The sequence below is a fragment of the Manis pentadactyla genome, chromosome 6, assembly GCF_030020395.1.
Source record: "Manis pentadactyla isolate mManPen7 chromosome 6, mManPen7.hap1, whole genome shotgun sequence".
NCBI lineage: Eukaryota > Metazoa > Chordata > Mammalia > Pholidota > Manidae > Manis > Manis pentadactyla.
Window position 1 is genome coordinate 142,613,057 of NC_080024.1, and position 524,190 is coordinate 143,137,246.

The 524,190-nt window shown below is 43.2% G+C and overlaps 1 protein-coding gene and 1 long non-coding RNA gene across 12 annotated transcripts; both read left to right on the plus strand.

The window, feature by feature from the left end:
- Positions 1-145,476: 145,476 nt before the first annotated feature.
- Positions 145,477-467,480, plus strand: NEDD4L (NEDD4 like E3 ubiquitin protein ligase). 11 transcript variants are annotated; one of them, XM_036876834.2, is made up of 32 exons: positions 145,477-145,813; positions 244,019-244,092; positions 329,686-329,767; positions 332,271-332,309; positions 334,677-334,730; positions 393,753-393,803; positions 401,814-401,875; positions 402,039-402,141; positions 403,770-403,936; positions 409,660-409,792; positions 410,905-411,081; positions 413,336-413,410; positions 415,034-415,093; positions 419,805-419,936; positions 420,444-420,563; positions 421,669-421,866; positions 427,495-427,572; positions 429,015-429,069; positions 429,177-429,230; positions 434,233-434,291; positions 438,113-438,178; positions 440,237-440,466; positions 442,002-442,123; positions 444,561-444,631; positions 446,253-446,348; positions 454,486-454,559; positions 456,684-456,744; positions 458,240-458,299; positions 459,759-459,866; positions 461,127-461,223; positions 461,903-461,975; positions 466,257-467,480. In XM_036876834.2, exons 1-32 carry the CDS (start codon positions 145,766-145,768, stop codon positions 466,357-466,359), a joined length of 2,982 nt encoding a protein of 993 aa, XP_036732729.1. In that variant the 5' UTR covers positions 145,477-145,765; the 3' UTR covers positions 466,360-467,480. The 11 variants fall into 11 exon arrangements, with proteins under 11 accessions (XP_036732729.1, XP_036732732.1, XP_036732733.1 ...); XM_036876837.2 differs by lacking the exon at positions 429,177-429,230 and having other exon boundaries at positions 145,478-145,813; XM_036876835.2 differs by lacking the exons at positions 145,477-145,813; positions 244,019-244,092 and adding an exon at positions 304,624-304,849.
- Positions 467,481-499,175: 31,695 nt separating this feature from the next.
- LOC118907813 (uncharacterized) lies at positions 499,176-505,273 on the plus strand. The gene is made up of 2 exons (XR_005022969.2): positions 499,176-499,707; positions 502,616-505,273. It is a non-coding gene; the product is annotated as an uncharacterized LOC118907813 (long non-coding RNA).
- The last annotated feature ends 18,917 nt before the right edge of the window (positions 505,274-524,190 follow it).

A 524,190-nucleotide genomic window follows, 5' to 3' on the forward strand; every position in this document is an offset into this window, starting at 1 on the left:
GCATTAGCAGGAACAGCAGAGTCAGAAGGAGAGAGACCGCTGAGGGCATGGCCCTGCCATGGCAATTGCTAGTAAACCTAGGAATCAAGAGATGACTCTAGACTAAAGGAGGGATCTTTTCCTTCTTGCAGATTCCCCACAATGCTCAATCTGTCCAAGAAAACATTGCACAGAAGAGAGACTACAGTAAGACGCAGCCAATCCACACCCACAGCCAGATCTGATAAATACCATTCCTGCGGCTGCATTTAACACCCTTGTGTAGACACAAAGGCCTCAAGCTAGGTTGCTTCTCTTACAGACCACATGGGGTGGAAGGAAGCAGGGTGGGGGGTAAGGTGTGGACAAGGAGCCACACTTGGCTATTGCTTCAAAGATTCATTCATTCAACAAATGTTTATTGAGTGCCTACTATGTGCGAGACACTCTTCTAGTTGTTTGGATACATCAGTGTACCAATTAAGCAAATTGGATCTTAAAAGGCAACAAATGCTTTGAAAAAATGAAATAAGACTGGCTGGAGGGGACCCCCGAGGGGAGCTGTAAAAGTTATATTATGTCTCGATCTGGGTGGTGACTAGGTGACCGTATACATATGGAAGAGTTCACCAACCTGTACAAGTACGATTTGCACACTGAAATACAAAAATAGAGCAAGTTAAAAAATCAGGAGTGGAAGAATGAGTTGCAATTTTAAATAATGTGGTCAGGGTAGGCTTCATAAAGAGTCACCTTTGAAAAAGACTTGCAAGGAGGTAAAGTTTCATCTCAGTTCTTTGAAAACTCCTGTAACCCTTGAGTTAGGGGCATGTTCAAACCTTGTCTTAGTGAGTTTCCCTCACGTAGCCTTCTGCTTGCCTGGTCATTGGGAAGGAGGCTCTCAGAGCATGTGGCTGATGTTGCTGATGGAGGAAGTAGCTACCTGGATGCCCTGACCCTTGTCCTCTCTGAGAGAACCATGCCAAATTTCAGGGTGCCTTGCCAGGTCAATGACTGAAAGTGTCTCATGCACGCAACAAGGATTAATTTTGAAATGTGTTTTACATGAGTCATTTGAGAAATGGCTTCTTCATCCTGGTGGCAGCCCTGATCCCACTAGCCTAGGTGATTCCTCCTCAGCGTCCCCAGATCAGATTAAATAAGCACTCCGGTTTTATTTAGAAGCCACTCCATTCAGCCACCAACACCTTTACCTTGAGAGCTGCTGGGGGAAATAATTAAATCTAACAGAAACAGTCATTTCTAAAAAAGGATGATAATGCTTTCAGCTCTTGTAGTTCGTAATATCCTCCGTTTGCTTTTCTGTCCCTTTTCTTGGCAATGTTCCTTTGCATTTCCATGATGTGGGTAGAAAGGCTGGGGACGATGCCAAGAGAATTAGCTCAATTTTACTGAAAATTCATTTCCTTGACTTTTTTTTCTACAAGATAAGAGCTAAGGGATAAAAGATACGTGTAAAGGGAGGTGATACTGCCTTGTTCAGGTCTTTGCAAAGCTCAGGGTCATTTAAGCCAAAGCATTTACTGCCAATGGAAAGGTATACAAGAGCACTGGCTGCTATTGTAACCCGAGTTTGGCAGTCAAGATTAACTCAGTTGGAAGGTGAATTCTTCACAGCCATTGTCTAAACGAGCTCCAGAATTTTAAACGTGATAAGAAGGTACCTCTTATGTTAACCTGCCTTTGCAATAAGTGAAATTAGAAGCTTCAGTCTGTCCCACTTTCTTTTCTTCTTATTTAAAACAACAGACACAGATGAAATATTCTGTTGTCTCTGCACAAATAATTTTCCAAATTCCTTTTAACTTATATGCTTCCCACCTCCTTCACTACTTGGTGACTTCTTTCTTCTGCCCAACAGCTTAAATAAAAAATTGGATTGCAAAAGAATCATTAAACATCAGGTAAGTAAACATGTCTCAGTTAATTATTATCACCCATCCTCAACATGCAAAAGATGTTGGGAGATATTATTCCTGGATGTATTTTTAAAATTCACATTTTCTTTTATATTTATGAGTATATAAATATATGGGATTAGTCTACAGTTTTTCTTTTCTATGAGAAGGAGATTTTAATAATCTAGTGTCTATGTGGAAATATAATAACCATTCCATTGACCTGGAGTGAATAACACCAGTTAAACTTAATTCACATAATTAATTTAGATTTTAATCAATAGTTTTCCAAAATGCTTTGTGATTGTGGTTAGTATATGTAGCGACGTTTTTATGTAATTGTAAGAAGTCCATATGTATTATCAGATGCTATGTTTTCATAATTTATGATTATTGTGTTAGGAAAACATATTGGCCTCCTTTACTTCATTCTAGAAAAGAGTAACTAACCTTATAAATTAATTCACAAAGAGGTGTCAAGACTTAAAATACTTTCATACACTTTCCTTACAAAACATATAGGCCTTCGTAGTTTTCAATATTTTGTAACCAAACGAATAAGTTAAAAAGATGGAAATTTCACAATAGCAAATGATGATTAGGAAGTCTGTATTTTTTACTGTTCAAATCATATTTCTTAGTCAGCTGCTAACCTCTTTTTCTTTTTCTTTTTTCTTTTGTTTACATTTAGATTCCTGATACATGTGGAATTTATGTCTTTGGTATGACATAAAATGTTAGTCTAATTTTATTTTTTCAAATGGCTCACCAGACATCTCAGCATCATTTATTTAAAAGCCCACATTTGCTTCAGTGATTTGAGATGGCACTTTCATCATATCCTAATCAGACACTTGCATCTGTTTCTATTCTGGTCTGTTTCCTCTGTGTGCCCCAGTCCCAAACTGTGTTCATGAGAAAGGCTTGCTAGTTTTAGTTAATGTCTCCTTGCTCATAGCTTTTCTTTTTTCCCAGGCTTACTGAGATATAATCGACATATAATACTGAGCAAGTTTAAAGTATTCAATGTGATGATATGATACACATATATATCCCAAAATGTTTACCATGTAAGTTTAGTGACCACAACTTTCCCCTCTTTTTCTTACAGATTAGAGCTGTGTGTCAAGAGAGGGTTGAAAAACGTTATATACCTTTCAAAGGTATTACAAATGGGGGCAATAGAAAACAGGTGCTCTTTTTTCTTGCTGCACAAACAGTTGCCAGGACATATTCATTGGACATTTAATGCTCATTTGTACTCCCGGCGCCTCCGATTCATCCTGTAGCTTTAAATACCCAAGCTCCTGCGAGTTCCCAGAGGTTGTTTACTGAAAGGCCCTCTGGGGGCTCTGCCCCCTGATTAGTACAGAACAAATGCTTTTTTGGGCAGTGTTTCCTTTCATGTTTCTCTTTGGAATGGAACTTGACAAGTGCTGTGTAAATTGAATCTGAGATGACAGAAAAATCTATGTTTCCCCAGTCTGACCCTCACCTGCTGGCCCAGAGTCCCACAAATCCCTCAAAGAGTCAGGCAGTTTCCCAGAGGCCAGCTTCCGAGGACTCGCAGGCAGTTCTGGCTGGCTACGTAGCAGGCACCCTCCGTTTCTCTCCTGTCACCCTGGCACTAAAGTGCTGCATCAGCCAGGAGCCACTGTCCTCTCTTGGGCGCTGCCATGCCCAACTCCCTGGAGTCTCCAAGCGAAGCAACCTGTCCCTGGGTCTGTGGGAGAAGAAATGTAGAGGACTTGCCTCTCCTCCACTCTCAGTAGGGTCCAGGGCACTGACATGTGGATTCCAATATCTTACCACAGCCCTGGAACCCAAGAACAACCCATAAGGACAAGGGAGAGCTAACCTATAAAACCTGTCCTACATTCACGGCAACCATGTCCTCTAAACTGATAGGGATTTGATAGCGCTCAAAGCGTATTGCTCCCATCTCCCTCTTTCCTTAGCACAAAGACATTCCGTGATGTTCCTCACATTCTTGTGCATGGAGAGTTCTAGCTGACTTGTCTTCCTCCATCCTAATGGAACTAAATGACAATATTTAAAAAGACATGCCGAAAACTTTTGGCTTTTTAAGGGATGCTTCATTAGAAAGTAATTCTTGAATCCATATGTATTAAAATCTAAACAATCTATGGCATCTGATTGTGGGTTGCCTGATCAAGAATTACTCAAATTCCGTCTTGTGAGACGAAGGTTAGCGTGCTTCCCTGAGTCCCAGCACTTAAGTCCTATACAAGCATATGTCCTATGACTTGCTAAAATAATTCAATTTCTCAAAAATGTTGACACTGAAGTGCTGGCAGGTCATACGTCTGCTGTGCTGACTAGTCTTCAGCAATGCTGAGGGACAGCAAGTGCAGAGCAGTGATTTTTAAACTTTTTTGCAAAGTTTTTTTTTTAACTGAAATACCTTAAAGCAGGAGAGTCTCAACAAAGAGAGGCCGGAGGAGCTGACCTCTTTGACCCCAGTGGCAGGTTTACCAGGGAGCTAATAGCACCTCAACTTCTGGGACCCTCCGAGTCCTTGTGCCTAATTTTGTTTATTAACTTTGTAGTTGTGTTTTCTAAAGGTCCTACCCCTCCAGTTGTATACACTTCGGGCCTCATGAAACCTGTTTCCATGCCTGGAAAAGCTCCATAGCCTGAGCCCTTTCCTTCTCCTCTTCAGCCCCTCTCCAAGGAACCCTAATCCCCTGTGGAACAAAATGAAAAATAACTCGTACGGTGGTACAATTCCCGGACTAGGAACCAGCAGCAAGGCTCTGAAGCCTCTGCCCACTATCAGCCATTTGTGCGCCTCAGTCCGGTCACTCGACCTTTCTCAGATTTCGCTCCATCATCTGAAAATGGTTGTGTGTGGCTGATGATCACCAAGCCCTTTCAAAGCTAAAAGTCTTTGACCCAAAGTCCCCTAGGGCCGCTTCTATTGTCTCACAAGAGCTTCTGTTCCCGAGCTTCTCCTTCCGCCTGACGTGCTGGCCTCACGCTGCCCCTCTGATGTCCAGGCCCTGCCCAGGCCCATCTTCTTCAAGCAAGGACTTCAGTGATCATGGTGGGATCTCTTGCCCCCATGACTCAATACACCCTCGCCTGCTAGACATCAGTTGCAAAAGAGAAATGATGGGTGATAGCCATATGTTAACCCTTCCAAGGGTATCTTCATGTTAAATAGAAATTAATGTTTTATCTCAAGGGCGGAACTCTTTACTGGTGAAATTTTCAGCAGTGGCTACAGTCGAGTGCGAAGAGAAGAGACCCTTCCTGAGCTCTTGAGCATGCATCCTCTCAGAAACCCTCATGCCATGAAGTGCCACTGCCCATTGTCCTAGAGGCGAGAGACCACCCAGGCTGGCAGGATGCAAGTGTTCTGCACAAGTCCCAACAGCATGGGCAAAGGGCAACTTCACCTCACTCAGGGGGTCATTTACACTAACACAATTGTCCAGGATAAACAGGAGTGTGGTGGAGATCTCAACTGCCCAACCCAACATCCATCTCCACGTCCTCTGTAGTCACAGACCCTGTCGTTATTTGGAGCAGCAGTGTGTCTGGCCAAAGGACCGCATATCCCAGTCTCCTTGCAGAGAGATGTGGCCATAGGACAAAGTTCTGGCCAATGAGGTATAGGCAGGATGTTGGATGGGACTTCCAGGAATGCTCTAAAAGGCAGAACACCCTTTTCCTTAGTCTTCTTATCTGCAAGGTGGTCATGATGGCTGCTGAGATGATCAACATCTAGGATCTGAAGGGACATTTAAGATGGACACTATTTGCTGAGGAAGGTAGATGGAATTGTATTCTGTCACTCATAGCTGAATACAGTTCCTCATTGTGGTAAGATAGGAATAAAGTTTCCACCTTTTTAAGAAAGAAGTCAGCAAGAAAAAATAAGATATATCCTGCAAGAAACACAAACCATCTAAACACTCCCAACCAACCACCCATTTTATGCAGAGGGAAAATGAGGCCCTGAGGGGAGGGTGTGGCAGTCCTAAGCAAAATTTTTAATACTTTCTTGGGCCCTGGCACTGCCCACTTTGCCCTTTTAAAGTAGAGGTAGGTGCGACTTGTTCAAGTTAAATGTAAACGCTTTTTAGCTATTAAAAATACCAAATGACATTTTGTCACAAATGGTGGGCATTTTGAACATTAGCAGATTAAAAGAAACCAAAATAGGTTAGTATTTATCTGTTTTCCTAGATTATGTTTTATGGGGACACACCTAAGGACACATTCATTTACACCCTGAATCCCAGAAATTCAGACTGTGTGCTGAAAGGAAAAAGAAGAAATGGAAACACCTTCTTATCAGGATTGGTGGCTTATCGCTCCTTCCCCCAGGGTGGAAGATGAGATGTTGGTCAGTCCAGTGTCACCTGTGTGGCAACCTGTAGTCATTTTGGAAGGCAGAGATTCCTAATGCTTGAGCCATGCGAAAGTGAGCCCTGCTTTGGGGAAGCTTGAAGTCACCTGCATGCGCTGATTCATGTTCTCTGTGCCCCTCCCGGACCAGGCTCCCCAGCACCAGCCTTGGACCAATCTGTTTTGGCTGCTGTGCCTGCAGAATCTTTCATGGGCCTAAGACTTTGAGAGCCATCCTTGGCAAGCTGGGTTTTCATCCTCTAAGTGAATGGATTCAGGACTGTGTTTGTTTCATTTATTTGCTAAAGACTCACTGAACACATCCTATGCACAATCCCCTGATGTAGACCTGGGGACACCACTAGCGAACAAGCCACCAGGCTGGCCCTGAAGGGGGTGTCAGCTCAGTGGGAACAGGGGTCAGTCGTCAAGCAATCAAAATCTAGGCGGTAAGTGTCCTCAGGAGGAAGGCAGGTAGGAAGATGGGAGGGGCCCCTGACTCATTCTTCGAAGTCACAGAGGCTTTTTGTAAAAGGTATCATCTACATAGAGACCCACAGGATGAGTAGGAGTTTCTGTCCCCACCTTAGTCACTGCTCCGTGGCTGCTGCTGGCACGTGATGGTTCTTTACTCCAGATACACAGAGTGACACAGTGAGTAGCAATGAGACGGTTAGATAAGTAAGATGCTTTCGCTCTTCCTTCTCTTGAAGTCTGCAGACAGCGCCATCTCCCTAGCGCTGGAAGGAGCGTGAAGCTGGGTTACGGGCTATGCTTCCCTCCCCTGAGGACTGGGTCAGGAAGTGCTGACCCTGGCACCCCAGAGTCCCTGCCCACTGGGTCATCCAGTCAAGGTGGTAGCATTCACGACGGTGCGCTCCTTCGCCCCCCCCACCCCTCCCAAATATACACAACCAAGGATGTAACAACTTCACTGAAATACAATTCACAAACCACGTCATTCAGCCATTTAAAGTATATGATGTAATGGGTTTTAGAAGACTCAGAGAGTTATTCAATCACCTCCACGACCAATTTTAGAACATTTCATAGCCTGTACATTTCAGCTGTAACTTCTCCATTGCCCCATTTCCTGCAGTCCTAGGCATCCACTAATCTATTCTGTCTCTAAAGGTTTTGCTATTCATAACATTTCCTATATACGGAATTCTGTAATATGTGGTCTTTGGTGACTGGCTTCTGTACTTAGAATAATGTCTTCAAGGTTGATCTCTGTTGTGCTAAGCACATCACTCCTTTTCACAACCAAATTATACACACTTATCATTTTGCATGTGCTTCGGGTTGGCTTCTGGGCCAACAATCAATCAGTCCTATACATTAAAAAATGCAGATTCGCTGTGATGTTCTACAAACACATATAGGGCAAACACCACACGGTGCCTAGGGTTTGTGTCCCCATAGCTTTCCAGTTCATCCCCATCACCACCATCCTAGGCTACCATTATCTGCCTCCTAACCAGGGAACTTTCCCACAGTGAAATGTTGGCCTTCAACAGTGGCCCCCTCACCCTTGGTGGCTTCCCTTTGTCTCAGAATAAGATAAAGGTAACGATAAACTCCTGGGTATGGCCAACAGGACTCCCCTCTCTGATCTCCTGCTCTGTCATCTCAGCTTCTCCCCTTGGGCTCCAGGTGTCCTGAGCTTCTCTCAAGCCCCTTTACTTGCCAAAGTACCCCCATCTGGAGGCCTCCGCCTGGAACAGTCTTCCATCTCTTTCCCTGGACCACCTGCTTGTGCTTGCTCCTAAGCCAGTCATCTCTTCCAAGAGAAACCCTTCCTGACAGACACACCCACACCCCTCACGATTCCCCTGGCACTCTGTATCTTTCCTTTGTCACAGCACTTAACCTGGGTTCTACCAGACATTCATGGTTGTTCGACTGTCTGCCTCCCATCTGGACCATAACCTCATTGAGGGAGGGTCATGGTCTAGTTTTGCTCAGCACTGGATCTTTGCTACCTGACAATGCCTGGATTATAAATGCAGAAAGGATGTAGGTACCAACATATAGAGTGCTGCCTACAGCTGGACACTTTACAAACACTGTCTCATGCAACCCTTATAATAATCCTAGGTGGAGGGTGCTGTTGGCTTCATTTTTCCAATGAAGTCAATCAAGCTAAGACAGTATAAATAAATAACTTGCCCAAGACTGCTAAGTGGCAAAGGATTCCACCTTAGGCCTATTGAATTCTCAGTTCTAATCTTTCCACTAATACCAGGCTGTTTCTGGAATCAAGAGCACAAATCCCTTCCGTTTAAGAGTTACTAGATAAGCCCCTGTTCACAAATGTCAATTTTACACACAGAAAAAGAGCAAAAGAGCAAACGTTATGCTCCAAGGAAAGCATAAACCAAGGGTTGCGGAAATCACAGTGAGATTTTATCAGGATTGGGCCTTTATGAAAAGCTTCCTGATATTTGAGATTCACAGAAAGAACCTCCTCACCGTTTGTCATTTTGGTTCTTATTGGCTTGCTGGAATGAAGGCCTCACATTTCTAAACGGAGACAGAGTATTTCCTTTGGAATTTTCTTACATTGTTTTATTTTTGGGTGTTAACCTTTTCATTTGAGTGTGGCAAGGAATTCACTGTTCATTTCCTTTAGGGGATTTTTTTTTCCTTTTTTAGGCAGGTGTTACTTCTACCCAGAAAAACTGGTTACCACAGCTGTCCCCAAAGGTCAGCTGCTTCTGCATAGCTGTCACTGAGGCGTTTCCACCTAAAGCTCCTCCGTCACTTTGAGGTGGCCTCAGAGCTCATGAGCCAAATCTCATCGATGACCTCACCCTTCTGGACCTGGCCCAGCAGCGGCAAGCTTTGCCATCACAGTGCTGGTGGCTGGCTTTTATCTAACATAGTTATGTTATTAATAATTGTTTTTCAAACCAGGAATTTCCCAATTAATATTAACTGGGAAAAGAGGGCTTCTGTGGTAGGTCACTTCCAGGTGACAAAGGACAGCTCATTTAGGGGAGTGACTTTTTCCTTACTAAATGGATTCTTTCTGCTCTAAAGCTCTCCAGGCATGTTCTTCTGTGATCAAAACAGTAAGTCCTTGTCCATTTCCTACAGAGATACATTTACATAAAAAATCATGTGTCTACACAGATAATGGAATATCATTCAGCGCTGAAAAGGAAGGGAATTCTGACAGATGCTACAGCATGGATGAACCTTGAGGACATTACGCTAAGTGACATATACCGGTCACAAAAGGCTAAACATTGTATGATTCTACTTACAGAAGTTTCCAAAGTAGTCAAAATCATAGAGACAAAAAGTGGAATGGTGGTTTCCAGATGCTAAGGGGAGGAGAGGAAAAAGGGAAGTTAGTGTTCAATAGGTACAGAGTTTCAGTTTGGGAAGATAAAAACGTTCTAGAGATGGATGGTGTGATAGTTGCAAAACCAGTGGGAATATACTTAGTGCCACTGAACTATACACTTAACACATTTTATGAAATTTTATGTTAACAATAAAAAATCATTCTTCCTTATAAAATCATTCTTCCCATCATGTTCAAATGTGCATATACTTAAAAATTACCTTTAACAATATCTGTTCATTTTTTAAGTTGCAATGAAAATGCTAGATTTATTTAATCAGTTGATTGATCTGTATCATTAGTCATTTCCTGAAAATACACAAGAGCTATGGTGTCCCGGAAAAATGGTACTCAAGCTCTCTTCTTTGCCACAAATCCACCCATTTCCAAGAAAGCCTCTTTGATTCAGTCTTTTACTAATGTCTCAGCAATTGAATTTTTTAACCTTAGCAGTCCAAAGCACTGTTTCATAAAACATCTACAAAGTTCTAATATTTGAAAGTGAAGTATGGAACAGTTACTCTCATCAGCCTTTTTGATTCATTACACTTTCCTTAAAAGGATTAATTTGGTTTTGAAATTCTTCACGTTTTATATGTGAGTGTTGCTCAAGTTTTGGTGGCTTCATGGCTTCATCAGCCAGGTCATCTCTACAAATAACACATCACAGTCTTAGCATTCTGCCACCACTGATGCCTACAAAATAAAAATCAGTATATGAAGGCACATTTATCTGGGTACAAGTAGTATATGTTATTATGGTTTTAATTTCTTTGGAATAACTTCTATTTTCATCACTTGGTTTTCTACTTCTGCCACTTTTGGGAAAAGAATGTCTTTCTTTGAGAAAAACAGCCCAGTAAAGCTCATCTCAACATTGTAAATGGGAGTTACAAAGAAATAGTACCTTCCACACCAAGATCCCTAACTTATTCTCATCTGCAAAGTCCCTTTTACCATTTCCCAGGTTCTGGGGATTAGAACACAGATGTCTTTGAGGTGCCATTATTCTGTCTACTGCAAGAAAACTATGTGTTTGGACTGATTACAAGCCAGCTTCTATGTTATCATTTTCATGCATAACAATCAACACACATAAACGAAATTTCCCGTCACTTCTGATCTAGAGTTGAAGCGATTGGTAATTGTTGAGTTTAGGAAACCAGACCTTCAGGAGTTCAAGGATTTTTCTTCCAAATGCCTGTTGATCATGTATTGGTATTGCTGTGCAGCACATTAGTGAGGCAGGGAAAGGTGGAAGGTTTGTAAGTCTATTTCAAGATGGTTTGTATCAGATTTATGTCTACATCTTAGCAAACTATTTTCTGTAGTACATCAAGATGTTTTAATCATTTCTTAGGGAGTCGAAAATGTGTAACTATACTAAACTTGACTTTTCATCTATTTAAAACAAAGATTATTTGCATTTTCAGTGTCAGATTAGAAGAGAACTGTTTTCAAAGAATATCCTGTAAGTGTCTCTTTTAGATGGTCATTTAGGAACAAATCACAAAGAGTGTTCTTAGAACAAGAAAAAAATGTTCAAGCATGAAAAATGAGCAATACAAAGTTTTCTTCCCAAGTATGACTAATAATATTAAACTATAAATTTTAATTCAGGCTTGATTAAAAATCAAAATGATTATAAAGTTATGTGTTATAAAAAAGTAAACCCATGCTTATATTTTCTATGAAAGTTTTAATATTTTGGGTTGACAAACTAACCTTAAAATACCACAGTGTATCATGTGGCCCTATGGGCATTTAGCTCACCCCATCTGTGATTCAACAACTGAATTCAATGACACTCGAACTAATCTATACTCTGATCAGTGAGACAAATCCTCTGATCAGTTTTGGATTTTGCACACCCTCTCCATTTCTGTGTTTAACTCAGCAAACTGGTAACAAACAGTTCACAGACCAACTGCGGTCTGTGTTAACCCCACTTTGAGTAGCATCATTTTAAATAGTGGTCAGGGATTGCCTTTGAAAGGGGTAACATTTGAGCAGAAACTTGAAAGATGGGAAGAAGCCAGCCTCGTACATATGTGCAGGGAGAACATAACAGACAGAGGGAACAGCAACTGCAAAGTCCCTGAAGCAGAAACACGCTTGGGGGCCTTTAGAAACAGCGAAGAGAGCAATGTAGATGTCACACAGTGACATCCTTTGCTCTCAAGAAGGTCGTGCAAAGTTGTCTCAGAATGAAACTCCTTTAGGAATCCCCACTAGAACCTGATTTTGTCTGTTGACTCCTTGACTGACCACAGATGGACACAAGACCCACCCCCTACTCAGGTGAGTGGAGGTTGACCCTTGTCTCTGGGAAAAGGCCCAGCAGCCTAGTACAGCCGTGTGTGCACCTTTGCTCAAGCCTATCACTCTTGTTGCATGGTGTCACTGAATCGAGCAGTGTGTGTGTGTGTGTGTGTGTGTGTGTGTGTGTGTGTGTGTGTGTGTGTCTATGTCTCTGTGTCTGTATGTGTGCAGTGAGGTGGATGGGAAAGTGCAAATACCTTCTTGCAACCACTAAACCTTCAGAGGACTGCCCTCTGGAGTCTGGCATCATCATTTTTGTTCTCAAGAACAACTTCAGTCAAAAATGATAATCTTCCCTCTGCCTACCTCAAGTTATACTACTTCTTGATGCAAAATCATTGACAGAAGGTCATTCTTTGTGCCACTGTCTCATAATTCCACTATATTAAAAATAAATGGGCTTCCTGAGCCCCAGGTTATGGTATGATTGAAGGTACAAGCATTTGAAAACACGAAGTGTAATGTAGACACCAAGGAAGTGATTGGAAACAGCTCATACCTGAAAACAGTTGCATTCTTTAGAGAAACTCAATAGCCAAAAAAAAAAAAATTACCCAACAAATAAATTAAGGGATTTTGTTTTATGAAATGATTCAATTTATGCATCATTTAAAGAGCGCACACTCTTTGGGCATTTTAAACATGCTTATGCCTTTTGAAAAGTCGTTTCATTCAGGTCATCTTCAGGGACCTTTGCCTGCCTGGGGGCAAGGGGCCTCTCTTGTCACTGTTTGGCCCAGGGTGATCTGTGTGGGCAGCTTCTTTTACAGGGTAAGTGATAACGAAAAATGTTGACCTGTGCTCTTTTATCTAGGTCCAAGGAGCATCTTTGTGGTGTGGGATAGAAAAGCAAGTTGTTGTACCTTCCCCTTCTCCCTGAATCCCACAGGGAAGAAGAGAAGAACCACATTTTTTAGAGGCCTGGCTAAGACCCAGGGAAAAAAGTCTCCCTGACAGAAATCAAGTTCAAAGGCGAGCACGCTTCTCATGGTGCCACACAGTGCCACTCCATTTCATTGACTACAATGAACTCAATCCTGAAAATAAAGGCATAACATTTTTCACATTAATGACCATTTAAAGAATCCAGCCACTCACTCTCTGTTCCACTCTGGCTGTCTCTGCTTCCTCAGGTGGGTCACACTGGAGGGGGGACAGGCAGTTGGCTGTCTAGTCACCCTTCCTCCTCCTGAACTCAAGCAAACATCAATTGGCTCTGAGCTGAGACCTAACCAGTGGTTCTGCTCAACACTGTGATCCAGGAAGCCACCACTGTCACCCTGACTTGCTGCAAATATTTCATATTTCATTTTTCATTTGATATGCATAGTATCTTCTTTGTTCCAGATATAAAATGAAACATGGCCACCCCCAGGGGTCATCTCCATCTCTGACATCTCATGGTTTTATGACAAGAAGGCAACAACTGGAATCAGGGAGTGAGCACAGGGTTGGGAGTTGGTGGCTGATGGCGAGGGTCACGTCACCTGCCTCAGGTCCCCTCACTCCCTCCAGGTTCTAATGTCACTTCCCAGTGCAGGTCCCCTAACCACCCTGTTTGACACTTTAGCTGTTGCTGCCCCCTTCTTGGGCTCCCCACCCCATTTGCTGTTTTATTTTCAATCCGTAGCACTCACCACCACCTGTCATTCTGTATATTTCTTTGTCTTTCTACTGTCTGTGCCCCCAGCTTGAATGTAAACTCCACGAGGACAGGATTTTTGTCTGCGTGTTCCCTGCTATGTCCCAGTGCCTAGAACCATGCCTGGTCCGTATGAAGAGCATATGTTGAATTCACCCACAAAATCTAGATGATAATAATTCCTACTTCATAGAGTTGTAGTAACAATTCTAGAGAGATACTGTATATATAGGGCCAGACACTGTACAATTTATTTTATATGCAGTAAAAGGAGAGCATGTGAAAGCTCTATGTAATATTACGCATGATTGAAGGTATATGTATCTATGATGGATGTGCTACCATGCAGGTGAGGAGAAGGTTCTGGAAGATACTGAGAAAGATGATAGTCAACAGTGTGGGCTTTGGGGGGAGTCAAAGACACCTGGATTTGAATGCTGACCCCCTCCGCTGACTTACTGGGTGACACTGGTAAGCTTATGTAGCCTTCCCACACTTTGGTTTCCTTATCTATAAAATAGGAACAGCACCTATTTTGTGGGTAGCACCCGCGGAGATGGTAGAGTGCAGTGTTTAGAACATGGGCCCTGCCAGCTGGGTTTTTATGGAGGTTCCATTACGTGGACATGATTGATTAAATCATTGACCAATGGTGATTCAGTCGATCTCTAGCTCCAGCTTGGCCACCTCCCAGCTGAGTGAACGTGGTCAAGTTACTCAGCCTTTCTATAGTTAAGATTCCTCATCTGTAAGATGGGGATGATAATAATAGCATTTATAAGGTGGTGATAAAGGACATATATATGCAACATATATATACTATGTAACATACATGTGTAACACATGTATACATATGAACTCAGAGAATATTTGGCACATAGTCAATACTATGTAAGTGCTAAAGTGGTAGCTATTTTTAGTATGTCATAGAATCCTGAAGAGGCAATGAGTGAATACAGAGAGAGTGCTTAGTCCAGTGCCTGAAATGTGACAATCAGTCAATAAATGATAGCTAAAAATTGGAGATGTCCCATTCTTAGGATCGGATTAAGTACAAGACAGAAAGATTTAGATGAAAAAGCCTTTTAAAAATAAATAAATAGTAATATCCTTAAAGGCTGAGGAAGCTAAATGAGGACCCCTCAAGGAGTTTGGATTTGTACACTCAGGTATCCCATCTGCCCCCCACTCCACAAGTACAACATCTCTTTGAAGTTTGGAATGCCATTTTTAAAGTGCGGTTGGCTTTAGCTGTATCCTCTATAATTAGCCAAACTTATCTTAAATTCTCATACTTCAAACGCTTGATACTCTAAAACATGCTTCATGATTGTCATGTCTCCACGGACTCTCTGGCAGTCTGGGGGGTTACGATCAATTACCCAGCAATGGCATTTGTACTTCCTTTTGGGGTTTGAACATCAGCTTATTTTGGTTGATTATAGGGAGGATGTTTTCCCCATTCTCTATCATTCTCTTACTTTGCACAATCTCCAGTTATGAGTGCTCTTATTTCCTCTTCCCAGAGGAGCAAACAACAAAAACTCTAAGCAGTGAACCCTGGGCAGAGTCTCTCCTGTTTAGAACTTTGAAACAATGACTATTCATCTCAAGCTACTTTTTAATCCTTCAGCAAAGAGTCAGTCCTCTGCCTCACTGAGCCGCAGCCCCGAGCACCCCTGCGGCTTCATCGTTTTTACAGACGGCAATGTTTCAGTACCAGGGACGAAGGGGCTGTGTGGCTGGACGGTGGTGGGCTCTGTATATGGTGCTAAAGTATTTGAACTTCAATATGCCATGTTAGTCTAAACATTTAGAAAACAAAAATAGGAGGAAATCTATGGAACCCAGGACTAGGTGAAGAGTTTTTAAACTTGACACCAAATGCACAATCCATACAAGGAAAAACGGATAAATTGGGAGTTGTCAAAATTAGGAACTGTTTTGTGAAAGAGGATGAAAAGGCAAGGAATGGGCTGGGAGGAAATATTTGCAAACCACACATCTGACAAATGACTCGTATCCAGAATGTATTTAAAAAATCCAAACAATCCAATTAGAAAATAAACAGACATTTCACTGGAAAGCATATCCAAATGACAAAAGCACACAGAAAGATGTTCAATACCATTAGCTATATGGAAATGCAAATTAAAACAGCAATGAGACACCACAACAAACCTACCAGAATGGCTGACATGAAAGTGTGGTGACACAAAATGTTTGCAAGGATATAAAACTCACTGGATCTTTCGTGCATTGTTGGGGGGAGGGTAAAATGGTATAGCCACTCTAGAAAACAGCGTTCAGTTTCTTGAACTAAACATACACTACCCATCTGGCCTAGCCATTGGGCTCTTTGACATTTATCCCAAGGAATAAAAACCTATGATCACGCAACACCTGTTCACAAATGTTCATAGCAGCTTTATTCATAACAACCCCAAACTGAAAATAACCCAGATTGCAGTACATTGGTGTCATGGAACACTACCCAACAGCAAGAAGGAATGAGTGACTGATAATGCCCCAATGTACAATGGAAGTAGAGTGAAAAAAGAATCTCAAAGGTTGCATACTATATGATCTCATTTATATAATATTTCTGAAATAGCAAAGTTGTAGATACAGAGAACAGATTAGTGATTGACAGGTTAAGGATGGGAGTTGGGAGGATATAACAAGGCAACATGAGGCAGCCTTGTAGTAATGGAACAGTTTTGTATCTTAATTGCATTGGTGGCTACATATGTGATAAAATTGCCTACACACACACACACACACACACACACACACGCATATGCACATGAGTGCTTGTAAAACTGCTGAAATCTGGATAAGCTCCATGGATCTAATCAATGTCAGTTTCCTGGTTTGTTATTGTACTATTGATGTTACCATGGCGGAGCCTGGACAAAGGGTACACTGGACTTGCCTGTGCATTTTATTTTTCCCTGCAACTTCTTGTCAATCTATTATTATTTCAAAATAAAAAGTTAAACTCAAAACTGCAGTTGGGCATAAAACAATCTTTTAATTTAATATTACCTCAGGATATACACATTTATAGAACTGATCTTTTGCACATAATGCTAATTTGCTTTGGTGAATGTAGGTACTTATAAATCTATCCTGCCATTCAGTTTCCTGTGTTCTGTTTTACTTAGTGTTAAACAGCATTACAGATATGACAGTCATGGACTCTTCTACGATTTTCTTGTTTTTTGCTAGCATTATCTAGAAATGATATGTGGGTCATAACTGGACCAAGAGGTTTGAACACTGTGGTTACTTTCGTAAACATCTCACGGTAAATCTTGGAGCACATACAGATTCTATGATTCCACATGGTGGTACTAAACTTGCTCAGCCAGCAGGTAAAGGGTTATGAGCATTTTTCATGACTATCACTTCCTGAAATCGACCTGTATTGTACTTTCTGTATTTGCTAATACATCTGATATACTTGTGGTGTGCCTTTAAAATACTCTAACTTTTTAAAAGCACACAGTACCATCTGTTCTCCTCTTATATGCCAGCTCTTTTGCATGTATTATCTTATTCAGGACTCATACTAATCCAATGAAAATATTTTCTTCCTTTCTTAAACATAAACATGAGAAGTTATTTATTTGCATAAATGGTCCTTGAACATTGTTCCAGCAAAAGCATTGTTATTAGCAAAAGCACTGTTAAAACTCTTCTCTGGGGATTTTTTTTTAATACTCTGTGAAATATTCTTTTGATTGCTTTCAGGGAAATTTTCACCTCTTAAAGTTTAGAACTTATCTATCCATCTACTTACCTACCTAACTACCTATGTATCTATTTGCCATTCAGCACAAATTAAAACAGCGAGGTAGAATTCTCCACTTGCTGGGTTATGGAAATTGTCTCCAGGGTAGGCTAGGATCCTGAGAAGCAGGAGCCCTCTGCATTGCTGGGACAGATGAATTGCTCCAACTTTTTGGAAAGCAATTTGGTAATATGTATGTCCAAATCCTTTACAAATATTTATACATTTTTTTTGAGGAACATTATGTTTACTAGACTCCCCCCATCACCAACTTTCCCCCACATACCCCATTGCAGTCCCTGTCCATCAGCATAGTAAGTTGCTGTAGATTCAAATATTTATACATTTTAATGAGGCATTCTGATTCTGAGCATGTATTCTATGTTTTAAAGTTTATCCACAGTATCCACTGCAGCAAATAACTGATGTAGGGAAATGGAAACCCAGTCCATTGCCTAAAGAATATATTCCAACCCCCAATTTACTGAAATGTTGTTCTGTTCTAACCTGGAAAGTCATGATGGGGCCATTGAATGAACCAATTAAGCCATTCTGCAGAGAGCAGCTAGAGGTGGCTGGGAAAACTACACCCACCCACCCCACTGCCCGTGGGATAGAGTTCCAGCTAATTTTATTTGCATCTCAAAGTACGATGTGTTTTAGTCTTCTAATTTGCATGTGTAAAGAGACTCGCACACACCCTGCAGTAAAGGTTCACTACATTCTGTATTTTCAATACATTCTGATTTATATTAATCATAAATGCAGACCTCCCAGGATTACCATTTTGATGGAAAAAATATTTAAATGTGTATTCTATCATAGGCTTTATTGCAAATTAATCTTTTTCTAAGGCTTTTCTTCAATGCCATTGTTAGTTTTTGCCTTTCCTTCTCATCTCTCCCTTGTTTGTTTTCTTTGCTGCTGTTTTCATGTTCTCTTCCATCTCCCCCCTCAGTTTAGCTTTCTGTTTCAAAGGCCTGAAAGCATTTATCAATAGTCTCAGTTTGGAGTACAAAGTAATTATTGCAATTAATACAGGATGCAGCTAATCCTTACTGCCCCCTATACAAGGCCCAGCGTAGTTCCTTTACTATTTTTTTTTAGATATGTGAAATCATTGCTCCCCATCCACAGTCCCTCCTTAGAAATGCTCCCCTTCCCACAGGCCAGACGGAGCCACCCCTATTTGCCATGTAACTGCAAAGAGGATCCCAATGAACGTAACCTAAATTGGGACAAGTGGAATCTCTCCCAGGAATTTGGAGTTGGGATTAAAAGATTATCTCTTCAGAATTTGGATGTAGGGACTGAGTAAATAATCTGTGAAGGACCAGAGTAGAAACCAACAAGATTTGGGATTAAACCACCATTTGGGAATAGCAGCAAAGATGAGATGCTAGGAAGGTGGTAGTGAGGGGGAAAAAGGAGGAGAGAGACGGAGACAGAGAGAAACTGCGGAGCTATTCCCAGGCCTGAAGCTGAGTTCCCTGAGTCCCATTTCTTAATAATAAATCTCCCCTGACATGAACCAGCATGAGTGGGTTTTAGTCAATTGTACCAAATAATACTTGAATCAGATTCTCAGAGTAGGGCTTCAAAACAAAGATTACGAAAATCAATGAATAAATATTAACCATGTTAGGAACTAATCCCATTCATTTTTCTTCTTTTTCCTCCCTTTTTAAAAAAAAAAATGTGAAATATACCATCCATACAGAAGAATGTATACAATTTATATGCCTGGTTGAAACCATTCATATATGTTTTATGTATTTTTGTGGGGCAGATAGTAAATATTTTTGGCCTTGCAGGACATGCAGTTTCTGTCAGAACTACTCGAGTCTGCTGTTTGTAGCACTGAAGCAGCTACACAATGTGCATAATGAATGAATGTGGCTGGATTCTGACAAATCAAAAACTCTAGAGACTGAGAGATTTCTGAAATAAAAGGGTTTACTGAACCTTTACAGATGCTCGCCAGAGAAAGGACTGAGCCCAGGACGGGAAGTTTCTGCTTCATCAGTGGCAAGACCAGTTAAGAGAAACTACTCTGCAGATTCTAGAAACAGAAAACCTGGGGTAAACGTGCCAAAGGAGAACCACAGATCTTGGCCAAAGTTAGCTGACCAAGACTGGTCCCCAGCAGCCTATGGCATGGAGTCTGCTCATCGGCCTGTGTTCACATGCTACACTTGAATTTTACTCCCTACCTCCTGGCCCCCCATCTTGGAATACTTGGGAGTGAATTGTTAACACCACTAGTTATGATATTACAGAGTTTATGGTAAATTACTTACGGTAGGGAAAAAGCACTCCTCACCTCATTTTATGAGACTGGTGTAAATTTAATACCACCATTTGACAGGTCCTATGAGAAAGGGTAATTCCAAGCTACTCTCAATCATGAACAGTAGATGTAAAAATTCTATGCAAAATAACTACAGATTCCAGGAATATGCAAAAGGATAAATGTACATACTGATCAAATTGGGATTTTTCTCCAGGAAACCAAGATGTATTAATATTCAAAAATCAACCATTGTAACTTGATAATATGGGTCAGTGTAGTAACCCAATGTTTTTCATGTGAAACCTTCATAAGAGTGTATATCAATGATATCTTAATTTTAAAAAATCAACCATTGTAGTTCTGTATTAACCAGAGCAGAAAAAAACTGCATAAAATCATCTCAACAGGTGCAGAAAGTTTTTAGATTAAATTCAGCATCCATTCATGAGAAAATTTTTAGCAATTCAGGAATTAAAAGAACCTTCTTTAATCCACAAAAAGTTTAGAGTAGACCCTGTAATTAGTAGTTAAATGTTGAAGATTTTTTTTCTTTTAATTTTGGGAATAAGGCAAGCGCATTAGCTCATGTCTGAGAAGCAGATACCAAGGTGGGTCTGCAAGGGCATCTGTTTATCTGCAGCGATACTTGGCAAAGACCGAGAGGGAACGGGATTGGACAGGGAGTGACGCAGGCCTCCAGGTGGACCTGACACCTGCGAGAGGAGCAGGGAGGGAAGGGCATGAGGTAGGAAAAGCCTCAGACTGCAGTGTAGCACTGAGATCAGACCAGCCCCGTGGGGAGCTGTGGCTCAAAGACCTCCCATAGATGGGACCCAGGCTGGCCAGATAAGCAGGGTCCTACCACTGCCATGCTGGAGGCTGCTCAGGAAGTGCATGGCCTCCGCTCAAAAGCTGAAGGAGATCCTGAAGCCACCTGCAGTTAGAAGCTAGGAGTCAACCATACCCTAAGTCAGGTTCTTCTTTTTTTTGAAAGGACATCTCAGAGGCATACCTCCATGCCTGCCACAAGGATCTCCATTATGACCAGTTATGTCTAACACTGTACTGGAGGTGCTTGTCAGACCATAAAGACTAAGAAATATGGAAAAAAGGTTAGGAAAGAAAAATGCTGACATTATTGAAGATTATACGAATATGTGCATACAAAATGCCAAAGAAATACACAAATAAATACTTAGAATAACTGAGGTAAGCAAGTTTGTTGCATACAATGTCTATTTTAAAAGTTAATTGCATTTCTACATACCAATAACATAAAAATCAATTACGTAGGAATACAATTAACAAATGATGTGCAAATTAACAAATGATACTCTCTTTGTACAAAGAACGGTAATACATTATCGAAAAAAGCACACACACACATAGACATACAAAAAGACCTAAATATATGGGAAGATAAACCGTATTCATAGATTGGTAAATATAAATATTTCACTTCTGATGATGATGTATGGATTCAATGCAATTCTGAGCAAAACTCCAACAAATTTTTCCTTCTTTTATTTTGTGGAATTTAACAAACTAATTCTAAATTTTTTAATGGAAATGCAGATGACCAAGAATAGCCAAGGTATAACTGAAGAATAGGGTGGAATCACACATTTTACTATCAAGACTAGTGATAAAATGGCACTAATAAGGTAGAACATTGGTGCAACAACACGTAATGAGGCTAACGGAGGAGACAGGAGACTCTAGGAATAGACCACGCAAACACAGACATTTGATTTACAACAAGGATGGCCCTTCAAAGTGCTAAGGCAGCTGTGGATGGTCTTTTCAGTGAATGGTGCTGGCAGATTAGACCTTCACATGAAGAAGATCAAACTTGACCTTTCTCACACCATCTGCTAAAGTTAATAACAGGCTGATCATAGATTTATCCAAGGTGAATTGATAAAGTTTATAGAGGATAATAACAGATAATAGGGAGAGATACCTTAAAGCAGGCCATGTAATGCCTTAGACATAAAGAAAAGGTTTAATACATTTCCTTAAGAGAGCGAAAGCAAGCCAGAACATCGAAGAAAATATTTATAGCCACACATAATAAGAAGGGCTTCTACTTGGAATATGCACAGAATGCCACAAATTCAATGGGGAAAGTCAGACAATAAAGGGAAAAAATGGGCAAGAGATTGGAATATGCACTTTACAAAAGGTGATATCCAAGTAGCTAAGAAACATGAAAATATGTACAATCTCATTAGTTATAAGAAATGCCACTTAAAACTGTGCTGTGAAATGATGAATGTCCCAGAAAAGCAAAAACTAAAATAACTAAAACGGGCACAGCATCAGTTACACAGTATTCCTCTCATTTTCTCACAACCTGAACTTAATCATGAAGAAACCTTAGATGAACACATATTGGGAGACATTCTACAAAATTACTATTTTCTTCAAAAAGGCCAGTATGGTGAAAGACAAACAAAAGCTGAGGAATGGGTCCATTATAAAGAAAACTAAAGAGACATGAAAACTAAATGCACTGAGTGGCCCTGGACTGGACTTCATACTAGGAAAATAATTGCTATATAGGACACTTTGGACATAAATTGGTAAACACTTGAATAAAGCCCACAAACAAGATAATGGTATTGTTTTTATGTAAGATTATTTATTTCGGTAATTGTATAGTGATTATGTTAATGAAATCCCTTCTTCTTAGGCAATAAACACATTTAATCTTTTAGGATGAAAGGGCCTCACATCTGCAATTCAGAGAAAAAATATGCATAACATGTAATATATACATTATATATGATAAAATAGAGACATAATAAAACAAAATGAGCCAAATGCTTTCCATTGATTAGACTGATGAAGGATACTGGACAAAGCTTTTAAAATATACCCTGAAAGTTAATGTGGATTTATGCAAAACAATGCCATGAAGTCCTGTTCTTATAAACTAGTGGCCTCAAACATATGTACAGAAACAGGGCAGACTGCCATTGCTTCCTTAACAAATTCCCATAGATCTTTTCTATGGCTGGTTACAAACTACCTTTTTAGACATTTTAGATGTCCAGAGGTCTCTCCCAACTCTCATCTCACTCTGGATGGCAGAAAGCACATTGCCAAGGTTCAATAAACTTTGGCTGGTGGTAGTGACATTTACAAGCAATAAAAGAAGGTTGGTTGATGAGTTCATTATAGACATTATATCTGATAGCAATATCTTGCTTTGCAAATCTGGTTAAATAATTTTGAGCCACAATTTAGGACTACTCATTTACCATTAAAAGAAGATTAGAAGATGCCATAGTCCACGTAAAGGTAATCATTAGTATCTTCTTTTTGCCCAGGAGCTTGTACTTTCAGAGCACCAGGCACATCCAGGTCCCTATGTTGCCTTCACAGTCATAGATGCATATTCTCCTCAGCTGAAGCCCAAAGAAGCTATAGTTCAGAGTTAATTTTTAAACGAATGGCTCATCTATTGATGCCTAGCCCAGCACTGGCCCATCTCTGTCTACTATTGCTGGAAAATTTAGCCATATAAGGTTCACTATAATAATTTTTCTTGTACCCCAAAGGAAAAAAATACTGAAAGAAAATCATTTCCACTAGATATGGTGTTTTCTTTATTTTTTAATTGAAGGACAGTTGATATATAATAGTATATTGCTTTCAGGTGTACAACATAGTGATTTGACAATTACATACATCACAAAATGCTCACCACAATTAAGTGTAGTTACCATCTATCAGATATGGTGTTCTTTAAATGATGCACAGGTTAAGATATACATGAGGTCATATACTCTTCTATTTGCCTAAAGAAATTCTGGAAATTTGTCTAAAGAAATGTTCCTGAAACTAATAAAAGTAATCACTGACCTACCATGCCTCAGATACAAAACCTGCACAAAAGACCCCAAAATGTTTTCACTGTAAAGCATTCATGTATTTAAATTCATGAACTATGTGAATTACTTATTACTGAGAAGAAGAAAAGGAAAAATTCATAGCTATCTGGGTGAACTCAAAAATGCAACTTTGACTTTGGAATTGTGTAACCTTAGAGTTTGCTGCCCCTGAATGCCTCTTTTGTTATCTCCAGCCCATTGTGCAGGTGTTGTTGATAACAGGTGGCAAAGAAGAAGTTGAAGTTTATGAGGTTAAGTGCAAATAAAAGACACATGCCCTCCTCACTGTGTTTTCACAATCTCTATCCAAAGATTAACTTAGAACATTACAAAGGAAATTTATGACATTGCTCTAAACAGACAGAATCAAATGGAATCTTCTCAGTGCCAAATGGAATTTTGCAACTGTAATGATTTTTTAAAAATCAAATGAAAGGAAACTGCAGAGTCTCTCTCTCTCTCTCTTAACAGTATTTGTTATATTGCTTTTCTGTTTGCAAAAATGAAATATGTTGTGTAAAATTTGGAATACACAAAAATTAAAAAGGAAAGTTCACTAGTACATAAGTCAGAGTTTAATAAGGGCAACGTTAGCGTTCTGTATCTAGAACATATTTGCAAGGCAGGGAATGAACTTCAACTCTGTTTTGATAGGACAGTTAATTTTTTCCTCATACAGGATGTGATATACCAATCTGAGTGTTGGCAGGCACCATAGCCTCTTTTAAAACTGGAGGTCAGCTTGTCCAATTTACAAACATTTTGTAATACAAAACTCATTTGGAATTTTACTTGGAATGCAAAACACAATTTTCCCTGAGAATGATATAAAAATGATGGCAAGATTCCGAGATAAACAGAAGTTACCATAATCCATAGTGACTCAGAGGTCAGTGGTGCTTTAATACACTGAAAGGATGGAGGACAGACCTTTCTTTTGTCTCAAAAAAAAAAGTTTGTATAGAAAGCATTTTGTTACACTGATATAATATATATTAATTATTTTCCTATAGCTATTTTATCCCTTCGTGTTTGCTTTATTACAGTTAGCTTTAGAGGCTTTCCCTCTCACCGTTTTTTTTAAATTCCCATCTTGTCTTTACCATTTTTTAACCTTTGCCCCATTTTTATTATCTTCATTGTTGTCAACCATGACTTTGAATTCAATCAAATCACCTTTAATTCCATCCATGGAATTTCAAGATTAAATAAATCTTGTGTGGGACTACATCAAAGTAAAATGCTTCTGCTCAGCAAAGGAAGCCATCAACAAAATGAAAGACAACTTAATGAATAGGAAAGAATAGTTGTAAATCATGTATCTGATAAGGGGATAATATCTGAAATACATGAAAACTCATACAACTCAACACAAAACAATCTGATTTAAAAAATGGCCAGAGGATCTGAATAGACATTTTCCCAAAGAAAACAAAGGGCCAACAGGTACGTGAAGAGGTCTCAATATCACTAATCATCAGGGAAGTGCCAATCAAAACCACAGGCAGATACCACTTCACACCCATCAGAATTGCTGTTGTCAAAAGGATATGAAGTGACTGTTGGCAAGGATGTGGACAAAGGGGACCCTTGTGCTGTGTTGGTGGGAATGTAAATTGGTGCAGCCATGATGGAAAACAGTATGGAGGCACCTCAAGAAATTAAAAATAGAACTACTGTTGGATCCAGCAATTCCATTTCTAGATGTTTCTCTCAGTAAAACCAAAACACTAATTCAAAAGGATTTCTGCACCGCCATGTTCACTGCAGCATTATTTTCAACAGCCAAGACATGGAGACAACCTAACTATCCACTGAGAGATGAATGGATAAAGAAGTTGTGGTGTGTGTGTGTGTGTGTGTATTACTCAGCCACAGAAAAAGATGGAAATCCTGCCACTTGTGACAACATGGATGGACCTTGAGGGCATTATGTAGGAGAAATAATTCAGACAGAGAAAGACAAATACTGTATGATATCACTTACATGTGGAATCTAAAAACAAAAACAAACCAAAACCGCTGAGCTCATAGGTACAAAGAATAGATCGGTGGTTGTCAGAGGCAAGGGGTAAGGAGTTGAAAAAAATGGGTGATGAGGGTCAGAAGGTACAAACTCCCAGTTATAAAATAAATAAAAGAAGTCCTGGGGGTGTAATGCACAGCATGGTGACTATAGTTAATAACCTGTACTACATATTTGAAAGTTGCTAGGAGAGTAGATCTTAAAAGTTCTCATCACAAGATAAAAACTTATGTAACTAAGTATGGTGACCTGTTAACTAGACTTACTGTGGTAATCATTTCACAGTGCACGTAAATGTTGAATCATTATATTGTGCACCCGAAACCAGTATAGTGTTCTATGTCAGTTATGCTTCAATAAAACCTTGTGTGTAAAAAACACAATCGTTACTTTTGCCTTTATCTTGAGGGTCTCTGAACCTTCTAAGCCACAGAATGGTCGGAGTCTCCCCCTTCTTTCAAGAATGAACATACCAGCAACAGCCAAGGACAACCACCAGCAACAACCAACCAGGGAAAATCGCCAGCAACAGCCAGTGACGACCAACCAAGGACAACCACCAGCAACAAAAACAACAGCAGTGGAAACAACAATAACAAAATGACCACTACCCATTCCGGCTCACCTACCCTGTTCCAGGCACTGTATTTAAAAGGAGACTTTTTCTGTCTGTTTAGATCATGAGACTCACTCTTTCCCAGGATGAGGACCAGTAACTGTCCTTGGGTAGTGTATTTCTTTGTTTGAGCCGTCATACAAAGGACCACCCATCGGGGGCTAAACAACATTTATTTCTCACGGTTCTGGAGGCTGGCAGTCTGACATAAGGTGCCCGCAGGTTTCATTTCTCTGGAGGCCTCTCTCCTTGGCTTGCTGATGGCCTCCTTCTGCCTGGGTCCCCACATAGTCTTTCCTCCATCTGCTCATCCCTGGCGTTTCTTCCTCTTCGTCTAAGGACACCAATCTTAATGAATTAGAGCCCCACCTAGATGACTTCATTTCATCTTAATCACCTCCTCAGAGGCTCAATCTCCAAATAGAGTCATATGAGAGGTGATTCCTTTTTTCCTTTAATTCCCCTCCTCCTGCAAAAGCATCGAGCCAGGGGAGAGGCAGCAGCAAGGCTTGGGGATGCAGCCTTTACCATGACCCCCCCACCCCTGAAATGAAGGGGTGCACTTGGAGAGGAAGGTGGGGAGCACCCCACGGGCAGTTGAGAGACATGGATTTTATTCCCGATGCTCCTGCGCTCCGTCTGCTTGAGCAGGTCTCAACAGCTCCTCGTGCTCAGTTTCCTCTGCAGTAAAGCGAGAGGCTATGTTAAAATCCTGTAACCTGTAAGCTAGATTTCAGAACAGCATTTTCAGAAAAGAAAGTCTTTCAGAAGCTGTGTTTACTTTGGGGTTTGATATAAGAACATAAAAGGCTCTGATTGGTGCTATTTAAATATTTGTTCCAGGACTGATATTTGCATTTAGGGTGAAATGAATTGATGCACGTTATTTATGATTAACTCTGAAGCTCAGGAGAAGGGGAATAATATACTGTGTTAGAGGGTAGTTAAATCAGCCTGATCATGAGTAAAACAAAGCCCTTGCTATCAACTCTTCCTCCTACTCACTAACTCTATCTCCATCTTGCATGTACATTTTCATGTAGCTTTAAAAAACGATCCTCAATGCTTCTAATGGTTTTACAACCTCTGGGAAAAAATGCATGCAATGAACTACACAATAAACAGTAAACACCAATTGCCTCCCAAAGAAAAGCTAATGGTCTCTGAGAATAGTCTACAATAGATTCCACTTAGCAGCTAATATTCTACTGCTAATGGTCAATTCACTTTGAGCAATAAGGATCCAGGCAAATGACCTAAAATTTTTTAAACAACAAAGGGTATAATAAATGGACTGCAAATTGCTCCTTTCCCTATAAGCAGCACCCTCAGGGGGTGAGATTTCAAATTGCTAATGGCCAGAATATTGGACAAGTGAGGATTTGCCTACTAAGAAACCCCAGAAGCTGACAAAAGATAATGGCTTTCACAAAGAGAGGGCCGGAAGCTGGGAAAATTAAGTTGTTGGGTCTGTGGCAAGATTGAGCTGTGAAAATAGGATCAGCAAATTGCCTAGCCCTCTTTGCATTACCCTGGGAAGATTCTGATGGCTTGTTGCTTACTTTTATGGTATGTTGAGGCCAAAATCAGATATACCTCTGAACCAAAAATCCTGATAAATTTAACAAAATCCACCAATCTTGCAAGAAAAATACAGAAAATCATCTTTTTTGCACTTTGATCTTTATGGGTACTTTTGAAATACCACCTGAATCGTGATGGTAAAAGCCAAAACAAATTTAACAACGTCTGAATTGATTAAATCCTATATAAAAAGGAACAACTAGAATGGGAAGTCAAACTATCATGGAACCATTATAGTGTTAGAAACAGCTGTGAGACCCTGTATGGACAAAGTTGTGTCCTGCAGTTTCCCTCCTATTCTCCTTTGAATCATTAATTCCTCCTTCCTACTGGATTTCTTTGATCTTAGGTAAAAAAAAATCTCCCTTTTCCTGACATCTTACTCCAGCTATGTCATATTTTTCTGTTCTCTGTTCCACTGAAACTTCTCCAAAGACTGGTTAGATTTCCTGTCCTGACTTGCTGTCCCCCCATTCTCTCTCTCATGCATTTGACCCCACTACTCCCTAGATGTGTTCTCATCAAATCCGTTAGGCAACCCTCAGTCCTCATCTTAGCGACAAGTCAGGAGCATTTCAAACAGTTGATCGCTGTCTCCCTGATCTGCTGTCTTCACCTGCCTTTCATGATACCCGCTGCAGAGTAGGATAGATGTCCACCACACTCGTGGCTTCCTTTTCCATTCAGAACTGCTTCGGGATGCAGCTGCTCAGCGAGGCACTTTTCTTATCCAGGCAGGGGCACAAACTAGTTCTTGCAATGGAATACAAACTGAAGTGATAAGCGTTGCTTTCCAGCCAAGGTTGCTGAGAAGTGACCTCTTCACCCTGCTTTTCCCCATCTGGCTGTGGGCAGATGCCCAGGGTGACCTTGGAAGCCACTTGTGGAGGGTGAGAAAGCCTCTGTCAGCCTGGGTCCCTGAATAACTGTGTGGAGCACAGCCTCTCTGAGGCCAGTCAGGAGCACTGCTTAGGATTTGATGTGTAGGAGACATAAACGTTTGAGCTGGAAACAGTAATGTGAAGTTACGACTCACTAGTCACTCCTCCCCAACATCCATTATGTTCTTCCACTTCCTCCAGACCTCTAATATTAGGGTGCCCCAGGACTCAGTCCACGGACCTCTGCTCTTCTCTGTCTGCACTCACTCCCTTGGTGATTTCATTTAGTCCCACAACTTTAAATACCATTTCTAAACTGACAGCTCTTACCTTTAAATCTCAAACCTTGGATTTCCCCTGAACTCCAGTCTCTTATCAATATAAGAATATCTGAATTGAATCCCTTGAATCCCCTAAACTCTTATGAATAACATGCTGAATATATCTCTACTTGGATATCTAATGGACCACTCAAATTTAACATGTCTAAAATTTATGTCTTGATTCTGTTCCCCCAAACTGATTCCACCTCCAGTGTTCCCCAACTTAGTAAATGGAACCAACATTTCCTCATTTTACTCAGGCCAAAAACTTAGGAATCATTCTAGATTCCTTTCTCATATCATCCCTTCATTCCATCAAGATTAAAATCCTGTCAGTTCAAGCATTTAAGTGTTTCTCACTTCTACCCATTTATTAGTACCATTATCACTCTAGTCTAAACCACCATCACCTTCCTCCTGGACTTCTCCAAGAGCCTCCTTGCCTGTCTGCCTACTTATGTCCACCTCAATATTCTATTCTTCTGAAATTAGCCATGGTGATCTTCTGAAATCATAAGTCAGATCATCTGAAAAACCCTGTATTAGTTTTTCATCACGTATAAAATAAAGCGTATAATTCTTTATTATGGTCTCTAAGAACCTACATGATGTGGCCCTTACAAAACTTGGACCGCATCCCTACCAATCCACCATCCATCCCTTTGTTCAGCTCCCATCACCCTGGCTTCTTGCTGATCCTCACCCCAACAGCCATACACTTGCCTTGGAGACTTTGTGCTACTGTTCCCTCTGTCTGGAACATCATTCTTGTGCTCAGTTTCCCTCAACACACTTGTTTTTGGTTTCACTTTGTTTTCTCCTCATCAAGACTCAGTCTTCCTTCCTGTTATGGGCTGGATTGTGTCTCTGCCCCCAAATTCATGTGTTGATGCTCTCACTCCCAATGTGATTCTATTTGGAGTCAGGGCCTTTAAGGAGGTAATTGAGGTTAGATGAGGTTAAATGAGGCCATAGGGTAGGGCTCTAATCCTACAGAACATGTGTCCTAAGAAGAAAAGGAAGAGACCAGGGATGGGCAGACAGAGGCAGGCCATATGAGGACACAGCGAAAAGGCAGCCATCTGCAAGCCAAGAAGAGAGGCCTCAGGGGGAAACAACCTTGCCAGCAACTTGATTTTGGACGTCCAACCTCCAAAATAGTGAGAAACAAATATCTTTGGTTTAAGCCCTCAGGCGGTGGTGTTTGTATCGGCTTCCCCTGCTGACTGATTTACCTCCCCTCTGCTTTCTCCCATGTGTCAGCTTTCTCTAATCTTGGCTTCCTTCCTTACCCAGGTCCCATTCTAGGGAAGTCATTTCAACTGCTTTCTTTTCAGTGTCTTCAACTCCCCTTCCCCCATGTTCTCTCATTTCATCAGTTTTGAAAAACCCTCAAATCTGGATGAATTCAACAAGCTGCCCTCTTCTTACCAACCCCCCAAATCAAGATTTTAGAGCAGAATTCCTGTGCTTAGAATCCCTCAGAGGCTCTCCAAGGCCTCACAATAATGTTCCAGTTCAACATGGCCACAAGGCTCCTTGAGATCAGCCTCTGTTTACTGTGCCAGCTCTGTCGTTCACTGTTTCCTCTACTCCACCTCTATGGCCACCCACCTCCCATGCCCAGATCTTCGCACATTCTTTTATACCCACCTGGAAGTCTTTTCTCCTGGTTAATGCTTCCTCTTCCTGACACACACATCATGTCCTCCTCTGTTTCTCTCCTGGAGGTTCTGCATTCTTCCCCCAAATCTATCCCCACTTCCAGCTTCTGCATCATAGACATTGTCACTTTTAGGCAATAGTTTGCCTCTTTCATTAGCTCTCAGAACAAAAATGGGCAGGTGCCCAAAGGAAAGTTTCCTAGAAATAATGGGACCAGAGCTTAGTCTTGAGGGAGGAACAGGAATTATGGAAGGGAAGTAGGGTGGTTGGGGGCACTCCCACCAAAAACCCAGAGGAGAACAGGAAAGTGAGCAGTTCACCACGTTTGGAGAGTAGGATGTGAGTTTCAGAGAGGAAGCTGGTTGTTAGCTGGGTTCATGCCATACCCAACAGGCATATTACCTTAAGGTTAGAATTTATCTAGAAGGCAATACTGAGCCAGTGGGAAATTTAACTAAGAGTTTATTATGTGATGCTTCTTAACAAAGCAAAACTTATTAAACAAACTTGAAAGAAAAAGTTGAAGATGAAAATTAATTCCCTACATCCCTGCCATCCAAGTCAAGCACGTTTACATTTTGATTTAATTCCTTTATGAAACTGTGTTTGTTTACAGAGTTGCCATCACAGGTTATTTTCATATTTGTATCCTGATTTTTTTACTTAAGCAAACTTAAGCCACACTATTTCAAGCTCTTTCTTAATATCCTTTTAAATGGTTACATAATATTTCATCGAGTTGATTTGTCATCGTTTTCTTAACAATTCTCCAATTACTTAACCATTCTTTTGTTAGGCTGCTTTGTGTTTTTTCTCCATTAAGAATAATGGCACAATAAGCATCTTTGTTTATAAAGGATTTCTTTTTTAAAAGATTTCAGATTATCTTCTTAGGATGGGATCCCAGAAGTGAAATTATTGGGTCAACGTGCACAGACATCTCTAGGGCATTTTGCCAAATTGCTTCATTGAAGGAGGGGAATGTCTAGATTTCAATATTTATAAGATGGTTGTTAGTGACTTATTTGGAGAGGTGTAAATGCTTCTAAACAACTATCAAGCATGGCTAAACTGCAGTGGAAGAGAAATATTTTTCAACGGTGGAGATTAGCTTCAGGTGCTTTCTAGCTCTCTGCCACTGGAAGTATTTAAACCTTCCTCCCCCATTTTCATGGGCTCCTGACTGCGTGAGAAGTGACTGCCACCCTAGGCGGAAGGGTGGTCCACATCAGTGTTTGCCAAACCAGCCTGCCCATCAGAACCGCTAAAGGGCTTTTAAAAGTTAGACTCCAGAATCTGGGGCTCTGCCCCAGACCTGCCTGCTTAGATCTGCACACTGGCTCTTGGGAAGCAGGGAGCTGCATGCCCCTCCAGTCGTGATTCCAACATCACTCCCCAGCTATACTTCATGGCGTTGTAAGCTGATCAGACACAGTTGACGGTTTGAGAGAATGAAGTTCCTGACATTTCCTTTCATCTACCACCTGCCACATGCCCTGAAGGGAACCCAGGAAAGGTTGCACAAAGATACACTGCCTCCATTACAGATCCTGTCCCTGTGTAGGCATCTCGCCTTGTCTAAACCCTGTTTTCTTGTCTAAATAAAGTGAGATCTTGCATCAGGTGTGTGTGTGTGCACAGCCTCTTCTTCAGCTCCCACTCCAATTAGAATATACCCGTCATGCTACAGAGGTCCAGCATGTAGCATCCCAGATTGCTCACCATTGCCTTTTTTCATTACTCCCCCCCAACTCCCCTCCTTGGCTTCAGTCTCCAGTCAGGGAAGTCAGATTAACTCGGTTCTCATGGAAAGCTTCAAAAGCAGCACACAGGGAAGGAGCCTCAGGTGAGGAATGAGCATGTTCTGACTTCAGCTTCATCAAGTGTAAGATAAGACATTTGGCCAAAGCTATCTAAGGAAATTTCGGGAGCTAAACTCTGTGGGTCAGTGTTGGTTTTTTTCGATGATGCTATCTGGTCACATTGTGCAGCTATCAAAAACAAAACACTTGTACACCCTGCACACCTTAGAAGAGTACTTGCAAGAATAAACTACAGTTAAATATAACGTTAACTATAAAATATCACAAAATTGTACACACACACTGATGACAGTTATGTAAAACTATGTATTACCATTCAAGATGATAAAGGTACAGGAAGGTATGGAAAGTTTTTATGTTAGGCCATAAATGAGGATGAAAATAATTTAAATTACTTAATTTGTTCTAAAGTTTGTTTTAACAAGAAACATTTAAATTAAAATGATGGTGGTTTAGATGGACAATGCTAACCCGGGAGTTTTTTCCTGGACATGCTGTGTATGAGGGAAGAGACCAAGCAGTGTGCAAGTTCTGTGTCTCATTAATACGGTTGGAGCCCAACACCGTCTGGGCCACAGGAGAAAAGAGTTTTCTGAAACATCGATGTCCATTATAATTCTCTTTCTGTCTTAAACTGAATTTCTTATTCTAGGGCCCCTTTTCCAAGGCAAAAATAAGATTTCTCTTCATAGAGTCAAGGATTTATCCAGGTTCATTTGAGAGGCATTTGGATCCTTTACATTCTCCTCAGGGTACCTGATTTTGCAAAACTAGGATATTTTGAAATGGGCTAGTAATCAATCAGGACGATACCTGTCCATGAGCTTTACTTGACATCTTTTTGTGTTTTCAGTATTAAGGAGAGCAAACAGCTCAGTAAATATGTGTTGAATGAATGAGTGAGTACAAGGACTGCGCACATGAAGATGCACGAATGAATATATGGAAGCATATTGAAAACTTCTATAGGAATGTATTTATCCAGTGCCTGGCAGACCTTCATGAACTTTGTGATCATTGGCAAGATATTCACTTTTTTCCTAATCTCACTTTTCATCTGTAAAATGAGGATGATGGAACATAACGCAGAGGGTTGTCATGCAGTTCAGGAGGGTGCAGTACTAGGCACATTGATCGACGTGGAGCTGTGACTGTAGGAGCTGAAACAGAGTTCCTTTGCCTTCCCGTTCAAGATTTAAAACTACATTTTTGTTTGTTTGTTTTTAATAAGAGAAGGGATCTAAACTTCTATTTGCTCCTAACTCTCTCACATTAACTTCTATAAATATTGGAGTTGCAGACATTTTGGTAAATTATTTTTAATTCTGTAATTAATGCAGATCTCACAGTAATGCAGAACTTTCTTGTAAGCCCAGTATATGCTAAAAACTTGATTATCTTGAATCATGAAGAATGAATTGCTCCAGAATTGTGCTAAGCTTTCTGTATTAAATCGGAATTTGGGAGGTTCAGAGGAGAGGCCTGGTTTTCCCATAGCTCCCCAGGAAATCGGGAGGTACAGCTGTGTTTGACGACTTCTGGCCCAGCCTCTCATTTCACACGTGAGGGCCAGGAAAGACATGTCCGCAGATGATCAAGGGTTCAGAGTGGTTTCTTCTTGACCTTTGGTCTTCTACCAGATTCACTAGATCATTCATTCAGTTTATCACTGTAATACAAATTTTAACCCTGTCTGTTATACTTTCTTCATATTTTGACCCTGGGGCTATTGCAGAAAATCTATCAAGGAGAAGAGACAATCCTCCTGCTCTGAGGGGCACCAGCGGCACTCACCTGGGGCTGGTCCCTGAGCTGTGCAAATTCAACTACTGGCTCTGGGCCAGCAGGTAAATTCTATGAAAATCAGCCAACTTCTATGCATTGGCAGAGGAAGTTGGCAAGAACTCTTTCTCCACCTATTCAAACAGGTGACCTTAGAACTCCTGAGCCCCAAGGCATTGTTGAGAGCTGCTGGTGATACTGAGGTAGCCCAGGGTGGTGGCCCAGAGCCTGGGCTCTAGGTCCAGAGTGCTGAGCCCATGTGCCAGCTCCCCCCTTACTCTGGCCATGTTGGGCAAGTTTGGTCTTCTGTAAAATGGAAATAATAGTACTACCCACCTCTTAGGATTGTTTTGAGGATTAAATGGGCTAATGCTTATAATGAGCCTAGGAGAGTGCGGCATTTAGTAAGCACTAGGTAAGTGTTTTATTAGATGCTTGTCAAAGCACTTTCCACCTGTCCTGATAAGGGGTCCCCGATGCCTCTAAGACGGACACAGCATTGGATCCTGTCAAAACATGCCACTCGGCATTACGATTAGCATGTATAGTGCGTGGGGGGCACAGGGAGGGCTGTGCAAAACAGAGAAGACAAGTAGTGATTTTACAGCATCTTACTACGCAGATGGACAGTGACTGTGAAGGGGTATTTGGGGGGGATTTGGTGAAGGGGGGAGCCTAGTAAACATAATGTTCTTCATGTAATTGTAGATTAGTGATACCAAAAAAGAAAATCAGTAAGAAACTAATATAGTGGCTAGATGCAGAGTTAATATACAAAAGATAATGATCAAGAAGAATATGTAGTTGAAGGAAAATACATTCACAATAACAACAGAAATGTAGTTAACCTTTAAGTAAATTCACCAAACAGGAGTGAAACATGTAAGAAGGAAACCTCAAACATTTACCTTGAAATATTAAAAAAAGAGAGAAAATTAAATAAATGAGGATTTCTACCATGTTTCTGGATGTATTGAGTAAATATAAATTTATCATTTCATATCAAATAAATTTATCAATTTAATGAAAAATAAAATAATGATAACATCACACACACACACAAAAAACATGCCACTCGGAAGTGTGGCTTTCTTTATTGGGCCATTAGATGGTCTGTTGCTCTTCCACCCACAGAGACTCCCTGACCAAGTGAGACAAGATGGGACCCCCCTCCTTTGAGGACACCTAGGCTGTTATATTAAATCACACCCACCCCTTTCTGCTCTCAGTATGTACCAAACCCTGCTAGACTAATGAAAAACTTAAACTCCAATGCCCTGTTTACCAGACACCCTCCATCTCTGACCCTCTGGGTCCCAAGATGGCAAGAGGTAGCAATGAAACATATTCTGTGAGTCAGTGTCACTGAGTAAAGTCCTCACATCCACAGAGAAAAGAACCGAATTCAGGCTCCACCTCTGGAGCTAGAAAATTAATGTTTAAACAGATCAACACGTCATCAGTTATATCATCTGAATTTCCTTAAAGTCCTATAAAACAATGAGGACAATTGTCATGGGGAAACAGAAACCCTAAATTGTCCTGGCTTTTTACTTCTTATTTTTAAAAATAGTATCCACTGTTCTGAATTTTATGCTAATCACTCTGACTTTTCATTTTAGTTTTATCATCTATAGTATACCCTAACATATACTTTTAGTTTTCTGGTTTGTCCTTAAATTTTCTATAAATGGTATCATATCGTATGTCCTCTTTTGTTTCCAGCTTCTTTAGCCGGATGTGTTTCTTAGACTCAGTAGCACAGTTGAGTGTAGTGATGTGTTCACTCCTGAGAAGCATTCGGTTGTGTGGCTATATCACTATTTATCTACTCTGCTGTCAATAGAAATTTGGACTGTCCCTATATATATTGTGTGCTTGCTATTACAAATCATGGTGCATTCCTATAGATCTTGCCTGTTGCCCTTGTGTAAATCTAATAATTGTAATTTTTGTGATGACTGTAGAATCTATCAAGCGACTGCACTTATATTTCTTCATTTGGACCTAAAAATACCTCTGTGTGATGGTTCTTTGCCCAATGAGGATGTTGAAAGCTGGGCAGAGCATTGCTCTTATCCTGACAATAAGAGAAAGCTGGGTCAACTGCTACACCATAGCTGTTCTTGAGTACTTCACTCAGCAGATGTTGCCAGGCAACTAAGTAGCTGGAATTCCAAGGGAGGGAAAGATGGGTGCACGAACTGTCTCACCTGTGGCAGAGCCGGGCCGAAGAGGCACTAACTGCCATATGAACAAGAAAGAAGAAATCAGCTAAAATTTTGACAAATTGCTAAAGGTTGAGAATGGACCAGCATGACCGCACAGAACCCTGGAGAAACCAGACCCAGGGAAACTGACACTCACGTACAGCCCTTTTCCAGGGGTCCCCCTGGGTGCTCACAAGAATACTGGAGGCAGGGTGGGAGACCAGAGAGGCACCCTCAGGGGTGAAGGCCTGTGGTAGAGGCTTGGCCGCTGCTGTGAAAAAAAACGCACTTCCCTGCCTGGACTCTTCCTACAAACACAACAAAAGTTCCAAGCCATTGGGGAAGGGGAAACCAATCCTTAGCTCCAAGACCCAGAGGAAGATTTATTGCTTCCGGGAAAGGACAGAAGAAACCTTCTACCCCTGCAGAGGAGCAGGAGAAAGCCCTGGGTCCAAGACCCTACACCAGTGTCATTAGATGGCTACTCTCTCCTCTACTCCCCCGTCAGTCCCCCACCTACTCAGACACAGAGGAAAGGCCATGTCATCTCATGGAGGCCACGGTGAGAATGCAGCTGTTCGTGAGCTGGAAACTGGCTGTGAGCCTGCTCTGTGGTCCACCAGGTGGATCCTGAGATAACACATGTGAGCTACTCTGAAAACACACAAGTACTCACTACAACTCAACCTCACTTTGGCTACATGCACCCAAGGGAAGGAGCGACTGTGTTCTAACATACACAGCGCTCCCACACTAAAGGGAATGTCCGGTCTCTTTTAGATTCTTACCCTGGAATCCAGGGCTGGCGGAAGATGTTCAGGGAGACTGAACTCCTGGAGTTGTGTGTGTACTTTGTTTACATGTGTGTGTGTGTGTATGTGCATTTTGGGGGCACAGAAGGGAGTTGGGTCCATAGCTTTAATTAATACCCAAGAATGTGTGACCTCAAAAGTATTAAGAGTAAGCTACTTCTTTTCAAGAGAAAAATATTCAAATATACCTTAGAGAGTAAGGGTGTGGATTGTGAAAACTTTGCCTTCAAAGCAGATCTGCGGTTGTAAATCTCCACTCTTAGGTTACAAGGCAGTGCCCCTTAGCTTTGGGGTAATACATGAAATATCATGGACCTCTGTGGGGTAATAATGAAAGGGGGGTGGTTTATGGGACAAATGAGAACTAACTTTGCTCCTTAATAAATCCAATGTCATAAGAGGATTTTTACCTCCATAAAAACACTGTCTTGGGAAATGAGAAAAGCAAGTATTATAGGTTTCCTTTTTTTGGGTGGTTAATCTAAGTAAATAAAACTTCGAATTCCTAGATGTTACACGAAGGTTTTCATTAGAATGTTATAGGAACACAGATAACTGTTGGAAATTGCATGAGAAAAACTTGTTTGGAAAATGCCAAATACAGACGCCAAGTTTTCAAAACCTGTTTTTCTGACCTTTTTCCGTGTCAGACACTAGAGGGAGCTACACACCACAGAGACGGCTCCTTTCGCTCAGAATCGGCTATGGGTCTGGTCGGCTCTCTTGTGGATATTTTGCATTAATTGTACAGAGATAAGCAAAAACACAGAAGAGGGGTACCTTGTTCCATTTGTGTAGCTGTCACGAGGGACCGACAGATGCCTCCAGGTGTCTGCTCAGGTCCCGAGGCTGCCGCCGACTCCAGAGGGAACTGCTGAGCGTGCGGAGTGGGCAGCTTGGAAGCTGCTCCCGAGCCGGTCCTGCCGCCTTCCGCCAGCGGTTCTTTTTTTAGAATGAAAAGCCAATCCCAGTTCCTTTTGTGATCAGTGACTAGGCTGGTAGGTTAATAGATATACTAACAGATTAGTGAATACGCTAAAGCATTTGTGAGCTCTGTTATGATTTCGTCAATGAAAGGAAAATGGTGATGTAGGTGGGAGATTGACATCAGGTTCATTTACTTATTTGTATTTACATTCTGTCACCTGCTCTACCTTACAGACAATGATTACGTTAGAGGTGAACTGACTCAGGCATTGATGCTAACTGGAGGGAGGTCTTTAGAGGATGGTATTCAGGCTGTTTTAGTTTATTTTTTGTGGTAAAATAGAAATAACACAGTATTTACTGCTTTAACCACTTTTAAGTAAACAGTTTAGTAGCATTAAGTATATTCATATTACTGTGCAACCATGACCACCATCCATTTCCAGAATTTTTTCATCCTCCCAAACTGAAACTCTGTACCCATTAAAAAAACACCCCCATTCCCCCCAGACCCTGGTAACTTCTGTTCTACTTTCTTTTTGAAATTGCTGACTCTAGGTACCCCCTGTAAGTGGAATCATACAATATTTGTCTTTAAGTGTCTGGCTTATTTCACTTAGTATAATGTCTTCAGGGTTCATCCATGTAGCAAGTGTGAGAATTCCCTTCCTTTTCAAGGCTGAATAATATTCCATGGTATGTACAGACCACATGTTGCTTATCCATTTGTCCACTGTTGGGCACTTGGGTGTTTCCATGTTTTAGCTATTGTGAAGGGTGCTGCCATGGACATGGGTGTACATATATCTGTTTAAGTGACTACTTTCAATTCTTTGGGGTATATATCTAGGAGTGGAATTGCTGGTCCTATTATAATTCTATGTTTAGCTTTTTGAGGAACTGTCATATAATTTTCCACCAACAGGCACACCATTTCACATTTTCACCAGCAAATTCACAAAGTTTCAATGTTCTCTGCATCCTCACCAACACTTGTTTTCTGTTGTCTGCTAATAGCTATCCTGATGGGTATGAAGTGGTGTCTCACCATAGTTCTCAACAGGCTCTGATGTGAACTAGTTTCATTCACAATTTTGTCAGTGTTTTAGATGGAATCAAAGAAAAGATGCTTTACTGACTTGTTAATCAAAGGAAGGTGGCTTATGGCTTATGGCTGATGTGTTAATATGACAGAATTGGGAACCAAAATAAAAGTGTCATTTATAGAGAGGTTGGCAAACTATGGAGAGATAGCCTACTGCCTCTTTTTGTAAATAAAGTTTAATTGGAACACAGCCACATAAATTGTGTACTATTGTCTATGGCTACCTTCATACTACAATGGTAGAACTGATTAGTTGCAAGAGATGTCGTAGGATTGCAAAGCCTAAAATAGTTACTGTTTGACCCTTTACAGGAAAGGTTTGCTGACTTTAGGTTATACAAAAGAGACAATTTAACTAGAAAAGACTTCATCTGTATGAAGCTATATAAAGTATTTGCACTTGAGTAATGAAAATATCAAGTGCACAATAAAGAATTGGGGATCCATGTCTTAGTAGAAAAAGACGTGATTTTCCTTAATAATTGATGAAATATGACTTAACATTGTGATGAATGAGACTAGCAAAAAATCATTGTGATATGAGACATTAACAGGAACAAGCATCTAGAACAGTGCTTCTCAGTCTTGGCTGCACACAGGAATCAATTAGAAGGTTGAAAAATATTCATGTCAAATTCTCCAGGAAGCTGACGTAAGTGGTCTGAGATGCAGCCTGGTCATTGGGATTTTTAAATCTTTCCAGGTGATTCCAACATGCAGTCCAGGTTGAGACCCTGAGACATTCCTATTCTATTGGGCTCAGGCCCAGTCCCATCTGAGGTTTCTCTCCATATGCCTTGCTTAAGGGAAATAAAGGCAAGCTCCTTCCTATTCAGGGAGGAGTCAGAATTGTGCAAGAACAAGAGTTCATTTTTATAAGAGGAACATTTGAGAAGCACAAACATGAGGACTTGGAGATCATTGGCAGCAATGTCACAGAGCAATTCCTGGAGAGGAATGGGTGACAGGTACAGTCAAAATAACCCAGTCCTAGTGGGAGCATTGACTGGGGCTTTCTGGTACCAGGCATTGTGCTAAGTTACTGCTTTCCCTTATTTTTGATTCACACCATTCCTACGGGAGGACATTATTACTTTCCAGTCCATACCTGAGGAAGGGGAGGCTCCTGGCCAGTGTCACATGTGACTCACAAGCCCCCTGATGGATGGTCTTCCGGCCTGGGCTCCTCTGATTCTAGAACATATAATGTAGGAATAACCAGCAATACAGGCTGATTTTTAGCAATAATGAGGCTCTATTTAAAACAAACCCTCTGGCACTGGCCTATGCAGATGAGAAGTGGCATTTGAAAGCTTTATCCTCAGAATCCCAAATGTCAGAGCTTCAAAGAAGGGAAGAGGTGATCTAATCTATACCCTCCCTCCTTAATTTACAGATGAGAAAACTGAGGCCCAGAGAAGGTCCCAAGTCTTGTCCTGGGTCACACACTTAGCATTCAGACCCACCCACACCAGGAAGAACAGCTTTCTGTGAAATGCTCCTGTACCTGAATCAAACAGTCCTACCCTGCCCAGAACACTCTGGGACCTCCGATCTCTCAGGGCATTGCTTTCAGGGCCAATTTAGCAGGCACACAGGAGGATCAGTCTCTTTATTGATGCATTTTGACTTTGACTCAAAACAGCATTAGTGAGCCTCCGTTTGATGCTCCAGACTTGACTCTGAATTACTCACGACTAATTTGCGAGAATTCAATCAGCCCACAAAGAATGCATATTGCCACCATTGAGGGATTTACAAGGAAAGTTCTTTTGTTCCCAAACTGCTTTAAAGTAGTTTCCTTAAAGGGTTGCCAAAGATACACTGAACAGTATCAGCTTACTGACGGGCATACCTGCCTCGGGAAACTCCACTGGAGGGTCCAGCAGTCCCCAGGGGGCACATTCTGTCATACTGGTCACAAATGAGCCCTGATAGCCACACCCAAGAGAGGAGCTCTCCTCTGGGAAGAGGCTGCCAGGCTAGGGTGATGTTGCTCAGCACCTCTACGTACCTGCCTCAGACCTTGCATCTAGGTCTTGGACGAAGCGAGAGAGGTGATGTGTGTCATTTCTGAGCAAAGGTGACTGGGAGAAAGATGTGTCTTTTCTATTCTGGCTCATTTCCCATCAGGCAGCTGAGTATAAATGACTCCCATACCCCAAGAGAGGGTGGAGCCATGAGAGGGAAAGAACCTGGGTCAGAACCGGGTCTACTTTATCTCCACAAGAAATAAATGTTTATCTGTTAAGCAATTAAAGTATGGAGATTTCCAGGTTTCCCCTGCTGTATGACAGTAGAGTGTAAGAACACTTTTGTAAGCCAGCAGGGCTTAAAGTGATGAAGCAGTTACTATTAATTTATATGGAAAAAAAGTTTAGCATTCCCAAAAATAACCTCTCTTAGGGTTTTATGATACCTTCACACATGTTAACAGATGCACAAAATAAGTACAGATAAAGCACAGATGCTCGCAGACACAGCTCAAAGCTCTGGTGGCCTGATGCTGAGATGCTGGGCGTGGTCCCGGGGAAGGGGCTGGGCAGCTCTCGCGGCTCGGGGTGTGTGCTGTCTCTACACCAGCTCACTGCAAAACAAATGCTGAAGGCTGTTTTCGCTTTTTGCCATTTTTGTATAAGCGAACATCCTCTTCCGATTTCTTTCGGTTAGCAAAAACGGGTACTCCTGTGGGGTTTTTGTAAAAAAAAAAAAGTGGCACTGAGGGAGGGCAGGGACATAGGACATAGGACAAGCATCCTGATTAACTTTTCGCAACTATGGTTAAAAATGCAGAGATATAAATAGTATAGTAAGAACAGGAGGGACTCTATCTTAAGGCTAAGGTTCCATTTTAAAAACCAGCGAGTTAGGAGATGAGATTCCTAACATATTTTATGGTAATCAGACAATAACTGACCATATCTTAAGGCAGGGCAAGCAGTCCTATATGATATGTCCCCACTGCCTGAGGGTAACTACTATCTTGGAGAAGAACAGAATCAAGAAATTCCTTGTGTTCAGTGTATCTTACAGAATATTTAGAGGACAGACTATGGATGGTGACATAATGTCTCTCACTGGAGGTAGACATCATGAGACGACATGTCAAGCCTATGGCCAGCTGCACCCCCCACTCCCAAACCTTTGCCCCATCCTTGAAGCCTTAAATAACAGAAGGCTAAGCCCTTAGGCCCACTTCCTCTCTGAGGTTGCCCACACCCCCCTTTCTTAGAGTGTATACTTTTTGCCTTAAATAAAGACTTCTCACTGCTCAACTTCTTGTGTTATGGCTCTGCTCTCTTCCAGTGGTAAGCATCTCTGTTACTTTGCTATTTCATTCTATTTTCTAGGCTTAAGCACAAATCTTCACTCTCTCTGTTCCAGTTAGGGAGGGGCTACTGAGATCTCTGATTTGGGCTTGTAAGTTCCCATCATCTGGGTGACCCAGACAGGACTGCAGCTCTAAGACCATGCTCTTTAGTAGCCTGCCCCAAAATCTCCATTCTTTGCCTTTGGGAAGTTCTCAAAACATAATCTCACTCCATCCAGTGCTCTGCAGCTCCCCCCGGGCTTCAGGAGTTGGCAAGGGATGTGCCCTCTGCCAAGCAGGAGTTTGGCGAGCTTCCCTTTCCTCCCCCTGTTCTTCCTTGTTCTCTGCTGCCTGTATGCCTGCTGCATGCCTGCTGACATTCGCGGCTACTCTCACTTTCATGAATTTCTTCCTTACCTACACTCGTCCGACCTGTTGGAAAATTCTTTCTTGTTCAAAGTCAAGAACCCTACCCCATCCAGTTTCCCCTAGTGTACAGGGAGAGACCCCCCTCAGACACAGCTGCCCGACAACAGCATGACACAAACTTTTGAAAAGCAGGGGATAACTGTGTCTGTTACAGTAGCTAGCATAACTAATATAGCTGCCAAAATCGGATTTCACCAAAATGCAAACATATAAACAGAGCCTATCACATTCCCTGGCAAATTATAGGCACTCACTCAAATGAGTGAATGAATAACTAAGTGTAAAGTGTATGAGTAACAGTGTATTTCACCAAAGGAAGTTAGGGAATACTAATAAATAACATGTAGGCGGCTGTTTTAATGCATGCAGACCTCTAGTTCTGCAGTTGCACATAGGAGTAAGTGAGGCAAATGGGTTGTAGCTAGCACAGAGACAGCCAGCCGTACCGTGGAATGGATTTCCGAGTCTATCAAACAAGGTCATTTTCATGCTCCGGGAGTTCTATAAACAGACTGAAGAGTGCCTCCTTCTGGATGAACTGAGGGTTCCTGTCTGACTCATGGGTGGGATTAGAGCCTCATGTGGACACAGCATCACCAGTAAATGCTGTCTCCTGGCACCTCAGAGGAGGAAGCGGCAGAGTACCTGACGGCCCTTCATTTCACAGATGCAGAAGCCACAGCCCAGGGAGGCAAACAACTCACCCTCCGCCATCACCAGGTCTACAACTCAAGGCAGGATAGTGTGGCTTATGCATGGGGACAATAGAGCTCAGTTGCCCAGATTTCAGTCCTAGCCCCTCTCCTTGCAAATTACATAACTTCCCCATATCTCTGTTTCCTCATTTTAAAATGAGGAAAATCAGAACATTACCTACCTTACAGGGTTACTATGAGGATTGAATGTGTTTCTCTATTGAAAATGCTCAGGATGGGACCTGGTGCACAGTAAGTACTAGGTAAGTAGTATCGGTTGTTATATTATTACTACGGAATTCAGACTGCCCTTTTCTTATATGGGTGTTCTCAGGTCTTCAGAGTTAAAAATGATGGAAAATGGAGAAGTATAATGATGCACAGAATGCCAGGAAATTCTTGTTCCAGATTCTCCTGAGAAACCAAACACTTGTTTTAGAAGAAAGTGTATGAATTGATATTTGGCACACATGGCATCATTCATTAAAGGAATGGAGAATTCAGGCTTTATTCATGTCTTAGGAATGCTCTAATGAGAGTATAAGTATGCTATTGTTTCTCAGTGTATAAAGGAAAAGAAAATGCAGTAAGTGTAAAATTAGTCCTAAATGAAAGAGAAAACATAATATGAAAAGCAGCCCAGAAAATGAACATGGTCAGATACTGCTTTTCTCTGTTTTTCATGGTAAGATTCAGAAGGCATTGATTGTTGTGGATCTAATTCTGCAAGGGGTTTTTAGGCTGTGGGACTCACGGAATGCCAGGCTCTTGTAGAGCTGCTTAGATTCAGTTAGTGCTTCATTGAACAAACCATGTGCATGTTCTCATCAAGTTCCCCCGGCCCAACCCTCCGTCTAGGGCAGAATTCTTCATATATTCATGGCAAATGGTCATCTGACTTCTGTCTGGATGCTCCAAGGTCGGGGGCCCAGGGAGCTGCGTGGCTGCCCACTCATTAACGGGAAGCTCAGACTGTTAGAGCTCCTCCTTGACTGAGCCAACAATCTGCCTCCCTGGAATGCTGGCCTTTTGTTCCTACATTTATCTTCTGGTGTGAAACGTAATAAATCTCTCATGCTTTCTCCCTCTTGATGGTGACAGAGTGGAGTTAGATCTTCTGTGGTGGAATGTTGGCCTTGACATTAACTTAGCTATTGAGCTGCAAGTAAGTGGCTTAAGCTCTCATTGCCTTGACTTATTTATCTTTAAAGAGGGGTGTTGAATTTTCCAAAGGTTCTTGTGAAGGTTGAAGTAAATGAGCATAATGTAGATAAAGCATGGAGAATAGAGCCTGAAACGGAGTATTTCTCCAATAGATGGTATGATTACCATTATTTGGGTTCAGCCTTTGGGAACCCCAGAGTCTTCATTAAGTTAAATACACCCATGTCCCCCTACTGTTCTTACCTGGCCTTGGGTAGGCTTCCACCCATTCCGGTTGTGCCTAGAATGCTTACCTACAGGCTTCGCTTCTCCCCCAGTTTGCTGCACCTTCACTGGTCCTTGCCCTGCAAAGACCCTTAGTAAAGAGGGGCTCAAGCCAGAAGGGTGCAGCTGGGTCCCGGAGTAGGAGTGAAAGGATTATAACAGGCTGGGCCATTCTGGTGGGAGGAGGACTTTGGGACACCCCAGAAGGAAGTCAGGGTCAAGGCCTGGAGCCCAGAGGTGGCTGCTCCAGAGTCTTGGTGGAAGGAGAGAGAACTAAAGGGGGAGATTCAAGCTTTGTGCCAGAATGTTCAAGCTTTCTCCAAGGAAGAAGAAGCCAGACAGGATTCAGTGGAGATATTCTGCCCACAAATAAGACACTGTGACATTGGAAAGTACTTTCTTTACCTTGTGTCCCTCAAGATCCTGAGCTCAGTTAATGGGTTGCAAGAAAGAGCTTTTGCTAAATTGAGTATATTTTCCACCCTTGATCTGCGCAGCGACATGAAGACAGCCTAAATTTGTTCCTTCCTTTTACAGCCATACAGGGTGATGATGTTTCTCATTGACTAAGCTTGTGGTCAACTAAGACCTTTAGATTTTTTCATGAGAACTACATTTAAATACATTTTCCCCATCCTGAACATGTATGGTTGATTTTGGAAATCAAATGCGGAAATTTGTAAGAAACTAGCATGGTGCCTAGCCACTTGTAAGCACTAAATAAATGACAGTGTATTACTAGTAACATTACTTTTATCCTTATTAGGTTTAATTTTCCCAGTTTCAGCAACCTAGCTTTTTGAGGTTGAATACTAATTCTGTTTTACTATACACACACACACACACACAATCACACATACATAAAACCTTCCAGCCTCAAGCTAGACATACATTTGACCAGTGTGCTTTCTGAGTCTATCCCAGAAACTAATGTAATGATAGAATCTGATCAAGCCTGGTAAACAAAGTATGCACCCATTGGGAGGAATTCTGCCATTCTGCTTCCCTCTTCCCACTGAGAAATATATCCCTTACCAGTGTCCAATATTTCACAAGGAGAACATATTTCCACTGGGGTTAGCATGGTCCTCTCTATTATTCAAATTTAAACTGAAAATACCTGTGGAGGAGTCGTGTATTAACCCACGAAGACCTTAGACTGACCTAGTCCATGAGCTTGGGTATCCCGGGCTGTGGAAAGAAGGCAGGTGCAAAGAGGCCGAGAGCAGACAAACCGGTGAAGAAAGGGGCACTCAGGTGGAACACAAGCTTCCCTCACATCCCACACTTGTCTTGGGGAGAAGTTTTCACGACACTGCACAGAGGGAGTATAGCGAATTGAATGGTGGCTCCCCAAAGGAGACAGCTACATCCCAACCCCTGGAAATTGTGGATGTGACCTTATTTGGAAAAAGGGTCTTTGTGGATGTAAGTAAGGATCCTGAGATGGAGATCACCCTGGATTATCCAAGAGGGTCCTAAATCCAATGACGAATGTTCTTGTGAGAAACAGGCAGAGGGAGATTTGAGACTCCAGAGAAGATCATGTGAAGATACAGGAAGAGATGGAGTGACACGGCCAAGGAAGCCAAGAGATGCCAGAAGCTACCAGAAGCTGGAAGAGGCAAGGAAAGATTCTCTTCTAGAACTCTCAAAGGACATGTGACCCTGCCAACACCTTGATTTAGGACTTCCGGCCCCCAGAACTGTGAAAGAATATGTTTCTCTTATTTTAAGTCACCAAGTTTGTGGTAATTTTTACAGCCACCACAGGAAACTAATACAGAGGGTATTTTCCTTCCCCAGGGAGCCCCTCTTAGAGTCTGGAGGACCTTTCCTGGAGAATTGAACCACCTCTTAGTTCTCTGACAGTCTCATAGCCATGAGGAAATAGGACATGAGGCTCAAGAGTAAGTGGGAAAACTTGAACAGGTGATGAAGGAATTCATCTGTCACAAGTCAGATGATAACATCTAGGTGAGCAAGAGGCATCCCTAGTTCACAACCATCAGGAGGCCTGACAGGCCCTGGGAAATCACTGACAGGTCTGGCCTGAGGGGAAGAAATGTTGCCTGGATGACTGGCATAGCTCCCTGGGATCCCAGTGAGGCAGGAAGGTGGCCCAGTCGGCTGGAATGTGCACATGACTGGGAGTCATCAGGGTGCTCCGACTTTCCTGTGGGCCAAAAACAGACTGCAGGCAGACTGTTTTCCTTCTCTTGCCTCAGTGTTGTAAAGTGGAAAAAAATATTACCTCCAAGAATACTGCTGTGGGCTAATGCATGCCTGGCTACAATACACGTAACCTTTTAAAAAATAAGGCCCTTGGTATGGTTTTTAACAGGGCCCTGAAGACCCACTGACAGCTCAGATAAGCTGTTGTTTTAAGTCTGCATGTGACTGTTCCTTTGTATCAGTCAGGGTTGTCTGGGTTATGCTGTGGTAACAGACAACCCCCAAATCTCAATAGCTTCAAACAATCAAGGTTTTAAAGTGTGTTGCCCCAAACTTTCATATGTTGAAGTCTTAACCCCCAGTACCTCAAAATGTGAGCGTATTTGAAGATAGGGTCTCTAAGAGGTAATGAAAAAGCTTCCGCGAGGTCATGAAGTCCTTAGGGAGGGCTCTAATCCGGTATGACTGGTATTCTCACAGGAAGAGAAAATTTGGACACAGACATACACCTGGGGAAGTTAATGCACAGGTAGAGAGACAAGACGGGGAGAGGCTGGGGCCAGATGCTTCCCTTGCAGTCCTCAGGGGGAACCAACACTGCTGACCCTTTGCTTTCAGACTTGTAGCTTCCACAGCTGTGGGAAAATAAGTATCTGTTGTTTATGCCATCCCATCTGTGGTCCACTGATCGCACAGACCTGGCAAACTAACACAAAGGTCTGTTTCTCGCTCATGCTAAGTATCCATTGCAGATTGGCGAGAAATCTCTGCTAACTGTGGTCACTCAGGAGGCCAGGGTTGATAAGGCAGCCACCGTCTTGAATGTCACTGGTCGTGTTGGAAAGAGAGAGCTCAGGAGGGTCTTGCATTGATAATTAAATGCTCTGGCTCAGAAGAGTACACCTCACTTCTGCTCTTTGCTCTTTGACCAGATTGAGTCACACAGCCCTTTCTACCACAAGGGGTGTAGGAAATACAGTCCTGTATGTGTTGGCAGTCGGCATTACAGGAGATGGAAATGGGTTTTGGTCTAAATGTGGGTGTGTGCCTGCTGTATATGAAGAGCTGCTCACAACCCTCAGAGCTGGTAAGTCCATTCAATTTACAAATTCCTCAAAAGAGAAAGAAACCCTTTGCTTTGCTCTGCCTTTCAAAGTCACTAAGATACTCAAAGTGTGCATTGCCCATAAATAACTTTTGAACTGTTTCTCAAATTGGTATTCAAGAGCCCTGCATTCTCTATGAAAAACTATGTGTTCTCATCCTGATGACAGTTTATACAAATAATATGAGCACCATTTGTTCTGTCTAGGTTAAGAGCCATCAAACTTATGTAAAGGGCCAGTAAATATTGTAGTTTGTGGGGTGTCATGGGGCTTCTGCTGAAACTATATAATGCAGCCCCATAGTGCAAAAGCCACCATTGACAATACGTAAGCAACATACATGAGTGGTGTAGCTGTGTTCCAATCAAACTTTTGTTACAAAATCAGGCACCAGGCAGGATTTGGCTCGTGGTTCATAGTTTGTCAATCCCTGACTTATGGGATTTTAGTGCCGGAATTTGCAATCACCTTTTCAAAAAAATCTGTTCTAGCCCAATAGAGGTCAAATGACATAAAGATCTGATGGGTAAATGGATGTTTCTCAGTTGTACCAAGAGAGAAAACTGGTGACGGAATGGAGTCATGACACGGCACCCAGTATAATCATCATGACGGTATAAAGAACCTGCACTGTGGTGGTTAGCAGTGCCTTCAATAGCAGTGTCATGGGAGATGTAGACTAGTCTCTCCAGCCAGACTGGCCTGGGTTCAAATTCCAGCACTGTCATTTACTTTGGGGCTGACTGTGGGCAAGTTACCTAACCTTCCTGTGTCTCTATTTCCCTTCATCTGCACAGTGAGACCAGCAGAAGTACCTGTTTTGAAATGTTGTTGGAGGCTTGGTTGACTTGATTCCCCAAGAGCATTTAGAACAAACAGTTCCTGGTACTTACTACATATTAACAAGCATCATAATTGCAGGTAAAGATGCTTGTCAGTTATCAAACAGTTTATTAGGAATAAGTGTGGTAGTAATTAGGAAAAGAGAAAATGGTTCTGTGGTTAGTACTAGCAATATGTGGCATAGCTACCGATTCAATGCTTAATTTAGTAATTCAAGTTGGCTAGCATTATCTTTAGATAAATAAGGTTGCTTTACAGAATAATCAGGTGAGCCAGGACTAGAACCAGCATTTGAAGAAGATTTGGTGTTATGAAGGCTTATATCTTAAACTAGCAGAGTCTTGAACATATTTATGCCACCCTTTATGATGCACTTAATCATTAGCATCACTAAGGTTAAAACACAGAAAAAGATGAAGTATAGAATCAGACTGTAAGCTCTATCTTTCTACAATTAAACCCAAGGGGAAGCAATTTAATTTTAGCACAATAATAACATTTGCCACATGAAATCGTGCTGTTAATTTGAATTTGATATTTTTATAGTTTTTTAAAAATTTGTAAATGCATTTGGTTTTGCGGTTTATAGAAGAGCTAAAAGCAAAAGGAGATAAAAGAGATTGTAATAGATATGATTTATACATAGTCAAGTTTATTTATCCCCAATTGGAGTGGGGAATAGAGGTTTCTGTCTTCCTAGGCCATTGTCTGTCTCAGGTTCCTAGAACAGGATTATGTTCTAGATACTTATGAGGTGCTTAAGAAATATTTGCTCAATTATGTTGAATTAATATTGTAATAAAAATAATTAAGGCCATCATTTGGTATTTGTGAGATATTAATTTGAATAATTTCTCTGAAACAATAATTACTGAAATGGGAGGCAGCTCAGCCATGCCCCTGAGTGTCTGGTGCCATTTCCTGGATCTCTGTGTGGGTCCCGGCCTTGTCTCTTGCCCTGCAGCAGGTAATCTGGGCCTTGCCAGGACTCTTAAGGATACTAAGTAACAAAACCCCAACCAATCCAGCTTAAAGAGAGGAAGGATTTTTTTTCTTTAAAGACATTGAGCAATCAAGGCATAGTAAGAATAGAGGGTTTCCTTCTGGGTCTCAGGACTGCCTAGAGCCAGGGATTTGAATGACCCCAGGACTAATCACTCCATCTCTCTCTCAGGTGGATCTGTGCTGCTTTTTTCCTCACAACTTTCTTCTCTCCTTTTCCCCCCTGCAGACTGGGGAAACCTGTGCAGGCTTCTCCCACACAGTTGGAGTCCGACTTGGGATCTTTTCCTCAGCTCCAACTTGGAAAACCCTGGAGAAACATCCTGGGTGGTCCACCTTGGGATGGGCCCGATCAATACGGCCAGAAAACGGAGCACTCCAGGGGTTCGCTTTGTCTCATTAGCTGTAGCTCTATGAGCTGCTGTCAGGGGACAGAGGGTACAGCACAGGAGCGGCCACTGGCCACCATCTTGACAGTACTTGTGAAACCGGTAACCTACCGCCAATAACATTCACACAGGCCTTTCCTTCCTTAGCTTCCTGTTCCTGCTTCATAGCTGATTCCTGGATCACCCATCACAGCCTGCTCTCAGTCATGAACCTCCTTGTGCCTTACGCTGATCCCTGTCCAGAAATCTCCTGACCTCCCAGAAGAGCCTGATCCTAGTACAAAGCCCATGCCTACCACAGAGCAGGCAGCATCCAGGACTGGCGAGGCCCACAGTTGGGAGAAGAGCCACATCATGTGCCAGCCCTCTGGGGACCTCATTCATGGCGTTTAATGAAAGGGTCAGACCAAGAGCCATGGGGCAGGTCCCTGGGCAAGAATGGTCACCAGCTCTCTCCTCTTCAGGTGGGACCTGAGATCAAGATCAGCCCCATCATGTCCCTTGGAGAATTTCCTCACCACACCCCACTCTTTCCTTTGGTGCCCTTACCATGGTGGAACTCTGTCGAGTGTGGGTTGTTATGTATGGTTTGCCATCCCCCCCCACTCCCTGAAGGTGGCGTTCTTCTTTCCATGCTGCATGGCCAGCACATAGCACATTGCGGGGCATACAGTAGGTACTCATGAATGAACAGATGAACGGGGTGATGGGTGATTAGGGCCTGGGGGAATGTAACAGGAGAATCCACATGGGACTCAGGGGCAGGAAAGACATCCCTGAAGGAACGACAGGAACGCTGGGATGAATGAGTATTCAGGTAGAACAGTCTCAAATGACAGTGAAGCACAAAGCTCGAGGCAGAGAAAACAGCTGGGGTTAAGTCCCATGGGCAGAGAAGTCACACAGTAAATTAGTGCCAGAGCCAGGCCTAGAATTTGGCTCTGTACTCTCTCTGACAGTGAGGAATGCTCAGTGGTTCTGGTGGTTTAGTTCTATAAGGATTGTAGTATTCACTGCTCTTTCAGGTCCAACATGATTAAAATCATTATCCAAACACTTGCACCCAGAGGACCCTTAGTATCTAGTATAAAGAGGGGACTGTAGTTGCCTACCAGTCGTACTGCAGCTGGCACCACATTATGGGGGATAGCATACTGTGTGTGTGTGTGTGCATGTACGTGTGCACACATGTGTATGAGAAGTAGTAGATAAGAAAATGCAAAGTGAAAAGGTTGAGAAAATAAATAATTAAAAAGATGACTAAAGAAGAAAAGCATTGAGTCATTTATATGAATTATTTGATTGACTCAGGATAGACTGAACACTTCAAAACAATAGACATGATGCTCTTAATATCCAAAAGGAAACCCTTTTTCCACTGTCAGTGTCAGTTCAAAAGAGTTCAGCACTAATCCAAACACAATGCTAAGTTGCCTGGGGTAGAGCACTTCGGGCACCAAATGCCCGGATAGAATCCACCACCTACCCGAAGTCAAAAGTGCCTCGCACAGCTGAAGCCCTTTTTTCTCAAGTGGAAACACCAACACGTTAATAAATATTTAATGGGGCTTACCATTTGCAGGTACGTTTTCAAAAATAGGTACCATTTTCATGGCTGTTCTGAAAGACACTGAATAATTGCACCTCAGATCCACTTGTTGATTAGAAGCACCACATAGAAGTAGGTTCTCCATCAAGATTTTGCAAACAGTCTCTCTGCAACAGCATCCAAAAATGGAGCATGGGCTCAGTTCTCCTCTGCTTTTCCCCTCTTTTATTCCTACTCTTCAGGGTGTTGTGGTGGGTTTTGGAGACATGGCTAGAGATTGTCCTGGCCCACTGGGCCCCTTTGAGCTGTCCTTTGGCTGAGATAATCATGCCACTTCTATACAGAACCCCTTAAGGACACCTAGGCTTCCAGGAGTGGAGCAGTATTTGATGAATGAGTCCCTTTTTCTCCCCTGGGGGCCCACACCATTCCTTCCCAGACCAATTTCTGGAACCCACTGCCTATTTCCATCCATACCTCCTCCCTTTAGTATCAAGTGTCTGAAACATTTCCCTCCAGATTCCTACCTCAGGTCGACACCTGGAGTGTGAGAGGCCATCAGGTTGAGTGTTATTGGTGGTTCGAGGTGGCGCTATACATTGAGGAACCCAGAGGCCAAGCCCACGAGGGAACACTGTGACCAGGGGCCACACAGTGGGTAAATTTCATTTGCGGATGGACAGCTTATCACATGCTGGGTAATGTCACCTTACAGGTGTGGTAGACTACATAACGGCTCTCAACGATACCAGGTCCTACTTCCTGACACCTCTAAATGTTTCATTATTTGTATAAAGGGTCTTTGCAGATGTGAATGGTCAGGATGCGAATGTCGAGGATCTTGAGATGGGAAGATTGTCCTGCGTTATTTGTGCCCTACAGGCAATCAAAATTATCCTTATAAAAGGAGGCCGAGGGAGACTTGACACACACAAAGGAGAAGGATATGAAGATGGAGGTAGGGATTGGAATGATGCAGGAAAAGTAAAATCGTATGCGAAATGCATATTGCAGTGAGCTAGATGAGAGTGTGTGTGTTTTTTCCAATGAGCTTATGCATTTTGGGTTTAGCAACAACTGTATTCTTATCCTTCATTTTATAATTCAAGGGCTGGCAAACCCTGGTTTACAATTGGAGTCACTTGTTTTTCTCACTCTCTAGGAAGTATACCAAAACATTTTACCAAGTTTACCAAGTGACTCAGTTATACAGTTACTCTTGCTTTAGAAGCATATTTTCATTCCTGATATACTCAGAAAAGAGTGGGAAACTGAAATATCATAAAATTCCATTCTTGTTTGTCAATGTAATTAAAACTATAATTTGAAAATTATGTGCTTAAATGTGTTTTTTCCCCCAAATCTGGGAGTTGCAGTTTAGCTCTTTTAATATCTAGAAAATGCCTGCCATGTAATCCAAAGGCCAGTCCTCAACAAGTCAGCCAGATCAGACTTACATTCTGTCACAAAAAAAGTCCAGCTTTGTTTCTTAATTCAAGTAACCCCACTGACATGTGTCCTCCCTGAAGGCAACCTGCGCTCGGGAGATGGAGAGCTGAGGTGCAGAGCTTGCGGTGAACACCGACACGGGTGCGGTGTGGCTCAGCTGCCGCCAGGGGGCTCCCTCTAAGGAGCAGAGCAGTCTGACAACTAGGGTGGAAGGTGGACACAGTGGGAGAAGTGAGGTGTGTCAGCAGGGATTCTCCTACGTGCAGATGGTAGATGGGTTCAATGTGCAAAGACTTTGAGGAAAATAGGGTGAAAGAAAATGGAGGCAGGGGAAGACAGGGAGACCTCTCAGACATGATACAAGCCCGGGGCTGTACATGAAAGAGCGTGGAAACGTCCTAGGCTGCGTTGCAGTCTAAGGAAGGCTCAGCAAGGCCGTCACAGAGCTCTGCAGCCAAAGCGGGCCGTCAGAGGGGTCCTGAGCCTCCCGGGACTGGGTCTACTTATCCTGGCCACATGCAGCTGCAGGTTGAGTGCGGCCCATGGGAGGTGTGGTGATGGATTTCAGAGGGCAGTAACTGGACCCGTAATCAGCCACGCTCCCCGTGGTTGGAGGTCCGTGAGGGGCCTTCTCATTGCCCCTCAGGACTATGTAAGTGAAGATTGTCATCACTTCGGCTACCGCTGTCTCCAGTGGGTTTGAAACAAGGACATGACAACATGCGCCATCACACCCCATTGATTATGCCAAGGATTGACCCTTAACAGCAGTATACTTAAGGCCGGACCAATCTCGAGTTTGTAGTGATGGAGTTCAGGATACGCTACCTCAAGATACATATTGAATATTTCAAGCTGAAGGCCTTTGAGAATTTGAGAAACGGTAGGTGCAGGAAGGCCTCTCTGACCCTCAAGCAGGTCATAGACCCTCAAGGGAGAGGCGCCCTCCCTACAGCAGAGGAACCGGAACAAACAGGCCCTGCTGAGTTTCCCAGTTGATTGCCTTTACCTCAGACTCCGCCCTCTCACTTCTTTCTGTGACTGTCCACTCCTCATCAGACCATGCATAAAACCACTCAGGTTTAATCATTTATTTGGGTCTTCATTGCCCTGTGGAGCCTCCCACATCATGGTAAACTCTGATTCGGTAAGTTTGTATGCTTTTCTCCTGTTAATCTGTCTCTGTCAGTTTAATTTTCAGGCCCAGCCAGGGACCCTAAGAAGCTCAAGGGAAACTCCCCCCACAGTAGTGTCTTGATTAAAAGAGGTCAGTGCTGATATTTCACACTGTCCTTTTGCTTGTCACCTGGCGTGTTTGTAATACCCCCAGTGTGATGTTCTTAGTAAGATTCTGGATGGGTTGAGGCATCTTTTTATTTTGCACAAGGGGGGAGGGTGATTTTGGAAGAGCAAGTGCGAAGGAGCCCCTACATGTACCCTGGGCAGCCTCCACAGGCAGCCCCTGGGACACTCCAGGAGGTCTGTGCCAGTTTGGGTCCTTCCAGAAGCAGACACCAAGGTGGAAGGAGACATGCAGGAGGCTTACCAGGGACACATCTACAAATGATAAAGGGGACAAACGATGGAAGTAGACGGGGCTAGCCTTCAGAGAAGGACTCTGATCTGCCCCCCACTCCCCAAAGGAGAGAGGGAAGGAAGGAGGGTTAGGTAGGAGGGAGCCCACCGCACAGGAGGCCTGTGCCAGGGGGAGTCACTGGCTGCAGCAGCCTGGGAAGGTGGGAGGGAGGCAGCTCAGAAGATTAGGTTCCCTGGAAGGGAGATGGGGGCGGTTCACGTGTGTGGGGCCAGGGTCCCTCACGGGTACACTTGGCTCCTGTCACTCTGTCACCCCTCTCCCCACACTGTGTGGATCCTTTAATATAAGACCTTCTCTCCTTGAGGTCCCAGGAGCCCTCTCTTGGGCCACCCTGCTACCCCCGCCCAGCCCCCTGGTGCGGGGGTCACAACTGCTGAGCGGAGGGGGAGAGGAAGCCTCAAGTCTGAGTATGAAGGAAGGGAGAAAGAACAATGGGACAGTCCTGATACCAAGTGACAGTTCATTGTTCTTTTCTCTGTCTGATTTTCCTTTGTCATGCCTGGACATCTAAAAATGAACGGGTCCTCTGACTGTGAGGGTCCATCTCTGCCACAAGCCCTCCCCAGGCCTGAAGAGCTATGTTCTTCCTGTGGGTAGAACTTTGGGTCGACACGCTTCTAGTAGACCGTGTCATCAACAACCTGAGTTGCTTTACAAAACTATGTTCTGGTCATTTAACCTTGGAAACTGCTGTGCTCACTGCTGGGTATTTTTCCCTTGCATGTAGTAGGTATCATGGGGAGGGCTGTCTAGACCCTCAGTAGCTCCTGGAAACCTTTATCTTCCATTCAGAAGGCTGACTTTGCTTCCCTCTAACACTGTGTCTTTTCACACTTTCCCAATCCTAATCCAAAATAGATTTAATACAAAAGAAACCTACCCATAATTTAAATATTATACTATTTGAGCCTTATAGGAGACTTCTATAAGTTTTAATAATCCCCATATCTGATTCTAAAAACTTAAACTAGAGTTAAACTTGCAAAAAACATCCATTGACCATCCTTCTTAGCTAATGATCACGACAGCCCTCTATGAAACATTAAGTTTATGGCATGTATTATTGAAAACTTAAAAATGAGGTATCTAGAGCCAAGAGTGGTTAATTGAATCACCCGAAGTCACATAGCAAGCAATGAAATACTGTAACTACAACTCTAGTCTTTGGACTTCTAGATCTGACTTCTGTGCTGAAGAGGAATCCCAAGTTTCAAGTCTGGAAGATCAAGGAGGAATCAGTATTTGGAGCAGATTGTGACTTCCATAGCTCAGGGTGAAATTCTGGTCTAGGAAAACCCTCAGATTTTTTGAATATCAAGATTTGATTACATGTCAATGACCAGTGAAAGTTTATTGTTTGCAGTATCAGATTCTGGCCCAAGGGCTTAATCATTCTAATTATATGTTCTGTCCATTATTCAAAAGAGAAAGGTCCAAAAGAGCATATGTAAAGACTTAAATATTCCAAGTAGCAAAAAGTAGACTAGGTAAAGGAAAACTTTGAAGACTCCTCCTGGAGGTGGTGGAAATGGCTGTTAGATGCCATGGGGAGAGGAAGATGGCCCAAGAGGGCAATGACGCTCCAGACCTCGGAAAGAAGTCACTTAGCCAATGGAGCAGAAGCTAGCTGCATGTTAGAATCACCGGGGGAGCTTCTAAAAATCCTGATACACAAGTCATAGCCAGGACCAGTTATATCAGAATCTTCTGGAAGTGGAAGCCCAGCACTGGGAGTTTTTAAAGCTCTCCAGGTAATTCCAATATGCAGCCAAGGTTGAGAACCACTAGGCTAGTGCCTAATACATAACCACTTAATAAATATAGGTGGATATTAAATTTCTCACTGGGGCAAACTGCCTTTTTTTGTCAGAGAAAGTCTCTCACTGAGGGTAAAGCAAACACAGAGCTGGTGGTGCACAGACCTCTTTTGGGGAGAAAAGTTGGGCCAGGCAAAGTGATTCAAGTAGATTTCTCAGCCTGAAAGGTATTTCTTGGTTTTGTAAACTGTCATTTTTGGGCGGAGATTTGTTGTTTTCTTAGAGGAAATTTTCTTTTTCTCAGCAGTTAGATGCATTTATGATATTGCCTGATCTTGGGAGCTACATGTTATTGAACAAGCAGGAGATCCAGATCTGAGTTTCCATGGGAACAGGAGGACTCTGCAGACTTGAACTTGACCTTGTACAAAAGGAAAGCTGGTGCAAAGAAAATAGACATATCTTGGAAAAAGGGTCGTTTAAGTCTGAATACCCTAGTACATAGGGATGTTGGGTTCCCCCTCCCTGGTTTTCATTTGTCCTGCTCAAGGACATGATGCAACTTTTGTTGGGGGTGGGGAGGGACTTCCCTGAAATGAGCGGCCATTCCCACTGTCAAGCCTACTAGCCCAACATTAGGTCAGGAAATGAGAACCTGGATGGTGAGCTTTAGACAAAGGGAAAGGAAAAATCCATTCTTTCCCTGCTCTTTCATGTCAGTTTTTCTGGACCTCATGTACAACAGCGTGGCAACTGGCACTTATATTTTGTAAGTAGGTTGAGAATTGTCTCACCTGAGGGGGATTGCCCCTGGGCAAGTTCACCCTGGATTTGTTGAGACCAAATAACAACAACAGAATATTGGGGGTAAAAGGGTTTATACCAAGCTTTATTTTCGTGGTGGCAGGTTGAGTGCTGGAATCCCATCTGCCTCGGACAAGTTCACAATCCATCTCCATCTCAGCCTCAGGACACAGCGCTGGGTGGAGCTCTTTATACAGCAACACTGGCAATAATGGCTCATTGCCAATGGGTGTGGAAGCATTAGCCTACACAGGCCAGTTACAGCATCAAGTGGATTACAGTCAGGTGAGGATCCTGGCCACGGGAACTTCCATTTTCCCTAATTATAGTTAGGAACTGACAGTGGGTCCAGACTGGAAGATCAGTGTGTAGCTACATCCACTTGAACTTACCAGCTGTTCTTTGGGTTGTGTATGTTTTTTCTGTCCCTTGAGCAACATCTCAGTAAAAGTTGGTTGCAAGTGACCATCTGGCCCCCTGAGATGCTTTAGGGAGAGTAGGGAAGGAGGGTGGCCAGAGAGGTGCTATGAGGGGTCACCAGCAGAGGGAAGAGCTGTTCAGTGGAGCAGTGAGCTCCCCAGGTGGTTATTGGGAAAGGGAGAGGTGGGGTGACATCCCATCTAGGCTAAGTGGAGGCTTAGTGGGGACCCACACTTGGACAAGTGGGAAGCACGGGACCTCACAGAACTCTCTGCAGGACACACTACAGACTGCTCATTCCTGACAATTACCAAGACAGGTTTCGACCCAATATAACTTGAGTATTTGGTGGAAACAATCTCTAATTATAAACTGTTTGGCTTAAACATTTGGGAAACACTTGGAATCAAACAATAAGACCTGTGTTCAAAAATATATCCACTACTTCCTAACTGAGTGATGTCCGGCAACCCACCCAAAGGTACCCAGTCTCAGATTCCTCATGTGACAAGCGGAGAACCTAATGTTCATCATCCAGACCTCTTAAGGTTGTTCTAAGGATCAAAGAAGTCAAACTCAGATACATTTTGTAAATGATAAAATAGTATGCAGTATTGTTTCATTTTTAAAAATTTCCTAAACTAAAATGATGAAATGTTAAAACTTTTTTGCTTTTACGGATCATTTATGTCTCTAACAAGTACTCTGGGGGATTCTATCTGGCAGGTGTGGGAAACACAGGCGGCATCTGTCCCCAGTTATTAATTCTGTTCTCCCCCTGTCTAGGACCACCCCTAGGAGGCAGCACATGGAGGGACGAAGAGGCAGAGCAATGGAATACACTCATCCCTGACTTAAGGGAAATAGAAGCCGCCTCTAAACCCAAGAAGCCCAATGCAAAAGAAGCATTTCAGCGTACACCCAAGATAACCAAGCAGAGAAGAAAATGTTTCTTAAGTCATGCTTAAATGACAGTTTAAAAAATAGTAACATTTGGAGTAAAAATTCATGGGACTAAATAAGGCAATCAATGAATCAATAAGCTCTTATTCGACTAACTTTAGTTCACCAGTATTTGACAAGCAGCCCTTTGAGCCAGGTACTACGGCAGTGACAATTTTAAATAGACGTCTGCCTTGTCTGTAAGTAGCTGCAATCTTAAAGAGAAAATACACATGAGCAAAAGCAGTGTTAGGTCAAGCATGAGCAGTGAGGGTCCATATCTACGCTGTCTAGTATGGTAGCCAGCCATGAGCCCTACGTGACTACTGAGCACTTGAAATGCAATCCACGTTGAGAGATGCTGTGCTGGTAAAATACACACTGGATTCCAAAGTCTTGGTACAAAAAAAAAGAAGAATGTAAAAACACATGATTAATAAATTTTATACTGATTACATGTTAGAATGATATATTTTTAGGTGTATTGAGTTAAATAAAATGTATTATTAGATTTTTAAACTTGCTTTTAAATAGATAACAGTTACCTGATTAATCTATTTACGTGGGAGCCCTCACACCCCAATGATGAGATGTAATCACGTGTCACTGTGTCCCATGGTTATTTCACACCATTGTGTCAATACCAAAGTCAAGAGCCTCCCTCCTTAGCACATCTCTTCCTCTGCCACTTGGCAGCAGTCCTTAAAATGCAGTTAAAAGGCAGGGACTCTATTTACACCTGAATTGAATCTCAATCAGATTTTAATTGGGATCCAAAAAAGACGTTTGTTCCTTATCCCAGCGGTTTCCCAGCCTCAGCGAGCAACACAAAACACTTGGCTAACAACATCAGACTTCTAATGCTTCCATGCTCTGGGCTAGGGGCACTTCTGTCCCTGTGATTTCTTCATACAGCATGCAGCGAGAACTCCTTCTCTTTAGCTACTCTCTATGGATGGGCAATGAATTCGATGAAAAACAGCCTGTTAAGAGTCTTTCAAGCTCCCCGATTATGTGTACCATGGAGCTGTGCCTTTACCATGCTTATAGCAGTAGGTACTCAATAAGTAGTTGCATTGACGAATTATAAACATTGTTACTCTTTAGGGAACCTAGAGTCTGGTCACATGAAGGAAGCATTGAAGCTCTGTTTTCACTTTTAAATGGTTAGTGATGAAAGGTAAGCCTTTTGGAGATTTTGATTTTATTCTGCTTTTAAAACTTACCCCAAGCCTGTACTTCACAAAGGAAGAAAATTATCCTGGTATTGATAGAGCCCTTTTGCATTTGTCACTGCTTTCTCCCCCTGCTCCCCCTGTAGCCCACATGCCACTCCCTTCTTCCCCCATATATGGCCTGAGGCTGCAGACTCTGAGGTTTTTTATTTGGCAGCCCTGAACCTCACAAAGGAGGGCGCTGGCAGCTGCAGGCCCGATCACCTCAGCAATTCTAGGATCTGCTTCGTAATTCATAAGTGGAGATCATGCAGACCGAGGGGGCTGGAGGATGAAGTCTTCAAATACCCAGTGCACTTCTGCTTAGCATTTTATATCTAGTTCTTCCAGTGTAATAGTGGGAATGAGAAAATCTTTGGATGACTGACCAAATGAATTTTTGAAAACTGGATGACTAAAGATGTTGAGCACTTTTTTGTGAATTTATTGGCCATTTGTGCATCTCTTCTGAAGTGTTCATGTTTTCTGCCATTTTAAATTGGGTTCTCTTATTGTTGACTTATAGCCGTTCTTTATATAATTTGAATACAAGTCCTTTGTCAAATGTAGGTGGTGCAAAGTACTTTTGCCCGGTCTCTGGTTTGCTTACTCACTTTTTTAATGGTATCTTTTCCTGAACTGAAATTTTAAATTTTGTTGTAGTCCAACTTACTTTTTTAATGGTTAGTGCTTTTTGTATTCTGTCTGAGGACTCTGCCCGCCCCAAGGTCATGAAGTTACTGTGCTTCATTCTAGCAGCTCTGTGCCTGTGGGTGTTACATGTAGGCCTATGATCCATTTGGAATTAGATTTGTAAATGGAGTGAGCTAGGGATAGAGGTTCAATTTTTCTCCACACATATATCCAGTAGTTCAGCAATTTTATTAAAAAGACTTTCCTTTCCTAGTTGAATCAGAGCCAAAACTGGAAACAATCCAAATGTCCATCCAGAGATAAATGGATAAACAAATTGTAGTATATTCATACAATGACATATGACTTGGTAGTTTCAGAAAAGAGCAAGCTGTGAATATATACAACAACCGGAATCAATCATTTTAAAACATTATGTTAAATGAAAGAGGCTAAACTCAGAACAACCTATTACTGTATGATTCTACTTCTATGACTTTCTAGAACAGACGAAACTAATTCTACAGTGATAGAAAGCCAATCAGTGGTTGCCTGGTTGGGCAGAGGGTTGGAAACTTCTAGAATGATGAACATGTTCGATATTGTTTTGGGAGTTTAGCCAAATGTGAGCATATACAATTGTCAAATTTCGTCCACCTGAACATCGGAGGGTTGGGTATTTCACTGTATGTTACTTACACCTCAATTTAAAATATGTGAAAGAAAAAGAAAGAATTAGAGTGTTAACCTCCCTGGACCATACCCAGGGGACAGCAGAGTTCCTCCCTCAGTGCTGATGGCTGGCTGCGGAGGCCTGGGAAAAAGAGAGGCATCCAGGCAGTGCTCTTCACCTCTCCTTCCTGAGACTGTGGGATAGACCTTTCCAAACATTGTTTAGACTTTCATTCAAAACCAGCTGAGTAAATAATGGGACTTTGGTGAGCTGTTTTTTCCCCTCTGTGTTTGGAAATTTGAGCCTAGTATATCTTTCTCAAGCATATTTCATTTAGAAGATAATTTACATTCGCAAGGAATCACAGCAGCAGCGGCCCATGCGCCTAATGGTTACGTAAGATCCAGCACTCATCAGAATGTGCCGTGCATCGATCTTGGTGAGCAGGCAAACTTGAGTGCTTGAAATTCAAATTCTTTTAAAATAACCCTAGCAATGTCCACCTACTATAGCCCACCATTTCTGAAATTTTCGTTCGAACATTGCAGTTAATATCCATTTTAGGGCAGCTGAATCATTGGAAGGCTTTAAATTCCCAGTCCCTACACCAAAGTGAGATTGTGTTGGCAGTTGTGGAGGGGTGTGGGCTAGAAGGGGGGTTACTTGGTTATTTATACCTGATGGCTTTATCGCTGAAGATGATTTGTAACAATGAAACAGCTGGAGCGGTAATATGATTCATATTAATGTATGAGTATTGATGGGTTAGGAATGGAATTAACATAATTTCTGTGCTTTGATTTTTCCCTCAGAAGTTAAGGCTACAGGTTTATTTACAGTCTGCAATGTGCACAGCCAGGCACACAGATGGCGGGGAAGGGAAGGCCATGTGCTATGACCAATGGGTGAATGTTAACATTGCAGGGCATTGGTACAGCTCTTCAAAAGGGCCAGAGCCCGAGGGAGAAGGCAGATAGCAACAATCGCTCCTTTCACCTTCCAGAGTTCTTAACCCTTCCATTCAACCCCGTTGGTCTCCTTTTGCTGGCCAGGACTTAGGAAGGAGTGGGGTGGGGAGGCCCAGTGAGATGCCAGGACCAGGGTTGCCAAGGCAGAACCTTGTGGAAGGCAGTAACCAGGGAAGCAGCCACAGCCACCAGACTCAAGGGCATTAGCGGGAAGTAGGGGGTGTGACCCCATGGGAAGGTGGGCTCTGAGGTACCGGAGCCACAGGACAGGACAGAGAATGGTTGACAGGCCTGCCAGACTGAAAGCTGGCATGAAAGGACATAGTGGCACAGGAAGCACCCTGCTCTCAGAGCAGAAATGTGGCCAGAGAGACAGGAGGTGTCTCTGCTGCTAAGCAGAAGTCCTAGGCCATTCAGGAAAGAGCAGAATTCAGTCTCTGTGCAGACAGGCCTGTGGGTGGAAAGTGGGTGTCTCCAGGAAGTAGGCCTAGGGAAGCAGCCATTAGGAAGTCTTCTGCATTTCCCCCTCTCTTCAACCAAGTTCACTTCCACAGCTGGAGAGGTGAGCTGCCTGGTACACAAGGGAAAGGTTGCCATGTCCCCTGCTCAGTTTCTCTCTTGATTATGTGTGTATGCATGTGTGTATGTGTATGTGTGTGTGCATGCATGTGTGTGTCCTGGGGAAAAGTGAGTGGTAGAAAGATACTAGAAGTCAGAAGTCTGCTGGTTGTCATTGCAGGGGAGAAAAAATTTTCTCTAACCCTCTTGATGCTTGCGCTGGGTTTGAAAATTTAACTAGCAAAGACGTATTAACAGGAGAAATGCATACAAACTTCTTTAACATAAATTTTATGTGACATGGGAGACTTTGTAAGGAGTGAAGACCCCAAGAAGTGGGTAAACCTGAGTCGTTTAATGCTACATCTGATGCGGAGTGGACAGTGGGAGGAATATGGAAGGACGAAGGGCATGAGGTACGTGCAGTGGACTGGGGGACACTCAACAGGGCCTGTTCGCGTCTTCAGAGGTGAGGAGGCTCCTTTCCTCTGGGTGCAATGGGGGTGCCTCTCACATGAGGGTCTAGGACCTGCTTCAGGGGACGGTCAGGGAGGCCTTCTTACACCTGCCATTTCTCAAATTCCTTCAGCTTGAAATCTTCAATAGCCAGGATTCCATATTTTGGGGTAGCATTTCCTGAACCTCATCATCTCTCATATGGAAACATGAAGCCAGGGGGAAGTAGTCTGAACCCTATCCAAGAGTAGGGTCTCAACATAGGGATTTGAATGAATGAATAATTCAGAGGCATTTGGTATCTAGTAGGTTTCCATCCTCTGAAGGACGGTCTTTATAGCTATGTTTTACTGATTTGTGATCTTGCATTACTTGGGAAAGCCTCTGTTGGCTCCGCCCTCTGAGCCATTGTGAAATACACATGCCTTAACTTCCTTCACAGAATCTTACATTGCCTTTTTTTTTTCCAATAAAGTTAACTGAATTGGAAACTTTAGGGTCTTGAAAACTGGCTGGCTCTTCCTACCAGCTGAAGGTGAAAGAATGGAGGCACTGGCCCAATTCTGAGTCTAAAAAGGCAGATTGTGTGCGAGCATCCACACTCAGTGTAACCATCTCCAGAAATGGCCTCAGCATCATACTGCTGGCCTCTCCTCTCTGGTCCCCAAGCTCTGTTAGGGATGCCTGGTCCTAATTGTCCCAAGGTACCTGCTTCGGGCAGTGACCAAGCACATTGAACCATGTAGCTGCTCTCTTCTGAGTATAGTAACATCATAGCTGCGACCCTATAACGACTTCCATTTACTGAACATCTATGGGTACTGGCCAGAGTGCTGTGAGATTTAAAAATATGACCCCCTTTTGTACCCACACTGACTCTAGAAAGTAAACATTATCCCCATTTTCAGATGTAGAAACTGAGACTCAGAAAGTAAGACACTTGCTGGAAATCAGAGTTGAAATTCACATTCAAGGCTGCCCTATTCCAAAGCCTGTTCTTTTTTCATTACATTGTTCAGATTTCTCTATCATAAAAGCTTTTCAGTTCTCAGTAGTTTCCTATTAAAATGAAATATTCTGGAACAGTATGAACCCCTAATAGCTAATATCTTGCTTAAGCCAAGTGACATTCAGTTTGGCAGCAAACAGAGATTCAGTATAGACAATTATCAGGGGACACCCGAGGGGTAAGTAATAGTCAGGAAAATGAAGAGAAACTGTGATTAAGATTGTTTTGTTCCAGTCTGCAGAAGTTCAGGAAAAGCCACAGAATAAATATGATGCTGTTGGAATCATTTGCCATTCTCTAGTGGTTGAGCAGCCGATCCATCCTGTGTTTGGGGTTCCTCACTTGTGAGTTCTGTGGTCTAACTTCCATGATGCAAGATTTTAATACTCACTTTTTCAGCCTGCCTTGCTGCCAGGCATAAGCACATAGCCTAGAATCTTCTAAGACATTTCACCCAAGACTTTGAATTGTGAAAACTTTGCAGTGATGGCAAATTTAACTTCCTGGAACAAAGGCGGCGGTGTGTTCAAGGCATTGCTGCATACAGCCTCTAGGACACAGTGGCCTAGACAGGATGCCCTTGGCAGACCCAATTCTACAGCAGATTCCCAGCTATTTCTCCCTAAGTATGCTTCCTCAGCAACTCCAATAATTCTGAGAACTATCCAGTTTCTCTCTTCTTAAAATAATAGCTACATGAAATGACCTTCTTGTCATAAACATTCATTCTTTTAAGGTATACAATTGGGTGGTTTTAGTACAGTCTCAGAGTTGTGCAACCATCAAAACTGTCTAATTACAGAAGATTTTAATCATCTTCCTCACCAAAAATCCTTATCCATTAGCAATCACTCCCCATCACCCCTTCCCAGAGCCCTTGGCAACCACCAATTTGCTCTCTACCTCTATGAATTTACCTATCTGGACATTTCATATAAACGGAATCATACAATATGTGGCCTTTTGCTTCTGGATTCTTATATTTAGCATGATGTTTTCTAGGTTCATCCATGTTGGTATACGGGTCACTCCTTTATGACCAACTGATATTCCATTTTATGGAAATAATATAATTTGTTTATTCATCCATTGATAGACACTTGCATTATTTTCACTTTTTGGCTATTATAAATAATGCCACTGAGAATGTTCATGTGCGAGTTCTCATGTGGACATACATTTTTAATTCTCTTGGGTATATACCTAAGGTGGAGCTGCAGAATCATGTAATTACTATGTATTTAACTGTTTGAGGATCTGCCAAACTGTTTCCTTGTGGTTGCACCATTTTTCTTTCCCACTAGCACTGTATAAGAATTCCAGTTTGTTAATTATGTGAAACAAATACTAACAGAATTCAAGGGGGAAATAGAATGCAGTGCATTCATTTTAGGAGACTTCAATACACCACTCACTCCAAAGGACAGATCAACCAGACAGAAAATAAATAAAGAGACAGAGGTGCTGAACAATGTATTACAACAGATGGACCTAATGGACACTTACAGAACACTCCATCCAAAAGCAACAGGATACACATTCTTCTCAAGTGCACATGGAACATTTTCAAGAATAGATCATACAGTAGGCTACAAAAAGAACCTCAGTAAATTCAAAAAGATTGAAATTGTACCAACCAGCTTCTCAGATCAAAAAGGTATGAAATTAGAAATAAATTATGCAAAGAAAACAAAAAGGCCCACAAACACATGGAGGCTTAGCAACATGATCCTAAATAATTAATGGATCAATGACCAAATAAAAACAGAGATCAAGCAATATATGGAGACAAATGAAAACAAGAACTCAACAACTGCAAAAAAATCTGTGGGACGTGGTGAAGGCCGTGCTAAGAGGGAAGTATATTGCAATACAGGCCTACCTCAGGAAAGGAGAACAATCCCAAATGAATAGTCTAAGCTCACAATTAATGAAACTAGAAAAAGAAGAACAAAGGAAGCTCAAAGTCAGTAGAAGGAGGGACACAATAAAGATCAGAGCAAAAATAAATATAATAAAGAAGAATAAAACAATAGAAAGAATCAGTGAAACCAGGATCTGGTTCTTTGAGAAAATAAACAAAATAACTAACCCCCTAGCCAGACTTATCAAGAAAAAAAGAGAGTCAACACACATAAACAGAATCAGAAATGAGAAAGGAAAAATCACTACGAACACCACAGATATTCAAAGAATTATTAGAGAACACTATGAAAAATTATATGCTAACAAATTGGATAACCTACAAAAAATGGACAACTTTCTAGAAAAATACAACCTTCCAAGACTGACCCAGGAAGAAACAGAAAATCTGAACAGACCAATTACCAGCAATGAAATTGAATTGGTAAACAAAAAACTAAGAGCAAAACTCCTGGACCAGATGGCTTCACTGCTGAATTTTATCAAACATTTAGTGAAGACCTAATACCCATCCTCCTTAAAGTCTTCCAAAAATTAGAAGAGGAGAGAATACTTCCAAAGTCATTCTATGAGGCCAGCATCATTCTAATACCAAAGCCAGGCAAAGACACCTCAATAAAAGAAAACTACAGACCAATATCCCTGATGAATACACATGCAAAAACATTCAACAAAATATTAGCAAACTGAATTAAAAAATACATCAAAATGATCATCCATAATGATCAAGTAGAATTTATTCCAGGGATGCAAGGATGGTACAATATTCAAAAATCCATCAACATTATGCACCACATCAACAAAAAGAAGGACAAAAATCCACATGATAATCTCCTAGATGCTGAAAAAGCATTCAACAAAATTCAACATCCCTTCATGATAAAAACTCTCAACAAAATGGATATGGAGGCCAAGTACCTCAACATAATAAAGGCCATATATGAAAAATCCACAGCCAACATCATACTTAACAGAGAAAGGTTGAAAGATTTTCCTCTAAGACAAGGATGCCCACTCTCTCCACTTTTATTCAACATAGTTCTGGAGGTCTAGCCACAGCAATCAGAGAGCACAAAGAAATAAATGGCATCCAGATTGGTAAGGAAGAAGTTAAACTGTCACTGTTTGCAGATGACATGATATTGTATATAAAAAACCCTAAAGAATCCACTCCAAAAACCCTAGAACTAATATCTGAATTAAGCAAGGTTGCAGGATACAAAATTAATATACAGAGATCTGTTGCATTCCTATACATTAATGATGAATTAGCAGAAAGAAAAATCAGGAAAACAATTCCATTCACAATTGCATCAAAAAGAATAAAATACCCTAGGAATAAACCTAACCAAGGAAGTGAAAGACCTATACCCTGAAAACTACCAGACACTCTTGAGAGAAATTAAAGAGGACACTAATAAATGGAAATTCATCCCATGCTCTTGGGTAGGAAGAATTAATATTATCAAAATGGCCATCCTGCCTAAAGCAATCTACAGATTCAATGCAATCCCTATCAAAATACCAACAGCATTCTACAATGAATGGGAACAAATAGTTGTAAAATTCATATGGAACCACAAAAGACCCCGAATAGTCAAAGCAATCCTGAGAAAGAAGAATAAAGCAGGGGGGATTATGCTCCCCAACTTCAAGCTCTACTACAAAGCCACAATAATCAAGACAATTTGGTACTGGCATAAGAACAGACCCATAGCCCTATGGAACAGAATAGAGAGCCCAGATATAAACCCACACATATATGGCCAATTAATATATGATAAAGGAGCCATGGACATACAATGGGGAAATGACGGCCTCTTCAACAGCTGGTGTTGGCAAAACTGGACAGCTACATGTAAGAGAATGAAACTGGATTACTGTCTAACTCCATACCCAAAAGTAAACTTGAAATGGATCAAAGACCTGAATGTAAGTCATGAAACCATAAAACTCTTAGAAGAAAACATAGGCAAAACTCTCTTGAATATAAACATGAGTAACTTTTTCATGAACATATCTCCTCGGACAAGGGAAACAAAAGCAAACATGAGCAGGTGGGACTGTATCAAACTAAGAAGTTTCTGTACAGCAAATGACACCATCATTAGAAGAAAAAGGCATCCTACAGTATAGGAGAATATATTCATAAATGACATATCCAAACAGGGGTTGACATCCAAAATATATAAAGAGCTCACGCACCTTAACAACCAAAAAGCAAATAACCCGATTAAAAATTGGCAGAGGATCTGAACAGAGACTTCTCCAAAGAAGAAATTCAGGTGGCCAACAGGCATATGAAAAGATGCTCCACATCATTAATCATCAGAGAAATGCAAATTAAAACCACAATGAGATATCACCTCACACCAGTTATGATGGTCAACATCCAAAAGATAAACAACAAAAATGCTGGTGAGGATGTGGAGAAAGGAAACCCTCCTACACTGCTGTGGGAATGTAAACTAGTTCAACCATTGTGGAAAGCAGTATGGAGGTTCCTCAAAGAACTCAAAATAAGAATACCATTTGACCCAGGATTCTACTCCTAGGAATTTATCCTAAGAAAACAGGATCACAGATTCAAAAAGACATATGCACCCCTATATTTATCACAGCACTATTTATAATAGCCAAGATATGGAAGCAACCTAAGTGTCCATCAGTAGATGAATGGATAAAGAAGATGTGGTACATATACACAATGGAATATTATTCAGCCATAAGAAGAAAACAAATTGTACCATTTGCAACAACATGGATGGAGCTAGAGGGTATTATGCTCAGTGAAATAAGCCAGGTGGAGAAAGACAAATACCAAATGATTTCACTCATGTGTGGAGTATAACAACAAAGCAAAAAACTGAAGGAACAAAACAGCAGCAGAACCACAGAACCCAAGAATGGACTAACAGTTACCAAAGGGAAAGGGACTGGGGAGGGTGGGTGGGAAGGGAGGGATAAGGGGATTAAGGGGCATTATGATTAGCACACATAATATAGGTAGGTCATGGGGAAGGTAGTATAGCACCGAGAAGACAAGTAGTGACTCTATAGCTTCTTACTACACTGATGGACAGTGACTGTGATGAGATATGTGGTCAGGACTTGATAATAGGGGGAATGTAGTAACCACAATGTTGCTCAAGTGAAACCTGAGCATAAAATTGTATATCAATGATACTTAATAAAAATAAAAGAAAAGAAAAAAGAAAAAGAAATACCATTTGACCCAGGAATTCCACTTCTGGGAATTTACCCTAAGAAAACAGGATCACAGATTCAAAAAGCATATGCACTCCCATGTTCATCGCAGCACTATTTATAATAGCCAAGATATGGAAGCAACCTAAGTGTCCATCAGTAGATGAATGGATAAAGAAGATGTGGTACATATACACAATGGAATATTATTCAGCCATAAGAAGAAAACAAATCCTACCATTTGCAACAGCATGGATGGAACTAGAGAGTATTATGCTCAGTGAAATAAGTCAGGCAGAGAAAGACAAATACCAGATGATTTCACTCATTTGTGGGGTATAACAACAAAGCAGAACTGAAGGAACAAAATAGGAGCAGACTCACAGACTCCAAGAAGGGTCTAGCAGTCACCAAAGGGAAGGAGGTATGGAGGGTGAGTGGGGTGGGAGGGAGAAGGGGATTAAGGGACATTATGATTAGCACACAATGTAGGGGGGGTCACAGGGAAGGTAGTATAGCACAGAGAAAACAAGTAGTGACTCTATAACATCTTACTAGGCTGATGGACAGTGACTGCAATGGGGTGCGGCAGGGGGACTTAATAATATGGGAGAATGTAGTAACCACAATGTTGCTCATGTGAAACCTTCATAAAATTATGTATCAATGATACCTTAATAAAAAAAATAGTAATAATAAAAGAGAATTCCAGTTTCTCCACATCCTCGCTAATGCTTTTATTCCTGTCCTTTTTTATTTTAGCCATCTTAGTGAGTGGAAAATTACAGATCTGGTGTGCATTTCCTGAGTGACTGAAGATGCTGAGTATCTTTCTGTGTACTCATTGACCATTTGTTTGTCTGATTTGGAGAAATGTCTGTTTAAATCCTTTGCCCATTTTAAAATTAGTTTATTATCTTTTTATTGTGTTATATGTTTTCTTTATATATTCTTGATACAAGTCCCTTATCAGATAAATGATTTGCAAACATTTGCTCCCATTTTTTCAGGTTGTCTTTTTACGTTCTTGATAGTATCCTTTGAAGCACATGTTTTTTAATTTTAATGAAGTCCAACTTATCAACTTTTTTCTCCAGTTGCCTGTGCTTTAGGTGTCATAGCTAAGAAACCCTTGCTTACTCCAAGCCCACAAAGATACTATGTTCTCTTCTAAGAATACTATAGTTTCATCTTTTACATTTAGGTCTGATACACTTTTAATTAATTCTTATATATGGTGTGAGATAGGGGTCAAAATCCAGTCTTTTGCTTGAAGATATCCTGTTTTGCCAGCACCATTTGTTGAAAAAACTATTCTTTTCCCATTGAATTGTCTGTGTAACCTTGTAAAAAATCAATTAATCATAAATTTAAGTGTTTGTTTCTGGACTCGCAGTCCTATTCCATTGATCTAGATGTCTCTCCTATGCCAGTGTCTCCTGTCAAAAGCAGGATAAGCAGAGTGAAGGGAGTAGTGCAGAGGGGTTCTTAGCAATGAGAATCCCTGAAAAGTCCACCCTGCAACCCACAGAGAGAACCTCAGAGAGCACAAAGCTAGCTTACCTTGACACCATTTCTAGACCCTAACAGGTACTAGAGGATGTCTGGATGCATTATGGGAAGGGGACAAGGGACTTGGAGGGGCATAAACCAACTTCTTTTATACTCCTGTTACCAAAAAGGGGACAAGCAAGTATTTGTACTTAACAATCAATTTGGGTTCATTAGTTGCACCCTAAACAGTATAGAGGGGCATTCTCGTTACATATAGAATGTGTATAGGACCTGGTTACAGTTTTGCTTTGACTTTGGCTGCCAGATATGTTTCTGGATACATCCTACCTCACGTGCCCTCTCCACTCTGCCCAGCAGGTCTCAGGCCCTCAATCCCAGCCTCTCTCTGGCCCCATGTTGCGGTGGAGTCCACAATCCAGCTTTGCCAGAACATGTGATGGCTAACTCTTCTCACGCCGTGGGCCTGCTCTTGGCCATCCTCAGTCATATTCCCAGGTGTTAGTTTCCTAGGGCTGCTATCACAAATTACCACAAGCTTAAAAAAACACAAATGTATTCCCCTATAGTTCTGGAGGGCAGAAGTCCAAAATTAGCTTCACTGGTCGAAAGCCAAAATGTTGGTAGGACTGGTTCCTTCTGGGGAGAATATGTTCCCTTGCCTCTTCTGCCTCTAGATGCTGCCTACATCCCTGTGTTCCTTTCCTCCACCTTCAGAGTCAGTGGGGTAGCCTCATGCTTCCATGGTTACACTGCACTCTCTCTTCTGTATCAAATCGCCCTCTGCCTCTCTTGTGATTACAACACTTGTGATTACATTTAGGGACTAAACCAGATAGTCCAAGATAATCTATCTCAAGATCCTTAATCACATCTGCAAAATCCCCTTTTCCTATAAGGTAACCTTCAGAGGTTCTGGGATTAGGACATAGACATCGTTGGGGCACCGTTACCCAGCCTACAGTCCAGGCTGGGCCGTGTATGGGCTGCACTGCCTGATTGGAGCCGAGTCTCCTCTGATGGGTGGGGTCTCTGCCATTGTCTGTATTTGGACCATATTTTGATGCTGACCAGTTGTCAATTATTCTACCACCCACATTATCAGCCCTCTTTGTTAGGAGGCTGAAATAGATTACTAGTGAACTAAGAAATCTATGAAACTGTTCATTACACAGCTCTAAGAAAATCAAGTGTGAGTCAGGAAAAGGAAAACAATACACAAGAAAAAAACAGGCATTGATCCATGATACAAATCTGAAATATCAGACAGTAAGAGAAAAGTCACGGAAAACTAAAGAGCAGCTTCTTGACCTGCTGAGCAGGTAATAAGTGGCTTGATAGAAAGCTTTTTGATGTCTTAATTTGATCTGATCCCAAGCAGGGAGACAGCCTGGGGAACCCACCTTTTAGGGCATGTTTCTGTGCAAGAAAGATGAGGCAGAGTCCAGGCCAGGCTGGGAAGCAGAACCCGAAGGGACCAAATGGGAACCACCCAGAGCTGAGCATGCGAATATGGAACATGGGTTTCCCACACAGGTCCCCGAACTCTCGCTGTGAGCCCATGACTTGCGTCCTTCCTTCAGAGGCAGCGCCTCCCAGAGGGTAATCACCTGCTCAGCTGCGTGAGAATCACTTGGTACCACACAGGACGGGGACCTATTCCCATAATAATCAGAATTTCTGGGGTATGTCCTGGAATCTGCATTTTAATAAGGAGACCATTCTGAAGTGCTGAAGCTCCCAGGTGGGGACACTATGACAGCGTATTTGAAGAGGTTCAGTAACACTATACTTTCATAGGATTTTGCACAGATTGTTCTGAGTCATAACGAAAGTCATAATGATCATCACGGGAAGAGACCCCAGAATCATAGATGATCTGAGAAGGCAGATAGGTTTCTACTTCCTAACTAACAGTAATTGTTCGGTTGTGGCTGCCTGGATCGTGGTGTGGAGATAAATTATGAGGCCTTGCCTGGGCTTAGATGGTAAGAGAGCAATAATTAATTAGTAATATCTGCCAGGGCTAGGAGTGGGAGAAGGGAGTTACGAATGTGTGTCTCTTGTTTGCCAATTTCTCCTAGAAAGACCTAGCTCTTCTCATTTTATCATGAGGTAGAGTGTATGCACAAAAGACTGGATGGAAACATGTATGTACATACTAAAGAACAAAAATAAAACACATCCTTTTAAACATTTCTCTAGATAGCAGCTTCCTAAATCTTCTTGGGTAACACGTGGCATTGTCTCACAACTTTTTAAATGTCTAATTTAAATAAATCCCTTTTGGTACAATTTAAGTCCAGCCCTGTTCATTCTATCCTCAGAGAAAAACAGGACAGCTGCTCCTGCTCTTATTCAATATGCCTCCTATTTTAAAGAATTCAATCCTCCAGAAAAAAGTTAATGAGACTCTTCTATTTTAATGAGTTACTTGTTTGATGGATTGGCAGTTTTCCTCCCCAAGCTCAAAATTCTTGGTTACAAAGACAAATTAGAATAGAACATTGAGAATAGAAAGGATTTAGAACTCACCCAGTCTCACTTTTCACAGATGGTGCAAGCAGCCCACAGAAATAGCAGACCTGGCTTGCCCACACAGCAGAATCAGAACTAAGACCCAAGTAGCCTACTTCTTAGCTCAGTTACTTCTATAAGACCACGGTATTTCAAAAATCAGTGTGTTCTGAAGTGAAACAGTAAGCCCCGGACCAAATGCATCGAGCTCATTTTCCACACACATCAACGGCTTCCAATCTCAAGCCCCTCGGTCTTTTTGCCAAAGGGCTTCAGACACAGCTGGGGCAGACCAGAAGAGCTGAGGGAATTAATTTCCCAGAAGCAGCCCAGAATAGGGGTTCTGAGGCCAATTCCAGTGTGTGTATGTGGTGGGGGTGGGGTGTGGATGGGATCAGTCCTCCTCCCCACTGCCAAGCAATTCGGGAGTACCAGCAGGGTGTCCAAGATTTCAACTCAATTCTGACACTCTCTATGCAGAAATAGCATCGGATTCCACGGTGCACAGTCCTACGAGACTGCCTCCCACCCCCACCCCCTATCTCAGATGCCAGTGAAAGCCCTGGGCTATTCACTGTGCTTCTGACCAACTATAGCTGGCACCAGCTGTATCCACTATGGTAAGCAGAATAATTGTGCCCCAAAGGTTCTGCAGACCTCCTCTGTGGGTTCAGTTAATTTGCCAGACAGGATCATGGAGCATGGGGAAATACATAGGTTTACCAACCTAGTAAAGGATATGTTAAAGGACACAAATCCACAGCCAGAAGAGCAGTATAGGGTGAGGTATTAGGGAAGGGCAGGCTAGGGACTTGCATTCTCTCCGGGTACACCATTCTCCCCTGTCTCCGTGTATTTACCAACCGAGATGCTCTCCAAACCCCATCCTTTTAGGGTTTTATGGAGGCTTCATCACATGGGCGTGATTGAGTAAATCCCTGGCCATTGGTGACTGATGCAACCTCCAGCCCCTCTCCCCTCTGGGAGGTCAGCGGGTGGGACTGAAAGTTCCACCCCTCTAATCATATGGTGGTTCCACTGGCAACCAGCCCTCCCTTAAATGCCTTCTTCATTAATATAACAAGAGACACCTTTAGCCTCTCAACACTTAGGAAATTCCAAAGGTTAGGAGCCCTGAACCAAAGACTGGGGTGAAGACCAAATATACATTTCTTACAATAAACCATATCACAAACTCTTAACCACTGAGGGATCGGAATGGAGGGATAGACACCCCTGATCCCTCACCCATTCCTTTAAAGGACAATTCTGAGATCTTTCTTACCTGTGTCCCAGAGCCTCCTCAGGACCCTTCTCCACCAGTGACCCTCTCACTATTGTGCCTTTTATTGCTTTCCTCTTACCTTCTCCCTCTGCTCTACCCCTCACCGTACTTTGAGATCATCTCCCAGATAAACTATTTGCACCCAAATCCTTATTTCAGGATCTTCTTTTTGGGGAAATCAAACTAAGACCGTGCTTTACAAGAAGAGAGCTTTATAAGAAGCTCAGGAGGAGCTGTGAATTGAAGAAATTGCCTATAAATGGATTTCCAATAAGTATTCTTCAGGACCAGCTTTATCATTGATGGAGTCCAATGCAAAATGAAAATGTGATGTCCTGTGTTGCAAAAGAATTTGCATACTAAGAATATTAAGATGGTGACAGTAGAGCATTAAATGAAAGACAGACCTCTTCTGAGAGTGGGCCTGTGGGACCGTGCAGGTTGTGCACCCATGAACCTGGCCCCAGCGGTCTTTCTGTTCAAGAATTACTACTCACAGCAACGGCACCATTTGATAGGCCCCTACTGTGTGCCAGGCAATGTGCTAAACCCTTTAGACTGCATTGTGCCATGTATCCCTCAAGACAACTCCAGGGAATAGATATCATTTACTGGAAATCTCTTGTCATGGAGGAGGAATATATGATGAGATGCTAAGTGGGAATATTTCTGTGGCCCCTGAATCATGACTAAGGATGAAAGTTACCAAAAAAAAAAAAAAATAGGGTACCAACTGTATCCCCCATGGTAGGCAGAATAATGATCCCCCAAAGATGTCTTCAGCCCAATCCCCTGAACCTGTGAATGTTTATCTAACATGGAAAAAGGACTTTGCTGATATAATTAAGAATAAAGACCTTGAAATAGGGAGATGTTCCTTGGTTATCCAGCTGAGTCCGACTTCATCACATGAGTACCTAACCTTTCTCGCTGAGGTCGGTCAGGGAGATGTGACTGCGGGAGAAGGGTCACAAAGACGCGACACCGCTGGCCTCGAGGGTGGAAGAAGGGGTCCGTGAGCCAAAGAATGTGGGTGGCCTCACGAAGCTGGAAAAGACAAGGAAACAGATTTTCTCCTAGAGCATCCAGGAAAGAGGCTCTCAGTCCTCTCTGTAGGAAAATACATTTGTTATTTTAAGGGATTGAGTTCGTGGTAATTTGTTGCACCTGCCACAAGAAACTAATATATCCATATTCTAAAGAAAGACTAACATGCAGCTGGATACCTGCTGGCAGAGCTCAGGAGATGCTGTGGAGTGGGCGGAGTGACCAGTCCCAGGCCGAGGGCCGAGGTGCCCCCTATCAAGGTGGGTGGGGGAAGACAGGCCATGGCCAGCAGGCTCATGGGGCATACAGGGCCCCTCATAAGTGAGGGGCTTCTCCTTCCTTTCCCAAAAGGATGCTTTCCCTTCTCCAAATAGGTGAGGGGAAGTGTCTTGCCTGAGGGTTTCAGCCCCAGGCAAGTTCACTATGGATTCAGTGAGACCAAGAAATGACAATGGAATGTTCTTGGGAAAAGGGTTTATACCTGGCTTTGTTCTCCCTGCAGTAGGTCAAGCTCTAGAATCACAGGTCCATCATCCACCTCTGTCTCTGCCTCTGCCCAGAGCACTGGGCAGAGCTCTTTATATGTTGTGACTCGGGCAATAATAGCTCATTGCCTAAGGTGTGGAAGCAGTAGCCTAGCAGTAGGCCAATTACATCATCTTAGTTTAGGGTCAGGTGAGGATCCTGGCCATAGGAACTTCGTTTTCCCCACAGGAAGCCTCCAGGGGAGTCCCCCTGCCTGCACTGGACTCCCAGGACGCTTCCTGCTGCTCCTGCCTGAGCCTGTCCAGGCCCTCTTGGGATCTTCACAGCCCTGCTGCCTGGTATCTCTCTGCTCCTGGCTGGCACCGGGGCCTTAGGAGTCACACCAGAGGGCAGAGACAGAATTACACTGAGTAAAATGAAGGAAGGCTGGAGGGAGCAAAGGCAGAGTGCTCTGGGAGCAGACAGCAATAAAACCTATCTTCAAGAAAATTAAACTCATAATATGAATTGTTTCCATTTCAAAAAAACATGTTTGCCTTCATAAAACTAACTCTTGTTCACTTATGTTCTCCAAAATGTTTTTAGAGCATAATAAAGAAAATAAAATTTGCCACTCCCCAGCAGCATTCACTGTCAATATTATGTTGTTTCCTTCTAATCTTTAATTTACCATATGCTCTTATACAGCTATTTTAATCAAAACCAAGACTGTATGCAACCTTCTTCATTAAACCATAATGTTAAGTTAGTATTTTCCTAAATTAGTAAAGATTTTTGGAAGACTTTTTTGAACAACAGCATATTATTATCCAACATGTGGACAGTAACTTGACAATTCCCCTATTTATAGATGTGTAAATTTGTTGGGTTTTTTTGTAATCAATAATATTGTGGTGAGGAGCCTTGCCATCCCACTGCAATACAGAGAATACCCAACCTTATCTTCTCCTTTCTTCCATTTGCGCTGGGTTGTCTATAGACATACTTATTTATCTTTGTTATCAAATCTGCCCTACGTACAGAAAAATGCATATGTGTGTTAGTGGATAAAGTGAAGGTTCTTGTGGCCAGGATTCTCACCTGGCCCTGGTCTGCTAAATCACTACATATGTGTGAGCAATACACTGTTATTGACTCTATATAAAGAGCTCTGCCCAGTGCTCTGGGCAACATGGTGGCATGGCTGCAAGGCTGCAGGAGAGGAGAGATGAGACTGGAGTGGTGGCAGCACCGAGGAAAGAGACTGAGATGGTTGTGGGGACAGAGAGGCCCAGAGGCAGAGATGGGCTTGCTGCATGCAGACTCGCTCTGAGTTTTTGGGATTCTAGTGATTGACCTGCCATCGTGGGAATAAAGTTGGGTATAAACCCTTTCACCCCAAGAACATTCAATTGTTATTTCTTTGGTCTCACTGACTCCATAGTGAATTTGTCTGGGAATGTAACCCATTGGCAAGACAGTGTTTAAAGGGTGATAGTGAAGTGACTGTCTAAACTCTCACATCTCAGATTAAATGTGATGTCAATATGGTAGAATGACAATATTTCTATCATTTAGAAACTCCCTTTGTGTCTCTCTCTGACCATATTCTTTCCCCCAACTCCTTTAGAGGAAACCATTATTGTGAATATTCTTTTAGTATTCTTGATCATTTTATCACATCTGCATATTGGACTAAACTATGTATCATCTGCATGTCCATGATTTTTTCCTCTTTTTAATTGGAATTATAGTGTTTTGTGTTCTTCTGCAACTTGCTTGTTTTTGCCAACATGACATTTCTGAGGTCCACTAATGTTGATATATGTCATTGTGGAACATTCTTATTCATTGCTGTCTGCACAGGCCAGCAACCTGCCTTATCTTTTCAACACTGGTATTAAACATTTAAAAAATTCTGGATCAGTTTTATGGGTGATTGTTTAAAGACATGCCTAAGAAAGGAGTGTTGCATAGTGGCCCTAAGCATCATAATAAGAGGATAGCTCCACAAGGTGGCTGTTGAAAAGGAAACCACAGGCATTTGGATGTGGGAAACTTGATAAATGTATTTTTGAAAACCTATCTTAATATTTTATCACCACATCTGTACTTAATACTGTAAGTTGATACCATACAACCCAGTAATTCTACTTCTGGGTGGTGAGCATTTTTTATATAATTATTGAATCCCTCTATTGTACACCTGAGTCTAACATAATTTATCTATCAATTATACCTCAATAAAAAAATTTTTTAAATAAAAAATTATAAACTGATAAAAGGAGAAAGCACAGTGTTATCAGTGGTTATCTTCAGCTTTCAGGGAAACCTGTAGGATGGATGACTCAGTTGAATTGCTGCAGAATGAGATTGATTCTGTGCAGTTTGAAAATGCCTTATGTTAAGTCGAATGTAAGGTTTGCGTACTGTTCTGCCTCCTTTTGCTGGTTTAACACAGCTTTAGAAAGCTTGGTACTACAGAGGAGTGTACAGATTGATTGATTTTCAAGCAGATTTATTTTGTGATTTCTGTTGCCAAGGACTTTTTTGTTGTTGTCCCTGGATTTGGTTTTGGTTATGTTGCATCTGAGCACCTTTCCTGATTGGCAGTGATGTTACACTGTGATCCAAGGAGGTCCCGCTCCCCATTATGGGAGGCAGAGAATGACAGACAGTCTCTCTCATTGCTACCAGTGACAGGAGCGCCAGCATGTACTTGGCCCACCGTGTTCTGGGAGCTGAGCCTCTGATTCTCAAGGAGTGAAGCAAAGACGCAGGAACGATGGTCACTGGCTGAGGCAGGAGGAGTCCTGCAGCCGCTGGGGAGCGTCCAGGCTTCTGGGGCCCACAAGGCCGCGGCCTAAGCAGACAGGCCCTCTCAGCAGCTCCTGGCAGTGTGCCAGCTGCTGGGCACTCCTTTTGTTCCAACCTGTTTCCCAAGCCTTGTTCCCTAATATTTCCATTAATTCTATGGACCACTCATTATCTTTTCAATACATTGTTTTTACACTTATATTTGCCGGAGTTGACTTCTGTTCAATGTTACCAAGAAACTCAAACTGTCACACTGATCAATTATGACGTTTACAATGATTTGTTTTTAACATTGAGCATCAGACATTGATTGGGCCGCTATTTTCTGTTTTGTGGGGAAGTAAAATGGGCCTACAGCACTGTGTGAAGGATCATAATACAGCATACATATAGCCTAGTTGTGAACTGGAAGTTTTAGCTTCACTGCCTTTTGTAAATACAAAATCCCATTCTGTTAGGGATGACTTAAAGTCTTTTGCACAGACTGCATTTTGAGATTTATCCTTTTTAAAAAAATAAACCTTATGTCTTAGGCTTTGTGATACCCCTATACCCACATCCTTGGCCGAGAACCCCAGTGGGTGTTTCCAACTTCTATAAACTTTGCTTCCTGATTCTCCTGTCTGGTCCCAGGACTTTGACCATAGAACTTCTGTTCTTTCTAGACAATGATGATTTCTCTGAATTTGATCTTCTTCTACTATGTGTCCCCCACCTCCAAGCCAGGTCCAAGCCGGATCCGCCCCCCCATACAGACCTGCTTCTGCCCAGGCCTAGCACTGCACCATTGACCAAGAACCCTCTGTGGCCAAGTGCTTATGAGTTAATTGCCAACGAAACATGGATGCATTGTGAGCGCTCTATCAGAAAGGGTCTCCAAAGTATCGGGTTTACGGTAGGTACATCTGTAAGAACAAACATGCAGGAAAAGGATGTTCAGGAATTTTCTGAAAGAAAAGTAATGGAAGGGACTTGCCCTACCAGCAACTACAATATATGAGAAAGCAAACGAATGTACAAATGGGGAGGTTGCAATAATAAACAGGACAATGGACTAGAACTTGCAAATGAGAATTAGAATCTGGAGGGAAAGATGCATTACTCAATGGATGGGATATATGGACAACAGGCCAGTCACCGGGCAAAACTTTCAGCAGGATCCAACACGGGAGGGTAATGTGCTTGATGGAAAGATGCCAACGAATATAGCCAAGGATATAAAGTTTCTTTGATGGCGGGTGATACAGAAATCTGTCTGAAAATGAGGGCCACACTATGCAGATGATATGAAAATAATTCAAAGAGAGAAAAATACAATGGTAAAAACATGTATGGAAAGATGCTGTGATTCTCAAGAACTTAAATAAATGCATTTCCAAACAATGAATCATCATGTTTTAATTGGCAAAGGTTGTTGATTAAAGATTTATCAGACTAAAAGCATTGATAATCAACAATGCTGGTGAGCATGTGGTAAATAGACTTACTTGAATTTGGACAAGTGTGTGCAAACTTATCTCAGAGAGGATTTTGGTAATAACTCTGAAGTTTAAGAGTACTTGGCTAGTAGAAATGAAAAATGGTACAAGCACACTGGAAACTAGCTACTTTCCTATAAAGTTAAACATATAGTCACCATATGACCCAATTATTATACCCCTAGGTACCCAAGCGATGTGAAAACGTGTCCACACAATGCCATGTACAAAAATATTCATAGCAGCTTTACTCATTTTAGCTCAGAACTGGAAATAGCGCAGACATCTGCAAACAGATAAACACATAATCAACTGTGATATGCCCATACCTTCCTTTCCATCTACTGGAATGCTATTCTTCAATAAAGGGGAAGGAATATGAATACGTGCAACAACATGGTTGACTCTCAAAGGAAGCAGACACGAGAGTACATAGTATATAATTCCATTTCTTTTTAAATCTAGAAAAATTTAGGCCAATCTATAGTGGCAAAAAGCAGATCAGTGCTTATGTGGAGTGGGGAATGGAAGAAGGGACAAACTGCAAATAGAAAAGGAGAACATTTTGGGTGATGGAAATATTCTGAATATTATTATCCTTGTGGTATCACAGATATAGGTGTTTCAGGTGTGTTTGTATATATTATATATATTATTTATACAGTACATATATTTATATTTTATTATATATGTAATATATTAATTAAAAATAACAAATATATAAATATATATAATATACTATAAATGTATATGTATAAATATGTAAAAATATATAATGTGATATATATTTACGTTATGATATATGTAATCTGCTAAAACTCATTACGTTGTACATTTTAATGGGTCGGTGTAGTATATGTAAATTATCTCAACAAAACTGATTGTAAAAGTTTTGGAATGCATTCCATTTGACTTAGCAATTCTCCTTCAGGAATTTACTGTACAGAAACACTCACAGAACTGTGCGAAGATGTATGTATAAGGATATGCGTTGCAGGACAGTTTGTAGCCATGAAAACATTGAAAACAGTCAAAATACCCATTAATGGGGCAGCAGAAAAAGAATCAAAGGCTGAGTAGCTGTTATAACCTCAGTAAACTCCAAGAGGTTGTACCTCCAGGCCTTGGCCCAGTGCCTGGCACACAGTGTATGTACAGACATGGGAGGAAGTCCAGGATACAGTAAGCAAAAATAAGTCAACTTCCAGGACTAGATGATCCCTCCTAGAGTGGAACTACTTGTGCCAGAGGCAGAATTAGTTTGATGTCTCTTTCTGACATCCCACTACAGTCTGCTGTGAGGAAGACAAAGGAAGAGCCACATGCAGAGCTGTAAGGACCAGCTCTGCCCCCAGCATGGGGCTAGGCAGGTGGGGTGCCATCAGCATCCCTCTGGAGCCATGGCTTGCTCGGTGTTGGCCTCCCAGTCCCAGGAGGTAATGGTGTGTCCTCGGGGACCACGACTGAGGTGCTCTGGGACACGAGGCTCCTTGGAATCACAGTGACCCAGGGCTGGTGACAAGGGAAAAAGATCCCGTGCCCCCTCTCTGAGACATGTGCTGGTGGACCCTCACTAGGTACAGAAATTGGTGCTGGCGAAGGCAGCAAGATGCACCACAGGGAGCTCAGGGCCATGGAGAGCTTGGTTGCAGTCCAAGTGTCAGGAGCTCCTGCAGGTCCATCCTGGGGGTGGAACAGGAAAAGCAGGCAGCTGTCCCATGTGGAAATTGGCAGAACAGGGCTTGGCATGAGGAGACCTGGCTCTGGCTGCAGTGAGGAGACAGGACGTGGGGTCCAGAGGACCCTGGGGCACTCAGCAGGGTTGCTGGAAGCACTACAGAGGGAGGAAGGTAGGCCCAGGCCCAGATATATGGCAGAGTCTCCTGAATGAGGCTGGGGAAGGCTGCAGGGGCAACCAGGGGTAAATATCCTGGGCTCAGACTGTGTCTTGCTTGAGAAGACTTGGCAATGTGATCTGGATTCCCGGCTTTAGGAACACAGTGTAAACTCAGCTCTTTCAGGTGTGACTGAAGTTCCTGATAGAATTTCTTTCCAGCCACATCTGGTTCAGAAGCTGGGGCAGAACTAAGCCTCCAAATCAGGGATGTGAGCATTTGAGCAGGGAGAAGCCCAGGTCAGAAAGAGCAGAGGAAACAAGGCAGGGAAGCACCAGGGCAGAGCCCATTCCTATGTGTCCCCAGGGGGGGTCACTGTCTTGTTCTTTCATTGAGGGATAGATTGCTGGCAGCAGAAATCTGATTGTGGATGGACACTACCTCGCCTCTCTCTAAGGATCCTCTGTGGATGGCAAAGGCCCAGGTTGAGTGCAGAGCCAGCAATAAAATGCTGAATGATGGGGACAGATGGAGTAGCCCATCTGAGGACTGTTCCTCTGGACGGTGCCCTTTCCACTCCATGAGGCACTGGAGTGGCCTCAGCTGGGGAACAGGTCTGTCTTTCAAACTCCTCTGTGTTCTTCATTTGCATGGAAGGTGTTGGTTTGTGTTGTTGGGATTAGATCATCCTCACTCAGAAGGTATAAACATTATGGAGAAGCAATAATACATGTCACTAGATCAAAAGCCTTAGTGCTACGAGAGAGTCCAGGAACTTTTTGCAAAGAGACGTAGCATAGAGATACCCTTGGTCCATCACTTTCACAGGTTTCCAGAGGCTACTGTTTGTTGATTTGAACTCTGGAGGCTGCTTTGACCTACAGGAAGGACGGACACTGAAATTTGGCCCTTGAGCCTGTGGAATACTCCTAAAAGTAGTTGTGCTCCAGTGCATGGCTGTAGTGCTGATCGGGCTGCAAGAAAGCTGGAAAACCTCTGCAAGAGAGAAGAGTGTTATCCTCAAATGCACATTCATCTGGAACTCAGAGCATGACCTTATTTAGACACAGGACCTTTGCAGATGTAATCAAGTTAAGGTGAGGCCATGCTGGCTCAGGTGAGCTCTAAATCCAGCTGGAATCCTGATAAGGAGAGATTTGGAAACACAGAAAGAGATATACAGGCACACAGGGAAGGTCGCGTCACTTTCTTCAGCCATGAAGATGGAGATTGGAGTGTGCAGCTGCAACCCAAGAGTGCCAATGACCGCTGGCCACCACCAAAAGCTGGGAGAGGCAAGGGAGGACTCTTCCCTGCAGCCTTCAGAAGGAGCGCGCCCTGCCATCACCTTGGTTTCAGACTTCTGGCCTCCAGCACTGAGAGAATGCATTTCTGTTGTTTCAAGCCACCTCGTTTATTACTGCAGCCCTAGGAAACTAATATACAATACACAGTAATACTAATACCTAATAAAAAACATAGTTCTCGTGGAAGGAGACATGAAGGCGTAAGTAATATTATTTGCAAGGGCAAGCAGTAGTAAAAAGAACTTGAGTTTTAAGTTACTAAATTTAAAGAATAAATAGGAATTTGTGTCACTCTAGGGTGTGTTTTAGTCTCAGATCCACAATTAGAGCAGTGGTGTGGGTCTGAGGGGCCAGGGGACAGGTCCCAGCTCTGTCACTTACTTTCTGGAAGACCTTGGAGACATGTCTTAACTTCTCGGGGGTTCAGGCTCTTCATCTTTAAGTCTAGAATGATAATAGTTATTATCCAAAAGGTTGTTGTGAGAAATTAGTAAAATCTAGTCTGTGGAGACTGTATAGGTTCTGGCCACTTGAAAGTGCTCATAAATAGTAGTTCCTACTTCTGTTAAATTTTGGAATAATGATTTTTCTTAGTAACGTTGCTTCAGTTGCCACAGGGCAGAAAAAATATCTTGTCCAGGCCAGCAAATCTCCTGGCAAACACAATCTTTCTAGAATCCCTGTGATGCCCAGACTCCTTGTTGTTGGCAAAAGCAATAAAACGTTCTGTGGGACTCAAATGTCTGTATGGACTTTATAGTACAGAATATTGGGTATGTTAGTATTATTTGTAAACTCTGTGCTACACATCCTTTATATCAGTAAAATTTATAAAACACACACTTTCCCAGAGAGCCAGTTGTTAGACATTTACCAGCACACCATGGCTCTTCAACCACCTCCACCCTATGTTGACTGCGCCCCCACCTCAGTAGGTCTGAGTTTCTGCATAGTGTCCCTCTCCTCAGTTCTGATCATGCTTCACACTGCAGGCCGCTGCCTTGAGACCAACACCTGATGCCAATGCTGTCTTACTTGGCAGAGGGCCATGTGCCTGTCTTGGCTCGGCCCAGCACCCTCCTCTGGGTTGGACTTGGCCTCAGTGTCCCTTAGGTCTCTAGGTGGGTTCCTGTCAATGCAGAGAGCTCGTCCAAGACTCATTCATTGCTCCCAAATGTTGGGCTCTGCAATCCTTGACTTACTTTTAAAATTGTTAGAAATATGTCATATGACATTTTTTTCTCCAGAAGGAGTGTTTTAACTTGTGGTTTTGACAATGTTGAGTTCTAAACAGTTTATGATGAATTTGCCTTATTTGTGTGTTTGTGGGATCAAGTAGGGTCTACATAACCTCACATTCATACATGTGCTGGTGTGAAAAGATAATTAATATGAACATTGCTTTCACTGAGCCAATATAATTTGGTCTATTTACTCCAACAGCGAAGTCTCACAGGGCTTGGTAATAAATTCTCTGCTGACCACTATTGAGAAACTCAAGAAATGAAGAAGGCAGGAATAATTGGTCTTTATTTCAATAACCTATTCTTTTGTATTAAATTTACCCATGATCATTGCCTTAGACCAACACCATGCTCTTTATTTTTTTCACATGGATTTATTTCCAGGATTGCACACATCCCCATGCAAAGTGTTAGTGTTTTCAGAATTAATCTGTGGGCCTCTGAGGGCCCTCAACGTGGTCTCCTTTGGCCAGGTAACCCAGGAACTGGCTGAGATTTTGTACCAGACAGCTGTTGTCTGGAACATAAAACAAAATGTCTGTGCAGCAAAACAAACACGAGGTCTGAACAAACAGAACAAACCCATTGTTTCACCATATAAACAACAGATGGAGGATGGGGAGGGGTGGAGCAGAATTCATTTAGTTCCTGGACCATAAGCATTTTATTTTTGCTTAAATGATGACATTAGCTCAGAATCATTTAATTTTTAAAACCAGTGTGTATGAACCATCTTAGAGATCAACTTGGGGGCATACTATGCATCCTGAATGTATACCCCTTAGAGATAGATAGCTGGAGATAAAAATTCAACACCACCCCATCTCCCCTGTATCTACAATGCCATAGAGAATTTGAAAGACTGCAAGTATAAAGTGTGGCTCATTTTGACCTGGTCTTAGTACTGGAGTTAAAGTAAACAAAATCTCAAACTACATGGCAAGCTCTGCAGAGATAAACAGCCAGGAGAAGAGTTTCAAAGAGGGAACTTTTACAGCAATTTCATTAAGAAAATTAGTCTGGTTGTAAATATTACCTATTGAATCCTTCCTTATGTAACTCTGCTGTTCACACAAAAACTGCACATTCATATTCAGAAGCTGAAAAGTGAAAACAACATGTGGCTGACAAAAGGCACGTATCCAGAGTAAAATTTTTCAGAGAGAGCGTTCCCAATGAACACAATGTCCTGAGGGCAGTTCCAATAGCCTTAAAATAATAGGTGCCCTCAGGGCCAGGGCCAGCAAGCTGCAGGGGTTGGTGGCCCACCTTCCCAGGGTCTAAAGGTGGGGCAGGGCACTGGTTTCTTTCCCACTTGCTCTGAAATCTCTCCTTCTCTGCCTGTTATAATAAAAAAGTCACTGCTGATGATCAGTGTTCATAAGGGAGAAACTTCCAGCACTTACTGTTGGTGGGGGAAGCTAATAACCCAGCAGGTAAATGAACCTGCTGATGACATGCTCAAATCAAGCTTGTGTGTCCTCTTCTTCAATTTCTCATCATATATTGCCACTAATAGTGTGTGAAGGGTATGTGAAGACATGCATGCACACGCACGCACACACACACACACACACACACACGTTTGGGGGGTCCTGAAATCAGGAGATTGAGCTTTTTTGCTACTTCTCTGCCACAAACTGTATGACTTAGAACACCCTCATATATTTGAGACCTCAGTTTCCTGTTTTGTAAAATGATAGGTGAGATTAGACAGTCACTGGGGGACTGCCTAACTCTGACAACTCAGTACCCAGGACTGCACCATACACCTTTTAGAGGAGAATTCTTTCAGGGGGGTAAAAACAGCACATGCATACAGTGTCCCCCTCATGCAGTGGGGACAATTAAGGGCCTTGTTCCACAGCCTACCCACTCCGTGGATGAACAGTCACCCTCCTAACAGGGGCCGGAGGACACTCCTATCAGCACTGGGGATCGCTCTGGCCTTTTCATCTGGCTCCTTCCTCTTCAGGGCCCATTCCTGCCTGGTTCAAAGGCCTGTGATTAATATCTAAGTTCCAGTAAAGTGATTTAAGGAGTGAGCAGTTAGACACTGTGGAAGGAAGGCATGAAGTCTTCCTGCAAGAACTTTTTAAGGGGGTGATTTAAGAGAATGAAGCCTGTGAAAATTAGAATTATTCTTACTGGAATTTCCCAGTCGGGGAGCCTATGTAGCCCCCAGGAGCCTCCCCATGAGTCCTAGAGATGCCAAAAGGAAATTCACCAAGAAAGAAACTCACCAGCTCCTTTTCTACCCAAATAGAGAGCAGCTCATGCAAGAATAGACACACCCCACTGTCCAGTTATCTACTGATGGATTAAAAGCTAACCCAAATGTACTGGCTTAAAACAGCAACCATTTTATTTTATTTCCCAATTACGTGGATCAGGAATGTGAACAGGTAAGGCTGGGTGAATCTCACATTTCACACATTATCTGCACAGGTCATTTAGTAATTGCTGGATGGGCTGGTCTGGGGGTCCAGGATGGCTTCTCTTTCATGTCTGTTGCCTTGCTAAGCATGGCTAGAAGGCTGGCCTCAGCCGGACTGTTGAGTGGAGCACCTACATGAGATCTCTCCAGCAGAAGGGTCTCAGGGTACTTGAACTTCCTACTCAGTTGCTCAGGGCTCCTATAGAGAGTATACAAAGAGGCCAGGTACAAAGTACGGCTTCTTATGATTTAGCCTTGCAGGGTCCAGAACATTTCTTCCACTGTGTTTTGTTGATGTAGGAAGTCACTAAGGCCAACTCAGATTCAAAGGGTGGTGAATTAAATTCCATCTCTCAGTGGGAAGAGTAGCAAAGAATTTGTAGCCATCTTAACTCTACCAGACCCACCCTACCCCTTAAAAGAAAATTACCTATAGCCGGTCCGGTGGGTTTTCAGCTACCTTATAGGTTTGACTGCCTCAGAGTTCAAGGACACAGAGCTTTCACCTCTGCACCCATAACGCTAAGCCCAAATGCTGGTGACTTAACTCTCATAGCCAAACTCTGTGGCGTTCACTTTGCTACTTGACCTGATCTCTTCCTCTTTCCCAGTCTTCTTTTTGTCTTAATCATAAATAATTTTTGTATTAATAATAAATAATATGGTGTTTGTCTTAGTCCATTCTGGCTGAGTGGCTTAAACAACAAATATTTATTTCTCCTAGTTCTGGAGGCTGGGATGTCCGAGGTCAAGGCACCTACACGCCCAGCAGATCTGATTAGGATACGCCCCCTGACTTGCAGACAGCTGCCTTCCTGCTGTGTCTTTACACGATGGAGAGAAAGAGATCATCTCTCCCATGTCTCTTCTTCTAAGAGCACTCACCCTATTCATAAAGGTTCCACCCCATTGTCACAATTACTGCCAAAAACTCTACCTCAAATATCATCACACTGGGGTTAGGCTTCGACATATGAATTTAGGGGGAAGACAGGCACTCAGTTGATAGCAGAGTTCTCATTAATCACAAAGTAACACATGCTCCTTATAGAAGATAAAAGGATGAAAATGACTCATATTGCCACAATCTGGAGATAACCACAAGTACACATATCCTTTTATTCTTTCTCCTGTGCATACATATGTATGTCCATAGTTTATATTATATGTCACATTACATATAGTTCATATCTTGCTTTTCCAATAAATAACTCATAACCATTTTTCTTAAGTATTCAAATACTCCTTGCATTATATTTTACGCTCACATACTATTTCATTACATGAAGTACCACAATTTATTTAACAATTTCCTAATTGTAGTTTCATTTAGCTGTTTGCAGATTTTGATTTGGTAAACAATATTCTGAACATCCTCACACATCAAATTTTGTCCACATCTTAAAATTATTTCTTTAAGGGAGAGTTTGAGAAGTGGAATTCCTGGGTCCAATCTCCACACCTTGAAATTCTTCCTTCCTTTGACTTCTGGGTCACTGTTTCCTTCAGGATCCCATTAAATCTTATATAATTGGTCTGGAGCATAAGGCTTCATCTTTTCCTCTGCATACAGCTGGTGATTAAAGCCATGGGACCTGGTTAGACGGGACTACAAGAGTTCAAATTCAGAGAAAAAGAAATAAAAAGATTATTTCCAATTTCCAAAAATGCATTCCTAATAAACCCAAAGAAGTAAACACAAGTATTAATAAAGACTATTTAAAAAGTTTAAGAAAAAGTCTGGTTATGAGAGTCAACTCTAAATCTTAGTATTATGCATAAAAAAGAAAATATAATTAAAATAGTATAATGTTTTTAAAAGTAGGCAAGAAAATAAAATGGTTGAGAATCATCTAATGCAATTGGAGCAAAATACCATGTTCCTTAAAGGAGATAAAAAATATGGCGAAGATAATAATTCTTCCCCATTGTGTATTAGAATTTTGACACTATTCAATAAAAATTTTAATTGTATCCCCTACAGGCCTTACTATAATAAACCTAAAATCCATCTGAGAAAATAAAGAGAATATGGATAAAAAGAACTGTGAGAGACAGCTAGCTTTACCTGAAAATTGGTTTTATTATAATATTGAAATTGTTAAAATGGTATTTTTAGGATTCACTCTAAAACATAAGCATAGACCCACAAAACAAAGCAGAAATGGAATAGGTTCTAATATATGTACAAATTTAATATGCAATGGATCAAACAAAACAAATGAACAGATAATAGAATCATTATTCTTAAAATAATATGTGGCTAAATAACAGTAAGTATAAAAATTAATTTGAACCCACACTTCTCATCAGTCATATTAAAGAATCAAAAAAAATATTTCAAAATTGTGAAGACTAACTAAAATAGGATACAGAAAGAGATTATTAGAGAAAGGGATTAATGAACATTTTTTAAGCAATAGAAGTACTTGCCCCCACAAAAGACATTTTAAACAGACTCTTAATCAATCAGAGGAGAAGTCTATTCTATATGTCATTTTGAAATGAGAGAACTTCTTATTTCATGATCTGAAAAGTTCTGGAAATTATCATAGTTACGGCTCCCAGGGAGCCCTAGCTGCCTACTTGGAGGTGTAGACAGAAGGGATAAAACTGCCCATCAACCTTCCCACTGGTGGCAGGGAACCTGCCCAGCCTCAGGTACCAGACTGTGAAACAGTCTTGGTGACCAGCCAGTGCTCCTGGAGGAGGGGGTCCCCGCTCTGGACAAGTCCATTATGAATTTGATGAGACCAAATAAAGACAAGCGCAAGTCAGGGGTTAAAAGGGGCTCATGCCACGCTTATTCTCATGGTGGTCGCAGACAGCTCAGTCTCTGCTGGCTCCGACCCTGCTCCCTTCTGCTCCCCAGCATCGGGCTTTCCCAGCGCCTAGCACTGGGGCTTCAGGGTTTCTCTCTCCTGCTTCCTCTCTCTACCCTCCAAGGCTTCCCACCTCTCCGTCCGCCCCTAGCATCGGGAGGAACCCTGTGGGCACGTCTCTGCGGTACTGGTGGACTCCCAACCAGTTTTGTCCAGGCGCTTGTGTTTCCCCTCTGCCTCTGCCCTGGCCCAGAACTCCCGTGACTGACCCGGGGCTCTGGTGCCCACAGGTATGGGAAGCAGGCTCCTGTATGTATCCAATGGGCGATATTAAAGCCAAGTGAGAATTCTGGTCATAAATTTCCATTTTCTCTACACCAGCTCAGTGTCTAAAGCTTTCAAATCCAAGATAAAATGGCTACTCTCCTGGAAAGGGTAGAGACCAGCAGAGGTCTGTGGAGCAGCATTTCTGAGGAGGTCTTGGGGTAGAGAGCAATGGAGGGGTCTGTCTGTGGGTAACAGGGAGGACCTTGGAGGAAACTTACACAACTGGAATTCAGGTTCAGTTTCTCCATTATGCCTCTGTGACATTGCAGGGACAACGCTGGGCCTCAGGGGCAGCTCAGCAGAAATGTTATAGTAGGTGGATAGCCAGACGTGAGCAGGGAAGAGGGAGGGGGCCAGTGGCCCCTGTTTACATTCGGCTAGGTATTGTTTACTTCTACAAACTCCATGTAAGCTGTTCTCATGGGATGTGGTGTGAGACTTCAGATAACAGACCGGCCATAATTGGCTAGTTCCAACACGGTAGAGAAGTTGACTGTGACTTCACGTCCAAATACAGTAAAGACTCACTAACATAGCAAAAATCACACCTCCCTGAGCCATGACAGTTCCGAGGACAACCAAATATAGTCAAAACCTCCCCAATCTGGGGTGTGGTTGCAAGAAGCCCCAACTCCGGGAAGACTCCACTGTTGCCTTTAAAACCTAATCCCACTTAGTGAGTATTCATCTCCCTTCATGTAAAAAAAACTCTTCCTACTGTCTTCTCAGCCCAGCCCCCTCTGTGTCTGCCTGTACCCCAACTCTCGAGAGTGTGCCCTTGTCTTTTTCTGAACTCTAAATCTCCAAACAAACTTTTAATGCTCAATGGCTTTTCTGTATCCATTGTTGAGTTCTTTCTCACTGCAAGACCAGTGACCCATTTCCAGTAAGAGAAGGGCCATGGCTAGAAGAGGAACCCATCCTTAACCAGGACTGTCATGGAAGCTTTGTGTTTACTGATTGTCTTCCTAGCAAATTCAAGGGCAGAGGAGCTAGCTGTGCTGTGAACCAGGCTGGGTCATGTCCAGGTTGGTCTGACAATAATCTTGTGCCTACCAGAGGGCAGAACGTGAACTTTTATCTATTTCTTTTCAAGTTTGTTAAGGGAGAGAACAGTGGAGAAAATACATCCTGTACCATTTCCCATCTCAACAGACATCTTTAAAAATGCAACAGTTTCCCCTGTAAGAACAGCACATGTTTTAGGAAGCCTACCTTTCTCTATGTATCAGATATATCGGATACATTCTCAACATTGTGCCTTACAAGAGGGGATTCTATTTTAAATACACATAGGAGACTCTACAGGGGAACCCTATGGTGAGACCATTTGTAAAGCAAATAAATAATCACTCCCTGGATAAATCTGTCTCTAAATCTGGATTTCCATATTCTATGTCATATTTGCCTGAAGAAAGTGTTCTCTACAAATGTATCTTTTGTTCAAATTAGAATTCATTCATATCCATGCAACCTTTAAAATATGACTCCCAAAACAAGGCACCGAATGCATATGTTGTAACAGTCCAACTCCCTCCAAAACGTTAGCTCAGCCTTTGCCTTTTGTCCATACTTAAGAAAATATATTTAAAAAAAAAAGAAAATATAGACATCTTGTTGAACAGATGTATGTTCTGTTTCTCTGAAAAACCTTAGGGCTTAATCCACAAAGAGGGATACAAACAGTAATTAACATGTGAAAAGCAGCTCAGTCTCACCAGCATTCAGAGAAATGCAAGTTAGTGTCTCCTGGACACCTGTGCCTTCCAGGTTTCAGTTTGGGGCAAGGTGGCTGACAAGTCTGAGAAGAGAGGCCTCAGGGCACCCCATGCCCTCTTTTTGAGCAGAACCATGCTTACATACCTCAGCAGCAGACAGGACAAGCCTCTGTTGAAACAAACGCAGAGTAGTTTTAATTTGTGAAAAGCAACTGTTATTTGGAAAAATTAAGTTCTTGGTGCTTTTACACTGTAGAGCTCAGAGTGCTGGAGAAAGCACTTTGAGATTAGAAATCGAGCCACATTATTAGTAATTTATTTGCCTTAGCACATATGGGAGATAATGCGTTCCTTGGCCATGTGGTCCTGGTGGTCAGCTCTGCCAGCAATGATTTGGAAGCACTTCTGAGCCGAGTGCCACGTGGGCTGCCACAGGGCGGTGAGCAGGCTGCCCTTCTGCTGCAGCTGCTAGAGCAGCTGGGATGGAGGCTGCTCCTTTTGTCTGGTTAAAGCAAATTTCCAGGTTGAGCTGACAATAGTGTATTCTGCAGCCTAGACCCACTGAATGCATATGGGAATGCTCCCAGAGGCCCAGTGAGCCCCTCTTGCTACCACAGTGGATTTTTGTTCTCAATGTTAAGACCTGACTGAGCTCGGTTCTCACATTATCTAAAGGTCATATGGTGTTAGGGCCATAGGGTTAGGTGGGGAGTAAAAGTCACTTATTAAATCTAGAGTGGATTCCTGTGCATTTTCAGCATATTCTGTGCCAGGTTATGAAAATGAGCCCTCTAAAGGAGAAGACAGTAATGCTTAGTAAATTTACATGAAGCAGGAATCTTCCTTATTAATCTAACTTAATTGGATGAATCAGGTAACCTATCAATAAGCCAGTGGTAATGGAGGAGAACAACACTATAACTGATTTTGGATACATGGATATTCAACAGATACTTTTTATTGACTGAATTATTATACAATTCAGTGGCTGATTAAAAAACAAATACTTTTTTGTTGGTTGATTGTCAGTCAGGTCAGTGGCTGCTGAACCCCCTAGTTCATCTGCAGAGTAGGATCACGAATGACACTCTCTCACAGTTGCTGGGCCCTTCTTTTCACTGTTTTGCACAGCTGGTGCTGAAATGAGCCTGCATTTCACAGTATGTGCCAATTAATACTACGGAGAAGTGGCCAGGAAGTGTGCTGTGGGAGAAGAGGGACTGAGTTTGGGACTGGTATTTGCAGGAAATACAAATGTCTTTTGTATTTGCTGGGAGAGGGCAGAGGCAGCTGGTTTTTTCACCCATGCACTCTGCTTGGCTCACATAATCAGACCACCTTGATTCCAACATGCAAAACAGGACATTTCTTTTTAAAATGAGCTCCGCTAAGAGGAAAGTGAAAGATGTGATGTCACCAGTGAGATACCATTCAGATGGTCACCGATTAATGGATCAGCAGGGACCAGTACTATCCAAAGGCTCACACATCCCCCCTGTCGAAGGGCAGGATTGAACTCATGCTCATCCAATTTCTAGCCAGAGGAGAGGAGGGAAGAATCTGGAATCTTGACATGTCAACTCAGGATGCACCAGGGTAAGTCCAAGCCCTTCAGTGAAGCTTCCCTCGCGCATCTGCCTCTCTGATGTCCCTGCTCTGTGATCACTCACTGCACCACTGCTTTGCAACATCTCTCAATGTTTACCATCCTGTGATGGTTTCACGAGCGTTGTCTTCACTTGTTCATTCGGTAGTGGGATCCGACCTCAGATTGGATGGGTCAGGCCTGCGGAGAGAGGTGATACTGGGCTGATACGTCAGTGATGAGTGTTACAGGTCGGGTTCCTCAAGAAATAGACTCTAAGAAGGAGATGAGCATGCACGGTGTTGATTAGGGCGTGTGCCTGCGATCAACACCCGTGGAACGCAGAGGAAGGAAGCAGCACCGGCAGAGGGAGAAGCTGAGCCACATGCAGTCCCGAGGGAGGCCTCGGCCAACCCCACAGGGAACTCTGGAGCTGAGATGGCCTTTCAGAGTTGCCCCAGATCGGGGGAAGGAGGACAGGCATTTATGCCTCTGTGATAATCCGTCATTAGATGTGGGCTGCTCCAGAAAGGGAACATGACCTCGGGAGAGGCAGCTCTCCTCAGCAGAGGCGACTCCTAAGGGAGGCGGCACCTGGAGGCTGTCCGCCCGCAGCACTTTCAGCAGCTGGAGAGCAAGTCCTTCCGTCTAAGGCGGAATCTCAGCAGTGCGGTACAGCATCCACAGCGTGAATATACGCATACGGGGGAAGAACATCCCAGGTAGAGGAAACTGCAAAAACCAAAGCCCGAGAGAAGAGTTGGCCTGGTGTGTGCAAAGAACAGGAAGGAGGAATATAAATACAATAAAAAGAAAGTGGTAGAAGACGGGGGAGTGGAAAGGCAGACAGGAGCTTCTGGGCCTTGAGTTTTGTATTTATCCGGGTAGCAATGGGAGCCATTTGAGGATTTTAGCAGGAAAGCAACAGAATCGATTTACACTTTTACACTCTGGCTGCCGGCTGTCCGTGGGCTCTAGGACTAAGAGTGGGAGCTGGGAGGCCAGAAGGAGCAGCTGGAACAGGTGAGGAATGAGGTGACAGCAACCTGGGTTAGGTCTGGCAGCGCAGCTGACGAGATTGGGATTTGTCTTGCCGGTAGAGCCAGTGGTCTTCTTGACTGCTTGCATACTGGGTGCGAGGGGAAAAGAGAACTAAAGATATTCCCAGGTTTGTAGTCTGCCCAACTGTGGAGGTGGTGGGAGCACTGGGTGGGGGAAGACGGAGGGAGAAATAGTTTGGGTGTGAGTGTGCGTGAGTGGAAGGTAGAGGAGCAAAGGAGAGTCAAGATGGGCCTGGAGGTGGCAAGTTTGAGATTCCTGTCCTAGTCCTGGTTCCCTAGAAACAAATTCTGAGACAAGAGCTCAAGTGCAATAGTTTAACCAGGAGGCTACCCAAGGACACACAAGTAGAGAGGTGGGGACGTGAGATAGGGAAGAGGAAGCAGCCAAAAGGATGTACTTCATTAAGCAAGTTGTCAGTGTATAGACGACTGGAGTTTACATGTCTGGTGCAATCTGGTAAACTGTACAGAGCATGTGTTTCAGAGTGGTCCCACCCAAAAGGTAAGGGTGCTGGAATCTTTATCAACCAGTCCTATCTGTGCTCCTGTGTTATTAATTCCTTAGCACTTCTGGCTTGCTGTGGAGCAGGTTCTGACAGCCAGAGAAAGCCCCCAGGTGAAGAGGCAGCTGCAGGCAGCTGGTGGGCACTGAAATGGCAAGGGCTGAAGGGACACCGGTTAAAAAGAGATTCAGAGTCAAGGCCTAGCTAAGACCCCAGATAACACAGGAGAGGCGCTAGTGTCCAGGGAGCTGGATATAAGGGCCAATTTCGTAGTTCAGTCTAGAGTCACAAAGAAAAGACAAGCAGCCAGATGAAGCAGTGGTCTGATCACAGTGGTGCCCACAGAGTGTATTGGCGCTGCCCCATCTTTTGAAGAACCCAAGTCAACCTCAATAGCAGCTACCTAGAGTTCCAGAACCTCAATGGATCAACTGAGATTGAGTGGATCATCAAAAGAAGTCAGAGCTATTTCTCGGGGGGAACTTGCTTAAAGACTGATCAGGTGACTTTTCAAGGTCATCTCTAGAACTGAGATTCTATAAATGTTCTGCTTCTACAAATGCAGAAACTGATGGTCAAGAACTATAGGGGTTTTTCTTAGACTCCAAAAGTTTGCTGGCTTTCCAAGCTAGAGAACATTGCACACATAAAAGCTCATCGCAGTAGTTGTTTCAAGGAAGGGGGCTTTGATAATTTTATTAATATTCATTAAAAATGATTTTTTGAAGATAATAAGCATGTCAAAACATCTGAAATCTGATGGTCACATTATTCAGAATTTTTTTCTTCTCACATCGTGCTTTAATTGTGTCATCTTTCTATGTCAGTCCAGCATAAGATCCCCAGGGAATAGTAATTATTCCATTACTTATTCGAGGTTCTAATTAATGAAGATCTATTGTCAAGTGTAATCAATTATTTATTGTTATTGGGATCTCTTCTTTTCACTAAAGCCACAGTGATTGAAGTGTTGGGGTTTTCCTAAAAGAATAGCTGAATTTGACCTCCCATTTTGTTTCCTTTCCCAGCCCAGGTCACCTTAAGCTCTGGTACTGGTAACTAAATGTCAAGGCTCAGGATCTTTCTTAACCAGAAATAGCAAAAGCTTTGCAATTTAGATATAAACAGCCTCCAGTCTGTGAGATCCTCCCTAAGCATCTCCATGACCCACTGGAATAGCTCCTATTTTCCTCTGGGCTACAGTTCCTGCTCTTAGCAATGTCTACTTCTGTCCTTGATGTTTATTTGGCTTAACTGTGCTCTTACAAAGTGTTTATGATCCTGCCCAAATAAATTCAATCTTTTCAGTTCTCAAAACTCCCAGTCAGGGGTTCCTAACCTGAAACTCACAGAGCCCTAAGAATTTACAGATCAGTTTCAAGGATTCCATGAACCATTTCAAATCATACAAAATCTGGCTCTACATTTTGGCTTCTCCAAGGCAAAGATCTCAATATAACTTCTCAAAGAAATAGCTGAACTAAAACAAGGCTAAAAACGACTTTTTTTTTCTTTTCCAGCTCTATCAATTTTTTTAATTGACACACAATCTTATATTAGTTTCAAATAGACAACACAGTGGTTCAACAGTTACCCATATTATTATATAATCACCCCCAGTAGTACAACTACTATCTGTCAACATAGGAAGATATTACAGAATCATTGGCAATTCTCCACGCTATACTACCATCCCCATGACCAACCTATATTATGATTAAGAGGTTCTGTGCCCTGTTATCCTCCTCACTCACCCACCGCAATCCCTCCCAACTGGTAACCACCAGTCCCTTCTCAAGTATCTGAGTCTACTGCTCTTTTGTGCCTTCTGTTTTGCTTTGTTTTTATATTCCACAAATAAGTGAAATCATATGGTATTTGTCTTTCTCTGCCTGGCCTATTTCACTGAGCATTATACCCTTTGGATCTAAAGGTTGCAATGTTGTTGCAAATGGTAGGATTTCTTTTCTTTTTACGGCTGAATATATATGTACGACATCTTCTTTATCCATTCAACTGTTGGTAGACACTTAGGTTGCTTCCATATCTTGGCTATTGTAAATAATATAGCAATAAACATATATCTTTTCAGATAGGGGTTTTGTTTTCTTTGGGTAAATTCCTAGAAGTGGAATTACTGGGTCAAATGGTGTTTCTATTTTTGATCTTTTGAGGAATCTCCATACTGCTTTCCTCAGGGGCCACACCAACTGACATTCCCACCAACAGCATAGGCAGGTTGCCCTTTCTCCACATCCTCACCAACACTTGTTATTTCTTGTCTTTTGGATAGTGGCCATTCTGACTGGTGCGAGGTGATATCTCATTGTGGTTTTGATGTGCATTTTCTTGATGATTAGTGATGTGGAGCATCTTTTCATGTGCCTGTTGGCCATCTGTATTTCTTCTTTGGGGAAAAATGTCTGTTCAGGTCCCCCCACTAATTTTTGATCAGGTTATTTGTTTTTCTGGTGCTGAAGCACATGAGCTCTTTATATATTTTGGATGTTAACCCCTTACAGATAAATCATTTAGAATTTATTCTCCCACACTGTAGATTGCCTTTGTGTTCTATTGATGGTATCCTTTGATGTACAGAAGCTTTTTAATTTGATGTAGTTCCACTTGTTCATTTTATATTTTATTTCCCCTGCCCAAGGAGATGTGTCCAGGAAAAAATTGCTCATACTTATGTTTAAGAAATTTTTCTCTATGTTTTCTTTTAAGAGTTTTTGCTTTATTTTTCTTATCCCCATTTTAAAGAAGGTTTCATGCAAATAATTTTCCTTTGTTCAGTATTTTCTCTTTAAACCAGCTCTTCAGGGTATCAGCCAGGTTGCTTCCCTTCCCTGAGATATCCCAAACCTGCTTCTATAAATCCTTTTGCATTCATATGAGATTGTTCACTGGTATCTTATACTCCAAACCCATATAGGGATGTAGAAAATGATTCCTCACCCTCTGATTCTTAAGGTGGTGAATTTTTTTCTTGGAATGGAAATTATTAAGGTTTTGCCTTTTTCCTCATTTCTTTACAAACTGGAACCTTGGACTCTGCTTAAATAAAGATGTTCCAGTGAGTTAATCATGCTAGGGAACAGAAAAATTCAAGGAGCTGGAAGGAGGTTAACCCTCCCACACCAGACCTGAGAATACCATTTTGGACCCTCCCCCCTGAGCTCTAGGCTTTGTATTTCCAATTGTCTATGGGACATTTTTTCTTCTACAATTTGTAGGCACCTCAAAATCAACACGTCCAAAATTGAGTTCCTCATCTCTCTTTCTTCCCCAGTAACCTAAACTGCTCTTTCTCTACATTTCCTACCTCAGTGATTGGCACCATCATCTACCCCTGACCCAATCCAGAAGGAAAGAAGTAATCTTTGATTCCTTTCTTAACTCCTCTCCCCTCCACAGTGAGTCACTCACTTCCTATCTCCTAAGCATCCTTATATCGGACCAATTCTCTCCAGCCTCACCACATCCAGTCCAGAACAGACCCAGCCTTTTCTCACCTGAAATACAGCCTCCTGACTGGTTCCTCTGACTCCAAATCTTACGCCTCCCTCATTTATTCTCCAAAATGGTACTTCTCAAATGCAAATCTGATAGTTACTTTTTTCTACTTGAAACCTTTCATGGTTTTCCACTGCGGTTGGCATAGTATCCAAACTTGGCATGGCTCCTCTGGACCAACAATGAGCCCATTTCCAGACCATGCTCGAACGATCAAACACCCACATGATGACATCCAACACTTCTTTCCTGGGTCAGGAGAAGAGCAGAGAAGACAAATTCTGGGAACTATGATCCCACCTCTTTCAGGCAGCAGCAAACACAATAACCAATTAGCAAACAGACACTGGTAAAGTTGACTCATGACCCTTGTGAGCAGACAGCATGGTGCCAAGCAGCACCCCATGTGGAATATGGCGGCTGCACGTGCAGGTGAAGTCTAACAGGGAGAGGAGAGTCTGGGGCACGATGTGAGAAGGACTGCCTCCTTCCGGCTCTGATTCTGGCATAAAGCTTGGAGTCAGAGAAGGCAGCCAGGAGGCTGTATTTCACGCTAGAAGAGTGTTGGTCTGTTCTGGACTGGATGCCGTGGGAGAGTAAAGAACCGGTCAGAGATAAAGATTCTCAAGAGACAGGAAGTGAGTGATTTCACTGTACTAGAATATCCGCAGGTGAGCTGTGAACCACTGCTCCAAGTCTACTAGCTGGCCCCCAACTCCCCCCAACTTCCATACCCAAAACCCCATCTTACACTAGAAGTTTCTCTGTAGCCTGAGTTCATGTTTTCTTATACTTTATGCTCATTCGTTAGTCTACATAACATTTCTGGAGGGCAAGTCAGTACTGTTTGCCAATTTTTGATATAGGAGAGCCAAACTCTGAGAACACACATATTTATGTTTGGGGTTTTTATAAAGTGCTTTTCTTCTATGGACATTATTTTGATGGTTAAAGTGAAAATGTTCCTTCTGCCTATTCTTTGAGGACAGAGCAAGAAGATAAGGATTTGAGCCAAGCGCAAAAGGATATGGAGAACGTGGGAATGAACTCTTGACAATTGGGATTGTTAAACATTGAAAGTGTTGTCTTAGGGAGTGTGGATCTTACTTTATAGGGACCTTTATTTTAGTTTAAGATACTCATATTTAGGGCAAGAGAATGGGCCAAACAATCTCTCATAGATTTTTCCAGCTCCCTGACTCTAAGAATGCTATTGTTTCTTGTGTTTCTCTCCATAATACTGTTAGCCTGTGGGAGTTACACACACGTGTTTGTGTATCTGTGGGTCTGGATGTGTGTGAATGCTCTTTTAATCCAGCACTTACAGCCATCTACAACAGAATCTCAACATACTTTCCCCAAATTATGCCTTTTTATCACTGGATGTCAAATCTCTTTTTTAAAGAAGCAGATTAACAAAATCTTGCACAAAGAGCATAAGACATTAATTTTATTATAAATTGGTCATTTTTATGTATAACAAAGGCAACCAATGAGAAGATTAAGCATAGCTTGATAAACACAAAACACTTTACTATTTTATTGGGAAATGATGTTAAACTTTAAAAAGTTAAAAAATAAAGGTATCACAGAGAATACTGGCATATTCTTTATTCATACTCACTTACTGCAAGCATTTTACACTACTTGCTTCATCATTTGATCTCGCTCTGCCCTTCCTCTCTCTTTCTCTCTACACACACACACACACACACACACACACACACACACACACACACAATTTTTTTCTGAAGAATTTGAGAACATGTTCCATATGTCATGACCCTTAGCCCCTCAATACTTCGGTGTATATTTCCTAAGGACAAGCACATCCCATTATGTAATCATACTACAGTTTTCAACTCGATATATTTATATTGATTCAACACGCTACCATCCTTGCTCCAATTTTGCCAGTTAACTTAATAACAGCCTTAATGACATTTCCTGCCTGCTACAGAATCCAGTCTGGGGTCAGTTATCTCATTTGAATCTCTTTTAGGCTGGAGCATTTGTTTGTTTTCTTTGTCTTTTAGGCCATTAACATTTATAAAGAATACAGTTCCCCCTCTGTCTTTTTTTTTCTTTCCATAGGACATTTCTCATTTTGGGCTTCTCTGATATTTCTTCAGAATTAGATCGGGGTTATGGGCCCTTGGCTGGGACCCTACACAGATGATGGGTGTGCTCAGAGCATCATGTTTGCGTGTACATCACGCCCACCTGCTCCTCATTAGTGATGTTGGTTTGATCACTCAAACTAGGGTTGTGTGACGCTTTCACTGTATCTTAACTTCTTTCTTCCTTCCTTGCAACTAGACACCTTCTCTGGGGAGACCCTTAAGATTATACAAATACTCTGCTCCTCATCAAAAGGTCCCCCTAGATATAGCATTCATTCCATATTCTTGCGTGTTCGAGTCTTTACCCTGACACTTGCAAAATGATGATTTTTGGAAGGCAAGTGCAACTCCTTCCACACTTATCAGTCAGTCCATAGCCCTGATGAACAAAATAGAGTTTTCTCTTCTCTTCTTTCTCTCTCTCTCTTTTTCTTTCTTTTTTATTTACTAGTCAGCTGTATGAATACATGAATCCATGTTTTTTCAATGATTAATAAATTATTACTGGGCTTACTCATTTTGGTGCTCAGACTGGGAATCCACTCAAGCTGGCTCCTGTGTCCCCGTGATATGCCATCACTGTTTGGAGCACTTCTTTACTTTTTGGAGTAAAAACGGGTTTCTGGCCTGTCCTACCTTAGGCCTAGGCAAGGTGTGGGCCAGGGCCTCAAGAGGCTGTGTATTTTGAGGGTGCCATCTTCAGACTTTTCCGGGTCCTCCCCTGGCACCTGGGGCCTACCAGGGCCAGCAGGTTTGCCTGGGTGGGGCACCTGGTCTCACTTCTTCCCCTCAGTGCCCTCTCCGGACCTCAGCCTGCCCTCTGCTTATTTCCTTCATGGTATTATTCAAGGAGGAGCCACCAGCCTGATGCTGCTGTGCTGATTGGGGGTGACTCTCGCTTACTGGACAGGATGGATTCGGAGGCGTGGGCTACATTCTGCTCCCTGAAGGCCCTTGGGCATGAGGCTAGTGTGTGGGCCTGGGCATCAGCTCCCACCCACCCATGCTCTGATCTGCAGCCTGTGGGCCCTGCCTATCCCCGCTGAGGGTCTTTGAGACCCTTGCTCTGTAACAAGAGTCAGCCAAGCTGCAAGGTCCGAGGCAACAATCCCCACCAGACAGCCCTCACGTCTGACGCCAATTGCAAGTTTGAGGAGCTTCCCTAAACCACTCTCAGGTTTGTAATTTGATAGAAGGCCTCACAGAATTCACAGGAAAATGTTATGTTCATGGATATAGTTTATGACAGAGAAAGGATACAAACTCAAGTCAGTGGAGGGCAGAAGCATAGGGCCCTGACTGGGTGCAGAGGCAAAGCTCTGCTCATTCTCTTCCTGCAGAGTCATAACAGCTGGACTCCCTTCCAGCCCTGATGTGTGACAATAAATACAGACATTGCCAACCTGGGCGGCTAACCTGAGTCCTTGGTGCCCAGATATTTCACTGGGGCCCAATCACATACTGCTCATATGACTGACCTTTAGTCTCCAGCCCTACCCAGAGGCTGGGCTAATACCTTTAGTCTCCAGCTCCTCTAGATGCCAGAGCTGATACGGAATGGCCCAAAGCCTCCATCACAGATCACTTTGTTAGACTGTCCGACAGCCAGGGCTCCCAGGCAAACAAAGACACTCCCATCAAGAAGGACATTCCAGGGGGGCAGATCACCTTCCAGTAGCTGAGAAAAAAGGCCAGACCTCCTTTTGGGTAAGATGAAGTATTCACCACACATCAACCTTTCCGTTCTAAGTATTTCCTCACTGTCAAGGTGTCTTAAGCTATACCAGAAGGGGTAAACATTTTTGCATGAAAGGTACTGCTCTTCTCACCCCAGCCAGGAGCCTGAGTACCCTCCCTCTGCTGGTGTCTGCAGGGTAGGGGTGTGGTCAACACTGAAGAGAGCAAATTCTAGGAATGCAGTGGTTAAGGCCTGAGCAGTTCAAGAGGTGATATGATTGAAAGACATGTTATTCTACATTTAGGCTGTAACATTCAACATGATGAGAACACAAATAGTAGTTTATATTTTCTCACACACTTCAGGCATTGTGCACTTCATCAACAAAACACAGCAACAACCTTTGATGGGATCACTGCGAGTCAGCACCCACAGGCTGCCCCATGGGTCATGCAGATCCCTAGCAAATGGTATTGGAGAACCCCAGAGGTGGAAAATCTGCTGTTTCAGTAAGTACAGATTGTAAAGAGCCATGGCATTGTGAGCAGGTACAGTGTTGCTCCCTTTTGTCTTGTGGTGAGACCGCAGGAAATTAGCCAAGGAGAGCCCTTTGGGCAAACAGAAAGACATGTGCCTGGAGTCTAGGAAGGATCATGTGTACTTTGAATAGCCAGCACATACGTAACAACCTCTTTTCTATCAGTCTAAATCTTCACTGATAAATCACCAAATGTACATGGTCTCTTGAATTTTGTAATATGTATTTTAATCACAAATTTTATATAGACAGAGAGCCTGCAGAAAATATTGGCCTGGTATCCCACACATGCAGCGGCAGCCCTGCTTCTGGCCCATCTTGTACCTATTCTGCTCCATCCCTGGAATCTGATTTTCTCCCTGGAACCTGGGTCATGGAATCAGAAACAAAGATCTAGGTGTTAGTGAGGTGAGCTTGAGAAAAACAGAACTTTGAACTTGGGAGTCACAGTTAACAGTTCCCAGTCTTTTATCAGACTCTCTCTGTGTAGTGGTTAATTGTCATTTTGGGCAGTTCAGCATACAACCCTCTCTTCCTCCTATGGTACCCCATCTCCCATAGGGTGTTTCTGCTGTGTGTAGGTGGTGGCATGTGGTGATTTTATCACTGTAGAAACAAGTGGGGCCGTATGCTCTTTCTCCTTACTCCAGCAGAACCACAGGACTTAGCCTCAGCCCCTTGGTTTTAATATGGGAATTTAATTCTGGAGCAATTTAAATCTTAAATCACAGAGAAGTAGACAGCTGGAGGTGATCACAGTGGCAATGATGTGCTGTGGAATCTCTGCTTGGGTTCCGGTTGTCCCATAGTCCAGTAACCCCCTGGTTTTTTACCATTTCCCAAGATAATTTTCATCATCTCATCTACCTGTTGATTTTCTGAGTCTCCAGTTTTCTTGCAATAAGTACTCCCTTTTCCTTTTGTTTAAGGTGGTCAGGATTGGTTTATTTCTTTAAAAAATGAATCCTGATTGAATGAGATGATTTATCTCTGGTTTTTTTATTGCTGTTATTATTTGGTATCAAGATTTCAATTCAGTTAAGTATTTGCAAAGAGCAATAACTGAACAGCCCATCTTGCCATCTCAGTACACACCTAAGTCCTCCAGAAGCTGAGAGCAGAGTTACAGGAAATTTCCGTTTCAAAATGAAGCATGTAGTATATCTAAGAACAGTTTATGATCCTTAATTGGTGATTGTTTAATTTTGAAGGTGCTAACTAACAGCTTTCTCAACCACTTAAAATTTTCGCTGTTTGTAGAAAATACTTTCCAAATTTATCTTAAAACATTATGAAATGTTCAGCAATAGAAATCAAAAGAAACAAATATCTCAGTGCCCATTTCTGACAGTCAGCATTTCAAAAGAACCAAATTTACTTTGTTTTGCATAATAGGGATAAGCTATTTCATTTTTGTCCTTGGATCATCATTTACATTTATGAGCATATTTATAAGGGACTGAAGTCAGCACAAAATAGGCTGGCCTCTTGGCCAAGTTAACAAACACATTGGTCATCTCCATTATACTTAAATTCTTATCTATCACATTGGCATATACGCAGATGTGTACTTTTGCACTTCTAAAACCATAGTAAAAAAAATCCATTGTGAAAAATAAAATGTGGTTTATAGACTTCTATATAGAATCCTTAAAAATCTGCTGGAAACCAGTTTGCATGGGAGTACTCTGCCTCTCCTGTTTAATTTTTTAAAGAGTACTTTTCTAGACTTGGATAAAGTCCTACTTCTTTCCTGACATCTTCCCTATGCTCATCCCAAAGGGAGTCTCTCTTCCATGCGCTTAAAGCAACTCTTTTCCTCCCATGGCACAAAAAACAGGCAAGACGTGGCCTCCCCTTACTGCTCATTAGAACTTGAGATGTATCTATCTCGTTTTTCATATGTATACACCTTGTTTTCTCAAATATATTTTAAGCTCCTTACAAGCATTAGCCAGTTCTTTCACAAGTATTTGTGACTTTATTGGTATTAAACTCTGTAACTCCAGGGGAAAGTACGTTCCCAGCCCGGGGCAAATAACCTTTGAAGCCAAAGTCAGTCAAAGGGAGAAATAAAGTGGGAGAAACCCATTTATTGTTTACAAGAAGTCCTCTGCTTCTGCTCACAGATGTCTCTCGTGACCCGCAAACGGACCCCACCAAACCTCTCTGGTCCTGGTGCTCACCTGCTCTCCACCCACTTTGCAATCACCTACTGATATGGAGATAGACTACTTCTGTCCATCCCTTGGAAACACCTATTGATTTGGAGATGCACTAAGGCCAGGAGAGAGATTTTGGAAATACTGCAATTTTACCCACAAACTCCATTTTCTTCAGACCCATTTTTGTATACTTAGCTCAGTGTTTCCTCAACAGGGTCATTGGCCCCCTTTTCAATTTTGCCTCATCTTCATGCCCCATGTCCTAATTTGACTCCAAGATTTCTGTGAATAAACTCACTTTTAAAATCTAAATTAATTTATTTTTAAAGGAAACAACATATATCGAAAACCAAATGTTGCTAGCCACAAGTGGAAGGTAATACAAAAACAAATACTTTTTTTTTAAACAACACTATTATTTATTAAATTCTAGCTAGCTACTGTTGCCTTGGGGCTTTGAGCCTAAGGAAAAAAGGGAGATCAGAAAGTGAGCCATTTCTCCTTACTGACCAGACGGATATGGAAAGGGCATTGGAAAGGGACTACCATTCTTTCTCACCATGAGATTCAATATTACTTACGTCATACACATCAACCAAGACCACCACTCGTCCCCCGGGAGGCAGACAGCCACTAAGCTGAGAAACACTAATGTAAGGTGAGCCAGCTGGAACTGAGACACCTGTCTTCCAGTTCTGGCTTTGTGTGTCTCCACACCTCACCGTACAAGCTCTTCTCCATTCCCCCTTGTATTATGGGACCACATGATGCATTTCTTATCATTGTCTGAGCCTTACTTTCCTTATCTATAAAGTCAGAGAATTCTACCAGATACTCTTTCTGGATGCTTCCAGCCCTGACTTTACCAGAGTCTATAATCACAAAATCCTAAGGTTAAAGTGTTCACGGAACCTGGGACACGCACTCCTGTTTACCATCCCCACTCAGCAACTGATCACGATTATGAACTGCCCAGCACCAGCTCACTCATCTTCTCCATGAAGGAGAATGACTGCCTTTGGACATCCCCACCCCTCACAGAGGACCGGTGTTAAACAGAGGAGAGAAACTTTCTCCCTGTAGGGCGAAGTGCTCAGGGGATACAGAAAGGTGTGAGCTTAGTTCTACCCCTCAAAGTTTCCATTGTTCCATGACTCTTGATTCACATTTATTTCTAAAAAGGGAAGGGAATCATAGACACTAAATATATGTTAGCGTGTAATCCCACCTTAAGTTAGCTAAAGAGCAACTGAGCTATAAAATTATGCTAAAATCACCCAGAAATCATTTTTTTTTTTTTTTTTTTTTCAGAAATCATTTTTAAAAACAGATTGTGAGGCCAAGTGGAGTTGGTGGCAGTCAGAAGGTACAATTATAAAGTTGGCCCTCCCCTCTCCTGGCAGTGTGAACTTCTGGACGCCCCACCCAGCTTCCTCAACCATTAGCTGAGGGATGTGGGTTCCACTAGGCCGTCTTCATATCTCCTAGCAATCATCCTAAGCATTTGTGAAAACTCCTAATTTTGAGAAAAACTTCAGGAATCAAATTCATAATTGGTCCTAAAACCACTAAAATAATTAAAATGCAAATAGGAGTTAAGATTGGAAATTGGCCTTCATATAGTACTGTTGACCCTTGAACAACACAAAACAACACAGGGGTGACCTGCATGGGCCATTCATACACAATATTTTTCAATAAATACACTGCAACAATTCTTGGAGATTTGCAGCAATTTGAAAAAACATTTTCCGTTATTGTAAAAATACAGTATATAATGCATATAATGACATACAAAATATGTTGATTGACCATTTATGTTATTGGTAAGGCTTCCAGTCAACAGTACGGTATTAGTAGTTAAGTTTTAAGGGAGTCAAAAGTTATGTGCAGATTTTCAGCTGCACAATGCAGTGAGTAGGTGGCAGCCCTAATACCCATGTTGTTTAAGGGTCAACTGTGGTTAAAAAAAAATCCTAGGTAAAAAAATAAATGGGAATTCCTTATAAAATTCAAAGAGAAAATGTACTTCTCCATTATGGTTCATATTAATATATAAAGTCATCACTTCATATAATGTATTTTTGAATGAACACCTCACATTTCATTCAGAGAAATACTAGTGGTAAAAATATTGCCTGCAAATATATGTTGGAAAACTTGGCAGTCTGCCAAAACGTTGGCAACACTCAACACGTAAACCTACAAGTCTGTTTGGGAATATGTCATATTTCAATACTAAATGCTGAGGCAACTCACCTGCCTTGCCATTTGCTGACAGCAAAGATACGGGGACAGCCTGCTATTGGGTCAGCAAGGGTTACATATAGAATTTAGAGTTAACTACTATAGGAGAGGGAAAATTATTTTCCTTCTCCGTTCTAGGTTCTCAGCCAGGGCTCTGTAACAGGAGACGGATTAACAAGAGCAAAGCATACAAATTTAGTTACCGTAAGTTTTATGTGACACGGGAGTCTTCACGAGGAATGAAGCCCCAAATGGTTAAACTGGCATGTTTTTATACAAGGTAAGATGTAGGGTGAACAGGTGTGGGAAAATGTGATAGGCCCTATGGGTGTGAGCTAACTGTAGAGAACTGGGGAAACTTAGCAACACGTGTTTAGATTCTTCTGGGTGATCCTCCTTCTTGGAGATAAGGATGTTCCTTTCCTCCGGGTATAGGGAGGGCATCTCTCACATGAGCATCTTATGACCTGCTTCAGGGGGAAGGTCAGAGAGTCCTTCCCACACCTTCGCTTATCAGATGCCTTCGGTTTATAACACTCAATACATCAAGCACCATATTTTGGGGTAGCCTGTGTTCTGAAAGCTTATATACTCAGCATCCTAGGGACATTGGGGGGTGTTAGCTAAGAGCAAGCTTCTGGATCTCTTATGCTAAACAAACTTCAGAGTGAGGAATGAAGCTTTTTAGCCACTGCTACCATTATGGGAAATGAGAGTCCAGGCTTTTATTACTGACTCTCACGTTACAATCCCTGTTGGAGAAAGCATTTAGAAAGAGCAGAGAGCACAGCTTTATCTCAGTAAAATTTGTCACTGTGCAGAAGCAAGTTCAAGTCCATTTGCGAAATGAAGAAATCATTCTCTGATTTTTCTTTCAGTCCCAGTGTTCCTAATGTTATCCAGCTGAAAAACTGGTTGAATTGTATGTACTCTCTCTCTACTTTAAGAAAACCTGACCAAAAATGCATATAACCTCATTTGCTCAGACCAGAGCTGGGTAGAAATTTCTCTGGCAAGTTTTGCTAAGCAAGCGAATTAGGTAAACAGCACAGGGAGACAGGGGGAGGAGGGCAGGAATTGTAATTACCAAAAAGAAGCAAGCTTTCACCACTTTAAAGAGCTTTAGAAGCATCTACTTCGTTTAAAGTCATTGATACACTGACTTTTGTTGTTGTTCATTAAAGTAGATAAATTATAGGATAATTATTCTAATTAATAAAGATTTATGCAGAATTCCTAGCAATTATGTGCCATGTGAAGGGAATTGAAGTTACTAAGTCTGAGTCTAGGTGCTGAGGGAGGGTCTCATGCATTTACGGTGAGATAACAAACTGCCATAGGGGATGTTAAAAAGCTTCCAGAAATGGTATGATGTCTGGAATTTCCTTAAAAGTAATTGGAGGCAGGTGGGAAAATGGGGATACAGATGAAACGAGATTGGCCAAGAGTCCATCATTATTGAAGCTGGAGATGAGGGCATGGGAGTTCATTATGCTATACTGGACACTTGTTTGAAATTGTCCATAATGAAATGTTTAAAAGTCTGTTTTTTTTAAAGAGCTCATGGAAGGCAAGTGGTCAGGAAACCAAAGAGGGACAGCAAAGACATAGAGAACAATGTGGCCCAAGAGAAAGCTTGGGTTAGAGGGAGTCGGCAGGTGAGTTGGGCGAGTATGGACAGCGAATTGGCTGGGGTTGCAGCTGGTGTTTTGCTCCTGCACAGCAGGGAGCGGGGACCAGACCATGTCTGCCAGTGCCTGCCCCAGACCCGACTGACGAAAGCTCCCGAAGCCTTCAGTGCTCCCTGAAATGCAGAGTCTTTGATTCTCCCTTCTTCCGATCAATGTCTGTCCTGCTTCCCACACTCCCCAGGCTCACCTCCTTCTCAAATCCCATCTAGGTGAATATTCTGAGTTCATATCATTAATGTCTTAAAAACTGTGATGGTGCTTTCCTCGTGTGCATGGTCGTGTCTGTGACCTTCTCCCTACCTGTCCACACCTGTATCTGGGGCAGTGGGAGGTGGGATTCTAACCAGGGAATGGGGAGTTAGAACAGGAGTGCCCAGAGAAAAAGAGCTGCTGCTCAGTTCTGACATCTAAAATAGGAGTTTTGCCCAAAGATACAGTGTTACAAGCCACGATTTGTGGAGAAATGCAATTTACATTTTCTTATACCTTCTCTGAGAGAATGCCAGGAGCCTGGCCCAGGCACGGTAGAGTTTTAGGTCAGAGAGGTCCCATCGGAATGTAAAGGGGAGAGGAGAAAGCCTGTCCCTTCCACCCCTGGAGACTGTGGGGAGAAGAAAGGGGACAGGAAAAGGTAGAGGGGAAGGCGGGTGCTAAGGTCCTCATTTTCTCTCCCTGTCTCCTCAAAGGGTGGGTTGGAGGCAGCCTTAGAAATATCTTGGAAGTGTGGAAAAGCAGAAAGGCTGTGGGGCATGTGTCCTGCCTCCTGTTGATGGCTCCAGGCTGCCTGCTTGTACCAATTAGGGTGTAGTGACGTCAAAGTGGACTCAGGAGCACAGCAGGGTTAAGCAGATGGGGGGATGTAGTACCATGTGGGGCTCCTGGGACCCCAAGGGTTCACGGCGTGGCCAGCTGGAGAACACAGAAACTCCGCCAGACCCATGGGGTCAGTCAAAGCAGAAGTTAGGCTGGGCTGGGAGGTAAGGACCGCGCAGCCGGCCTGGAGCAAGCTGGGAGGGCAGATGGTCGGTCAGCAGCGCCACGGCAGCCAGCAGGGCCACGGCAACCTTGCGGCCTGGAGGGTCGGAAGATTCCCAGACATCTGCCCTCCTCTCCCTGGTGCCTCAGGGCTTCCAATCCCAGTACAGAGCTGGGGCTCAGAGGAGAGGGGAGGGGTGAAAGGGCGGGAGCCGGGAGGAGAGGAAGTGCTGCTGAGATGCCCACTGTTTTTACGTAAAGAAGCTAACATTATTCCATCATACTTGGATTACCAGTTCAGACTGAAAGTTCATTAATTTTGTGTTACGCAGTCAGTAGGGCTCTTGAGGAAGACCTAACATTTCATCTGAACATCTGAGTGCATCCCTAGTGACTCTGTGGCCTTGCTTGTATTTTCTGTGAATTTTGTTTCAGTTGTTGCCCTTGGGGAAGTACCAGCTTCATCTCTCTAACTGCAGGGGGAAAGGCTGTGGGCACTGGGGCCCTAGACACCCTGCTCCTGCCTCTTCTGGAATGCTGAGTCCTGCATCCCATGCCTGTAGCCTCCTGTGAGTAGACGAACATGCCAGTGATGTGATCCCAGCCACCACCTTTGTCCAGGTCCCTCCCTCTGTCCCTCCATCCTCCATGGATTTGAATGCTGGCCCTTATGAATGACAATAGGAGCATATTGTAGCTAGCATGGACTGACACAGTGTGCCAGGCGCTGGACCAAATGCTTTGTATATCATCACTTTTAATCCTCATGGTTACCTTGTGAGGTATTAACAATAGCACCACTTCCCAGGTGGGAAAATTGAAATGTAGAGAGTTTAAATAACTCGACCCCAAACAGTAAGTGGCAGCGTTGGACTTTCAGCCTTTAGCTCTTAAGCCCCACACAGCTTCCTGGGGAACAAGGCAGGGTTTGCTGTGGTGGTTGCCATGTCTGCCTGTGCTTGGACCCTGGGCTCGGTAGCGGACAGCCGGGCTTCTCCCCTGCTGTGTCTCCCAGCCGCCTCCCTCATTCCGCAGCAGTGGTACTAAGGTCCCTGCATGTCTTGCATCCTTTGTCTTATACCCCTTCCCTCAAATTCATGACTCACATTGTTAACATCACCTCCTGATTTGCAGAGCCTTCCATGACTCTCCATGGTAGTGAGTCGTTCTCTCCTGTGTGTTTCCATGGCACCCGGCATGTGGATAGCATGCCTCACATGAAAACATAATTACATATTTATAGGATAATCACTGAGCTGGGCCGGGAGCTCCTTGGTGGCGGGGTTAATCCCATATCCATCTCTGGGTTTCTGTTACTGAAAGTGCATGGCAGACTGGGGGCTTCCTTGCGTAAGTCTCTTCCAACCCTCAACAGTGTGTCTTCTGGTACAGCAGAGGCCAGAGAGCAGAAAACAACATTTGAAGCAAGGCTTCCATGATGAATTTAGGTCCTGACAATCAGATGCATTCAGGTGAGACTCTGATTCAAGACGGAGCTGTGTTTGGCGAAAGGCAAGGGGCAGGGCATTCATTTTGTTGGAATGGAGTTGTGAGGGCAGCTCCTTGACCCAGACAGCTCTATACAGTACGCAGTCCACACATATCTGTCATGGGGAAAAGAGAATAAATGCAATGAAACTGCCCTCTTGCAGGCTGCCCACAGCCTCTGAGGGTCTGTATCAGTCCCCACCCCTCTGCCCTGTTAACCATGACTTTCTCACCTGTCTTTTCAGAGAAAGCAGGCTTTGTATCGTGTTTGATTTAGAGCTATTAGACATTCTCTTAAATTTTTCAGAGATTCTAGTTGTTGGGCAGAGAGTGGGAAACAGAAACACAGAAAGACAATATAACCAGATGGAAGGATTATTGCTGGGCCCCAAAGTCCACAAATGTCCATTGACTCCCTGAGATCACAGCACGGAGGCAGGAAGGCTGCTTTGACCATTTGCTCTTGTAAATCATGAGGAAATACCCCCATAACTCGAATAATATGACATGACCCATGTCTTGACTTATTTCTTTAAATAGCATCTCTTGACTTATCACCGTGAAAATAAGGACTTTACTTTTGTCTTCTCCCTTTTCCCTCTTTCACCAAAGTCCTGTTTATTACATTTTTATCTTTTAGTCCTTCGATGAGTCAATGGTCAAACAAAATAAAGACCAACAAAATGGGACAAGCAAAGGCTATTTATTCTGAGCTTGCTCTGGCAAGGGAGTCAGCCACCATCACTTGCTTTTTGGCAGAGACTCAGAGGCAGGCAGAGGAGTGGCAAAGCTTTAAAGTGGAAAAAAGACGGCGTCCAGGGACTGGGGCTGTTGGCCATTAATGTGATTGTTCACTGGTGCCTTTGGCTTCCTCTCATTGGTCTCAAGTTGAAGTGGGGACAAAAATTAGGCGAGCTCTCAGTTATCAGTCAAGTTCTGGTCATCTGGGGATGCCTGTTGCAGAAGTTGTTTAGCATCCTGGATTGTCACTAGAGATAGGAATCTGGCTTCCTGTTGTTATTGTGTAAGGGGTTGGGTTCCTGGGTAGGGTGCTTCAGGTTGTGGATCACATTTCTATTTCTTTATATATATTTGTATATTCAGTCTCTCACAACTTAATAACTTTAAATAATAGAATTGAACCTCTGTTTCTTGATCTCTCAACTGCGAACACTATCTTTCTCCTCCTCCTTGTGTAAGATCCTCCCACCATCTTCTAATCTCCTGCCCTCCACCTCCCAGCTTCTGCCAGCTACAGCTGATGCCGGGGTTCTTGTTTGCAGAGTCAAAGAATGAACTTAGGAAACACCCATTGTAGGAGAGCCAGGGAGAGGCTTTTATGGAGAGATACAGTGAGAGGACAGAGCTCCTGGTTCTTGCCAGGAGGGGACAAGAGAGCCCATAGTTGTGCATTGTCTAGGGGTTTTATAGGCAGTTGAGGATTTTTGGGAACTGGATAAAGGCTGAGGGGTGTGGACTTGTTAAGTGGTCCCTGAATATTTAGAATTAACTTAACACAAGAAATTTACTGCTCTGATTTCTCCCTGAGATACTGTCTGTCTTGGTCTGGGAGCATATCAAACAAGGCCGCCTGCCTGGCCCCCAAGGTGGGCTGAGGTATTGTCTGTTTGCTAAAGAGTAAGAATCTTACTTCTTAACTTCCTGGGTATTAAAATGCAATCTTATCTTTAAGGTGGAACCCTTCCTGCCTTTTACTATGTTGCTTATGGCTGGGCTTACTTGCCACTATTAAGTGCCCAGATTGCAAATCACCTCATCCATCAGGTTTCAAGGAAAAACAGAATATAGACCTGGGCCTTTTAGCATGCTAAAGTGAATCTTCTTTATCTGGGGAAATAACTGATCTCACTGAAGAATGACTCTAGAGCTTAATGTTTAACACAGAGTTTTGGTAGGGGGTTTCCTTGCATGTAGTTTACATTACTCTTACTAAATATCCTACCTTGCTTTTTCCAGAGGCCCTCATCCTATTCTGTCTAAATCCATGGTCCCTGTCTCACAGTGTTATTTTCATGATATGAAGATTTGTAATATTATTATCCCTTTCAGTAAGTATAAATGTTCTATGATTTTTCTGTAGGTCAATTTTGAAAGTCAAGAGCCAATCATCAGCATTTACAATGTTATATAATGTAAATATAAGTAATAACATGATTAGATAATATAAATGTACTTTACTACTTGAAAAAATAGTGGGATTCCATCCACAGAGAAGGAATAATGATTTTGTGTCTCTAAACCTGTGCTGTTCGAACAGTAACATTTAAGCATTCATAGAAAACTGGCTCTCTTTTATTATACTTACAAATATTTTTTCTCCCAAAGGAATACATGTCAGGTAACTGATAGTCTGGCTGGGTACTTAATTCTAGGTTCTAAGCGTAGGACTTTGAAGGCAAAGAGTTATAAGAGATCTTTACATATTCTAAATACAAGTCTTTTATCAGATATATGATTTGCGAGTATTTTCTGCCAGTCACTAGCTTGTCCTCATTTTCTTCATGGTATCTTCTGAAGAACAAACTTTTTAAATTTAATAAACTTTAACTCATCAATTTTTTTCTTTTATGGCTCATGATGTTAGTGCTGTATCTAAGAAAGCCAGGCACCTTGTCTAAAGCCAGCTCACAAACATTTTCTCCTATGCTTTTATCTAGAAGTTTTGTTCCTTTAACTTTTACATTTGGTCTATGAGCCTTTGTGTATGATGGAGATACAGGTCTAAACTTACTTTTTCTTTTTATACAAACTTTTTAAAAACTAAAATATCACTGATATACATCCTTATGAAGGTTTCACATGAACAACATTGTGGCTTCAACATTCACACATGCTATCAAGTCCTCACCACCACCATTGCAGTCACTGTCTATCAGCTAAACTTACTTTTCTTTTTAACATATGGACACACAATTTTCCTAGTGCCAGCTACTGAAAAGAAATCTCATTGAAATGTTTTGGCACCTTTGTTAAAAATCAATTGACCATAAATGCCATTAATATAAGGGTTTATTTCTGGACTCTATTCTGTTCCTTGATTTATATGTCTCTCTACGTAAATGCCACACAGTCTTAATTCATTGTAACTTAATTATAATAACTTTTGAAATTGGGTAGTGTAAGTCCTCTGCCATTGTTTTTCTTTTTCAAAATTACTGTTGTGATAAAGCAATTATTAATACCAGGTTACTCCTATTTCAACTTGTTTTTAAAATTTGAGATCAAACCACACTGTAATCAAGCTTCATCATGGATTAATTTCTCTGACATAGAGATGTTTATTTATTCATCCACCATACGTCTGGTGGGCACCTTCTCTGGGGCAAGCGCTGAATTCACTGTGATTGAGATGCAGTTTCTGACCTGGAGGGGTCCATGGCTTCAGACACGGGTGTGCATATTTCAAGTGCATACAAATCATGCATCCAAGGTGCCATGGCACACGGAGCATAGAACAGCTCGCTCTGCTGGATGGGGTCCCAGAATGATTTACACAGGAGGTGACAATTGAGAGAGGTTTTGTCAAGTGGGTTGATTTTACTAAGATGGGAAGAAGCCCATCTGGGGCAGGGTAGGGCACGCGTAGAGGTAGAGGGACTTGAAGGCAGATCAGAAAGGGGGCATTTGGGAGAAGGGGCTAGGGACAGAACCCAAGGCTGGAAAAGCAGAGCTGCTCTTTAGGCTCAGGAGCTCAGGCAGCCTTTGGCTTGACTGAGGGAAGCAGGAACCTAGGAAGACTGCAAGGAGGCAGGCCTCTGGTGGCTTCATGCGAAGACACGGTCTGCCCCTAACCTGTTCAATCCTCTCAGAGAACATTCGCTTCTTGTAGAAGGGCACAGGAAGAGAGTGAACCATTCCTATAGGAAAAATAATTAGAAGATTCTCTGCTGATGTGAGTCACCACTACCGTCTTCAGACGTAAATGACAACACAAATTTATTATTGTTTTCCATCTGCACGCTTGATACTTGGAAGGTCTGAGGTTACTTGGTTCCCCACCTTTTCATATGCCAGTTGGAAATTCAGTTTCCTCTCTTCCTCCTCCTTCCCCAAAGCTGGCTTGTTCCAAAGCTCAGTGCCTTTAATTACACAAACATTAATGGAGCAGCTACTATGGCACAGTCCTGTGCTTGCCTCTAATCAGGGCCACCCAGAATGAAGAGCCTCTGAGGAAAGGTTTGCTGTGTCACAATGAAGCAAAGCAGAGTCCTAAAGCAAGAGACCTGGGCTGGCTGCCAGGGGTCTCCCAGCCTCTGAGTCCGGCCTGCCTCTTGCCCACGCCCCATGGTGGCCATGGGTAGTGCTTCAGGGCCTTTCTGGGTTCTGGGTTACATCCGATAATGCACAGGAGAGCCCCACAATGAAAAAGTATCCAGGACAAATGTCAGTAATGCTGAGAATGAGAGCCTGCTGGGACGTGCTGGTCACTGACTTATTTGGCCAATATAACGTCACCAGAAGCAAAGTGTGTCGCAAAACCTTTCAAAGCCAGTGCATGACACCACGTTTCTTTCTTTCTGCTTTGGTCACCTTAGAAATCTTGGAAATCTAGCCTGTGTCCTTATGTGAGGATAAAGCGGAACAGAGCCCTTCGTATGACCCATGACAGGTAAGAAACCTGAGCCACCAATACTCTTTGTAGTTTTAAGCCCAAGACTCAGAGTTGTTTCCACACGATAACGCAGATTACCCTGACTGATCAGTTGCCACCCTAACATAAGCACCTGTGTCTCTGTCTCATGCAATCTGGTGCAGGTCCTTCTACTGAATTCCCAGGTTCTTCCTCCAGGGAAGGGCTTCCTGCCCTCATACCATGGGGCCTGATCACTCTTCTTATGTTAGTTTTGCTTTGTCCCTGGGCTGAATGTCTAGGTTCCATGATGATGGACTGGTTTCCCTTTTGATGTCACGGCACCTCTGACATAAGTTATATAGTTGCCATAATAGCCATGCAGCTCTAATTTTCTAAGGTCACACACACACCTGGCTATTCTCACTACACCTCAACCAGCCCTGCTGAGGTCAGAGTTATTAACATAAAAATATCTAGGATTACGTGAACTTTAGATTTCAAGAGGTGTGGCAGGTCTGCTATTTGACTGTACTCATAAATCTCAATGCTTAAGAAATCTAAATGTTCTGGCTTTACAATTTGTAGGCCTTTCTTCATGTGTCAAATTAATCCACTCAGTGATGAATTTGGAGTTTCACCCAGTATGGACTGAGGTGGAATGAATTTATGGCACTCTAGCAATGTAGATTAGTAGATAATCCACATAATAGTTTATCATTTCTGCTAATGAAAAATCTGGAAATTCAATGTAAAATATGTCTAGATGATAGAGTTGAAGTTAAGCAAATAAACAGGTGTCTGTGAAATCTCATAACTGTGAAAAGACAGTAAAGCAACAGGCTGTACTATTTCTCCCCAGCGAAGAGCTTCTGCCAGAGGCATCTCTTTGAGGTTCTGTCTCCCCACCCAAATAATTTGTCATGCTGTTCTCCCAGTGTGAGATGCCTGCCTGTCTCCTCTCCTCTCACCCAAACCCTACAAATCCCTTCTTAATGTCAAGTTCAAGTTTCCCCTCTTCTATGAAGCCTTCCAAACCAATACTACTCTCTTTCCTTTCATGGTCCAATTTATAACTTGGACCATGTATTTTAGCACTGGACTACATGTTCATTAAGGGCAAAGATCTTACTATATAGATCTTGAATTTCCACAATGCAAAATGACTTAGATCCATGCATTCATTCATTCGCTCAGCAGATTAAGCATCTATATCTTGAGTGAGATCCAGAATTACAAAGGTGCTGCTGATCTGGAGGAGCTCTTGGTCTGATGGCGCTAATAGAGGGAAATCGGTAAATACATTATGATAAATATGTGGAAGAGGTAAGGCTGGGTGTTGTGGGCTGTCTGAATCTTACCTGTGCTCTAAGAATTGTTCTGTTGGGTCAGAGTGGGAATAGCACGCAAGGCGTGGGATGCACAGGGCAGCTGCTAGGCTGGTTACCAAGGTCAGGAAGCCAGAAGGCAAGCTCTGGTGGGTGTTTGATACCAAGAAGTTAAAAGCCATTATCCAAAACTTATTGTAAGTCAAAGACACACACCAAGAAAGGCAGGTGAAGGTAAGTGGGGAGCCAAGCTGGGAAATTAGTTATATCTGTTCTGATTACTGTACAACAAATGACCCCCAAATGTAGTGGCTTTAAACAATAACAACTTTAATTCTGTTTATGAATCTACAATTTGGACATGGCTCAGAGGGGATATCTTGTCTCTGTTCAACTCAGCATCATCTGAGGGCAAACAAGTCTGGGAGCCGGAATCATCTGAAGACGTGTTTCCATGTCTGGTGGTTGGTGCGGGGAAGACTCAATGGCTGGGGGCTGAAAGAGCCGGGGCCTCTCGGGCAGTCTCTCATCACCTCTGTGTGGCCTCTTTCCCGCTGGTGAATCCAGTACGGCAGAGCCAGGCATCGGGGTTTCCTATTGCTGCACAGCAAATGACCTCAAACTCAGCGACTTAAACAGCGCACCCACACTGAACTCACAGTTCTGCAGGTCTGGATGTGGCTTCACTGGGTCCTCCGTTTAGGGTCTCTCAAGGCTGCAGTTAAGGTGTTGGCTGCGCTGTGCTCACATCTGGAGGCTCAGGGGAATGTGCTTGTAAACTCATTCAGGTATTTGGCAGAATTCATTTCCTTGTGCTGTAAACCTAGAGGCCTGGCTTCTGGCTGGTAGTCAGCTGGAGGCCATCCCCAGCTCCTGCCCAGAATCAGGGGGAAGGAACACAGACCCTGCATCTCAGGAGAGGAGAATCTGTCACGTTATGAGAAAAGCATGTGGGAATGGCTATCTTTTGGCGTGGTCATGTGTAAAAGATATCATCTGCCACTGTTTGCCCTCTGGCCACAACAATTCACATGCCTCCCACGTGCAAAATACACTTCCTTCCTCTCCTGCAGTCTTGCGGTTGTGTACCTAGATACGGCACAAGGGAGCACTGCTCCGTGTTAGAGCCAAGTGGAAAAAATTACAAATAGAATCTGGGAGAAAACCTGTTAAACATGGAATGTTACATCTGAGCTGAATCCTGGAATGGGAATTGGTTAATGCTACAAGGGAGCTTAAGTGAATATTCCCTTACACCTAGCATGTAGGATCTGGTGCTGCTTTCTGCTGTGGGTGTGTCTGTTTTTTCTCCCCCACAAGTCTAAAATCTATTAGAGAATAGAGACATTGTATTTTGTGTCATCTCTATTTCTTGAACAGTGCTAGTCCTGAGGGAGGGACTCGGCTCATTCCTACTAAATGCACGAATTCTTCAATTCTCTTGAGGCCCCTGTGTGTAAATTACTGCAAACTCTTGGAAAAGTCTAATCTGAAAAGGTGTCTGTTTATCAGCCCTGCTATCACAACAGCCCTTGACATCAAGAAACACAGTGTGATTTTTTTGAGAAGGCGGCTGGATGCCGGATGAAATGTCTTCTTTTTAGGAATCTGTCCTCTTAAAGAGTGGGAGGAAAAGGGAAAGAGAAACAGGCGGAAGCACTTGGCTGTCTCAAGATACATGGAGAGCTCAATGGAAGGTTTGATCTCAGAAAATGTCTTCAAGGGCCTCCTTTCCACCTCACCCCCAGGTAAAGAAATTTCTAGCTGGAGGAGCTGAGCTGGTAAGATGGCTTAAATGTCAGCTCCATTTCCTCATTGTTTGGAAATATCTTTAAAGGGATGTTTTGATTCTGAGCTATTTAAAAAATTTTTTTCTAAACCATAGTTAACCTTTGATAAAAAGGTTTTTCCTAATGCATACTATCTTCTCTTTGATGCTGTTTTTTCAAAATTTACCCCTGCCTAGACCATTACAAAATTCCCTCCTATATGTAACATAGGTTCTTCTCCTTCGTTCTCTTAAATAAATACAATTGGCAGTAAGGGAAGAAATTGCAATCTAATCACCTGACTGTATGAATGACTAATTGCTCAAAGATGCATTCGCAAACTTGACAGTATGTGAGAATCACACAGGCACCTTGGTAAAATATATATGTATATTTCTGTCTCTGTGTGTGTGTGTGTGTGTGTGTGTGTGTGTGTACAGCAGCTTCCTGTGCTCCTATAGAGACTTTTCTTTTCCTTTTTCCACATCCCAAATTTGCCTTCAAGGAGAACAGCAAACAAAGGGCTAGGACTAACTGATGAGGATCTTTCCTGCTCTAACATCTATGAGTCTATGAATTATATCTGCCCACAATTCCTGAAAGTTCATAGCTTCCCTGCAAGATTGGATTTTTCTGTTGAAACCAAGCAGGGCAGTTACATATGTGTTCTAATTTCTGTTCCCTGTGGAAACACTTCTGATTAAACCCAATTCCCAATTCAAATTAAAATTTAGCGTTAGGGATTGAAATTAGAAGTAAAGAGGATCTCAAATTTGCTAATTTTTCTTCCTTCTTGGGGTTCTAAGCATCATTGCAGCTTTGCTAATAACATCTCTTCTTGATTTGTCTTAAATCCAGAGTGATCTGGGCACTTTAAGAATTCAGGGGCTGAACATGCCATTCACTGCCTGTCTGAGCAATGGCTCCTGTGTCATCAGCTGTAGACCTGCCTTCCAGCTGCTGGAGAATCTCTGTGGCAGCCTTGACTTCAGTGTGTTTGATTATTTCCCGCTGTCCTGTGGTAGCAAACACTACCTCATTCATTCATTCATTGCACCAACTATTCAAAGGACAATGGAGGGAAGGGCAAAATAAAAGACAGATCTTTGTTCTTCAGGAGTTTATACTTGCTCCATCCCTAAGGATAGAGGGTGTGGTGTGATCAGGGACCTGCTCCCTTCAGTGTGAGTAAAGATGGAGGATCAATGAGAATGGAAATCTTGGTTCAAGAATTTTGTAATTTCTATTTATTACATGGATCAGTAGCACCAAAATGGACGTTGAGCAAGAGTCCCATCATTCTGCAGATGATGAACCTGACAGCCAAAAGGTAAAGTGACTTACTCGGTGTCACATAGCCTGTCTATCGTCTCCAAAGCCACAACTCTTTCTGCTTTAAGCATGCTGAGAGAAGCCAATACTCAGCTTACATTTGCCAGTCTTCTTTATTACAATCTTCCTGGTTATCCAAATGGAAAAATGACTTTCTGGTTTCTTGGTAAAAGTTGCCATCATATTTTTGGGTAGGCAATGTAGGCAAAAAAGGGCTTATCATCACCAACCCCAAAACTTTAGAAAGTAAAAGCCCTTCCAGATCATTCCTTCCAACACTCCCTTTGCAGGTCTAGAACATGCAGCTTGGAGCCAGAGCCCGGGCTCACAAGGCTACCTGGGAAAGGCAGAGGGACACTAGAATCCAAGATCATGAGTCCAAGTTCACAACCACTTTTGCTCTGCATCATCTCTAAAAATTGTATTTGGGCATTAAGGTAAAATGCATTTCAGAGACTTTGTCACATTTTCTTCCTAACCTTTGTGTGTTTGCACCAGGACAGTGTTGCATTTATCTGCCGAATTTTGGTCCGTAGTCCTGGTACATGAAAACATCTCAACAGTGGGCAGAAATGATATTAAAAGGGAAATACCCTAAGATACTGTAGAAATCTCCCTAAGAGTATGGTCTATAAGTGAATCTCTTAAGCATGATCTCAGAACCCGTGAGCTTGCAGTAGATACTTGATACACAATCACAACTAGTTAAAAATCCATGAACAATGACATAGAAAAAGGCACCCTTGCCGAAGACAATAATGAGCTGGAGAGAGCACTGTAGGGCCTGGCTTGTCATCATCTTCAGCCTTATCCCTCAATATGGTCGTGGACCAATAGCACCTGCAATGCCAGCAGCTTGTTAAGAAATGCAAAACAAAAATGCTCACACCTGCCAAATCCAATCTTCATTTTCGCAAGATCCCCAGAGGCTGTGCATGCAGGTCAAGTCTGAGAAACATTGGTCTACACTATTTCCCCTTTAATGACCAGAGCAGTAAGGATTATACAATAGAGTACATGGAGTCTCAGCCGCTCAGGGTTCTACTGTCCCTCACATGGCCCTTGCAAATTTCACCTAACCTGTCTGAGTACCAGCTTTCTCGTGTTTAAACTGAGGCTTTGGTTAACCGACTGTTGTGATGAGCTTCTGGCAGAAAGCTTTTTGCAGGCCCAATGGTGTAGGACAGTTTGTGTGATGAGAGCTGAGTGATAAGCATGTCCCACATTTGGTATGCTCAGTGAATGTTACTAATACAAATGGGAACCACAAATTCTACTCCCATTTACTTCCCATCAAGGGGAGGAAACTGTGAGCGTTGCACAACACATTGAATCAGGCAGCCAAAGTCTAATTTCCCTTCTGAAAAAAATCCTGAGAGTCAGACCAGTATTGACTTCCCCAGGAATCCTGATTCAGGTTTCCAAAGCAAAATTGTGGCAGTGAAAAGTCGACATGTGATTTTTCTGTTTCCTCATGATGTTGCTTCAGTTCCTCCCTGTCTGAAGCTTCTTTAATCTGTGGGCTTTCGAGCTCCACCTTTATGTTTTAACTCACATTATTGATCCCAAGGTAAATACTGACTAAGGTGGTGGCAAAGTCAACATGTTCTTTGAAAGGCAATTAACCTGGATGTTGAATAAAATTAGATGTCAGCCACATACCATTGTTGCTACGATTGTATAGTACAATGGGGCTGAGGAGAACTCCTTGCCCCGGGTAGGAACTACCGAATACCAGTTATTCCGGGTGAGGACTGGCATCTGTGTTTGGCAAGGGCCAAGGAAAATCTGACTTCACAAATCAATAACTATTCTCAAAGCTGCTACTGACCTCTGATCAGCAAATTGCACAGCAAGGAGAAGTTATGGCAACAGTGCCTCTGGTAAATGCAAACCTGTTGGTTAAACATTGGCTGAAAGCCCTTCCGGTGACGTCTGATAGAAGGGAACCTAAGTTGGCCATGTGTCCTTGAAGTGCTCTGGAACAGCAGGAGAACGATCACTACCGACTCAGCACATCCGAGCTCCTGGGGTAAGAGATTTCTCTGGGCCACAGACATTGGCAGAGATAATCCTTTCCTCAGTTTCTCTCATTTACTGCTGGGCCCAAGGCAGTGGGATCTGTTAGGAGGTTTTTAAATAATGATGGTTACTGTTGTTAAGTCTTCCTAAGAGCCTCAAGAAAAATTTCTTCTCAAGCTTCCTCCTACCTCTACACAGAGAAAGGATGCAAGAATTCTTCTTAGTCCTTTATCTCCCTCAATGTCTAACATAGTGTTTTACATACAATAGGTACTTAATAAATACTTTTTAAAAATTAATTATTCTTTTTTTTTTAAAGGCTATTTTGTAAAGCAGTTACAGGTGCACAGCAAAACTGAGAGGAAGGTACAGAGATTTCCCATATGCCCACTGAACACACACACACACACACACACACACACACACACACACTGCCTCTCCCTTTACCAACATCCCCCACCAGAATGGGACATTTGTTACGTTTGATGAACTAAGTGACATATCATTGTCACCCAAAGTCCATAGTTTGTCTTAAGGTTCATTCTTTTTTTTTTTTTTTTTTTTTTATTGAAGGGTAGTTGACAACAGCATTGCATTACATTAGTTTCAGGTGTACAACACAGTGATTCAACATTTATATACATGATAATTCTAGCTACCAGCTATCACCATACCAAGTTGTTACAATATTTTGACTATATTCCTTATGCTATACATTACATCCCGGTTACTTATTTATTTTACAATTGGAAGTGTGTTTATATATATATATATATTTTTGTGTGTGTGTGTGTGAGGGCATCTCTCATATTTATTGATCAAATAGTTGTTAACCACAATAAATTTCTGTATAGGGGGGTCAATACTCAATGCACAATCATTAATCCACCCCAAGCCTAATTTTCGTCAGTCTCCAATCTTCTGATGCATAACGAACAAATTCTTACATGGAGTACAAATTCTTACATAGTGAATAAGTTACATGGTGAACAGTGCAAGGGCAGTCATCACAGAAACTTTCGGTTTTGTTCATGCATTATGAACTATAAACAGTCAGTTCAAATATGAATATTCATTTGATTTTTAAACTTGATTTATATGTGGATACCACATTTCTCTATTACTATTATTTTTAATAAAATGCTGAAGTGGTAGGTAGATACAAGATAAAGGTAGAAAACAGAGTTTAGTGTTGTAAGAGAGCAAATGTAGATGATCAGGTGTGTGCCTGTAGACTATGTGTTAATCCGAGCTAGATGAGGGCAATAAACATCCATGTATGCCAAAGATTTCTCTCAGAACATGAGGGGGGAGGTTCTAAGCCTCACCTCTGCTGCTCCCCATTTTCTCACCAGATGGCCCCCTGCGACTGTGCCTGTCTTAGGTTGTTCCTCCCTTGAGGAATCTTACCCGTCTCTGGCTAACCAGTCATCTTCCGGGGCCATACAGGGAAATGTGAAGTTGGTAAGTGAGAGAGAAGCCTTATTGTTTGAAAAGGTTAGCTTTTTACTTCTTTGCATATTTATGCCCTGTGGCTTCTATGCCCAGCATTTGTCTTGAGGTGTCTTTACCACTTGGAAGAATTATGATAAATTCGACATGTGGCACGAGTTCTATTTAAAGGTTGTGATTAGGTAGGAAGAAGAAAAGCTATAGAAGTAGCAGGCAGAAGAAAACCTGGGAAGATTGATTATTTCTTTGACATATCTTCTTGTAGAGTAACTTCAGCATGTATAGGTTTTAAGCTACTACTTAAATTGCGCACACACATTAACATAATAGGAGTATAGTTACATAACCAAAGCATATCTGTAATTACCAGCCATCTCCAGTGAAACCAAGAAAACCAGTTAGGCACCTTAGGCATTTGTGAAAGCTTATCTATGATATGGTGGATATTGTTTAAGGTTCATTCTTGATGTGGAACATTTTATGGGTTTGAATAAGCTTATAATGGTATGTATCTACCATTATATTATCATACAGAGTAGTTTCACTGCCCTAAAAATCCTTTGTGCTCTGCTATTCATCCCTCCCACATACCCCTAGCCCCTGGCAACCACTGATCTTTGAATTTTCTCCATAGTTTTGACCTTCCCTGAATGTCATACAGTTGGAATCATACAGTCTGTAGCCTTTTCAGATTGGCTTCTTTACATTGGCGCTATGCATTTAAGGTTCCTCCGTGTCTTTTGATGGCTCGATAGCTTGTTTCTTTATTGCTGGATAATATTCCATTGTCTGGATATACCACAGTTTATCCATTCTACTTCCTGAAGGACACCTTGGTTGCTTCCAAGTTTTGGTAAGTCTGAATAAAGCTGCCATTTGTTATGTGCAAATAAATACTTTAAAGAAATGAATAAATTACTCTTTTCCTCTGTGCTTCAGCTATATACCCTTATCTATTTGAACAGTTACTGTATTGAATTACATTACTTATGTAGATGTCTACTTCCCTGTCAGTGCTGTATCTTTTTAATGAAAGGACTCTGTGCCTTTTTCACTATTGTTTCCCTTGGCACAGACCCCATGGATTATAGGTTTGGCTCACCGTTTTGTTGTTTCTGGGGAAGTGGGATGGCAGATGATAACAGAATAACCCTGCTTACAAATATCTTATTGATAAATGAGCTCTTCTTTAAACATATAAATATAATAACACTTCAACTATAAGTGTATAAGATTCATGATTTCTCCATTAAAGTAAAATTAGGACGTTAAACACTTTCAGCTATGTGGTAAAAGAACTGGATTCCAATGTTTAAAGTGACCCTATAAAAGCCTTTATTAATATTTTCTGTGTTCATAGAAAGAAAATGAGCAGCTGAGAGCATTCTATATAAGAAAATACTATTGATGCCTTACATGTCTTTAATTATACTAATGGGTGCTGTGTAATTAATTCAATTTACCATCCTTTTTTCAGTATATGTATTTCCCTTCCCTCAGTCTCCACAAGATGCTATAAATTTCTCCTAATTCACTGCAAATAAGATGCTTTCTCTTCCTAATGCTGTTCTTTGGTATGCAAACACTTGCTGTCTTTCTGATCTTCTGAGTAGGAGCTGGCTTCTGGATCTTTTAGAGGAGAGAGACACAAATGATTTGGGTGTTGGAGATATCTTTGGTTTCATCTAGTTGGCCTAGCTCAGTAGACATTTCTCCAACCCCTTCCCCAGGACTGTGCAGATCTAACACGGTTTCTGCTAATTTCAACCACAGAGACTCATTCCTTACCTAGATCTCAGCTTCTTTCTCCTAACAGACACCAGAGCAAGCTCTGACTTCCAGCTTTACTTCCCCTCAGTATAATTAGCACTATATTAATGTCTTTATTTTCTACCACTGATTCCTCTTCTGGTTATAATCTCAACCCTAATAGCTCCTCTTCTGTCATATTTCAAGTTGAGCCATTAACCACCATCCCTAATTCACTAAAACATATGTAATATAATGTATCAGCTGATGAAATACCAAACCGCCCTTTTGATCAGAGACTTCAGAGAATGCACAGGATCATGAAGAGTGACTATCTTTTGTATATTGTAGTTAAAAAAATAGCTTATGTGTTTCAGAATGCAAAGTGTTGCCTTTATTGCATAATACTCCACCAAGGTGGAAAAAGAAAGATTAAATTCCTTTTTCCATTCCAAAGTGTATGCCAGAGGGATGAAAAGAGAAAGAAAATAGCTTTGGAAGAAAACAATAGCAGAGCTCTGTATCAGGCGGAGTCCAGATCAAGGACTCAGATGGATTTTATCATCAATTTCACTTGAAACAAATAAGCATGATGTGCTCTGTTTCTTAATAGTGTGATCTTCTGGCTGCATATGGAGAAGAGAGGTCTGGGAACCTGACCTTTGCAGAAATGACAGAAAAACCGATCTGATACCACTTTTCTTTGGGAAAACCCATTTTCCATACTACATCCAAAGAAGAGAACTTGAAACCCATTATGCCAGCTTCAGGGCTGTGATTATCCAGATAGTGTCTCTGCGGGAAACAGAAAAATGTTCCCCTGTTTCCAGGCAGATGCAACCCCTCATCAGTGTCCTGACAAATAGAACATAGGCTAATTGTACCTTCTGCATAATTTCTCCACACCTATCTTCCAGTTCATTAATTCTCCCTTCAGCCAGACCTAATATAAAGTTTAATATGTCCATTGAGCTTTTAATTTCAATCACTGAATTTTTATTTCTTTAAGTTCTAATTTTAAAAATCTGCTATGGTAATTATTCCCACCATGAGAAGAAATCATATTTTTTTGACAATAGATAGTGTTAGCTAACACTATAAATGGCAGTTGTATTATAAAATAAACACATCACATCAATATGTTGTATACCTAACTGATACCTACACAATATAATATGTCAATCGCATCTCAACAAAAAAAAATCTGGTGGGTCACTTTTTTGTGTTGTTTCCTGTTCCTTGAAGATATATTCAGGTTTGTCTGTTTTTGATCTAGTAAGTCCAGTCTTTTTAAAAATAATTTCTTTTGTATAATTTCAACATTTGAAATTTTATAGGCCAATTTTGCCCTCTTGTTTTTTCTACTGGTTCTCACTCACAATACCTAGTTTACTTGAATGTTTATTCATTCATTTGTTTATTGCTGTGAGCTATGTATTTTCCTTAAGAAATTATTTGAGGAAATTGCTTGAGGCCTAGGTTCTCTGGGTTCTCTGAGATTTACATTTACTTCTGCCAGATTTCTGATATTACCAGTCTGGGACAACTTTAAGATAAAATCATAGCATGAAGTCTTTTGGACTACCCAGGTGATGTGAATTTGGTCCACAAGTCCATGGGAAGACTTGTGTTCTATAATAGCTTTTCTGGGACAGGGATTTCATTTTCCCTGACTTGCTCAGGTCTAAGAAGACTTTCCTTGGGGTTGAGGGTGGGAGTGTTAGGTTACTTCTGGTTCATCATTAGACGTTAAAGAGTATAGCTCTTTAGGATCACAACTGTATATGTGGAAGATCATCTTCTAGACTCCTGGGCTTTGCCTTTTGTGCCTCTTTATCTAGGACAATTGAAGTTCAAGTTCAGGAAATGCTCTCAATGAAAAAGCATCCTTAGTGTTCTTAATTATCTGGGCTTCTGACTTTATTCAGATTTTAGACTAGTAGTTATTTATTGTTGTGTTAGCTGTTAAAGGCTTTCAAGAAGATTTTTCTTTTGAGCTCTTTTTAAAATTTTTTTATTTTGCTGTCATTAATGTACAATTACATGAACAACATTATAGTTACTAGACTCCCCTTATTATCAAGTCCCCACCACATACCCCACCCATTACAGTCACGGTCCATTAGAATAGTAAAATGCTATAGAGTCACTACTTGTCTTCTCTGTGTTATACTGCCTTCCCTGTGTCCCCCCCCTGACATTATACGTGCTAATCGTAATGACCCTTTTTCCCTCTTATCCTTCCCTTCCCACCCATCCTCCCCAGTCCCCTTCCCTTTGGTAACCGTTAGTCCATTCTTAGGTTCTGTGAGACTGCTGCTGTTGTTCCTTCAGCTTTTCTTTGTTCTTATACTCCACAGGTGAGTGCAATCATTTGATACTTGTCTTTTTCTGCCTGGCTTATTTCACTGAGCATAATACCCTCTAGCTCCATCCATGTTGTTGCAAATGGTAGGATTTGCTTAAAAATATATTTTATCCTGGCTATGTTTCATTATTTCCTGCAGGAGGACCAGTCAAAACTTCTAGATAGTGGATGAGTGAAATAGGTGAAGGGGATAAAGAGGCACAGAATCTCAGTTATAATATAAATTAGTCACAGGGATGAAGATACAGCATAGAATATGTAGTCAATAATTCTGTAATATCATTCTATGTTGATAGATAGTAACTACCCTAATTGGGGTGAGCATTTAATAATGTAGATAACTGTGAAATCACTATATTGTTTACTTGAATCCAGTATAATAGTGTATATCAACTATACTTTAACTAAAAAAAAAAACGAACTTCTAGTTCACCTTGGTACTGGCAGTGAAAGTCTTGGCTCAGTCCTTGGGCAGCTTAACCTATCCATGCTCAGTTTACTTCTCTGTAAAATGGAGACAAAGAATGGTGTGAGACATACATAAAGTAACAAATATGGGGTGCTTAGAACAACACCTAGCATATACAAACACTCATCGCATGCTGACCCCTGCCCTCCCAACCTCCAGGAAGCCCTGCCTCCCACTGTCAGCTCCTCTTAGTTCTCACTCTACTTCCCTTCTCAGCTTTTTTGTCACAGTTGAACTTAAATATGGTTTCTGGAGCTGTTATGTAACATCTGTTCCCCCCACCCCCCACTAGACTACTCTCTGGGAAGGAGGGGCTATGTCAGTCTTAACTCTACATTCCTAGTTTCTCGTATATGACAGGACATGCATTAGGCACTCATCAAACATTTGTTGAATGCATGGATGTGTATTTGTACATTTTTAAGGAACACAAGCAGAACGTGGACTCTCTCCAGGTAGAGAGGACTTAATGGGTCATTCCTACCTCCAGTTAAGCACATGAACTCTGACACTGGGCCAAGTGCAAAGATACTAACCTTTTGTATCGTGGTTTCCTTTTCTGTGAAATGGGGATAACAGCAGCATCTACCTTGCAGGTTAAGTAAAGCACTTAGTAGGGAGCACAGCATGTGGTAAGACCTCAATAAATGCTAGCTGCCATTATTGCCACTGTCCTTATTTTGGTTACTCGCAAAAACAGTATAGGCTAACTACATAGGAGCTAGCGGTCATCTGGAAAGGTATGTCGATGTTTTAGCTTTACTTGTCTCCCGAAGTGTGTGACATGGTGTTTAGATGAAAAGCAGAAAAGTCCTCCTCGCTGAGCCTGTGCTGTTCTTCTCTTCATTCCCCAGGGTGTTACTTTAGCACTTACCTAGAGAAAATGCACATATATTTATGGAAAGAGCTTGGGGCTCCTCATTCCCCATTAGGCTTCACTATTTGATTTACACTCAGTAAAATGGATTATACACTTTTATAAAAGTCACCAGAGCAAAGTAATGGAGTGTCCTGAGGAATAGGAAGAAGGGAATTGATTTCTTAGGTTGGGAATGCATGCCTCCTGGGCCTGTGGGAATAAAACCCAAGTCACTCTAAATGCTGGCTGGAAACACTGTGGCTGTTTGTGTATCTGCCTTCAGAGATGTCATACGAACTTACAGATGTAGGTTCTAGTTGATTTTCATTTGTGCAGACCTTATTCATCATCATTTCAAATGTTGTCATCACTATATATTACCACCTCCCACTGAGGTTTATGCATCATTTGTCTGGTTCAAAGATGTGACGGAAGTAAGTTTGGTTCTCAGGTGTATTTCAGGCCAGCTTTTCTTATCTCCTGGTCCAAGGGAGAAAGGTGAAATAATGTTATAAAATGGGAACACTCTCCTAGATAGAAGCTGGTGTGTGGTAGTTATTTGAATTGAAACAAACTGCAACAAAGCCAAAAAAACTAATGACAGCATGTCTTGTTCTTACTGGAATAATGCCCCTTCACACTCTGTCAGCCGGCCCGTGGCAGCCATCACAATGGCCAACGTGCTGTCAATCACAGCTCAAGTGTGCTGGTGCTTATGTGCATAACTTCTTAAAAATGCTGATTTAAATGAAGGTATCATGTCACCCAAATCAACTGAGAACTAAGTTTCCTTCAGAATAGCTGACAGTGCTTCTCAACTTCACTGCACATTGAAGTCTCATGAGGGTTTTGTAAATGTTCTGATGCCTGGGCCCCACCCCACTGACTAAAACCCAGGTTCTGGAGGTAGGGCCTTGATGTTGGTATTTTAAAGTTTCCCCAGGTTATTGTAACATGCTGCCATGTCTGAGAACTGTTGACCTTGCTTCTTGTTACGGTGGAAAATCCTAATAGAACTTATTCTTGACAAGCGCTTCTTTCAGCTGATGGTAGGAGAGCTGTTATTATCCCCAATTTACAGGTGGGAAAACAAAGTTCCAAATTATTTAAAGGTTATTTGAGCTTTAGAGGTTTAGATGTATCACTGCTCAAGTATCAGAATGCAATAAATACCAATAAGCAGAACACACCTCCTTAAGTTTTCTTTCCTTAAGTAAACGACCCTTGAATCGAAACCATTTATAATTGCGAAGGACCTCACTTGAAATGAGGAAACTGGAAATCAGAGAAAAGCGTGAGCTTATGTAACCCAACTTCATGTTCCCTGCCCGCCCTAGTGCCGTATACATGTTCTAAACACACATTTGATAAATTTGGTGAAATGAGGTGGTCGAGGTTACACAGGCCCCACACCTGGCCTCTAGTCACCAATGGCACAATACCCACTCCACCACTTGGAGGCTGCACGTCCCATGTGAGTAGAGGGACCACATCTCCTGCACTGTGTGGGTGAGTCAAGGTTGTAAATGGCTTGTCTCATGCTTCCCCAAGTACATTTGTTTTATTTTTCAAGCATACAATGATTTTTTAAATTTCAAAAATACAGTAGCTATTTACAGAACAGAAATGTTTATTACTGTGTTGGGGGTCCAGATTCCCCTCCCCTCTGGTTCTCCCTCAGCTTCCATTTATTACTTTTTAAAAGTGTAGGAAAAGCAAGTTCATGAATGGCTTGTCTTTGTGTGGGAATTGTTCACTCAGTGCAGCAAGACCTGCCTCTGCCCCAGTGACAAAGAACCACCGCGGTCAGTACCTGCAGGGTTTGCTCAGGCGCCGTCAGCATCCTGCTTTCCACAGCTGTGCTTACCCCCAGCTCCCCACATTTGATTCATTTTCCCCCTGCGTGTCTGTGGGCAGCCTCCTCTCTGCTTCGCACTGTTTGGAGCTCTGATGCTGGCAGAGGCCCTGCTCCCTAGGCTGCGTCTGCCTAGTTCCTCTCCCAGGGGGGACTGAGGCTGTGCCTGTGCTGTGTGACAGTGACAAACTGGGGGCGTCTGGACCCTGGGCTCTGGACAGGCAGGGCTGTGTACAGGTGTGATCAAGGGGTGCTGCCTGGGTCCTGGGAATATTAATGGGCCTGGAACATGTTGCTGGCATTGAGCATGGGACCCTACATGAAGGAGCTGGGGTGAGGTTAGCAGTCTGGACGACAACATCACAATCAGTTAGAGGAGAACCAGCCTGTGGAGGAACCTAAAGGGCAGTGAGAGTCATTTCCTGAGTAGACAAACCCAGCTTCAGGGAGCTGGGGACCTTGCAACAGTGAGATGCTCCTCACAGACTGTGCGTGTGTGTTACTCATCCTCCAACAGAGACTCCTAGAGGGCAGGCACTGCCTTGGCGCCGGGATACAAGCTCAGTGAATCTTGGAGAAAGTGTGTATCACTGAATGCAGTCTCTTTACTACAAACACGGAGGCAGACACTGGCATGGCATACAGAGGTGGTACCGTCAGACTCATCTGGGTTCTAATCCTGGCTGTATGACCTTAAGTTACCTCCTCAATTTATCTGGGCCTCAGTTTCCTTATCTGTAAAAAACTTCTTACTATATAGGGTAGAATATGAAGTAATTAATATTAATTATGACCCCTGAGAGTACCTTCTGTACTGTCAATATAAGGGTAATATATTAGGATAGTTTGTGAACTGTTACATTTCTACTCAATTCTCATTGTTCGAAAATTAATAATCCAAGTATGGTTTATGATGCTTTCTGCTTATTTAAATATTTAATTAACCAGAAAGTCAATATTTGGAACTGTGCTGAAGAAGTCATAGTCGCCAGTGTTGGTCCCATGTCCTAAATCAGAGAAAAATGGAGTAGATACAAGAAACAGAATCAGAGCAGGGACCCTGGTCATCTTCCTGGAAGGCACAGGAGCTTGTATGTTGTGTCTTTGTGGCTGACAGGGCATATGTGTGTGTGTGTGTTTCTTACCTAGGATTCAGGAGATACTAATAAAATCATTTCATATTTATTCACTAAAACAAAAAATTGTAGAAATAAGAGCTAAAACCCATAAACTGCAGACACAAAGGGGGGCAAAGTACATTAGATTTTTATTTCTTACAAACCTGTGATGATGACATTATAAAATCTTACAGTATTTTTCATTTTTACTACCTCAAAACATACTTAATAATCACAAACTAATTAATCTTAAACCTACCCCTACAAGACACTATTATTATGATCTCTATTTCCTGCTGGGAGAATGGGAGCTAGAGGGATTAAATAATATATTTAATTAGGAGCCAGGAGTCTTGAATATTAGTCTTCAATTTTAAATAACCACTGGAACATTATTTGGGTAAAAAATGCTTGGAAAACCTTTTTTGGCCAATTATTTACTTCAGTCTGGTCATAAAAAAGAATTCTGGCATTTTCTCTGTTTAACAAAAAAATCGTTGTCATGGAAATATTTCAGTTCTCTATGTCCTTCAATTGCCTGCATCTGAACAGGTCATAAATAAGCAGATTAACTGAGGTCCAGCAAAGTCTCTTCTGATGGAAGTAAGGTTTGTAACGGCCTACATTACAAGGTTTTCCGAAGTCCATTTCCCCAAATGAGAAAATAAACAACACTTCAAGGCTTGGTTTATGCTCTATAACCAGGGTTTAGACCTCTCCCTTCTTCTAAATGGAATATTCTTAATTCATTACTATTTCCCACGCAGAAGTCTTATTTTATTTTGATTGGCTAATAAATGTGAAGTTCTGTTTACTAGAAATGGCATGGTATCTCTCAGAGACTACTTACCCCAAACATTGGGAATTGATTATGTTTTCCAGGTAGTTCAGGCCATTGTTTGCTTCTTAATCAAACGATTTTGTTAACTGATACAATCATTCACTTCATTCCAGCTGGGGAACCTAACCTGTGTATGATTTTATATTCACAACAAAAACATTCTTTTTACTTGCCTTAGTGTAGGAGCTGTTTATCACATTCCATGAATGTGGTGAATCACAGTGGATGTAAGGGTGACCAACAGTTTAATTCAGAGCAGGAATGTTTTATATCCTGATTGACTAAGAAGAGGGAGATTGACCGTGCTGTCTTAATTCGTGCCTGGACCCACAATTCCTATATGCTGTTTCATTTCATTCTGATAACGGTATTCTCCCCAGCTCCTAAGCTCTACTTGGCATGTAATTTTTTGCAAAAGCTAGAGAAGACAAGAAATGAGTTTTGTTTTGAGATTTTTCTGAGCCACACTAGAACTGGGTGACATCTCGGAGGGGTCAGCATGGAACCTGCACAATTGGCTTTGAGACCGAGAATCTAGGAAATGTATCAGGCTGCTACCTGTAACTGCATAGTTACTAGTATAGTATAGCTACTAGTGTGCATTGTATAGCTACTAGTATAGCTACTAGTGTGCATTGTATAGCTACTATACTAGTGTGCATTGTTACTAGTTACTATGTAAGAGGCATATACCAGTAGGCACACATGCAAATGTATGCTTACGATGTTGGTGTAGAGGGCTTAGACAAAATAGTAAAAAGTTTGTGCTTATTCTTCATGAGAAAGACAAGGATGGCCTGTCTAAACTTAAGCATTCATGATATGATAAATCACTCGTGTTCTGTCCCTTGGGAAGCTAGAGCTGAAGGACAAGAACAAATAGCTCACCCCAGTAGGTCCGATAGCTAACAAGCAAACCAGTATTCTGATGGTGGCAGGAGGTGGTTGTGTCATGGGACATTGTAATGGCCTTCACATCATGAACTTCATAGGGGCTAAGGGTGAGATCCCCAGCAGTTTGTGCCCTCAAAAAGTGTTTGCTGTGATGATAAATGATGCAAAACTTCTCCAAGTCTGTTGTCCCCTGACTCAACTAAACATTTTCTTGAACATATTTTCATTCCGAGGCTGACTCACCTCCAGGGCTGAGATCACTGTCCATGGTGTAAAACATGACACGACCTCTTTAGGCTTGCATGTGTTCTCTTACTTGGGTGTTCCAGAATTTAATGAACAGACTGAGCGTGTCTCTCATGTGTTTCATGATTTCTTCCTTTTAACCCGACCCTTCATTTTTCCAGGCTGGAGACTGACCATTTTTGAGGGTTAGTTTCATGTGGACACACATTTATGTCAAGCGTTACATAATGTAGTTACCACATTTGGGGGAAAGTGGTTGGATGTCTATTATAATAAGCACATCCTGAGCTCTACAGAGTATTCAGAATGTATTAATATGGTTCAGCCTTCAGAACTACCATCTAATGTATTCACATAGCCTCTTTGTGAGGCAGGCAAGGATAGGTTTATGTTTAAGTAGTTGCTTAAAATATTTTACTTCCCTCTCTTTTATCTTTTCCCAACATGTGCACCCTCATAGACCACTCACCACTATTACAGCTTTTCCACCCTCTATTCCTGATCATACTGCTTGTTCTATCTGGAGTTTGTTTTTGGGGTGGGTGGGTGGGAATGAGATGATAGGTTTAATTTAGAGCATACTGAATTTGTGACATTCATGAGTGGCTATGTGGTCAGTCAGAGAGACACAAACAGTCAGGTTTGGAGCTCAGAAGGGAGGCCTGGGACAGAGATGTGTATGATTCAGAGGCTTTGATGAAGAGGCAGTATTTAAAAGCAGAGGAGAAAACAAGACCACAGGGGACATAATGAAAGGTAAGAAGAGGAAAGGGCCCAGCAACGAGTCCTCCGGGAGCTCACTCGCTAGAGGAGGAAGAGCCTGTGATGGAAGCCGAAGAGGTGAGGCTCAGAGGAAGGGAGACCAGGCAAGCGGGGTGTCAACGAGCCCAGGAAGTGGACAGAATACTGTCTTCACTCACCTGTGTGTGCGGTTGGAGGGGGTCTGAATATGGCAGCAACAAGAGGGAAGAGCGATACAATGCACACTTCAAAACAGTACTTTACTGTATTAAGCTTAAACTTTAATAGTAAACTAAAAAAATGGAATGGAATGTATTTTTAGTGTGCTACAGTTTTAACATAGGATAGTCAATGCTATAAAATAACAAGATTTCAGATTTTTGTTAAATAAAGAACTGGAGTTTACATGATTATGAGTAATTTCTGTCATTATAAAAGCATTGGGGTTTTGTTTGTTTTATACTTGGTGTTGAGGCTTCCCTGAGCAGTTTTGGGGACCATGAAGAGTGAGTGGTCGTTAGCTAGCAGGGATCACTGGAATTATCAAAAGGTGAGAAGGCCATTTCCCCAGGCTCAGTTTCCACCATGGGAAGCAGATTTCTCTACTCATATCCCAAACATGTTTGGTCTTAGGGGAAAAGAAAAGAGAGCAGGAGAAATTGTTTTTTGAAAAATTCCATAAGAGTAGTTCCTAAGAATGGTCTTAGAAGTCTCCCTGCTGAAACAGGGGTGGGGGTGGGAGGGGAGACCCCAGGTAATCTGAGCTTCTCAGCCATCACAGCATTTGGATGCCCAGAAATTTTGCTTTCACTCGGATGCTTTGCCAGTCTCTGTAAATGCTAACACTGGGCGGGCAGCCTGTGTGTACAAGGTTCTCTGGAGGCTCTCGGCTCACCCCAAAGTGCTTCTGAGGTCGTTAGCCTTCTTCCAATAAGTGACACCTCCCCTTTCCTGGCAGCTCTCCACTGTGGCGGGCCCCAGAGAATTCCAGAGGTGCTCATGCCCGGAAGCAGAGGGAGCGCTCTCTGGCTATAAAACAGAACACCCAAAGCTGTTTTGTCCTTGTACAGGCACAACCTAGTACTGGTGTGTTTATTCCACCGTAACAGTGCAGAATTCACTTTCTAAAACTCCTGCTTGGTTTCTAGGCACTAGGTTTCAGACTCCCTCAAAAATCCTGTGGGTGAAGTGCAGAAACCCGAAGCAAACTCAATGCAACCCCAAACTTAATCAATAAATTGCTATAAGCTCTTGGATATGAATTTGAATAAATGTTTACAGCTGCCTCCTTCTGATACTCTGAGAGAAGAAGGCTCACATACATCATGGAATTTTGAAATCTGAATGAACTTCTAGATCCTCTCCTCCCATCCTTTTATTCCTATAGGACTGAACCTGTAGTGGGCTTCTCTTGTCCTTCTGCACCCAGTGGCCTCATTTCGTCTGGGGACCTTCCTGGCCTGCATGTCTTATGGTCCTGGTGGGGCTGCCAACTCCACTCTGACCTCTTCCCCCATTGCCCTGTGACCAGGCTGGACCTTCCTTCCTTTGATAGAACAGCCTGGGCTACAAGCGGTCTTCTCATTTGTTGTATGGAAAGAACCAGACTGTAGAATAAATCCGAGCACAGACAAGCAGAGGCAAGAGCCAGAGCCCCAATGATATCATCAGTACTTCCTGACTCAGGCATATTTTCCTATTTGCATACAAATGGTAGCCCAGGATAAACACTATTCTGCACTTGGCTTTTTTTTTCTTTTGACTAAACAATATATTCTTGAGATCACCTCATATCAGTATAAGGAGAATATCCTCATTTACTTTTTTAAGCACATATACTTCATTATGTGGGTGTGTCAACAACAGACTCAACCACTTCTCTGTTGATGGACATCTGGGGTTATTTACAATCTTTCAATATTTCAAATGCATGTTACTTCATATTTGGCCGATGCTGTTGTTCTTAGACATGGGATTACTGGATTATGCAGGCATGTAATTTTTGCTAGACATGGACAAATTGTTCTCCACAGGGATTGTTTTGCACTCTTCCCGACAACATGTGAGAGTGTTTCTCCACAATCTTATCAACAGAGTATGTTGTCAAATTGTTGGCTCTTTTCTGTCCAGTATTTTAATCCTGGTTTCTCAAGTCCTGCCCTCCTTGGAAAGGCAAAGAAGCTTCTCACCAACATCAATCGTGCTGACTTGAGACGGTGAGCACGCACTGCGGTCATGTTCCTGAGATGCGGGCAAACAGAATCTCCAGCAGGTGGAGGAGCCTTCTGTGTGTGGGATCAAATTATGACATAACCAGTGATAGTGAAAGACTAGTCCAGAACACTGGGAGGAGGCGGGAGTGGAGGGTAGGGAACTAGTGGCAGCGAGCCCAGTGTGGGGTTGTGTCTGGAGGTGAGAGGTGGGAAAACTTGCAGAGAAAACCATGGGATGTCTGCCCCCTGCTCTTATCTGTGCGAGGTGGTTTGGTTTATCTTGAGCGCTAACTCATAAAGTGTGAAGCTACTGGTAATTAAAGAGGATCTCTAGTATATGAACTCATCTTTCTCTTTTCCAGTCTTTTGGGAATAATCCCAAATGCCCCTCCTCCTTCCTCTGCCATCATCCTTCTTCCAGCACAGGGCAGAAAGCGATTTCAACATTGTTAGGGAAGCCTTTGGAACTGGTAGTTGAGTTGTTCAGTGACTTTCCTTCAGTCTTCCTTTTTTTAATGCAAATAAAAAATATAGAGAAAGTAATTTTAGAAGCATACTTTAAAAAATTTTATTAGTAAAGCAAAGGAGTTCTGAAATGAAAAGACATTTCACCTTTTAAATTAAGTAGTGAGTTTTAGATGACTTAGATTGTGTTATTAAAAAATACAGAATCAATGGACTTGTTAAATTTGTTAATTAAAGCAGCTGATTTAGATCTTCTACCACAGAGTTGAAGGAAATAATTTATTTTGCTGCTGGCAAATGCAAAGGCAATGTAAGGAGGGGAAAAAAATCGTTCAATTTTCTACCAGAAAATTGGACAGAATAATCGAGCATTTGTGGTATACAGAAAAGTATAGACTTAAACCACACTCCTTGCGGTTGGCTAAATAACAGTCTCCAAAAATGTCTAGGTCCTAATCCCTGGAACCAGTGAATGCTACCTAACTGGCAAGAAACTTTGTACATTGGATTAAATTAAGGATTTCGAGATGAGGGGATTATTCAGGATTATCTGGGTGGGCTCTAAATGTAATCACGTGTGTCCTTATGAGAGGGAGACAGCCGGAGACTTGACCTACAGAGGAAGGCCATATGGTGACCTCAGCAAAGAGAGAGCCAGACTGGAAGGCGGAGGGAGGGGCGGTGGGCAGAGGAAGGCAGGGAATTAGATGCAGCAAGAGGCCAGGAACCCACGCTCCCTGAGAGCCTCTGGAAAGGGTGTGGCCTGGCTGCCACCTGATTTCAGCCCAGGAAAACTGATTTCAGACTTCTTGCCTCCAGAACCATAACAGAACACATTTCTGTTGTTTTAAACCACCAAGTATGTGCTCATTTATTACAGTGGCCATAGAAAACTAATTAATACTCTTCCCCATTTCTAGGAAGTAAGAATTTTGTTGCTTGATTTTAAAGTTTACTAAATCAGTTAATGTGGAAGAACAGGAATGCAAAGGCATTATTTAAAAGAATAAACTTGCCTGCCTCTTTTAGGCAGGAAAACATAACTGTGTTAAATTTCAAATGCTTCATTTGTAAATAAGGTCAACAGAGCTTTCTCTGTTGCTACCTCTTCAGCTAGCATTACTGTGGGCTAGCTACTCTGAAGCGTCTCCCTGCTATAAATTAGCTTGACTTTTTAAATGTGTTGTTGGACTTGCAGTAAGTAACAGAAATTAATCCCAGGAGGTTCCATGTATTAGTCAGCTTTGGCTGTGATAATGATGTGCAGCAAAAATCTCAAAGCCTCGGTGGCTACAATAATAAATATTTATCTTTTATTCACACAGCATGTTGGGTGACCCTGCTCTAAGCTTCAGGTCAGGTTCATGTCTGTTCCCGTGTGTCATTATATGACCCAGGCTTAAGGTCTCACCATGGTGGAAGGCAGGAGCAAAACAGAGGTGGTACAGACTTGTAAAGCCTCTTACAATCTCTGTTTTGAACTGGCCACCTGCTACTTCTGCTCATATCCCATTGGACAAAGTAAGTTACACAGTCAAGTGCAATATTACTGGGGCAGGAAAATTTATCCCTCTTGGAGATGAGGAACTGAATATTTGCTGAAAAGTAAAAGAGTATACATACTATGCTCGTCCACCCTGAAAAAGTTAGCTAGAACCAAAGAATGATGCAGTAAGCTTCAAGCAGATGCTCTATCAGCACTGCAATTGAGGGGAGACTGATTTGGGGGTAGTGGCTGAACTTGAGACTTCTGTATGAAACCAAGACTCTAAAATGCGGTGAAAGTGGTCGCTGGGTGGTAATGTGCCCAGGTCTGAGCAGGGACAAATCCTGAACCAGTCCCATAGATTAAGATTAACCAAGTAAAGTTGCAACCAAATTAATTTACAAAAAACATACGTGGAATTAAGTCACTATGAGGGAGAGTCAGCAGACACAACAGAAGACACATTCCAAACTTTTAGGTATCAGAATTAGCAAAACTCAAAAGAGTTATAACATGTTTAATGAAGCAAAATTTGGAAACATAAAACAAGAAAGTAGCAAGAATGACAAGTTTGATTAGAAAAAATTTAAGTAGAAATTTTAGATATGAAAAATACGATTGTTGAATAAAAAACTCAACTGATGGTAAAACAAAAGATTAGACTCAACTAAATAGTTACTTAGCAAAGTGGAGGAGAGATATAAAGAAATCACTCAATGCTGCATAGAAAGACAAGGAGATGGAATATATTAAGGTGGTTAAGAAATATAGGTAATAGAATGAGCAGGTCTACATCTGGCTAACTGACATCCCAGAAGAACAGATATGGAGAATGGAGAAAGGGCAATATTTGGAGAGAGGAGAGCTGAGCATTTGCCAGAAATGATAAAAGATTTAAATCCACAATAAAGTGCAAAGTATCCTAGGCAGGACAAATAAAAAGCAAGCCACATATAGACAAATCATAGAAAATTAAGAACACCAAGAACAAAAAGCAGCTAAAGATAAGGGAAATGAACTACAAAGAAACAGTGATGAGGCTAAGAGCTGCCCATTCATCATCAACAATGGAAACCCCAAATCAGAGGAATAGCATGTTCAAAGCGCTGAGAATGGCAGAAACATTTTACCTTGGATTGGACTATTGAGTAGTATTTCTTAAGAACTGGTAGTCCTGTCCTCCAGATAAACTGGTTTATAAACTCAAGACTTCAGAGTGGTAGGGGTAGGTAAAATCAAAGACACACTTGCTACATTAAGAACATTCATTTACATTTTTCTACATTCCACAATGGCTTTGAGTCTGCTTCTAAAATCAAATTTTCACCATCCTACACAGATGATAGTACACATTTTCAGATAAATAGAAGCTGAGAGTTTACCACCAATGGGCCTTTACTAAAGGAATGTTAACGTATGCCCCTCAGGAGGAAGGAAAATTCCCAAAGGAATGTCTAAGAAGTAATAAGGAATCCTTACAGATGAAACCACAAAATGTATTGCTAAAGCTATAACAACTGTATAACATAAGTATTGTGCAGATAGGGGCTTAAGGTATTAACTTTTGATTTGTGAAGTTAGACGTTCATGTAAAATGTCAAAGTAACAGGACAGAAATGCAGTGATTAACATCCCCACCTGGAGATGGAAAAAAACATATGAAAACAATGAAAACAGCAGCACAACTCCATAAAAGCTCATTTAAAAGTAAGAAAATACAGTGAAAATGTAGAAGCCAATCCAGATATGTTAGAAATATTGACTGAAAAATGGAAATAGCTAATACAGTTAAAAGGCAGGTAATTTGTCAGATTGGGAAAGAATAGGTATCATATGTCTATATCTCAGATAATTTCTTTTTTGAGTGTTAGAATGAATAGCACATAGGTGTTCAAAATGTGTTTCTTAAAAAGCTTGGCTATTTTTATACAAAAAGATTAGCTATTTACAGTCATTCTTTGCTACCCACCTCTATACTTGCCCAAAGTTTGAAGCATGGTTTTTTCCTTACATAATCATAAACACCTTAAATTTGTGAGATTTCTCTATGTGTCAATGAATTCTGCCAAGTTCCAAGATGACACCAGTTTTTGCAGGTACATGGCCATCTTCAAAAAGTCTGTTTCATGGGCTTTCTTTTTAAAGAACACAGGTCACCAAAAATGGAAGAGAAAAATCTAGTGTTACTTAGAAGAAATGTATGCAAATGTGACACTATGTGTTCAGCTTTAGGTACTTCACAGATTTGATTAAGATATGCATAGTTTGCTAAGATGACTTAATAATTTGTAGAGAGGCTTAGCATTAAAACGTTCCTTGTGATCACCCCAGTGTGCTTGAAAATTGTTCTTGCTGATTTTTCATTTCTGATGATCTGATGAAGAGCATTTACCAAACACCCATCGTGCCAAATCTTAGATGTTAAAGGCAGCCTCCAAAGGGAACAGCATGCATGGAACAGCTTCCAGAGAACAATCTACAAGTTAGGTTCTATGTAATTGTTGGATATATGTGAAACTGATTGGAGGATGAAACAAGGAATTGCTTTGGATCAGACTGCTGAATAGTTCCTCTTAAGAGCTGTCCTCCCAGAACCACTCCTACCTCCAAGAAAACTGGATTACTAATCTGAGACTTCAGAGGGGTGGGGTGGGTATAAGTGATGGATGATACTAGTCACTTTAAGTATATTTGTTTACATCCTACATCATTCCACAAAGGATGTGAGTATTTTTATAATATGTCATTTCCTGTAAACTGAAATATAAAGAAATATATAAATCAAGATCATGGAAAATATGTAAAAAATAGGAATGTAAGTGCAGGTTGGGGAGCCCTACATTTTGCTCTGCATTAGAATCATCTGGGGAGCTTCTGAAAGTCCTGATGTCCACGTGTCCCCCGCCCCAATTAAATCAGTGAATAGGGGAGTTTGATAGAGAACAGTAGTTTTAAAGATTCCCAGGTGTTCCTACATGCAGCAAACTTTGGGAACCACTGGCCAAGGCTGTCATTCTCAACCATACATGCACATTAACATCACCTGGGAGGCCATTGAAACTATTGATGACTGTGCTCTGACCCTGAACCAATGAAACCATAATCTCGCCTATGCTGACAGCTGGCTATGCGGTCGTTTCAAAGCTCCCCAGATAATAACAATTTGCTTACAGGATAGAGAACCACAGCGTTGGGGCAAAGTAGGCACGTAATTACAAAGAAAACTGATTTTGTTTTTATGGGTTCTTTTGTGGCTTAAAATTTGTGCTGGGTTTCCTGGTGGCCAAAGTAAATAGAAAAACAATCAGTTGAAATAATTATTGTCATTCATAACACAAAAGCTTACCAGTTCCTTGCAAGAAAGAAAGCCTTTTTAAAAGTCTTGAGTCCTCTTATAAGGACCATTGAATGATGTTATGAATCATGATTTTACAAACACCCCTACAGTAAATGACTTTGGCAAGTTTCATATTGTGGTTTCTAATAATCATCTCTCAGGGAAAGCAAGGGACAGGACCCCAGAGTGCAGGTGGGCGCAGGCTGTTAGGTGGAGGTGTGGGAGCAGGAACGAAGGAGACAGGAAGTGTGACACACCTCTGCAATTCCCAGAAGATACGGCCTTACCTAAGATAAAGCCTGGACCGTGCACCTCCAGGATGGAGGAGGGGAGTTCTATGTAATTAGAAGTTATAATTTCCTATTAGAAAATTTTAAAGTTGATCACTTTTCCCCCATAATATAAAATCCACAAAGCTTGACAAAGGTCTGGCTAGTAGAAGTAAGGAAGTAGTGACTTTAGGAGTCACAGGCATGGTGAAGGGCATATTAGAATTGGTGTGTATGTGTGTGTGTGTGTGTGTGTGTGTGAGAGAGAGAGAGACAGACAGAGACAGAGAGAGAGAGAGGATTTTTTATCAAAAATAAAAAGAATTTAGGTCTGAAAAGTTTGAAAAACTTTAGCCTGGAAAGAATGAGCAGCCACCTGTCTTTTTAAAAGTTCCTCCATAAAGATGAGGGTTTTTTCTCAGTTGGGCTTTTGTGGCATCTAAGTACTGTTGATTTAATAGCTAAGGATTTGTAGAGAAGGCTTTGAAGTAGGGTGTTGACTCCATGAGGCCAAGTCTTGAAAGGAACCCCTTTATACCTATGCTGCACGTTTTAAATCACAGTAATGTCATAAGCAAAGGAGAGTTTAAATTAGGATGGGTGCGCCCCCTTTTCTTTTCCAAAGCCATGTAGCAGGGCATACAGCAGATATTTAGCAAAGCATCTGGGAATGGGCATAAAGATTCTCTTGGAAAACGCTGAGTTCTCCTTTCTTAAACTGAAATGAAAATCCCCTAAAAGCACCCTATTAATACCCAGGCAGGCACTTTGATGTTTTCTTTTCAAAGGCAAATGACATGTTCTGCTTCTGTTTTCTTTTTAAACTCACAACTGCACTTAACATCTAAATTTAAGGAAAGCCTTCCTGAAAAAGTAACGAATTTCTTTCCCTTCAAGTACTCTCTGGCATTCCCGTAAATCTGAAGGATTAAATGAACTGCTTGCTAGATAAACAGTAGCTGCTATGTGGGAAGAATCCTACGGTGGCTAATAAGACGTGTTAATGGATTGCATATGCAGAGGATAACCTTAAACTTGAATTTGATATTTCATGTTGCGGCTCACAAATGAGCTGCCTTTTATTCAGAGAATCACGCTGTCCGTTTCCGAGTGGGTGGGTGTGTACTCAGAGCTGGCGCTGTGCTGGTTTTGTTCCCTGTGAGGTTGACACAGCCAAGTGGCTCCCCGCGGCCACACCGGGGCAGCCTCTCCCCTGCTGGAGGCCGGGCCAGGCAGATCGGCTCCGGGGAGCTGACAGTGTAGCCAAGTCTGGCTTGCTTAGGGTTGCCAAGAATTTAAAGGGGTTTCGGAACATCCGTATTTCTCCCTTTAACAATTAAGGCGAGCTCCGGGCTCTTGGCAAAAAGACCATAAAGAAGAGGAATGGAATGAGTGATGCTTTTTTTTGAAAATGCCTCCAGTGTTCCTAAATGTCCAGCCGGACCCCTCCCCAAAGCAGAGGGAAAGCTGGAGGGGGGGGGGGGTCAGCTCCGAAGGCCAAGCCCGCTGGGGTTCTGCGGCGCGAACCCGCCCGCCTGCCGGGTGAGCCCAGGACAGCACCTCCGCAGGCTCGGGGGGTGGGTGGGCTTGGGGGGCAGCACCCCGCCCCCCGCCCGGCCTGCGATTGGCTTGGGGGGCTCGTGTGCCCGCCCCGGCGAGGAGGGAGGGTCCCTCTGGGCGCCGGGTGGGAGGAGGCGGAGGAGGGGCGGGGAGAGCGGGGGCCGGCCGGGAGCGAGCAGGGGGCGGGCGAGCCGGGTTGCCGCGATCCGAGAGCCGGCTCCGAGAGGGGCGGGGAGGGAGGGAAAGCCCGGCGGGCTGTGCGCCGCCTCCGCGCGTAGAGAGAGGCGCCGGGGCGGCCGCCCGCTGCACGGCGTGCTCCTGGGACCGCCGGCCCGTGCGGTCCCGCAGCCTTTCCGGAGGAAGAGCGCCGGCAGCGGCCCCGACTCGCGTTCGGGCCCCCTCACCTGCCGGCCCCCGGTCCCCCTCGGCGGGACGCGCACAGGGCCGGGCGCGGGGCCAGCCAGACCCGGAGCAGTGAGGACTCGGCCGGCCGTGCCGCAGCCCAGCCGCCCGGGAGTGCCTCCGGCCCCGCGCGGGGCGCCGGCTCCATGGCGACCGGGCTCGGGGAGCCGGTTTACGGACTTTCGGAAGACGAGGTGAGCGGCGCCGCCGCCTTCCCGCCCGGACGCCCAGGGGAGTTCCTGCCTCGTGCCCGCAGGGGTGGGGACTGGGGCGACCCCCCGGGGTGCGCTTCCCCCGCGCCTGCCGGGGAACCCCAAACGCGGGAGCGCCCCGGAGTGGGGTCCCTGCTGGGGGAGGTGCTCGGGCCCTTCCGCCAGGCTCCTGCACCCCCTACCCCAGCGCATTGTTAGTAAATAAAGCGGCGCGAGGTCCTTGGAGCCCGGGGTGCACGCTGCTCGCGCCTCGGGGTGGGCGGGCGGAGGGCGCGCGTGCCTCTGCCCGCGTGTTCTTCCTCTCGCAGCCGCGTTTCCCGGGGCTGTTGGGGCAACTTTCCGCCCCGCGGCCCGGGGGCCCCGAGTGTGTGGGCCCCGAGTGTGTGTGTCACGTCTGGGTCTCGGCTGAGACCTGCGCCGTGTGGGGAGCCCGGGGCCCGGGAGGAACCTGAATTGTTTCTCCCTGGAACTTTCTACTGGTTGTGTCAGCAAGTGCTCTGATGTGTGTGTGCTTATCACGGTGGACTGGGGGAACCGCTCGGAGCTGTGTGTGCCTGTCCCTCAGTCTTGCGGAGTCTGAAGCCTGGAGTGTGGATTTCGGGGTCTTTCTGGTAGGGGAGCAGGTCTGGCATAGTGGCAGGTGCTGCTGGAAACTTACAGGGAGCTTGCAGCCCTGCCATATTTTTCCTCCCAAGGATTCAAAGGCCAGCACCTTTGGGGTGGGTGGATAGACAAAAGCTCAATTGACCCCTTTTATTAATAAAGCAAATTAAGCAAGCCACGCCCCCAAGGCTGTCGGTTCGACTGTAATGAGCTTTGTTTTTGTCCGCACTCCTCGCGGTTTCTCAGCCCCCCTTAGGAAACGATCCTGCTTCAGCTGCTTAGCCCTTTCTCCACCAGCCTCGCTCGGCTCTTGTTGGTATGTTGCTCGGCCAAAGTGGGGGGGGTTGGGGGTGTGAGAGGCCTGTCGCTGGCGCGGCGTGACCGGCTGGCTGGCTAGAGCAGGTAGGAGGGGTTTGCCATCTGGTGGGGTGCGCGCCCAGGTCTGGCTCCCCTTTCGAGAGGTGAATTTACAACCCATGAAGCATTACTCAGCAGGGAGGTATTTCCTATCCTGGTAGTGCATTTCATAAAAAGTCGATGCCTGGAAATTCAAGGATTTCTGGGTTTCTCTTTCTTCCCATTGTTTGTTTTCTGAGGTCCCATCTTCCTATGGTGACTGAGGGTAGGGTATGGAGACGCTGTTATCTGAGACATGCCCACGTTATGGCTTCTCTCTCACCAGCTTTCCTACTCTGGCATGGTGTGTGTGTGTCTGTGTGTACGCGCGATGTAAGTGTAATCAAATAGGTATCTTGGGGTGGAGAGGGTGTTCGGGGCTTGACTTTTTTCCTTAACCGTGCCAAGTAAAGCTTGCCCTGGTATTTTATAAAAGAATGATCACAATGCAAATGATGTGATTTGCATTTTCGATTATTTTGCCCTTCTGTGCTTGAGTAATTTCTCTTTTTTGTGCAGTTACTTGGGGGATGGGTGAAAAGTAGCATTGTTTCATTTACCCAGGGGTTTTCCTTTCCCTGAGTTCTCTCCTCTTTGAGGAGCTTTCTCTTTCATTCGCTACTTCTCCATTTCATTGGCAGTAGAGGGCAGGCGGTGAGCTTTTTGCAAAGGTGTTAAGATAACAGACATTCCTAAACAAAGGGCTTGAGGTTTTGGGAATGAAGCCAGCCACGTTTAATCTTAGGTCTTTAAAAAAAAAAAGCATGATTATTTTTAAAAGTTCCCTGAAAAAGATATTCTGAGTGTTTTGAGAAATTCAACCCGATGAATGAATCACGTGCATGTCCCTGTTTGTGCTTTGTATACATTTACAGCTAGTGTCAGAATCTACCTAGAGTGCATCCTGCCACTTTTGTCTAAATGAGTTAATACTGATTTTAATTGGTGTCTTGTGTGTGAGTGGGGGATGGAATATAAACAGGGTGTGTGTATGACTGGGTTCACTCCTGCTTGTTGCTAGATGGGTATTTGGGATGTATGGGGAATTTATTGATTGAGTGATGGCCATGTTGCTGGTACTGCTCAGTTCCACACACGTTGTATTACAAAAGAGAAGTCACATCTGTCTTCCTTTTTCAGCGGCTTCTACCAGTGAAAAAATAAGGCAGGGCTGTTTCAATGACTTCACGTTTCTATGGTACTTGCTTTTTATGGTAGGCTTCATGTTGTCAGGTTGCCCTTTGGAAAATCAGGGAATGCCTTCGTAGAATATTAACAACAAATTGTTGAATTTGCCCAGCTTGCTTTGTCTCCCTGAATTAGTTTGTGTAAGGAAACTGAAGATTTTAACAGGCTCTTGAAGTAGAATGCCCGCCGGAAGAGACAAACGGCTGGGTGGTTTTTCCAAGCCATGTTAAATGGGGGTGCATGTCAGTTCCCCCTCGTGGTGTGCTGCACAACATCCACACATGAAGATATGTGATTGCTGCGTAGAAGAGTCACCTCATAAACCAACTCCTTAGCAAAACAGGCATCCATACCTAGCAAATTTCTTAAAAGCAAGTTTGTCTTTCCCTTGAAGGTTGATGAAAAGCATTGTATGTTTGGAATGCACTTAGAGCCCATCTCAAAAAGACTTTGTAGCTGTTAAGTACTGCTGGTGGTGAAGCATTGCATTAGCCTAGAAAAGAGCAGGATGCCAGGACAGAGGACATGGTTTCTGGATCTGTCCTGAGAGCAGAATAAAAGGAGTTGAATGTGCGCTTCTGTGGGTGCATGTACTATTGTTCGTTGTCTTTTTGGCTGAGTTTCCTCGGGTGAGTTACAGTTCACAGTCACCCTGATTTAAGTCAGGTCAGTTCAGGTAACCAAATTTGAAATTGCTATCAGCTGAAGGCCTTTTGGTGTGGGAGGGATTAGTGAATTAGCAAAACTTCTGATTCAGGGCCCAGGATCAGATTTAGTTTGGAATTGGAACAGTCTGGACTAGTTTCTGCGTTTGGCTTGGTTCCTTAGCAGTTTTTTGTTTTTATTTGGTTTTTTTTTGGCACTCTGTAGCACACTTTGGTACTGTTTACTCGGGAATATTACTGTTAACCTTCTGAAATCTTCTATTGCATGTTAGAAAGGTATCCTTTATTGAAAAGATTTTCCGCTGGGCGAAATACTAGAGTTTGAATGACAGCTTTCTCCTAAGTTGTGGCATTAATTTTTTTCTGGTGGTTGGAAAGAGGCAAATGGCATAGATATGAAGGCCAAGTTTACATGTTATGGTACTTGGACACCTTCTTCCTTATTTTATACAAACAAGGATAGATAGCTGATGTTTCATATGCTTTCTCTGTACCTAGCACTGGGAGAAGCCTTTAGGCACTTCTATCTCATGTAATCCTCATCCGAACCCTGTGAGCTATGCTGTGATTTTCAGATGAGGAATGAAGGCTCAGAGAGGCTAAGTGACCTGCCTAAGGACACACAGTGAGTAAGTTATGGAGCTAGGATGTAAACCCAGTTCTGTTGATTACACAGCGTTAGTTTTGAATGTGGTTCCTCTCTTCCAGGGATTTTGAAAGGTCTTCATAGCCAGATTATTCAGGGTATCTTAAGATGAAGATGTACAGCAGGGGTTATAAACTCATGGTTTCTAGTCAGAACTGACCAGGAGCCCTGCTTATTAGAATGGTCTCCATAGTGTTTTAAAGCTTGGGGATTTTCATAGAAAATGGTAAAACTCTGACTTCACTGGCACTACATTCTCAGCTGGCAGCAGTTAGTGGATCTGAGCTGTGGCCCTTGAGATGTGGCAGCCAATGTCTCCACTGCTCCTATTGTTTTAGGAATTTCTTATTTGCGTATAATTACCCACTTCATAACACATTTAAACTAACCTTTGGCATAGACACCATTTTCTTTAAGATGCTGTCCATTTTTAAGATGCACCATTATTTTATGAACCACTAAGAAAGAAAGAAAAAACTGTCATCCTGGGCTTATCATTAGTTTTATGAAGCATCCTTGTTTCAGAGATGGTATGAAAAATGAAAACAAGGATGTTTTAGAATTCATGACTTACTCTCATTAGAAACCTGGGATAATCTGGGCCATCAGTCTCAATACCTCATTCATTCAACACTTAAGTCAACTGCTAGTCAGATTTCTGCTTTTCTGTTTCTGTGAAAATTCCTCAAATAAGGTAAGTGCCTTTCAGTGGGTATTGGCAGGGGAGAAGTAGGGAGCCTAAATGGATGCCACCTGAATAGCCATCTGTAAGTAACTAAGAATAATCATTAATTTAAAAAAACTGGTCCATGTTTTTAAGAGATTACTTGAGAACCACTGCACCCAGTCTTTGCAGCTGTGCAAAATGGTCACAAGATTGCTTTTGGAAATTACAGTTTAGATACTGCCTGGAGCTAAAGGTGGATGCAGAAAGGCAGTTCTCAGGACGACAATACAGCTTGCCTGCTTGTTCCAACCCCAGATTCAGAGTGAGGCCTCGCACAGCTGCTGGGTGTGCCGTGTGCCCAAGACATGGGCTCCCCCATGGCCCTCCTCATGATTAAAATTGGCGAAACAGACCCTGAATGAAAGGGCCAGGGTTTTATGGTGACATTCAAAGGCAGTTTAAAAGTTGGTGGGGTTGGGAGGGGAAGAGGGGGAATACAGGGTATTGTTTAACTTCTACTCTCATTAGACATTTTTCTTCTCCACAGATTCTGTGGAATTGGTAGAAATGGACAGTTTGTATTCCAATTTTATTAAGTCCCAATATTCATTTGAATTGTTTATCTTGTTTCTGAAAGGTAGTTTCCTTAAGGAAGAAAAATCATGTTCAAAGGGCTGAGGACAGTGGCCAGGTGGGAATCCTGAGAAGATTGCTGTGTCTTTACTGCACAGAACAATTTTAAGGGCAGTGATCGAATGGTATTCTTCAGTGCAGTCAGTGAGTGCCCACATCCCCAGAAAATTTCCTTGGGAAGTCAGTTTTGCGATTCTGGGAGCATCAGTATGCTTCAGTATATATTCAGGAGAAATATGAATAATTTCAAGGAAGAAATCCCTGATATTAAGAATTATGTTGCATCATCGCAAGATACTTTCAAGTTCCTGCTAAATTACTTCTACCCTCACCAGGATGGTGAGAATCTTTGTGTTCATTGCTAATCTAATCACCGATCTGCATTGTACAGTTATTTAAATAACATAAAACATGATGGTGTGTGACTGGTGAAAGAAATTCGTTTCCCTTTGATAGCACATTAAAATTTTCGTTTTTACTTAAAAGATCTGTTTAAACAGATTTTTACTGCTGCCCTTGAACTTTGGGTCCTAGACAACTAGCAGCAGTAAAACTTGATCCTAATTTAAGAGCTTTCAGATTTTTGATGTTGTAGGGTTTTGGATAATTGTTTTTGTCTTAATATATTTGTTCATAATAAAGCAAATTACATATTAATCTTTTGACAACCCATGTTAAAGATGATCAAAATAATATATGAATAATACAATGATGAAAAGAAAAGGGTAGTAGGTTTGATGAAAGGTTTGAGAATTGTGGCAGAATGTTACTTTCTGTTTATTTGTATTTCTCTTCCAGGGCACAGTATACGCATATTTCATTTTCTGACTATAGGTGGCAATGTTTGTACTGTTTACTGTTTAATGATGTTACTGTTGGTTGGGAGATGCTTGGTGGAGTTGTGGAAATGAGAGCTTATTTAGAGATGAGGAAAAAGAAACTATATTTTGAAAACATTTTCCTACAAACTAAAAAAGTTAGTTCTTGAAAAAAACACCTAAAGCAATGTTTGTCAATGTGGGCATTATCAAGAATCCTCATTTTTTCCAAGGTTCCCCTTAACTGGGGCGTTTTAAAATTTGGAAGAAGCACAAGTGTTTGGATTTGGGCTCCCATAACATACAGACATACAGAAAAGTTCCTGTATGAACCACTGTCATCTGCTTTCTTCTTGGATGCATAGGGACTTCTAAATAATTTTATTTCTGCTGTGCACACTCTTTCATAATTGCTGTTATTGGCTTTGAGAAGGAACTAATAATATCATTACTTCTGGGTATTTGACTGCTGGAGATATTCTTGATTCCTGAAGCAAGACGTGGCTCAGGTTCAAGCAGAGAGAAAAAGCAGTGGCGTAAAGATCTGGGACACTTATTTCATGAATATATAGGATCTCATTCTAGTTGTAATGTTTTTTTCTGAACTGGAGAGGCCTGAATGCTGACTATTACTGTAATACCTTCAGGTGAGAAAAGCTATGTTACATAAGCATATCTGGAGTAACTAGCTTATGTTTGACACTTCAGTCAACTTTTTGTCGTTGACTCTGAAGTCCTGCATTGATTCAGAACTGGCCAGGTTTAATGGTGAGGCTATCAGATTCCCTCGCTGTCATCAAACGCAGCATTTGATGACTTCTTGGCAAGCAAGAAGCTCCTAAGAGATTCTGTATTCTTTTTATACCTCCTTTTCACCAAGAGAAAAGAGCCATTCAAAAGAGAGGTTTTTTTAGTGTAAAATGCCCTGATGTGAAATCTGCCCTGTGTAAGGTGGAACTTGGAAGGGCTAGTAGGGGTGGGAGTTCCATGTAGGGGATGAATAAGCAGAGGAATCTGCCCCAATGCTAGTGAGGGTCATGTCCCGTCACCTGTGACTTGTCCAATCGCTGGCAGACCCTGGCTTCCTAGGCACACTGAAGTGGGGTTTTGGTGGATCGCAGAAGCGGCTTAGGCACGTGTCCCCCTCCCTCTACCAGGGAAAGGCCGTGTGCCGGGGTCCCTCCAGAGGTGGTTGCAGGCCCAGAAGACCCCATATGCAGTGACAGGGTTCTGAAATGTGCCTCTTCTTAGTCTCGCCTATGTTCACACAGTGTTCACGTTTTATTTTCCATTTCCAGCCTCGTTCAAGGCCTGGCTCCTCTTGGTCTCCTTGGATGCAGCTCTGGGTCACGTTTTGTAATGTGTCTTTGTAAAGTTGGACTTCTGTTGCAGAGAAAGGGTTGCAGTTGTGACAGCAGTGGAAGAGAATTGCAGTTTGGAAAGGTGGCCGGCATTTCCACACCTGGCGGGAGGGCACACTGACCTGGTGCTGTGCAACATCTGTTAGGAACTAATGCTTCAAAATGCAAACAACAGTATTTTCAGTGATCTATATGATTTTAAGTTTTCTAAGTACACTTTGGCTATGTGGCTATCCTCAGTGTGAGGACAGTACTGAAGACAGGCTTAGCTAGAGTTAGTGTACAATGTGAAGGCCTCTGTATTAATTTTTCCTGTTCAACTGAATTTGTGAGTAAAACTAACCTATTCAATACAAACCAGTTATGTATTGACTGGAAGTCATTTTGGTCTTTTTTTTTTTTCCAGAACACAAAGCAAGCCTAATTATTTAGAGAATTGCTTAGCTTAGTAAGCACTCAATATTAACTGTTACTGAAAAAAAATATGTGTGTGTATCCCACTGAATTCCAAGTGCCACGTATACTTAACTCATGAATCTCCCACCTACCTTTAGAACCTAAGTCTGTTGAAAATCCTGTGCTTGTTTTTCTAAGTCCCATTTTTTTCTCCCTCAGTAAGTGACTTGTCTTTGGGTATCATCAGAGTGCCATCCTCATCTTTGGAGTCTGGCTTTGGAAAGTAGTGTGAGGTTTAAAGGAAAAGTGAAAGTGAGACTCAGTTTGCTTTTTTTCCCCTTTTCCCTCCCCTGCAGTTCCCTTTGTGCTTTGCATTACGTGTGTGATAAATTGGACACAAGCCATAATCACAGTCTGTTAGTTTTTAGTTTCTAAACTTTGAACCAGCTGTATTTCCTCCCTACTTGTTAACCCCAGAGGATAAGTAAATGTGGCTTGAAAGCTCCATTTAGAGGGAGCTGAACTCTGTTGATTTTGAGTTCTAGAAGATGTTTATGCTGGTAATTGAGAAATTGGTATGTGCCATGCTGCCTGCCTTTGGAATAGATGTGTTAATTTCAGGAAATGTTGTTAGTGAAAGAGAACACTTTAATCTGGGTGTAGGAGCTTTTCCTCCCTTGCTGGAAAAGTGAGGTAGAGAGGAGAATTGTGTAGCCATGGGGGTGGCCGGGTGGGATGGGAAAAGATATTGGAGAATATTTAATAATAGGGAGATGTCAGTAATAGGAAAAATGGAAAAGTAGGTTACAAAAGAGTGAGAGCAGTGGAACCCTATTGTGGTTTAAAGTATTTATGCGTAGGAAAAACTGGCCGGGAGTGTATCCCAGAATGTCAGTCAGTGGTAGTTATCTTTGAGCAAAGGGATTATAGGTCATTTTTATCATCTTGTTTTACTTACATTTTCTGTGTTTCTTTAGTGAGCTCTTTTTTCGTTAATATGAAAGTTTGAAAGTGAGAATGAAAGAAACCTCCTGAATGCATATAGTACTTCAAGCTTTGGGTAAAAAATTAGAGCACTTGCTTCAGTACAAATATTGATAGTGTGTGTTCAGTTGAGCACATGGGTTTCAAGGGCCCACGTTGTGCTCGGTGTCTAAGGATATCAAAGCTATTGCATTGCTTCGTTTGCCTTTTAGGAGCTCCCCACCAAGGAGGAAAGTGGAGGAATAGGTAAACGATTGGTAATTTTTCAGAAAAGAGTGACTGGTAAGTTAGATTTTTTTTTCACTTGCAGTTTGCAAAAATAGATGTTTCTTTTCTCCACTATGGGCATTTAAACTCTGTATTTTCATCCTTCCGTGCATTACAGTTTCATAAAAGTAAGTCTGTTGTCATGTTTGGTGTTCTCTGAAATTATTTTGTGTATACTATGAAAATGGTGGCCTGTGTGTGCCATGAAAATGAAGCTGAAACCTGTTTCTCTTTGGTTTGGTTTCCTTGGATTTGGACTTAGCAGTCTCCTTGTTGCCTAATTGCGGTACTGAATAGTGTAGATGTCACCGTGGTGGCTCTGCACAGCTGTAGTCATCAGAACAAATGTCCAAGTGGCCGGGAGCTGCTCCTCCTCCTGTTTCGGGATGTAGTGTCCATCCGGCGGGTGTTTCCCAGAGTGTGTCATGGTGGTCCCCTCCCGATCAGGAGTGGAGGTGGCAAATGCCGTGTGACATCTGATCTGACCCTTGTTTTTGTCTCCCCCTGCTCCTTTTAATAATAAATAAAAAAAGAACGCATCTTATACTTGAGATACGTGTTTAATGTGGTGGTGGGTTCCTTGCACTCACACCACACTCCCCCATGTGCACCGTCCCCCAAAAGTTACAGTTTAGAGCTGTGGCACTTGACCAATTGTAATTTGTATGTTATGACGGCCCATGTATTATGGTAGATTACTGGTAGTTGTCATGGAGACTATAACTTTATCTGTCTTGTTCAGCTATGGTGTGTCTATTAAGAAGTGCCCACCTGGACAATAAGGACAATGATGCCATCAGGGAATGAAGTTTGTTCTTTACTCTGCCATCTAAAGTCTGGCCCTTTTCAGAGACCTTATTGGTCTGATGGTGGCTGCCAGTGGCAGTCAGAGCTATGGTGTTTGTCTTTTTTTCCTACCTGCAGAGGAAAGAGAATGGCCTCCAGTGGCTTTCACTTAAGACTAAGGAAATCTTGTTCCCAGAATCACCCAGGAAATCTCTTGTTGTGTCTCATTGGCCCACAGAGGCTTAGATCTACTTGTCCTTCAACCAGCCAGTGTCAGGGAGGGGGTGGAATTACCTTTATTGTCGTACAGGTCCACCCCTTGAGTTGGGATGAAGTCCACCCATTGGATAATTCACACGCCTTCAGATAAATCCACTTTCAGATATGCCCATGGCTTCAGAGACTCATCGCATATTCCCTTTCTCCAAGGAGGCAGTCCACATCTTCATCTATATACTGCAAGGACCTATGGGTACTATAGTGTCCTTTCTCTTACACCCGAAAGGAGGGTTTTTTTTGTTTTTTGTTTTTAATAGTCTGGTAACTTAAGACTAAATAGGTTAGGTCTCCCAAGACCTCAACCTACAGTGGTGAAGACTTAGGCTACTGTCATAAACCTTCCACTTGGAGAGGGGGAAGGTAAGAACACACAGGGTGGTAGCTGGCCGGTCAGGAACAGCAAGGAGTTGCTGCCTTGGGCAGCTGGTCTGGCAGCTTCCGGCTCTACTGGATTATGTCCAGTGGGAGAATGTCCCTTGGTTCTTGTCCTCTGAAGCTGCACCTGGATGGGGCAGGTGAAGTGCCCCTTCTGGGCCCTGCGTGGATGTGAGTTTGGGGCTTCAGGGTGGTTTGGGTGTTGAGCAGTCATAGGCTGGTGTCAGCTGAGTACTTGGCAGTAAGCGCCCATGAGAACTTAGGTTTCAGGTTTGCTTGCTTCCAGTTGATTCCTGAGGCTGGTAATGACAGCCACTGACCTTACCTAGATGGAGTCTCTGATTCTGGGAATTCTGTGCCTTTGTGCCTTAGGGGCAGGTCTCTATCCCCTGTTCATCCCCATTGCTTCTGCCTCAGGGCAATTTAAAAATATTTTCGAATGAAGAGGCACAGTTTGGACCCAACAGGGCTCTTAAACCCACTCTATCTTTGTTCTGCCTGTTCAGAATGACCAACTTACCTGCGATTGTGGGACTCACGAACTCCTCTACCTGCCCCTTGACTCAGCCAATCCAATTTTATTTATAGCACTTCTTTCTGTACAAAATCTGTGATAGTTAGGACTCCTGATTGCAATCAGAAGCGACCAATTCTGACAAATTTAAGCAGAAAGGGATTTACTGAAGGCATTTTGGATAGCATGGAAGTACCTGTAAAGCTGGAGAGCCAGGCCTGGACAATGTTGAGGGGCCAGGGTGGCTGGGCCCCCCAACTTGCAGCCGGAGAACCCACAGGAATCACCCCGTGGGGGCCCCGGGATCCCTGACACTGCGTGCCACCTCTGGCACCCTTCTGCAGCTCCATCAGCCCTCCTGGACCTCCTCACCGGTTGAGACTCCTCACAACCTTTCTCAGCCCAAAGGTCAATAGAGGAACTCTCAAGACCCAGAAATTATTATTCTCTGATATGGTTTATTACAGCAAAAAGATACAAAGAACAATCAACAAAGGGAAAAGATGCATGGAGCAAAGTCCAGAAGAAGCCAGGTGTGAGCATCCTAGAGGCCTCTTCCAGTGGAGACACCCAGGATGCACTTAATTTCCTCCAACAGTTGTGACAACGTGTATGAAATGCCATCTACCAGGCATCCCTCTCCCCAGAAGAAAACCCCTCTAAGTGCAAATGAGGCCCAGTGTCAATGTTGAATGAATGGTTGTAATGGTAGGCTAGCTGCTGTGTGTTTTGAGCATTTGCCGTTCCTGCATCAGGGAGAGGCTGTGACGTCTTTTTGCAAATTTCACGTCCTTGGAGGGGCAGAGGGCACCCCCAGGGGCTGTAGAGGTGCAGGTTCTCCGGGAACCCACAGTATAAGGGGGATATGGCAGTTCAGCTGAGACTGCATGGGGTGTTGTCAGCTACTCACGGTTTGGGGACAGAATGTTTGATGGAAACAGCAAACACAAAGGCCCTGAGATGGGAGCGAGCTCGAGGAACAGAAGGGAGCAGTGGCTGGAGCATGGGGAGGACTGGCACGCAGGTCAGAGACGGAGACAGAGGACAGATCACCAGGGCCTTGAGGGCCACCACGGAGGGCTAGGGCTTCACAGCACAGTGAGAAGCCTTTGGAGGGCTTGGCGCAGAGGAACAGCAGGATCTGATTTGTGACTTGAAGTGACTGTGGAGAAAGGATTGCTGGGGCAGGACAAGCATGAAAGCAGGAAGACCGTGCAAAAAACTGTGGTCCTAGGTTGTTGGGAGCTGGTGGTAGGGGAATTTGAGGAAGGGCACAGTTGGTGAATAGTATGGATTTGGCATAGATCTTAGAGGACTCACCTGGGACTCTACAGACCAGATGGGGGGCGTTCACCTAGGATTTTGTATGAGCCAGTAGGGGAAATGTCAATTACTGAGAGGAGGACTGGGGTGGGGAGCACCGTGCTGCTCCATCAGGAGTGACTTCTCAGTTTACCAGTCTTGTGGTGGTTTGAACACCTGGGCAACACGGACATTGCCCTTCTTTGCCCAATAGCCTTAATTCTGGAGTCTGCAGAATGATGGTCTCAAGCAGATGCTCTCGAACTGACAATGACAGTTTCAGCACTTTCTTTGTCCTTTTAAGAATCTGTGGAAAATCCAGTAAAACAATCAAAGATGAGTCTATGCCCTTTTTCTGTTGTGTGTATTTGCCTCTTTGGGGGCTTGGAGAGGCAGGAGGTCTTTCACTTAGAAGATAGTGGAAACCCTAAATAATGGTTCTGGACTAGAAAAAAGGGGTACTCTGTATTGTATGAATAAATTAGCAGTCAAAAAGACCTTATGAATTATTATTTTTCGGCCTGCTTATCTGATTGTCTAATCTGAGACTGTGGCTTGACTGGAGCCAGCACTCGCGGGGCCTGATCATTGATCCAAGGGCCTGCAGCTCTCGCCCAGAGGAGGAGGCTGAGCTGTCAGAGAGGGACACATAAGCTGTGATAATTCATCGTGGGCAGGGAAGTTGTGGAAGTAACGACACAGGACGGTGCAGTTGAGTCTGAGACGTGAAGGTGGGTGAAAAAGGCAATGTCCAGTTTGGAGCAGTGACTGCTGAGCTGAGTTTCAGATACAAATAAAATGAGCTAACAGCTAAAATTTGAGCACTTTCCTTATGCTAGGTGCTGATGTAAATGCCTTACAAAAACTCATATAATCTTCAGAGCCCTATGAGGTGGGTATTTTTTTCTCCATTGACATTGGAAACTGAGGCACAAAGATGTCTAGGGTCACAGAGCTGGTAAGTGGCAGAGCCAGGACTTGAACCAAAGCATCCTGGCTCCGGAGCCCGTGGGTGGAATCACAGTGCCGCGGTGTCTCCGGGGAGCTCTCCAGGGAGGCCAGCCGGGGTGGCCAGACTGGAAGTCCAAGGAGGAAGTGGCTGAGAGTGAACAGCCGTGTGGACCTTGTCAAGGAGCTCAGGCTTCTCCCCGGGGGCGTTTGAGAAGCCCGCTGGGAGCTGTGCATGTCTACTGCCCACCACGCAGCAAGGGGAGAGCGGGTTTGAGGTGGGTGACAGCAGGAGTTCACGCAGCTGGCCAGTGGGGTGGGGTGGGGGCGGTGGAACCGAGAAGGGGGGACAAATGCAGGCGAGTTGAGGCGGGCAGCTTTGGAGTTGGTTGGTGATTGGTTAGGTGACAGAAAGGGAGGAGTCTAGGATAATCCCCTGGCTTGTTTCAGAGGGCTGCATGGGTGAGATGAGGAGAGAAACCCACCTTTGTTAAATACGTACTATGTTGGTTCCAACTGGGGGGTAGGTATCCCCACCTAAACATTTGGCCATACCTGGACACACTTCTGGTTGTCACCACTGAAGAGGTGTCACTGACACCCCACGGGTAGAGGGCCAGGCTGTTGCTAACATCCCACAAGGCACATGGCAGGCCCCCCACTCCCCCAAACATCTGGTCCCAAATGCTGCTAGTGCCCAGCTTGAGGAGGCCGGCTTCAGTGCCTGTCAGTTTCACGTAGTTACCTGGTTGAACCCATTAACCAACCAGGTGAGATGATAAATACTATTTTTCACGTTTTTCAGATGAGAAAACCGAGGCTTAGATATGACAGGTCACCTTGGCCAAAGTCACACAGCTGGCAAGTGCCAGAGCTGGAATGGGAACCCATGTCTTCCCTGTGTCAGAATCCACACTTTCGCCCCTTTCAGGCCTGCCTGCTGCTTTTATCCCACACCGTGCTGCAGAGGAAGAGCCATGTTAGATTGTAGGGTTCTTTTTCTGTAGTGCTGGCTCCAGTCTGGAGGAGGCAGGAAGGAAGGTGGTTATTTATACTCAGCCCTGCATAGGATCGAATTTTCCAATCCTGAAGGTCTTAGAGAGGGGAGTTCACAGAAATGTCATTGAGATGTTGCAAATAAAAATATGTAAATGCATACTGTCTTCCCTTTCAAAATATTACTGTTAAGATAAAATGCAAAAAATGATAACTCAAATCCCTGTTTATTCCCTGTGCACATGAACTATTGAAGGCTTCTCCCAGTGATTTAATTACTAAATATCCTTTTGGGAAGGGACAAGACCGAAAGAATTAGGAGAATCATATATAGGACTGTTCTGGATTTGGAGATAGTTCAGCTATTAAAAATACCTTGATTTGCTAAAGGTAAGGAGCCTGTTTGAGAATTGTTTTGTTTTAATGTGGATGATGAGAGGGCTTTTGGTAGCTCAATATGGCATGGGGTTTGTAATTTTGTCAGCTGCTGCCCACTTGGGTTATTATCCAGTCCCCAGGCAGATTTTAGATATATTTAGTAGCCCATTGGTGGCCCATGACATTAGAGCTTTAGGGACAAGAGTTTTTAGAGTTCAGCTTCATGATACCATACTACTGATCTTTCCAAGGTTGTGTATTTTGGGATATGGATTCTTTGGGTGGTGATCTGAGTGGGGCTGCCCTGCTGAGATAGCTGCTTCTGTGGGCATGAATTCTCTGTGTAAGATGGTCTGTGTTGGCCTCAAGTCTTAATTTTTGCTGGCTACACAGATGCCCTGGTGTGTGGGTTGCTGGGACCATTTGGTGAGCATGAAGTTTCTGCACTTCACCCTTTGGATCTGTTGTCCTGAAACAGGTGGGTCTGCAATCCAGAAAAGTCTTCTTTGGGGGAAACCTGATTGCTGTACTTTTCAAGCTGATGCCAATTCTGCTAGAAGGTAGATGCTTAGGAGGGCATGGAGGGGTGTTCCCATCATGGAGTTTGGGGAGCAGATAGCAGGGCCTCAAGCTTTATGTTGGGAGAGTTCAGATTTTCATTATGGCACAGATTGGGACCAACTCAGAGGAAAAATACGGAAAAGGAGGTCTTAAAACTTGGTTACTGCTGTTTGAATGTAAGTGGCTTCTAGCCTGCATTATACTACATACAACATGGACCTCAAGTGTGGTTGTTTCTTTTCAAATTCCTTGTTTAGAGTCACATGTATAAGTCAAAAGTAGTAATATTAAGTTTTGGCAAAGAAATTGAAAGGGTGCTCAGTTAAAAGAACATTTCTAAATTTAGCCCAGTATTGGGGAATAGCCATAAAAATAACAAATGCTTATTCATTTTATTGTTAATATTACTCAGCGCTTAACTGATTGGGCTTAGGTATTTTCTGTTCTGAGATTTCCGAGTGAGGCATGCCTTACCTAATAGTGCTTGCCTTGGGAAGAACAATTAATCATGTGTTTCTTTTTCTGCAGTGGGAAGACAGCAGGCAAAATAATATGCTATATTATGTTTTTTTAAGCTTGAATAAGCTAGAACCCCCTTTAGAGAGAAACATCAGTGAGGACTCCATGTGTTGCCTTAAATTATTTTTATTACAATGTTTCTTAAAATATATCCAAACATAGGAGGAATAAACTGCTTATAGTGGATATATCACTGTAACTATCACTATAACCAGCATCTGGATTCATTACAAATACAACTCCCAACCTAATCTAATTACTGTATGATTTTTAATGCGACAGGTAATGCTGTTCTGTTAAAACTACAGCTGTTATCTGTGCTCAGGAAGTACTGGCTGCTAAGTAAGACAAGTTTTCCAGTTGTGACTAATGTGCTGGGTGGTCAGCACTTATTCTATGACTTACTCTTCAGTATTCTACCTTACTGTGTTCTGGAGCATGAAGACATCACTGACCTGTGGTCATATTAGCTGGAGACAGAGTAGAACTACTGTTGTCTTGATCATGAATATAGGGCTGATGGCAGCTCCAGGAGTGTGCTGTTACATACGGTGGCCACGTAGATGATCTAGAATGTGTTTGTATTGATAGAGTATGATCAGTACTGCCTGAGGCGTCCTGTGCCAGATGTGGTCCTTGCTCTCAGGTTGCATGTAAGGAGGGAAGGGAATTCCTATCATGGATAGTGGAACCTCTTTGGAAATATGACATATATTTGGCTGTTGTCTCTGTCAGTACACAGCTGGGCCGTGACCCATTGTAATATGGATGATACCCTGTCCCAGTAGTGTACCTACCTTGACATTGTCAATTAGATCTAATCGTGTGTGTTGCTGTTTGATCTTGCACCGATCTTGTCCTTACTTTTAAAGACAGTTCAGTACTGAAAATTTCCCTGGTAAAATAACACAACTCATTTAGTTTCTCAACTTTCCGTTCCTTTGCCTCCCTTTTTCCATTGTCACCATCAGATGACTTTGCTGATTTTCCAAATAGTAAATGCATTTTTATTTTTATAATTGATTCAAAAATCAATTACTGGCTCTGGAGTCCCTGTCCAGATGCAGCTTACATCTTTGTGTTGTGCTCAGTGTTTAACTGGTGCCTTGGCTATCTATGCACTTCTGGCTGTGTGTTTCCTGAGTAGCCTTGGTTTCTTGCCTTAAAATAATTCCTTTCTCCCTTTGCTTTTCTTAGCCACAGGTGATAATAAAATAAGAACAATTAATTTTTTTAACAGATATGCTGGGCATTGCCCATCCTTGGGAGCATTGCCATTCAAGGTGGCTTTTTGGGAGGCCTTGCGTTTACTCTTAACAGGGTAATTGTAGGTTGGTGAATTTCTTGATAATCCTTACTCTACCCAAACTGACTCTCAGCCAGGTTACTAGCCATATTAGCCTCATTACCTTACAAAAACACCTCATTAAAATGGTCTTAACACTCATCTTAGTCACTGTGGTTGGCTTTGAAGCTGTTTATAGAAGTTAAATTTATCCCCTGGGAAAGTCCATGTGCCCACCACTCAGGGTGTTGGATGTAATAGGATATGAGCTTCAATGGCAGCTCCTCGCCCAGAGCAGGTATAAGAAGGTGTTGAGTGATGACTTAGCACTGAATACGTGTGCTGAGACCCACGGTGGCTGTAATGGCATGCCCGAGTTCTTAGTGTTACATCAGAAAAGAATCGGCCACGTTCTTTAATATTCATCTCTTGTAGAGTTAGTATCAGGAAAGAACCTTGGAAAATCTTACTGTAACAAAAGTAAAATGGCAGAAATTATTGGAGGATTTTTATACAGTAGAAATATGTACACATTTTATTTTCCCCCCATGGTCACTTCAGTTGTTTGTTTCCTGTTACATGTCATGATATTTTTGGAAACCTTTTGTAAATCCTTTTTTTTTGAAGCCTTAGGTGGCTCTGGGTTTGCTTTTGACACCAATTTCTTGGCACTAGGGAATTAAATAATGGGCTGAGAGATTTTTCTCACTGAACACTGTACCTTGCTTGGGAATTGGGTTTATTTTTATGATGTCTGTAAACTTAGATCCCTTCATGCACACCCCCAGTGTAATTCAGAATTTGTCTTCTTCAAATGCTTTTTAACATGCTAATCAATATAAGCATTTTATATTGCTTATAATATATTAATATATTAATCAATATAAGCATTCATATGTATATTTTATGTAAGCCCATTCTTTAAAAGTGAACCTCAATGCATTTTGGAATTTGCCAAGAAAGAACAGTAGAACAGGTGAGAATTTGGCATAACAAAACATAACTCCACAGAAGCAAACTGATAGGAGACCTGCAAGGGACACATGTCAAAGGTTCTCACCTACTATTTCACTTCTTTTTCCCATTACTCATTGAAGAGAGATGGAAGCTTAAGAGACAGCAAGGTGGACAGCCGTGGACCAGGCTATTGGTAGGCGATGGAATGAGCCTCTGAGAGCACTGGGTCTTTAATTCTCTGTTCGAAAAGGATGTGTTCCCTGTGGCTCCTTACTTCATACTCTTCTCTAGAATGGTTTGTAAGAAAATAATGAGTATTTCTTTATGACCTCCTTCAGCAAGTGTAACAGCATGATGAGCACAGTATTAAGCCTTTATGTCCACACCTTTTCAAGTAGCTGAGCACTAGCAATGTTAGAGTTGAAATTGGGGCCATCGCAACCATGAACCAACTTTTTGATGTTGAAGTCAATATAAACTTAGTAATGTGGGAAACATTGTTAAAAGTACTCCAGATTCTAATCAGTTCTATCTTGTAAGTGCAGTTTTAGGAAGCAGTCCTAGGAATTCCCCTGCAAGAGGGTTGACTGTCTAGATGGATGTGATTGTGAACGTTTGGGATTTTTCTTGTGTTTGCGGTTAAAGCAGCAGCAGTTTCTTAGGTCGTGAATAGAAGTGTTAATGTTGGAATGCTGAGTGACACAGTAATACTTGGTTTAAAATGATGATAAATACCCCACTAAGGTTTCACCCAAAAACACAGATAAGTGCCTTAGAATTGCAGAATGGTGGAGTAAAGACCTTTGAAAATTTACTCCATAAAGGCATTGTGAACACTGGTGAATCTATCAGTATCAATGTCTTCAGAACTCTGGAAATTAGCTAGACTTGAAACAATCCAAAGAATATTTGTTCAAGAAGAACAATGTGATCTCAGTAGGAACAGTGACCTGTGGTGTTTTAACTTGTGCTAATCCCATCCCTCCTTGCCTCATCTCCATTGTGGCCTTGAAAGCCGACAGATTTGCAAGTATGGTAGCTGTGAAAACCAGAAGCTTCATAGCCACTTAATGTGAGCAGAACAGAATTGAAGTTCCCTAAAATGCCCACTTCCTAAAAAATGTTATTGTTTGACCTATCTGGTAGCTTGCTTAAAAGTGCCCTTCTTAGGGCTTATCTTTATTTGGCCTCAGAACTCACTTTGTGTAAAGGGCTCTGCATGTTGAAAACAGTCAGTCACAATTATTTAATCAAAGCTGCCTGAGATGGTCTGCTAGTTGGGGCCAAGAATTAACTGATCAAAATATAGTAAGAGAAAATGAAATGAATGAAATGTCCTTGAGGGGCTTTGAAAAGCTGCAACATATTCCTGGGAATCTACAAGGTTTTGCCCCAGAAAAGATCTGAAGAAACCCTAATTTCTCACCTCTGGTTGACCTTGATGTTCTTTACAAGATGAAGTGAAGACTAAGAGTTGTAAACTGTTTGGCAGGGCACTGAAGGCATGCGCCATGTCTAAAGAACTAAAGGAAAGTATGGAATGATGTATCTCCAAATAGAGAATGCAAATAAAGAGGTAGAGATTATTAAAAAAAAAAAATTTTGGAGTTGAAAAATATAGTAACTGAAAAAGAAAAATTCATTGAGGGACTCGGCATCATTTGAGCTGGTACAAGAATGAATCAGTGAACTTGAAGGCAGATCAATTGACATTATCCAGTTGGAGGAACAAAAAGAAAAGAAATAAGCACAGAACCTTGAAGTCCTGTGGGACATAATGAACTATTCCAATCTACCTGTAGGTGTGTAGAAACATCAGAGAGATAAAGGGGGCAGAAAGAAAGTATTCTTTGAATGATAATATGCCAACAAATTAGATAACCTAGATGAAATTAAAACGTTCTCATGAAGACATAAGTTACCATAATTGCAGGAAGAATTAGAAAATCTGAATAGACCAGTAAGAGACTGAACTAGTAAACTTTCAACAAAGAAAATCCCAGGCCCAGGTGGCTTGTTGGGTGAACTGACTGGATGAATTTTACCAAATATTTAAGGAAGAGTTGATATGAATTATCATAAAGTCTTCAAAGAAACAGAAGAGGCAACACTTCCCAATTCATTCTGTAAAGCCACTATTAACCCTATGCCAAAACCAGACAAAGATATCACAAGAAAACAATAACCTTTCTGAATATAGATGCACAAATCCTCAGTGTAATACTAGCAAATTGAATCCAGCAACACATAAAAAGGATTGTACATGATGACCAAGTAGAATTTTCTCCAGGAATGAAAACTTGGTTTACCATACAAAAATCAGTATAATATAGCATTTAATAAAATACAGAAACTACACAGTCATCTTACTAGATGTGGAAAAAGCATTTGACAGAAGCAAACACCCTTTCATAATAAAAACAATCAACAAATTCAGGAGTAGAAAGAAACTTCCATAATTTGATAAGAGCTATCTAAGAAAACCCACAGCTAACAGTGTACTTAATGGTAAAAAATTGGATGTTTTCAGAACAAATAATTAAACAGAATGGCATTAAAAAAAAATTGAGTTCTGTTCTGAAATGCTTATGATTGCCCTTTATCTCCACAGTAAGCAAGCACAGTCATTTTACAACCTGTACCTGCTAATTCTGTCTGGAGTACCAAGAAACTGTTTTTGCTTAAAATTTTGTGTGTTGGTCTCTATTAAGATGTCATGTATCCTTATGCCCCTAGATATCATAGATTGTGTGCTGCATACATTAGTTGAAATGTTAATATTTTTAATAAATAGAAATACGTGTCAAGGAAAAAAAAATTGGATGTTTCTCTTTAGATAATGAGCAAGACAAGGATGACCATTCTCACTATTTTAATTCAACATTGTGCTGGAGATTCCCACAGGACAATTAGTCAAGAAAAAAAGAATTGAGATTTGAAATGAAGCAAAGCTATCTGTAGTCACAGATGGCAAGGTTTTATATATATAGAAAATCCTAAGGCAACCACAAACAAACAAAAACTCGACCTAATAAATCCAGCAAGGTTTCAGAATGGAAAGACATCCCATGTTCATGGATTGGAAAACTTTTATTGTGAAATGACAGTGCTCCCCCAAATTGATTTATGGATTTAGTGCAATACCTGTAAAATCCCGTCTGGCTTTGTAGAAATTGTCAGTCTGATCCTAAGGTTGACATGGAAATGCCAGGGACTCAGAACAGCCAACACAGTCTTGCAAAACTACCTAGAGGCCTCACAACTCTTACCTTTATTGCCTTTTGTTTTTCAACAAGAGTGCTAGGCTGAGAATGGATTTAAAAAAATGTGGTGTATCCATACAGTGGAATATTATTTTTTCAGTAAAGAATAAAGATGAAGTAAATGTTATAACATGGATGAGCATCGAAAACATAGAAGGTAAAAGAAGCCAGGCACAAAAGGCCACACATTTATTTGAAATGTTCAGGCAAATCCATAGAGACTGAAGATGGCTTGCTGGATGGAGGCTGGTAAAAGGAGGGAATAGGCTGTAACTATATTGGGTATAGTTTTTTTGGAGTGGTAGAAATTTTGAGGGATTATCTAAGGGTGATAGATGCACATCTTTGTGATTGTATTAAAAAATCAATCAATGAATTAAATACTTTAAAAGGGTAAATTTTATGATACATGAATTAAGTTTCAATAAAGCTGTAACTTAGAAATAATATGTAGATAAGGGCATATCCAGAGGCAACTAAAGGTATTAAGAGACCAATGAAATAGGCTTCAATATCTGGCTTGTGCAAACTTCAGACATTTTGTTCCTTGTGTAGAATTTTTAAATTTTCATCTTGTTTTCCCTACACACCCTACCGCTGTTGGTAGGGTCTCAATCCATGTCACTGGATTGAGAGAACAGCAGGGCAGTGGTCTTCCTCCTTAGTTAAGAGGTTGATAATGGCCATGGGGCCACTAGTACACCTCTGCCTAATACAGGAGTCTAAGCTTTCATCAGTGGTGGACATGGTGATATTTCTCCCCCTTCTCACTACTTGCACCTCATCATTTTGCTCTTATCCTCCCAATGTCATGCTAGGAGAAAAATTGTTTAAGTAGCACAATGAGGAAAAAAGCCATAGTGATGATCTTGGGCAATTTGAGGCCATAATAAAGCATCTGCTTGATGGATGCTATGAGACACCAACTTTGAGCAAATCATTGCGAAGTAAGCAACAATAATTTTCTTTTTTGGTATCGTTAATCTACAATTACATGAGGAACATTATGTTTACTAGACTCCCCCCATCACCAAGTCCACCCCCCACATACCCCATTACAGTCTCTGTCCATCAAATAATTTGTTTTAAAGACTAAAACAAATTCTAGTCCTCTGCTAGTTGACAGAAGAAATGGTGTTGCATATTAAGACGAGATAAAGCCCAGATGACAAGGACATAGGCAACAGAGAAATCGTCAGCCAGTGTGGGCTGTGCACATTTCAATATGTAACAAATGATTGGCTCAGAGTTAGGAGGATGCAGGCAACTATGAAAAGGGGAGGGGGAGGTGATGGGGGAGACTTCTTCCTAGGTGAAGCATTGAATGGACAAGCAGTTGTTAGGACATAATAATAGTAATAAACCTGCATGCATTTCAAATGTTTTCTGTGTGTACTTGAAAAGGAGGTATTCTTTTGCATTTGGATGGCATGTTCTGTATGTATCTGTTAAGTCCATCTGATCTAAATGCCATTTAAAAAATCAACCTTATTGGTTATTCTATCCAGGTGATCTATCCATTGATGCAAGTGGGGTATTAAAGTCTCCACTTTTACTGCATGTTTTTTTTTTCTCTTAAGTTGTTATTTGCTTTATATATTTAGGTGTTCCTGTGTTGGACACATAAAGTATTTGCAAATGTTATATCATCTTGTCAAACTGACCCCTTTTATCATTGTGTCATAACCTTCTTTGTCTCTCAAATACTTCCTCTTATGGACTCGTCTGTCATTCTCTTAGGGAGTATGCTTTGCTTCCATCCGATTCATGAACAGTTTTAGAACTGGAGACCATCACAGTAGTAAGGATTTTCCGTATTAGAGAGCAAACGGGAAGCAAAAGGTGTGAGACTCCAGGAGGTAGTCGTAAGAACTTTCTTCTGAGGTTGCTGGAGGTCATGTATTTTGTTACTGATTTTCCTCTGGTCTAACCACACAAAGTCATCATTAGGTTGGCACAAAGCACTATGGAAAATAACCATTGCTGACATCAAGAGAAAGGATTCTGCCATTTGATAAACATGGTACGCCAGATTACTGAGGCACGTTTCCCTTCATTACTTGAACTGTGGTTCAGTGGAACCGTTACCTGTCCACTTTTTTGTTGTCAGGATTTTTCGGTAAGTTGAGAAGCCCACAAATATGTGAGCTGAAGGTTATGTTTTGGGATAAAGCCAGACTGGCATGGTGTGAGTAATTCGAGTTGTATAAACTGCAGTGTGGGGAAGCAGAGCTGGTGGTGCAAGTGTCTGTGAAGAGCAAACCCTTAACATTTTATTTATGATTAAAGTATTATTAATATACAATCTTATGTTGGTTTCAAATGTATATCACAGTGGTTCAACAGTCCCTGTCATCAACTTATATTGTGATTGTGAATTATTGTGCCCCTTTATCCTCCTACCCCTGCCCGTTTGCCTCCCCCTTGGTAACCACTGCTGACTTCTCAGTTCTAGGAGTCAACTGCTGCAAACCCTCAAACTTTTATTCTTGATATATAATGGGGCGTCCTTCTTTCTAAAACGGCATGGTAAAGGATAGGAAGGGATAGGAAAGTAGCTTATGAAGAACTGTGCCTTAGGATTGAAACTTTTCATGAGAAAAACTGAAAAATAAAGTTAGGCAAAGTGTGGTACATTTTTTTTTTGTTTTATTTTAATAGGATATTAGGATATAAAGTAAGAGGTGGCAGGGCCACAGAGGGACCAAAGGCCAGTGGACTTAAAAAAAAATCCTGTTTAAGTTTGGATCCATTCTTTCTTGTTACCTTTCGGCTTGTTGCATACTAGACAAAGGGAGAAGTTGCACCCACTCTGTCAGTGGTTTTTAAATCCTACTGGTTATCAGAGGTGCTTTAGTCCCCCTCCCCAACCCTGAACATTTCATTATGAAAAATTTCAAGTCTGCAGAAGAGCTGGAGTGATGTGCGGTGAGCGCTCATGCACTCAGTCTCAGATTCTACAGTTAGCGTTTTGCTGTCTTGCTGTGTTGCCTGTCCCCCCATCCCTCAGTCTGTCTGTCTGTCTTACGGGTGTATTTTAAAGTACAGGATGAGCGTCAATGCTTATCTCGTGTAGGACTTAAACACTGAACATGCAGGTCCTGAAGTACAGTTCATTCTTTGCTTGTGGATTTCTCGCAGGACATTTTTTAAAGATTAAATCCCCAGGCATCACCACAGAGCTTCTGATTTACAAGGGTGGGGTCAGGGCCACACACCTGTACTCGGGAAGCCCTCTCAGATGCTTCTGATGGTGAATGAAGCTTGGGGTCTTCTGGTCAAGGGGGTGCTTCCTGGATACTTCTTGGCTACTAACCTTCATGTAAAACACGGTGCTGGATTATTGCCCTTATCCTGACCACGGAGCTCCATTTTGGGCTTCCCTGGAATCTTGTGCTTAGAACAGTGGTTCTCAGTTGGAGGTTTTGCTTGTCATACATGAAGAGGAGGGGTTCCTGGTATCTGTTAGGCAGAGGACAGGGATTCTGCTAAAAATACTACATCTGACAGCCCCCTACAATGAGGCGTTATCTGGATTCAAATGTCAGTAGGGCTGAAGTTAAGAGATGTTTGTGTTTTTTTTGCCTTAAAGACAATTAAGCCATGAAACAGATTTTTAAGAGCTGGATGGTGCCATGAGAGATCGTGTTGTATCAGTATTTACCAGGTTTCCACCCAATACAGATTTATGCTCCAGAAAGTTCCTGATTAAAATAAGCTCATTTCCAAAAGTTTATTGAAAGGTCTGTTATCTCAGAATTTGAATCTGCCTGAAACAGTAGTGTTTCTTGTGGTCTTAGTTTCTTGCAGTGTATACAACGGAGAAAAATAGGAAACAGGACTTTGGACTGGCACTAATTAATGCAAAACAAGACTTTTGCACGTAGCTGCATTCCAGGGCCTGTCCTGCCATTAGACAGGGATGTGTGGAGGTGGGTGAAGGAATTTACTAATTGTTTCAGGTTTTAGAAGTTGGTGGTTTAGGGGCTGTTCACAAAGTCTAATGTGATTCCACAGTGAATGGCTCGTTTCTGTCTCTTGATAAAGGCACATTTCTATTACTGCTCTGACTACTCATCCAAATTTGGTCTTTGAGAAAATAGAATGTAAAATAAGACAAAGAGGGCAAAAAAAGGAGGGAGGTCTTTTCTTGAGGTGAGACTGGCTGGATCAGGTGGAAGACAGGGCTTGCCCTGGCCCTGTGAAAGTGGGGGAAGAGGAAAGCCTAAAGGAGAGACTGGGTCAGACAGTTCCTCGGTTGGTCGGCGTCAGGGACCTGAGGCACTATGGTGCAGATAGAAAGGTGATGGGGTTGGGTGGAACGGGAGTCAGTCTCTGGATGGGTCGGTTCATTTTACCACTTCACATCTATGTTGAGGAAAAATAATAACCTTATGTGGCAGTTAGAAGATTAAATGAGATCATGAAACGGGAAAGTGTTCATTAAATTTATGGTGCAGTCCCAACCACTAGAAGGCATTCCTGTTGCCCTGGCAGGGAGGAGACAGCTGGGGCTGAGTGTGGCAGTGTGGGCGGGACACTCCTACCCCTGCAGGGCGTGTGGGAGGTATTGTGGGGTGACTCAAGGTGAACAGCCTGCTGGTTCTGCTGAAGGTAGCGCCGTTAACCTGGGAGGCTTGGCTTAGCTCTGGGGTTGAATGAGGCTGTATCCTCGGGCAAGGCAGGGTACTTCATGTCTCTCATCAGTTTCGTTCATTTCTTCACATCTGAAGTGGAGGTACTCGGATGATCCTGACAGTCCATTGATCTTCAGTGTTCTCTGGTGTTGGGTTTTCTGGAAGAAAGCCTTCTGGGAATGGAATGGCAGCAATGATAAGGGTGATAATGGATGGCAGCGTGCCTCACTTTCTCATTTGCTTAACAAGCACGGTGCACTTACTGTGTTCCAGACTCTGTCTTCAGTACTTCAAAAATAGTCATTTTGAATTTTCATAACACCCTATACATAGGTAGTACTATTAACTCCATCATACTGATTAGGGAATGGAGGCTCAGAGGTGTGTGATCTGCCCCTGCTCTCAGCCAGGCAGTGGCAGGCCTTGATGGGATGAACGGGCTGCCTCTGGGATGGTGAACACTTGGCCGCCCCTCTTGCCCGAGGTCCTCGAAACTGTGGAGCCGGGGGCCCCTGTGAGCCTCAGCGATGAGTGCTGAGGGGTTGTGCGCAGGCACGCTTGTATAGAATTTGAGGAGCTGTTTTGCTGTGGTGGCGTCTTAGAAGTTGTTTTTTCCTATTTTAAACTGGGTTAGGTGTATGTAACACTGAGAGAAGATGTCAGTGGAGAGGGAGGGGGCGATGGGGGCGTGGGAGGGAGGGGACCCACTGCCCTCGGGAAAGGATCCGTGTAGGTGGGGATCCGCTTAGACACCTCGCTCCATAGACACCTCGCTCCAGCGTGTGCACAGCTGTTTCCGATGAGCAGCATTTCACTCAAGTTTCAAAGTTCTGGTAAAAGCTTTAGGTTTGACCTATAACCTTTGAGGCGTTTGTCTCTCTTATGTTGGGTAAATGGAACCTTGTGGGTTTGCTGTGGAGAGCAAAGTGGGATTATTTTCTGTTAGGTATCCTTATTGCCCTGGAGACGCTTTTCGGTCTAGAAAGGTGAGAAGCAGTATACTCATTTGTTTGAGCCACTTCATGGGTAATTTGTGGAAGAAAGACTTACAGGGAGGGCGTCTGTCGCTCTGTAGAGCAGAGGCAGGCTCAGGGGATGCTCGTCATTCCTGTACCTGCTGCTATTTGGAAAGGATCCCCATGTGTTAACAGCAGGAGCCACACTCGGTAGCTGTAAATAGAGAGGAGTTTTGTTTGGTTTGTTTACGCAAGTGTAAGCAAGCAAGCAAGAAAAGTCATTCACTAACTGAGGGACTGAGGCCTGGGGCTTGGGGACTGCCCAGGCTGGCTAGTGTGTGTGGGTGTGACAGAAATTTTGGTGAGTAGCTGGCTTGCCCTGTCAGTGGAGACCAGAGGCAACTGTTTTTAACCTGCCTTTGTCCAGCCTCTGCCAGGAAGAGGGAGCAGTAGTTCCAAAGAGTGATCTTCTCAAGCTTTTAAGGAAAAAAATTAGGCTTGGTGGTGGGTGGGGGCAGGGGGAGCCCTGTCAGAAACGTGAGCGACCAAACTGCTAAGCATCAGGGCTCCGGGAATAAAAAGTTGACTGGGCCTTTATAGCTACGGCGTGATCATTAATATTGCTGTGACACTGTTTTCTGCTCCTCTCAGTGAATAAAAAGCTTGTGGTAGTTCAGCGACATTGCAAGTTAAATATATGGGTTGTGGATTAGCTTTGGAAACTCATTTGTGTTGGGAAAAAGGCTTCCAAGTTTCACATATCTAGCTAAAAATGAAATTTTGAAACACAACCATGTTTTTAAGCAGGGGATTTATTGTTATTTGTGCAAAAGGACGCTTAAACACATGTGGAAATCTGGATGCTGAAATGAACTGAATCAAAATAAAACACATAAATAAACCATCATATTTTCCCTTACCTGGATGTGAACTTCCGGCCTTTGGTTATTTTCATTTTCCCACTCAGGCTTTGGAACCTGTGTGGTACAGGTTGAACGCTTGTACCTGCCTCAGAGTATTTACCTTAGTTATTAGAGAAAGAAGAGTTGGCTGACTGTGTGCTGAACTTCCTGCTTTATCTGGGCAATTCCTCCCTTGCAGATGTGTTTTGCATAGAATTCAGATTGCCTGTTTCCCCGCTATACCTTGCTTGTATTTGGTAGTCACTAACAATCTCTCCTTGTATTTGACAGGCTATTTGTCTTTTAGAGTGAAATACACCCCTTTCATTTTAGAAAGGAATGGTACAGAAAATGATGGCAACTCAGGACTAGATAAACAACTCAAAATCTCAGCTCTTTGTTTATCTGAAAATAGGGTTTTGGCTTTGAAAAATGGTTTTGGCCTTAGCACAGGAAATGTACTGAACTTGTAATTTATTGGTTTCCTTCCTTGGTATTTGTACATTCCATTTCTTACTCCTGTACATTCTGTATCTCTTACTTTTTGTATATTTGCTCCGCTATTTGGTGATGTATCTTTTGGGGGATATGTGACTTTTCCAAGAGTCGGTAATGCAAATTCATCTTTAAATTGGAGAGGCAAGAGACACTTTATAAAATACTGGGTGGTGTTTTCATGAAAGGGGGAAGCATGTCACCTGGAATTTTTGCCCATGTCTAAAAGCCCTTAATGTCACCGCAGAAACAGTAACAGAGTCATAGAAATGCAAGTGGGATAATTTTTCAGTTTTAAGAATTGGTCATTAATGCATTATTAATTGCATATAGTAAGTATATATTAGGTGTATAAAATAATTACTTAGTAGTAGTATGTGCAAAGGATGTGGGAAATGTAATGATTTAGGTCGTGATGATTCCTGCCTTCAAGGAGCATCTCTTAAACATTTTTGGACTTACCATGAAATACAGTACATAGAAACGTGCACAAAACAAAAATCCTCAACTCGGATGTACGACAGTAACCACACTCCCATCATTGCCCTCCCCTTGACTCCTTTCAGATTTTGATATAAATTCCCATTCTTAAACAGTCTGAAGTTTTCAAAGGACATGTGCTGATAGCTGGAGATGTGAGGGAAAAAGACAAATCATAACCCAAACAGCCAATGGATGATGAAATTTTTAATGCTGCTAGTAGGTTTCTAATGAATACTCTTTTACACATGGAGATGGTACTATTGATAGATTTTTATATTGTCCTTTTCATTTATAAAGTCAGCATTTCCTTTAAAAAAGCTTTTGTAAACGTTATCATAAATGATTATAAAAACATTCCTTATTGTGTTACATAATCTTGGATTCTGGTTGTTTCTTATATTCCCCATATTACAAATAAGGCTTTGGGAAACATTTTTATTCAAGATATTTCCTTTTAAATGTCCTTTATTATCAGTTTCTCTCAATAAGTCAAGAAAAATAGATATATAAATTTTTTTTTAGGAGGAACTTAAATTCCAAATGAAAAATAAGCATGCAATAGTTTCAAAATGATAAGGATAGAGAAGTTAGGTTTTTTTAAGTGAATATGTAGATCTAGTTTGGTGCCTTAATAGCGTGGATGCTTAATAAATGTTTGAATGAATATAAAAAAACAATGCTCATAAAGAAGGGTCCAGTTAGTGGTATGTACAGGAGGTGCTGCAGTGGGTCATAATAATTAAGATAATAGCTAATACTTATTGGATAGCAGTTTGGCATGGGGATATTGATCTAAGTGATTTACGGGTTGTCCATGGGACTTGGGAGTGAAGGGGTCCCACTTCACTAATGCTCGTTCCTGCTCTGGGGAGGAAGTAAGACTTTAGAAATGGGTGGGCTTAAAAAAATGGGGACAGCCCAAATGTCCATCAGCTGACGAATGTATAAACAAAAGATGGCATATCCATGCGATAGACTATTACCCAGCAATAAAAAGGAGTGAAGTACTGATATCTGTTATAGCATAGCTGGACCTTGAGAACATTATACTAAGTGAAAAAAGCTAATAACACAAGGCCACACATTATATTATTCTCTTCATATGAAAGTAGGTGCATCCATAGAGACAGAAAGTAGATTAATGGTGGCTTAGGTCTAGGAGAGGGGGGAAATGTTTGTTTTCAGGTGATGAGAGGTTCTAAAATTAGATGGTTCTGATGGTTGCATAACTGTGAATATACCAAAATCCATTGCATTATACAACTCAGCCCCTAGCAGTAGTTACCAGGTTGAGATGAGGAACCTCTGTGAGTGGAGATAGAAGAATAGGCACATTATCTGGGGGATTCTTTCTAGGGCCAAAGGATTCACAGCAGCGGGAGATATGCATGGAAGTGTGGGGCAGGCCAGTTAGGAAGGGCTGTGTGCTGCACTCGGCAGGGTGACTTGGTCCTTCAGGCAGTGGGCGGCCATTAGGGGATGGACTGAGGGTGACACAGTCACAGAATGCTTTGAGAACGTTAATCCGTGTGCTGCAGAGAGCAGAGCCTGGAAGGATGGAGATGAGTATGTAAGATGGTGAGGCAAACAGACAAAGTATGAGGACTGGAGACCTTGCAAAGGTGCAAAGGTCATCACCTGAAAACAAACAAACATTTCCCCCCTCTCCTAGACCTAAGCAACCATCAATCTACTTTCTGTCTCTATGGATGCACCTACTTTCATATGAACAGAATAATATAATGTGTGGCCTAGTATTATTAGCTCCTCAGAACTGAGGAGTCTGAGATGCCTTCACAGTTTTGAACTTGACATTTGTAAACACAAAAATTGGGGATTAGTGAAATTAGGTAAATGAAAATAGAGGTCCCATTGCTATGTAAAATAGTATTGGTGCTTTATTTAAGGTGTTTATTTTAGTAAAAGCAAAAAAGTATAACAGCTTTCGTAGCTTTCTTCTAAGCTGCATCTTTGTGATGATCTTTTTTTTTATCCTATAAAAAGGGAATTTCTTACTTTGTGCTAATTAATCACAGATTCTCCTAAGGGAGTTTTCAGGAACCTAACTCTAGGGGGTTAGAGAGAGACAAGTGTGTTTGTTAGTTATTTGCATTAGTTTATGTTGTACAGTTTAACCAGATTTTTACAGCTGGTCCCTTGGCAAGGGATGGTTAGAATTAGGATAGCTAATTATTATTTTGGATTCTAACTTGTTTATAACCAGCAGAGCATGGGAGTGTACTCCTTGGTTTGGGTAAATTTTGTTGAAGTTTGAGCTGTTGAATCTCATATGTATTTTATTTTGACCTTTAATCCTTTAAAACATTTGACTGTAACTTCACTGAGCACTGTAGAGCATTAATCTGAGCACTGTAGAGTATTAGTCAACCAGCCCCTCAAGACAAGACCCTGGAATGGACAGCTCTCCAGCTAATTTAAAACTCCCTGAGATGCAGAGCAGTATGCAGATATATTACCTGTTGTGACAGAAGGGGGAAAATACGATTTTCGAATTGCTTGTATCTGCAAAAAGAAACTTTGGAAGGATTCACAAGAACCCTAGCAACAGTGGTTCCCTGTGGTGTTTTGTGTGTTTATGGGGTGGAGGGCTGGTCAAGCTGATAGGATGGGGGTCAGGGTGAGGGGAAAAACTTCATCCTTGATTTCTATCTCTACTGCCATCGTCCCCACCCCCACTTTCTGCCATCTCACAGGACTGATATATTTTAAGTGTAACCAGACTTTCTACAGATTGGCTGACTTGAGTTTTCTCTACTTGTTTCTAATCAAAAGAACATTTTGGATCTAAGGGGATTTGAGGAATAACCTTCACTCCATGTTTTTTTTTGGGAAAAAAAAGTATATTATTAGCATAATAGTTACCTAATACTAAGTAACCTCAAAATGTAGCATCTTAAAACAATTATGTCACACAGACGTCCTTCCTTTTCTGTGAAAATTGGACTCTGTTTCTAGCTGAGTGGATTTCTCAGCTTCTTGCCAAAAGAATTTCATTCTATGTTGCCTCTGTGCCTTTCAGTCTAAGTTGATGTTTCTGCTAATATAATTCTTTTAAAAACATTGTGGATGTCTTATGACTCTTACTGGGGTTCACTTTATTAGAGAAAAGCTACACTGATAGATCTCGAGACAGCTGTTCTGTAGTTTGGGCTTTCCCTGAGACTGCCGAGGGGCAGCCCTCAGTTCTTAGAAGCCTTTGTGTAGCCAGAATGGTTTTGTGAGTCTCTGCGGTAGTTTTTCTGGGTTCCTACAAAGACTTTTTAGGTGGCACCTTTGACTTTGCCTGTATATCTCCTTAGCTAGGTCACCTGTTTTATTAGATACATTTTTTGAAGTATAATCTATATATAATATATTGGTTTCAGGTGTACAATATAGTGATTCAACAATTAATTATGTACCTTATGAAATAACACTGTTGTTACCAACTGTCATTACATTTTTATCTTCCACATAACAGTAGGCAACCATGTTGCTGAACTTTCTGTCACTAAATAACAAAGATTTCCTTTATTCCAGCTTCTGATAACACTTCTTTCCTTTCAGACCTTCACCCACAGCCTCCATGAAGACCACCATCAGGCTCTCTCAGGATGCTCCAGGCTTTTGCTGATATCCTTTAAAGTCGTTACGACCTCTCCCCACTGCCATGTTCCAAAGCCACTCAGACATTTTTGGTTTTTATTATAGCGGCACACCAGTTATAAGTACAAATGATAAAACTCAGTGGTTAAAACGATGAATAATATTTCACACAGTTTATGCAGGTCAGGGGACCCTAGATTGGCTCAGCTGGCTGAATTATGGCTCAGGGCCTCTCCTGAGGTGTAGTTAGTGCATTGGCCATGGCTACAGTCATCGGAAGGTATGAATGGGGCTGCGTTACCTGCTTCCAGGCGCCTCACTCATATGCCTGCCGTGCTAGTGCTTGGTGGGAAGCCTTAGCTTCTTGCGCTGTGGACCTCTCTGAAGGACTGTGGACCTCTCTGTAGGACTGTGGACCTCTCTGTAGGACTGTGGACCTCGCTGTAGGACTGTGGCCCTTGCTGTAGGACTGTGGCCCTCTCTGTAGGACCGTGGACCTCTCTGTAGGACCGTGGCCCTCTCTGTAGGACCGTGGACCTCTCTGAAGGACCGTGGACCTCTCTGAAGGACCGTGGACCTCTCTGTAGGACTGTGGACCTCTCTGTAGGACCGCGGACCTCTCTGTAGGACCGCGGACCTCTCTGAAGGACCGCGGACCTCTCTGTAGGACTGTGGCCCTCGCTGTAGGACTGTGGCCCTCGCTGTAGGACTGTGGCCCTCTCTGTAGGACTGTGGACCTCTCTGTAGGACTGTGGACCTCGCTGTAGGACTGTGGACCTCTCTGTAGGACTGCTTGAATGTCTGCAGGGCATGGCAGCTCAGCTCTCCTCCAAAAGTGTGATTCAAGAGAGCCAGCTGAAAGCTGTAGTGTTTATGACCTAATCCCAGAAGTCACACTGTCATTTCCACAATATCCTTAGTGCTACTTGTTGTGGAAGGTGACCACACAAGGTTGTGAATCAGGAGGAGAGATTTCACCTGCTTTCAAGGAGCCCCTTGTTGGGGAGTCCTCATAGAGGCTGGCTAACAGTTTTTATGGAATTCAGTGACTTACCTGAACTGATTGTGGCAAGTGGGTGAGAATGGCTTGCCTGAAACATAGGCTATCTCCTTTCTATTATGTTAACTACATTGCTATTTTGTTACCATTTGACCCTTGTTTGCAAAGTCCCTCCTGGAATAGGTCTTACCAGGTTGAAGTCTAATGTCATCTCTATGCCCTCAGCCTTTATTAGTGGGTGTCATGTGAAAAAAAATCACGTGAACTTCATTATATTTTTGTATGAATGCAGCTGGATGCATTATTTTATTACTTGGTGTCCATTTGATGATTTCTTGGAGAACTGTTTTTCCCCAGAAATCAGCAGAAGCCAAAGCTTGGTTTCCATTGTTGCCCTGGCTGCAGAGAAACTTAAAATGAAATTGGTGTGTGTGGCAATTATGTTGATCCTACTAAGTGGCTGGGGATAAAATGGAAGTTCCTGTGGCCAGGATTCTCCCCTGGCCCTGGTTGGCTAGCCCACTACACATGTGTGGGCGATACGTTGTTATTGACTCTATATAAAGAGCTCTGCCCAGTGCTCTGGGTGACATGGCATGGCTACAAGGCTGCAGGAGAGCAGAGCAGAGGCTGGAGTGGTGGCAGCGCCGAAGACAGAGAGAGGCCCAGAGGATGGCTGTGTGGGACGACTGTGCAGGCCGAGAGGCCCAGAGGCAGAGATTGGCTTGCTGCATGCAGACTTGCTCTGAATGAATAGGATTTTAGTGATTGACCTGCTACTGTGGAAATAAAGTTGGGTATAACCCTTTCACTCCAAGAACGTTCTACTGTCATTTCTTTGGTCACATTGAATCTAGTGAACTTGCCCGGGGCTGAAACCCATTGGCAAGACAATTGGCGACAGTCTGCAGGGTTCATTGGTGACCAAGGAAAAAGACAGGCTGCCCTCATGGAAGGAGTGTTTCAGCAGCTGCACCTATAACCGGGAGACATCCAGGTGTCCCCTGTGGACATGCACTGTGAAGGGGTGGAGGGCTGGGCTCCACCCCAAGAGAAAGCTGATTGAAATGGCGTCATTATGAAGTGCTGTGGCCCGAGAGGAAGCAGCACGAGAAGGAGCTGCGGCCCGGGAAGGAGCAGCATGGGAGTGCAGGCTGCTGGGTGCCGTGGGGCAGGTGAGGGAAGAGGCCCAAGAAGGGGCAGCCTGAGAAGCAGCAGCACACAGGCTGCCAGGTGCCGTGGGGCAGGTGAGGGAAGAGGCCCGAGCAGCAGCAGCACGCAGGCTGCCGGGTGCTGTGGGGCAGGTCAGGGATGTAGGGGAGCCGTCAGCCCCGGAAATGGAGGAGTGGAGGTGTGATGAACAGGTGGGGGTGGAGGTCTTGCTAGTGCGGAGGCATCGGCCCCTCCTCGGTTCTTCCAGGAGAGGTGCAGCCCCTCCTCAGGCTGTGGAGCGCTCCATGCTCTGCTGCTGTCCTCAGGCTCAAGCACAAAAGGAAATACTGTCTGCCTCTTGAGAAAGTATTTAAAGGACCCCGTGAAGGTTGTGAGGACCCAGATGTGGGTTGGTTTGAAAAGGCAGGAGCAGACAGAGAGAAATTGGACTGCAGCTGTGGCAGCAACTGAGACCGGAGCAGCGGTTCTGGCTGCTGGGACGAGGAGGGCAGAGATGAAGCAGCAGGATTGGCCTGTGTGTCTGCAGGACTTCTTGCTGGGGAGGCTGGAGAAGGTGGGTACTGTAAGGCCCACCCATGGTCCTTTTGGTTAACGCCTTTGAGTAGAACTGGTTTGAATACAGCCAGGATGACCACTTGGTGGCAATGGATCTCCTCAGGCTTGAGGGTTATTATAATTTGTTAGAACTGGTTTGAATACTGCCAGGACACAATGGGTTTCCTCCAGGTTTGAGGGTTATTATAATTTGTTGTAATTTTTGTTTTTTGTGTATTGTCATAGTCTCTTGTTGTTGTTACGGAATTTGGTTACAATGCTCCGGCTTTCTCGGAAAGGAACTGTTGCAGAGGACTGAGTGCACATAGATTGAGAGGAGAGAATCCTGGAGGGGTGGAGTGTGGATAAAATGAAGGTTCCTGTGGCCAGGATTCTCGCCTGACCCTGGTTGGCTAGCTCACTACACACATGTGGGCAATGCATTGCTACTGACTCTATATAAAGAGCCCTGCCCAGTGCTCTGGGTGATACGGTGGCAGGGCTGCCAGGCTGCAGGAGAGCAGAGCTGAGGATAGAGGCCCAGAGGACAGTATGTGGGACGACTGTGCAGGCAGAGGGGCCCAGAGGGAGAGACTGTCTTGCATGCAGACTTGCTCTGAGTGAACAAGATTTTAGTGACTGACCTGCCACTGTGGAAATAAACAGTTGGGTATAACCCTTTCACCCCAATAACGTTTTATTGTTATTTTCTTTGGTCACACTGAATCCACAGTGAACTTGCCCAGGGGCTGAAACCCATTGGCAAGACAGTGGTGTATTTCTATTATGTGTTATTTTGCTATGAAAGGTTTCAATTTATTTGTAGGTATAAAAATCAGATATTCTTGAATTCAGCAAATATTTATTGAATTCTCATTTGCTGGATGGTGTTCCTGGGGCTGTGGATACACAAGTGTGCAAACAGATGAGGTGTCATAGTTGTCCAGCTCACAGTCTGGCAATAAGAAAACGTGTTACCCTTTGCTCCACTGGGCAAAAGATTTTTCCTCAGAGAAAGCTTGATTTATATATATTTCTTTCTTATACATTCAGGCTTTATTTCATAATTCTATAAATTATGGAGAAAAATGGCTGGAGAAAATGTAACTAACACAGTTATTGATTTGGGGAAAGCTTTTGAAAGTGGCTGGTGGGTGTTGAATAAAACGGTATGATGTTTAAAGTAATGATGTTGAATCTTTGGAGGCCTCAGATTCAAATGGTTTGAAATGCATCTCAAGAAGGTAAAAGGTGCCATAATGTTGCTCATGTAATTGTAGATTAATGATACCAAAATAAAAACAAAAAAAGAGGGTAAAAGGTGAATGGGAGACACTGCATCCATTGAGAACAAGAGCTCCCGCTAAGAGTTACTAGCCTGTTGGACAAGACTGTAAAACCCGTGACGGCTTGTGCTGGGTTCCCGGGCGAGGACTCTGGCCGTGCCCTTAGCATCACCTTCGTTCCCCGTTTGAGGCCGTGTTTGTATTCGGTGGTCACTGCCCACAGCTGTCAAGGCAGATGGTTTGAATCCCTGTGAGTAGTAGGAGGTATCAGTTTCGCGTAAAGTGTTATACAGGAGGAGTAGGTGTATGGAGCACAGCTGGGGGGACCTCTTCCTTTCCTTTGCCCGTGGACCTCAGTCAGTTCCTCCCATTTTCTCGGGGGAAGTACCCTTTTCCATCCTGCTGATGTGATCCTGCTAACACCCGGGCCTTACTGCATGTGATCTAATTAGAACTGTCACTTGTTCTTTCTGTGGAAATTTTGTATAGAGGTATGTGGTTTAAAAACCAACCAGCTGTAAGTACATGGATTCCTAGACTCCTAGCTGTGGGGAGGGCCCACGGTCCCTCAGGCCAGCACCCAAGCAGGTCATCTCTCCTTGAAGCGGTCACCTTGCAGATGCCTAGGTGTCCTGCCAACTGGAGCTTGCTGCCTCCTGAACACCTTATTCTGTCCTTGGGACAGTAACAAGAAGGTTTTCCTTGTTTTGAAGGATGCTATAGGCCGAATTGCGTGTGTGTCATCCCCTCTGCCCCCTCCCAGTTGAAGCCCTGATTATCAGTCCCTCCAGTTATGGCTGGCTGAGATAGGGATGATTAAGTTAAAGTGAGTCCATTAGGGTGGGGCCCTACCGTGCTCCATCTGGAGACCTCCTAAGAAGAGGAAGGGACACAGGAGGTCCCACGGGGGAGAGGCCTGGGGAGGGCACAGCAGGGAGGTGGCCGTCTGCAAGCCCAGCAGCATGGCCTCAGGAGAAACCAGACCCACCAGCACCTTGAGCTTGGACTTCTAGTCTCCAGAACCTTGAGAAATAAGTTCCTTTTGTTTATGTCAACAGCCTGTGGTATTTTGTTACAGTAGCCCTAGCTGACTAATACAAGGGAAAATCTGTCATCTTGTAAACTTTACCCCGACCTTTATTCTATCATTTAACCCCAGAGAGAACTAGGTTGAGCCTGTGGCCGCACGACAGCCTTTCCATGATCTTCCTGCTTCCCCTTTGGGTACAGGGCCCTTTACCATCCTCTCCGCTCTTCACTGACTAGCTGCTGTCTTTCTACAGGTGTGGTGGTCAGAACTTGGCACAGCAAGGGAAGGTTCCAGAGTCTTCCAGTGCAGCAGGGTGAATGGAGCTCCAGCTTTGGACTCCCTTAGCTTTTGAGTTCATTTGTATTTCTTTGCCGTTGGGCAGATTCCTGGACTTCCCGTTTCCTCCTGTATAAAAGGAAGATGAAGTGAAATGAGACAGTGTGTCAGTTTTCCAATGGAGACTAGTATGCAGGTGGCGCCCAATACAGAATGACAAACTACAAACACCTGTTCTATTCATTGTCTCTGGTTTACTCCGTGCCAGGCACTGTTGCTCAGGGCTTAGCATGGATTTACTCATTTAATCTTCACTCCAGCTGGGAACGAAAGTATCAGCTGTATCACCATTTTACAGAGGCTGCATTGAGTCTCAAGGAGGCTAGTTACTTGCCCGTGATTGCACAGCCAGCATGAGGAGGAGCCAGGGTTTTCATCAAAAGAGGCCTCCAGGATCTGCGTCCTTAAACTGCTGTGCTGTGTGCTCTGCTAACACACTGTGGCACATGATTTTGTCATAATGCAAATAAGCACGTGACGTTATGAATGTTGCCTAAGACTGTAGAAGAGCCTTCGGCAACTACATACTGCTGTGGGCTCATTTCATGCAAGATCCAAGCCCCTGCATTCCCCAGGAGCTGTGTTGCTCCACCACTGCCCCTACACCATTGCTTTCTGGCTCCAAGTATGGGGTATCACATTCATCCATTGTCATCTCTGGAACTCATGATTCTGGCATTCCATGTATTAGGCTTTCTCTGTAGCCTTTGTCAGCTCAAGCATGGCATACAGGCCCTCCAAGAACCAAGCAAAAGATGTGCATAAAAGATGGGCAGGCCCAGGATAGAAGTCAGGGCAGGTGCTGGGACTTGCTACCAGCATCCACCACTCAGGATGAGATACCTCAATCTGGAGACTAGCTGGAGGGAGTTGGCAACATAGAAGATAACATGGACACACTAGCCAAATATTATGCATGTCAGAGAGATAACAGGACGATGCCTTACAGATGATTCAGATCTGTGTGTGGGGATAGGGGGGCTAAAGATGGCAGCTTGGGTGTAGAGTGCAGGGAAGATTTCCAAGCATCTCTAATTTGGCATTAGGACAGGTGGGTCAGGTAGGCTAAGGCCTAGGGCGCCCAGGGGTATAGCAGAAATCATGGTGCTGAGCAAGGCAGTTAAGGAGCATAGGAGGAGGATCCTGGTGACACTCTGATATGGGGAAGAGGATGGAGGTAAAATGTTTTATGAGAAGTGCTGCTAGGCTGCTGAGCAGGAATGGCGGTGAGTGGCATTTGCATTCCGGACTGACTCCACCAATAACCGGGCACAACAACACACCAGGAGTTAAGGGGAGGAGATGATTAAAGGAAAACTCCCTATCTAGAAGAGCTTGCAGTTAATTTAAAAGCGCAGTAGCATTTTAGGTAGATGCAGTGCAAGTTGCCGTAGCGTCAGTTTATGTGAATTTAAGAACTCACAGGTTAAAAAAAAAAAAAGGGAAAAGATCCCTATATTCCCTCTTTCAAATGGTGTGTCAGCAATATATGGACAGATTCTGTTTTAAACTAACTGGCTGGGGGTTTGTATTATGAGTGTCCTTTAGGCCAAAGAACATTTCAGTGAAACTGCGATGGTAGTAGGTTCCTCTACAGGGTGTGAGCTCTGGGGAGCGTGAACTTTGCTGAATACAGTGATTTTTAAATTTCATGGAGTCTGGTGTGGTGCTTTCCCATAGGAGTTTTTCAAGAAATGACTCATTTCATAGCGATCTTGAGCAATATCAAGATGTTTGGTAAGAAATGCATGAGTCATTGTGTTAAGCACTTGTTCTTACTCAGCTTTCAATCGATCAGACCTGGTTAGTAGTAACATTTCATAATTATCCTTGTCTCTTAGACTAACTGGTATTGCAGATTAGCAGGTTTTTCTTGAAAAACAGGAATAGCAAATAGAGTTATCTTCAGGCTGGAGAAAACCCTACTGCCTCTCCCAAAATGAAGATGCTTATAGTCAGGTCACTGTGGTTTGTATACGTACACTCACTTTTCATGGCAGGTAATTCACTTGGAGAGATGTTCTCACACAAGGAAGGGAGATACAGTTGGTGGCCTTGCCCTCCTCTGCCGGGTGCTTTCTTTTACCTTGTCTGACGATGCAGTGCAGAGGTCAAACACCGCCCAGCTTATGCTGCAGGGGAATTCTGCATGCTCTCCAAATGTAATAAACACTTTGGCACACTGAGGACATTAAGTTTGGTAGAAGTGAGATAGAAGACCTAAACCAGGTTAAAATGGGAAGAATCAAACTAGACATTATAAAAGGGAGCCATTCTTTAAAAATTGCTTCATGAGCCCCATATGATAACAAAGACAGACTCGCAGACCCAACCTAGGTGGACTTTCATAAGGTGGGACCGTGACAAGGTTTCCTGAAGCCTCACCCCCTTTTCTCATCAATCATACTGCCACAGGCAGTGACAAGTGACAGATATGGCCTGAGTCACCCTCTACCTCCTGCAGAGTAAATGCCCAGTTCCCTGGTGCAGCTTGCAGGGCCCTTCTCCTTTGTAGCCCCTCTCTCTGAGTCTGGCCCTTGCCCCTGGCCTCACTGGCCTTGCTGGACTAACACCCCCATTTGCGCACTCTAGTCTTGTGTCCCTGACGTGCTCTGGCATGTCCTCTGCCTTGCTTCCCCAGTGGACTTCTACTCATCTTTAATTGCCCTTCAAGGCCCCTTCTCCATTGACTCCATCTCTGCAGAGTTGACTTTCCTTTGTGAGCAGGTGCCAATGTAAGGAACGGTGTGCATGGCAGGGGGCCAGACCGGTCAGGGTGATGGGATCTTGGAGGGCCTTGGAAACCAGGCATAGTGGGTTTGGGTTTGAAGGCAGACCCTTTACCTTTGAAGGTGTCTTAGTTGCCTGTAGGAAACGTGTAGGCTTGTACAGCTTTATGGCCTCTACCTCTTCCATGAATACCTAAAAAGAAGATTACAGAGAAGGGATTCCTTGTTCATGGCCTGTGAGTTTAAGTTTAAAAACAAAGGCTTGGTGGTGGTTTTTCATCTGGGCTGTGTCATTAGGGCTGTCCTGACTGCTGTGTTCATAGGTTAGAAGGATCTAGTTGTGTCACTAAGATTTCAGATGCCCGTGGATCATGTATTTATGTAGACTTTCAACATTTTTCGAGAAGTTTTACAAGTTAACATTATGTTATGAGGTTCTCATTATTTTGTTTCTCATATCCCTTCCTTCTCCCCAGAGTGATGTCTCCACAGGGAGAGAATCTGCGTCGGGGGTCTGCCAGGCCCCACCTCCCCAAAGCCCTTGGGTCCTCATCTGTTTGGTGCCTGGACATTGAGGCTATAGGGCTGGAAATTCTCGAATTTGACCATCTCTGTAGTTTCCCTGGAATCATTTCCATAACTTTTTTCTGATCCCTATGAGCATTTTCTAATTATGTGAGCATAAAACAAGGTGTGCCCTATGCTTCTGCCTGAAAATGTTGACTGACATGATCTAGAGTTTTAGGCTTTAGGTTTCAGGAATGCCAGGTGTTTGCATTTTGGGGCTGTTTTATTAGGATGAACTTGGGAACTCCTTGGTAGAAACTTAACATTAGTGAGTGTCTCTATTTATGTTGTTTTCATCTGCAGGGGTACTTTACAGGCAACAGGTGTGTCTTTGAGAACGAGGGAGAATTATTTTTGGATACTCAGGGTGGTTTGATGATAAACAGCCATCCTGTGATTGTCCTCATCTAAAACTCACCCCGTGCTTTAGTGTGAATCTAGATTTCACATTGTGGTGAGTTTTGTTTAAAACAAGGAGCAGTAAGTTCAGAAACTGGGTTCTGTGCTTCCACTTGCTGTAATGGGCTTTTCCTGTATCATGGACAAAACAGTTGATGTGTTCTGAAGGCCCATAAATAATTGAATGCTGTATGTTGGGATGTGAATTCTGTTTAGCTTTGCAAAATCCTAACCTATGAGGGAAATTGACCTGTGGAGGAATAGCAAGTGGCAGTTAGATATTTGGGATTTTTTTTCTCCTTTAGATTTCACATTTGCTATTTAAGATTCTAATCTTCAGAGCCTTAAGGTCAGTACTCCATGAAATGTTGAATCAAACAAACCTTGGCATTTCAGGAGGCAAACCATTTAGAATTCTTCCTTGAATTACCCCCCCCCCCCAAAAAAACCCAAAAGGAAAGTGAATTCATGATGAATGTTTTGTTCCCAAGACTTGTGACAATAACCCTACAGCTCTCTGGCTTTTTCTTCTGATGGGAAGGAAATGAGACAACCGTAACTGTCAGGAATAACATCTTAGTGCCAGCTCTGTGCTCAGTGCTGTTCAGAGCAAGGAGGGAGCTGCTGAGCCCTTGCGCAGGCCACAGCTTGTCAGCTCTTTTACTCAGCGTCAGGCTTGCCTTGGGAGTTGCATACCATTCCCACAATGAGCAAACAGACCTGAAGCAAACGTGTGTTTAGTTGAACTAATACACCAGCAGGCCAAGTGCACTGCTTTGAGTTGGGGGAGGACGTGAAAAACAAGAGCCCAGTCGCAGGAATCCTCTGCTCTGTATCTGCAGTGAGTCTCAGCTCTTTATCTGGAGTATGTGATGTTATCTTAAGTTTCAGGCTAGTGGAGCCCAAGGACCTTAACTTCTGAATAGACATGGAAATCAGCTACGCAGAGGGTAACAGGAAGGGATGAGTGGTTGTAGATACTAACCTGGGATGTTGCACCTGGAGGACGTTTACAAGAAGCATTTAGATGCCTAAAAAAATGCCAGGTAAAAATTCTTCCCCTTAGTTTTATCCAGAAAATGGGCATAGAATAATGGGGAGGAATGTGGCAAATGGCAGGGTACAGGGCCATGAGGAGGGAGGGGAGTTCCTGTGTGAGGTCAGGCCCAGTGGAGGACTGGATGGGAGCTGAAGGGGAGCATTCAGGAGCTGGAGTCCTTTTGGGATGGCGGTGCAGCAAGGGACGGGTGAGACGGGGTCGCTCCATCCTGCAGGTGCGGGAAGAGCCAAAGCAGTGGCCGCACACGTTGCTTCCGGGACACCAGCTGCCACTCTGGTACGTCCCTTCAGGCCCTGCATTGCCTAATGAGGCTCCTGGGTCTGTAAGGGCTTGTGAGGCCTTTTGGAATCCCCACCCCCACCTCTGTGCCCCAGTTCTTGTTTATTCCTTGTCATTTCCTAACCCAACCAGCCGTTGGGCCTTTGCTCCAGGAGTGCCGTGTGAATGCCAAAACAGGCATTGTCTGGGGTGGCAGGAGTCAGGGATGCCCAGGCTAACCATCTGGGTTCTAGTCCTAGCTCTGGTAATAATAAATACATTCAAAACACTTGCCAAATGCCTACTGAGTGTAAGTACCTCCATGTCTCAGTTTCCCCACCTGTGGATTAGGAATGGTAATGGTATCTGTCTTACAGGGAGATAGATGGAACTGTGTGTTACCTGTTGCTGTTATCATCATCATCTTCATTATCTTCATTTCCTTGCATCTTTTGGGCCCACACCATGCCCTGGAATCAGAGCCACCCCTCTGGCCCAAAAGGAATTAGTATCCTTTATTCTTGATTCTTTGGCTTAGTATGTTCAGGCTGCTATAATAAACACACCATAGACTGGGTGGCTTATAAGCATATTCATCTCTGTTCTGGAGGCTGGGAAGTCCAAGGTCAAGGCATCACCAGATTCAGTGTCTTGTGAGGAAATCCTGGCTCATAGACCACTGTCTTCTCACTGTGTCCTCACACAGTGCAAGGGGCAGGGGAGCCCTCCGGGACCTCTCGTAAAAAGGCACAAACCCCATTCACCATCTAATCACCTCCCGAAGTCCCCACCTCTGGCCGCATTGGGAATTAGATCGAACATAAATGGGTGTGGGGGGGGTTGTAAACGTCAGCATTCCCTGTGGAGACATGAAAGGTGAAAGGGTCAGAAGGTTGATGGTTCACAGTCATCACACTTGACCTGCTAGGCTTGAAAACTTAACAAGTTATGTTCCTGAGCCATTTCCCCATGTGTAAAAAGAGGGAGACTCTGCCCATCTCATAGGGTTTTGTTAGCAAATGCCAAACCACACGGTAAGCACACGCTCCTGGAAGTGCCAGGTCCCTGTCAGGAGATTACTTGTCCTGCTGGTGAGGTGTGCTTCCCAGCCTGTACTGTAGTGGTGGTGATGGATTTTTTTCCCCAACCCAAGTTTCAACATGTGATGTGACATAGTCAGGTGAACTGGTTTGCAGATATTTGAAGTTGGGATTGTCTTGGACTATCGAGGGCCTATTTCTGTGCAGGTTCTAGTTATTTTGACTTAATTTCACCCCAGTAGCTTGTAAGGAGGCTTCTTCCTCTGGGTCAGCACCTGTAGTGTCTTATTCATCTTTATTCTCCTGGTAGCCCCTAGCCCAGTGCCTTACTCTCAGTAGGCATTTGGCAAGTGTTTTGAATGTATTTATTATTACTTAGTAATAAATGTTAAACAGTTTTTATTTTGGAAAACATGCTTGGTTCTCATCTATGTAAAGGATGTTTGTTGGATGTCTGCTGTGTACTAACCAGGAGCTTTCTTCCTTTAACGTTATTCTCTATAATTGAGAGATTTCACGTCACCAGGTGACCTACCAGGACAATTGTGTATTATAGAAAATTTTAATTGGTACATTAAATCAGGCCACTATATCACACAACCAGAATGGGAAGCCTGTCCACATTCTTGTAATCGGTGGGCCTGATTAATTGGTTACTTGGTATCTTGAAAGAGCTGGAGAATCCCTCCTGGGCATTTGATATAGACCCTAGGTGTGTAGGTGGCCTTTTAGCATTTTGAGATTTAGGAATGGCTGGAGTGACTACATTAGTGTCCACACACAATGGAGAAAAACTCTTTGAGGACAGGCTGCCCCAAGTTAAGAGAAGTAGTATTACATTTCTGTTGCTTGATATTCTGCTGTAGAAAATAATCGGAGACAGCTTGTAATAAAAGTGCAGGCCCAATTAGATGAAAATGATGTACAGAACCAGGAAGGAAGGGATAAAAACGGGTTCCAGGCAGCTCCGAGTCTCTTGGCAGCCAGGGTCAGAACAGCTTGCTGATGTGAAACATTGTCAGATAGTGGAGGAAGGAAGGGCCCCATACCCTGCCTGCCAGCTGCTGCAGGTCCACGGGATAGCTGCCTGCAGCTGGCAGGGGTTGGGGTGGCGGGGGCACATCCTTGAGCTAGTGGAGCCATTTGGGCCCCTTAGCATCCTGGTTGATTCTGAAATTCCTCTTGGCAAGTTGAGGATTACAGTTTTAGATTACAGCTTCCTGCAGCCAGTTCTTGAGGCCAGCGTAGTGATGAGTGTAATGAAAGTGATCTGGACCAGCTTGTGAGAGATGATTTGGGGGGGTAAGGGGCTTTCCCAAGGTGACGTTGCTTCAGTGAGCAGACCCCGAAGGATCCTTCCACACCAGCCCATCACCCTAACCCAGGCTTTGTGGGTAGGGCTGGGAAGCCTTCCCACACTAAGAACATGGCTGATACTCCAGTCTTAAGCACCTCCCTGCCCAGCCTGCCACTCTTGGCTAAAAGATTCCAAGTCTTTCTTCTTGGGGGTGGATTTTGACTCTTTGGTAAACCAGACTCTTTTTGATGGTGGGAAAGGCCTAAAATCTTGTTTTAGAGGGAACTACCTTCCTGGTGCCCTCTTTGCTGATAGGGGAGTTCTTGGAAGTGTTCCAGAGCTCCCATCGGGATGCAAAAAGGGAACAGTCGACTTTAGATCTAGGAGGTTTAGCTATACCTTCAAAAAAGGGTAGTAGGGAATGCATGGTCTTACTCCTTTGGATGAAAATTCCATTTTCAGTGTGATAGAACTGGAAAACCGAGAGAAGGAAGATTAAGGAGAAGGGCTTGGGTAAGTGGAATCGCATTTCTGGTTGTGAAAGGAGCGTGGCTTCTTGGCCTGCTCAGCGCCACCCAGCTGTCTCTCTCCCTCAGTGACGTCCTCCTTAGGGTCTATGAATGGCTGCACTTAGGAAAAAGGCTTTTGCAGTCTGTGCTTTCTGAATACGTTTTTTGTTCTGTGGGTCTAATTTGCATTTGGTGTGTGGAGTGCCTGGTCAGGGAAGAGCTGGTGCTTTGTTTGGGGTGATGATGGCTGAGGTTTCAAGTCTGTGTTTCTCAGTTTACCTCATGTCAAGTGTCATTTGAGTAACAAGTGACTGTATTGCTCATTGTACTGAGGTCCTGCAGGCCTCTGTGTGCAAATTAGTTTTTTGCATACCCCAAAATCAGTCCGTGGCAGAAAGAGAAAACCATATTGACAAAGGGAAATTCTGTCCCTGTTATATGCATGTTAATTCTAGGATCCATCATGCCCTTTGAAACCTCTTCAGATGCTTAGTTCTGTCCTTGCCAATTACTTTATAGTGAGTGTCAATGGTAGACCACAAGAAAGGGAGGAGCCAGGGTGGAAGACTTTTTTTTCCCCCTGTTTAATGGGGTTGTGTTGGGTGCTTCTTGGGAAGTGGGTGAATTATTCATGATGAAGTGAATGGGGTTATTATTTTAAATGAGTATAGAAGCACATGGTTAGCAACCCTTTTATTAAGCTGCTAATGTTGATCTGGCCGCCAGGAAGCTTTAGAAACAGAGCTTATGTGTTGTGTTCCTTGGTTGTTCGGTTTTTACATGTTGACATAACGCCGAGCCTCATTTTACCCTTTTCTCTGGTTTTCTTTCTATAAACTTTTTTAAGTCAAGCTTCCAATAATTCTTTTTGAGGTCAGGTTGGGTATGTTATTCCCTTTCTCCTCCATCACTGCCACCACCTTCATGACAGTCCTGATGTGTGACAGACAGTTCTGGTACCTGCCAGAGGGTAGAGAGCCCTTGGAGGGCTGGGGCTCACACGTCTGCAGCATCATAGGGCCTCAGAAGTCTGACTGAAGGAAAAAAGCCAACTACTGGAACAGTTCGCTTCTCTGAAACCTGTAATTTTGTAACTCCACATGTTGAAGATGTGATCAGAACCAGAAAGTGAACAAAATTGGCCATTGAAAATACAACATGATTCTGTACAGTCAATATTATGCACTTTTCTTTTTGAGAATTTTCCTCAGGGCCTTCCCTGAGGACCAATTTTGATTGTCATTTTGTTTTCCTTTTAAAAATATGCAATATAAAGTATATGTCATATTGAAGTAACATGCTGAAAGTTTGATGCTGTGGCAGTTGGGTTTCCAAGCAACTCAGCCTTTGTTCACATGGTCAAACTGGCTTGTGATTTGGTGTCTAAAATCACAGGAAATGGGAAGGTTGAGGATGCTTCCGGAAGGTAGGGCTCTGCTGACTTATCATGCAGTGCACACAGTGGGTGTTCAGTGCCTATGCGTCCAGTACAAACCAAACGGAACAGAGAGGGGGCAGGTGCCTTGCACATTTACTTCTCCACATTGCATCAGTTGGCACAGATTTGTTGCAATGCTGCTTACCCTCAAACCATTTAGTATACACAGTGATATGTGCACTGCACATATATCTGTGTGTATATATGTTTATATGTACATATATATGTTCTGATGTATATGAATGTTAGTTACCATCCTTCAAGTAATACTAGCCCATCAAGAGCACAATTCAGATTTCACCTATCTCAGTGTGTTAACTGAATTGTGAGTCATTGAATAAAGGACTCAAACTTTGCTGCGAGTGCTTCCATCCAGGAGTCAGTACATAAATAAAAGATGTGCATCATGATCAGTGGCCAGTGACCCACTTCATTCAAAATCTGTCACTGGTCAGTCACTGCACGTGTCACTCAGTTCAAGCACAAAGTGTGTGTTTGGGGTGCCTCCTTGTCTTCCAGTGACAAAGCAGTGGTGACGTTCTACAAAAATGTCAAAAATGGAGAGGGCATTGGCCAAGATAGGTGAAAATGCAGCAAAGAAGTTAAAGGTGATAAAACTGGGAGTGGAATTCAAAACCTCAGTGGAGTTACAGAAGAAAGAGCTGTTTCCTCCCTGGGAATGACGATAGTCCAGCCTTTGGAGAGCCTAGAAGGACAGACAGCCTGAGGAAGCTAATAAGGTGAACTTAACCACATGAACCAGGACAGTGGTTGTGAAGAAAAGAATAACAGTAACGTAGAGGAAGCGATGCTGGCCAAAAACAAAACAGCAACCACATGTGAGAGGAACTCCGAGATATTTTCTGACATAGAAAGTGCTGAAGGTAAATGTTGCATGCTTATTCCAACTTAGGAAGGACTCTGGCCCATACTGGCCATATTTACAACAGCCAAAAGGTGGTAGCAACCCAGACGTCCATCAGCGATGACTGGATAAACAGATTGTGGTAGGTACATACAATGCCATGTTACTTGATCATAAAAAGGAAGGAAGTACTGATATACTCTATAACATCTGTGAACCTGGAAAACAGTATGCTGAGGTGAGGAAGCCAGGCATAGACCATATAGGATTCCATTTGCATGAATATCTAGAATAGGTAAATCCATAGAAATAGAATACAGGTTGCCAGAGGCTGGGGAGGCAGGCTCGAAGGTGGAGTAACTGCTGAATGGGCTCAGGGTTTCCTTTTGGGGCGAGGAAAATGTTGTGGAACTAGATTGAGGTGGTGCTTTCGCAACATAGTGAATGTGACAAATGCTTCTGAATTGTTCACTTAAAAATGTTTAGTTTTGTGCTGTATGAATTTCACCTGAATTAACAGAGAAAAAAAAACGACAGTTCACCAGGGCATAGAAAAGATGTTTGCTTTGTATTCTAAGTTATGCTTTAGGAAGGAGGCAAGTGCTTTTAAACTGTTGATATGTTTTTCTCACAAAGAAATAAATCATTTTAATCTCAATGTTTCTATTGTTTTAAATGGCATTGTGCTAAATATTAGCTTTACTGTGTTTTTTTTTTTCATTTCCCTATATGTTTAAAATTGACAGTTTTTAGTATTTTGACAAACACTTTAAAAGGTCATGGAACAATTACAACTTTCCCCATTGATTTCTAAGATTCATTTTTATAGTCTCCTACTATGAAAACCAAGGACTGCTTATATACATATGTTTTACCATATATGTAAGTGCCAGTGATTATCGTGTATAATATCCATTACAGCACACTGTTGCAGAACAAACCCCTTACTCTGCCAGTGAGGATCCTGAGATGTGTCTTCTACAGCTTGCATATTTCTGAATGGTGCTTTTTGGAAGGAAAAAATAGAAAATCCAACCCATAAGAAATCACCTGGTGAAGGTCATGGTCTTGATGTTGAATTTTCTTATAAAAAACACTTCATATTTTCTAGGGCCCAGCCTTCCAGAGAATTTAGATTTCAGGACCTCTCCTGCAAAAAAAAAACCCTCTAGAATAGCCAGCAATGAATGACTGCAGCAGCCAGCAGCGAAGAGAGGCCATTTTGCCCTGTAGGAGGAAAACCATTCCTCGGCTGGCGGTGGTTGTGGCCAGTGAGAGGCTAGGTCTGCCTTGCCTGGAGGCCAGATCCAGGTATCAGATGGCCCTCATTTGGACACCACTCCAGTGCGGGGGCGTCCCTGCTGCAGAGGTGGCCTAGGATCCTGGGAGACTGTCCAGGTCAACTTTCAGACCTGTGGATGGAATTGATCCTGTGGCTGTGCACGTTCCTTTGTACCCACTCTGAAGTCTTTCCTCTTTTAACTCCAGCTCAGGTTTTCTTCTCCTAGAAGCCCAGTTTGTGTTAGGTATTTCAGATAATTTTGCACTTAACCACTCTGTGGGAAGATGAGAAAAAACCCTAAAAGTGACTGCTGCTCTTGGGGAGTTGCAGCCTCTCTGCAGGTTGGTCTCCTAGGTGCTGGGCACTGTGGGTTCAAGGAGAGCAAGACACAGACCCTGCGCTCTGGGGTGGCCGTCGCCAGCCCAGGCCGGGAGCCAGGCTCTCTGGCTAGAGGGCCTTTCCTTTTCCTTCTCAGATGAGATGGGAGTTTGGGCAGATCATCTTGACATGGGTTAACGAAGGACTCTTCTCTTAGGGATGTTATGAGCATTAACTAATTTAATGTATGTAAAGTGCTAGAGCAGTGCCTGGCAGATGGTAAGGTGTTGGTTTTTGTTTTTTGTTTTTAAACATTGTCACAGAGATAAAGTGCATTAAAATTCCTGATCATGTTTAGTCCTCAAAGCAATCGTGTGGAGAACGAGTTGGTCCTTTGCACTGTGAATCTCCACCACTTGGCAGAGTCACCACGCTAGAAGAGGGCTGAGAGCACCTGAGCGAGTCCCCTAAACCCTCCCCTCTGATTGGAGGATGGTTAGGAAATGTGTTATCTCAGGCTGCCATGGCAAAGGAACACAGACTGCAGGCGGGGGGGTGTTAACAGATGTGTTTTCTCACAGTTCTGGGATTAGAAGTCCAAGATCAATCAGTGTCCTGTCAGGGTTGATTTTGTCGTAGGTCTGTCTCCCTGGCTTGCAGATGGCCATCTTTTCTGTGTCTTCACAGGGGCTTCCCTCTGTGCCTGTCTGTGTCTGGAGTTCCTCTTGTAAGGACACCAGTCATGTTGGCTTAGGGCCAACCCAAATGACTTCATTCTAACGTAATCACCTCTTTCAAGCCTCTGTGTCCAAATACATTTTCTGAGTCACTTTCTGAGGTGCCAGTGTTTAGGATTTCAAGATAGGAATTTTGGGGAGACATAATTCAGCCTGTAACAGGAAATGATTGTAAAACAGGGATTGAACACTTGGGTCCAGAATGAGACTGAAGCTGCATCAGGAGCCGTGGAAGTGATGGAGGCAGTTGGTTGGATTTGGTGATTTTGGAGTTCTGATTTCAGACATGGTTTCCAAAGGAGTTGGTCACGGTCAAAGGAAGAGCACCTTTGGTGAGAAGAGCATCTCTGGGTCCCAGCGGTCTGGGATTAGCAGGCCCATTGACTTGGTTAGAGCTTGGTGAAGTAGAAGAGGTAATGATGAGTAGCTGATGGGGGTGGTAAATGTTAGCCTGAGAAAGCTGATGTGCTTCCTAGGCCTTTGAGTCATTTATGAAACACCTCATATGCTAGGTCCCAGGTCATAGTACACTTCTTATCAGGGGAGAGAGAATTCAGGGCTCATGTCAGATCCCTGCAAGTTGCTTCTGATTCCAAAATGTTTCTAGTCTGTGGTTGCAGAGAAACAGATTATGTTCAGCCTTTTAAAGTTACATTCTTAAGTATGCCTTAATTTTGTTATTAACAAATGTTATCTTAATCAGGAAATTGTGGAGTAATAGAGTTAGAGTTAAGACTATCTGGGTTTAAATCCTGGCTTGCTCACATTTACCAGATGACATAAATTGGCAGAGCTTTCGTTTTCTGGGATGTGAAAAGTGGATAATTAAACATCTCATTGGGTTGGCGGAGAATGTGCACACAGTTATGTGCATGATGGTTCTAGCACTGTGTCTTTCTCATAGCACTCATCATAATGATGGGAAGAATATAGCTAAGCAAATTAGTGACCTTTTAAAAAGATTTCTTTTTAATAGAAGAAAAGAAATGGCAGTGAATTTTGTATTCTTTCATTCCACGACAACCAACAAAGTTTGTGCACCCAGTGGTTGAGTCATAGGGATTAGGAAAGGACAAGACCCCTGCCTTCAAGGAAGCTTCCAGGCCTGGTGGGGAAGGCCAGGAGGGTACAGTAAATGCTGCCAATCAGATGTGCTCATGTTGCCAAACAGGTTTTGAAGAGAAGAGAGAGGGTTTTTGCAGGGATTTTCACAGGGGAGTGAGCACTTGTATTCAAATCTGAATTTTTGGGAGAAATTCATCACCCAGGGTTGTGGAAAAGTTGCAGACAATAACAGTCTGGGCAGAGGTCTAGAGATATATATAGCTCAGGGTGCTTGGCATGGCTGGAAAATAGTAGTTTAGGGATTAGTGTGACATATGGGGGTGATGAATGAAGAAAGACAAGACGAGATGCGAAGGCGGGAAGACCCCAAGGGGAGCTGCCAAGAGGTTATTAAGTTGGGAAGTAACAGGATGGTATTTGCAATTGAGGAACACTCAACTAATGATGGCATGGAGGAGGATTTGGAGAGGAGGCAGAGTAGGGACCGAAGAAGAGGTTTAGATTTTGCAGTGATTCAGATGAGACTGAGGTCTTGAACTTGGACTACAGCTGCAGGAGCCTCAAGAAGATGACAGATTCCAGACTGTTGGGGAGGTTGGTGGTTGGTGTCAGGGTGGATGTGGCTGGGCTGGGGATGACTCTGGGTTTCCAGCTTGGGTGTCCAGAATGGATAATGGTGCATGCATGAAGCTGGGGCAGGAGGGGAGGCAAGCAGATATTCTAATCTTAGGTTGGAGATGGAGATGCCTATGGACAGTGCACATCCTTCTTCCCCATAGGTAGCTGGCCAGCCACTGGGTCTGCAACCACATGCATCTGAGAGGACAGTGAGTGCAGGCACCTCTCTCAGGAGCAGCTTGGCCCTGAGAACTAGGACTTGAGATCTGGTGCCTAGGACTGTCGTAAAGATAGTTCACAAATGTTTGGACCTTTCTTCTTCAGGGTAGATGGTGAAATTACATCTCCCTGCCCCACTAAGCCCAGGCATGGTCATGTGACCACCTTTGATTAAAGGAAGCATGAGACTCACTGGAGCCCTCTCTGCCCAGTGCGTGGGTGTGTTCCAGAGGGCAGCTCAGTGGTGCTGTGGGCCTGGGTCCTCAGGAGAGGTCAGTGTCAGTACTGACTAGAGTCTGGTGACCCGGACTATACCTACACTGAGAAAGAAACCTTTGTTTAGGCTTTTAAGGTGTTAACACATTAGTGGTGTTTTTTTACCCAGCCCATCCTAACACAGTTGTTTTTCTAAGAGCCTGGACCTTGCTAATATTTCTTTTCTAAATTATAAATCATTTTTGAAGACTATTTGTTGATAATGTGCCTGTGCACATGTGTGAGTGCACACACAGATAAATGTAGCTGCGACCAAAAGTGTTTATTTTGTCACCATTTTCCTTTCAACCATAGGTATTTTTTAATGAATGAAATGTCAGAAAAGTCATGTCTGACTCATGCTTTTCTTTAACAACAGCCTTATGGAGATGTAGTTTACGTACCATGTAATTCACCCACTTAAAGTGTATGAGTCAATGGCTTTTAGTAGATTCACAAATTTGTGCAACCATCACCACAACTCTAAAATATATCAGTTACCCCAAAAGAAACGCCATGTCCCAATCCTCCCGCACACTCCCTCCCCAGCCATTGGAGTCACCTCCAATCTGCTTTTTATTTCTATAGGTTCTGTTCTGGACATTTCATATAAATGGAATTGTACACTATGTGGTGCTTTGTGACCAACGCCTTTCACTAGCATAATGTTTTCAAGGCTCATCCATGTTGTTGCTTGTAACAGTTCTTCGTTTATTTTTACTGTCAGGTAATTTCTCATGGCATGGAAGACAGTGTATTGTAAAACCATTGCCTAGTGGTTTTCAAGGTTGGAAGAAATGCTGATCCTTCTAGAGTTAATGTCTATCCACCCACCAGGTGATGGACATTTGGGTTGTTTCCACTTTGCTTGCCTATTATGAATAATGCTGCCATGAATACCCATGTACATTCGTCTATGGTTTTGTACTAGTTACTCTGCAAATGTTTTATTTCTTTTGGGTTTATACCTGGGGGTGGAATTGCTGAGTCAAAGGCTAACTCCGCATTGAACGGTTGGAATCCCTGCCAGACTGTTTTCCAAATCAGCTGCACAGTTTTCCATTCCCACCAGCAGTGTGTGAGGGTCTGATTTCTTCATGTCCTCACCAACACTTTATTGTCTGTCTGTGATTATTGCCATCCTAGTGGGTGTCACAGGTTGTCTTCTGTCATTTGACATACAACTTTGATACCTCAGTTCTGCTTTCCTGTCTTTGTATATGCTTTCTTTTACTTGCAACTTCTGCTTTTGTTACTTTGTATTGAGTTAGTGTTAAGGTGTATGTTTCATAGGGCAGTGCTTACTTCAGTTGCTACACCCACATTGTCAATTTAAAATGTGATACTTTCTTCATTGTTAGGTTCTTCAGTTTAACCAACTGCCAAGTCCATGGCTTTTGCTTGAGAAACTTTGAAGCTTAAGCTGAAGTGAGAATTAATCATGACTTAGCCCAAAGGTCACTTTCTATTATTTGAGGAACTTTGGTGGCAGCTCCTGTTTGTCTTCATGCTTCAGCCACTTGAGTTTGTGGTGGGTAAAATCAAATGTGTTTTCAGTATCTACCTGAATATTCATGTTAAACCACGTGGTTTCTAAAGATAGGTGCTGTCTGGAGCTCATGGAGTCAGTCAACATGCCTGATTGAGTGACTAGTCTGTGACAGGTGCTGAGCAGGGTCCCTGCCTTCATAGAGCAGCAGATGTAGTTCGGGGACAGACCTTAAAGGAATAAAGGCAGCTGTGGTTGCAGATCAGAGCAGGGCTGTTGAAAGCCAGGGGTTCTCTGCAGGACAATGATAGAGGCTCCCAAGATGAGTTTTACTTTCTTTTTGGTGGCGTGTGTGTCAGGAAAGACTGTGAGGAAGTGACACTTCATCTGAGACCCAAAGGAAAGGGAGGGGCGCTGTGACAGTAGGAGGGGCTTTTGGAGGCAGGGAATCTCTGGCAGGTCAGAGGAACTGAAATAAAATCAGTGTGGTTGCATGTATGGGGACTCTGGGAAGAGAGGAGGCCGGATTGGGCAGGGCCTTGAGGACATGCTTATCATTTGGACATCATCCAAGATGCAGTGAGAAATCATTGAAGGACTTGAAGCCAGGGAACAGCAGCACCCAATTAAGAAAAATCACCGTGGCAGCTGTGTGTCAGATGGCTTGCAATTGCAAGGTGGGGGTTGGTGGCAAGAATGGGTGCAAGGAGACAGGTCATAAATGGAGCCAGGGAAATCAGAGCCTTGCTTTCTCTTAAACAAGTATTTGAGTGACCCTTCTTAATTAAAATTCCATCATTAGAATGATGACAAAATTAGATAAGGTGTTTTCACAAGTTTCTAACACTTGGGCAAATTGGTTATTTTCTTGGGGAGCTGAGGTGTGTGGCTTCTAGTGACAGTTTTGCTTTTGGACAGTATTTGTAGGGGTAAAGGTGGGAAGCAATTGGGAAATATTTTAAAACCTTTTTTTCCTCTCTTTAAAATCCAGTATGTTTTTCTATCAGTTAACATAGATTAGAAGTAATTCTGGCACTTTGAGAAAGGAGCTGTAGACATTCCAAAGTGTCAAAGACAGGTTTCCTGTGGCTGTTTTAGAAAATCCCCACAAACTCAGTGGCTCAAAACAACACAAATTCATTATCGTGTGGTTCTGTAGACTAGAAGTCTGACAAAGGTTTCACTGGGCTAAGTCGTGGTGTCCGTGGGGCTGTGTTAATCTGGAGGCTGTGGAGCCAAGGCCCCTTGCCTTTTCCTGCATCTGTGCATAACTGACTGTCTTGCCAATGGATTTCAGCCCCGGGCAAGTTCACTATGAGTTCAGTGAGACTGAGGAATGACAATGGAATGTTCTTGGGGTGGAAGGGTTTATTGGTTGAGCACTAGAATTAAGTCTGCATCCAGCAGGTCTGTAATCCTCCTTCATCTCTGCCTCCACCCAGAGCACTGGGCGGAGCTCTTTATATAGTGATGCAGTCAATAATAGCTCATTACCTATGGGTGTGGAAGCATTAGCCTAGCAGCAGGCCAGTTACATCATCGAGTAGTTTAGGTTCAGGTGAGGATCCTGGCCATAGGAACCTTCGCTTTATCCACACCAAGGTCCCTTGCTCATGGCTTTCTTCCTTCATTTTCAAAGCCAGCATCTCTAACCCCAGTCCTCCATACTTACATCTCTGCCTCTCTTCTGCACCCCCTCTTCCACTTTTAAGAGCCCTTAAGAGCCCTCGTGATTATGTTGCACCCATCTGAATAACCCAGTGTAATCTCCGCATTTCAAAGCTGGTTGATCACTAACCTTAATTCCTCTTTTCCATTTAATTTAAGATAGTCCCAAATCCCAAGGATTAGGACAAGGACATCTTTGGGGGACATTTAGTCTGCCCACCACAGTGGCTGTCTGACATTATTAGGAAATCAGCTCATTGATTCCCACTCATATTGACCTCACCGGGATTTTTTTTTCTGTCCTGGGCACGCTGTAGGTACTTTAAAATAATGGAGGGAGGTTACCGTCGGGAACCCGTGTATCAGACCCCACCAGAATTCATTTTTAAGTTAAAACTGGAGGTTTTTAAAGCAGTCTTGGGGAAGATGGAATTAATTACCAGATTAGGTTCAGGTTTCATGAAGGTTTGTGTAGGAAACATAAAGGGTTACCTTGTGTTCTTCTCATTAATGCAGGAAATTAAATACTATAGGGGAAGCCCAGGAGTCCTCCCAAGATTAATTTAAAGGTTTATCATAATTCTCAAGTAGAGAATCTTGAGAAATAATTGTCTTCTGATTTCCCCGGGCTCGGGTGGGGGAGGGGGCTGTGACACAATTGAGAAAGTGGAATTAGGCTTTTAGGACCTTTGAAAGAATAATTTGCACTTTCCTTATTATTCTGTGTAATAGCTCTCAGATGGGGAGAGCCCATCCTAGAGGTGACATACAACAGTGCAGTTGGGACGTGAGCCAAACATTGATAAATGGCAGCACATTTGTGAGTATTATTAATACAAAGTTAGTAAGTTCAGTTTTAACTTCAGCTTTTGTGCAATCATGACTTTACAGATCTTGGAATATGATTCTTTTTCCTCTGTGAAGAGGTTAGAAAAATCAACATGGGGTGTCTCATTTGGCAGGCACTGGACAACACTCGACATTTGTTAACTTGAAATTTGTATTGGAGGTTGGGGATTGCTGGAGGAGAAACGTGTTTAGACCCAATGATCTGAGGTCTGATCACAGCCAGTACTGCCAGATTGTCTGCCAGGTCGCTATGTCCCCCCTCAGGGTCTCCGTGCCTGTGCGAGGACAGCCACCTCCACAGTGTACCTCCTTGGGGTGTGGGAGGTGTGGGCTGGCACCCGACTGGCACAGCGAGCAGCAAACTGATGTGTCCAGTGATTCCAGCACATGCAGAATTGCGTTTCTCACTTGCAGCCTTCTTGTCCTGTGAGCATTTTCTGTGGGTCACTGAGTCAACCATAAAGTGATTTCATTTTACAGAAATGGAAGATCAGATTTATTATTAATATATTGTGTTTTTTTAAGCTCGGAGGTAAGAGAGCCATGAACTTTCCCCAAGGCTTTCTCAGAATGTGGTTTTGGTTTAGCTCCGATCCACTGAGGTGCCAAAGTCTGAGCACTCCCCAGGTCTGCTTCATCGGAATTCACCGGCCTACTTCTCGGGGTTTGCATTTTCAAACAGCCTGCCCAGATGAGTCTTCGTGCTCTAAGTGTGGAGACACACTCTGGCCTGTGAACTCTTCTGCCTTGTGCAGCAACACGATGTTAGGGCGTAAGGGGGTCCAGTGATACATCCCATCAGAGAGGTAACAGAAGAGTTTGTAGGGGTCCAAAGCACTGTCTTTATTGGTGCTAGAGCCTCACCCAGGAGAATATAGCTTCTGTTCCAAGGCCAGTGGGCTTGGTAATGTGCAATTAGACAGACTTAATAGTCTCTCGTGCACACCCTGGTCAGTGACAGCATAGGCCTGGGCCGTCTCACCAAGTAGAAGGTCCATCCTTGGACCGACCTCTATATGGCGGGTAAGGTGGATGCAGAGGAGGGGATCAGCTTGGCACAACCAGTTCTCTATGCAGGGCAAGCCAAGGCTGGCATCTCTTGTTGCTTTGGGTAGAGGAGTGTGCTGGTCGGAGCTCCCTCCATCTAGAAGGGGATTCCAGGAGTGGGAAAGCAGCTTTGCTTAGCCCCGCAAATACCTAGGAGTGTGCTTAGTAAGAATTAGAGGAATGAACTAAGAATTGAGAAACTTAGATTTTCCTAGTCCAAAGCATTTGCAGAACTGCCTCTCCCTTCTCTGTGTGCTTTCTTTTTTCTGGATACAGTTAAGGTCATGGTTCCACATGCTAATTTAAATCAGCACATATATGATTGAGGATGTAGGACTATATCCAGGCTCAGTTTGCCTTTGAGAAGGGAAAACAGCCTATTTCTTATTACCATCTAGAATAATACACATTCAAGATAATATGCGATCAGTTTATTTTTATCAGGTTCAGATTTGACGTAAGCGCATTTTTGCACTTTGCTCCAGCCATGTTGCTCGTGTATATCAATCTTTATTTATATGGAGGCAGTCAGCCATTTTCACTCCTAACTGTAGGGGAGGAAATGGGAAAATTCCAAGCTAATGAGATTGGACTGTAAGTATGAAGAATCATTCTTATTATTTTACAGTTAGCTTTGAATGTATGTCTCTCGGATTTTTGGAAAGGATTTGAAGGTGGTTCTGGTTACCCGACACCTTCTGTGTATGTTCGTGTGACATACACAGAACCATTCCTCTCTCCTTGGGAAATGCTGTCTCTAGAAACCTTTTCTCTCTTTACCTCCGGGTAATGGCTGCCTCTCCTTTACTCAGGTGTCTCTCTCTCTCTCTCTTTTTTAAGAATAGCTGCTCCAAACTTAGTTCCTGTGAATGATAACCTAGGGAAAAGAATGTATTTGAGGTGCAAAGCTATACAGCCCTGCAACCTTCCGTGTCTTCCCGCATCATTAACTAGTTCACTGTGCTTCTCTTTCATTCGTGATAAATTTCCTGAAGCTCAGCAAGAATTACTAAAAAGTCCCAATAAAGCTAAAACTTGAGATGACTCACAAATGCACATCTGAGTAAATATAAACTGAATTGGTGAAGCTAACTTGGGGTTTTTCATATTTTTTTTCATGTCATTTACTTGTTTAACCAGAAGTTCTGTTTCATCAATGATTGTGCTGAAACAGCACTTTATTTATAATTAGAAAATAATTTATTCTTGTTATGACAGATTAATTTTAAATCTTCCCCCCCTTTAATTAAAAAACAAAACCAGTCCCAAGGACTGCCCTCCCCTCCCCCAGGCCTGTTCACCCATCTAAGAACTTGTATTCCTCCTGTTTTGCCTCATTGTTTTTGTCTAAATAATCTTTTTCACCAAATCTTTCAAAATTTCCAGAAATATTTATTGAGCCATAGGCCGTTAGGGCTGAAGAGAAGCCTGTCTCACTTGAGTTTTCCAGCCAAAGACGCTGCTGTTCCTTCCACCCAAAATAACCGTTAGGCCAGGACGCTGCTCCCGCCTTGCCCTGGTGAGGGCTCCCCCCCCACACACTTGGGGTGCTGGCATGCTCCTTGTTTTCCAGCACTGATTCCGATCACGTTTGGCCCCAACCTGAGCAGGGTTTCTCTTGAAGATCTGACCTTGTCTCACACCACCTGCTGCCACTCTCCCTGGGCCACACCTCCAACCCCCAACCCCCCTCACTTTTCATCCTCATCCAGGCCCCTGTGTCACCCTAAGGGCCTTGGCCTCCCTGTGGATGGGCTCTCACATGCGCCTCGTCATCTCTCATTGAAGTAAATGCAGAAGTATTTTTCCTTAATCCGAGCCACTGTCTCTGTTGAAGATGCTTTTCCTCTAAGCTCTGTACTTCTGCAGGCTTCCCTCTGTGACCTCCACTCTGTGCTTCGCCTTCCTTGTGCCTGCACCATCTTCTGTCCTAATGGTGTTAGTGGGGCAGAGGTGCCGGAAACACCTGGGGAGCCTTCCCAGGTACCAGAATATTGGGGAATGTAGAGGAAAGGTGTGACATTCATATGTACGTCTGTATGTTGAGAAGTTGTCCAGACCATTCTGACCTCTGTGCCTGCCCCCAGTCTGCTCCCTCTGCTGCCCTGGATTCTCTATCTGCCAGTTGTAATCTGGCTGAACCTGGCCTCACTTCTGTGTTCAGCCTGGACTCCTTCATCAGTTGTCACAGTGCCTTTGCACTCACTCCACTCCCTTGTACCTCTGACCCACTGACCTGCTGTCCTGGATGACCTTGCTGTGGTGTTCTTTCTGCTCCTAGCTGTAGAAATTGCTGGTGAATGTCACCAAGCTAAGACATGTGGCTTTATAACCAGGTCATGCTGCTAACTTTGGACTACTGGACTATAGAGTTGGCAGTCCTGTCCACCACCCTTTGTTACTGTTTGATTCCAGTCCTCATTGCTGTTGGCCAGGCCCAGTGGTTCTCAATTCTGGCTGCACACTAGAGTGCCTGGGGGAGGTTCTGCCCAGAGACCCTGTTTTCACTGTAGGGCAGGCCGGCCTGGGCACTGGTGTGTGTATTAAAAGCTACACAGGTGATTCTGAGAAGCAGCCAGAGCTGAGAACCAGTGTCTGTTCTCTGCTCCTCAGTCCTCCCTTCATGGGCCCTTGACCGCAGAGTGTCAACTGTTGCATCATCCAGCAGGTCACTGGACAATCGTCCTTAACCGTCTTGAAAATCCTGCCTCTACCCGCTGATCCTTTGAGGAAGAAATACTTGTCTTGCCAAGGTCAGACCCTGCCCTGACTCTGGATCCCTCCCTCACCTGCTCCTTTAGCACTCAGGCCCTTGAACCATCTTTCTGCTTGCACTGATGTCAGCCAAACTGGACTGAAATGTCATTTTTTGACAAAAATGTTAAAATCTTGTGAGGCCAGACAGCAAGGGCAGGGAGGGGTTACAGATGAATGAGGTGGCTCTCAGGAGAAGTAGCGAGGGTCCTGTGACCTGCCCGCCAAGGGCTCTGCGTAGAGAGCATGAGGATCAGGCAGACCTAGTGTGAGTCCTGGCCCTGCCGCTCATCAGCCCGCTGTTTTCCCTTCCTCTGTAAGGAAGCGCACTGTGGCTGTGGCATCAGGTTTGGGGAAGCCGAAATGCGTAACAACAAAAACTGCTCTTAGCACAATGCCCAGCCCACAGAGAGTGGTCAGCACATGTTTGCTCCTTAAAAATGGCCTTTCTTACCTTCCCTTTAGGAAATTTTCCCTTAATCCAACAGATGTAATATCTCACTCCCCGTTGAATCTCTTAACTTGTGCTGTTCTAATAAACTGCAAGTAATTTGAAGATAGGTAGATTTTTAGTGTTTATATTCTCTGATACAGTGATTATGATGTTTTTTATCAAGAGATGAAAATACTGACATTTGTTAAATTTAACCAAAGGAAGATATTCTGTTTCAGATGCACAATCCCTGTGTCCCCCCCTCTTTCTGGGAGGAGAGAGAAGGGGGTGGTATGACATTGGAGGGGTAGAGAATTGATGGCTGAGCACTAAATGCTAATGTTTTCATAGAGGACGAAGCAGAGAAAGTATTCCCGTGGACTAGGACCCTGAGTGAGAGTTGGGTGCTATTTTAATTTTGCCCCTGTTATTTGAGCGAATTCCTTAATCTCTTGGGGCGTTTTTCTCCAGGACAAAATGGAATTAGGTGAGATGGTTTTAGATCCAGCCTGATCTGCTGTTGGAGAGTCTGTAGTGAATTGTGTTTTCTGTTATTTTGTCCCTTCCTGTAGTTTTGTTCAGTGTGGCCTATTTTCTATATATTGTATCTTCTGATCTTCAGTGTATTTTTAGGTGACACAAACAATATGTGAATGCCTTCCTGAAAAATGCTCAAAAACATAGGATGTAGACCGAAAGGGAAAGTGAGTCTTTTTTGTGTGTTGTCCCCACCGCCTCCCGTCTATTTGCCAGAGTTGAGCCACTGTTAACCAGTTTGGTATAAAGCCTTCAAGACCTTTTTATGTACATGTCCGTACACACGGCCTTTTTGTATTTTATAGTATTCCATCTTCAAAAATGAGCTAAATGAAGTTTGAACTTGAAATTTGAACCTGAGGGAAATTTAAACCCACGTCTGTTCGCGCCCAAATTTTGTGGCGTTGAACTCGGTGCCTGGGAGTCGCTCGCCTTTGGGCTGTGTCGCCCTCTAGTGGCGGCTGCCTTCGGTTTGAGGCTGGCGTCCTGCTGGAGGTCCGGGGTGGAAGTGCTGGTTTCCTGCCAAGCTGATGACAGGGTTGGCCGGATTCAGTTGCTGACAAGTGTCTAAAGCACCCTGTAGTGAGCCCTGGAGTTGCTGCCACCTTTATACCCCATCTTCCCCTCTGGTAGGAGAGTGGTAACTTTGCAAATGAGGCATGCTTAGGTGCCCCTGAGCTAGGAGGCTGTCCCTGACTTGTTTACTGTCGCCACTGAGCCAGTTTTAAAGTGGTGCCCACTCCTTCCCATGGCTGTTTGCGTTGGCTGGACCATTCTCTCCCCTGTCCCCTTTCAGAGCTTCTGTCACCCTCTGCCTCCTGAACGTCCCATTGCGCCAATGGAAACCTGGCCGGCTGTCCCTGGAGGGCACTGCTTCCCCCACCATCTCCTCAAGGCATAGGTTTTCCCGATTGCCATCTCTAACCAACCTGTCTTCCCCGCCTTTTAACCTTAGCTCCTGTTGAAGCTTACACCGTTGACCTAGCAACCCTCTGCACCCCGGTTTTGTCACTGTCTCCTGGGTGGCCTCTTCCCTGCCTCACAGTCTCCACTTGCCATCTGTGGAGACCCCAGTGCCCACATCACATTGGCGACCCACCTTCCCAGCAACGTGGCCTCTCAGTTCTTGACTTCCTCGGCTCTCCCGTCTTTCTCCACCTCATTTTCATGACCCTCTTCAGATCTTCTTGTCTGATTGACCCCCAGGATCATGATTGAGAGCACCCCACTCTGTGATCTTCCATCCCCAGTCTTCCTTCTTGAGAGCCTCACATCAAAATTCAGGGTTCTGCAAACCTGGGGGCCCCCTCCTCCTCTTCACCATGCATCACCTTCTCCGGGCCTTGAGGTGACATCTCTCTGCGGCCTAGACTTTGTGGTTCCCTCCAGCCAAACACCTGAGCCTCTGTTAGTCCATTGGATTCCCTGATGGGACCCCAGCCAGCCCAGTTAGAGGCTCGGGTGAAACTCACTTTTTCTGACTATTCCAAGATGTGCCGGCCGAACTCACGTCCCGTTTGTGACCACCTTCCTCAGATGGGCATCTGTCAGGCATCTCATTACACTTTTTGAGTAATTTCACCAGTTGCCAGAAAAGATTTCACACCCTCTGATCTTGCCTGAATCCTCCCACACCCTTGTCCCCCTTTCCTCACCCGATGACTGTGCCTCTTGTTTCACTGAGGAGGAGGAGACGCCGGGCAGTCAGACCCCTCACCATCTTACCACCGATTCCAGCTTCTTGCCTCTGCCTCATGCCCTCGACAGCTGAAGTCCCGGCCCGTTCCTGTCCAAGGCCTCTCGCAGGAATCTTCTTACCTTCTCAAGGATGTCTCACTGGTGGTTAATTCTTTTATCTCCTGGATGGTTTCTTCTTTTCTTCTGGATTGTTCCAAATGGGATAAAAACAGGTCTCATAACAGTAGAAATTTATAACATGATGAACAAGTCTTGTAACATTATCAATGTTATTTTCCTTAATTTTGTGTGCCTCTCTTGCCATTACCCCCTCTGTGCTTCACTTCATAGAAAGTAACCTTTAGAGAAGAGATTCTACTCTCCATCGTCTATGTTCTTACCTTCCCTTTTCAAGCTTTTTGCTGTGTCTGTTCCTACTCTGACGATTGGGGTGACCTGAGAGTGGCTGTTACCTGATGGTATGTGACATCACTGGCCACCCACACCATCCTGGCAAGCCTGCCGGTGACCCTTTGTGCTCTGCCGCCTTCTTCTCAACCTTGAGATGAGTTCAGGACAGTTGACTATCTCCTCCTGGAAGCCCTTGCCTGTGTAGCACTTAACCAGCTTGAAATGAGCTTGTTTCCTTGTGGGTGTCTGCCTCCCCTCTCGGGGATGTCAGCCTCCTGCAGGCACTCGCTCTGCAGTCTTGCTCACACTCACCCCAGCACCTTAGGGTGGTGCCTGCCCAGCCGTCCCCATGCTAACCTTTGGTGACCGATGAGAGGCCATTTGTGTCTCTGTGTCTCTGTCCACTCCCCTTCCAGGGTCAGGGAGACCTAATGACTACTCTTCGCGGCTCAGGTGGTCTTTCTCTCTGCTCATCCCCTGATGCTGTGCTTCTAACTGATAACACCATGTACTTTGACCCTGATCACTGTCACTTCCTGCGGATAGAGCCGCACCCGCCAGTCAGGTAGCCCTGGTCATGTGAGGCTGGTCAGTTAAGATTAAAACTCACAAAAGTTAAAGTTTAGGTCTTCAGTTTCATTAACCACCTTCCACATGCTCACTAGATACCTGTGGCTAGTATAACATAGGACAGAGCAGATGTGGAACATCTCTGCTTCCGTAGAAAGTTCTGGGCTGTGCCGTTTTAGTGTTAGCAGCTTGGCTGCCTGAAGGTTCAAGATGATGCCTTTTTCATTATGATTCGTGTGTTCATTTCAACATCCCATAATATCAATAACAAAATGCATCCTAAACCGTCTTCCATTTCCCTCTCTATTGGCTACCCTTATTTTTGTCCTCAGGTTACCATTTGACCAAAGATTGGTGCAGGAGACCTGGCTTTGCCTGGCCTTTCTAGGTTTTGCAGGAGGTATGGCTAGGTAGTACTTGCAGATACCATGGTACAACGTTGGGATTCTGCAAATTTAAGACCTTTGCTGCATCATGCACTGTGGCTGAATGCCTGGAGCATAAAGTGCAGCCTCTCTGGGATGTTGAGGGCAATGTTGCTTTTGTTTTTCCTGGTTGAGTTTAGCCTTTGGAATACTGAGAGTGACCCCACTGTACTCAGTTAATGATTTCCTGCCTACAGTGACCTGGTCTGCTGTGTACATCCAATATGGTGTGGTTAGTTCCAAGCTATAAAGTGCCTGTCATGCATATATAAGATTTCTCTTATTAAAAGGGGGGAGGGGTTGGCAGGGGCTTAGATTTTCTAGCATTTGTTTTCAAAATAGTAAAAAATTCAGATTACTCAACATGAGAGTTAAAAAAATTTTTTTTTGCTTTACTGTTTTATTGAACCATGTATATATGTTCTTGGCTCAGCCCAGGTTGCTGATAAAGAATGTCTCGAGAAGGTTCTCTGGCCAGTTGCTTGTGCTTAATTACACAGAAGCCTACCTGCAGAGTTGATGATCAGCTTTGGCTGCAGCTGCTCAGCCTTTCTTAGGTTTTGTCAGTCCTCAGTTACCAACAGTAAGAGGGAGATGGAACTGTTCATAGGGAGTAATAGTCATCTGCGTTTGGCTTCAGTATGCCTGCTGCTCTGAAATTTAGTATGTGCATGATGTCTTGGGATCAGATTAAAGAACGGAAAAACATAGTTCATCTAGCTCATCGTTTTGCTTGGTTATCTTCTCCTTTTTGGAAGCTTCACTGGAGCACTCCATTAGTTTATATTTTCTGGCCCATCTGAGTTGGAGGAGTTAAGTGTTAAAGTCTTAAAATGCTGGCAGGAGAGGAGTGCAACCAGTGATTTCATTAAAGTGTGCACATATGTGTTCCTAATAAAACTCATATATGGGTCCTAACAGTCCAGGGTTCATGTGTGCATGTGCAGCTTTGCTGTAATTTGCTTGGTTGAGTGTTTGTGGAACTGTTCATGGAGAGCACATGGCCCCCGCTCTTCACGAAGCCATGCTCTTTGAATTTGTCCTATTTTACCTACAAGTGCTTCTTGGACCCTCAGGTTGATGTGTATTTGGAAAGTTGTGGGAAAAACTGCTTAGAATTTTGAACGAGTTTCTCAACATATTGTATCGTATTTTTGAGACACATTTTTATGTAAATATGTTCTGAAAAGGTGGGAGAAAACATCCGCTTTCTATTCTCAGATGGACCCGCTTCCTTCTCTCTGCCGCAGAGCCCCACTCTGGCCCTGCATCCTTTCCTGGCTCCCTCTCCTCATTTCTGGCGCGGAGGAATGAAACCTAAGTGACTGTGAGAGCACCGGGTTGACCTGGGGAGACGGAAGCTGCAGAGCCTCGGATGCCTCATCGAGTCTCCAAGCTCTGCTTGTTCCCCCTGGCTGTGCGAAAGCTGTTCATGCCGACTGGTGCGATCTTACCGCTTAAACGATTTTTGTTTTTGTTTTTATTTTTGCCATCCACTGGAAAGAGATTAGGAGAGGGAGACCTGTGGAACTTCCTTAGGATGAATTAAGTAGTGTGGCGGCCACCTAGGATGTTGTTTGTAAATGATTACTTTGCACATGTTGGATTTCCGCTAACGTACAGTACTGTGAAAGACTGAACATTTTCCTTTTGGGTTGTGACATAACAGAGGGTGCTTTAAGAACCCAGGGTCAGTATGGTTGAACCCGCTACTGTCAGGGCAGTTGTAAGGTTATGCTGTTCCAGAAGGCTCTAAGCAGGTTACTTCACCAACTCCTCCAGTGTTCTCCTCCCTAAGGCGGCGTAATAACATGACTTGGAGTTGTAACATTTAAAGAGTTAGTTAAAGTACATGGTGCTTGGTACATGGCACGTGCTCATGCTGACCCCGCATGCCTTCCTGAGCTCCAGGGGCCTCGTTGCTGCCCAGGTCTTTGAGCAGTTTGTACTGTTCTCGGGTTTTTTGGTTTTGGTTTGTTTCTCAAAGGCAATGAGAGTAGCTGTGATTTGAACTCATAAAAACTAACAACTTGTGGAAGATGTCAAAGCTGAAAGGCAGTTTGTGAAAACTAGTTTTAGTGGATGTGGTAGCTCAAGGTTTGTGATCCTTAATGTATCAAGAGATGGGACAAGTTAATTAGGAAATCATTAAATGCAAATAGCAAATGTTAGTTAACTCATATTTGGGAGGTTAACACTGGCTTTAAAAACCAAAGCGCGCATTCCAAAACCAGATGGAGGGCTCTCTTTGCAGATTTCAGTTCCCACGGTGTTCAGTGGCGTCCTCCTCTTACATGTCCGGCACGTGGTTCTCAGCAAACCTTTGCCAAATGGGCGAGTGGAGGGAAGGAGAGTAATGGCTAGAGCTGGATGTCTTTTCTAACTGACTTGGGAAATCCTGTGATTTTAACCCTAATAAAATTTTTATGGGTGTATGTGCTTAAATGTTACTGTTTATTGAACATTTTGAAGCCTTGAGGAAAGGGATAATTAGGAGAATGAGCTCCTAAAGTTTCTATGCCAGTGGTTTTCACTTCTCTAATGTTTGCCCAGCTCCGGGGTACACAGGGTTTTCTGTATTCCCACACTGACTCTTGCCCCTGGGAGGCAGCTGTCAGTTCCCTCTTATAGATGAGGTCGGAGCTTAGCGGAATGTGAAGAAACTTGTTTGCATTTGATGTGCCAGATTAAGTGGCTGCATCTTGAACTCAGATCTTCTTCCTTTAGGTCACATGTGTGTATGTGTTTACACATACATGGAAAAAAGCACATATATTTAAAGGCGTTGAACTCCTAAAATGCCGGTTGATTTTTTCTTGATACACTAATACTCCTAAGGAAGCAAACATTTCCTTTCCCTCCGCAGTAGACTGCCTGTGTGCATTTCATCGTGATTGAAAAGCTGGCATAATAAGTGCTTGCTCCACACTGTTCTGTGTTCTGAGTGCTCTACGAGTGTGAGTTCCTTTGATCCTCATAACAAGCCTAGGAGGGAGGTATTTGATCCCCTTTGGGGGCTGAGGTAGTGAGGAATAGAGAATTGAACTTCATGTTCTTAATTTTGCTGTCATTTGTCACCCACATCAGTGATTCCATTTCCTAAGTGACATTTCAGAATGACTTTCTTTTTTTTGCAACAAGGGTTGGGATGATGGGATGGTGCCCTATATCTTCAAATCAGAGGTTTCATCTACTGGAGTTGCTGGCTGTGGATGACCGTCACCTTTGAAGCCAGTGGCTTGGCCTTGTTTGTCTAATACTAGGCCCTGGTGTCATGCTCTCCAGAGTAAGCCCTCAATCAGTGTGTGATGAATGAATGAGGGGGGAAATGAATGTTGAGCCTTCCAGAGCGGGGAGGGGAGGGGTGATGGCATGGCAGATTTACCCAGAATCTTGAGATCTCTCGTGACTTTGCCCTAGTGCTGTGGTTTACTGATACTCTCTTATTCATGGAATATGCTTTTTAACTTGTAAACATGGGTGTGTGTCTTCTGAGAGACAGGGCTGAGTTGTGTTTGTGACACCTTCATTTTTAGCTGGCCATCTAACTGATTGTGGATGAACATTTGAGATGGAGGCCCTCTGATCTTGAAGTGAGAGATAAAAATCACTTCCTTCTTTTCTAGAAGCTATGTTAATACAGACCGTGAGACTCCAAGTAGTGATCTCAGGTATCTTGCAAAAACTAACCTTTGGCATACTTGGCCACAGCCAATGTCTTTCTAGTAAGTTCCTCCACTGGTTCTTGGCTTTTCTTGTGGAATTAACACATACAGAGTTTTCTTCGTTGGTATTCCTGGTGCATGGCCTGGAATGTCCTTCACCCCTTGATTTGTGGGATTGTTTTGTTTGTATTTGAGTCACACTTTTAATGAGACAGAAGCCAGAAGCCACACCGGGTATGTGAAGAACAGAAGGGTGTCTCATATGGGGAGATCTCAGGTTAACCAGACAGTTGTCCAACTTTCCCGAAGATGCTCAATTTGTTCATTGATGGAAATACCACCAGAGGGGTTGGCCGGGAAGCCAAATGCTTGCTCCCCAGGCAAACCCATTAGTCATTCACTGCACCTGCTGGGGAGTCCAGGGAAGATGATAAAAGTAAACCCGGTTTGAGACTTCTTTGAGAAGTAAAACAAGTAAATAATGAAGATAACAGCTACTGGGCTGAGGGTGTTCTGTGTGTTTTTATTGTGGGTGTTAACAACTTTGGCTCTCTGTGGGGAGGAGTTGCCTTCATTTCATCCGTTGGAGAAGTGCTTCAGGAGTGATTGTTTTGCTCAAGCAGATAAAGTGGGGTTTCAAGTAAGCCCCTTACTCCAAGTTGTGATCTGAGTCAAATCGTGTCTCCCTAAGTTCCTGACAGAGTGGTTTTAATGACAGATGCTCCGCTTGCTCCGGGACTGGTGCAAATGCTTGTTTGTTTGTTAATTTATATGCAGAAAACAAGAGGAAAATGATTGGGTGGGAACCTGGGAGCTCCTGACTGGTTACACTGGACATTCCTCAGGGAGACTTAGTACCCTTTGAAGTGGTAGGGGAAAGGTTTCTGGAATAAGAGGGAGTTAAGGAAACTTCTCAGGTGTAAGGTAGATAGAAAGTAAAGGAGCAACAGTATTCCAGAAGGATCCAGAGGCCAAGGAAGTTAGGAGCTGAGATGTTGGGATGTGAGGGGAGGCTGTGCCAGACCCAGCACTGTTCTAGTACTTCGGGCACATTTTTATGTTTCACTGACTGTCTCAAAATGTGAAATCCAAGACTGAGCATGTCATCCCCAAGTAGCCCAGTCATGTGGTGTGCACTGGCTGATAGGTTTTGCCACGAAAATGAAATCAGCCTGATTTTCCTGATTCACAGAAAGAAAAATAAAATCAAGAAATGGGTAAGATTAAAAAATTAACGAATTTCTCCTGTATACTTAAACGTGTGGTGCGTGCTCTTGTACATTTACATGAAATTCAAGGGTAATGCAGTGTCTGATCTGGCAACGTGTAATTATCTTAAGTGTAATACACATTATCTTGAGTAATACTTAATGGCTTTCAAAAAGCAGAGAGCATCTTGACTTCCATGGAAGTTCTACCTTGATGGGTGTGGCTGTGCTCTGGGATTGTCCTGTTGATAGAAATGCATCCCCCAGGATTTAGGGCCAAGTTATTCGTGTGGCTTCACTCATAATCATAGGAAATAGATAACCCCACAAATGCCATCTCAGAAGGCTCTACCCATAGGAAAGACTATAGACACGAGTCCCATTTGTTACTAAGCAGGGCCTGGAGGGTCTTCTGGCCTGGGAAGCCCTTGTGTGAACGGGAAGAGCTGAAGGCATGAATGTGATGGACAAAGGCCCTGTGAGCAGCCTGTGTGGAGGAAGAAGGTGAAGGTGGGCAACAGTGGGCACTGGGCTAGCTCCTGGGAAAGGACTTAAGTGACGGGAAGAGAGGTTTGCATTTGACAGGGTAACATGGAGAAAAAGAGCCCTACAATGTGTCTCTGTTTCCCACTTCCTAGAGGCAACCGCTTTCATCTCCTTTAACTGCTGCTTTGAGCTCTTATCTCCAAATCTAAACATGACATTGCTGCTGCCTCTTGAAGTTTCAGCCTGCATTCTGTTTTGGAAGTTAGGGACCCGCTCTTCTCACCCACACACCCGTGCCTCCCATACCCCATACCCTTCTGCGGTGATATCGGTTAGGTCGGGTTCCTGTCTTGTACTTCATGTGCTTACGTATTCCCCAGCTTCTCTAAATTCCAGGCCCATTAGGTGTTGTGTCTTATTGGTGAAATCCTTTCCCAGTGCCCTCTGACATGGTCTAAGCCGGCTGGGTGCCCTCGGCCAGCGCCCGTCCTGGCCTCTCCTGACGCTGCTCTGCAATTCCCTGTGCTGCTCCCTGACCCTGCAGCCTCTGCTGGATGGTTCCCTCACTCTTTCTTGGTTTCTGATAGCTGTGGTTTAGTGGTGCTTGTTTACTCTGCTCTAATCTATTTCATTAAATAAACAGGATGTGCTAAGTTGATTTCATAACCATGGATGTGTGACTTGCGTTTTGAAAAACACTGAGGTAGGTGGCCACTTGAAGTGGTGCTGTCGCATTGCCGGGGTGAGCTCTCTCCCTCGCTCCTTCTCCCCGCACCCTCCCCCAGTCTTCCCGAAGCTCTTCAGAAAGAACAAGCCCAGAGTCCATGGTCACGGGACCTCCAGCAGCAGTGCCACCGTGGCGGTGAGGATGCGGGGTGGACTCGAGGGCAGTGCAGGGTACCGGGCTATGTGCTGCCATGGTGGGGGGAGAGCCCTCTGAGCTGAGGACTCAGCAGTGCACAGGTGCACACCTGGTGTTTGATACTTACCTGGCCGGAGACATGAACCCTGTAGTTTAGCTTTTTTGATGAATTACTAAATAATGTGAGAAATAAGCACCTTTACCCCTTCTCACTCCTTGGCTGAGGGACAGGACTGGGCACCATGTGGCTGACACCGGGTGAGGCTGTGGTCCTGAGGGGGCCTCTTTGGCTCATTTCACAGAAGGCCCCGAATCACCATAGCCAGGCATCCGCTCATTCTCTGGATGTTCCGTGTTCTCGGTGCTCTGCCTTCAGATCGCTGGTGTAGCCCTTCATGCCAAAATGGCCGTATGTACCAACTTCCACCTAATATACTTTATCATTTAACAGTGCAAATTAAACTAGTATTATTCTGTTTGATAGGCCAGAATTTGTCTTTTTTTTATGACTGCTGCACATTTCTAGGGGTGAGCTGGGAGGAGAGGAGTGTTAGGAATGGGTATAGGGTTCCTGTTGTCTCTCCCCCACTGAACAGAAGACCCTCAGTTACTTATTCAAGGGATAATGGATCGAAAGTTTGTTTTGATGACATGGAGAGAATGGAGCTGATATGCTGAGAGGATAGTCCATTCTATCAGTTTTATAATAAGTAATACATTTAAAGTAATTCACATTTGTTTAAAAAAATCAAATCCCAAAAGAGTAGAAAGTGAAAAACTCCTAAATCTGGTTGTTGGTGGTGGTTAAGGATGAAAGATGTCTTTTGTCTAAGGTATTTGATAAAAAATAAAATCACTCTGCATTCTGCAAGAGCCATCTAGATCTGGCAGAGCAGACAGCTGTGTCTGAGGGGCTCGACTTCGCAACAGCTGTGTCCGCACATCTGCTCCCCTGCAGACCTCCAGGAGGGGGAAGCTATGGCCAGAATGCAGCGTGTGGGATAGGAGGCATGAGTGAGGTTGGCAAGTTATACAGGTGGGGACTGGGGCTTTGTAGGTTGATAGGGCCCCAGGAATTGGGATTTTCCACAGGGTGTTGACATTAGATTTGCATTTTGGTTCCATTGCCCTAGTTGGGTCTTCATTGTACTGAAAGAGGTAGGGACAGGACAGGAGTTGGCCAGGGCATCCAGGAGAGAGCAAGATGCTGGTGGCCTGGACTAGGATTGGAGCCGCTAGAAGGTGGGAGGAGCCATGAGGTATCTACACCTGGTCCCAGAGGGCTTCGGGCAAATGTGTAGTGGGGAGATTCCTTGAACAAAGATCAAGGAACTGCTCAAGTTTTGGTTGGTGGATTTTTTTACTTGACTACAATCATAATTCCCAAGACTTACAAAAGCCCACTGTTTGCCCAACAAAGGGCCATCCGTACAAGGAAATACACAGTATGTTCCCTCGTCATGTTACAAAAATGCAGATTGCTGCTTCATGCTGTAAAAATTCCTATCAGATTGGTTCCTTTGTAATCAATGGGTTCTTTTGTTCATTTCTGTGCAGAGGATTACTTTCCATTTTTAGTGGTGTGTTTCATGTGTGTTTCTCTGCAGAGGAATGCCTTCCTTGTGTCATCCATTCATTGCCCTTTTTTAGCAAAGTTGTGCTGGTGAATGAATCCATTGTGTGGCTTCCAGCCACTCGCATTTCTCCACTGGAGATAAAACAGGTGGGATTGTCTTTGCTCTTAGTCATCACTTGTTTTTCTGAGATTATCAGAAGCCTCAGAGGAAATGTGCAGGATTTCATCATGCTATGCTGACTATCGCATTGGCGATACACGATTTAGATGAGAGCGCCATGGGGAAAGCTGGTGGGTTTTGTGGGCAGACAGACCTGGGTTTGAAGCTCAGCTCCCCTACAGTGAGCTGCCCGTAGGCTTGTTGTTTCTTGCCTCTGGGCCTCAGTTTTCTCCCGGGTAGGAGAAGGACACCAACACTTGCCTGCTAGGCTGGTTGGGAAAGTGGTCTTGTGGTTGCGCGTGTCCCATTGAGGGCACCCCAGGAATAGCTGGTGCTTTGGCTACAGGGGACATGTTGGTACATCTTAGAAGCACCTTTTATTGTCTCTCAACTGAGTTGATGGGAGAAAGCAGTAGGAATTCATTGTAAACCATCCAGCGCTAGATCGCTTCATCTGGTGATGGTTTCCGCTGGGCTTGTCATTCCTGCTCTGGTTGTGGAAGCAGGTCCTGATTTCCTGACGGTGTCCACAAATGGTTGCAATTCATAAGGAAGTTACTAGTTTTCCCTCTAGACTCATGCAATGAATATATATGTGTCATGTGACTTGGGTTATGAATACATATATGTCTATTTGTGTGTGTGTGAATATATATATAAAATTTAGATTGAATGTAGCTAAATAGGAGTATTTGAAAGAAATCCCTCACCTGTCCACAGTTTCTAAAGTTTGAATTAAAAAATATGAAGTAATTGTAGAATCTGTGCCTGCGGTGAGTGAACCTGGCTCTGCCTTTGCATTCCAAGCTGCTGTCTGATGAAACTCACAGGGGCTTCGAAAACGGTGCGGCCCGGCCTCATGAAAGCAGGCATGAGGTTATGGTCACAGCCAGTGTCAGATACACATAACTCTAGCAGGCACCTGCTCTGTCCCTTTTATCCCCTGCAGACTTTTTCAGGTGAACCACCCACTTTTAAGTTCTGATTCTAATTCAAGGTCTGCAATTTGGTTCGGTTTTCAGAAGGAATATCTTGTTTTCCTGTTTGGGGAGTTGATATTGATGGAGTCTCTGCCAGGTGAGTTGGGCAAATGAATTCAGATCATTTGATGATGTCTGAGAGGCAAGAGCTTCAAATTCAAGCTATATAAAAGGAGTTTAGAGAATCTTACCTTGTACTCTTATTTTGTAGAAACAACTGCATTTCATGTACTTTTCATTACTCGCTTTACCAAGTTGTGTGTTTATTATGCAAAGTCTCTCCATCTAACCATTTTAGAGCTAGTTATTTATGGAAGTTGAGGCCCAGATAATGAATACTCTTAGAATGAGAATTTAATTTCACATCTCCTGCACAGCAACAAAAGGAGCTTGGGAATCACAAACATCACCTTAACTTATTTTTTCTTACTGTTTTAACTCTATTTAAGAGCCTTTATCTCAGGTTTTTATCGATTATCAAGTCACTGTTATTTGGATGCTGGCAGTCCTTAGGGATGGAGGTTGTGAGAGGAGAGACCAGACCTGACCGGGTCAGACTTGAAAACCGCCCAGTTGGTGGGGAACAGGCAGGATGAGGAAGCGGCAAGTCCCTGGTTAGAGTTCAGGATTCCTGGCTCCCAGTGAGGACTTGGAAATGACACACACTGATACTGTCTTGTGTGCCTGGGTGCTTGGTAAGTGTCATCTCAGCCCTCTTGGCAGCCTCTCAGGACAAAGGCTTATATCCCTGTTCACTGATAAGGAAACGGAGGCTTAATAATACGGCCCAGGTTCAGAGCCAAAAAAAGTACTCCACTCTGGGCCTCACATTAAAACACCTCCCTCCACCTCCACACATAGATCTCAGCTTCCTAATCTCTCAAAAGGGTTGGGATGCATCACTGGCAATATCTCTTGAACTCGACATTGCCGAAATTCTCATAAGTATTCTTGAAAAAAAGGCAGTTTGGTTAACTCCCATGTCTCCTCCATATCTGTGGTGATGACAGCAGGTTCTGGAAGACTTAAGATCTCCCTCCATGTCACATAAATTATAAACCCAACAGCAGGAGTGGTGCGATGCTGTGTGAAGATCGAGCTAACCAGAAAAAGGGTAGCAGTTTATTTATTTATGTTCCAGGGACTCGGGCGCACTGTGTCAGCCCATGTCCCATTCACGTCCTCAGAGGTGCTGTGGATGGTGTGGTGGACAAAGGCAGCAGAATCGGTCCTTCCTGCCGGTGGTCCTCACACCGCAGTCGCAGTGGTAGGCCGGGTGACGGGCAAGACCGAGGGTTTCCACAGCCGTCCAAGGGAGGAGATGCAGCTCTGGTTAACGGCAGAGAAGGTCCTACACCAGCTCTATGTTGTCTCACACCTAGGAAGGAGGAGTTAGTGTTACGTAGAATAGGCCTTTCCCTGTGGTCTGAGATTGCTTATCTAAGGTACTGTTCCAGGTGTTAAGTCACAGTTTCCCACTTAGAAATAACAGGTGTTTCAGTTAGTATGTTTCGATAATGGCATCTAAGAACTTTTGATTTTGTTCTCTTTGGTCAGTACAGGAAGTACTCTGCCCCGAATTCCATCTCATGACTGTTCTATGTTGAGAACAGCATCTTTTTTGTTTTCCAGCCAGTCTTAACGGTCATCTTAACCAGTCTCTTTGAAGCATTATGGAGTTCAGAGATGAGGGTAATTTGTCTATTTTATTTCGCAATTATTTATTGAATTTCTGATTATAAAGGTAAATCCTGAAAAACAAATAAGAAACCATAGAAAAGGATAAGAAGAAATAGCAATTACTCACTAGGCTGACATAATAAGTATTGTCTGAGCATAGGTGCCCTGAGAGCAGAGCTGAGCCTGCTTTTCCAGTCCCTGGCGCCTGGGAGAGTCCTTGGTGCAAGGACTACTTGGAGCCCAGGGCCCCGCATGTTCGCTTTCCCCCTCTGGAGAGGATGTGTGGAGCAGTTGGCCGGGTGGGCGCGGTCGGGGCAGGGACCCAGGAGGCCTGTGAGGGGCCTTGCTGGCCCAGGACCACCTGTGGAGCCATCCCAGCTCAGAGGTGTTAGGCGCCCCTGTGACCTTCAGCTGGACTTTTCTTGGTTAGAAATAGAATATTTTGCAGGGTGACTGATAGCTTTGACTCCAAGTTTCTTTCTTTCTCTGTATGGCTGTGTGGGTTTTAGCGACTTCAAAAGAAATATTATTTCAGACTGAGAGTAAGAGTGCAAGAATGTCGTTGTGCTGGCTTTTCCTAGACCCGGGCTTCCCTAGGGTGGCATGTGGACTCGGGCTGGGTAATTCTTTATTGTGGGGGCGCGCTGACTGTGGCGCGTCCCTGGCCTGTCCAGTAGACGTCAGTAGCAGCTCCCCCCATCATGATTCACCCCCAGCTGAGAAGCACTGCCCGAGAAAGGCCTGAGTCTCTGTCTAGGCTCTGCCTCTCACAGACGGGTGGTCTTGGTCAGGAGGCTTCTCACTTCCCTAAGTTTCGGCGCCCCTGCCTGTGCATTATCGTGGTGACGCCATTGCTCTGAATGGGCCCATTTTTGCATCAACAGCATTGATGGTAAAATTTTTAGTTTTCCTAATGTAAGAGGCATGGAGTCACATGCTTTAATTTGCATACATTGATAAGGAAGATTGGCCAATATTTCATGTGTTTGCTAATTGTGTAGTGTGGGGTTGATTCTTCTTGCCATTTGTCCAGTTAGTATCCTCTTGTCATCGTTGTTTTCTCTGCTGGGGCTTTGAATGTTGTCTTAATGCACGTGGTGTCTCCTTGCTACCCCTTATCTTCTCTGCCAAGAAATCTTATTGGTCCTGCCTGGTGGCCTCTTTGTCCACAGGGCCTCTCTGTGGTCCTCTGGCTGTGCAGTGCAGAAGGGTCAGGCTGAGAATGTGTTTTGTCAGTCAAGCTGTGTGCTCCCTGGGGAAGGACAGAGGACCCAAGGAGTTCACCCCCACCCCCTCCACCGGCCCTTGAATCACCCACCTGAAGACTGTTTTGACTAATATTTTGTCTTACCCTAGTGTTTTGCTTAATTGATCACTTGGCTCCTGTTTTTTCTTGCCAATTCTGTTAGTCTGCTCAAGGGGCCATAGCAAAATACCACCGACAGGGCAGCTCAATCAACAGGAATTTATCCCTCATAGTTCTGGAGGCTGGAAGTTCAAGATCAATGGAGTATTAGGATTGTCTCTTAGACTGCCCTGTTGGCGTGGAGATTCCTGTGTGCTCCTGAGCCCTGGCAGGCTTCCTCTGTGTGCACCCGGTGTATCTTCCAGGCTGAATTGCCTCTAAAGTGGACACCAGTCAGATTGGATTAGGGCCCACCCTAATGGCCTCAATTCAGTTTAATCAACTCTTCAAAGGCCTTATGGCCAAGGACAGTTGCATTCTGAGGAAGATTTGGGAAGTGGGGAGAAGAGGAGGACACCTGGCTGAGCCTGTAACACTGACTTGATTTTATGCTTTTTGTGAGAATAGACCAGTGTGCAGTGGATTATTAGAGCTTTCTTGGAAGAAAGGTGAATCTTCATTTTTTGGTATTTTAAGATTAATCGATTGCTCAAAGGTGTTGGGAAGACTTGAAATGTTGCCTGAGTGACACAGTATTAAGGGCCTCACACATAGAGGAGCCTAATACATTTGTCTTGATTGAAACGATGCAGATTCTTTCTGAGAAAGCGACAGCCAGCTATATAATTGTAAAACCAGAGCAGCAGAAGTTAAGAGTGTTTGCAGAGGGGCAGGATGAACAACTCAAAGGGTTACTGTAGGACAAGGATGTAAACATTGACCAAAGGTGGAGGCTTGCTGACAACTGATGTTAGCTTCCATGGAGCCTTCTGGCTGTAACTCCTGTTTCCTGAAGAGGTCACTCTGCAGTGCTCTGAGAACCTGGGCGGTGGTGTTATCTGCCTTGTGACGCGAGAAGGGGGCTTTTCTGGAGAAGCGCACACACAGCTGCACTTCCCTGGGGGTCAGGTTAAAGTGGTCACCTTTCCCCTGGTCTCCCGGCAGTGCAAAGTCACCGTTGGCGGCAGCCGAGACTTGCACATACTCGGGTTTTCTAGCTTTAGCTTCTATGTGCTGTGTTTTTGTATCTACCTAAAGGAGATGGTTTGCACTGAAGGAGCTCAAACCTCTTGGTAAGACTTTTCTTGGCCGGGGAGGGGGTTTTTAGCTTCCTGGGCATTTTCAAACTCTGCTAATTCAGTTGTAGTCCCAGCAGTTTTACATTACCTGAAATGAATGCTTGGGCCAGTAATTCATCTCCAACTTCGTTGGCCTAGTTTACTACTTTCTAAAAGGATTTTGTTCAGACCTCAGGGTTGTAAACTTTCTTAGGAGCAAGTCTCAGTAGGCCTGATTGGTTCTCTTAAATGGTGATGTTATTCTGGGGGATAAATTCAAGAAAACGAATGGATTTAAAATGTATGAACACCATGAAAGTTGTGAATTTTTCTTGAAGGAAAAAGAATTGGGCATCTCTGACTTGTCTCTTAAATTTTATAGTGAGAAATGAAGCTTTTCTGGGGGTGGTTAATTGATTTCTATGCAGTTTATCTCTGTAAGGCTTTGTTGGGTATTGAATATTGAGCAGAATTGTTAGATTATTTTATGCAAGAAAATAGATTATTTTATTTTCTTCTAGGTTTCATAATGTTTCATTGTACACCTGTTAAAAAGAATTTATGAAGATTTAAATGTAAATTGCCGAATAACACAACATGCTGTGTGAAGGGGAGGTGCTCTTTAGTTCTGGAATCAATACATCCATTTATCTGCTTTTGATCCTCCTGTTCTGTGCCATTGACCTTTTTGTTGATAAATTGTAACTAGTGGTTTGAAGTCTTTGTTTCTAGTGCTTAAAGGGAGAAAATTAAATGCATCAATTATTTGGGCCGACAAAATGCATTTTAGATCTTAGGTGGCCAGATTGCTTTGAATATTTACTTACAGAGGAGGAGGGCCAGGACCTCTCTCTCAGAGGGGACAGGTATTCCCTGCAGGTAGCCGGCCCCTTTGTGAGCTGGCTGACTGTCATTACATGGTGGCTGGGGCTGGCCGGCACGAAGGCCAGGACACTGTTCTCCATACCAGGGGAGGGGGGGGGACCTTGGTTCAGTCGGGAGTGAGGGTTGGTCAGATTGGCCCCCTGTCTACTGTGATTGCCTCAATCCTCTCCCCTGCCCCACGTAGGTCAGTGTAAATCCTTGACTCCTTCAGCTACAGAAGATCTTCAAAGTTTGTAACAGAGTTTGGCTGCCACCTCAACCAGGCAGAGATTGGAATCTAATCTACTTTTAAAAAATCGCTCCAGGGGATTTCATAACTTCCCTGAGTGTCATTTGCTGGTGACTAACAACCTTGACTTTTTGGAGTCCTTCCTTTACCAAATGTGCGTTCCTCACGTACTCTGCTAAAATGGTTCTTAAAATGATGGCTGTAAATACAGACCACAGGAAAGGGGGTTGAGGAAGAGAAATGGCTGCTTCCTGCTCTGGAGAAACATCAGGGAAGAATCCGTCTAGGGACTGCTTTCCCTGCTCAGTTCACCTTTTCTCCTCCTGTTCCTTTCTACTAAGAGTTTGTCCAGGTGCATTACTCTTACTCCATATATGTTGATGTTTTTGTATCATGGTCTGCTTGAGGAGTTGTAGTCATTCCAAAGTGAAATTTCTGGTGCATAGTAGGTGCTCAGTAGTGGTTGCTGAGTATGAGGCTGTAGAAGCAATGTGAAAATACAGAAGTCGCCATAGCGTGGTCACTTGCAGGACGGCTGTAGACTGGTGACAGGCCTCACTGCAGTGCGTGTGCATGTGTGTGTGTAGGTTGGGGGGCAGCCTGGACAAGGCTTTACTACTGGACACCCAGGGTCAAGTCTCAACAGCAATTTGACTGGACTTTGAAATAATCTGTGGGAATAGAGAGCAAAGACGAGGCTGAGAGGGGACAGTGCTCCGGGGAGCCCCATACTGGTAGTGAACCAGGCTGCCTGAGTGTCTGTGGGTCGGTGTAGAGAGAGAATGAGGTTACTGCAGTGGCAGGGTGGGTGATTTGAATATATTATTCATATATATTTGATGAAACTGAGTATCAGATAATCTATACCATAGGGTGGAAAGACAGAATTAGTGATATTTGTAAGTATTGGATGACATAAATAGAATCTGTTGAGACCTAACGTGATTATGTGCTCCTCATAAAAACAATGGAATTTCTAATGAAAGTACAAAAAATGCTCTTTGGAAAAATAAAGATAAAAATAACTCAGAGACAGAAAATTATCCTCAGAACATTTCCTACTTCCTGCCACTGTAGAGGAGCCTTTGGTAATGTTTTGGTGTGTCTTTTCCCACGGGGTGATTCTTGATGAGAGTTACTGGGATGCTGTGAGGCTTTGGAGCAGAGGAATCAGCTGCACACCGAAGATCTGGTCAGGTTTGGGTGCAGCTCCCAGGCACTCTTCCCAGCACTGCTGGCTCAGAGAGAGAGAATTCCGGGCTGGGCTGTCGGGAGGAAGGGGGTGAGGGTTGGATGGGAAGCTAGAGTCCCCTGCAGTTACAGACTGTTGGCTCTTCTCACGCGTTTCCACCCATGTTTCCCCTGGGAAGAGAGAGGGGAAGAGGGGACTGAGCTAGTCCCTGCTTATCTGGTCCAACACAGCCCAGAAGCAAGCAGGAAATCAAAAAACAGTTGCAAATTGCTTGTTTCACTCCAGCATACTTCCTTGTTTGTTTTAGTATACATTGTTTCTCAAACCTTATTGTGCTTCAGAATCACCTGGGTGCTTGTAAACACAGATTGCTGGACCCCAGCCCCGGAGATTCCCATTCTGGAGGTTTGGGTGGGGCCTGAGAAGGCCAGTTTCCACCAAGCCAGGTGATGCTGGTGCAGATAGTCAGGGGTCCTCACTTTGAGAACTGCTGTTTTACCTGTCAAGACTTGAGAAAAATTGGTACTCCAAGGAGGTGCTCTGTGTGGGTCCTATAAGTTCTTAGTACATCGTCCTGCATAGACCCATGCAGGCAACTAGCACCTGTCCAGGGTGGGAAATGCACAAACTGCAGGACAGGTGTCAGCGTGCATGTGTGTTAACAGCCACTTGAAGGGTGGCTGGTGCCCCTTCCTGCAACCTCGGGGTTTTGCAGGGAGGGGAAATGAGTAGATCCAGGCTGTGGAAGGGGCTGGCACCAGTGCCCCTGTGGGTGGCAGAGCAGTTATATCATGAGCTTTATCATCCTGTGGATGAATCGTTGGTTCCTATATTTCTAGTCTCTCATTTGATAACAATTGAAAAAAATCTCCCTCATAAATGTAACAGGCTCTTTGTAGCTGGACCTAAAGAAAAGAGGCTTTATAAAGATACAAAATGTGTCCAGAGCCTGTAGTTGAAGATATTTAAATTGAAAATGGGAAGAGGTTGATGTGTGTGTGTCTCCTGGGGTATATGATGGAAGATGCAAACGAAAAGCAAGTCTGTAAATTTCGTTTAACATCGACAGTAAAAACCAGGCACAATTGGCGTTAAAGTTAAACACCAATTTCAAATTATAGAAAGAAATAGCATTCTAGAGGTAGGTCAGCAAAAGAAAAGTGGATAAATAATAGGAAACTCTTAAAAATGAAGAAATGGACGTGTGATGTGGACCTTAAAAAAAATCCAAGAAAGTTCCCTAAAATGAAAACTGCAGGCAGTCCTTGCTCTGCATATTGCACGGTACCTGAGGTCAGCGTGCACAATGAGACTGCCTAGTAGGTGTTCTGGCCCACAGAGAGCCTTCTGCTCTTCTCTTGGGTATTATCCTGTTTCAGAGAGAGAACTGGGGGGTGAGGAGAAGATGCGGTATTGTGTGCTATAATCCCAAGGGGCCAAATGAGGTGACAATCAGGGCTCCTTTTAACATCTGCTATGACCCAGACACCATCTGGAACCGGGAAGCTTCCATTTCCCAAATGCTCAAAGCTGCTGCCAGGGTGGGACTGGTTAAACCCCAGTATTATTCACAATACCCAGCTCTTCATCAGATATTAATGAGGGCCTCCTACGTTTCAGACACTTCTGATAATGGGAAGAGGGCGTGCATATGCAGGTAGAAAATGAAAGCAGTTTTGAAGGGATGACTTCAGTATGGAATTTCTCTCCATATTCTGACAATTTAAAAGTAATCAGGCTTCATAAAATATTACTGTGAAAGGGATAAATATTTAAAATGTATTTCAGATGGCCTTTCAGAGAACTAGCTTAATCTAACATCCTGCAGCTGTCTTAAAAAATATATACCTTAACATTCTTGTTTTCTTTTTCCTCTGAAAGCATTCTGTCAGAAGTAACATATTGATAATTTTGGTTTTGGTTACTTAATTACACATCTGTTTGGAAGCAGTACTCATTCACATAGTAGATGAGATTATTTTAGCATGGGGAAAAACTGGAAAATGTGACTTTGGTAGTTTTAAGGTAAAAAGTACTGAGGTGAAATCCTTTCGTGTAATCTTTCTCTACTAGGAAACAAAAATAATTTAACAGATCTCTCTTTTGCCTTTTAAACTCATGATTCAAAACACAAGGCAAATTCTGATAAGCTGGAAAATAGAATTTTCAGAGTTGTCTTAATGAGTTGCTGATGTCTGTAATAAAATGGCATTGCTGGGTAATGAGGCTTGGCTGAAATGTTAAATCTGCTATTGCACGTGGGGACATTTTAAGGAAGTAAAGCTGTGGAAACAGTGATTCTGCCTGACATGAGATCAGTACATCTAGTATACGTGTCTCCTCTTCAGTGTGAAGCCAGGGACCCTAAACGTTTTGTCTCAGGTGTCTAGATACCTGGAAGACAGGTTAGAGACTAACATCCCTCACGGTGTGTGCTGACTTTCAGCCACGGAAGATGACAGGAGGGGAAGGAGGAATTAGGGATGGCTCAAAGTATGGGGGTGGCTTTCTGGGTCTCTGGCCGTGGACGGTCGCACAAGTCCTGTAAGCTGGTCACTCCCAGAATATGCTGTCCTGGAGCCGATGCCCACGGCCCTCCTAAGTCTGTGGCACGGGGGGCTGTGGCTTCTGGAGGTTCCTCATGGGACAGCTCAGTTCAGTTCGCAGCTTTTCCCCAGGTGAGGCTTATCCTGACTCTGGTTCCAGCTGGTGAGTTTCCTTTCCTGGTCGTTTGTTTACCTTTGTGCAGCAGGCAAGCCAGCGTGAGCCCCCTCCTTGCACCAGTGACCTCTTGCACTCTTACAGAGACCTTGTATTATCTCTTAGAATGATTCTATGACCAGCCCATTTGAGAGTTGCTATTCTTCTTAGAGGAATTTCAAGTATCTCTTATAGAGCCAGTTAGCCACCATAAATCCTTTTGGGAATAAGAAAAACAACAAACAGACCAAAAAAAGGGTCGGGGGAACGAGTGCTCTGACTTCATTTCTATTGGTTATCTCATGATGTTTTGAAACTGGTTGCAAGTAAGGAAGCATACTGATTTATGAATAATCTGTTGGGTGTTCACTGTGAGGTCAGTGGGGATTTTAATTCTTGTGTTTTGTCTTAGAGAAGTTGCATATAATACATATTGAAAGTGTTGTGTGATCTCACATAAATCTTGTGAGACTGAGTTCTTGTCCTCATGAGCAGGTCTTCTAAAATCGTAACATCAGAGCTGGGAAGGGTATCAGGAACCATCTGGTTCATTTTCTTCCTCCTCCTTGGTGATGTTTCTGGCAGGTGGCAGGCCTTTGCTCTCACTCCCACAGATCTCCGCCTTGGGACGCCACCTGCACCATGTTTGACCGCAGTTAATGACCAGAATTTCCTTCCCCCAGATAAGGCACATCTGTCTTCCTGCGACTTTCACTCCTTGGGCTGAAGTTTGTCCTCCTCTGCAGCCCCATCACTAGAATGACCAGCTTCTGCCTCCCCACCCCATTCTTGCAGAATCTTGTCTTTTTTTTTTTTTTTAACTAGGTTAAACATTCCTAAGTCTTCATGTGACATTTGTTTATTAACTATACTTAAAAACATTTTTTTAAAGTTGCTCATACATTTAAATGGTTTTAAATGAAAAATGTAAAGAAGGCTGTGCAGAGATGTCTCAGTCTTTCACACGTCTGTCCCTAGCCAACTAGTCCTTATCCTCAGAGTAAGTACTGGTTTCTTGTGTCCATGCAAACAAATATTTATGTGTGTATACACACACATCTCCTTCTCTTCCTCTTTTATAGAAAGGGTGCCATGCCCTACAAATTGTTCCCTACCTGGAGTTTTTGAATCACAGTACATCTTGGATTTCAAATCTGTCCATAGAGAGCATCCTCATTCTTACTGTTGCGCAGTGTTCTGTTGTATACATTTCATCCTATTAAACGACAAGGCAAACAACATCTTCCCTCCTATGTCCTGGCATCTTGGGTTTGAACATAATGCCGGCCCAGAACACAGTATGATGACATTCCCTGCTCTGGACTTTGAACAAGGCAAGTGTTCTATGCTGTCATAGTGTTGAGTCATATTGAGCGTGCGATAAAGTAAAACCCCAAAGATATACCCCCCATTTTTTATGCTTTTCCAGCCTGTTTCTTACCCCTTGCCCTCCAGTGTTAACTCGGGCTCTGAGCATGCACACCACTATAAACTCCATCCTGTGAGATTTGGCCTATCACCCATTCTGATGAAATCTTTTTGGATTCTGATTCAGTCATCTGACATTTTATCCCGTTGTGTGTATCAGCTACAAATTGGATTAGCCTGCCATCAATATCCTCATCCAAATTTTTCTGGCTCACAGCATTGCCTGGAATGGAGCTAATAATAGAGACCCATGACATAACCCCTTGAGACCTCCCTGGAGTTTTTAATGATTGTATTTTGGCTAGGACTTCGCAGCTGGGTACAATTAAGTCCCACCTAACTTAGTTCACCCATCCACCCCCATCATCTTGTCTAGAACCCTGAGTGTGGTTTGGCCAAAGGCGGGCCGAAGTCTTTGCTACTATGTAATATGCCAGGAGCTATTAATCTTATCAGAAAAGGAAGTAAGTTTGCTTGCCTTATTCTTCTCAAACCCTAGCTGTAGATTGTTCTCCTCTTCTAAATGCTAGCAAACTATTCAGTAATTCATTCTAGAACTTTGCTTTGGAGTGATGTCTTTATTTACCCAGTCATTTACTCCCTCTGAAACACTAGGATGCCCAGCTTTTTTGCCTAGGAAGGTAGTGCTAAGCAAGTGAAGAGATGGCTTTGTGGTTCCCTGGCCTCAAATGGCTGCACATGGACCATTATTCTTGTCACTCCCCATGATCTGCTGTGTAGTTGCTGCCCACCAAGAGCTTCCTGTTTGGGCATGATGGCTAATTTAAGAAGCAATGACAATAAAAGGTGGGAGGAGAAATACGGGGTACTGTGGGAGCTTATTGTAGGAGGACCTACCTAGTCTAGAATCCTGGAGAGGTTTTCTGAAATGTGATATTTACACTGACACCTAATAGACAAGTAGGAGATCCGAGCAAAAACAGCAGCTTGGTGGTTCTGGCAGAGGGGCACACTGTTGTAAGCCCAGTCTGTATAATTTATATTATGATTGATAACTTCTTTTCTGTCAAATCTGGGGCATTTGCCCACCGCTGATGTCTGTAATTCCTCTGAGATGACCTTTAGGTTCTGTCATACTGTGGGATACGATTTGGTAGAATGAGAACCGGGCAGAGCCTGGGCATCTTTGGCAGCACCCTGGTTCCTCTGTTTTGGGGCCTTGGTTCTCTGGGTCATTGCCCTCAACTGTCCTCTGATGCAGTTGGTGAGCATTGGTGCAGGAAGCCTTCCCACCGTAGTATAGCGTGGGCAGGAATTTTACAAGATCTTCATACCTGTCCGGGAATTAGTTGCCTTCTGAGGATTAAGCCAGAAGTGAATAAGGTCTTTGTTGGAGCAAACCAAGACATTATCTGTAACTGTGTGGCTGAAGAGTTTGGGACCCTCTGCGGTTCTAGGGAGGTGACTTGGGTGCGGCCTCCAGGAGGCAGGGCTGCAATCCAGTTGCGGAGGGGGAAGGGGAAGCCTTGCCAGCTGGGGTGCACTGTTGAGGCAGAGCCTGGGAGTGGAAGGGGCAGGTTCTGTAATGACGCAGAGAGAAGCCTAGGGGGTTTCTGTAGGGGCCGCATTTGAGGGCCTGTCCAGTGCCCCGGAGCGTGAGCATCTGTGAAGCTGTGACAGGGTCCACCTGTTGGGGAAGTGAACACTGCATGTGTGTGGATGATTGAAGTAAGCCCCTGAGTCATGCACCGCATGCCACACACACTTAGGATTGATTCTAACTCGCTTATATTCACGGGTTTTCAGAGCATAGATGCCACTCCTGAGCCTTTCTTCAGGTCCATGCAGCAGGCCATTTTCTCGCTGTAGACTTGACACTGGAATGAGTATTGTGTCTGCTTTGTTCACGTGTGTCCTCTCCACAAGGCCAGGGAATATCACCTTGGGGCCCTTGGTAGCCTCCGCCTCCTGAAACCCTTTGCAGTTCCTTCCAGTTACACGACCCATTCCACCTGGAAGCCCTGACTTCTCTTCCTTATTAGAGCTCAGAGTTATGACTGCCATGAAAAACACAGAATTTCAGATTTTGAGCTCTGATTTTTGGTTTTCAACAAAGTGCAATTGTTTATTAGGATCATTTTGAGAACTCTATGCAAGATAATTCTTGTGTTACTGATCTTAGAGGACGTTAAGAATGTTTCCTGTCTTATGATTAGAGGTTTGAAACAACCATTGATGAAGGAAAGAAAGATCTTTGAAGATCTTTTATGTGGAGCTTTACCAACTCTGCTGGTAGAAAGAGAATTTTTTAATTAGTGGGAGAGTGACTGTCCTTTAAGCAAGAACTTTTGCTAGCTCATTCATTGCATGCACACCACGCAAGGGCACCCTCGTCTCCTCTCTACTCCCCACAGTCACTGAGTTACTGTGGCTTCTTGGTAGTGGAGGGTTTAACATTTCTAACTGAGAGCCACTCTCACAGCCTATCTCCAGGTGGAAGATTTGCCTTCTGCCAAGGTGTACGATTGAGTCATGCTTGATGTGAGGCCTATGGGAATGCCGGTGTCATTTAACACATGTCTGACCCTGACCACCCTGCATTGCTAACTCCTCCACCTCTCCCCAAGCCCCTTAGCTTGCCTGCTCCCCCATCTCTGCTTCAGGGATGTATTTTCCTGGTGGAAAGATGTGGAATCATGATCTCTGCAAAAAACTCAGGGTAACCGCCTGGAAATGCCGTGCTTCTATTCAAAAGTCAGAAACAAAGACATCTTAATATTGTTACTGAAAGAAAAAAATGTAATGCCAGGACTTGAAGGCCTGGGCCAAAACAGTGGTTAGTTGTAGGGGTGGAGGGGAGAGTATGGAACAGACCTGCGTGGTTCAGTGCAGGCCGTGTGGAATTGGCAGAAATCTTAAAGATGCTCGGATTTGGTTCTGTTGGAATTTATGACCTAACCAACCTCTCTGGAGCAGGTGGGTGTGGTCACATCTGGTCTTTCCAGGTGTGATTGTTACAAGGCCTTCAGCCTTGTCTCCCTGCCGGGCACCTTGGGGTCTGGTCTGTCTCTGCTCCACAAGCCTCCCTTTGGGTAGTTTTCTGGGTGGTCAGCCTGTCACATTCCATCAGCTTTTCTCAGCTACGTGAGTTTCGGTTCCCTTTCCTATCAGCCCTTTCCCTCTGAACGTTTTCCAGTATGTCATTAGTTCTCTTGACGGGACCAAGAACCCTGACTGGGACTTTACCTCTTTTCCTGCTTCCTGAGAAGTTTTTCCATGACCACTGTGCAAGATTTAGCAGCCTTGTTAGGATACTGGCCTCATCCACTAAAACTCCCAGATCTTTGTCACACTGTCTTATTGTGTCACCATCATCACTATTCCTATTTGTGTAAATTTTTTAAATGTCTAGATGCAGGAATACTGCACTGGCATGACTTGATAGCATTGGCTTTATTAGACTTTACAGCTATTAATTTATAAGCTCTTAATTGCATGCAGGAGTTGAATGTTTCAGAGGAAATCTTGACCCTGAAAGATGTGATTATTGTAACACCTCTTATTTCCAGATAGCTGAAGTACAAAGGTCTTCTTTTTTGAAGTGTTCTAAGTCATAATTGGGTTAAGAATAGGGGCCCTTCCTCCCCCTATCCTTTCCTATCTTCCTTTGACAAGACGTTGTTCAGATCCAGCTGCATTCTTGCACTGAGTTAGTGCCCTTAAAGGGACACTGCCTAGGTGGCCTCTCTGTGGCCGTGGAGCTGTGCTCTGGCTGCACTGTCCAGCACAGGAGCCACTCAGCGTACGTGACTGTTGAGTGCTTGAAACGTGGCTAGTGTTGCCAAGGAACTGAATTTTAATTTTATTTTGATTTTACTTTTTTTATTTAATTAGCCTCATGTAGCTAGTGGCTACTATATTGGATAGTGCAGCCATAGAGTTCAGTTGAGAAAATTAGACTTGCCTGCAAAGAAAAAAAAAAACAACACTACAATGATATATTACTTAAATGCCAGAATAAATGGCCAGTCTGAAGGAAGGTTCGGAGACAGGCACCAGGCCTCCTGCCCTGTGGGGTCATTTCTGACCTCTGTGCTCTCTGGTTTCTGACTTCCAACGGCCGTTTGGACATCTCTGCCTGCACACTGGGAAGAGAACCTCAGATCAAGAAACTCACATTCTTTTGTTCCACTTAGCCTCAGACCAGTCTTCTTTCTTTTCTACCGTCTCATAGCATCAGCCCCTGTTACCACTGACACTGGAAACTTGGGTCCATGCCTTCTCCTCTGCTGTGCAGAGCCAGTCTGTCACCAAGCCATGCTGTTCCCCCCTGTCCCCCGGGAATAGCTTTGGAACCCGTCCCAGTCCTCCATCCCCAGAGCCCTGCGCTCATCTGCCAGTACCCAGACCATGTGGTGAGTGGCCCTGTCGTTCTCTGTCTGGACTCACCTCCCTTCTGCTAATCCCGTGGGCTTGTCACTCCCCTGCTACAGGTATCTGCCCTGCACAGCTCAGAGACTGAAGCCAGGCCTGGGCAACTCTCCTCTCCCTGCTTCCCTGCATGCTGACTTCTTTCCATTTTGAGGTGCCTCATGCTGCTTCCTGTGGCTGGAGGGTGGTTTTCCTCATTCTTAAAGGCCTGGCTCCAAGGTCTGCTCACCTGGGGCTTTCCCCAGCTTTCAGGCCTATTTCCTTCTCCCCACCCTTCGTGTGCACACCAATTCCTTCCTCTGGCTTCTTGCGGAATACCATCCAGTGCTGTTAGTGAGCCCAGCATGTCCTGCTATGTCATCTGGTAATGACTCGTTTGTATGTCATTCTCCTGATGCATAGAAAGTAAATTCTTGTGGGCTGGAACTTTGTCTTACGGATTCCGTATTCCTTGTATTGTTTTCAGTCAGTGAGCACTTTTGGCTGGCCGCGTGGACAGGAGCAGCCATAGAGGTTGAGCAGTGCTGGGCAGGCAGGTGCAGAGAGGAAGGGAGTCCGTCCCCGTGAAGAGCACAGGAAGCTGGGGAATAAGGCAGGTGTGGTGAGCCATTAGTGCTGTGCTGGGGAGTTTCCATTTGACCCTTTTGTCCAAGGAGCAAGGGAAAAGAGACATTTTAGAATTGGACTAGAAAGGTGACAGGTGAATTAGGAGAAAGAGAAGCTGCCACACCTCAGCACTGACCCAGAGACGGCTCATAAGAGGTGCTCTAGCTTTTGGAAGAAGGAACAATTGGGGTATTCTAGTTGGTGTGGGATGATCCTGCTGTTCGTGATTGACGGGGCTGTGGGATGAGGAGGGAAGGGGGTGAATTCAGAGTTGTTTTAAAGTCAGATTTAAGTTTCACATTTGTTCCCTAATTTCATTTTTTCCAGAATTAAAAAAAAAATTCATACACATCATCAGGTATCCTAAATTTTCAGAAGTTGTCTCCATTTCAAATATTGACTGTACTTACAGGCCATTGGCTTCCATACTTAAAAATAATGCAGCCACTGTGCTTACACTGAGCAGGTTATCAAGTTCTGTTAATTCTCCCTTTAAAATGCCACTTCTTTTTATATGATAGAAAACACTACAGTCTTTACATCTCACTGATGTCTTTTCTTGTATTGAAAAATTGTCCTGATACATAGGGAAATCTCAACTTCATAAAGAGATACATTAAACTCTAGTTATGGCATGGGATTCTCCAAACATGTATTTGTTCTCCACAGCTATTTAACAGATTAGCCCCAAAGTTAGCACCTTAAAGCAACAAACATTATCTCACAGCTTCTGTGGGTCAAGAAATCAGTAATGGCTTAGCCGAGTAGTTCTGATACATGCCTTGCAGAGTAACTAGCATATGTGTAGCAGGCAAAGAACGACTTTCTATTAGTTCACAGTCAAGATGTTAGCCAAGGATGCTATCATCTGAGGGCTTGACTGGGGGCCAGAAGACCCGCTTCTGAGATGGTTCCTATGCAGGGCTGTTACCAGGAAGCCTCAGCTGGCTTCCTGCAGAGTGGATGAGCTGAGAGAGAGGAGGAAGCCACAGTACCTTTTATGTCCAATCTTCAGTTATGCACTGTTACCTCCTCCATATTCTGTTTCTTGGAAAGAAGTCACTAAGTCCAACCCCCACTGGGGGAAGGAAATTAAGACCCACCACTTGCAGAGAGGAATTTCAAGAATTTGTGGACAGATTTTAAAACCACACAATGTAATTTCTGGCAGTTAGTCACCTTGAGCATTAAAATTATGATTTTGCTCTGGAGGGCCCATTCCTCTACTTCTCCCCATTTGTTAACATTTCCATTTGGCTTAGTAAAAGAATCTAGTAGAGGTTGAGAAATGTAGGTTGTGCAGAATCCTATGTTTCTGCAGCTTTTTTTCCTGAAACTGATATCCTTGGAACTTCCATTTGTTGAGAATGTTCAGATGGGCTGGCTGACAATGGTGAGTAACAGCTACAGTGGCTAGTCCCCCGGGCTGGGGCTGTTTGCTGTCATCAGGATTATGTGAGCTTGAGCTGCATGTGTAGTTCTGGGGTTGGGCTTATTTTCCATCCTGTGTCTTTGTTCTCAGCACACACATCTTATGCCTCATTCCACCCCTCTGTTATAGTTGTGTTATCGGTATATGTATATCTAACCTTCCTGATTGATTGTATGCCCCTGAACAGCAGAGAATGATGCACCTGGTTTCATTTTGTGCTCCTCCTTTTTGCTAGCACATGCCTTGAACGTGTTTGTCACTCAGCACATTTTTGTTGAATATATAATTAGTTGGTCAAAGTGAAGAACTGAGAGGGAAATGAAAGTTAGGAGAGGTAGCAACAGTATAAGGGAATCCACTTAGCAAAGAGGGAAAAGGGTAGGAATTGGAGTAGCAAAGGCAGAGGTAGGGAGGACAGAATAGAGCACAAATGGGTCGACAGGAATGAGGTAAGGTCAGGGGAGGAAAGGACATTGTAGAATATTGGAAAAAATGTCTGGAACAAGATCTTGTAGTTGGGGCAAGATCAGGCAGGAATGGGAAGGTTAACAATATTTACTGTGTAGCAGGCACAGTGTAGGCACTTCCATACGTTAGCTTATTTTGTAAAGCAACAGAAGTTAATTGGCATCCATAAAACTTGTAAATTTCAGTGGTCCAAAAAATATCAGTCGTCTCTTTTAATCCAGAGAGTGTTTACTTCAGGCCTGCAGGTATTATGGATAATAACTAGATCTAAATACATAAATAGGGAAAAAAGACCAAGATGTGCAAGTCCCTGACTTAGGACTTCCTTGTCCACGTGGGCAGCTGGTGTATGTGAGTCACAGAAACACTGTTGCCCAACCCAGATACCACCTTTGCTGCGTAAGTTACCTTCTCAAGACAGAGTCGTAGAAGAAAAGGTAAATTCTAGTATCCTGTTTTGAGTTGGAACTTGAGATTTATTTTACCATGGAAATAAGTTTGATAGAATGAATATTTCTGTTATTAAGGCTTTGTGAGCAGACACGAGAATCTGGTAACCACTTATACATAGTTTGTATGAGCAGGCTGCTGAGCTGCGGACAGCTATCTTACAAATGAGTATTCAGAATTCGACCTGTTTGTATAAGCTGGGACCCTCTCTATGCCACTCATTTATGGCTTGGGCACCTTGTTTTATGTCCTGCTGGAAAAATTAGAAAAGTAAGTGGAAAAGAACAACTCTTATCAGTGCAGAGATTTTTCCCTGTTATGCAATCACAGTGCACAACAATAGATTTATAGTAACAGGAAGAGACACTGAAAGTCATGAGAATACCTGTGGTTATTGGCCTTGCCTCTTCCCCACCTTTGCTTTTTCTGCATTGTAGTCCATCTCTGAATACTATTTTCATTGTCATAAGCCACCTTAGGTAAATATTTCCACTGGAGTAATAACCAGGGACCAAATGTCATGTGTAGATTTTATGAAAGGAATAAAATGCTTCAGAAAGTATAGTTGCTCAGCATGGGGCCCAATGCATCTGATAAGTTAGTCACACACTTAGTCATGTGTTTCCTTACAGAATGAGGGTGGCTGCTTATCTGTATGCAACCTTGTTATTCAGAGGAAACAAAGAAAAGTTTTTACTGTATATCTGAAAGCCATGTGTAAAAACTATTTTTATAGGGTAACATTCTCTTTCCTGCTCCCCTGCCCCTTGACTTCAGAGAAAAGTGAAATTTCCTGCAACTGCTGCTTGTAAATAGTAAGCACTCAATAAAAGCCCTCTCCCCCTTTCATCTCCCAGCTGTGGCCTACTTGTTTACCTAAGAGAAGCCTTTTCACATCTTCCAAATATACAGCTCTTTATCTTTGTGAGTTGGCTAAAATATAACATGTATGTTTGTTTTTCTTACAATAAAAGGAGGTTTATTTGTTTTAGAGTTACAGAAGCCTGGCTTCCTAAGCCTGTGATTTTAAGTTTTCTTCTTTTCTTTTGTATTTTCTGAAATTTCTACAAAAATTTAGTTTCCAAACAAAAATACTTACTGATTCAAAAGGAAAAAAATGCAGATACACAGTAAGAAATTATCCATTATCCAGAGATACTACTAACATCATCCTTTCTGGGACTTTCCCATGTGTATGTGTGTGTGTGTATATATATATATAAAATTGATAATTATTTAAAATGAGATTATATTGTATGTGCTGTATATTATTGTATATTGTAATTGCTAAAGCAGTCTTCAGTTTTCAGTGGGAATAAACAGTGCAGGCATACCTTAGAGATGTGGGTTTGTAATAAAGTGAGTCAAATGAATTTTTTGGTTTCGCAGTGCATATAAGAACTATTATTTTTTATTTTAAAAAATTACTGTAGTCTTAATAACTGTGCAATACCATTAGTCTAAAAAAACTTAAGTATCTTAATTAAATACTTTATTGCTAAAAAATGCTAACCACATCTGAGCTTTCAGTGAGTCATAAACTTTGCTGGTTGAGGGTCTCACCTGTATGTTGATGGCTACTCACTGATCAAGGTGGTGGTTACTGAAGGTTGGGGTGTCTGGCAATTTATTTTTTAAAATAAGACAACAATGAAGTTTGTCACATTGATTGACTTTTCCTTTCATGAACGATTTTTCTGTAGCATGTGATTCTGTTTGATAGCATTTTATCCACAGTAAGACTTCTTTTAAAATTGGAGTCCATCCTCTCAAATCCTGCCACTGCTTTAATCAACTAAGTCTATGTAGTGCTTTAGAACCTCTGTTGTGATTTCAACCATCTTTCCAGCATCTTCACCAGGAATAGATTCCATCTCAACAGGCCACTTTCTTTGCTCATCTGTAAGAGGCAGTTCTTCATCTGTTCTAGTCTCATCATGAGATGCAGCAGTTCAGTCACGTCTTCAGGCTCCGCTTGTAATTCTCGTTCCCTTGCTGTTTCCACCACATCTGCGGTCACTTCCTCCACTGAAGTCTTGAACTCCTCACAGTCACCCATGAGGGTTGGAATCAACTTCCTTCAAACTCTTGTTCATACTGATATTTTGACCTTCCCATGAATCATAAATGTTTTTAATGACAGGTAGAATGGTGGTGAATCCTTTCCAGAAGGTTTTCAATTTAGTTTTCCAAGATCCACAGCAGCTATAGCCATATGAAATGTGTTTCTTAAATAATAAAATTTGAAAGTCAAAATGACACCTAGATCCATGGGCTGCAGAATGGGTGTTGTGTTAGCAGGCAAGAAAACAACATTAATCTCATACGTCTCCATCAGAGCTCCTGGGTGACCAAGCGCATTGTCAAAGAACAGAAATCTTTTGAAGGGAATCTTTTTCTGAGAGTAGGTCTCAACAGTGGGCTTAAAATACTCAGTAAACCATCTTGTAAATAGATGTGTGGTCATCCAGGCTTTGTTGTTCCATTTCTAGAGCACAGACAGAGTAGACTTAACATGATTTTTTAGGGTCCTAGGGTTTCTGGAGTGGCAAATGAGCACCGGCCGCAACTTAGTCACCAGCTGCATGAGCCCCTAATTAAGTGTCAGCCTTTCCTTGGAAGCTGTGAAGCCAGGCATTGACTTCTCTCTAGCTATGGAAGTCCTGGATGGTGGCATCTTTCAACAAGAAGGCTGTTTTGTCTACATGGCAAACTTTTTGTTTAATCACTTTCATTAATTATCTTAGCTAGATCTTCTGGATAACTTTCTGTAAATTCTCCATCAGCCTTTGCTGGTTTACCTTGTACTTTTCTGTTATGGAGATGGCATCTTTCTTAAACTTCAGGAGCCAACATCTGCCAGTCTCCTACTTTTTTGTGCAGCTTGCTTACCACCTTTCAGCCTTCATATAATTGAAGAAAGTCAGGGCCTTGCTGTGTTTTAGGCTTTGGCTTAAGGGAATGCTGTGGCTGGTTTGGACAGAAACCACTAAAACTTCTCCATATCAGCAATAAGGCTGTTTTGTGTTCTTATTTTCTTATCACTCCCTGGAATAACACTTCTAATTTTCTTCAAGAACTTTTTCCTTTGCATTCACAGCTTGGCTAATTGGTGAAAGGCGCCTAGCTTCTGGCCTGTCTTGACTTTCAACTCCTCACTAAGCTGAATCATTTCTAGCTTTTGATTTAAAATGAGAGATGTGTAACACTTCCTTTCGCTTAGACACTTAGAGGCCACTATAGGGTTAATAACATCTCATTTCAGTATTGTGTCTGAGGGAATAAGGCCCAAGAAGAGGGGGAGAGATGGGGGAACAGTCATTCAATGAGGCACTTAGAACACATACAAAATTTATTAAGTTCACTGTCTGGAATTTGTGTGGTTCATGGTGCCCCAAAACAATTAATGATAGTAGTAACATCAAAGATGACTGATCACAGATCATAAAAGACACAATAATAATGAAAAAATTTGAAATATTGCGAGAATTACCAAAATGTGACACAGAAATGCTCAGTGAGCAAATGCTGTTGGGAGAATGGTGCCAATATGCCTGCTTGGTGTAGGGTTGCCACAAACCTTCAGTTTGTAAAGAACACAGTATCTGAAGGGAAGCACAATAAAATGAGGTATGCCTGTACAAGTCTGTTTCCAGCTCAGTGTTAGGCAAGGCCAGCCGGTGATGGTGGGGGATACCCTATTCGTGTTTTCCCCTTTTTGGCCTTTAGTATTGGCTCCATTGAGCAGGAGGATGGGGAAGAGTATTGGGGATGGTGAGTGGGAGGGTCTTGTGGGCCTGGTCTGGAAAACACATACATCACTCCTGTCCACATTCCATTGACCAGAATGTAGTCACATGACAGCACCTAACCACAAGGAATGCTGGAAAATGTCTAATTTTTGAGTCCAAGTGTAAAAGGGAAAGGGCGTGTTGACCAACTTGCTCATCTCTAACTCAATTGTATGAACTGTTTTGAAACTTTTTTTAAACCAAATAATTTGTTTTGACCCTGTTTCTCCACACACAATCTGGTCACCTCCATCTCTGTCCTGTGTGAAGCCCCTACCATCTCTTGGCAGATGTCTTTCTAACTGGTCTCCCTGCCATATTTTCCCACAACAGTCAAAGTGGTCTTTTAAAAGCTTACATCAAATGTTGCCACTCCCCTGCTTGACACTGTCCAGAGATGGTTGGAATAATGCCCACCTTCTTTGGAGGCTGGTCTCTGACCCTCCTGAGCCATTCCTCTTGCCTCTAGCCTGTCCCTGTCATCCCAGACTTGCAGACCCTTTCTTCCCTCCAGGCCTGGGGGCTGGCCGCCATTCCCGCATGGAACTCCCCACCCCCATCATCACCTCTTGTCTCCTTCAGGTTCTAGCTCAGATGTCTCCTTTCCATGGAGGCCTCTTCCCACCACTAGTCAGAAATACAGTATCTCCCTCCATCTACCTAGTTGCTCTTATTAGACTGTAATACGGTTGTCAAAGCACTTACCACCATCGGAAATTATCTTGTTTGTTTGCATTATTGATTTATATTCCATCTTTCTGCCTTCTAGATTGTGGATTCCATCTTGCTCTCATCTGTACCCCCAGATAAGTGCCTGGCACATCGTCAATACTTAATAAATGCTATGAAATGAATGAAGGTCATTAACAGATCTCACGTATTTTTAATGACAGTATTGTAGCCCATTGCATGGAATGCCATGAATATTTTTCCTTTTGAGAGACTTTTCCTTTAAATTGGTGACTATCCTTTTAGCTAGTGTTTTGTGTTTTGTGCACATACCTGTGTTTAAGATAGATTCCTAGATGAGAATTTGTTCGGTGAAAGGGGGTGTGTACAAAAGTTTACGTTGTTTGTTACTATTGCCGTTTGCCCTCCGGGTGCCTGCTCTGCTCCCTGTGTAGTGAGAGCCCGGGTACAGTACAGTCTCCATAACACTGGAGGGAGGGGCGGAGTGGGGCATCTTATCTGTGTTGCTGCATCCTTAGATCTGAGAACAAGTGTTCATGCTTACGAAATGAAAAAGGAATTTCCTTAACAATTCTAGTTATCCCATCACTTAAATTTATTTGTATTCACAGACATGGTCTCTAATTTTAAAGCATATAAAAAAGCATATGGAAAGTAGGTCTGCTCAGTGTTTAGAGCGTTCACTCACCTAACGTTAACGTAAACCTAAGGGAACCCGGGATTTTAGCACGTTGATCCTGTTCCTTAGAATCCAAACAAGCTTCAGTTGAGGCCCCACTGAGTTTGTGGAAGGTCCAGGACTCTCCCCTGGATTTTTGAGAATTCCTGGGCTGTGAGACAAAGAGGTGGTTGCTCACCGGAGTTCTTGTCTCCTGCTCTGTGACTTACGACCGAATGTACCTTGGTTTCCATCCTAGACACAGTCCCTTCTTTACCTCTCGTGGATCAGTCACAAGTGGAAAGACCCCAGGGGTGGGAACAGAAGTGCTTCTCTCCTGGGTTGGCCGTGGAAGCAGTTACTGCTTAGCAGACCCCCTTCCTCCTCCTCAGAGGTCCTTTCCCCTTGGCGCTGCCAGACCAGAGGCCCCTGTTAGCTGGCACCGAGGACGCATACACCCAGAAACTAGCACTTCCCTTTAATAGTATCCACCCTCCGTGCATTCGGAGCATTTGTCCTTGAGGGGATGGGCAAAGATCTGGGATGGGGGAGGCAGGGAGACAGAAAAAATGAGCTCCTCTCCAGCTGTTCCCTGTCCTCATTTCTTCTTTTGAATGATTCCTCATGTCCTCTCAGGTAATAAAGTCTTAACCCCTTAGCCCGACAGACAAGGATTTCGCCTTAACCTGTGATTCTCAGGTCGTAGGCTGTGGGCTGTAAGCTTTTTCCACATGAAACCTGAACTCTGCACAGGTGTGTTGCCAAATTCTGACCTATATGTAAAAAATTCTTCCACCGTGGCGTTCCTTGAGCTGAGTAAAGAAGTTTGAGAAGTCAGACTATTGGTGACAGTGCACAGCCTGCAGTGAGGAACAGAAAAGAGCCTTAGCCTAGACAACGCTGGGGCTGAGAAAAAATCCTTGAGGGCCGGTGGGTGAGGTGAGCGTGTGCGAGAGAGGCCAGGCCCATCAACTGCTGAAAGGAACCACAGGAAGAGCATCTAACCCGGGGGCTGAGGTGCTGGGAGACGCTATTACATTGAGGTAGGGCTGTGCTTTAATTACTCTGACTGGCCTTAATCTTTTCACGAAGGTGGCCAAACACACTAAATCCCAACGGACTTGAATGCAGGCTTCATGGGAGAGGGATCATCAGCACACCCAAGCTGAGCGACCTCTTCAGCATCTTTGTGTCCTCCTCTGTGTTTGAGTGTGGGCATCCGTGTGCACAGTAGACGGCGGGAGGGATGGTTGAATGGTTGGAGGAGTCCCAGCGTGGGTCCCGATTGCATGCCTGCATCCCTCTGGCTAGTTGACAAAGGTTCAACCTCCCGGTCTCTCCGTGTGGAATTCCACCCTGTCTTTACATAACCCACAGTCATTGAGATTTTCTTTCTCTCATGTGGGTCTTGACTGTCATAGCACTTCTAGCTTGCCCTCATGTCCCCAAGGCTTCCATCCCTTGTACTTCTCTCCCTCTCCTTGGATAACTTCATCCAGACCTCTAACTGCAGCTCCCAGCTCTATACACTGTTAACTCCCAAGTCTCAACCCACGTCTCTCCCATTTATCTATGTAGTCATCTATTTTTCCACCTGGTTATTTCACAGACACCTTGAATTACACTTAATCCTCTATTCTGATTTATGTAAACACTTAGTGACCCAAACTGAAAACTTGAGAGTCATCCTGGACTTGGGCCTGCCACCTCCTTCTAAGCCATCTCATCTGTCCTGTATGTCTTAGCCCTTTACTTGTCTTCAACTGCCCTTTGACATGATGCTGTCACTCTCAGAAGACCCTGAGCCTGTATTTCAAGGCCAAGCTCAATGCCCAGTGCATACGAACTGCCTAGAAAATACTGGAATGAATGAACGTGCAGAATGGATGGATCAATGAATGACTAATTTCTGAGATGGTTTAAGGTACTTTCCATTTAGGGTGAGGCTTTTTATTTCTTTGTAGTGGAACTGAGAAATTACTTTTGCTTCTCAGAATTTTGAGGACCTATTTTACCACATGACATTTCTTTTTATTGCAGGCCACACCCACAAATACATACACTTCACCAGAGGAATCACTTATTACATTTATGGTACTTGGTTGCATTTAGGCATTTATCTGGGTGGTTTCATATGCGTTGTGTGGTTTATCTTCTTGGTACTACTGGGAAATATTTCCTTTCAATGGCAGAAATAATGGATCAGCACGACCTAGTTTAAATTAAACTTGTGCTTAAGTAAGCTGGATGCTGTACATTTTTAGGGTCATAGAATTTTAGAGCTGGATTGTTGCTTTTGAACTTCCATGTGAGGAAAAATTGTCTATGCTTGAATGAATTTCTATATCCCGATACTGAACTGATGAAAAGTCATTGATTTTGCATGTTAGATGAAAGTGATCCGATGATGGTCTGCTTATTAAACTTTTTTTCCCCCTCCAACAGGGAGAGTCGCGTATTCTCAGAGTGAAGGTTGTTTCTGGAATTGATCTCGCCAAAAAGGACATCTTTGGAGCCAGGTATGTTGCTTTGTGGCCTCCCTCCCTCTTCTGAAGAGTCTGGCAAGCCAGGCGGCATCATAATCACCTGGAGGCCTTCTTTAAACAAAGGTGGCTGAGCCCCACCTCTGGAGTTACTGATTGAGCAGGTGATGGCAACGCGGCTGGTCCAGGGCCTGGGTTTTGTGCAGGACCTTGTATCGCAACAGTGGTTAGCCGTCTTGTTCTTCATGTGGGTTGATTTCACGAGGAAACTAGATTCTGATGTTTTGGGTTTTTAATTTAAACATTTGCATGCTGACTAGTAGATTGTGCTCTTAGGTCAAAAATGCCTGTGGCTCTCATTTACTCTTCTCAGTGAATTTTATAGTTTTGAAGAAAGAGGTTGGCTTTGGGAGATTGCAGTGGTTTTAATTTTGATTGTTTTATCTAAATCCTTCATAAAGAAATGAAATGGATTCTGCTGGTATTTCTCAGTGTGTTAAGAAGATGTGAAGTTAAAACTGACAGTGGGGTCAAACTGTAAAAAGCCGAGAATCTGAGCCTTGAATTTTTACTTTTTATATGAAAAGAGGAGGAGGGTCATTTCTTAGGGATAGGGTAAAAAGGAATTACAGGTAATACCTCAAGATGTTCATCAGAAAGGTAAGTGTTGTGGCTCATGGACTCAGCCTGCACCCTCCTCTCTGCCTGCCCCTCCTTCCCTCCCCACCTCTCTCAGGGGTCAGCTCTCTCTGAAGGGCCGTAGTTCTTTAAGGCCCCATTTGCCGATGTCTGAGCTAATCTAGGAGCAGGCAACTGCGAAGGCAGCCAGGTTGGCATTTCACTCTAGAGTGGCACTGTTTGTCACCTTTTATTTTGCCCAGTGACCTGCATCCTCCATGGCACCTTGGGCAGATCTGTTTGGATGCCCTCTGTCCCCATATGTTAGTACAAACCAAGGATAACTGTTTCCTTGGGATGGGCATGCCAGAGTCAGGAGAACCCCAGGCGACTCCGGTGCCCCCCAAGTTGTGAGGTAGCAGGCACACACCAGGGTCTGCTGGATGAGAGCCTTCTCTGGGTCCTCCTCAACCCCAGGCCAGCACGTGTCCACTCGCCCCAAGCCGGTCACTGAGTATTTCCTCCACCTCTGTCCTTGTTCTCTCATCACAGGAAGAGCTGGGGGGACCTGGAGCCCAGGTGTAGAGAGGAGAATGGGTGGAGGACGGGGGGCTGTGTTCATGAGCGGCGTCTTCAGAACTGTAGAGAGGTAGAATTGGAGCCTTGGATGTGTTGAAAGGTTGGACTTAGGGTCCCCGGAGTTACGTCCTCTTTGTTTCCAAGGGAGGCTGCCTGGGTCACCCGGCCTGAGGTGGATGAGGGCTGGTGGTTGCGGGGTAATGGCAGGGGCAGGGAGGCAGGGGCCGGGTGTGGTAGTCAGGGGGGTGGTGAGGGTGGTGACTGGGGGGTGGGCTCCTTGCGCCTCAGAGGACTGGAGTTGGTGGGGCCCTGGCACCCGGGCCTACCTCTCAGGTGGGGTGGCCAGGTCACTGTTCAGAGGCTGCACCCGAAATGCCCTTCTTTTCTGCTCTCTCTGTCCCAGTCCTGTGTCCAGAATACAAGATTGTTTTCCAGCTTCCTTCCAGCAAAGTCAAACTTTTATTAAAAGGCCCTTTGATCAAAGAAGAGCTGTTAATTGAGCTGAGGCTGCCCCTCCACATTTGAACGGTTGGTCTGTGTGGAAAACGGCAGGAGGAGAGAAGGGTGTTTTCTCCTGGACCGTACCTTCAGGTTGGAGGACAGTCATATAATCTCCCATCTAAATAAGGACGCTTTTGTCTGGAACAAATGTTAAATCAAATGAAATGTGAGGGCATAGGAATGGAGATTCTGATTATGGTCACCTAACGTCAAAGACATCCAATCTTTATGACCTATATATATTATGGAAAAAACACTATATGATTTTTTTACGTTTTAAAAAATTTTTTTATTGAAGGGTAGTTGACACACAGTATTACATTACATTAGTTTCAGGTGTACAACACAGTGATTCAACATTTATATACATGATAATTCTAGGTACCAGCTATCACCATACCAAGTTGTTACAATATTTTGACTATATTCCTTATGCTATACATTAAATCCTGGTTACTTATTTATTTTACAATTGGAAGTCTGTTTATATATATATATATATATTTTTGTGTGTGTGTGTGTGTGAGGGCATCTCTCATATTTATTGATCAAATAGTTGTTAACAACAATAAATTTCTGTATAGGGGAGTCAATGCTCAATGCACAATCATTAATCCACCCCAAGCCTAATTTTCGTCAGTCTCCAATCTTCTGATGCATAACAAACAAGTTCTTACATGGAGTACAAATTCTTACATAGTGAATAAGTTACATGGTGAACAGTACAAGGGCAGTCATCACAGAAACTTTCGGTTTTGTTCATGCATTATGAACTATAAACAGTCAGTTCAAATATGAATATTCATTTGATTTTTAAACTTGATTTATATGTGGATACCACATTTCTCTATTATTATTATTTTTAATAAAATGCTGAAGTGGTAGGTAGATACGAGATAAAGGTAGAAAACAGAGTTTAGTATTGTAAGAGAGCAAATGTAGATGATCAGGTGTGTGCCTGTAGACTATGTGTTAATCCGAGCTAGACGAGGGCAATAAAACATCCACGTATGCAGAAGATTTCTCTCAGAACATGAGGGGGGAGGTTCTAAGCCTCACCTCTGCTGCTCCCCATTTTCTCACCAGATGGCCCCCTGCGACTGTGCCTGTCTTAGGTTGTTCCTCCCTTGAGGAATCTTACCCGTCTCTGGCTAACCAGTCATCTTCCGGGGCCATACAGGGAAATGTTAAGTTGGTAAGTGAGAGAGAAGCAATATTCTTTGAAAAGGTTAGCTTTTTACTTCTTTGCATATTTATGCCCTGTGGCTTCTATGCCCAGCATTTGTCTTGAGGTGTCTTTACCACTTGGAAGAATTATGATACTCGGTAAATTCGACATGTGGCACGAGTTCTATTTTTTTTTTTTTTTTTTTTAAGCAGAGCAAAATAAAACCTCTTACAAAGTAACCATGTGTAACTGCCAACAAAACATCAAAAGAGAAGTAAAGCTATGTTAGAAACATGGCCTATGTAGAGTACCCACTTCTTCCATTTTGGAAATGGGTCGGTCATTAGTCTTCATGAGGTAAAGCGTGCGGTGGATCAAGAAGACCGTTATCTGGGAAGTTCCCCTTGCACCTGGCCTGGACAGCTGCACCTCAGTGTGTGTGGATGGCCTGTGGCATTAGCCCTCTGGAGGGAGGCACCAAGATCCCACCCTGCTCTGGCATGGTTTTGCTAAGGCACTGGCCCTTAAGTAGATAACTCTGACTTGCATGCTTTGATCTGCATTTGCCTGTGGAGTAAAGCCCCAGGCTCCTGTTAGGGTGGAGGACTGAGACCCTCTGTGAGGGGGCGTGTCAAGCCCTGGGGTCTGGTTTGCCTCCCAAACTAGCTGCACCCCTGGGCGCTGCCTGCAGCAGATACTCTCCCTGCACACAGCACGCCCTCTCTGCAGCCCCCTGTCTAGAGGATGCACCCCTGCCATAGCCTCACCAGAATCCCGGTGCCTCCTGCTCCTTGCCCTCTCACTCGCCCAGCCCAGAGTCATCAGCTCTGGAGCACAGGGGCCACCTCCCAGTCCCCAGCCCATCACCTTGTTTCTCTGATGGGAGAAGTACTGGGTAGAGCTGTCATTGTAACTATTTCTCGCAAACCAGGTTTTTAGCTTCAGATGGCTAGAATTATATATATATATTTGTTCTTCATGCTTTACCTAGCACATAGTACATTCTCAAGAGAGATTTACTGATAGACTGGATGTACCGGGTCCCAGTAATCACCGTATCTCCTTTCTTCCCCTTCAGCGTTCTCACCCTGTGCCATAGAAGGTGCTGCCTCTTGCCTTTGCTTAGTTCCCCTCTGTGTCTGCGCACATCCTTTCTGGCACTGCTCACTCATCCATCCCTCCAGGCCCAGTTCAGGGGAGCAACCCTTGTGCTGAGCTCCCCACCCCTTCTCCCATCTGCCCTGCACAGGAGGACAAACAGCTCTTGTCCCCTGTCAGGTTCCGCAAGATTCTCCCCCCAGCCCCTGTCTTAGCAGCATTGTTAAACTCTGAGGCTATGGTCCTGTCTTCCTGCTGTTTGTAAGCCCAGAGTTCTCGGCACATGGCAATTGCCCAGTAAATGGACTTGAACTCCATGAGTGGAATTTAATTACGGTATGTTGCGGCACAGGGCTGCCAGCCTGGAGGAAGCGGCACATCTTTCTAATTCTCACAGAGGTGCTATTAATTGATCAGACATCTCCCTCACCCTCACCGTGCCAACAGGGGAGGTAATTTTGCAGTTCCTACAAAGGCTCCCTGTGGACCAGCGAAGGAGGCCTGGGTAGTACCTGAGTGAGAGGGGAGCGTGAGGCGGGGTCAGGGAAGAATCTCAGGGAACCATGGAAAGGCAGGCAGGGAAGGTTTCTGTTTGATGCTGGTGTTTGTGTAACATTACTACTTCAAACCCCACCGAATGAACGTGTCTTGTGATGGTGGATCCGGAAACTTCTACTTAGGGGTGCATGAGGCCAAGCTGGGGCTGTGATGGGAGGCCAAAACCCTGTCCCAGCCCCTGAGCATTAAAGTCAGGATGGAACCAGGGACCCAAGTCACAAGCCAGGGAGCATACAGGCGCTTGTATTGGATGGCAGCAGACCAAGTTCTTAAGACTGTCAAGTGAGTATCATAGAGTGATTAGATTTACAATAGATATACTTTGCTGATAAGTAAAATCTTTGTTTTTAACTTAGAATATCTTCAAGTGTCAAAGTGTATTCTTCAGGTAAACTTTTATCTCAAGACATTACCTTGTCCTGAGCTTAAGCACAATGGCATAGGGTCATTTTAATATAAGTCTTAGATTCCCCTCTTTTTCCCCTTAATTATGATTTGAGGCTTCACTTGAGGTTACTTAGAATGCATTTGAGACTGTAATGCTGCTCCTTAAAATGGAGCAATTTGGCTAAGACTTCAAGCTTTTGTACAGAAGATTTCAGGACCTAATTTCACAGTTGCTTCTTTATTATGTGTGTTTGAACTGTTAGCTCCAAGTTATACCTATTTGGGAATTGCCTTCATTTTTTTCATTTGGCAGCTGGTGATTCACAATTTAAAACACACACATACTAGAGGGCTTTGGAGGAATGTGGAACAAAACCTTTTTATCTCCTAGTAATCGAAACTGGTAAGGACTTCATGCCACATAATGATGATTCTGTGGCACCAGCCCACCTCTCTCCTCGTTATCTAGATTTAAGTTGTTAACAATTTCTGCATTTGCTTTATCTGCTTTTTTCTATTGAAGTATTCAAAAGTAAATTACAGACATGGTGACAGTTAGCTCCTACGTACTTCAGCCTAAATCTCTAAAACACAAGAACCACAATATGTTTTTGACAAAATTAACAGTGATTGCCTAGTGGACTCAAGTACCTAGTGCCTTATCTGAGTTCCCCCAGCTGTCCTTAAAATGCCTTTTACAATTGTTAAAACCAGAATTCAGTTGAGAATCACGTAGTGCGTTTCTTTGTTAGGCCTCTTAAGACTCTGTCGATCCAGAACCATTCTCTTCTGTCCCTCTTTTTAAATGACCTTGAATTGTCAGTAGGTTGTCTGACCACATGTGATTGTTTCCTGTGGTATCACTTAATGTGTTCTTTCTCCTGGGGTGCCTGTATATTGGATGTTGGATCCAAAGGTTTATCAAATTCAGTTAAACACTGGGGGCATGAATAGAGAAGCTGTTTGCCCAGGAGGGACACAATGTCTGGTCATCTCATAACCAGTCATGCTAAAATTGATCCTAGGTTAATGTGGGGCCGGTCTGTCCCCTCCATTGTCAAATTACATTTTCCCCCAGGTGACCAGCAAGAAATAGGTAAGGTGATGTTTTGGCTATATGAGCTCTCAGGGGCAGGGATTTTAAACAATATCGTTTGGCCCAGAGGCCATTAATGTTAATGCCGTGACTCTCAGCGATGCCCAAGATCACCACGGCTGCTCCAACAGGCCTCCAGAGAGGGACAGACACTGCGCAGAGCCTGAAGCTGACGAACACTATCTGGGCAGAGGGTCAGGTACTCTGCACCTGCATAGGCATACAAATTTTAAATATTAGAAATTGTGGCCTGTTCAGGTTTTTTGTTTTTGTTTTTGAAAGTGTTGCACAAAATCAGTCTCCTCTTAGGAATGGAGGAGGCTGGAGGCTGAACAGGGTACCTTAAGAACCCCCCCACCCCACTGGCCCATAAGTGCTTCCTTGCCAGAGGCAGCAAACAGCTGGTCTCTGGACTAGACTGAACTCACAGGAATGTTCATTTGGCCTGTGGTACAATAAAGAAAGAAAAATACCCAATATTTGGGAGATTTCATATTAAAAATCTAGATCTCCAGCCTTCTAGAAAATATTGCTGATCTAGACACACTGGACTCGCATCTGTGCAAGGCTATGTGGCCAGAGGTGTCTTCTGGATATGCCCTTTGGGTGGGGCCACTGAGGACCCCACTCCTCTTATATTTACATGTAGTTGGCCTCCCCCACTGAGAGGGCCCTGAGGCCCTTTGAGGACTGGCCTGTGTTGGGCTCCTACCCCTGCACCTGGTGGTGCTTGGCCTGTTGAGCTGACTCCCTGGCCTCTCCCCCCCAGAACACTCACCTGCCTACGCAGGTGCAGAGTACCTGACCCTCTGCCCAGATAGTGTTTGTCGGCTGCAGGCTCTGCGCAGTGTCTGTCCCTCTCTGGAGGCCCGTTGGAGCAGCCGTGGTCATCTTGGGCATCGCTGAGAGTCACGGCATCAACACTAATGGCCTCTGGGCCAAACAATATTGTTTTAAAATCCCTGCCCCTGAGAGCTCATACAATTAACTCATGTGAGAGCACCCCAAGAACCTAACTCTGACTATTCTAATTGTGTTCTTCAGCCCCCAAACCCTGAAATAAAATGAAACCATCTTCCCCCAAATGAAACCTCTTCTAATTCCGTATCAGCCACACAACTCTATCTATCTATCTATCTATCTATCTATCTATCTATCTATCTATCTATCTATCTATCTATCTATCTATCTATCTTTATTTTTTTTTTTAATAATTATTTTTTATTGAAGGGTAGTTGATGCACAGTATTACATTACATTAGTTTCAAGTGTACAACACAGTGGTAGAACATTTATATACATAATTCGAGGTTCCAGCTATCACCCTACCAAGCTGTTACAATATCTTGACTATATTCCTTATGCTATACATTACATCCCGGTTACTAATTTATTTTACCATTGGAAGTCTGTCCTTTTTTTTTTTTTTTTTTTTTTTTTTTTTTTTTTTTTGTGAGGGCATCTCTCATATTTATTGATCAAATGGTTGTTAACGACAATAAAATTCTGTATAGGGGAGTCAATGCTCAATGCACAATCATTAATCCACCCCAAGCCTAATTTTCGTCAGTCTCCAATCTTCTGAGGCATAACAAACAAGTTCTTACATGTAGAACAAATTCTTACATAATGAATAAGTTACATGGTGAACAGTACAAGGGCAGTCATCACAGAAACTTTTGGTTTTGCTCATGCATTATGAACTCTAAACAGTCAGTTCAAATATGAATACTCATTTGGTTTTTATACTTGATTTATATGTGGATACCACATTTCTCTCTTTATTATTATTATTTTTAATAAAATGCTGAAGTGGTAGGTAGATACAAGATAAAGGTAGAAAACATAGTTTAGTGTTGTAAGAGAGCACATGTAGATGATCAGGTGTGTGCCTGTAGACTATGTGTTAATCCAAGCTAGACCAGGGCAATAAAACATCCACGTATGCAGAAGATTTCTCTCAAAACACAGGGGGTGAGGTTCTAAGCCTCACCTCTGTTGATCCCCAATTTCTCACCTGATGGCCCCCCTGCGACTGTGCCTGTCTTAGGTTGTTCCTCCCTTGAGGAATCTTACCCGTCTCTGGCTAACCAGTCATCTTCTGGGGCCATACAGGGAAATGTAGAGTTGGTAAGTGAGAGAGAAGCCTTATTGTTTGAAAAGGTTAGCTTTTTACTTCTTTGCATATTTATGCCCTGTGGCTTCTATGCCCAGCATTTGTCTTGAGGTATCTTTACCACTTGGAGGAGTTATGATACTCGGTAAATTTGATATGAGGCACGAATTCTATTTAAGGGTTGTAATTAGGAAGGAAGAAGAAAAGCTATAGAAGTAGCAGGCGGAAGAAAACATGGGAAGATTGATTATTTCTTTGACATATCTTCTTGTAGAGTAACTTCAGCGTATATAGGTTTTAAGCTACTACTTAAATTGCGCACACACATTAACATAATAGGAGTATAGTTACATAACCAAAGCATATCTGTAATTACCAGCCATCTCCAGTGAAACCAAGAAAACCATTAAGGCACCTTAGGCATTTGTGAAAACTTATCTATGATATGGTGGATATTGTCCAACTGAACTTGAACAGTCTGAGAGAAATCAGACAAATTAAAACAACCCATTCCTGGGGACTGTTCACATGCCATATGTTCTTTTAACAGTAAATAGTCTGTAGTTGTAAGAGTTTGGAGCGCTACAATTTGCACTTCTCCAAATTCTTGGTTGAGTTCCAACAGTATAGATCCAGTCAAATTTGTTGTTTTACTGTATGCACAGGCCAGCTTAGATATCTCCTTCCTCATTCCCATGGCAAGTCCAGGAACTGGTGGGATGAGTGCATCTACTGCTGTAGCAGTGCGTGGATCTTTGTTGGGGTTTTTTGATGATCATCTTCTGGCATGAGTCTTCCAGAGAGTGCAGATATTGGAAGTTCTTTTTCATATCGTATCTTAGTTCATTTTTGGGGTAGCCCAATTAGGCTTTGATCCTCTGTATAAACACAAACAGACCCTTTGCCTACACTTTTATATGCCCTTTATACCCTTGTGTAGAACTCGTTGGAGGTTACCACACAGGAACTGCCCTTTTTTTTTTTTTGCTTTGTTTTTGGTATCACTAATCTACACTTACATGACGAATATTATGTTTACTAGGCTCTCCCCTATACCAGGTCTCCCCTATAAACCCCTTTACAGTCACTGTCCATCAGCATAGCAAAATGTTGTAGAATCACTACTTGCCTTCTCTGTGTTGTACAGCCCTCCCTTTTCTCCTACCCCCCCATGTATGTTAACCTTAATACCCCCTACTTCTCCCCCCCTTATCCCTCCCTACCCACCCATCCTCCCCAGTCCCTTTCCCTTTGGTACCTGTTAGTCCATTCTTGAGTTCTGTGATTCTGCTGCTGTTTTGTTCCTTCAGTTTTTCCTTTGTTCTTATATTCCACAGATAACTGAAATCATTTGGTATTTCTCTTTCTCCGCTTGGCTTGTTTCACTGAGCATAATACCTTCCAGCTCCATCCATGTTGCTGCAAATGATTGGATTTGCCCTTTTCTTATGGCTGAGTAGTATTCCATTGTGTATATGTACCACATCTTCTTTATCCATTCATCTATCGATGGACATTTAGGTTGCTTCCAATTCTTGGCTATTGTAAATAGTGCTGCAATAAACATAGGGGTGCATCTGTCTTTCTCAAACTTGATTGCTGCGTTCTTAGGGTAAATTCCTAGGAGTGCAATTCCTGGGTCAAATGGTAAGTCTGTTTTGAGCATTTTGATATACCTCCATACTGCTTTCCACAATGGTTGAACTAACTTACATTCCCACCAGCAGTGTAGGAGGGTTCCCCTTTCTCCACAGCCTCGCCAACATTTGTTGTTGTTTGTGTTTTGGATGGCAGCCATCCTTACTGGTGTGAGGTGATACCTCATTGTAGTTTTAATTTGCATTTCTCTGATAATTAGCGATGTGGAGCATCTTTTCATGTGTCTGTTGGCCATCTGTATTTCTTTTTTGGAGAACTGTCTGTTCAGTTCCTCTGCCCATTTTTTAATTGGGTTATTTGTTTTTTGTTTGTTGAGGCGTGTGAGCTCTTTATATATTCTGGACGTCAAGCCTTTATCGGATGTGTCATTTTCAAATATATTCTCCCATACTGTAGGGATCCTTCTTGTTCTATTGATGGTGTCTTTTGCTGTACAGAAGCTTTTCAGCTTAATATAGTCCCACTTACTCATTTTTTGCTGTTGTTTTCCTTGCCCGGGGAGATATGTTCAAGAACAGGTCACTCATGTTTATGTCTAAGAGGTTTTCGCCTATGTTTTCTTCCAAGAGTTTAATGGTTTCATGGCTTACATTCAGGTCTTTGATCCATTTTGAGTTTACTTTTGTATATGGGGTTAGACAATGGTCCAGTTTCATTCTCCTACATGTAGCTGTCCAGTTTTGCCAGCACCACCTGTTGAAGAGACTCTCATTTCGCCATTGTATGTCCATGGCTCCTTTATCAAATATTAATTGACCATATATGTCTGGGTTAATGTCTGGATTCTCTAGTCTGTTCCATTGGTCTGTGGCTCTGCTCTTGTGCCGGTACCAAATTGTCTTGATTACTATGGCTTTATAGTAGAGCTTGAAGTTGGGGAGTGAGATCCCCCCTACTTTATTCTTCTTTCTCAGGATTGCTTTGGCTATTCGGGGTCTTTGGTGTTTCCATATGAATTTTTGAATTATTTGTTCCAGTTCATTGAAGAATGTTGCTGGTAGTTTCATAGGGATTGCATCAAATCTGTATATTGCTTTGGGCAGGATGGCCATTTTAACGATATTAATTCTTCCTAGCCACGAGCATGGGATGAGTTTCCATCTGTTAGTGTCCCCTTTAATTTCTCTTAAGAGTGACTTGTAGTTTTCAGAGTATAAGTCTTTCACTTCTTTGGTTAGGTTTATTTCTAGGTATTTTATTTTTTTTGATGCAATTGTGAATGGAGTTGTTTTCCTGATTTCTCTTTCTGTTGGTTCGTTGTTAGTATATAGGAAAGCCACAGATTTCTGTGTGTTGATTTTGTATCCTGCAACTTTGCTGTATTCCGATATCAGTTCTAGTAGTTTTGGGGTGGAGTCTTTAGGGTTTTTTATGTACAGTATCATGTCATCTGCAAATAGTGACAGTTTAACTTCTTCTTTACCAATCTGGATTCCTTGTATTTCTTTATTTTGTCTGATTGCCGTGGCTAGGACCTCCAGTACTATGTTAAGTAACAGTGGAGAGAGTGGGCATCCCTGTCTAGTTCCCGATCTCAGCGGAAATGCTTTCAGCTTCTCGCTGTTCAATATAATGTTGGCTGTGGGTTTATCATAGATGGCCTTTATTATGTTGAGGTACTTGCCCTCTATTCCCATTTTGCTGAGAGTTTTTAACATGAATGGATGTTGAACTTTGTCAAATGCTTTTTCAGCATCTATGGAGATGATCATGTGGTTTTTGTCTTTCTTTTTGTTGATGTGGTGGATGATGTTGATGGACTTTCGAATGTTGTACCATCCTTGCATCCCTGGGATGAAACCCACTTGGTCATGGTGTATGATCCTTTTGATGTATTTTTGAATTCGGTTTGCTAATATTTTGTTGAGTATTTTTGCATCTACGTTCATCAGGGATATTGGTCTGTAGTTTTCTTTTTTGGTGGAGTCTTTGCCTGGTTTTGGTATTAGGGTGATGTTAGCTTCATAGAATGAGTTTGGGAGTATCCCCTCCTCCTCTATTTTTTGGAAAACTTTAAGGAGAATGGGTATTATGTCTTCCCTGTATGTCTGATAAAATTCCGAGGTAAATCCATCTGGCCCGGGGGTTTTGTTCTTTGGTAGTTTTTTGATTACCGCTTCAATTTCGTTGCTGGTAATTGGTCTGTTTAGATTTTCTGTTTCTTCCTGGGTCAATCTTGGAAGGTTATATTTTTCTAGGAAGTTGTCCATTTCTCCTAGGTTTCCCAGCTTGTTAGCATATAGGTTTTCATAGTATTCTCCAATAATTCTTTGCATTTCCGTGGGGTCCGTCGTGATTTTTCCTTTCTCGTTTCTGATACTGTTGATTTGTGTTGACTCTCTTTTCTTCTTAATAAGTCTGGCTAGAGGCTTATCGATTTTGTTTATTTTCTCGAAGAACCAGCTCTTGGTTTCATTGATTTTTGCTATTGTTTTATTCTTCTCAATTTTATTTATTTCTTCTCTGATCTTTATTATGTCCCTCCTTCTGCTGACCTTAGGCCTCATCTGTTCTTCTTTTTCCAATTTCGATAATTGTGACATTAGACCATTCATTTGGGATTGCTCTTCCTTTTTTAAATATGCTTGGATTGCTATATACTTTCCTCTTAAGACTGCTTTTGCTGCGTCCCACAGAAGTTGGGGCTTAGTGTTGTTGTTGTCATTTGTTTCCATATATTGCTGGATCTCCATTTTGATTTGGTCATTGATCCATTGATTATTTAGGAGCGTGTTGTTAAGCCTCCATGTGTTTGTGAGCCTCTTTGCTTTCTTTGTACAGTTTATTTCTAGTTTAATGCCTTTGTGGTCTGAAAAGTTGGTTGGTAGGATTTCAATCTTTTTGAATTTTCTGAGGCTCTTTTTGTGGCCTAGTATGTGGTCTATTCTGGAGAATGTTCCATGTGCACTTGAGAAGAATGTATATCCCGGTGCTTTTGGATGTAGAGTTCTATAGATGTCTATTAGGTCCATCTGCTCTACTGTGTTGTTCAGTGCTTCCGTGTCCTTACTTATTTTCTGCCCAGTGGATCTATCCTTTGGGGTGAGTGGTGTGTTGAAGTCTCCTAGAATGAATGCCTTGCAGTCTATATCCCCCTTTAGTTCTGTTAGTATTTGTTTCACATATGCTGGTGCTCCTGTGTTGGGTGCATATATATTTAGAATGGTTATATCCTCTTGTTTGACTGAGCCCTTTATCATTATGTAGTGTCCTTCTTTATCTCTTGTTACTTTCTTTGTTTTGAAGTCTATTTTGTCTGATAGTAGTACTGCAACCCCTGCTTTCTTCTCACTGTTGTTTGCTTGAAATATGTTTTTCCATCCCTTGACTTTTAGTCTGTACATGTCTTTGGGTTTGAGGTGAGTTTCTTGTAAGCAGCATATAGATGGGTCTTGCTTTTTTATCCATTCTGTTACTCTGTGTCTTTTGATTGTTGCATTCAACCCATTAACATTTAGGGTGACTATTGAAAGATATGTACTTATTGCCATTGCCGGCTTTAAATTCATCGTTACCAAAGGTTCAAGGTTAGCCTCTTTAGTATCTTACTGCCTAACTTAGCTCGCTTATTGAGCTGTTATATACACTATCTGGAGATTCTTTTCTTCTCTCCCTTCTTGTTCCTCCTCCTCGATTCTTCATATGTTGGGTGTTTTGTGTTGTGCTCTTTCTAGGAGTGCTCCCATCTAGAGCAGTCCCTGTAAGATGTTCTGTAGAGGTGGTTTGTGGAAAGCAAATTCCCTCAGCTTTTGTTTGTCTGGGAATTGTTTAATCCCACCGTCATATTTGAATGATAGTCGTGCTGGATACAGTATCCTTGGTTCAAGGCCCTTCTGTTTCATTGTATTAAATATATCATGCCATTCTCTTCTGGCCTGTAGGGTTTCTGTTGAGAAATCTGACGTTAGCCTGATGGGTTTCCCTTTATAGGTGACCTTTTTCTCTCTAGCTGCCTTTAACACTCTTTCCTTGTCCTTGATCTTTGCCATTTTAATTATTATGTGTCTTGGTGTTGCCCTTCTTGGATCCTTTCTGTTGGGGGTTCTGTGTATTTCCGTGGTCTGTTCGATTACTTCCTCCCCCAGTGTGGGGAAGTTTTCAGCAATTATTTCTTCTAAGATACTTTCCATCTCTTTTCCTCTCTCTTCTTCTTCTGGGACCCCTATAATATGGATATTGTTCCTTTTGGATTGGTCACACAGTTCTCTTAATATTGTTTCATTCCTGGAGATCCTTTTGTCTCTCTCTGTGTCAGCTTCTATGCGTTCCTGTTCTCTGATTTCAATTCCATCAATGGCCTCTTGCATTCTATCCATTCTGCTTATAAACCCTTCCAGAGTTTGTTTCATTTCTGCGATCTCCTTTCTGGCGTCTGTGATCTCCTTCCGGACTTCATCCTATTTCTCTTGCGTATTTCTCTGCATCTCTGTCAGCATGTTTATGATTCTTATTTTGAATTCTTTTTCAGGGAGACTGGTTAGGTCTGTCTCCTTCTCTGGTGTTGTCTCTGTGATCTTTGTCTGCCTGTAGCTTTGCCTTTTCATGGTGATAGGAATAGTCTGCAGAACTGGGACGAGTGACGGCTGGAAGGACTTCCTTTCTTGTTGGTTTGTGGCCCTCCTCTCCTGGGAGAACAGCGGCCTCTAGTGGCTTGTGCTGCGCAGCTGCGCGCAGACAGGGTTTCTGCTTCCTGCCCGGCTGCTATGGAGTTAATCTCCGCTGTTGCTGTGGGCGTGGCCTGGCTCGGGCAGCTACTCCAAAATGGTGGAGTCGCGTTGGAGCAGGAGCTGCTGGGAGGCTATTTATCTCCGTAAGGGGCCTCCCTGCTCCCTGCAGCCCAGGGGTTAGGGTGCCCAGAGATCCCGGATTCCCTACCTCTGGATTAAGTGACCCGCCCTGCCCCTTTAAGACTTCCAAAAAGCACCTGCCAAAACAAAACAACGCCCACCAAAAAAAAAGAAAAAAAAATTTTTTTTTAATTAAAAAAAAAAAAAAAAAAGATGGTCGTTCGTTTTTCTTTATTCTCTGGTGCCAGCCTCAGGCCTCTGCTCACCGGTCTTTCTGCCCTGTTTCCCTAGTATTGGGGTCCCTATCCCTTTAAAACTCCCAAAAAGCGCTCGCCAAAACAAAACAGCAAAAAAGCAAAAAAAAAAATGGTCGCGCGCTTTTCTTATGTCCTCTGTCGCCCAGCCTCCAGTGCCTGCTCACTGTTCTTGCTGCCCTGTTTTCCTAGTATCGAGCGCCCTGCGCTCTGGCCCGGATGGCTGGGGCTGGGTGTTCGGCAGCCCTGGGCTCCGTCTCCCTCCCGCTCTGCCTGCTCTTCTCCCGCCGGGAGCTGGGGGGATGGGCACTTGGCTCCCGCGGGGCCGGGGCTTGTATCTTACCCCCTTCGCGAGGCGCTGGGTTCTCTCAGGTGCGGATGTGGTCTGGATATTGTCCTGTGTCCTCTGGTCTTTATTCTGGGAAGGGTTGTCTTTGTTATATTTTCATAGATATATGTTGTTTTGGGAGGAGATTTCCGCTGCTCTACTCACGCCGCCATCTTCTGCCCCTCAATCTTTATTTTTTTGCACATGGTGTGTGTGGGGTCACGGGGAAGACAGTGTAGCACAGAGAAGACAAGTAGGGACTCTGTGGCATCTTACTACACTGATGGACAGTGACTGCAATGGGGTGTGGTGGGGGGACTCGATAATAAGGGTGACTATAGAAGCCACATTGCTTTTCTTGTGAAACCTTCATAATATTGTATATCAATGATACCTGAATGAAAAATAAATAAAATCGAAAAAAATAAAACTGTTCATTTTGTGTTTACTCCCTGGTCTTCGAATGTATGAATATAAACAACCACAGATCAGTCATAGCCTGTACACCATTCAGGCCATCAGGTTTTGCAGACAGAAGTGTTGGAAGTGGCAAATGGGCACGTGCATGGGGAGGGCTCGTTCGCATTCTGTGTTAGGCCCGGGGCTCGCTCTTCTGTAGCCAGCGCCATGATAAAAGATCATCAGATGATGGTGAGTCACTAAGAAGACTGTCTATGTTCAGTGTGCACTGACCAAGAATGCAGGGAATATGTGGTCTGTTTTAAATATATCCATACAAGACTAGTCTTTGTGTCTCTCCAATTTTGGCAAGTAAAGGCGTGAACTAGAAGGTCACATTTGTCTACCATTCCCGGATGTGTGAATGAGGAGCCCTCACTGAGAATCTCCTGCTCTGCCCTGACTTCTGATACATGAGTATGTTGGTGTCGCCAAAGGGGCCTTTGCTCTGCCAAATGGTGTGACAGAGAGGAGGAAAATTGTGGGACTTTTTTTTTTAAGGGTATAATTTTTTTATTAAGGTATCATTGATATACAGTCTTAGGAAGGTTTTGCATGAGCAACATTGTGGTTATTATATTCACCCATATTATCAAGTCCCCCCAACCCCATTGCATTCACTGTCCATCAGTGTAGTAAGATGCTACAGAGTCACTAACTTGCCTTCTCTGCTGCACTGCCTTCCCCGTGACTCCCCTACATTATGTGTGTTAATCATAATGCCCTTCAATCCCCTTCTCCCTCCCTCCCTCCCCACCCACCTTCCCTACTCCCTTCCCTTCCCTTTCCTAAGGGCTAGTCCCTTCTTGGAGTCTGTGAGTCTGCTGCTGTTTTGTTCCTTCAGTTTTGCTTTGTTGTTAAACCTCACAAGTGAGTGAAATCATTTGGTACTTGTCTTTCTCCGCCTGGTTTATTTCACTGAGCATAATACCCTCTAGCTCCATCCATGTTGTTGCAAATGGTAGGATTTGTTTTCTTCTTATAGGAGAATAACATTCCACTGTATATGTGTACCATCTCTTCTTTATCCATTCATCCACTGATGGACACTTAGGTTGCTTCCATATCTTGGCTATTATAAATAGTGCTGCTATAAACATAGGGGTGCATATGTCTTTTTGAATCTTGGACCTTGTTGTCTTTGGGTAAATTCCTAGGAGTAGAATTCCTGGGTCAAATGATATTTCTATTTTTAGTTTTTTGAGGAACCTGCATATTGCTTTCCACAATGGTTGAACTAATTTACATTCCCACCAGCAGTGTAGGAAAGTTCCCCTTTCTCTGCATCCTCACCAACATTTGTTGTTCCTTGTCTTTTGGATGTTGGCCATCCTAACTGGTGTGAGGTGATACCTCATTGTGGTTTTGATTTGCATTTCCCTGCTAATTAGCAATATGGAACATCTTTTCATGTGCCTGTTGGAGATTCTTCTTTGGGAGAAGTGTCTGTTCAGATCCTCTGCCCATTTTTTAATCAGGTTATTTGTTTTTTGCCTGTTGAGGTGTGTGAGTTCTTTATATATTTTGGATGTTAACCCCTTATTGGATACATCATTTATGAATATATTCTCCCATACTGTAGGATGCCTTTTTGTTCTACTGATGTTGTCCTTTGCTGTACAGAAGCTTTTTAGTTTGATGTAGTCCCATGTGTTCATTTTTGCTTTTGTTTCCCTTGCCTGAGGAGTTGTGTTCATGAAAAAGTTGCTCGTGTTTATATTTAAGAGATTTTTGCCTATGTTTTCTTCTAAGAGTTTTATGGTTTCATGACTTACATTCAGGTCTTTGATCCATTTCAAGTTTAATTTTGTATATGGAGTTAGATAATAATCCAGTTTCATTCTCTTACATGTAGCTGTCCAGTTTTGCCAACACCAGTTGTTGAAAAGGCTGTCATTTCCCCATTTCCATAGCTTCTCTATTGTATATTAATTGACCATATATGCTTGGGTTTATATTAGGGCTCTGTATTCTGTTCCATTGACCTATGGGTCTGTTCTTGTGCCAAATTGTCTTGATTACTGTGGCTTTGTCGTAGAACTTGAAGTTGGGGAGTGTAATCCCCACAGCTTTATTCTTCCTTCTTAGGATTGCTTTGGCTGTTCAGGGTCTTTTTTGGTTCCATCTGAAGTTTACAACTATTTGTTCTAGTTTGTTGAAGAATACTGTCAGTATTTTGATAGGGATAGCATTGAGTCTGTAGATTGCTTTAGGCAGGGTGGCCATTTTGACAATATTAATTCTTCCTATCCATGAGCATGGGATGTATTTCCAGTTTTGGTGTCTTCTTTAATTTCTTTCATGAGTGTCTTGTAGTTCTCAGGGTATAGGTCTTTCACCTCCTTGGTTAGCTTTATTCCTAGGTATTTTATTCTTTCTGATGCAATTATAAATGGAATTGTTTTCCTGATTTCTCTTTCTGCTAGTTTATCATTAGTATATAGGAATGCAACAGATTTCTGTGTATTAATTTTGTATCCTGCAACTTTGCTGAATTTAGTTATTTTAGTAGTTTTGGGATGGATTCTTTAGGGTTTTTTATGTACAATGTCATGTCATCTGCAAATACTGACAGTTTAACTTCTTCCTTTCCAATCTGGATGCCTTTTATTTCTTTGTGTTGTCTAATTGCCATAGCTAGGGCCTCCAAGTACTATGCTGAATAAAAGTGGGGAGATTGGGCATCCTTGTCTTGTTCCCGATCTTAAAGGAAAAGCTTTTTGCTGTTAAGTATGATGTTGGCTGTGGGTTTGTCATATATGGCCTTTATTATGTTGAGGTACTTGGCCTTTATACCCATTTTGTTGAGAGTTTTTATCATGAATAGATGTTCAATTTTGTCGAATATTTTTTCAGCTTCTGTTGAGATGATCATATGATTTTTGTCCTTTTTGTTGATGGGGTGTATGATGGATTTTTTTTATATTGTACCATCCTTGCATCCCTGTAATAAATCCCACTTGATCATGATGGATGATCTTTTTGATGTATTTTTTAATTTGGTTTGCTAATATTTTGAGTATTTTTGCATGTATGCTTATCAGGGATATTGGTGTTATTTTCTATTTTTCTGATATCTTTGCTTGGTTTTGGTATTAGAGTGATACTGGCCTCAGAATGAGTTTGGAAGTATTCTCTTCTACTTTTTGGAAAACTTTAAGGGGTAATGGGTATTAGATCTTCTCTAAATGTTTGATAAGTTCAGCAGTGAAGCCATTTGGTCCTGGGGTTTTGTTCTTAAATAGTTTTTTGATTACCAATTCAATTTCATTGCTGGTAGTTGGTCTGTTCAGATTTTCTGTTTCTTCCTGTCTAAGTCTTGGAAGGCTATATTTTTTGAGAAAGTTGTCCATTTCTTCTAGGTTATCCAGTTTGTTACCATAAAATTTTTCATAGTATTCTCTAATAATTCTTTGTATTTCTGTGATGTCTGTAGTGATTTTTTCATTCTTATTTCTGATTCTGTTTATGTGTGTAGACTCTTTTTTCTTGATAAATCTGGCTAAGGATTTATCTATTTTGTTTATTTTCTCGAAGAACCATATCCTAGTTTCATTGATACTTTCTGTTGTATAGTTTTATTCTTCTCAATTTTATTTATTTATTTTCTGATCTTTATTATGTCCCTCCTTCTGCTGACATTGGGCTCCTTTGTTCTTCTTTTTCTAGTTTCATTAATTGAAGTTTAGACTGTTCATCTGAGATTGTTCTACTTTCATGAGGTAAGCCTGTATTGCAATATAGTTCCTTCTTAGCACAGCCTTTGCTGCATTCCACAGATTTTGGGTCATTGAGTTTTCATTTTTCTCCATATATTGCTCAATCTGTATTTTTATGTGGTCATTGATTCATTGATTATTTAGGAGCATGTTGTTAAGCTTCCATGTATTTGTGGGCTTTTTTGTTTTCTTTGCATAATTTATTTCTAGTTTCATACCTTTGTGGTCTGAGAAGCTGCTTGGTACAATTTCAATCTTTCTGAATTTACTGAGGCTCTTTTTGTGGCCTAGTATATGATCTATTCTTGAAAATGTTCCATGTGCACTTGAGAAGAATGTGTATTCTGCTGCTTTTGGGTGGAGTGTTCTGTAGATGTCTGTTAGGTCCATCTGTTCTAGTGTGTTGTTCAGTGCATCTGTCTCCTTACTTATTTTTCTTTCTGGTGGATCTGTCCTTTGGAGTGAGTGGTGTGTTGAAGTCTCCTAAAATGAATGCATTGCATTCTATTTCCTCCTTTAGTTCTGTTAGTATTTGTTTCACATATTTAGGTGCTCCTGTGTTGGGTACATAGATATTTATAATGGCTATATCCTCTTATTGTACTGACCCTTTTATTTTATGTAATGTCCTTCTTTGTCTCTTGTTGCTTTCTTTGTTTTGAAGTCTATTTTGTCGGATAGAAGTACTGCGACTTCTGCCTTTTTCTCCAAATTTTAGGACTTCTTAACCTCATTTTCTTCAGAATCTAGAACAATACTATGGTCACCAGGTCTATAGGACAGAGAATTTAATGTGTTTCCAAAAGATGAGGGTGCCTGGCATAGAGCAGATGCTTGATACATTTTGTTCATCTGGTCAGTAGACCTGAGAAAATTGGAAAACTAAAAAACAGCTGAAGAGCTGTTGGCAGTATTTTAGTCAGCTACTGTAATTGCAGAGGGCACCAGTTGGGGCAGAAATCCAAGGACCCCCCCCTGGGGATTGGTGGTGGTGTGCCATCTGCCTGAGGTGGGTGTGTCCTGTATGCAGGGCCCTCTCCCTGCAGCTGCCCACCCCTCACTGCCCACTTCCTTCATTCCTCAGCTGCCAGTCTTTGCATGTGCCCTGCCCCTTCCCCATTCTCATACCCTTGCTGTATCCAACAGCCCTCCACATTTTTCCACTGTTCCCCTTTTTGGGGGAGGTAGAAAAAAGTCTAAGAAGCTAAACTGTAAGGAGGGGAATGGTGCCAACTTGAGATGAGTCAGAAATGAAAGCATTTCTGAATGTGTAAGACAATGAAGAAAATATTTATTTTACAAAAACTGAGCTAACAACCAAGCCTTCAGGAACACAGCCAGCAGGCACTGCACAAAGAGAGGCCTGGTATCAGGATGCAGAGGACTGTGGCTCCTGGCTCATCCCTGAAGGATGAAGGCAGCCCTTTCTCTGTCCTGAGTGGTCCCCCTGAGTTTCAGGCAGCAAGGGTGGCTCAACAGCCATCCTGTGTGGTGGGGCCTCTGGGCCTGCTATGCATCTGCATGGACAGAAAGGCTGTTACTGAAGGCAAAAATACTCTGTTCTATTTAAAAGTTGTGCTTTTGAAAATGTACAATCCAGAAGCCATTTTGGATAGTATCTGGTGAACCCGCAAGTGTTACTTTTCTCAGATACAAATCTGCTACGTTGTACTATTTCATTTTCTAAGAAATACTGCCATAAAATATTTCTGTTTAATGTTTACATTTAGGGGATGGACCTGGAGAACAAGATTTTAAAGACTGCTAGTATTTTAAGCGAGCTGGCAGGTTCTTAAATAGTAAATAAAACCTTTCTAAGTACTTTGATATTTATCTAAATTGGGAGCCAGCAAACATTTTCTGTAAAGAGCTGGATAGTAAAAAGTTGAGACTTGGCAGAACGAGGGTCTCTGAGATAACACTGAAGCCACCAGCACAGTGTATAAACAAATGAATGTGGCTGTGTGCCAGTGGCCCATGGGCCACAGTTTGCTGACCCTGGAGAGTATAAGCTATTGATTCTCTAGAACATACATATGTAGAACCAGGAGTGTCAGTATTTATTTGATTGCCATTTCCAGATTAAACTGTTTGATAGAGCTGCTGGTTGGTAGTGACAGACAGGAATTCAGCCAGTATTGACTTTCTGGGTGTGGAGGAGTAAGGTTTCTAGATATTGCAGTAACTTTTTTTTTTCTTTTCTCTGCAAGGGCAGCATGCTTAAAATACAGCTTTTGAAACATTGTAGATATGCACTGTGAATTTTAAAGTCTACAAATGAATGCAGCTGTAAATGTTTGTGTCTTATCCATGAATAAAAGTCGAGTTTATATGCATACAAGTAGATGCAGACACATAATTTAGTGTATTGTAATTAAAATATTGTTTGTTTTCTCTTCTGAATATTTCTTAGACTTAAGACCTTAGTGCAAGTAATGTTTAATAAGGAATCTGCAATGTGTAACTCCCCAGTAAATTATTAAAAGAACTGGCATTCCTACCGTATAATATCAACACAAGTGATGTAAAATATGCCTTGCCTCCAAATGTGAGTGTGCTAACATTCTTTTTGGTTTATAGAGAGGAATGGTAGTAAATATGCTTCGAGGGTTGTTTGCACTTCTGTCCTTCTTTGTTATAGGTACATTTTAGGGCCTCTCCATCTGAAAAATTGTTATATGAAGTTATTGCTATTTTTAGATGCTGGAAATGAGGCATTCATGGTAGGGAAGTAGAGAAGCATTTGAGAGAAATACTGTGTTTCAAGTTTGGGGGCAGCTGGTTGGGAAATCAAAATGGGTGAATCGTAAATCTTATAACTTTATCACCATTTCTTTTTTTTTTTTTTTTTGCCAGTAAGAAAATGATGGTGTTGGCTGTATATTCTCTCTGTGTCTCATTCTGACTTGCAAACTCTAGGGAGTTCATTATGAACAGTGGCTTTCATTTTGTTGAAGTGATTTTAAATATTATTTAGATAGTCCAGACAGTAAAAGAGAAATTTGCAAATACCCTTCTTCCAGAATGGGCTACTGGCTGCCTGTAATGTGATTTCATTTTCTCTGTTATTAAATGTATATACAGTCAAACCATCATGTCCTAGAAATGAGTGACTAGTGAGACCATATAACTCAGTAACTTTTTTTTCCCTGTAACACGGTTTCTTGGCCTAGAATGTCCTAATATTTGAACCTATTCTTTGGGATGATCTGTCGCAGTTGGTGGCTCCACTGCCTCTCGAGGCATCCAGCCTGGGGGCCTGGGATGGTCCTTGGCGCCCTCCTCTCTCTGAGCCCCTGGCTGGTCTGTGTCTGTGTGGAGGACTCCCCAGGTGGTGCACATCTGCCCTCTTGTTCCTGTCCCTCCACACATACATAGAATTCTCTCTCTAAAGCGTGGGCTGCCATTCTGCTCCCGGCGGTAGTTCATTGCTATGGATTAGGTCCTGGCTCCTTAACCTCGACACAAGTGCCCTGCAAGCTGCCCTCCACTGCATGTCTTAGCCGTGGCCTCGGCTTTCTGGAGAAGCCTCATCCTGCAGTGCCCTCAGGGGCTGTGCTCTTGCCCCTCCGTGCTTTCGCTGGTGCCCAGAGTGACCACCCTCTCTTTTGCGCATCTGACTTGGTTTCCCTTCACAACTCTCCCCACCCCCTACTTCCGGTGAGATGGCCGCTAGGCAACTTTCTCTCTCTCTTCCCCCACCTTGCCTGGGTGTGGGGGCCCCAGACTTCGTTTCTCACCCCTTGCAGTTGTCTGGGTTGTACAGAGTGTTGGGATTTGCTCTGGGAGACCTTCACCTCCACACCCCAATCCCACATGGGCCCAGGGCCACCAAATCCATGACTTCTGTCACCCCTTTTACTCACCCCTTTCCTGCAAGTTTGCCGAATTTATCTTTCTGCTTTTGTACTCTCGTAGTGATTTGTACATGCCCCTATTTTCCTTACCCTCTCATTTCATTATGTATGTATTTTTAAGACCCTCTTTACAATATGCAGGTTATAAATGTTAATGACATGCTAGCAGTAAGATAATACACTACTAGCTCATACCTCATTATTTCTAACTCCTTCCTACCTTGAAATTAGGAAGTTAGTTACCGATGCCTTTAACTGTAAGGAATGCTTCACCCTTAACCGCCTTGTCCTTGTGAGTTGGCTGGGGGAGGGTAGCTGTGCAGCGACCCTAACCCCGAGGGCTCCCGCAGTGGCCTTCCTCTGTCCTCGGAGGTGGATTGAGGGAGTTACAGCTCCCTCTGGCGGCCAGATCACAGGTGCGTTTTTGTTCTGGCCTATAAAAGTAGCCTTCAGATCTAATGATCCTTTGGAGTTCTCTTTTAAATTAAATTTTTGACATTTTAAATACAAGTCTTGTTTGTTTTGGCAGGTAAATTATTTTCAAAGAGTGACACTTATACAGAGGAAAGAATGGTTTTACTTTTAAGTGATTCCTACCTTCTACATAGTTGGTTTTAGACAACACATAGTATTAAACTTTATTTACTCCTTTTTCTTTTCTTTCTCTGTCAACTTCCTAAGCTTGTAGAATCTTCAGAGTGAAATTCGGAAAAGTACAAAAGAACAGTCAGCTGATACTGGGATGGGAAGAAATGAAATGCTTCAAATGAGGGGTGCTATATTTCAGTATGGTCCCATGCATTTTAACACATTTTTAGCTTCACATTTTTATGGATTAGAACTTCAGTACTACTTAAGTTTTCTTTAATGAAGGATTTCTCGACTGACATTCTTAATATAGAAAAATAAATACTATAAATAGTTACCCAAATCCATGCTAATTATGGGAAACAGATGTGGATCATCTCAAAAATATTTGTATTTGGCTTTGGAATTTAAGACAAACTTTTGTGTATGATTCTATCTGAGATTGCAGGAATTTTTAGTACTACAGAGAAGTTAAAGAAGCAATCCATGGCATGAAAAACACTCTGAAAAGATGAGAGTTAAACAAATATCTTTTTCTCCCCATCTCTTCTTGTAGCTAAATTTGTAGTGACGCCGGTAGACAGCACTACTTTTCAGATTGATGATGGTAGTCCTCAAAGAATACCAGCAAGCAGCGATTAAAAATTTTTCTTCAAATGCAAGATTGGCTTATTTTCTTTCAGTTGTGCTTGGGTGGTTTCTCTGTTTTTGTTTTTGTGTAAAATTCTACTGCAGGCAGAGGAAGGGTCATGAAGGTGTCTTGGGCAGTTGGCCTCTGTGGTAAGTTGCAGCAAAGGACTTATTTAAACAGAGTAGGTGGTGGTATAAACACCCACATAAGAAAATGGCACGGGTCATTTATCTACTCGTTTTGCCAGAACATTCTCCCCCTTTGCCATTTCTTTTTTTTTTTTTTGAGTCACATAATGAAAAAGCAGATTTTTTTATTATGATGTTTCTCCATATTTGGCACTGCTGTAAATGGCTAACTAATATTTACTGCCAATTCAATACAAATGTGTGGTTTGGTAATACCAGAACAGCAAATTTAAATGAAAAATAAAAGTTAAACATTTCCACACAAGAGTTTACAGTCTGACATTTCACTGCGTAGGTAAAAAGACTTTTTTTTTAAACTACAGATTATTATTCAGCATGAATAAAAAACTACAACTTTTATTTTTAAACAGGAGTCACTGGTTTTAATTTTTACACATTTTAAAATTACTGTAATAAAAAATAATGAAAAAGCTTCTTAATAATGCCATACACAGTATAATATAGATTTGTCCCCATTATATAGCATTTGTTTAATATACAAAATAGAATATTGACACACTTGAATCTATATGTAGTTAAGCAAGTTATCTGAGGAGGGTATTTTCATACAGCCTTTCATCAAAAAATAAAATCCTTCTTTCAGGTGTTTTCTAGAGAGAAGCTAATCCCTTATTGAAAACGTGGTCACTAATCCTTGGTGGACCAGGCTGACTGATAATCTGGAAAATGATGAAATTTCCACTCAAAGTGGTTGAAGTGTCCTCCTTACACTCTTATTTTCCCATCCAACTCACAAACCAGGCATATAAAAACACATTCATCTACAGCTACAGTCTTTTGGGTGACCAACGAAGAGTGAAATCTCAGGGCTGCCATGGTTCTTGAATTTCGTCAGATCAAGGTATAATATTTTTCATTCCATGGTGATGTAGTTTGACTTTTTAACAGAACTAAAATGGTACGACTTAATAGGTTATATGTGTAAGCCCTTTGCCATTTCTTAAGGTCTGCAAATAAAAAACCAAAAAGCAGATACAGACAAAACCATTCACAGCTTTCAGTGGGACAGAAACATTGGGCATGCACTAGGGAGAAAAATGAGGGAGAAAAGTGTTGGCTTGAGTGATGTTAAAATAGTTTATTTTCTTTTAAGTTGAAGATAATGAGATTTTTTCTCAGGGCCGTTAGGACTAGTCTCATGAGATAATGTTTTCATGTGACAGTCCCTGATAATGCTAAAATGCTGTCAAATACAAGGTCTTACTGTTTATTTTCTCTAGACACCTCCTCCTGAAAAAAGCCAGCCTCCAAAGCAAATAGGTGAGCTATCAAAGAATCCTAGAACCCTCTCGGCTAAGAAAGTGCTATGTAAGTGGAATGGCACTTCTTCATCCCTTGTGGGTGGAGAGCAGGAAATTGTGACGGTTCCCGCGCAGGCCCCAGAGAGGGTCTGCAGCCCAGAGGGCGCTATCCACGCATGGCCGAGATGTTTGCGTCGCCGTGGTCCAAGCTTTCTCTCCCTCTGCCTTCCTCTTGCTTCATTTTATCCTCTTGTGCCCTGGTGGTGAATCTGACGCTTGAGTTGCAGAGTGTAGTTAAGTAGAAAGCAGCCCTAATGGGGAGGACATCCAAATACATGCTGCCGTCCCTCGTGAGATTATAAACACTGAAAGCAGGGCCTAAAATGGGGTTGAAATATTAACAACGTACGTATTAAAAAAAACAGTTTGAGAGCCCCTTGCAGAGAGGTGGATCAATTCTGTTCCTTTTCTCCCCCAAAAAGAAACCCAGCAGTGCCCCTAGTTTCCTAGTTTGGGAATGAGAAAGGCGATGTGGAAATGTTTTTACTTTTAAATTTACATATTTAAGTGATAGAGAAAATGATGCATGTTATTGTGGAAATCTCAGTAGATGTAAATAAAAGCAGGAAATTAAAGCCCTCTCAGCCTCCTAACCCAGGCCTACTGGGATAGACACTTTGAGAATAACCACTCCCCCCCTGCCATCTTTTGTGTGTGTGTGTGTGTATTGAGGGACATAAAAGTCACATTGTAGAGTTTTAATAACTGCACAGTACATGGTGTAAATGTTTCCAAGTCATCCTGTGCGTCTCTGTCTTAGCCTTCCCATGGCCTTGGAGTGTGGGAATCTGAAGGGCAGGTAACCAGCCCTTTAAGTCTAGAGCAACCAGGTGTCGGCTTGAACATGCGCTCGCTGTTCGGCAGAAGTGACTGCATGGCTTCATTATGGCCGCAGCTCGACACTTACGGTTACTACCTCGGTTTGTCAGATATTTTCTGAGCCCCTAGGATGTACCATGTACGGTGAAAGGCTCTGGGCAGAGAGGGTCTCACTTGCTTCAGGGCTCTAACTCTGCAGCTCTTTCATCTTCTAAGTTTTCTGCCAGTTGTTGAGGAAGCCACCTTGAAAGATGCCCCCTCCCCTCCTCTGTGGCCGCCCCCTGCCATGGGAGACCTGGCTGGAGGTAGTTTATCCCCAGCTTATCCCCAGTTGTAAAGAACTCCAGAGGTCGCCTGTTGTGTGATGGCCATCCTCAGTGTGAACATTTGCCCAGAGAGGCGTGCCTATGTGGGGCTTGGAGCCTGCCTTAGCTGGGAGCTCATGGGACGTGTCGCCCTTCACCGTGCTCTCTAGGTAGGAAGAACACCCTTACCTGCGCCCTAAGCCCCAGCTTCTCACCTGGGACGCCCCTGCCTTGCAGAGAGCTCTTACTGCAGTATCTTATTTAGCGGATGGAGGTTTCACCTTAAAGCACTGTACTGCACCCCTGGGCCTGTTTGTCTGTCTATAGCTGATGGGTTCTTGCATGTGTGGGAATCATTGGAGATTGCTCCTTCAAATTTGAATCACCTAGGCTTACTCTGTTTGCAAAAATATTTTTTAACCTAAAAATGAGAAAAGCTTTTTTTACTTCAGCTCCTTGCCCTATTTACAGTCAATTTTATTCATTTCAACTTATGATGTCAAAAGAGTTCCAAGTTCATTTACAGCAAAAAATGAATTAAGAAAGAAGAGACAGCTGCCTAAAGGAAGCAGACTTGTGTCTTGCCGCCTTTAGGGTTGGATACGTTGGTAGGAGGGACTTTTCGGAGGGTAGGTGCTCTGGTGTCACTGCTGTTCTAGAAAGTGCTGTAGTGTGGAGTCCTGTCTTGTGGGAGCAAGATCCCGTGGTTCTGGTCTACCTTTCTCACTGGGTTTTTGGGCTCTTAGTTTCCCGCCTACAGCTTTCTGGAGGTGCTTTGAAGGTTGCACTGAGGCCTTGCTGGTACTTGTTGGGCACATGGGATGGTGGCTCACAGATGTTTTCTAGAGGGGGACAATTTTTAAAGTTTCTCTAAAGGAATCATATAGGGTATTCCAGAAATGTTTTTCACAGTGTCTTGTTTTCTGGGTACAAGAATGTGCTTTTTCTAAGCTCTGCCTACCCTCTTCCCAAAACAGGAGAGAGAGAGAGGGTTGTGCCATGTTTGCCAACAGCTTAAATAGCACCAGTGATGCTAATTAATGATGGTCCTTGTTCTCAAGGCCCCTGTGCTTGTGTAAGAGGGCAGTGTAAGTGTGCAGCTGAGCAAGGAGTACACGCTCATGCTGGACATCCCAGAGATGATAGGGAGGCTGTAGTTGGGATAGAATCCTGGGGGTGAGATTACGTGAGTCTGGCCCAAATAAGGTGCACTTCTCTGTAAGTTTCTGCTGTGGAGCTTGGAGTTTGCAAGGGTTGCTTGAACCAGATTTCAAAAGGAATGGTACTTTTCCACAGTGCACACTTTCAAACTAACAATGTGCACAGACGTTAGCAATTTTTTAAAAGAAGAGGTTAATAGTTTCATCTCAGAAAAAAAAATGAGAGAAGCTATGAATGACCACACTGAGGAATATCTATTTTAAAAGTATGCATGACAAAAAATACACCATAAAGTTAAAAAAGAAAAAAGTGGGAGGGGCACCTGGAGAAAATATTGCCAGTTTCTATCCCAAAGAGATAATTTCCTTAATATATAATGAACAACTACAAATCAATAGAATGACCGATAGCCTAATTGAAAAATGACCATCAGAGAGTATAAATAGTTCAGAGAAAGGGACATAGCAGTGGCCATTAAACATATTACGATAGTTAGCCTCTCTTATAATAAAAGAAATAGCAATTGAAATTCCAATGAAATACCATTTTTAAAGATCACATTGTCCAAAATGAAAACTTTAATAGCCCAATATGTTGAGAAGAGTGTGAGGAAGCAGCTGCCCTTATGCTGTTGCTGCAGGGCATGAGAGGGGGCACTGCCTCCAGCAAGTTGGAAATATTTATCAAAGGGACAAATGCCTGTGCACTTGAGTCCGCACTCCTCTAATTCCGTCAGTTTATCTACCAGATGCACATGCCCATGTGTGAGGGGAAGGGCATACAAAAGCATGTATTCCCCTATTGGCACGATCAGAAAAGATTGGAAATTACACAAGTGTCTGTTGAAAAAACAGCTGAATCCTGTCTCTGGACTTTAGCATCGGTTCTGTGCGCCATGGCCACCCCTCCCACCCCTGCCCCCGCTGCTTTTAGTGCTGGTTTTATTCTCAGCCAGGTTTTCTCTATTCGGTGACAGCTCAGAGTATAGAGAGGGTGGCTCCAGCAACGTTTAGGGCTTGCCTTTTATTGAGTCTGACCTGTGAGCAGGAGAGAGGAATGTTCTGTAAATTGATCTATAGTGGAGCAGATTATTCATTTATATTAAAAAAGCTATCCGGCCTTGTGACTCATACCCCTCCTGTCTTCATTTCCTCTTCACGTTCCCAGTACAGTGCTCTGTCCCGTTATTGTCATTAACAGATGAAGCAGCAGCGTCTGAGACCCGTTTTTTGAGACATTCCAGTTTTATACATTTCAGTTAAATCATAATGATCACATCAGTGGTGCGAGGTAAAGGCATTATATGCATTTTCCAGGTGAGAAAAACCTGAGGATCAGAAAGGGTAAGCAGCTTGCCGAAAGTCACAGCCGGTAACACGCAGCGCTGGTGTTTGGCCAAGTTTGCACAGGCTCTTCTCATCCTCTCTGCCATCAAGCACCTGGGGTGAGGCCCCAGGTGGTTGGAGTGAGCTGCTGGATTGGGGCAACCACCAGTCACTGATGAGAGTCACTGATGATCCTCATGGGGTCCAGGGCTCGGAACCCTGTGCTCCGCTTCCAGGCTGAGAATGCTCATCACCACTGCCAAGCCTGTCTTTATGCAAGAAACTAATGTCTGGAAGAAGCAATAGATGCTTGGAAAGAATCTGAGCCGCAGAGGGTAGACAGGACTCCCAAGGAGGAAGGACTGGTCACAGTGATCTCTGCCTTGAAGGTTCTAAGAAGAACTGAGTCTCTGTCTTGGTGGCTGATGGTCTTCGTTGGTCAGTAGCTGTTGGCTCCCCACGTGGTGGCTGTAGACGGACCTGGGGAGCCCAGAGGAATTTTGGTTGAGTTGTTTGTTCTCATCTTGCAGGCACTGGCTTTCGGCTCTCATTCCTCAAAAAGTTGCTCAACCAGATTGGTCAGGGGTGGGGTGGGGTGGAGGTCAGGAAACTAGGAGAGAGGTGCAGCTTCTGAAGGGAAAATCAGCAAATAGATAAACAAAGGTTGGGGACTGGGGGAGGAGGACTAGGAAGGAAAAAAGTCATGGGGCTCTTATAAATCAGAGGAGGGATAAAGAGGAAATTTAAACTTAAAAAGCAAAATGATTAGACTTTTAAGTTTAACGAACTTCATTACACATAAACTTTTACTTACTATTTTTTGTAGTGAATGCATGTAGGAAAAGCAGGATTACTTTTGTTTTCCTTCACTCACTTCGATTTTTGTGAGTATCACTTCGATACATTTTAAGATCAATTATGAAAATCGAATTACCAGATGCTTGATAGAAATGTACATTAGTAATATTCAAAGATGTTTGCATGCTTTATTTCCTTTTCTCCTGAAAAAAAAAAAAAAAGAATCAGAGCAAACTTAGGTCCTGAAAGTAAGTGTGGAAATCACATTAAAAATCAGAAAACATTGACCACTTTCCCCCACATTGTGATTCAGTTTTCTTTGGTCTGAGTGGTAGAATATGAATGCTGCTACTTCCGGGCAGCCAGGTTGCTGCTTTCTAAGACCTGGGTATGTAGTGTGAGGCCTGTTTTCTCTCTTATGTGCATTTTTTGCTACTTTGCTTCCATTTAATCCAGAGGGAGCGTCACAGTAGGGATTTAAGCTATAGACAGTGTTCACAGTGTGAGGAGTGTGGAGCAAAGAGGCTCTCTCAGAGCAGGTGTGGTCCAGCAAGGCCAGGGCCTGCGAGTGATGGACAGGCTAGCCCAGGGCACCAGCATTATAACAAGGCTTCACTAACCTGGGGTAAAATAAATGCAAGTAAGTCAAAATATGCATACAGAACTTCAGAGCTGAGAGAGATCCTAGAGCCAGTGCTTGCTTCTCAAGCTTGGCTGTACATAAGAATCCATGGGGAGCTTCAAAAATACATTGCTTCCAGGACTCACTCCAGAGATGCGTTCAGTTGGCCTGGAGTGGTGGGTAGATGCAGGAGGAGGACTTGGGCCTCCTAACTGTGGTCCAGACTGCATTGCAGCAACCACGGGACACAGTGAATCTAGTCCCAGCGTCCTGTCCAGCACTGTTTGTCCAGGTCCCAAAGCCTCTCTGCTCTCGACCTTTTGTATGGCATCCTACTTCTGGGCAGGGCTCTGGTCCAGCCTAGAGGCCTCCTACACCTCGTTTTGAATAATGAACGTTAAGTAAATGCGTACTTGTGCCTTTATTGTGCAAACTCTTTTCTCAAGGAATCTGTATTTATTAGACTTGCCGGTGGATTGATTCATTCATTGTCTTTCTAATGAAAACAGTTGCTTGGCCCAATGCTCTTCCAACGGTCTGTGTGGCGAGATAGAATAGGGAGGGGAGTTCCTTTCTCAGCATTGCTCTCCTGATTCTATCCAAGCCCTGCCCTCCTCTCCCAGGCCCCTTTTTCATGCAGCAGGGCTGTGAACAAAAGGCTTTTTTTTCACCTGCCCAGGGCGCCAAGCAAAGAAAAGGAAGCCCTTGCCAGGCTTTGTGATCCCCCAAGCAGCTTGGAAAGCCTTTATCCTCTTCTGATATTTACTCAACACCTGACACCTCCTGGGAATCTTTAAAATTGTTCTCTAAAGAAACCATTATGCCTCAAGCGCCTATTTTTAGACACTATAAAGCCTTTCTCTGTATCTGCTAAGCCTGCTTTTAGAAAGGCAATAGGATCTTTTGTCTTTCAAAAGTTCACCATCTGGCCAGTTCCCCACCTGAACCCCCAAATCCTGGAATGCTCCCTGGTATATCTCGTCCCTCATTCAGACCAAACCTTTACAGCAGAGAAGTCGAAATAATACAACTGGGAAGAAAGCTCCTTCCCAACAGTGAGCGTTGGGTTACAATGAGCGTGAGTTGGTGTGTCTCCGAAGTCTGGACCTGCCCTGCGGCACATTTAACCTGGTCACCTGGACTGGCCTGAGCTCCGGGCCTCCAGTCAGCTGCCCGAGTTCAGGACAAGTACATCTGTTGGTTACCAGTCTTAGCAGTTCGCAGCTGTCCAGTTCAGTACGAACTATATGAAAGAGCATCAGGGTGGTGTGGTGGGTCTTGACCACACCTCAGCCAGCCTGGGGAAATCTCCTCTTTGGCTTTTTGCTGTACATGAACCCCATAGCTTGTAGCTAATGGCGTGTGTGTGTCTTTGAAGGCAGTGATCGTCTGGAGCTATACCGCAGACCCCAAGGCAGTGGTAGGCTCAGTTTTACATCTTTCCTTAGCCTATGCCCACCATTTCCTCTGCTCCCGACCTTTCTCCTGCCCTTGCTTCCTCCCGCCCTGCCTCCATTATGGGGCCATACGAGAGAACAAAAGGATCTTTTATTTCATATTTATTGAGTAAAAAGTTTTAGGATTCAGGTTACTAAATTTAAAGTTGGTAAATTGAATATTTTATATGAGATTCTTTGGGGAAACCCCCCACAAAATTCCATTAAAACCAAACAAAGTGTTCCTTTAGGCAAAATTTAAAAAAACTTTTTTTTTTGGTGGGAAATAAAGGAATACCGTACACAGAAAAGATTGGAAAGTGAACAACAAAATATTAACAACATATCAGGGTGCTAGTGAGACAGGGAGGCAGCAGGGCATAACTCCTGCCCAGTTAGAGTAGGTGTGGTCCCTGGAAAAGGACAAAGTCTTATAAAACAGGGTGCTTGAAATTGAAACAATTTATTCCCCATGGGGACCCGGTAGTGTAGAACAGCTCATTGCTCATAGTCGTGTAGGCCCATTAGCTTACAATATAGTATCCTGGAAACCTTCACAGACATGGGTTAAAATATAACTAGCATTCTGGATGAATCTATAGAAAACTCCCGCTGCAGCAAGACACCAAGACTGCAAGTGGCGACCTTGCCCCCCCCACCCCCGCACCTGCAGGGAGTTCCATACTTGCTCTTATCCTGGATAAAGCCCTCTCTCTGAATCTGAATAAAAACTCTCTGTAAATCTCCCGCCTTGTCTATTCAGGAAGTTCATTCTTTGACTCCGTGAACAAGAACCCCTGGCATCACTAGGATTATCAGTTACTTTGCTTTTTATGTTTTCTAAATTTTCTTCAATGACCATATGGTTTAATATTACCAAATATAAAAAGAAAAGTGTGCATGCCTGATAATCTAGCTAACGTACTTCAAAGGAACTCTTCCTAAGAAAATAGTGAAGAATGTCTTATAGCCTTATATCCAAAGAATCAGCTAAAAATGAGGGTGAAGCATTTTTTTATCATAAAAAAATAGTTAAAGCAACCTTAAATGTGGTACAGCTCTAGAATGGAATAGTATGAAACCCTTAAAAATGATGTAGACAAATAATGACATAGAAACATAATAAAGCTACAGATTTCTGTAATTTGATCCCGTCTTTTTTGTAAGAAACATACACATATACAGAATTATAGAAGAAGATGTGTAAGGGTATATTAACATGTTAATGTAGTATTATTGTAATCTCAGAGAAGAGGATCCCTAGGTGTTTTTCTTCTGTCGCCTGTGTCCATATAATTTTTGTGTAAAAAAATCGATCTTGCCTTCATAAAAACTGCAGAAGTTTATTTCAGTTTTAGGAAATCAAATTGCCTCTTTTTGAGTGAGAATCTGCAATTTAAACCTCATAGTAGACCTTTTACTCCCATTGTTTAAATCCACCTTCTTCTACCTTCAGGAGAATTAGAGCAATGATTAAAAGAGCTTAACATGACAAATGGATTGCTGAATCGACTATTGATAATAACAATGGCTGAGGTTTTTAATCGCCATTCGTATCAGTGAGTAGATTTCCCTTCTTTGCTGGTCCTTTGGGTTTTGCAGCACAAGTAACAGTGATCCCTTTTAACCACTGTACTGAGGATCAGACGTGCACTCTTTGTAATGGGAAGCTAAATAATGAAGCCGGCAACAGAATGATGTTAGAGTAACTGGAGCTGTGAACCTGAGGGCCTGGTGGTGCCCATTTCAGAATTCAGAAGCTATTTCTGTGTTTATTTGCAGCTAAGTTCCCTGGGCTGAGGCTGTTGGAAGGCTGGCTTCAAGATCATTGGTAAATTACTAAGGAAGACATTGGCCTTACTCTGTAGCAGCTTAAAATTTTATTGGTGAGAGGCTCATTGCAAAACAATTACTTTAAGCTAGAATTTGGTGTATAACCAAAGTGCTAAATTGTGTGCACAGATGACAAGTGTTAAGATTTCAGAAAAAATAAGCCTGGTGTGGGCAGTGACAGGCATGCCCTGACAAGCCCTTCCATTCCAGAAACCCAGTATCAACATGGTATTTACACAGTAGAAGCTTGATAAACACTTGTTGAATGTGATAGTATCTGAGTTGCTTTTCAGGCCCGGGTTCCTAAATACCTGAGTCCAGATCATGAAACTGCAGGATGAGGAGCCCTTCCATGTGAGCATTCTGAGGTCAAGAAATTAAATGAGTGGTTCAGGATCACAAATGATTCCCAGGCCTCAGCACTACCAAGTGCATGTAAGGTGCACCACTGATTTAATAACAAGAGGAGAAATGGCTGGCAAGTTCCTTTCTGACTTTCCTTTGAAGCGTCCTGATTTCAGAGAGGTTAATATGTTAAGTTGCCTTAATTTAAGTAAAGAAGGTAGTTCTTGGCATTATGGTTAGTTCTCAGGTCTCCTGATGCATGGTTTATCCAGTTTAGTGATTCATGTTGGTCCTTTGACAGTTTACCACTCACTTTAATGTTTTTTTTACTGGGCGGGCTAACAAGTTTGGAACTGTCTACACGGTTCATTTGTTTCCTGTGTAACTGAACACAAACAGTGCCGTCTGCTGGGTTAGTTTGTGGGGTGCAGCCCACAGGTACTTGTACCTGTCTTTCCGTGGAGTGTGGTAACCATCTCTTCATGCTGAAAGGTGCTGTTCTATGAGCTGGAGAACAGTGTTGCGCCTCTAGCAATTTATCATCAATTGCTAATTTGAGCCCAGCCTGGCCTTTGAGCATGGACTGTAGATTTTCCAGATCTTTAAAAAAAATAAAACAATCCATTAATGTATAGAGTTGTCTTTGTGATTGCTTGCTTATATTGATTGTTTTAAAGAATCAGGATCCAAGCTTGATATTGTCATGTTCCAACACAATACAGCAGCCTATGTGGCCGTGGGCACAGGGTGTCATTGTTAAAGAGGTTTTTAAAGTCCAAGTGATTAAGAGAGTAAGACCAATGTATTGGTGAGGATGGTATGTGTGTGTATCATGTGGATTGTATTTCTTGATACAAGCTATTTTTTTAATCAGTTTATATAAATGGGAGCATTTAGGAAAGAGTTCGTTGGAGTACTGGCAAGATGTTTTATATATGCTCTTTTCTTTGAGTTGTCATGTATGAGAGTGTACATATGATGCAAGACAATGTGCTAAAAGTTACCTCTTGAATTAGTCTTGTGTAAAATTCAGTATCAATCAGGCACTTAATTGTATAGGTGTTGCAAAATCATATATTCGTGGTAATACAGGCAAAAGAGGCATGACAGTTTATGTAGTATGACATCCTAAAAATTTGTCGTCTTCTGTAACTAAGAGAGTCATCTTCTGATATAAAGCTGGTAGCCACGCCTTTTTACAGCTGCCTGTAAAACCCACATATGTAGTCTTCTCCCTAATACTTGCTTACAAATCACAGGTATTGTTTTTAGAGGGTAGGCAGTGACACCACTTACATATGAGTTTTCCAGTTCCATTTTTCCCCATGGTCTTTGCTTCCTCTGGCATATTTTCCCTAAGATTGTTACCTGCTTTTGGAAATCTGAACCTAAAAATAGTTACCAGGGATTGATGAAGGCTTTGGAGGAGTGAAACGGTTAGGGGAAGTTTTCCAAATGTCACCTCATTAAGTAGCTCTTCGTGACCTGATTTCCAGTCAGTCTCAATTCCCAGCTGCACAGAACAGTTCTCCTGTAACCCATCCAAGCCTTGAGTACCATCAAGGCCTACCTCAAAGCCTTCCCTCCTCCCGTATGTCCTGGGTCTTCAACTGGTCTCTCTCCTTAATACAAATGCCTGCCTCCAATTTTCCCTTAGAATTGACTCTTAGCTGTGACCTTTTGGGAACATGCTGGCTCTCTGCTTCTCTTTTCTCTGTCCTGGGAATTTCATTCTTTGGAACCAAATCATCAGGCGTTGGATGTGGGATGGAGGTGATGGGGAAGAAAAGAGCTTTTATCCTTCCTCTTGTATTTAGTGGCTCAATCAGAAGTTTGTGGGAAAGAAGGAAAGTTGGAGAGAAGGTTAGGTGGGAAAGAGCAAAAGTTGTCCTTGAGCAGCCAAGCTAGCATTCAGAAAGTCAATATAATAAAACAGGAATTCAGATCGGCTGCCCCTTGGGGAATGGGGTTGATGGTGCGGGGTTCAAGACTGCAGTATGCAAACGCCACCACCAGATGGTGGTGGCTGCTTCTTGGCCCCCGTGGGACTCTGAGACGCCCCCTCCCATTGCAGGTCTCTGTAAGCATAGTTTTGAAGGGGTACTCATGCCATTGTCATTCAGTCAAAAAGTGGTATTAAATAAGAAATCATTGCCTTTTAAGAGGAAGCATTAAAGAAAAAGACCTGGCTCAGTTAAGTTTGTTCTTTTCCTCAACAGTGTTGGCTCTTAAAAAGTCAGTATGTTCTTGGCCTTAAGGTGCGTAGTTACAAGGGAATTTGGGGTGTAAACCTCCTCTAACTTGGGCTGCAACTTGATGTCTGTCCCAGGGTTTGGGCTGAGAAGCCATATGATCTGGCTTTGTCCTTTGTGTGCCAAAATGAGTTTGAAATTGACCTCCCTGACCTGTTGGAGACATTGGTTAAAGTAGAAAATGGGAGAAACATCTTTTGGTGTTGGGTATGCATCGAATCAGTTTAATTGAGGGAAGGGGTGGCTGTGGTTGCTTAGGACTGTGCTTTGAGAGCAACAAGCTACTGGAGGGCAAGTGGATGTAGGAAGGGGCAGCAGCGTGTGGACTTGGGGGCCTGTTGGTTTCGCCTGCCAGCATCTCATTGATTCTTCACAGCCCTGAAGGAAGTTTCAAGTCTCCATTTCTACAGATGAGGAAGCCAGAGGTGTGACAGGTCAAGAAACTTGCCCAATGTCCCCCAGTTGGTAAAGTGGTAGAGCTGGAAACCAAAGCTGGTTTTGTCTAATGAATATATGCACTCATTTAATATATATGAGGGCAGTAGAGCAATTATTTAAAAAATAGTATCCAGAGGGATTTCTTCATTTCCTTGAATGTCCTTCCTTTCAGCACTGGCATGAACATTTAGGGGGGGAAATGCCATTAATTTGCAAAAAGGGACATTGTGTATGCCTTGTGCTCAAGGTTCCAGGGTCACTTGGGCCAGGCATGCATACCTCTTCCTGTAAGTCGGCTGTTAACTTTCATGGTGGTGTTTTGCTGTGTGTGTGTGTGTGTTGGGGGGCGGGGGCAGTGTTGTAGAGCTGTGGTTCAGATTGCTTTTGTCTCTCTTGAGTCCACAAAGTTCTTCCACTGGTTCTCTGCCTTTGATGAGCCACTTCCCTTTTCCCCATATTTGAATTTGCTCATGATTTGAGTGAGGCAGGCATTCATTAGCTGCAGCTTCCAGCCCAGACAGGCTTCAGCACAGCACCAACCAGTATAGCTCGAGGGAGTCTGGGTGGGTGGCTGTCAGCCGGGCCCTACCTGGGTGGTGGCTAGGGCAGAACCCTCCCCTTGAAGCGCCTCCCGCAGAGCGTGGTGCCTCCGGCTCCAGGCTGTTGATCACCTGTCAGCAGGGGGAACTGGCAGAGACCAGGATTTCTCCTCCCTGCCGCTGTTGTTAGGGGAAACAGAGGACCGTCTGCATCTGCACCAGCCTCTCTGTCTCTCCTTTAAATGAGGTCTTCCTGCCTGGAATCTGGTAAGTGCCACAAAGGGTTCTGTTTTCCTTGGTTAGCATCAAGAAAATGTTCTCTTATGATGGATCCATTAGCTTTAATCTAAATGTGCCAGGATTGGGGGAACTATTTGTCTTTCTTTTTCTCTCCCCTTGCTTCCTGTCAATTAAACCTTTTTTGTGTGCTTCAAAAATCAAAATGTATACAGTGAAAAATTTTTATTTTGTGTTTAAATTATATCATCTTGTTTGAAACCTATTTTTTTCAGTGCGCTGAAAAATTATTATACAGATATTGTTCTGGTGCAACCCCCCTCCCCACCCCACCCCATGTCCTTTTATAAATAAATTACTGCAATTGGCATGACTGTGTTCCTGAAATGTCAAAAATAGACAGTGATAGGATCTGTCATGTAGAGTTTGGAAATGTGGTACAAAACCCCCCGGATATAAGGACAGATCTTTTAACACTGTTTCTTTGTAGACTTCATTGTGTGTTAACTTCAATGTAAACACAGCTAATGCGCTCAGCTAGGTGATTGTGGGACAGGTATTACATCTTTATTGTTACAGATTTACTTCCTGGGATACAAACACCTTTCTCATTTGTTTTATAACCTTTATAGGAAATGCTTGCGGATGCGTCACATGACTCCTAACTTTAGTTTTCACTTGTGTTCACGCAGATCAAACGGATTTGCTCTTACATGGGTAGATCCTCAGTTATGAACTTTTATAAATTATAAATGCGCTGCCTGATGATTAGATCATTATTCATTGTCTTTTCCCCGTGCATCTCAGCCTTCTTTAAAAGAAAATAAAACTGGCCATTAATATTTTCTTGACTGTAAGTTGAAGAGTACTTGCCTTAAACATCATTAAAAATACACATAGAAATTACTGACCAGGAATCTGTCCATTTGAGGTTAATCTTATAGGAATTAGTGTAATTTTTCTTTCTAAAAAATCCATCCATTCTTTCTTTGTTTCTTCCTTTCTTGTCACAAGGCTTATGGCAAATATCTAATTGGAGGAAAATGAACTGTGTAATGACTGGAATGGAAGACCAGGGCATTGCTTGCTCTTTTTGGGTGAGTCTATAAACAGACTCTTGGACTTCCTTAAACAAAGGATGGTGGAGGAGTTCATGACGATTTTTATGAGTTGAGGAGGAGGGAGCTTGCTGGCAACCTGAAGCATATCAATCAGAAGGAGCAGTTGTCAGAAATCTTCAAGAACTTCTGACCCTGTTTGCTTGATGGTGACTTTTTGTTTTGCTTGAGAATTGGGTGGTGTTGGTTCCCTGGATGTGGGAGAAACGGCGAAGCAGCTTAATGAATAGGGAAATGCCATCTTTTTGTGTGTGTGACTTGAAATTGTAGCCTGTAAACGATTGCCTTAAAAGGAGATAATTGCCGCTGAGAAATGGAAAATTGGAGGCACAAACTCTGCAAACCTTACTTATAATTCCTTATCTGTAAACTCCCTTGCATGTGGAGTGACAGTTATACCTCAGAAGAGACGAGGAAGAACAGAATATAAACCTGAGAGCAGTAACTGCTGCTGTGAGTGGAGGACAGATGTGGAGAAAAGAAATCCACCCCCGATCATACCCCTGATTTCTGCCCCTCCGGTACCATTGCCCTGCCCTTCTCCTGAAATGACCCAAACTGTGTGTCTGGCAATATGAGGCTGCTACTTCATCTAAATGCATTTTTTTCAGCTTATGAACTCTCATGCCGTGCCTGGGGGGGCTGAATGCCTGGGGGGCTGAATGCCTGGGGGGCTGAATGCCTGGGGGGCTGAATGCCTGGGGGGCTGAGTGCCTGGTTAGTGATCTTTAATGTAAATGCTCCTCTGCTGAGATTAACATTTAGCTTGGTTAGTACCACAGAGATGGAACTCCGTGGTCCTCCCGTGTGATTTATTCTCTGCCAGCCATCTGCCCACCTGCAGGAACTGGGCACAGCCTGTTTTACCTTTGTGTGTGATCTTTCCCAGGGCAGGGTTGGGGGGAGCCAGATGAGGTGGAACTGAAGGTGATCAGAGGGGAGTAGCTGCGGTGCCCCCTGCCTGGTGGGGGGCTCCCGGGTCAGTGTCTGGGCTCCTGACATCCAGGGGTGACCTGGAGAGCCTTCCTGCTGAGCCTGCTTTACGGAGGGCTGCTTGCTCGAGTTCTGTCCGGGTTGGTGGGGATGTTGGGTGATCAGCACCCAGCTGCAGGTGCCGACCGCCTGGGTCTCCGTCAGCTGCCGGGCAGCCACCCGCTGTGCTCACCTGCTTTCGGGTGGGACACCCGTTGGCATCCCTTCACTAGGCAAGGCGGCTCTGGGTGGCCTTGCAGTTTATAGGGTGGGTGGGGTTGGGTCTTTTCCTTCGACCCAGTTATATTGTGGTGGTATGTCTACACGTTCAGGTGACACCTAAAAATGGGTATGGAACAGCTTTCATAACCACAAAAATAAGAGGGGCCCTTTTTTATGATTTTAAGAAACTTTTACAACTGGTTTTAAAAAACCCCATGGCAACAGCCCACAGTCTCTCGGGTTTCTCTTAAAAACTTACTCATCCTGTTTAACTGTTATGATTGAAGTATTCCTCTCCATCTCACCACCAAATGAAATAGAGATGCCTAAGAAACCTTGGGAGATGAGCCTGCGGCAGTTAAAAGGCACATATTTCCATATTGCCTTTCCTCTTTCCCTGGCTTTAATTTTCTCCTGGGGGTGGGGTCTGGTTCAGTCGCCAGGGACACAATGATCTGTGGGCAACATGCCTGTGGTTCTCGGAGGCAGAGCTGGGCGCGGGTTGGGTGGCACCTCGGCACCCCGTGGTCATACGTTGTCCGTTTTGGCCTCTTTCCCAGACTAACTCCTGCCTTACACTTGTTGGTTTGGCTGCTGGCTGTAGACTCTGATGTTTACTTTAGAATCCTGGGATGGAAAGGATTAAGAATGATTTGTGACCCAAATTCCTTGTTTCTAGGGAATAATCCACTCTGTACATTACCTATTTTTTTTAAAGTACTAACTCATAATAGTTGAGGGTAAAAAAAACATGCTCTTGCTTCTTTGGTTATCAGTAGTGATTACATTTTCTGAGAAAAATACTGGTTTGTATGGTCTAATCAGATTTTTTTTAAGTCACATAATCCATGCTGAAATTGTACATTGCTCTTGAGATCATATGACATTTATTTATACATATCAACCAAGGATGATTTTGCTTCCTCCCTCCCAAGGGACGTTTGGCAATATCTGGAGACGGTTTTGTCCTTTATTGGGGATAAGCCACTGATGCCACTCAGCCTTTTATAGTGCACAGGACAGCCCTCCTCCCCATAGAGGTGTCCAAAGGGTCAGTAATGCCCCTTGCTTTAGGGGATGTACAAAGTTAGAAATGCCATGGAAAATCTGAGATCTCTGGGAAGCTTATCCACGAGGAGTAAAAGTCTTTTCTGTAAAAGTGTACAATTTGGCTTGGTTGAATTAACAGATTAGTAGAGTGTGTAGATAATGTAACATAGATTTAAGGTAGTAAAATGTATGTCTTGTGAGTTCACATGACTGAGTTCAGAAGTTTATAATATGGTAAGCGTAATTTATTTAGTATATATTTCCTTGATATTTTGCTAGTATCATCGGCCCGAGTGGAGGAGTCAGTTTCTTTGTCGGGCAGGAAACAGCTCTCTATTTGTGGTGGAAATTGCTCTGTGGCAGCTGATGGGGAGACCCGCGTGTGGTACCTTATCTCAGGGGTCCTCCATGGCCGATGTCAGAATCGGGCTATTCCTGCTGCTCACCTCCCTGTATTTAGGCAGAAATGAGAAGGGACTGGGGAATTTTTGACCCAAGAGGGGATCTCAAGAATCAGTTTAATCTAATACCTTCTCTTTTGAGATAAGCTCTGTCCTAGAAAGGTTAACTCTTCCCTTCTAATCATTCTGATGTGGTGTCTGCCTTTTTTTGGTTCCTAGGGCAGTTCTAGCCTGGGCATGCCTCCACCTTCCAGTTAATCCTGTGCTCATTTCCATCGCCTTTTGTCATCTTCCTGCCCCACTCTTCGAAATCTTCAAGGTTCACCTTTTACTGTGTTTACTATTCTTCACTCCTTAACTAACTTTGGGAACGGAGCAATGGCTCATGCACCTTTGGGTCCTGGTAGTACCCACAGAAGTATGTTGTAGCTTTCAGGCCTCAGGAAACTATTTGTAGACCTGATTTAAATGCCACACAAGTTTAGCATATCTGAACCAGTCTCTTAGTATCTAAAACTGGCTTCCAGATTGGCGTTCTTCATACACCAATGGTGGTTACTATAGCTGTAGGTCAGGGTTGGTCTGTCCAAGAGTTGACTCTTGATGGTGTTTCCATCCAGTATTTGCATTTTTCTTGGGCTTGGAATGCCTTGAGATACATTGTTTTAATCCTTTATGCTTGTATTTGTTATATTTGCTTCAATAGCCTTCCTATGGTGAATTTGAAATGGCAAGAAAACCAATATTTCATCTTGGAATGAGAAAAGGACATTAGGGAAAACAGGAAGTCTGAATAAAGTATGGATTTTAGTTAATGGTAATATTACCAACCTTAATTCCTTAGTTGTAACAAATGACCATGCTAATATAAAATGCTAATAACAGGGGAACCAGATAAGGGTTACATGGGAACTCTTTGCACTATCTTTGCAATCATTTTGTAAGTCTAAAACTGTTCTAAAATAAAAAGTTTATTTAAAAAACTGCCATTTTTTAAAGGACATTGTAGTAAATTTTCTTCTTTTTATTTACAATAGGCTGTTGCAAAGTTGAATTCCTTGTGCACTTCTTAGTTTTCTGCTCAGGATAGCCAGGACCCCTTTCCAAAATGTGCCCAAATTACTTTGAGCAGTTTCAAATCCTATTAGGTGATTGTAATTTGCTTGCCATGGCACTGACTCATTTCTAGGTAGTATATTTAAAAGCTAGACAGAATTTTCAGATTAAAAAGTTACATCAGCAGAAAGTGTATATGTAGGTGCCAATTGAATACTGCCAGCTGGGAATGCTACCAGCAATGTGCTGGTTGGACAATGGGACCTGTCCCTTTCTTTTTTGCTAGGCCTCCAAAGGCATCTGGTGACAGATGGCACTGTCTCAGTGCATCCTGGTTTAATTCAAGCCTCTGAAACTGGAAAAAGGAGTGTGGTTCCTGGGTTCTAAAAGCCATAACATGTACATGTGGGCCCATTGTATTTGATAAGTCACTAAAAATGTGATTTTTGTGTTAAACGTGGATATATTATGGGGGAAATAAAAATTCAGCATGAATTTTTAAAGTTCTCCTTGAAATTGTTGGCAGTGCCCTCAGGCTCTTGCCCCCCAACCCCACTCCTTTATTGGGGTGGTCCTGGGGAGTAGTGTGACAAGCACTGGTCTGGAGATAGAAGAGCTTGAGTCTGAATCAGTTTAAGCCAATTACCTTCGCTTAAATGGGCCTAATACCCTGAAATTGTGTTGTGAAAATGGGCTGAGCTCATATAAAATGTGCTTGAATAGTGAGATAGGGAGTTATTACAGATGCTGTTCATGTTGTGGTGTGGTGGGGTCTGATCCCAGCCCCCATCTACTGCCTAGCTGTGCAGTAGATGGTATATTAAGAATGTTGACATTCTCTTGGTGTGGACTAAGGTTGGCCTTACTGCCAACTTGTGCTATCTTTCTTGGATTTTTGCTCAGTGTGCATATGGGTTTATGTCAGATAAAGAAGGTTCCTTGGAAAGTTGATTTTTTAAAACATCATTCAAACATATACAAAATTAGAGAAAATTGCATGACAGCAAACAGTATAATGAAATCTCATCACCCAACTTCAACAGTTATTAACGCTTGGCCATTTTTATTGCTACCAAATGCAGTTTAATAGTCCTTTCCAATTCTTTTTACCTTAGCATATATCCCATTAGGGATGTACAGTAAAAATATGTTTCAAAGTCTAAATGTTTCTCTATATGATTGTATCACCAACTTGATATATTGGTAGTTTTATCTGTTCAATATTGTTTTTTTCTAAATTTTCTTTTTGGGTGAAACACTGACCAAGTTGTAACTATCTTATTAGATGTAGTAAGTCAGCCTTCCATCCCTGTGCTGCTATGGTAACCATTTTTGTTATACTTGGGGTCGTCCTTCGGGGTTGTCCTTCCATTGTCTTTTTTGGAACTACGCACAAATGTATGCATATATTTGTATTTCTTACTCATAAAGTAGCACATTATTATATACTATTCTGAACATGACTGTGGTTTTTTCCACTTTGCTTTCTATCCTGGAGCTCACTCAATATCAGTATATAGAGAACTGCCAGCCATCTGTCATAGCTGTGTAGGACACCCTCATATGGACGTACTAGAGTTCATTTGGCATATCCTCCAATGGTGGACGTTCAGGTTATTTCCAGACTTGCTCACTCTTTTGCACTAAATAGCCTTGTGTGCGTGTCATTCTGTATTTTTGTCTAGGCATTCCAGTAGGGATAACAGCATAAGGCGAGAGAGGCACGTAAGTCCTTCCTGTCCTGTCTTGGAGACATGTAAGTCCTCGGGAACGTCTCCTTCCCTCCAGCTCTGACCTCCTCTTTAATATCTGGTTCAAGAGGTGTAGCTTTTTGGGGCTGTAAATCTCCCTTCCTGCCCCATGCTTTTAAAGCTAGAAGAGACCTTAGAACTCATCCTTCTCATGTTACAGATGAAGGTCTGGACAGCAGGAGGCCAGCTCTCGGCGCCCTGCTCTGCAGGGATGGTCTTTGTGGCAGACTCTCCTCTCTGCCCACCACTGGCCCAGCTGCCCCCTAGGGCAGTGCTGCTCAAAGTGTGGCCCACGACCAGCAGCACCCCTAGAGGGCTTGTTAGACCCACAGGATCCTGGGCCCTGCCAGCCCAGATGTGCTGAAGCCAGAGTCTGCCTGTCACCTGACTCCCAGGTGGCTCAGGCACACTCAAGTTTGAGGGTGCAGGTCTGGTGGCCTCCTTCGGGGGAGGACGCAGCTGTGCCGGGGACAGTACAGGCTCCCTTCAACAAGTGGATTCGCTCCTCCTCCTGACACAACTCTCCGGTCGGTATGTCCCTGCCTGCACCCACCTCCCCCTGTAATTGATCCCTTCAGGGGCAGGTCTGTCACCCCTGGTGCTGGTCTTGCCCTTCATCCCCATCATACCCAGTCTTCCTTCTTCTAGATTTATCTCCACTGTGGTGTGTTCCTCTTTTGGGAAAGTGCTCTTGCTTTGATTTCATGACTGTATTCATGCCCATTTGTGTATCTATTTACTTTACTGTGCATTGTCTCATACTTGTTGTTGAGGGCTTTAAAATGCTTGCTACTGGTGTATACTACAACGTAAGTGTCCCATTATTACTATTATTATTCCATTTCTTTGCTGCTGCTGTGAAGGAGTGTGTGTGCACATGCACACACACACACACATACATATATAAAACTAATAATACCAGGCCTCAAGACATACATAAAAACAAAAACCTAAATGGAAATTACTCCTTCAGTTATCCACAGACTGAATTGGCAGGTTAAGTGACTCCCAAGTAGTGAAATCATTGTCAAAATAAAAATAAACTCCCTTACTGTTGGATTCAGTATCTCTAGTCTCTCTTATGTTTCAGTTTTAGAAGGTCAGTTTTTAGAAAGTAGAAGTAATAATTTATCTAGATTCATTGCTGAGGTTCACTACACTGGAGGAAGGATTTTTGTGTAAAATGTAATGTTGGTAAATGTGCAAGGATGGATTTTTTTTTTAAGGGAGCTTTTTATACCAGAAACAGATGATCTCTTTTTCTAAACTATGTAAGCTGCACCCAAATTAGTAAATGTTAAAATAACTATGACTGGAAAGAACATCTTTCAAATTCTTTTTTACTTTTTATATAATTAAATGAAATTCACCATTTGGTCAATATCTCAAGATATATTAAGTCTTGCCAGACTGTCTGAGATGATAACTAGTGAATCAGACCCTAAAAGTTGTCGCAATTGAAAAATAACAATTATGTACTATCATTTATAAGGGCATAATTAAAGGAAATATTTCAGTATTTTAAATTTTGCACTAACAAATCTTACCCTGGTTTAAATGAATTCACCTCTGAAATCAGCAGCTGTGAGAAAAGCTATTGCTTTTAGTCACAGAAAATCTGTTTCCAAGAATGATTTTTAATTGAAAAAAAAAATCAAGCTTTTTTGAATTCAAGGGTTTATTTGATCTTATTACCAGATTTGTCATGGGGTCCATCTGCACTTCACTTCTTGGGCATAAATTCATTTACAAAATAGTTCAGGATTACTCATTTCTTCACAATAAGCATTGCTTTTGGTGTGTATATGACAGGTGGTTATCTGGAATACAAAGGATTAAGTCCCTTGAGTTTGAAATGCTTACAGTCTAAAAGAAACCTTAACAATTTCCACTGGGCAGGGTTTCATGGGATTACTCTTGCCAAGTGAATGAGTAGGCATCTGGACAGATGAAAATGATTTGTTTTTGTAACTTTACAGATATTTGACAGTACATTGACTGGCGCTGGTTATGATGTGTGGATATTGCGTATGTTTCTAAGCTTTAATTAGTCATCTTAAATTAGGTTAAGAATCTCCATAATCACAGCATTAAGCATTCATAACATAAAATGTTTCTAAAGTATTGTACATCTTTCTGAGAGTCACTTGTGTAAAAGTTTAAAGAAGAAGGTGCTAAGAAAGCACTAGAAAAGAGATCAAGTAATTTGTGAGATGAAACGCTCCAACTCTGAAATCTCATAGAGGGAATGAAGAAAGAAAAGAAAAAAATAGATTACAAAATAAAGAGTACGGAAGGGAGGAGCTCAACATTATTTCAAGTAGAATGTTTGTCAGCTGCAAATATCCAGTAGGCTGTGAACCCCTCGGTACATTTGGGTTGAGAGTTAAACCAATTAAGTAAATATTACTTTACCAGTAATTGCAAGATACCAAGTGTAGTAAGTAATAGTCAATTCTAGGTCTCCTCCGTTATTATTTCTGCTATTGGATCATTCGTTCTCTTAGTTGCTGATGAACTAATGTGGCTTCTAGCCAGCACTTCCTCTGGGTCGGTGGGAGTGTGAGTGAGCACTGAGCTAACTAACACTCCTGATAATCTGTTGTGTTCACAAATGGCCAAGGGAATAACAGAGATTACAGAAAGGTAAACACAGTCACCTGGCAAAAATATTTGGCCTTTCTCAAAAATTTGGAAGTTATATTTAGGAGAAATGTTTTTGGTGAAAACATTTCAAAGTTTGGTGTATAATCAAAAGTATCTTGGATTGTTTTGACAAAAGGGAGGGGTGTGGGGAGAGGAGGGGAGCAGCAGCTGATTGGGCTGTGGAGTCTCTCAGCTGCGAGAGGGAAGTGAGATGATTGAGTTAGTTGGTGTAGAGTAAGAATAGAAACACGTAGGAAGTAAGTAAAAGCATGACATTTCAGGGTTTTCTATTAGTCATTAGCTGAAGACTTACAGGGAAATGGTGGAAACCACCGGTAATTAAGAAAGAAAATTATTATGGGAAAAAAAGCCCCACACCTTTTCCTGGTATTCAGGTAGAGTGTAGTTCTGGTCAAATCTGATTCCCCTTCGCTCCCTTTCCCACCTTGGTTCCAGCCAAGGTGAACTGCCTGAGTCCCCTGTATATGTTCTGATTTGTTTCCCCTCTTTTCCACTCTTCATGCTCTGCTCAGGTCGCACGCGCGTGCGTGCGTGCGTGTCACGGTTCTAGGGTAGTATCTCCCCCCTGAAGGATGGGTGAAGGTGGTGAGGGACACGTTCATATATCCTAGGCAGGGGCACTGTCTCTGAGATTGTGGTTCCTGGTGCTGTAGGAATATACTAAGGTACTTGGGTTGCTGGTCTTGTGCAGAACCAACCAGTAGGTTCTGAGAGACCTGAGAGCTTCTCAGCATCTGTATGCCTTCCCAGCAGTGGTACCCATGCCCAACCCCCCATTAATATTCTTGGGATACAATCCCACACTTGACCCCGCTTCTGCGTTCTTACCCATGCACTCATGTCTGACATCTGGCAGTTGATCAGGATCTGCAGATGGCTTAAACAGAATGTCACATAGGATGGAATTGTGGTCCTTTCCCCAAAAGAAGTGCACCTAGCTTAAAGGGAAGGGATGTATTATTTCCTCAGTGGTTTCATAGGTGCTTGGGAATGTTAAATAGTTCCTACCACTAAAAAGATCTGTTATAATAGGGGTTTAAGAGTAACATTTTATTTACTGGGACTCACTGGGAAAGCATTTAGGAACAAAGTAGAAAAAAAATACAGAAAACATTAAAAATTTCTTTTTGGTTTCACCTCTAAGAAGGACCTAGGGTAGCAACCCAAACACAAGTATTAGCTTTAACCAACATATAAATTATTAGCACATTGGTTGTTTACATATGAGTCAGAGCTTCTAAAATTTGTTCCCATAAGTAGGTTGAGCCTCCTTCTCTGCCTGTTGTTATAGGGTCTAAAAATGGAAACCTGAGTCCAAACTCTTCCCAGATCATAAAAATAATTCTGAATTAGTAGAGCATAAATGAATGTGATTTTATTTGAGTGTTATCTTCAAGTTCCCCAGGCCAGGTTGGGACCTTTTATGTCTGCTAAGGTAGTAAGGACTAGGGAAATTGGAGCAGCTTTACTTCTGGCCTCGGACACTTTTCTAATTTGGTCAGAGCCACTCACCCTGGGATAAGCAGACCAGACCCTCTTTCTGTCCCTTTGGCACTGATTTTTAAGAGTTGCTGTCTGAGGCACTCAAATAGACAAGGTCTTTTCCTACATGGGTGCGTTACCGAACCTGGAAATGGAGTAGGTTCTGAGTGATTCATCCTTTGGATTACCAGAGAGTTCTCTCTCCACCTGTCATGACATAAGAATGAGTCTTTCTAGTACCAAATGATTTCACTGATCTGTGGAGCATAAGAACAAAGCAAAAACTGAAGGAACAAAACAGCAGCAGACTCACAGAACCCAAGAATGGACTAACAGTTACCAAAGGGAAAGGGACTGGGGAGGGTGGGTGGGAAGGGAGGGAGAAGGGAATAAGGGGCATTATGATCAGCACACATAACATCAGGAGGGGACATGGGGAAGGAAGTATAGCACAGAGAAGACAAGTAGTGATTCTACAGCATTTTTCTACACTGATAGATAGTGACTGTAATGGGGTATGTGGTGGGGACTTGATAATGGGGGGAATCTAGTAACCACAATGTCACTCATGTAATTGTATATTAATAAAACTAAAATAAAATAAAAACAGAATGACTCTTTGTCGATTGAGGATTCAGGAGTCCTAGATTTGGAGCACTGTTCCGATTATAGAGAGATGTTTTCATATTAGGCTGGATGTGTACCGACTGCATTTATTCTGGTGGTAATTTTTTTTTAAACCCTATATGTGAATCCAGTCACTTTTCCCAGAATGCAAATGCAGAGTGAAAACCTAACAACCCAGTAAGATGATAGGATTTCATTTAAACTTGGCCTGTATGAGGGAAGTGTTGACAGGTCTTCCTCCTCCCCCTGCTGGTTTATGAATCCCTTGCTCTTAGGATGCCAACTAGGGGGTGAGTTCCACTGCTTACTTGCATTGCAACTCTTAAAATTCTCATCGTAGGTATTTTTCTCTTTTGTTATTTATGAAAAGGAAATTTCTAAGTATTGTAGAACCCATCACCTAGAAAGTGAAAGCGGCCTTCATTATTAAAGATGATGAAAAATAAAGGAATTGAGGCTACAGCATAAGCAATTAGAAAAAGAACAACCTAAAGAAAAAATAAAAAAGCAAGGAAGAGGGAATTAAGAGATAACAGATAAAAGTTAAAATTAGTAAAACAAAAATTAAAGGGTAAATGAATCAAGTAGGTAGTTACTTGAGAGGACCAGTAAAATAAACTCCCATCATCCTGAGGAAAAGGGGGAGCAAAAAGAGAAAATAGGAACGAGAGAGAGAAAATGAGGAGGGATTAGTAGACTTTATAGGAAAGTGCTACATGCAGCCCTGTGGCAACACATTTGGAAACACAGGGATGATTACTTACTAAGATACATATTACCAAAATGGTTCCAAGACACATGGAAAACCTGAAAAAGACCAATTACTGGAGAAGAGAGAGGAAATGTGATTACAAGTTCCCATCAGAAAACCAACAGGGCTCCATGGGTTTCCAGCTGAGTTTTATTTAAACGTTAAAAAAAAAAGTATGACTGTTATTTATACTATTCTAGGACATAGTAAAAAAGAAAAGGTTCCTAGTTCATTGTATAAAACCAGCATAATTTTGATGCCTGATAAATTCAAAGAGGAAAAGTATAGACTAATATTTAAGTAAATGTAGAAATTCAAAATTATTCATTAACATGACTCTTGTGTACATCAAAAGGCTCATGAACTATAATCAATCATTTATTCCAGTAACATTAGAGTGATTAGCTTATCATTATCATCCATTATTGTGCCCCCAACATGTTAAAGGAGAAAAGCCTATGAGCAAGTCAGTTGAGGCTTAAAAGCCATTTGGTAAACTTAAGCAGCCATTTCTAATATGTTACAGTCTTAAAAAGCAAAATAGGAATATACTTCAACATAAAGCTGTATGTTACCCCCCCCCCCACACACACACAAAAAAAAACCCCACATACTCCAACATACCAACAACAGATATTTCCTAAAAGGCAAAACACTGAAACTATCTTAATTAAAATTAGGAATTTTAAAAGGGTACCTGCATTTAAAATTTTATTTAACATTGTCTTAGAGGGCCTACTGAATGTAGTAGGACAATGAAATGTTGGTATGTCTAGAAAATCCAAGAGCCTTTAGTTAAAAAAACAAAATCTAAAATCAATAGGAAAAATTGTCACTGTAGCTGGATATAAAAAAAGTCTCCAGAAACAATCTTTTATCTGTTCTGAAAATGAACACCCGGGAATGGAAGCTAACTGTTCCTTTCCTCAGTAGCAGCAAATGGCCTAGGAAAAAATTGGAACAACTATGCAACCTGTATTCTGTTTCATGAAGCATATGAAATAAAAATATCTAACATAAATATGGGCTATTCCAAAATTATTGTATACATTATTGCAATCCCATTTAGAATTTTCAAAGCAGTGAGGGTGTTCTTTTTTGAACTGAATAAAATAATTGTGAGATTTAGAGAAGCATAAGTGCCTAATACCTAAGAAGAGGCTAGACACATACGGAAAGGAAAACAAGAAGACAGACATGTCTTTCAAGTGGCCATACCATTCTGAGAACATCTTTGTGGTCAAATCAATGTGTTAGTGATAAAGGATTGCTCATATAGTTAGGGGAACAGAATAGAGAGTCTGAGACTGTGTTTTCATTGAGGAAGAGAAGTTAACATATAGTAAGATAAATAGTACTGAGAAAAAATATATTTAATGGATGGTATTGGCATAACCTTCTCTTTGTGTGGGGAGCACCTCTACCTTCTATTTTAATCAGAATGAAGTCCCAGAATGTTCAAAAACATTAAACAAGCAATTCAAATTTATAAGAAAATTTAAGAAACTGCTTATATTATGTTGGAGTGAGGGAGAATTCAAGATTTGATAGCCACAAGGTGGACACATTGAGGAGGGCTATTTATAGGCCATGTCATAGACAAAGGGTTACTGTCTATAATAATAGTAACCCTTAGGAGTTGGTAAGGTGAACACGACACAAGGAAAATAGACAAAGAATATGCACTTCACAGAGCAATGCAGACAGCCAGCAAACCTGTGCCAAACAATTCACATTGCTACAGAAGCACAGATTAAAACAGCAACGAGACATTGCTTTAAACCCATCAGACTGGAAAACATAAAAGAATAAGACTTCTTGTTAGCACGGACATAGAAGTGATATTCTTATAATACTCATGGAAATGTGAGTCACTCTGCTTTATTTGGAAAGCAGATTGACAATGCGCACTAAAAAATATATAATATACTTTTCTACTAAGCAACTTTTCTCTAAATCTGTCTTTTAGAAATAAAAGTGTCAGTATACAAAGTCATATGTATAGGGTGTTTATTGTACCACTACAGTGGCAAAATACTGAAAAAATAAATGCCCATCAGTTGAAAATATGGGTAGCTTATGGAATATTTGTATTGTGTCTCATGCAGCTATTAGTCAGAATTAGAGCTATATTAGAGTTGGCTTTGGAGGGGTTTCTGTGAGAAATTGGTACAATGGAAGCAAGGTACAATGAAGTATATAACGTCCAGTTGTGAAACACGTGTTGGCCCAGGTGCATAAGTGTGTGAGCATGGAAAGATGCAAGCCCTGGCCCTCTCAGTTAATGGGTGGAGTGGGGTTAAAAATGGATGATAGGATGGGGCCAGACAAGGGATTTCCAAGCCTGTTCCTCTCTCCTTCTTAAATGTCCAAACCCACTCATGATAACTGTTGACCACATTCCACATTTTTCCTGTGGTGGAAGCCACAGAGTGGTGTGGTTTGAAATTAAAAATCCTGGTTGCTGCTTTTAGCTCTTTCTTTTTTCTTCCTTATACCAGCCTGTGCTTGTTTCAGTGCCCTGCCACCCTCTCAGATTTTATGGGGATACTAATTATGCATATTTAAAATTAGCCTTCTGTTTCAGACTCTGCGCAGTCCGTTTGTGAGCTCATGCTCCTTCCTCCCTCACGGCACTGTTTTTTTCTCACATTTGGTGATTTCTTGGCTGTCTGCTGGTTTTGTCGGGTTGAGGCTAAGCGTAGGGCTCGCTGGGATGAGCCAGCAGGTGGCCTTTTCGCTGTGGCTCCTGCATGCCCTCCTGGGTGTCTTTAACCACCTGCACTTCTAGCCTTAGGACCAGGCACACTTCTGCTTCCATCTGCAGGAAGAATGCAGAAACAGGAAAAGCCACGAGGGAGTGAAGTTTCCTGGTTAATCACCCTGGTGTTTCACTGGGGTCTCTCCAGTTCCCAGTATCACTTGACTTTTGACTTCCTGGTGCCTAGACAATCCGTCCACCAGTACAGCAGCTCTCTGCACGTGTGGGGGCTGTGTCCATCTGACCCCATTTCTATGCAACTGATGATTGTCTTTCCTCCTTGCCCAGGATTTTGTGGATGGGATACTTTGGGTGGAAGAGGGTTGGTAGAAATGTGTGTTCAGAGGGCCATCTGAATGCAAGGTTGTCTTACCTCTCTAAGCCTTGGAATTCTCTTCTGTAGAGCAAGGTTGGGAAGAGTGCCTATGTAGCAAGGCTGTGGTGAGGGGCTCAGACAGTGCCTCTCGGTAGTAAGCGTTGTGTAAAAGGTAGCTTGTGAAAGGGGTCATACTAGACATCGTAGATTACAACCTAGTTTTTTTCCTTCCTGTTCATATATGTGAGTGTCTTCCAACACATTTTAAAAACTCTGGTGTTTATTGATATATCGTTGTGCAGGTGTCTCTGTAGCTAAATCCCTACAGTTGAATTTCTGGATAAAGGACATCAACATACATGATGCTCATAGATGTTGGAGAACTGCCCTCCCAAGTGTTGTGTGGTTTACGCTGGCCCCAATAGCTGATGAGAGCGCCTGGTTTTCCCATGTTCAACATTACTCCACTTCTTCGATCTTTAATCTTTGCCATTATCGAAAGTAAAATACCTCACTGTATGTCTTTAATCAATGAGACCAAACATCTTTTCATATATTTGATTTCTTCCGTAATGAAGTGCTAATTTGCATCCTTTGGAAAGTCATGTTAATTTTTCATTGATTTTTTAAGAGTTCTCTGTAAATAGGATTTTTCTCATTTGATTTATTGTGTATTTTGTAGAGACGCTTTTAATTTTAACATTGTGCTTTAAAATGTCGCTTTTCCATGGTGCCTGAAAGCTAACAACTATGTACAGCATCATCTCTTTATGTTTGAAAATGAGGGTTTTCCCCTTCCAGTTGTGAACCTTATATCTATACATTTCCCTAAATTTGAAAAAAAGGGAAAAGCAACTGGCACCAGAAAGAATATCATCCTTAATACTTTGTCTTCGGTGGGGAATGTGTGTTTTTACATACTTAGCATCATAATGTAAGTAGACTCTCATGGCCTATTTTTTTGGTCATTTAACAGTCTGATGTGTGATATACGATATTCCATTTTCACAACATACAATATCTTCTTTAGTTATTTTTCTATTTAAATTTCCAACATTCCATATAAGAGAGAAAAGGTACAGCAACTATCTGTGCAATAACAGTTTTTCTCAAGTTGGATTATGGGCTTATGCTGTGCCCCACCCCAGAAATGGAATTGTTAAATCAAGCAATAGTAGGATTGAACTATTGTTTGTAGATGTTGCCAATTGGCTTTCCTAAAATGTGGTACCAGTTCCCGCCAGCCCAAAGATTGACCGCACCTTCAGCAGAAGACAAGAGCCAGCCTGAAGAGGATGGGGGAGAGGAGCCTGCAGAAGCCCAGCCCCGGTGGTGCAAGGCGCTCCCACGGGGAGGTTGGAGGAAGAGCAAGGAGGCCCGAGGTGCTGACAGAAGGGAGTGAAAGGGAGAGTGGTGGGGAGCAGGGGGAGGAGCGTGCAGCGGCCCTGGCTCCTGAGGGCCGTGTGGGCCGTATGAGGAACTGGCACTTTATGTGCTGCCCGTGGGAAGCCAGCAGAGTGGCCAGACAGGGCAAGGCCTGGGGTGAGTTTATTGTTGCAGGGGAGAGTGGCCCAGGGCTCTGAGGAGGCTGTAGCCCAGGTGAGAAAGGATGGTTGGAACACCTGCATGGTAACACCCAGGATGGCAGGAAGGGGATGGTTGTGTGCATGTCTTTTAGGGCCTATAGATGGAGAGGATGTGTTTGGGATACAGAGAAGAGTGGATGGAAGAAATTTCTGCTTGAACAGCTGGCTGGCTGGTAGCTGCTGAGAGGGGAAAGATTGGCTGGTAGCTGCTGAGAGGGGAAAGGTTAGCCGGGGAACAGGTGGTGTGGAGGCAGAATGAGAAATTGGTGTCAGATCTCTTAGACTCCCCAGTGAAGATGTGAAGGAGGTGATGGCTAGTGAGCATGGAGCTTCAGGGAGCAACCTGGGCTGGGTAGGGCCCAACATTTAGATGGTCTTCACAGCCAAAGGGATTGGACAGGATCACAAAGGTCAAGGTATTTCTTCTATATGAAAGTGATTCTAGATCCTGAGTGGTTGCCCCAAAATAATAAATCTTATGAGTACAACCATTTGATAAATTAGGGGACTGTCTGTAAACTGTCAGGGATACAGATCACTGGGTCTTGGCCAGTGCTATGTCATGTCTGCTGATGTTTGAAGATTCAAGAGACCTTTCCCCTTCTTGATGAGAGAGTTTCCTTTTCAGATGTTTTAATGAAATCCCTAGTGACTTGATTGTATGGTGTGACTATGAAGCTTATAAACCACACAGTAACCTTTCCTGTAAGACATTGGGAGAAAAGGCTAATACAAGTTCGGAGGATTTGATTTAAGACCTTGTGAGGAAATTCAGGACTTGGTGTTGTAATCACCAAACCTTGCCTGTGTTATGTAAAGATTTTTGCCTGTGTCACGTCATCCTTCTTTTGCTCAATTTATTCCTCCCCCTCCAAGTGTCCTAGTTTCTCTCCTACTGTAGCTGGTTTTGAACAAAACAGAGAAACTTGGGGTCCCCTTCCCCCAGGAGTTGGATTCTTCCTTTGGTTACTCATTCTTTTTCAGTGATGATAACGTTCTTAGCAATTTTAAAATAACGTTTTTTTCCCCCTGATTATGTAAAAGAATTAGGCATTGGAAAAGATAAAGTATAAAGCAGTGATCCACCTGTCATGTGAATAGCCAGAAGATAGTTACTATTTTTATTTCCTTCTAGTTCTTGGGCTCTGTTTATACACGGATATAGAGATAGTTTATGTACTTGGAGTGATGCTATAATATTGTTCAGAATAATGCTTTTTAATCAATCATTTATGATGAGCATTTTATGATAACTTGTAATTCTATTTTTTGAAGCATATTTGAAGGCTGAAACGTACAGACAAATTCTTGGTGGCTTTTAAGGTGGGGGGGGAATCTCAAGATAATCTCATTAACTGACAAATCTTCCTAATATGGAAACCAAAAGTGAACAAAATAGAAACTGAAATGTCTTTGGAATACTACTCAGAAGTTCAAATTTTGTGTTCTTAGTAAGTTTTTGGTTTAAATGAGGTTAACCTTCATACTGTCTTCGTTCCTTATGGTTATGTTAACTTAAACTTAGTTACTTTTTATACACTTCCTCTACTTGCCATTGGAACATACTGATCCAGTGTGACCCTTTGTGATATTTCATAAAATCTCACCTTATAAACCATCCCAATCTTTTTTTTTTTACTTTTTGGTAATAGGTCAATTTCTAGGAGTCACAAAAAGATATACATTTACTAGTAAGTAATACAGAATTAAAGAATCCCCATGAATTTTTAACATCATTTTGAACTTTAAATATAGGAAAAAAACCTCCAAGGGATGTAAGCAAGAAGGGAGAGCAGCTGGTCCTATCAGCTGACCTCTGGTAGACCCGCCCATGGTCATTCACAACTGTGCCTTCTGTGGCCTCTCCTTGCCAGTAAGGGCCGTGGGGTGAATTCCAAGAAAGGCTACTATCCCTTCCACTCCCTTTGCTAACTGTTTTCTGAACCACATTTTGAAACTGAAGTATCTGTCTTAAGACACTAGCAACTTCCTGTTCATCAAATTCAGAGGCCTCTATTTGTTCTGCACATTCCTCTTCAACCTTTATGTAGCCCTTGACCCTTGACTGTCTTGGCTTCTGATTCCCCTCCTTTCTTCTCTGACCACTCCTTCTGTTGTGCCTTCTTGTCGAAGACTCTAATCCCATTTCCTTCTGATGTTTGTTTTTAATTTGGAAATCACATCTGTTTACTGTTGCCTTTACTGTTGCCTAGATAGAGATTAAGACTCACGAACTACAAAAATGCATGCATGTAAATATGTAAAATTCTTAAATTGGGCTTACATTTCTTAACATTATATCATGATTATTTTCCTATGTTTTGAAATATCCCTTGTGGATGTGAACATAAAGGTCATTAAGGTTCATTACAGTTTTTTCGTTATGTTTTTATAATGAACTTACTGTCTATTTCACTTGATTATATCCCTGATTATTTCCTTAGGAAAGGTCCTTGGATTGGAATTAAATAAATCAAAGGGGATGAGGGTCTTTAGCCCTCCAGATTGTCTGCAGGCTCTTGATTCCCTCTCAGCAGTACCCCTTCTCTCAGCCTTCTTCATCTTTATTCCATCGCAACAGATCCTAGCAGGTTTCCTTGTTTTCACTTTCATTAAGTTCTGCATCCCCAGTTAACCACCTTGGAAACTAGGGCACCCTGTGTCCATACCTTTTGGGAACTCCCAGTACATGCCTCAGCCAGCCTCTGTACCTTCTTCCTGGATTCTCTGACTTACGGGGTACTGAGAGGGTGGGGGGGCCTGCAGTTTCGTGCATGCTGGGGCCCCGCCGACTTCATGGTGCTACCTCCTGTCTTCCATCAGACTTTGGTGTTGCTCGGCATCCTTGACTCAGCCCGGCTTTGTTCCTTTCATTTTCTGGTTGTTCCAGACTTTGGTATTCTTGACTCAATATCCAATCCCCTTACTCTCAGCCTATGACCACCTACATTGGAAAAAGCAAAACAAAACAATAAGACACAAAAATGTGACCCCAGTTGGGGAGATACTATAATGTGCCCTTCTCTCCACCTGGTCCTGGTCCTTCCTCCATATGGCCTCAGAAGTGGCTCCCTGCACCCATACCCCTTCTCCAAGGACACCAGCTACTTTGCACAAAGTCCTGTCCTTTTAAACCAGTGGTTCTCAACTAGAGGCAACTTTGCCTGAGGGGACACTCAGGGATATGGCTGCAGATATTTCTGATTGTTGCAGCTGGGGGAAAGCTCCTGGCCAGTAGGTAGAGGCTGGGATAACCACCCTGCAATGCACGGAACAGCTGCCCAGCACGAAGAATGACCTGCCCCAGAGGTCAGTAAAGCCCAGGTTTAGAAAGCTTGTTTTAGACTTACTCTCAGGTCCTGCAAAACTCCATCCCGTATCCAGTGTTTGCATCCTCTCCTTTCTTCCCTACAGCTGATCCATGGAACAGCAGTTTCTCTTTTTTGGGATACTGGAGAGATTTGGTAATTTCAGGCTATCCTCAGTTTAATGGTGTCGTGGGAGCAGAATAGTAACACTGGATTAGGACTGAATGTTTGGGTCGAATCTACTGCATTTATTCCTGGATCTTGGTACTGCTCTGCTTGGGCCTTAATTTCCTCCTCTGGATGGCGGGACCTGAACTAAGGCTTCTAACGTTTCCTCCATTGTTCCCGTTTCCTAATTCAGTGCTAAAGTTGTTCTTGACTAGGTTTGGTTGTATTTTAGTGGAGGTTGAATGGGCTCTGATTTCCATGGACTGGGGAGAAGGACGTGCATGTAGACCACTTGGTCATCCGTCTGTTTGGCAGCAGAATGGTAAGTTGGAAAGGTCATTTAGAGGCTTTATATTTTTCTTCCCTTCAGAATAAGGTTTTTCTGTGTTTTCAAGGCTGTATCTCAGGAGTCAGGGACAGAGCAAACATACTAAAAAGAAGAGTTTGACTAGGGGAGAATAGTTAGCAATCAGAAATCTGAATTTTGTCTTCATGTTTTATATTAATACCTGGAATGAAATGATCATGTAATTAGTGTATTAGTTTGCTAGGGCTGCCATAAGAAGTACCACAGACCAGGGGACTTAAACTACAGAAGTTAATTTTCCCACAGTTGTGGAGGCTGGAAGTCTGAGACCAAGGTGCTGGGCTTGTCTCTCCTCATTCTCCCTCCCCTCACATCTGTCTCCTTGGCTTGGGGATGCTGTCTTTTCCCTGCTTCTTCACGTGGTCGTCCCTCTGTGTACTGGTCTGTGTCCTCAGTTTCAGTTAAAAGGACACCAGTCACACTGAATTAGGTGCCTGCTCTAATGACCTCATTTTAGTCTAGTTGCCTCTTTAAAGACCTTGTCTTCAAAAACAGGCACATTCTGAGGTACAGGGGGGTTAGCACTTTAACATAAGAATTTGGGGGGACACGATTCAGCGCATTACAGCCAGGTAACCTTTGATGAAAAGTAAAGATGTGTTTACGTCTGTAGGAGAACCGGCAAATTGTTAAGTAACTTATTCAGCTTGTTCAGGTATATTTTCTTATATTGTGATCGTTTCTTTTTTAACCTTCCAGCCAGCATGTAAATGTGAAACAGCTTAATTGCAAAATTTTAGATACAAAGAGGATGGAGTTCCTGCTCTTAAACTTGGACTGTTTAGCACTTGTGTGTCCTCAGTACTGAATACTGAAAACTCGGGGCATTTCTCTGGTTTCAGAAATTCTACTGAATATGACTGGAACCATCAGCCAGTCTGTGAGGGTGTATTTGGGAACAGGGTTTCTTGTACTAACCTGGTGCCAGCTTTGCCCACCAAGCCCTCAGGGATCCTCCCAGCCATGAGGGGTCGCTGGCTCCCTTGGGGAGGTGTATTGTTTTCCCAGCACCTCTGCAAATCTAGCCTTTGGGCACCTGTGGGAACTTGAAAGACTAGAGTTTCTCAACTGACCTGGTAGGAACACTTAACAAGTGAGCACTTCACCAAATTGGAGTTGATGTAGAAAGTTAGTATTTTGCTACAAATGAGGACATTTCCAGTTTCACCCACACCTGCAGGAGTTTGTAGAGTGGGGTTGGACGTGGTACGAACAAGTCCAAAGAAAGTTTGGCCCATGGTGGACTTGGCCTCAAGTTCAGTAAAGGATGGTCAGGTCGGTGCTCTGTACCCCTCAAATGGGACAGAGCGCTGAGGAGCGCAGAGGTGAGCTCCCCGGTCCCGCTCAGTGCCAAAGGGGGCACCTGGAACACCAGTACCTCCAGGCGCCCAGCTGCTTATTCAGGAAATGGCCTTGCACACCAAAGATGGGGGGCTAATAGGGTGCTGTCTCTGTGTTTGGTGTTGTGTTTGTAGCTTAGCCATTTTTGTTCTGGCCTTTTCCTCCCTTCAAGACTTTAAGCTCTTTGGGAGCCAGCGGGCTGTGCTCTCCAGCCTGCCTTGTGTGCAGCCCTGGGAGAAGCAGACTTCCTTGTGAAGAGTAAAGGACAGACCTGCTGCGTGTCTGCCCCGAAGCTCAGATACAGCTTTAAATAAGCAAACAGCCCAGCCCAAGTTACAGTTATTAGAGGCACCTTGTACACCCGGGTTATTGCCCATCCTGTTCAGTGAGCCCCTGCTTCCTCCTTCCACCTATAAAGAACTGTCATTTGGAGAAGCCGCGCTGCAGGTAATTTAATGTTCTGGCCTGTGAGGCTGTTAAAGCTAATTGCTCAGCTGGGTGGAGTTACTTAATCCTTACGGTAGGGGGTGGAGCTTGACTCTACTCCTTTTCCACCAACAAGCTCTTCTTTCTAGCTGTCAGTGAAGTGAATCATCAGTATAAGTAGCGAGCTGAGTGCATTCCTCCTCAGTTGTGTTAAAACTTCCTGGTGGTCCCCGAGTGTCAGCAGAAGTGTGTGTGGGCAGCGCTTCGAGGAGGAAGACGAGGCCGGGAGCCCAGGGCCTTTGCGACAGCTTCCCAGCTGTGTTAGTACAACTCCAGCCCAAGCAGACGCTTTCAGGCAGCAGAACTGGCTTGTTTTCTTGAGCCTTGAGGACAATTACAGGTAAGAACAAAGACGCCACTGTACGTTTATTATATGCAGGCATAACATCTCATGGCATGGAGTTTGATTTTGGCGTGGTGCTTTTTCTATCAGGGGCAGTATTCTAGAAAATACTAAGAAATTCCATTATAAATGACTACTTTTTGGTGTTCAGGATTAGCTGTCGTTGATCAGTTTAACTTGCTTTGCTTATGTATAGACAGGATGGTAGGCAGAGAATGGAACTTGAAAAAAATTATGATCTGAATTCTGGTTCTCCTTTGCTTCCTTATCTGTGTCTTGACTATTTTAAATAATGTGTGTTTTTTGTCCAAAAATGATACTTCTCTTTTTTAAAGTAATGGAAAATGTAGACCACTTACATTTAGAAGTCACTGGTTTGGGAGGAAACAATTGTGTTTTCTTCCTGTTCTGTTTTGGTCTCTTGTTTTCCCTGAATATTTCTTAGAACTCTCACTGGAGAAAAGGGAGACACCAGCTGTACTTGGTTTCAAATGAAACAGTATCTTAGGTTGTCAAACAGTTTGCTTAGAGACTGATTTATGGTTTATATCTGAATTTTTGGTTGGTAGTGATAGAAATCTTTCTTCCCCTTAGTGTGAGACTTATATAACCTACTCCAAATACAAATTATTTTATTTTTATTATCCTTTGCAAGAACAAAAATTAAAGCCAGAGCATATTTAATCGAATTTTTCCTTTTAAGTTCTCCCATCATTTTCCCACCCTTACTACTCATACAAACTAATAATAGACTTTATGATTAACACGTGGCTTTTCTGTTTCTCTACTGTCTCAGTTGATGGTGATTCACAAACTGTTAGTTAACTGGTTAGTGTGTGTCTGTGTGTTGCCAAATCCTGAGATGAAGTTGAGTACAGGCCACACCTATATGTTAATGAGCCAGTTTACTTTCAAACATTCCTAATGCTATATGTTAAGATCAATGGAATTCAAATACAGTTCAAGGGGAAAAAAATCGTTGGAATTGTAAGACACTGAAAATGTTTCAGTGTTGTAAGGTAGGGCAAAGCCTGTAGCCAACTCTCACATTGAGAAGTATGTTGTGTACATTCGTTTGAGTTAGATTGTGGGAATCAAAACAAAGAGGGAATTTAAGAAAGCTGTGTGGTATAGCCCTTCCCCCCTTATGCCTGTGGGGGAAGACAGGTGAAACTTTAAGTCCCGTGGGAATTTGGGTGAGAAAAATGCTTTCCAGAAGAGAAGGGGAATGATTCTCACAGATGTTGTGGCTTTTTTTTTTAATTAAAATTCTTTGAGTCTTGTATTAGAACAATATGTTTATGGCAGGCTCTTGTTAGTGTGGAATATAAGGAAAAGATTACAAACAAAGGCACGAACAGAATGATAGGAATTTGCTACTTGAGGAATATAAAAATTTTATCCTGAAGTGGTTTGTTTGATGGGAGTGGTGATGGCAGGGAGCCCTGTGTACTTTTAGACAACATTTTAGAAGCAGTTGATAAAACAGAGGCGTTTGTGGTTATGACGGTTAGGCCAGGGTGCAGAGGTTGTTTTGATTTTTTTTTTGTTTCATTCCAGGCAGTGTTTGTCTATCCGTATGGACCTCTTAGGGCTTTCCCAATGATTTTCAAGTGCAGTCATTTATATTTATCTCTTTCACATTAGCACAGGTTTTTTCCTCCTCCTGATTTCCCTCCTGTTACCTCTCAAGTTCATGGTGAGTTAATGTGCTAGTAATGTAGGAGAGGACTTCCCATTCAACAGTCCGTTTGAAGCAAGCTGGCTAATCTCTCACCTTGGATCCAGGAGGCTTTCTTGAGGTTATTCACCTTCAGGGTGAGGGCAGAAGCATGTGTCCTCAGGTGTTTTGAAATTCTATCTCAGCTGTGCTCTCTGTGGCTCAGAATTCCACAGAGGGGGTCACTTGGCGCACCTTCACCTACAGTAAATATTTGTGCTCCCTCTGTGCTTGGCCTGGTTCTCTTGGTACCCAGGAGCGCGGGTAGGCACCTCCCCAGTGGAATCCCTCCCACAGGCTAGGACGTATGGGTCAGGCTTGGGTGAAATGACCAGCTGCCCTCCTGGAAACGGAAACAAAGGGGGCTTTGTTTCTGACTCCTACAGGCCTGAGGTCTAAATCTTATAGAAAATCTATCCTGCCTTGCTGTTGTCCAAACTGGATCAGCCCAAATAATCACGAGATCTTCTCAGGTAACCATGAGCTGTACTCTCTCAGCTGAGACCTATGTGAGCTATTTCTTCGTTTTAGAAGGAGTTACTGGAAGAACAATTCCAGCTCCTGATACACATCACCACTGAAAACAAAGGATTGATTTTTCTCCTAGAGAATAGAAGACTCCATAGGAATTTTTGGAACAGCACATCAGAAGTGTGACATAGCATCACCTGCCAGAGGCAGTTAGCATGTCCCTTTAGACTAAGTGGAAACACAGAGATGATCCATTCAAATGAGTTTCATAGAAATACACAGAAACGCACCGCTTGCCATGGTGTCAGTGTTGCTCATTCACTGTTACTCATCGGGTGGAAGGTCATGTGCAGTTATAAGCCACCTCTGACTCAGGCCAGTGACTGGGAGGCCTATCACGTCACACGTCACAGAGGGCATTTGGCCATGGATTCCTGAGCAGAGGCCATGTGGAGTCCTGGGGCTATGAGCATCAGAGGCCCTCTCCAGTGCAGGGGTTTCAACCTCCAGCTCAAGTAACAAGGTTGAGGAGTTTATTTTGGCCAAGATGTGCCACACTAAGCAGACAAGCTTGAGACCCAGAGAAGCCTTCTAGCTTCGGGAAAGGAAATGGTGTGGTGGGCTTCAAGGCATTTTAATATATTCCACTTTTTCATCCCTGCTCTGTTGTGTTGAGGTGTTTAAGGGTATAGTTGTATCAGTGTTCCTCGGTGAGTGAGATATCTTAGATTTGTTCTCTTTGGACACAGAAAACTAGAAACTGGCATTACATTTGTGGGACTATTTTAATGCACTGACAGTTATCAAAGATACTTGTAATGCCTTGTTCATTCCTTTAAGGTGCTTTGTCTTCTTATTTTAGTCAGTGACCAAATTGAAGTACCTTTGTGCTAGACTCGGAGGGGTTCTTCTTTTTCGCTTCAGCCTGGCAACTTTTGTTGAGCTAAAATTCTTTTAAGGTTGATTGCTTTTTTTTTTTTTTTACTTCTCTTATTCTTGTTTTCACCTGATTTTTATTTGTTAAAATTTAACAACCCTTAAGCTTTGGGCTGAGTGAGAATGGCGGTCAAAGACCATTGAGACTGAATTGGTTTGTAAGATTATTTGGACTGGGAAAAAAATGTCCCCTAGTTTTGTTAGTTGGTTGAAAAAATAATAATTTGTCAATTCTGTGTTCATTAATGGTAGGCCACACACCAAGAGTAGAGTAGTTTTCCGTGTGTGTTTTTGTGTGTATGCGTGTATGCCAGTGGGATTCTGTTTCTGAAGAAAATGAAGAATTTAATGGCCAGAAAGATTATGTAAGCTGAAAGGTATGCGTGTCAGAGCGGGGGAGAGAGGAAGAAGCAGCCGGATTGAAGGCCTGTCTCCCTGTGTGGGACTGCGAGTCCCAGGAGGGGTGCGTCAGCCCGCTGCAGGAATATTGCCATTAAAATTTGATTTTGAGCTTGACACAGGGTGAAACGCTTTGATGACAGGGTCACTCCCCTCCCACCCCCAAGGGGCAGGACCAGCCTCTTCATCGCAGCCCCGTTGCCTCCTAGGTGTTACATCATAATTCAGCTGCCCTTTTGTTTTGCTTGTGCACATCTGTATTTGGCCCTGCTTTGCTTTTTTTTTTTAAGATAGGGGAGAAGTTGGGCAGAGTACAAAATAAAAAGCAGTTTGTGAGCTTTCAAATTGAGGGTGCACCAGATAGAGTCTAATGGCCTCCCAACCTTGAGGTGACACTCATTCAAATATGCACTGAGCACCCAGTGGCCACGCTGAAGAGGAGAGGCACTGATGGGCACAGGGCTCTTTGACCACCTGCCACCCCAGCTGCAGGGAGCTTCAGCCTGGTGGGGAGACTGTAACCAGGTGGACAGATACTGTAACTGGCGGTAGTATGAGGGGCTACAAAGAAATGAAATGAGCAGGCGGCAGCAATGATTGTATAGGCGTGTGAGCTTTTTTCCTGTTGTGTGATAGCTCCTAACATTTTCTAGTACAGCTGTTTTTGGTTAGTGTGGACGTTGTGGCTGACACTAGGATAGTGGTTGGAAAATTTGCTTTAAAAAATCCTTTAAAACATCCTTCCCACAGAAAGCTATAAATTACGGTGCCTAGAAGGGTTAATGGTCATTGGTCTTAGAACAAAATGAAAAGATACTTCCTGGAAAAAATATTTCCACTTATCAAACACCTTTAAGTATCCTCTGCTCAGTATTGGAAATGAGAGTCTCCCTCGTCTGTGGAGCAGCCTCAGGATGAATGAGTTAATTATTCTGCCCTGTAAGAGATGTGGCAGCCTAGATAGAGAGGCAAAAGGGTTGACTTTGTGGCTGTACCATTGACACGACACAAGTTTTGTCATTTGCCAGATGGAGTTGTCTTAGGTTTTATGACCTCCAGTATTCCAGTTCTCAGTTTTTTTTTCCTCAAGTCAAGACTTACAGCAACTATGGAACAAACCTGGTAAATTTTTATTATTTTGAAACTGTAGGCTGACTATTGAGAAAGGGGGTGAATTGTGCATAAAATGAAGGTTCCTATGGCCACAATTCTCCCCTGGCCCTGGTCGGCTAGCTCAGTACACACATGTGGGCAATACATGGTTATTAATTATATAAAGAGCCCTGCCCAGTGCTCTGGGTGACATGGTGGCACAACTGCAAGGCTGCAGGAGAGCAGAAATGGGACTGGAGTGGTGGCAGCGCTGAGGGCAGAGACTGAGATGGCTGTGGGCAGAGAGGCCCAGAGGCAGAGACCAGCCTGCTGCACAAAGACTCGCTCTGAGTGGATGGAATTCTAGTGATTGAACTGCCACTGTGGAAATCAAGTTGGGTATAACCCTTTCACCCCAGGAACGTTCTACTGCCATTTCTTTGGTCACATTGAATCCATAGTGAACTTGCCCAGGGCTGAAACCCATTGGCAAGGCATAAATGAACCCAAGCAGAGCAGTACACTTAAGACACACAGCCCACACTCTCTGAACTTAACCCGGTGTGGATAAAATGAAAGTTCCTGTGGCCAGGATTCTCACCTGGCCCTTGTTGACTAGCTCACTACACACGTGTGGGAAATACATCATTATTTACTCTATATAAAGAGCTCTACCCAGTGCTCTAGGTGGCACAGTGGCACAGCTGCAAGGCTGAAGGAGAGCACAGCAGAGGCTGGAGTGGTGGCAGCACCAAGGTCAGAAGCCCGGAGGATGGCTGTGCAGGCAGAGAGGCCAGAGGCAGAGACCGGCTTGCTGCCTGCAGACTCACTCTGAGTGAATGAGATTTTAATGATTGACCTGCCACCATGGAAATAAAGTTGGGTATAACCCTTTTACCCCAAGAACGTTCTACTGTCATTTCTTTGGTCTCACTGAATCCATAGTGAACTTGCCCAGGGCTGAAACCCATTGGCAAGACACTGAGCCTTGCTGAGAATGAGGTAATGCCTTCTGAATTCCTCAGGTGACCAGGCTGCGTGTTCAGGGCTGTGCCTGGGGGCAGGGAAGCCCCCGGGACTTTGGTGGTGTAAGGACAAAGGACAGCAGTGGCTCACGACCTGACAAAGTTAAGGGTGTGTGCACATCTATATTTGGTTCTGCCTTTTTTCTTTTTTTTTTTAAAGGGGAGAAGTTGGACAGAGAGCAAAATGAAAAGCAATTTGCGAGCTCCGAAATTGAGGGTCCACCATTTTGAGCCCCGAGATTTAGAGTCTAAATGGCCTCCCAACCTTGAGGTGACTGACACTCATTCAGATATGCACTGAGCACCTCAGGGGCCACGCTGAAGAGGAGAGGCCCCTGTTTGAGATTAGCTTATAGAAGTCAGCTGGTGACAGGTGACATTTGATTATTTCCAGGTGCAAGTGGCAGAACTAGAAAACACACGCGGGCATAGGTTCCTCCAGAGCGCAAGCTCTCAATTCTGTTGCTACATTACCCTGAATCAAGTAAACCAAGGCAGCCATTAAAGAAGAAAAAAATTATCTTTTTGTCAAAGGAACCACTGTTAAATTTTTGTGAGGGTCTTCTCTCCAGGTAATGCCCTCTCATCTCCTTCAAGTTGCTGTTCAAAATCACCATTTCAGAAAGAGCTGTTGTTCATCCTGTTAAAATTGCAGCTGGCATCTCCTTCTGGGTAAAACCCCCAAGGCCAGTCTTCTTGGCCTGCTGTGTTTCTTTTCTTTTAAGTATTTGTCACTTTCTAAAAGTCTGTTCTTTACTAATTAACTCTGTGTCGTTTACCACCTATCTCCCCTTGTATACTCCACCAGGGTAGGGAGTTTGCAGTGTTTCTTCCCTGGTCTATCTAATGCTAGACCAGTGCCTGAGACATAGTAGGTGTTCACTGAATATGTGTTGAATGAAGGAATCAGGGGAGAATCAGGCATTGGAGCCTTGGGAGGTTCTGTGAAGGGAGCCTCCCCCATCCATTGAAGGCTGTGGCTTCTTCTGAGCTCTTAATACTTGGTGGTGAGTTGTCTGTAGCCACAGTGCATTATTAGTATAATGCAACTGGCTGGGTGGCTCTCACTACTCTGAGATGAAAGTCTAATTGCTAGACTTCCCTGTGTACTTTTTCTAAGGGTCAGAGTTTAGCCTGCAGGCTTCTGCAATACAGAGAGGTCTGTCCACAGGGGAATGGCTCTGTGAAGCTCCTTCCAGATCCTCTGCGATGCAGCAAATGTTTTACCCATTGTGGGTTTCTGACCTAATTGGCACTCGGGTTTTCAGCACTCAACATGCTGCAGTTACGTGTCCTACTGCAGTTTGATTTAGCCTTAATCCTTTATTAATTGCCTCTTGTTCAAACTCCCTAAGAGCAGATAATCCTTGACGTTCGGCTTCTGCTCCATTACTGTTGGATTTCCTTATTTCAGTCATGACGTGTGAAATAGAAACAAGTGATTGCAAGTAAGAGTGTTTTAGTTTCTATCGTGTTTACTCCTTTTTTGGGCTATTGTACTTTAAAATACTGGGGATAATCATTGCTCAGCATGTGAATTCTGTATGTTCCATTATAGGTTCAGTGACATATGGTGTCTGTCCTCAGCTTGAGATTTACCCCACCCACCTTACCCGCAAGCCTCCTATGTCTGACCAGCCCATGGTCCATCAGGGTGTCCTGTAAAGCAGTTCCTTGATGCAGACTTACTGTGTGACTGGCATGTTATATATATATGTGGCCAAGAAGTGGCCCTGTTCAAAAGGAACTTAAGAGCAGCAGCAGAAACAGACACAAGTAAACAATTGCTGTACTGATTGATTTTTGCCAACAGGAGTAGGGTTTGGGGTTAGGAAGTTATCTCAGATGACTGAGCTAGTCTTTCAGGTTGAGTGAGGGTCATGTGCTGCCAGCGGGGGCCGGGGCAGGAATTTCCAGCAGAGGAAGGATCATGGTGTGTTTGGAGAACTAAAAGTCATGCTGCTTGCTAAATGTGTAAAGCACATGGATGGTGGCATTTCAAGGGCAGGCTGAGCCAGAGCTGGGCAGAGCATGTATAGCCTGGACTCTGTCTTGTAGGTTACAAAGAACGAATTCAGAGTGGGTAATTCCCACTGGTTTGACCTGGGCGACTGGGTGCTGTTTGGCTGCATTAATAAGATGTGGAATAGAGGAGGTTGGAGCTTGTGGTGAATTTCATCCTGGAAGTGTTGTATGACTGAGGTTAGATGACCAGAAGGTTCCTTCTTTTGCTTGTCTGGAGCTCAAGCCTGAGGTCCTCAAAATTAGAGACAACAGATTATAGAGCATATATACACCTAGTTAGCCATTAATTAGCCAATAATGAGTGGTTTGTGGCTAGGTTACATAGCTGTTCCCACACATACCATTTCTCCAATTTAGATTGCATGTGTCTGGGTAAGGTTTTGTGTTCTCTTATAAAAAGGCATGCTGCAACCTGTATGATAATTGCTGAGGTCTTGAACTGCTTTTTCAGCTACTGACTGCTATCCCTGCAGAATGGGGAGGTGCATATGCACGCTCACCTTGCTTTGGGGTACTCTAACACACTTTGCCCCCCAGTGACCCAGTGAAGAGAAAGATCTGGCCTCCCTTTCTGGTGATACTTGAGGCATCTACAGGTGGCATTTATTTGATAAAATTGTGATTGCTGTGTAAAAGTATTGCAATCTATGTCAGCTGCACAAAAATTTGAGGTTAATTTCAAAGAGTGTTTTCTCAGACAGGTGCCTTGTTAGGGCTGTTTAAGAGTCTGGTGTGTGAAAATTCGCATCTCTATTGAGACTTGTGCATCTTTATTTTGAAAGCAAACCTATTCAGGGTTGGAAAAAAATCAGTGACAAACTACGGAAGCATGAAAAATGACATGGAGAATTTACACAATTGGAATAAAAATTTATAATGGTGCATAATGAGGGAGTGATCCATTTTTAATATGAACTCCATTTTCAGTTTATAAGTGATTATCAACAATCCAATCTGGGTTTCTGGAATTAACTGTTTCGATTTTTTTTCTCCCTAAGGTAGCCCTTAAAGAATTAATACTTCTTGGTGTCCTTTAGATTTGAATATTTACCTATCTCACACAGGAGTATGGCAGTTTTATAAATCAGTTAACAGTTTTTGCTTTTAGTTAATCAACAGTGGCTCATGATGTTAGTTTTTGGTGTCCAGTAATATTGCCAAAATGAGATTCACTGAAACTTCTCCCCAACCTCTTGTTGTTTCTTTGAGTATATTTGACCTTGTACAGGACACTCTAGGACATGACTCTGTGGCTCCCACACTGGAAAAGTGGAGAAAGGAAAGCCAGTTTAAGACAATGAGATTTGAATGGAAAGTGTATTCTCTATTTAGTCAGTCATTACCAGGTAAGAGATAAACTGAGAATTCCATATTTTGGCAACTCAGGCAAGAGGGTGTTTCCAAATGCATGACCCTGGGAAGAGTTACCCTGTCATAATGATGGGCAGGGAGTCAAGCAGCCAAGAAATACTTACTGAGGACTTGTACAAGGTTCTCTGGTTCATGACTAGCCTGAGACACAGACTTGCAGCTAATTTCAGAGAATTCAGATTGACTTGGTAAACGTCAAATAATGCAGAGAGCCACATGAGTCAGTGGCAAAGGAGCGTCTCCACAGGCCTGAGTGGGAATGCAGGGAGCACAGGGAGGCTGGTTATTTTAGGATGGTTTGTTCCAGGAAGATGAAGAGGTGAGCTGCCTGCCTGGAGCCTACAAGGATCAAGGATTTCCATAGGAGTGAGGGGCAAAAACAATCACCTGTAAGGGAGTATACACCTAGGGTAAGTGGACCACAAACTTTGGAATTAATAGACTGTCGTCTTTGGGGAATCAAACAGACATGGCTGTTTTTGGCATGTAGTTTAGTTGGAGTCTGCATTTAATGCCTGCCAGAAATTCTTCAGCATAGGACAGACGTAAAATAAGGATCTTGTGTTCTGTTTAAGTGTAATAGAGGTCTGACCTCCACAGTTATTACAGGAAAGTGTGTTTCAGTCTATGTAATTTTTCTTTAAGAGTCCGGGGTGTCCTCCCTCCATGATTATTTAATCCTTCTGCAGGGTCACGAGGACAGAGAGAAACACATATATCCATATGATGAAGTCATCTAGTAGCATAAACCTCTCTTTAGAAGTCCTTCAATATCTAGTCTCGTCCAACACAGTAACTTGAAGGAGGATTTTAAAATATCTGAACACAAGGAAAAATCTCCCATGTGCATCCAGCTTTGGAGATACAGTAAGGGACTCTAGGGTTCCTATTGGTGAAGAGCAGGTCAACCAAGATATTTTATGCCTGGTGAAGGCTTCATTTCTCCCGTAAACACCCTTTCCTCTTGGAAACATATGGGTCCAGGAGGTCCTAATGCACCTACCATATATTCATTTGCACAACTGGGGAAAAATGTGTGCCCTATGATACTAATATTCTCGCTAACATTGGGTGGGTGTTACTATAAATCTAGCCCTCTTTCTATTGACGATGGATTTTTCTTCCTGTTGTAATAACTGAAGCATAATTATTTTTTACCTCTCTTTTAAAATTTTAAAAAGCCTTGTGGTGATATAGTACAGAACTCAGCATAAGGAAAGGTCAAGTGACTGGTGATTTGTTTGCATACTTAATAGCCTTGAAGAGAAAACTTCTAAAACTATTTTGCAAATTAGTTTTTTAAGAATTGAGGGGATGCTTTTGTTTCCCTGAGGCACTGTGGGATTTCACATACAGTTGTGTTTTTGAGAGGTCAATATGGTGGCATGAGGAATAAATGTGTCATCCTGCAGCTTAGCACAGGTTCATAATTCCTTAATTGTAATTCCAAAACGCAAAGCTCTAAAAGTGTTTCTGCAGGCTTGTAGGAATCTCATTTGATGGCAAAACCCGACCTGAACAGACTTGAGAGGATGTCTGGTTTTTATGTAGAACACGTGATGTAGCTATTCATACATATTGCTGCACAGATATTAATATTTGGTTATGGGTCCTACCCCTCCTGGGAATGCTACATAATAGTTAGAATAGTCAGAGTCATCCTTCTAAAATGAGAAAAAAAAGGGAGAGGTCTGGAACACATTTGGCCCTAGAGGTTCTGATAAAGGCTGGATTTAACAGGGTGTTAGCTTCCTAGGGCTGCTATAATAAAGTAACACAAACTGGGTGGCTTAAAACAGAAATATGTTGCCTCACAGTTCTGGAGGCTACAAGTCTGAAGTGGCAGGGCCATGCTCTCTGAGTGCTCTGAGGAAAATTCCTTCCTTCCTTCTCCCTCCTGGTGTTTGCCGGCAGTGTTTAGTGTCCCATGGTCTCATGGCCGTCTCCTCCCTGTGTGTCTTCACATGATCTTCCTGTCTGCATGTCTGTCTCCGTGCAAACGTCCTCTGTTATAAGGACACCAGTTGTATTGGATTAGAGTCCACCATAACAACCTCATATTAACTTGATTGGACCTATAAAGACCTTATTTCCTTGTAAGGTCATATTCACTGAGGTACCAGGGTTAGGACTTTCACATATCTTTTGAGGGTGAGGGATGCGATTCAGCCCATAACACATGGGGTGGTTTGAGATGAGCAACTCCACTCGTTCTGTGTTGAGGCCAGGGCCAAGTTCCAGACCTGTTCCTCATGGCTTCCCTGGTGCCCCACACAGCTGCTGCACTGCATGGCTACCACTCACGGGACTGCCTGTTCAGACTTCAGAAACTGCCACATCTCCTGTTAACCCCATGCGAGAGAGGAATCCCCTTTTCCTCAGAGGCCCAGGGTAGAGAAGTTTCTGTGCATGGGAAATGTTTAGCGGCTTCCTGCTCCTCGCCCCCCTTCCCCTGTCTGCTCAGGAAGCCTGCCCTGGGAGGCCCACTCTCAGCTTAGCTGTTGTTTAGCAGTCTGCGTGCCATCTCCCTCTGCTAGTCCCTTGTTCCTGAGCATAAGCCTGCGGAGGTCTCTGCAGTGTCCATCATCTCTGTGATGCGGGAGGGTACTGGGCTCCCCTGGGGCCCGTCTTTAGTCCTGGTGTCCCGGGACACAGTGACAGCAGAAGCAAAGCGCAGGCTGTGCTCTGGGAACTGCTACTCTTCCAGAGTTAATTAAAAGTATCTCTTCCTCCCAGTTAATAAAGGCTGAATTCCCTGAGTAGTTCCCTACTCCAGAATTTACCCTCTTTTCTAGCTGGGCACAGCTCAGTGCTGATTCCACTTTTGCATCGAGTTCAAAGATCCTCTGCTTGGCCAACAGTGTTTCTTTTCGATCAAAAGGACTTGGGTGGTGGTAGCCAGGGAACTGGCTTCAGTGTTAGGGGAGAGTCGTGACACTGGAAGTCTGTTGCGTACTTGATCGCAGTTCTGGGTACCTGCTTTATACGCTATGAGTGTTATAAATTGGGGGTAGAAGGAGCTAACTCATAAAAAATAAAATGGAGTCAAGCAGTTAAAGATGCCTGTTTGAATTTTTGTTGATGAAAATCCGAGTTGGATTGACTTTTCTAACCATGAGAAAAGTAGATAGGTTCCATATCCCACCAGACGCCCGGAAGAACAGTTTTGAGAGGTGATCTCATCTCAGAATCTTCCCCCTTAGACCTTATTCCCTTTAGAACTGAATTCCTGACAGGCTCTTACTATTACAGGATACTTGTAATAGTTCTTTCATTAGATAATAGTGTTTTTATTAAATAGGCAAGAGTTTACTAGCTTTCATTCCACTCTTCCTTTCCCCCAATCCCACTGAAATGAACAAAAAGCGGTACCAACTGGTAAGTTACTGTTACAGGCAGGCCTTGCAGGTCGCCCTTGCTGCCCTCCTAATAAACATGGGCAGAGTCGAGTGGCCAAGGGCGCCCAGCCGGAAAGGCAAAGTACTCGACATCCAGTCGAGTCTTCTCAGAAGTGATCAGGTGGTGGGGGCACAAATTCTGAATTTAATGAACTTATTGTGCTGGATCCTGGAGAGACAAAGAGGAAAAGATCTGGAGTCTCAGTGTTTCCCAAAGTGGGGTGCCCACACAGGCAAATTGCTAGAAGTGCATATTTATCAGGTTCTGCCTCCTATCGGAACTGGAAGTCTGGGGATGGGCCCCAGCAATCTGTTTTTTTATCAGCCTTCCAGGTGATTCTGATTCCTGTCACAGTCTGAGAACCTCTGCTGTAGGAGTTTGTCATCTCCGGGACTTGGGCAGTCACCCTAGCCGTCATGGCGGTGCTAAGATTGATATGTTTTTGAGTCCTCTTAGTGAACATAAAACAGGGCATACGGAGTTAGTCTGAGTTGTTCTAGTTAATCATTACCATGGACAAACACCACTAGAGTACAAGTACTGCCAAGTGAGAGCAAGGGTGAAGCCCTCACTCAGTAGGTACCTGGGAAATGGTGACGAGTAGGCTGTTTTGAGGAGGGGCCATCTTGAGACAGGATGGGGGGCTGTGATGGGGGGAATATTAAAACGTTCCCATGATAAATATCACCAACCTCATAATTTTTCATAGGATTAGTGTTCTCTGTGTTGTAAGGCTTCTTATATGGTGACTGCCTATGCCCCACTTAGATTGCCTTCTCTGGCCTGGATACTTAATAGATCAAGCAAATTTCTATTTCTGCTTGAGTATAAAATATTGTGTTAAGTACCAGAGTTGGACTGTGTGGTTTTCAAAGAACTTCTTTGGGGATTGTTTAGCATTGAGGTCCCACAATCATTTGGGATTCCTAAGACTTATAAGATTCAAATCCATTGTCAACCAGCCCAGGATTCTCTTTGTCAGCAGGGCCCTGAGGGAAAATACCAGGAGAGAATCTGGCTGCCCCTCTGATGGTTAAATGGGAGAGCCATAAGCATCTTCCTTAAAAGCCATTTATGCACCTGCTGTTAACATGTTTGCCCTGCTCAGAGGGTTTCTGCCTGCTACCTCTTGGAATTTATGTCTGTTTATCTTCTTTGGAGTTCTAGAAGCTTATCACCCTTTGTGCAAAACAATTCATGTAAATATTTACCAGCTGATAACACCTTTGTAGGCAGGAATTCTGTGGAGCATTTGGTAAGTGAATATGCAAGTATGTTAGAGATAAGTTAATCTTTGAAAACTTAGGGCTTTGGGTTATGTTACTTATTTCAGTTAAATAAGTAGAACATCTATTTAAAAATGTAAGATCCAGAAAGGCTGGTAATGAAAGAATTCGTGTGGTAAATTTGGAAGTGTGCTGTATTTTTACTAACTCTGTTAACATCAATTTTACCTACAGGGTGTTCTTCTAAGACCTTCTTTAAATGAATTAAATGAACACAGATAATTTATTGACAAAGACCAAATTCTGTTTTAAATAATGGTGGTAGGACTTTTTTTAATGTGTAGCGCACATGCTCCTTTTAAAATAATTTTTTTACAGGTAAAATTTTGTTCATGGAACCATGTCTAGGATTGTAGGATTGTAATAGGGAAATGATTCATTAAGGAGATTTGTGTTCAGTCAGAGCTCTTAAGGAATATTTTAAGTTTATGTAAAGTGAACTTGAGCTGTACATATTTTTGGTGTGTGTGCATACTTCTGTCGTTATAGTTATCCAGACGCCTTAAATTAGGGATCCTATGGACTACTACTCTGCGCTGGGCTTGTCCTGGGAAGGTAACAAATATGACTTACCCAAGTAAGGGTTGGAGAAAATGATGAAGTCCTTCTGAACTCTCATACAGCAGTTTGAAATTAATGATATATGTAATTATATTTGATATAATGGTCTTGGCTGAAAATTTCCATAATGCTTACTGTATATTAGATAATACCACAGTGCTACTTGAGGACTGATGAAAGTGATGCTGGCGTTCTTGTTCACGAAACTGAAGAATGAACTTCACAAACACTCAAGGTAGGAGAGCAAGGTACAGGCTTTTATTTAGAGATAAAAGGACAGAGCTCCTGGCTCACGCCAGGAGGGGACAAGAGAGTCCGGGGTGGTGCGCGTTGTCTAGGGGTTTTATAGGCAGATAAGGATTTTTTGAGAACATGAAAAAAAGCTTAGGGGTGTGGACTTTTTAAGTGGTCCTAGGATATTTAGAATTAACTTGATAAAGTAACTTCCTGCTCTGTTGATTCCTCCCTGAGATACCAGCATCTTGGTCTGGGGGCCTATGAAACAAGGCCACCTGCTCAGCCCCCAAGGTGGGCTGAGGTATTGTTTGCTAAAGAGTAAGTTAAGTGCAATCTTATCTTTAAGATGGAATCTTTCTTGCCTTTTACTGTGTTATGGCTGGGCTTGCATGCTAAATTAGTTGCCCAGTTTGCAAAATCACCTCATCAGATCTGAAGGAGGAAAGACAGCACATAGGCCTGGGTCTTTTAGCATGCTAAGGTGAATCTTACACATGATTATAAATGATTAGCATAACGAAAACATGTGCTACTCTTTATCGGGGAATATTAACCGATCTCACTGAAGAATGACTCTAGAGCTGAATGTTTAACACAGAATTTTAGTAGGGGGTTTCCTTACATGGAGTTACATTGCTCTGACTGCAAATATCCTTCCTGCCTTGCTTTTCCCGGAGGCCCTCACCCTACTCTGACTACACCCACGGTCCCTGTCTCAAAAGTAGTTTTAACTTTGTACTACTACTAATATGAGAAATCCACTTCTTTTTGTCTCTAGATAGATTGTTTTTGGGAATTCACTTAAATTAGGCAGTAAAGCCCCTGAACTTCCTAATCTGCTTGTGTACATGTGGTTTGTATGTGAATGAGCTCATGTATTCTTGAATTATGTTTCCAAAAAATACATTTTTGTGCAAAGTCTCATCTAATCAATTTGGAAAATTTGGTAACTTCTGTCACAAGTGCACAGATTTGAATTGCTGCCCCCCCCTTAAATGTGCATAGGGAACAACACTTGAGGCCTCTGGAGATTTGAACTCCTCTGAAGGGATAAAAAAGGAGATGCTGTGTGCTGACTTGGGATTAACATTACCTCATGGGCAGGGGCCCCACAGACAGACTCATGCTATTAAATTGATGATGACGCGTATTTCACCAGCAGGGTATTTAACACATAGATACTAAGAAAATTGGGGCATTCCTTTTTACTCCACTTGAGTGTGTTTATATATCTAAGGCTCTTGGAGGTGTCTTAATCCAGCAACTTAAAAAGGAAGGTGGTTGTTACATCAGAGGTTGATATTACAGCTGTAAATGCCCTTTTCCCCTACCTACCTTATTGGCACAACATACGATATGTTACACTTGAATGTTCTCATTGCTGCCGTTTGGGACATTTCCAATATCTCAACATCCTAGCTAAGTAGAGACACATCTGTATCATTTGGAAAAGGAAGAGAATTGAAAGGAAGAAAAAAAATCACTCATAGTCTCATTAATGCAGTAATGAATACTAATTTGTAGTTTGATATATTTATAATGCAGTCATTTTACTTGTTTTTCTCATAGTGGTAACACACATTTTTAAAAACTCCCTTTTTAAAGCACAAGCAATACATCAAGTTCTTCATTAATACCACTTGAGTGGCTTCATAGATTTCATTTGTGCACATATGTATTAGCACATCCTCTTTTCCTCATTTATGAGGTGGGGATACTAACGTCCTCCTTGCTAGGGTTGTCCTAGGAATGAGAGAGGGCGTAGACCTAAGATACCACACAGTGCTCTGCACCCAGGAAGTGCTTCATGAATAAAAGATTCGTGGTAAATGTTCATAAGGCTTTCCCTGCATTTCATATCTTCTTAGAATAATCATAAAAATTCATGACCTTTTCTGAGTTCTTGATATATATAGCTAAGTTTCATAAAGGCAGCATCTGTTTTATATATATTCACTCTTGTCTGACTTCGGTTTTTGTGGGGGAGGGGTAGACAGCCTCTGAGGGCGACGTCTCATCCGTGTCTGTTGAATTCTACCCCCTGCCACCCACTTCTTTGGCCCTCCCCCCTTGATGCCCACCATAGTCCTTTGTACATGGTGGACACTCAGTGACTACTTAAAGAATTAAATCGATTACTAAACAGTTCCTGGAAAGGGAGCAGTTTTGTTTTCCCTTTCCCTTACAACTTTGTGAGTTGCTGTCTTTCTTGGCTCTATTAAAGCATTACTAACATAGATGAGAAAAGTGTTTTCTTAACCTCTGGTAGTTGTGCGTATATGGGGAAAATACATGATAGAGTCGCTGGAGATACAAGCAAGTCCCAACTATCACTTTCTTTGGCAGCTGTATGGACATTTCAGTAATTTATTGGTGAACCTTTGCTTTTTAGTGACTGCCACTGAATGATATTTATACAACCAGGAGATAAGAAAACTTTTTTAACCAACTTATTAGCTTAAATATTTTCATGGGCTGCTGCATATTTACCTAGATATAAACAGAACTGTGTTAGTATGTGTTGGCAATGGATGCACGGGCAGTTCCCCACCCCCTTCTTCCCTATCCCCCAACCCCGGCTCCCAGTGGTCCCTGTGACCCAAGGTTGAGACCTGCAAGTGACTGCTCATAGATGGCAGGGGACAAGGAGAGAGAGTCAGCCCTTACTAGCGATTTCAAGATCTGAATGACTAGGAATGGGGTAAATCATTAGGGATGGGGTAAACCACTAATCATGCCAAATGCCAGTATCATAACTGAAGTATCTGAAAGTGTATTTTTTTTTAGCAGCTTCACAGGATATGCCTAAAATGTAAAGTTTAATGCCTCTCTTAGCTGCCTCAGACCAACACATAAGAATGCTTGTGTCTGTAAACTGAGCCACATTTTCTTCGTTTGTCAAAAGATCCTATGTATTTGTGAGCAGGTGACTCAGTTGCTGGTGTTGGTGGTGAGTGGTGTATTTCAAAAGTATACTTCATGCCTTTTACTAAGTTTCAAGGGTTGGAATGTATGTGCATCTTCTCTCAATCTTCAGTAGTTATCCATTTAAGGCAGTTTTCTGGGTAGAAAAAAATGTTTGAAGCCTTTTGGGTTTGTGCAGACTAACCATGAAATTAAAGGTTTCAGTGCATCATTGAAAAGCTATTATAGTTGAAGCATATGTGTGACTCTTACAGGTATTTTCATAACTTTATTGTGCTGACAGAAAATTTGGAAAAAAACCACAAAGAAGAAAATAAAGTTCCTAAACATATCTAGAGAGAATAGATACTAACTTTAGCTATGTTTTTCTCAATTACTTTCATATGCATATAGAATTAGTCACATTTTTAGATACTGTTTATTCCTTTATGTTTTACCATGGTTATATTCTTCCATTCAACAATATTCTTTGAAAACATTGTAACAGTTTATTATATTCTAGTACATGATTATACCATGATTTATTTAATCACTTCTCTGTTGGATTAGAAGGTTGCTTCTAATTGTTCCTTAGTATATATGATGTAATGAGTATCTTTTGCAGGTAAGGATTTGTTTGCATCTCTGGTTATTTTTTTAGAATTAATCCTTAAAAATAGATTTGTTGAATCCAAGGCATCAACTCTTTATTCTTGATACCAACTGCCATGTTGCTTTCCAGAGAGCTTGTAGTAATTTCTGGTAGAAGAGTATTAAAATGCCTTCCTCTTTAGGAAGTGTTCACTATTTTTTTTTTGCGTCTTTGACAATGTAGTAGATAAAAGCTTCAGTTTCCATATTACTGAGTATGTTCATGTGTTTTATTCTCTCACACTTTCTGGGTAGTTTCTTACCGTTTTGTTATTTCTTTGTTACTGATATCAGAAACTTACGTGAATACTGACTATAATAGTAAAAGTGAAAAAGGGGGAAACCTTCAACCAAACAGGTTCTCCAGTGAAACTTTCTCTGGGTTAGCTAAGTCTTTGTGTGTCAAACACATCGGGTAGTCGACATAAAGTTGATCTGTAGGGCTGTGTGATATGCAGCTCTAGCCCTCTGCTCTTTGCTTATAAGGACCAAAGGCTCAATGACCCTTTTCCAGGCTGAGGCTGCCCCACTAGCATCCTTAGCAACTACATTTCCCAGGGAAGAATGACTACTTCCTTCATTATGGTTGTGGAGGGAAGATGGTTGAAAAATGAAGACCTCTCTCATTGTTCTTCTGATATCCAAGTATCTTGCAGGACACCTTTATAGCCAGTGGACAAAGCCGTGTCAGTCCAGCCTGGCTGTGGTCTGAACATATTCCACACTGGATGCTCTGCCCAGTGGCATGTATATGGATCTCACAAAGACTCTTTAGCCTGATAAAAATGAGTAAATCATCAGTGCAGAAGGACTAATCTTTGCACATTCTTGTTTGTCTTTGAACACTCCAGTGAGTCAGATGGACAGGGTCAAGTACCACCCCATTAATGACTCGTCAGGACTAACTGTCCCAGCTCAGTGTGTCTCACTCGGGAGACTGAGCAATGGGCACACCCAGTCTTATTTTCAACTCTCCTTGAGGTAATCTTGTCTGCGCTGGTTTTGCCTAATGGTAACAAAGGTAGAATGAGGCCCATCTCTGAATTCTTGAAACCTAGTTGAGATCAGTGCTGGCCAGTTGCCCTTCAGTGTCTCTGTTAGAGATAGCTGGGGCAGAAACCAGAGTTTTCAGCACAGAGCTCCATGTTGATCGATTACAAAGCTCTTTGCTTCACAGTTTTGCAAGCAGATTTTAGACCAGGTTTTCTTGGTGGCTTCGCATGAGGGCAGGCACCTATGGATTTTTTGTTGACCATGTTGGCATCTGTTAAACTCCTTGGAATTCCATCTGCCCCAGTTAAGAGGATCTGTCTTCTAGCTGTTAATTTCATTCGGAGTTCTGGGTGTGTCTATGTCCAAGATAAGGTGATAGTACCCTTCCTTTTTCTTTTTTCCCCTTAGAATTAACTTTTATGTGCTGACAAGGTGTCTTGTTTGTGAGTAAACTGCTTGAATATCCCAGGTAGTTTTTTCTTCTGGACTTTACATACTCGGTGGAAGATACAGAGGAACCTAAGACCCTTCAGGATGTATTCTGTGGTTTGCCTGACCTAGACATGTAGGTTTGGAGGCCAGTTTTAACTCAGACTTCTAGTTTAAAATTGTAAATCTATAGGATTCTCTGATTACAGACTATTACAGACATTTGATAAGCCTCAGACGCACATACAAATGCAGCATCATGAGCAGAAAGCAAAAGGTTCCAGGGCCTCCTGTGTGATGGCCTCACACGACGAGAAAGCCTTGTAAGAAGACATTGGTTCTAAAGGCAAGCCCGTAAGTGGTGCCTTAGCATTCATGGTCTTCTCTCAGAATTCTAAGGGCTGCCTGCTGGTGGGTGCATCCTGCTCGTGTGGGTGATGTTGCTGGTCCAGGAAGGGATTGAAGCCTCAGTACTATTTCATAGCTTAAGAGAGCACACATGGTCAGCAGGTGCTAGAGCTGGAGGTTGGCCTGGACTCCGATCTCCTGACCTACCACCCAGCCACCCAGTTCTTCTGAGCACGCCTTTGGGTGTGCTCCCAATTCTTCCTCTTTGCTCCTTACCACCTGTGTTTAGCCTTTCTTCACTCTTAGGTGCAGAAGCCTGCCAGCTGGTCTCCATGCCCACTGTTTCATCTCCTTGTAATGAGTCTGACCACGACCCTTCTCTTTCAAGAACCCCATGATGGTGGTGGTGGTGGTGATGGTGGCTGACATATATTGTGAGTGCTTCCTACATGTCAGGCACTATTATTATTTTAATCTTCTCAACAGCTTCCTTATAAACCCATTATATAGGTGCTGAAGCTGATGCACAAAGAGGCTACATGGGTTTTCAAAGGTCATACAACTACAAATAGGGGGAGCCAGGATTGTGCTGATAGTCAACTCTTCAGTTGCACATAAGATGTAGTATTTTGACCTGGGGCTCCCTCTGCAGCTGCCTTTTCTCTCCCTTAGTCCTCCAGACTGCTCTTAGGCCAAACACCCCAGCTCTAGCCTGTCACTGGGCCTTTGCTCATGCTCTCCCATTTGTCTGGAGAACTCTCACTATAGGTCCTTCCTTCTTGGCCTCAGATTTGCTCTTTGATAGAGGTACCCAGATGGACCAATACATAGAAATCATCTGGTACATTTGATAAATGCAGATTCCCAGATCTCAACCCTGGAGATTCTGATCTAGCAGGCTTGGGATGGAGCCAGGCATCTGATTACAAGTGACCCTGGTGTGCATAAGGTCAGGACCACAGTTGTGGCATGTTCCACAGGATCCCAGGGTGCTCGGTACACACTGGCACAATCATCTCTTTACTACTGTGTGCCCCTTTAACGGTGTCTTTTATTTTTCCAGTGCTTGTCACATGGCCTGGAATATAGTAGGCAGTCAGTAAATAGAAAGTTTGAATGTTAGCATCTACTTGTTGTCTCCTTTTAAAGGCTGACAAAAAACATGGTGCCTGAACAGCTCCATATACCGAGAAAGGGCTTGCAAAATAAGATTTCTCACCTAATACACAAAGCCCTGAGCTTCTTTGAGAGTAATGGCCAACACTAGCCCTGAGTTGTACCAATCACCAGCCACTAGGACGGTAACTAGTTGCTAAGAGTGAGTTTGGCGAGCTTTGCTGTCAGTTAAGACCACCAGTTTGAGCATCTGCACCAGAGGCCCACGGGACTGCCACACATCACAAATGAGGAAGCGTGGAGTACTCAGTGTGCTTACAGTAACCCTCTGAGTTAGGGACTGTGTCATTTCTGTTTCATTCATCAACAGTCTGAAGTTTCTGAGTGTTAAGTAACTGTCTGAAAGTCCCTCAGAGAGCTGGTGAAGCTGAGATTTGAGACTCCAGTGGGGGAGGTCAAAGGCATCAGTTGAAGAAGCATCAGGAGGAGAGGGAGGGATGGTCGTCTTCTCTCCTGCTTCCCTCCATGCCTCTCCTGTTGTGTTTCATTGTGTTTATTATAAAAGTATTACATACGAATGGTAATCAGCAACAGCAAAATCTTATGACAGCTTATGAAGGAGCACCATGAAAGCCAGAATTCCCTGCCTCTGTACCTACACCCTGTGTCCACTCCCCATAGTAGGAATGGCTCATGAGGTGCTTGTGTGTCTTTCCTAAAGGTCCTCGTGCTCTAGGAGGGGGAGGTAGGTTTTACACATAACTAGCCATTGACCTCAAGACTTGGCTGACCCTTGTAGCAAAGGTACAGAGTGTTAAGGATCTGAGAGGCAGAGCTTCAGAGGGCAAAAGTTTTCTTCCAGAACTGCAGTCTCTATCAGAGGGCTCACAGGACTCCTGTGTGAAGTGTCCAGACACTTAATTTTTCCTGGCACCACTCCTGCAGAGCATTGTGTGAAATGAAGGCCCCAAGTGTTAAAAAAAAAAAATTTTTTTTTTTAAACTGATGGTGAGGTTTGCTGTCCCTCAGCTTTGCTCTGGACTCACACCCACACTCAAGTACCCCCCCACACACACCTTTTGTTGTGTGTTGCTTGGTGACAGGTTTTTGATACCTAGTAGGTAAATTGATTAGCAGCTGGTAACATGTATAGGAAAATACCAGCCCAGTGATGATCAACAGTGGTTTTCCATAGTCAAAACAGTGAGTTTCACCCTTTGCGCCCTGAAGGAGAAAACCTGTTGGTAGCGATGAGGGTTTTATGCCCTGTCCCTTCCATACTTTTGGGAAGTCAATTGTGTGTACTTAGGATAGGCTGGGCTACTGGTATTTTGATGAGGAGGGAGTTTGAATTGTTCTGTGATCCAGAATATTTTAACTAAAAGGGATCATTGAGTCCAGTGGCTTTAGAGCATTTTAAAGTTATATAACCCTGTCCAAAAAAAATTCTAACATAGAAGTCCAGTTTGTAAAACAGATTCAGGTGGAAATGGTAGCCTACAGTTATCCTGAGAGAGTTATGCAGAACTAAGGCTTTGTTGAGTCTGCAGTTTGAAAACCACTGATGCAGTTCAGCCCCTTTATTTTAGAGAGATGAAAACTGAGGTCAAGGGCTTTCAAGGGACTTGTCCAAGGTCACACAGATGGTTTGGAATTTTGAGAAGGTCTCAAAGTGTGGCCTTTTCCAAACAGAGACAATGTTCCTCCTGTAGAAGACTACAAGAGCAAGAGTAGAAGTTAGGTCATAATGGCAGTCATGATACAAAATGTTTTCTGACTCAGAATTTTAGGACCTCCTGCCTGTTGACATTCCTTCAACTCATCCTCTGTCAGTGATCAGTGGCAGCATATTGCAGCAAGGCAACCCCCAACTGCATGTGAATATTCAGGGAGATATAAGCTGAGGTAAATAAGTGATTAGTACAAGAATGTGGATGTTCTACTAAAGTGAATGCTTAGCTCTTTATCGCAGTTATGTAATAGGCAGCAGTCATGAGAGCTGAGAGATGTGAAACGAGACAGCAGTCTGCAGAGTTGATGGTGTCTCTGTAACATGGGATTGTGTGTATGTGCATGCGTGCACCCCCATGGCATACTGGAGGCCTGTTCTTGAGATGACAGAGATATCAGGCCTTGAGCTTTTTTTAGCAATAGCTTGGTGACTGGGAATAGAAAATTAGTTTCTATAGCTAAAACTCTTCAAATGCCATCTAGAGCAGTGGTTCTCAGAGTGTGGTTCCTGGATCATGAACATCAGCATCCCTTGGAATCTGCTAGAAATGCAAATTCTAGAGTCCCATTCAGACCTACTCTATCTTTGGGGGTCTTTGGGGGTTTGTGTGTTTTAACTACCTCTTTGCCGATACAATTTTGATATGCTAAAGTTCGAGAACCACCAACGTAGAAACTGATTCCTGATTGATCACGCCACCATAGCTCTGACTGTGCTCTTGCAGTGTTTAGACCTAGATTAGGTTTTGGCTCTTGATTCATCATTATTCCGAGGTTGCCGGTGTCCAGATAAGGAGTAATAGATGCATCTGGTTAGATGTTCTTTAATCAGATAACATCTATCTATAGTGTATGGGGTAAGAAGCAAGTGATTGGCTAATACCTTTTAACCCAGAATGTTAAAAATAAAGATATTTACTGATAATAGAGTATTATTCTAAGTGAATTCTGTTGCTGTTTTTTGTTTGTTTTTGTTTTTTTCAGATGATGTAGCTTTCATTAAAATGCATTTTATAAGGAATAAATATATATAAAGACAATGTTTTTCACTGATTTATGTTTTTTTGGTATTGACTATCGTCCTATTACTTTTAAACGTTCAATTATGTCATACCTTTCTCTTTCCTTAAACGATTTCATGGCATGTTTATTGAGGCATCAATATGGTCTTAAGAATTTTATGATACTCTTTGTGGTATTTGGAAATATCCGTATCCTGGAAGTTGTCCAATAAGGGTTAATAGTCATAGTATAGCCACTAAAAGGTAATTCTCAACTTGGATAGAAATAAATCATCAGCTGTAGATAACTAGATGGAGAAAATTTGGGGATTGAATATATGAGAGAACTTTGTGTGTTTTTCAGGATCTCAGGTGTGAAATGGAAGAAACTGGATACCAAGTTTTTGTAACAGGATGGTTTGACTACATTTGAGCAATCCCAGGGTTAGCAAGACTAGAGCTTGCCAGTGGACTTCTAAAATTCTTCATAGATAGTTCACATTAAGTAATCTTTTCAATATACTTCTTGCTAAAAGTGTTCAGTTTCCCAAAGAAATAATAGGAACTTTGGGATTTGTAGTCAGGAAACCTGAAATTTAATCTAGACTTTACTGGAATCTGTAACTTTTGGCAAATCTCTCTTCACGTCCTGGGCTTTAGTTTTTGAGTTTTTGCTTTTGCTTTAATCTGTAAGGACAGTAGGTGTTGGTATAGATAAACGATGTCTGTTTTATCTCCACTAATTTTTACCTACATAGTGGAAATCAGAATATAAATAAGAAACATGAATTAGATTTTCTATCTAGATTTTGCTAGTATGAAAAAATTTTGTATGCCTTTTAATAATCTTTCTTGTAATCTTTTCAGAATCTAGAAAAAGGAGGATTCTTTTGAATCAGTAATAGTGAAGATTATCTTTAAAGATAGAATATGAGTTTCATATTTTTGCTTTTTAATAAGTGTCATTGGCTCTGGTGTATTTTACTAGGCAGATTCAAAATTTTACTGCTTAGTTTGTGGAATTTACATAAGCTGGGTCATTAACTGTTATTTGCATTTTCATTTTGGTTTTGCCTACCTTTTTTGTATTTATTAAAGAAAAGGGTAATCCTGTTAAACGTGAAACATTTTCTTACAGTGACCCGTATGTGAAACTTTCACTGTACGTCGCAGATGAGAATAGAGAACTTGCTTTGGTGCAGACAAAGACAATTAAAAAGGTAGGTGCCCATTCTTTACACTTCCTTTAAGTCATAATTTAATCCAATTAAGTTATATTCAGTTCTGTGTACATTTATATTTAAGTTTAAGATGGCAATGTTTTTACTGTAAGCATCTCCCAGTCTTAAATCTGTAAATTCAACATGGACCAAACTTTCCACTATTAACCCAAGATAGTGGTTTTGATCTTTAGTTAAATAAATGATTGTAAAAACAACATTCTTAAAATAAGTAGTATTACAAGCAGCAATTTTTTTCCCCTGCAAAGAAATGCAGCAAAAGCAAGGATTTGTTCTTGTTGTCTTATTTTTCATTAAGAAATTTAAAATACCCTTAATGAAATGGTGGAATGGCTGGTAGAATTGTTAGGCACAAAAGGAATGTTTTAACTTTAAACAAATATTACCAAAGGAATCAAAATACTTGCTTAACCACATGAAAACAAAAAATATTAATAATGAAACTATACATATGCATGGGTGTGTTTTCCTTATCGAATTTTCACATACCTAATTTCCTTATAGATATTTCCACAATCATGTCATAATTCATCTATCTCCATGTATTTATTTATACATACACATACACGTACACAAAAATACTTGGGGCATTTATTGAAGACATAATGTTTTCCACCAAAAGAATTGTTTTTTGCTATGCTTTAGTATTCTTTATGGATTACTGTTATTTTCCCTCACTACTTTGGGGGACAGTTAGTCTAACGCTATGTGATTAGCATTTCTTAGAGAGCATGGTGGCTTTAAAAATGGTCACCCTTCTGCTGCTGTGCAGACTCTGGGCCCCATGATCAGGTCATTTTGAGTAAGGAAGAGCAGTTGCAGCGTCCACCACCTGCAGTTCTGACTGGCATGGAAAATCCGTCCTGCAAACAGGAGCCAGTGTTTTGATTAGTGGGGAGGATTCCTGAGAAGGACGGAGGCCATTGTTCCGCGCTTTAGGCGCTGTCACTGGTTCAGTGTTAGTGGAGCGAAGGCCCGCCTTGCAGGGAAGGCGAGCCGCACCTGGTCGCCTGCTGCACTCCGAGGGAGCAGAGACCAAAGCCACCGGAGCTGGCGATTTGGGAAATGGAAAGGGTTTTTCTTCCCAGGGGCGGGGCCCCCCGCCAGCTCCAGCTCTACCGCCCAGTACGTAGCCCCCAGGCTGGGGCTGCCCTGCTTGCTCGGCCGCCTCCCGGTTAGTATTTCTGCGCTGCGCTCGGACTCAGGCCCGCCTTTCATCCAGCTCTCCTCGCGGCTGGGTGCCTGGTCCTTCCTGCGTTCTGTGTGTTTTCTTCCCTTGCCCGTCATCTGCCATTCCCTCTGCGTTTCTGTGAAGCTGGTCTCCAGGACTGCAGTGGCCCGTGGCAGGGCTGCCCCTGCCCGGCCTCTCCCTGCCTGCCTGCCTGCCTGCCTCCCTCTTCTCACTCATTGCTCTCCGGCTCCATTCATACCTAAAAGTCTGAAGCCCCATTATTTAGGATTACATCCACTCTTGAGTTGTGCTAATTTTTTTTTAATGCCAGTTTTTCATTCAGTGTTGTATGAATTCTGTGTCTTTTATTTTTTATGGTGCATTTGTGTTGATTTTTTTCCCCCTTCTTCCTGCACTAGTATGTTGAAGGAAATAGGTTGATAAAGGCAGACTGAAAAATATCTGTAGCCATTGGTGAGGTAGTGATTTTTCAGCCTCGTTTTTACATTCTCATTTTGAGAGATGTGTTTTAAGAGTATTATGCATGTCCAAATACACAAGCATGTATGTATCATGTATTCTTTCATAGCATCTGTTTCATCTTAGTTTCAAAGGATGTTTGGCAATCTCTCTGTTGTCCAGGCTGAGGACAAAAGTACCCTTTCCAAAGTGTCTTTGTGAGATAATGTATTTAAATAGATGGATGGGTGAATGAATGGACCAGAGAGAAGGACTGAAGGATGATAGGTAGGTGCATATTTTCAAGCCAGGCTATTTTGGAAAAACAATTCATTTCTGGTTTCTGACTGGCAGGGTTCCCCCCCCCCCCCTTCTATAATCATCGATATTCTTTATAAAACGTTCTTTTGATTTTAGCATTTATAAATAGTGAGCACTTTCACCCTTCCATCCCTGCTTCCGTGCTCTCGAAAGTGGGCTTGTAGTGGGTTGAGGGAAGGAAACAAAGTTCATTTCCTTCTCGATAGAATGATCATATCTATATTAATTCCTTGAAGGGTATCTTTATATTTTCATGATGGCTCTTTGTAGGTCCCTGACATTCCTTCTGGTTAATAAGGTGCAATTTTTGGTTTCTTATCTGTGAATCATCTGTTTCATAAAAAGATCCCTTCCCCATCTAGTTTTGTTCATTTATAGAATACTATCAAATAATTGACTAAATGCTTCAATTGCTGTTTTGGAAATCACAACTATTTCTTTTTAATCAAGAAAATCGTTTAAGCTAATGTGTGGACTGCATTGTTAATGTTTCAAAGATTAAAAGATATTAAAAGATAATTTCTCTTCCAGACGCTGAACCCAAAATGGAATGAAGAATTTTATTTTAGAGTAAGTTTTTTCATTTTTTGGAAATAATTGTTATTGATAACTAGATTGATACATTATCACAATAGCTTCAAATTGAGTGAAAGCTCTTAAATTTTATTGTGAAATTCCTTTCAGTGTGAGAAGTGGTTGAGTACCTCCTAATGTATCCTAAATGTTCAAAGACTGAACAGTGATGACAAAATCAGGACTTGTTTCAGTTCATGATGTTTTAGGGAAGTAAAAAGGAAGTTCTCCAAATAAGATTATAGCTTTTCTACTCAAATTTTTCCTAAAACATAATTAAAACAACAGCTTAATTATTTCTATGTAACGTTATGAATTACTTTAGACAGAATAAAACAATTAAGGCAACAGGATTAAAAAGAAACCTAAAAATTACTGATCATGTTCCAGTTAGGAAAATTTCTCTAATTCAAACATTTAGTGTGAGTGTGTGTGTGTAGTATAAAACACTTCTGGAGTTAAATGTGACCTAATTAGGCAAATTTTCCTCCAGTTTTTATATTTAGTATCTAGAAGAGCTGTATGTAGAAAAGATCGAATTCTGTGAATTAAGAAATTACTGTTCCTATTCAGTGAATTTTGTGGTGGTGGCTGGTATTTTTTGTGTTGAAACTTTGGAAATACTACACTGCTCAGCTATTTAATTGAAAGAAAGGGTTTTTTTTCCTCCTCAAAATGAGTATATTTTAATTGGGTAGCTGTGAAAGTAAAAACTACTTTACCTCCAGCAATGCTCCAGATGCGATCATCTGATTAGTGTAGATCCCAAAAGAACAATATTACCATTAGACCATTATAATTGGTCCCGATTTCTTCCTTTCAATCACAAAAGTCTTATATGTGCTTCAAATTTAGATCACCATATACGACATCTGTTTCCTATTATGTTCAGAACTGAAATATGGCATTGATATTTTAATACTTGGTAAGATCCCATGTGTAGTCTCTGCCAGATGTATTTTAAATTACTTCTTGAAGGACTGGAAAGCTAATGGAGGCAGATAGATGTTATTGGCCCTTAGTCACCTCTCAGGTAGAGCTTTCCACTTGTAAAACTCTTCATTACTTGACTCCTTTCAGTTTAATGCCTTGGCCACATCTGCGTACAGTTCAGCATATCCAAGATTTTTTTCAAGTTATCTTGGCTATAGACATATGTAAACTCTGTCTTGGCTTTTTAAGAAAAGGTCTTTGTTCATTGCACAGATCTTTATTGAGAGCCCACTGTGTGCTGGCTTCTGCCGCAGCCCATGGGTGCACTGGTCAGCAGCACAACTCTTCAGGATCTTATAGATGGGCAGCAATCTGCCTGTCTGCTCTCTGTGTCATGAGGCTGAGGGCAGGCTAAGGGGCCAGAAGCTCATGGCAGTGCTCCCTGTTGTACTGTCAAACACTATTTGATTCTGCTTTCCGTCATGAAGCAGCTGAGATTTAGTAACAGTAGACCTGGGTCCCATTTTCCAGCTCTACCACTTGCAGCCTTTATGTCCCTGGAAAAGCCACCTGAAGACTCTCATTCGCTGTGGGTTCCTTGTCTCCCACATAGAGGAGAGGAGTCCTCGCCTGATAGGGTCGGTCCCAGGATTTACCTATGATGATACAAATGAGTTTAATAACCACCACATCTCACATGGGGTTTATACTTACTACGTGATACTTGGGTCTGAATGAGGATTGCTGCCATTTGAGGGAGGTTTTATAAAGAGACAGGAAGAAGCAAAGGCCCAATAGCTCTGAACTTGAACCCACAATTGCTGGAAATGGGGACATGTTTTATTTATTTCTCTAGTGGTTCAAAGCATGGGCTCTAGAGACAAGCAGGGGACTGGTTGCCTGCAGTAGTAGCTGCAGGTTTTTTCACTCTAATGGTATATACATCATAGGGTTACTGCCAGGATTAAGTGAGGTTCTGTGTTTTTGATATTTATAGAGAATACCTTACAAAATAAGCACATAATAGAAGAATACTGCTGTTTACTCTTTTCTTCATTATTTTTATCATTGCTGTTGTTATTAGGCCTAAGAGCTTTCTTCAGGCATGGACCTTTGGTGAAGATGTCACCTTGGTCTACAAGCTGTTCGTAGACAACTTTAAGCTATTTAAAACTTTCAAAATATCCTTTCTTACGTTAGAAAAACTGCTGAAAGAATTTTCTTCTATTATACCTAAGTATTAGGCATAGAATAATACAGAAATCAATAATAGAAAACTTGATTTGCTAGATGCAGAATTTCCAGAAGAGTAGGTTAATTGTTCAGATTGTTTTACAATTGGGGTAAATTACAAAGCATTCTATTCTTTTGTTATTTCATCCTTTGAATTATTTCTGCCCATTTAAAAAATACTATTTATGTTCCTTATAGGTAAACCCATCTAATCACAGACTCCTGTTTGAAGTGTTTGATGAAAACAGATTGGTAAGTGGGTCACAGTTTTGATTTTTGCTTCATTTTTTAAAACCTGAATTTTTAGAGCAGCATCTTTTAAAACTCTTTGTCTATGTTGTCTGACAGAATAGACGATCCCAAAATATAAGCTTTGTTCCATCACTAATTCGTGATTCTAAAAAATATTTTTGTATGGCCAGCACAGAAAACATATTTGTATATGTATTTTTAAAGTCATAGTTAATATTGGTGAAAGGCACACTGGTGATAATGTTAAACCATATGATTAGGCTCTTCTGTTGGGAATTCAGAACAGTATGCAGATCCTCAAAGAGGCCATCACTCATGTAAACAAACCTTTCAGAGATTTTAAATATAAGCCAGGTTTACAATACTGTCAACCATTCAATAGCAAATCTGTGGTGATTCTCTTTGGGAAAACAGAAAACTAATTAACAGTATATAGCAAAAAGTGAATCTATATTTAGCAGGTAAAATTAAACTGTGTTTTGAAAGTGGTAGTTTCTCAAGGGAAATTCATAGAAAGTACCTTTAAAGAACCAAAGACATGCTTGAGGTATAAAACACAAACATTTTACATATAGGTTAAGAGGTAAATTAAAGGTCTACATCTATATTTAATAAAATAGATAGCTATAAAGTAGATATATAACTAAGATTTTATTTTTAAAATGGAATTTCAGAAGAAAATCTGGCTTGAAGCATTTTTGTCAGATTTAACGAACTAGAATGAATACATCAAGTACCTTGGGTTAAGTGTTCCTGCTATGAAAATGAACATTATTATGTGTAAACTTCTAAGGTACTCTCAGCCATGGCATTATAACTCAGTGTGCTCAGTTGTACTCAAATTTACTTTCCCTGAAACTTAAGTATATATTTTGGTTAAAAGGAATGTTGTCATGAACCCTTTTGGCTGCAGAATTCAACTGAAACTGCAAGTTTTTGATTAGCATAAATTTAATAGAATATCTGATCTGGAAGAACCTTACAATACAACTCATTTAGCTTCCTGTCTTTGCAAATGAGAGAATCTTTGCATAATTTGAAAGCTTCAGTCAGTAGTAGCACCATGGTAGAATTTCTGGTTTTCCTAAGTCTCAGACAAGTGGTGGTGAATCATCAGGCCTTGCGCCCTTATTAAAGAACTCTGGACTGTATTTAATCTCCTATGCTTGGTATTATCCTCAAAATCAGAAAGTCAACAGATTCTGGTCCTGCCATCCTGATGTCTCTTCTATTCGGGTCCTCGGTGGCTTTGCATTGAACTCAACATTTTATACGTTGGGTGACAATTAGTAGGACCAAATAACTAAGTCACTTTTGCTGTGTGTATGAAGTTGTTTTCTTATTAAACTGAATGAGAGATTCTGCTGAGGGTGCAGTTCTTGGCACTCCACCTCTCACCCAGCACATATTGTGAATTAGGCAACGTTCAGTAGAGTAAATCCCTGAAGACACAGATACATCCGCAGTCTAATCCTCATTCTCTCATTTATGGAGTAAATTAACACTGCAAAGTCAAGAAAGGGTCAGTTTGGAGGAAAAACTGCCTCTTGTCAGATGTGTTTTAAAACACGTGTGTGTGTAAAAAAATGTTTCCCATTTCCATTACCTAAAGCAAGGACTTGTTGAGAAGACCTTGCTGTGGATCCTAACCTATACTTTTCAAACCAAAAAGGGCTTTGCATGCAAAGCCCCAAGAAATGCTCTGTGAATATACACTCTGTCTGAAAAATAGTGTTTTATGATACGAATACTGGCTTTGCCCCAGGTCCATCTGCAGTGTCCTTACTATGCACTGAGGTTGTTGGTGGTGTTCTTTTTCTTTGTTGGCTATTCATGCAGCTAAGACAATACATGACTGTAGTGGTGTTTGGCAGTTTTAGCATTTAACCAACTAGCTTCTATTTCTCCTACAGGATCATTTTTGGCATTTAAAGTGTGTGCCTTTAGAAAACAGGTTTGGATGTATGTAAACACAGGGTTAATGCCCCACACCCTCAACCCCAGAGCTGTTGACAAAGTCATGCTTTGCAGATTTTAAAATAATCCTTTTGTCACTCTTCCCAGCTTGGTATTTCCCCCTCCTATTTTTCACTCCCTCCCAAATAAACGTCTTTGTTAATTGACTGATGTTTCTGGATCGTGGAAAATAATAAGTGTAAAACACACAGCATATATCCTAGTGAACTCCAAATCCGATGACATTTTTTTTGAATGTGGTCTTTTATTACTTAGGTCCTTTTTGGCCCCTCACAAAAATAGCAAAATTCCATGTTTGTGGTAATAATTGCTGACTTCTTACTGGAAAACAGTCAGCTCCTGGCAGCGTTTTTTTTCTGTATGGAATTTAAGTTAACCTACTTAAACCACACACACTCCCTTCTATTTTCCTTCTTTCCTAGGGGAGGGAGGGTGTAAGGGGGAGTGTAGTTGGGGTTTCCTTGTTTTTTTGCCCCTTTCCTCCTGTCTAGCATATAGGAGAGAAGGCTTTCTCCAGCCTAGGTTCCTTCTCTCTGGCACTTCAATGTCTGACAGCCATGCTCTGTGTACGATCAACACACACACACACACACCTTTTACATGAAAAGTGTTGTAGCAGGAGGCTGACAGTCTTGTTCCCCTCTCCACTCAGCTATTTTGTTACTTGTAGAGATCATGGTCTGATTATTTAGCATTAAAGGGACACTAGGACACTAATTCTGTGGGGTGTGTAATCGTATTTATAGTACATTTTATTAGTTTGCATTCCATCGTGGTAGTGTGGTGATATCATAAATAACAGAAACCTAATATCCGATGCTTGTGGAAGGGTTTTCCTGAAGCCAGGGCTTATTTACTTGTCGTTACTTGGCCTGGTGGGGTGGGCGGCGGTGGTTTGAATACCCTGTGCGCTTGGGAGTCGAGCGCAGGGTTTCTCGCATTGGATCCGGAGGCCGAGTGCCCCGCTCGGTTTGGAGAGAACTGTCCTGTGAATGTGACGCGGTCTAGATTTATAGCAGAGGGCTCGGGGTGTTTGCTGTCTTCGTCAGCTGTGAGAGCTCCCTGCTGGGGCCACTCCTGCCTGATGGAAAAGCAGCAGCTGGGAAGGTGCTGTTTCAGGCTCTCGCTGTTTAAAAAAAAAGAGAGAGCGAGAGGGGGGAAACTCCACTAAGTCCACAAGCTGGCATTGGAGGGGGAGACCGCGGTCATGTGCTTCTGGCCATCCTACCCTCTGTCACAGTGCGGGTGAGAGCTCTGCGCTCTTACCCAATCATGCCTGGAATGCCGCTCGCCACTGGGGTTATTTCTGCTATCTGTCGCTCTTGGTGCTGCAGTGCTAACGGTTTGGCAGATGGGACGCTTTTTCTTGGAGTTTGTGCCTTTGGTTTCTGACTTCTGGCAGAGCCGGGCCTGCTGCTGCTCGCCCTCTCCCTCCCTGCCCCCCTGGGCACCATGGCCCATCGGCTTCGGTTTCATTTTGGCTCTGGTCGCAGCAACACAGCCCCCGAATCAGAGATCCTAGACCAGGAGAGAGAAGACGACTTTTTCATGGCATTCCACACCCTGCCGCGGAGGAGCGGCCCTCACGCCTTCGCCCCAAGCGGCGCGGAGGACGGCGGCGGCCTGCGGGGAGGCGTGGGCGCGCTCAAGCGCAGCTCGTCCATGTTCATCCCCCAGCTCCTGAGCCCCGCGGACGCGCGCCCCACGCGGAGCTCGTCCGTGCAGATCTCGCTGCAGCGCAAGGCGGCCGACGGGGCCCCCGACGGCGGCGGGCCGCCCGAGGGTCCGGACGGCGATGCAGGCCCAGCGTCTCGGGGAGGCTGCCTGGACCCGCCGGAGCCCCCCACGCCCGAGAGCTCCCCTCCAAGGGCAGCCGGGGTACCCGGCCACCAGGTCAACGGCACGTGCGGCCGCCGAGCGTGCCGCCCCACCGCGTCCGACGGCCGTGAGGAGGCCGGTGGGCTCCGTGTCCAGCACCGTGCCTCCAGCGCCGACGTGCGCCAGGTGAGGCTGATGCCCTTCGGCGCTGATGGCCCCGGCAGCTCCTCGCCGCGCGAGCCGCGGCGCTGGTCCCTGCAGCACGTTCCAGATGCCTCTGGAAGTTCTGGGAAGCGGTGCTTCGTTTTCCAGTTGCAGCAGCCTCAGCCCGGCACTCCGGGGCCTGGTGGGGACTTCAATTTCGGTTTCACTGGCACGAAGGGGGACCGGTTGGTGCGGTATCCCCGCATCCGGCTGGAGAGGAGCACCTCGTACCCCACGCAGCCCCGAGCGGGGCACACCAGCCCCACGGAAGAGCGAGGCCACCCTGGGCACCCGGAGACGCTTCCTCGGGGCCGCAGGGTGGCTCCCGAAATCCACAGGACCAATTCCGTGGAAAGGATGCCACAGGGTCAGGGCTGCACGTTTAAGATTAGGCAGGATCAAAATGCGGGGCAGCAGCATTTCAGAATTCTTGTGACCCGGGGACCGGAGGAGGCTTCCCAGAGTTCCGAGGAGGAAAACTCCCCCAGCCCTGTGTCCACTGTCGCCGGTGCCCCGGTAAGTTAGCCTGCGTTTACATGTGCTGGCCGGTCAGAAGGGACGCTTCCAGCCCACAAAGTGTACTCTGCTGCGTAATTAAACTCCATCCTCCTCCCTTCTGGGAGTTTCCCTGCTTAGGGTCAGTGTAACGTCATGTTAGGCTGAGTTCTGGGACCACGGTTTGTTGTCGGTCCAGTGTTTGGTAGAGGTCTGTGAAACAACTAGTTGGCATTTCAGGAAAAGTCACATCTGTAGGTCCTCAAAGTCAAATAACTCCGTTTTTAAAATCCAAACAGCCCATCCATTCCTTCTCCCCCCACCTTCTGATAAAAGAATTTAAAGTATTTGTGACTTTAATCTGCCAGTGCCCCAACATGTTGATGTTGGAAATGCATTTAAAAGCTGCTTGCAAATGTAGCTTGTGACAAGACTTGACTTTTGAAATAGTCAGTTTTGATAAAGGTGAGAGAATATCACAAAAAAACTGGAGCCTAGTCTCTTAATAAGTAACAGGGTATAAAGTTTGACCACCTCTTCTCAGTGACCTTTTTGCTGTTGAGGGTTGGCCCTTGTTTCATAATTTATTGTCTTTATTGTTTTGTTTTGTTTTTGTCCCATTAAGTAATAGTGAACAGGAGTAGTCACACCTGTGAGATAGTAAGAAATGTGTTTTTGAAGCAGTTTAACTTACGGGCCAAGGCCAAGCAAGACTGAAGGGGAACTTGTTAATGGTCAGATTGTGTGGCCCTGCAACTTAACACTGCCCACTTGAGTGTCTAAGCTGGGATGCTGTATATAGAATAGTAAGTGCCCTGTCTCCAGCTGTGGAAACAGACGCCCTGGAACAGATTTGGGCCTTTATTCCTCCTGTGTTCTTGCTCTCTCCCTTTCGGTGAAATGGAGTACAGAAAGACAGCTGCTGCTAGATCCAGACAAATGATGACTCTGCAGCTTTCAGAGTTTACAGTGGAATGAAAACTTTGCTTCAGTTAGCTTTCTGTACTAGCAATCACTAGTCATTGAGGGCTTTTTTTTTTTTTGAAAGAAGCTCCTTGTGTTTTGACTCAGATGTTTTCCCTGAATTTCATGTGACTACCAGTTTGAAGATATGTGCGGGACTTTCTTATTTTGGTTTCAGTTGTGAATTGTGACTTTTCAAAATGGATGACTATTATTACTGTGGCATTGAATCCGCCTTTATTGATTTGTGTGGAGAAATATTTTAGGCCATTCAGGTAAACTTTTTCACTGCTCTGTCATTGATTTTCACCATTTTGAAGGGGTAGTCAGTCAGGTGTTAGATGCAAGTAGTAGTATATTTTTCTTGGTGCTCGATAACCATTTCTTCTTATCTTCCCTTCCATGAACCCTCTTCTATTATCTCTAATAGTATTAGGAAATGACCAAGTGCTCTGTCTTGATCCAAACCAATACCATTTTTATATAATGGTACAAATTTCAATAGCATTTAGATATTATAATAGCTTCTGATGTCCACCCCAAGAAAGAATCATCACGACAGTTGTAGGCTTCATTGGAAACACAATTCCATGCTGAACTTGGACCACCTATACCACATGAAGATTAACAAACAAAATACATTTCCTAAAGTTTTGATAACTTCAATAATATTACTAAAACTGAAATCATTTTGCAGTTAGATGGTGTGGACAAATGGATTTATATAAAAGTCTCATTTGGCTTGAAGTTTCTAATGTAATTAGAAAACAAGTAGAATATACTAAACATTCTGCGTGCTTTACGTACAAGCACTCTTTTTATTTGCAAGGACTATTCTAGTGGAAAACAAATTTTTTTCAAATCTGAAAAATTTAAATTCTAGAATAAAGAGCCTTTCTTGAGAAAAAGTTCTATCTAGTGCACAGTTTTCTTTTCCATATGTACATTTTTGTTTATATATATACTTTAGTAAAAATGGTCCAAAGCTTCTTTTTTTCAAGTGAAAACTTTTTCCTTGAAAAGCAAAAACAAAAGTAGTCGTATAACAAAACTACCCCATTCAACACTTTGTACGTATTTCATATGGGTAGGGGTGTTAAGTGTAAGCAGCAGCTGCCACAGCCTTTTTTATCTTGAGAGAAAACATTCACTTGGGCGTCTGCAGTCTGGCTGCCACCAAGCTTTTTTGATGTTTCAAATATCTGCTGCTTTGGTCAGAAGGGCATTTCATTATTAGTTTATGTGAAAAACTAGCAAAAATCTATTAGTCTTGTTTTTTTTGGATGATGTCACAAATCTTCCTGGATTGTGAAAAACATTCAGGATTCGTTTTACGAATGTGCCCATGATTCGTAATATGCTTTAGACCTATTACACGGTTAACTTGTTTGAATACTTTTCTCTCTGTTGTGTCTGCCTTCCACGCAGCCTCTCAGGAATAAATCTAAAACGCAATACGACTCCAAAAAACGTTAACCAGCTAGATTCCTAGAAAAAAATACACGGGAACCCCTTGTGATGGTAGATTTTTTTCCACCTGGTCTGACAGCCTCAGTAAAGCAGAATTCATTCTTACATTCATCAGTTATAATCAGTTCTAATATTTCAGGGGTCTTAGAACTTATCAGTTCAATTTGTGGCGTTATTAATAGTCACTTAATGAATAAGTTAAGTTTTTGAGTTACTTGGTTTGCTTATGAGCTGCTTAGTTTCATTAGAATTATTCCAAGAAAGTTGGGTTGCTGTTTACCGGCATTTGTGCTTCCTTTCAACAAGGTTTTGTGCATAATAACTGCTCGGCTCTGTATTTACAAGCTTCATGAGCCAGGTTTCTAACCCCATTAATGTCGTTAAGTGTTTAAGGTCTCCGTGTATATAACATTACACAAAATGCTTGGAAAGTTTCAGGGACTATCTCAGTTTCTTGCTGACAGAGTTGTAACATAAACAGAGGAAGGAGGGCCCCTGGGGGCTAAAAACACACATTCTAACACCCACGAGGTATATTAATAGGGAAGAGAGTGTTCTTTCTTTACTTCCATCTCAGGTTCTCTGAAATTTTTCCTGTGCCCTCTCAATGTAGTGAGTGGTCTTTTGTGAATTAAAAAGTCATTTTTCTGAAACTTGAACAAGGGACTATCCAAACTTTTTTATTTGGGGGGAATTAGAGTTTGAGTCTCTCTTAGGAAAGGTGATTCTACTATATAGAAAATTCTGACATTAGATGGTGCCCCTTTTTTACCCTAAAAAATAATATATGATAATATGTATAAACTGCCTTTCTATTTAAAAACAGCAACATTGTAATGGATCAGGAAAAAGCTAGTATTCCTTTCATTGACTTTGTTTCTGATTGGATTCAATAAATGTTTTTTCCCTCGGGTATAGTACTGGTCTCACTGTGCTGTGTGATAATATTCCTGTAGTATGTAACAAAATTTTAACTGATTTCAAGGGTGTTTTGAAATGTGTTAACATTGTGCAGGGTTGACACCAGTGTGTGTTTAACATGCAGACACACAGGACCTGGAGTAGTATAGCTCACGTTTCTGTAGCACTGCACCATTTGAAGAGTGCCTTCATTGATTTCACTGCATCTCTCTAACTAGCCCACTGCAGAAGCGCTGTCTCACTCAGCCTTTACCGCTATCCTGTGACGTAGTGCTGTTTTACTGTTTCAAATGAATGTACGTGATATTGTCACAAGGTGTAACAACTAGTGTACTCTCATACCCACTTCAGGTATAATGGGAATTTAAAAGTAATGTATATTTATATAGTTTAGTTAAAAAAATCTGTGTAGCCAAGAAGTAATGTGCCCTGTGAATGTGCCATTTTTGCTGAAAAGAGTTAGACTCCCTCTTGCAGCCTACTTACTCCTTCAGAAGTGAAAAATGAGGGCAAAAGTGTCCAGCTCCCAGGTTGATGGTGAGGTCTAAATGAGCCAACTTATGCGGAAACCTGACTGGTGTCCATGTTGGATTATTTTCCTTCGTAGTCAGGTATCTGTAATATATATAAATCTTTCTCTGAGGAAGGTAATTAGGTTAATGGTGAATAATCAGTTTTTTTAACCAGCACGGCATTAGACACAGGGCAGCCTTAATTCAAGAATACCTGGAACCACCCAGTGATGGCGCAGTCCTTGAAAACAAGACTTAAATTCATTGCAGAGGACTTGATTGTACTTGCTGTATTGAAGTTTGAAACAAGCATTTATTTCAGCTGGCATTTCAGACATCTTATATTTTTATGATGTCATCTTGTTAAAATGTTTCCAGTAGTTAAGTTTACCTTTTCCTTCTTATAGACTGAGGCTTTCAGGCAGAAACTAACATTCATCTTTATAAAATTTGCACATCCTGTGATTTATATGTAAATAAGGGCCCTTTGGGGACTAGAGAGGTGGGCTCAGATCTTTTAGAGGGTTTTACCCTGCTTCTCTTGGTTAAGCCTGGAGGCAGAGTTTCTAGCCATTGAAATACATCTATAATTTTATAATTCATGTTAGTATGGAAATTGTTACTGGTACATAAAAGTTTGCAATACTAGAAGAAATTTACTCAATGTAAGAATTATCTTAAAATGTGAGTAAATGGTCGGTGTCTCTGCAGTTGGTTTGAAACTAATTGAGGCTAACCTAAAGGGTAATCTGCACAACATGAAATGATCAGGCATATTATTTAATAAAAATTACTAACTGCATATTATTACTGCTGAGGCAGATACTGCCCTAAAAACACTGACTTTTTTCAGCTCTTAATGATATCACCAAACTGCTGAGGCAGATACTGCCCTAAAAACACTGACTTTTTTCAGCTCTTAATGATATCACCAAGACTTTCACAATAATGAGAAAAAGCATGAAATTCTTGGATAGTGTCAACTCTTGATCGAATGCATGAATACCAGAATATCTAATGTAAGTAGATTTTGGCCCTGTAAATGCCAAAAAAGGCTTGGGAAACCCAATCCAGAATTGGCTGGTGCTCATTGAGAGGTTTAGTAACCTGTCTGCGGTTGTCCAGGTCCTTTGATTTACACCAGGCAGCAGCATAATCCATGTCCTGCACCAGAGAGAACACCAAGACCTGTGTGTCTGTGCAGCTCTGGTTTAAAGATTAAAATGGCAGAACACTGAAAATATAAGCTAAAATATGTATGCAGCAGATTTGTGATTTTTCTGGGCAAATGGATATTATTGAGAGGCTTTAGAAATAATCTTGACTCAGTGTGCATCATGGATGCGTAATGCACTGAGTGGATTTCCCTCTTTGCATCTCTTGTTTATTATTCTGCTACCGCTTACTTGGGCAAACTGGGACAGAAGAATGTAAGAGTAACTAAGGGAAACAGGTGGCCTGACATGAGTGGGCCTGCAAGTACAATGTTGATGTCCTGGTAAGTTTTGTGCTGTGTCCTGCATTGACATATGGCTGGTCTCTAGGCATCACCATGTTTTAACAGGAAGTTTAGCTTTCAGAATGGAAGATTGAATTTTAAGAAGTCTGCTTTTTATACTCTTGTTATTTTAGAACCATGGACTGTTCTGATGGTTTTGAAAAAAGTGCTTAAATGTAAGGAGGAGGTGGTGAAATGAAATGCAAGTACCATAAATTTAGTTGCAAGGGGCTGTTTTCTCTAGTTTGACTGTTGTTGCCACACTTAGTGTTGAAGTACTTTGTATCAGCTCCTTTAAGTGCCTGCCCTATGTTTTCTTTGAAACCATTCTGTGTTTACTTTAGTGTTAAGTATTGTGCCATATACTCCTAAACAGAAAAGGAGGAAAATCCTCCAGGGAGGAAGAGGCTAGCATTTATTTCCCCCAGCAGGCCTGCTTTTTACAGGCCCCTGGAATTGACACAGCCTTGTTTTGTGACTTGATTTTTATAGACAGACGAGAGTGAGTCCAGTGGTTTTTACTTCTCCCTTTATAACTTTGAGGAATCTGCTTTCAACCTGTGATCTTTCATTATGTCACTTGCCTCATTCTGATGGCAGCTAGGGTGCAATAGGGATGTTAGTAGGCATGTTAAGTATTTGACGATCCAAATTGTTTGATTTACAGTTTCTTTTTCTTACTCTCTCTAGAGTAACTGGTAGACTTTTAAAATATATTTAATGACCCACATAACTCATATGTCATCAGTCATTCATTTCCTTGTGACTTTTTAAAGCCTCAAAATAAATCCTACTAATTGAGAATTTTTTTTCATATTCTTTTACATTACATGATTAGGTATTTAACTCTTGGAGGAAGGAAAACTGTTTTGGTCCCAATTTTTTAAGTTGAATGGAAAAGCTGAAGTGGAGCAGAAATACGGAAATGTGTATATTAAGCTCCAGCTAAAAAACCTAGCACTTCTTCAAAGCAAGGAGTTTTTCAGGCCAGTTGTTGTGTGGCTGAACTAGCAACTCTTTTTAACTTCCCTAGTGAGTTAGTCAAGTTGGCACTGCCCAGTAACAGCATAGCTCCTGGTGCTTTGTATTCTCCCCTCATGAGTGAAAACGCCTTAGGCTTAGTGTGGTTTAATATGTCCTTACTGATTGCTCTGTCCTCTTGGGAAAGAGACATACCAAACTGTAATAAAACTTGAAATATTTTAGTGCAATTTTAATACTCAAGTTGATTTAACCTCATCATAGCAGAAACCGTGCTTTTTTAACCCCCCATCCCGGTTCAGTATTCTACACATTTGCATGTATTATTAGGGTGCCCAGATGCTGTAGGAAAGGCAAAGCAATGAAAATAGTTTCACATATAAACAAGGTACCTAATGGATTGCCTGCACCCTTGAGCGAAATTACATTAGCAAGAGATGCTCCTGTATTCTGCACTGTGGCATTCTTCTCCAGCTACTGAATGCAGGAGTCATTTCTTAATTTTATATTCATAAACTTATATGGCTGAGAGTTTTCTTAGGAATCAGGTGGGCCGATTCCTTTCAGTTTAAAGATGAGGACTCAGCCCTGCTCTGTTTGCAATTACAGAGAATGTTCATTTTGTCTCACAAGTGTGAAATAGTTATTTTTGAATAATAACACGTGTACTCCTTGTATGTGCACATGTACGGTACTGCTTGATATTGGGACTGTAAGAGGTTGGGAGCCTGGCTTCCAGAGCCTTGGATTCAGCAAGTAGGATGGCCGGAAGTGAGGCAGATCCAGCGGAAGCACTGATACCCGGAAGCAGGCACAGTACCCAGCACAGGTGACAGCGTGCGTACCCATGGGATGGGACCCTGTGGGCCATGATGGACAGTGACGATGTCATGGAGGGAAGATGACCAGGCTTTATCTCAGTGGGTAGGTGGGAGCAGCCGTGTTCAGAGACTGCAGGGAGCAGTGACTGCCAGGGATGTGGTTGCTGTACTTGCTCCGGAATTTCCTTGATCGTGATTAGCAAGTTTCAGCAAATGGTTTGTAATGGGAAATGTTGAAGAATTTTTGGGTGTGGTTATTGGCATGAATGGCTCTTCTTTTTCCCATCAAATGCTGAGTTGAATGAATTCCTTGCCTGCCTTCCACAGAGCTATTCTGTGAGCACCTGCCTGGGTCAGGCTGAGGACAAAGAGATACCGTGACAGTTCCCGCCATTGAAGGGTGGTAGCAGAACTAAACAGATGCCTGTTAACCTACATTATAATAGATTTTAGGGCCGTCACTTGAACAGAGATGAGTAAGCTGGGTTTATACGGTTTGTGTCTGTTAACTGTTTCTATATGCAGTGGAGAATATATACTGAAGAAGAGCTAAATAAGTGAATATTCTAAGCTCTTCTCTTCATTTCTTTCTTGTTAAAATAACATTTTAATACAAGAAAATGCAAGTCCCTGCTCTACATTATAATATGGGAACTGTTAGATACAGCACACATACTTAATATTTTATGTGTTTTGATTTAACAAAAGCAAATCAGGAAAATAACCCACATTGCTACCATTCAAATTAGCCATATTCACTTCTATGTGGGTACAGTCATTAAATGAAATTCATACTGTTAATTGGATCTAAAGCATAAACCAAGCACTAAAATAAGTTCAAGATTTATCTAAATCTAGATCATTTCAATAATTTCATATTAAATGTTTAACACCATAGCATAGGAAGCAATTTATTAAAAGAATCAGAACTGTGAAGGATGAATAGATACATTCCTAAACTGGGAAACAAAAGGAAATCACAAAGAAAAGATGGACAGATTGAGCCTTCTAAAAGTATTACATTTCAGAACCATGAAACACAATTAACTCAGGAAAACAACAGATGTTTTTCTTAGTGACTAATATGATTTCTTCATACAGTGTATCTTTCCTTGTCTATGATCCTACTCACATTTTTGCTAACATATCTATGTTGTAGAAGTTCTAGTAAACACTAGAAAAATACTGGGGTTCCTATTCTCCCGCTCTTCCACCTCAGCTCTGGGAAATAGATAACATGTAGGTGAATCACACAAAGGGATTAACAATGAAGACACAAGTGTCTACCCCCCAGGCTGCATCTGTTTGTGCCTTGTATATTCTAAACATGGTAAATCTCTATCTATGTAAAATTGGGAGAATCTGTGGTCGAAAATAGTATCCTCAAATTGCTGGTGGTAGTATTCAGGGATATGACTTCAGAATGATTTTCATACATTTAAATGTTTTAAATGATAAAGTAAATTATAGATACTAAAATTCTTGTGTTTTGAAATATTGGAGTTAATCTAGATGATGTTAGATATCTAAGCTAAACCCTTTGTTAAGAAATTTTCATTTTCTGCTCTTTAAGTAGATTCTTTCCATACCATTAGAACAGCTGAGTGGGGAAAAGCGCTTTTAAGGTTACTGACTCCGATCAAAGTAATTTCGTGATTGTGCAGTTATACCCAGGTCTAAGCCATCAGATCTTTTAGAAAATGGATGCTCCCTCAATCTTCAGGGTATTTGTTACCCAGAATTTTAAAATGCAAAGCTTCCTTTTTAGCCAATACATAATATGAAGTAGGTAAATTGAGTTTTATAGGTCATTTTTTGCTTTTGTGTCTAGTGTTACAAGAATATGCTTCCTGAAGTTAACCTAATTAAGTAGTTTAAAATGTTCCAAATCTAATGGCTAGGTGCTAATCCCTGAGTTTAGATTGCCATTTAACTTGGAGCTTAATTTGCAATTTACAGAAAATTGTCCACATTTCATATTTTTTAATAAGTAGCCTAAAATCCCATTACACTTCATATGAAGATCTGCATGAAGATTACTTAAGAGGTAATGCTAGAGTCTGTTATTAAAATAGAACTGAGACAATTCCCGAGGAACTGGGACTTCAGTCTCCAGAGGGGCCGCTGAGTAAGGGGTGTACTCTCCTTTGGCAGGGAGATGTTTTACGTTACATATGCATTTTTAATTCCTGAAAGATGCCTGGAGTTTGGGGGATAGAGGAACTCTCTCTTTCCCCAAGGAGCTGATCCTTTTGTTAAAAAAAGGGGGGACTCAACACATAAATGAAAGATAGTTATTAAGGTCACATGAGGGTGGCCCATTTCCTTTAATAAAGGTTTCCTGCTGTCAGCTTCTGATCTAACATAAGAATGCTGAGAAAAATTAGGAAACAACAATACTGGCCTCATCTGGGGAAACCTTAGAAGGGCACAGGTATGTGGTTCAAATATATATTGATCTGGGGACCGTGACACAGCAGAAGCCCTGGGAAGACCATTCTGTGACTCTCTATAGCCAAAGGCAGGTACGACTGATGAATAAGACTCATCTTGTGGAAAGGGACCTTGGAGGAAACAAAATATTCATTGTGGAGATCAAAGTACCTGGTTGCATGCCTTAATCCAGTAGAAAAAAAGTTAAGGTGTTTTTTTTTTTTAATCAGCTACTAATTAGGGACTTTTTGGAAAAGGTTGTGTGTTTTGTTTTGTTTTTTCTGAGACAGTGAAGTGAATACCTTTCTACCCCTAATGTCTGTATCCTGGTAGTAGCACAGAGAAAAACTAGAGTGTTTTTGGTGCTGAAGATCTGTCTCAGGGCGTTATGTTGGAGAGAACTGATGTTGGGGTGACAGAGATGGTTATATGTTTCTGACTCAGGAAATCATTGTATTTATTTACACTTCTCCAAAACCTTCCAATTTCTCATAGATGGAACTTTTTTGCTGCTTGAACAAATGGGTAGAACTTCCCAGTTGGGCTGTGTGAAGACAAAAATGTCTTGAGATGTTGCCAGTAGAGAAGATAATAAACATCTATTAAACAGATTCATTGAGTACTTACTATATGTCAGACAATGCATCCCAGACAAGTTCTGGGTATACAGTGAACAAAAACAAAAACCTCTACCCTCATGCAGCGTAAATTCTGGTAACGTGGAGACAGATGAACCCAGTGAGTAAAAATATGTTGGGTAGTGAAGAGCACTGGGGAGCGCAGCAGGGAAGGCAAGTGCAGCGCAGTGCCAGTTTGGGGTTTACATGGGGAAAGTAATGAAGACCTGCAGAGGTGGTGGTGAGGAGCAAAGCCTGCTGGTAGCCAGGAGCAGATCATTCCAGAGGGAAGAGCCAGTGCCAAGGCTTTGAAGCCAGGTGTGCCTGGAGACTAGGGTGAACAGCACAGAGGTCAGTGTAGCAGAAATGGGCATACAGGGATGTCATACATAGATTTTGAAGACAGAATAGTCATGGGGTTGGGCAGATCATAGAAGGCCACGGGAGGGCCTTGTGCAAACGAGTGGTGTGATGCCATTTCTACACAGACCACACTGGCTCCTGCATGGAGACAGCTGGGTAGGAGCAGGGTAGCTGTTGGGTGAGCTGGTAAAGCCTGCGCTCCAGCCTGTATACACGCACACGCACACGCACACGCACGCACACACACACACACACACACTCACTCTCTCTCTCTCTCTCTCTCTCTCTCTCTCTCTCTCTCTCTCTCTCTCTCTCTCTCTCTCTCTTTCTCTCTTTCTCTCTCTCTCTCTCTTCTTCCAGATACTAGAAGCAGTCATTGCTTTTCTCGGGGGTTAGCCCAACCTTAGTACTTAGGCTGTCATTTTCATGTTGCAGTGCCTAGAAAATGGAGAGCTTTTATTCTCTTTAAGCAAGTTTTATTTCAAGATGCTTTCTGCTGCCTGTGTCGTGCCAGGACGTGGGTGGATTTATTTTTGCACTTTGGCACCAGGGAGTCTGCTTCTGATTTGCAGATTGCATTTATTATGAGGCATATTATCCATTGATGAATAATGCGTGGGCTACCAAGCAGATACACAGCTTTTAAAATAGCTCATTTATCCTGTAAGCCTCATCCCGAGAGAGAGGCAGGCCCTTCAGGATTGTCCAAGAGCAGGCGTTTTTGCATCTGTTTTCCCTAATATCTCAGGTCATTGTTTTTGCCTTACGGTTCCTACTGTGTTGATGGGCTGTGGACTTGAAACACACGGACACAATCTCAGTTCATGAAGAAGACATGAAATGGGGAGAGAATTTTTAAGTCACTGGTAAGGAAATAGATGCTCCTTTGCCTCGGCTACTGAACATTTTCCTTATAATGTGTGTTGAAACAAAGGGAAATACCCGATGTCATGCTTTGTACCAAGTCCTTTGGCATCCTAAAGTGAACAGCCAGTTTGTCCTTGTTTCTTTGAACTGACCAACTAAGGCTCTTGCAGAGGTTCTAGGTTTGGAGGAGCTGATACAGTCTTTGGAGAGTGGAAACTTCCGTTAGAGAGAGCGCTCCTGGGAACATTCTCTCATCTCACAGCCCTGAAAGGGTCATGGGCAGGGTATGGACAGGAAGTCATTCGGAACCCTTACCGAGTTGAGCTCTGCAATCCCAGTGATCTTTGCTCCCAGAAACCTCACTGCAGATTGCTTTTCTTTTTGAGCAGGTTTCTTATTTTGCCTAATATGTCGCAATCTTCTCTCGGTGGCCAGGTGGCATCTGTTGGAATGCTGGTGTGTGTTGCCAAGGAAAACAGATGCAGGAAGATTGCCCTGAAGTGGGGTGAAGAAGGGGAGGCAAATGGGGGGGGAAAGTGGGAGGTAGGCTGTGTTGGAGTCGGGGGTGGGACTGAATGGTATTCGTCTGTAGAACGGAGGTCCAACATTGAATAAGTCATTGCTTTACAACTCTTAGAAAATCACCCTAGGTTTGTACGAGTATTTCCAAGCCTTTTGACTGTCTTTATCATTTCCCATCCTGCATTCAGAATCATGTTGAAATGATTCAGTACAACAGAAAGAATTAACTATTAACCTTCTGCCCAGAGCAAGTCACTGGTTGGTCATCAGATCCTTTATTCTAATTTATTGCTGCTTCTGTTTGTCAGTAGGTTGACTCTTAATGGAATAGAATCTTTCAGAGATAAAGCAGACTAGATAAAAAGAACTGAACTGGTTGTGATTACCCAGCACATTAAAGGAACCTTTGGCCATGAATAGATTTATGATGGGTGGGGGGAGCATGGTGCCTGGGTGAGTCCGATGCAGTCAGGATTAAGAACAGCTAGTTTAAGAAGTTAATGCTAGTGGCAGCCTAAATCTTGATTTTCTTAACCCTTAGTGTAAGTAACTGATTTTCATTTTATTCTCACATCGTTACCCCCAGATACACATTTTGTGTTTTTACACAATGGCTGTCACTGGAGGTAGGTGTGTCCCTTTGCGGTTCAGTCCACACAATAAATTTCCATTCAAATGAGGCTGTACAATACACATTAAGAGGAACAGAGGGCTCCGATTGAGTATTTGCAGTGAATATGGAAAAAAGCTTATCTCCCAAAATAGCATAGAAATGAAAGGAATAATTTTCTCCTCAGTTTCCAACTGCAAGAAGTGAAAGTGGGATTCTAATTCTAGACTGACAAGACTAGTCTATCCTGTTACATCTTATGTGCAAATACCACTTTTTTCCAGGTAACTAAAGTATCTTCCTACTGCAAACCATTAACTGTGCATTTTTGTAGCTTTCAGAAGACCCACTTCCTGAAAGTGTTGACCATTTGCCAAATTTTCATGAATTTCAGAGAAACAGTAATAGGTGGTTTCTTCCTTAAAAGTATTTAAAACAGAATATTAAAAATACAAAGGACCCTGAAGACTACCTGGACCCCAACAGGTTACCAAAGGTTATGTAGTCTCATTTTTTTAAGCAGGGAAGTGTGGTGGCTTATCCAAGGGCACGCAGGAAGGTGGTAGCGCATTGTGGATGTGAGGTGCCTAAACCCCTGTTCTTCCTGCTACACCAGGCACAGGGGACTATTAACTGTAGCTGAATCTTGCCCATCTGGAGTCTTTTTGCAAGTAAACTGCTCAAGGACAATTTACACTGTTCTATTGCTCTCTGTCATACCTTCTTAAGTAAAACATACTAAGCACATGTCAACAATTTATTTGGACTTGTGTTAGCCTCAGAGCCATGGATTATTGTGCAATCTGTCCATCCTTTATGTAAATAAAAATTTGTGATGTCACCAGGGCCTAATAAAGTGTATAATATCCTTTCCTTCATCATTAAAGTCCTAAGGATGCTTGTGATCTTTGAAATAAGTTTGCTGCTTATAATTTCGCATTTCTCCTGCTATTCAGTTACTACTTCTTGTGACTATCTACAAGTAGATAAGAGCTCACCTCCGCCTTCTAATTTGCTGCTGCTTTTCAGCTAAAGACATAGAAGGTGTTTGGGCAAGCTTGTTAGGGCTGTTTATACAGTGAGAATAAATAAGACTTAAGTTGTTCTTTTTAAATAAAGTGCATATGGTCCTTTATCTTTCTCCACCATATGCCTTTGCCTATTATAGTCGTCTTTGTCCTCTTGGAATCAGAATGATTATTGTAAGATTGGAGTTTTAAGAATTCAAGGGCTAATATATGCCAGCTGTTGAGCATAGTTCCCAACACATACTAGTGCTTAGTAAGTGTTAGCTGTTTTTACCATTGTTCCCTCTGAAGGAGAAGATATAAATTCTTCACAGATGTTTGGGGATTAGATACCCAGCAAACCTATCAGCTGAATTTATATCAGCAAATACATTTTTAGTTTATCTTAATTTTTTATTGCTGTCTGGTTTTTGTGCTTATCCTTGAGGGTTAATGCATTTTCTGCTCTATGGAAGAACCATGAAAAAAAAGTCAATAAAAACTATTCATAAGAAAGATATTATTCACTGGACTACAAAGTGTCAGCAACTTATTTTTATAATTTTAATTTAAAAAGACTTTAAAGGCTTTGGGTTGGTCTCCTTTTTTTTTTTTTAAGGCCAAACTGAGGTCACTTTTTGATGAAGGCAGCCTTTCCCCTCCAGGTATTTCTGAAAAGCTCCTTCTGATTCACAGGTAAACCCAAACAGTTGTCATAATTTAAGTTACCCTTAAGTCTCTACAAATTTTGAGAAGCGAATTATAAACCAAGATGTGCAATTGATTGTGCAGCAGTCATTTAATCAACAATTGTATAATTACATATGCTAATTGTGTATTTTGCTACTGAGTAGGAAAAATGTCGCAATTCAGTAGTTTTGCTCATTGATCATCATTGATTATTTGATAAGAATTATATTAAAATGACTATTTTGTATATTTTCCTTAATTCATACTGAATGCAGTTGCTGTCTAGTCTCTGAATTTCAGGAGTCTATTAATAAAGTATGTGTAAAGAATTAGTTGCTAATTTTGGATGTGCTTGAAATGAGATTGTCAGCAAATTACAACTTCAGACCTAGGACTGCAGTTTCTTATGGATTGGACATGATCCCTGATGTAGGAGATAAATGCCAAACTTATGAAAAATGTTAAAATTGCATTACTTCAGATTTTTTTCCCATATGTTAGACTTCTTTTATATACAAAGTGTTATATAAGATCATGGATTGTTTTTCTTTCCAGACTCATTTGTGTTAGAATTTTATAATAGTAAATCTATTAGGAATTAGAGACCAGAAAACAAATCTTTACTGATTAAATAGTAAATAGAAATAAATACTTACTCTTAAACCACAGTTGATAATAACTGTGAAATAAGCTACGAATATTACTTAATTTAGTGTACATGCACATATGCACACCCTGAACTCATTTTGCATTCCAGATACTGTGCTAGAGATGCAAGTAGTGAATGAGAGACATGCCACCGCACCTAGGAGGTGCCCCAGCTAGTGTAGTTGCTATGAACAGTAAGAGACTAGTAAGTACACTAACGACATGTTTCTCAAAGTGTGTCAAAGAGAATAAATGGGAGGCTGGGGCAGAGAGTGTAACGGAAGCCTCCCTGAAGAAGGGTGATCAGGACAAACCCCTCTCAACTCACTGCATGCCAAGGCCTAACAGGAGAAGCAGCTGTGGGGGAACACGCTGTCCAGGAAGAAGGAACCATACGCACCGAGACCCTGCATTGGAAGAGTTGGGTGTGTTGGAGGAACTAAAAGGGCTCATGGTGAGTGTGGCTAGAATGTATTGAGGGAAGGGGATAGTGGCCCAGGAAGAGCGGAAAGACACACAGGGTCCAAGATCACTCACACCCTATAGCGTGGGTCCACCCGTCTGATCATAAATAATATGCAGGCACCTTGGTAGATAAAAAGCCTTGAAATAACTCAGCTTCTCTGGAACCTGGGAAAATAAAGTAGCTATTTTTAAAAGTATAAATCATCTGAATTTCTAGAGGGAAAACAAAAATGAGTATCTTATGCCACCTTTGAGAATTATAAAGGGTCCTTTCCTCTCATGGTTCCTCTCATAAATGATAAGAAGGCACTTCTTATTTCCTTTTCAAAATCTTTGCCTCTGCAGAGATCCCATAAAGACTGTGCAGTCAAGAATGTGTGCAAGGGCACCCGGATTTCCTTGCGTGTCTGTAGTCTCCTTCATTTGTGAAACATTCGGCAGAGAAGATGAAGCTGCTGTTTGTTCTCTGTTCATCTTCTGGACACAACTCATGTCCAGTGTGCATATCCTGTGTGGCTGCTGACACTTAGGTGTTTTAGATAGGGCTTTGCGACCACAGAACAAGTCCCACAACGTGCTTACCCATTCAGTAAGCTCTGACTTTCAAGATGCCTCACTGAGGCCAAAATGGTAGGGTGTACAACATGTGCAGATTTTAGGTCTGGTCCTACAGTCATAGTTGGTTTGCATCAGTATATCCTTCTTCGAGTAAACATGGGAAGGGGGAGTGACAGAGTCAGGATGGCCGCAGATGTTTTTATTCCTCCTCTCCCCCGCACCGCGGATGTGGGCTGGCCCAGGGAATGCAGTGGCGATGCTGCCAGGCTGGTTCTACTCTTAGCCTGGAAGAGGACTGGCAGCTTCCACTTGCTGCCTTTAGCAGAGTGAGTGCTTTTAGGATCCATTTGCCATGTGAAGAAGCTCAAATCAGCCACTGAAAAGTTCCAGCTTTCTAGCCACCAATGTGCCAGACAGGTGAGTGAAGGCTTGGACGTTCCAGCCCACTCACCACCTGGCCACAGCCCTGAAGAGACCCCAGGCTGCCCAGTCAGTCAGCAGGCTCACGGGTAACAATGGCCATTGTTGTTTTAAGCCCCTAAGCTTTGGCGTGGTCTGTTACCTATAGATGACCTAGAGAATCGGCATCCTTAATATTCAGCCCTGGGGAATGTAAGCCTTACTTGTGTAACAGCATTATCTCCTGTAGGCACGCTTGGTGGATTGTGGGCTGGTGGAGCTTGGACAGCTGTTTTCCCGGAAGCTGGAGGAGGGTAGCTGCACACAGGATGGGCAGCCTGAATAGTTCAGGGATACACTTGGCTTAGACAGCTGAGAAACAACTGCAGTGGCCCAAGTGAGTAGAAAGGGTGGGTGTTTTGCTATCAGGAATGGAATTACTCAACTTAAAGGGTGAAAATATGGGTAGTTAAAGGAAACTCATCATATTCTTAGAATTGCAGGAAGAGAAGCATTCTCACTTAGACTAGATCTGCACCAAAATCCGATTCTTTGTTAAACTCTGAATTAGTAGGTGGGTACTGAAGCACTTCCTCCAAATAATAAAGAATGGTTTAATATGATAGCCTTAATTTTCTTCCCTCTCAAATGCTAGTAAATTCCAGTGTCCAGTAAAATTTCATTTACTCTGTCTTATAAACCTTGGTAGCCATAGCAGTTGATAAATTGTTCTTACAGAGTCGGTGCTCAATAAATGGGGTCAATTTCATTTCCATAGTAATTTGATTGGTGATACATATGATTTAATTAATCTGTTGTGTTTAAAATCATAACGAACAGCATCAGTTACAAATCATACCTGTTTTAATGGATATTCTCCACATTAAGTGATTGGCCACTTTCATACTTGCGCGTGCGCATGTCCACATCTCAGAACAGAAAAATTTTTGACAAGCAAAGAATTTCATTTATATTTCCTGAGTAATATGGTAAGATACACAGTTCAAGTGAAATATCCTAAGCATGAAGGTGTGTGAAGTTGGGCGGTTTGATGCTCTGTCTTCATTCCGAGGGGAATCCCAGTCTGGCTGCTGTGTGGCTCTCCCCTGCCATGGCCTTAATCACCTACATGTGGTGTAGCTGCTGACCAGCCTCTTACCACTGTGGCCTCAACAACCTTGGGGTCACACCCCTCACCCGTTACCATACCCAGATTGTGGGTCAGAGGTATAGGAGGATGGAATGTATTTGGGCAGGAAAACTCTAAGAAGCAGAAACTCAACCCTGGCTGCATGTTTGAATCACCTTGCGCAGCGGACACCGGCAGTGATGGGGTCCCAGCTTGCCTGGCACGTTCATGTGCTGTGTGGACGGCTGCTAGCAGGACAACTTGGTAGTGTAAGTCTTTGGCCTCTTTTGACACTTCTTAATACTAATGTTTTGTTAATGTTTCTTTTTTCAATTCAGTAACAAAAAATAGTAGTGGCTTTGTTTTGCTGGGCAGTTTTAAAAATAGCCTGCTGGAGTGTATTAAATAAATAAAGCCCTTCATTTAAGGTCCTTTTTTCTGCCACTGATGGGTTCTGTGGCCCCTCATTTGACTTTTCTGGGTCCACTGCCGTGTCTGTAAAATGACAGCCCTGTGTTAGAATGTCTGTAAGGAATAAATGAGATAACTTTTAAGAGCTATATAAATGCTACCATGTTTTACAAATGTGTTTGATTATGTTAATAATAAAATGCTTACTAGAAAATGTTAATAGTTCTTTTTTTTCTCCATAAGATGACTTGAGAAGGATTTTAGGCTTAAGGAATTAAGCACAAGGTAGTGAGCAAAGTCTCCAGTTTGAGCTGCGCATATTACTAGGCTCTGGGTTTATAATTGTTGGAATGTGTTGGGTGTCCATGGTTACAAGTTTTAATACAATTGTGCTGAAGCATTTTGATCAAGCAGACCAAGTCCTGCTGTTGATCACACATGCTGTGTAGAGAGACTTGGTTTCTCCCCAGGAGAGTACTTACTGCACAGTGCTGGGCTCCATGCTGGCTGTGCTGCCCTTGGGCGTCTGCTGGCCAGACGTGCAGCTGGGTCGGAGGGGGAGTTTATGGCCGGTCAGTAAGAACCCTTGAGGAGAAGAAAAGGGAGTTGGCCATTGAAGGGGAAGGCTTCTCTGGGCCCACTTCGCCCTGGGGCTTGAATCTGAGCACTGTTGCCCCGTGGGTCCCTTCTGGGCCAGGAGAAGAGTTAAAGAGAGGAAAGAAAAGAAATGGTTTCATGAAAATATAAGCAACAAAGGAGGATGGTAATTCTGGAATAATCTCTGAGGCAGCAGAGAAAGGCAGGTGGTAGCCTGAATATCAGGAGCTCAGTTCTTTGGGGTGGGGTGGGAGGGGGCGTGTGGTGATGTGATACAGTGTCTGGGACGGGGGCATATCAAGTTGGTTAGGGGGAAACCTGGTAGCGGGGAGGAGAGAACTTGCTGCCAGGCGGTCTCATTAATGTGCTAGGTCTTGCCTTGTAACTGTGACTGTATACCCGTTGGGCGTCGCTGTGTGTCAGTTGCTGGTTAGGTCGGGTCCATTAGCATTTTTGGCTTGTTCTGTAATGGATATAAACGGAGTAATTAAAACCTGCGGTTTTCAGACTTTGCTCCCAAGGCACCTTCTAAGGTTCTGCAAATTATTTTTAAACTTGTAACAACTGTGAAGATAGGCATCATAAATTCAAACATAAAAGTGTCATAAATGTATCATGATAAAATATCCTAGGAGTGAGTATGGTTTATGTGTCATTTGAAATCCACTGGTATATTCTGCTAGCTTATTTTTAACTAATTCTTGGTTGTCATTTGTTAACTAATTGGATTGGCTAAGTGGGTAATGGTCAAAAACTTCACATATTATAAGCACCCCAAGTGACTCCAATACAGGTGGGCCACGGTCCACTTTGAGAAACCTTACTCTAAGAAATTTTGAATGATGCCTCATAAAAACTGACCACCTCAGAAATATTTTCTCCTGAGCTTAGTTATTTTCAGCTGCCACATCACTGTTTGAGAACTATCAAAGGTGCTTTCTTTTTTATGACAAAATATGGAAGTGTGTCCATAGCCCTATCCAGTTCTTTGATAGCATTTTGTGTCCACCAGTGGCCAATTCCTGACCATTCTGCTGTCCCCCCACCGCTGATCACATCCAGACTGACTCTATGAAGTACACATACCTGCTCCTGCTAATACCCCATAGCGACTGTCTATTACCACTACTTAAATCTGCTTGCATTTCTTGCCGTATAGGGTGCACCGTCCACACCTTCATTCCCATGGTCCTCTGTCTAGGGGCCTTCACTTCCTTTCCTCTTAGTCCCCTGCTAACCAGTCTTCTGCTCCCTTGACCTGCCCCACTCCTGCCTCCGTCTTACCTGTGTATGCACATCTACCCATATACATTTGCATATCTGTCTTTTCTCAAACTAGGTTGAGAAATTTTTAAATTTGAAGACAGGGCTTTTCAGAATAAAAAGCTGTTGACACAGTGATTATATATTTGGCTTCGTTTGCTTTAAAAATGTTCTAGTTATTAGTTGAGGTGAGGGAGTCCAAGGTAATAGGGACCCTGCCCTCAGAAAGCTTGAGTGTCTAGGGAGAGAGGAGGTACAGAAAAGATACATGTAAGACGGTGTGTACTAATGATGGCAGTGGAAGTTCAAACCAAGAGGACAGAAAGGAATGAAAGCAATGGATTCTCACAGTGGGGAAGCCAAAGGCAGAGGAGGAGAGGTGTGAACAGGGCTTGAGGAATGCATGGGATTTAGACATGCAGAGAGGGGGTTTTTAGCAAGAGGCATGGAGATGAGGAAGAATCTTAGTCGAATAGGCCCATGTTGAAAGTCAGGTGCAGAGCTAGGTGGAGAGGGAATGCGGCCGGGGAAGTGGGTTGGAGCTGACCTGTAGCTGGTATGTAGGTGCTGTTCTGTATGCGGTGGACTTTTTGTGGGTGAGGGCCTGGGGAACCTCTGCCTTCTGAGGGCTGGGATTTCACTGTGTTTCCCCTGATATGGGACATGGGTGATGCTCCTTGATTTGATAAGAATTTATTTTGTGCTCTAAACTAGGAGTCAGAAGACTTTTTTTCTATAAAGGGCCAGATAGTAAACATGTTCATCTCTATTTAGGGTGTTTGTAACAGCATTATACACTGTGAGTTGTGAAATAAACATTTTGAGGGGAGAGAAAGCCCTTCTGAATTTCTAAGCTAGGCTAAGTGTTCTTGGCAGGATTCCGCTCCCCCTGCCCTGAAGCGCACTCTGCAAACAGGATCCCAGTCTGATTTGGAATCGGCAGTGTTCCAGAGGTGCTGTGGGCGTTGTTATTTAAGTTCGGCCTCCACCTGGCCCTCACCCTGGCCTCTGTGTTTACAGTGTGTTGTCCCCCTGCCACCAGGGAGTGAAGAGGGGACTGCTGGGGCTGCCCTGAGTGAAAGGGCATCTCCCCGCGAGCCTCCTTACCCAGAACGACTCAGGAGACACGGCCCACGCAAGAGATTTTATTATCTGAAAGAGAAAGTGGCCGCCCCCAGAGGGAGAGAGAGAGAGGGAGCAGCAGCATGGTGCAGAGTTGTGCCTTTTATTGTGGCGGATAGGCTTGGCCTGTTGCCTTGGGGTGGGTCGGGATGTTTAGAGATAAAGTGGAGCAAGTCCAGGCAAGATTCTCACTGGCTTATGTGCTTGGGAACATGGGGTAAATGGAGGATAAATTACTATTTTCTTATATTCCTCCCTTTTCTGTTTTATAAGTGGTAGAGGATTTGGGAAGGGGTGAAGGTCAGTCTTCAGTAACTGCTTCCTGCTGATTAGGGGCGATGAAGTTCATTTTTGTATTGTTGGGGGGCGGTCCTCAGATGAGCCCTTGGTGTGCAGTGGTGATGCATGTTCCAGGTTTAATAAGTATCATCATCTTTGGAGAGGGGTTGGTAATCCTGTAATATAAGCCGGTTAAAGGTCTGGTTAGAGATTTTTTGCATTTGAGCTGATTGCTATGTTTACATAGGGTGGCTGAATTATAGCATTCTTTGGGGACATATGTGTAGGCAGAAAAGCAACCTGTAGGGCAAAGGGAATCCTTGATGGTGCAATCTTTTGGACAGTCTGAAAGAGAAGAAAGGGCTGGTGTTGGGAAGATAGGTCTGATGAGAGAATAAGTGTTGAGACCAGGGTTAACAGTCCTGAAGCATGACGCATGGCGGTAGTAAGGGAGGTCTTAGGACTCCGTGCTGGCAGGAACTTCTTCAGTGATGACTGGAAGCGGAGATGAGGGTCGCAAAATGCGGAGAGTAAGAGGGACAGGGTGGAGGAGTAGGAACCTGTGGGAGGTTTGGTGGGAGGGGAATAAGGGGAGACAAACGGTTTATGGTAGGAGTTGTATATCCAATGGGAAGACCCTGGAGTTTAACTGCAGTTGGCATGGAAAGGATTACTGTGTATGGTCCTTGCCAGTCGGGAGTTAGGGATGGTGTCTTTGTTGTTTGGAACGGGCATGGTTTGGAGAAGTTTTTTCCTGTCTATGGTAATGACCTTGTAGCCTGGGGAGAGCTGAACTCCCAGGTATATGACTTGAGCGGCAGACAGCTGAATTTTGGAGGGTGAGACCCAATAGCTGTGTTCTGAGAGAAAGTTTGAAAGAAGAATAGTATCCTGTTGAGAGGTTTGTAGGGAGGGACTGCACAGGAGGAGATCACCTACATATTGAAGGAGGGTGGAGCTCAAGAGAGTAAGGGATTTGGGGTCTTGTGCTAGAGCCTGTCAAAATTACCTCTCAGATCTAAAGGAGGAAAGAGCACATAGGCTTGGGCCTTTTAGTATACTAAAATGAATTTTATACACGATTACAAATGATTAGCAAAATAAAATATGTGCTACTCTTCTTTATTTGGGGAACATTAACTGATCTCACTGAAGAATGATTCTAGAGCTTAATGTTCAACATAGTTTTAGTAGAGGGGGGGTTCTTAGCATGTAGTTACATTGCTCTGACTGCAGATATCCTGCCTGGCTTTTTCTAGAGGCTCTCACCTTATTCTGTCTAAGCCTATGGTCCCTGTCTCATTCTCCCCTCTACAGATAGAGACCTTAGTTGCTGCTAGGGAAAAGGGGCAACAACCGCTCTGGCTGCTTCATGCTGAGAGGGGGCGCAGTACGGGGTGCAGTTAGGTCTCTATTACTGGTCAGTTGAGAGGGCCTCGGAAGATTGGCGCTTCTATTCTGGGTTCCATTTCTATTACTATTACTATTTGCAGTTCTATGGCTTCTAAGCAAGATAGAACAAATCGTGTTATTAGGTTAAGTAGCAACATCTGGAGTTGGATTTTCCATTCTGGAAGGAAAAACTTGATGAGATTAAGAATGCATGGCTGAATATGAGAACTAGAAATATGAAGATTCTAATTGAGAATCATAGCCAGATATCATGGGGAAACTAGAATTCTGGATCAAGTTTATATCTCAATGACTAGTATTAGGATTTAGTATAGATAAGACTGCATTATTGAAACAATACTTTTCTCTAAAACCACCCTCATTTTTATGAGAAGCAACCAGCTTAAGAAAATAAGTAACACTTGGCTTGAGTATTTGCATACGTGCAACAAGAAGAGCAATTGATTGCATAGGCTTTTTAAAATATGCGTTGCTGGAACTTTTTATAAGGAATTTCAGATTGAACTTTTAAAGGCTTCTTGAGGCCAGAAAGCTAAGCCAGACTTGCTATCAGGTTGTGCCTGCAGTACCTGTAGATTTGGGTGAATTCCTCTCTTCTTGAGGTCTCCGAGACATTTTGAGGTTCCTGCACCTGCCAGGAAGTGACGGCCTTCCTTATTTCTCACCTGGTAAGGCTGTGCTGGGAACCCTGTTGTAAGCAAGGTACTAGGCCAGTTATTCTAAGGGACTTTGTTGGCTTTATAAAGTCAATCTTAGTGTCTCCTGAGTCTTCCTAGGTAAAGAGGGTCGCAGCGAGATACCTTTTCACTGAGTAGGAAAGCTTTCTTGGCAGGGCTGTGGCTGGGGTACCATGTAGAGAAAAGGGGAAGGCTTGAGCTGGGCTCCAGGATTAGTAGATTGATTTGAAGCAGCAAAGATAAACTGATGGGCTCTGCAGAGGTGGGATGGCTGGGGGACCAGATCTGGCAGGAATTTGGGAGGCATCAGTAAGCGTAGGCCCGTGGGGGCTGGGAAGGTGTGTAGACTTGTCATTTCAGCAGGCTGGTCCGTGGAGCCTTTTCCAGAAAGCTGCTGGTCCGTGTCCAGTGGCAGAGATGGAGGTGCGAGCAACGGAGGGAATTGGAGAGGAGGGCTGACTCTGAGAAACAGTCCTTTTCAGTTTAGTACATGATTCTTTTTTCTGTATCTGACCACAATATATGTTCGTTGTAAAAAAAATTCAAATATAAGAAAACCAGAATTCCTCATCCCATCTCCCTGAGATAATCACTGCTCAAAAAGAAGCGGTGAAATTTGATAAAAGATGAATCTTAAAAATGACTTATTTCATAATCGCTGACTTTCCATTTAACGTGACACTTCCCCTGCTCTGCTGTACTTGCGGCTCTGTGGGTCATGGTTTGTTTTCCTCTAGAAGGAATAGCTGCAGTGGAAAGGGTGCGGCCTGTGACGGAACACATTAGTTAGCCCTACTGTGTGCTGCACAGCATTAAGCCCTTCGGAAGTGGCTTCTGTTTCTTGTGCTGTGACTCCGCACACTTGGTGGCACACTTTTCGTGATGTTCTTCCCTCAGCTTCTCCCTCCTGCCTCCCTTCCTTCTACTGTAAAATCTCTTCTAATCATTTGGTTGTTACTCCTCCTCCCAGCTCCCCCTGCCTGCAGACAGTGTTGGGATAAGCAGTGCTTTGTAAACAAGCCAATAAAAATTTTCCCTAACCTTTGAGAAGTTGTTCTGGGTGGGGGGGGGGGGGGGATGGGGGGGAAGAATGTCTTTTTTCCCTGCTTAATACACTGCAAGTAACCTATCGCAGCAATTTCTAAATCAAGTTTAAGAAATGTTTTTAATTATAACGTAAAGTAGGTTGAAGTCTTTATAAATCCAACAAAATATCTAAATGAATAGCACATCGTTTCTGCTTGCTTATTTTTCCACCTGCTCATCTCATTTCTAGCAACAAGGAATGTTTTCTAATCTGGTTAAAATGCTGTCCTTTAGGTGGTAAATCCAGCTCAGCCACCTCAGAGGAGGGGCAGAAGCGCTCCCGGAAAAGGAGGATTCAACTACTTTTCGTGATCTTGCGAGTCCCGTTGATGGTCTGATTTTAAAATGCCACTGAAATTCATACTCAAATTCAAATGATTGTAGTAATTAATTGCCAAAAAATAAAAAAAGGTTTGCAAAATATTATTTGCAGTGATTGAAATTAAATTAAAAGGCTTAAGGCAGTGCATTTTGGATCAGTCCAGTTGATTTAAGTAAAACATGTCAACCCACTGAATGAGTGAACAAGTGAATTTCACTTTGTGTGGCTTATCTCGATAAGCTGAACTGGTGGGGGTGTAGTGGTTTAAGGGAGAGGTGAATCTATTTCACTCTCATAGATTTTGATGCCTCAGTTGAAGTTGACTCCTCTCAGACAGGGCCAAGTGGCTCAGACCGGTAGAACATTCTTCATTTAGGCCTGTTACTTTATATGAGCTCATGAAATGGACTTCCCTTTTCTGATTCCATATAAAAAAGAGAGACTCAAGGGAATATAGACAGCAAGAATTCCAAGTAGGGAATTCCCGTCTGTATCAGGCTAGGTTGTGCTTCAGAAGCAAACAAAATCTAAGTGGATTAGACCACAAAGGTTTATTTTCTTGCTCATGACACACGTCCAACATTTGTTAGCAGGGTGCACTGCTCATTGTGGTTGCTAAGAGTCCCCAGGAGGATGACAGCAAATCCTAACTCATGTTCCTGCCATCACTGCTCTTGGGGAAAGGAGATGGCCAGTATAGCACATCGCTCTCGAAGGTTTCTGCCTACAAGCGGCAGATGTCACTGCCACTCCCATTTCATCGGCCAAAGCAAGTTATCTGAACTGTGTGTCACCTCAAATTGGAGAAATGCATGCCTATCATCACCCAGAAGGAGGAGAAAAGGGTATTTGAGAACAGCCTTTCTGACGATAACTCTACTCCATTATCCACCTTAATGATCATGAGGCTTTGAGGTAATAAACAATTCTTTCTCTTACAAAGGTCCTAGTAGTAGGAGTCAGGCCCCCAGCCAGCTACTGATGCTGTACATCATATGCTTGATTCATGAGGAATCCCTTTTGAGAAAGTAACTCACCTGCCCACTTCACCGTTCTTAATTATTACGAGTTGAATTGTGTTCCCCAGAAGGATATGTTGAGGTCCTAACCCCAAGAACATAGTGATGTGACCTTATTTGGAAATAGGGTCTTTGCAGACCTAGTCAAGTAAAGGTGAGGTCGTTAGGGTAGGCCCTAGTTCCGAATGCCTGGTGTCCTTACAAGAAAGGGAAATTTGGGCACGGGGAGGATGCAGTGTGGAGGTGAAGGGAGAGGTCAGGGTGATACATCAGAAGCCAAGGAATGCCGAAAATTGCCAGCAGACCTCCAGAGCCCAGGGAGGGTCAGGGAGCAGATTCTGTCTCACAGCCCTCAGGACAAGCCCTGCCGACACCTTTATGTCATACTTCCAGCCTCTGGCCCTGGGAGACAGGAAATTTCTGTTGTTCAAGCCCTCCAGTTCATGATACTTTGTTACAGCAATTGTAGCAAATGAATTCACTCATTAGTATACTTTCTATCATGTTTTCCTGGGCTTGACAAGGAGACCTACTGGGAAATCAAAACAAGAGTTCCCATGGGGAAGTTTGATGAGTCCTTGTAGAGAAGTGTAATGCTGCTTGCAGGGAAATTCTGTTTGTGTAATCTCCTTGACTTTTGATCCTTGAAAGTAGCTTTTAGCAAATGTTGCATCCCTGACAATGAAGAGTAAATAATTTTAGTGGAAACTCAGTATTAGCAAGAGGAATTTAGGAACTATAGAGCAATATGAATAATCCATCTGTATTATACTATTACAGCTAGTGATCAAGGTAGAAAAAGGCTTGGTGGGATCAAAAGCTGTGGGGATAAGAATTGTTTTTGTCACTGATGGAGAAAGGGGAGAATTGTGTATAGGTAGAAGTGCTGGTGGCATCCATCAGTGATTATCTCCATTGTGGCAACATCTGGTCTTTTGGGCAGGCTGATTTGCATCATCTTGTTATCCTCAGTAAAAATGGTTTGTCAAATAATTTTATTGCTTTGGAAAACTTACATAATTGCTTACAAATTAAATGATAAACCCTGTCTGGATGTTTTGTTTAATTGTGAACCCACTTTTCTTCCATTGCCACAGGCAATGATGCTGTAAACATTGTCGGGCATCCCGTCATTGACGTACAGGTTACATGTACCTAACCAGTACTGCTGCCTGCCTGGGCATCATGCTGGGACTTCAAGGCGCTGGTGACGTCCTGTGCTCTTCCATGCAGGCATTGTCATGGGGCATTCTTGTGCTTGCTGCATACACATACACATGCTGGCCCTTACATGCATGCTAATAATATGTTTCAGGGTCAAGCTCTACATAATCAAAAAAACTTCTGTAGATGTAAAGTAGATGCTTTAAGTAAAGATTTAATGATGATTGCTAGTGGAGGAGTTGCTAAATGGTTACCAAGCTGTCTTTTCTCCCCCAAGTGAAGTTCTCTCTCTTCTGCTTGTGAAGGTTTTGTGTGTCTGCTTTCCACATGCTTCTAGTGCTGAGGCCTGTGGATTGCTCATAAATGGTGTATGTCTCCAGTAATAGTATCTACTGGTTTGTTCATACACCCATCCTGAGACTCGGAGAAGTCAACTCACCAGTAAAATGTGCACAGGTGATGTACATCATTTTGAAGCACACAAATGTATGTGACTCTGATGTGTTCTTGATGCCCTTTTATCCACACATTGTATGCTGTGAAATTTAAAATTTCAAAGTGGTAGAATTCTTTGAGTCCAGATGTCTTCTAGTGGAGCCTTTTTATTTTGCTGGGTCTTTGTCAAAAGACAGTTGGTATCTGATTATGTTCGCATAACCATCATAACTGCTTTTTAAAGTTAGTGCTGTCCCATTAGTAGCTTCTATAACTTTTAGTAAATTGTGGTCTTTATTGTGGATACATGAGCTAACCTGAAATTATACAGTGCCTGAGCTGTTGTTAAAATACTTTTATTTGTTCTAATTGACTAAATACTTTCGACTTTACAGCCACCAGGGAAGTAGATGTTATAGTAAGGATACTTTTTGGGAAAACATTTACCCAGGGGTGAAATAGATGCTACAAGTTGGTTCATCCTTTGCTGAAACAGTGTAATAACTGGGAATTGAACCCATTGGAAGGGAACATTGTAGGCAAACATAATTATCCTGCTTTTCAAACTTAATTGCAAATCATCTCTTGGTTGTAATGTTGCAGAAAATGGCTAAAAGATTCAGTTTGAGATACAAAGTGGCAATCAATGAGCCATTTCTTTTATTTGGGAATCTTCTTTTATAGTTTCTCTTGATAGCCGAAATGAAAATTGATCTGCATGTCGACCTATGGCTAGGTAGTTTTGAACACAAAACCACAGCAAAAAGATCGATGGGCCCTTTCTCATTGTACCACTGACTTAATCAGGGTGTTGTGACATAGTCACCGAGGGTCATGGAAAGTGATGTGGAAAATGTAATTTAGGGATTCTAAAATCCCTTTGGTTTGAGAAATAAAGAACTTGGCAGCATTTCTTCAAGGTATTAGTTATAATGTTGTTTGGAATTGTATTTAGAGAGTCTGCACATAATTTTTTTTGGCACGTCGTCATGGTTGCCATTAGGCCTGTGTACAGGTCCACTACTAACCATACAAAACCACCCTCTTTGTTAAGGGGAACTTGGCCTATTGCCCCAAAGTCACTGTATCTGTTTCAACTGAGGCTGTGCATCCGCCTCACAGAGCTCCAGAGGATTATTATGTACCAAAGTCGTGGAACATTTTTTCTCTGCTTTAACAAAGATACTGCTGGGTTTATCATTGACTCGGGTTTCTATTTTTTCTTTCTTCCCATTATATAACTAGCCAGCAGAGGCATCTCCCTGTTACAGCACAGTGTGTACTTAGAGGTGAAGTTTTACTGCAGTCATAACGAGCATGTCTTTACCAGCATTCTTATTTCTCCTTTGAATGCTTTCTCAGAGAACTGTGATCTGTTCTTTAAGCTTCTTTTTCTGTATAAATTCTCACTTCACTTTTGTTTAAAGTTCTCTAAATTGGTCTGGATAGCAATATAGTAAGGAATGCAAAATATGAAACTTAAGCCAATGGAAAGGCTGTCTGGACACAGTGGATTCAAGCTTTGAGTGACTCGCTGTGCTTTTAATTTAGGAAAAATGACTAGCATTGTACTACTAAATTATAGTAAGTATTTCTAAACATCCTTTTGTGTCTGGCTCTGTTAATGGCAGGTGGGGAATTTTAAGTTGGAATAATGGATCCTGCATTCAGGTCCTGGACGTGCTCCAAAGATAAGACTAGCATTCCAAACAAAATTAGATGATAGGTCCTTTTTTTTAGAATCCCATCAAAATTAAGACTATATGAAAAGCAGTTTGTTAATATACTCTATAAATGGTTTGCCTTAACAGTGAGAGTAAGGATTGCTCTTAAATCTAGTCTCAATCCTCTTGTTTACTTAAATGAGGGGGAAAAGTATGATAACCCAATTAATAATACAGTAAACTACCCAAGCTCTACACAGGCATCCTGACAGCTACGTTTTTCTTTTCCGAGTGCATACTGATTTTTTGTGGTTTACCCTTTACAATAAGCCTGTGAACATTTCCTTATAATCTGATTATAACAGAGAGTTCCCCTGTAACTTTGGTCATGTGCAGAAATAATCTTCAAGATGTGATATCCTTGTGTGGTGGGCCTGCTAATGTATTAAGTCCCACCTGTAATTCTCATCTCATTAATTCTTCATCTGATGAAGTCCAAGAAAAGTCCTTACAGGCTGGTTTTTTAGGCCTCTTTGAATTAATTTCTAATTAGCAGAATTTCTTACTAACTTCCGTTCTTACTCTCTCACTGTCCAGAATAATTGACTTCAAAGTACATGAAATTCTTGAGATTTATCTTAATTTCATGATAGTTCTTAATAGTGCTTCATTTCCATCTAATTCTGTTCCCCTTTAAGTCTCCTTAATTCAGCTGTGATCACGTTATTGTTTTAAGATATGGCGGAGTCATTTTGGTGACTCATTTACTCAGAATTGTGTCACCTGCCATCTGGTATTAGGTATTAAAGGTAATAGACAGCAAATACTTGTTGAATGAATGAACTGTATGCCTAAAGTACCCAACAGAAGAACCCACCCACCTCTTGTTATTTGTCAGTTCCAGGAAAAATGACCTTTCTAGATGATCAGGCTTTTCTGTGAATGTCTAAACCTTGCTATGTTACAGGAGCTGATATCAGTTGTTACTTTTGTTTTCAGGAATGTTGGGGGTTGCGGTGCCTCCTTAGCTAGATGAGGTTCACTGGACTCAATTGTCTGTTCAGATTGTTTGGGGGAAAATATACAAATCTACCAAGCAAATTTACATCTATGCTTTTTAGGTTTTTCTAACATTGGGCTACTTTTCATGCCTTCAGTGGGGCTTTCCCTGAGACCAGCCTCTGGTACCACTAAGGAACAAATCATAGGCGAGACTGCCTTTAAAATCTGCAGCATGAATGCTCAGCTTCATTCAGTCACACTGACATTTCTAACTCCTATCTAAGGGAAATTCTAGGTTAGTCCAGTTAGTAAAACTGACCTCCCAACTCCTACAACACAGATACTAAAATTTGTCCTTCCTTTTCAAATGATTCTTTCCACAATCAGGTACTTTTAATCAGGCTACTTCATGAAAGCAGAGTGTGGAAATGAATGCAAATATTAGATAAGCTGTGTTTCTAGTGGGCTGTTTGCTCATTTTTTTCAATAGTGTGCTGTATAAGTCTTATTCAAAGAGCATGTTTAATGGCAGTTATCTTGCTTACACAATAAGTAGAACATTTATTAAGGTGGCAGTCTCCTCACCTCTGGAAAAAAATGTTACTTCTTTTCTAAGTAGCTATGCCTCATGTCCTGCTTTAATAAGTTCTTGGTTTTTTTTGTACATACTTCAGAAGTATTGGAGTATTTGCCCTGTAGGTACACCACACATTCTTACCTGTATAGATGATTCATAGATGGTGTTCATAGACGGTCACCATAGGGATATTTCAATCAAGATTGGTAAAGAATATACATTTGGTTCATTAAAACCTTTCCATAGCCACCTCTGAATTCTGTTTGCTAACTTAAGTATATTAAATGAACCCTACATTTACTGAATATGTGCCATGTTCTTTAAAATACAAGGAGATCCCACTCTAGTCCTCAAAGTTTCAATGAGTGGTTCAGCATGCTGCCGTAGAAGTGCCATATTTGAGATGTTAATTTGATGTGCAAAACTGTTCTATACTTTTCTGAACAATGAGTTTCATATGAATACTCTATATAAAATACCATGCTCTTTTTAATTTTGGTTACTTGTTGCACTTAATTTACTTACAAGCTTCTGTCAGTGGATGGTGTCTTAAGAAGACATTCTGTGAAAATAGTAAACCATCCTTATGTGATCGAGCTGTCTCCTGTTGGTACAGTGGCCCTTAGCAGAAAACAAGTTTTCAGGATGTGGAAGAGTGCAGCCCAGCCCATGGAGGGTTTTGTAAAATTAATGATAATCCCAGTAGCTTGGAATGTTGAATTGGTAGCTGATTCATAGCACACGATAGCGCTAATTGAGACAGGTGAGTTTGAATGGGGGATGCAGTGTGTAACACCATTAAGGTCTATGCTAGACGTGGGGCTGCTGTGCCTAAAACAAGAGCTGCTCCTCATGCATGACCTGCCTCGAGAGTTTCTTGGTAGGAGTCATGTATGGGGGCCAGTGCAGATTTTCCCAGGTGGCCAAGGATGCATGGGAACCTTTCAATTATTTTTTGACCATAATTATATTACATTTTTATTGGCCCAGATGAGCAACTGCAGGCTAACATTTACACGAAAGGAATTCAGTGTGCTGATAATATTTAATTGAGGAACTTAGAAGAGCTATTCGAAAGCACTTTTTTAACTTTTTTATTGACTCTAATGGTTTGACATGGTTTAAGTTTAACTTTGGCCTCGTTTAACTTTATCCTGTACAAATATGAAGGAACTTATTACTAAAGATCTATATGATCAAAAAGGCAGCTCTTATCCCAGCATGAAATGCCAGTCTCATTTATTTCTGCTAGCCCACTGCCAAAGAATTGAGGCAACTGCATGCTTGCCTTAGACAGACAGAAGACAAACTTTGGTCAGTGATTGTGTTTAAAATACGGATCTGAAATGAGTTCATGTAAAATAAATCCACAAAAAGAAAGTAGGCCACACCATTTCTCTTCTAGGATGTGCTTCCCCGTCATGGAGTTCTGAACATAGAATTATGGTAGGTGTCCAAGAGGGGACCATCAGCCTGCAAGGTGACATTTGTCCTCAAAATCATGAGTTCACTTCTGTACAAGACATTTATGAACAAATTGAAGTAATTCTGACTTTACATAGCAGCATCTTAACCCCCATTCACACTGCTTTTCATGTACTCAGGCTACCTGTAAATCTTTGATATATCCATCTTTTTGCGAAATGAGGTCTGAAAGAGTTCTGTAATGCATATTTCCATTCACTCCCTTATACATCTTATGTTCTGTCAAATAGAAAGCATCAAACCTGATAGACAGTTCTGTGTCATTGTGTTAGGGTTTTAATTCTGGTATCTGTTTATAAGTTGTCAGTGTGCACAATGCCTGTGTTTTGCTTAGAAGAACAACGAGTGAACTAAGGCTAGAGCTCATTCACTCTATAACACAGATGGTAGAGAGCATTCTCTTAGAACCATTAGGGGGAAAAGGCAATAATGAAAATCATGTGCCTAGTTCATACTCTAGATTCATTTACAGCTGAGCATGATCTTGAATGTTACAAGGAAATAAGCTTTAAAATCAAATTACAGTAGAACTTTGCTAATTCGTGCCTGACTAATTTGCCCACCCAGTAGTTTTCACTGAAATCTTGCTGTTCTTCTACTGGCTAAGAAAAATGTAACAGTAGTCTGTGCAGAAAGCTCACATTACTTCTTATTTCAAGGTTCATTGTGAGAAACACAGGAACACACCTTAAGTATCACAAACAAAAGAGAACACAGATCTGTCTGCCAAACCACACACGGAAAGAGACCGTCTGCTGAAAAGGACGGATTGTCTTTCTTTTGATTGCAGAATGTTTTTGTTTGTGCCTCAAATAAAAATGTGAATAATTGTGAGTACTCTAGTTGAAGGAAACCTTCCTATAAATTGTCATGCTGTAAAATAAAAGTGTAAAAGCAATAAACTGTGGAGATAGTGTCAGTTTATGGAAGGCTGTGAGGTGAGCTTCGACATAATTTAGTAATAGTTTTATGACAATTTTGTTCTTTAGGGAAGGAAAGAAAATGAGTGATTTAACTATGTTTTATACTTTAATGTGTTGTCTAAGACCTTTGATTTGCTTTTTGCAAAATACAAGAGAAGTTTTGATTAAATATTGACTTCATTTCTAAAATTTTATAGTAGATGCTGACTAAATACATACCAGCAACACCATTGAGGTTTTTTGTTTGTTTTTATTGAGGTTCCAGTGAAAATGTGTTTTAAACCTTGAACATTCACTGTATAAGTTTCTCTGCAGTCTAAATAAATAGCACTAACTTGCTACCAAAAACCTGAAATGCAGCTAACTAATGGTCTATACCCTCTCCATTTAGAAAACACAAGTAGAGAAAGTGTTGCAGTTACACCATGTTCTCAGTATAGATTCAGCTTGATTCCTCACACCACACATCCTGAGGTATAAAAGTAAGGACAGAGAGGAGAAAAGGTCTGTAATTAGGCACCCTGTCCTGGGTTTAGGTATAGTTACAATGTGAAGTGTTTGCTATTTTATTCTAAGAATTGAAACATTTCTACTGCAGTACCACTAAGTTAATCCACCTATTCATTTATCTAGTTGTACAAACGAATGAATGAATGGAATGAATGACCTACATTGGGGCAGCAAGGAGGGTCCTAGGTCAATCATGAACAGTTTTCCTGAGTAAATTTGATAACAGATTGGTAATGTTGACATACTATTACTTTGTATATAAATATATCAGACTCAGGGGTTTTGCTCCGATCATTCTCAGCGACATCTCCAAAGGTGCTGCTGAGGGGCAGCAGGAGGGAGGAATAGTCAGCTTCCTGTCTCAGCGGACTGCCAATGACCCTGGCTCTTCATGGATATTCTTGGGGTGCAGGGCCAATAAGACTCATGTCTAGATAGGAAAAAGGGTTGAGAACCAAGGAGCCAGAGCATTCCATTTATTGAATTCTTGATATTTTGATTACCAGAATCTGCTTTTTAAAGAGCTTTTAAAATAAGGTTATGAACAGAAGTGTGTGTTGTACACAGCGTGCCAAGAGCATGCCTCTCGAGGTGTAAGATGAGTCGACCGCATGCCCTCCGAGGCCCATTCCTCTAGCTGCAGTAGCTGCTGGTGATAGCAACTGAGCAAGGAAGCCTTCAGTACTAAGGGAAGGAAGCCGCCACTTGACACCTGACCACCCCAAGTATTTATTGAGTGTCTTTAGTGTCCGAGGCAGGAGAATGTCTTCTGTGGATTTTACCAGAGTTAAAAAATCCCTTGAAATCTGTCATGCTGAATATGAATATCTGTATGATTCTTTGTAAGTTTTCATATTCTACCTCAATTGCTCTCAAACCTTGAGGTTCCACCCCAGCATTGTGTACCATTGATAATTCATCCTTTCCTTAGTAAAATTAATCCCGTTGTCTTTCAGGAACTTCATTCCTTATCCAACAGGTTCCCATGTAACAAATGAAAGTGACGTATTTGATATCCACCTGTTTGTACTATTAAAACAAAATATGCATAACTGCCAGCTATCCAGTGATCAGACATTTAATAAGTGAATATTGTAGACTCAAAGCCTGTTACATATTAGCACTAAACAGTCATAATAAGTATTTATTTGTTGAGTGAATGAGTGAATGGATGAATAGGCAAAGAAATGACTAACCTACCAGCCATTTGTTGTGCAGTTTAGTAATCGGGAAGTTCAGTAGGAAAGTATAGTGACCACGTTTCTTTGGCTAATCTTATTAGTGCACAGTATTTGTTGTAAAGTAGATCCAGACTCATTGTTTCACTGGCCTTCATAAGCGCACAGGATAAAATAGATCCTTGCTGTCAGCTGCATCCTGCCCTGCTGCTGCTGACAAAACCCCACGTTGGCAGATGTGAAACCGTGATCAGCTTGGGGCTACTCCAGATGTATAGAAACAGCGTTGGCCAGGCCCAGAGCTGGGAGAACATCTAAAAATAGATAGGTAATCCCTTATCTTGTTGCATATGAAAATAGTGTTTATGTGAAGCAACATTATTAGAAATGATGTGTAAGAAAAGAATCTCAGCAATGCCTTTTATGATTTAGAGGGAGAAAATACATTAACGTGACTTTGAAGCACAGGATTAGTGCTGCTGGAAGGGGGACTAACAGGGTAGCTGGTGTCTTTGGTGAAAAGAAACTTCATTCTGTCCCATAGAGACCTGTCCTCTGCCCACAAAGTGGTACCCTGTTTTTCCACTGGATGTCCCCTTAGTAACCCCCTCACAGTGGTCATGGAAAAAGAGGAGATAGTATTAGGATACCCCCAAATCTTAATGGTTTAACACACCAAAGGTTTATTTCTCACTCCTGCTACATGCCAACTCAAGTCAGCAGGCATTCTGCTCTACTTGGTCACACAGAGACCCCGATCGGCTGACAGTTGACATGAACTTTTCACAGCCTTAACTTGGAGGTGACACTTAGCACCCCTTCTCAAAGTGCATTGGCCAAAATTAGTAATACAACTATACCTGACCGCCTGAGGGTGGGAAATCATTTTTCTCTATGTCTAGGACAGAGGGAGAACTGGAAAGTGGTGAGCCCATTTTGCAATTGGTGACTAATATTTTAATGTTGAAATTAGAGTATGGTGCACTAAATCCAGCACCAAGGTTCCATTTTTAAATGGATTTAATTTAATTTGTCTGATTCCAGGTCAATTGGCTATTTTCTGAGCCATGAGTATAACTGAGTCTAATTTCCACACTGCGCCAGTTTACTGGCATACAATGAATGAATGGATTTTTGCCTGTGGTACCCTCTAGTACAAGACAGCACTAATTTTTCTGTTGGATATTTTCCAGTAAGCCTTTCTAACATCAAGTTTTAAAACTGAAGCGTGGTTGGGTGAAACGAAGTCAGGAGAAACAGTTTGCCGTTAGTAATTGTTCCCATGTGAGACAGGTATTTTCAGGGATTTTTTCCTGTGGATACAGTGAACACTTGCTGGCAGTTGGTAGTGGCCCAGATAAAATGTACTTGATTTCTCCTTCCCTCCTCTTTTTCAGACCACACACACACACACCCCTACATCCCTGCTTATTTAGAAAGAGGCAACCCAAGTTATCTCCTCTTACCTGGGATATAATATACCAATTTAAGAAACTAGATGGAATAAGCCACCTGGCCATTACCTGTAAGCCCAGCAGTGGGAGAAGCAGCCTGAGAGAACCCAGCTCTGGGCGTTCACGAGGGGCGCTCAGTCCACATCCCTAAAGGGGAACTCACAGGGTTGGGGGCCATTCACATGGGGGAAAATTGTTGTTTTAAACAGCCTTTTAAATGGGGTCTGCAATGGAAAGGTATTTCATTTTTGCTTATGTCTTTGTGCTCGTGTATGAACACAGACCAAAAGCATGGGCAGGTTTGGGGATGTTTATTTTCTCTGCATCTCAACCTGAGTAATGAATCCGTCAGTTATAAAATAATGTTGGAGGCAGACCCTCAGACAGTGTCCTGATCTCTTTTACAGATTGAGTTTGGCTCAGGAATAACCTTCTTACACTTGGACGGTTAATCCAAGGTTTATATAGAACCTCAAAACACTGTAGGTCGGGAAGGTCTTTGAGTAAGAACAGGATGCCCCAGGCAGTTGCATCTCTGCTAGATTCACACCAAGAACATCCTGGTTGACCAACGGTGAGGCATCTCCTAGACCTCCACTTCTCTTCTTTTCCTCCTGAAACATGTTTTTTGATTGGGCTTTGCCCATGAATGAGTTTCCTATGGCTGCTGTTAACCAATTACTACAACTTGGCTTCAAAACACAGCAATTTATTCTCTTAGAATTCTGGAGGCCAGAAGTTCAAAATCAGTATTACTGGGCTGCAGTCAGGATGTCAGCTGGGCCATATTCCCTCCAGAGGCTACAGGAGAGAATCTGTCCCTTGCCTCCTGCAGCTTCTCCTGGCTGCCAGCATCCCTTAACGTGTGGCCACATCCCTCCAGTCTCTGAATCCATGGTCAGTCACATTGCTGCGTCCTCTTCTCTCCATGCCGAATCTTCTGCATTTCTCTTATAAGGATGCTTGCTATTCCATTTAGAGTTTGCCAGGATAATCTTTTCATCTCAAAATCCTTCATTTAGTCACATCTGCAAACCTTTTTCCATGTTAGGTCACATTTACAGGTTCTAGGGATTAGAACCTGACCTCTTTGTAGGCCATTATTCCACCTAGCAGTTCAACAACTGGGACGGCTTACAGAGAGCTGAAGAATTCAGGTTCTGTCCTGCAGGGGTCATTTTACTCTGAAATTAAACTGAGTGATTATTGAGAATATATCATGTGTTAGTGCTGTAAGCTAAGCACTGTGGGAGATACAAAGGTACATAAAACTGTGTCTCCCTCCAGGAAGTTTGTGATTTTGCTGGAAGAGAAATGTGCGTATAAAGTGAGTCATAAGGAAAAGGTTATGTTAGATCCTGAGAGCCAACAAGTGGCACCAGCAGCGATGGTCCGAGCCCCTGAGACTGCATGCTTGGCACGTATGGCTGTGTGTGCTGGCACATTGACCCAGGAGAGATTTAGGAGATGATCACGCCCCACCCTCCACCTAACTGTTCACCCTCCGCTGTTTCCCGCCACCTCGGGGTGTTTCCCCAGCTCTGCCTTCTGCGAGTGCACCTGCCCCTTGTGCTCTGCACTCTCCGGTTTTCTTCTTGACGAGAAACAATCAAAGATCATGCCTCCATGCTAACAAGTACTGGAAATCAGTGATACCAAGTAAAAATAAGATCAAGGAAGCTTCAGTTTAGAGTAGGATCAATCTGTTACATACAATATCATGGTATATCATTTTAGGTAATTTGTATTTATCTTAGCTCGATCTGTGTACATGAACGAACACATATCATAGTGAAAACTATGGAATTATCTCTTTAAAGGAAAAAAACTAATTTTATATTTTAAGGGAACCTGAATTTTTGTGTGTAATGCATCTTGATAGGAGTCCAGGGTTGCCTGGTGTTCAGTCGGTCTCTGGGACCCTGGTGATCTTAACTAAATCTATAGTGGCAACATAGGAAGATGAGACAAGCCTGACTTCTTGGGGCTCTCTCAGTACCTGGATCCTGGCCCTGCTTACAGAATGACTTGAGCAGGTTACTTAACCATTCTAAGCCACACTTTTCTCATCTTTAGAATTGGGCCAATAATGATCCCTACCCCAGGGTTGTTGGGATGATTAACTGAGATAATGCATGACTGTTTAGAACATTGCCTTAAGTTTGTCTTTCCCTTTTCTCTCCCCTTTTTTCCTTACAAGAAAAAAAGTCCTTGGGCTGGCTAAGTGTCCTGGCTCTTTTCAGCACACAGCCCTCTGTAATCAAGCACTGTCTGGTCCTTTCTGACAAACACATGATGACAAATTGAACATACTTTGAGATCCCATTACACCCAGGATGTAAACCAAGCTTCTAAATTACATTTTTACATGACAATGTCTCCCTATATTTTTGTTCCCTGGACTTCTTAAATTGCAGCACAGCATGTTTCCCCTGGTAAAAATCAAAAATAAATAAATAAACGGTTAAGTTGCAGACTGTAGCTAATAAGGATTTGTGCCATGACGGAGAATTTGGTGGCCATTCCACTTAATGATAATAGTCGCCTTCTGAATTCATGTTTAATGAAACCACTGGAATGCTTGCATTCCTCCACTTCTAAACTGTCATGTGCGTGTGTGCACACACACACACACACACACACACACTGTGAAAAGGCTGCAGAAAGCATGTGGTTGAACGCAGTTGGGTCTGGTTTGAACAATAACTGTTCTGGAGTTTAGGGTTCTGGTTTCTTGAAATTCTTACTTCAAGAATATAAAAGATTCCTGCTATACAGAGCTGCTCATTGTTCACATGCCACATGCATCCCATGTGGTAAGCGACTAGGAGGTGCCACGTCAGTGCCTTTGTCCAAGTGTCGTCTTTTGTCTCCCTTTGCAGGGAGGAAGGCATAGGCTGAGCCCGAATGGAAGGAATAACTGATAGATTTCTTGGCCGCTAGACAACAAGATAGATTGTTTTTTTCCAACAGATGGATGCCTAAAAAAGAAAAATATAGTACATGCTAATGAAGCAAAACAATTTTCAGCATCTTTGTTTAAATTAAAAGTGTCTTGATCAGTTTTTGAAAACCTAACTCTGAAACGAATCTCCACCACTGTGGCTTCAGAATTATTTTCTGTGGGTAAGACCCCACTGAACCATACATTGACAGCTGTGACAGATAGGGCCGGAAACAGACATAATTAGGTTACAGGTCATCAATAAATAGATCAGCAGTCTCCTCCCCTACACTGGCCCTTTTTAGAGTTAAATTGAGATTAGGGTAGTGGAGTGTTCAGAAACCCATCTGTAGTGTTCTTAAGTCTTATAGTTAACTCTCCTCAGTTTTTTTCAAGGTGGCATCCCAAGTAAGGCTCACATTTGTAATTTATTCTCAAATGTAATTAAATGGTCCATTTATAATCTGCCACATGTCCCACAGTCTAGTTCCTGAAGGAATGGTCAGGGATGTGCTAGCATTTGGATAAGATTTTATTCAGCAAAAATGAAGAGACATGAGAATTGGGGTTTTACTTTGAATATGGGCAGCCAAGCCTACGTGACTATTCAAGGACTATCTGTGTTGGGTAGGTTTTCAGACGTTGGCTGTACTACGTACCAGCTCTCTGACCCGGGACAGATGACTTAGCCCCTCTGTGCTTTGGTTTTCTCGTCTGCGTCACAGTTGTTAGGAGGATTAAGGGAGATGAGTTATGTGAAGCACTTAGAATGTGCTGGACACAGAGTGAGTGTCCCTTATATACTAATTGCTGTTGTTGATTTATGGCTTAGAATGAATTGTGTCGTGCATACATTTAGAAGGGTTACTCCCCCCCGCTTAGGTCGAAGTTGCTACTGCACATTGTATCCTTGAGAAATGCATTTGGGTTTAACAGCACGTCCCATCCCATGCTCCTGATGCATCAGATGCCCCTCCCTGAGGTTCTTTCATACAGAAGTGATTTCTCATCCTCACAACCGTCTCTCAGTGGTGGTATCATCCCTACTTCTCACATGAGGAAACTGAGGCTGAGACATGCTGTAACTGCATCAGATCACCACAATAAGGTGCAGGGCTGGGAATGGAACTAAAGGCAGACGACAAGCCACACTTGCTCAGAGCCGCCTCTCAGAGTCATCCAGGAAGGAGGAGGAAGGAATTCTGTCTGTGCACGTCATACTCTGTTGTTTTGTGGACATGGTAGTCCAAACGGCTTCTACTCTGGTCAGTGCAATGAATATGATTGAATTCCAGGACATGTCAGGCTGAGTCAGACATGGGGATCCCCACTAGTAAGTGGCTGGTCTGGTGGGCAAGGTTTGTGCAGTGTGACTGTCTCCTTCGCTAGGTTTTTCTTTCAGTTTCTAAATTGGAAGTAGGTGTGTATATAGCTTGATTTACAGATTATTATAGAAAATTTTAAGTTAATATTTTGTCCCAGATTGACACTATGGGCAAAAGCAAATTATAGGGAAGTTTTATCTCATAGTTCTGAGAATTGTACACATATAAAGAATCTTCGGGTTACTGAGTCTTAACATGCTCCCCCCCTCCCCGCCATCATATTTTATAATAAAGATAATAAGGCACAGAAAGTTTAAGTGATTCTCCTTGGTTTCCATGGTGAGTGAGGGCCCTAGTTAAGCTCAGATGGGTAAATAAAAGTGGCAATTTAAAATTCATTGAAGTGTGTACTTTGTTTAACTGAGAGTATTTGAACTCCTGGGCCGTTGTTGCAGACTAACACTAACCCCCATATTCCAGTAATTAATATTTAGCCCACGAATGTGGTCATTGCAAGTTTAAAAGAAATCAGATGCTTTGATCAGTACGGTCATTAGGAACTAGGTGGGAATGTAATGAAATTGTCATGTGCCCTTTCTGTGTAGACTTCGTACAGCTCATGGAGCAGCTCACGGGGACAGTCTCCGGTTGTGACTCTGGGGATGTACAACTGTAGGACCACAATTTAACTTACTTGTCAGGCAGCTCCTTTAGTCAGTGTCTTGTGCTAGTTTTGCCCATGCTATTTTCACAGTTCCACAATAATGCATTGGGTCATAGACAGCATTCCCTCTTTGAGATGCCCAGACCTGTTGGGGAGCTGGCTTGAGGTCAGAGAGAGAGAATGGGAGCTGCTGAACAATCCTCCAGGGTCCCTGCGGCTGATGGGGCAGCCTGTGCTTCTCAAGCTGCTGTCTGCAGATCACAAGGTGAAAACATGACGGATATTCCTGAAACCTTAGTTTCACTTAAAGATTTTTATGGGAAACTTTTAACTCTTATGTTAAAATAAGCCATGGAAATACCACGGAGGTGAATGTAGATTTCTTACTAACATTTAGGATGACCTAGAACTCCAGACCCAACTCCAGAGGTGACTCACCTCTACTGTTGGTCACTGCCCCATCCCCTGCTGTTGGCAGGTGACCCGCAGAGGTGCCAGCGGTCGTGCTGTTGGGGGGTAGCAGTGCGATGATGTCGCTGAGGAGCTGCCGTGGCCCCTTGTGGCCGCAGCTCCTCGGAGGTGTTTGCTGGGTAGCTTGGCATGGCCGTAGAGCACAGCTGAAGCTGGCATGTTGGGGCTGCTTCCCATAGATTATATTGGCTTTCGGAGTCTGGCCTAGGATTACTATTTATGATGCAGTTTTCTCCAGGATGACAGGTTTAATGTTCCAGGCAAACAGTGGATGTGAAAATGGACTCTTACATGTAACTTCTTTGTAAGTCGGTGAATAGCCTCACAACAGATTAATTTTTTTAAAAGACAGATGACAAAGAGGCCATTTCTAAGCTTCGTCCCAGCTTTTTGGTCTTACTTAAGCCTTCCATCTTGGTCTTTAACATTTCGTTTTATTTTCACGTGTTTATTTTTTAAGGGATAATTAACTTTATAATAGCCCGTTCCGCTTTTACAGCTCTTTGATGTGTTTTGCCTCAGAACTTCTCAAACTGTTCATGCTGCCCTCTTGGCAGTAGGAAGTAGAAAAATAGGAAAAGCTTTCTGATGGGAGACCAGACTGAACCACCGAGCTTCTGAAAAAAGCTGTTTGCTTTCCAGTTGGCCAGGATTGACAGGGGCCCCACTACTTCCACTTGTCAACTCTCAATTTGAAATATTCACTAATAGTAGTTCAGTAACATTCAGTAGTAGCTTACACATGCCTTCCTCCTTCACTGGTGTTGAATTGTGTGACAGTTTATGAGATAGGAGGTGCATTTCCATGTGAGGAACCTGGTCCTGGGAAGACTTAGTGCCCAAGGTCTTCCAAGCTAAGTTACCTCCTGAACAGGACTAGCACCCAGGGGGCTGGTCCCCAGGCCTCTGGGGCTTCTTTTCCAGACCCATACCTGTGATTTAGAGCACATGCACCTGGACTGTGTGCTTCTCAAAGACAGTACCCCCCACCCTTGTTTGAGTCACTCATGCTGGGAGGACAGTGCAACAAATTTGGGATTCAGGGCAGGGGCTGAGGTGGGGCAAGAGAGGCATCTAGGGTTCAGAATATAAGCACTTGCTCTCAGCATTGGGCAGCCCTGCCCTTAGGGCCTTGCCAGCCCCATCCCTGTTCCAGCACTGGTGGGTTTTATGCATGGCGGGGATATGCTCAGGCGCTTGAATGGCAGTCCCCAGTGATTCTTAGAACAAGTCCCAACTTTCTTCTGCAGGTTTAGCATCGGTAAAGACTTAAGTTTGGTGCCTGGTATGGTGGTAGTTCTGTCTTTGGTGGTTTGATTGTTCATAACTTTCGATGTGACATGAAGGGAGTATTGGGCGTTTTTCTCCTCTGTGAGTTTTGTCTGTAGTATGCTCACGTGCTGTCTCCCGTATTCCTAGGCCTTCCTGGCTTTGATGCCAGCCCCATTGTAAGTTCCCAGTTAGAGCCCTGGTTCTGGAAACAAAGCTTCAGTTCCTTCCTGATAACTCACTGCTTAGCTTTTGCTGTTAATTTTAAACACAACTCAGCCAAGGAGCTCAGCCTCAGCTTCTTGGGAATTTTTCCAGCAGCCAGATAGTGAACTATGTCACACTCCCTGTTTTACCCATTAATGAGGAAATAGGTATTAGGTGTACATAGCTTTGCTGATAGACCTATCTCTCCCTCCCTGTCTCTCTCTCTCTCTCTCTCTCTCTCTCTCTCTCTCTCTCTCTCTCTCTCTCTCTCTCCCCTCTAGTACTCTAGGAGGTATAAGAGAAACCAGCTGGAGGATAAGCACATAACAAGTTTCTTCAAATAACTGATTAATCTGTCCCATCCCTGTGCAGAGAGATTAGCCCATAAGAAATAACACAGTATCATAGAAACATATGTAAGCATTGGAATCAGAGAGACTCTGTTCCAAACCACAGCTTGCCACTTTCTAGTTTTAGAAACTTAAGTTCCTCTACCTTCCCTGGTGCTTCAACAGGGGTAAGAGTTAAAGAAAATGAACCTAGATAACCAGACCGCTCTTACAGAGGTGCCCCAGGATGGCTAGAACGCCTTAGAGTATAGGGAAGGGAAGCAGAATTGGACAGTGGTTCTCAACTAGGGGCAGTTCTGTACCCCCCCAACCCAGGACATTTGACATTTGGAGACATTTCTGGATGTCACAGTGGGGGAAGGGAATTGCCACTGCATGTTGTGGAGTAAAAGCCAGAGGTACTTCTACAAACCGTGCATGGCAGAGAATAGACAGTCCCCTACCACAAAGAATTACCTAGCCCCAAATGCCAGGGGGGCTGAGGCTGGGAAACCTTGGGTTAGGAATAACATTTATTGGATGTAATTGCCCATTTAATATCCAGTGACTATGCAAGATGAAGTTGTTTTATTCCCCATTTTACGAATGAGAAGATTAACCTTTGGTGGTGATTAAGAAACTTGCCTTTGGTTATTCAGCTACTTCTAGGTAGACGTGGGATTTTAAACTGGGTGCATATGCACCCAAAACCTATACCCTTTCTACTGACCAGGAGATAGTGAGCTCCCCGTCACTGATGTCCACAGCCAGGCAGGGGGAGCAGCCACTTGAGTGGGATGATAGAGAGAAAAGGCTCAGATGTCTGTTGCACTGAATGACTTTGAGGTCCCTCCTAAGGATCACATTCTCTGATTCTATTTTGAAATAGGAGTTGTCTTTTTAACCCCAGTATTAGAGTGGCAGGCAGATAGCCCTTGGCCATAACCAATGAATCCCTATGCTTTGTGCACCTGTGAGTCCTACTCCTATTAATATCCCAGCCCTATCAGGGCAGAGGGCAAGGGTTCCAAACAGAGGCAGCCCCACGTGCATCCCCCTTGCCCATCCCGTCCACATTCTGGGCCCAGGTAGTTATTTTTGCCCACACGTGTAAATGGGTCCTGCTAGTTCTCATTTGGAAGGACAGACACACAAGTGAGGGGATTTGGGAGGGGAGGCAGGGAGCCAACTATACTGTACTCTTGGAGTACAGTATAGTTTAATGTCAGTTTGCTAATCTGTGTAATTGTACCAGTTGAACAGGTAGTTATAGTTTCCCTTTTATGCGCAAGGAATGCTGAGAGGCTTACTCAGTGGTTGTCAGCCCTAGCCACAGAGAGTGAGGTGGAGGGCTTTTAAAGCACACTGGTGTCTGAGCCCCTCTGCCAGAAATGTCATTGTCTCAAGTGAGGCTGGGTGCCAGTGTTCCTAGAACATCCCAGGAGACTCTGCTGCCCAGCCAGTTTCTCAGAGCCCCTGGTTAAGGCCACACTTCAGGGCAGCTCATCTTGGGCAGACCTCACTCAGGTACCTGTTGATGTTACTCTGCCATGAATATACTAGAAGGAGGAAGAGTTGGGCCTTGTTCCCCAGTATGTCCTCAGATTGTAGGCCACACTTGGGCCTTCAGTTCACACCTGTTAGAATTTTAAATTAAACTACTCCTGACCCTTCAAATTCCTTATTTTAAATGAATTTACTCTTAAGGTACATGTAATCGTTTGCCTAGTTTTTCACAAAGCTTTGAAATTTTCCTTTCCACACTGTTTTTTCTCACCAACATAATGTATGAGGAAAGAAGAGTTTTCATTTTCATTGCTACCATCTAAACATCTTGTACCCTGGAGAAAGGAGCTCTAAATACTTAATGAGTTTTGAGAGAAAATTTCTAAAAGTCTAGTTAATGGCCTGTTGTCTTGATAGATTGGTATAAACTGTAGTCTCCAAACATGTTTGCTTAGTGACCATTGTAAAGATTTCTGAAGAACTGTTTCTCATGCATTTTTAAGTTAACATGCATAATTTATCAATAGCAAGTTACTAGTCTGATGGTTGCAAAAGATGTAATTTCTAGTGTATTAAGTATTGCATGTGTGCTTTATATTTCATCAAGTATCCAGTACTTTGGATTTCTTCTTGTGATTACAGATAAAGTTCATTTTATGGAAAATGGCTGCCATAAAATTAATAAAATATTTCCTTATTGTTAGAAACAGCTCTATCACACTTATTTCTTGTCATTAAAAAAATCTGACTTTGTTTTTTAAGTAAACAAGAAAATTAGGTAGATGGATGGTACATAGGCAAGATGTGGTCATTCCATGAGCCTGCTGCCTAGGTGAAGTCAAGATAGTGTCTATCCTATTCTCTCAACTCCTTTTGGTCCCTGAGAAGCTTTGCATTTTCAAACCATCCCTTCATTTTGTGCTCCAGAGGTTTTTATATCCAGCATAATGCACCATGGTAAGCTTCAGGAAGGATGAGAAGCACTCCTTTCTTTGGACTGGAAAGCAGGAGAAGGGGAGGTTGTGATTTAGCAAAGTAGAGGCAGCAAAGACGCATTCTCAGGCAGAGTGGATTTAGACAAGAGGGTATAGGAAAGGACCTAGAAAATGATTTATATAAACTGTCCATGCCCAGGTTCCCTGGAAAGTCTTTGTATATCCCTAGGGGTGCGCATGCTCCAGTTTGCAGAACTCTGCTTAGAAAGGTACAGGTGTTAGTAAAAGCATAAAAATTATTCAGCTCCATTTTGTTTCTCATCCAAACTTAAGCCTTACTCATTTCATTTTTGTGTTAAGATATAGGTAAGGAAAGGACATATGCAAGAATATGCACATAACAAATAATGCTAACATTACCTTCCTTAGGAGCTGACAGATTACAAGACTGTGTCTGGCAAGCGTAACCCTGCGGGGATGTGAGCTGCAGACTGGGGCGTAACAAACTGGCAGTTTCTGAGTGGGGGAAGGGCGCCTGCTCCTTGTTGTCCTCCGGACCCTTGTGTATATCTATGTGGAGTTGCAGGCTCCGTGTCATGGTGGCAACAGCGTGGACTCTGGAGCTGGACTGCCGGGGTTCACATTTTGGCTACTACTTACTGGCAGTGACCTTGGACAAGTTTTTTAACCAGCTAATAAGTTTCTGACACATGATAGGTGAGCTATACATTAGCTCATTATTTGTGTTTTTGAAGTTCTTTACCAAAGTATGGCTGGAGCTTTTCCCCTAGCAAACTTTGATGGAGTTCAATGGCCAGAGATGTGAGTTCAGCCAAGTGTGGCCAAAGCATCAGAGAGACTAATCAGGATCTGCTTAATATGCCAAAGCTCATTTGAAGCTGTTTTCGTGGAACCCTTACGAAAAGTCAGATATTGTCCATGTGTGAACCTAAAAAACTCTAGTTTGGAGTCACCACGTTAAAATTCCAAGAGTGAGACCACACTGAGTTACATATAATCTCTCATTGCTTGCTAGAGTATATTTCACACATTCAAACTGTTGGCCAGCCAGGCAAGGAGATAGACTGCTAGTTTCAAATGCCCTAAGATGCATGAGAGAGAGAGAGCTTTTAGCCATAAGCATGTTGATGAAATCAAACTGTAAAAATGACATGGAAAATTAATTTAAAAAAAAAATGACATGGAGCCCATGGTGTACTTAGGTTCACTTTCCTGTTATTCAAATCATTCCTTAACTTGGCAGTGTTGGCTACTAAAGGTGTCTGTTGTGAATTTTGTTAGGTTATTAAGGTCTTTCTTTGGTAGCTAAGTTCAAAGAGAAAGTACAGAATTTGTCAGTATCTTTACTTTTCTTCACTTATACATTTAATCTATTATTAAAATTGCATAAAATGTGATTTTAAAACTTCTCAAGAGAAAATTATCCTGAAATCTTGAGAAATTAAGAGTTGTACAATAAAATCCAAAGCACAAAATTAAGTAACATTGTGTCATTACATGAACCCGATGGCACAGTTTCCTTATAAATTAACTTTGAACTTCAATCTTAGGTCAGTGTGCTTTGTTACAAGTATAATATATGTGAATGTTTATGTTTAACAGGTTATACTCATTAAAAGTTTTTAGTTCATTCTGCAAATAAATTTATCATTCCTTTCACAAGGAATCACAGCAATACCTAAGGTTTTTCTGCATTTGCATTTTTTTTTTTTTTTGGCAAAGATAAAGTAGCCTTATGAGAAACCGAGTGCCATTTGTGTGGCTTTTGTGCAGCAGGACAGCTTTGAAGCAGATGTAACACATAATCATGGTGCCAGGCCCCGGACACTGTAGGGGGGTGACAAGCTATGGCTGCTTCTTCCTCTGAAAAGATCCACAGTTGTCAGGTCTCCTAGATCTGTGTTACTAAGCATGTCTGGGCTGAAGGGGAAAACTGCTTGACAAACAGGAACATAAAGGAGATGAGCACCAGGGTGACACACAGTGTGATGGCGACACCCCGTGTCCACAGGCAGCCTTTCTGGCCGGTGTGGGATAGCAGTGCCGTCCCATATGGTTTATGGCTGTACCTCCCCCCCGTGGCCCTTGTCCTCCCCGTCTTCTGCCTCCACTTTGTATCACTGTCCAGTCGGCCACGCTGCTGTCCTGCTGCCACCTTATAGGCAGCGTCTGGGCTCCTCAGTATTCCTCATGCGTCAAGGACTTCGCAAGACGTGACCTTACTCCCTCGCCACACAGTGAGCAAACGGCCGCTGAGGGGAAGAGCCTGGGAGCAGAAAGCTTTGGCCTGAGCGCCGACCTTCCATTTTCCTGCGTGGTCTGCACCATCGTGGTGCCTCAGCTGGACCAGTGAACACTCTCCTGAGCCTGCTTTCTCATCCGGAGTGTTCCCCTCTGATAAATTCTTCCCGCTATGCGGGGACCTTTCGGAAGTGCAGTCCTGGCCAGTGTTCCCTGCCTGCTGTGCTCTTCTCATCCCCTCGTTGGCCTGCCTCTCACTAACCAAGCCCCCTGGGGCCTCTCACACCTGCCTCCTTCCCTTGCACCACCCCTCCTTCCCTGCCCCTCAGCCACACTGACCTTCCACCCGGGCCCCACCAGGCCATCTCCTCTGGACCTCGTGGCTTTAGCCTAATGCTTTTGCTCACATAGCATCCCTTCCTGTCCCCATCCATCCTCCTGGCAGACTCCTACTTCGTGACCCTTGCTTGAAGATGATGTCCTTCATAAAGTCACCTCTGCCCTTGACCCTTGGCAGAATCCGTCACTTCCCCTGTGGTATTCCAGCAGCTTCTCTAAATGCCTCTGATGTGGGGCAGCTACTGTGCTCTGTGGTGACTGCCCGGAGCAGAGACATGAGCCACCTGTAGCTGCTGAGCACCTGAAATGGGGATAGTCCAAACTGAGGTGTGCTGTAAGGAGGAAACAGACACCAGATTTCAAAGACTTAGAGTGAAAAGAAGAATGTAAACATTTCAGTAAATCTGTGTATTGGTTACATGTTGGAATGATATTTTGGATATAGTGGGTCAGCTAAAATACACTGCTAGAAATAGTGTCACCTGATTTTCACTTTATAAATGTATTAGAAATTTGCAAATTCTGTACGTGGCTCGCATTGTATTTCTGTTGCCCAGGACTGGTTAGTCTCTCTCCCTGGGACATAAGGGCCCTTTGTCTCTGCGTTTGTGTCTGGTTCCCAAAGTTTCTTCCCAGTGTTTACACCCTTGGAGTTCATTGGAACTGAAGTTCAGATTATCAAGTGCCCCTATTGCAAAAAGCTGCAATTCCTGTGGCCCTCGTTTGACCCCTGGCCTGGAATATGCTTAAGTTTGAGCAGGGAGAGGACTGAGTGTTCTTGGGCCACCTCCGCCCACTAGAAGCAAGAGGGCCATCAAGCACATGTCATGGGCTGGTGTGAGCTGGGTACCCCCAGCAACTGGGACTCCCTGTGAGCCTGCAGAGGAGTGGCCTCTTGTGGCCTCATTTGTACTGGGCCAGTTCTGCTCCTGGATTAGCCAGCCTGCTATTGCTGGTTTCTTCAGTCTTTGCCAACACAGCAGTCTTTGCTTTATTTACCCGGTCTGTTTTGTCTTCTGAATTTCAAGCAAAGTGTCCCTTAAAATAGATCATCTTCATTTGGGCATCATGGTGTAATTCTGCCCTGCACGATTTTACAGGAGCCTATAAAGTCCAGGGAGTTTGCTCTGACATCTTGTTGACAAGGAGGTCATATGTGTTGTTATGAATAAGAGCCAATGTCCCCAGGTCACACCTTACTCTGGTTTAGTGAATGGGGAGGTCTCATCCCTAACCTCTAAAAATTAAATGGCAGAGGGACTCGCGGTATGAAAATGGCATGTGTTTTCACGAGAAAGTATCTTTGAGTTTCATTTGGTTTTGTGTTCTGGTGCAAATCAAGTTTGTTTGGGCAAGAACGTATGCATTCAGAGAGGATTTTATCATTGTGCCTATTTATTTTTAGTAGAATGCCACTTGACTATTTGATTAAGGTAACTTCGACAATTCAACAACTTACATTGAAACAATTCACCTTGAGAGCCAGAGGTAGCCATGGTTAAATGCTGGATCATGCAACGCACGACGTGGGTGGAGGCCAGACTCAGTTTCTGTTTCTTCATGAGCCACAGCGATTCTGTCCACATGGCAGAGGCTCATGTGTATGATAAGTGGAGGGAGAAACAAGAATAGTCTTCCTTTCTTTTGCATGTGACGACAAATCTCACTTCATGCTTTAGTGAGGAATGAGACAGCGCCTAAAACTAAATGCATCTTGACATTATGGTGATTCTCTAGAGAATAAGCTGCTGAAAAATTAACTGTATTTGTCACATTTTGTCTGAAGCTTCTATAAAAGTTTCTCGAGCTACTCAGTATTTAGGTAATTCAGAGTGCGTACTTCCGAAGTCACTCTCAAAAGAGAATGCGTTTCCCCCGTCTAGTCAGTCGTGGTGCCTGAGGGTGGGACCACATGCCTTGGAAGGAAGAAGCAGATGGGGGAGTTCCATTTAATGGTTTAGTGGGAAAGCAGAGGTTATTTTTCTGGCTTAGTGTTAAGAGTTGTGGTGAAGTTTACCTTGATTTGTAATGTACAACGACCACACAGTATCTTTACTCTTGAAATCTTTTTCTGTAGCCGATGTTCTAATTCCTCTTCGCTGCTCCATTTGTCTTGAAAAAATTCTAAATATAATTTTCTTGGAAATCCCTAATGAATACTTCCTAGGGTGAAACCTCAGGCAGTTGGTAGAACTTGGGTGGTCTTTACTTGCTATAGTTGGTTGGCTTTTGAATTTTTGATGATGGCGCCAAAAAATAGTTTAGATTACAGGTCAGTACACATATTCATGTATGTATGTAACTAAAACATGTTTCTTGAAATGGGACTTAGATATCACATGAAGCACTAATGTTTTGTAACATTTAATTCTTGGAAATGCCTCTTGTGAACTGCTAACAAGATTGCAACTCACAATTTAAAGAACACTGCCTAACACACAGCTGCAGTCTTATGTGGGGTCATTGTACCTTCCAAGAATCACCAGTCCTTTTTGAACCTTTTCCTGATGTGCCTGTCTGACCCTGGCTTCACTGTGAGCACCCTTAACTTGTTTCCAGTGCTTTTCTGCTCATGCAGTTCCCCTCCACTCCCTTTTAGCTTCCGTGGGAAACGGGCAAAGCCCTAGCGTGTTCTTGCCACAGCCTGTGGTCATCAGCATGTAGTAAGATTCAGATCACATCCTTCAAGTACAGTTCTAACTTAAGGATCAAAAGTCTGTGTTGTTGCCTGAATGGAAGTGTCGTTTGAGAAACTGAATCTCATTTTGTGAGGACAGCCAGGCCTGGTGTCCACCTCAGTGCCACACAGTTCTGGCCCAGTGTGCACACAGGGACTGTGGGAGCTGTTGTAATACTCCGCTGGCTTCGGGTTCCAGGGGCATTTACACACCATAGCAGCCTGCCTCTCCATGACCATGGCACGTTTGTCCCTCTCCTTCTTATGGAAAAGGGAGTAGTTTTCTTGGGGTGGCAAGGTGGGGGCAGGGGGACAACTCCTGAATGTAATTAAACCATCATTCAGAGAGCAAGCACTAAGACAGACAGTGTTTGGTATATTTATTTCACCTTTCCAGTAGTGGAGTATGGGGTTTTTTCCACCTTATGTGACATGTTTCAGGGGTTCCATTTTGCATTGTCATTATATTGGAAATATATTTGATGGCTTGTCAGAAGGGAACAGGTATAATTGTTACTAACCTGTACATCTTTCAGCCTCTAGAATAGTGTGATAGGTAATGGTAACTGAGGTTGAAATTGCCAGCATTTACCACTTTATAAAAATAAGCACAAGAAATGCCAGTGTTCACTGTATGAGTCGAAAGTACTTTGGTTTCTGTAGGCCCTTAACAATGAACATGATGGAGATAATTTTGTAATGGCAGCTATTAAAAATTGATTTGATTACTGTATTTTTGTAACAAGATGCCATCCTGTGGCAGTGACCTAAGGACGTTGTAATGGCTTCAGATGTTGTCTGCCCGGGGCCCACTGGTGGGTATGTTACTATGCCAGCACCCTGACATGTCCTTAAGACACTCCAGCTTCTCATCTTGACCTTAAAAAGTAGGCCCTCTGACCTCCTAGTAGAGCTCTTCTGTAGGATTGAAGACATATTTTAAAGTCAGTATAATGTCATTAACCTAAATATTTGGCATTGCCTGACATTTCTTTAGCTTTGGCAACAGTAAGATGTTCTGAAACCTGGATTTCACATATTCTGTTGATGGGTGAAACGTTTGTTTAAGCCAGTTCCTTTTGGCCATCTGCTGTTCTGCACTTGGTTGCTATTTTATTTTTAAAATAGTTCTATTATAGTCACCCCTTGATGTAGACCATAAAATAAGAGCCTTCTGCTTAATGGCAAGGTTGCTTCATCTTTAGCTGTTAAAAAATTTGTTTTTTAAATGTAATGATAAAGTGTGTTTAGATACAAGTGAAGCCCCCTATCTTGAGCATGAATGCCTCAGACTCAGTGACCTGCTTCATTTGAGGAAAGGGGAAGACTTAGAACAGGAGGTAGTGTTAAAGATGACACCCCAAATGGGCTTTTCACAGAAATCCTCCTTAAACTCCATAAAGCTGTGCTATCATCAGAGCCACTTCTTATCCACACGGGCCAGAGCCAGCATCCCATGCACAGCCAGGCTTTCCTGCCGGTTGTGGAGATGCAGGACAGTAGCCTAGCGGGGAGCCTGGACTCTAGAACCAGCCTGCCCAGATGGGAAGCTTGGGGAGGTCACACACCTCTCTGGTCTCTAGATTTCCCATTTGTAAAATGGGCATAATAACAGTGCCATTGTAGGTTGCTGTGAGGATTAGATGTGGCCTGGGCACAGTGCCTGCCTTGCTATGTAGCCTTAGTGACGGGCGCCTGTCTTTTGGTATCTGGGCAAAGCTGACCTCATTTGATTAGTTTAGGTCTCTAACATCTGCCCATAAAAACCCAGCATGGGCATGTAGCTGTTCTGTGAATTTTTGTTAAAATGCACTTAGGTTAACGATTGGTGGGTAGCCTTTCAAAGATAGCAGGTTATGAAAGAGCTTCCAGTAAGCCCATCTTCTGCTGGTTGCATCTGCATCCTTGTCCTTCACTGCATTAGCACTGGCAGCAGAAGGCAGAGGGGATGAGTGCCAACACCATACTATACTCGCATTAGGTGGACGCACGACTCATGGTCAGTAGTCAGCACATGTCTGTGGTTGTCGTAGTAGAGCTAACTGACTTTGACACTAGCTTTATAGTGACAAAGTAGCCAAGTTGAGAACAGAGAATGTTCCCTATTTCCTAGGACAGCGTAGGTGTGGCCTTTTTTGGGCTTTCTGCTGACTGCTTCTTTTGTTACAATGCACAGCATTTATTGGCTCCTTATATAGCCTTGTGTTAGGTGAGGATCTCCATGGTGGGTTGTAGCAGAGAGAGTTAAGAAAAGAAAGGAGACTTTTATCATAAGGATCTGGGGTAGTCTCCTGCTCTGTGCCCACCCAACCAGTGGTAACTTCGATTTTTCATTATCCTTCATACATCATTAAGGGGAAACAGCTTTCTAGTTAACCAAAACTTTTAAATTACCTAAAAGGAAACCCTAAGCCTGGAGCAAGTCATTTCAATAAATTTTGTTCATACTTACCTTCTACTGCTTTTTTTCATGCAAGAAGGAAGCTTTTTCAAGTACATTTGAAAAATAGTGTCGGTAAATTAGATAGCTTCATGGTAAGCCAGCAAGGAGTTAAAATAAGAGCCCAAGATTTGGAGTTAGGAGATCTGGATTCTGTTTTGGGCTCTTAAAGCTAACTGTGGGACAGGTCTAATTATATCTAAAGGACTTTGCAGCTTTTAGGCATTTTGAATATGGTAGAAGCAACTGCATGTTGTTAGGTGAGGGTAACAACTTGTGTTCCAGTTTACACCTCAAGTCATGTAAATGCCAGAGCCTATGATCCAAGCACTCCTGCAGCAGGACAGAGTACACGTGGCCTGTGAGACACCCTGCGGTCCAGGCCCCTGACCTGCATCTGAGTTACGCCTTCCTAGGGGACTCGCAGAGTCTGAAAGGACTTGGGAGCTGCTCCAAAGGAATTTCATCCAAGTCTCTTTTAAATCAGAAAGATACATGCTATGTGGTAGATAGAGGAAGAAGCACAGTGTGTCCAAAAATTAACTAGTAAAACCAATCTGTGGTCTTGGATTCTGCAGTAGTGCACCTGCTAGATTGAAAGGTTGAAGCCTTTTTTGTTTTTTTTAACAATAAGTAACTTACAAAATTAAGCAGTAACAAGACAGACTCTATATTCTTCCCCTAGACTCTCAGTTTTGAGTGAGCTCTTTAGTTTATAGCACTTGATCAATAAATATTTGTTGAAATTTTCCCAACTTTTTTTTTTTACCATCTCCTCTTTACACTGGGCCAGCTGTGCCCCCAAGCCTCCTGTGCTCCTGAGCGACCCTTGCCTTACTGCTCGCTTGCTCCCTGGGCCCAGGAGATGGTTTGTTTCTGTTACGTTGGGTAGTAGACACCCTGCAGAGTCTTAGGCAGCTGAAGATAGGTGTGTGAAGCCTTGGGCTCACCATTACCAGTCTCCCTTCTGCCTGCACCCCCTCCCCGCTGCGCTCCAGCATCAGGCCCCAGACCTTCATCTCTCTTTGTAAAGAAAACATATTTTAAGAATGCTGACATTCAGTGAATAAATGGGAATATTAACTCTTTGCTCTCTTCTCAACAGACGCGAGACGACTTCCTGGGACAGGTGGACATACCCCTCAGCCATCTCCCAGTAAGGACGGTTATCTGCTATCGTGTGTGCTGTGAGCAGTGCTTTCTGTTTGCAGTTGGGTGTTTTCTGAGCGGTATTTCCTCAACACACTAGAGGAGGCTGAAAAGAAGACTGGACCCTGGCCCTGGCCCTTTCTAGAAAATGGTCCTTCCAAGGGGCTGAGAGGAGCATAATTGAAAAAGCATGTGTAACTGATCATGCAAGGAGCTTGTTCACATTTCCAGCAATTTTCTCTTCTCTCCAGCTAGTGTACCTTTGTCACATCACAGAACAACTGCCTTCTTCTGTCACCCCTCCTCCTTGTCACTGGAATGTCTTTGTTTTTCAGATTCATCTTTGGGTATAACCAAACGTTTGTTCCCTTTGTCTAGAAGTGCACAGGCTGTTTCTCTTGGGTACCTCTATAACAACCTAGTGTTCCCCCACATGTTGGTATACGCCTTTCTTAGCATGGAGACAAACAGTGCTATTGGTTTGGAGTGAACTTGTCACTCTAAAATGCTCTGGAAATGCTCACTCTAGCTTCAGAAACATACTGATCTGGCATGTAGTGTTGTTACCATTTCTCTGCTCGCATGAGTAGCAGAACAATTGGGGCTGTTGACTAATAACTGAGGTTGAAGGTGTCTCCCACGTGCTCCAGAAGCAATATAGGTAGAATGGGAGGCAAGACCTGGAGGCCTTGGTGAAGGTGGATCCTGTCATCTCCCAGCTTTCTAGATTATTCCACCCCTGCTCCTGGCCCTTCTTCCCATGGGCAAACTGACTGAGGTGGCACCTAAGAGGGGATAAGTCAAATGTTTCTGCCTTCCAAAGGCATTTTGTTATTTTTTAATGCCTTGTGTGAGCAAACAACATAGTCTAGAGACTAAGATGACTGAAATTGTATAGTGTAAGCCTACCACTGTGGCTATTACCACATGTTAAATACCAAGAAAAACTGTCTCTTACCCAGGAAGCTTTGAAGACATATTGTGAAGGACAGTGCTAGCAAGCAATTCTGCTTAATTTACTCAAGGGAGCTATTAAGGAAGAAAAGTTTCAAGTGCATTCCCTTTCAAAAGATTGGAAGTAACATTGATATGTTCAAATATTTTGGTTTGTTTCTGTATAAAAACCTGAAGTTCCAAGGTGCCAGTGGTGGGTGCATGTGTGTGCATGAAACTTTATAAGCCATCAGAACCCCCCAGTTATTCTGTAAAGTCACATTGAGAGGATATGAAAGTCTCCCATTTGCCTGGGAAGTCTCTCCATGTATTTCTGCATCAGCAGGAGTTCTGTCTGTGGTCTTCAGGTTGAAGCTCTAATCTCCTCTCATTTTTAGGCAGTGCTGGTTGATTGGCTGGTCCGTAGTGAGTGTCCCATCCACCCTTATCCCTAATGCAAAGCTACATCTCAGTGACAGCAAATGATACAATATTCTCTAAAGGGTGTAAGTAAAATTTTTTAACAACTCGCTCCAACAATTCCTGGTTTGAGTGATTGAGTGTCAATTGGTTTTGAGAGGTTGGGTGAGACTCCTAGAGGAACAGAAGAACGTTCCTCTTCAGAAACCAAGTCCGTAGAGGGAATTGTTTAGCTTTGGATTTGGGTGGAGCCAAGAGTGAGCTTTCCAAGAAAGAAGAGGTGCCAAGGCCCAGGACTAGAATAGAAACCAGCTGGTGGGAGAGCAGACTAGCGAACGCCTGGGGAGGCCTGATGAGCACTTGTCCGTGAGCCGAGCCAGCTGACCGATGGAGCTTCCCAGGTTTGCCTCCGCCCAAAGCTTAGCTTGCACTGGAGTGCTGTGGTCTCCATACTTACACTTGACCAGCTCTGTGGAGCCAGCCACAGTCTGGGAGAGGGAGCAAAAGGAGAGGTGTGCTGGTACCTCCCTCATCCTCGGAAGTGGTGGAGGAACCCAGCTAGCATGCTCGGAATGGGCCTTTTGGCCTGGGATTTGAGGTGTACGCATGTATACGCTTGGTCACGTGTATAGGACACTCATGGGAGTATTACACAGTGTCATTACATTTTGTGTGATACCAGGAACGTGGGTGTTTAAAATGGATGTTAGCATTTGAATATATTTTGTAGAGTAAATAACGGATATTCTTTTCTTGATTGCTACATGACCATTGTCAAGGCAGATTATATGTGGCCTATATTTGTCAAAATCATCAAATTTCAGGTAAAAGAAATGAGGTAAATCATCTTACTAGGCATGAGAAGATGATGGAGAGCAGAATGTGGTGGCTGCCATTACCAACCCACTCAAGCCTCAAGGTTTAAGGAATCTGATCAGGCATTTGAGTATTAATCAGTTTTATACAGTTCCATTAGCTGATAGAGAATTTATTTCTTCGGCAGAGATTTGCCAATAGACATGATTCTGGTCTCTGAGGAAGAATCAGGGAAGCAAGCTCTGCCCTCACGTAGCTTAGCAGTGCCAGCCATTATGGAAGCCACACGTGATCCTTGAGCATTTGAAATGGGGCTCATGTGACTGAGGAACTGAATTTATCATTGTATTTCATTTTAATTAATCAAAATTTAAATTAAGCCACATGTGACAAATGGCACCATATTGAATGGTACATGTGAGGATCAGACCAGCGGTCCCTGGTTTAGATTAAAAAATGTCTAATTCTGCATTCCCTTTTCCTCAGACAATAATTCTGGCTATTGGAAGGCGCTGGGGGTGGAGGGATTCTCAAATCTGCCAGTTTAACTTGGTGATTTTTCATTCAGCTCTTTTCCTCTCCCCAAGGCTGTTTCTCTCCAGTTTCCCACAGCTAACGTACCAAGAATATTTAATCTAAGTAATAAGAAAAGGTCCGAAATTTGGAATCATAGAAATTACAGTAAAGGGAAATATTTTTGTCATTTTCTAAATGTGTGTTAGCAAAATACCTAATTGCCCTTGCCTCCACATTGACATATATATATATATACACACACTTATCTATCGGACGGCCAGAATGAGAACTTCACCTGACTGCCTCCAAGATACCATGAACCTGTTCCTTTAAAAAAAAAAAATCATCTCTGCCTTGATTCTTGTCTAAGACATTGCCAACATTTCAGTGTGGCTCTTTTCTAAATCAGGAGCTAGATAGACAAGGTTCACGAGCAGAACTAAGCTTGATGTAATCTCCTGATGGTTAGGAAATTATTTTTAATAATTTAAATATCCTGTTTTGCATATGTTTGGAAAAAGAAATATTTTAGATGTAGTAATTGATGTTTGTTAAAGACCCGTCTTCCCTTGATGAAATTCTAGAGGCCTGTTGGTGCAGTTGCCAGCGGATATTGGTGTTTGCCATGTAAAACCTTCCTTTTAAATTCTTAGGGAAGGGCTCTCGCAAGCTGTCCTCACCTGCAGCTGTGATTACCCTGCCAGAAGGACTGGAGGGTGACCCCGCCTCTCCGTTGGGCTGTGCAGGAACAGACCCTTCTGTGGATGCCCGCTGCAGAGTTGCAAGCTTCTGGTTCTCCGATGTGGTGCACACAGGCCCTCCTTGGCCCGCTGCCCTGTGTTGGGTCCCTGGATTGCTTCCATGCTCTGCTGGGCCTTGTAGGCTGCTGTGAGCGTCCAAGTTGGAGCTCTGCCAGGGACACAAACGAAGGAGGCCACTTGGAACAGAGAAGTAGGGCTGGGAGGATTGTGTGAAGCCGAGGGGCATTCCCAAGTTAAAGTCACTACCTTTTATTGACCCCAGGGGCCGAGGAGGTCAGTGTCAGCTCCATCATTGTGCCCTAAATAGAGAGTGATAATGTGGAAAGAAAAGACCTTTTTCCCCCTCTTTGGTCATGGATTCCTCAGTGCTTTATACTTACGAAATGCTTCTAGATGGAAGAAAATTCTTTGAGAATTGTGATTCACTTTCATTCTTGGCCCTTAGATTCAGTTTGCCCAGTTTTATTTGTGGAGAAAAAAAAACAGGAAATAGGACGCAAGGAGTTGATATTGGTAGGGACCTGTCTTTCCTTTGCTTCTATTCCAGATTTGCCACTTGTCTTTAGTATGTATCTTCCATTTTACTTTTGAGGTTTAGGAGTGAGTTAAAGAGGAAGAAGGAACAGGGGGAGTTGATAAGGTTAGGAGTCTGACCTCAGTGCAGATCTGAGAGTTAAGAAAATGTGAATTCATACTCACAGAAGTCTCCAAAGGTCAGGCTTTAAAAGATCTCTCAGGAATTATTGACTGCGATCTGGGAGATGAGCTTGTTGCCTTGGTAACCTTAATAAGTTGCTAATCCTCTCTGGGCCGCTGTCTTCTCACCTGTGCAATGAAGGCATTTGCATAGATGAACGCAGTTTCCCACCTAGCTCTGTGAAACGGCATCTTAGCTATTGGGTGACATTCACTGAGCAGAGGCACAGCCACATGACATATGTGTTACCTGGGAGACTTGGACAGCATGACTTCTGGAGACACGGGGGAGACAGAGGCTGTGATCTGGGAAGGTAGTTGTTGTCTACCAGCCTGAAGTCTGTACTGCAGCACAAGCAGAGCTCATCTTTTTTATTCCTTTATAGTGGGGCACAAGAGCACACCTAGATGTGACTGCACTATTATTGCTGATTTGTTTAAAAAAAAAGACAAAAAACCATCATGTTTGCATTGGTTTGTTAAATTCAGTGTGGCATTGACTAAAGCCTATACAGTATTTTATAACTAGTCTTTACTAATTATTTATAGACAAAAATAACTCCAAGCCTTGTATAACAATAGAATGACATTATCTGGCAGGTGTGCCTGTTACACGTCTGAAATTTTTCTTGCCTCGTCCATCAGTTGTGCCCCTCTGCCCTTTTGAGCCCTCAACACACCGACTCCTCCCCAGCTAAAAAAATCCCAGTATCCATACCAAATGCACTGGGGTGGAGAAAACTATTTCTCCTATTTTAGTCAAGTGCTACTCAAGGGGGTAACTTATGAATTGTAGTTTTCCTAGAGTGAGGCATTTTCAGGGTGTTCGTACTGTTTGGCACCTTAACTGTACTTGAGGGGAGCCCCTTGTTGAGCACCCCTTTTATCTTCAGCTGTTAGGAGGGTAATGGTTCCATCTCATGCACAAAACTCAGCATCATAGAGCTTGGATGACTTGAGAGACTTCATCCACTCTTGTATTCACAGGAGAGGAGGCCTAGGCCTGGAGAGGGAGGTGACTTGCGCTTGCGCGGTGATCAGGTTCCTGGCAGTGCTGGTCCAGGGGCTGGAGGGGCAGGGGGCTTAGTCTAAGGCGCAGGTACTTTTGGTGATTATGGGTCTTGGTATGGCTGTGTTCTCTTCCATTTGACCACAAAGTTATTTCTTTCACTGTATGTCATGGTGCCTGCAGTTCTGAAAGGAACTAATCTTTTTAAGATGACAGCACACAGTATCCAGAAGTTTTCTTTTGAATGCTCAATAACCTGGCACAGGAGGCAGCAGCATCCATTTGGGCCAATACTGTTAACATCAGTCTCTGAGATGGCTTTGTACCAGGAACACTTCCAGTGCTGTCCTGAGAGTCTCTACACTGGGCTTTAATCCAGGGAATAAGATCAAGTAGGAGCCAGGTTGATGTTATGAAGAATCCTGTAGTTATCCACAAGATCACCATCATGTTCACTCTAGAGAATTTCCATGAAGGTGAATTTTCATTTTTTAATGCCCTGCCTTTTATTGCCAAGCACTGAGTCAGCAAGACTCACAGTGACATGAAAATGTAGAAGATACAATGATAATAATGGCCCATGTTTGTTAAGTGTGAACTATTACAAGGACTTTACACCAAGCCAGCTGACTGGTTTAATCTCCACAGCAGCTTGGAGTAAGATCCTGTTGCCAGCCCACTTTATGGATGAGGCCACTGAGGCATGGATTAGTGAGGACCTTGCGCTTGGCTGTGTAGTGTAGCTTTGTGAGTGACAACGCCAGGGCACAGACCTAGGAGATCTGCCTCTTGATCTGTGGGGGTGTTTGCCTTTTAAACTATGGAGCATCTGACAGTTTGATTTTCAGTCCCTCTAAGCCCTGGTTTTCTGTCGCCTGTCCTCTGCGCTCTCAGCTGCCACTAGATCCCCCATGCCTGCGAATGACCCTGTAGCCATGCTCATGCCGTGGGATTCCTCAGCTTGAATTGCGCTTCCTCCCAATTATCCAACTACCCAATCTTGCCTATCATCTCCACTTGAACTGCACACCTGACAACGGTTTTGATCCTCAAGTCAGCGTCTCCTCCCTCTGCCCCAAGTCTCATGGAGCCTCTAGTGTCCGTGAATTTGTTGTGCCTTCGATACAATGGCCCCTCCTACACAGTCACAGCCCAAAGGAGAAGTACCGTGGTGTAGTCACATGCCTTTCACATGAGAATTCTAAAATTATTTGTGGGTTGAATAAATGAAAAAGGGAAGAAATGCCAGCAGTAGTACTCGTGATTAATATGTTTTTTTATTGTAAGTGATGTTTATTGGGAAACTTTTTTTTTTAATTTCCAAAATAACTTTACTACCTTAGTGAGAACTATCTAGAGACTATAACTGACTTTGTTCAGTAATGGTGAATGCTCATGGCCTTGGTAGCTTATTGTAGATCAGATGAATTAATTAGCTACTTGTACAAGTGCAGCTGTGTGCCATTCAGTGTTCTTGGCATATGAAGATTACAGTGGTGAGCGAGTCCAAGTCTGATCTCATGAGCTTGCATTCTAGAAGTGATGGATGATAAACTAGTAAATAAAGAAATGAGCAAGGTAATTTCAGATGGTAGAAAGAGGGGAGATGGGGCAGGATCTGTGATAGTGGGTGGTAGGCAGATGGTGGTGATTAGGATGCCATGTCTGAGGGTGTGGCTGGGATCTCAGACCTGGATAGAAAAGTGGAGATGGCCAGGGCCCTCCATCAGGATCTGTAAGGTAGCATCAGATGTGATGCAGGGCGTGTGAGGCCAGGACGGCTGGAGTAAGGGGTGAATGAGAGGCAGGTTCACACTGAGGTTATAGGTGACTAAGAGCAAGATGTGTTTGACCTTGTAGGCCATAAGAAAGAATTTTCAGTTTATTATAAGCAGAGTAGGAAGCCATTAAAAATGTAAAGCAGGGAGTGGCATAAAACATAATGTTTCAAGTGCGAATGCACACACACACACACACACACACACACACACACACACCCCACACACACCACCTACCACACAAACACATATACAAACACAGCACACACACACACACACAGACATACACATACACAAACACAGCACACATACACAAACATACACACACCCCTCTGATACAATAAATTGTATTGTGGTTTGTCTCTCTTGCTACAAAGGTAATGTTTTAAATAGAATTAAAGAATCTAGGTATTTGAAGTTTTACTATATACAGTATTTTTAAATTAATGAAATAGTAACATTCATTTTTCCAATTTCCTGCTTTGACCAACTGATTTTGCACAATATGAACACTGGTTTCTTCTAAAAATGAATAAATATTGCACTAATATTCATAGCTTCATGAAATAAGCACCAGCCAAAGGCTGATGTTGGAAAAGATAATCTTTCAGTTAGGCTGATGACATGATGTTTAATGTTAAAAATAAGATAACATTGCCTTCCCAGATTAGATCTCGCATATTTTCATGTTAACCTCCATCTTTAGGTTCCTTGAATCACAGGGGCCTTTATTTGGAGGGCACCAGTGACCATTGGTTCTCCGAAGCTAATCAGCAGCGTGAGATTGAGGCCAGCTCCCTGCAGTTAGAAATTACACTTGGCAGTGACGACTATAATTTTGTCATTTGTCTGAGGCTGGAGCTGCCTCCTAAAACTGAATGTTGATAGTGACATCTAGTGGATCTTGGGTACCTAAAGTTCTGTGACCTTACAAAGTCGTGTAATTGTCAAGTACAGGTGGAGGAACCAGCTCATTTTCACCATTCCTGTGTTCTAAACTACGAACATGTTTTCTCTGTAATTCATTTTGGTGTATCTAAAATACAAAACTATCAGGAGTTATTGAAACTTAATTTTTCTTCCTGTAGACAGAAGATCCAACCATGGAGCGACCCTATACCTTTAAGGATTTTCTCCTCAGACCAAGAAGGTGAGGCTTAGGGTGCAGGTGTCTTTTATGCTTTGGCTGTTGGTTTTCTCTGAAGAAGATTTTAGCTCCTTTACTGGTTTCATCTTTTAAAAAAAAGTCAACATAAATATGAAAGATGCAACCGAGTCATATCCTTTGTAACCAGTTTTCTTCCATTATGCAGTCATAAATCTCGAGTCAAGGGATTTTTGCGATTGAAAATGGCCTATATGCCCAAAAATGGAGGTCAAGATGAAGAAAACAGTGAGCAGAGGGATGACCTGGAGGTAAGCAGCAGAGCTTCAGTCTGTATTCCTTGGCTAAGATCCTATTAATATTTTACTGTAAGGCTTTATAACTTAGGGACATAAAGGTTTATAAAGCTTATGTGTGGAAAAAAATGTGTCCGTGAATCTGTCTTTAATCATCTACCAATGTGCTTGGTTTTAGTAAAAAAGATGAACTTTTCATTTTATGTTCCAACACTAATAATTGAAGAGGTTTCTCTTTATAAAATGTTATACCCGTATTCTATTAATCACCCCATCATTATATGACATTTTTCTCACATATTTAGTTGATTTTTTGGACCTTCAGCTCTTTGTAAATTCCTTTTAGCCCTTGGAATTGCTTCAGAGTGGTAAAGTGGCTGAGGAAGTCTTTTCCCAGTTTCTTACTACACTTGGCCCCCGTGATGACATGCGTTAGGAAGGCGCTCCTCTGCAAACGTCTTTTTGGAGTCAGTTGTCCAGGGGACTTCATTTTTTTCCCTCCTGACATGGCTGCCTTGTAACTTCTAGGCACATACCTCTACTGTGGATCCTGTTGTACCGTCTCAACACTCTGCAGGCAGGACTCTTCTGTTAGATTCTCATGTTGTTCTGAAAATGGCCGTGAAGCAAAGCCTCTCTGTGGCCTGTTAGCACATCTGTTTGCAGCTGTTGCGTATACGTGATACATGAACAGTGTGTTACAGGCGAATTAACAGAACCCTCTGAGACCAAGAGGCCATATTTCCAGGCAGGATTTCACTTGGGAGCTTTCATCTGTGTGTATATGCGAGGAGGAGTGAGGTGGGTGGCAGACGGTTATGAATGTTAAGATTTCATGAGCATATCAACAGATTTTTATCTCAAATCCAAGAAATTTTTTACACTCCTCTAACCTTCCATCTGCAGTAACCAGTGAATTACTTAATTTTCCAGTGATTTTGCTAGGGGATGTTAGGAAGGAATACTTAATGCCTAAAATATGTGTTGCAAAAATGTGACTTTAGCTCTGGTACCATGGAGCCCATGTCTGTGGCAGCAGCAGTGGGGAGCGCCTCACTGGAAAGCAGCGGTTCCCAGGCTGCTTGTGGCTCCCATGATTGTGCTCCATGCGGAGCGGGAGCTTCGCCTCCTCCCAAAGCCGTCCTCGGTGCCGTCCTCCTGGGGGAGGTAGAGCCCCGGGCCTCGAGGTCACTCGTGCCATGGTCTCTGCCAGCGCACCCATACAGTGCAGCTCACCTCAGCAGCTCCCTTTCCCCTTGTGAAGGTGATGAGAAGATGCCAGCGTAGCATGACCCTCGTCATTGGCCTGGCTCTCTACAGCCCTGGGGTCCTTCCGGTCAAAACAACAAACATGAAATAATAAAAGAGTATAATGTGACTTAAGCAGTGTAAGAAACTATCCCCATCTAAATCTGTGCTGCTCTGTAATCCAGTTATCTTAGAAGGCAGCACAATTGGCCATTGTTCAGAATTTTGTTGAGACTCTTCTAGAATTGATTTTCTGCCCTTTTTGGGAATTTCTCCTAATGTGGCACATGGAGAGTGCCCAGGAGCAAGGAGGAAGGACACAGAGCACACTGGCTGTCCTTCCCTCACAGCTGGAGAACCCTCCTCACCGTCTCCCATTTGATCTTACCCCACAGCACGGGTGGGAGGTTGTCGACTCGAATGACTCCTCTTCTCAGCACCAGGAGGAGCTTCCTCCCCCTCCTCTGCCTCCTGGCTGGGAAGAAAAAGTGGACAATCTAGGTCGGACTTACTACGTCAACCACAACAACCGCACCACTCAGTGGCACCGTCCGAGCTTAATGTGAGTACCGTGTGAGGGTCAGGAGAACCACCTCATGCCCTGCGGTGGGTCTGAATGGAGCAGCTTGGCAGCCGGGACAAGGTTGGGAAGTAAACCTCATGCCAATATTAGCACATGGTTGTGTAGGATTCCTCTTCATTCCGTCGGAGCCTGGGAACCTGTCAGAATCTGTGCATCGTAAATAAGAAGCTCTTGCCTTTGTATCGTGTTCTCCTGTTTTAAATATGAACTAATTTATTTTGGATGTCCTTAGGTAGATCATGAAATATAAAGCAGAGGCGGTGTTTCCTAGATCTATCGCATGTTTGGTGATGATATCACTTCCCTCTTCTTCAGCACCTCTCCTCACTAACCGGGAACAGAAAACAGCAGACAAATTGGCTATTCTATCTTCTCTTTAAGCTTTTGGATTTTTATTCCTTTTAGTTATTTGATTTGGAAACTCTCTCAAAGCCATTTTTTTCCTTTTTGGGAATTTATATATCACCCCCTTGATAGAATTAGAAACACACAGGAGAGTGGCACACTCAGAATTCATAATTACTGTTTATTCTAATCCCTCACCAGCCTCAGGGATGCAGTGAATTGATTACTGTTTTGTTCACATGGCAATTTTTGGTGTGATGATAGAAAATAAACACTGGTAAAACCTCAGCTGGTATGAAAAAAGGATTTGAAGCAGCTTGTTTTTAAATCATAGTATACAGTAAGATCTAAGACTATTAATATACACTAAAAGGCAAAAGCAAAGTATTAAAAGAAGGAAAAGGAGAAATTATCCTAGGAACATGAGCTTCCTAGCAGCCAAGACAAGGTGTAATTATCAGTAAATTATATAATTGTATAATAAAAGCACAAATATTAGGTAAGATAAATCTCTTTAACCCAGACTCAGAAATTCCCTAATGATGGTTTTTATGCAGATTACTAGCAGTGTGATGAATGGTGGTGTCCGTAACCTGTTTGTCCTCAGAAATTGCAAAGATGTGGACTGTGGTGAGGAAGGTGGCCAAGAAGGTGGTCTAGGTTGTGTTTGAATGTTTGCAGAATCTGTAGCAGGGAATCCTTCCTAAGCCTCCAAGTGGGTTCTCCCCTGTCAGCTGTCCTCAGTCAGCTTTGGACTGCCCAGCCGTGGACATCCATTGTTCCAGGACAGTGTAACTATCCAAATGTCCAGATGAGGAACGCTTCTTTGTTGTAATTTTTTCCCCTGTAGAACTATAAATGGAAACGGTTTAGTTGATTCTTTTAATATTTATTTGTTTTCCTTTTCCTTTTGATTAACGATCATAACTGTTAACACTATTATAAGCCATTTGACTACTCTAGTTATTTGTGGAAAAAAAAAAAAAACAATTAGACCCACCTTTGGCTTGGTTACCTGGAATGATCAGAAGAATCTTGGTAGCAACACCTTAAGCAAAGTGCCATTATCTACCTTGGCTGAACATGGTAGGAAACAGCTCAGTAGAGACAGAGTGTCATGTGATCTCTGTAGGAAAGTGACCAGAAAGGCAGCTCAGCAGAAGGAAGAAATACTAATAGCCGATGCATACGGGGAAGAATGTTCACCTACGTTAATGATTATCATGCAGATTAAAGCCTATGGGGGACAAATGGGGGTAATTGCTACTTTCTCTACCTCACCGAGTTGTGAAACTGAGGGAATTCATTAGAAGACACTTCACTCTTTTTAAACATACCAACCTTTGGTAGCAGTGTCCTGAAAAATGAAACCAAAACAAAAGATTCATTTGGATAAATGCAGGCTCATCAGTAGTCCAGAAGCAACATGGGAAAATACGGTTCTTAATCCAAGTTCAGGTTCACATGTATTTTCCGGAGAAGTCAGTGCCAATTGGTGAGGCGTTAGTGCCAGGAGAGGCTGGACCAGGAAGGACGTCAGCAGAGCTTAAGGAGTGCATGGCCTCTAGAAAGCAAGAGAGAAGTTAGATAAGGAAAAAGAGTCCGTCCATGATAACCTCTTCATCCTGTATGAATGGTTTTAGGTTCTTTCTCCTTAACTTTTTGGGGCTTGGCCAGAAGCCCTCAAGCCTTCCAGAATTGTTTTAAAAGTATTGTCTTAATTCAGAGAGAATTTTCTTCATAATTTACTTTTCATAGAATATTGCAGCACTCTTTGAGGAAAAATTGATATTACAATGTCTTTATCAAAAGACTGTATCTGAGGAAATCATATAGTGAAGTCATTTCCATGTGGTAAGCAAAGAATTAAGACTATCCTGGGGACTCTTCATTTCTTACACTGTTTACTCCAAATTTCAATCCCTTGAAAAATCTTCTTTGACATCTCATTGACGCTCAGGCTGTTCTTACAGGGTCCTTCTCCATCCTGTCTTTTGCCAGACTTACCACCCCTAGTCATAAATGTACGGTGCACCGAGGGCCTGGATCATGCACACCTGCTTTCTGATTACTTTCTCTTCTTCCTTGGCTCCCAGAATGTTAACCCTCCCTCCTACCCCAGGCCCCCTCCCCAAAAGAAATCCAAAACAAAACTAGAATGTGCCCTTCCCCTTCTGGGAAGACACCTTTATATGGCGCCCTGCTGTGCCTGCCTCTAAGAGAACTGGGCCTGCTCTGCTCAGCTCTCCGTGAAAGCCTTTTGCTGCCCGGTAATGGCACAGAGCCCAAAACACTCCCAAGTGCCTGTTTGAGCAGAGACTGTTTTTTTATCCACAAATTGACCCCTAGTTTCTGGCACAAAGTAGGAGCTCAGCAAAATACCTTTTAACTGAGTGAATGACTACAAATGAATCACTTCTGGAAGTGATTATATGCACGTAGTTTAGTGAACTGTCAAGGCCTCAATACAGAGCTTTAGAATGGAAGGTAGTGCCGTAGAAGACTTCCCCAGGCCTCTCAGGTGTGGGAGTGCCTTTTACAACAGTCCTAATTTCAGATTTGTCCTTACCCATTTAAATGGGAAGTGTAAATTTTTTACTATAAAAACCACAATTTTAAAAACATGGTGAAAGAATTGTATTAAAACAAGATGAACTTTTTAAACTCACTTATTTTAACTCTTTATTGCCTTTTTCTAACACTGCCTACCTTAGCCATAATTTAATCATCCAGTTAACTCAGATCTTCACAGTTACTAGTGAGTGTCAGTGACCCGCCACACTCATCATAATTGGCACTGAACTTGATAAATGTATGGTTTTTCTGATTTTTGTACATCTATATAGTTTCCATCAAGGTCAAGTGAAACATATATACATGAACTTAATAATGACTTAAGAAAACAGAAATAGCCAGCTCTTATTTTTTTCCCTGCCTCTAATAAAATTATTTTTGTTTTGTCATCTCAGATTTTTTTTTTAATAGCTATTTTTTTTTTTGTATCATTAATCTACAGTTACATGAAGAACATTATGTCTACTAGGCTCCCCTCTTCACCAAGTCCCCCCCATATATCCCTTCACAGTCACTGTCCATCAGCGTAGTAAGATGCTGTTCATCTCAGATATTTTTAAATGTTCATCTTGCCATGAGTGTTTAAACTTCTAGTCAGTTTCATTAACTCTCATTCAGTTGCTTAATTCAGTGGCAAAAGACATCCCTTATGTGAACATTTTCGTTTTATCACTAAAGATCATAAAAGTCCCTGATTGGAATTTCAGAATCGGAGTATTTTGCTTCTTTAGACTATTTAGTTGTTTCTGGTTCACAGTGATTACTAATTATTTGAGCATGCTGGTTAAGGAAGATTGGCATAATTAATTTTTAAACACCCCTTTTAAAACAAGAAGTCCTTTCAGACTAGTGGATTCTTATGTATTTCTGAGAAGTAAAAATACAGATATTGTAATATTAAAACCTGTATTTCTCAACCTCTCAGAAGTGCCTGTAACAACTTAAGTATGTGTTAGGACCTGACACATAGCATGCAAACATTGGTCACTTGGTACTGACTGAATAAATAACTGATATTTCAAGTGAAGATTCAAAATTTTGGTGGAACTCTAACATACTAAATGTAAGGCCAGTCAACATAAAGTGAAATTGCTTTCATCTCTAATAAAGTACAGGAAGATAATGTAAATTTCCCTTTGCCTCCTTAGATACTATTGAAGTATTTTATATATTTCATAAAGATATTCTGATCATTTTCCTTCTAAGATTTTTTCTGTTCTGTAATAACTTACAATTTTCATAACCATTACATCTTAAGAATTGAATGTCATATAAAAATGGCTGCAGTGACATAAAATCACAAATACAGTATTACATTTCCTAACATATCCAACAGAGTATCATTTTTTATCATTCTGTTTTGGTGGTTTCAGAAACGTGATTATTATACCTGTGTGTCCTTTTATTTTAATTATTTTCCCCTATGGGCCACCATTGTGTCAGTTTTCCTGAAGGTATCTAGATTTAATGTGATCTTTTTAGTTTAGTTATAGTTTAATAGAGCTATAAAATATGCAGGATATATATTTCTGTTAGAATTTAAAAGTTAGTGTATTGGGTGCACAGATATACAGTAAGACTTCATTAATTCAGATTTTAATAATAAGGAATTATCATTTTAATGTGGGTTAAAAGGAAGCTAACTTTCAGACTACCCCCATTTACCAGTAAAGTTAATGATATATAGATGTTTGTTGAAAATAATCTGAAACTGGTGGTAGAGTCACGTATTTATTTGCATACAGTGTTGCTAATTGCAATAGTTTGCTTATTCCAAACTAGTTACATAGCAGGTGTAAAAGGCTCTTTATTGGGGTATGGTATAAGTTAGTTTGAAACTATAAGAATATTTTAAAACCTTTGATTTAGGAAACATCATAATGAGAGCCCTTGATTAATACTCTATTTCAATTAGTCCAAAATAATGTTTTCAAATATTTTGAAATGTAACTTGCAGCATCATTTTTATTAACAAATGTGGCATCTTATTGAATGATTCTATAAGAGTTTTCTCTGAAAAACATTTTAACATCTAAACTTCTCAAAAAAACTCCAAGTAGTATATCTCGCCAAGAATGATTCCCTTAATTTATTGTAAAAGTTTTCAAAGTTGAATCAATGCTTTCAAATTTAAGAGAGTTACATGATGGAAAAAAAAAAAAAGTGAAGTTGCAGTTTTGTTCAAATCCCAGGTTAACTGCCTCATGTTTCTGTGAATTCTTCAAAGTACTTTCATGGGCAGAATTGCAGTGTCATGATTCTGAGACAGCAGATCCACAGCAGCCGGAAAAGTTCACACTGGGTCAGGAGCACTTCCCTCTGGATCCCAGCTTTGAGTTTGTGTTATTTCTGTTCTTTGGTCAATTGTTAATGACCAGATGGTACTGCCTTGTGATTGCCAGACTCCTAGATGGGTTGCCACTCCCTGGCAACAAGTGCCAGCTTACCTGTCACCTCTCCTCCAAGAAGCCTGACACGGCACTGGAACAAATGAGTGGAGACTTTGATTTCTCTTCTTCCTTCAATACTAAAGTACATTTTGCAGTATATGAGGGAAAGGTGCTCAAAATACTGATGCATTTCAACACCGTGTTTGATGGAAATGAACCTTGAACTGTAGCCAAGGTATGGTGAAAGAATTTCCATATTTAATGGCCAGCTAATTGTCAATGTGTGTGTGACGTCCGGCGCGTCACCCTCGGTGAGCTTGGTTGGGCCATTGGTGAAGGGCCAGTTACCAATATCGGTTCTCCTGTCTCATGTCCCCGCACCGGTGCTCCCAGGGATGTGTCCTCCGAGTCAGACAGTAACATCAGGCAGATCAACCAGGAGGCCGCGCACCGGCGTTTCCGCTCCCGCAGGCACATCAGCGAAGACCTGGAGCCCGAGCCCAGCGAGGGCGGAGACGGCCCTGAGGTACCACACGCTCGTCACCTCCACACCCTGCACCTCTTCTTTTCCATGTCCTCAGGCTGATCTATGTCCTCGTTTTCGCAGTCCATGCTGTCTAAAGAGTAAAGATTACAGTCTCAGAGCTAGTTGATGTCCATTAGGATATTTATTGAGAAAGTCCTTATAAAAGCCATGTTTGATGAAACCATGTATCTGTGTTACTACAGAAGGGAATGACATTAATTTTACTGTGGAAATCTTAACATATTTTCACTTTGGAATTTATTTCTCCCCACACACTGTCTAACCATATATCATTAAGTGGCAAAAGGGTTATCATGTTTAAGCAATTGAATGAGCCCTATTAACTTGTTTAGGTATCAAATACAATTTTTTTATTGAGTACTTCTGACATCATTGAAGTGATTTATTACCAAGAAAATACAAATTTGGGTGAATTTACAAATGTTTCTAATTTTCTTCTTAACTGTTCATTATTAATTACTGGGGAAAAAGATTACTTATTGAACAGCAAATTAGCAATTGCCATAGCTTCATGGATTAGAAATCCATTCTCTTTAGGCATTGTGTTATGAAGGTCATTCATAAATTGTTCCAGTGGTCACAACTGGAAAAGCAAAATTAATGATTCCATAATAAATCCAGTAAAAGTTTCTTCATACCAATGTTCATTTATAACCCTAACAGCATCTCTGCTGTTTTTACTGAATCTTCAGCAGTTAGAATAGAAGAAAATTCATGAAAATCATGAATGAATTCCTCAGAACATTTTTTAACCCATGCATATTGTAAGAAGTCCTAAAAGTAAGTCACCGCTCAGAGAGATGGTATTGTAAAGTAAAGGGCTTGGTGCCTGGGACCAGGCTCCTTCACTTGAAGTCCTGGCCCTGTCCCATCCAAGGCCTTTCACCTCTGGCAGGTTACTCTCTTTGGCTCAGTTTCTCCAACTATTAATTAGGGTAGTAGCCATATCTTCCTCACATAGTTATGGAGAATACTGTTTGCTTCCCAAGTGCTCAGTAAAAGCTAATTACAGTTATAATGGTTCCTGTCAGGGAGAGGACAAGAGGATCCCTCGGTCCTCACATTAAACCCTATGTCTCATTCCTTGATAGCCTTGGGAGACCATTTCAGAAGAAGTGAGTATCACTGGGGACTCCCTCAGTCTGGCACTGCCCCCACCACCAGCCTCCCCGGTGTCTCGGACCAGCCCCCAGGAACTCTCCGAGGAGCTCAGCAGAAGGCTTCAGATCACTCCAGACTCCAACGGGGAGCAGTTCAGTTCTTTGATTGTAAGTGACAGTCCATTTGAATGCGAAGTGGAGCAAGTATTTTATCATTTTTTGTTGCTTTAAGAGAATGTGGTATGCAAATAATGACCCAAGGGTCTTCCAGCTCCCACATAAACTGACGTTTTCCAAAGTGCCTCCTTCCCTAAGAGAGGCAGGACTACACCATGATTAGCCTGAGCAGGTGAGAATTTTTGATTTATAAAGAACTCGAGAGAGTAAGAGTTCATGACTTCTGTAATTATCAGCTTTAACCATGTACAGTTTATTTTCCCAGCCAAAGGCTCCTAAATAGTTCCTTCATCACAAAGGTGGTATTTCACACTGGGACTTAAGAGGCATGGGGCTCTTAGGTCATACTCTGCAGACTTTTATCATTCTCATTTCACAGGTGAAGCCATGATGTATAAGTGACCCATGCAAAACGAGGTTAGAATGGGAGATAGAAGACATCTCCCAAGTCCCAGAAAATGAATCCTTGAGAAAGGTTGTGAAATTATGACACATCAGGGTAGCATTTGAGCTTGGGTTTCAAACTATCAGGGAAACTTTCTAGAAGCTTCAGATGGGGCTAAGTCTCAATGAGAAGTAGTAGAATCAGCCATGAAGATGTCCGCATTTGACAGTACAAAACTGTGCAGAAAAAGCCCATACAAAATTCCTGCTTGTGTATAAAATTGAGAATAAATGCAGTCTTAATGTTTCTCAAGAACTTGAACTTAAAGATGTACCATAGTAAATGATGGTAGTCACTCCACCAAAAGTGGCATCTTGGAAAAATAGCTGTTATTACAACCCTATCAAATGTAATGGCTCACAGGACTGCATAGAGGGTAAGAGCGAGTAAGCAGCCACAAAATCGTTACTCCTTCAATTACAGTGTTTTCATTTAAAAAGGCCCCATTGGCCCATAGTGTATGAGTTGCTTGATTACTCAGTAAATGTGGTTTTGTATCAAAATTCTATGAGTGTGTTTCAGAAAGAGAATTGCCAATGAGGTGAAAATTTAGTACTAAAAGGGCAGGAAAAAAAGTTTGCATATGTGGGATATTTGAATTAGTAAAACTGTTCCTATGGAAGCAACACATGCAGTAACACCATATATTTAAATCCTGTAAAAAGAAGTGAGTCCTGCAAGAACCATAGCAATTTTACTCCTTTAGTCCATCAAGTGAAAAATGACAATTTCCTTCAGCATCAGTGTTGAGTTAGCACCTCTAATTACTTGCATAGGGAGCTCCTGCATTAGGTTATTTAAGGTGTGTAACATATCTTTCAGATCCAAGTGCAAGTGTTGGCATTAAGTTTGTATTGAGTCTGGTTCAGCCATTAAATAAGAGTGCCTAGGAAAAAGAAGAATATGGGCTTCTCCAGGTTTGCTTGTCAGAGTCACTCTACATTCAGCGACAGTAGCATAAACTTTAGTTACTAAAGAATGAATCCTTCATGCTAACCATTGTGGAAAGACAGTAACAGCCCCCAGCAGTGCCACAGTCTTTCTTTGGCTTTATCCCATTTGCAAAATATTAGACATGAGAAATTGCTAGACTCATCCAGTGGAGGAGATGCTGATTAGACCCCCTGGCTTTTGTGTGTGTGACCTGCTCTTCTGATTGGATCTGTTAGGTTTTTTTTTTGTTAACCATGTTAACCAATTAATATTCAGTGAGACAAACATTATACATTACACACAAGATTTTTTTTTATATTACCTTCACTTCAACTCCATTCAGAAGCTAAAATGATACATACCTGCCCTTCAGGAGTAGCACAAAATTGTATTTGAGTTCTTGTGGACATAGAACCCAACTGATTCTTTGTCAAAAATTATAATATTCAATAGATGTTTACTAGCCAAGTATCACTGTTTCTTCCTGTATTCACATCACCCTAGAATTTACCCAGAGGTTGCGCCCCAAAGCAGAATATACAGGACTGTCAGCCTCTCACTTCCATTCTTAGAGCAACACTAGAGTCGCTGGGGCCTGTGGAGCCCCCTTTCCTGTTGTGACCTCCTCCTCTTGTTTTTGCTGTTACATCTAAGGACCAGTCAGAATGCCATTGTGCCTGAGACTGCAGATGGAAGGCTACCTGACTCCTTAAAGGAGTGCTCTCATTACTCTGAAAAGGTGCTTTCCCTTATTACCTCCTAAAATCAAAGAGCAGTGAATAGGCTGGAGTGGTATTTTTTTTAAGCCTGTGAAACTCGTTTCTAGGCATGTGTTTTCCTGACATGTCATGTCCTTTCCTCACCCAACAGAGAGAGCCCTCCTCGAGGCTGAGGTCCTGCAGTGTCACCGACGCGGTTGCCGAGCAGGCTCATCTACCACCGGTAACCCCCACTCATTTCCAGTCTTTAGTCGGCTCTCTTGGCTTTCCTTTAAAATCATGGGCTTCTGAGGAAGAGTTTTTCCTGTGCAAATCCATTTACCACATAAATGAGACATTAAAATTTCCTCGCAAATTGCCCAAGGCGAGTGGCATTCTAATAGAGTTGTTACTGCCTGCAAAATCTGCAGGGCTGAAACCTCAGTGCCTTAGTTTTCCACCCAAATTAGTACCAATTCTGATGTGCTTATGTGACTTACACTACTTACTTGAAAGCATACATTAATAATTCCCTTTCTTTTTTTATTTTAAACTGCATTTAGTCACTAAAGCATGCTCAGGTGACCTGTATCTTAAGAACATATTGAATCCCTTTGAACAGGAACAACTCTTTTGGGTGTGCAATGAATATTTCCATTACTAATGGCCTAAACTCGTAATCCACAAAGCCCCTGTGCCTTCTCTTTAAAGGCAGCCCTACTGACTAAAGGGTTCACTGTAATTTGCTCCCATTCTCCAGTTTTCATAATGAGCAGCAAATACAGAAGCGTAAGGGGTGTTGAATAATGCAGTACATAAATAAAAATGAAATGCAAATTGGAAGAACTGCCTTTGGAGAAGTTTAGTGTACACATTAAAAATAATTTTTTTTTATCAATTTGTTTCTCCTCTGGAGGGCAAAATAATACGTGGTTTCAGCATGTTCAGTTTGATATTTGACCTGGCCAAGTTTTTTTATTACTGTGAATCCTTGATCATTTTTAGTACAAATGCTTTATTATGTTTGAAATGGAAGGTGGAAAAAAGATTCCCCTTAACAATTCTTGCACAGTCACAGTGTCTTCCCTATCGTGTACATCTTCGCTTGACTTCAAAGGATATTTTTGCCTATGTTTTAGTCTTTTTTGTTTACAGAATGAGTTGAGTACACTAGTCAACTGAGTAATCAACATAGTCAGTTCAGTTGTGGCGTACATAGAATTGGTTGGTTGATCAGAAGCTTGACAAGATCATCCTTTCTGAGATAGTTTCAATATAGGCTTTCCCCCTACCCCCCAAAAAAAACACAGAACAAAGAGCAGTGATGGACTGGTGGGAGTCCCCCTCAACCTGATGATTCTGATTTTCCTTGATGAATTAATGGCACTTTCTCTCCCTTTCAAAATCAGTGTCGATTTTATTTGCCCAAGGACCCACATCCTGGAAACTGATGATTCCTCCCTCTTTCCTTGTCCTGTATGAAGCTGCGAACTCACTGATAACCAGGGGCCTCTTACTTGAATTTTCAGTTTGGCACATTTAAGAATCTGCTAATTATTTAACAGTGAGGGCAAAACCATAGTGGGCTCCACTATTTTTCAGTTAAGACATCTCACATTATTGAGGTGGTAACTCATCGTTTACACCCACCAAGGCTGCAGCCTGCGCCTTTCAGGGAGGGGGCAATGGTGTTCCTCTTTTACCTCTGGTCATCAGTGCTTGCCCAGCTTTATTTGCACTGGGTGGATTTCAGGGACTCTGATTCATGTCACCTCCTTACTGGCTACATCAGCAATGATCCCTGATTCAGTAAGCAATGGGTGGTCTCCCTAAGTGCATTTCACTGATATAAATTATTATTTAACAGCCCAGTGCCCCAACTAGGAGAGCGCGTTCATCAACTGTCACGGGTGGTGAGGAGCCAACGGTAATGATACCCTTTATGAGACATGAATGGCAAAACTGTGGGCTGGTTTTGATTATTTTCAATCAGGGTGAACATACTCTCTTCTTTTTTGGATAAGATCAGACTTCTTTGTGCTACAGAGCTGCATGTGTTTCTCATTTTAAATCTCTGTCACATTGTTCAAAGGTACTGGGTAAAACAAAATAATTGTTTAGTCCTTATAGTTTTATTCAGAACACTGTTAACCTTTGATTGAATGCATTTAATTTGACCATTTAGAATATATTTTTGCCTCCTGATAAGGTTTTCCTGTTTGTTAGAAGGCTTGGCTAAAATACTTTGGAAGAAAGTAAGGGAAGCCACGGGAATTGCGTGGAGTTGGACACGTGGATTCGTGGTTGTGTGCAGGGCAGTCACTTCCTGTGCATTTCCTAAATCACGTTTTAAATTCTGCATTAGGTTTTCTGTATCATGAGCATGAAGCAGTGTTCATATAGTTTGGAGAGAGAGAGGAGGGAATGTAAGTTTAAAAGGTCTAGAAAAATGTGTTTCTCTAGGCCAAGTATCTGTTGTTTTTCATTATTTTAAATTTCTAGTATCCATGTTTGTGTGTATTTTAATTACCTGTTTTCTATTTGATCCATAAAGACAGGCTAACTTAGCTTATGCTTTGAGCTCCTGTAGCTATTTGAAGAATTTTCCTTAATGTTTCACCTGTGTTATGTTTGTTGTAACTGCTTATTTCTTGAGAATATCCTTAAATACATACACAGTTGCTGATTTTCTGTAGGATGTTGATTTAAAGGAACAACTTAGTTACATTTTTAGAATTTAATGCTCAGCATTGCACACAGGAAAATCAGCTGGCAGTCAGCAAAAATCAGGCCATTTTAAGGTATGGAGCTGTAATGATTTATGTCAAAGTCATGTATTGGGTGGGCCAGGCTCAGCGTCCACTAGAATTCAAGAAATTCCAAATGAACGGGCCTATTTCCTACTGTGTACTAGTAATTTCTGTGGGAGTAGAGTTGCAAGGTAGGTGAGATCATTTCATGAAATAATTTTAATAGAACTCAGTGCTAATGAGTGTCCCCAGTCATCCATTTTTGCATTTTATGGGCCTTGGAAGGTGCCGTTAGGATTGGAGTGTTGTGATAGGTGGTGATGTTAAGTGCCAGGATGAATTACGACAGTTCTGGGCTCCATGGTGAGAGTTCGCTGGCAGGACAGAGTCATCAGTCTATGCGGGTCCCTGTCGCCCTCGCATTGCCCTCTCCTTCCCCTCCTGCAGCAGCGAATTAAAAATACAATTTGGTTTTGCTTTTATTTTTAAGGCCTGGGTAGTGGGTAGTTTCTCAATGTTTTGCCTGCTCTCATGCTTTCTACATACCTAGTAAGCTTTCAGCAGTGCCAAGCCAACTTATTTTATGGCTGTGGCAGGAATTCAGATAGGCTTGAGAGCATCGCCTCTCTCTCCTCCACCCTCGCCATCCCTCATCATAAATGCCAATTCCATCTCCCACTGTGTTTTCTCCCTCTTTTACACCTTCTCCCACCCCTCCTGTGTGTGCTGAGCCACACAGAAGCCACCCCACCCCTTCCTCTCTGCTCTCACAGACATGCATGTGGATGTACATACATGCACACGTTGGGGAGTGGGCTCTCGTGTGCATATTACCTAGCTGCTTGGTATTTTCACTCACTTACGGTCATTCCTCTGGGACACGTTAATAATTACAAAATGTTCCATGGTTTGAATACACCACCATTTATATAATTTGCCCACACTGATGAGCATTCAGCCCCCACCCCACCCCTTTTGGTACCACACAGCATGTTGCATTAACCATCCTGGCGTATCTGTCTTCCCATGGTAGTGCTTTCATTTCTGTAGTAGAATGAGCAGCCCTGATTCTCTGCGTGAGACCACGACTCTTTGGTGTATGGCTGGCTAAGCAGTGAGATAAAGTGAGAAGAAGAACACAGTCTATTTGGTCTTTGCTATGTATGCCCTAAAAATACACCGAGGTAAAACAGTATGGCAGGGTTAGAGTAAGCTCGGGAGAGTCTGTCATAGTGCCAAACTGTTTACCATCCTTAAAAGCACATTGAAACTTTACAGTTTAAACACGATTGAGTTCTTCATTTTAATGAATAAATGGAGCCACTATGAATTGTGGTTAAAGGGCGATTTGGCATTGTGGAGCACAGTAGTGTATTGAGATAAAAAGCTATGCAATGTTAAGTTAAGCTGGCTAGCGGATTTTAACTTGGCTCTTGATGAACTTGTTTCGCAAGGTGGTGTGGAACGCATACCACCAGCACGCGTGTGCGCCTAAAGACTGATCTTGGCTCCAGGGCTGGGCTGCATCCATGGTCTCTTGTCTGTAGAAGCTGAGTCCTGCCCCCTCCCTTAAGTGGGGAGGGTCAGAGGCAGGCAGTATTTTGAGCCACAAATGGCATCAGTACAGGTGGCTCTCCATGGTCATTTGGGAAGAAATCTATAAAGAAACATTGTAATAACACCATCTCACATACATGGAACTAGATCACATGTTGTCAATTCAATTCTCAGAAGTTAGAATGAACATTTTCCATATGTTGGAATGAACAGTTCCATAAACTGATTGGTCCTATTCACAGGATCTGTGAAAATAACCTGGGTGCTGGAATACTCTGCTGCGAGTCCCACAGTTCTGAGATCATCCATGACACATCCAAGTCGCTTAAATTTACCAGTCTCCTCATAAATACCCTTCCCAGGGGTTTTGTAAATATAAAACTATCCTTGAGGTTTCCAGAACAGAGTTTTCTAAGGTATATAGTTACTTACCCTTCCCAAAAAAAACTTGACAGGACAGAGGAAGTGCAACAAATTCCATTTGGTCGTCATGTCAACAACAGTAGGTCAGAACTTCCCAGCACGCACTTTGCCAAAAACATGAATTGACCACTAACTTAGATTACAACTTGGGTTCTGACTCAGTTCAGCAGAGTCAGTTTTTGAGGTGCCCAGATAAGAGGTAGCCTAGAAATAGTTCATTTGTACTGGTGCCGTAGTGAGAGGAAGAGTGAGGAGAAGAGCCTCGGGCTGTGGATGAACTCATCTGTCTTTCATACTCATGGAAAGACCAGGCCTGCATGTTGATGGATCTTCCACTCCTCTGTCCCTACACCTCCGTCTAGGATGCTGTGTCGTCAGAGCCTTGAAATTACCATTATGGTGCCTTTGGGACTTGATTTGGAGAAATATCAAGAAAATTGTTGTTGCGGTTTTAGCAGAAAGTTTTCTTACAAGCAATCTTGCCTTGCCTGGTAAACATGTTTTAGAAATAACCACTGAGGCAGCTGCTTCATGGCTTCAGTGTTCTCTGGAATGTGCTGCTGAGCTTGCAAGTAGAATTTGAGCCTTGTTAACAACTGAGGTCCCTCAGTTATGTGGCAGCACCCTTGATGGTGCTTTCCAGCTCAGAGTCCTGCAGGGGACCAGGGGACCCTCGGACTGTGCCCGTCTTAGCCAAGGCCCACTGTTGGTGGTGAACATGAAAAGGAGGGATGAGCTAAGAGATTTATTACATTGTCAGCCTCATGGGAGAACCACACATGGTAAACCTCCAGGTGGTGGTTCAGAGGGTCCTAATTAAGGAAGACAGTACCCAAAAGAAGCAGCTTCCTGTTGGATTGTCACCTAAGAGTTTCTTGTGGTGGTGGCCGCTTTACTTTCCATTCCCCCCAGGAGCCTTGGTAGCCACAGTTGGCTTCTTGTTTCTGTGCCCTCCACCCTTAGACTGAGTGGCACCCTTTCCCAGTCACAGGTCCTACATGCAGCCACATTCATCTGGGAGCCCCTGGGACACACTGTCCTCAAACCTCCATCTCATCACTTCTGTGAGTCATTGAAACATCCTCGCTATTCCAATATTTCTCCACCCAGACTGCTGCTTACAAGCAGAAGTGTGTCAGGAATCCTTTTGCAATCTAATTTGGACTATAAAGTCACTCTATACTGGGCATGTCTCTAAACCCAGAAACTGCTTGTGCTTCATTCCCTGTTTAAAGAGACAAAAGCCAGATATGGGAGGGTGGGGGCAGGTACAGCCCCCCTCCCCCATATCAGGCTCCTTTGGAACTGTGACCTCAGGTGGCCAGGTGGCTTCCTGAGTGGGGTCAGGTGAGATGTCCTGGTTGGTGCTCCTGATTATGTGCCCTCGTGGGAATGCAGGCCTTCCAGAGAAGAGACTGTTTTTTACCTGAAAGCTGGATTGGAAGGGCTCTAAGCTGATGAAGAACTGAGGAATAAGTTAGGACAGCATCCCCATGGCAGCAATGATTAGGAATACCTATTCAGAGCATCCTTTTCATAGATGGTAACATTTGACAGTTTGAAACACCTTTAAGCTCTACATGGTTTGGCAGTGAAATTTAATAACTAAAATACTGTCCTATTTTGCTCCTTCCTTATGATCATCTTAACAATGACTCTATTCAGGGCTCCAGCACCTTCGGACTGAGTTCTGTAAGATTTTGGACCCTGTAACTGTTCAGGGCTCATTTCACAGTAGATTTGAAACTATTGGAAATCCATTGCCTTTTTCCAGACACTGATGTTTTTGGTACAAATAGAATTCAGTTACTTTGTCTAGAACAAATAATTCTCTGGGTGTACATTACTTTATTAGACTGATCAGAAAACAAATGTAAGATATTAAATAATGATTTCTTACACAAACAGCCATCAGTGGCCTATGTACATACCACGCCGGGCCTCCCTTCAGGCTGGGAAGAAAGAAAAGATGCTAAGGGACGCACATACTATGTCAATCATAACAATCGAACCACCACTTGGACGCGACCTATCATGCAGGTATGCACATCGCCATACAGCTTAAAATATCAGGCAACAGAAGCCAAAATGTGCATGAGCTCAGTGTTGCTGATGTTATGTATTGTTCTGAAGAACCCACGTTTCAGAAACTTTTTCTCACAGAGAACATGCATTACTTTAAGCATTGTATCTGCTAAGGGGGAATTTGGTCACCAAATCAAACTATTATTCCCTAGGTACATTTTTAAAATGTGACATGAAAGATACTTTCAGAGGAAGAGCCTATTACGACGTTAAGGTTCTCTCCCAAACCCCCATTTATTCTGAGGCTAGTTTTTTATGCTGAGCTCGTGATTCATTTCTATTTCCTTCAAATGTGTTTTCCCATCCATTTCCCTGTTATTATGTTTAATTGTTTCCTCCATGCTATAAACAGGCCAGGCTTCTTAATTTATTCTGGCTGTGTTGTTGTTTGGATCCACACTCCCAGTCACACTCATAGGGAGATCCTCCTATGAAGCTAACCTGTTTTTGCCTCCAAAATAGCTTGCAGAAGATGGTGCATCCGGATCCGCCACAAACAGTAACAACCATCTAATCGAGCCTCAGATCCGCCGGCCTCGTAGCCTCAGCTCGCCAACAGTAACCTTATCTGCCCCCCTGGAGGTGAGAAGGCTGCCTCAGCCCCCCCCGGGTCACTTCTACCCTGTGGCCCCTCTTCCTTCCCTCTTCTCTGTGACCTGGACTTCAGTTTTGCAGCTGCCTTGCTCTCTCATCAGCCACTGTGCTTGCGGGGAGGGGTGCCCTTGTGCAGCCTTATACATGCCTCTCTGTTCCTCCCAGTTCACGCCTCTGGACTCTCACCTGATTTCTGATTCTCATTTGGCTGAGGCCATGGTGACCTGTGTTGGACGTGGGCACCTCTTTTCAGAACTCTCGCCATTCTTGTTGTGTTTTGCTCTGTATTGCCTGTTCCTCATTAGACTTGCATAGTAACTCTTTCAAATATCAGTGCTTTCTGAGTTTTAAATCATAGCTGTTGCTTTGATCATTTTTTTCCTTTCAACTGTGGGATCTTCCATTGTATGGGCATATGTGTTTCTGATGCGAATTTGCATTTCTAAATCATTGCTGGGCAGCTGCTTACGCTCTCTCCTGTTCATGTGGTTTTAATGCCGTTCCTTAACATCACAAATGTCAGAGAGTTAGAGAAGCCAGAGAGTAAACGTTTGAAGTTCTCAACTTGACAGTGTCTTAGAGCCAGCTCTGGGTTTCTCTGTGCCCTGGGTTTAAGATGCTGATTAGTGGGGAAAGATGATCTCTCTCTGAAACTGTGATACAAATGTCAAGGGTAACAAGTATGTGATGCCAGGTGGTTTTGTCCATTGAGAGAGATTTTTCTTTTTGTACTCTTAAAAACGGTCAATCCTTTCTTCGTTAGACTGTGAGCTCATGAAGAGCAGGGGCACATTTCTCTCTACCCTCTGTAAAATTTCCATCCAAGGCTCAATATGGAACAATATTTTTGCTATGTATGGAGTAGCTATCAAAGGATGGGGGTTACAAATACTTAATCTCATTGTGTGTTTAACCAATAGAAAAGCTTCAAGTTAGAGTGATTTAAAAGTAAATGAATGACAGAAACAGTTTTTTTTTTTTAGGAGCTTCCCCCTTGCCCTCCAAAGAGGAGCATTCCATGATACCCAGGTACATTTTGACACACGTGGAATAGCACATGGTAAGAGTTCTAATGCTCATTATTATTCCTTAGGGTGCCAAGGATTCACCCATACGTCGGGCTGTGAAAGATACCCTTTCCAATCCACAGTCCCCACAGCCATCACCTTACAACTCCCCCAAACCACAACACAAAGTCACACAGAGCTTCCTGCCGCCCGGCTGGGAAATGAGGATAGCGCCAAACGGCCGACCCTTCTTCATTGACCATAACACAAAGACTACGACATGGGTAAGGTTGCTGCTTTTATTTGGCTCCATTTCCATTCATGAGGTCTGGCATTAATTCCTTCATTTCCTTACTCAGTACTCATAGTTCTTGTAGAGCAGTTTCACTGACACTGAAGCATGTCCCCAGAGAATCTCCTCAGCCTCCATGTAGACTGCACATGGGCTGTGGGTGTGGGTGACTTGCGGGCATGAGGCTAATGGCCATTTCAGTCTTGGCCCCAGGCGGGTGTCTGTCCTTCACAGGACTTAATGGAAAGCTCTGGTTTTGATAACTGACCATATTTGGAAAAAGATAGTGTTCCATAGTGCTAGGATTTTGGTGGTAGTGCTTCACGTCTCATGATGCTTTAATTTTATTAGGAATGCTAACCTTTTTAAAAATCATTTTAGTCTGCTGCTTTCTGCATTTTTATTGACATTACCCATCTTGATTTGATTTGTTTAAAATTTTGGTTTTGACTTGGTATGGTGATAGCTGGTACCTAGAATTATCATGTATATAAATGTTGAATCGCTGTGTTGTACACCTGAAACTAATGTAATACTGTGTGTCAACTACCCTTCAATAAAAAATAATTATCTACAAAAAAAAAAAATTTTGGTTTTGGGTGCTCAAATCAGATTGAGCTATATTTTATTCCTTCGATCGTGGGTTAGGAGAGGGAGATGTACTGAACACTTCGGTTGTGAATGTGATAGCTCTTTTTTGTGAACATTTTGTCAAAATTGATTTTTCTTATCCTGCTGCTCTTCCATGTGCCCCCGAATCATACATGAGAAAGAATCTGTGTTGTATTAACTTGAGCAAGATGAGATTAATCAAAGATGCATAAGCATACGCTTATATTCCCCTGTCAGTTCTTCATGGCTTAGGTGAATCGGTGGTGGTTTACTTAATGCAGCATATAGTTCTTTGAGAAGACAGTGGTATTTTCTTATTATGTGTTCTCTAGATCGTGGTTATACTGAAATTGGTTCTCTTGTTTCTGACTATTTCTGATGCTACAGGAGGTTTGTTTTTTCTTCTGTCCCTTGTACCCCCATTTAGTTGTCTGGGTACAGTTTAACTCCGTGCTGTCATCTCTGCTCCTTGCTCAGCACTGGTGTTACATGAAAGCTAGTTGGGTTTTGGCTCTCGTCACTGGCGCTAGCTCTTTGGTCTTGGACCAGTGGTGAACACATGCTTTAAATTCCCATTTCTAATGAAGACACCAAGTATGCCCAGTTGATAGAACAGCACTGTTGTGTTAAGGAAGAGGCCTGGTCCAGGGTGACCTGAGCAGCCACTTACACTTTGCTCATGGTGTGGTGTGAATTCTGTCCCTTAAGAATTGGACAAAATGGCCTTAGAGGGCTCTGTCCCAATAATCCGGTGGATCATGGTATAGTAAGTCTCCATGAGGACATTGTCAACACTGGAGGCAGAACTGTGCCCTTTATTACAGTTTATCTTTGTCCCCTGACATTATTTCAAATAGCCACCTTTTGCCCTCAACCGCTATCATAGTGACAACCAAAAATGCCCCCACACATTTCCAAACACCCCTTCATGAGAACTACTCTGAAAGTTCTTCTTATCATGAAATAAGGGAGTAGCCTGCCAAGAGAATTTATCATTTAGATCTGGTGGCATTCACTTGGTAAACACATAACTACTCCTAAGGCATAGAATGACATGTAGCCTTGTTTGACTCACCTTTTAGTCTGAAGATAGTATTACAGGTCGTGGGCAAGTTGAGAGTAAGAGATAGACAGTGCTTTGGAAAATGTCATAGAGTTTGGGTTTTGAGTCTTTTTGCCTCAGTGACATAGAACCTGCTACAATACTCACTTCTGCATGCTGCCACACTGCTGTTATTTGCAGTCCTCAGCCAGAAATGGGAGCTCCAGAAACAGGGGGTAAATATTGTCAAAGTAGATGGATTAGTGTATGGAGCCACTGTGGCTTGCCAACATAAGCTATGATTTTAGTAATTTGAACTCGCTTAGTAATCAAATCCCCAGCCCTTCACAGCCTTTCACGCCACAACTGCAGTGTAATTGCAGCTGGGCAGATTTTATTTTAAATAGCACCAGCCTTATTTACTGCCTGCATTATTGTTGAATGAGACCTAGTTTGAATTTCCACTTGCCCCTTTCTATGCATTCTTGTTACTGACTAATTTTCGAACTTAAAATTTTAATTTGTTAAAACAACATTTTGTTGCTCCTGTTGAAAAAATCCCTAAAGTAACAAATGGAAATCCCACGAGTCACTACCCTTCTTCACGATCCTCAGATTAGCTTCCACAGCTGCTAAACTACCCCTTAACAAAGGCCTGTATGGAATTCTCCATGCAGAGGCACCCTTTAAATTGCCTGCTTATTTTGACCAAAGATGGAGGGATAGAAGGAGCAGTAAAGGTAATTTTCAGCTTAAATACTGTTTTGAATTGGTTTGGGTTCGCTTTGATTTTTAAAAGAGAGAACAGCATAGAGTTCTTAGATTTGAGCTCTGTAATAGAAAAGGACAAAAAACTAGTTAGACAGGGTTTAGAAGAACGAAAATCGTGCTTTCCCCAGCAACCTGTCTGCTCTTGATTCCTGTGCTTAACCAGAAGCATGAAAAGATTCAGGCCAATTTTCCCTTGTGTACACTGATAGAGGAAAATGCCCTTTGACAGCTACTATTTAAATGGCTTTTTGCACACACAAGTGATGGAGGTGGTATGTCAGCAGCCTATCTGGAATAGAATTTGACCACATCAAATGAACATCACTTTGTCCCCACCCAGGTCAGGCAGGCCGTGCATGCTGGAGGCCACCAGGTGACTGAGGAGAGATTACAAGAGGCCTTCAGCTTGCATCTGCCAGGAAAGCAGCTCAAAGTGTAGAAGAATGTATTTATGTCTTGTACAGGACAAAGCATTGCTTTATTTTTGTAGCAAGAAAGAGTATACCTTAATTAACTTTGCAGTTTGTTTTCTAATCAGGTCCAAAACTCATCATAGCCCCAGCATGTTTGCTGATGTCTTCCAGAATGGAAAAAACGCAGTTGTTTTCTCAACCAGTCAGCACGCCCATATTTATATATTTTTTTAATGATTCTACAAAGAAACCTTTTTTTTTTTAACATGTTGATCTTTGCCTTCTGTTTAAAAAATCCCTTCAACTGTATTGAGGGATGCGATTGTGAGATACTGAAGTAATTATGAAATAAATGGTGAAAGAGTGCTCTTCCGGTGCTGAGAGAAGGCGGCAGAAACAGTTGGGTGTGTTGGGTGTATTTTCTGTTCATTTATGTTCGTATCATTTGAGACCACATTAGTATTCCAACGTGCTGTCATCCCTGCAGTTACCATAATTCAAGTGGGGCCTTGGCTGCCCTCACCTGCTCCATCAGCTCGGGGGGTTCCTGCCACCTGGGAGAGTGGGTTCAGTAGTGCCCGCTGGTTAGCCCCCAGAACAGGAGGGATGGCAGCTGTGGCCATTATTTTGGCTTTTGTGGGCATGATAAAGTAATAGGACCCTCAGGGCCTCTGGCCCTCACCTTCTGTGAATTCAGGGTCTCCATGCAAGGCAGTATTAGTAGTATACGTGTGAAAAACGGACCTTATTTTATTCTTCGTGCCTCAGCCCATCCCTAGCTCCTCCCCACTGGCATCTTTCTTTAATTTCAACCTTTTTTTCTTTCTTTTAATTGCCAGCTTTTTACCAACAGGGCCAGTTGTCTTTCACAGTAGCCTGGGTGTGATTCCAAGGCACGGCTGGTCTGGGGTGCAGCGTCAAGCAGCCCCACACTCCTCACATAACAGCAGCTCAGGCTCTCGAGTCCGGCATGGTCAGTGGCTCTGTGGGACCTCAAAGGGCCGCTGTGGTTGTGTCTTTACTTGGTCCAGTTTGGAGTTAGAACTGAGTGAGTAGCTTTGTGGAGTGATTCAGGGCTCTGAGTTTTCCTCTGTCCACAAATGTTTACCAGATAATCAGCTTCTTGGACCTTTTAAATCCAAAATCTATTTCTGTTCTGTGTATCTGTTTACACTGCTTGGGTTCCAGTGTAATACAGAATACTAGACCTATTTCATGCCTCTAAGTACCCTTCTAGAAGTACATTAGGTTCAGGTTCAATATTCATCATAAGCTGCTAACATGATTCATTTCTTCAATTAAAAGTTGGCTATAGTTGAGAGAAAGCAAAGATTGCTTTGATTTTTTTATTTTTATTCTTGCTAGTTCCAGAAGTTTGTTGCTTTGTTATAATTCAGTGATACTGAAGTATAATCCGGTGATAATTGAAGTACAAACATCAGTTTGTACTGTTGACTTGGGGGAAAAATTTTTAACAGCTTTATTGAGATGTAATTCACATGTTGCACAGTTCACCGTACTGGAAATACATGATTGAATGGTTTTTAGAATCATTGAGCAAAGATGTGCAGCCGTCACTGTAATAAATTACAGAACATTTTTGTCATCCCCAAGGGAAACCCTGTACCACTAGCAATCCCAAAGTGAGTTTTTTTATTTTCTCATAGCTTTATACCAATTATTTCGGGTTTTTTTGTTGACTTGGGAGAATGCTGAGGCAGAAAACCTTTTAGTAGTTTGACAACAAGAAAGCCTTTTAATATAATTGAATAAACGGTTGTGGGTTTTTTTGAGATTTCAAAAGCATGCCTTTTTTAAAATTTATTTTAGGCTTACTTGGTTGACAGTGTGCTTTTCTGAATTTTATCATTTGATTTCTAATCTTTTGAGTTTAAAGTAAAAATTCTCTAAGTTCTGTTGTGTTTTCACTGGGTCTGTGTGAGTCAGAGGCAGCTCCCAGACTCGGGGTTAGAACCTTTGGGCAAAGTCTCATTCCCTCTGAAATTGTTTCCTCATCTGAAGAAGCAGAGACAATGTGCTCAGTTTCCTAACAGGGTTGCTGCAAAATCACACATCTGAGCCTGTGTGCTTTGTAAATTATAAAGCATGACACAGGATGTCGGAGTACATGTTTCTCCTTTTTTGGCTCTCTCTGGTATCGTACGAACCATATCCCTTAAGAAAAGTCTTTTGCAAACTTCTAAGAGATGTAAATGAGAATCTAATCTGCAGAACTTGATCAAGAATCTCAGTCAAGTTCAATAGTAGGAATGTGACTTCATATAATGAGGCTGACTGTGGAGCAGGACATGACTTGACAGACCAGATTGAGACTCTCCTCTACGTCAAGAGGTGCAGAAGGAAGGGAGGCTCGCTGCCCTCACCCAGAGCTCAGGACCAGAGGGAGGCTTAAGCCATCATCCCACTCCCTTTCTAGTTTAGGGCCTTGTCTTCATTGGTACCCTCCATCTTGGTTTCCATAGTAACATCACTGCTGGGGTCTTCTTCCTCTTCACCTGCTCAAGGGCTCAGGGAAATAGTTAGCCTTTTATTTAAATACTCTTACCTGCTTTCACCAAGGACAGGAGGAGGAGTAGAATCTTAGAGAGCTGGTCAGCCAGGCTTCCTATACTAAGAGGGACCCACCCCTCACCCGTTCAGGCAGGAGTGTAGCACCATGTCACCCTGGTTGTCTTGGAATGCACAGCTCCAGAAGGCGGGGAGCTGTAACGGCACACATAGTCACTCTTAACCTCTTCTGCCTTCGACATTCTTCTTACAGGAAGACCCACGGCTGAAATTTCCAGTGCATATGCGGTCAAAGGCATCTTTAAACCCCAATGACCTGGGCCCTCTTCCTGTGAGTACTCTAGAGACACATGGACAAGTCTGAAATGTTTATTAATTCATCTGCCCAGTGTTGTAGAGAAGCCCTGGGGCTTTCTCTTTCTCCAGGCTTTTTGGGTCCCATTGGTCTGTAATTTTCTAATAGAACTGGGTGTATGGCTAGATTCTCATACACACAGTTTACATAATATCCACTACTTGTGAAAAAGGTTTCTGACTTGGTAGCTGCTGGTGGAAGGTAAGCCTGTAATGATGTAGGAGATGTTCTCTACAGGTGACAGACAGTGTGAGAGCATCACGTATTCATTTTATAACAGTGACCGCTAAGTTTGACCCCTATTGCCGGTTTGGTCATGGAACACAAATACTAAAAACAGTAGGAGAAAAAGGCATGAGTGATCACAGAAAGGTTCTGTAAGTCACTTAGTCTGCAGATATTTAAAATCTTTTTCCCTTGTTAATGATTTTTTATAAATCTAATGTTTTATAAGTTTGTTCTCTTTTGGAAAAGTTGTTCTCAACACCATTCTGAAGTGGGTGTGAACTGTTTACTCCAAATTGGATTTTGAATGAAACTTTCACCATGCATCCCCTCAACCTCCCCCCCTGCCCCACCCCACCCCTGCCATATAAAATGCTTTATAGGGATGGGGATGTGAGATACTCTAAGACTGTTTCAGAATGTTACGGGGTGGGAGTATTTTGGTGGTGGTTTTCCAAAACAAAAGAACCTTCGTGTTGCCTGGTATGTGGTATATTCAGCAGAATTTGAAGTTAGAAAGGTTAGAACTCAATCTTTATTCATCAGATTATACAAATACCCTCATTCTCTCCATCTGTTTGAATCTTGGGTTTAGACAGAAAGAGCCCAGAGAGGGTCTAGAGGTTTAGTTTGGAAAGTGACAGATTGCACGTTGGCTGGATTCCCGTAGTGAACAGGCACAGTTTACGTAAGGAGGGCATACCGGCCTTATCTTGGAAATACTATTCCAATATTTTTAGTTCCTCAGTCTGAACAGTGGGAGTTCACAGCAGAGAATATCGGTATTAAATTGTTCAACCACTAGATGATATGAGTACAGCATCTGTCTCTAATTTTTCTATTAAACTTCTCTTCTCCTTAGTACTCGGTAAATAATTTCATTAAATGAGCTTCTCAACCCTAAACTCAGTTGTTTCATGTCCACTGAGGTTCCCCTTTGAAGCTTTTGAAATAGCAACGTGTTTCCTGTCCATCACACAGTGAATGCCTCTGAGACTGTTGAACATGCGGTACAGTGTGTTACTAGATGTTGTCAAGAGGTAATTTTGTAGTTCATACTTAATGTAAAAATGTTCCCTCACAGAGAAGAGAAAGAAAATATCCTAAATATTTTACATTTTGCCTTCAATTTTGGAACTGCTCGCTGATGTCTGTATTCTCTCTCTCTCTCCCCACCCGCCTCCCCATCCTAGCCTGGTTGGGAAGAAAGAATTCACTTGGACGGCCGAACATTTTATATTGATCATAGTAAGTATGCACCGCTGTGGGCACATATGTATTGCAGGTAAAGGGAAGGGAGGAGCGGATAATACAAATATTATAGTGAAAGCTTTGTCATTTTGCTCCTTGTCTAGGCAGCCAGGTGTTATGTGGAGAGAATGATACCAGAGAATCAGTGCCCTCGTACGGTACTGTGCACTCACCCCAGTTTGCTTTAAAATAGCCCTTCGAGCTTTCACCCAATTTGATCTTGTGACCTATTAACTTTTTTTAATTCAAAAATTGGGGGGAGGTTGATAACCCCTTGACTTTGTGCTTTTAATAAATACACTCTGGTAATAGAAAATAAGATTAGAAGTGATGATTGAGTCAAAAGTCTATGTGTGAGCCGTGCTTGAAGCAGCATGTACATTTTTTGAACATTGCCTTCAACAGTCTATGGCAAGATGCCCATTCTGACTTATTTTCTATTTCATAGCATGTTTCCTTGCACCCGACTCACTAATATATACGTAGTCCTTTTCTTGAAATTGTGGTATATTTGCCCCAGCACCTATGAATAAACGTGTGGTTTCTCATTTCAACTAAAAGTTAAACTAATAAGAATTCGCTTTTAGCTGGTGTTTTTTTTTTTTCTTTTTGAGGCGACGTGTTCTCCATGGAATCATATTTGTATAGCCCTTAAAAGGTCTGAAAATGTGTATTATAAAAGATATCTTCAAGTAGGTGTAAAGTTCAGATCATGTGTGCAATTTGGTAGTATTTTGATCTTCGTTTTCATTTGGCTCATAACAGTGAAATCTGCACGATGTTTTCTGTACCAGGTTCCCCAGCGTCACATTTTCTTAACTAACCAAAAGTATAGTGATGAGCCAGTTTCTGGAAAGTCTGGCCACAGAATCCTCATAGGGCTAGTGCCTGTCCCAGGCATTACCAAGCAGCTGAGTGTGTCCTAGAGCTTGGCTCCCAGGCACAGGGGCTTGAGGGGTAGTTGTACATTGCATAAAGCAAGAAGCCTAGCAGTTCAGAATTCAACCCAAAGTACAATTCGTAAGGGAGGTGGGCTATCCTTTGACTTAAATTGGGTGTTTGCAGGTACATAGGCCTTGTTTTTGCATTTAACCAATAATACTGATTTTGCCTACTTTCTAGAATTTTACCGTGAACATAAAATTGGTGCTATAAATGCTTTAAAATATGTGTGTGCCCCCACTTTTTTCCTTACTATACGTATTTATAATTCTGTTCTTTGCATAATTTGTTAAAATAGAAGGGTCACACACCTTTTTCACACTGAAAACAACAAGTTCTTTTCAGTTCTTTATGCATTACAGTTTGTTTTCAGATTTTGCAAGGGCTCAAGAGCAAGAGAAATGCTTTTGCAAAGGCCCATGTTAGTATACAGTAGAAATAATAAAAATCATAGACTGTTTTTCTAGTGGTGTGTATAGACATAGTATAATATGTAGTAGATGCTCAATAAATGGTGACTTGACGTTGATCCATGGAGGGGAAGAGGTGAAGGTGTTGGAATCGATGTCCTTCGTTGGACAGTGTAGAGAATTGCCTTGAGAAGCAGCAGCGGTCCCTCCAGCCTCAGCCTTGCCCTGCTTCTGTCTTGGGAGGCAGGAGGGGTAGCTGCTTGCTCTGTGCCTGGACAGCTCCTTAGTCTGACCAGTCCACAAGCCCCTCCAAGCACTTCTCTCAGATGCTCTTCATCCCTCTTGTCACAACAGGAGTACATGGGAGGCTCCTCTTTGCTCTTGGCAGTGGTACCGCCCACATGCATGGCCCAGCTCATCTGAGCTATAAAATGTGATATTTGTGATCATTACATGGACCTTAAAATTTGCCCTTGTTCCACCATCCTGAAAGGTTCTCTTATCCAGATGTAGTGAAAATTAGATGAGCAAAAACTATTTGTAAGAAAAAGATCTGTTTAGGATAACCTCACTGTTGATTCATACAACATTTCTGCCATTTCTCTCTCGTTTGTCAGTTACTCAATGGAAAGCTGTAAGGGGTACATAGCAACGAACCAGAGTTCATTACCTATACCATTTCACCAAAATCCAGTCTGTGAGGAGGGCAGAATATCTGTCTTTAAGAGGCTACATCTGGCTGATAGGTGACCATTCCAAAATGGGTTTCAGTACCTACCTGGTAGGTGAGGTTTAAGAATTTCCTTACCTGCCAGATGAGCCTGTCCTTCCAAACAGTTTTCCCACATCTGATTTCTAGCAAAATTCATTTTGCTCTCTCCTTTGCTGTTTATCCTGCTGCCTGCAGGACAGAAGCCAGGTCATGCCTACGACATATGTCATTTTACTGTGAAGCAGTCATCTGGGAAGATACTCAGAGCCAGCCTGGCCGCCAGCAGCCCTGGGACGTGCGTCTGTGCACTGAGTGCCAAAAGCAGCAATCTGCTCGTCTTGTAAATAGTTAGATCATTTTCTGACTTGATTATTTTCCTACAGTCTTGAGAAGTTAAACATTTTCAAGATTACAAATATTCAACCATCTTAAGGACTTAATTTCATAAGAGATGAATGTTCAGTACTAATCTCTTCAGATTTGATTTGTTTAGTTGACATTTACCAAATAGATACCATGTCTTGAGCCTGCGTGAAAGGTTAAGGGAAGATCTTGAGCTGAATCTCTACCTCTCTCAGGAATCATGGGATGATTCTTAAAGATGAGGTACGCCTAGCAGCTGAGTTACTGGCCACAGGTGTCTTACATACAAAGCTAGAAAATAAAATTCCAGTGGTTGTATAAAACCGTGTTTCTGTCTTTTCTGCCAACAGTCTTACCAAACCTGTTAAGAGTAGCTAAGTTGCCTGAATTTCTTTCTTCTACCTCATTCTTGACCCTTTCTTTGAAATGTAATGTCCTGAAGACAAAAGGCAAGCTTAGATTTTAAAGTTCTAGAAAAAAATGGATAACTAGTCACCATATATTCGTATGTTGACAATACTTTGATGCAAAAATTATCTTGATTGTAACCATACAGAAACTTGTGGTTCTTAGGAAGCTTAGACTGTTTTAACAGGAATTTGTTTGTACCACCACCTTCTTTCAGTCGTTAAAAAATAACATATTAGGCGCCTGTTACATTCTGGGAAATGTGTTAAGTGTTGGAGAGGGGGCTGCAGAGATAGAAACACAGTCCCTGTCCTTGAGGGACTTAACATTCTAGTAGGGAATGCCTCCTGGTTTTCCACATATTGGATTAGAGGAATGAACCACCTTACTTGCCAAGTGGTTGGGCACCAGGGGTGCCTTTAGGCTTTAGGAAGACCTTATGGAATGGATTCCTTTTTAGATGGATCCCAAATGATTAGTGAGATTTATCCAGGCAAGTCCACAGAAGAGTGGCCCCAGGAGGGAGAGGCCATATGCGGATTGTGTTGAGTTCTGAGAAACGTAATGGGGCAGCAAATGGCCAGTGTGCAGGGGAGGCCAGCATGACACATAGGTCAAGTTAAAGGGTATCTGCGGGTGTGGGAGCCCGGGTCCCTTCTGCAGGCCGGAGGGAGCTCCTGAGGGATCATCCAGAGGGGAGTGAAAGGGGTCAAGTTTGTTCTGCAGAAAGACCCTGTTGCCAGGGCTGTGAAGTTTTGAACAAGACTGAGCGAGACTGAGGCCAGGGGAACCTAGAGAATAGTCCAGGGACAAGGTGAGCACTCCAGAAAGAAGTGTTGTCAGCAAGACGGAGGGACAGTTGAGGGACCACTGGAGGAGAATGGTGAGAGAGGATTGAGGGTGTGGCCAGGTTCTGAATTTGACCAGTAAATGGACTATGATGCTGCTAATTGCGGAGACAGGAACTGTTTTTGGTGTTGAAGGACTGGGTTCCGTTTCGGTAGAGCTGACTTTGAGGTCCCCGTGGTGCAGATGTCAAGGGTGGAGCCTCAAGCTCGGTTCTGGACTGAATATTCAGGAGTCATTACATGTTGGTTGTCGTTCATATATTTTCTGCTTTGGTGATGACCCCAGTCAGGAAGCTGTGGGCCAGGGCAGTTAATACTTAGCAGTACTCTATTCCTTTATTTGCTTTGCTTTTTCCCTTATTCTCCATCACTGTAGCAACTTTGACTTTCCAAAGTCTCGTGTTTTCAAGGTAAGGGACCCAAAGTACCCTTTGCTTCTATCAAGGTTCTCTAAAATAGTTGAAACATTTCATGTAGACCTTCTGCCACATGAATCTAGAACCATCCTGTGTGTTGATAGCATTAAAACTAAATGTATTAGTTACTCTTATCAGTACATGTACAGAGGATACAGGAAATAATCAATATCGTTAAATGTCCTTTTTTTTTTTTTTTTAAACAACTTATATTTCCTACTACTCCAAAGAGAACCCGTCCTCCCCCAGGCTGCCCTCCCCATCTCTTTCATGTGAGTCTGTCTCGCACCCCCATCCTCCCCCCGAAACACAGTAACCCATAGTCTTTTTAATTACAGTCACAAATCTCAAGTTATTGAGGACAGCTCGTGCATGTTGTCACCTGTCTCACTGAAGCAATTGTATAGGTGGCCTTGAACAATCTTGCTGAGATTCATTGAAAAGAAAGAAAACCACTTGCCAGCTTGGCCGAAAGAGAAACCTTTCTCTGGAATATTCCTCTGCTGTATCTGATTCTCATTTTTTGGGCAGCCTTAGCCGCTTTGATTTTTGTGTGCATATGAGTGACATATGTTATGGATTATTCATTTGTTCAGTGTAGGATTTTAATTTGAAACAGTTTTTCAACATGATAAGCAAAGAAAAAAGTATTTGAAATGAGAAAAATCGGGTGAACTTTTGGGGGATGAAGACTTTTTATGCCTTTTTTTTTTTAGTGAAAATCAGGATCAAGTTATAAATCCTTCAAAAAATAGGGATTTATGATTGAAATTTCAGCAGATTGCTTGCCAAAAACTGTGTGAATAGCTGGGTTTACCTCAGTTGTGCATTTTTGATTGTGTGCTTTAACTAAACAGTAGGTGGAGGGGCGGGGGGCTACCATATAGAGTTCTAACCCTGAAATACTAAGTTATTTATCTTTGGGAGGCTAGGATTGGGGGGACTGGGCAGCTTTTGAAAAATCCAGAAATAATTCTTTCTAAAACCTTCTTGACATAGAATAAATTTGAACTAATGTGCTGGAGTTTGTTTTTGTTTCTGTTTTTAACATTAATTTACAGATAGCAAAATCACCCAGTGGGAAGACCCAAGACTGCAGAACCCAGCTATTACCGGTCCGGTTAGTATTCTCATGTCCTGACTCTTCAATATAATATTACAGCTGAGTCTAAACACACATTTCTTGTGTAGTACTGCCTACCTCTGGGCCAAAAGCTTGGTGTCGTGAATTGAGTAGTTTAACATTGCCCCCCCCCCCCCACCTTCTCCCTGGAGTTCCCAGGTGAGGAACCCCTCAGTTGCCTTTTCACCGGGCTTTCATTATAAAGGAAAACTAAACATTTTTTCCTCCATTATAAAAAGGTGGATTAAATGTATCACAATCAAAATACCCTCTCTTCCTTTTTATGTGAAGCAAAGTTAAGCCCTATATTTATGGTTTCATCATTGCTTTAGGCCAAGAGTAGTAAATGCATACCAACAAATTTTCGCTGTGTTCTGAATCTCTTCCAGCTCTAAAAATCTGTAAAAGTTTGCGTGAGGTTGGAGCTAACCTCTGGAGCCGGCCAGGTTAACAATCTTTGTATCTGCTGACCCACTAACTTTGTCATAGTCCCCTCTTAGATGCCAGGTCTGCCTTAGGTGGAGTGTCACACACTGTGTTCATAAGGAAGAGTGAGAACCACCACCCACCGTCACTCAGCAGTTAACAGTTACTTGCCGTCAGACACCTGAGAGGAGGCTGTGAAACAGGGCCCCACTCATCAGCAGTCACACAGACTGTAGCCAGGTTCTGTGTCTGTGTGAGGGTTAAAGACCAAGCACCACGTCTGGGTCAAGTGCCCACTTCTCTGATTTTGAGTCTTTTTGCTCATTTGATTTCTCTTTTGCCCCAGTTTAAAAAATATCTACATATTAGGGGAGAGGGTCCCCCTCTGTGGCAACTCAGCTCTACATTTCTGGAAGCCAATGTGTTAGCTGTGTAACAAACATCACCACGAGAAGCACTGATAAAGTGCCGGCCATGCTGGCTGCTCTTGTGAATATTATCTCATGCTGGGTCAGGCTTCGTACTTTTCCAAGAACCTCACCATCAGCTGCTTTGAAACTCGGCAATCCCATCAGGAAGGTAGGGAAGATGTCATTATTCCCAATATTTCAGAAGCTCAGAAAGCTAATTTTGTTACCAAAAGTTCCAGCAAATGTCAGGATCAGGACTGGAGCCCCATGTGTGGGGGCCTGATCAGCATCTCCATGTCAGGCACAACCCCTTCTCTCCAGGTTCTCTGGTATCAACTGGACAGTAATGGCATGAAAACAGTTAGAAAAAACTTAGCCAATAAGTCATTTTGTTCTAAGAAAGCATAATTAATCCAGAGCAAGAGGGCTCTAATCAACAGACATGTTTTAATAGGCTTATTTTGTAAGTTAAGTTGTATGTAAGAAGGAAGACACCAGGTTTTCAAGAGAGAATAAATAATTTGGCCTGTCCAATACAAGAAGTGCACTATACTTGCAATTCTCTTCAGAGGCTGCTCTCTGTGGATGTCTTTGTCCTGGTACATTGTTAGAATTTTTTCAGGAGAACACAAAAGCCTGCTCTTTTAGTATATAAGAACTACCTCCACAGGGAGAAAAGCTAAGAATTGGAGGAGGGTAATGATTTTTTCAATTTCCATGCATCATTCCCCAGAAGAAGAAAGACCAGGAATAACTCAGCATCCTATTTCCACCCACATCTTGTCAGCACCTATCAGGTTAGAAGTCAGACACAGGAGTAGTTATTATGGGCTGGGAGTAACATTTTGAAATACATTCCTTGGGAGATTTATCATTTGAGATTATTGAGCTCGCATTCACAATGATGAATGTGGAAGCCTTTTTGCAACAAAAACAAAAAATAATTGTTGGAAATTACAGATTTTTGGAAATGGAAGTGCCTTCAAGTTTGTTTAGTCAAATCATTCCACTTAGTTCTGAAGCAGTTCACAGTAGGGAGGTCATGTCACAGAGCTGGCCGTAGAGCTGACCCTAGAAGTCAGGACTTCTAGAAGCTGGAATGAGGTAATGAAAGGAAATAACTTTCTCAGCTGCAGCTGAGTGTCCCTCCGTCGCAGTTAATCACAGCTAAGAACATCAGTCTGACATTGCCTTCTCGAGACTTGGCCCTCGCTGTTCCTCTTGTGGTCTGTTCCCTCCTGTGGCTGTGGTTTCTGCACAGACTTCCCTTTCTCAGAGTTGCCTGCCCTGACCATTCCTAAATGAACCTCTTAGGAACTCTCATCATTTTTTTCTCATAGCATTTACTGTTATTTATTCATTTATTTCTTACTGTCCGTTGCTTGCAATAGCTTGTTAGGTCTTCCTCAGCAGGGAAAGAAATCTTTGGCTGAGGTACCAGTATTTCCCTAGCACCCAAAATGCCTGGCGCAGAGTAGGTTCTCAAGAAATAGCTGTTGAGTGAATCAGCAAATGAGCCCCTAAAGAATGAATAAATAAAGTAGATAGAAAAATCTTTGTTACGGGACATAGTAGAGCAAAAAGCATGCTAACGTCTTCATTGGCTTATGTCAGAACATTGTATCCTTTTCCTTATTTTGGTGGGTGCCAAGATAAAAAATTCTTAACTTCTACAAATCAGAATTCATATATGATTTCATCAGACTAAACACGGCCCAACAGAAGTCTGATAGGTGGGCAGAACTAGTGTCCAATGGAAAGCCAAATGAAGATTGGCTCAACTCAGAACAGACGTGGGTAGTATAAATTGTCTTTAGAATGTGTTAAGATATAGGAATATGATGTCTTTCTTGCTCTTGAATTACAAAGCAAAACACTGACTCAATTACTGTTTTCCATAAGAGAAGTTCTTGTTTTGACTTAGTTATTGCTTGTGTGATTGTGTCTCAAAACTGTATGAATGAGGGAGGCTTTTTTACCTCATTTCCCCCTTTCTGCTTAGGAAGAAGCATGGTGAATATGTAAGGTTTAGTCTGGAGACACTTAATAAGGATCAGTATATTTTATTAACTTAGGCCAAGTTGATGTCAGTAGAACTGTTCTTGCCTAAATTCAAACTAAAAAGCAGTGTGTTATTCGGAGTATGATGCTGTCACAGTTATGTCTGTGTCTGTGTGTGTACAAAGCCAGTCCTTTTTCTTCCCTAGAAAAAATTACAAGCCTTTCAAGAGCCTCAAGTCAGGACTGTGGCTCTGGGATATTGTAAGCTACTTTACAACATAGCGAGTAAAGAATATTTATAACTAAAATGGTATTACTTTGTCTAAAGAGATTCCAGAACTTTTGAATACTGATAGTTCAGTTAGCGAGCCTCCGCCGGTGGTGCCACCACTCTGTGTCGTCCCAGATTTAAAGAAATTCTTGCCCGAGACCACTGAATGGTGAGGGGCGACCCTCTGACTCCTGAATTGAGGACCTTTCCAGAATGCCAGCTACCAGATTTTATATTCCTTGACAAGAGCCATCAGTTCACTTACCTTGCTGTTCATTACCTTTCCTCCCCAAGATTTTTAAAGCATGATTAGTCTTTTCACAATGACAGTACAGGTCACTTTGGGTTGTGTGTTAAAATATCATAGCAATAACTCTTAACTGGAGCTAAGGGAAAAAAAAAAAAGATTACACCATGACTCATGTTTAGACAGAAGCCATGTGGAAAGGGTATTTAATGTATCAGGTCCCTAAATGATTTTTTGGCTGTCAGTACAGATATTTCCAGCAGTAAAACCCCCCATTCAATGCTGATTAATCATTTCTAGACCTTTACCATGTGTTATGTAGACATTGTGTAAATTTTAATGATCATGCGGACTGAGAATTTTAAGGCTTATGAGTCATGAAAGTCCCTGAATGTTGGCTTATTATACATGAAATTTCAAGTGTACTGTTTACATCATCTTTATTTATAAATTTATCTTCTAGGCTGTTCCTTACTCAAGGGAATTTAAGCAGAAATACGACTACTTCAGGAAGAAATTGAAGAAACCTGTGAGTAACTACATGTCTTCCAAAAATGCTGTTTTAATTATTTGTAAGTTGCCAAAGTTACGTCAGTGAGAACCACATATTTACTTTTGTATGTATACTAAAAATATTACCTTCCTTTTTTCATTGCACTTCGATCCACCTGGATCCTCAATCTGAATTTTCTTTTTGACAAAAATAGTAAGTGAAGATTTGCTTAGTATTACATAGCAAATCACCAAAATGGTAATCCCCTGTGTAATACATGAAAAGGTAGCAGTGATTTTTATGGCATTTAAGATAATTCAAGGCCTAATCAAGAGTTCTGGAGAAGCCTGTGCAATGACTTATGGTTATCATATTTAATAAAATGGTTTATCATATTTAATAAAACCTGGATCCTAATTAGAAAAAGTTTAAGTCCTTCCCTTTAAATTCAAAAGTTTAGTTTTAATTACAATATTTATGATATACCTGTAATTTATTTATACTATTGGGCATATTAAGACCAAGTGTATCACAAAACTGAGAAACCCTGTAATGTTTTTACAGGCCGTGTTTTCAGTTACGGCGTTGTATTTTCTACTGACTCATCTTCCCAACTTCTTCCACATTCTGTCTTCTGTTTTACTCTGATGTCACTTGTTGAGTGACAGTGTTACCAGCTTTGTCCTCAGGTGCGTGCCCACTGTCACAGCACCAGTCACCATGCCTTTGCTTCTTCCCACTGGGCAAAGGAGCGTGTGGGCCACAGCTCAGGTCAGGCCAGGTACTTGTGTCCCGTCACCACTGCCCTCCGCTGATGCCTCATTTTCTGGGCATCTGAGGCATGGGGTGTAAAGATGCATGAGACACAGTCTGTGCCTAGGGAAGCTCCCCTTCATCGTGGGGGTCTGTTCTCTCTTCCAACATCCTGATTCAGGGAGCTTTTGGATGACTACTTTAGAAATGACTCCAATTTGAACACATAAAATTCCACAGTTTCTTTGTGAGACCCCTGCATTTCCCCCAGCAACAGGTGATGACTTTGTGGACATTATCCTGTCTCACTCTGTGGCACTTTCACTGTGGCATCTTCTGCCTGGAAACAGATTCCTGCAATTCCATTTTCATGGCAGGGTTGACCCCGGCCCTCATTTTTCCTGGAAGCAGTTACTCACAAATTCAGCCAAGTGCTTTTTTTTTTTTTTTTTTTTTAATTTTATTTTGGTATCATTGATCAACAATTACATGAAGAACATGTTTACTAGGCTACCTCCTTCACCAAGTCCCCCCCGACAAACCCCATTGCAGTCACTGTCCATCAGCGTAGCAAGATGCTGTAAAATCACTACTTGTCTTCTCTGTGGTGCACAGCCCTCCCCGTGCCCCACACACACACTATACATGCTAATAGTAATGACCCCTTTCTTCCCCCCCCCCTCCCCGCCCTTATCCCTCCCTTCCCACCCATCCTCCTCAGTCCCTTTCCCTTTGGTAACTGTTAGTCCATTCTTCAGCCAAGTGCTTTTTATTTTCATGTATATTAACTGTGGCCTTTGGGATGCTGTCCCACAACTCAGCGTGATAATCAGGGTCCTGCTCTCCATGGCAACATGCTTGTAGGCATCCCGGATCACATCTACCAGCTGGAGTCCCTACCAGAGTTGAGAATGCTCCCAGCCTAGCTAGGTGGGGATTATTTACGGATTTTAGTTACCTGAACTAAAGTCCCTTTTTTTAGCAGAAACAATATATATAGTGGACTGTATTTCAGTTGCCAGCGGGTGGATAAATGCCCCACAGTTCTTTATAAAAGAGGGAGTAGATGATGTGTCCTACTCAGCGCAGCGGCTTCTGCAGCAGATGGTGCTGGCTCAGTCTGCCAGCTGCTGGCGGATGCCCTGGGTGTCTCATCCTGACAGAGTGAGGCTTTCTGCTTGCATGAGGAAAAATCCACAAAGGAAAGAATCTCAGTTGGAACATTCATCACTGCTTATTTACTTGAAGGCTGCAATCATTTCTACTCATCGTCGTTTTTTCTCTATTAGAAAGGAGGTGTATATTTAATTAATGATCATGTGCTTCTTTCTTTGTGTGTAGGCTGATATTCCAAATAGGTTTGAAATGAAACTTCACAGAAATAACATTTTTGAAGAGTCTTACCGGAGAATCATGTCTGTGAAAAGACCAGATGTCCTAAAAGCTAGACTCTGGATTGAATTTGAATCAGAGAAAGGTCTTGACTATGGGGGTGTGGCCAGAGAATGGTTCTTCTTACTGTCCAAGGAGATGTTTAATCCGTACTATGGTCTCTTCGAGTACTCTGCCACGTAAGTGTGGAATGCGTTCACAACTGGTCTCCCACTGAGATGGTTTTATTCCTGATGTGCTTCAACTTAGTGAAAGAAGCATCTCCCTCATTGGAGATGAATTAACACTCCTGATTTCAGTCCCACTCCCCTACCCCCTGGCCCCCTATAAGTCTAGAGCAGGTTCTGACTCTGCATGGTGCAATAATGTACTCTGTAAAGTAAACACCTGAAATATGTGAACACCTAAAAATGATTCTTCTCTTGTTTGGCAGGTTCATGTAATAGAAATTGAAAATGTGTTGGGTACTTATCAGTAAGGAACGAGCCAGTTTTCACCTGTAATGTTATATTAATTTGGGAGAATTTGTCAGTGTCAGAATTCAGAAAATGGTCATAGTCTTAAGAATAAGAATAGTTCCTGAAGTTCCACGACATTAAAGGCAGATTCCGAGGACACTGAGGACCCCTTCTTCAGGGTCTGAAGGACCAAGCCCTGGGCTTGTAAGGGAAGATCCAGATTGCCCCTTGCATTAGGATTTCATCATTACCAAGCATGGAAACCGAGGCAGATTCGATTTTTTTTTCCCTTGGGAATCAAACACTGATGACTTACATGGCCAACCAGCTCTCCTGCAGGCTGTGCGGTCCCCAGAGGCCTAGGCTACACTGGAGCCTCTGGTGGAGTAGATGTTGACCTTACTGACAGGCAGCCTGTGCTCTGAGGGGACATCAGGTTCTCCCACACCATCCACCTGCTGCCAGCCTCCTGAGGCTGCTTTCGGAAGGCAGCCTCAGTGTCCCCCAGGTGCTCTCACCAGAATTTCCCATTTTGTTAATAACTCTCCTTTTTACCAAGTCCCATGAAAAAGCCTGCTATATAAAACCATTTGAGCGGAGAGCAGGGTAGGTGGGCAGGATCCTTACCTCCCACCTTCCCAGAGGTACCCCCCGGATTATTCTGTCAGTGGAGCCCAATTTGAAAACCACTGACCCTCAAGATGTTGAGACCAAAGAAAATTAGATGCCTATAAACATTTGGAGTTTGCATTCTTGAGACAGCCGTGTACTGCCTCCAGCGCCCTTGGGGCCTTGCAGGACAGAGCGCTGGTCAGATCAAGCGTTGGGCCCATGGGAAAAAATTTAATCCCCAAACCTCAGAAGAATTAACCCTCTTCCTAATAGAGAATCCATGCACAGCCCCTCTGTTACATGGGGTTTCTCCTCTTCGCAAAATACTCGACCCAACTCTATAAAATTGACATTTCTGTAGATCAAAAATAGTGAAATATCAATAGTTTCTTATGGTTTTAGCTTATATAGGGCACGTGCACCAGCTGTATTAGACCTCAGTTGTTGATCGCAAACGAGCTGATGACCAAAGAGGAAGTCACATTCACTAGCTTCTGCCTTTTCCCACTCGGTACTAGGTGTCTGCAAGTGCACTGTGAGCACTGTGAAAGTGTAATGACCAGTCACAATGGCAAAATCAGACTGTATTTCTTACCTAAAAGTATAATTGGACTTTTTCTCTCCTCTCTCTTCCTCCCCAAAAGGGACAACTACACACTTCAGATCAATCCAAATTCAGGCCTCTGTAATGAAGATCACTTGTCCTATTTTACTTTTATTGGAAGAGTTGCTGGTCTGGCAGTGTTTCACGGGAAACTTCTGGATGGTAAGTTACTGAAATGTTGTGATGTAAAAATACGATGGGGCTGTTCATGATTTCTTGCCAGGTGCCTTATTTTTCACATCAAGGTTTTAGGCAAAAGCTTCACTGGTTTTCTCTAATTCAATAAATTATTTTTATGTCTTGCCAATAATGGAGGTGCTTTTCCCTGATGCCATCTTAATTTGAGCATTGAAGACATAGTGTCCACATGCAGTTTAAATTTTTTTTTTTAAGTGTGAAGCACAGAACATGTTGTATTTGTGCATTTTCTGTTTTGCAGAATAACTTTTCTTTAGCGATAGCTAGATTTGGTGACAGATGGAAAAGCTAATTGAAAAGTTAATTAAAAAATGATATCATCCACCCAATATCCTGCCATTGTTCTATTTGTCCTTAAATTATTGCTCTTTTGAGTGTGAAGAGACTGTAAATAATTTCAAAGCAATGTTACAGCTCATCTAAGACCTTGGCCCTATGATCACTGCTGAAACATATGGCACAAAATAGTCTCATTATTAGCACATGTAAGTCATGGAAAAATGTCAAGTTATATTAGAAGTAAAGTCAGACTCCCTCCCAGGCTCATCAGTAGGCTTATAATGGAGACTTCATATGGATTTGGTCATTTCAAAAGTAGTGCCCTTAAGAGACAAAAATCAGAGGAAAGAGAAACACAAATATTTTTGAAGAATTTGGGGCTGAAATGGTTGAGGATGGAATCAGAGAGTAGTATTTGAGGTTGACATTGCTGGTGCTGTAGAGAGAGATTTCCAGAGGAATTATGTTAGTTGCATTTATGGAACCTAAGCTGTTCCAATAAATAATTGATGTATCCTCTCTGCTTTTTCCTTTAATTTATTTTTACTGGTAATTACTAGCTGGTTTAGATCTCTCATGTCAGAGTTTTATTTTTTGTGTGGCAAGTGAACTTTTGTTTACTGATTAGTAAACAGAACTAATTAGCAAAGTAACACTGATCAGAAGGAAATTACGCGTGCTCTTTTTATATATGTAGGTAGTGTGAATATATTTTAATTGCAGTATTGGAATCATGCCATAGATTGTTTCAGCCTGTTTGATTCATGTCAACCTTCTTAGAAGGTCAGTTTATTTACCTTCTGCTAAGTATGAAGACATTCCTAGTTGCTTCAGGGAAATACAGAGAAGTAAAAGATAAAATCTTGACCACAATGAATTTATATTCTAGTGGGAGAAAGAACAAGAAAGGGCACACATGGAGTGCTCGGGAGAAAAGGCCGGGACCGCTTCGCCAGCCCTGGCTGCACCTGAAGGCAGGGAGAGTGGGAGCATTTAGGAGCTGGGCTCATTGCAGACGAGCAGAGACTAGCCAAAAGTCACAGCCCTGGGGAGGGCCATAGACCCCATAGAAACAAGTCAGGGAACAGAGGAGACGGGGGCAAGAGGGGATGACAGGGGATGTCAGGAATTGCAAATCAAGAGCCAGAACACCCACCATTGAGTGTGGTCAGCGGTGTCTTCAGTCCCTTAAAACCGGTGAATGCCCCTGTAGGCAGACAGCACGCTCCATAAAAAGCCTGCCGCTCCCTTTCCATTGGCCCCACCCTTGTTCCCTCCCTAGACACAGAGGTAATGGAGCTGCTGCCTTAGGACCTGTGGGGGTGGGAATGTGCTGCAGAGGCTGGTGACTCATTGCGGGGTTCAGGGTGATGGGGGGAAGTGGCAGGCCTGAGGCTCCTCTGCCCCGTGTTAGGAGCTTGTGGTGCCGACCTGCCTTTGGACCAGGTGACTTGGGGACCCTGTGGGACACCTGTGCATTGCTGGACTCCTCATCGCCATCACCTCCCCCGGGCCTTACCCAGCTGCACCTGGAAGATTGCACAGCCTTGGAAGCTGTCCCCCTCATTTCCTGTTTTCCCCCCTCCCATCACTGCCCAGGCAGTGATACTGAAATGCAGGCAGGATTTCCACCTGGCCTTTCAGTGACTGCCTGTTGCCGTTGGGCAGCAGCCCAGGCTCCAGCACCCCATGGGAGCTGCATGCCTCCAGTCCCTGGCCGGGCCTCTCCAGGCCCTCTGTGCTTCTCCGCCGGTGAGCCCCTAGTCTTGTCCCCCTGCTTGGAGCACCCCTTGCTATGCCGTTCATGGGCCCCGTTTGCCCTGCAAGCTCCTGCTTGGCCTCAAAGCTCATTTGTCACCTCCCAGAAACCTTCTTGACCCCTTTAAGCCTTACCATCTCTTAACGGTATAACTGCCCTCCTGACTAACCCGTGCGCCTGACCCCTAACCCGGCCACGTGGGCACTCCTCTGCTTGGTCACAGATGGCTAAAGAAGGTCTTCAGTTATTCTGTCCGGCAGCTGGGCTTGCACCAAACCTGAGACAGGTTAATCTTTTACTTCCGGCTCAGAGGCACAGCATTATCAAAGACTTGAAACTAACCCAGTTTTCCCCATGTTTTAGGTTTCTTCATTAGACCATTTTACAAAATGATGTTGGGAAAGCAGATCACTCTGAACGACATGGAATCCGTGGTGAGTAAACAAAGATTCCCCCATGGGCGTCACCAGCCTTGCCAAAGGAGAACAGCGACCGTGTTGTAGTCACAGCGGTTTTTACAGGCATCGTCCTTCAGTGTGAGCAGCAGGGAACGTGTAATCGTTCAAGCTAGCTCCCTAATATTTCTGATGAGCAAATCGTCGTCACACTTCTAGAGTCATGTGCTTGGGGTGGGCACACCCGAACCTCGTTACCTCTGCTCACCCAGGACTGGTTTGACCAAGTTAAATCCAAGGTTATCTGGAGACCTTATTGCAGCCCCGTTCTCCATCGAAAAACACTGCTCATAGCAAGTGTTTAGAGATTCACCTGCTCTCTGTGTTTTTCTGACCTCAAAAAACGGCAGGGGCACAGGCCAAAACAGGAAATACAGTCCTCCTAGACATGGCAGTGACGGCTGCGGTGCAGGAGAGGATGGAAGCAAGTGAGGAGTGCCAGGGACGCTCCCTCAGCAGTCACAGGGGTTACACGTTCCACTTACCCTACTCCTTTTATCTCAGTGACCATCTGAATTGAAAGGACTTTCTATAAAAACAAAAAGAGATGCTCGTTTCATAATACACCTTTTGCTTCTGTTTCTCTTCTAAACACCCATACTCCCACCACCCACCGCCGATCATGTGGCTGTCACCCGAAGCGCTTCTGTCCATCCAGGGTACTTGCACCTCTGCTTTCACACTCTGTTGCTTGAGTCAGAAAGCGTCTGTGTGCCCTTGGCCTTGCTGTTGTGTTGCCTGTGTGTCCAGTGTAGTTGGATAGAAGAGCCATAGCCTCGTGACTTACCAGCCCTGATCCCTGTTTCTGCTCAACACCTCTGCATGAAAGGAGAGGAGGGTGCTAGCAGTGCACTTGAACCCACTCAGCTGGTTTTTCCACGGGCAGTTCCTATCCATATCCACAGTTCCAGCTGCAAACTGCTTTCCAGCTTTCACCTTTAACTTAGGCTTTATGCTTTTATTACTGTATAATGACAATGCTAGGAGCACAGAAATTGCCCTTTGGTGTAAATTAATTTTGTACCACGTGTTGATAATTGGTGAGCACATTCTCAGAGCCTGTCAGGTCCCCGGCAGTCCAGCACCTGACCTGCCCTGAAAGACAGAAGCCGAGGCCTTGTTGCTTGTGTCTGGACTCTGAGCAGCCATCCTGTTTGCTTGCAGTGACTTGGCAGAGAGCAGTTAAAGCTCAAGAAGGGGTGTAATTTAAAACTCTTGGTATTTAATTAGAACATTCTCTATCCTTCCTGTTTTCCTCTGTATTTTCACTCTTAAAAGATGGGAAGCATATTGATTGATCTGTACGTGTTCAGCGTCACAGTGCTGTGTCCCCCTTCCAGAGCAGGCTGCTTCCCCTCCACAAAGGACGGCTTCCAACTACAAAGCCCTGTTGGTACCAAGCATTCCTTTTTGGTTTGTATCTTAAGTTAAAGGGGAAGAGTAGGTTTGGGGTGAAGCAGAAAACATTATCTTAGTGACAAATGTCATTCTTGAGCATCCTGAATGGCATTACATTAGAAAGATTTATTAAAGAAGTCAGACAAGTTTGTATTTTGAAAAAAAAAAATACTTAATTTTAATTTCTGTGTTATTTCTGTAGGATAGTGAATATTACAACTCTTTGAAATGGATCTTAGAAAATGACCCTACTGAACTGGACCTTATGTTCTGTATCGATGAAGAAAACTTTGGACAGGTAAGTGTGTGCAAGCCCAGGAGCTCCTGTTCAACTTTCAGAGAGTCTTTGCTTCTTCACAGGCTGTAACATGACTTTGCTAGACAATTAAGAACAACTGCCAGGAGCTTTGGGTGCTCATTACCTTATCATTGTATCAGTAGCATTTTGTCACTCCTGGAAGCCAGGTCCCGATTACAACCTCTTCCAGCAGTTACAGAAACTCTAAGGCCTCTGGGACATGAAATAGCACCCTTTAATCTAAAGCAGATCTGAACGTGAATGGGCCTTTTAGAATTTAGGCACTTCAAAAAACAGAATGCTTACTTAGCAATGTAAATACATGAACAGAACCAGGTTTAGGGGGGGTGGGCCTTGGGTTTTTCTTCTCTGCTTAATGATTCTGTTGTTCATTCTGGTGAAATTTGTCTTCAAGCTCAGGTTTTTTTCCACCATTCCTTCTTGCTTTGCACTCACACTGTCAGGCTGGATTAATCAGAAAGGTGATGTTGAAAGATATAGTTGCCTGCTTGAGATTTTCATATTCTTCCTAAAGTTCTGTGGGTTATGTTTGTCTTAAATCTGAAAACCTTGGATTCATCTGTCCCCAGTGATATGATGACTTTTGGGAGGTCTTCTCAAGGTGTCACCCAACCCTGGGACCAGTCCTCCACGAAAACCCAGAGAGAGTTCCCGTCTCCCAAACCAAACCTACTGGGCCTCCAAATCCAGGAGGTCTTGGAGGCTGTTTCAAGGGTTACCATATGGAAAGTGATTTGTTCCTTATTGCTTCAGAGATCATTAAAAGTGTACTCCACTGTCAAAAACAACATGTTTACCGTGTCACTTTGTGATGCAGTGCTCAGTTTTATAGGTGAAGTTAGGAAATCAGGTCCCTGCCCTGTTGGGTTCACAGTCTTAGGGAAAAGAAACTCTTGCCGCTAGATATAAAGGAATCGAGGACAAGTGGGGGCAGAAATTGTTGAGCAAGAAAATGATCATGCAGGTACCAAAATTACTTGTTACATCTGCTTGAACCAAGGAACAGTCGTGTGTGTGTGTGTGTGTGTGTGTGTGTGTCTGTGTGTCTGTGTGTGTGTGTCTGTGTGTGTGTGTGTCTGTGTGTCTCGTCCTGGGCGAGTGGACGTGGGAACTCTGTCCCTTTTTTTCCCTGTTGCTTGGGTGAGGTTCATAGAACTTCAGGCACCAGAGATGAGAGCGACCTCATAATTTCACATAAATGATCAAGGAGTCCATTAAAAATCTCATCTTATTCCACCCTGCGCCCATTTTTGCTCCATATTTATGCCCAAAAATCTTCACAAAGGGACACAGCTCTCCTGTGTGGGAGTCTTCTCGTGGGGCTGTTGGCGGGAGGTCGTTTCTGCAGCCCCGTAGGAAGCTGTCCCCTCCAGGTTAGCGGTGGCCTCCCCGGGACCGAGTGCACTGCGCGTCTGCAGCGCTTGGCTCCTTCCTGGCTCCACCGCTTTGAGACCCCTGCTCACTGTCCCCCGGAAGAGCCTGTGAGTCACAATGCCTTGCCCTCTTCGTTCCTTCTTCCACGGCTCTTGCCACTTTGTTTTCCATCTCCTAGAAGGACTGCGTCTCCTGCTGACCCCACAGGCATGTGTCCCTCAGCCCTTCATTCTCTGCCTGCTGCTTTTCTCATCCTGCCTTCACTGGCTGGGTGGCCTCATCCCCCTGTGACCTCCGTCTTCGTGCTGCTCGCCACCAGCCTCTTCCCTCCTCCAGGCCCCAGCTCCCCGCTGGTTGGACGGCCTGCTGAGCCGCTTCTCCTGAAAGGCCCATCATCCTGGGACCGAAGCTGTGTCCCCCTCCTGCCCCTACGTCAGCTCTGGTTTCCCCATGCCCCCCAGCCTGAAACTGGGGAGCCATTCTAGACTCTTCCTTTTTCTCTTCATGCCTAGTCACCCGGGTCCAGCTGGTCACCACCCCACTGACTTGGCTGCTTCTTCACTTCCCTTCATTCAGGTTCTGCTGGTTTCTTGGTTGTGTGGTAATAGCAGTGTCCCTGGCTCCTGTATTGCCCCTCATTTCAGCACATTCTCCGATGCCCCTGCACGATGCTCCATTTGTAATAGTTCAGGAAAGCAAACCCAAATGTACCAGTCATCTGCTTAAACAGAAACTCTTCACTGGCCATCCTGCGATCTTTGTGAATTACAGCCTTTGAGCATCGCTTTTGACCCACAGCTGCCCCCACCCTTAGCCTTCTGGCGCCTTCTCTCACCTGCACAACCATACTGTGCCCCAGCAGTTTCCCAGAGACATCTGTGCCACCTCACCGGCTGTGCACTGCCAGCTCTATACCTCCACATTCTCATCCTCGTCCCGCATAGCTCGTCCCGTCCTGTCCTCTGATTGTTCTGACTTGCTGTGCCCCGTAAGCTCCTGCAGGTCTTCTTGGTGTCTCCGGTGCTCTGCATGTAGCTGATGCCTTCTCAGTGCTTACTGAGCAGATGAATGAACATGCACTAACCTAGTTTTTTTAAATGTTGTAAGTAATAGAAACCCCAAATATGAAAAAATGAAATAATTTTAATTGGAATCACCTATTAGGTGATTTCCTATTTAATATATCCACTTACAGAAAACCATGTGACTAACAACACAGTTCAGAAGACATCAGCAATGCAAAAGCTAGAAGCACATAATCTGGGACACCCTTCTTCATTACAGTTAAACAAGTCTGTTTCCACCTAATAAAATCAAATAAGATGTTAGGATTTTTAAGAAGACTTATAATATCATTATAGTTCATGTCAATTATTCCTGAAAAACAGTTCTCAAGCCTCACTTAATGCTGGGCGATTCTTCTGACTTAGATGGAATCAGGTAAGGTAATACAGTCATCAGACGGACCCACAACTGAGTAAGATAACGACTGGGTCCCCTAATCGCAAAACTACTGCCTCCCCTTTTTAGAGAACTAACCTGACAGAGAACTAATATATCAAATATTTTGCATTCTGGGGAGAAATTTAGAGTGAATTAAGAAGTCATATCCAATCTTCCCTATTCCAATCCATAGGAAGCCCTGTTCGTTTTAACTCCCAAATACTTCCCAGATCTGTGCACATCTGTTCCACCACCAGCACCCACATCTAAGCTACCATCTTCTCTCAGACTCCTAACTGATCTCTTTATATCCACCTTGACCTCCTATAATAACAAAGTGGTCTTTTCAGATCATGTAAAATGATCGTGTCGTTCTTTGCCAAAACCATTGAGACCTCCCATTACTCTCGAGATAAAGACCCAAATCGTTAATGTGCCCCCCGAGGTCCTGCATGGCCTGGTCCTCCTGCCCCATCTCCAGAGGTGTTTTGCATCATAGAGCTGCCCCTCTTGCTTTTGGGGTCTGGTGCCCCTGGACTTCTTGGACACACCATGCTCCCTCTTGCTCATGCTGCTCCTTCTGTGGGGGAACATACCTCCTGCGACCCTCAATTCAGACCACGCTTCCTTAAGGAAACTGGCCCTAACCCCAGACTAATAACCTCAGCGGTCTCCCGTTCTCCCTGTGGCCTATACCATGGATGGCTTTGCACATATCTGCATGACGGTGTGTTTAGTATCTGTCTTCCCAGCCAGGCTTGGAAGCTCGGCCCTGGATCTGCCTCTTGCTCCCCAGCGAGCGCTCACCACTTGGCACAGTGCGTCATACAGGGCAGGCACTCAGAATAGAATCGTTGAACCAGAAATGTCAACATCAAGATGCCTGTGCAAACCTCTCATGCCTTCAGCCCTCTGCAAAGTGGGGACTGTGCGTTGCAGTTACTCTACCCACAGGGAAATCCATGCCTCCCTTGTGCCCCAAGATAGTCACTTCTTCAGTGGAGAGCATTTAGCACAGGAGTGAGATGTGTGTGCAGGTGGCCTTCCTCAAGGCTTTGAGCTGGTTTTGTCATTCCACAGTTAGAAATAGCAGAGCCGGAGGTTCAGTGCTGGATGTCACGCCATCCAAAGAAACTGCAGCTGCGGGTTTTTTATTTTGCGATTTTTTTTGTTGGTGGTGGTGAGGATCTGGGGCCTACTTATAAATGTTTCAGATAAACAGACTGCAGTATTCACACAATCGTACACCAAGCAGAAAGGATACACCATACACCAGTGTACTGTGTACCCACGCACGCACACATACACCCCACCAGGGGGAGGCACCCTGTTAGAGCTGTGGTTAGTAGAAATTCTCATTGTACGTTCAGGAGAGCAGCATCTGATCTGGTTGTTTGGAAGACACCCTAGAAGGACTTGTAAAGGTCTGTGCAGTGGGAGGGAAGAGACTGGGCAGCGGCCCTGCAGGAAGATCCTTAGGACCAGGTGCTAGGTAGGCTGAGGCCCATTCTCGACTGGGGAGATTCTGCCCTTGGGGGGGGCAAAGATTGGAACTTGGAGGACAAAAAATATTGGGTTCTAACACTGGCTCAATCTCCAGTGTCCTCGTTAGCCTCTGTCCTGGGGGTCCCGGGGGTCCACCTTCCTGGGCATCAGCCACTGCCTCTGTAGCCTGATTAATGCCTGTACTTGGCCCCTAACGTCGTAGGTGGGCATGGGGCAGGTAGGGCAAAACATCTGTTAGATATACACCCCTGATTGGATGCACCCCACTTCTCCAACAAGCTGGCTGATAGCCCGCTGTGCCTCAGTGGGGCCTGCAGTGCAGCTGTGAGCCATAGTCCCTCCCCGCTGTGGCGTTGATAGCTGAAGAAAGGAAGTGTGAAGTGGGGACACAACCAGAAACAACACTGCCCTGGTTAGACATGCGCCGGCAGAGATGGAGCCAGAGAGACTTACGTGCAAGGAGTCAAGGAGATCTCACGCTAGGTGTGCGCTTTGCGGGCAGGCGAGCTGGAGCTGGACCCCAGCGCCCTCCACTTCCTGCTGAGCCTCTGTCTTGCTGAGAAAATGGAGGCCATGTCACCTACCTAATGACAGTTTGGGGATTGCCCCTGTGTCAAGCCTGCGCTCCACCTGGGCTGCAGGAAGCAGTCTGTAGTCCAGTTCCTGGCAGCCAGTTCAAAAAGTGGATTTAGACAGCAGCCTTTACTGCCCCTCCCGGAGTCAGAGTGTTTTCTGTGAGGAGCCCCACAGTGTGGAGGTTGAACACCATTCGAAGTTTGAACTTGGAGACAACAGTGGCCAGGCTTTGGGAGGCTTTACCCCTAACATAGTGGCTTAGGGAGCAGTCCTGAAAACCACCCTTCTCTGCCTGCTGTTGAGCCCCTGATCACTGCCTCCAAGAGAAACCGGAGGTGAGATTCTACCATCAGACTGGGCAGCTCCCCTGGACTAACTGCCTGCTTGGCCTCCTTACTTAGCATGGATAATATGGTCCCCTTTCTGTGTGTTTTTTGTTTGTTGTTTGTTTTTGTCTTTCAGTACAGCTTTACTTACCTGATAAGCAAATACTAGAGAAAAGTAAAGCCAGCACAATAAAAATACAGTTGGCCCTTGAACAATGTAGGTATGAACTGCACAGATTCACTTATACATTAACAGTAAAAATACTGGAAAATTTTTTGGAGATTTGCCACAATTTGAAAAACATTTTCTTTTCTCTGGCTTACTTTATTATAAGGATGCAGAGTATAATACACGTAACATGCAAAATAGGTGTTAATTGACTGTGTTATTAATAAAGCTTCCAGTCAATAACAGACTATTAACAGTTAAGTTTGGGGAATAAAAGTTATGTGCAGATTTTTGACTGTGCAGGGGTGAGGTCAGTGCCTCTAACTCCCACATTATTCAAGGGTCAACTGTATTTAAAAATTCTGCATAGTTCCTACACATGGAGAAAATTCACAATTAAAATTTTGTTTTATATCTTCCAGAATTATTCTCTGTGAACACATGCATACAAGATTTTTTTTTCATTTTTTATAGAAGTGGAATTGTATAATGCATACAGTTCTGAATTACCAATCCTGGACACCTTCTCATGTCAGTAAATGTCAACCCATATCATTTTAATAGCTGCCCTGAATTCCATTTCACAGATGATACATTTTTTTACCATGTAGGCATCTAGGCTATTTAAATATTTCACCATATAAACAGTATGATAGCTATAATTCCTAGAATATGCATTTTGTACACTTGACCAATATTTTCCCCTTGGTATAAATTCTGAGAAAGATTATTATGAAAAGGGATGTGCACATTGAAATTTTGATGTCTGTTGCTAAATTATCTTCCCAAAAGGTTAAGCCAGTTAGAGTCCCATTAACAGTGTAGGTAAGAAGCATTTCTGTACATGCAGTAATAGTGGCTGGTTTTGCTCTTTTTTATCACTAGGTGCTGCTTTTAGAAGCACAAGAGGTGTTTTTCTCTTTAACCCTGCCCACCCTCTCTCTCTCTGTGGTTGACAGGCGTGCAATGGTTTTTTGGGAATGGCAACTCCCAGAAAAGGTTCTATCTTAGTACAGCTGAATTCTACTGAAAGCCTCTCAAGAAGCAGAACTGGGCTTGGATTTGTTAACTTGTCGTTTAGGGTAGATCTGATAGAAAAATCCAGTTACTAAAGGGAACAGCAAGGCAGTCTTCGAGGAGGAATAAATGGGGGAGAAAAGAAAACCCATCACAGGCTTATTAAAAACATTACAGAGGTGTAACTGAATATGGCCCACAAACTTCCAAATACTGGTCAGAAGAATTTCTACTACAAGAAACATCCCTGCCTCACCCTATGTTAAGCAAAACTGTTTAACATCCTCATGAATTGCCATGGCCTGTACAGGACAGGAGCAGGTCACTACAGGCTAAAGCTGGGTGATATGGAGAGACAGCATGGAAAAAGGGACCTTGGATGGTAAGGAGGGATTTGAAGAAAACTAAAAACATGGTGACAATTGAAGTCCATATTGGCGACAGTAAAGAATTGACTCAGCGTTTTAGAATATGGAGGTCAGTTATATGGTAGGAGAACTAGATTCCTTCCCAAATAAAGAAGAAAACATATAAAGGGACTAGATGGGTGGTCAGTGTGCTGTGACTATCCAAGCCGTTGCATTGTGAGTAAGAACAGTCATCAAGTGCTCTGTCAGGGAAGACTTTGGAGACAAGCCAAACACATATTCAGGTCAGAGAGGTGCAGTCTGCACTCAGATGTGTGTGGCCGGGGTGGGGGGATCCCTGAAAGTGGACCATTGCCAAAGCCAAAGATTTCATCACAGATTTGAATCTGTATCCCTCAAGGTGGATGCAACCTGGAAACATGTTCTGGAAAACCCTCTCCCTTAGGCTTGGCTTACTCTGAAATATAGCTGGGTATGCATAGAAAAAACGAGCAAGAAATCGCACCAAAGTACTGATGTGGTCACCTTTGGGTAGGGGAGTTGTGGGTAGTGTTTTTTCCTTCAAATTTCTATGAGAGTGAACATTTTATTTGTAAAATGCTAGGCCTGTCCCCACCCCTTCCCTTGTACTACCTGCTGCTCTGTACACAGTGACGTAAGCCAGGGCTGGCCGGAAGCTGGGGAGGAGGCCCTGTCTTCACTTCAGCTGCGCTACACTTTCTGATCCTCCTGGGAGGCTCCAGGGGAGGGAGCCGCCAGTGTGATGAGTGGGGAGACAGCATCTGGGAAGGGGTTGGGGGGCAGGTGCACATACAAGGCTGGGTTCTCAGGATGGCAGATAAATACATCCCTCAGCCTCATTCCAGAAGTTTCTTCCTTTTTGTTTATGTCCCTCTGTTTTGATTCTTTGAAAGAAATTCCACACATCTTTGTTTATGAATGTAAAATCTAATTTTGGGGAACAAATGAAATTCATTTGGGTTTCTATAGTCTTGATGAGTATGCCCTGTCTTTTCTGTTAAACATCATTAATTTCTTGACAAACAGATAGCAGATGAAAAAATGTTGCTCTTCTGCATTGTTGGTAATGTATGAGGAATAATTAAAACTCATAAATAACCATTAAAAATTTGCCTTTAATGATAACATCTCTAAACGTGTAATATCTTAACAATTTAAAAGCCTCATTAGACGTTCTCTTATACCCAGAGCCCATTTGCTGGAAAATATTTCTGAATAAATTTTGCTTATCTTTTTATAGTAAGACATTAATACTCCGTAATAATGTGCAAAATGACTTCATGATGGTGATTGTTATTTTATCTTTGCAATTACAGACATACCAAGTGGATCTGAAGCCCAATGGGTCAGAAATAATGGTAACAAATGAAAACAAAAGGGAGTATATTGAGTACGTATACATGCACTTAAATATTTTCTGTTGTTAAGTTGAACGGCATTATTTGGTGACATCCCTTACCAGAATAGCTCATGCATGTTATGGACATGTTTTTAACAAGATGAGTTCCTTTCTGGCTTGGGCTAATAGCTGAATTATGAAATGGAAATTTTGACTTGTATCATGACTGCAGTGAGCTGCCACATAAAGGAGAAAAAGGTTTAATTATTGAGTAGTAGGGGGCAGGTTCCCTTTTGGAGTATGTGGATATCTAGTCTAAAATTGGGAATTGCAGCAATGGAACACAGTCGATGACCAGTGGGGTAAAATTAGGAATAACCAAAGATAAAATATTTCATCTCTCTCTTGACTTCTTTTCCATAATGAAAAAATAAGAAAATAGTTAAAAGCAGATAGAAAAGTTTGGTCCATGCAAACACAGTGAATTATTTCTCATATCTGCAATTTTCTTAACCAAATCTCAGCCTGTTAGTGGAACACATGTTGAGACCTTTGGAAGTCCAGCTGTAAGTAATCCTAGGGCATTCGTGCTACACAGAAGGACTTCCTCTGTCGGGCACATTACATTTTCCTCTTCGGGGTGTATGTATGCTTCAAACGCCCAGTGCTGGCATCTTCCAGGGACTACCAGGTAGCACTCACTACCCTGGCCAGGGGTGTGGGCAGGGCAGCAGAGGGGGCTCCAGGCTCCAGCTTCTGCTTGTCTGGCCCGTTGTTGCAGCTGCCTGAGCTCCTTGTTTGCATTCAGTACTCCATTTCAATAAGCTGGTTCCCTCCTCTCTTCTCAACATAACTGGTTAGACGATTTTAAACTGAGAGAATTGGCTGAGGGTCTTGGCCTCTTTTAGTGTGATCTGCAAAGAGAAACCTATTCTTCCTAATTAGGAAGAAACAGACAGTGTTGGGGTCTCTACTAGGGACCCTGACAAAGCATGGATGATAACACAGACTTCTCTCCTTGCAAGTTAAAAGCTTGCTCTGCTTAATTAAAAAAAACTACAAGTAAGATAGCACAGTTCCAACCTGTTCACGTTAGTTTGCACGTTGTTCTGAACTCAGTCTGAGCAAGCGAGATGACAGCCTGGCAGGCATGTTGTCGTCACTCAAACTTGGAATAGATTTTTTAAAATGATGCATCCCAGGGTGACTAGAGTCAGAAGTCTGAGAGTTCTGACACTGTGATATGTGTTGTATATCATTCTTTGCAGTTAATTCTCTTAGGTTTCAAATTTGGTGAGGAGTAGGCTCAGGCAGAGGCTTAGCCAGCTTGACTGAGCAAAAGGGTGAAATGAACCCCTCTGCCCCCAGCCGTGTGCCCCTGGAGCAAGCAGACAGCTGAGGCTTGGACTGATGATGGCAGCCCGGCGCAGCAAAGCAGCCATGGCTGTGTAGTGGGACTGCCCTCCAGGCTGTTGCCATGGCGCCACCTCGGCCATGAGAGCCCTTCATGACCAGGTCCTTGTGCTGTTCCATGACAACGCGCCTTACATGGAGTCCACAGTGGATTCTCCTGGCAGTACATCTGCTGTACGCTGAACATCCTCACAGAGAAAATAGTTTCAGTGGACATTTTATCCTTCAAAGTGTAGTATTATTAGTGTAAGTCATTTTGTTGATGACTTTGATGCCATTGTCGAAAAACAGTACATTGGATACTGGAATGAAATACCGTATCACAAAATATGTTGTACCGGGTACTCCCTTTAAAAACGTGTACATATTTACACATCCATGTGGGTATACGTATGAGTTTGTATACACACATTTACACACACATACATATGTATTCATACCCCATGACTCTTTTTTTCATCCCTTTTCTCCCCATAGTCCTAAAGTGACTTTGATAAACTAATGCTTGATCTCGGGGGTGGGGGGACTCAATTATTTTTTTGAAATCCTCAGTGAGATTTTAGGTGGTTTCACATCTGTTCCCGTTCACTCAAGAGAAGTCATGAGTTGCGTGTGCCACAGCACTAGAGCCTCCCTTTTCCTTTGCCATTGTAGGAGTCTCCCTCCTTTCCCCTGCCCGATGAGAAGCAGTTGCAGTTGTGAAGAAAGAAATGTGCCCTGGTGGTGATGAGGTGGTTAAACGCTGTTCGTTTTCTCCCGCAGCCTAGTCATCCAGTGGAGGTTTGTCAACAGGGTCCAGAAGCAGATGAACGCCTTCCTGGAGGTGAGCTGTGCTGCTGGGGCCCCTGCCCACACCCCTGTCCCAGGCTGAGGGGCTGGCTCCCCTCCTCGGGGCGTGGCGGTGGGACAGACCCCACACTGAGAGGCAGGTGTGGGCGCTCACGCTGTTGGCCGGCCTCCAGGATGGTAGCGGTCCAGCACTGCGCCCCCACCCTCCGTCTGTTGATTTGTGTTCTCCTGCTTTGCTTCTCTGATTTTTACATTTGCCTCGACCATTTTTAGAGAGAACTTTTTACAGACTTGATGTAGAAGAGCAGGTCCCTCCACACAGGCTGGAACCCCTGTTGGCAGATTCAGGCAGAACCCACAGGGCGCTAGGGGTGCGTCCCTGCGTTTTGCTGCGGTGACCGCTGTAAGACACACAAGGATCAGGGCCCAGCAGTGTGAAAGGCAGTTTCCAGTAGGGCCACCGCCCTGTAACAGTCAGTAGTCAAACATTTTGTTTTTTATCCCCTACCTTCTTTCAGAGCTATTGCTCACAGACTTCTCTCCTACACAGGTACATGTAAAACACTTTTTCTTCAACTGGTTTTTATCTTATACGAAGCCACCTTGTGACAGCTGTCATCCTTTTAAAGGGTGAAACGGGTACTTCGCAGATCCAAATAGTATCAGTGATGCTCCCAGGGTCCTGATGAGAGTTTAAAAATGATTCACTCTGACCAAAAGTGGAATTCCCCTTTTAAATCTTGATGATGGGCTTAGTTATGTAAAGAGAACATAAGAACAAGCCCCAGGAGCACATCAGAAATTTCCTCTGAACCAGTGCAGAGTTCTCTGCTGCCGAGGCGCTCCTAAGCTGTCCCAGCTCTGCTCTCTGCACCTGAGGAGCGAGGCCCCAGCCCAGTCAGGACACTCAAAAAAAAAATCCAGGGACTTGGAGTTAGACTCACTTGAGAGCATTTACACAAGGAACCTAGGAAGCAGATTCCTGACCCCACCCTGATGATCACCTCTCAGAATCAGCCTCACGCGAGGCCCAAGGAGGTGGAGCGCCCCGCCCCATTGAGGCCACTCCACTAGTTAGATGACCTGGGAATTACAGAGCTCAGTCTTCCCTAGACTCAGTCATAACCGTCTCCTTTTCTCTTTCATCTGTGTGCCTCCAGTACCTTATTTTTGTACATGTTCTCTTGCACATCTGTGCCTTGGGCATTTTAGGACACACTGACTCAGAACAGTGTGTCACAGTGGCTTCTGGAATCCGCCTGCCTGAAGTAACCCATATTTTCATAGGGTTTCAGAAGCTACTTAAGTACCTGAACTCTATAGATTCTACTGCTTTTCAAAATTTTTGTATTGTGACTGCTGTTTTTTTTGTTGTTGTTGTTGTTTGAGCTACATGTACTAGATACTGTCCCTGATATATCAGTTATCAGTAGAGAATGTGTTTTTCTTGGCTAACCAAAAGTTTGTTTTCCTGTAAAATTTCTCTCTTTCAAGGAAAAAGGTGTTCAAGATGACTTTTTTTCTTTCAGGGATTCACTGAACTGCTTCCTATTGATTTGATTAAAATTTTTGATGAAAATGAACTGGAGGTTTGTATTATAAACATTTTTTGTAGATTCTTTTTAAGTCTCCGCTACTACTTCATAAATGATATTTTATTCTCTGACCTGTAACGTCCTGGGAAGCTTAGCTGAATTCTACTACATGCCCCATATGGGTTTGTCTGCTTGTCAGTCTGGGAGTAGGGAATAGCAGACGTAATCTCCCATAGACTCCTTGCCCAGGAGAGGGCAGTTCTGGGACATACCGGGCAAGTAGAGGCCCGCTAGGCTGAGTGGGTTCAGGCTGGTGGCACTAGATGAGGAAAACTGCTTCTGGGAGAGTCAGAGTTGGCAGTGGCCAGTGGGGTGGTGGCATCCTGCTCAAGATTGTGCTGGCTGAGTATCTGCACCTCCCCACATCCAGCTGAATGGGGTCTTGGCCAGGAAGTGAGGGTAAGCATCTGCTAGAGGCTGGAGAGCAGATGTCTGGGTGAACTTGACCTGTTCATGTTGAGTCAGGGAAGCATCAGGAGGCCATGAGGTAGTAGCAGGAGGTCTTTTGACATTAGATAGTTTCAGCTGCTTTGGTTTGACATAGATGTAAGAACTAGCAATCCCGTGAGAATAGCCGTCTTTCACCCTTGCTGTGTGGACAGGACAGGAAGAGGAAGACTGTGTGTGTTGAGAAGCTGTTGGTGGAGCTCTGTTACCATTTGTCCGAGCTGCTTCCAGTGACGCCTTCCTCACAGACTGCCTTTCTGTTCTTTCATCTTAAAATGCAAACTGCAAGATAGACAATGTTGTCTAGCTCTTACATTGTACAGGCGGAGAAACGGAGGCAGGGAGAAGTTAGTAGTCTCATGTGTTTACCTTCAGCAAGGCTCTGGTACAATAAGGCCTAGAAATCTGGTTTTCAGACGTCTGGTTTGGTTCTTCCATTTTACTCTGGTACCTCGGCAGGAATAGCATGTTCATTTGTCTACGGGAAACCATCCCTGTGGAGCATTAGACAAACCAAGGAGCTCTGAGACCAAGTCAGAGCAGCCGCTGCGTTAGCGCAGCGCCCCCACAGTCTCTGCACAGATGAGCTCTTCACTGTCATAGACACTCAGTCTTTTGTGGGCGGAGAGAGATTTTCAAATATTGAGACAAATAACCTCAAGGGGGAACAGCCAGAGTAATGAGCAGCTGTAAATGGAGCATAAGAAAATCTATGAGCACCATGCAGAGATTAGAGGGGTAGGGAAGACGACTGATGCGGAGTTTTCATTTCCAGTGTGAAATGTTGCGGCCTGTGCAAGTGCTAGAATTGGGTCCCCCTCGTTAACCTACACTGTCTGATCTGCAGTGGCAGGGAAAATTCCCCATCACGGGTTTCAGCAGGTTGCCAGCTTACCTGCTTTGCACATGACAGAATGCTGGCATCGAGAAAAGGCCATTTCCCCATGTGTGATTTCTTCAGCTTTCACATTGCACCCTGTTTACATCTGGTCAACCTTCCTCCTAGTTGCTGATGTGCGGCCTTGGTGACGTGGACGTGAATGACTGGAGACAACATTCTATTTACAAGAATGGCTACTGCCCAAACCACCCTGTCATTCAGTGGTTCTGGAAGGTAAGTCCAGGGCCTGCAGGGCCAGTCTCTGTTCCTCTACCTGGGTCCAGCCTATGGGCTTTAGGCCACCCTCGCCGTGGTCTTGCTTTAGGCCGGTTGCTGGCAGCAGGTTCTGTTAACACCTGGACTGCTTGGGGAGAGAAGGGGCAGACTGAACGAGAAGCAGCCATCTCTGCTGGTTTTCTGTCACGCTAGTGGACAGCTGTTCCTGGAATAGTTTGATCCTTAGCAAAGCATACACTCCTTCCTTTTGTTTGAGGAAGCCGTTAAATAGGTAACTGGATTCAAGAGTTGGAACTGGTGCTCCAGAGTGTATAGGTAACAGTGGGAGGCTTGCTACCCAGGGCGGACGCATACTTTGGGGCTTTTTCCAAAATGCCATGTGGGGCTAGAATTATTTCACCAATTTTTTTGCTGTTGCTAATTCCAACAAGCATTTTGATCTTTATATCTTCCAGTCAGAGATGCAAATGGAATTTGGTTTACTCTCTTAGAGACAGTGTTTGCATTCTGTTTAGCTTAGGAGTGAAACAGGAATGAGTGGGCCCAAGAAGAGCCAGCAAATGGCCTTTAAAAGAACAGCCATGGAGGGAAAAGCTAATTTCTTAGAGAAATAAGAAATCATGTTAGTTTCTATTAATACAAAAAGCTCCAGCAGAAGTATAGAGAAATAAAAGAAAAACAATCTTCAAACCTTGTCCAAATCTTGTTTAGCTTTGATTTTGGATTTTTTTTTTTTACAGCAGTTCAAGCAACATTACCAGGAAAGCTACTCAGTTCTTGTAATAATTCAGATACGTAAGGTACACAGGTTATTTAGAGGCCTATCCTGGCCTGATTTTTTTTTTTTCTTTTTTTAAAATGTTAGCTTAGAGAATTTGTCCACAATCTGGTTAACCCACCGCATAACCTGGGTTCCCCTGGTGTTGACACTTCTTGGACACAGTCTATTTATAACTGGCTTGGGGTAACTGCCATTCCTCACACACAGAAATAAGAGTTTAGCACCATCAAAGAATTGGCTTTTTTATATCATTTATCTTGACCTGTTGGCAGAAGAAGAAAGACATTATGATCTCTTAAGATTAGAGAGGTTGGTATTGTGGTGGCCATAAAAAAGCCAAAAAACTCCATTTTCAGAGTCACCTGTGTGGGTCTTACCTTGCAATATGAATAAGATTAAGTTTGCCCGTCTGGATTACAGCAGCGCATGCCTCGTGTCACACACGGGCTGTAACGACCTTCTGCCTCCACTCATAGGCTGTGCTGCTGATGGACGCTGAAAAGCGTATCCGGTTATTGCAGTTTGTCACCGGAACGTCCCGAGTACCTATGAACGGATTTGCAGAACTTTATGGTGAGCAAGATGTCATGAGATTGAGGTCCCTGTGAATTTCTAGCTGAGCATCACTGCGGCGCACGGGAAGACTGCCTCCCAGACCTCTAGCTGTGTGTTGTACGCTCCCGGGCTGTTTGTGTAGCTACCTGATGGGGGGCCGGGGGTTGTCTTGGCTTCAAGCCACAAGGTTGGTCTTCTCCCTTTTCTTTTTTCTTTTCTTTGTTTTTTTGTTTTGTTTTCTTGTGGTCATTGTTTTGTTTTGGTTTATCTTTTAAAACGAGATTTTGCAGAATCATCCATGTGATTATAAACTGCATGTTTAAAGACCTCTCATCTTCAGAAGGCAGAATTCTTCAGTGCCTACTGTAGATTAAAAATTACTCTTCCTGCTCTGCATATTAAAAGTCATGTTTTATTTTTTTCCCCCCAAAAGTAGTTTTAAATTAAACTTCCAGGGTTTGGCAGAAAGGCAGCAGCCTTCTGCACATCAGTTTGTTGTTGGGGCTGTTAACTTGGCCGGATTCCATTCCACAGGCAGCACAGAGTCTGCGTTGTGAAGTTGTGCAGACCTCTTGCTCCCCCAACATTAAATATCACCCCTCTGCACGCCTGCCCACCTCCTTCCCTTTTAAGTCACACCTAAGCTTTGTTCTCCTGCCTGAGCACTCTTAGCATTTATTTCTCTTTTTGTGTCTAGGTTCCAATGGTCCTCAGCTGTTTACAATAGAGCAATGGGGGAGTCCTGAAAAACTGCCCAGAGCTCACACATGGTAAGTGACAAAAACACACAGGGTGTCCGTAAGCAGTATTTTAAATACTTAGCTGTGTATGATGCTGGGCTAGAGGCTATAGAATGTTCTGTCGCCTGTCCATAAGTAGAGTATGAAATGTCACTGATACAGATGAAATATAAGTGGTATAGTCATGCTGATAATACTTAAACCAAGATTTGAATGAACCCGGTATGTTTGGCACATAAAGTGTTGAACACTCCGTGCTGTGGGGGCATCCTCCTGTAAACCCCATCCTTCCCTAATTATTCTAGGAAGCAGAGATTTCACTATCTATTCACCATACATAGGTAGGATAGCTCCCCAACTCCAAATAGATTGGGTTTTTATTTCTACCTTAAATTCGTTTTTTAGAACTTGGGATAAAATTTCACATTGTTTTTAGAAGTCCTTTCATGGCCATCAATCACCCTTAAGCCTCTGGAATTCAGCAACAGTCTGATTGTGGCTGGAGGCACATGAGAGGTCTGACAAAGGACCACCTGCAGGGGGACAAGTGGGGACGCAGGAGGAGGAGCTTCCCTCAGCGAGCTCTTGCTAATCCAAGCCCCAGTGTCCCTGAGTTGGTTGCTCCCAACAGGCTTTGATTTCTTGCTCTTAGGAAGCAGGTGGCAGGGAAGTAGGTCCTCTGAACGGTGAGCCACATAGACCTCTGTCCTTGGAGTAGTGGTGGCCCCAAAGCCCACTTGGGCCCCGCTGCACCGCGCGACAATCTCAGTGCAGGAAGCGCCTCCCTAACCCCAGAGCGCCATTCAGGAGAGAAGACGTGTTTGGTAACAATTGTGAGAGGTGTTTAGCTTCTGTTTGATTCTCTCACCTCACCAAAAAGAAAGCTTTTGCCCATTTATACCATCCCTGTGATGGATGGAGTGAATGTGGGCATTGCCCATCAGAGCCTTGGAAGCAAGCAGCTCTGCTAAACTCGGCAAATATCCAAAGCAGCCATTGTCCATGATTCTCTGCCTTTAATCTAGGGGAAGAATATTTTGGTAGTTTGGAGCTTTTATTCCAAAACGCTATCAGAGTCGCATGTAGTTTTCTGGGTATGATAGCCTTCTTTTGGAAGGCAGCCAACAGAAAGCCAAGCCCCAGGACTGTCAGCACGTATGCAGAACTCCCACACCCGCAGTCCAATAATGATCAGCAGGAGTCAGCTGAAATACTGCGCACAGCTTCTTCTGTGGGTCAGTCATTATTTAATCTTTGTGGTTGTTTATAGATACTAATATTCCCCTGGGCTATCAGGAAGCTAGCCCATGATCACACAGCTCACAGATCCACAAATCACAGGATTTGGACTCAGATCTGCCAGAATTAGAATCTTCACCCTAACCACACATGCATCTACTCTGTTGAAACAGTCCACTTTCTTTTTAGACTCTTCAAAGAGAACCAAACAATAGGGTGTTCAGTCTGTGTCCCTTTGGACTCAATGGACAGATGTCTTACTCTTAAACTATTTCAGAATCCACATGTTTCAGCCCAACTGAAATATAGTGCTGCCTGGATAAAACCTCTGAAATGTGTGGCTCTCAACCTTGGCTACACATTGGAATCACCTGTAAACTTTAAACTGATGTCAGGGTCCTGCCCCTGGAGATTCGGACTTAGCTGGCCTGGCGTGTGGCCTGCGCTGTGGGATTTCCAGAGCTTCCTGGGTGGGTCTGGCAGGCAGGTAGGTTTTAAAGTCTGTGCTCTTTCCTTAAGGACAAAGTTCTCTGTACACAAGGAAAGCAACTCAAGTGGCTCTTACTGAAGCCTCTTTCTTCTCTGTGAAATAGAAATAAAGCAACCAGGCAGTCTTCCTAATGGTGCTCTCTTCAGACTCACTGCCACCTGACATGGAGGAGCGGGGGTGGCAGGCACACCGGCCGGCAGGGGCGGGACTTGCCCTTCTGTCTGCTGCGTGGCATTCCTCCCAACCTAGCCCCAGATCTTACTGTAATGTAGGGAATGGGAGCTTTGCTGGCTGCTCCACAGTGACAGTTCCACACTCCAGTTAGCCATACATACAATTAATTCCTTCCATGTTTTTTGAAAATATAAAATATACAGTCAGCTTCAAAATAAAAACCTGATTTATCAGGAGAGCAAGAGCTGGCTCTTTCTGAAGGATATGTTTCATCAACTTCTCAGGCATAATTACTGAATGTCTGGTATTTAAAGGGCTTCATTTCATTGTACTATCAAAGGTTACTGCTTGGATATTTAGGATTACACTGTGCTAAGAATGACAGACCCACCTGGTCTTAGAGGTAGACTCTAAAAATAAAATAAAAAAATCTGATTCGGGCCACACATCCTCTGCGTGAAGAAGCTGAAGCCCATTGAGCATGAGGAGGTCACATAGCTAGTGAGTGACCAGCCAGAGGCACGTACCTGCCCAGACCTCAGAAGCAGCAATAACGAACACCTAGACATTTACTGTTCCAGGCATTGCTCAAGCACTTCATGCGTATTAACTTGCAATCGTCACAACAGTACTAGGAAGTGGGTAAAATGACAAAAGGGAGTCAGTGGTCACAGATCCTTGCGAATGCATTTCCAAACCCCATAGGGGCTGCAGGTCTTGTCCTTTCAAATACCACCTTAAAGTTCAGACCAAAGGCACTTTCTGCAGCGGGCTCTTCTAAATGCAGTCTGCAAATGTGGAGTTCTGTCTTTATAACTGGTAACGTGTTCAAGATCATTATCAAAATGGAAAGTCAGAATTGAAAAGTTCTTTTAGACTTACTCTTTTAGGATTTCTGGGTTTCTGAGAACTCCAGTTTGAGAAGCACAGTGTTGTTTTCTGCTCTGTTTTTTAATGTTTAGTGAGTGTTAAATATCTGAGACCTCAATGTATCTTAAAGTTTAGGGGTTGTAAAGGGCCCACCACAGGGATGTGTCTGTTTCTTCCTAATGCTGATCATCAGCTTTTGAAACATAAGTTGTTCTCCCCATATTTGCAATGACAAATCAGTGCAAGAGGGAGTTTTAAATGGAATAGTTAGAGCTTGGCTTTGGAGCTGCCTGGGGCTGAATCCTGGTTCTGCGGCTTACTGTGTGACCTTGGGCAAGTTACTGAACATCACTACCTTGAATTCTTCCTCTAAAAACTAAAGGTAAAGCATTGCCCGCCTGACAAGGTGAGTATTAGGATTTGCTGAGGGTAGTAAAGGAAAAGCACCAAACAGTGCTGACTGGCATGGGGCAAATGCTCCAGGAACTTCGGCTCTTAGGAAGACATCACTAGCTATGGCAAGTGTGTATGGCCATTGTCATAGCAGGTGCACATGAGCAGTCCACCCCCATAGGCATGAATTCTGTGACTAGGGGCTCCAAGTCCTTGCATCCCATGCGGGTAGTCACTGAATGGGGAGGGAATTATAATAATGGTCACCATCTCTGGGCACTCACTATGTGCCTGGCCCTCTTTCCATGTGTTCTGATTTGACCTTCCCAGTACACTGTGAGCAGTTTCCCCATTTCACAGAAGAGCAGAGAGATTCCAGAGTGAGATGACGTTCCTGGAGCCACACAGCTGGCAAGTGGGAGAGCCAGGATTGGACCTGGTCTCACAGACAGTCATACTTCATTGTTCACAGAGGCCAGTGGTTAGTGAGGCCTCCAGACAATCACCAAGGTGATTTGTAATCCACCAGCTGAAGCGTCCTGGTACCTGGGGGCCTTTTATAAATGCAGGTTTTCACTCTAAATGTTGATTGCTTGCCTGACTTGCTTGGAGGAGGTAGCTTCCTGTCAGGGTTCTGGAGCTGCAGACAGCCCGGGTGCCGGGCTTCAGGACCCAGTCTGCAGAATGGAGAAAACATCACCCCCTTCATAGGCTTGTGATGAAAATGAAATTAGTTACTACATGGAAAACCCCTTGGCTTGGGGGCCGATGTAGAAGTGAGGGTGTTGGAAACAGATGCAACCTGGATGCACCTGCAGCTCTAATGCACCAGCCCTTTGTGTTTGAAGGGTTTTGAAATCTTGGCGTGTATGTCAGTTACCTCACCTTTACTATCTCCCTCCCAGCTGGATTTTTCCAGGACCCACCTCTGGCTGTAGTGGAGAGATTACAGGGACTGTTAGAAAATTCTTCCTTCTCCTCCATAGGTTATGTGGCCTGTTTGATGCAGACAGTGTCATCCCTGGAATTTATTTTTGATAATCTGTATTGCTGGTTAAGACTTTCACATCCTCTTGCTCGAACACCAAATGCTATTATAACTAAAGGGTAATACTTCATATTGACACTTCTTGTTACTTTTGCAGCTTTAATCGCCTTGACTTACCTCCATATGAAACCTTTGAAGATTTACGAGAGAAACTCCTCATGGCTGTGGAAAATGCTCAAGGATTTGAGGGGGTAGATTAAGCACCCCTTGCCTCGGGATGGTTGTTCATCAGCAAGTCCTGCTTGCACTTGCCTGACAGACTTTGCAGAGACGACGGCAGCAGTTGCACGGTGCGGCTCCTGGAGCAGAGCCTTTCCCGGGACTTGCCCAGGTTCAGCTATGGGAACCCAGGCCAGTCGTGTTCCTGCATTTCCACCACGAATTATCAACTGGGTGATGTGTACACTAATTACATTTCAGGAGGACTTAGTTCTATTTATGTTGTGCCTCTGTAGGCAAAGCCCTTAATAAATATTTTACATACTTTATAATGACAATGAATGGAATTAATCACTCTACAGGTATAGTATTACAACTCATGTTTACTTTTTAAAATGATTTAGACCGATTTTCAGATCTTATTTCATTACAATTAAAGATGTCTCGTGTACTTGGAAAAGTGAGCATATTTTTTTTGTATATGAATTTCATACCAGGTTTAATGTCAGTGACATTTTTATTTTTGAAGTCCTTTGATATCCTTACCCCCTACTTTATGAGACTTGGGAGACTGATTTTTGTCCAAAAACCTTCTACAGACAAGTACTTTGAGACTTTAAAATACAACATTAGGCATAATGATGATGATTTTTTTCCATACTCAGAATGAAAACAAACTGGATATTCCATTTTTTCATTCAAATCTAGCGTCATAGCTACAGGCTGAGAGAATTGTAACATAGTATGACAAATTTTGTGTTGACTGGAAAGAATTACACCATTATTCTTCAGAAGTAATCATGTGTGCTTTATATTACATGTTTGAGACAGGATTGGACTATCATTTCTCACAACAGAAATTACCTAACCCTTCCTGATGCTGTACAGTCATTCTTTTATTATAGTTTCCTCTTTGCTGTTCGTAATAGAGACATTTGAATGAAACTTGGCACTCCTTGATTTGAAACTGTGGAAACCAGATTTGTTCTGTCTCCTGTTTGTGTAGCATTTGCTAATGGTAGCTAAATAATCGATTTTTGTCCTAACTGCACCAATTCTGAAGGCACTTTATGTACTACATGGAGGTCATATCTGGTTTTGTTGATTTCTGTTTTTTTTTTATCATAGACATTAAATGTGATGATTATTTCTTCTCCCTGCACACATCTCTCCGGTGCAATATCAGTTGTGAATCTGGCTGCTGGTGTATAAAACTGGATGTAAAGCTGAGCCTCTGCAGACCTGTCCTCAACAGTTGTTTTGTGATTTGTACTCGACTACAAAGATTAATTTAATATACACTTAATCTAACCGGGTTTTGTTACCTATGACATGTTGCATGCTTCAATACTGTGTACTGCTGAAGTTGTGTCCAGTCTGTGCTAGATTAGAAGTGAGGGAGATGATTTGATTGGCCCACTGTGGTCAAGCTGTTAAACTGGTAGTGGCTGGGGATTGAGTGCCCAAGCAGTTTGATTGTGCTGCTTGTAAGTCCTTGCTGCCGAATTCTGTCGCATTTTGAGAGAACGCCTGAGGCACTGTGGGAGCTCAGCAGCCTGGCTGTCCTTTCTGTATCTGTTGCACCAGGCGCTGTCTTAACAGTAGGAGGACAGCAAAGCTCTTGCCAGTCAGAGATAAGACAAAAAAATCGTGGCTTCACGGCCTCATTTGTTAGAAAAGAAGGACCTTTGGGTGTAAGAAATTCGTCTTTACCCAGCTCTGGGTGGCTTGTGAGAAGCCATAACCGTTTGTGGCTGTAAATGAGTTCCCCAATGGGGTGCAGAGGTCTGAGGCATCCAAGCAAGGTGTATTTCACCAGAGGGGAGGTTGGCTCCCTTTTGATACTGATTTTAAAGTATCCTGTAGTGAACAGAAAAAAATGTGTAATTAGAAAGAACAATATTGCTCATTATTTTTACCTACAGGTGGGATTTTTTTTCCTAAAGTAATGTAACAACTGTCTCAGTGGCAAAAACCACCTTTTTGTGACCCCTCATCGTTCAGTCAGCCTTGTTTGTAAGACACTTGCCTAAGTCTGAGCGGTGTGCTTGGATGGCTGCTGCAGGTGGTGGTGTAATGATGGGGAAGAAAGCCCACAAGTCTAGTCTAAGGCCTGGGATTCTTCTGTCATTTGTAAACTGTATATTCAAAAAAATAAACAGAATATTCTCTAAATGTGTATCAGGTTAAGTACTGAAAATATGAAAGAAAAAACCATCCTAAGAGAATTCCTACTCCAGGAACAGAAAAGAGTTATCGATGTATATACCCTGGAAGGCATAGTTGTGAATGACAGTTCGGTTCATCTACCCCGTAATGTTGGATTTCAGTGACAGCTAGAGTTCTGGGTTGAGAGGTTTTGTTTTATCCAAGTAAGGTTCCCTAATTCTCAGCAGTTCTTGGTGTTTCTCTCTTTGTCCACAGTAGCCCTGTATATTTTGTTTTCTCTAAATCCCGATGACCACTCTCCATCCTCTTCACGACGTATTGCAGATGGCAGTGCGAAAAGGCGCAAGGAGCAGACTGCTGGGTCCTGGGCCCCAGCCCGCTCCGGTCAGCAGGCGTGGGGGAGGCGGGCGGGCTCACTTTTTCTAGTTGTCCTGAGCAGTTGTGCCATTCCCAAGTCCAAAGTCTCTGTAGTCCCTGTCTTCTTAGAAATTACCTGACCCTAGCATCTTTAGTTCTCTGAAGAAGGTATGGTTACTATGGGCCATTCTTCCATGAGGTTAAGAAGTTCCAGAGTTTACATACTGCATGTTGACGGTCTAATGTGAGCTATCACAGCTGCCGTGCTGGGTTCGCAAAGCCTGCTCAGTGGCAATAGCTTTAACCAGCGGTCTGCTCTTCTCCCTACTGCCTCTGGAGCAGGAGACAATGAAGCATCTGTTTTAAAGTAGAATTCAGCATCGGTGCTCTTGTTTTCCTGAAATATTTTCTATTAGCTGCTTCCCTGTAGCCAGTCCCCTAGCAAATCAAAAAGGTAAAGGATGCTTCTTTGATTTTTATTTCCAAGGCCCTTTGGTAGCTAACATCAGCTATTCCCCAAGGTGCGATGACAAGTGCCATAAAGAACCCGACCTGGGTTATTCCTCCCACAGAAAGGGACACATTCTTAGAAACAGCTTGCAAACTATTTGGACCACTTTCTTCATCTCACATTGTTAAATGGACAACACGTACCACTGCTGTTTCATCTTGCCAGATCTAAGTTGGCTCTCTTGAAAGCCAAGTTCACATGCAGCAGATTACTAATTGTTCTAAAGGTCACTAGTTGTTTAACACTTGAGTCTAGTACTTTTTCCTAAGTCTTGTTACCTCACTTCTGAAAATTTAAAATCAAAAGAGCCCAGGTTAATCAGTTCTAGAACCCCTGTCCACTGTACTAGCTCTCCTCTTTCTTTGCCTCTTTTCCACCCCGCCCTTTGTCTCTTCTCCACCCCGCCCTGACTCCGCACGCCTGTCCTGGGAGTGCAGGGAGAAGAGTGGATGCTCTGTCTGGTATCATTTTCTGCCTTGCCAGTGGGGGGTGCTGCTGTGCAGGGTAACTGCCTGGCCTGCTCCCTTCCTAATCCTCCTGGGAGATCACGCACTACCTCTGTCGCAACAGGCTTTGGGGTACATCCTGATAGGTCATGTCAAAACTGCCAATTTCGGGTCTGAGATAGGTTTTTAACAATCCTGATAAACTCCACTTTGTACTTTAGATTTTAAAACTGGTAAGAAAATGTGATATGCTTTGGACCACTATGTTTAATTTATCAAAGCCTTAATGAACAGTGTATATACACTTGCATACGCTCACCACAACCCCAGAACGTTTTCAGTGTGTCTGAGACAGTGTTACAGTGTTAGAGGATGTGAGCTTGTATGTTTTGTTGTAGGAAAGGATAACTTTCTGTTTGTATGAAATTTTCCAAGAACTCTCATTAGACATGTATCCTTCATTAAAGGTGTTATGTGCAAAGCAACGCATGTTTAAAATGCATGACTTTTGTTTGTTGGTTTTATGTGTATAAGGAGTAACAATAGGAATCTAACGACATTGGCTACAGACCTCTGTGTATTGCATTCTCAAACCTTGATTCAGTGCATTGAAAGCCTTCCTCATGACCATTACCTGAGTCTACAGACATCTTCGTTCCTATATAAGCCTGTTTGCCCTCTTACTCAGATTAATTTCACTTAGATTGTCACAGTTTCCTTCATGTTAACTTTGCATAACTTTGTTCTTTACTACTGCGTATGTTATACATATATATGTACATATGCTGTCCAAATATATATGTATATATTTGTATAGCATTTTTATGCCTTTCTTGAGTAATCTGGTTTCGAAAGGGAATGAGAGCTTAGTTCCTTCTACAGTTTTCTCCAAGCCGTGTCCTGAGAATTCTGACCCTCAGAGCCTGAGAGAACGCCAGGAAGAGGATGTTTAATGCTGTCATTTCTTAATTCAGTACTTATTATCAAATGAAACATGAAAAAAACAGTGACTTTTAAGGTGAAAGCTTCAAGCATTCCAAATGAATTCTCAATGTTTCCTAACTTTTTATTGTAAAGCCACCTCCTACTCTAAAGCCAAGTACTATTTGATATCATGATTGAAAGCCAAACTACTCGGAAATTTTTTAAAGACAACTTACAGATAATGCTCATTTTCACAATCGGAATAGCTTATAAAATATGGTTGAATTTGATACACACAGGAAAAGTTTTGTTTTAAGAACAAGTCCTTTTTGCTTTTCATTTTTCTTGAGAGAGCTAAAGAGAAACGGTAGATTGTCTTCCTGACAGCAAAAAAGTACTGTGACAAAATAAAGTCATTGTAAAGAAGTGATGCAACTTGTCAAATATTTAATAAAGATTTATGGAAGCTGGAACATTTTCTACATGTATTATGGGTGGTCTGATTTAAAGCTTCTTCGTGAATGCATCAGCTTAATTGTTTCAGAAGTTTAAGTGCCTGCAGATTTATGGTACGTTCATTTCCTTATTCTCCTTTAAAGTTCTGCACCTTTAAAGGCCTTATTAAAGTCTGCCCAAACCTCATGGCTAAAGCTTATTGGGATGCACATCTATTGTTATTCATCCATCTTTTTATTAAAGTTGATAATTTCTTTACATAACACTTAAGTAATCCAGTATGCGTCCCCTGGGAAGGCATATTTCACCTCTAGTTTTTATCCTAACCCTCAATTTATGCGAGTTAATGAGACTCCGTAGTAAAGCCCAAGGTGGTTCTCAAAAGAACGATGCCATCAAAATTCAGATCTCATGTCAATACCCTGTTAAAACTCAAGACTCAAAACTTTTTCCTTTTTCCTTAGTAAAAGCTGCCTCTTGATGGCCTTAACCTGTCCCCTAAGGGACAGCCAGGAGGTAACAGCCAAGCCGGACATCATTTAGTGCTTGGTTTCTAGCAACCTGTCTGTTGCAGTTAGAGGTAGAGGGCATCTTGCTGGAAAGGTGTCAGCATCATTGTGTGTTCCTGCTGCCTCTCCAGCCTCACAAACGTACGAGGGGAGGTATGGGCATGGAAAGTGGCCTTGCTTAGAGAAAAACAAAAAATAGAGAAAAATGATCATTCACCAGTTACACAGTTGCTAAGTTAACAAGCTGCTAACCTGCTCTGAAGTCCACGGGTGACCTCTTCTGGTAAAGCCCCTGGTAACAGTGTTGTATCCCTAGGAAGAGTGGGCATCCAGGAATTCTGATTCCCGTGAGGAATTATCTTGAGGAGCCACATTGAGAGGCCCCTGGTCGTCAGAGTGCACACCCTTGTGGTGCTTCCTCACCGAGGCGAGAACCTCCTCCGAACGGTGAGTTTCTAGAGAACTTCGGCTTTGGGACCTCTCGGCAAGTGTTTATAGGACTTGAACTGGACAGGAAAACAAGTTGATCATGACTTAAGGCCCAGATGGATTCCTCCATAGGTAGATTTCAGGACCCTGTCGCTACCTGGTGGACACCCACTGGTGAGGACTAAGCAGGGTGGGAACTTTTGTAGGGCTGACCTCAGACTGGACTGCAAGAAAGTAAGTTGGCCCCAGTCCCCTCCTGCCCAGCTCCCTTCCCAACCAGTGTCCCCATGTTGCCCATGTGCCTCCATCCCTTTTCCCTAGTGGGGCTCCCAAGTGGGGCCTGGCCACGTTGCCAACCAGACTGCGAGTCACAGGTGACAGGAGAAACTCCACTGAGTGGAGGGCAACTGCCCTGTGTCTCAGGGCAGAGTGGGTGTCCCTCAGCTGGGGCCTCCTGTACTCGGTGCTTCAGGGAGAGGCCAGAGGCCGCCCTTGTGCTGCACCCTCGCCCTGGCCCACCTGCATGCAGCATCCCACAGGAGATCGTGGCTCCCCTGTGGTCACTTACTGGGCTTGCAGCCTGAGCCGGCTGTTCTGGGTTCTGTTCGTGGCCGGGTGCTGGGCAAACTTGCCATTTCTGGGGCTCCCTTGCGGCTCATGGCTGGAGTACCGCCGCCCAGGCGCATTGCTCCCTGTGGGAATAGGGTCAGTGGGGGGGTGGGAGGGGAAGGGGCATCCAGGTTCTCTCACTGAGGGAAGGGCTAACCTGCAGACGGGTCAGCCTGGAAAGGGTGCAGGGTGTTCACCCCCTAAGTGAACAGACTGCTCAGAAGGTGCTGGGAAGTCATACAGGAAGGGTGCATCCCAATGTGACTGCAGGAAAATGATACATTTGGGCAATTTCCAGGCAAGACCCTGCCATGGGAGCTCTACATCCAGTTTCTGGCACATGGAAGTTAACCAGGTTCAGCCCTGCTTGGCCTGGCCCAGCCGAAGGAGGAGCCGAGCTAAAGAGGAATCCACACTGCATGACGCCCAGGGTGGCCGTGGCCGTGCGGGCGCAGGGCTCTCGCCCTCAATCATTCCATAGGTGCCTGTGCTGTTGTCCTAGAGAACCGGATTGCCCTCCCTTGTTACCCTCAGGAACTGCCCTTCCCTGCAGAGACCCCAAGTGGCAATGACCCTAGGTCCTCATTCCTGGGAACTGGAGGCCCACGGGGAGGTGGCAACCATCTCCTCACTGCCCTGTGGGCCCAGGGTGCTTGCCTCACCCCGTCGCCTCCTCCTAATGGCTTGTCTGTGGCAGAGGGGTGCTTGTCACTGAGCCCAGGAGAGAAAGGAGGGCAGGAGGGACACAGATGGCCCATCCTGGGACAGACACACTCAGCCTGGATGCCACCCCTGGCCCAGCCAGACCTGAAGACAGGGTCAGACCCTGCAGCTTCCTGTTTCAGACAAAACCTGGGTTTTCAAGGGAACCCTGAAAGCACATGAAGCTGGTCTCTCACTAATCACGCAGCAGGGAGGGAGAGAGCCCTGGCCCTCAGCCTCTGGTGGGGCGGTGGGGCAGTGGGCCTGTGGGAGGGAGGGCCGGGGCGCTGGGTGCACTCAGGCCCGGCACCCTAGGCACCTCTCACCTCCAGGCCCCTGAAGATCTGGGCAGAGACTCTACACCCTGAACAATGTAAAGAGCTTAAGTCAAGCTCAGGTCAGGCATCCTCCCGGCTGCAAACATCTGCAGCAAATCTTGTCTCTCCATAATAGGGGCCAGAGCCCACCACTCCTGGGTTCTGTTGTCTTCCTCAAAATGGCCAAAGCAACTAACAAGATAGATATTAGTAGGCCAAATTTACATACAAGGAAACACACTAGGAGGTTAAACTGGCAGAGGGATGATCTGAACCCAGATTATCTGGCTCAAAGACACAGTTCAACCAGAGCATTCTCCTGCCCATCCACCATCCCCTCCACCAAACCTCCCCTCAGAAGCAAGAGCCCATAAGCTCATTTACACTATGATATAAATGACTGATAAGATTCAACCCATGACCCCTTCCAGAAGTATTTTTATTTTAACAAACTCCAAAGGTGAAGCTTGGTTTAAGCCAAAAGGAATAAAGATTGAAACTGGCATGTAGGTGTATCAGCAAACAGTGCAGCAAAGTTTTTGAGGGCAGGGCCCTTCTTGAGGCCACAAAATCCATTGTGTTAAGGGACACCTTTCCTCAGGATCAGCCCCAGCTCCAGCCCTCATGGGAAGCCACGCCACGTCTCTGGCTGCCGCAGAACAGAACTCTCATCTCAAAAGCAAGTGCCTCATATTTTCCAGATACGTTCCAGGGCAATGCAAGCATCGTTGGCATTGAAGAGTTGAAGAGATGTAAAAGACTTAGAGCCTCAGGGCTGGATTCTCTACTCCCAGGAGCTATTTGATGGAGCTCCAGGATGTTATATATTTGAAAGAGCTCTGTTTGATAAATGTTAGATATTAACTTATATTTAATAGTATTTGTGCAGAGTTTGAGTTTTGGATCTGTCCTGCGGATTGCACTTCTCGAGCTCTCTTACGAGCCCTAAGAGCTCCTCTGCAGCAGGGTCTTCTCGCCCCTCTCCCCCAGCTGCACCCTCTCGCGTTTTCGGCAGTCTCTATTTACTTAGAAGAGCCTTGCTTGTTCATCAGTTGAGATTATCAGGGGGACATGCCCTCTGCAATGTGATAAGTGTTTAAACAAAAGTCAGGCCTTTGAACCCTGGTCTCCAGTTAAAAAATAACAGGCCAAAGACTGAGTCAATAGGAGACAAATATTAGCTATGGAGGCCAGAGAACCACAGCATTGGGAAATACCCATTGCTGCCTACATGGAAGGAGCAATGATCATCCCATCTCAGAGGTTTGAAAACCCCAAGGACCCCACTGAAGTTGGGCCAGTTGCTCTACAAGTTGAATTTGAAGCCACTGGCCCTTAAGTTCGCTTCCAGAACTCCCTTGGTCCAGATGGCTGCAGTATCCTAAAGGCTAGTCCTTTTTATTTCTCTTGCCTTCCCAGCATCCTACATTCCTGCTAGCTTGCCTCCACCAAAGCTCTGATCATATCACCGTGCTGTTTCCAAAACTGCCTCAAGTTCCCACTGCACACTGGCCTGGGGCTCGAGGCCACCTGGGGCATTTGGCGGTAGGACAGCAGACCCCTGGGTGGTCACATCTAACAGCCATTTCCCAGTCTTCATCGTCCCCTCTTCGTGTGGTGGTCAGTGATATCCACCATTTCTTTCAACTCTGTCTCTGGTTTCCATGACATTTCACTCTGCTGGTTTTTCACTCCCTCTCTGACTACTACTCATTTTTCTTCCTCCCCTAAATGTAGATGTTCTCCAGTAACTTGTTTTTGGTTCTCTCTCCCTCCCTTCCTCCCTCCATCTCCTCCTCCACACATTAATGTGCCATTAAATGTTGATGAGGCCAAGGAAAGCAAGCAGAAGAAGGTTAAGGAAGTGTGGGAGTGCGAATCTAGAACGGGCAGGTCAGGGCAAAGATCTCAAGATGGTGAGTGAGCCGTGTGACTGCGTGGGGAAGAGCATTTGGGGCCAGAGGAACAGCAAATAGGCCATAAGCAGGATTGAGAAATAAGGTCAAGGTCAAGGCCCTTTTGGAACGTAATAACACTGAGCCATCTGCAGTCATCTGCAGACATCCAAGAGAAGGGGTCACAAAGAAAGTTGAAGTGCAAGGAGGGGCCGGGCTGGAGTTACCAGTGTAACTGCACCAGCGTGTTGATGGCATTTAAAGCTATGAGACTGAAAAAGAGGGTCCAAGGACTGGAAGGTGAGACAGTCAGGGAAAGAGGAATGACCAGAGGTGTGGAGGAAAACCAGGCGCCTATGGGGCACCGAGGCTGGGAATAAAGAGCCTACTTATGAAGGCGGGGAGACCACATGTGTCAAACACAGTCTCTAACTTAATGGTAGTGTGTTATTGTGTTGCAAGTGCAATATGAATTCCAGTAGACACTGTACTTCAAATTTTGAATTTGTATCTTTTCCCAGGCTAGCAACATATGGGACAATTCTCTCTGATGCTGGGCAGGGCAGCAAGCTGCAGCTCCCAGGCAGCCACAAGATCATGAGGGTCAACACCCCTACACTGGCCACCATTCTGCACCCAGACAACCGTTCTGTACACTTTCAGTACAGTATTCAATAAATTACATGAGATAGTTGACACTTCATTATAAAATAGGCTTTGTGTTTAATGATTTTGCCCAACTGTTGGCTGATGTTAAGTGTTCTGAGCACAGTAAGTTAGGCCAGGCTAAGCTGTGATCGGAAGGTTAAGCATGTTAAATGCATTTTCATCCAGGACGTAACCCCATTGTAAGTCAAGGAAGTTCTGTACCACTGGCAGGTCCACGAGATGAGGACTAAGAAGTGACCACTGGAACTGGCAGTGAAGACGGTGCTGGTGATGTCAGTGGGAGAGATTTTAGTGGAATTGTGAGGGCAAACACCTGCGTTGAGTGGGCTCGGGGAGTGGAGGGGTGGGGGAGCAGGCGCATCCTTACCAGCTCAGGGTCTGAGCCCACATCTGCAGTCCCACCAGCCCTCCACCTTACTTGCCTCTAACTTCTGCCCAGGTTATGACAGTAACCTTGCTGCTCCTCTCGAGTTCTTCCTCTCTCTTCCCAATCCAGTTTGCAGACAGCTACGGGTATAGCCTAGCTCTAACCATTGCGGTCCCCTGCAGAATCCTTCAAAGGCTGCTGGTGTCCACCGATGAAGATCTGACCTCAGCCAGGCACTGCAGGCCATTCACGATCAGGCTCCTGACTCACTTTCCGTCCGTGCCTCTCTGTTCACCCGAACAGGCCATTCCCACACACACCGCTTGCTCCCACTGTTCTGCTAGGAGTGACCTTCCCACACATCCAAATCTACCCAAAAGGCAGAGTCCATCTCAGATGGCACCTCAGCCGTGAAGCTCCCTGATTCCCCTACCAAATGACATGCCTCCCCTCCTCTGAACCTACAGCCCTTTGTCCTCTCTGTCTCCTGTTGGGGTTATCTGTGTAATCGCCTCCTTCCTGCATAGCCCCGCAGCAGCCTGCAGCAGAGGTCACATCAGGCTCTCTGTACCTTCGGTGCTAGGTAAGACTGGATTCAAAGGAACTGGCCATGGGGTGAAGCTGCCGGTTACACAAGCTTGGAGGTTGTATGTAGATTTCAGTTTTGAGGATGCTGTTTCCTGCTTCTGTCTGCTCCTGAACAGTAATCATGTATTGGCCAGGCTGCTGAGCATCTCCCACCTCATGACCCAGTCAACTGTCTGTATGAAAGTCATTTGGGGTCTCTGGAGAGAATGAGAGAGAAACAAGGGCACAGTCAGCAAAGCCCCTGGAGCTGCAGAAAATGATCCGCCAGGAAAATCACGCTGCTCACCCCGGGCGTCTTGGCACCCGCCAACTCTCCTGGTTGCCTAAAAAGCCGCAAATGAACATGTTGCCTTTTTTACTCTGCTTCTCATCCTCTCAGGCACAATTTTCAAGCCTCATAGTATAAGCAACATTTTAGTTCTTCAGAGACAGCAGTTCCCCTAGAGGCCCTCAGGCATCTCAGCCATACTTGGCTGGCTGAGCAGAAGCGCCAGCAAATGACTTCTGGTGGCTGCTCAGCAGCCTCTTCTAGGTGCTGACCAAGGGTCTGGGAAAGAGGTCTTTGTGTTTGGAAACGAGGAGGTCCTGGAGGAGGTGTGCTTGCTCTGCCTCTTGGTGTGGGGGTGAGAATCTGCAAATGGGGAGGACAACCTCCACTTGGGAACATCAAGCTCAGAAACTCAAAAACCGACCTCCCTAGGGTCACATGGGTTGGGGGGGAGCAGCACCCAATATGTATGGAAACCAAAGTTGCAAAATGGTGAATGGTGATTGGCCATGACTTGACTGTCCATGAGCTTTATTTGGCCTTCTCAGGATTTTTTTAATGGAATATTTCACCTAAAAATCAACTTTCCCAATTTCTCTTGAAAAATTATTAGACCTGGCATCAATCCCTGGGAGCTGAATAGGGGCTTCCCTCCTTACATGAGGCACAAACTCTCCAGTTTGCCTCACTACCATCCTGTCCTTACTGGGTCACATCTGGCCCTCTTAACTTATCAGCCAGGCCAATGTAAACATTTGAGTTTGCAAACCTCTGCACAAGGTCATAGGCAATTTGGACCAGTTGAGATTTGGGCTTGAGTTATCTAATAACCATCCCATTTCTCTTCACTTACAATGTGACTCTTCTCCCTCACTGGCACAGCATGTCCCAAGGGCCTGGGGGCTTTAATTCCTGCCCACAGGGAGCTCAATCCCTCAAAGCTTATTTCTGAGTCTTCTCATCCCCTCCTCTCCTAAGAGCTCTGTTGGCTTATGAGCTGCTGAGGTATCTTTCCCAGTTCCTGCCCTGGAGTTTATTTACCCAGCCTGAGAGGGCTGGTCTGCCAGAGCATCCTGCCCTAGTGAAATTATAGAGGCTGAGCTGTATCCTGGTGAAGCAGAAGGAAAAGAGGATCTCATCTCCCAGTCTTGGAAAAATTGTTTCATTAAAGATTTTCCAAGGCTCCAGAAATTCTCCCTCTTTTTCAAAACTCTGCTCAGATGGAAAGTGGAAGAATCTAACTGTTTGAAACATAATCTTCCCGGGCTCTGCTCACCCCAGCTTGGGGACAGCCTGCCCAGTTGCAGTCCTGGTCCCAAGGAGCCCTGGGAAATTAATCTTACAAACCCTGCCATGAATGTCAGGAAGTGGAAGGGAATGTCACAGAGAGTAAGAGTGACAGGTGCAATTTCCTCTACACAAAAGCATTCATTCATTCATGAAATACCAATTGATCGTTATTGTGCTAGATGCTGAGGTTGCAAATGAAAATCAGGGTGTTTGCCCTTAGGATTTTCATGTAGTGGCAAGGCAGAGAAGAAAGCCAATAATCAGACCAACATGTGCTACAGACCCACAATCCAAAACTCTTGGAGCCAGACATATTTAGTATGCAGATTTTTATGTAACAACGGCCATTAGAGTCTGGCAGCATGCTGTCGTCAGGCCCATTAATATTTCCACAGCCAGTATATGAGTATCCACACAGAGTGGAATAAATAAAGACTATAAATAGCCTCAGGTCAGTTCAGGTCAGGTATTTGTGATCAGATGAGGGTTTTGCCCCCAGTGAGATTGCTTCCCATTTATAAAAACTGAATTTTGCAAAGCAGATAATGGCTTGTGCCCCACCAGAAGTCCAGGTCTGTCAAAAAGTCAGGTATATTGAAAAAAAAAAAAAAGTCAGGTATATTGGAGGAGATACTGCTCAAGCTGCAACTTGAAAAAATCAGCTGGTTGAGAAGAGGGAGAACTTTCCAGCACATCCCAGACAAAACATCTGCAAACACTGAAGCAGCCCACAGGGCAATCGGGGCCAATCCTGAGAGAAGCAGGGTCCTGCTCCCTGGGTGGGAGCTGCAGATGCAGCCAGGGACCAGGCAGCGCTGGCCACCTGTGTCTGAGTCACTCGGGGACACCTGATCAAAACCAAGAATCCCAGGCCCTCATCCAAAGCCGCTCAGGAAATGGAGCTCTGCAAACTCCACTGAGTTCTGCGATGAGCTCTGCAAACTCCACTTGAAACCCTTCTCCAGGAGATTCTTACGCTGACTTTTGAGAGCCCTTGATTTATTTGAAACACCCCAATTCTAAGCTGTTTTAGACATGTGAACACATTTAATCCCCCTAATAATCTAAGTAGGTGTATTATTTTTCCCTTTTTCAAAATTTTAAAATTGAAATACAATTTACATACAATACCCATTCCAGATGAACAATTTAGTGACTCATCAATTGTATACATCACTAAATGCTCACCATGGTAAGTGTAGTTACCATCTGTCACCATACAAAGGTGCATTATTATTCCCATTTTTCAGATGGGGAAATCAAGGTACAGAGAGGACTAAAACAAACTCGCCTAAGGTCGTGGAGCTTAAAGAGGTACAATAGGTGGTCTGGTTTCAGAGTCTCTGCTGCCTTTGCCTTGATTAGGTGTCTGTCCCAAGCTAGAGCTCCCTCCCCCTGCAGCCACAGAAACCTGGGGCTTTGGCAGCCTGCAGTGCTGAGGAGGCCTCTGAGCGTGCACATCATGCCCTGTGCCCCACCCATGGGGGCAGGACCATGCACAGGTCTCAGGGAAGGTGGGGAGCCAGCCTTTCACCTCTGGGGTCTGGAAACCACAGGGAGAAGTTGACCAGTTTGTGATATGCCTTTGGCCTTGGGATTCAAAGCCCACGTTGCTCTACTTTTTATCTGTGTTACTGATCCCTGTTTCAATAGCTTCTGTTTGAGGAGATGGAGGCAGAAAGCTGCGGCAGGGGATTGGAGCCGGCTGACCCCATGGTCAAGCCTGGAGAGCAGTTTGCCCTCTTCTTGTGTAAATTCCAAAAGGCAGCATTTGGAAATAAAGTCAACAGAGAGCTTTTTTTCATCTTCACATAAACAGCCATTCAGCAGTGTTTGGAGAGAGTTGGGCAATGCTGAAAGGAGTTAGGCCAGGGGAAAAGTCAACTTTGATTTTACGTCTCTGCAGCCGGCTTGAATTTCCGTGTTTCCATCAGCTTTCCCTACAGCTCACATCAAAAAGAAATGCTCCAGGCTTGGGTGCCCCTCCCCATCCTCCTCCACCCACCATGAATTACCATGGGCATCGGAGGATGTTCTGGAAACTTCTGCCTTCTCCCCTTACACTGGGCATCTGTCATCACTGTGCAAACTGTCACCAAGCAACCTCTTTTTTGATGGCCCCAGGGTTCTTGTTCAGGGACGACTGCTCTTCAGCTTAAGCCAATTCAGAGAGGGCTGGAGTCGCACATGTAGCGAGAAAAATGGCCAAATGCCACAGGTAGGCATGGCAACCATCTACTCAGAGAACTTTAAAAATAGAGAGGGAACATTCGAAATTACTTGTGCCAAACCCCTTGCTTTACAGATGAGAAAACTGAGGCTCAGACTGGTGAGGCTTTTTTGTCCAAAGTACCAGTGAGCAAATGGTGGCAAAAAATCAGAGCCCACTCACCCAAACCCCAGTTGATTGGATTTTTCCCACCATACGACTTGGCCTCTTATCATTTGTCTTCAAAACTTTCTGGTTCCCATTCTCAATCATCCATTCAGCCTTTTATTTATTCTCTCTGGGGTATTTTCTGTGAGCCAAGTGATGAGGTAAAGTCTGGGGTCAAACCAGTAATGAGATCCGTCCCTCCTTTAAGGGGATCCTTCACGGTGTCCCCCTCCCTTCCTTTTCCCTTCAGAATGGTGTTGGGTGTGCTGTCACCCCTAATCAATTAAAAGAGAACTTCTGGGGCTGAGGTCCAGACGTGGGTCGTTAAAAAATCTCCCCAAGTGCACTGAATTATGCAGCCAAAATTGAGACTCGCCCCTTGAGAGCAGGGCTTTGGGGAAGTCACGGACCCCAGCTACCCCTGATGTGGCTCCTCCTTGGAGCCCCTCTTCTGGCTGCAGAGGGAGGAGCGTGGAGGTGCCTGAGCACTGTCACAACTGTCCCCCTCCCTCCCCTGCCTCCTTTCGGAGGCCAGTGCATCTTCCCAGCAAAGCCTCCAGATAAAACAAAACAAAAAAACGACTTCCTGCCATAAACAGCGCTGAAGGAAAAGAAACAAATAGGCTGGGAAAGTAGCTGGAATTTGAAACTTTTGTGCACAGAGCAGATACAGCAGGGCCAGTTCACGGAGCTCACAATGGGCCAGCCAGCCACTGTTCTGTTTAATTGATCTGGCTTAATGTATGATGTGCTGTCATGCAAAATTTCAAAGAGGGTTCACTAGAGCCAAAGGTACAAAATAAATTAGTGAAGGAATGGGGTTCTGGAAAGATCCTTGCTCTCCCCCGAATGCAATCTGTCACTCCAAATGACTCAGACACCGACAAGAAACACTAAAAATATTCAAGAACGACATTTGCATCTATTAAATAGTCATTTTGTCGCACACGGCTGGAAATTGGGTTTTTTCTAAAGGTTACTAGGAATTTTCTGCCTCTGCTGCTGGATATTTGTGGCTTCAAAGTGAACTCAAGTGCGGGGGGGTGCTCATAAGGGCTCAGTGGGCCTCAGAACCATGTCGTCCTTTGTTGGTTTATTAGCATCCTGCCCTTGATCCTCCCCAGGGAGGGGAACGTGCTCCGGATGGCCAGGCATCCTGCTGTCAGAGCCCTGAGAGAGGCCACTGCCACCCAGGCTCTGGAGAGCAGCTGAGCTTTCTTTGCTTCTCCTTAAACAGGCTTTTCTTCTAGGTGATTAAGGTGAGTCAGGTTTTGCTGTAACTTCTCGGATGGTGTCACCCAGGACAGATCAGTGAATTCAGAGCCTCTCATTCTGTAAACCAAACCTGTAGAGTTTCTTACCTCGTCCGTTTCACAGGCAAAGGTTGGACCTGGCTGGCCGTCCCTCCTCTGCAGTAAGAGCCATGAAGCAACATGGGGCAGAGGAGCCAGAACTTGACCTCGAAGTGGGCCAACAGGAGGATTTCTGCCCCCAAAGCGCAGAGGGAGGAGAAAGTCCCTGAGAGGACGACCGCGAGGCAGTTGAAAGAAGTGTCCTGTCTGGATGTCCCCCAACCATCCTGGACAGACACCCACCACGCCTCATGCTGCTGCGACAGCAAAGTTCAGGTCACCAGCAACAGGGAGCAGCTGGCTTTGGGGCACACAGCTCTCGTTGCCAAAAGTTTAAGTTCTAAGACGGAACATATCTGCAGCAGGGGTCTCTGGTCCCCACTTCCGTTTGGAAGGGGTCTCTGTGGGGCCCAGTGGTCGGTCTTTGAGTGCTGCTGTGTGCAGGTTTCATGGGAATGGTGTTAAGCACCCCCCAGGCTGACCCCTCGCCTCCTCCCTGCCCGTGTTTGCCCCACGTAGACCAGGGTGGGTGGTTCCTCTGAGGAGGTGCTGGGGGGCTGGTCTGAGCTCCACTTCAAGACACGTGGGCATCTTTCTTTTACAGCTTTTGGCCCTTCCCAGGACAAAGGGAAACGTCCCACATAACATCCTGAGAAGGGAGTCAAGGGTCTGTGCACTGATACAAAATAATCCAAAAAATGTGTTGTGAAAGAAAAAAACCAAGGTTCAAAATATTAAATATCATGGCCCCAATTTGTATTTAAAAGGTGGTTATAATATACATACAAACGTCTATGTCCCTAATCTCTACAGGAAACTAATAGTGGCTGCCTTGGTGATATGGCCGAGGGTCCCACCTTTCACAGAAGGTAAGTGGTTCAGAGCGGGCACCAGTTAGAGGACACCTAGGCTGGGAAAGGACAGAGAAGGCCAAATGGAATGTACCTTTCCATCTATTTAGCAAAAGTAAGTAATGCACAAAATGAGGAGCTGGATGTCACCAAGAGGCGTGCACCAAAGAGAAGGGGCACTATTGCCAGCAAGGGAAAACCCACATGTTACTTCTATAAAAATAAATTTGCTAGTCATGCATCACCAGCTCCTGAAGAGGATGAGAGGCAGCCTACAATAACAGGTGCTAGCGATTCAATACCCTTAGAACAGAGGGAAAGGAACAAGAGCCAGTGGGGATGTAGGGAGGTGGAGAAATTATTTTATCTAGAACATTGGGCACAGATTTGATACTCAAATACTAACTACTTGTTCATGCTCTGTCTCATTTAAACATCCCAGCCACTGAGGGTGGGGTGGGGGCTGTTACAAGCCCCATGTTGTAGATGGGGACACGTGGGTCAGAAAATTGCTTTAGTCATGCCACACAGCCAGTAAGTGGCATAGGGGAACCAGACTCCATATTTTTTAAATCCCAAGCATGGTTCTTTCTCCCATACACAGTCCTAGAGGTCTCATGCCCTAAAAGGAATAATGAGTTCCATGAAAAGCCGGCACTTCTCACGCCACTGGATGCCACGTACATACATAGTAAGCCCCCCACCATGTGCATTGTCTCCATCTACCCTCTCACCAACTATGGTGTGCTCCCTTCTAATTTCAATTTTGAACTATGTTGATATAATACCAACTCCAAAAAGTAAGTGTAAGAAATCTTCCCAGATTTGCTGTGTGATTCTTTTCCATTCCATTTTATTGCTGGAACTGTGATCCATTCATCTATAGAAGAGCTAATGGATTAATGGACCACACCCCCTGCCAAGATAATGGAACTTTATCAGGGGACTTTGAAGATGAAGTCTTAGCTGAGAGATCTCTACCACTCCCAAAACCCAAGGCACCCATCTGCCGTCTCCTGGCAAATACCATGAGCTCTTTCTTGATGTCTTTCCAGATAAATAAGGGCATAGGTTACCACCCTCCCTGTTTTTACTGAAATGGAAATAGATCATAATGCTGCTGAGCATGTGTTTTCTTTACCTAAGAAAACTTTGAGTGTTCTAAGAGTTGTTAAAAAACAATAGACCTTTGAGATTAGTTAGTAGGTTTGTGGAAAAACCAACAGCCCATCTCACATTATTTTAATGGCTCCAGAATATTTTGCTCTATGAATATACCTTATGTTATTGGGCCAGGGCCGAAATATAGATATCTGGTATGTTTATAATCATTTGCTATATGAGCAATACTGCAATACTGCCACACATCTGTGGGTTAAATTCCTAAAAGTGAATTGTGTGTCAAAAGATATGGGTGCTTGTAATTTTAATAGGTGATGCTAAATTGCCCTACAGGTCATACTGATCCCTACTCTCACCAGCAGTAGATGGGTGGCTGTTCCTCGTGCTTTTGCCAACACTACTACATAAAGCTAGTAAATTTCTGCAGTGGGCGGGAGACAAGAAGACGGCCAGCATGGGAGGCTTAGGCCCTGCATGGCACCCTGGGGAGTGGTTTTGGTGTGGGAGAAACTTACAGGCTCTGGGGTTGCCCAGGAAGAGAAGTCGGGCTGCCACAAGGAAGCTGACAAGCTTGAGACCAGCTGCACGCACCTCTCAGCCCGGCCAGGGCAAAGCCAACAGAAACGCCACATATAACGTCAAGGTTAATGCCAGGATTTCTCTGCATCTTGTTGAGGGGGAGCTAAAAATATAACCATGTGACCAAATCCCAGCCGTGCAAAAGCAAGTTTGCCGACCTTCATGCAGAGGTGGCCTCTGGAGTGTCTGACAGTCGGCACATGTGGTGACCGTTGTAATTCATTCTCTGTCTACTGGCAGGCATCTGGTTTCTCCCGTAAGGTTGTGAAGTCTGAGAGAGGATGGCTCCGTCTTGCTTTCTCCTCCCTCTCACTACACCCTGCAAAGGTGGTTTGATGAATTGGAACCTCTGCTAATGGTCTTTCACCCCTGTCTTCTGGCCTTCTGCTCAGCAGAAGACACGTTCCTCTTTGGCTTCCCAAGGGCAAAACTGGCTGCTACCCTTGCTCTGCATCAGGCGGTTTCCTAGCCACAGTTCACTCCGCTGCTCTGGGCTTAGACTCCAGTGTGAAGTGTCAAGGGCTAAAACCAACCTCTTCCCTGTGGCATGCGGTTGGCCTCTCCTGAGGGACAGTTACGGATATGGTCTATCTTCCCAGCAGGGAATGACTGAAGTATCTGTCAGCAACTAAGGGACCCTGGTGCATCTTGATCTCTGTGATGAATCCCTGCTGCCCAACCTGGCCACAAATGTACAGTCACTCCTTGCGACCGATGTTCAAGGGAGGAGAAGGGAGAAAGGGAAGCTGTGAAGCGGAGGATGGGAAACTAAATACACTTGCCATGGAATAACTGAATCAGGGAACCCCAGTGTCAGAGCTCCAAGGAGGTTCTGTCAACCTGTCTCATAGTTTTACCAGTGAGAAAACTGAAGCCAAGCAGGTAGGGGAACTCATCACAAAGCAAATCCAGCATCACCCAGAGCCAGTCTCCACTGATCTGGGGTGCTTCTGCAGCAGGTGGTTTGAATTTCATGGCAATCGATCTTTCTGCCTTACAATGAATGGCTGAAACATTCTCCTTCACCTTCAAGTTGCTATGACACCAACCTGATAGATGAATACAGCACAGAAGTTTTCCCATATCCCAATCAGATCAAACTCAGCTATACCCACCTTGGCCGATGGGTCCCCAACAAGAATTTTGCAAGAACCTTCCACCATGATAAGCATTAAAGACAAAATACACTTTAAGTCAGAATGCTCTTCAGGTTGATCTCAATTTTTTTAAAGGATACTGATAATGTGAAAAAGAAAGGAAATAACTCTCTGGTGCCAACTATCCTGGTCTTTATTCCATTTCTCCTCTCTCCCTCCCACTTGGGCAACAGCACCTTGTGCATCCAGACAGCTAACTGGCCTGCCTTTTGCATCCTGTGTATTACTCCACCAGCTCTGGGCAATGGTTCTTCTCTGCATACCAACTCTTACCAGGCACTGGGTCTCAAATTCTTTTTGTTTTTTGTTTTTTGGCTTCTATTTCTATTATTGGTTATATTATCATTGGACTCTCCCTACTGTGCATGTCAGGCCTGAATTCCAAGAACTGGCTAATAACCAGAAAACAAAACAGTAGCATCTTTCCAGACCCGATACACATTTTTTGACATTTTAACAGTATTACAGACATGATTATCAGAGATATTTTTTAAATATATGAAGAGAGTCCTCCACACATGCATAGCTTATAAATCAATATCAGACATTAAGCAATAATATATTGATGATCTTGGCTATTAACATGTCTACTTTGAGCAGTATTCTATTATTTCAGCAAAGGTTATGATTTGTCTTCCAATCAAGCTATTTAAATAGTTCTCTGCAGTCTGTCAAAATATTTCCTGAAATCTTATCAGGAGAAATGCAACCCTTTGGGTTAATGCTTACCCCTCTAGGGCTCCTCTTTCAAAACATATATCCCTGAGCTTGAAGGAGTAGCATTATGTCCTTAAGAACTAAAACTCAACTGATCTCTAACAAAACTGTTTACCTTCTACTTAAAATCAACTCTTCTCCAGTGTTCCAGTCACTAACTGTCTGTTAACTGGTATCTAACTCCCAATGGACTATACATTTTTTTGAGAACAGGGACTATGTCTATTTCATTCATGAGTACTTCTAGGGCTTAGAACGGTGCCTTTCACATAGGCATGCAATAACTATTTATTGAATAATGCATCAGTCTACTATGCCAGATCCTTTGCCCTAGGCTAGTAATTCTTAAGTATAATGATCTCTTTAAAAAAAAAATCCACAGGACCCCCACTCCACATAATAGCAGATTATACTTTTAAGATCTATTGATTAAGAAAATACATAATGACCAAAAGTTATGTTGGATTCAGTAGAACACTGAAATAAACTTATATTTCATAATGGCAGCAGTACCCACATATATTCAAAGGCTTGGTGCACATGTGGGTTTTCAGATCTTGACAGCCTCTCTGAGGCACCCCTTTCCCATGTCTATAGCCTGAGGGGATAAGGCATATAAGGCGGGAAAGAACCTTAAAAATCCCAGGACCTCAGGTTCTCCTACTTAATTTTGCCAAGACATGGTCCTGTCCCTCCTCAGAATTAATGAAAAGTAGGAAGGATGCTGAACAATGTAGTCAATATGTGGAAAGTAGATTAATCTTCCCAGAACAGCACAGTTCTTATTCCAGTGGCTGGTCAGTATTAAAGTCTAATGAGGATGCAAGGAAATGATCAGCATCCTCGGCGTGGCGGGAGGCCACGCACATGAGTGGGAATGTGGGCCGCAGCCCCATGTCGTACAGGGTCTGGAGCTCCATGTCTGGTGTTCAGATCTGCAGATAACTTCATTTCTTTTTCACTTTTGGTCCCCATCCCCACCACCACCACTCTGGTGGAATGGAGGCTGTGCCAACTGGTGTGGTCCGTTTTAAGCAGAGATCACAGGAGGCACCCATAAACTTACAGCCAACTTTAGCACCAGCTCTGACATCCCCACGGTGATCTCCACATGTGGCTTTCCACAAAGCTTCTTAATTTCCTCTCCTATCATTTTGCACGCTCCTATTTTCACTGCCGACTAAACGATCCTGTCTGCACCCTTCAATAGCTTCCCAGTGCTCTTGGGATAAGGATGAAATCCCAACCGTTGCCCCCAAGTCCTATAGGAAAGCACCCTGCCTACCCGTAACCTTACCGGGTGCCTTTTCCCAGCTGTATCTGCTCCACCACCAGAGCTTACCTTCCATATCCTGTCTCAGCCCTTCATACATGCTTTTCCCTTCACCTGGTAGTTTTTCAGCCCCATCCCTTTGCCTGGGCAATTCCTACCCCACCTTCGGAGCTCAGGCCAAACATGCCTTCCTGGAGGGAATTTTCATGACAACACTCTGTCAGGCCAGGTCGTTACAGCCACCTAACAACCCAGACTCAGCCAGCCCTCTGAGCTGTCTGACTCCCTCCGAGGCTCAAGTTAAAGCTCCCCTACCTCGAACCCTGACTGGCCCCCAGACTGCCGAGAGTCAAAGCCCTCCGGTTCCAATTGGAGGTCACTTCTGTTAGCTTGCTGCTTCACTGTGACCTCTAAAGTCAAGCCAGCCGGCCTTTATCTGTATAGAAATCCTAGTCCTTTGCTGTCTCGCCGCACCTGTTCGCAGCTTTCGGACAAGAGGCTGTGTCTTCCCGCATCCATTGCCAGGTTCAGAGGCCTTGGAGCACTGCTTCTGATCACTTTTCCAAGCAATTGAAGGACAGCAAGGTAAAACCCCAAATGCAAAAGCTCCCAACCCCCCAACCATTAGCCTACTCCCCAAAGGGACCACCATCAATTATGTTCTTTGTATCCTTCAAGGAAGAAAAGAAAAAGTATGCTATTATCACCAAGTAAATACATATAAAAATACACATACATCAGTATTCATATCCTTTTTACTTGTAAATGTATCCTGATGTATTTTAGATTTGGGAGGCATGCAGTTAACCATGCTTACCCTAATTCCTGGTCTTTTTCTTTTCCTGTTTAAATATCTGCACAATATTACATTGTATGGCTATATTATTACATCCTGTAATCCTGTATTATTTACTTAACCAGTTTACCATTGATATTTACTTTGTTTTCAGTTTTTTGCTCTTACAAAGAATGCTACAATTAACATTTTTATATGCATGTCTTATTGTACTTTTGTGAATTTATCTGTCTCAGTGAATTTCCAGTCATAGGATTACTGGACCAAGAGAGATAAACTTGCAGTTTTAACAGATATTGTCAAATAATCCTTTTACAAGTAGACCATTAGCACTTCTAGCGACAGCATTTGAGAGTGGCAGATTGCCCAGGCACGACCAGTACCAAATATTGACCAGCTTTCTCAGTTTTCCTTATCTGCTCACTGATATTTGCTATCTCATCTATATTTCTGTAATTATGAATGAAGTTAATCATGTTTTCTTGTCTGTAATCTCCATGTTCATATCCTTTCCTTTCCTGATTTTCCTCTTGAATTATCCAATATCGATTTATATGAATGCCCTATAAACTGAATAAATGTGGCTATGTTCTGTGTTGCTATTTTTTTTTTTGCCTTTTGATTTTATTATTTTAATCACCTAATGTTAGAATTTCTTGATTTTAGGCTTTGTGTGCCATTCAGTGTGCAGTCTTTGGCCTGAAATTATATACATTTTTATCAATTTTAAAGAGCTAGACAATTGCCATAGGCTCTTGTAAAGATTCAGCCTAGTGTCTGCGGCTCCACAGGCCCTTGAGTTATCACCGCTGTAAAGAAATGCTGACAGCTGACCTTCCTTTTGACAGCCCTAGCTGGGATTTTCCTCCGGGCACAAATTTAGCAACATAGCCAGTATCTGTGAGGTTGATTTTTTTTCCTGGTTCCAAACTCCTGTCAGGATTATTGATTACTTTCTAATACCCTTTACACAACTTGGATGGAAGAAGACATCCCATAAACTCGGGTCTAACTAAAATCCTGCTCTTAAAACCCAAGAATCTGTTTTTAGAGAAAATGAAAATGACTTTTCTGAAAGCTTTTAGAGAAAATGAAAATGACATCTCCAGTCATCTGTGGTCTTCTGTGTGTAGCTTCCTCAGCGGAGCCATTCCTGAGAGTAGTTGGGACTTTGGGTTGGCCTGGGGCAGCTCTCTATTTAGGGGGAAAAGGAGAAATGGGGGTGAACCACACAGGTAGCTGCTGGAGGAGATCAGTGCCACATGAACCTGGGAAAATTCAACAGGTCTAGAGCTCTGGGATCTTGGAATTTTCCCCATGATGTTTCTCTTGTAATGTTCAGAATTTTGTAGTTCATAAAAGCTTTCATATAAATCAGCCCATTGCTGTTTTACCTAGCAATACAAGGAGAGTCATAATATGGTTCCTGATTTTTTGTGTAGGAAAATGGAGGCTCGGAGGGTGGAAGGTTCCACAGCTAGGAAAAGTTATGGTGGCTTGCAGGTCTCTGTCTTAGGACTCTGATCCTTCCCCAGTCTTCCTGTCCTACTCGGTTGATATTGCCTTTGTGTAATGGAAGAGCTAAGGTTAAATGCAACACTTTTATTAAAATGAGCATGTACTCCAGAAATGAAGTAACTCTAAGGAAGCTGTCCTTCAACTTTCAGAAAGAGCTGAGCCAGGTCAGCATATTAGCAACATGGGATCCATTCAGATAGGCCTGTCATCTAAAATACCGCATACCTGGTTAAATTTACGTTTCAGATAAGCAATAATATTTAGTATAAGCAGGCCCCAAATATTGTATGGGACATACTTATGCTAAAAAATTATTTATTTGAAATTAAATTCTAACTGGGCTCCTTGTGTTTTTATTTGCTACATCTGGCAGTTCTAACTGAGGAGAGACCGTCTGTCAACAGACATAACAAAATTTGTGATATGCTTGGTCTAAGGAGTTATTAGCTGAGTTGTAGCAGTAACTTTCCAAAACAGAACCAGGGGAAGTCACCTTATAACACTTAAGATCCATAGGAATACTTTCTCCCATTTTCCTTGGTGCCAAACTAAAAAATTAATAGTGCTATATGTATCAAAATCTTATTATTTATCTATAAAGATGGTCTTGCATCATTGCTAATAATGCAGAAAACAAAGGAAGCACCCAACTTATTTCAAAATAGGGTTTTGATGAATAATAAACTCAGTCAATGGAACACCATGAAATAAATTAGAATCCACAGTTATTTTTAAGAGTGCGGGTGCAGATACTCCTTGATGTGGAAGTATGTTGAGGATAGAATACTGAATGAGAACTGCAAGTTGCCAAATTATCATACTTTTGAGAGACAATTGTATTTTGTCTATATTTTGTCTATATTTTGTCTATTAAAGCACACATTTCCCCCTCATGTTTCAGTGCCTCTGCAATCAGTATGTCTTTAGGATTAACAGCATCATCACTGCTGTTGGCCAGACAGCAGACATGATGTTGTCATCTATGCACAGGTGACACTCAGTGATTGCTGGTCAGGGAGTCCCCTCAGTTGAGCTGTCTGTGCTGTTGGTGCAACATATTTTGAGTTTTCCATTTAGAATGTCTTCCAAGATTCCACTGTGATTCAGCATGGAAATGAGAAGTTACTGTCTATGCAGAAGCATGAAAACCAAGTAGAAGGGACCAAATTTGATTTTAGTGATACAAGTTTATCTTTTTGTCATGGAGAAATCATCAGTTACATATTTTCTTGCAAAGCAACAAATAACCAAGTGCTTTATAGAACCCAAGAAAAGACAGTCACAAGTCAATAAAGGGGTGCTATACTTTGTCCCTGAGAAATGTTCAAAAGGAATGCCTCTCACAGGTCAAGCAAAGCAACTGAAGACAACGGATGTGTTCTTGGGCCGGTTAACCTGGGATAGGGAAGGCTGGGAAGACCTAGGGAGGAGAGCCCAGCCCAGCCTCTGGGGACTGCAGCTGCCATGTCTGTCCTGCTGACCTCTGATCCAGTTCAGGCTGGGACCCAGGCAGCTAAAGCAAAAGGCAGGGAAAGACTGAGAAAGCACCACCTGTGCCTGGGACTCTCCAACTGTCCCTGTCTAGGGCCAAAGCAGCTATTTGAGCAGCAGGAAGAGGAATAGTCGTGAGCAAGAGGGCACAAATAGGCAGGTATGGTGCCACCACTTGATTAGCATTTTATCTTTATCTTGAACTTGCCCTGGTTGCTTGGAGACTCTGGGCTGAGGTCAATGCCTAGATTGGCCCTCTGGGCTGGCCCCAAACTTCTGACCCAAGGGTCCTTCTTCCCCAGTAAAACGAGGAAGCCAAGAACTGGGCTTTATGAGTGCCTCCCTCCCACAGAGGCTGGGCTGGGCTGGGCCTGAGACCACAGTTCTGACCCCTGAGTCCCATCTCTGCCATTCCCAGAGGGGCTTGTGTTCATACCATCTCAATTACAGGGTTAGTAACAATTTAAAGCCTGCCTCTTCAAGTCAGTCATGAGCCCCTTGAGCCCTGCCCTTTGCCTGATGTGAGCAGTCAGTAGTCGTCTGTCCACTCTGCCAAAAGTCCACTGCCAGGCCCAGGGTGGATGCTCCACTTAAACACTCCTGGACTGGATTTGTGTGCTAACCACTCAACCTGACATGTGGACCCCAGGAGTCGATGGGGAAGCTGGGTGGGGCAGCAGCAGAGGAGGAGGGAAGGGGACTGCATGGTGCCGTCTCAGGAGTCCAGGGGTGATGTTAAGACCCCTGATCAAAGAACCAGTCTGGCATGTGGCTCAGAGAATTCTGGAGTCTTGGCTCTGTAATAGAAGACAAACTACCCTGCGATTCATTCTTTGCCCAGCTCCAAAACAAAGTGAAAAAGAAAGCAGCTGCAGCCGGGACAGAAAGCAAATCAATTAACTTAATTTTTCAAAAAGTCATCACAATGAACCCTGTCTTAACTCAGAGTAATTCCTGGGTTGATTCTATCAATGTCTAAGTGAGCCAGGAAGGGGTGATTGAAGAGGAAATGATGAGAGCAGACAAAGTTTTGTTGGGAGGGGCTGGTGGCTAGACCTTGAGAGAATGCCTCCTTGGGCAAGGCACTGGGGGCAAGGCCTTGGGGGTGACAGGGGAGAGCAAGGAGACAAGAAGGGGAAGGAGAGCGGCCTGCACAGAGAGGTGGCGTGAGTGCTTCTTTAGAGAACTCCCCATCAAAGCGGGGTCTCTGAGAAATACACTCAGGGCTGGGCACAAAGCCCCAGTGCATGCGAGGAATGTAGCCAGGCTGTAGACCCAAACTTCTCAGCCTAAGTGCTGGACTTGGAAGGAGACAGAGGGAGCATTATTACACTGACCAAATGGTCCAGAATTTCCTTCCAGGTTTCATTTTCCAGGATATCATGCAAGGATGTATGTTGCTTTTTCAACTGGCCTTGGCCTTCAAGAAAATGATAGCAGAGACCGCCAGCCTGAAATGCATTTGAGATTGTCCAGAGTATGTGCCTAAGATCCTGGGCACAAGTTACAATGGGTGAGCAGTTTTCCACAGCACCAAGCATTTCTCAGACACCAGCCGAGTGTCCTACGATTCAACTCAATTCTAACACTATCTTCCTGGAAATAGTATCTGACCCTGCAGGTCAAGGGCTCAGTCTCACATGACTCCCCCACAACACACACACTTCAGATGCCAGTTACAAGGCAAGTTGTGTTCTGTGCTTCTGACAGATGGGCTGCTGATCGGAGCTTCCCATGCCCCACTCCTTGCTAGAGTGGCTCACAGAACTCAGAGAAACATTTTACCTACTAGATCACTGGTTTATGATAGAAGAATATAATTCAGGAACAGCCAGAGGGCAGAAATGCCTCTGGCAAGGCATGGAAAAAGGGGAACAGATTTTCCATGCCTGCTCAGGCACGCGCTCTCTCGGCTCCAAGTGCTCGCCAACCTGAGAGCTCTCTGAACCCTATCCTTCGGGTTCTTATGGAGGCTTCATACATAGTCATGACTGACTAATTCTTTGGCCACTGGCAGTTGATTCAACCACCACTCCTCCTCCCCTCTCCTGAGGTCCAGACGTGGGGGCAGAAACCCTCTAACCACGTGGTTAGACCCCCAGACAACCGACCCCCATCCTTTGGTTACTTAGGCCAGCATTTTCCAAAAGTAAATCATTAACACAGCAAAAGGCACCTTTATAACATTTATCATCCTTACAACATCTTTGATCATGCTTTTTCAGTTTTGAAATGAGGAAATAGCTCCAAGACACAGCTAGTACGTGTCAAGGCTAGGACTTGAAGCCCACTTTTCTGGGGAAAGTCTGCTCTCTGCAGCCCTGTTTGTCTGAGCAACAGCGTGGCTCTGCCAGAAATTCCATTCAAAGGTTTTAGGAGCTCTGTGCCAGAAATGGGGACAATAACCAAATACACATTTATTATAAATCACAATGTCAGTGCATCCATTCCTTTAGCCCTTAGAAATCTACATGACTTTGGGATTATGCACAGGAGCCTCCTAATGCCCCTGGAGAGGTGTGAGGGCAAAAGGGTAATTCTGTAAAGCTGGCCCCAGTCCAGGGAGAGAGCTGCCTAGGAGACAGCATGAACGAATGAATGTGTCAGCTAAGCCCTTTCATCACGTGGCAGCTCACGAAATAACTGCTTTTTCCAGATGAATTCCCCAATGATAGAAGAAGAGGGTGCCATCAGAAGAAGTCACCAAAGCTGAGAAGAAGAGCTGAGATTGGCCCCTCTATCTTGAGGAGCTGTGATCTGTGACTCAGCATTCGGCCTGGATGTCGGCTGTCCACAAGGACGGACTCCTTACTCCCAGTACCTTCTCAGGAAAGGAGTCCCAGAGCTTTGCTGCTGCAGAGGTCTGCCCTCTCCGTCCACATTCCTGGGCTCACTCAGAGTACAAATGCTCAAGGGGACAGGTTGGTGGTTTGTAAAACACCACAACAGAACATCTGGCTGAAGATCATAGACCAGGTCAGAAGTGATGTGACTCTAGGGTTTGTCCATAGTGTCCAGAGTTTGGAACCATTCTTGGAAAAGACAGAGCCACGCTGTTGCTCAGACAAACAGAGCTGCAGAGAGCAGACTTTCCCCAGAAAAGTGGGCTTCAAGTCCTAGCCTTGACACGTACTAGCTGTGTCTTGGAGCTCTTTCCTCATTTCAAAACTGAAAAAGCATGATCAAAGATGTTGTAAGGATTTGATAATAATAACACTAGTGTTTACCTGAGCCAGGCACTGTTCCGCACACTTTATATATATTAATTCATTTAATGCTCGAGATGCCCTAACGAAGCAGGCTCTACTACTAATACAAATCTATAAATGAGGAAACTGAGGCACAGAGAAGTTAAGTAGCTTGCTCAAGGCCATACAGCTGGTAAGTGAGAGGGGCTGAGGTCTGAACTCAGGTGGTCTAGCTCCAGGGTTAAGCTGTTAATAACTATACTATGTAAGAACAACACTGTCAAATAGAAAGGGGTGGAGAGTAAAAGGGATTGAAATGAATGTATTGCGTAGATTTTCCAACACACTATATCCCCCCACATTTGAATGTCTTGGAAATCTTAATGTGTGTTATTTGAAGAATTCTTAGAGTCAGTTAGTTAGGAAAATAATTCAAGGTGGAGCTGATTCCTGAATAATTATTCTGATTTCAATTCTAAGTTATGTCCTCTTTATTGAAAATAATCACACTTAAAAGTATTTCTTTTCAACCTGCTGTAGCTAATGTATAGCCACATACATACTGGAACTCTGAATACCAGTGTGTATGAGTCTGCAAATGGCCTGCAGCCCACATCTGCATCTGGTAACTCTCCCCCCATCAAACTGTCCCAGAGTATCGGCCTTTGTACTGTTTGGGGCCACCCCTGAGCACCCACACCTCTGCTTGGAAACGCCCCTCTGACAGTGTCCTCATGGTGGGTGCACTTCTTAAGCTCCCTCTGCTGTCTGCTCAAATCCTCCTGTAGTGGGGCTGGGCTTACCACACTATTTTAACTTGCGTCCTTCTCCAAAACTCACGACCCTCTTTTCTTTCCCCTCCTCTGCCTCCTTTTATATATTTTGTTTATTGCTTGCCTCCTTCTGAATGTAAACTCCATGAAGGAAGGTGTTTCTGTCTGGTTTTGTTGCTTAGCTGGTGGTTTTTGCAGCTGTACACCCAGGATTTAGAATAGTGCTGAGGACACTATGGTCTTCAGCAAATCTCTTGGATGGATGGATGGATGGATGGATGAATGAATGAATGAATGAATGAATGAGGAGGACTCTTTGGAGAGCCTTGTTTGATGCATAAGGAAGATTTACTTGCTCATTTTCCAAAGGAGGAGGGAAGCCAGGCAGGTGTAAAAGGGCCTCTAGGCCATCTAGGCCTTCTCTCATTAGATGTCCTACAGAAGTGGCCCCTCTCTGAGAAAACTGTGGTGGAAACCTAACATTTTGACAGGCCTTGAGAGCATCTAGATTAATTTTGTCATTTAAACAATGGGGAAAAAAGAACCAAATGCAAGGTCTGGATTTTCACTGGATCAGAGTTTAGAAAAAAAAAGAAGAAAACAGAGAGGGAGGGAGGAAGGAAGGAAGGAAGGGAGGAAGGGAGGAAGGGAGGAAGGGAGGAAGGGAGGAAGGGAGGGGGGGTGGGAGGGAGGGAAGAAAAACATCTCTAAAAGAGACCAGAGATAATTGGGATATCTGAAAATATTGGCTAAACATTAGACATTATTAGGGAAGTACTGCTAATTAAGCTCTGATAACGGTACTCAGGTTAAGTGGAATACACAATAATCTTGCTCTTCGGGGATATGTGCTGAAGTGTTCAGGGGAGAATCATGATTCTGCCCCTTGTCTTCAGCTGCCCCTGGGGAGGCATAAAGGCCTACAAGCCCCATTCATGCTGTGACCCTCCCGTGTCACCAGCAGCCAGGACCCTTCCCCCGCCACATGTCTACCAGTGTTCTGGGCCTGTTTCCACCATAACGTAGGACCTTTAGTGGGAGAAGATGGCCTGGGTGTGACTTCAGTGATGAAGCCAAGACTAGCTGCCAACATCCTATGTTTTCACCGCTGTCCTGGATGGTGACATTGGTCTGAGAGTGATTTTGATTCTCTTGGTGGCAAATCTGCGGCGACGGCAGGTCATCGTCCAGTCCCTCTGCAGGGCTCTCTCCCTCATGGTAAATCAGCCTCCTCGGGTCTTTTCCTTTACTTGCCTAAATAACCAGTTAGTCCATACGGCTCATGACCTTGCAATTTCTCAATATCCATCTTTGATTTTCTCTATTTATTCATAAAAACCAATCCATCTCCTATCTCACCTAAGGTTTCAGAGCGAATGACAAGCGAGTATGCTCAGCTTTGCTTCAAAGACAGGAAAACTAAAGTCTCAGAAATACAAAGTGTCTTGTCCAAAGGCAAACAGCCAAAATGGCAAAGAATCTCAAATGAAACCCTGGCTTCCCAGTTCCCAAGCTTCCACCTCCGTCCTGGCAGACGTTTGGCATTCTTCATTGGATCTGATCACTTTTTTTCCATTTCAGAAAGCTTGCGGCTCAGAGCAGGAAGATGAGAAAACCAGGCAGTGACCCCCCCTGGGGGCGGGGCCTGCTTCCAGCCTCAACCGGTGGAAAATTACCTGATTTTGTTTCTCACTGTTTGTGAAGCCTAATTTTGCAGGCTGTATCTGAATACAAACATTAGGGATTCAGGCACATTCTAAGGTGAACTTCAACCTTGCAGGATTCACATCTATCTTATCTTAGAAGAATGCATCCCTTTTTATTTAAAGAAAAAGTCCACGTTAAAGGTAGCCGAGGTGGGGGTTGTGTGATCTGCCAGAGACGCTTGTCAAGGATTACAAATAGGACAAGGCGTCCTTTCTTAGGCCTCCAGAATCCTTGCAAGTACCATGGCTGGGAACTTAAGGAAATCACCTGTAAGTTGAATATGTGTCTCTATCATGGTTTTTCCAAACGAAACGAAAATTGTCTCAACAAATATACATTAACTTTCATAGACCAAGAGAAGCTGATGAAAGTGACTCAATGTTCGGGGCGGTGAGGCCTGGGAGTGGGAGGGATTTGTCCTGCCCTTTGAAGGAATCTGTCCATGGGGGACTCTAGGGAGTCGGTTTGATGTTAAAGGAGAAAAACCAACAGGAATTCCAAAAAGTAATGTGATCACTGTACCCAGGAGAAGCAACTTCAAAAGAGCAAAGCAAGTTACCATAGACAGTGCCAGTAAACAGACCTTTAAAAAAATCCCGTCGCTGCTGTTATCCATGGAATAAGGCGCATTCAGGGGCCTGGCGATTTCCACGTGTCTCCTAGGAATGTTTCTCCCACTGCAGGATGAACATTTGGGCCTTTACCATATGAGTGCGCTGGCCTTTGGGAGGTCACAGCCAATCCCTCAGCCCTCCTGGGAAGGCCCTAGTCTTTCTAGGAGAGTGTTTGCAGGATGACCAAAGGTGGTCCGAGGCACCAAGGGGAGGGGTCTCCCCAGGCACATGCAGAGCCGTAGCAGGACCAAATAGCAGAGGCAACTTGGGGCTCATTTCTAGAGATCAGTTCATAGGGGAAAGCAAAGAAAGAAAAAACCATACATATACAGCTTTCCTCTTTCACCTGAGAAGAAATGCTACTACAAATAAGTGTAGGGCACAATGGCAATACCTGTGGGTTAAGGCTGCGCATTTCCTCAGATCTTCATCCTGAGCTTTAAGCAGGAGACACAGACCTCACTTGAGATTGCATGTATTACTACAGAAGGTAACTTGCAAAACTAAAGAAAGCAAAATAACAAAGTGGCCTGTGGAGGGAAAGAAATGTGGGAGACATTAAAAATAATAGCAGCTGATAGACTTCATGTAGGACCATTGGCAGCCTCCAGTGGTTGTGTATGTTATTGCTTTTGTATGGGTCTGTCCTCCATAGCAGTTTGCAAACATCAGTAGTCTTACTCATTACTGTGTTAGCAGAGCTTAGCAGATAAGGAGGAGCTTGACAAATGTTGACGTGAACAAATAAGTAGATAGTAACCACGTCAAAAATGATCAGTTCAAGAAGAGAACGAGATTGGCTTCCAAATATTGGTCAAGAGCTTAAAGTAGGATGAGCCAAGGATATATTTGGTTGACTAGGTTCATATGACCAGGTGACTTTTCTAGGTCTAGAGATCTGAGGAGGTGACAATGTAATAAGAGACAGCCTTCTTGGAAGGAATGAGTTAAATATGTTTAAACCTAGGTTCCTGAGGGGAAGAACATGTCCTCTGGGAGCCACAGCCTGCTCTACCCCATTGGCCTCCATGTCTGCCTGCGCTGTGCACCCCTCACAGCAGAGCGGGGACGCCACGCCAGGCTTTCCAGTCTTGCTTAGCGTGCTTGGCCAAAGGTGACAATGACTTAGTGGGCTAAGGTCGTGCCCTCCCTCCCTTCAAATCAATAATTTAATGTGACTTATCAGAAAGAGAAACAACTGTTTACTTTAAAACTCTGGATCCCATAAAGGGAGAGGGGAAAGGCCTAAACCCCACAGAAGCTCAGGGCTGCGCCCACAGCCGCCCGCAAAGGCAGCAGACACGCGGAGGGGAGGCACCATCCCACTGGCCAGAGGGCCTGGGCTGGGGAAGACAGAGCTGACTGCAGGTAAGTGCCTCTCTCTCCCCACGCACCTCCCATCCCCGGTGGGAATTAGGCTGTTCCGGAGGGACACTGACTGAGAAATAGGGGGCAGCTGAGACCCAGGGGTTTAAGAAGACCCCACAGAGCATCTGCACAATGTGAAGTGTCAGCCGCAGAATATTTGAATTTGTCTGCCATGATTATTGTTTCTCAGAAAGTCTGAGAGAAACGGAGACTTTCCTGGAGGTTCTTCCCAGCCCAGTGGAGGGAAAGGATGGGCTAGGGAGGAGCAGGGGGCCCAGAGGTGGCATGGCATTTTATCTCTGCCCTTGTGGTGGAGGTACATGAAGCCATTTCCTGTTCTAGGACGGTCTGATTTAACAGTAACACCAAGGCCTTCAGCAGGATCCCGCCAGCAGTGGACCTGGAAGGAGGAGGTTTACTTGGCCAGGAATCCTCCCGTCCCCTTCCCCCAGGCTTCAGGGCAGGCACAGGAGGCCCACTGTATTTCGTTCTTAAATTTCTAAAACGCCACAACAGCTGTTCCTCTGTCCAATACGTGCTGTTCCCTCAACAGCACTGGATATGGAAGGAGGTCTGTACAGAAATGAAACTGGTTTCTAGGAATCTCCAAGCCTCAGCAATTCTCTTTAAAAAGAGTCTCTTGAGACTCCCCAGCCTGGCTTAGAATTTGCCCAGTGATTCCCTGTTCATTCCTGGTTTGAGATAAATGTGGGTAATTGATGCATGCATAAGGAGCTTTCCAGATTTTCCCTTCTAGACGGATTTCAATGAAAAAAGAAATGATTCTTTGCTCCCTATTGACAAGAATGTTCTATTTTAAAATTTCCATGTATTTGCAAAATGACAAGATTCAGGCATATGATACTGACTTCCTTTGTCTTCATCTAGACTATAACAGCCAAAAGAACCAAATTGATGTGTTTAACATGTCAGTTTGAAATAACAATGTACGTGGGTTTAGAATTGAGAAAAAGGATCTCCATTCATCTTTTGCTTTTTAAGAAATCTTTTTGTTGTTGCAGATGGGTTAGGTTTGCAGCAAGGCAACACCTCACAGTGCCCAAAGCATTCTTTTCTCAGCCTGCTGAGGTTGGTCCTAGAACGTCTCGGCTCCTGGGAAACAAAATATGAAAGTAAAGACAAGTGGCTTGCGCCCAGATCTGACCTGAGAAAGAACAGGGTGTTTTGTGACATTCCTGGTACTTGTGAATCTAAGACAGCTTGCAGGGAGCTGTGATACACGCAGGAGACTTACAGGTTGATGAAATTTGCTAGAGGGTTAGGCTTTGTAAAGGCTTCTTCCTAGATGAACTCCCCCTCCTCATTTATGAAAAGAAGCCCATGACATAAAAAGAGGAGCGAACCCAGTCTGGACTGTTTTCATGCCTGAGGGCCCCACAGGCAGAGCATATTCTGAATTGGCCACAGCAACTAGCAATGTCTGGAATTCAGTCTAGGTTGGGAAGGTGAGGGAAGGGAGACTGAGACACAGCCCAGAAATTTAGTTAGTTTTAACAGGCATTTAGGAAAGCTGACTCCTTGACCTCCCTCAGGAAATCTCAGGAAGTAAGGCACAGAGGAGAGGGTGGGAGATTTCCGTGGATTAGATCAAAGTTGAGAAGCTAAATAAGATCAAGGCCTTTTCTAAGCTGTAGAAAACCATGCGGGTATTTGGACACATCACCCTGATTAATATCCAACATCTTTGCCTTAAGCATTAATTTCCTCTCAGGAAATAACAGATGTAATTATTTCCCAGTCAGCTTATAAATTTCTGTTTATTATTAACCAGTTCTATTTAATGCAGTTGTTAAATTTGAAACTACTAGAACAAAATATTTTTTAAAGCTGCGAAATAAGAAACGACTGCAAAATTTAAAAAATATTTCCAAGTAAATACTGGCATTAATCACTTACAATTTTCTTATTAGTGACATAGTATCCGGTGGCATTTGAAAAAACTGAAACATTCTACTTGCTTGTTTAAGCTGCTTAGCAAGTTAACAGAGATTAACCTCTCTTGCAAGTAATCAAAGAAGTAATAAAAGATAATGGCCATTACAGCTATGTTTAAAAACTGTTCACAAGGCTGAGAACATAATAGGCATTCAATAAATACATGTTTATTGATTGGTACAATAACACCATACAATTATTGTGCTGCATAATAAAGTATTTCCCTAATAATTTGCTGGAAAATTAGCCTGAGGCTCATCTCTCTGCACAGCTTGTTGACAAGCAGTACAGGAATGGGGTAAATTCTAGCCTCCCAATTGCAGAAGAGCATTTTGCAGGAAGGAATTTTTATTAGGGAATTCACACACACACACACACACACACACACAGACTGGTTTAAAATCATTGAAATTTGAACTATTTTCCTCATTCCAAAATTTCTATATTCATTATAGAAATTAATAAATTCAGAGAAGCAAAAGAACAAAAATGAAAGCATAATTTCACTGTTCAAAGGTAAGCGTAGTTCATGTTTGATGTTTTTGCTCCAGGCATGTATACATCTTCCCCAGAAAGGGGCTCATACTGTGTATACTATCTTGTAGACTCCTTCCTTCAGTAACTTATCTTGACTCTCTTTCTAAGTCAACAACCGTCTTTCTATGACATCAACTTAAATGACAGGGTTGTGCCATAAATATATTACCATTCTCCTATAACTGGACATTTAGGTTGTTTGCAATTTAACTATTATAAATAATGCCTCTGTGACCAACCTTATAGGTAAATCTTTTCTACAAATTCTAGGACTTTTTCACTAAAATCAACTTCTTGGACCAAAGAAATAGAGGCTCATTTGGAGGGAGGAGTTGGTACAATTTACCAGAAGGCATTAAATTCTTCCTCTCTTTTCTTCTTCCTTGTTGACATTTCCTACCTTCTTCTTCTGCAGATTTTTGAGAGCCGAAGCTTACAGTGCCCACCTGGAGAACTGGAGGGGTGCTCAGACACTGCTATAACATCCTGAGAAGGGAAACGGGCCCAAGCCCTTGCCCGATAGAGCGCTTTCCAAGCAGGTCCTACCAGGGCCTTTTAAACTAGCAAATTGTTCACCTCCCACTGATTCTTCCCAACTGAGGCCAAGAGATTTCTGGAGCTTCTTGTCATGGGTAGCAGCATCCATTAACTAACTAGGAAATGGGGGTTCTTCTAGGTCCTTCAGGTAAAGACCAAATGGATGAGCCCAGCTGACTCATTAGGAGGGGCAGTAGGGAAGGGAAGAACCAGATACTTAATCACACAGTTGTGCCCACCATTGCTGCACCCAGAGGGCTGTTTGCATGACTGGTACCAACTAGAATTCTGGAGTCCGTATTTGGTGTGAGTTGCAGCAAAACTGCCTAGATGAAGGATTTCACCTTGAAGAGAGTAGGTCAGCAGTGGCCCAAGCGGCACTTCCGTGCTGCTTGCAAATGACCGCACTCTATAAAGGCAAGTCAGGGTCACAGACTGGAAAAAAGAAGTCAGCCACTTGATAGGAAGATAAGCAAATCGACACAGTCCAAAAAGAAAGAAGGGGGGGAACAAAAGGCAGGCAGGGTGCAACGCTCAATCCTATGGAGAATGAGTGACATTCATGCTGTGCTTATAACTACACAGTCCAGGCTGAAGAGGGTGATTTCATGGACTGCACGTGAATAAAGGGCTTCTTTACTGAAAAACACAGAGGGATCATTTTTAGTTGTTAAGAAAGAGCCAGTTTTATGACCAAAGCAAGACTCTGGTCAAACGTTAACAATGCAGTTATCCTGCGAAAAAAATTAATTGGCCCCCAATTCTCTCCTCTTCTAGCATTTGGGGGGAAATAAAGGATTAGGTAAAATGATTTATTTCCTCTCCTTCTCCACTGTGGGCAGGAGTTCATACATCAGTGAGAAACCATTTTTAACAGGAAACCGAGAAAACCAGAAGGTATTTATTCACAGGAGGCTCCCTTTTGCTAGAAAATGAGTATTATTAACAAAAAAAAATTGAACAGTTATTTGCTCTCCATTTTCCTCCTTTCCTTTGCTCCCCACCCTTTCCACCCACTGCTATGGTGGAAAATGACTGAATAAGATTTAAAATCTGAGCACCGTTGGATGCCTCTGTATCCAAGAGATGTTATACTGAGAGTAGATGACAGCACATCTAAGTGACATATCCCCATGCAAAATAATTTTCATTTTGTTAGACTGCAGAATTTACCACATTTACTGCTGATGGATTGGGATCTATGGGGAGGGAGAAGTTGGGGAGGCGCTATTAATCTAGTAATATTATTATGGCTTGTAATGTGGTCTTCCACTAAGTATTTGCTTCCTAAAATTGATTCCCTCTAGATTCTTTCTTTCTCAGCACTTTGCGAAAATTGATGCAAACAGATTTCCCATTCGTTTGCATAGAATATCTTTGTTCCCCCTGGCAGGAGGACTTTGTGGGGTGGATGAAGAACACAAGGCAGTGAGTCCCTTTGTTAGCTCGACTGTTCCAGACACAGAAGCCTGACATCTTCCTATCTTTCCACTGCTCACGATGCTCTCTACTCGTGGCCTCTCTTTTCTCTGCTCAGGTCACTGTACGGAGCTGGCGAAAGCTTCCCTGATGATGTTCAGTGGCAATGGTGGTGCATGGAGGTGAAGTTAACACCTTCATGGCTACAGATTTTCCTTAGCAGAGCTGTGGAGTGTGACAATGGTGTTTGTGTCCAAACTATCAAACGCCATTATCACACTAAATAGCTACTGTTAGGCAATCCTTCTGTTCAGGAAATGCCTCGGCATCTGTTTGGTATGGGCAAGAAGGTTCATCTCTGAGCAGCGCTCCCAGTCACGCGTCGCTACTGAATAAATTCAGGTCCCTCGGTACTCATAACCAATATGTCATCTGAACTTTGCATCTCACATGCATTTGTTAAATATTTTAGCCGATAATGAATATTCTTGTTTTCTTCAGTCAAGAAAAAGATGGCAGAGTCCCCCAGAGCACCCAGCGCAAGACTAGACACATGGTAATTGTTCAACCCATGCTTATTGAGTTGAAATGAAGTTAGGAAAGTGTTAGATGCAGAAAACTCAGATGGGGTTAAATCAAGGCTATGCAAACCGCAGGTTTTTAGGCGCAGAGTTAGGTATGCGGGTCTTCCACTTCTCATCATGAAAACACAACCTTCTAATAAACTTACATGTGACTTAACTGACCTTTCAGAAATTCTGGCACATGTTTGACTTCTACTGATTTTAATCAATCACCAGGCTGATTACTGAATTTGTATGCTAGGTCTCTTATGTTTCAATGAATTACCATCAGAAAATTATACACGAACTGTGCTTGGATTGCCATAGCAAATCTGAACATTTTAAACCCAAGCAGCTTCTAGGACAATTGAACCAGCTGGAAGGTCTGGTTTGAAACACATTCTTTCTCTGAGAGGCATTTAAAGTAAGGAGTAGTGTTTGTTTGTGTTGGGCTAAAGCTTATCTCTCATGACTTGGTTAAATGAGTAAGTATATGTTTAATCAAATTGAAAGAGTTGGGGCTACCAGCAGAAATAAATCCATTTATTCAATAAGTTCAACCATTCCTTTATCAAAATATGTGTATCAAGTGACAGCCACTCATGTGGGGATACTTTTAAATTAAACATATCTGACATCTTTCCCCAAAATGGGCATTCACTGGTTCATATTCTGCTTGGAATTGTAATTTTTCCAACTATATTTATTAAGGGAACAAATAAGCAAAACTTTGCAAAATAACTCCAAGTTCCTTGCTGGAAAGTACCACGTGAGTGCCGTCCACACGGCTGTGATACACGCAAAGGCTCCAAGGGCCCGAGAAGCTTCCACCCAACGAAGAGGGGGTCCATCCCCACGTGCCCCTCCTGGGCACTTCTTCCCTCCTGGCATCATCCACCTTCAAGAGGAGAACAAGACCCCCTGAAATAATTACTATACTGGTATTCATTTTTTGTGTTTTCCTGGACAGAGCATTAACTGAAGGATCATTGATAAAGGTCTGTACCATTACACAAATCACCCCCAATCACACTATTTCATTTGATGCAGTGGAACTGAGGGCCAAGATGACAAGTTTGGGGGTTCCTCCCACAGAAGGCAAACTGAGACTGAGAATGGCTCTGGAATCTTCTGGTCATGCAACCACAGCTCAACATGGGTGTCCTAAATCTCAGGCTCTTTCACCTCTAGCCTTCCTTGGCCAGACTATTCCAAGAACCTCATGATTCACTGCTGAGGCTCTGTGCAAGAGGGGTAGTTGCACCAATATTCGCTTAGTCTCCTCGGCCCCCTGTCTGCTTCATCAGGGGGTTCTGAGGGGAAGCCTGTGGGTAAGAGCAATGGGCCATTTGACAGTCTGTGCTGTGAGTGTTCAAAATGCAGAGAAAGCCAAACACTGTAAAACACCATAATTATGACGTGAACAGGAAGAGAAGGGGTGGCTAAGTGGTAGTTCTGGGGTTAGGAAGAGGGTGGCTGAACCAGACATGGAGCTAGTTATGGGCCACCTGCCTCTGCATTCAAGGCCCCGGAGTCTTTAGGCACTAACCTGCCCAGGCTCCACACAAAGCAGAACCACCTCACGCATTCCCCTTACTCCTTCTCACCCGGACATTTTGCTCAGATGGAATTAAACAGGGAGCCCTGGAAGGGCATTCGACATGTTTTCTACTAGGCTGGCTTACACCATGCCTTATTATGCTCCCTGCCTGGGTTAGTTCTGCATCCAAGCCTGGGCACCGCTCCTTCTCTAGCTCTCTAAGGAGCACACAGGGATGGCACGGCACGCCCGCCACTCTCCACGGAAAAGCTCCTTCTAACACGGTCCTACTGCTCCAAGTCCCTGATTACGGCATCCTTCTCCAGCCCAGCTTACATCTCCTCCTCTCCCTCTGGGAAGATTACTGCCAGTGTTCTCCAATAAAGCATTCCTGGGAACACGTACCAACTCTGAATGTAGTCTGCAAGATGAAAGAGTCCACTTGGAAGTGCAGTAAAAATCACACTCAAGCCCGAAGGCAGCAGAGAGCCCAGGAGGCCGCACTGAGATGTTTCCTTCCCCAGCAGCCAGGCCTTACTTTGCTTTGTGAATTGTGTTGGTGAGGCCCTGGGAGTCCTTCCACCTTAGTACGTACATACAGTGTGTGCCTCGAATGTGACAATTACCACTCAGGGCCTGCCCAATGTTCCATCCAGCCCCAGAGGAGATTTTGTGAAATAGCACAGCAGTTACCCTATGTAGATGGGTATTCTACACTATTTTTCCAAACTCCTCTTAAAGCTGTGTTTTCCACTTGGCATACTTCCTTTAAACATAAGAGAATAGAAGATTAGAACTGGAAGCCAGTTTGCACTTTCTTCCAATGAGGAAAACTGAAGCCCAGAAAGGTTGCAGAACCTACCCAAAGTTAGTCTGTGGCCGGGCTCGACCCAGGCTTTGCGGCCTGTCCTGCGGCGTTCTGTGCTCACGGCCTGCCGAGCAGGCGCCCAGGGAAGGCAGCACTTGCTGAATGAGGGACCAGGCGCCAAGTGAAGTCCCTTCCCTTTCATTCATCTGCAAATGTCCCCTCAGGTGTCAAAGAGACACTCCCTCCTTTGGTATTCTAGAGCTGGGGGCATGGGTCCCCCAGCCTGCATCATCTGCCATCCACTGGACAGACATGGGGTGTGCGGTTACCTTGTGCCTGGAATTATCTTGGGCTCTGGTGACACAAAGAAGAAGGAGGCTGAGTCCCTTCCCTGAGCTCTCTATCTAGGGGTTGGACGGTTACCTAGACAAAGACCTTTAGGCCTCAGGGCACTAGATGCCATCACAGGCCCATAGACAAGGAGTCCATAGACTTTAATGACGCCCTTCATTTATTTTCAGATGAAGAAACACTGAATCTCTGGCATTATCATCTTTTTTGTTACTGTTGGAAAAATAATCGCTCTTGTTTACTTTGATGAGGCAATTGCCAACAGATTATAAAGGGGATGTTGTCATGTTGGGCAGCAATTTTGCACGCAAACATCTTGCTGCTTCTACTTTGTCCCTTGCCAGCATATGAGCAGCACGGGGTCTGCTGAGGGGCCTGAGCAGGAGTTAGGGGATGGGTTAGAGCACTTCTCAGTATGTGCATGGAGAATTTTTATTTCTCAGAGGAGCTGGGGATGATGTGAGCTGGCAGTCTCTCGCGGCACAGGCTGGGTTAATGCTCACAGCACCTGTCATTAGGCCCTTTCCTTCCTCACAGCAAGCCCACTCCGAGGCCACCAGCTGAATGTCTCATTGTCCCTTGGTTTCCGCTCCTTTGGGACCAGCTCAAGGAAGCTTTCTGAAGGGAAAGGAAGGTTTCCAACACACATGCAAGTTCACAAAAATGTGCATGGCTTCTGCAAATTCCAAAGGGCTGGGTTATAAGACTGTCTAATTTAGAAAGCAGGGTCACCATGTGTGTTCTGAAAAAGGTTATGCGATGCAGATTTATTGTGTACTTAAGAGTATTTAAACACTGTGTATAGGATGTGAAGATGAGTAAGACACTCATTCATCCACCGAGCATTCATCCACCTTCCTACTAAGCGCCAGGCATTACGTTAGTCACTGAGAATTCAAAACTAAGATGCTTTCTCCAGGATATAGGGATGACAACGCAGTGAGGACACAGACAGGCAAATGAGTGACAGCAGCATAGGGCTGCAGGTGTGGAGCACCCCGGGGGCCTACAGGAAGGAAACACCACCTGTGTCTGTGCATACGGCATGAAAAAGAATAAGAAACAAGGCCTCTGGTGCAGAAAGCACACCGGAGCTTCAGGCTGCCACCAAGGACAAAGAAAGTCGTGACGTTGGCAGGTGAAGCATAGTGTTCACCTTGAGAGAAGCTGAGTCACCTTCAAGTTTCCAAATTGTCCCCCAGCCATCTCCTCCAGAGAACAGGTGAACCATGAACCTGGAGTTTATTTGCTGGGGATTTTTCCCCTCAAAAACGCGGCCAAACATCCACAGAAAATAAGCACGTTGTGCCATTTGGCAAGTGACAGGGGTTGGCGTGTGTCTGTGTGTTTGCAGTGTACATGTATGCAAAGAATTTTAATTCCTCAAAGGGGCTGGGTAAGATGCCTTTAAAGTCTCGTTCAACTGGGACTTTTTTTTTTTTAATCAGGGAAAAGCCAGTGCTATGATGTCCACCTTGGGCTGAAATGAGCACCCTCCATCCCCAAGCCCTTTGCCCGAGGGGTGAGGAGGGAACACTCTCCACCTAGGGTACTGTCCCCTAGTGATAGGATACAGCCTTGCACATCGTCACATCAGTGGTCCCCAAGGATTTCAACTTTGCTACCTGAGTATTCCAAATCGATTGCACTAAGAGCTTCTGCAAGCGAAATCCAACTTTAATTTTGATAAAATAAGTTTTCAAAGGCTTGAGGGGGAAAGGGAGAGGAGTGGAAGAGAGTGTTTTACTGAGTCGGCCTGTTAAATACACCAGACAAGAACTAATCTTGTTCTACCTAGAGAATAAGTTCCTTCCCTTTCACTTTTCTGGCACATTTAGCCCAGTCAAAAGCTAATTAATATCCTTCCCACTTCTTAAAGCTGCTTGTCTTCTGTGCAACACAACCCATCCTGTTTCTCCGCACGGCTTCTAATTACAGCTGGATACAAAGAAGTCAGAGATTCTCCCCCACTGTTTGGATGAGCCATCGACTGCATTTACAGTCCCTCTCCTCTCACTGAGCACTAACAGCCTGTGCCCAAGATTTTTCTGGTCTCTCCTATATCTCTGCTTGAGCTCAGGCTATCTCAGAGCAGATCCTTTGCTCAGCAATTAGAGCAAGTGAGATGCTCATGGGTAAAACATATCAAGGGCCACTACATGTGTCCCAAAGGGTGTGGCTACAAACCACCACCACACAATGTACACAGTGTGTTGGGGAATTTTGATTGTAAGAAGCAATTTTTCTTAGATTATCTCAAGTAATTCATTCTTAGAGTAATATATCTTAAGCATCTGCTAGGTACAAAGCACTGAGCTGGGGAGAGTTTTGGGGAACAGGATGCATGGCAGTAAAGGAACCGGAATCACATGGGGATCCCCAAAGGGTCATAAGGTAAGACCTTGTGGGGAGTGGCAGATAGTCAGGATGCACAAGTGCTCCAGCAATTGGGCTATCTGGTCACCCCCAGGCTGTAGAAATAAATCAAGCCTCTACCGTTTTGGTGATTCCTTTGCTCCCTTTTTCTGGGCTTCCTGCTATCATGTCTGTCTCCATCCTTACCTATAGTTTCTGCTCACCTGTAACTACTGATTTCTCATATCTTCAGCTAGTTTTGAGGTCTCATGGCCCCTGCTACTTAATGGCCTCCACTTGCCCACCTCCTCTGGGTGTCTTTTCAGTTTCTTCGTGTGCTACCAAGTGGCTTCAAACCTCCCTGTACCCCCAGTCTGGATCCCTGAGCCAGAGACTTTGACTGCTTCAGTTAAGCTGTATATTTCCACTGGGCCAGAGCTTCACTCCAGGCCCCAAAATAGGCTGCTGGTCAACCTGCAGGGCAGGAAAAGACAAAGGGGGTGTATATGAGAAAGTATAATGGAAGAAGTAATTTGTATACTTTGAGCAGGAGCTAATGACCCCCCAGATGAAAAGGTGGGGGAAGAATTATCAGGAAGGGGGGCCAGTATATGTAAAGTCTTAGAGTGAAGTGGACTTTGGAACAGTCCTGACTGATGCGGCAGGAATGTGAAGAGCAGGCAGAAGATGAGGCTGGAGAGGCAGGCAAGGGCTGGCATCCCAGCAGCTGGATGGAGGAGGAGGAGGGGGCAGGCATGGGAGCCACTGCTATTTCAAAATCATGCATCTTACGGAGGGGTCATCAAGACCAGGGCTGGGTCAAATCTAGACGGCCACCTGTGTTTGTAGGAACTAAGCATGGTGTTTATAGTTTTGAATTATTAGAAGAAATCAAAGGATGAATACTTTCATGACATGTGAAATTTATATGCAATTTACATTTCAATGTCCATAAGTAAAGTTTAAATGGAATTTGTCCCAGACAAATTGGGAGGATTGGCCGCCTGCAACGTAGCCAGGCTCATTCATTTACACGTTGTCTGTAGCTGCTTTCCCTCTCCGGTGGCAGAGTGGGGTACTTATGACAGGGCCAAATGGCCCCCAAAAACTAAAATATTTACTATTTGGCCATTTATAGAAAAAGTTTGCTGAACCACTGATCAAAACCAAGGATGAGTAGCTAATTTATTTGCTAAAATAAGGGAATATAACTGATTGTTACTGTCATGACAGAATTAACCATGTCTATATATTTTTCTCCATTGGAAGTTGATTCCTTTTTTAAACCTAAATTAGGTCACGTCACTCTCCTGCTCAAGATCCTTCAGTGGCTTCCCATCCCAGTGGGATGACATGCAAGGATCCCATACATTCCTCTCAGACAGGGCTGATTTTTACCCTGCCCTTCCCCTCTTCACTCCACACCACACTCAGCCCCTTGCTGTTCCTCAACCATGCCAAGTACAGTCCTATCTCAGGACCTTTGTACTTACTGTTTCCTCTATCCAGACCTCTTCTCCCAGATACATGCATACCTCCCTCCTTCATCTCATTCTTGTTTCTATTCAAAGTTGTCTTTTCCAGGATAAACCTTTTCCCTCATCTGAGTACTCACCACCTTCCAATATCATTTTTTATTTGTTTATTTTCTGCATCCATTCTAGGTCAGGCACATAAGGACAGGGACCTTGCTGTATTTCCAGCTCACAGAACAGTGCCAATCACATGGTAGGTTTGTGATAAATATTTGCTTGATAAATAAATGGCCGGTAAAGTCAAGAATCTTATGCATGTCTCCAGAGCTATATACCCTTGCTCACTGGACCATGTTACTGTTTATCAGTATTGGATTCTAGCCAATATTGGTCCTGTTACAGTTATGTACCTGCAATTATGTAGCTACTTGCCCATGGGCTTCTTTTCCTGCCAAACACCTTACCTTTAATCATCTGAACATCTGCTCGATGGATACCTAATGTCAGCTGCTAACCTGATATGCTGCCATTTCTCTTGTCCTAAGGATGGATGCGTTAAACCCAAGTCCAGGGGTGGAATCAGGTTCATTCAACCCTCTGAAGCTGACAAGGACATTCTATGCAGAGATGCACTCACTCTTTTAGGTGAGAATCCAGAGCTAGCATCCAATCCTCAAGCAGGTCCCCAACCCTCTGAAGGCTGAGGGGCCTCCAGCTTTAAGCAAGAGTCCTTTTGCCCCAGGGTATGCTCAGCTTCCTAGCCTGTGTTACAGACCCTCCTGTGGGATGCCCTCCAGTCCCCATATCTTGAGATCCATGCTTGTGCTCTTAGTACTCAAGCTGGTTTCACTGGGATGGGCTCTTTGCCTCTCTGGAAGGTTCCACCCTTCTCCCACATTCTGAAACCTTACAAACAAACCATCAGGCTCCTGTGCAGCTCGCAGGTCCCAGTGGCCTCTCCACAGCAGCTGTTGTCTTCCAGGCAGTGGAAAGTACTGGAATGAGCCTCCAGTCCCTCAGGGAACAGAGAAACTCTCCTGGGAAGAGCCACTGGCCAGGTCCCACTCAGCAGAATGGCTTAGAATTTACTTTCTCAGGAACGTGAGGCCTAATCTACATACTCTTTCAAGTATCTGTGCTGCAGGATGCATTTCCTGCCAAGGCTGAGGGCCTCGGCCAGGGGAAGAGATGAGCCCAGAGGGAGGTGACCCCGGGGAACGTGGCGCAGTCCTCCCTGCGAGCAGCTGGCCGGAGGACACTGGGTCCCTGCCTTTCCTTGGCGCTGGGAGGATGCTCTCCTCCTGGAGGAGAATCACTCCAGGCAGCTCTGCAAAGCCAGCAGCGAGCGGTCTGTCTCTTCCCGAGGCAAGGAGGGAGGCGCTGCCCTACTCGGCTCTCCTGGGGCCCCCAACACCTCCAGATGCACCTCGGGACCGCACTCCACTTGTCCCTTCGTTACCATCACCACCATCATCTTGTTAGGAATTCTCAGACTTTCTGGTCCTAGAGAAACCTTAGACCCAACCCATGGGCTGTTGTGCGTTACAGACTAACCAACACCACCTAACTAACCAGCACTCCTGGGCAAAGGGCAGTGTCCTCTACACACTCAGGGAGGCTGGAGGAGGGCGGTGCCCCAGGGTCTCACCCTCAGTACTGGTGACCTTTGGGCCGGAGATTCTTTGTTACTGGAAACTGTCCTGAGCTCTGTGGGATGTTTATCAGCAACCCTGGCCTCTGCCCGTGAGATGCCAGTATCATCCTCCCAGTTGTTAACAACCAAAACGTATCTCCAGGCACTGACAAATATTCCCTGGGGTGCAAAGTCCCCCCCATCTGAGACCCACCACTCTAAGCAGCTACTCCTTGACTGGGAACTTCAGAACAAGAGATAAGAATGACAGGAGGCTCGGTGGGGCTGGCAGTTAATCTGGCTCCATCAAATGACACCAGCTGTCCTACAAAGCGAAGCGTGTTTGCAGGGTGAGGAATGAAAGGAAGGGCAGAGTTAGGCTTAAAGTCAGAGAACAGGAGAGACGGGCCCCTCCTTGTGGACGGAGGGGTGAACAGGAGCGGGCTGGAGCTGGGAGGGAAGGCCCCAGCCACAGGGGAGGCACTGGGGCCTCTGCCTGCCCTGGCTTCACCTGGACCAGTCCCAGCTCATCCTTTGCGTGAGCAGAGGCCCAAACTGCGTGAAGCCACCCCACTTCCTTCCTGCAGGTAAATACTTAAATTGGGCACCTGCTGGGTCACAGGCATATACAGAGAAAATATGTCTATTTTTAGGCAAATAGAGATTCAACAAGGCAACTGCACCCAAGTACAAGGAGACAGAAATACCAGGGGCTATGGGAGCATAGACTCGGGGGCTCAAAGGAAGACGTCCCGGAGGAGGTGATGTCTGAGAGGAAACTTGCAAGTGGAAGTTTTGCAGGTGAAAGCGGAGGAGAGAGTCCTGGCACAAGCTTCTAGGCTGCTACTGCCTGAAAGTCCTTTAAAAGGAAATGCTTTCTGCTCTGCTTTTAATAGAGTGTGAAGAGCAAAGCAAACAAAAGAGCACTTGGGGCCCAGTGGGGTGGCAGAGCAAGAAAAGGGGACAAAAGAAAACACCCCTCTGGTTACCAAAGGGGAGGGGTGTGGGAGGGCGGGTGGGCAGGGAGGGAGAAGGGGATTGAGGGGTATTATGTTTAGTACACATGGTGTGGGGGATCACGGGGGGAACAGTGTAGCACAGAGAAGGGACATAGTGGATCTGTGGCATATTGCTGCACTGATGGACAGTGACTGCATTGGGATATGGGGGATCATGATAATATGGGTAAATGTATTAACCACATTGTTTTTTCATGTGAAACCTTCCTAAGAGTGTATATCAATCATACCTTAATAAAAATAAATTAATCAGTTAAAAAAAAGAAAAGAAAACACACCTCATGCTATAGCTGGTCCCTGACATGTGGTATCAACGCACCTGGGAGCTTGTTAGATTCTCTGGCCCATCCCAGACCCATGGGAGCAAAACCTCCTGGTAGGGCCGGCACCTGGGTTTTAACAAGCCCTCCAGTTGATTCTGATGAACCAGGGGGCACAGGCCTGGACCACTGTGGTGCTCATCAGGGTTTAATGAGAGAGCGGCCACGGGAGTCAATCAGCCAATTACTCTTGCCTTGGCAAAGAGAGCAGCAGAATGTTCTCAACCTTGGCTGTGCGCTGGAATCCCACTGAGAGCCTCCGAGGTCCCAGTGCCCAGGCCATGCCCCAGACCAATGACGTAAGAAGCTCTGAGGGGGACCCAGGCGCTGCCATTTGTCAAGCACTCTAGGGGACGCTGCTGAGCACCATTTGCAGGAAAACTAGGTGTTAGCAAGATCCTGTATTTTGAATGATTTTGAGAACTTCATTTTTAAACAGAAACAACTTATGTGAAATTATGTATCAAGTAACAACTGATTCAGACAAAATGGAGCCGTATTTCTCTCCTCTAATGACAAATCAGGAGGCAGAGAGCCTAGGTCTGGGCCAGCAGTCTTTAACCATTTGGGTCCACAGTGTCTTCAGCCATTTGGAGCCTTCTGGATGGCCATGCTGTCCTGTCCCCCTGGTCACAATATAATTGCTAGAGCTCCAGCTATCAACTTCATGTTCCAGGAAGGGGAAAAAAGGACGAAGGACCCAAAAGGTAGTTGCTAGCTAGCTCAATTCCCTTTGAATAACACTCCTGGAAGCCCCACCTGGAGACTTCTGCTCACACCTCACTGATCAGCAGTATGACATAATTACCTTCAGCTGCCAGGGAGTCTAGGAAATGCAGGATTTTAACCAAGCACTTTACCACTATGAACAAAACTGGGGTCTGTTTCTAAAAAGATGGGGGAAGTGGATATTGGGTAGACAGCGCTTTTTTCTCTCTCTCTCTTCCTCACATGGGCTGTTCTGGTAGTTGGGCGTCAGGCAACCCTATGATACAGCCTGCAGGAGAAATGGGTTGCTGTAGCCGGAATGGAAAAAACACAAAACATACAGTTTTAAATTATTTTTTCCCAAACAAACTTTCCAGAATCAAAGAGTAAAACAGGACAGTCTTCTCTTTGCACCCAGGGAGGGGAGCGGAGGGTGGCCTGGAGTAGCGGACGGGGGAAAGGGTAGGACCCTGGTCTGGAAGGTCCAGGCCCTGAGGGAAGGGGCTGCAGAGAGCGCCACCTGGAGGCTGAGCTAACAAAAATTGACATAATTTGAGGAGCTACATTAGCTGTTGACTGGTGGTCACTGTGGAGTGATAATTCTGTGCCAGCTGCCTGCTCGGGCCCCTGGAGTGTTCAGGAGAGGATGTCCACATGTCCATCGATGCCCAAGCCTGGCCGAGCCATTCCCAAATGCTGCATGGGGACATAATCTTTCCCTTGAGTGGTCCATGACCATAACCCCCTCAGAGAAGTGAGGGAGTTGCGGTGGGGGTGGACCCCCAGAGTTGCAGTCAAGGTAGGAAAAGCTAGGGCCTGGGACATGGCCCCACATCTGAACCCCAATTCTGACTAAGTATGAGGAGTGCCGGGTAGTCAGGGCCAGCAAGAGCCCAGCTCTAATCAAAATGAGGAAAATGACTCATAACTTCAGGAGAAAGCAGAGTGACCTTTGAATCGCCCACTCTCTGCTACCCATTTAGGACTTTCATTGTGTGTGCATCTATGGATGGTGTAAATATATACATGTATTTGAATATGAACTGTGACCAGTCTCTTGTTATACAATGCATATAAAAGAATAAAAATAGAACAGACTAAAGTTATTTGGTGAAACATTTCATAAGCACCCTGGAAAAGTTGATGTTGACTCCCTGAGCAATCCACCCGGTGAGGTGTGTCTGTCTTGCGCCCAGTGCAAAAGGAATAAAGTTTAAACATGCCCAGGGCACTGAGGGCACCTTGAAGGTAGTGACCCTGGGACCCCAGGAAATGGGGAGGTCCACAAAGATGGTTGCCTTGATATTCTTCCTAGAGTGAAAATAAGCTAGGGCTTACCTTTGGGGTATATCCCCAAAATGTCTTTCTGGAGGAGGGAGTGATGGATAAGGCAGGAGGCAGGAGGTCTGATTTTGGGTCATGGCTCAGGGGCTGAGTCATGAATGATCCCTGGATCTCAGTGAACATTTATTTCCTCCACATGCAATTTTCTCCCAGAGAAAAGAGCCATTCAGAGACGCTGCCCCTAAACTGTCCTCAGGCTTAGTGGCGCAGTCCACACTTGGGGGAATGAACAGCTCTGTACAGATGGAGAATGGCGTCACTCCATTTCATTATCAGACTCCCTTTTCCTCCTCCACATTTCTGTGCACCCACCATCCTTGGGGCCGGGCTTTCTGGTAACCCACGTGAACATAGAAGGGGTGATTCTCCCAGGCAACCTAGCTTCATTGTTTGCTGAGATGCACATTTTCACCCAAAGGTTAACTTTCCAGGTGACTGATACAAGAAGGCAGAGAGAGTTTTGTGACAGGAGGGTGTTTGGTGCCCTGACCTCAGATCACAGGGGCAGTGGCTTACTGTCCCCACGAGCAGGGCTGGACCTGCCAGGAACATGTTTTTCTCACCTTGAGAAAGTGGTGCTTACAATTTCTTGGTAACACTTACAATTTGATAAAACTGGAAATTTCAGGAAAATAGGCTTGAGTGTAGGCTTCTTCCCTGGAAAGTTCTGTATTTAAGTAACTACCTTCCTTTATGGAGTACTGGAGGGCCTCCTTGATGACTAGGCCGAGCATAAGCACCCAGAGTTGTCCTTGGGCTCGTACTGGTCACTATGTCACCGTATCTCAGGGAAAAGCTGTAGGAACAGGGACAGTTCCCCTGTTAAGCTTTGTCCATAGCTATGGGCAACCTTGTGATATTGTGATTTATAATAAACACATATTTGGTCTCAGTCGTATTTCTGACACAGAGCTCCTAAAACCCTTGCAATTTTCTAAGTGATGAAAGCAATAAGCACGTTCTTTGTTGTGTTTATGTTACTAAGGTGACTTTTGGAAAGGCCCTAGGTGACCTAAGTGGGGGGAGGGTGTTGCCAGGGAATCAACGATGTGATTAGAGTATTGGAACTTTCAGCCCCACCTCCCAACTTCTGGAGATTGAATCAGCCACTAAGGGCCAATGATTTAATCAATCATGACAACTAATGAACCTCCAGAAAAAACCCAAAAGGGCAGGGTTCTGAGCGCTTCCAGGTTGGTGAACACATTACTGAGCAAGTGGGGTGCCTGTAGACAGCATGCAAGCTCCACGCCCTTCCCACCCCTTCCTCTAGGCATCTCTTCCATCTGGCTGTTCCTGAGTGATATCCTTTTATAATAAACCAATAATCCAGTAAGTAAAGTTCTCTGAGTTCAGTGAGTCGTTCTAGCAAATTATTCAAAACCCAAGGAGGGGGGCATGGAAACCTCCAATTCATAGCCAACCAGTCAGAAGCACCAGTGACAACCTGGACCTGCATTGGCTTCTGAAGTTGGGGGCATGGGGCAGTCTTGTGGGACTGAGCCCTTAACCTGTGGGTGGTGGCAGGGGGGTGGGGTGCAGGGGGGACGGTCTGATGCTCTCTCCAGGTGAATGTTATCAGAATTGATTTAAATTGTAGGACATTCAGCTGGTGTTACAGAATTGCTTGTTGGTACTGGAGAAAACACATTGGAAACTTGAATATAAGCAAGGGTTCACTGTGGGCCAGGGCCCTGTGTAGGGGTGCATCAAATCCTACCACCCGCAGTAATTTAAAGTCAGTCCCCAAATCCCACTGCCCAGGCTACAAGCAAACCAATTCAACCAGAAGCTCTGGGGTGGAACTTTGGAATTTCTGGGGACCCACTACTATTTCCTGCAGCTCCCTGATATTCCGGTACCCAGCCAAGACTGAGAATGACAGGTTGGTGGGTCAGGGAGGATCCCAGAGAAAGTGACCTTTGATTAGAGACCTAAAATGTAAGGAGAGACCCAGGAGAAGTTTTTGGAAAAATACCCAAAGAAAGGTAAAAACGGGGGATTTTTCTAATAATTCAGAGGAAAACGCCTTATTTTCCTTTTAAAAATTGTGGATAAAATGAAAGTTCCTGTGGCTAGGATTCTCACCTGGCCCTGGTTAGCTAGCTCACTGCACACCTGTGGGCAATGTGTTGCTATTGACTCTATATAAGGAGCTCCACCTGGTGCTCTAGGTGACACGGTGGCACGGCTGCAAGGCTGCAGGAGAGCAGAGGCTGGAGTGGTGGTAGCGCCAAGGACAGAGGCCCAGAGGCAGAGACAGGCTTGCTGCCTGCAGACTTGCTCTGAGTGAACAGGATATTAGTGACTGACCTGCCACCGTGGAAATAAAGTTGAGTATAACCCTTTCACCCCAAGAACATTCTACTGTCATGTCTTTGGTCACACTGAATCCATAGTGAACTTGCCCAGGGCTGAAACTGATTGGCAAGACAAAATGATTATTCTTTAGGAAAGACTGGCTGAAGAATCAAAGTTAATACCTGGTATTCTCAGGCGTGAGGGCAGCTGGGACATCAAACTTCAACTTAACTAGGTGGACTTTTCTAAGGGGAGAGCGCTCTCCTCCCCCAGGACAGTTAAACAGGACTTGATGGAAAAGATGGCTGCTTGCTTGGGGCTTGCTACATAAAGTCTCCATCAGGGAACTAGAATTCCAGGAGGTGAACTGATGAGGGCAGAGGGCACTTGGCTTCAGCTCCTCACACTGTCTGGGGCAAGGGTGGTTTTCCTTCCTTATTGAGCCTGTCACTAGGAGAGAGGGAGGGCGAAGATGAATCATGGGCACAGGACCACATGGAATTTAAACCCTCAGTCTTGTGCAGTGAGCAGTTTGTTTGATGTATTGGTTTCCTGTAGCAGAAGTGGAAACAATAGTAAAGACTCTATTGATCTTCAGGTCCATATCATGAGGCATTGTTAGCAAGATGTGTAAGGATAGACATAAATAAGGACAAGACAGGATGACCTCCTGGGAAGCCACAGCAGTAAGAAGTGAATCAATTACTCAGGGTGAAATTTTCTGTAGCCGGTTGGTTCTGAGATACAGCTGGTGCTACCTGCAAACAGCAACTCCACTGCTGCGCATCACCTGCCCAAAGGACACTGCCAGGATTTCCCCATCTCAGCCACTGGCTGCCATTCCGGCACTCCTTCTGGGCTGCACTGACCTGTGTGCAGGGCTGACCCCTGCCCTGCAGAGCCCTAGGGAACCTGCCTGGAAAAAGGAAGCTTCCAGGTGCTGCAATAGAATAACCTAGTTTGGTTTTGGCTTTGCTCTTGCTTCTCTCTTCCATCTGTGGGCCACTCCAAGCTTCCCATGACTTGCTCCTGAACCCTTTTAGACATGGTCTCTTTCTGATTTCCAGAACTCTCCTGCCTGTTGGCCCAGAGATGCCTGGGGAAGATGTGGTGAGGTGCTCTGCTCTCTGTTCTTGCATCCTGCCTCCTTCCTGGGCATGCACTACACTCTCCAGTTGCTCCGGGTGGTGTGCACGGCTAAGCCTACAGCTCCTTATGAAGCCACAAAAACAAGCCAAGCATCCTGACCAATCTGCAAGTTTTTGGTCCTGCTCAGTCATGCCCCCAAGCCACTCCCCTTTCTCCTTATTCAATGGCATACCTCTGGGTTTCCAGGCAAATTTATTTGTTGTCGCCCAAGGATGGTATTCTTGCTTCTGAACCTTGCCTCTTTTGAGATTCTTCTTATGGGGACTACCTTCTTTTCTCTCTCTACTGAGCCATCACCACCTTACATGTGCTGCTCAAAATTCACCTCTTTCAGATAGAGGGAAGATGAAAGAAACGCTAGGAGCTGGAAGGGCCACTGATCAAAGCCACGCTTATCTGAAAACAGCTTATCTGCAGTCAGACTTGTCAGCAGCCCCTGGGCCATGCTCAGGCAGCAAGCGCTCCTCAATGCTTGACTGTGAAAGTTCAGAGGTGTGCAGTGGAGTCACTAAACCTCTGATCACCCAGCCCTCTTAGGAGACTGGGTGGCTGAGGTTAATAGAGGGGCTGTCTAGCATGAGACTGGTGACACTGTGTGAAATGGCTTTGGAAAACTGAACCCTGAAAAAATATATTACAGAAATCCATCATATGACATGATTTATTCTCATCTTCCTCTTATTAGCAACACCAGGGGAAAATAGTGTTCGTTTACAGTTGTAGGTCATGTTTAGGTGATGTTTTGTGTATTATTTTCCCTTAGCGGATGGTAAAATGATTTATGAAACTCATTCTTCTTTTACGAATGAGATACAGATATTTATAGATAAATAGCTTCTCCAAGCTAACAAATATATAAAATCTTAGTAGTGACAATAATGATTCCTATCTATTGAGTGCCACTCTAGATCTGTTATTTTTTTTGCATGTAAATTAATTTTCACAGCCCTGCAAGGTAGGTCTCATTATACGCATTTATCAGAGGAGGAAGGTGGGGTTCAGAGAGGTGACATCACTCTCCAAGGTCACACAGCTAGTAAGTGTTAGAACCACTCCACCCTTTTCTGCCCTGGGCTCCCTGGGAATTCTGGAAGTGATGGGGGGAAAAGGCCAGGATGTTGCCAGTTACTTATAGAGCCACTGACAAACGGTGGTGGGAGAGTAAAGGCTGGAGGAGGATCTTGGAAGAGGTGACAGGACAGATGTGGGTCAGACTTTGCCCAACATCTGGGCAAAGAGACGAGAGAATCAGCCAGCGATGGAACAGCCATGTCAGGGCTATGCAGTCAGGGAGAGGAGAGAGGGGATTAGTGCATTTTTAAATCAGAGTAAGGGTGTCTGGGCAAGAAGAGGGTTTTCTCCGATCTTTATTCGGAAATTTGCTGAAATGAACAAAAAGAATGAACTGCATGGAAGCATACCTGATACACAGAGAAACTAGAAACAGCGACGATCAAAACCACAGACAGAAGAATATCCACTGTGAAACACAGAGCATTAAGGGACAAAACGATCAATTTAACACACATTTATGAAGCATCTACTATGTTCCCGGCTCTTCTAGGTGTGAGAGGTCCATCAGTAAACAAAAGAGATCCTAATGGGGAGATAAACACTAATCAAAATAAGTTTTTCCAGTGCACAGTGTATTAGAAACTGGTGTGGGCACAGGGGAGGGCCCAGGAAGGTTGGGGACAATTGGAAGTCAGAGGTCAGAGGGCACCAAGGGCAGTGCTTAGTGAGGCTGTGGGGTCACACTGTGGGCACTTGGTGGGGAGAAGGCCTCGCAGTCACTGTCCAGGGCCTTGGGATTCGGAGACAATTGTGGCTCCAGATGACGACACATACCTTTCCATCTCTTGAGAAGGGGAGAGGTTTCTCTAAAGCTATGGGAGAGTGAACTGAGATTCCCAAATGATCTTTGCCTGGAAAGGTGAGGCTGTATTGTGGACAGGCTCCATGAGGCCCGGGGACCATTTCTGTGGGCCGGTTCCCAGCAGGAGGCCAGAAGGAGGTCCTGAGGGGCAGGGCTCACTCCATCTTTACTTGCTATGGCCTGAGCCAGCTGCCTACAAGTGGATGTGGGTGTGAAGGACAAGGTGACTGTACAGGTTGAACTGCTTTCCCCAAATTCATATGTTGAAGTCCTAATCCCCGGAACACCAGCATTCAAATTTATGTGCAGATGGGATATTAGCCAAGTTAAAGTGATGTCATTAGGGTAGGGCTTAATGGAGTATGTGTGTCTTTATAAAGAGGGGACTTTGGGCATAGCCATGTACTGTGAGTGAGGCTGCCACAGGTCAAGACAGTCCAGTCCTGTTGTTTAAGCCCCCCAGTTTGTGGTCTACTTTGTTACGATAGCCCCAGGAGACTAAACAGACCCCAAAGAAAATACGGTGGACAGCTCACCACTGAGCAGCAGCCACTGTCAGACAGATACAGAGAAAGAAGACACGAGAGGGGTGGAGAGGAAGGTGGGGGTGAGCTATCCGCTAGCATTGCTTCTAATACTGAAGTGGAAGTTACGTCCCTAAAATAGAAGCTGACAGACTGCTTTTCTTGATCCGATCTGATCAAGAACATATGATTTGGGACAAAACCTTTTGAGATTATTGCTATCTGCGACCGTTTGGATCTCTTTGAAAAATAGAATTTCAAACAATTTTGATCTAGTGGGACAAGTAGTGCTTGGAAATATTTGTTCATTGCATCATAAAGTTGAAATCTGTGCGCACAAGGCTGCACAGATGACCTTGGCCTCCATCTTGCCTCTCGGCGTTTACAGAGCAGTTTTAGAACAAACTCGCTCTCAAAGGATTTCCGAGCTGCTACAGCAAAGAGTTGGACAGCATGCCCTGTGCTGGGAGTCAGAAGAGGTTTCTGTGTCTCTTTGATTTTTTTTTTTTTTTTTACTATTTGCCCAAGTGGCATCTGCAGATCGAAATGGGGGAGAAACGCCAATCTGTTCACTTTTGCACACGTGGTCCAGCGGAGCAGAACGTACACAAAGGAAGCGAGCCCGGACCGCGCTGCGGCCAGCTCCTCCCGTCCAACACACACAAAACAGTAAATATATTTAGGAAAGAGAGTACTTTATGATTAGAAAATAATCGTTCCTTCTTCTGGCATTCTTTTTAATAAGAATCTGTTGAACTTATTTGTTGTTGTGAGGCTTGTCAGAGGCATGGCTGGTGAGGCACTGGTTCGATAGATAACATGAAATATTAACACAAACTAGTCATCTACACAACCAAAACTAGACCTTTCCAGAACATGATGCCCACTGGCAGGAAGTCATCACCTCTCTGCCATTCTCATTAGTGATAAGCCTGCTGTTGAAAACACAAGCCCATTTTAATGAGACGTTCATTTATTTTTGTCATCTGCCCATCACAGAGCTCCTCTGTCACGCCCCTTATGAAACAGAGATACTTACATGTAAAACAACCGCCCTGCAGGCATCAGGGACAAAATCCCCAGTGGGACCCACCAGGCCATCCTAGCCTGGTACCCAGGGTTGAACATTTGTTGTGTTTATAGACCTCCTAACACTGTACACTTACGAAGACAACTGGGGAAATCAATAGAAACTGGACACGTTGCAAACTGAACTCAAACAGTGGCAGTGAGTGTGGGCAATTCTGAGACCCGAGAACACCACCTTTGGTGTAAGAGAGCCCGCTGCACGCTCACCCTGTCAACCAACTGTGCAAGAAAGACAGCAGTTCATCTCAGAACAGAGGGTCAGGGTCTGGGTGGCTGAACAGATGGCTGCACAGACCCAAGGCCACCCCTAGGCCTCCTGTCAGGGACAAATCCCACTGCCGACGCCCCTTCTGTCCCTGGTCCTCCAAATGTTTTTCCACATTAAATCAGATTACAATAAACAATAAGGGCACTTTGAAAAAAAAACTAAGCATCTATGAAAGGAGAAGGGACAGCTCCATCCAAGATGGGCATCCCATGGGCTGACTGAGAAGCACAAGATCTGGGAGTAGAAAATCTTTTCCCTTCATCCGTCTCTCCAAGTCAAAATTCAAAGCCAGCTACTCTGAAGGGGAGAGGGTTACAAGATGACTTTGACTTTTCACTTTGTACTTTTCTAAATTTTTTTTTAATTGTGTCACTTGGGTTAATACTATTTTATAATTACAAATTATTACAAAAGCAAGTTCCCTGGTCTGTTGGGAGGGCTCTGGTCACACACACACACACTCATGTATATTTATGAACGTTAATTCTAGTCAAAACGTGCCCTGTGCTTTTTGTTGTGGAATTTTCTAGAACTCCACTGCTTAATACATCCGTAGGATCTCTATGGGGAAAGCAAGTTGCAGGCTGCTTCAGAGAAAAATGAGCAATTTATCATCTGTAGCCAGGGGAATCACTTCAGAAGAAAGGCTGGAGATGGCACATTTTCTGAAATAATGAGATGAGACTAACTGAAGTGTTTTGTCCTGCAAAT

Bases quoted from the DNA above. Each gene is read 5' to 3' on its own strand.
- NEDD4L (XM_036876828.2), top strand. From the start codon at position 338,160: ATGGCCCATCGGCTTCGGTTTCATTTTGGCTCTGGTCGCAGCAACACA. The intron at 339,246-393,752 runs GTAAGTTAGCCT...TCTTCTCAACAG, and splicing joins CCACTGTCGCCGGTGCCCCG to ACGCGAGACGACTTCCTGGG. The intron at 403,937-409,659 runs GTGAGTACCGTG...CGGTGCTCCCAG, and splicing joins TGGCACCGTCCGAGCTTAAT to GGATGTGTCCTCCGAGTCAG.